Source organism: Ursus americanus, chromosome 5 (assembly GCF_024610735.1).
Source record: "Ursus americanus isolate L20-20 chromosome 5, mUrsAme1.1.p, whole genome shotgun sequence".
In the NCBI taxonomy this organism is placed as follows: domain Eukaryota; kingdom Metazoa; phylum Chordata; class Mammalia; order Carnivora; family Ursidae; genus Ursus; species Ursus americanus.
The window spans coordinates 7,501-454,719 of NC_142131.1; the positions used below are offsets into that span (position 1 = coordinate 7,501).

The 447,219-nt window shown below is 44.2% G+C and overlaps 2 protein-coding genes and 1 non-coding gene across 10 annotated transcripts; 1 reads left to right on the forward strand and 2 right to left on the reverse strand.

Annotated features, from left to right (window-relative positions):
• Positions 1 to 16,020: 16,020 nt before the first annotated feature.
• Positions 16,021 to 391,414, forward strand: MCC (MCC regulator of Wnt signaling pathway). 3 transcript variants are annotated; one of them, XM_087861917.1, is made up of 19 exons: positions 16,021 to 16,184; positions 81,207 to 81,454; positions 101,603 to 101,817; positions 284,575 to 284,688; positions 297,484 to 297,626; positions 306,261 to 306,403; positions 321,379 to 321,542; positions 323,563 to 323,769; positions 340,644 to 340,790; positions 341,725 to 341,814; positions 342,905 to 343,053; positions 346,308 to 346,448; positions 349,380 to 349,483; positions 352,540 to 352,723; positions 363,589 to 363,823; positions 368,747 to 368,953; positions 371,670 to 371,770; positions 384,243 to 384,365; positions 386,086 to 391,414. In XM_087861917.1, the coding sequence occupies exons 1-19, from the start codon at positions 16,021 to 16,023 to the stop codon at positions 386,264 to 386,266; spliced, it is 3,060 nt and encodes a 1,019-aa protein (XP_087718043.1). In that variant the 3' UTR covers positions 386,267 to 391,414. The 3 variants fall into 3 exon arrangements, with proteins under 3 accessions (XP_087718043.1, XP_045633249.1, XP_045633247.1); XM_045777293.2 differs by lacking the exons at positions 16,021 to 16,184; positions 81,207 to 81,454; positions 101,603 to 101,817 and adding an exon at positions 140,391 to 140,981; XM_045777291.2 differs by lacking the exons at positions 16,021 to 16,184; positions 81,207 to 81,454; positions 101,603 to 101,817 and adding an exon at positions 201,253 to 201,795.
• DCP2 (decapping mRNA 2) lies at positions 380,321 to 446,927 on the reverse strand. Of its 6 annotated transcripts, none has more exons than XR_006776170.2 (13): positions 446,737 to 446,927; positions 429,762 to 429,913; positions 423,415 to 423,542; positions 422,917 to 423,015; positions 409,058 to 409,210; positions 408,825 to 408,937; positions 408,627 to 408,734; positions 406,559 to 406,694; positions 403,436 to 403,546; positions 401,654 to 401,705; positions 395,059 to 399,615; positions 392,014 to 392,146; positions 380,321 to 383,910 (listed from the first exon to the last, which is right to left on the reverse strand). XR_006776170.2 is itself a non-coding variant. In XM_045777295.2 (11 exons), the coding sequence occupies exons 1-11, from the start codon at positions 446,787 to 446,789 to the stop codon at positions 399,452 to 399,454; spliced, it is 1,269 nt and encodes a 422-aa protein (XP_045633251.1). In that variant the 5' UTR covers positions 446,790 to 446,927; the 3' UTR covers positions 392,180 to 399,451. The 6 variants fall into 6 exon arrangements, 1 of the variants encoding a protein (XP_045633251.1); XR_006776172.2 differs by lacking the exon at positions 380,321 to 383,910 and having other exon boundaries at positions 392,000 to 392,146; positions 395,059 to 395,117; positions 398,165 to 399,615; XR_006776173.2 differs by lacking the exon at positions 380,321 to 383,910 and having other exon boundaries at positions 392,000 to 392,146; positions 398,165 to 399,615.
• LOC123779324 (U6 spliceosomal RNA) lies at positions 405,709 to 405,815 on the reverse strand. Its single transcript, XR_006776174.1, has one exon. It is a non-coding gene; the product is annotated as a U6 spliceosomal RNA (small nuclear RNA).
• Positions 446,928 to 447,219: the final 292 nt, after the last annotated feature.

Sequence of the window (447,219 nt, forward strand, 5' to 3'; positions counted from 1 at the left end):
GTACCAATACCCTAACCTGTACCCGTACCCATATCCAAACCCGAACCCTAACCCTAACCCTTTGGTAATTCATACACCCCCTATTTTCTGAAGGGTTGTAGACTCAAGGGTGATGTTAGTTGAGGGCGGTTCCTATACACTGGAGTTGATTACACGTATGTACGAAGACCTCTCCTAATGCTTCCACAACCACTTTGATTCAGGCTTCACTATTCTCAACTGATGATGTTACTGGTGGACATTATCTTGATACCGTTGTTTCCTAGAGATAAGGTTGTGGACGTTTCTCTAGGAATACAAACCCAATTTTGAGAAGGGATACCTATGCATGAGGGAGCTTTAGTTGAAGGACGGTTCCTAGACACTGTAGTCTCTTACATGTAAGAATGTGGCACAATGTTCATGTTTCCAAACCACTATGGTGAACCCTTCCTTACTCGTGAAAGATGACGTTCGTTGGTCTTTCCTTGTATAGTGTTGTGTCTCCGAGATAAGTGTTTGGCACTTTTGTCAGGCTTCCACAACCACTTTGGTTCATGCTTCCATATTCATGAATGATGATGTTAGGGCTATGTAGGTTCCCGGACACTGTTGTTTCTTACAGATAAGTTTATGCCATTTTCGTTACATTGCCACAACCACCAACGATAGGGATTCCACATTAACCAAAGATATTGTACGTTGTAAAATGGTTCCTGTACACTGTTGTTTCTCAGCTATATGTTCATAGGCCTTACCTAATGGTACCATAACCCTCTTTTTTTTAATTATAATATTTTTTATTATATTATGTTAGTCACCATACAGTACATCCCTGGTTTTTCATGTAAAGTTCGATGATTCATTAGTTGCGTATAAAACCCAGTGCACCATGCAATACGTGCCCTCCTTACTACCCATCACCGGTCTATCCCATTCCCCCACCCCCCTCCCCTCTGTAGCCCTCAGTTTGTTTCTCAGAGTCCATAGTCTCTCATGCTTCATTCCCCCTTCTGATTAGCCCCCTTTCTTTATCCCTTTCTTCTCCTACTGATCCTCCTAGTTCTTATGTTCCATAGATGAGAGCAATCATATAATTGTCTTTCTCTGCTTGACTTATTTCACTTAGCATTATCTCCTCCAGTGCCGTCCATGTTGCAGCAAATGTTGAGAAGTCGTTCTTTTTGATTGCTGAGTAGTTTTGTAGTTTCTTAATGGAAAAATTGAATGGAGTTTCCTCAAGAAATTAAAAATAGAACTACCATAAGATCCAGCTTTCCTACTTCTGGGTATATATCCAAAGGAAATGGAACCATTATCTGGAAGAGATATCTGTATTCCCATGTTCGTTGCAGCATTATTCACAATAGCCAAGATATGGAAACAACCTAATTGTCTGTCAATGGATGAATAGATCAAGAAAATGCGATATATGTATTCTCTCTACATATAATGGAATGTTATTCAGCCTTAAAAAAGGAGGGAATCCTGTCTTTTGCTACAACATGGATGAAAGTGGAGGGTCTCATGCTGAGATAAGCCAGACAGAGAAAGAAAAATCCTGCATAGTATTACTTAGATGTGGAATGTTTAAAAAATAAAAAAGGTCAAACTTATTGAAGCAGAGTAGAGGAAGGGTTGCCAGGGGCTGTGGATGGCAGAAATAGAGAGGCTTGGGAGAGGAAGGAGTCATGTACTAACATGCCCATGAGTCACTATGAGGGAGCCTGAGCCCTGCTGTCCTAGAAGAGAACAAAACACAAACTCTGGGTGGTTTGGGAGATCCTAGAACAGAATGACATTGTGCTGCCTGACAGGTGGAGCCCCAGGGAGACAGGCCAGGAAAGAATGGTGATGTGATGTGCCAAGGCAGGTGGGGCTCCGTGGGGTGTAGAGCAGCAGGTGGGGTGCAGAATCAGCAGTTATACACCAGACCTGAAGGTGTCTTGCAGCTGGGGACATGCAACGAAGGACACAGGAGTGACTTATATTATTTGACAACTGAGGATCAGAAACGTCTTCCCCTGCTTCCTGATGACTTGACACCCTTTAAATCCTCCAGAATTAAGAAGCAAGCCTAGGGATGGACTAGGGGGCCCCTGAATTAACTGAGATTAGGTTATTTAGAGAGAAATTAAGTCCTGTGCATCTGTGGAATGAAATCTGTTCCTATCACCTGAGGTATAACTAACTGTAAAATTTCTTCCTGCTCTATCATTTGTTACATACGTAATTATATATGCTTCGCAAAATGCATATTTTGCTAATACTTTGTAGTAGTCAGCTTAAAATGTGTATTAATAGGTTAGCCACAAGGTGGTACTAGAAAGCTATCTTTGGCTTTTGGTCCCAGGCTTTGATTTTACCGCACAACTGTGAACCACCGTAATAATGTCAGTGATCATAGTAAAAGTTGAGATGAAAGGAACTGGGTTCACGTGAGGCAGTGTTTGTATTTAAAAATGATAAAAATAGACTCTCTGGAAGATGCTATCAACCAGTTTGTGCTCTTCCTTTTTCTCATCCGCTGTCATGTCATCATAGAAGAATCTGATTATTACCCGAAGCATCGAACACTAACATGTTCAGTACTCATACACAAAAATGTAAATAGACATGCTCTCTTTAAGCCTTAGAGTTTAACACTTAAACGAGTATTTTTACAAGATGTGCCTCAAAAACATCTGGAACATTCTTAAACCATCTCAAACACAAAAAAGCTCAGCCCCCAAATGTGAACACAATAGGTTAGCAAATGCATTGTGGAACTGGAGCATTTACTTTCATGCTGTGAATGACTGAGGAGAGGAAGGGAAGCACCTCTTTCTGGTTTGTCTCTCTCTCTCTTTTTTTATCCTTCGTTCACTGTTCTGTTTCTTAAATTCTTCACGAGTGAAATCATATGGTATTTGTCTTTCTCTGATTGGCTTATTTTGCTTAGCATTATGCTTTCTAGCTCCATCCATGTTGTCGCAAATGTCAAGATTTCATTCTTTTTATGGCCGAATAATATCCCATTATATACATGTACCATATCTTCTCTGTCAGATTCTTAACTCTAGAGAACAAACAGATGGTTACCACAGGGGAGGAGGGGTGGGTGAAATAGGGGAAGGGGGTTAAGAGTACACTGATTTGATGAGCACTGTGTAATGTATGGAACTGCTGAACTGCTACATTGTACATCTCAAACTGATATATAACACTGTATGTTGGTTACACTGGAAGAAAAAAAGTACCTCTTTTAGGCGGTCTTGCTAGGTTCTCCTCCACCACAAGTAATGTAATTTTAAAGAGATGTACAGTAAAAGGGAAAGAAGAGGTTTGGAAAAGCTCGCAGGGAAGAACTTTCTAAATATGAGGTTGGTAGAGAAGAGAAAGTACCGTGTCACAACCTTGAAGGTCACTCACTGGGAACATGGAGAGGTAGGCTGAAGGAGGCAAGGAAGAAAGCAGTGACCTGACGTGATCCAAGGGAGTCTCGTCTCTGGTCTGGTAGCAGGGGAAATTTACTTTCCCAGGAACTGGAACCACTATATGAATTTAAAGATAAGAGTGACATAAATATGTCAGCTGGCATATGTCTTTGCAGAACTTTAAGGAAACCCGGCTGTTAGGATGCCAGTCAAGAGCGGGCTCTGAAAATCAAGTGTGGAAATGATGACACTTTGAGTATTTAACTATGTCTGTAAAAAGGATCAGATGGGAATCTGTGGGGGGATGCAGCAGGATTGGGGGAATGACGCCCCTAGGTTTCTCCCTCAGGAGACTGCTAAGAAGAACTGGAATATGAAGAAGGGGAGTCTGTCTCCCCATGGAGCACTCTGCCAGGAACCCCTTCCTGGGGTCCTCTGAAGAGAAGAAAGCATCAAAAAACAACTGAAAGAAAAAAGGGTTATCCCTGAATATTTAATGTTTCCATTTTATTAAAGAATCTAGTTTTAATTTTTTTAATTGAATTTTTAATTTTACTTCCAGTATTGTTAACATACAGTGCTACATTAGTTTCAGGTGTACAATGTAGTGGTTCAACGCTTTCATACTACACCCAGTGCTCATCCCAACAAGTGCCCTGCTTAATCCCCATCACCTGTTTCACCCATCCCCACCCCCTCCCCACTGGTAACCATTGTTCCTCCTCTATAGTTAAGAATCTGTTTCTTGGCTTGTCTATGTCTCTCTCTCTCTTTTTAAACTTTGTTTGTCTGTTTTGTTAAAGAATTCGGTTTTTAAAACTTACGTTAAGGGATGCCTGGGTGGCTCAGTCAGTTAGGCATCTGCCTTTGGCTCAGGTCATGATCCCAGGATCCTGGGATCGAGTCCCACATCGGGCTTCTTGCTCTGACTGCCACTCCCCCTGCTCTCTCTCTCTCTTTCTCTCTCTCTCTCTCTCTGACAAATAAATAAATAAAATCTTTAGAAAAGCTTAGGTCAAATTTACTTTTGCATGTAGTTGAAGAACGATTAGATATCTTTTCCTATAGCTCGATAGTGTATTTATACCCCACAAAATAATGAGTTTCTTTCCCCCATGGCATACTTACTACTTCACAGATATAATACTTTGTCTCTCACTAGTATTTTCCTTTAGAATCTTCACGAGCAATCACTGAATCTGAGTGGTGAATATGTGGGTGCTCTTTACACCACTCCTTACTTTTGGAGCATGTTTGAAGCTGTTGATAATTTTTTTTAAAAAATTAAAAGTGTTTCCAACTTTTCCAACACATATCAAGTTAGTAAACCTATTTCACATGTGGGACAAGTTAAGAAAGAGGTGTTCCTTTAAGAAATGCAACCACCTTGTTTGATTGGGTCGTTCAAAAGTAGTCAGAAAACGCCTAGGGGGCTGAGAAGTGCACTGGGTGCATCTGACAACAGCACCAGCCTTAGACTTCTTAGTCTCCAGGAGAGGAATCATGTTTAACAATATTCCCTTTTCAGATGTTTTGGGGACATTTCTTTCATGCCTGATTTGACAAACTTTCTCATGGCTAACACTGGAAGGAGAGGGGGCCACATGATTAAAAGGAGACTGTATTAGCCAGCTCGGGCTGCTATGCCAAAATACCCACAGACTGGGTGGCTTAAAGGACCAAAGTGTGTTTTCTCACAGTTGTGGAGGCTGGAAGTCCCAGATCAATGGCTGGCAGCATCCAGTTCTGGTGAGAGCTCTCTTCCTGGCTTACAGATGGCTGCCTTCTTGCCGTGTGTTCACGTGACCTTGCTTTGGCGAGTGTGTGGCGAGGAAGAGAGGCTTTTGTGTCTCCTCCAGTAAGGCACTAATCCCATCACGGAAACTCTCCTAGCCTCATCTAGCCCTAATTACCTCCCAAAGGCCCCATCTCCAAATTCCATCAAACTGGGGCTTTAGGGTTTCAATGTGTAGATTTGAGGGGGCACAGGCATTCAGTACCTAGCACAGACGTAAGGAACTTTGGAGTCATGTGCTAAAATTCACGTGGACTGTAATTGAGTCAAGTCTCCCCCAAACTATTCCCTAACTTTATTCCTTTCATATCTCCTTTCCTGTGCCAACTGGTCTATCACTTGGGACAGTGGAGCCCAAGAAGTGCCCTGGATTCACATCAGTGCCTTCACACTCATCTTCAGTCCCTTCTCCTCCTTTCCACAAGGCCTGTCTATCTAATGGGTTGTTTCTACACAGTTTTAAATCAATGCTAAGGGCTGAGTAGTCTTCCAGGGGCATTTCCATTTTAATAGGGCATCTTAAAGAGGAACCTCCAAAATGCAAAGAAAAAAAATCTATTCTATTATAATTTCAGGAAATGCTATAACCAGTGAGGAGTTTGCAAACTTGGGATTTCATCTCATTATGCCCTAAGTCACCACACAGAAGTAATCACTATTCTCTCTGCTTGTGAGACTGACCCTTGTCAAGAATTAGGTAACACACGAGCTGAAGACAATTCTACCTTATCCATAACTTGCCAATAATGAAACTTTATGACAAATAAATAATGGAATTTTAGAAATATCAGCCAGATCATGTTACAGTTGAAGAAATGAAAGTGTAGCTTAGCTGGGTGGATTGCTCAATGCCGTATGGCTACCTGAAGATCCGAGAGTAGAACACCCTTCCACTATACCATTTCGTGTTAGTGCTCCAGTTCCGTCTCATATCATTAGACATCAAGACCAGCCTTTGGCAGCACACCCTCTCTGGACCTGTTAATGAGGAGGTGGACGAGGGGACCATTTCCTCACCAGCAAGCCTTTCATTTCTTAGCCCTGAACAAGTAATTCTATAGGTTTCATGCGGTGTTAGGCCTCAAAGATTAGTTTATGGCTTCCTGTTAAAGCAAACCACACATGTTGAATTGCTAGCTGTTACCACCCCACCCTCTCTAGTCATAATTCACAACGTCAGGCACTTTCCAAGTAGGTACAGGTCTTGTTGCCTCCTTAATTATCAATGCAATGAAATAACAAGCATAAGTCTCTTCTACCTTCACAGGTTCCTGGGAAGGTCTGACTTCAGAGAGATCTATGGGGTCAATGGGGAAATGCTAGATTTAGTACATGTTTCACACACAAAGCCACCATCTCCGTCTCTTACATCCCTCCTGATTACCAGGTGGAACTATGATAGATCGGCTGCTCCTGGACCATCTGGTCTAATATAGCTTCAGTACTTGGCTGCTGGGAGCAGCCGGGGATGTGGAAACAGTCTAGTGAATTCATTGCTTCCATGTTGCTTTGAGTTTAAGAAGAAAAGGCTATATTAGCCCTTGGATGGATTAACGACAAGGAGGGGTGTTAAAGGCATTTTGGGACATTGCGGAAAATTTCAAATACAAAGTAAACAGAGTATAATGAATCCCCATGTACCTTTCACCCAGCTTCAAGAATCTGCCATTCTTGATCCATCCATACCTTTATACACTTCCCACTCTTAATTATCATTTTTTAAATTAAAATATATGTACATTGAAATGCACATTTTTTAGCTATATAATCTGGAAATGGATATACCCATGTAACCCATACCCCTGTCATCTCCTTTTGGCACATTTAAAATATGTGAATTGGTAGATAAATAGTTTGTGTGCTTTAGCTTTTCTCATTTTCAAATCACAAAACATTGCTGTGGATTTCCCTCACTTTGGGGGTTCTTCCCTTTTGCCTCCTGTCCTCCCATTTCAACACTGCAAGATCAACCCTTCCTTCCTCACTCTTGCTTCTGACACTGTTTTTCTCTGCACATTGGCTTTGGATTTCTGCCTACTTCCTTGGATTTGAGGATCCAAATGAGGTTTCTAGTAATTTCTTTTTTATTTTTTTAAGGGATTTTATTTATTTATTTGAGAGAGAGAGACAGAGAGACCATAAGACGGGGGAGGGGCATGGGTAGAGGGAGATGGAGAAGCAGCCTCCCGCAAGAGCAAGGAGCCCAATGTGGGGCTTGATCCCGGGACCCTGGGATCCTGCCCTTAGCTGAAGGCAGATGCTTAACCAACTGAGCCACCCAGGTGCCCATCTAGTAATTTCCTCATTGGCTCTACCTTTCTCAGATAAGAAGCCCGTTCCAATCCCCTCCCAGAACCCAACAGCCTAGTTTACTCTTGATTATTTTGCCTGCTAGGAGAGAGAAATGGAGCAGTCCAGCCTTCTTAGCCCATCCAGGACACCAACTGGAAGGAAGAAGGGACACAGAAGGAACAGAAATAAAATGCATTCTTCTTGGGGGAACCTGGGTGGTTCTGTCAGTTAAGCACCTGCCTTCGGCTCAGGTCATGATCCCAGGGTGCTGGGACTGAGCCCCGCATCAGGCTCCCTGCTCAGAAGGGAGTCTGCTTCTCCCTCTCCCTCTGCCTGTTGCTCCCCCTGCTTGCACACTCTCTCTCTCTGTCAAATAAATAAATAAAATCTTTAAAAAAAAAAAAAGAAAAAAGAAAATGCAATCTAAGTCTAATGAATACAAGATGAATGAAATGGAAAGGAATAGAAGAAAAGCCTCAAGCTATTCCTGATAAAAAGGAAGGAAAGCAAAGTAAGGCTTTTGGGCTGAGTGTCAGCGTCATAATTCTTGCTTTAAATATCTTCCCCATAACGCAGTACATTTCAGCCAGATACACAACCAGCTACACACTCATTTTATATTATACCCTGGAAAAAACATACATTCACAAATAAAAAAGTCTTCTGAAGCAATATGTATTTATGTACTATATTTCTCTAGCTCATTCCAAAAAAAAATCTTGTCACCATTCCCTAAAATGATTTTGTCACCCTTAGATAGGTTACAGCCTACAGTTTGAAAACCACTGCCCTAAAGTCATTGTCTCAGATGTTGCGTTGGGGCTCCTCTCTCTGGTGTCTGGGCCTCACCATTTCCTTCACTGGAGGCCAGTTTGATCCCTCACAGAGCATGGTTGCCCGGCTTGAATCCAGGATACCTAGGCTCCTTACAAGAGATGATCGTCTGGCTAGGGATTATTTAAATCCAACCAATACTGAGTACCTGCTAGAGGGAAGGCTCCTCTTCCAGCCTGCCAAAACCACCATTGCTGGGGTGCAGGCAGCTGGACACCCAGCCACCGTCTGAGGTAATGAGCGAGGGCCGATGCTTCATGGCCGTGCACATGCCCAGCCTGCCCCCCAACTCCCTGCTGTGTTCGCCATACCCTCCAGCCACAAGAAGAAATGCCAGCCCCTCACTGGTGCTGTGTGTGCAAAGACAGTACCAGGCCCATTCTCCAGAAATTTGAATTTAAATACTGTAGATCTAACTTCCTATGTCTGAACCCAGAAAGAAAAATATTTAACAAAAGGTCTGATGATATCAGCTATCCAACAATAAAGGTCTTAGAAATATTATAGTGCATAGCCTGATCCAGATTTTTTAAACATTTTTTTTATTATTAAAATATAGTTGACATACAATGTTATATTTATTTCAGGTGTACAACACAGTGATTTGACAATTCTATACATTATTCAGTGCTCACCATGGTAAATATAGTCACCATCTGTCATCACACAATTAGTACAATATAATTGACTATATTCTCTATGCTGTACTTTTTATCTCAGTGGCTTATTTATTTTGTAACTGGAATTGTGTACTTCTTAATCCCCTTCCCCTATTTCACCCATCCCCCTCCCCTCCCCTCTGGCAACCACCAGTTTGTTCTGGTGGTTTTTATGAGTCTGTTTCTGTTTGTTCATTGGTTTTGATTTTTAGATTCCACATATAAGTAAAATCATGTGGTATTTATCTGTCTATGTCTGACTTATTTACTTAGCATAATACCCTCTAAGTCCATGTTGTTGCAAATGTCAAGATAGTGTTCTTTTTATGGCTGAGTAATATTCCGTTGTGTGTGTGTGTATATATATGTGTGTGTGTATACATAATATATATATTATGTATATATATGTATATGTATATACATAATCTTTATCCATTCATCTACCAATAGACACTTGGTTTGCTTCCATATCTCGGCTACTGCAAATAATGCTACAATAAACATAGACGTACATTTATCTTTTTGAATTATTGTTTTCATTTTCCTCAGGTAAATACACAGAAGTGGAATTACTGGGTCATATGATACTTCTATTTTTAGTTTTTTGAGGAATCTCCATACTGTTTTCCATAGTGACTGCACCAATTTACATTCCCACCAATAGTGCATGAGGGTTCCTTTTCCTCCACATCCCACATCCTCACCAATACTTATTTCTTGCCTTTTTGATTCTAGCCATTTTGACAGGTGTAAGGTCATACATATCTCATTGTGGTTTTCGTTTGCAATTCCCTGATGGTGAGTGATGTTGAGCACCTTTTCTTGTGCCTTTTGGCCATCGGTATCTCCTCTTTGGAAAAATGTCTATTCAGGTCCTCTCCCCATTTTTTAATTGGATTATTTGTTTTTATGGTGCTGAGTTGTATGAGTTCTTTATATATCTTGGATATTGACCCCTTATTGGATATATCATTTGCAAATATCTTCTCTCATTCAGTAGGTTGCCTTTTCATTTTGTTGATGGTTTCTTTTGCTGTGCAAAAGCTTTTGATTTTGATGTAGTCCCAATAGTTCATTTTTTCTTTTGTTTCCCTTGCCAGGGGAGACATAGGAAGAAAAATATTGCTAAGGTTGATGTCCAAGAGAATACTGCTGATCCAGGTTTATGAAAAATTCATAATAGTTTGGTTTCACTGGGCTCTTTCTGGTGATCCATATAATGTGTTTTACATGAATTATGTCCTGGAATTTTTACAACATCCGTATGAAATAAGTAATACCCCCATTTCACAGATGAGGAAATTGAAACTCAGAGAGGCCAAGTAGTTTTCCAAGATCACCCCAGAAGTAATCAATTTAGTCAGGTTTTGACCTTAGGCTATCTGCTTCTATGTGGATGCAAAGATGTGCCACTTGATTCTCCTTTAAGAAAGGGCTTGTGGCTTCCACTGCCAGAGGGCTGTCAGTGGTGGCCTACGTCTGTCAAACTGTTTAGGGATTGATTCAGCCTCAAAGAGACTCCTTGCCCAGAGTCACAACCTTCTTGGAGCAGTTTATAGCCAGGGACTGTTTGAGGTGGAGATATAAACACCCAGCTATGACAGGCCAACACAGGACAGCTCTGAAAGATCATTTTAGCTGTAGCACTCCCTATCAGATCATCTAAGATTGTCATCAGGTCTATACCAAGCTGTGCTTTTCTCTCTGCCCAAACCAGCTTCCTTTCCCATTTTCTCACATTCCTTTCCAGCAGATTCCTTAATAGATATTCTACACACCAAATTCTTTCTCTGGGTATGCGTTCCTGAGAAACAAAACTGTAACAAGTGAAAATACTCCCAATGGGCAGATCTTCAAGTTGTCATCCACTTTGTATAGAGAGAAATGGCCCAAAGTTAGAAGATATATAGACTCATAGGTAGTGAGTGGAAATGGCTTAGCCAGCTGGATCGGAACATGAAAGGAGGAAGAATGGAAGAATAGGGAGACAAGAATGACTGGGTAGAGACTTGTGAATGGACATAAGGTAGTGGACAAAAAATGTGTAGACCTTTCTATCACATATTAAAGTCCACGGAAGAGCATTCACCACAGAAAAGGTGCTAAGCAACCAAGCAGACAAATGGCTCAGCCAGATGTCATCTAGACCCTGTCGTCAGCCACCCCAGTGCTAGTACAATGGGCATAGAATAAAGTAGACTTGGTGACAGAAATGGAGGCTATACGTGGGCCCAACAACCCAAACAAGCATCAGTTTAACAAGGCTGATGTCACTGCTACTATTATCAAATGTCCAGACTGCCATTAACAGAGACTAATGCTGGGCCCCCAATATGGCAGCATTCTTTGAGGAGACTGACCATTTGATAACAAGTTGAGTACATTGGGTCACTTCTCTGAAAGGGCCAGCAATTCATGCTCACACTAGACACACATTCCTGCTATAGGTTTGCCTTTCCTACCTGCAGGGCTTCAGCCTATATTACTATCCAAAGGCTTACAGACTTTACTCTATCGACGAGATCCATATAGCACTGTGTCAAATCTGGTAACCCACATTACCTAATGTGTAGGAAGGGCTCATGACCATGGGACCAACTGGTCATATCACATGCTGTACCACCAAGAAGCTGCTGGAAAAAGTGGAACAGCCTCCTAGAAGCACAGCTCAAGTTCCATCTTGAAGGTGATACTTTCTGAGGATGGTGAACCAACCTCTAGGGCACAGCACATATGTTGAGTCAAAGACTTCATATAGTGCTGCTTCCCCAATAAGAAGTCTACATGGGTCTAAAAACCAAAGGGTGGAAGCAGGAGTGACCACACTTGCCTCAACTCCCTATTGGGAAATGACCCATTTGGGAAATTTGTGCCTCTTGTCACCAAAGCTCCTGCCTCTGTAGGGTTAGAATTCCTCTTCTCCAATGGAAGACCACCTTCAGCAAGGGATAGATATCAGCAGGCAAGAAGAGTCACTATCTTGGATGAGGTCATTGACACTAATCTGCAAGAAGAGGCAGTGCTGGGGCGCCTGGGTGGCACAGCGGTTAAGCGTCTGCCTTCGGCTCAGGGCGTGACCCCGGTGTTATGGGATCGAGCCCCACATCAGGATCCTCTGCTATGAGCCTGCTTCTTCCTCTCCCACTCCCCCTGCTTGTGTTCCCTCTCTCGCTGGCTGTCTCTATCTCTGTCGAATAAATAAATAAAATCTTTAAAAAAAAAAAAAAGAAGAGGCAGTGCTGTAATTACATAATAGAGGCAAAGAGGAATATGTTTAGCACACGGGTGATTTATTTGGACACCTCTTTGTTCTCCCTTCAGTGCTAACAGTAAACGAACAAGTGCAGCAATCAGAGATGAGAATCTGGGTTGTATCACCAAGTAAACAGCCTAAGACCAGCTCTTGAGGGTGAGGGGATCCCGACTTGCTAGTGGAGGAGGGAGACAATGAGTAGCATTTGGGACCCTAGGACCTACAGCAGTGCTGGGGATTGTAAATTTTCCCCACTCAACTTTCTCTTCTAAGATTCCCCCTGAAAGAGAGGCCCAACAGAATCTTGGAAGAAAGGATCCCCAAATATATACGAAGTGGATCCAGTGGCTCAAGGAGTCACCTGCGGTGAACATGGAAATGTACCACACAGTTCTCCCTTCAAGAAAGGACTTGTTGCCTGGCCTCTAAGAGTACTGTCAGAAGACAACCCTCAGCTGTCAAACTGCCTCTTTACTTGGGCACGCTACTCTTAAATTTTTTGGATTTGCTTCCCCTCACTTGCCACCCCCCACCCCATTAAATAAGGATGATAAATACCTTCCCTATTTGATAGCATTAAATAAGGTATTTAAACATTTAAATCAGTACTTACAGATTTGTGATGAGGGCTTAATAAAAGTTCGTTGAGTTTCCTCAACTTTACCTTATTTTCTTTTAGAAATTTACAACCTTATTTAATAATAAATAATTGGTACTGTGGGGAGGGGAGGCAAATCACCATTAAACTATATGATTCTAATGATTCTACCCTCAAAATGTGTGCTTCAAGCTAAGAGAGTTCTGGAACATCATTGTGACCTGGGGAGGTAAAGGAAGGCTTCTTGAGGGATATAGGAGCTTAGCTGGGCTCATAAAAACACCATACAGAGAGAAAGGTAGGCAGAGGGCACCGGGGGCAGGTGTGCGTGTGCGTCCTCATTCCAACTCTAGCGTGTGGTTCTAGTTTAGGTAAACAGAATTTGGAAGGGCAAGTACTAGGTAATTAAGTCTGCACAGTGTTGCAATGGTTTTATTTGTTTTTAACTGGTGACTTTAGATATGGAGGACATGCATCTCATGATGTATACAGTGTATTTTGAAATGTATGACAAAAATATGAACTGTTATTATAACCAAGAGGAATCTGAGAAAAAAAAACTGGATAAGGAGGTGTTGAGCTATGTACTCATCTTGGATAAATACATAAAACCTTTGAAATTATGACATAACCAGTACTGTTAGATTTATGGCCATGGGTATTGCTCTCATTCCAAGCTCCTACTTTACATTTATCATCTTTATATTCATCTGGCATCTCTATTTTCAATGTCTTACAAATTTCTCCCTCTCCTAGTAACCTTTCAGCTGAAATTTCATATGCTTCATATCAGCTCAGAAGCAAATTCTTTTCTGGAAGGTTGAATCTATCTGTTCAGCCATTTCTGAATTACCCAAGCATGAGCAAATGTTGTTTAGGAAATTTGTCAAGATCCACTTTTTGTGTGTTCAGATTTAATTCAAGATGGTTTAAATTTAAACCTCCAGAGCTGTCATGCACATATTCTCTCAGGAGAAAAACATTCTTTGCTTTGAAATACAATTGGTTGAGGTTTACACTCTGCTTTCTGTGTATTTGGAGTGTGGTTATGAAGAGATCTACTTGAATCCTGGAAAATCGTTTCAGTTTCCAGACCTTCCATATATATGTATTTAGAAAAATGCTTTCTTTCTTTTCTTTCCCTTTCTTTCTTTCTTTCTTCCTTTCTTTCTTTCACACCCAAACCATCAGTTGTCTGGGAGGGTTTAAGGGTAACAACTCCTGTCTGGCTATACTGTCAGACAGTAAAAAGTTTTATTCTATGAAAAATTAGAAAAATAAAGATTCTAAGTGTTTATTTTTTAGCAGCTTGAGCATTGGTCCTTGTTCTATCATAGACAGGAATATTTGTGTTGACAGTAGCATCTTTTAAGCAAATACTATCGGATATACTGACAGAATTTGTCTAAGATGACATCCTATTCATTGTATGAATTATAAGTGCCCTGAAGTTCTGGGAACTTACAGAATTAAAAAGAACTGAAGTAGGAAGGAGTAGATGGGGCAGAGAGGAGAAAGAAGAGAGTAAAACAGCTTCCTTCGGACCTGGCAGACAGTTTCAAGACATATGGACATCTTCTGGTTCTATTGCTGCATGACAGATGACCTCAAAACTTAGTGGCTTAAAACCACAACGGTTCTTTTATTATTGCCGTTGTATCTCTGAGGGTTGTCTGGGCTCAGCTGGACAATTTTTGTTCAGGGTCTAGAAGCATCTGAAGGCTCTCTAGTTCACTGGGGTCTGGCACCTGGGCTGGGAAGCCTCGGACAGCTGAGGTCCCTTGGGCATCTCTTTCTGTCTTTACATGGTCTCTCCAGCATGGCAGCTCAGTGTGGACAAATTTCTTCCAAGGTAGTTCGGGACTTCCAAGGTCCTTGCCCCAAGTGAGAGAGCCAAATGGAAACTGTAGTGTCTTTTCTAGCCTGGCCTCAGAAGTTAAGAGAATCATAAAGGCCCACTCAGGTTCAAGGGGGAGGCAAACAGACTCCATCTCTTGATGAGAGGTGCACCAAAGAATCTGCAAATGTGTTTTTAAAACTACCACAGGAATTCTCAGACTTCAGACAAAAAGTCTGGGACCGAATAATGAGTCATTCCCTAAACCACAAATTGGTTCATCGTGGTTCCCTTTCTGCTGTGGCGGAAGGATACTGTCGTATTTAAGGGCTCCTGCTGTGGACTTAGACTGCTGGCCTGGGCTTGCCTCTGCCCTGACACTAAGCCTGGAACTTTAAGCCGGTCTGGGTGCCTTGGTTTTCTTTTCTGTAAATTGGGGATAATGAGAGCTAGCATTTATTGAGTACTTAGTAGGCGTCAAGATGTTGTCTTAAGTGCATTATATACTATCTTATTTTATTACCAAGATACCCTATGAAGTAGTTAACCTACCTCCTAAAACAGGGTTGGTAATAATAGATTGCAGGTCTGCAGTGAAATGAAACCATCTATTATGTTCGCTCTTGATGTTATTAAAACTCTTGGGTCAAAGACTAGTGACGTCAGGTCAGGAGCCGTTTCCAGAATGGACCAAACGTGCACAATGCCACACAGGAGAGCAGATTGTTTACAGTACGGTGTGGAAGACTAGTAGGGGCTAAGGAGGTTCAGATTTCTTGACAGGTGTTAAAAATGCACAAATCCCCAGCCATTCCGGGTCTCAGTTGGGGCTATGGGTACAGAATTCAGCGCAGTCTTGCAGACTGGGACCAGGAGTAGCGCTTTGAGTTTGCAAAATGGGAGTGTTATCTTTTTTCCTTTAAAGAAATCGACTCCGGGCAGCTGGAGGAGGTCTGCCGGGAGCACACTCGCCTCTGCCAGAGTCCCCAAGTGTCAGGGGTCCGCGTTGTGGTCGGATACACGGAGTGACACCCTTCCAGGGGGTCTCCGTGTACTCTGCCTCCCTTCGCGTGCCTTCGCGTCCCCTCGCGTCCTCTCGGCACCCTTGGCTCCCCGACTCCACGATCCACCTTCCCCTCCTCCCGCTCCACTAAGGTGCCTCCTCCCGCGATTGCAGAGCGCGCATCTTCCCAGCCTGGGCAAAACCCGGAGAGCTGGAATCCCGCGCCCGGAGCGCCCCGGCGGCCACTGGGCATGCTCCGTTGTCAGGCAGGTTAGGGGCTGCGAGCCGCTTTTGCGCCTCGCGGATTCCTCCCGCGGCCGCGCGTCCTCCTCCTCCCGAGCAGGCAGCGGGCGCATGATGGCGGCTGCGGCGGCGGCAGGGAGCGGCAGCGGCGGCGGCAGCAGCGGCGGCGGCGACGGCAGCAGCAGCAGCAGCGACACGTCCAGCACAGGCGAGGAGGAGCGGATGCGGCGCCTCTTCCAGACGTGCGACGGCGACGGGGACGGATACATTAGCAGGTACTGGGGAGGTACGCGAAACCGGCTGGGGCGCAACCAGCCTCTCCGCGCTGCCCTTGACCCCTCCTCCGCCCCCTCGCCCCAACTTCCAGCAAGTTGCTCAGAAGCTCACGGGAAAAGTTGGCTGCGACTCTGAGAGCGCGTCGCCGGCTCGGCCACCGAGGCCGACGGGCTGGTCTGCTCGCCTTTTGGTGGTGCCAGTTGGTCCAACTTTTCCCAGCGCTGTCTTTGTCTGGGCGTTGGGAGACACCTCTGGGATGCGATCCCTCCCCGGGTTTTGGAGCGTTCATGCCTGTGCGGAAGCGAGTTCTGGCCACTTGTCCTAGGTAGGAGGGACTGCCCTGCAGCCTCTGGCTCCCGGGTGTCAAGATACTATCGCACCGGGCAGCGATCAGCCCGGCTGCTTAACGGACAGCCCTGAGACCGGACCAGGATAGGGATGCGCGCCCAGTGACACAGTTGGGCGTGAAAACAGGCTGCGAAGAACTTTCGGGTGCTGCAGAGCCCCTGTGTTCCAAACTGCGGAGCCCACAGAATGGACACAGCTTGTCACCCAGTACTGATTTAAACCTATTAGCCTGAGGGAGACCAAGCGCGCAGGTACAAACTGGGGGTTTAAGGTGAGTCTGGTGTGTAGACCCGACTCCACCTCCGCTCCGCAAGCTAACCACGTGAGCCTTCAGTAGGGTGTCAGGGCGCTTCCCCGCGACCACACACAAGTCTCAATGTGCTTGCTCCTAGGTTCCCTGCGGGGCTGTGTTGTGGCTTCAAGCCGCAGGGCCTGGCAAAATAATTACTCCTGCCCACGTTTCTATCACTTACCACACACAGATGGTGAAGAAGGCTTCTTGGTTTAGCCTTTGTCTTGACGATAGTAAAGATCTCTGAAAATCCCAGGCTGCCTCCTGCTGATTGTCCTTGCCTACTTAGAGAAAAAAAAAAAAGAGTGGGGGAACCCCCCAATTTTTAAAAAAGATCTTTAAAACAGGTAATTTTACATGTAAGATTTTGACAATTAAAAATAATTTATTTGGGACTCTATTCAATTATGATGACTTTTGACTGAATTTTATTACTTTTCTAGAGTTTCATTGGGAAACATTATAAAGCTATCAGAAAACTTTATGGAGTAATTCTATTCTGAAATGAAAAAAAAATGTAATTCTAGTTGACTCCACATAGATTTCATCTGGAGGTCTCCCTGTTTGGGTTCTGTGATAAAAAAAAATTTCATCATAGAGTTTAGATTTTTTTTTCCTGCTTGAATAGCCTACTTGAATGTCCATAATCTTATTTGCAATAATAAAAACAGTCTACATTCTTCACATGAAGATGCACAAAGGATTTAATTTCACATGGGCAAGGGTGCATGCAGAAAACTAGCAGAGTTCTCTCCTTCCCTTCCTTTGATTTGGCCTATTAATATGTTGCTTTATTTGAACTACACTTTCTGTACAAATGTTCATATTATTTTGAATGGTGGCTGAATCTCCCCTGAAAGGTAATGAATTCTGTAGGCATAATCTGAGGACTTTGTTTTGGAGGATGAGGCATTGTGTGTAAGAGTGTGGTAGTAAACAGGAGATTTCAGATTAGAGTAGAAACCTGCTAAGGCAAAAGTGGAAAAAACTATCATTCCTTGAGCCGTATCACTTTAATACAACTGCTTGAAAGTTGAAAGGTATGTGTAATAATGCACCCTAAGCCATAACTTTACCTGTGGGCAGAGTTGCTCTGGATGTCATTTTATGCTGTGAAAAATGCCCATGTCGGAGGAGTTCAGGGATGGCAATCTCACTGCAAGGAGGCACCAAGGAACCTCTCTAGAAGTATGTTTACATAGCGGGGCGCCTGGGTGGTGCAGTCCTTAAGCGTCTGCCTTCGGCTCAGGGCGTGATCCTGGCGTTCTGGGATCGAGCCCCACATCGGGCTCCTCCACTAGGAGCCTGCTTCTTCCTCTCCCACTCCCCCTGCTTGTGTTCCCTCTCTCGCTGGCTGTCTCTGTCAAATAAATAAATAAATAAATAAATAAATAAATCTTAAAAAAAAAAAAAAGAAGTATGTTTACATAGCAAGCACAGTTTTACCTGGAATATATGTTTATTTGATACGGCTTGGGAAATGAGGTTTATGAAGATAAGTGGCATTAAATGCCTCCCTTTCTGGAGCTCCTCCTTTGTACTACTTTTGTTTAATGACCTTTACTGACCACTCTACAGTGGGTGATAAGGAGTGGAGTGCTGTGAATTTTCTGTTTTATAATCATGAAAGTTGGACTTTCTACACTAAAACCTTAAAAATCTTGGATTCTTTAAAAGGTGTTAGGTTTATGCTCATGGTGTACCACTGTATCTGTTAGGGTTTCAGTTGGCTCTATATAATGGAAAACTAATGGGACAGTCAAATAAAGATGGACTTTCTCACCTAGAGGAGGTGGTTCGTTCAGGCTGAGATGGCCATTCCACAAGGGGTCGATGCCCAGCTTCCTTCCATCTTTCCACATCACTATTCTTCATATAAAACATTCATCCTCGTGGTTATCTCATAGTCTTAAAGTAATTGCTCTATTTCCAGCCTCATGTCCAGGTTCCAAGGAGGAAGATATAAAAGGAAGCTGAAAAGGGTAGTGCCCATATGATTAAAGCAGAGCTTTCCTAAATCCCTTAATTGAAATCTTATTGGTTAAACTACATCACCTTACCATGTAGTAGTGTTCTTGCAGTAGAGTTCAAGGAAGCATATAATTCGATTAGTCACATTGCCTCCTAAACAAAATCTGAGTTCTGTTACCAAGAACAGGGAATGGATATTGTGTAGGCAAGTAGCAACCAAACCTATAATAAAACTTCCATGGTAATCCTCATTCAACTGTTTTGGCTTTGGTCCTTTGCTTAACTCTCATTCTCAAACAGGAGTGGGCTGAAGATCTCATGTTTGGAGGGAGGCTAGTGGAAGATAGACTGAGACCAGGAGGGGACATGTCAGGGCACGCGACCTCAGGAAGACGGAGAGAAAGGGTAGGGTGTCGAATCTTCAATATTCTCTTGGTCTGTACTTCCCCCGCAGGCTGACAAAAAAGGCACGAGCTCACTGGAGATTCATGGAATTGGTGCCTCTGTCCAGGAACTCCCAGCCTTCCCCCGGGGCCCCAGAATCATGCCCGTGGATAGTTAAGCTGGAACAGACAACTGCTCTTGGGCGGAGCCAAGCTGCAGCTTGGACGGTAGCATTGGGGCTGTATAGTGGGACCACCGCAGGCTCTTCTGGTGCCATTCATAACTTTATGATCACTTAACCCCACATTTTATAGTATTGAATTTTTTGGACCCTATTTACCACAATATAGGAGGTGGTGGGGTTACTCGATTTGTTGAAATTAATTTTCCTTCGGAATTTTAAAGCTTCCTATTTTTACCTTTCAGTTTAAGAAGCTATCTTGAACATTTGACAGATACCAAAACCCAACATTTACGTTTGTATCAAGTAGCCAAGCCTCAGCTCAAACATCAGTGCCTTAGAGAGAGCTTTCCCTGACCACTATAGAAAAGAAGGTTAGCTCTTCCCCACCATTATTCCTTATCATAGTACCAGGGACTTTCTGCCATGGTACTCTTTATAATTGCATTTCTATTTTCTACTTTGTTTACCTGTTTATTGTCAGTCTCCCACTAGATGTAGCTTCATGAGGTAGGAATCATGTTTATTTTGTTAAAACAGTACACTCAGGGGTGCCTGGGTGGCTCAGTGGGTTAAGCATCTGACTCTTGATCTCAGCTCAGGTCTTGATCTCAGGGTCCTGAGTTCGAGCCTCACACTGGGCTCCATGCTGGGACTGGAGCCTACATAAAGACAAAAAAAAAAACAAAAACAAATAAACAAAAAACAGTACACTCAGGATCTAGCACAGTATTTGCCATAAAGTATTCAATCAGTAAATTCTGATGAAAAAATGGCTGAGTATAAACACTGGTATGTTCAGGTATTTTGAAAAATCTTTCAAGCATTTTCATTTCCAAGCATATTCCATGTTTATAAAGTACTTTAAATGTGAGTGTATTTTATTAAAGAATATTTTCCTTTTTAAAAACATTTTATTTATTTACTTGAGAGACAGAGTGAGAGAGGGGTAAGGGACAGAGGGAGAAGCAGACTCCCCACTGAGCAGGGAGCCTGATATGGGGCTCGATCCCGGGATCCTGGGATCCCGGGATTGTGACCTGGGTGGAAGGCAGATCCTTAACCAACTGAGCCACCAGGTGCCCCAAGAGTTAAAAATATCTTCTTGGGTTGCCTGGGTGTCTCAGCCGGTTAAGCATCCACCTCCGGCTCAGGTCATGATCCCAGGGTCCTGGGAGGGAGCCCTGCATTGGGCTTCCTGCTCAGCAGGGAGCCCGCTTCTCTCTCTCCCTCTGCTGCTCCCCCTGCTGTACTCTCTCTCTCTCTGTCAAATAAATAAATAAATAAATAAATAAATAAATAAAATCTAAAAAAAAAAAAACAAACAAACTTCTTTCTGGTTATATAAAAGATATTCTTGTTGAAAAACTGGAAAATGCAGAAATGTTTAAAAATAAAATAAAAATTACCAATTATCTCATAACCAAGGAATATCATTTCTATTTTCGTGGTGACATAGCTGCGTCATCTCATTCCTCTAGTACATTAAAAATGACTGCATAGGGGTGCCTGGGTGGCTCAGTTGGTTAAGCATCTACCTTCAGCTCAGGTCATGATCCCAGGGTCCTGGGATCGAGCCCTGCATTGGGTTCCTTGCTCAGCAGAGAATCTGCCTGAGATTCTCTCTCTGCCTCTGCTCCCCTCCCACCCCGCTCATGCTCTCTCCCTCTCTCTCATAAATAAATTTTAAAAAATGCTTCTTTCCCCCTTTAAAACAATGATTGCATAAAGGGATAGACATCCCCTATTCATAGATAGGAAGATTTAATATTGTTACAATAGCAGTTCTCCCCAAAGTCGATCCACAGACTTAATGCAACCTTTCTCAAAATCCAAGCTGTCATTTTGTGCAGAAATTGACAATTTGATCCTAAAATTAATATGGAAATTCAGGGGATCCAGAATAGTCAAAACAATCTTGAAAAAGAAAAATAAAGATGGAGGATTCACACTTCCCAATTTCAAATCTTACTGCAAAGCAACAGTCATCAAGACAGTGTGGTATTGGCAAAATAACAGACCTATAGATCAATGAAATAGAACTGAGAGTCCAGAAACAAACCATGTGTCTATAGTGAATTTATTTTCAATAAGAGCAGAAGACAAGCGTTTCAAAATCAAGGGTGAAATAGGGAAGGAATTGACTTTTCAACAATTGGGGCTGGGACAACTGCATAGCCACATGGGAAAGAATGAACTTGGAGACTTCCTTCACGTACAAAAATGTATATATTCCTCATATACAAAATGTATGTATTCCTTACATTCCTCGTATACAGAAATTAACTCAGAATGGATCAAAAACTTGAATGTTAAGAGCTAAAACTATTGAACTCTTAGAAGAAAACGTAGGACAAAGTCTTTTTCACCTTGTATTTGGCAACAGATTCTTATATATGACACCAAAATACAGACTACAAAAGAAAAACATAGTTAAATTTAGCTAATAAAAATTTTTAAAACTTGTGCTTCAAAGTACACTATCAGAAAAGTGAAAGACAACCCAAAGAATGGGGGAAAATATTTACAAATCATATACTTGACAAAGGATTTGCATCTAGGTTATATAAAGAACTCTCACATCTCAATAATAAAAAGATAAACCAACTAAAAATGGACAAAGGATCCGAATAGACTTATCTTCAAAGAAGATATGCAGATGGCCAATAAACACACGAAAAGGTGCTCATCATCATAAGCCACTAGGGAAATGGAAATCAAAACTACAGGGAGACACTACCATATATTCAGTAGGATGGCCATAATCAAATCAGATAATAATAAATGTTAGCAAGGGTGTGGAGAAAGCGGAATCCTCATACACTGCTGGTAGGAATGTAAAAAGGTGCAGCCACTTTGGAAAACAGTCTAGTAGATCCTCATAAACTTAAACATAGAATTAACCTATATTCCAGCAATTCTACTTCTAGGTACATATGCAAGAGAACTGAAGACATAGGTCCCCACACAAACTTGTACACGAATGTTCACAGCAGCTTTATTCATAATGGTCAAAGATGTAATCAACCCAAATAAATAAATAAATAAAATCTCAAGAAAAAACCAACTAACATTATTGAGCGCTTACTGTGTGCTAGGCTGTACGCTAAGCCAACACCTTATATACATGACCTCAGTTACTACTTGCAATAACCCCTTTGAAAAGAGAATTATTATTACATGCAATTTAAAGACGAGAAAAACAGGCTCAGAGACGTTGTTATTTGCTCAAGATTCCACACTTAGTAAGAACCGAACATCAACTGATATCTCTGGTTCTCAAATGAAGGTCTTGACCACTATTCAGTGCTGCATTTCATATGTGTGTCTTTCAGATATTTTCTAAGAGCTTTATTGAGATATAACTTGCATACTATATAATCTGCTCATTTAAAGTGTACAATTCGGATTGCCTGGGTGGCTCAGTCGGTTAAGCATCTGGCTCTTGATCTCAGCTCAGGTCTTGATCTCAGGGTCATGAATTCAAGCTCGTGTTGGGCTCCCTGCTGGGTGTGGAGCCTACTTATACATACATACAGTGCACAATTCAGTGCATGTGGGTTTTGTTGTTGTTTCGGTATAGTCACAGTTCTGCAACCACGATCATAATCAATTTTAGGACATTTTTATCACCTCAGAAAGAAGCCCTGTACTCTTTAGCAGTATTTCTCCATCTTTCCCCAAACTTTCCAGCCCTAGGGAACCATGAATTTACTTTCTGCCTCTATAGATTTGCCTGCTACGGACATCTCATGCGAATGGAATCGTACATTATGTGACCTTTTGTTGCTTGTGTTTTGGTGACACATCCAAGGAGGCTTTGTCTAACCCAAGGTCACCTATGTTTTCTTCTAAGAGTTTTATAGTTTTAGTTCCTACATTTAGGTCTATGATCCATGTTGAGTTAATATTTGTGTATGGTGTGAAGAAAGGGTCCAGCCAGGTTCATTCTTTAGCACGTGGATATCCAGTTGTCCTAGCACCATTTGTAGAAGACACTATTCATTTCCCATTTTCTTGACAACTTTGTCAAAGAACAATTGACCATAAATGTAAGGGTTTATTTTTGGACTTTCAGTTCTTTTCCATTGATATAGATGCCTATTCTTGTGCCAGTACTGTACTGTCTTGATTACTGTTGCTTTGTTATAAGTCTCGAAATCAGAAGGTGTGAATCCTTCCACCTCGTTCTTATTTTTTTCAAGATTGTTTGGCTATTCTTAGTCCCTTGAGTTCCCACACAAATTTTAGGATAAGCTCGTCAATTTCTTCGACCCAAGCAGCTGGGATTTTTGATAGAGATTGTGTTGAATATACAGAGCAATTTGTTCACATGCATTTTTAGAAACTTTATTTTTTCAGGGTATTTTTGTTTTTTCCTCAAGCCCGCATTTTTATTTTACAGTCCTTTTGTTTTGAGTCGGTGTATTAGTGAACGTCTAAATAATGGCATATGTTTGTGGAAGCCTTTATAGTTTATAATCAATTAGTCCACACATTATCTCGTGTCATCCTTGCAACAGGAATTAATATCTCTATTTTAAGACAAGGAGTCATGATAACAAAGCCTCTGGAGGAAGGATGAATCTGTCGTCCTACTTGGGGGACTTTTCCATCATACATGCTGCCAAGCTAACACAAGAAAATACATTTTCCCCAAAGCCTTACGTTGCTTTACTGTTTAATTTACCCAAGGTCTATGGTGAGGGTGAATTTTCATCTTATAACTGGCTTCTTAGCATAAGTGGGAATGGCATTTAAATACTTGGTATTTAATGAGGTGAGGCATTTGCATTCTAAATGAAGTTCCATGGGAGTCTCAGCTGGGGAGACTCTCTGTTGTTCCGCAAATTGAAAATCTCTTTAAGTGTTAGTCCCAGAGTAGAAACCATATGGAGAGAAAGGGCATTTCCTTAGAGAACAGTTAATTGTCAGCTTCTCATTGTCATTTCAAAATGTCAGTTTAAATATGTAAATGAGCAATTCCTAAATTCATGCCATTGATTATTGCTGACTACCTGATGGGAGAAAAAAGTTGGGTCAGCAGGCCTGGGTAAGGACTCCTGGATTTACTCATTTTTCAAACATTTGGATTCCTAATGAAGTGAGAATGTAAACTGAACACATTTCTAGATTGACCAATAAGCATTACATGTGTCTATCTGCTGGGACAGATGTTAGTTGAGTTTAAGTGTAGCCCTCAATTGAATATTTAGTTGTAACACTTGTGCTTGGAAAATTCTAGATAGATGAGCTTTGTGTTTATTATTATTATTTTTTTTAACATTCACAACAACTAATGCAGATGTAGAAGATAATTAAAACGCATTTTATTTTAGGCTTGATGGTGGTGTTAATTGGGCATCTATTTAAAATAATGGCAAGCGATGTTGGTTACACCTGTTGTTTATTGTGTAAAACATCAGTATGTGCAAATTGGTGACACAGTTGAAGGAGTTAAGAAAATAGGTGGGGTGAGGGGAAGCATTTGTGTAAAAATGTGGCTGCATTTCTTTAAATGTCAGAGTTTTTCACTGATTTACAAAAATTCAGAATTTCTTTCTGGGAAATAACAAGCTTAACAGAACATTCTACATTTGAGGTTAATGCTTTTAAGTAAGGGTTTTTTATTATGACAATTTTATGTACTATAGAATCTTTTTTTTTTAAGATTTTATTTGTTTGACAGAGAGAGACAGCCAGCGAGAGAGGGAACACAAGCAGGGGGAGTGGGAGAGGAAGAAGCAGGCTCATAGCGGAGGAGCCTGATGTGGGGCTCGATCCCAGAACGCCGGGATCACGCCCTGAGCCGAAGGCAGACGCTTAACCGCTGTGCCACCCAGGTGCCCCTATGTACTATAGAATCTTAACCTAAGTTTATTTCATGATAATAAACAGGATGAAAATCAATGTGAGGATATTGTTGGGGAAGTAGTTCTTCTAAAAAGCATGATGGCAGTGTTCTATTTATTACGAGCAGAGTGAAATCAGTGCTGTTCACCCTCCTCCGCCTTCTTGGTTCCCTAAGTTCCTTCATTCCTAATCACAGTTAGTGTCCTAGTGTCCTAACCTGTAAGCTCAGCCCATCCAGGCCTCTCTACATGGATGAAAAGTCATTTATTTTTCTCTAACATTTTTCTATAACTGAGTAGGAAGCTTTTCTTAAACCTTCAACGGTTGTCCAGTTCTTTTGGACAAGTTCGGACTCCTTCTAGGGGCATGTAATTTAAGGCCCTTGGCCATCTGGCACAGTGACTATATCTCTGTCCAGCACGCCTGCCCAGCTGCTCCAAGCACCATGCTTTGCACACACAGCTCCTGCTGTAAGCTCCCTTCTCTCCCCGTCGTCTACCGATGAGCACCTTCTTATTTTTTTCTAGACTGTGTTCTCATGCAGCTCTTTCTTTGGAGACTTCCCTCATGCCTCGGGACCTTACACACACTCATAGGCCAGCACTGCTCACATTTCATATTTTCACTGTTTCCATTTCCTGCCTCTCCATACTTAACGTACTTTAGGCAGAGTCTACACTTTTTTCGTCTTTCGTCTTTGTAACATCAGTGCCTAACGTTTAATAGAAACTGAATAGGTAAAAGTCTTCATTGGGTAATAGTAATTTCAAACACTTCAGAATTTTTAGAAAAAGACTTTTCAGGGTTTGTCCATTGCAGAAGAAGCTGAGGACTTTATATTTGAAAATGCATATCGTTTGCATTTTACCTAATCTAAGCTATCAGCGTGGCGGGATTCACTGCCCCCACTGCTAACTAGTCACGTGACGTCAGGCAAGTCACACAAACCTCTCCACAATCAGTTTCTTCTTCTGTAAAATAATTTTAACATCTTTTCCAGGACTAAAGTACCTTCACTTTGTAGACTCTAGGGCCCAGCTCAGGGTTTTGGTGGCAGCACATTCACGCCGCTCACCTCCGTCTCTATTGGGTAACTGTCTGGTGTTTATGAGCTAACCCTGATGAATCCATACTTTCTCCACAGTAGTAGCTGTTTTCATCCGATAGCCTTCAATACCATCCTGTAGGTAGTATTTTCAAAAGCCATGAACTGTTGGTTGGGTTTTTTGGTCTGTTCCTAAGTACAGGTTATGAGATGAATTGAACTTAAAAACCATTCTTACTTTTGTGTCCTAGTTGTTATTAAAAAGTTGATGGACAGCTGTCCACATGGTTCTATCTTGACTCTCTCAGGGTATGTAAAAGTTTAGAAGGAGATTTTCTTTCTCTCTCTCTTTTTTTTTAAGATTTTATTTATTTATTTGTCAGAGGGAGAGACAGTCAGCGAGAGGGGGAACACAAGCAGGGGGAGTGGGAGAGGAAGAAGCAGAGGAGGAGCCTGATGCGGGGCTCGATCCCAGGACCCTGGAATCACGCCCCGAGCCGAAGGCAGACGCTTAACGACTGAGCCACCCAGGCGCCCCTAGAAGGAGATTTTCAAATTAATATTTTATAGCCCACTTTTCTGAGCCTATTCCTCTGTGGTTACTGGATATTTGCAGTAAACTAACATTTTCAAGTAACGATAGAATAAAAATAAGGGAATTTGCCCAATCATAACTTGTGTTATAGTAGTTTCAATTTAACTCTGTTTGCCTACCAGAGTATAAGCTTCGTGAATGTGACAACTGTGCCTTTATATCTCTCATACCACCCCACACTGTCTCTTGTACATAGATGTTATGTACAAAGATGCTAAGTCAGTGTTGAATGAACAAACTGATGGATTATTACTACTTTAAGATAAAATTAAGTTGCTGCTTCCACACTCACAAGATAGGGTTTTCATTTTTTTTAATTCCTAAAATAGAGAAAAATTGCTATGCTGATGTTAACCTGTCTAACTGTATGCTTCCATGCTTCCAGAATTACCATCTGTGAAATAACATGGGATGAGGAAATTACAAAGGATATTGTCTTTTGATCTTGTAAGCTAATTTGTTAAAACCCCCTCCCTATTCTGATATAAAATACAGGTTCCATTGAAGGAAGAGTTATTATTCACAGTCGTTTGGCATTTTCTAGATTTCCTTGTGAATCTTCAGTACTCAGAGCCTCTGAAAACTATCATAGGAGAGTGAATTTAAGAATTTTTATTTTTATTTTATTTTTCAAAGATTTTATTTATTTATTAGAGAGGGAGTGTGTGTGAGAGAGAAAGTACAAGCAGGGGGGAGGGGTAGAGGGAGAAGCAGACTCCCTGCTGAGCAGGGAGCCTGATGGGACGCTGGATTCTAACCCAGGATCCTGGGATCATTACCTGAGCCAAAGGCAGATGCTTAATGGACTGAGCCACCTAGGTACACTGATTTTTATTTTTAGACATCTGTTGAATGTCCACTGTATGCATGGAAGAATACAGAGATGGGTGTGTTATAACTCTTGCCCTTAAGGAGTATTTGGTCTTACCCAATGAGTACACACATGACCAGAAACAAGGAAAAGTGCAATGTGTTTAGGAAGGTCCTGGGAAAGGAGAAAAACAACCAACTGGGCTTTATGGAGGGATATTGTTCTAGTCAAGGCTGAGTTCATTGCAAGGACTAGGGAGTAGTCCCAGAATGGCCATTGAGCCTCACTTCCCCTCCTTGATCATGGCCTCTTTCTTTACTTCAGCCACGGTGGCTCTAGTGACTGGTCACGTTGTTCCCTGCTCCCTTGCTCTCTTCGCCACACCAGAGAGCCCAGTGCAGCACTGATGACCAGGGGAGACCACCCTCCAGAGCCCCTGGCTGCCTCTGTGGCTGCCCAAAGAGTCAGGTACACAGCCCTGAGGTGTTGTGGAGGTCACAGCTTGAGGGGCAGCAATCAGTGAGAGACAGGAGACGGGAGGAACCAGTTGATAAGTTGTTCCATCTTCTCCTTGAGAAACTGTTCTCAGTGCAGTAGTTTCCTATGGCCTCTCTGGAGACATTGTGTGAAACCAAATAACCAGCTGTTTCAAAGCTGTGGCCAGCTTGGTTGTGCATCCTCTTATATTGGTTCTCCCCACTGTTTCCTCACTTAGCTGTCCCCCTCACTCTTCCTTCCCTGAGATTGCACCTCCCATAAAATATAAGCATGTAAGCTTAAAATAGAACCCATATAAACAGTTCATGAACATCCATTTGAGGTAGTAGACACACAAAGAGATACACACACAGATATGATGCAGTGCCCATTATTAGTTGCCCCATACTCTCTCTCTTCACTTTTCCTCTTCTCAGCAGATCCCTAACAGAAGTGCAGGCAGCCACTTTGCCTACAAGAAACCCCAGTGTCGCAGGGTCCCACTTTCAAATGTAAGGGGAAGCCTGACTGATCTAAGGTCATCCCGGCCTCTTAGCAACAGTTGGGTTAGGAATGGGCATCTGAGGCGACTTGGACTAATGAGTCTCTAGAAAAAGTTTGCTGGAGATTTCTGGAAAAGTTTTCCACATTCTTCTGGTAAAGATTCTGGAAGCAACTCCTTCTCTTCTTCCCTTCCAAGTGGGACATGGACCTGAAGAGGATGCAAGCATCCTTGATTGTCAGTAGCAGCCAGAGGGAAATTAGTACTAGAATGAAGACCACATACTGAGGGGAGAGAACAGCATGAAAAAAGCTAGAGCCTTGATGATACTGACTGAATCATAGAAACCCACCTCCAGACTTCCTATTGTATAAGCCAATACATTTCTTTATTAGAGACTGCTCGAGTTAATGTCTTTTTGACTTATACACCAAAGCATCCTAGAACACTCATGTGTTTATGTAAATGGGATTTTACTATGCATGCTGTTTTGTAATCTCTTTCCACAAACTATATCATATAAACTTTCCATGTAAATATAGATCCTGTATCACCATTTAAAATTTATTCCATAGTTTGTGTGTGTATAAAACTTGATATATTATGCTAGTTATCTCTCTATAGACATTTAATTTTACTTTCTGTCTTAGTGATTTGTTGCTTGCCCCAAAACTCAGTGGCTTAAAACAACACATATTTATCATCTCAGTTTCATGGGTCTTGAATCCACGCATGGCTTAGTTGGGTCCTTTGTTGTAGGGACTCTCAGGAGGCAGCAGTCAAGGATCAGTTAGAACCAGAGTCATCTTCAACTGGGCAGGATCCATTTGCAAGCTCACACAGTGGTTGCTGACAGGATTCAGTTTCTTGAGGGCTGTTGGGTGAGGCCCTCAGTCCCTTGCTCACTATTGACCAGAGGCCATCCTTACCAAATTCCTTACCAAGTGCTCCTCTTTACCAGAGTAAACACATGGGAAGCCAGAGAGAGAGAGCGCCAGTGAGACAGAAGTCAGTCTTTTGTAACCTGATCTCAGATGTGGCATCGCATCACTTCTGCCATATACCGTTCTTCAGAAGCATGTCACTAGGTCCAGCTGACATTCAAGGGGAGGGGGCTACACAAGGGTGTGACAAGCAGGAGGCAGGGATCATTGGGAGCTATTTAGAAGGCTGCCCATCACACTTTGTTTCATAAAGAGTGTTATGGTAAATATTTTTATATATGCATCTTTGAAAACTTCTGTTATGGGCTGAATTGTGCCCCTTCCATTCATATGCTGAAGTCCTTCCCCCCAGTACCTCACACTGTGACTATATTTGGAGATAGGGTCTTTCAAGAGGTAAATAAGGTAAATGAGGCTTTGGGGTAGGCCCCAATCCAATATGACTGGTGTCCTTATAAGAAGCGATTAGGGCATAGATCCGTGCACAGAGGAAGCCCGTGTGAGGACACAGGGAGAAGACAGCCATCTACAAGCCAAGGAGAGAGGCCTCAGAATGAAACCAGCCTGCTGACACTTGAGCTGGACTTCCAGCCTCCAGAACTGTGAGGCAACAACAAATTTCTGTTTTTTAAACCTCGCAGTTTGTGGTACTTTGTTACGGCAGCCCTAGCAAACTAATAAACCCTTCCATTAATATCTGGGTTAACGTGTTGCCTTTCAGAATTTACTTTGCCGTCAGCAGTCTATAAAAGTGCCGGTTTCCTCACATATTCAGTAACATTAGGTGTAATTACCTTATCTTTTTTTTTTTAATATTCATTTATTTTAGAGGCAGAGAGAGAGAGAGCACGAATGTATGTGCATGGGCCTGGTGGGGGGGGGCAGGGCAGAGGGAGAGGGAGAGAGGGTCCTAAGCAGGCTCCGTGCTGAGCGCAGAGCCCGGCATGGTGCTCAGTCTTACCACCCGGAGACCATGACTTGAGCCAAAACCAAGAGTCAGACACCTATCCAGCTGTGCCACCCATGCGCCCCTTAACTATCTTTTTAAATTTTCATCAATCTGACATCTGAATGATGGCATAATATGACTTAATTTTACAATTATTTGAATCTTAGGGAGTTTGGACATGTTTTTCATTTATTTATTGACTATCTGTAGTTCTAATTTGTGAATTTTTTCTATGCTCATTTTTTCTGTTAGGGAATTTGTTTTTCCTTTTGACTTGAAATCTTTGTGTGTTGGGGACATTAATCTTTTGTCAGGTTGCAAATGTTTTCCCCTAGGTTTTGGTTTCTTTTAAAATTTGTGTTATCTTTTGCAAAATATAAGTTTTAAATTTTTGTGGAGCCAAATCTGTCACTTTCTTCGTTTACTTCTGCCCAGGATAAGGCTCTAATGACTCGGGAGGTAAATATTGATATTGTTTTCTTATAGCTATCCTATGGGTCCATTTTGTAATTAAATATCTAATTCCTCTGAATTTATGTGCATATAATTTACATGACAGGAAACATCATTTTTCCCCCAAACGGTTAGTAAATTGTCCTAATCCTATTTAATGAATCTATCCTTTCCCTATTGATTTAAAAGTACACATTTTACTGTGTACTGACTTGAAACATATATATTTGCATCTGATTATGGATCCTACATTTTCTTTTATTGATCTCCATGTTCTTGTATTAATAGTTACTTTACAATATTGTTCAATATTTCATATGAATTGTCTTCATTGTCTGTCTCTCCTCAAAAGCCCCTCCCCCCACCAAAAAGCCATCTTGGCTATTTTCAGGCATTTTTTCCTCCCAAAAGAATTTTAGAAATGCCATTGAGCTGATTCAGCTGGAATTGTGATACATTTTTAAATTAATTTAGAAAGAATTGGTGTCAGGATGCCTGGGTGGCTCAGTCGGTTAAGCAGCTGCCTTTGGCTCAGGTCATGATCCCAGGGTCCTGGGATCAAGTCCCACATGAGGCTCCCTGCTCAGTGGGGGGCCTGCTTCTCCTTCTCCCTCTGCCTGCTGTTCCTCCTGCTTGTGCACTCTCTCGCTCTCTGACAAATAATAAATAAATAAATAAAATCCTTAAAAAAATTAAAAAGAAAAAAAAGAGAAAGAATTGATATCTCTATAAGTCCATTGTTTCATAAGAGGGATTACATGTCTCTGTATTTACTCAATTTTCTAAAAAATGTCACTCAGTGGTTTTTCTCATATTTATGTCTCATTTTTTGTTTTGTTTCACTCTTCCCTTCCAAATTTTTTTGCTATCATAAATGGCGCTTTTAAGAAAAATTTTTTTCTAGTTGATAACTGATGGTATTATATATATTTAAGCTACTTCTTTTGTCTGTTCAAATATTTTATTTATTCGACACATATTTATTGAGCGCTTGCTATGTGATGTACACACTTCTGAGCACTGAGAATCTAGAGGTGAGCAAAATAGACCAAATTCTCTGCCCTCAAGAAATTTACATTCTTTCCGTGGGGGTGGGGTGATGAGATAAATAGTAAACACAAAAACAAAGTATGACCTGTCAGATGGTGCGAAATACCAAGTAGGAGAGAGGTTTAAGAGGTTAACTTTAGCATTAAATAGTTAGGGGAGACTTCACTGAGAAAATAATTTTTGAGCAAAGACCTGAAGAATTAGAAAACAGTCAGTATTTATGAGGAGGGATAAGGTTCCTGATTGAAGGAGCAGCAACTACAAAAGCCATGAGGTGGACGCTGGTGCAAAGAATAAGGAGGTCACTGTGGCTGGAGTAAGAAAGGGAAGAGCAGGAGAAGACAAGTGAGGAGGCAGATTTTTATGACCTTGGAGATTCCTGTAAGGCCCTTGGGTGTTAGTCTGAGTGAGCATTTCCTCCTTAATTCTGGAAGATTGTACTTCGTCCATTTTCTTACTTCTCATAAACTCTTCAGCCCATTCAGTTCTCGCATCTGTCCCCCTCACCGATCCGTATGATCACTCCATGGAAACAGTGCTTAGTCCACTAGTGATCTTCTCATCAGTAAATAAAATGGGTATTTTGAGCCCTTGCTATGTATCCCCTCTCAGTGATGGATTGTGTTGACCATTGTTGGCCTCTTGAAGCACCCTCTTGTCCTGGCTCCATTGACCCACAGCCTCCTTGCTTTTCCCCCGCCTCTGTGGCTCCTCCTTTTCTATCTCATTTGCAGACTCATCTCTTCCTCCTGGCTGTTGACGGCCAGGATTTCTCAAGGCCTCAACTTTTCCATTCCTTTCTAGGCGTTTATGTCTTATCTGTCCTGTTTCAGCTTCACTTGTCTTTGTAGATGCCAGTGGTTCCCCCAGTAAATGTCCAGCTAAGACTTCTCTTCAGAGAAGAAACTCACCTGCCCATCTATCATTTCCCACCAGGTATTTCTAAAACATCTTGAACTCCACAGGTCCAATATTGGACTCATGATCTCTCACCACGAATCTAATCTTCCGGTTTTGCTATCTCAGTGAATGTGACCACTGTGCACCCACATACCTAAGCCAGGAGAAACCTTGGCATCATTCTTGACACCCTCATCATCTCCCATATTCATTTCATCACCAGGTCTTATTATTTTCCATCTTTATTACTCCACCCTAATTCTCTCTAAACTTTGAGTACTGAAACACTGCTAGCTGACTTACTGTGTTTCTGTAGGCCCTCCTCCAATCCAGTCTCCACACTATAGCCAGAGAGTTCTTTTTGAAATGCTGATGTGCTCATATAGCCCCTGCTTAAATTCCTCCGAGACAAAAACCTCAACTTGGCCAACAAAGGTCCTTCATGGTTCCACCCCCTCCTTCCTCTCCTGCCTCAGCTCTTTCTCTCTCTTCCTGGCTCTCCGTCTAGCAATCACTCTAGTCTTTTTTTTTTTTTTAAGGTTTATTTATTTAAGTAATCTCTATACCCGATGTGGGGCTCGAACTCAGAACTCATGAACCAGACCTCAAGAGTCACGTGTTCTCTTGACTGAGCCACCCAGGCGCCCCTCTAGTCTTTGAATGTCAGTTTCTCCAATGCATTCTGCTCTCAATTCCCTTTCGATTCTGGATGTGTCCAGCTATTCCTGAACTTGTGTGCTCAGCTCAAGGGTCAGTCTTTCAGCCTTCCTTGGCCCTCTCATCCTCCTTGCTTTCAGAGCACTTACTTCAGATTGTAATGATATGTTTATTTGTGGGAATTTTTGATTAACGTCTTTCTGGCCCGCTCAACCAACAAGCTCCATGAGAACAGGGACTGTGTCTGTTTTTGTTCACCACTGAATGCTCAGTCCTAGCTCAGTAACCTGGCACATTGTAGGTATTCAGTAAATATTTGTGTAAAGAATCAATGCAGTTCCTTTTGCTTAGAATTAAACCAAAAAGGTGCATTTTTGCATAACTGGCGCACCAGTACATTTATTTTTATTTGTATAAGCACTCTATTTCCATAAACATAAAAAGTGCCCTTTTTGAGAAGTTTCTAGGTTTTTCTGGAGTTAGAGAGGAAGATCTGATATAACTGCCCTTTATCCTTTGTGCACACCACCTAGACTCAGGGTTGAGTAAATGCAAAGAGTCTGTGCTAATAGCTATCCAACTACTTCCAAACATATTAAAGATGTTGTTTTGACTTGGGTAATATCCACTTTCTGGAGGCTTCAGGAAATGAGTGCAGCCTGAGGTGCTTTTCCTACCGTTTCTGCTGAGCACTGTCCTGGAGGTTGTGAAACCGGCAGCCAGGAAAACCCAAGCCTGTGCCCAAATTTGAGATCAGAGCTGTGAGGTGTTTTAAAAGGAGGCAAGGCCCAGAAGTAGAAAGTGGGTGAATGGCTAGGTCAGCTGAAGTCACATCACCACATGGACATTTCCAGAAGGCCAGAGGCCCAGCTCTATGGCTGGTCTGCAACTAGTTTTAAAGTATTTTGACCTGACTTGGACAAGTCCAGCAAGACAAGTACCCATTTTTAAATCGTATTTACTTCTCTCAGTTTCTGATGCCTGTGTGGGCATTAACAGGGGCAGGTTCTCATGCATATGAGTTCAGCTTTTTTACCTTACCATTCAGACTGACCTTCATTCCTGAAAACATTTTTAAATGCATCAGTAAAGCGTAATCATTTTTGTTTATTTAGTTGTATGCCCTCTGTTTAGTAAGCTCTCACTCCTGCTTATTCTGGATGCCTGATTGTCTGTTGGAAGGAGCTTTGCTTCTTGCAGCCCTTCCTGAATGAAGAATCCCTTTGGAGCAAAGGATCTCTCTGGGATTCTTCTGTAATCTATAGCTTCCAGAACAGTTGCTGTCGTAAACACCCGTGGTGGGTATTTTTTCTGTGCAAAGTGTCCAGCCTTTAATATCTGTTCTAATTATTTCTTGTATGTCTCCAAGAAGCAGGCAGTGTAGAATCGTGACATACAGAATGGATTCTGGAGTTTGAATCCCGACTCCATCATATACAAGCTGTGTGACCTTAAGCAAGTACTTAACACTTTCATCCCTAGGTTTCCTGATCTGTGCAGTGGGGGTGCCATAGTACCTATCCAGTTTGTTATCATAAATGGGGTTGTTCAGAATGTGAGCTGCTATTTGAAAGAGTGAGTTACTGTTTTTAGGATTGCTTGGCTTATAGTAATTACTGTGTTTCTAAAATAGAATAAATGTGATAAAGTTCCAGAAAACAGTACTTCTTAAATTTCAGTGTGCATTTTAGAAATCATTTGGGAGTATTATTAAACTGCAGACTCTGACTCTGCAGTTCTGGTGTGGGATCTGAGATTCTGTGTTTCGTTCTTTCCTTCTTTCATTCTTCCTTCCTTCCTCTGCACCCAGCATGGAGCCCAGCTTGGGGCTTGGACTCATGACCCTGAGATCAAGACCTGAGCTGAGATCAGGAGTCGGCCACTTAACCCACTGAGCCATGCAGGCGCCGCTCGGCATTTCTAACGAGCTCCCAGGTGTTGCAGAGGCTACAGGTCCACAGGCCATCCTTGGAGTAGCAGCAGCCAGATGTAAAGCAGCAAGATCTAGATGTCTCCCAGATTCTTCTCAGGCGTGACAAGCTGCATTTAGAAGAAGCAGGGGCTTAAAAGTGCTCCTGTCTTTTGCAGCTCTGTGGGCACAATGCACGTGACGTAGAGCGTGAGACTGTTAGGGGAGCCCGGAACAGTGTGCAGGCTCCCGTAGTTCTCCCGCAGCTTTTAACGGGGTGAAGCCATTATCCTTATCGCTGGAAGTTAGTTCTCCCATCAGCTGGGGGTGAGCCACTGGCGCAGTATGTGTCTTATGTGTTTCAGGGGAAAGAGAAGGAAAAGAGGAAAGAATGCTGATGAGAAAATGCACAGGAAGAGATGTCAGTGCAAATATTAGTTGAATAAAAAATGGGCACACCCAGGTGGAGAGTTCCTGTGGCTCTTCCACTGGGGAAAGCACACTGACAAGGAGCCTCAGAGGCCTCAGTCTTGACTCTCTTACCTGCATCCAGATTGTTAAATTTCCATTGGAAGAGGGGTTCCCTCCATTTAAGATATTCCCCAGATCCACCTGTGGCAATGATGAAAACTACAAACACTTGGAAAGTTTGTTCGTTTCTTCCTTCCTTCCTTCCTTCCTTCCTTCCTTCCTTCCTTCCTTCCTTCCTTCCTTTCTTTAAAATTTGTTTATTTATTTGAGAGAAAGAGAGAATGCACGAGTGTGCATGGGGTGGGGGGTGCAAAGGAAGAGAATCCTGTCGCAAACTCCTTGCTGAAGACGGAGCCTGACAAAGAGCTCAATCCCAGGACCCTGAGACCATGACCTGAGCAGAAGCTAGGAGTCGGCTGCTCACTGCTCAACCGACTGAGCCACTTGAGTGACCCAGGTGCCCTTCCCCTTTAACTTTTTTAAAAAAAATCATTGAAGTATAAACACTGCATCTGTTTTCATACAAGGGACTCTTAGGCAACCTGCTTCGTCTCTCCGGCTTTAGTTCCTTCCCCTTTTTCTCAGCTTTCCTGAGCATCCTGTGAACAGAGCAGATGTTTACAACCCAGCTCCCTGCCGTAGGGTGCATAGTTCTGCTTTCTTTGCCTGTACCCACAGATTAGAGCCAAGGTGCACGCGTACTTGTGTGTGTGCGTGTTTCCCAGAGTGATTCCGAGACTTTTTTTGGAGGTGTCTGAATCCTCTAGTTGCATTTGAAGCGTGTCTACCTTTTGACTTTCAGTTGGTGATGGCCCTGCAGTGGCTCACGTTGAACGGTCAACAGCGACACAGGTTTCTGAGGTACCCCATGATGACCAGATACTTATGCTCCAAAAGGTGTTTCAAAATCCTCCCCACCAGTCAGAGAAGAGAATAATGTTCATAGGTCAAATAAGATTCTGGGAACACAGAATTCTGATTTTCTTTCCCAAAAGACTTATTTTCCTGGAATCTTCATTCACTCACACACATACACACGTGTGTGCACACACGCGTGCTTGCACCCCTCAGCCCTGGTCCTGGACCTCTCAGCTTGCACAAATCTTCTTGAGCAAGCTGACTGGGAGAGGCCAGTATCTGACAACTTTGGGATGTTTGCTTTCTGGATGAGGGTCCATTAATCAGTAATTTTCCCACAAAGTCCGTTCTACTTTGCTGAGGTGAAAACCCTTTCTTTCATCCCCTAAACTTTGATGTAGGTGAGTTGAAGATTCCTCTGGTCAATTCCTGTGCATAGGCCCCTGAAAGTGAGATCTTATTAAACAAGCCAGCCACTTTGGGTTTGTCTATGGATAACCGCACCAGGCCCTTGCTGGTCAGGGCCTGGGGCACTGTCTGTGTGTAACTCCTGGAGACTCCTCTCTAATTCTAGTTCCTTCTAATTGGCCCAGCTGCTCGATGGAGGAATAGCCCTGGCTTGCCGTTATGCTGGCCTACACAAGCAGTACATGTCAGTCTGCTCTGGTCTCACAAACCATTAGATTTTTACCTGCAGTGCCCTATAAAAGAGCCCTCGTTCATTTATACCTCAAATTGCATCATTTTTACATCTTGGAAGCAGTATGACTTTGCCCCCCCCCCCATAGGTCTCTTGAGATTATAGAAAGTACTTAATTTCCCCTGGTGTGATCTCCTGGGTCCCACCCAGGAACCTGACATTCAAAACCATTAAAACTCAGCCTATGTAACAGTCATAAATAACTCCCCCTTAGCCTGCCCTGGGGTGCCGTGCCCAGGGGAGGCGGTGGTTAAGATCGGGATTCATCTCTGTAAGTTGGGAAGCAGGTTAATTTTTATTTTATTATTTTAGTTACTAGGCATTAATTTACATATGTCACCTATATTATTTTGTGTGTACCAAACACTGCATCATTTAACGTTTTTACAGATTTTCAGTGTAGAGTTCTGGAGTTGGGCATTGCATTCTAGCTTATTAGCTGTGTAAGTTACTTAACCTTTCTGTGCCCTTGTCTTCATTTCTAAACTCTATAGGGACCATGGGCAGCTCCATACTCCTTTGTTAGTATTTCTGAAATCCAAAAAGCTCTAAAACTGACAGGTTTTTTATAAGGTTGCTGCAAACTCACTAAGAAGCAAAACTTGACCTTCAATGGAGCAGTCTATTTATAGTCTTTATCACTTAGTGTGATTGTTCGTATGTGTAGCTGATTGTTTGGTTATTGGTGATTAAAAGTGTGTGATTATCAGTACGGCCCGAATATCTTTGGGGGCTATCATGTATACTCTTAGTACAACATATTGCCTTTCAAAAATTCAAAAATTCCAGAAATTCAAACCCTATCTAGCCCTAAGAAACTTGGAAAAGGGCCTTCGGATCTGTACTTTCCACCTCAGAGGGCTGCAGTGAGGATTATATGTAGAAATTTATTGCAAGTGCCTATCATATAAATTATGTTAGTTGTAACAGACTCCTGATATAGGACCTTATTCGCTAAATAATATTTATTGAATTCTTACCATATGCTGAGTGTAGGTGGAGGGTGGTGGTGGTGGTGGGAAGGCAGGATAAAAGATGCCACCTCTGTCCTTGAGGGGCCCTGGTCCAATGAAGGGCAGACATGCAGGGTAAGGAAAGCTAGGTGGGAGGGCAGATGGCCTTGCAGACTGGCTCGTCAAGGAGGGACCTGGAGCCTGCCGGCATGCGACATCAGCAGAGTCAAATGCTGGGCACGAAGAAGGCTTTTCCAAGCAGAGGATAAAGAATTTGAGAGAGATCACAGTGCTTTCGGGTGGGTGGGGTGGTGGGGCTGCAAGAAGTCAGGTAGGACGGGAGCCATGGCAGCGCGGAGAGAGGAGGCAAATGGGTGGGAAGTCGGGGGCATGAAATACTTGGTGTGTCTGATGAAAGAGTTTGGATTTCACTCTGGAGGCCGTGGACAGATGGCGACGGAGGAACGTGTCTACGTACACGTCCTCGAGGTGTGATTCATTTCAGTCAGTTTGCTGTTTGCTTAATATTTGGTGTATGAATCTGTGTGTGCATGTGCGTTGTATTTCCGCTACCAGATTAACATTTTTAGTATATTCTGTGTAATAGTGTGTCCGTCCTTCTCACAGAGCACATTTCGGTACTTCCAGTTAATGAGGATGATGAAGGAGCATCTTTGGATTTATAGGCTCTTCTTATAATTTTTGTTGGTGAGTCTCTCTTTGAAGTCAGTTGACGTAGTTAAAATAATCTAAAATGTTTCATTCAATTAGTCTTCCTTAGGGTTTTATTATGACTGACATTTAACAAAAGAGTGACGCTTTATCAAGGAAACCACCAACACCCATCTGCTTCGGGCCCTGGATTCTGCTACCAAATCTACTGAATTATATGAAAACAGAAACAAACAAAGCAATCCTTTTTAAATAAGGAGGAATAGGAACAGATTTTGAGGGGGTTCTTTAAAAAATATTCATTTTATATTTATTACTTTAATAATTCTTAAATTAGTCCCTGCACCACCCCGTCCTCAGAGATCCTCTCTTCTGTGACTTTCTTCTTGTCCCATCCACTTTAACTATGGAGACGCATAAAACACCTGGAAGGCAACTGTAAAGTCCCATATAAACCAGGCCTGCTTTCACACCGGAGGAAAATACCTTTCGTGAGAGCTCGAACCCGGAAAGGGCGTCGTGCTGCCTGCCCTGGGCTGTTGCAGCGGGCGCCTGGTGACTGCTAGGGAAGCACAGGCCATCCGGGTGCTTCGAAAGATTTGTGAAAATCAGACGGAAAAAGCGACAACTTTAATTTTCACTTACTTAAGATAGCTGTCTGATAGCATCTTCAATGACAGAACTGTATGTGCGTGTATGTGTGTGCACACATGCGTGTGCAAGCTGAGCCTGGGATGAGCGGGTGTGTTAGGCGAGTTAGGCACTGGAGGAGTGTCACGCCTAAAAGAATCTCAGCCCGGACAATGTGTCTATTCAAAGGAGAGGGTTTGACGGGATGACTGCTAAATGTGCCTTCAAACTGGAAAATTCAATAAGGCTGTGCGTCAGTCACCTAGACAACCTTCTTCCCATGATTTCTGCTGCCAAGTAGCTTTCTGCCATTACCATTCATCAGCAAGTAGCCATTGTTCAGCCAGTTGTTTGTCACCTCACACCTTGCTCTTAAAGTCCTTCCTGAGAATAGGAACATTAGGCAGATTCATCAAATCGACAAACAATTATGTCTGGGTCCTCTTTCATCTCTGCCTTCCAAATAAATGACACATCGAGGTATAGTTGCAGTGGTGCCAGCGCCACCCGAGAGCAGGTGGGGAACTACGGCCCCGCACCTGTGTCTGTGTCTGTGATGAAACCATAACCTAGACTTGAACACAACGGCATTCTTACTGATCTTTCTGAGTCCCACCTGTGCTCCTCATAGTCTGCTAGGTTGACTGCAAGTGTAGCTGCCCACAATTCTTCCCATTCCTGTGCACGCGTGTGGCTTCTCCATCAACAGACTGACTCTGTTTCCTTCCCCTTGAACCTGGTTGGCCATGGCTTGCTTTGACCAGTAGAAGGCAGTGGCAGTGATTCAGTGTAACTTTCAAACCTTGCCCTAAGAGACCTGACAGTTTCCATTTTGCCTCCTGGAATTCCTGCCATGTAAAGAAAAGTCTGGGACATCCTACTGGGAGAGACTGTGAGAAGAGAGGTCTTGGAGGATGAGAGGCCAAGTGGAGGAGAGCTAAGGTGCCTTGCCAGTGGCTAACCATGAGAATGAGGCCATCAGCCTCAGCCAATCTCCTAGTTGAAGCTTTGTAGACCAGAAAACAGCCCAGCCAACCTGGTTGACCTACAGAGTCATGAATACTTATAAATTTTGTAAGCCACTAAATTTTGAGGTAGTTTGTTACACAGCAGTAGATAACTGAAATACTTGGTGTGTAGCTTGAGCAAATGATTTGACAGTTACAAGCCTCAGTTTTCTTCATCTGTAAAATGGGCATTATATATAAATGACCCCTGCCTCACAGCGTTGTCATGGTGACCGATAACATAATATAAGTAAATGTTCTGGATAAATTATAAATTGCATTTAAAAAGCTAGCTGTTGAATTGCTCTTCTTTTTTTCATTTCCTCCTGAAGAATCTCTTGTTTTACCTTAAGGCCTTTTGTTATAATACAGAGAGAAGGAAGGCCCCCGTGGAGGGTCTACATATAAAGAAATACAACCTCAGTCGAGGTATTTAAAACATTTTTCTTGTGTTATTTTTCTCTACCTTAGCCCTTTCTTTTTTGACATTTTGAGATCTATATTTTTATCTGTATATGTTTATTTATTTGCAAATATAGAAACATGTCAATGGTTGGGAAGAGGTTCTCCTCTATCTCACTTCATGCAGGTCCTATAAATGACAGGGTTTGGACATGAAGCATAGTCTTATTTCTGCTGTGAAGTATGCAGCTGAAAAAGTATTATTTAAGTATGGAGGTTTACAGAAATGTAAAGCATGGAGAGCAGTGTTTGGAATGGGGAGCAGTGTTTGCTTCATAAGTGTTAGCTGTTGTTATTGTAATAAAGCATAATAAAGGCATACTCCCTCTCTCTAACCCACCTGCTGCCCCCGGTTAAGGCCTTCACAGATAGTTTGGTTTCATCTCAGGGCTTGAAGAAGAGGTGAAAGGGCATCAGGTGGGGTCAGAAGAATGCCAGCAAGTAGATCTTAACTTCCTGAATTCCACTTAAAGGGGCCCACTGGGGTGGCGTATGCTGGCCCACGTCACAGGTAGGAAAGAAGAATATACAATCGTGGAAAAGGAAAGACTCATGAGAATAAAAAAGGCAGAGAGGATGTGGGTTAGAGGGAGAATGGAGGAGGAGAAACAGAAGGAGGGGAGATACTGTCCTCAGAAAGGGTGAGTCATAACCTACAAGGGCCCTTCTGTGAATACATTTGGATAATAAGAAGGAAGACTGGCTGCCCTTTTCCAGAATAGGAAGGTACATCTTTGTAAAACTATTGAGGAATTTGTCTTCTGTAGACTTTACCAAAAATGCCGGTGGTGCATTGCAGAGACGCCCCCTCTCGAGGCCGACATTTCCGACATGTATGTACCCATGTACAATGGAAGCGTCAGTTTAAGGAGCATGTGTTTCAAAATGCTTATGAAGAGAATTGCAAAATCATCTTTAGAGAGAGTAGTGGAAATTCTGAACTACCTTACAAGCATTTCTTAATGTAGCATATGCTGTGAGAACATCTGTTAAGTGGCTTCAAAAGCGTGCTTGGTCCCCCAAGGGTCTGATAAGCAAATGGTCCTAGCCGAAGCGCTTTGTCTCCTGCGGCTCGCACACATCTCTGTTCAGGATGCTGCCAGGTTTGGGGGCACCATGTCAGTCAGAGACTGTTCGTTATATTTGCCAGAAGAACTGTCTCAAGCTGCCGGGTCTGCAGCGGGCCAGGCCCACAGCTGACCCCACGGCAGCATGCCGATCCTTCCTTCCTCCCAGAGACCCTTCAGCAGCCTGAGCCCCTCTATGGCCTCAGGTTGCTAGAGGCTGTTCTCCGGGCTTAAATTAATAAGCTAATTCAAGGTAAGGTATTAATAACAAGGTAACTTTTAATGTTATTTCTTCTCAACCCAGTATTTGATTTGAACCCTGAACTTTTACTCAAACTCAAGGAGTCTAATGAAAGAATTTCATTCTTGGGGACTTGGGGGAGGGTATATATGGGGAGAGACCCTTCTAATGTTCATAAAATCCTATCTTAAACAAATTCACTAAAATATTGGCAGTGCATTCCTCAAAGTGTACATAACGAACACATGTTCCTTTTATAAAGAAAAAGTAAACTTTTTGTAATAGAATAAGTCATACCCCAAATGCAGCCGCATTCTCCACCTACATGTGAGACCACCCAGGGCTCCCCATCCAAACAAAGGTGTTCTTTTTTTTCTTCTCCCCATGCAGCAGTATACATTTTAAAAAGTTTCTAATCTGACAATACATATATTTTAATATCATCATTTATTTGTTGTGATTTGTGGATACTGCTGGGATCAGTTTAGACAAATGTGACCAAAGAGAGAAGCTCGTGGATAGTTTTTGTCTTCCTCCATCTCCCAGATCCACATGGAGCCTGTCCTGGGGCTTAGCACCTGTCACCCAGGGGCAGTTTGGCCTCAGAGCCTTCTCCATGACAGTTCCCAGTTTGAATACTGCTCTTTTCCTGTTTCACTTTACCCTGCTCTGCTTCCCTCAAATAGAAGAATCTTAAATAAGCTGACTCCCAATTTGTCCCTCTGTCTTTAGATAAAATTCCGCAGACATCATCATGGGAAAGTGGGTGACTGGCCTCTGCTGAGGCAGCACCTGCTGGTGCCTGGCTGAGAGTACAAACATAGTGCTGTGGAAGGAAGGGAGGAGGGGACGCAGGGAGGAGGGGAGGGCGAAAAGAAGGAAGAGAGGAAGGAGGGGAGGAAGGGAGGGAGGAAGGAAACAGCGCTTTCTCAGTTCCCAGTTACAGTGTTGACTCTCTGACATCACTCTATATATAATCGGTCTCATTTTACTCTCATTCTTTCTTCATTGCCTCAGCCACCTTTTCTGCTTTTCACATAGGCAGGAAGACCTTTATTAGAATATTCTTCAGCTGTGTCTTTTCCAGGTTAAGTAACTTGTGTGTTTTAGCTTTCCTCATAGGTACCATTCTCTAGCTTTTACAATTAGCTGTTTTTGTCTCACTTAAATCCCTGGTGCTGGGAGACATCAAACTGACTTTTTGTAAGTAGCCTTCCTGACCTGAGAGTAATACACAATTGATTAGTTCATGAACCATTCGTGCTATTTTATTTCCAGGAAGCAGGCGAGCTGGCTTTCAGTGGGATTTTCCTGGTGACTGTTGGAGGTTGGACCAGCACTGATGAGTGGTTGAACGTTAATAGTAAATTACCACTGGAAAACAGTGTTAACTTTTATCTGTTACATGCCGTATATATGTGACATGGGATGTATAAAATCTATTTTGCAAGCCTTCTTTATCAGAGAGGAAAAAATCAAATGTAAGATTGACAAGGTCAGAATCAAATGTTGTGCTTTTATTTGTGTAGTTGCATTGGAGGCTTCTTTAAAGATCATGCCTCCTTTTTTTTAGATACCTTCTCTTTCCCTATGAGCATTGAAACCTAGGACTTTATGGTACTGACTTTTTAGGTGACAATTTTATAATACCAGGAAAAAAATATGAAGAACTCCATAATGTGCAAAAACAGGGTTTTTATTCCTACTGTCAATAAAAATGCAAAATTTTGTTAAAAGCTCGGGTCTGTACGCATTATAGCTGAAGGCACTGAATAAAATCTGAAAAATAAAAGACCTCAGAGGTCACTGGACCTAAGGCAGTCATTCTGTGTCAGTCGTGTCTGTCAGTCGGGGGGAAGGGGGTTTGAATCCCCTTTCACTTGAGGACTTTGCTGACTTTCTTTGTTGTGAAGACGGTATTTTTGTGTCTGGCTTTACTTAAGATTCATATTTAAACAAAATGTTTACCCTGGAAAGATTTTTCTGATGTGAAGCCAGTTGTGTCTGAAACGATGATATTTTCACGAGTTACGTGTCTTTACCAGACTCACAGCTCTTCCTTCAAAAGTTCTCACCAGGAAGAAGAGGGAGGCGAGACGGACTGACCCCCTGATAGAACAGTCCCCCCACCCCGCCCCGGGGGGCTCCATCTCTCAAAAAAGGGCTCTCCATCTTGGGATAATTAAAAACTTTTGGAAGCTGAGAGGAGGCAGATGACAGAAATGAGGTGTCATTCTGTCCTGCTGTGAGCTGTAGGGTGTGCTCCTTATTTTATTTATGGCGGCAGTGACATTCACATTTCCAGTGTATTGTTTTCTAGATAGGTTTCATTTTCCTTCTTCCTCGTCCTATTCTCTTTTTCCAGGCCCTGCCATCTCTCCCCGAATAATGGCCAGATTCCAGCCCCATAGGACTCCCGAAGAAGGTCCACGAAGCCACAACTATTTGCTGGCTCTCTTCCAGAGATTCCCCCGAAATGAGGCAGCTGGCCCTCTGTCTCAAAACGCTCTCCCTCGGTGGGCTGCCCCGTGGCAGTTCCAGACACTGCTGGACTTTTGGCACCAGCACAGAGGCCCCATGTGTTGAACAGTCTCAGAGGTAGTGTCTTCCATCTCTGAGAAAGCTGATCCGGAGAGAGACAATGTGGGGAGGATGTGTTTATTTGAATTCTAGCCAATTTAATAATGTCTCCAGTTAAAAAAAAAAAAAAGAAGATATATCTTAAAAAAAAAATCCTTGGGGGATGAGCCAACTCTAAGAGAATGTCCAAATGTATTCATTTTGTACATGTGGTCTTCCTTATCTGTCAGAGGAGGTGGTTGGACTAGATATTTCTAAGACCTCTTCTGGCTGTAAATTCAGCTGTAGAAAAATCAAAGTGGGACCATAATGTACACGGATACCTGCAAACCCTCAGGGAGGAAGGTTTAATCAGAGCTGAGGAAAGGCGGATGCAGGGAGCACTGGACCAGTTACTACAAATTATAAGAGTGTCATGTTCCCAAGACTCCCCAGACTTGGTACCAGGAAACCGATTTAGGACTCAAAGAAGGCTGCTCCAGCCTTCCTGGGAAGCTGGGATGGAAAGTCAGACCGGGGACCATGTTCCGAGCTAGAGGGAGTTGAAGTGCCTGGGGTGTATCTGAGATACAGATTTGTGATCCTTCGGGGAGACTGAATGATTTAAGATTAAGAGACTGTATGGTGTTACAGTGAAGCACACAGCTCTGCCCTTTCCCAGCTCTGACCCTGAATAAATTCCCTACATTCTTTGAACTTTAGCTTTCTCATCTACAGTCCTACTTCTGGCTTAGTGGTTATTATGGGGATAAGTGACATAAAACAATGTAAAGCCCATTTTACATTCTTAGTGTTGTTATCATTGGGTCATTGGCCTAGAAACTGATTCAAGGCCTTCAATACAGAGAATTATAATCTGAAATGAGCCACTAACCTAAAAGAGCTATAATAATCGATGAACAATTGAAGCCTTTCCCGTTAGCATAACTAACAGAGCCAGGAGTCAGGAGCAACAATAAGAAAAGAAGGAGACAGATGGCCTTTGAGTCCCAGTAATGAAACCACACATTGCCTTGAGGCCAAGCCCCATCCTTCCCTGATTGTCCTCAAGGACAATGGCTACCCGCCCTTCTCTTGATTGTCTTCAGGGTTGTATGGTATGGATGTGGACTAGACAATTGTTACCCAAATAAATGTGGTGTCTAGACAACCCAGTCTTGCTTCTTTCTTGCTTACTTCAGAGAAACTCAATCCAGTCACTCCTGAAGGCTAGCGAGGGGCACCCAGTGCACAACTTACAAGTGTAGTTTTAATAATCCCAATATCTCTTTATCTTTTCCCCTGTAGCTCTCTTCTCTCTCTCTCTCTCTCTCTCTTTCACCTTTTAGCTGAAACCCTTTTCAGGCCTTCAGGCTCTTTTGTTTTTTCTTCCCCAGCTTTCCAGGGATGGGCAAACTAAGGCCTGCCAGCCAGATTTGTCCTATCACCTATTTTTGTGTAGTCCTCAAGCTCAAAATTTTTAAAGTTTTTAAAATTTTTAAAGTGTACAAAAAATAAAGAATTTGCGACAGAGAACACATGTGAACCTCAGAACATAAAATATTTACTACCTGTCTCTTTATGGAAAATGTTTACCGGCACCTGCTCTACTCTGCTCTCTCTTTTCCACTGCAAATAGAACTTGTTTTTTTTCTAATTCCCCATCTGTCTTTGTTGGCTCTTCATCTGCCCTATTAACTTAATCTGCAAAAACACAGTGGGGATGGAGGTGGAGAGGAGGAGAAGTTGTGAACTCTTACGCACGAACAGTTTTTGTCCCTGTCACACCATGATTCCAGCAGCAATATGAAAAATCAGGTGGTGTCTTTCATTAGCAACCAGAGTCATTATACGTCATTGTCAAACTTCTGATATAATCCCCTATTTCTTTTTTCTTTTCTGTTTCCAGTTCCCTCTTGTTCCTCTTCTGTCTTCATTTGCTGATTTACTGAAAAATTTACTGGAAATGAGTTTCTTACAGTTCTCTTAAAGGATAGGCTTCTCTCCCCCCTTTCTTTCTATTTCTTTCCTACTTTCTTGCTTCTTTCCTTCTTTTCGTTAAACAAGCATCTATCGAGGACCTACAAAGCACTGTGCCCTAGACGGCAGGGACAAATAAGATGTGATACTTGCCATGGAGACGCTTTGTTGGGGAAACAGATAAGTAAGTGAACAACTGCAGAGCGTAAGTGCCCGCGGTAAAAATGAGATCAAGGTGTTGCGGTCCGCCTGCGGATGGGTGAAGAGGGAAGCCAGACAAGGTTGAAAGGAAGACAGAGGCAGGCCTATAAAGGGGGGACAAGGCAATCTAGGCAGGGTTGGCAACACATACAAAGGCTCAGAGATGAAAGATGTGGAGAATGTTGTTAAAATACAGTATCTGAGAGAGTCAGGAGAGGATAGCAGGAACCAGACGTGAAAGGGCTCGAGATTCCAAAGGGATCTGCACTTGTTCCTGCAGGCAGTGGGGATCTACTTAGGAATTTGAAACGGGGGAATAAAATATCTAGATTTGTCTTTAATAAAGAACACCGAGGCCCCATTGAGGAGAAAGGCCAGACTGGACATAAAGAGACCAGTCAGGGGGCTGTCATGGCAACTGGGTGAGGAAAGATGAAGGGACGCACAGAGGCGGCATCAGCAGCGAAGGCCCAGACGTAATAAAATGACCGTTAATATTAGTAACAACGGCCAACACTAGTGAAGCACCTACTGTGCGCTAGCCTTTTGTTCAGCACTGTCCATCATTGTCTCATTGGTTCCTTGCAGTAATCCTATGGGATACATACTGTCATGGGCCTTATGTTACAAATGTGGATACTGAGGCTTGAGGAGGTTGACTGGGATGATTACCTGCGGTTCCAGGGTTTTACTCAGGGTTTTGCTTCTGCCTCTCTCATTCTGGCAGGGGTCTCTGGCAGAAAATTTGTGACTCACCATTGGACTTTGCTTCCTAGGTCTGTCAGTTGGGAGGTGCCCAGGGCACCGAGAGACCTTCTGAGGGCACCTGCCGTGTTATCCACCCCTACCTCCCCTAGGGCAAGTTTCATATAATAAAAGTTTGCTCTTTACTATATTCATTAACCATATTTCTCTGTGATTTATTCAGGTGCTGTTTCTCTTCCCTATGTGATCTGTCCACACCTACCTGTCTAACACCTCCCCTTACTTCAAGGCTCCTGTCTTACCACCTCCGTTCAAGCCTCCATCTGTCCCTTTTTAGCCACTTTCAATGCACTCAGCATGCCTTCACAGTCAAGTCTAGGACTTGACTGAAGCCTTACTCTGAGCTTGATAATCACCACCAGTCTTGCACACCTTCCCCTGGCTCTGGTCTGCCTAACTGATCAGTAGTAACCTACGCTCTTTATGTCCTTTACAAGTTGAACTTTGGTTCCCATTTTTCCATCTGATCCCTTATGTTCTTCAACCTGGTGTTTTGATTGTTTCCTTAGCTCAGATCTTGGCCCTGCATTGTGGAACGTTTACCCAGAGTGATCCTTGGCCCCTAAAGATTTTGTCTGTGGTATCTTTTCTTTGGTTTCAGAAACTATGGTTTTGGAATACACCGCCCCCACACCCTGCCATGGGTCACGTCCCAGCCAGGGGAGCCTATATGCGGAAGTTCTTACACCTTCCTGGGCAACCCTAGCTCTCTGATTTTTGTCTTCTCTCCTATAAGATTTATGAAATTTATTACTTCTCCATCTACTTAAGTGTAATGTTTTCATATTATAACATTCATATATGTTCTAGTGATTTCCCCAACTAAATGTAAAAATTTGTTGAAAAATGAGGCCATACCATAGTTTTTCAGCTTCCCTATGGTGCTTAATAGTGTTGAGAAAAGTGCTCAATAGATACTTGAAACTTATTTGTTTACATGGTCCCTTCTAGAATGTTCTAAGGTACATCTAAATATCATTTTGTACATAACTTGGGCCCAATATAGTCCAATGACTGCTTTAGACAGTTACAACATAATGCAATCCCAGGATAATAAGAGGTAATAATAAGAGGAGTTACCACATTTAACCCTCACAATAACTGTGTGAAGTGCATCCCCATTTCACAGATGATAGCCAGAGAAGGATGTAAGCTACTTTCCAAAAGTCATACTGCTAATAAGAAGGAGCTACTGGAATTTAAAACCAGCTTTGTCTGCCCCATATCTGGTGTTCCCAACCTAACTCAGCTCTTGGGCCTTACCATGTGGCAGATGGGCCCTGAGAATGCATCTCCTCAGATACAGATCACGAAGTGTTAGACGTGGAAAAGACCTTAAGAATTTCTAGTGAAAATTCTTTCTTTCTTTTTCTTTCTTTCTTTCTTTCTTTCTTTCTTTCTTTCTTTCTTTCTTTCTTTCTTTCTTTCTTTCTTTCTTTCCTTTCTCTTCTCTTCTTTCTTTCTTTCTTTCTTTCTTTCTTTCTTTCTTTCTTTCTTTCGCAAGTAAGGAAATATAGGGACAAGAGGCACAAATCTCTCACTTAAGATCACAAAATAAGGGTGCCTGGGTGGCTCAGTTGGTTAAGTGTCTGCCTTTGGCTCAGGCCATGATCCCAGGGTCCTGGGATCGAGTCCCATGTTGGGCTCCCTGCTCAGCGGGGAATCTGCTTCTCCCTCTACCCTTCCCCCTTGCTTGTGATCTCTCTCTCTCTCAAATAAATACATAAATAACATTTTAAAAAAATCACAAAATAAGTTGTCAAAGCCCTACGACTAGGATTCAGGTCTCCCTTTATGCATTCCACATAGGAAAACTATCTTCTTGCCCAGATCCTGAGAGTTCTGCTTGCTCAGTCACTAGGTTTTATAGACTGATGATGGCCAACAGTGTCAGTGTTGATTTTAGGACACCTTCATCAATGTATGGGATGGTTTCCAAAGAGAATCCCCCAAGGCACTGAAGGAGGAGACATTCAGCATGATAGCAGCAAAAGTTGGGGGGGCTTCTTGCCTCTCACTCCCCCACTAAAATTTACAGAGTATATTTATCTATTCATTCTATACCCAAGAGCAACCTAATCAATAATAAAATTCCTTAGGGTTCTGAAATTGCTCTATTACCTGGAGAGTAGATCAGGAGCTCTTTGTAGTGAAAGCATCTAAAGAATCAAACGAAGACAGAAAGGGGGTGGAGGCATCTTGGGGAGTTGATTTTCGAAGTATGGCTCAGGGAATTTTGAGCAGAAACAGATATCTTCTGAGAGCTGCACTATTTCTGCTTTATTTCCAAGTGTGTGTGTGTATGTCTACATGTGAGTATGTGTGTGTATCATCTGTTACCCAGATTTTTGTGAAATGCAAATATTCAGTGACCCCATCAATTCAGGATTTTAGGTGTGATGTTCCTACATAATCTTAAGGAAATTATTTGTCATTCTGTGTGACTACCTCATACCTCCCTGTCTTTATTCCTGGACGACGCAGACCACAAAGAAGATAAAAGAGTAATAGTGGAGAATGGGTTTCCCTTCTCCCTTCGGGGCCCCTGTCAGCGGGTTCAGCCAGTGTTTATTCAGTGCTGGGCTGTGTGAGGCTCTGTGCTGAGGGCAGCCAGGGGACACACAGATGAGAAAGCCCAGTTTGCAAGAAGCTGGCGTCCTTGACTCTATTTTGTGTTTGCTTCTGCTTGTCTTTCCCTATTTCCTCTGTAAGATAACAGCATTGGGACCAAAATAAAATTGTCTTAGCTGTTTTATTCCTAAGGGTAAACATAACACTGGATGTTTGTCATTGTAGACAGCAATAAAGATAAACTTTTAAAGAAGGCTTGAAAAATATTTTTAAAGCATTAAGCTGACAGAAAGGCTGGAAATCTCTTACCCCATATATGCTGCTTTCAATATTATCCTGGATTCTCAGGAGGAACATAGATACTGAAGAAAATGGGAGGGAAGAGGAGAAGAAGAAATAGAAGACAACTTAACCTCTGGTTTATTCGAGTTTGATTTTCTTATCTCATTACTCTCTCATTTCTTCAAACTCTGTATGGTTAATATTTGAAAAAAGAATGTGGAAATTTTATTTCCATTTCTAACTCTTCTTTATTCTTGATCCTTCTTCTTGGGGTTTTTGTTTTGATTTTTTTTTTTTTGCTTCAAGTTTTTATTTAAAACCTAGTTAATTAATATATAGGGCAATATTGGTTTCAGGAATAGAATTTAGTGATTTATCACTTGCATATAACACCCAGTGCTCATCACAAGTGCCCTTCTTAATACCCATCACCCGTTTAGCCCATCCCCCACCCATCTCCCCTCCAGCAGCCCTCAGTTTGTTCTCTATCATTAAAAATCTCTTATGGTTTGTTTCCTCCCTCTTTTTTCTTTCCTCTCCTGTGTTCATTTGTTTTGTTTCTTATATTCCACATATGAGTGAAATCTTATGGTGTTTGTCTTTCTCTGACTGACTTATTTTACTTAGCATAATATATTCTACCTCCATCCACGTCGTTGCAAATGGCAAGATTGCATTTTCTGATGGCTGAGTAGTATTCTGATACACACACACACACACACACACACACACACACACACACACACACCACATCTTCTTTATCCACTCATCAGTTGATCGACATTTGGGCTCTTTCTATAATTTGGCTATTGTTGCTAATGCTGCTATAAACATCGGGGTGCATGTGCCCCCTTTGAATCAGTATTTTTGTACCCTTTGTGTAAATACCTAGTGGTACAATTGCTGGGTCATAGGGTAGTTCTATTTTTAACTTTTTGAGGAACCTTCCAGAGTGGCTGCACCAGTTTGCATTCCCACCAACAGTGTAAGAGGGTTCCTCTTTTTTTGCATCCTTGCCAACATCTGTTGCTTCCTGTGTTGTTAATTTTAGCGATTCTGACAGGTGTGAGGGGGTATCTCATCATGGTTTTGATTTGTATTTCGCTGATCGTGAGTGATGTGGAGCGTCTTTTCACGTGTCCGTTGGCATCTGGATGTCTTCTTTGGAAAAACTTCTGTTCATGTCTTCTGCCAATTTCTTAACTAGATTATTTGTTTTTTGGGTATTGAGTTTGGTAAGTTCTTTATATATTTTGGATATTAACGCTTTATAGATATGTCATTTGCAGATATCTTCTCCCTTTCCCAAGGTTGCCTTTTAATTTTGTTGATTGTTTCCTTCACTGTGCAGAAGCCTTTTATCTTGACGAAGTCCCAGTAGTTCATTTTTGCCTTTGTTTCCCTTGCCTCTGGAGACGTGTCTAGTAAGAAGTTGCTACAGCTGAGGTCAAAGAGGTTGCTGCCTATGTTCTCCTCCAGGATTTTGATGCTTTCCTGTCTCACTTTAGGTCTTTAATCCATTTTGAATTTATGTTTGTGTATGGCATAAGAAAGTGGTCCAGTTCCATTCTTCTGCATGTGGCTGCCCAGTTTTCCCAACACCATTTGTTGAAGACTGTCTTTTTTTCCATTGGATATTCTTCCCTGCTTTGTTGAAATTTAGTTGACCTTATAGCTGTGGGTCCATTTCTGGGTTTTCTTTTTTTTTTTTTTTTAAGATTTTATTTATTTATTTGACAGAGAGAGAGAGCCAGCAAAAGAGGGAACACAAGCAGGGGGAGTGAGAGAGGAAGAAGCAGGCTCCCAGCAGAGCAGGGAACCCGATGCGGGGCTCAATCCCAGGACTCCAGGACCACGCCCTGAACCGAAGGCAGACGCCTAACGACTGAGCCACCCATGCGCCCCCATTTCTGGGTTTTCTATTCTGTTCCATAGATCTATGTGTCTGTTTTTGTGCCAGTTCCATACTCTCTTGATGATTACATAATACAGCTTGAAGTCCGGAATTGTGATGCCTCCAGCTTTCCTTTTCTTTTTCAAGATTTTTTTGGCTCTTTGGGGTCTTCTGTGGTTCCATACAAATTTTAGGATTGTTTGTTCTAGCCCTGTGAAAAATGCTATTTCAATAGGGATTGCATTAAATGTGATCCTTTTCCTTGTAATTGATATTATAGCCTATTATTCTCTGCCACCGTCCCCAGAAGAAAACTTGGTAAACTAAAGAAAAGGTTTTCTTTTTTACTCATACACTTCTTATTTAAATGCTAACATCAACTTAATGGGGAAATTAATAGCTGATACTGGAAGCCGTAAAACATCGTTGTACAAGCACGGACTTCTGATTTCAGTAGGTTGTTACTAGATGCATGATCTTCAGCAAGTTAGTCAAACTGTTTGAGTCTCACTTTCTTCATCTGTAAAGTACGAATAATAATGTTAGGTGTGCTATGTATTAACATGCTTAGTTCTCATAACCCTATGGAATAGATCTTTCATAGATGGGAAATTGAGGAAAAGTCAGTTTTAGAAACTTGCCTCCCCCTAAGTGGCAGCATTGAGCTTAAAACCCAGTCATGCTCCAGAGCCCACCACACTCTTAACTTCCAAGCTTCTGGATGTACCCCTCGAAGGCCACATCATCATGGCTTGCTGCCGGTAGGCATAGAAAGAATTCAGAGTCAATGCCCGGATGTCTTTGAATAGCACCTCTGCCTCCAGCTTCCTAGGGCCTCAGAAAGCCCTGCGTCCACTGTTACGAGTTGAGTTGTAGGATCCGCAGGTTTACATGTTGAAGTCCTAACCCCCAGTATGTCAGAATGTGACCTTATTTGGAAATAGGGTCATCGCAGCTGTAATTCTTTGAGAGGAGATCATACTGGGGTGGGCTGAGCGCCATATCCAGTGTGACTCGTGTCCTTATAAAAAGGGGAAATTCGGACACAGACACCCAACAGGGGAGACTGCCACGTGAAGTTAAGAGTTACGCTGCTGCGAGACAAGTAACTACTGGCAGCGAGGAGAGAAGGCTAGAACAGGCCCTTCCCTGGAGCCCTCAGAGGGAGCACAGTCCTGCGTACACCTTGATCTCGGACTTCCAGCCCACGGAAGTGTCGGTTGTTGAAGCCACTGTGTTCGTGGTACTTTGTAACGGTGGCCCTAGCAAACGCCTGCACATGCAGCTGACGGGGTTGAGCCCTTACCACCACTCAGTCAGTGTGCTCTTCACGTCTTCTCAACTGTGCATCTTAACACCCTGCATTGCTTATTTCCATGCACCCTCAACTCTGAAGCTTATTCCCGTAACCCAGCTTGCCTCCAGCTCCCATGCCCCGTGTTTACAGGTGCTGGGCGGTTGGCCCCACCTGTGGCCTCTCCTGTCCTAACTGCCCTCTAAACCGAGCAAGTCGTCTGACCTCTGTACCAGCTTCTTCTCTCTTCTCTCTTTTCCGCAGTCAGCTAGACCCAAAACTTTCTCTCCCATGCCCTCCTGCAAACAAAGTTGCCAAGACGTGTTGTTGATTCTCTCTTTGCAGTGCCTGCCATGGGCATGCTTCTGATTTCGCTAAACCATTTCCCATCCTCATGCTGAGCAGCTGCAGTCGCTCGCCTGTGGTCCTGCCTGTGTCCTCGCACTAGCTTGCAGCCTGTTCATCTGCCGCCACAGTCATCTTCTCGACCTAATGGTTGTGCTCACATCATCACTAGGGCTGGGCCTTGGTTGCCTGCAGAATAAGGGCCCATCTTAAATTTGGCATTCAAGGCTCTTCTTTAATATGGCCCCAGCGCACCCCAGTATTGTCCCCTAAGATAACCAAGGGAGACCAACAGTCCAACAGCAAGAGCTTTACTTGGACTGTCTGTTAATGGAAACTTATGGTCTGAAACTAGATTTTATCATTCTGTCAGAGGTGACCTGTCTCAGCTGAGTTCATTCTTGTTAACAAAATTCATGAAAGACACAGCCTCTGCTCTGATTGCATTTCATATCTGTATACGAGGATGTGGTCTTGATTTTCATGTTTCCATAACCACAGGATTATCTCACAGGGTGTATTACTTCTGTAGGTTGCTAACCTCATTTACAGTGTTGGTTTCTTTGTTCATTCATTTGTTTATGTTTGCTAATTTATTTTATTTTTTTATATGTTTGCTAATTTAGATAAGAAGCTGCCTTATCTCTAAATTCTAAGTGCTCCTTACTCTTGAGCTCCTCGGAATTTTTCTGAATAAGTTTTAGGCCACTGCTCAGCAGCGTCTGAAATCCTGAAAAGAACAACACCAGCTGGTCCAGCCAGGGCCAGAAAATAAAAATGTGCAGCCTTCTGGAGTTAAGGGCACTGACAGTGAATGAGGAGGGAAAAAAGGAGCTGAAGAAAGGCAGTTGAGAGAAAGGAGAGAGCAGAGCTCAGCAGGAAAGTGGTTCCCTTGTGAGGACGAGCACAGTGCTGTAGCTGGCTTAGATTACGGACCACTCACCCCCGTATGATCTTCGCCACAACAAAAGACCAGAGACTGAGTAGCTTCAACAACAGAGACTCACTTGCTCACAGTTCCGGAGGCCCGCAAGTCCAAGATCAAGGTGCCAGTTGATTTGGTTCTTGGTGAGAGTTCCCTTCCTGGTTTGCAGAAGGCCGCCTTCTTGGTGTGTCCTCATATGGCAGAGAAAGAAATGTCTCTCTTTCCTTCTTTTTAGAAGGCCTGTTGGATTAGGGCCCCATTCTTATGACCTCATTTAACCTTGATTATCTCCGAAAGACCCTATTTCCAGATACAATTACATTGGGGTTTAGGACTTTGACATATGAAGGGGGGGGCACGATTCGGTGCATAGCACCCTCCCTCACAAAAAGTATACATAAAAGTTTTTCCCCTTTGTTTAGTGAAAGAGAGCTGCTGAATCGTGAGATACCCAGGTATAGTGTGATTAGAGATACAGGAAGTTCTGACCCAACAGAACTACCTAATAGCTCCTGGTTATTAGCGAGACTCAGAAGCAACTCAGCCTGATACCATCTGTTATGTTAAGATAAGTGAACCTAGGGGCTTCAAAGACAATTCTTCTATTGGAAAGTCTAAATTTTATTTAATATCTTTTGAACTATGAAAAATTGAACCTTTAATCCAGGAAGTTCAACTGAGTTTGGTTGGAATTAATTTACTTCATTACAGAAAGCTGTAAACTGTAAGCTAAACTATGCAGATGAATTCCTCTTAAATCCTTTTTTGAATTTGGGTTCTTTTTTTTTTTTAAAGATTTTATTTATTTATTTCAGAGAGTGGGCGCAAGCTGAGGGGAGGAGCAGCGGGAGAAGGAGAAGCAGACTCCCCGCTGAGCAGGGAGCCCAACTGGCGGCTGGGGAGGGGGGAGCGGTGCCTCAAGGGACTCTGGGCTCATGACTGGAGCCGAAGGCAGACTCTTAACTGCTTAACCGACTGAGCCACCCAGGTGCCCAAGTTTGGGTTCTTTAGGTGGGGATGGTATAGGTCCAGTTTCCCAGGAATTTGGGTGCAGAAGGCTTGTTGGGGAGCACTCTGGGCTCAGCACCTGTGAGGGAATCTCAGGAAGCAGGATTAGGTAGATGGGGAAGTTGAACTGAGACACGTTCACAAGAGGTGTCTCAGCTGATCTTACGGAAAGCTCTGGAAGTTAAGATGGGCCTGCAGCACATCCAGGAGTTGAAGAAAGGGGGCCAGGCCTCTGTACCCCCTTATCAGCCGGTCATTAGATATTGTCTGTCTCTGGGAAAGAGGTGTAACTTTGGGCAAGGTAGCCCCCTTTTGCAGAGGGCAGTGCCCAGAAAGGGACTCCATCAAGAGCCTTCAGCTGGTAACGTTCCTCACAGCTTCAGCCCATAGAGAGGGCGGCTGGTGCTGCACCACTTTGCCTACCACACAGGAACGGAGCTCATGCCAAGGAGCCCTATGTGTTGCATTCAGATCTGTTGATGTTCCTCTGCGTGGGATTCAGGTGGGCTTTTTTGTTTGTTTGTTTTTTATAGTTAGAAGATTGTTCTTGTGCTAGAGGCTAAAGATTTTTTGTATGTACGAGCCCTCTGAAAATGGTGGGTTGTGGCCAACTAAGACTAGTAATTAATTGTGCAACTAAAGCACAGAATATTTCCAGTCATGTCGTTACAAGCACAAGGGAGTTAGAACTAGTTATGCACTTAACTGAAAATTACTGGTAGAGGGTGTGATGAGGAGCAAGTTTTAGACAAGCCTGGACGTTTATTTTGGAGGAGCTCATTTCCGCAGACGTACTGTGGTTTCGGTAACTTTCTGGGTTTGGTTTTTGTTTTGTTTTTTTTCTGAGAGTGTTTATGTTCTTTTGCTAGAATTAGTAGAGGAGTTATGAATATGGAATATGGCCCAGTGCTATATAAGCGTTCCTCAACACTTGCCTGTTAATTAGTGTGGTTAGGTTTAATGAACTCATTTAATAACAATATTCCTGCTGAGAATTTTATTGGGTACTAAATTCTTAAATTTAATAATGCAAAACATATTTGTAGAGTGTTAATAATGGTTGCAGGACTTTCAGAGAGTAAAATACTGAAGGTTAAGTGTAATGGATTAATTAAATAAGAAAGCCCAAACCACCTTTAAAAGTGATTCCATAATGCTGTTTGCTTTCTTTTAATGAATAAAGCAGGCCGTATCAAATGCCATTTGCGTGCGTGCTTTTAAAAACAGCGTTCAAAGCTAGCAAATTTAGACCAGAGGAAACTCAAACACAGCAAAATATTCTGCTTGGCAAACAGAGTTTTGTTTTCTGTACTGATCCATTAAATTGAATAACTTGATTTTCTTACAAGATGTCAACAATATGTCTCTTCATGTAGAGCAATCAGCAGGAACTCTCCAACCAACTCCTGAACGGCAGCAGCTTGTATCGGTGGTGGTCCACATAAGCATTTGGGAAATGTTTTTAATGGCTTTAATTGCATTTTAGTGAAATGACACAAACTTCTTATTATAGCCTTTTCAAAATAAGCAATTCATTTAAATTGGCAAAGAATTTTTAAACTGGTTGTAAATGTCCTTTATGTGATACATTCAAAATTATTTTTAGCAAACTTTTCAGGATAAGTGTGTTTTGTCATCATTATCTTAATGAATTGTTTGGACCTAGGGAAGGTGTGCCCCTCAGTTTTCCCATCTGCACAATAGGGATAGAAAAATAATGCCAGTTAGGGTGTGATAAGGCAACGTGTGGTTAAGCGTGCACACTCTGAGCTCTCCAGAGTCCTCTCAGGCAGTTTTATTTGAGGATGAGTTTTGTGGATTTTGTTTGTGGAGAGGTAATTACTCCAGACAGGAGCCTTGGGGGAGAATACTGAACTCATTTTCCACTCCTGGTAGATTATAGAGGAGTGAATTTTGAGTTTTGAAATATTAAAAAAGCCTGGAAGTTGTGATTTCCAGTCAAATCCATTCCCATCACATTGAGAAGGCACATCGATTAGGAATGTGTTTAGTTATTTTATTTCTGGCATCAAGAATTTTGGGGGTAGGTGGCTCAATGATGCCTTCATTGAGTATCTATCTATCCATCTGTCTATCTTTCTTTTTTTTTCTTTTTTATTTTTTTTTACTATGATATGTTAGTCACCATACAGTACATCATTGGTTTTTGATGTAGTGTTCCATGATTCATTGTTTGGGTATAACACCCAGTGCTCCATGCAGTACGTGCCCTCTTAATACCCATCACTGGGCTAACCCATGCCCTCACTCCCCTCCCCTCTAAAACCCTCAGTTTGTTTCCCAGAGTCCATAGTCTCTCATGGTTCATCTGCCCCTCCGTTTTTCCCCCTTCATTTTCCCCTTCCTTCTCCTAATGTCCTCCCTGGTATTCCTTATGTTCCACAAATAAGTGAAACCATATGATAATTGTCTTTCTCTCCTTGACTTATTTCACTTAGCATAATCTCCTCCTGTCCCATCCATGTTGCTGCAAATGTTGGGTAATCATTCTTTCTGACGGCTGAGTAATATTCCATTGCATATATGGACCACATCTTCTTTATCCATTTGTCTGTTGAAGGGCATCTTGGCTCCTTCCACAGTTTGGCTATTGTGGACAATGCTACTATGAACATTGGGGTGCATATGGCCCTTCTTTTCACTACATCTGTATCTTTGGGGTAAATACCCAGTAGTTCAATTGCTGGGTCATAGGGTAACTCAATTTTTAACTTTTTGAGGAACCTCCACACTGTCTTCCAAAGTGGCTTTGCATTCCCATGAACAGTGTAAGAGGGATCCCCTTTCTCCACATCCTCTCCAACATTTGTTGTTTCTCGCCTTGTCCATTTTTGCCATTCTAACTGGTGTAAGGTGGTGTCTCATCTGTCTATCTTTCTGCTTGCCATCCTCAGAATGCTTGTTGCTGCAGGATTACAAGATGCCCTGCCCATTTCCAGGGAACATGTTGCAGGCGTGAAGAGCAGGGAAAGAGGAAGAAGGAAATGGTGGCTGCTGTATCAAGAAAGAAAAGCTTTTCTAGGAAACGTCAACATTTGTTTCATTGGCTGCATATTAGTTTAACTAGTCCTGGGAGTAGGTTTTGTGGGGGAGCTATGTATGGCCCCCAGTTGGGGAGTGACAGACATTTTAAAGGAAGACAATGGCCTGTAGCTCTCAGATCTAGTAGTTGGTGTTGACCTAGTGTTCGTCAGGTCACGCACATTTCTAGTTTTGCTTCCTTTGTTGCTCTCATCTTCGAAGCCAAGCCTGATCCCGGTTCTAAGCTCAGGCAAGATGGAGATAAAAAGTGAGCCCCAAGTACTCTGGGCTTCAGCATCTGCTCATGTTGGCTGCCCGACAGGCCCCAACCTGGTGCCCCAGTTCTGAGACCCAAGTCCCCACATTGCATTGTTTCCTGGGCCTGACTCGCTGCCTTGGAAACCTCCCAGCCCTCAGTCTCTGGAGGACCTGGACTGCCTAGCTCTCGCTTGTTTCCCTCTAGGGAGAGAAATTCTATCTTTGAGCTTCTGCCTAATGGCTGGGGTTCCGCCATCTGCTGACAGACTCACTTAATGATGCCTCGGGCTTCAGAGCATTGCCAGCTCCATGATACCCGATCCCTGGCTTGGCTTCCACCTACCAGTCCACCACCACCACTACACATGCACACGTACACACACACACGCGTTTGATCAAAGTTATCATGGCCGAAACAATCAGATAGATATTCAAGACTCATAATGAAAAACAGCCATGTTTTGTCTATCTCTCTCTACGTGCAATTCTTTTCTGTTTAACACTTGCAACAGTTTTAGCTGTTTCTTCTCCTTTGCCTCTATAATTTATAATTTGCTTATATTGCTATTTCTTCCATTTTACCTCAATTGTAGATATTATGTATTGATTGTTGACAAGGGCTATGTGGATCCAGTGCCCTCCCCAAATACGCAGCAACTTCCACTTTACCCATTCTCCTCATCTGAATTTTTGGTTAGATCAATATTCAGATTTCTTGTTACATAAGAGAAGAATCAACTGTCTTGCTCCTGCCACTTTTACTTGATCACTGGTTCTATGGAGCCAAACCCATATACCGTGTTTCTTTCTTCCTCGGGAACAGCCTCTTGTTGGTGGATTCCTCCTCTAGCAGCTTCCTCAGAAAGCATCCATGATAGATCAGTGATTTAAGAAACATCTTAATTCTGCCTTTGCATTTGATTGATAGCTTGGGCATAGAATTTGAAGCTGGACATTATTTTCTCTAGGGATTTTGAAGTGATTGTCCAGTGTCTTTTGGACCCAGAATTGCTATTGAGAAAGTAGGTACCATTATGACTCCCAGTCCCTTGTATGAGACCTGCTGTTGTTTCTCTTTCTCTTTCCTGAAAGCTTTTAGAATCCTCTTTGCCCAGTGTTTCGAAATTTCATGTTGATGTGTCTTAGTATAGGTGTAGGGTTTTTTTTTTTTTTTAAATCCATTTTGCTGGTCCCATGAAGGACCCTCTCCTGTGGAAATAGATATCCTTCAGTTCTAGGAAATTAAAAGGTATCAGTGGTAATTTCCTCCCTTCCAGCTTCTCTGTCATATTTTGGGAACTGCTATAATTTGGATATTAAATATTCTAAAATTATCTCTTCATAATTTTACTTTATCTCTCATATTTTCCTCATTCTTTGGTTTGTTTCCTCTTAGTTTTGCAGCACTGTTTTCTGGAAGATTTTCTCAACTTTACATTTCAATTTTTTAAATTAAAATTTAGTTTCTGCTTTTAATTTCCAAAGGTTTTTCATGTTGTTATTCTCTGAGTATTCTTTTTAAAACTTCTTATTCTTGTTCCATGAATATTATATCATTGTTTAACTCTATACATGTGTCCATATTTTTTTAGAAATTTTCTTATGTTCCAGCATTTTTTCTCTGTTTCCTCCAAGTTGTTTTTCTTTCCTTCTTCCTTCTTTCTGTTTCTCTCTCTTTTATGTTAGATGCTCTCTTCAAATATCTAGTTGTTGTTGGCTGTCTCTTCATATTTAAGAGTAAGGCACAACAAAGCCATTAGAAGGTGCGTCCCTCTGCAAAAAGAGGAACATCCTGTCTGGATGTTATAAAGCTAGTAGCAAAGGTTCTCAGAGCTGAGTGGGGGAAAAGGAGCCAATGGTCTTATCATTCAACATGTGAACTTTCCCTTAACTCCCCAATTTCAGGATGGCACCCTTATCCTCTGACTGGTGGCCCAGAATCCAGAATCAGTTTGGGATTAACTACTGTAGAGGGTAAATGTCTGATTTCCTTCTTGTGTTGGGAAGACATGATGGTGCTGGGTTGGGGAAGATAAATAGGGATCCAATGGCTCCTTACATACACTTTCGACTAATCCACCTGTTTGGAGCTGTATGTGTACCCTCTGGCTCTCCTGTCCACAGTGTTGATCGCTCTGTCTCTCTGCTGTGTTAAATCCACTCATTTGTTTGCTTTGCAACTTCTGAAATTCAGTTCTAATCTTCTCTTCTGTTCTTGCCATTATACAGTCAGTTGTCATTACTTGCAATAACTGTGTTCTATGAAGTTGCTTTACACACTGAATTAATAAATACTGAAACATTGTTCCAAGGAAATACAGGGTTAGGCACCTGTGAGCCTCATCAACTCATCAATACAGAACCTTGTATTATATGTATTTCTGTTCAAAAAAACCTTACTTAAAATATATTATTGATTTGTTAATATCAAAGTCACGGCCAACAGTACTGGAACGTATGCCAGAGTGAAGTGTATCCAATACATGCATTTTCTCTGTAAGACACATTGCAGCCTTCTTGTGCTCAGGAACTCTAGACAGTGCTTCTGCACTGTGCCTGGGGGGTCATTTTAGACAACAAAATCACCAATAAAAAGCACAGAAATGCAAAAACATGCCACTAAATAGACTATGAGAAGGCTGCTTGTTTATAGTGTGCGAGCTGAAGCAAGAAGTCAGAGTGTGGCCTTGTTCAGCCTCGGTTGGGAACACGAGCATTAGGAGTCCCCAATTTTTCACATCTTTGCATGTCCACAAATGACTGTGAAAGCACCATGAGTCTTAATTTTGGAGTAGAAATAAGTTTTAGAGGATAGGCAAGTTTACTAATACAGAATGTGCAATTAATGAGGGTCAACTGTAGTTTTATGCTTTGTAAAATCCTTTATCTTTTCAGAGTGGCTTCAGGAAGGATTGAAAGAAACAAGATAAATAATCACATTCAATCCGCCACATGTAGCTAGAAGTCTCTGTCGTCTTAGTTATTTTGTGTGGGACCCAGTGTGTATTACTACCTCCATATTTGCTTTTCCTCTGCTCCCCTCTCTAGCGAGGACTCTTAATGAGCTGGAAAGGGCTCTGCACCGGGAGTTAGGAGACCTACCTAAGCTCTGCCTCTAACCAGCCACGAACTCAGCTCTGGCCTCAGATTCTAATCTACAGACTGAGGAGCTTCAACCAGAGGCGTGCAGAGCTGCAGCCCTCATATTCTGTAGCCTGCCGGCAATGTTGACCAAGGGAATGATGGAACACACAGAATGGATCGAATGTAAGGACCCTGCTGTCAGGGAGGCACTGGACTCACCACTTGCTCAGACTGTATCCTGAAGAGAAAATGGCTACAGACACTGGGCAAGGTTCCTTAATAAAGTCACACATCTAGCAACAGGAGGGTCTCAATCTATCTCTGAGCCCGAAGAATGCTTTCCACTCTGCCCACTGCCATAATGCTCTTACCGCCCAGCTTCTCCTTAAATGGTTTCATTTTTTTTTAACATTTCCTATGGCTCCTTTGAGACCAGGTAGATTTTGGACAAAATCTCAGCTAACTAGTTACTTGACCTGCATGATCCTTAGTTTCCTTCACTTTAAAAAGAAGATAATAATGTCCCCTTTGCATCTTTATCATGAGGATTATGGCAAATGCTGAGCAAAAAGTATGGCTCAATATATAATAATTACATTGATTTATTCTGGAGTTATAATCCTTGCAGATAAACCTTTGTATTTGCCCTTTTCTCTTGAACAGTTAATTACAAGCATTTCTTGTGTTGCTCAGGATTTCCATATTTACATTTAGAGATTGTACCTGTTTTCACTAAGCGGATAAATAGTATTTACTCATCTATTCCGCTGTGATTGATATTTAGGTCCTATTGCTTATTTTATTACAGTTCAATGAATATAGATCTTGAGAGCCAGATGTAGCTGAGTTAAAATTTCTTTAAAAAATTTTTTTTTTAATATTTATTTGTTTGAGGGAAACGGAGAGAGAGAAAGCATGCGCAGGGAAAGGGAGAGAGAGAATCTCAAGCAGACTCCTCACTGAGCAGGGAGCCCAACGCAGGGCTCAATCTCTGGACCCTGAGATCATGACCTGAGCAGAAACCAAGAGTTGGATGCCCAACCGATTGCACCACCCAGGTGCCCTGCTGAGTTAAAATTTCTAATTCCACTGCTATTTGGTTTTGGATTATTTGCTTGAATCTTCTGGCAATAATAAAACTTATTTTGCAGCATCGTTCTGAAGATTAAATAAGGCAAGCAACAGCTATACAACTCTTCACACTTTGCCAGGTGCATCATGCATTGTCAAGACATGCTAGTTCTTCTCCCCTTCAGCAGAGGCGCCAGGCTCAAGGTGCCTTTAAAGCAGGCCTAATGACGGCACTTGCTCCCAGCTCTTATCGTGGATCCAGGGAAACCTCACTGAGATTCTCTGCAGGCAGGCCTCCTGCTTGAACCTGCTGGAAGGTCAGCAGGGACACTCAGTTCTCTACGACAGATGCACGGCCTCAAACTTAAAAGTAATCTTTACTTCTTATTTTATTTCTTATTTGCTTTTCTAAGAGTGAAAGTTATTTTTCAAACATTATTCTGAATGAGTAGTCAGCTATATTTAGACGATTTGAAAAAAATGTGGTTTCATTATGCTTTCACTAGTGGATACAGATGGAGACTGCAAATGAGATTGTAGAGAATTATTTTTATGACTGGTTCAGAGGAGAGGGCAGAGGACCGTGATAGAGTTTAAGCTTGAGGAAAATCTGCATTACATTTACATAGGCAAGAGTTTATTATGTCCCAACAGAATGGGTCTGATTTGGGTAATTTTAGAAAATGCCACAATGGGACTAGAATCGTTACTCCATGGTATAGGTGAATTTGTGACTGCCTTGATTTTTCTATTAAAATCAGATATCCATATGCAGTGTGATCTTAAGCTAGCAACTCCTTTCCTTTGTCTGGAAGGAGATAAAACAGCATAGAGCTGGATGCTAAGATGTAAATTGTAGAGAAGATGTCTGTAATTAACTTAGAAAGTACTGTTTGTGTTTAACTTCACCATAATTTTTCAGGATGAACAAATTGCACATTAGTGTAGGCAAGAAGTAAGGCTTTTAACAAGTGTAATTGTTTTTCCCCATCTCATTTTCTAAGATGGACCTGTGAACTTTTAACTTACACATTGGTTTGGAGTAATTAGCCCCTGAATTGTCTAGCTTTTGAGACATAATTATTTAGAAAAGAGATGGACCTGGTTTTCTGGAATCATCAGACGAAGAATGATACCCTTCACTGAAAATCATACAATGATGCTCAAAAGGAGAGTATAACATAGTCATGTAGACATCTGGTGGGTACTTGAAATATTTACAATTTTTTTGTTTTGCAAAAAACCACAATATATTTTGTATGACTTTTTTTCCCCTAAATCACTTTTCCTGGTAGGTTTTGAGCACTTTTTTATCTTTACAAAGTTTGGAGAGTGAAAAGAATTCAAATTCTCTCCAACTACCAGGTAGTCAAATCTTTTTAAAATCTCTTATATACTATTGTCCATATTACATAAGTCACCTACAGAAGATTAACTAATGAGTTTTGGGCAATCAAAGTGAACTATTGTCCAGGCCAAGAGTGAATTGCAAGCTATGACAATCTCTTGGCAGGATAACAACCGGAATAGCCTGTAAGCTGATACACTGTAAGGAGGCATCTGGTTTTCCTCTTGGCGGGCTCTGGGTGCCAAACCTTAGCTCCTTGGCTCACTTTTCTCTGACACTGCTCTTTAGATACCAGGATTCTGACTGTCACTGCAGACCTGGTATGTAGCTTTTTAAAAAATGCTTTATACGTGTCCATGAATCATAATTCACAATGTGCTGAAAAGGGTAGGTGGCAGAGTGAGTTTCTGTCCCATCGCTGTCTTCCAGACACAGTCCCCTCTTCCAGAGGCAGGCCCTGGTAAGGGTTCCTTAGATGTCCCTCCGGAGATAAGCTGTGCATATCAAGGGCACTCGGACATACATTCTGCTTCTTTTACACATATGGTCATATAACATACACTGAACTGCACCTGCTCTTTTCAAAACCTGATCAATTTTGGAGATTGTGCCACCATTATATAGAGCTGCCCCATTCGTTTTAAAGGCTGTTAGCATTCGTTGCATTGTATGGATGGAGCTTGTTTACCACACCCCCACCGGTGGATGTTCACATGATTTTCAGTCTTTTGCTAATACAAACACTGCTGCATTGAATGAATCTGTACATTCATTGTTTTGCATACATCAGCATATCTGGGGGATAGGTATTCCTAGAAACAAAATTGCTGGTCAAATGATACATGCATTTTTTTATTTTGACAAATGCTGCCAGACTGCAGTATACCTCGTGTAAGTTATCCACCCACTGGCCGAGTATGAGAGCGGTATGTGCTTTTTAAGTCCTACACGTGGCCTTTGTCATTGAGGGTTGTATTTTTCTGAACCGGGCTACAGTCCAGAGCCTTTGTGCTCACTCACGTTACATCGGTGACTTTCCGTCTGTGACCAGGACTCATTCTCCAACACTCCGGGACACTGTATTTTATTCCAACCATTTGAAAGCATTGCTTACAACCTGAATAGGAAATAGACATATTTTTGTGTTTCCTCATAGAAGAGGGAATCAAGGGGAGGTTCTGATGCTTGAAAGCCCCTGAGTTTTGGTAACGTGGAGGCAATGAAGAGATTAGCTTATTTTCCTTGATTTGAGTATCACCATAGGAGGGAATCATCCCAACCTTCAGTAAAGAAACAAACTGAAGTTTTGACCTTTAAAGCTACAGTGTTGGTGGTGTCTTACCGTTATCACTTCACCACTGAGCCACTCTCTCTGCCAAGCAGACATCCCATGCTCACTGCAGGGTCTGGCTCCCTGCCTCCTCTGGGGGCAGCTGCATCCCTGCGGCACCTCGCTCCTCGCCCCTCGCCCCTCGGCTTCCTTCCTTTCTCTTCCTCACCTGCATTTCCTCTCCTTATCCAAACAGCTTTTTACGATGCCTGTTAGAACTTAATCACTTCTCCCTAAGCCACTATTATAACATGGCAGGTCCAGGCACAAACCAGAGCGAACTCTCTTTGATTTTTATATCTGTAGATCTCCCTCCTGTGCTTGCTATTTTATAATCTGTGCTGTAGTTTGTATTCCAAACTTCTAAAACGTTAAGAGCCCTTTTTGTTCAGTTATGTAAAGCACCTAGTTCACGGTGCTGTATTTTAATCAAATTTATATATTTAAAATATATATATATTAGAATTGTGGTTCTGCATACAATTTGTGTAAATTGAATCCAAAAGTGCTTGAATTTGGTCAAGTAAGTATAGCTTTTTCTTCTTCTTTGTTTTAAATCTATTTACTGATTCCAAGTAGTGAAAAGCATTATTATTTTAACTTAAATATATTTATAACTATAAAACTATGATGGCATTTCTGTGGGTTGTTTCCCCAGTACAGTGTTCACTAACCCTGAACATAGACTTAAATGTTCCCATGAATGCTTGCTGTCCTTGGAACGATCTGTCCAGGTGAACAAAATGGGGAGCTACCAAGGACGCTGTCAGCACTGCTGTTTGGTACCATTCCTTTCGACATCTGTTGCCATGATAAGGGATTACTCTAGCCACCTTCATGATACCTAGAGCAGGGCTGCTCAAACACTGGCCCACAGACTAGTGCTTTTCTTACCTGACTGCAACAAAGTAAGTACAGGAATGGGAAGTAAGTGTGCAGAAGCTTGTATATCATCTGACAGTGTTGAATCTAATTTTTTGGATTGAGCTTATATTTTTTCTATGTCCTTTTAAAATCTTTTCCCCCCAAACACTCATTTTATTTTATTTTGCAAAATATGAATCTATCACAGATTAGGTTTTTGAAAATAATCTAGAAAATTCCTCAAATTTTAGTGACTGCCTAGCTTGTAAGGCAGATGCATTGCTCTAAACGTCTTTGCCTTGGCTTGCTTTCATAGTGTGACAAGTGTGATATCCTCATGTAAAACTTCAGGAAATGAGGCACAATGACAAAATTCCTCGCCTGCGGCTGCTGCATATACCAAAATTAAATCTTTCCCTTCTCATTTCTGTCATCAGAGTATGAGGCCTCATCTGCTTTTCATGATATGATATTTTAATTAGAATCTGAGAGAGTGAGTGGAATAAGAGAAAATTAGTCATGAAAAGAACATTGCATTTTCCTACCCTTCAAAGAAAAGTGCAGTAGCATTTTCTCCCATGTTATTTTTCCTTTAGCTCCATTTTCTAAAACTGAAGTACTTTGGAAGATATTTAGGAGAATTATAACACAATGGATTCGTGCTCAGAAAAAGTTCTCTGTGGGGCACCTGGGTGGCTCAGTCGGTTAAGTGTCTGCCTTTGGCTCAGGTCATGATCCCAGGGTCCTATTGGGCTTCTGTTCAGTGGGGAGTCTGCTTCTCCCGCTCCCTCTGCTCCTCCCCCTGCTCGTGCTCACTCTCTCTCTCTAATAAATAAATAAAATCTTGAAAAAAAGAAAAAAAAGAAAAAATTCTCTGTGTTGGATATTTTTTTTTAATTTTTTACTCTTTTAAAATTTAAATTCAATTGCTTAACATATAGTGTATTATTATTTTCAGAGTTAGAGTTCAGTGGTTCATCAATCTTATGTAACACCCAGTGCTCATCACATCACATGCCCTCCTTAAAGTCCATCACCCGGTTACCCCATCCCCCCACAGCCCTCCCTTCCAGCAACCCTCAGTTTGTTTGCTATGATTAAGAGTCTCTTATGGTTTTGTGCTGGATGTTTTTAAATGTTGGTGGAATGTATATAAAATAATAATATTTGGGGAAATTTGCACGTATTACAGTGTCAGCCTCAGGGAGAGGTTTGGGTTTATGTACCAGCCAAAGTACAACCAAGGAGCCAGAATAAGCATTGACAATGTTGCCTGTTCTTTTTTTTTTTTTTTAAGATGTTATTTATTTATTTATTTGTTTGTTTGTTTATTTATTGGGGTGGGGGGCAGAAGGAGGGAGAAGGAAAGAATCTCAAGCAGACTCCGCTCAATCTCACCCCAAGATCATGACCCCAAGATCGTGACCTGAGCTGAAACCAGGAATCAGAGACAACCCACTGAGCCACCCAGGCACCCCAGCAATGTCACGTGTTCTGATTGACAGCCTTCGCCTATGCAGCAAGCGTTAGCTGTGGGAGCAGAGTTGATAGGGGTTAGGAGGTCAGTCATAGAGGTCCAAATGATGTTTGAAGCAAGAAGAACTGAGAGGGGTGTTACATGGTGGAGACAATGAAACCAAAAGACAGAAGACTGGAAAGAGTGGGGATAGGCAGGAGGCCAGCAGGCTGCCTGGGCCTTGAGGCTCCTGGTGGCAGGTTCCATGGGTGGACCACTTCCATTTACAAGGGCCAGGGTTCAAGTACATATTTGGATCCTAGCATAAAAATTTATTAGCCTTTGATTGAAGAGCACTTGATGAAAGTTTTTACTTTATCTTCTATCACCATTTCCAGCAACTCCTCTTTTGCACTGGAAAAAATCAATGCAGTTACAAGTTTATCATTCACAACAGGTTGTGTGTCCTTCATATGTTAAAAACATGTAATATGATTCTTTCTGCCTTGATGAAAAAATGTGGGTGCAATTGTCTTTTTATAATGATGGTGTTATGTGTGTGCTGAAATTTCCCCATAAAAGTGTGATCTAAAATGATCTGAAAGGATAACTATTCTGGAAGTATTGTTAAAATAGACTTAGAAATAATTTTTAAGGGGCGCCTGGGTGGCACAGCGGTTAAGCGTCTGCCTTCGGCTCAGGGCGTGATCCCGGCGATCTGGGATCGAGCCCCACATCAGGCTCTTCTGCTATGAGCCTGCTTCTTCCTCTCCCACTCCCCCTGCTTGTGTTCCCTCTCTCACTGGCTGTCTCTATCTCTGTTGAATAAATAAATAAAATCTTTAAAAAAAAAAAAAAAAGAAATAATTTTTAAAAAGTGGAACACTTCCCCAAATCTTTTATTGCCCCCCAGTTTTAATCTCTGCAGTCTTTTCCAGTATCCTCTCATCCTAGATCTTTCAGATGTGACTGTCTTGCCTAATTTTTGGATCTGGGAGGAACATTTATATGTTAAGAATCCCTTACCCATTTGCCATACTGACCATTATTGCTAGTGTATTCAATGAGTAAGGATTTACTGAGTGCTTACTGTGAGGTTCTAGGTCTGTCACTGAGATTACAGAAGACATACCTTTGTTCATTCATTCATCCACCAACTCGTTTAAGCATGGTGACAGGAGCTTGGGACAGGTCCTGTCGTATAAGGAACTGACAGACTTTGTAAAATGAAGATACATCTTTTGAATGTATTATGAGGATTAAATGAAATAATGTTTCTAAAGCATCTGAAACAGATACTCTGAATGAGTATTTTTCCCCAGGACTGGCAAAGATAGCTTTTAAGAAGTTTTTGCAAATCATTGTGAAGATAAGCTGAATTTTGCTTAATATCGAATGTTAATTTACTGATTTAAAAAAATCCAAGGGGCAAACACATTAAAGTATTTTCTTCTTCTGTAATATCAATAGAAAATACCAAATTGAGAGATTGCCAAAAATGAATGCTTTTTTTTAAAAAAGCAATATTTTGTTTTCAGATGCTTTCTTCTTGAATGTTGGCTTTTAGTCATTCTTGACATTTTACCTGGAGAAGGGGAGACCATCATGTCAGTGACTAATCTTGGCTGTTCATTATTTCCGTGAACCCTCAGGAAGTTCAGTCGGAACATCAGAAAGAATTAATATCACAGTAACTCAAGTCTAAGAAGACAAAGCCGGTGCTTCCCCCGGAAACATACACATCCTTCCACCTGCCCCCTGAAGTCCGATAAATCTTTCAACTACAGTTTTTTTGTCAGTTGTAGTGTATTGGATGTGAATTTGAATCTGATTGGATTTCCTTATGCAAAAAGTGGGCATTTTTGTGTGTGTCTTCCGAATAGGAGTGATTCCAAAATTGGAAAATCAGGTGCAAAGAAAACCTACAGATTTATGACACAGTGTTTTTTCTGTATTAGAGGGAAATGCCTCCAGTTTCATAATTCTTTCTTTACCTAAAAGTAATAACTGATATTTGTAACAATTTCCTTGCTTGACTGATACTATTGCCTGAAGCTTTTTGAGGATATTGTACTCTATTTTATTTTCCCAGTGCTATTCAGTAAAACTTTTTGCTATGACAGAAATGTTCTATATCTGTGTAGTGCAGGGTGGTAACCACTAGCCACATGTGGCTTTTGAGCGTTTGAAATTTGGCTATTGAGCTTGCATAACTGAGAAATGAATTTTTAATTATATTTAATTTTAATTAATTTAAATGTAAACTTACATAGCCACCTGTGTATAGTGACTACCATATTGAACAGTGCAATTGAAGACCATAAATATTAATTCACAAGAGTTTAAACAGGTTTTTATTTATTTTATTTTATTTTTTTTAGATTTTATTTATTTATTTGAGAGAGAGAGACAGCCAGCGAGAGAGGGAACACAAGCAGGGGGAGTGGGAGAGGAAGAAGCAGGCTCCCAGCGGAGGAGCCTGATGTGGGGCTCGATCCCAGGACATGCCCTGAACTGAAGGCAGATGCTTAAGGACTGAGCCACCCAGGCGCCCCTAAACAGATTTTTAAAACAGGTTTCACCATAGACAATATTGAGGAGGTTGGTGGTTGGAGATTCTGGTTTTGCAAAAAGTTTTTTTTTTTTTTTAAGGGTGGGGAGGGGCAGAGAGAGGATCTTAATCCAGTATGGGGCTCGATCTCACAACCCTGAGATCACCTGAGCTGAAATCAAGAGTTGGGTGCTTAACTGACAGCCACCAGGCGCCCCTGGTTTTGTGAGATTTTATCTCAATATTCCTTTGGGTGTCTTGCTCTCAGCTCAGATCTTGATCTCAGGGTTGTGAGTTCAAGCCCTGAGTTGGGCTCCACACTGGGTGTGAGCCTACTTTAAAGAAAAAAATTCCATTGAGTGTGAAATTTCAAAAAAAAAAAAATCTTTATAAGTTAGATTACAAAGTGTTTCTTCTTTCAATCTTGACTTTTGTTTTGCCTTTCCTATTTTCCCATATTTTTTCCAAGTTGGTAAACTCAACCAAAAGCGTTTTTCAGATATAATAAAAATTAGGCCAACAGCTTCATCATTTCTAGCCGTATGTTCTTATGAGCAAGAGACAGACGGGGGTGGGGGGATGAATGAGTAGGCTCAACTTTGAGCCAGCCTTAAATGTTTGTTACTTAAGCTGACTTGGCTTTAAGATCACAGTGGGAGGTCCAAGATGATTCCACTTAATTTCTTAGAATGCATGTCATATGCCATTTTACTTGTTAATGGCATTTCTTTTTCCTTCATGTTTCATGATCTTATTCCATGTGCTTACAAACTGCAACTGATCTTTTCAAAAAAAAATTTTTTAATTTTATTTATTTATTTGACACAGGAGAGTATAAGCAGGGAAAGCAGCAAGCAGAAGGAAAGGGAGGAGCAGACTCCCTGCTGGGGAGGGAGCCCGATGCGTGGCTCAATCCCAGGACCCTGGGATCATGACCTGAGCCGAAGGCAGATGCTTAACCATCTGAGCCACCCAGGCGCCCCTCAAAATTTTTTAATTAAAAAAATATTTTAATTGACATATAATTTATATACAGTGTTATATTAGTTTCAGGTGTACAATATAGTGATTCAACACTTCTATAATTACTCAGTGCTCATCACAAGGAGTGCACTCTTCATCCCCTTCATCTATTTCACCCATCTCCCTACCCACCTTCCCTCTGGTAACCACCACTTTGTTCTCTGTATTGAAGTCTGTTATTGTTTCTCTCTCTCTTTTTGTTAGTTTGTTCATTTGTTTTGTTTCTTAAACTCCACTTATGAGTGAAATCATATGGTATTTGTCTTTCTCTGTCTGACTTATTTCACTTAGCATTATCTGAGTCCATCCATGTTGCTGCAAATGGCAAGATTTCGTTCTTCTTTATGGCCAAGTAATACTTCATCTTCTGTATCCATTTGTCTCTCGATGGACACTTGGTCTGCTTCCATGTCTTGGCTCTTGTAAATAATGCTGCAGTAAACACAGGGGTGCATATATCTTTTCAAATTCGTGTTTTGTTTTCTTTGGGTAAATACCCAGTAGTGGAATTACTGGATCATACGGTGTTTCTATTTTTAATTTTTTGAGGAAACTCCGTGCTGTTTTCCACAGTGGCTTCCCCAATTTGCATTCCCACTAACAGTGCACTTGGGTTCCTTTTTCTCTACATTCTTGCTTGTACTTGTTATTTCTTGTCTTTTTGATTCTAGCCATTCTGACAGCTATGAGGTCATATCTCATTGTGGTTTTGATTTACATTCCCCTGATGATAGTGATGTTGAGCATGTTTTCATGTGTCTGTTGGCCATCTGCATGTCTTCTTTGCAAAAATGTCTATTCAGGTCTTCTGCCCATTTTTAAATTGGATTGTTTGTACAACTAAACTTTTTAAAAAATTAAGATTGAATTTTTAAAAGGAGCTGGGATGCGTTTATCCATAGTGGTATCTCTTTGCCTTCCTCTTTAACACCAAAGCACCATTTTATTTTTTTAAGATTTTATTTTTAAGTACTCTCCACACCCAACGTGTGTTTTGAATTCACAACACCGAGACCAAGAGTCTTATGCTATACTGACTGAGCCAGCCAGGTGCCCCTCAAAGCATGATTTTATATTGTAGAACATGTTTATTCCCCTAAAGAAAGTTGTTTGTTGATTAACTGAAGACTGTATTTGCCAATTTGCCTTCTTCATATATATAACATTTCAATTAAATGGAATATTTCTAATCAGGAGCTTCTGGTTGATCAAAAGCAAAGGAAAAAAAATTTCTCATACATTCATCATTTATTTATGATCATCTATTATATGCCAGGTATTGTTCTTGGTAATGGGAACACAACGGTGAACAAAGTAGACAAAATTCTCATCCTCACAGAGCTTAAATTCTAGCAGAATCTTTTTGTTTCCACTTCCATAGATAATTTTTCTAAAATATCTATTTCCCTTCACTTTGCAAGTACGTAAATTACCATGCTCTTGTGTGTTTGTTTGTTTGGTTTTTATTATTAAGATTTCTGAATTGCCTTAAACCCTCATTCCTCAGTACTGTTGGTGTAGAACCAAAGTTCTACTCTGATGCACTTAGGGAGCCCTTTAGCAAATACAGATGCTGTGCCTTGTGCCCCATCCAGATTTAGTGTTCAGCTGTGGGGCACGAGCTTCAGTATGTTACCATCATGCCGGGGGACCGTGATGTGCTGCCTGAGTGGAGTACCACCAGCATAGAAAGGCTTGAGGGATATGGAACCAGCATATATACCAGAAGATACTTTAAGGCCTAATGATATCAACTTGTTTTGTTCTGATTTGTGATTGCAAATTGAGATGTACAAGAAGCTAAAGAGAAATGGGATTGAAGGTTCTTTTTCCCGAAAATCTAACATTCTATTTACCTAACATTTTAATTATTATATTATATTTCAGGTTAGGGTTTTGAAGATGAACAAGGAACGGGCCCTGTTTCCTATGAATTTATAGTCTAGTAGGGGAGTTCACAGACTGTTTCTGTGAAGGGCCATATAGTAAATATTCTTGGTTTTATGAGCCGTACAATCTCTGTCATAACGACCCACCTCTGTTGTAGTGAGAAAGCAGACATAGGCAGTGCGTACACAAATGGGTGTGTCTGTGTTCCAGTAAACTTGATTTACGAAAACAGGCGATGGTCTGGATTTGGCTGCAGGCCTAGCTGCCGACCTCTGGTCTAGTAGGAGAAAGAGAAATAAATCAACAGTTACTATAGAGTGGAGTATGTTATCAAAGCAAGCACGAGTACTTCAGTAACCCAGAGAAGGGACGTGGACTAGGACGGGGTCTTACCTGAGAGACTTAAGGAAGGTTCTGGAGGAGATGCTGTTCAAGTGGATTATAAAGCGTGGGTTGGAGTTTGAAGAAAGGGAAAGGAAAGGATGCTTTAAACAGGGACAAACGTGCAAAGCATGGGCATGTAAACAGCACTGCCTCTTCTGGAAACTAAAAGAAATCCACAGGTTGCCAGCTTGGGCGGGAGGATGTGGTGAAGAGAGTGGCTGGGCTGTATTCTGATGGGCCTTGGCTGGGACGTGAGAAACATTGGGCGTGGAGCTGAAACCCTTGGGGGAAGCAAATAAAGGATTTTAAGCAGGCGAGAGTAACTTGTTGGCTGCCTGTTGGAAAGGAGATGAGGTACCTGTAGTACTGCGGTAAATCAGATGGAAAAGGGCGAGTGACCAGCGTTTCCGGGATGGGCTGCGTAGGAGCGCCGTTCAGACGCAGAATCTCTCGTCTTGGTGACTGCTTGCACCTGAGGAGAGGTGAGGAAGAGACACCTCAGACAACTTCTAGATTTCTGGCTTGGGTGACTGGATGGTATCATCTACGTAGACGGGAGGAGTAACCTTGGGGAGGGGTAGAGATGATGACTTCAATTCAGGACTTTGAGTTCAGGGTAAATGCGCGACCCCAAAACATAGCTTCCCAGTAGAAAACGCATTGCTGCTTAACTGTACATGGAGATCCGGGAGTCAGCGTGCCGCGTAATAGGGCCATACATTTAGATTAGGTCACCCACAGAGAGCCTGTAAGGTGGCAGAACAGACAGTAGTGGATAAGGCCTCAGGTAATACGCACATTTGGAACCAGAATTCTAAAGGAGCAGTCAAGTGGAGGTGGGAGGAAACTGGAAGACAGGGCTGTTACCCAGGCTGAGGGGAAAAGTTTCCAGAAGGCGGCAGGCCGTGGTGAGAGACGCGTCTCTGGGGTTCTGGAGGATGGATCCTCACGTTTCCTTATTCGTTTCGTTCTCCGCTTTGATTATTTCACGCGGGAGCGCTGGTAAGAGGCAAATGTATTTGTCCCGTCCAACAGCTCTCCCCAGAAATTATCAGCAGTAGCCTAGAGCCTGTTTTTTTTACGTCTTATTTATGGTTTTTCACATTTTGAATATTTATGGAACTGAAATTAGAGTCTTCTAAATTACATTTTTGTGTGACTCCAATTGAACAGTTAGGGGCAAAGTGAACTTTCAGACTTTTTTTGAGTGTTTTCATAAGCAACTCTTTCTGGCCTACCTACCCAAGCTGTCTGTTGACAATTGTGACTACAGCACCTGCTTCTTACTCAGAGCAATGATGGCTTTTGCATAGCCTTCATTCCAACTGGGTTTGGGATTTAGTATCATTGTGGGGAAGAATAATGTTTTTCTTTGCTTCTGAGCCTCTGAGATGTAAGCCCATCTTTTCCGTTAGCTATTCCTCATGTTAGGCTGTGAATTTCCCTGAATGATAAAGAGCTTCATTGAATTTTCCCTTCCTACTCAATTTCTTTATAAATTAAAAGGAGAAGAATAGCCAGGAGACAAAAAGGCTTTTATAAACAGAAAGTAATAGCTGTACATTGTGAAAACATGCAGTTTTGAGCTAGAATCATTGATCTTCAGTCCTATTTTAATTTTGCTGTCTGGTGATTGGTGTTCTCTCCAGAACTAAATATTATCTGACTTGGCCAGTTCCTCTGTTGTAAACTGAAATCCGTTCCTTTCTTTCCTCATGGCATTATCCTCTGAAGATAAGATATGCATACATGAATATGAATAAATGTGAAAAACCTTTTAGAGCAATTGTAGAAATGATTAAAGTAAAAAATTGATCGGGAGGACATTTATCTATTTAGAAGAAAGTTAGAGGCTAAAATGTTCACCACATTTTTGTGAGATTAACCAAAAATGTTCGCCATGGTTATGGCTGGGTAGAGTGACTGCATGTGATTTGTGTTTTCTTCTTTTCGCTTGTCTACATTTTCTGTAATGAATGAATGTATTTTCTGAAATAATATACGAAATTGTGGTTGTTTTCTATTTAAGGCAGGTGCCTTCTGTGAGATATTGCTGTTACTGCACCAGTTCCCCTCTACACTATCTTGGTTTTGGACAACTGCTGCTTAGTATCTTAGTTTCTCTTCCTCTGAGAAATGTTCCTGGCCTCAAGCAGGGAAGCTGTCATTCTGCTCTGTCACGAAGGCTGCAGGACTGTCGTTTTTATGGTGTCCACGGGTCAGTCATGCTTACTGGGCATCCCATGTGCTGCCTTCTGTGAGAAAATACAAAGAGGTTTACGTGGGGAAATATCAAATCAGCTGGGGACTCCCTTCAAAAGAGCGATCACTTTTAACTTCTGAGAGCTTTATGAGTCAATCCATTGAAACCGACGTCCTGGATACTGGCGGCGTCCAGGGCGGTGTGCCGGGTGCCGCACAGATCTTCAGGGAGGTTGGGGCACGGCCAACACTGGCTTCCAGGAGTTTGGGGTCACGCTGGAAAGATAAGACTGGAGTGTGTGAAAATAATAAAAAGAGAGAAATGCGAGTTTAGTACAATTATCCAAAAATTGTCACGCAGCTGTACTTAGGCCCTGAGCAATGGGGCCGGTGCTAAATGCCATCGGAAGGAAGAGCTCACCTGGGGGCCTGAGTGAACTACAGGACTGCATGGAGTTGGATGGACGTGAGCTGAAAGTGGGGGCTACAAGGGCTTCCTAAGGCCTGTATTCAGTGATCCTGGAGTGTTATTTCTGGCATGTGCCATTGGTCAAAGCAAGTCACAAAGCCAACCAAGATTCAAGGGCAGGGAAGTGGTGTCCGCCGATTGAAGGGAGGGATAGCGAAGGCGCATTGCAGACGGGCGTGTTCACAGACGAGTGTAATTCCCTAGAGCCATTTTAAACAACCCTGCGCAACGGCTTGTGGTAAAACTCTGATGCAAGTTCCAGCTCTTGATTTGTAAAAGAGAGCTTTGGGAATTTTTTCTCTCCTGTGTAACTTATCATGTTGAAACAAAATGTAATTTGTTATTTCATTGTATTTAATGTGGAAGGTAATAATGTATAGGTGGATATGGTCTGGTTTAACATAAAAGGGTTATTGATTAATGACCATTGATGATCAAGCTGCTCTTATTAGTGCTGTCCTCACTTGTGTTCACCTGCCAAAATTTAGGTATCGCTGACATCCAAGGTGCTGGATGATAGAATGGAAAGGGCAAGAGTGTTGGAATCAGACGGATTCCAGATTTAGATTCGAGGCTCTGGCGCATATGAGCTCTGTGACTCTTTCAGCCTTCGTGTCCTTATCTGTGAGGTGGGGTTAAAGTGCACCGCCCCGGCCGGTTTGTCAGTTGTTGCTGCTAGTTCTAGACCTCTATGCTGAAGGAATTTAACTTTGATTCAGTTTTTAGAAACCAGTACTTCTAGCTAAAGGTTACAATCTGACTTTGTTCAGTGCAATGCAGTGTGTTTTGTTTCTGATCTTTTCTACCAACCTCTCGGTGGCCCACACTTTTAAAATAAAAGTGTATTGTTACACATTCTCCCCTGAGTTGACATTTCTAGAACACAAATTCTTTATTTAAGCCTTTTTGTTTTGGTAGAAGGAGGCCTCCCGAGCCTGGACAGAGTCAGGTTTCTCACCAGGGTGCCCAAATCTGTAAGTGGGCCACAGGCGGGCGCAAGGGCGGCCTCTGCAGACGGATTGCTCCTCTGAGTGAAGCAGTCCGCTCAGTTCAATAAGCACTTTTCTCCCCCTGAGCAGTTTGTGCTTAATTACTGCAGACTTAATCATGAAACCGGGGCATTGTGAAAGATCTACGATCAATAAGTATAAAATAATCATAATAATGATTACTACTTATTGAGTACTTAATATATGCCAGGAACTATGTTAAGTGCTTTACATGCATTATGTCATTTATTCTCAGAACAATACTATGAGATAGGTGCTGTTGTTATTCTTATTTTTAAAACCTGAAAAATGACTAGCGATTTATGAAAGTAGTGTAGTATAATGTAGAAGGTTACAAAATACCGATAGGCAAGTAGAAGAGTGAAAACACCATTTTCCTACCATTCAGAAAATATGATTGTTAACATCTTTTTATGTGAACTTCTGGAATTTAGAAAACCTCTTCATTTTCTACCCAACCTGTTAAGACTATTATCTGGAAATATAAAAAAGAAATTTCCATATTAGAATGTAAAATTTTTATATGAGAACATTGGCCCTTTCTTCCTATTTGCATTACTGCTCTAGCAATCCTCAACAACCCTAAGCCTTTTTTTTTTAAGATTTTATTTATCTATTTGAGAGGGAGAGCACACAAGTGGGCGGAGGGAGAGGGAGAAGCAGGCTCCCCACTGAGCAGAAAGCCCGGTGCAGGGCTCCATCCCAGGACCCTGAGATCATGACCCGAGCCTAAAGCAACTGATGAACTGACTGAGCCACCCAGGGTCCCTGACGTCCCTAAGTCTTAGATGAAGCCAGCTGAATATTAGGCTGTATTCAGGGAAGGGCAAAAAAGATAAGCATATAAATGCATTAAAACAAAACATTGTTCCAGTGTATCAGTTAGTTATTGCTGGGAGCAGTCACAAACTCTCATTGGCAGAAACAAGAACTTACCCTGATTGCACATCTTGGGGTCAGCTGGAGTGGCTCTTCTTAGGCTGTGGGTCTGTAGGTTGGCTGAGGTGTCTCATCTTGGGGCCAGACTAGAGGGTTAACGGCTACCTTGGTTCATTCTTTTCACAATCATGGCAAAAGTGGTAGGGGACAAGCCCAACTGTATAAACATCTGTCTGCTAACATCCCAGGGGACCAAAGCAAGTTCAATGTCAAGCCTGAAGTTAAGGGTTAAGGAAAGACATACCTGCCATGAGTGTCCTTAGTCCTGAGGCCAAGGCAGGGGTATGGATGAATAATACTACTATGGGGGAATGAAAAATTAAGACTAACAATTTAATCTACCATCCCCACTTTCATGTGTATGTTTATTTATTCATCTACCCTACAAATAAAAAAATATAAATATTTACACATAGGCATATACATGGTATGCATATGTATACACGTATATACAAGATAAAACATGTAGCTATGTGTAGAAAAGATTTATGAAACATGAAAATGGAACGGCAATGGAAGCAGAGTGATCAGTTGGGAGACTAGTATAATATAGCTGAAAAACCCAAGTAAGAGTAAATATAAAAGCATTTCAGGGACAGGACCAACAGAAATTTGACAATAAATTGGACACAGGGAACCAGGGAGGTGGAAATGAAGGAGTGAAGGAGTGATATTAGTGATATTAGTGATAAGATGGAGTGAAGGAGAAGATATTAAAATTTTCTACAGTTCTGTGTGCCCAGGGAAAGTGGGGAGACCATAGTAGAACCGGCCAGGAGCAGGAAGGGGTGAAGGGGGGCTGGAAGACAGCAGTTGGTCTTACTTCCCATGGTTAGGTTTCAGATATCAGCAAACATCAAATTGGTCATGTCCTCAAAATGATTGGACTTTGGTGGCGTGTCGAGACAGGAGCACTAGTTATCTTTGTTTGTGACCATGCACGAGTTTCTAATGTCTCTTCCAGCTCTTAAGTTCTGTAATCCTTTGACCTTTATGGAGACGTACAGTTGGAGCAATATGAACAAAACATTTCTCCAAGGAGTGCAAATAGAAAAGAATAAGACTTCCACGTCGGGGACAAATGTTGTGCTATGGAGAATTGCTCTTGGCCAGCATAGTGTTGTTGTTCTTGTGCCTTTTTAATTAGTTTTGTTTTTGTTGTTTAAATTTGAGAACACACTGAGGCTGGATATACTTCTTTAGTCTAGCCCTAGACTTGACCAATCCTCCTGTCTTAGAGTGACCCACTTCTCACATTTATATCATGTCCTAGTCCTGGAAGACATTTGGGATTTCGACCCCTGCTCTGGGTCTTAGGGCTAACTGCTGATGGGAAGGTAGAAAATACTCAAGGAAAATCAGGAAAAACAGAGGTGGGCAATCACTGAGTCATCAAAGTTGGGATTAAACAGGCTTTTAAAGAAGTGCTAAAATTTGGTGATTGGTCCAGAAAGCTGAAAACCAAGCTTGTTAAAATCTTTGTTGTTCTTTTACAATTGGATTAGATTTTAAACTCTGCCAGGGTAGAAACAATGTCTTTTCTATGTTCTGAAACCTTATCTTTCAGTGAGATGTCAGGGCTACGCTTGACAGGTGTTCCATCGATTTCAAAAGAAAGACAGGGAGGGAGAGTGGAGACAGGAAGAAAAAGAGAACCAAAGGATTCCGAGTTGCCTCACTCTCCCAAATAATTAAATAGAGTTCGTGTCTAGAATCACCCAGATGAAACAGTTCTTTTTGCACACTTACCACGTTTCTAGAAGCAATGAGAAAGTTGGAAATAGGTTTCCTCTGTGTCGTTATATTCAAGAAATGCTCTTTTCTCCCCCATTAACCACGTTCTCTAGCTCAGTGTCTCTCCTAATGAGTTTTCTTCTGTTCGACCCTCCCATAGAAATGACTTGTTGATGGTCTGTCGCCAGTTGAATATGGAAGAGTCTGTGGCCGAGATCATGAACCAGTTGGGCGCAGATGAACATGGGAAGATTTCCTTTCGGGATTTTACAAGGTGCCGCATGCAGCTCGTTCGAGAAATTAGGAAGGAGGAAGTAGGTCTTTCTGAGAAGTCAGACAACTCCTGTAAAAAGAAGAAGCCAAGGGATAGAATTGCGTCCTGGCCCACGAGCAGCGACAACAGTTTGGGTAGGTACAACCAGGTGGCAGTCTGGTAGTGCCCCATTAGCCCTGCTTGGTGACCTCTGTAATCGGGAGGGGCCTGCCCAGCCTGCTGCGGGCTCGTCCCCAGGCTGTCTTCTTGGCCACCTTTCCCTGGGTGAATGCCCCCTGTTTCCCCCAGGTCTGTCCTACAGAGTTTATTGCTTTCTTTATTTTCATTCTTCCATTTTCCAAGCGTAATAATGCATAGCCATTTAGCTGTTGGAGAGGAAGGCACACTTAATGGGAGAGGTGGTGACTGCATCAGTGCGTCTCAGAAACGATCTGGGGACTCCTTCAAAGCTTAGTGCAGCTCTGAGCCATGAGGTTTTAAAAAAATCCATCTCTTGTTTGTTTATCCTTTAAAATGTTTTCTACAGAGTTTTCCTGTTCATAAGTATTATTGTTTCCTACCGAAGCAAGACAAGCAGATTAGAAAGAAAGATCCTACAAATGTTGATAATTTCTGAAGCCGGGTGATGGGAACGTGGGGCTTATTGTACATATTTTTGAGCACTCAAATATATTTTTAGAGTATATTTTATAATTCTCAGAGTATGTATAGTTTTTTACAATGAGAAAGTTTAAAGGAAAGAGGCATCTGAAAGGGTAGCCTGAACAAAGGGATAGAGGAAAGTATCTGAATTTTCTACTTATATTTTAAGGATTTTTTTTTTTTTTCCTTAAAAATGTCTCCTGGAACTCTCTGTTTCTTTGTCTCCTAGGTAGATCTAGTGGCAGGAAACAAAGCTCCATGTTAATTGTCCATCATTTGTTAAATATATACTAATTAGCAAGGATAATTATGTAGCACCCACAACACACACACACGTCCTGAATAGTGCTCTTGGCAGTGAAATCATTCGGAGCATTATTATTGAGTAATTGAAACAATAAACGTGTCCTCATATCCCCTATGACTTACTATCTTAATGGATTCCATTTTAGCTTCAAATCAGATGTCTGGTAATGCATGTGCTCTCAGCATAATATGTAGAAATATTTAATTTTTGAAGTAACATTTTTCTGAGTATTAAAGTAATGTATGTTCATTATAGAAAAATAAGGTTAAAAAAGGCAAGCAGAAGGAAATAAAAATCATCCTTAATATCTCACATCCAGAAATAATAACTACCGCTTAGATTTCTCCCTCTCTCTCTCTCATGTGTGGGTATGTGTGATTTGTGTTTTACTGATTTTTCACATACTTTCTATATAGTTTTGTATCCTGCAATTCTTCCTTTGCATTTTCCTCGTGCTTTTAAATAGCATTTGAAAGCATGATTTGTGATAGTTGCATGACATAAAAAGGACATGCAGTAATATTTATTAAATGAAAGAATGAGTGGAGCTCTTTGCTAAGCTGTGTTTTCTAATTTTTCTGCCAAGAACATGGCCGCCTTATATAAATTAATAAGCCCACACACATACACATTTGAAGTAAACCATGGTATATCCCAACAAGTGAATCCCATGTGGCCATTGACATAATATTTAATGTGTGTATAGAATGAATACTTGTATGGGAAAAAAACTATACCATCAAAAATTGTATTTTAATGTGTCATATATGTTTATAAATATTCTAAAAGGGGCAGTTTTGATAGAATTGCTGCCCACATCTAATTGGATGGCCCACCTCATAGGATTGCCCTAACTAGAGAAGGGGGTGAAAAGCGGTCCCTTCCAACCTTTGTAACTGTTTGCTCGGGAGAAACAAGAGCTAACTGAGAGCTGGTGAGTCATAAAACGGGTCATGAACTGAGGAAAAGCCAGCAGTTGTGCAAGCTTGTGCCAGTTTATCCTGGTAGTTAAAGCCTCAGTGTCAGATCATTTGAGTGTGAATCCTGGTTCTGTCACTTCCTGCCTCCATGACCCTGGACAAGTTACCCACTGTCTCCATATCTCAGTTTCCTCAGTCAGTGTAGGGCGAGAACAGTTACGGTTATTTGGAGGAATGTAGAAGCTAATATCTATAAAAAGCACAGAAAACAGTGCCTAGCCCATAAATAAGCACTAAATACAAGTTAAGTTAATATTGTTGTTATTACCATTCAGTTTTATTTCCAGCTGATCGTGACAGTTCAGTATAATGTGAATCAAATACATTGAAAAATCTATAATAATTAAACAAAGAGTTATGTGTGCAATGAGTGAGTCCCTCTCCTTTCCACATTATTAATCATTCGTCCCTTCTGACTCTATGTGGAGAAAGTGGAGTTCCTCCCACCCTGGGGTTAGGGAAGCCCTTTCCTGGCTCCATGTTCCTTCCAGCTCCTGCTCCCCTTCTCTGCTCCTCTTCACAGCTGATCATTTTGAAGAGTGTGTCTGCACTGAATGCTCACCAGTCCTCACCAAGGCCTTCGACCCACTCTTCCCAGCTTCGGTTGTCACCGCTCCACTGAACCTGCTCTGACTGCCTCCGTGTGGACCAACTCAGTGGGTCCTCTTCCGTCCTCATCTGGATCTTTGCCATTTTACTCAGTGAACTACTCCCTCATTCTGGCTACGTTTCATTCTTTTGGACTTCTCCACACCACATCTTCCTGGGGTTCTGCCCACCATTTTGGCTTCCCTTTCTCAGTGTCAGTCTCTAATGTGCCTTGGGGTTACAGTCTCTCCCTAGATGACACAGTGCCTGTGATGTCAAATAGTGTTTTTGTACCAGCGACTCCCAGGTATGTATCTAGCCCTGCTCTTTCCCGTGAGTTTCCGAATCAGGTAAAAATGACACATGTTCTGGGATGTCTTGTAGACCTCTCACCCTTAACACGGTCATAAGGGTTCTCGATTCCCTTCCTCACTCTTCCTCCCAGCGTCGTTGATCTCCCAGGTAACCCCGTAGAGGAAATATCACCGTCCTCTAGTTTGCTCAAGCCAGCAAGTCCTGTTGTCTCTTTGTCAAAGCACATCCAGAATCTGTCTCCTTCCTTTGCTCTCCTGCCACAACCCTCGTCTAGATCACCCTCATGTCTTGCTTTGATGACTAAAATAGCCTGTAACTGGCTTCCCTAATTCCTACCTTGACCCCCTACATTTCGTTCTTTATCCTGCAGTCAGAGTGGTCTTCTAACATCATGGAAAAGTGCTCAGCTCATTCTCCTGACTGCAGCATTCTGTGGCTTCCGTATCACCTAAAATGACGTCCAAACTCCTTACTGCAGTATGGCGCATACCCACCACGCTAAGCTGTTATCATACTGATTGCCCTGACTAATTATGCATGTTCCAGCCACACTGACCTTCCTGCTATTCCTCCAACTTAGCAAACTGAACCAGGCTTCAACCTTTGCCCTGGTCCTTTCCTCTGGTCTAGAACACTTCTTTCTGACCTTTCCATTGCATGACTGGCCCTTTCCTGTTATTTAGATTTCAGCTTAAATATTCCTTCATTAGAGGCCTTGTCACATGCCCTTTTTTCTTCATACAACGTCGTCTTCTTTTTTTTTTAAGATTTTATTTATTTATTTGAGAGAGAGAGAGTGTGTGCACAAGCGAGGGGAGGGACAGAGGGAGAGGGAGAAGCAGACTCCCCGCTGAGCAGAGCCCCATGCGGGGCTGATCCCAGGACCCTGGGATCATGACCTGAGCCGAAGGAGATGCTTAACTGACTGAGCCACCCAGGTGCTCCATATAACTTATTCTTATCTGACATTACATTATGTACTTACTCAGAGACGTATTTATGTATGTCCCCCAGTATGATGAAATTTCCACCAGAGTGCAGTGCTGATGACCTTGCAGGGTACTGCTATACCCCCAGCACTTGGAACAGAGCTTGGCACGTCAGATGCGTAGTGCATACTTGTTGAATGATCGGATGAGCAGTGCACAGTGTTTGTGCTCTTGTAGGGACACACGGCTGCACAACGCATGGTTCCAGATACCAAGGAACTTATAATTTAACTGTGAAGTGATAAGCACATGACAAATTAAATAGCAATAAAATTTAAGTTAGTCAACAGAACTTCTGAAGCAACTGAATGGTGCAGAAGATAAGGTTTATAAGGAGAGCTAAGAAAGACCAGGAGCAGGAGTTTCAGGAAAGCTTTGGGATGTTACCTGCAGCTGCAATATGGAGAGAAGTAGAAAGAATGTTGTACTGGTGTGAGAAAAACCTAAGAAAAACTTGGGTTTTACAGTTAAGTGTCAGAAGGACTTTATTGTCAGTTCTGACATTTCCCAGCATATCCACAGCCGGGAGTTGACTTGGCAGAAAAAGAAGAGCCGTCAAAACATTACATGCTCAAGTTGGAAGAGGAATTTCAATAGCTTCATTTTTCTCAAATGTTTTCCACAGAGCACTGGTTTCAAAGGATGGTCATAAATATTGTGTGAAGAAGTAATTCCAATGTTAAATACATTTGAAAGCTTTGGATTAAACTAGATTAATAGTTTTCTTTACTGCAAGACATCTCCAAGTCTTAATATGCTAATATTTCTTGTGACTCTCCAGGAGAAGAATAAAATAAATAGCATTTCACACATTTAATTGACCATAAACTTTCCATTTACAAATCTTCTCTTTGCCTTTGCATTCTCTGCTCAAATATACTTTGGGGAAAAATTAAGATATCTGAACAAGTAGATCATAAGAGATTTTTACGTCTATTTTAAGTCCTCTTAGAAATAATATTTAAAAATTTTTTCATGTCTTTCAGGCACCAACTGTATAAAGTTAAATACTTACAGCAATAACAATAATAAAAATGGCTAGAAATTACTAACATTTACTGAGCACAAGGCAATTTGCTAGGCATTTTATTTGTATCATATGCTAGAAAGATAAATTCCAGGTCACCACTGAGTTGCTATGGAAATTAGGCTACATTCTTGATTATTCTGAGCTTCAGTTTTCTTATCTCTAAAGATAGAGTAGTAATACCTGCACTGTAGGGTAGTTAGAAGGACTTAGTGAGATATCATTTGTAAACTTCCTACACCGTGGAAATAATAAATATTAGTGAACTATGTGAAAGAGATAGTGCTTCAGGGTGATGACCACTGAAAAAAACCACTGAATTGCCTGAGGAGAACTGATAAAAGCCTCCGAGCTTGCCTAAGGAGGTTGTTACAAGCCTTTGCCTTTCAGATCTTTGAGGGCACTCGTTTTTCTTCCTTTGGTCAGGTCTCTGAGAGCCCAATATTTGAATCAAATCCCTGTGGTTTTAAAACATTGTTTAAGATAGCAGACATTAAGACCTGTTAATTAATACAACTAAAGTTAAGTTATGCTTCGATTAGAACACTGGGCACAGTTTCCAATAACCTGTATCTTCAAAAGACCCTTTATTGGTCTTGCCTTCCGTTATACCCCACCTGGTGTGTCAGCCTTCATTACGGCTCTGGTGACGCCCCTGTGGCCCAACAGGAGCATATAAAGTACTGAAGAGTGTCTCAGAGAAACTAATAGCAAGACTGTTCCTTAACCGGAACTCAAAGTAAAAAATCAGATCAAAGAACATATAGTTTAGACAGGAAGGTCTCCAAACCCCACAAGCCTAAGGGAAAAACGTAAGGAGATTCTGATTGCTTGGCAGATTTAAAGAAATAAATAAGCAGCCCCCTGAATTTGGTTTAGTAATTTGCTTTCAAAAAATTAAAACCACAATTCGTTAATATACATAAAGCCTGTCTAGTCCTGACACATCCCAATTTTTCCAGAATGAATGTTACTCTTTAATATTGTTGGGGCTGTTTTTGTGTATATAAAAATTCTTCTAAACCATTGAAACAGGTTAAGTGAGACAAGAAGGCATTTTCCAATCCAGCTGCATTATCCCTAGTATGTAGGGCCCTGGATGGTGAATTAAGAAAGTAAAAAATGGTTTAAATCCCCTATGGGTTCTGTATGAGCAATTAATAATTAACACAGAGGCTTTTAAATAAAATCACTCACGAGAGCGATTCATTGTTAAAAGTACTGCCCAGCTAGCATAAAACCAAATTGAAGTCACAGTAGTTTTAATTCCAGTTGAAGTTCCTGGAAGTTTGGGTTTTTTGGATGGTGGTGGTGGTAGTTTTTTACATACCCTAAGCCCTATGTCACAGAGTGAACAGTATGTTTATTTAATTTATTCTTCCTAAATTGGGAGTTAGAATAGGCTTCTAAAGTTTTTTAAGTAATAGATATCATTTCATTTCACTTTCTTTTATTTTTATGATTCCTATAAGTATAACATAATTTTATTGTATTACAAAGTACTGTACTGATTTGCAAAATTTTGTAGTTTGGAGAAGGAATTGCCTTCTTTATTTTTTTAAAGTTTTAATTTAAATTCCAGTTAGTTAACATACAGTGTAGGATTAGTTTCAGGTGTACAGTATCGTGATTCAACACTCCAAAAATCACCCGCTGCTCATCACAAGTGCATACCTTAATCCCCATCACCTGTTTCACCCGTCTTCCCACCCACCTCCTTTCTGGTAACCATCAGAGGCCAAGAGACCTTCTGAACAAAGAAATTGGAGAAGATATTATAAGTCACTTCTCCCCCAACCCCTACCAAGTTACGTCCTCACTGGTTGTTTGACATTGTGGGGTCTGAGATAACTGAACCCACATATTAAAATTTAAGTACAAAACAGCTAATGAAATCAAAGATAACAAATGACTTTGACACCATCCAAGACAGTGAAAATGATCAAGTCAGATGTGTGTTATTTATCAGACTAAAAATGTTTCTGTATTGGATGTATTTGAACTTTGATTCTTTGTGTTTATTTGGCCGTTCTTTGTCTGAACTTTAAATTCTGCACTTAAGATGTCAAATTCTATTTGTAGTACGTTGACTATCATCTCTCCATTCTGCAGTCACTGCAGACAGAAAAAACTAAAGGATGACATAGGAAGGAAAAAAGTGGTGTATTTCTTTTAATTTAATTTAATTTATTTGTTTGAAAGAGAAAAAGAGAGAGAAAGAGTGAGAGAGAGAAAGAGAACAGGGTGAGGGGGCAGAGGGAGAGAGAATCTCAAGCAGTCTGCACACCCAGTGCAGAGCTTGAGGCAGGGCTCGATCTCACGACCCTGAGATCAGAACCTGAGCCCGAATCAAGAGTCAGATGGTAAGCGACTGAGTCACCCAGGTTCCCCTGGTATATTTCTTTTTTAAACTTTTAAGCAAGTATGTATAAGATCATCATATTCGCAGGTATTTCTTGAGATATTTAATAGTTTAGATTTCTTTTGCAGATTATCATCTCCTGTACGTCACTATGCTGTTCTCTGGTGGTCTAAATTCTTGGAAAATGATGTCTCAAGTAGTGCACACTTGTTCTGTCTTACTTACTGATTTTGTCTTTTATTGGTATTTCCGGCCATTTGGTGCTGCTTCTTTTGAGTGTATTATTTTGGCCCCTTCCTAATGGCATTAATTACTCCATTGTAGTCAGCGTAGAACAAAAAGTTCCTGGGGTCCAGGTGTGCTTACCTCAGGGGGTAACCCTGGCATGAGGGGCACCCCTGATTACCTGTGTCGATTGTATCTTTTGAAGGACATATAGCACAATGAGATGGTTCGTCTAGTTTCCCTCCAGCATGATTTAGCTGAAGCAGTTCATTAAGTGTCACTGTTCTTATGGGATGTTGAAGCCATTCCAGTTTCAGTGGCAGTGATACAACTTGGCACGATTTTAGGTATTTTTCATGGAGTAAAAATGATTCCTTGGCTGAGATAAAGGCTCAGTCTGATGGCAGAAAGTGTTTAGCTTGGCCAGACTATTTCATTGTCCATTGTTCGTTCTGGAGAATCTGTCACTCAACATTATAATCACAGAAGGCTCAGGAAGGCTTATTTTGCTTCCTGTTTTATCTTGTAAGGCTACTGCAAGTTCATTGGAGAACATCAATGAAAGGGCATTAGTAAGTGACTGTGTAAATCAGTTAAATTTGTATGGTTGTTTTGGAAGGATTTTGTATGGGTTCCCGTTGATCCATTTATGTTTGCTATCTACAAGAAAAACATTTTCTCTTCTAGCTGAAGCAGAATTTAATCTGATATGTTGTGTATTTATTTAGTTCTCATTTTCTGGATATATATCAGTCAGTTCTAGATAAATTTTAAATTTTTTTTAAAGATTTTATTTATTTATTTGACAGAGAGAGAGGCAGCCAGCGAGAGAAAGAACACAAGCAGGGGGAGTGGGAGAGGAAGAAGCAGGCTCCCAGCGGAGGCGCCTGATGTGGGGCTCGATTGCAGGACCCCGGATCACACCCTAAGCCAAAGGCAGACGCTTAACGACTGAGCCACCCAGGCGCCCCTCTAGATAAATTTTAATGCAAACTAATTACCGTGTCAGATTTGTCTCTTGGTATTTGTAGTGTTTTCTTTGATTTATCTGACTTAAGATTTAGAGTCCTTTGATAAAATTGTGCCCCTGAATTATAGTACAGCCCAGAGGGTCTGTTAAATGCCCTCTGGTTTTACCCTCTGTATAGTATATATGAGGAAATGAAGATGGAGGGGTTAAATGATAATAATTCTCAGGCCACAGGGTTAGTTGGTGGTGTGCTTGGGACTAGACGAGACTTCTTCTGGCTCCTGGCTTAATTGTTGTTCTAATAATTCACACCGCTATGTTCTTTTCTATTTTTCTCCTGCTGTATTAACAAAAACTTAGAATTCCAACCTCCAAAATGTTTTTTTTTCTTGTTAGGAATTTCTACAGAAAGGTTTATGCCACCCTGGACTCTTACTAAGACTCAATCTCACCTATTTCAGTTATTTTGATGCCAAAACCAAACCACTCAAAATGCTTACATCTTTCTAACATTTTACACTTTGCCCTCTTCTTTTACTTTTTTTAAAGATTTTATTTATTTATTTATTTATTTGAGAGAGAGAGCACAAGGTTGGGTAGGGGCAGAGGGGGAGGGAGAAGCAGGCTCCCTGCTGAGCAGGGAGCCTGACGTGGGGCTTGATTCCAGGACTCCATGATCACGACCTGAGGCGAAGGCAGACACTCAATGGACTGAGCCACCCAGGCAACCCCCCCTTTTTTTTTAAGATTTTATTTATTTATTTGAGAGAGAGAGAGAGAGAGAGAGCGTGAGCCGGGTGAGGAACAGAGGGAGAAGCAGACTCCCCACTGAGCAGGGAGCCAGATGTGGGGCTCAATCCCAGGACCCTGGAATCATAACCTGAGCCAAAGGCAGCTGCTTAACCGACTGAGCCACTCAGGCACCCCAAGACATTTGCAAAATCTTTTATGAATGCTGCCACTTTGGTCTATTTGGGATATTAAGGAAAAAGAATTGTCCATTCCTGAACCACAGTGCCAAAGGGAAACAACTCTGCCTCTTTATGGCCTGGGAATGGTTGCAGGGATAATTAGAGGGAAATCGTGAAGGGGAAGGTGTATCATGGAGGACAACAGTTGGGATTATGACGTTCTGCTCCATCATCCATTGTGGAGATTCTCCCTCCATTGCCAGCCTTGTAGGATAAGAGGTTTGTTTTTATTAAGGAAACTATTTTCTCACACCTCCTGCTGACTTGCTTTCATGTTGACTATTTTATACCCTGACAGTCTATTCCTTTGGTTTATCCCCAAGAAATGCTTTTTCTAAAAGCCAAATACGAGAAAACATATTTAGTCTTATAAGTTATTGCTGTATATTAGTAATATGACCAGATTTTTTACTTGAAGTGGCTCTATTGAGGAGGATCCATGGGAAAGGTCCTGAAGGACAATGGTAGGATGAAGGAGAGTTAGAGTTGTGGAAGAAACCTGAGGAAGGAAGGGGGTGGGGCTTATGAAAACCATTTTGTCTGTTTCACTCCTGCCTATGCCTGGTCCGATAAAGTTCCCATTCATTTAGGGTGGCATAGATCAGTGTTTCCTGAACTGGGCTCAATAGTCTACCATTGTTTTGGGAATGGTGACCTGAGATCTGGAATAGGTCAGATGGCCCAAAGGGGCAAACAACCAAGGAGCACTAGATGTCTGAGGAATTCCTCTAAAATGGAAAATAGAGACCAAAACAAGTAGAAAAACTTTATTTAAATGGAATGGAGACTCTGCAAGGAGAGCACTCAAAATAATCCCTTGCTAATATATTTTGAAATACAGGAGAAAATATTGTATGCACACACAAAGAACAGGATAAAAAGGAACATTAAAAAAAAATCTACCCTGGAAAAAATATAGCAAACATTATAAACTCAAACGAGAAAGAATGGGAAATAAAAATAAGAATGTCTTCCAGAAAGGGGAGCAAAAAGACAAAGAAACATAAGATAGGGGAGGAAAGATAAGAAAATCAGAGGACTGGTGCAGGATGTCTACCACTCAGATAATAGCTGTTCTAGAAAGAGTAAACAAAGAAAACAGATGAGTCCTAAGCAGGAAAAATGAAACAATATATACAAATCAAGTAACATAATTAGATAATTAGACATTATAGTGAGCCTGTGGAACACCAAAGACAAATGCAACATCTAGAAAGTTTTTTTTTTCTTTTTAAGAGGCAGATTACTTTCAAAGGATCAACATTTAGGCTGAGAGCACACTCTTGAGAACAATGGAAGGCAGTAGATAGTGGCATTCCTTTGTCCTCTATGTATTGAGAAAAAGTAACTGACAACCTAACATACCATACCCAGCAAAAGTATCTTTCAAGAACCAAGATGAGGGGCACCTGGTGCCTCAGTCGGTTGGGCATCTGACTCTTGATTTTGGTCATGATCTCAGGGCTGTGAGATTGAGCCTCCCTGCTAGGCTCCACACTCAGTGGGGAGTTTGTTTGAAATTCTCTCTTTGCCCCTCCCATCCCACGCTCATTTGCACTCTCTCTCTCAAATAGATAAATCTTTTTTAAAAAAGGAACCAAGATGAAATAAAGACATTTGAAGACAAACATAAACCTAGAGGACACCTTCATTAAGTGAAATTCTAAAGGATATATTTCTAGAAAAATGATAGTGGGTCCAGATAGACTTTTTGAGTTGCAAGAGACAAAGAAGAATAAAAAAAGTGGTAAATATGTAGGTAAATACAAATAAACAGTGTAAAAACAATAATACTTTTTCTTAGAGATTTTAGGGAAAATAAATATAAAATAATAGTAGCCTTTAAGTTGGGAGTGAGATGGATAGATTTTAAGTTTTCTAAGGTCCTTATATTGTCCAGAGATAGGTAAATATATTGATAAGCTTTAGATTTTAATAAATTAAGGATGCATGTTATAATTTCTAGCATAATCACTAAAATAGAAAGAAAATGGTTTTTAAATTTTATTTATTTTTAAAAGTTTATTTATTTATATATTTAAGTAATCTCTACATCTAATGTGGGGCTTGAATTCATGACCATGAGATCAAGACTCCCATGCTTTTCTGACTGAGCCAGCCAGGTGCCCCTAGAAAGAAAACATTTACCTCTCAAACCTATAGATTTAAAAAATGGTATGAGAAAATTTTCAAAAAGGCGAGAAAAGAGCGGCGCCTGACTGGCTCAGTCGGTTAAGCAGCCAGCTCTTGATTTTGGCTCAGATCATCATCTCAGGGTTGTTAGATTGAGGCCGGAGTCAGGCTCCCCTCTGGGTGTGGAGCCTGCTTAAGATTCTCTCTCTCCCTCTCTCTCTCCCTCTGCTCCTCCTCCACCCTCTCTCTTCCTCTCTAAAAAGTTAAAAAGAAAAGAAAAAAAAAAGCAAGAGGGGCACCTGAGTGGCTCAATTGGTTAAGTGTCTGCCTTCAGCTCGTGTCATGATCCCAGGGTCCTAGGATGGAGCCCTGCATCAGGCTCCCTGCTCAACAGGAAGCCTGCTTCTCCCTCTCCCACTCCCCCTGCTTGTGTTCCCTCTCTCAATGTGTCTCTCTCTGTCAAATAAATAAATAAAATCTTAAAAAAAAAAAGCAAGAAAAGAGAAATAAATGTAGAACAAGTAGAAGTATAGGAAGAACAAAATGAGATGAAAGAGATTAATCCCTGTCATAGTAATTCAATGAAATGTAAGTAGAGTAAATTCTACAGTTAAAAATCATAGATGGTAAGAATGGATTGTAAAAATCTGCTTGGCAGTATTATTGATTAATCAATAACACTGCCCAAACCCTATATGATGGGAAATTAAGGAACACACTCTGAAATAGCCCATGGATCTAAGACAAAATTATGAACATCAAAAATAATTTGAACTGAAGGATTATGAAAATATCCATTGAAATGCAGTACTTATAGGAAATTTGATAGCTTTATAAGAAAATAAAAGATATATAAATACATATATGTGACAATATAAGGGCTGAGTTGAGCATCCATTCCAAGAATTTAGAAAAAGAACAGCAAAATAAAAACAAACTAGAAGAAAGGATATAACAAAATAAGAAAGATTAATGAAATATAAAACAAGCACACAATATAGAGGCACAATAAAAACTAAAAATGGTTTTTAAAAAATACTTATGAAATTGATAACTTCTTGGTGAGAATGCTAAAGCAAAAAAAAAAAAGAGAGAGAGAGAGAGAGAAAGCACAAATAGTTGTTAAAGAGAACAAATAAAAACCAGTAGAGATCTAGGATTCATTGCTGAGTGGGAAACAGTCAACCCAATCAAGCATGAAGTTCAAGAAAGTTCTCAAGGTTGAGGTTTGGTGGAAAAGGAGACCACAAACTGTTTTGGTCTGTATCAGAAATGTGAAACACCTGGGCACTGTTGATTGGCAATATCTGGGTTTGTTGGTTGGCTACACACTGGGCTGGCTGAAGGTCATATGTTACATAGGTAAGGCATAGATGTAGCACAAATGGGGCATCCAGGGGCCTCTAATATGCACATGTAGCAACTAAGTCAAGATTGTGTCATCCTGCCAAGCCTACACTATTTTTGGCAGGGTAGGTGGCCAAGTCAGGGTTTGTTATGACGTATATCAGGAGTGCAAAGGAGACATCACTATAGATACTGCAGACATGAACAAAAAGAAATAGTATGAACAACTTTCTGCCGATATACTTAAAAATTTAAAAGAAATAAGGAAATGTCCAAGAAAATATAACTTACTAAAGCTGATATATTAAGGAATGTAAAGTTTAAATAGTTCTATAACTAAGAATGAAATTAAAACAGTAATTTAAAAAATGTCCACAAGGAACACTTCAGGTCCAGACTGCTTTGCTGGCAAGGTCTACCTAACATTAAAAAACAAATAATTCCAGTCTCATATAGACCCACACATAATCTTAATACCAAAATGTGACAAAGACAGTGTAAGAAAGAGAAGTTACAAAGCCAATTTTACTTTTGAACAGAGATGCAAAAATCCTAGGCGAAATACTAGGAAACCAGCAGCAATAATAAATAAGATATCACATATTTTGACTATGTTGGATTTGTTTCTTAAATGCAAGTTTGGTTTAACATTAAGAAATTAATACGATCTGGGGCACCTGGGTGGCTCAATCGGTTAAGCGTCTGCCTTTGGCTCGGGTCATGATCCCCAGGGTCCTGGGATCTAATCCCACATCAGGCTCCCAGATCAGCAGGGAGTCTGCTTCTCCCTCTCCCTCTGCCTGCCACTCCTCCTGCTTGTGCTCTCTCTCTTTGTCAAGTGAATAAATGAAATCTTTAAAAAAATTAATATGATCCAACATATTAAAAAAACTTATATGAAAAATACCAGTTTTTTAGGAATAAAGCATAATATAGTTCTATTTTTTGCTAAGAAGCTGGAATCAGAATCATTTTTTGTATTTCTGTTTGTGTACTTTTCCTGCCTGGCATTTTCCATTTTGATCAGGCTGATTTTCAGCCAAGAAATATGACAGACCCTACGGGCATGCGAACCAAAGGGTGCGTGTGCTGCTTCTCATCACAGAGCACAAGCTCAGGTTGGCATTATCCCTGTTCAGTCTGGTACTTAAAAATTAGGGACTACCAAGGGCTTACTGAATACATGGCCCATTAATATACCTTGTAAGAGAAAGATAAACTGATTCAAAATACGGTCCCTGCCTTCTAACCAAGAAAGACAAGTCTTCCTTAAAAAAATCTTAATCTGTGTAGGCCATAAACATTAGCTCCCCCCAACCCCAAGCCAGGCTCAGGTTCAAGTGAAACTCAATACTACTTTGCTCTAATGCTCATTTTAACACTTGCCCTACATTCTCCGTTGAATTCTTTAGCCCTAAATCAACCCTCTTGATTATCTCCTTCATATATCTAGAGTAGACAAGCCAAGATAATAAGCTGCCAAATATTATTTTTAATTGTTTTTTTTTAAGTTAAAGATGCCTGCCTCAGCTGTGCTTTCATAACTAAATTATTAACTGCCTAAGGGCAGACATTTTCCCTTTTATATTAAATTTAGCAAACAGAACAAAAGACTCTAGAGCTGGAGAAGAATTTTAAAGATTACTTATTCCTGCTTCCTTCTGGTTGTCTCTAAACTGTCTTCCATCAATGTTCTGAAGCCTGTGCTTAAATACATCAAGGATCATTGAACTCATTTGTACAGAGTGGGACATTAAGAAATAGCCAGTGATGATGATGTTGATAAGCACATTTCCGTAAGAAAAATGCATTTCTTCATTTCTTTCCTCCTTGTCATCTATCAACAGTCTTGGCATAGGGGGAAGGGAATTGCATTTCAAAATACATCTTCCACTCTATTCCCGATGTTTCATTGAAATTCAGTACATTGTCCCTAGATAGGCCATATGTGACATATATTCAAAATAGGACACTAATAGGCTCACTTCCTGAAGGATAGCCAAAGGCCTAAGAACTGACTTTTATCATTGGGACCTACTATTATTTACCTTCCCTTAGTAGGACATGTGCTTTGCATTGCTTTTGTTTTTTTGTTTTTCCCAGAAGGATAGGTAGGCTCTATTTACCCATCCTTTCCCACCTAATTTTCCTTGTGACCAGATTTTTAAGACAATTGGCCTGCATTTGCAATGTAATTTGTACTAGACGAAGCTAGAGGTCCTCATGGGAGTTGGGCTCCTGAATTTTATACCGAGCATTGACATTAATAAATGACTAAAGACTCACACGGTGCTTCCCTTCTGGACTAAACGATTTACTGCTGCTTCTGTTGATGTCAGTATTATCTGGAAATAGTAAATGTACTATGACAGGGAAGGCTGACAGCTGGTAGCCGATTTGTTCAGATTCTCCCACACTTCTTTCTATGGTAATGGTGTGGTAGTTATAAATGCAGAAAGGTAGCTGCCTCTGGTGTTTTGAAAGGAGTATTTTCTCTCTTGCCACTGAGGGTACTAGATTAGGTAATGTTTTCTAAACAATCCACATAAATGAAAAATTAATGACCGTTAGATACAGACAGCGTCATAATATACTATTAATCCAGGTCTCAGGATTGCCTAACCACTCTGTGTTATCATCTGCCTGTGATATGATGAGAGGCCCCAACTCTCAAATGAAGGATGGGGAAGAACGAACTGCAGGTAGAAAACAGGGGTAGCGAGGGTGGCCAGAGCACAGATATGATGAATAACTCTTACCTGCTGTGCTTTTGAGCTGCTGCTGCTGCTGGGATGTGCGGATTTCCTCATGGTGCTGGCCGCCAGTTTGGGGAAGGTCAGTTGTCCTCTGGAGATAAGAGTTAGCCAAGTAGAATAGGGAAGCAAAGGGGCACGTGGGTGGCTCAGTTGGTTAAGCATCTGCCTTCGGCTCAGGTCATGGTCCCAGGATCTTGGGATCGAGCCCCACATCAGGCTCCCTGCTCCACGGGGATCCTGCTTCTCTCTCTGCCCCTCACCCCATTCGTACGCTCTCTCTCTCGTTCTCTCTCTCAAATAGGGAAGCAAAGCCTCTCAAACCCAATAACAAAAGACTTTGACATACTAATGGAATATTCCTTACTCAGAGAAACATAACTTTGACTCTGACCTAACTGGCTATTATTGTCTTTACCAGAACCTAGTATTAAGTATAAAACCATTGATGAAATTTTAGCCACTGGTTAGGTGCCAAAGGTTTGTTTTTTAACAGGTATCTTTTAAAAGCTGGGAGAGAATATACCTTTATGCCGTATATTGTTCCCTATTAAGTTGTCCAAAATGGATTACAAATAATTAGAACTGTAAGATGGGACCGATGATTACTAACATTCATTGATCAGTTTATTATATGCCAGGGGTTGTCTAAATGTTCTACATATTTTTATCTTGCTTATTTCTCACAACCCCTCTGTGAAGAACACCTCAGTATTCCCATTTTGAGACGAAGAAGCTGGGGCTTAGGCTAAGTAACTTGCTTGAGATGACATAGCTGGTTACAGTGACTCTTGACTTGACCCCAAGCGATCTGAATACAAAACCCCAGCTTTTAACCACTATCCTATGCAAACAGGCAATGTCTACGAAAATAAGCTGAGAGAGAGAAAATGTCCTCTTCTAAAACTGGGGAAGATGATTTAGTCATTCATAGGCTGTGGATGGAGCTAAGTAAGATAGCATACGGAAGATGCTTAGCAGAGCGCCCGGCTCCTAGTGGCCTTGAGTAGATGTTAGGTATCGTGACTGTAAGATGTTCTGAATGCTTTGCCTTATCCTCATGGGGGGTTGGCCTGCCGGAAAGGTTGCATTGAGCCTTTGGTGAATAAGCACAGTGATTGCAGGAGCCGAACCTGGGGGGGCACTTTGAAGGTGGGATTAGAGCACAAGCTTGCAGCTGCCATGTACCTAGCAGAACAAGGGTCTCAATGTTTGGCAGATTTTCTGTTTCAATATTTCTTCAAGAGCAGGGTTTCCCCAGTGATGTATTTTATAAACATGTCAAAATGCCAGCTGCTTTCTGTGTTTTTCTGATAAGGGAAACATTTAGAATCTGTGCTCTGCCACTTTTAAACACCAAATGCTTTGGTTTGAAATAAAAGAATACACCTTATCCCTTACTTCAGAGTGCCCTAAAGGGTTATGGTGGCAGAACTGATGGCTTTCTTTGATCCTGTGCATGCAGAGACCTCTAAGCCCTGGCAGTGCTTGGGCCTTTGGTCTGGAAAGGGATGCCATGCAGTGTCCCCACTGGCCCGGAGAGTGACTGCTCAGTGACTGAGTGTTTGTGTTCCCCCCAAATTCACGTGTCAAAGCCCTAATGCTCCAGTGGGAAGGGGTTTGGAGATGTGACTTTGGGGAGGTAATTAGAGTCAGATGAGATCATGATGATGGTGCCCTCATGATGGGGTTAGTGTCCTTGTAAGAGGAGACCAGAGAGCCTAGTGAACATGGGGGACAGTAGAACAGTAATGGTATCCATGTTAAGGAAAAGAAAGCACAGCCACCTCCCCGAAGTCAACAGGCTTTTCTTGAGGTTAGCAAGGGAATGAAGTGAGGCCGGCTAGAGGCTGAGGGTGAGCCTGGAAACTTCATGATACTTCAAAGGGCAGAAGGAAGATGGTTATCAGACCTACAGTTTTGATGCTTTTCAGTGAGATCATCTTAATTACCTGACTAATTTTGCCTTAGGAATGTTGGTTTTTATCCAGAAAAATTGGATATGAAGTCACATTGAAAGAAAGTAATGGGAATAGGGTACTGTATTTAGAAAGTGCACTTCCCTTTTTGGGGTCCATTCACGTGGATGCTAATGTGATTGACTTGGCTCTCTAGCAGAAGATCCAAGTTCCTCAGTATTACTTTGGCAAAAATTGTTACGGTAATAGTGTGAGGGCCTTTTGATCTTGCTGATTAACGTGGAGCTTGGCCAACCTGATTATATGACTCTGCCAGAAACTAGGTTTAGGTCTGTTAATACAGCCTCATAAATTCAAATGAAGCTTCCTTGGGCCGTCTTATCCCAGAACTGTTGTATTTTATTATTTGAAAATGAGACTCCCTGTTTGCATAGAGATAAAGTTTAAGTGTATAATTTATTTTGATTTTAAATATTAATCTCCATGTTGCTTTTGCCATTAAGAAGTGAAACCCTATGGTACCACAACCATGGATAGTTCAGCCATCTACTCACTAAATGTGTATTAAATGCCAGACGTCGAAGGTTGCGTGCAAGGTACTGGGCCCTGTGGTGAAACATAAGGCAAGGGCCCAACGCTATGCTCACTTGTCCTCCACAGGAGAGAGGAGGCCCTCTGTGATTCAACCCATTTTCAACTCTGACCTCAGTCAGTCTTCTTGCCACGTGTTGCTGGGCCAGGACAGGGATGTGAGGCACCAAACAGATGGTAGAGATCATTCAGAGGAGGAGGGGGAGGGAGGGCAGGCGTTTTGCAGTCTATGTTGAAGGAAAACAAAACCGCCCTTGCAATACAGTTGATAGACTTTAATATTAAAGAAACTTTGAGGGGCGCCTGGGTGGCTCGGTTAAGTGTCTGACTTCGGCTCAGGTCATGGTCTCAGGATCCTGGGATCGAGCCCTACGTTGGGGTCCTTGAGCAGCAGGGAGTCTGCTTCTCCCTCTCCCTCTCTCCCTACCCCCTGCTCATGCTCCCTCTTCTCAAATAAATAAATATAATCTTTAAAAAATAAAAACAATAAAAAACAAATAAAAGAAACTTTGAACAGTTGCAAACATAGTGACTGCTTTGATTGTCTGCTTTAATACAAAGGCATGTCACTCCAGCCATCCAGCACTGTGCAGAGTATTGGGCCAGACTGTCTGAAGATCAGAACATGAACCAAAGGGGGTAACATCCTAAGTGGTTCCAGACAAAGAAAGTTTACCTAATCACATTGATCAAACTCACTGATACCTAATGAGGGGAGATTGGACATTCATATCAGAACCTACTGTATATAATTTATAGTTTACTCTATGTAATTACACTCAAGTAAATTATAGGGTAATCTGTATATGTTCTCATTTCATAGCACAAATAGAATCATTTTAATGAATCCCCTTTTTTGCCATTAAAAGTCATGTATTGAAGACCCACCAACATGAAAACTTCACAGGCAGGAATTAAGATTTGTCATGCTCACTCCTTCATCCCTGGGACCTAGCACAGTGCCTGTGTATAGACTTTTGTCATGTTTTCTAGCTGCCCAGGCCTTTTGAATACTCTTCATGTGTTTAGGAAAGGTCTCACCTTTACAGATCCTGCCTCCCCAGAGTAGAAGCCAGAAAACAGATTTCCCAGCCTCCCTTGCAGCTAAGACATAGAAGCATGTGACCCAGGCTCCACCAGCCAGCTGCACCCAAGGGACTTCTTTTCAGAAGTGAGCAACACAAAGAAGAGGGCTTTGCCCCAAAACTGATTTCTCTAGCCAGGATGCCAACTGAAGCATCAGGCTTTCTCCTCCAGAGAGCTTTCCCTGAACATCCCCACCCCTCCCCAGGTCTGCTTTGTCATTGTACTTTTCCATTGTATTATAATTATTAGCATCTTTTATTGGTTCTAATCTGTTGTAATAGTTAAGGTCATACTAGCTGCTCTCACCAACAAACCAAAATTATACAGTGACCAAGAGAATTTCCCTTTCCTAATCACATAAGGTCGAAACAGGGTGCCTGGGGTCGGCAGACAGCCCTGCTGCAAGAGATCATTCAGGGACTCGGGCATCCTCCATCTTGTGGCCTCACCATCTGTTCCCCACGTCTTCCAAGGTTGCCATGCCCATTTGAACCAGACCAGAAGGCAAAGGGCATGGAGAATCACACGCTGGGGGGTTTAGGAGCTAGGCCTTGAAGTGACATTTGTCACTTCTGTTCACGTTCTGCTGCTCAGAACTCGGCTGCATGGCTGCACCCAAGTGGCAAACACCGTCTAGCTTCCTGTAGCTTCTTCCGGGAAGAGCAAATCAGGAGAAAGTGCCATCTCTTAACCTTCTGTCTTCTCACTTGCTCCCTTCTTCCTCAGCTGGGGAAAAGGATTACAGTCAGAAGGCTGATCTTCCACAGACAGATGTGGCTCTGCTCTGGATTGCCTTTCCTTGGCTCTCTGGTGCTTTTTTGCTAAGTGGTTCTGTTTGGGAGGCATACAGTCATTGGATGGTTATTTCTGAATGATTTGCCTAAAACTGCTTTTATCTCCAGGCTCCCCATGTGTCAGTTTGAAAGAGAAAGTGCTTAGCATGCAGTCTGGACGCCACATGTGCTCTGACAGGCGGGCACGAGGAAAGCTTAGGGGGTTCCAGATCATTACCTATTGGCCACCCACAGGCTAATGAAGGAAACATCTTTCTATTTCCCCTGCTTCTCCTGGACGTAGGTGCCCTGTCAGCAGCCAGGGAGAGCTGGGAGTACGACTCGGGTGCCAGGGACCTCCAGAGCCCGGACTTGCAGGGTCAGTGGGCGCTGCAGAAGCTTCTTGAATACGGCGGACGCTCTTTGCATCAGCAGGCTGCCGTCCTCCACACACTGCTTACACAGTCACGGCATTTGGGCAGCTCTGTAGGAGGAAGCTATCTGGAGCTGGCCAACACGGTGAGTACTTTCTGGTTCGCAGAACACATCTTTTGGCCTGTGTGTATGCCAGTACAGACATTTTCATTTTTTTTTTAAAGATTTTTATTTATTTATTTGACAGAGATAGAGACAGCCAGCGAGAGAGGGAACACAAGCAGGGGGAGTGGGAGAGGAAGAAGCAGGCTCATAGCGGAGGAGCCTGATGTGGGACTCGATCCCATAACGCCGGGATCACGCCCTGAGCCGAAGGCAGACACTTAACCGCTGTGCCACCCAGGCGCCCCAGACATTTTCATTTTGAGCTCCAAGGGACATACTGGGTATTGTCTTTCTTCTGGAGCTCAACATTGTACAGCATTGCCAGGAATGTTAAGGGCTCCAAACACTTGTGATCAGTGACTTCACTCTCATCACTGAGAGCAGAGTGCACTCCTAAAAGGCGTTTCGATGAAGTCTGTCATTCACATGGATTTAATTACTGCAATAACGCCATCAGCATTTCCATGACTAGAGCACTGCTACGGTACCAGACATTACAAATTGATAGGATATAATCCTTTCTGTTCCCTAATTTGGATGTTACTCATTTAAAATACAAAGATGAAAATTTTTCTTTGAAAATTTGATTATTGTTTCTTTCTGCTTGTACTTTAAAAGTATTTTCTGTTGACAACCGTCTCCCCCCCACCATTGCCTTGTGGCACTCTGTCCCTTGTGCTCTACTCAATGCATTTCTGTCGCCTTTAAAAATATATATTTTCTGTTGAAAATGGTGAAACAACTTGGAATTTCATTATGTTTAGTTTAACCTTCCCTTTGACCTTGGGATGAATCACTACTACAAAGGGTGACCCTTTGGTGAAGAGCTATTGTCTTCCTTTTGAAGTTAGAGCTGGGGAACGCAGCGGGGAGGCTGATGGTCTGGTCCATTTTGGGTGACAGGCAGACAGTTTACAAATTGAGATTGCTATCCAACCACTGTGGGAAAGGTCTGCAAACCTACCTGGCTTTTTGAAACTGAAGCTTGAATGGTGGAATAACCCTTGACAACTACATTTATGTATATTTATAGTCTGCTTTGATGTAGACTAGTGATTTTCAAACTTCTTGTGTTTGAGGTACATTTTCTAATGCTGACATTTTGGGTGACATGTTTGATGGAACTAACAATTCTAAATATACCAGCAATAATCAAAATACAGTCCTTAGACAAATCCCAATTAAAGGACATTCTATAAAATACCTGATCAGGATTCTTTAAAACTGTCAGGGATACTAGAGGCAGGGAAAATCTGAGAAAGAGAAACCATCACAGCTCAGAGGAGCCTGAGAAGATATGACAGCTAAATGTAATGTGGCACCCTGGATGGGACATTAGGTAAAAAACTAAGGAAACCTGGATAAATTATGGGCTTTAGTTAATAATAATATGTCAATATGGATTCATTAATTGGGATAACCATACCATAATAACGTAAGATGTTAATAATAACAGAAGCACGGTGTGAGGTATCTGAGAACTATCTTTGCAACTTTTCTGTAAATCTATAACATACCAAAGTGTTCCCTTTATTAAAATTCATGAAGTACACCCTTACAGTTTGCATACTTTTCATATATATGTTTTATGTCTATAAAAGCTTATGACAAACACATAATCAATAATGGTGACTGTCCATTGGAATACACTGAATAAGTAAAAAAAGAAAGAAAAGGAGAGAGAGGCAGAAAGAAATAAAGAAACAAAGATGGCGCACCTGGGTGGCTCAGTCAGTTAAGCGTTTGCCTTCAGCTCAGGTCATGATCTCAGTGTCCTGGGATCCAGCCCCATGTTGGGCTCCTTGCTCAGTGGGGAGTCTGCTTCTCCCTCTGCCTCTGCCTCTCCCTTCCACTCGTTCTCTCTCTCTCTCTCTCAAATAAATACATAAAATCTGAAAGAAAGAAAGAAAGAAAGAAAGAAAGAAAGAAAGAAAGAAAGAGAAAGGAACCCTAACCCACAAAGTTGTAGGTGCTCACTTAAGGTGACCCCTGGTAGGAAGAAGACCATAAAAAACAAATGCAAGCCCTGAAGTCCCGTGATTTCATGATCACAGTGTGATTTATTTTTTCACTGAATTGAACATTTCAAAATACTGGGGCACCTGGCTGGCTCAGTTGGTTAAGCATCCAAGTCCTGATTTCCAGGGACATGATCTCGGGATGGTGAGATGGAGCCCTGCATTAAGCCCCTAGTGGGGCTCTGCGCTCAGTGGGGAGTCTGCTTGAGATTTTTCTCTCCCTCACCCTCTGCCCCTCCGCTCCTCCCCCACATGCACTGTTGCACTCAAGCTCTCTCTCCCCAAAACAAAAAAAGTTTGAAAATTTCAAAATACTATTTAAACTCATAGACCCTAGGTAACGTCCTTGGACCCTGTAATAGGGTGCATTTTTGAACCCCAATTCTTCACCCTTTCCTTTATCTTCACCATTTGTCTTGTGACTTTGGAGTTCTCCTATCAAACGTGAGAAATAATAAATAATCATGATTTTAACCATTGTATTTAGGGCGGTTTGCTTCACAGCAATCGTTGACTCAGGGTCTGTTCTCAAGGACCCACGGAGCCCACTTTGAGGAATCCCTCACATAGGTAGCCAAAGAAAGCAATACCCTCTCTAAACTGCGCACCTGGGCAGTCCCTTTACTTATGTACTCACATTACGCATAATTTAAGTTCCTTCTAAAACAAATCCTGAACTAATAAAATTAAGTTCTATTTTTTTCTTAATAGCTACTAAGAGCAAAAGACATTTTATCAGTGTCCAGTTCAGAGACAGAAAGCACACAGTAATTCACACAGGGGAAGTTGTTTTTTGCTTTTGTGTTTTTTTAAGATTTTGTTTATTTGACAGAGAGAGAGAGCAAGAGAGCACAGGCGGGGAAAATGGCATCCGGAGAGGGAGAAGCAGGCTCCCCGCTGAGCAGGGAGCCCGATGTAGGACTCGATCCCAGGACCCCGGGATCATGACCTGAGCCGAAGGCACATGCTTCACTGACTGAGCCACCCAGGCGCCCCCACTCAGGGAAAGTTTAACATAAAAAATGATTAACTAGTAGCAGGAGATTACTTAGTAAGGAGTAAAGAAAATTCTGATGAACACAGGAGTAGCAGGTGTAAATAGCAGCCACTCCCTCCAGAGCTGAGGCACAGTGCTCAAGGAGGACACAAATTTAGAAGGGGGCCCTCTCCTCACCAGACCCCACTGAAAGGAGTGGCTGGGAACCACTGAATGGCAGAGACGTTCCCGGAGACGCTCCAGGCTGGGCTGGTGAGCAGCGGACGCAGCGGAACCCACTTCTCCAGCCCCCTGGAGTGTCAGCTCGGCTTGCTGGATGCTGCCCGTTTGGGTATCTGCAAGACTCGCCGAGCATCACCAGGAAGGAGCCCACCGAGGTGCCAGAGGAATTCACTGGGACGCGGCCTGCTGCATGGTGCCAAAATCCACTGAGAAGTCCTCCAAATGGTGCCACCAGGCGGGGTACCACTGGCTGTCCTGTGCTAGCGGCCTCCATCCACCACCAGAGCAAGCAGGGAAGAAGAGCACCGCAGAACCAGGGCGCGAATCCCTTACTGAAGAAGGAGAGGGGCACCTGGGCGGCTCCGTCAGTGGGGCATCCGGCTCTTGTTTTGGCTCCATCGTGATCTTGGGGTCGTGGGGTCGAGCCCTGTGTCAGCCTCTACGTTCAGCGCAGAGTCTGCTCGGGATTCTTTCTCTCCCTCTCCCTCCGCCCCTCCCACTAGGCTCACTCTCTCTCTAAAATAAATCTTTAAAGAAAAAAAATAAAGAGAAATGTTTACAGGGTCCAGCTTCACTCTCACAAAGCACAGCAAGGAAAGCCAGATTTGAAGATGGAAGGCGGTAGGTCATTACCTGGCACTGGCATTTTCAGCGTTGAGAAGCTTCTGGGAGCTTGCTATACAAGCGTTCACCTTTCGAAGCATCCCCTCCTTTCCTTCTACCACCAATACCTGTCTTCTCCTTCTACCAAAGACAATGGATGTTATGACTTCGAGGCTTACACTGTTCAGAACGCAAAGGCAACAAGACGGTGGTGTCCATAGGAGCTTAAAGCACTTAGAATTTTTTCTGAGAAGTGGATGGCTACATGTGGTCGAGAAAAAGGGATTTATTACAAGGGGTAGACCTGACACGCATGTGGGAGCTGGGGGCACGATCTGTGCGGGCTGTGGACTCTGCACCTGGGATCGAGCCCGAAGTTACTCCACGCCCGTCGGATGAGCCGGGCAGAAGGGAAGCTGAGTGCAGGGGCGGCAAAGACAAGCCAGCACGCGGAGGACGACCTGGGACCCAGAGCGACGCAGCGGAACCCACTTCTGTTGTCTTAGGACCACCACCAGCCGCAGCACTGCGGGGGAGCTGCCGGGGAGTTGGCCCCGTCGTCCTGGCGCTGCACGTGCACCTGGCCGGGGTCTCAGAGCAGCGGCAGGGTGACACCTGGGGAGGCGGAGCGGCCACAGGCCCGATGCACCGGTAGGTAAGCGGCCCATGAACAAAAACGTCCAGAGCGCAAAAGCAGGACGGCCTCCCTTCTACCTCCGGATTTCGCACAGAAGGCCTCTCACGGCCGTACAGTCACACAGCCTCGAGAACTCCGGGAAATGTGGTTCCAGCGCAGCCCACCCGACAGGGGCGGCGAACCGGCCGGGACCACGTAGGCCTGACGCGGCGGCGGCCGGCGAAGCCAGAGGGGACCCCGCAGGACCGTAGTCAAGGAGATGCGCCCTCTGCTCTCCGACGGATTTCCTCTCCGAAGATGTGTCTCGCTGGGAAGAGGCTAAGTACTGATGGTGATGTTACAGACTCTGAGTAGTGGCGTAGTTAAGTATGATGAAACATGACTGAAGTTTTACTTTTTAGCCACAACACCGACACGCTTCTGAACAGAGTATCGATTTCTCCATAGATTCTTTCAGCCATGCTACTTGTTTTAAGTATTCATTATCAGCTTTATTAATTTTTACTAACAAAGACATTACTAATTGATGGCAATTAAAACTAATTATTCTACAAAAGAAGTCATGCGCAAGATAGAAAGTATTTGAATCAATACAGAAAGTTGATGAAAAGTTGAAGTCATCATTTGTCTCCCCATTTCCCCTCATTTAGAAAGTCTTCACCAATTTTTTTAATGTATCCCTGAATTTCTTTTAATTTAGAGAACTTTCCATCTCTCCTTCTGTAATTTTAAGATGCTATGATCATTATGGTTCTTGCCAAATTCAGGATTACCACATCAAAGCCTTTAGTCAAGAGGTTGTATCCTGGTTGTGGTTAAAGCAAGCTGATTGTCCTGTGAGCACCTCTTCTGGGCATTGTTCAGAATCAAAGAACAAGAGATTCTTAAGGACAGGGTATGCTGATCACCCTTTAAAAGGTTTTCGGACAACTGAGACTGTACAAATAAAATATTGGATTTTTGAGAGGGGCGAAAGAAGGGTCTAGAATATAGGGTTGCTAGAAACTTTTCAGAATCTTGAGTTGTTGCTGCCAAATGATTAAAGCTGAATTGCAGTAAACAAACCAATTAGATTGTATAGCGAGATGAATAATACCGTTGGCTTTGTGTTGTTTGTTACCCAAAAAGCCAGCTATCTGCTTTGTGAGTTTTCCCTAACATTTCAAACGATGACATTCTAGGCACAGTTTGACTCATTTCTATGCGGATGGAGAGAGCAGTGTCTGCATTCTGCATCCTGCTTTTCAAGTCCAGCTTCCTTTAGAATCCTTTGGACATTTGGCTTCAGCTTTACCCATTTTGAGATTTAATTTCACACTTCAAGTTGTTTGAAAAAGTGATTTACATTTTTACCGGTGCTAGAAGTCCAGCGTGCTACCCGTTGCACCATAGAGCCTGCAGTGATTGCCAAGGAGAAAAAAAAGCGTTGTGCTGATAATAGTGAATTTAAGGTTAAGCACCTGCCTTCGGCTCACATCATGGTCCCGGGATCCTGGGATTGAGTCCTGTGTCGGGAGCCTGCTTGTCCCTCTGCCTGTGGCTCCCCCCACTTGTGCTCTCTCTCTCTCTGACAAATAAATAAATAAAATCTTAAAAAAAAAAGAAAATTAATGAATTTAAGAAGTGACATAACAGGGCGCCTGGGTGGCAATGTAGGTTAAGCATCTGACTCTTGATTTTTTAGTTCAGGTCGTGATCTCAAGGTCATGAGATTGAGCCCCTCATCACGACTGCATTCAATGCGGAGTTTGCTTGTCCCTCTCCCTCTGCTCCTCTCCTCGTGCACGCTGTCTCTCTCAAATAAATAAATAAAATCTGGAAAAAAAAAAACAACCCAAAACACCTGTTTTTTGCTGCTCTGTTTATCCAACAGTCCAAGCAGCTATTTTTTTCTTTTAGGCTAGTGATAACATCTGGGTGTTGAAAGTTGAATTAAAATGGTGTCTGTAATCATGCGAATCTTCTTTGTGATCATGATTATAAATATAATTCATTATTAAATGAATTTTATTTGATGCAGGGTTCAGAGTTATATTACTTTGTGAAATACTCTAAATCCACATATTTTAGCCAATACAGAAAAATCTTTGGGGCGCCTGGGTGGCTCAGTGGGTTGAGCATCCAACTCTTGATTTCAGCTCAAGTCATGATCTCAGGGTCATGAGATTGAGCCCTGCGTGGGGCTCTGAGCTGGGCGTGGAGCCTGCTTAAGATTCTCTCTCCCTCTCCCTCTGTTCTTTCCCCCTCTTCCCCCATGCATGTGTGTTCTCTCTCTCTCTCCAAAGAAAAAAGAAAAGAAAAATCTTCAAAATCTGTGTGAATAAACAATTTGTCAGTAAATAAGGAATAAATGAGTAGTGCCAAGATAGAGAAGAGTCACCTTTTTGGCTAACCATTTGACCAACTCCTCATGTCTCAGGCTAGCTTTTGATGGGTCCCCCTTTCTTCATCCCAAGAATGGGATACTGGTTTTTTTTTTATACTTGCCAGCTGCCACCGTTCTTAACATATCTCCCTCTTGTTTAGATCGGCTGTCTTGATGTTTTCAAGTCAAGGGATATGAAAACTCTTAAAACATTATCAAAAATTTGGAAATAAAGGATTAGTGGCGGCCCTTTTAAAGTCACATTAGAGCCTCCTAAGGCCATCTGATGCTACGGGAGATGGAGTTTTGTCTGGGTTACTGCTTACAAAAGAAGGGTAGCAGAATATGCCACTCCAAAATACAAGAGTCTGAGTTCAGGACATGTCACCCCCAAATGTGCCACTTTGGTATTTTGAGCTTAAGGTACTTGAAAAAACAGCAAGTGCGGGGAGAACTCCCTGTATCTGCCTAAAGAACAGAGTCTCCAAAAGGGACTCAGCTGTCATTGACCCTCTCCTGGGAGAGACACCAACTAGGGCAAATGGACTCCTATCACAGGAAGGAAGACTAGAAGTCATCCCCACACCAAGACAGACTTCATCACAAACTACCATTCCTACCAGCTGCTCTTCCAAGGACCCAATCATCTTTCCCCAAAGTCAGTTACTCTCCCTTGGGAGGCCTGCATCTCCCTATACTCTCCCTGTTAAGGTATTTAATCCTGAAATCTAAGCCACCTCGGGGAGGTACTCATTTTTCCCTGGGCATCTCCCACGTATACATGAGGTATACGTGTTAATAAGCTTCCGTTTCTTTTTCTCTTGTTAATCTGTTCAGTACAGGGGTCTCTGCTAAGAACTCAGAAGGGGAGAGGAATGGGGGGTTTGGCTGGCTCAGTTGGTGGAGCCTGCGACTTTAATCTCTGGGTTGTGAATTCTAGCTTCATGTTGGGTGTAGAGATTACTTAAAAACACAATCTAAAATAAATAAATAAATAAATAAAAAGAAGGGTAGAGGGAATATTATTTTTCCTCCACTACACTATTAATTAGGATCTAGACTCTATACATTTGGGTATTAATTTACAGAAGATAGGTAACTTATCAATGATTTTTGTCCAGTTAAAGATGCAAAAAAAATTTTTTTCCAACAGAAAAGTTAACCTCAAATGTTACATTTTATTTGCTTGTCCCAGTAAGACATTAACTAGTATGTTTTTTTTTAAAGTAACCTCTACACACAATGTTGGGGCTCGAACCCCCAAGCCTGAGAGCAAGAGTCAAAAGCTCCACCAACTGAGCCAGCCAGGCGTTCCCACTAACCAGTTTTGTAACTGACTTTGCGGTCTCATTCCAGCACTCGTTTCCCCACTGACGATATAGCCTCTCCTAACCTTCTTTGATTCAGCTTTATTATCCTGCTAGGTTCTTCAATAAATTAGGTAAATCTTAGAAAACTGCTCATTCTGTATTTATATGAAAGTCATGTTTTTCCTTTTTTTGAAAATTATATTTTGACATTCTATTCTCTCTTTTTGTTTATTGCTAGTGAAAACAGCACTGGATAGGGTCTAACAAATGCAGCCCTTACTGGTTGCCATGTAAATTCCCTCCGGTCATTACCTTTAGATTAGGCTTGACCCAGTCAGCCTCCTACAGGCCCTTTCCTTTCTTATTTCTTATAGGACTTTAAATCCTTTACTTCTTCTTTGTCTTTTATACCCACCTCCACCCCCAACCCCACCCTCACCTCTCTTCTGGAGAAAAATCCACCCCCCCCCCCCCAATGGCCTTACTCCTGACGTCCTAGGTCCTGAAGCTGGTTCTTCCTGGAAGGGACTAGAAAGAAACAGAGAGTCCTGTCGAGTCCTGTAAATTCTCTAGCCCCAAAGAAATTCATTACATCGCCAGGGAAACTGGGAACAGGTGGTGTGAAGCTCTGCCAGCTTTTACAAACAGGGTACTTTAGTTCAATCATTGGTCAATATAAAAGATAATATGAATGTATATACAAACTATCATTTTAGCTCATGGCTTTCGTTGATTACATGACATGGAAGCATACAGAAGTTGCCAAAAAAAAAAAAAAAAGCACTCCCATGGAAGAGTTATTTCTTTGAATACTTATTTGCTTTATTTGGGAGATTTCCATAATTGTACACAGATGATTTATTATGGCGTATACTAATTCTTTATAAAGGTTGAGTTGTGAAAAAGCCCTCACAAGTACTTTTTTTTTTAAGATTTTTAAAAATGTATTTATCTGAGACAGAGAGAGCATGAGAGAGAGAGCACAAGCAGGGGGAGCAGCAGGCAGAGGGAGAAGCAGACTCCCCACTGAGCAGGGAGCCCCATGAGGGACTCCATCCCAGGACCCTGGGATGATGACCTGAGCCGAAGGCAGACGCTTAACTGACTGAGCCCCCCAGGTGTCCCCTCACTAGTGCTTTTTAATTTCTGAAGTGCTCTGCAGTGATAAAATTGAGATTAAGCTCCAACATCCTATTGAAATTACAAAACTCCTTACGGGAAGAATTTTAGATTTGCCAAAGGTCTTTATTTGTGAAAATGAAGATGCTCTCAAAGGATTGTTGCTTTACTATTATTGCTACTGTTAGTGTAAACTCTGCAAATACAGGATCAGTGGTTTAAGTTAGTGTTTTTTTCCCCCCTGGAGAGGTTCTCTGTTTTTATTTAGCAGAATCTGAGCTTATTCTTACTTTTTCCCCTCTGCTCTTAGTTCAGCTTCTGTTTCCTCTGTGTGTTTATCACACATGGAAAGACTGACCAACTTACAGGGCGGCCAGAGGAATCCCCATCTTTCTCCCCTCTGGTTTATTCAGATTGTGAAGAGATGACAATCTGACTTTCCTTACCAACAAATTATCATCAGTAAGACACACAAAAGGCAGGCATACCACCCTTTCGAAGCTTTTAATCTTGGGAATGAATGGCGTCCCTGCATGACACATGTTCATTCTACGAGAGAGCAATGGCTCCCAGATATCGCAGACCCATGGACCAGCAACATTTGAAAAAATTGAGACTGGCCAACTTCTTATTTTGCCAAAAATCAAAAGCCACTCTACCTACTATCTAATACCACCATCATTCCATGAAAGAGAGGACTTTCTTGGCACAAATATAGGTAGGCATGTCTAAATAAGTAAATAAATGGAAAAGATAAGTTTAACTTCATGGAAGAATTCACAGTTGTTCTTGTTTTTCCCGTATCTCCATTACCCGTTACCCAGTGGGAACTGTGGCACGGATGAGGTCTCCAGCAGGGTAACTGCGGACGCAGACTTTACCCACATACCCTGTGCTTGTATGTCTGGCATGGGACAAGTCATCTAACCTCTGTTAGCATCTGTGTTCTCACAAAATAGGAATCATAACACCTCCTTCACATGGCTGTCCTGGAAACTACACAAGATAATGTGTGGAAAGTGCTTAATACAATGCCTCATGCAAGTAAGTGCTCAATAAATATTCATGGTTGTTATTGCGGTTTGCCCACCTAGTTATCAGAAATAGCCTTGGGAGTTACTTACAAGTGGATAAGTTTGGGTTGGAATTTGGAAACAAAACTTAAAATATTCTGAAGAAATGACATCTGAGGAAGATATTGAGATTTCGAGATATTGAATACTTTTTTATGAGCTAGGTGGTGTCTCTAAGATGTTGTTGTTAAAAATTATGCTGAATAATCCTATATGTAGAATTCACATGGAAATACCAGATCCTGCAAAAGGGTAATAATAATTCCCACCTTTGTCTAACCCCACCCCATTTAAAAAATGGGGATGTGGAGGCCCAGATCAAAAAACCCTCTTAGTGTCACGTAGAGAGAAGTAGGAGAACCAGGACTAGAGGGTGGGTTTCCTGACACCCCACCATGTCCCTGCCCCAGGCTAGGGGATGGCCCTCACCATTGACAAGAGCAGGAACAGCTGCTGGTGGGAAACGAGGGACCCTTGTGTCCTCTCCTTAGGATCTTTGTTACTGGGCTCTGGGTCACTCTTCTGTTCTGCTGGGTGGTGCTGGGTGGTGGTTCTTATGTCCTCTACTCTCCTTCCTGGAGTTAACATTCAACCATTTGTTAAAATAATGGCATGCTTCTGTACCCGGCCCCCCACTGCCCTGGCTACCTGGCGCTGTCCCCCAGGAACCCACAACTCGCCCCATGATTCAGCCTCTAAGGGGAGGGTGCCGCCCTGCAGCGCCTGGCACTGCTGCCATCTGGCATCTTGCAGGCATAGGTCCTAGATGCTCCTGGCTGGGCCACACCAGCTGGTAAATGTGTTTAATATCCCTTCTGCCCTCTGGCAACCTGTTGGACTGAAACAATAACTCCAGTTTTAGGGCCTGCTAAGAGTGTGGGTGTCAACAGATAGTGAGGTGGTGGGAAGCCCTCAGATCTTCCTCTCTTAGTAATTCTTTACAATGATTCTTTTGGAGGGGGGGCACCCGGCTGACTCAGTTGGAAGAGCATGTGACTCTTGATCTCAGGGCTGTGAGTTCAAACCCCACATGGAGGGTAGAGATTCCTTAAAAAAAAAATCTTTAAGAAAATAATTCTGTTGAATAGTTCCATAGGGGTTCATGTTTTATTCTGTTTTCTACTGACTTTGGGGTAAGACCTGTGGTTTGCTAGGATAAAGGAGTTTTGTAAATTGTAGAGTACACACTAGAGGGCAGTGGCCCCATGTAGACACCCGACAATTATCGCTCTTTCCGCATTTCTCAGCCCTTCCTGTGTGTAAGGGAGGGGAGAGGGGTGTCCTCCACATCATACAAAGGCATTTATGTCTGAAGTGTTTTGTGAACACAGAGCAGCTGCTTGGGAGCGCCCTGGCTGTCATTCCTTGCAGTTTCTTTTCCATCCTTTTTTCAATCACTTCTTCGTGGGGCTCTAATAGTAGACTTAGTTAATGTTCACATCTTAATGTCCTTTTTCTTTCTTTCTTTCTTTTTAAAGACAAGGCAAAGAAAAAGTGGGAAACTGACATTCCTAGTTTGGGGCAGTATGGTTTTCTATCTTTGCATCTTTGCATTTGCGAGTAAAGTCATGAATTAAGAATGAAGAGGAAAAATATGGTGAAGGGTTATTGTATTTTGCATGTGCAGAGGCAAAAGCCATTTACCCAAGTCCGCAGAGCTGCTCCCCTGGCCATGATCACTAAGGAGAATCATGTTTCAACTCTGTTTACCTCTCCTGCGGGCTCCTAAGTAGTAGGAGGCCTGCTTGCTGCAGAGGCGTAGCTGGTCTGTGTGATAGAGGGAGGGGTGGGGTGAGTGGGTTTAGGGACTGTGAAGCCATGAGGCTGTGTGTTTGCAGAGCCTGGGGTATTGAAGAGAGAATTTCCGGTGCAGCTGAATCGTGGCACAGAGTTCAAGAGGAAAGCAAAGGGACACTAAGAAGTATGTCAGTGGATTATTTATGAATCTACCTTTGATGGGATCTGAGGAACCTAAATCAAGGGTTTGGTTTCTTTTTAATTACTTTTGGTTGTTGTTCCTTTGAGAGGGATAACCCTCCGAACCTGGATTCTGTGAGTCCCTAGATTTATAAAAGTTATGGATAGAATACACTGAGTGGGGTGTGTTTCTGAAGTTGCGAGATCTCTAGCGTTGTGTTCACGCGTACATACATACAGCTAGATCTATGAATTCTTTAAGTGTTTGAGGTGTCTGTTCAGCATGTTTATTCTTAGGCACTTATGGGAGATAAGATGCTCTTTTTTTTGGATTCACGCAACCAGAGGTCTGGTGGGGAGAGAGGACACCTGGACCCCCATAACAGCCCATGCTCTGTAACTCGGGGACAGGGATTCCCTCTGCATTTCTCTTGGTGTTGCTAATATTTATTCAGCATTTACTGTACCCCACGTATTGCATTAAGTGCTCAGCATAGAATATCTTGCTTAGTCCTCACAATAACCTGATGCCATACGTGTGGTTACGATCCCCATTTACGGTGAGGAATTGGGGGGTCAGGGAGGTTGCCTGAGGTGCAGCAGTGAGGATTCAGCAGGTCGAGATTTCAACACAGGTTGTCTGACTCTGTAGTGTGGGCTTGGAACCATCCTTCCTGTGCCCCCAGGGATGGTGCCATCACCAAATCATCCCTCCTCCTGGCCAGACTGGCAGGGTGCACTGCAGTATCACACAGCCTCAGCTAGCTACGGGCTTTCTGACCTTATTCCTTCAGAGTACAGCAAAGATACCCTGGCTGTTCTGGAGAGAGCCTGGGCCATCTCTCTCTCTCTCTCTCTCTCTCTCTCTCTCTCTCTCAGTCTCTCACGCACACACACATTCATTGGTTAGGTTTTCATGTCTTTCATGTCTCTGATTCCGTATAAGACATTGTCACTGGAGAGTAATTAGAACCCCTGGTGGATTTATGGTGGGGCCTCCTGACGCGCTTGTGTTGTTATTTATGCCTAGATGACAGGGCAGGTTAGCATTAAATGTTGAGAGAAGTGCACCTGCCACTGTGATGCGGCTAGAGGCATCTATCAAAGATGCGTTTGCATGCAGTGCCCTCAGTCTAATTGCCGGGAATAGTGCAGGCTTTCTTCAGCCGCACTTGAAGGAGGAGAGAAATGAGTTAGTAGGGAGAGGTTGGACCCTCGCCTTCACTTCTCAGTAGATTCTTCAGGGGCAGAGGAGTAATCTCTTCCCTAGTCCTGTGTCTCTTGGGTCTTTGAGGTAATTATCCTTGTGCCATGGATGAGGGCAAAACCTGTCCCTAGAGACAGAAGCAAGCGGAAGGACTAATGTGTCCTACCATTGTTACTGCTACTAATTGGTCACATTTGTTAAGTGTCTATTATGGGCTGGATATTCCTGGGGGGGTCTCGCCTGTATCATCTCAGCTAATCCTTAGATGGCCGGCCTGTCTTTTAAGCCTGAGCCTTTCCAGCCTTCCCCCAGCTATCATTTATGATGCCATTTGTTTCTCTGGCGGTCAGGGGAAGCCGCTGCCTGCTTGTAAGAGTGGCATTCACACGTGCTCAAGAGGAAATAAACACTGCCAATGACTAAGGCAGAAAAGGATTAGCAGACTTATGAATTATGTGTCAATTTTACTTCTACTGAGAAGAATCATTTTGGTGTTAGATTATATTCCGTGTTTACAGATGTCAGTATATTATGATGCACGCTAAAATGTAATATTAATTAGTAGTAGCAGTTATAATAACCCAAATGTCAACTGTCCCTTTGTCCTTCCGTTTCAGTGTCTGTCTGTGCTGTCTCTAGTTTTGCCCTCGTTGCAACCCAGAATTGGAACTTAGAGAAAAGAATCTATGGTCACAAATGAATTGGTGAGCAGGGCACCCAGCTGGCTCAGTCCATAGAGCACGTGACTCTTGATCTCAGAGTGGTGGGTTTGAGCCCCATGTTGGGTGTAGAGATGACTTAAAGAGAAAATCTTCGTGGGGTGCCTTCACAGGAGGGATGCAAAATCCTCTCCTAATATTACGTGTTGTAGTTTAGAAACCGTCTTTTGTTACTAAATACATCCTTAGCCTCTTACACTTCCGCCCTTCGTGGTTTATCAAAGTACTCCTTTTGAAGAAACTCTACTGACAAGAAATTCTAGGGGAATAAAATTTTTGTCTCATTATAGAAATAGGCCTTATTAAAACAGAATTCTGAAATGAAGGACCATTTACAGAATCTCGACTGTAAATGGTTTGATGTCACCCAGTTCAGACATATTATGTTTAACAGTACATGAAGGGGTTCATTAGCATGGGAATTAATTTTTTTTAAGATTTTATTTATTTATTTGTCAGAGAGAGAGAGCACAAGCAGGCAGAGCAGTAGACAGAGGGAGAGGGAGAAGCAGGCTCCCCGCTGAGCAAGGAGGCCCATGAGGGACTTGATCCCAGGACCCTGGGATCTTGACCCGAGTAGAAGGCAGATGCTTAACCGTCTGAGCCCCCCAGGTGTCCCTAGCATGGGAATTTATGAAGATGACAGAGTTTTGGGGGTGACCTAGTCCATATTTTGTAGTGAGAACCACAGAAAATTCATTATAAACTTAATATAGCACCATGGGGTGTCTGCCTGGCTCAGCTGGTAGTGAACGCAACTCTCGATCTCAGGGTCATGAGTTCAAGACCATGTTGGGCATAGAGCTTATATTGTGATTTTTATAGTGTGTCCCAACTTCCCCTTTACTATGAAACCAGATATAACCTTTAACCAGACAGTCCTGATTCTGTTTGGGTTCTTCTGTATGCCCCATATTATTCTTATCCCTAGTTCTGGTTCATAGTTAGATGTGAGAAATTCAAACTATATCACATTCAAACATATTTTCTCCACTTGTGCCTGCTAATGGCTCTAATCTAGACAAAATATCTAATTTACAACCAAAAGTGTAAATGAAGCCCTAATTCCTGTATTTGCTCACTGCCCCCCCTCCACCCCCCAGTCATCTCAGTCTACCTTTGTACAATGCAGTCCAAATTCCTGGTTTTCACTGTGGCTTTCCAGAGTCAGGTACATCAAGATCATGTCTCTGTTAGAGCTTGTTGGCTAAAAATATTTCCAATGAATCCAAAAAGGTAACTGTAGTATCAGAGGGGTAAAACTGTATCAGGGTTGGCTATGGGTGGATGGTTTAAAATTCCTGTGAAATTTAACTGTGAACTGGCTCCTTTTATAAGCAGAATACAGGTTTATGCTCTTGAAAGTCTGCCTTCAAATGAATTAAACCTTGATTGGAATGGCATCATGCATTGTAATACTTTCCATTAAGTAAATGGCTTTTGGTTGTTCAATAAAATATGCAAGATTATCACTGAGATTTAAGTTTCTCTGGGCCCACAGTACTTGTGATTCTGGGCGATTGCCTAAGATAGCAACAAAAGACTTTGCAGGGATGTCCAGGGAATCATATGAAAATAAGTATGGCTAATGTCCAGGAGGGGAAGAATTTTCATTCCAAACTTGGTATCAGGTCATTAGAAATATATTGAGAGAAACGTAGACAACCAGGGCAACCAGAATTTAATATACTTCTCTGGACAGGCTTTGTTTTGAGGTTGAGAATTCAGCCTGAGCACCGTCATTGCCTGAATTACTAAAGTGTAGCCATCTTTTCAAGCACTGCCCCTGCAGTGACAGAGGGGAGTTGTTAGTTACCATTTGTGGCAAGAAGAAACCTCTTTTTTCTACCCACCCCCTAACTTATTTATCTCAGTGGGAGGTATAAAAATGGTGCCAAAATTCTCTATGTAATGAACAGCCCTCAACTTTTATTTTCCTTTTCTAATGAGCTAAGGAGGGAAGCTGAAATTAAGGGAACGAATATTTGTGAAATGGCAGCTCAGAGAGAGAGCTGCAGGTTTGGATGGATTGCCAGCTGCCTTTCGACTTGCAGAAAGAAGGAGACGTAGCTTTCTTGGTGCTGTTTAGTTTCTCCCTTATGTTTTCTATATCTTCCAAACTACCTAAAATTGGTATTCATGGCTTTTATAGTGGAGAAAGAAAAAAACTAAAAAATCTTAGTTGTGACCGGTATATATTACATATAGGCATGAGGCTACTAGAAGGATACTTCCCACCCAACATGAAAACAGTGTTTAGGGGCGCCTGGGTGGCTCAGTTGGTTAAGCGTCTGCCTTTGGCTCAGGTCATGATCTCAGGGTCCTGGGATCAAACCCTGCATCGGGCTCCCTGCTCAGCGGGGAGTCTGCTTCTTCCTCTCCCTCTGCTTGTGCTCTCTCTCTTTCAAATAAATAAAATCTTTAAAAAAAAGAAAGAAAGAAGACGGTGTTCATCTTGGAGTAATTAGGGTGATTGGCAATGTTTAGGTTTCTTTCTCTTTTGCACATTTGCATTTCTTAATTATTCTGCAGTTCATATTACCTGCATAATAAATGAGCATTTTTCTACAGGGAGCATTATCTACATAATAAAACACTAAGTTTCTACTTAAAAAAAATACCCATACCAAAAAGTAAATATTTGTACTGTAAATTTGTTCTTGTCACATCAACATTTTAGGCTTAGCAAGTAGGTAACTCCTGTGTTTGGAACTGGGTTCAGTGGCGTTCAGAGACTGCCTCAGAGGTGGCCACGAGGGGGCGCCTGGCTGGCTGGGTCAGTAGTGACTGGTGATCTCAGGGTCATGAGTTCAAGCCCCACGGTGGGTGTGGAGCCTACTTTAAAAAAGAAAAGAAAAGAAAGAAAAGAAAAGAAAAAAAGAAAAGAAATAAAAGAAAAGAAAAGAAAAGAAAAGGCCCTGCAGTCTTGCAGAAACTGGCAAAGGCCCCTGTTGCTCTCTCTCTCCCCTGCAGCAGCCCAGAGGCCACAGCAGGCCTGAGTCTGGAATCATCACATGGGTAATTGTGACAGTAATTAGATCTTTTCCTCATTCCTAATGCTTTCAAAACCATTCCTGACCATTCTTATTTGAGCTCCTGAATAACTGAAGAGTAGATAGCAGGCCAGGCATCAGTATTCCTTCCCCATACTGCAGCCCCGCTGAGGTTTTTAAAACAGAGCAGATCACATTAGTCTTCTGCTAAAGACTCATCAAAGGATCCCCGATGCATTAAGAATATAATTTAAACTCCTTACAAGAGACGCTGCCTGATTTGGCTAAGAGAGCCTCTGTGACTTCCTCTTTCCCACTTCCCTGTAGGAATAAGCTCTGGCTGCGCTGCCCCCATGTACAGCTTGGGACCTTCACATGGTGCCCCTGTTCTGGAATGCTGTTCTTCACCCTGCTACTGCCCCGCCACCTTCTCCTCAGGACTGACTGAGGAGAGGACTGTCCCAGCCTAAGGATCTTCCTTCTCAAGGAGGCCTTACCAGACCGCTGTGTTTGAATAGCGTGCTCTGTCTCTCACCCAGTCTCTTCTATAGCAGTTACCTGTGGCTCTATGACAAAATACCCCAAGCCTTAGCGGCTTGAAACCAGCATTTGTTGTCTCACACAGTTTCTGTGGATCAGTAATCCAGGTGTGGGGGGCTGGGTTGACCTGGCTCAGGGTCTCTCAGGAGCTGGCAGTCAAGACTTCAGCCAGGGCTGGGGTCACCTGAAGGCTCAACTGGGGCCGGGGGCTCTGCTTCCACAGTGACTCACTCACCAGTCTGCCAAGGCAGTGCTGGATGTTTTCTATTTCCAGTGAATTGTTTATCCCTTACTGTTTGTCCCCACTCATTTGCTCTCTGTCCCCTGCACCCAGCCCAGTGCCTAAGACACTGTTAGTGCTCAATAGATATTTATTGAATGAATAGGAAACCCCTACCTTCTAACTCCACTGATTGCTTAAAACAGGGGGTATGAACTGGGATAAAATGAACATTGCTGGCTAATGTTGACTTCATCCAAGAAACTTTAACTGAATAATTGGATAAGGGTAGGAGGAGTTGATTTCCTCTTTATTTGCAGAAACACTTTCATTTATTTAGTTGGGAAAATAGCAATATATATGGTTTTAATTTTTTTTCATAACTGATTTCCTTGATTTTTTTTAAGATTTTATTTATTTATTTATTTATTTATTTATTTATTTATTTGACAGAGAGAGAGAGAGGCAGTGAGAGAGGGAACATAAGCAAGGGGAGTGGGAGAGGAAGAATCAGGCTCCCAGCAGAGGAGCCTGATGTGGGGCTCCATCCCAGAACGCCGGGATCATGCCCTGAGCCGAAGGCAGACGCTTAACGACTGAGCCACCCAGGTGCCCCAGATTTCCTTGATTTTTTTAAGTGAAGCTGTTCACAACAGATTTGGTTTTTGGTATCCTTTCCTGTGGGGTCATTTTATTTACAGTTGACCCTTGAATAACACAAGTTTGAACTGCATGGATTCACTTATACATAGATTTTCTTTTTCAAGTAGAGTACTGCAAATGTATTTTCTCTTTCTCATAATTTTCTTAATAGTTTTTTTCCTCTGGCTTACTTTATTGTAAAAATACAGTGTATAATACATATAACATGCAAATATGTGTTGACTATTTGTGTTATCAGTAGGGCTTCCTGTCAACACTAAGCTATTAGTAGTTAAGTTGTTGGGAAGTCAAAAGTTATACACAGGGGCACCTGGGTGGCTCAGTCAGTTAACCTGCTGCCTTTGTCTCAGGTCATGATCTCAGGGTCCTGGGATCCAGCCCCGCATCAAACTCCCTATTCTGCAGGGAGTCTGCTTGTCCCTCTGCCCCTGCCCCCTGCTTGTGCTCTCTCACTCAAATAACTAAATAAAATCTAAACCAAAAAAAAGTTATACGCAGATTTTTGACCGTGCGAGGGTAGTGTCCCTAACCCCAGGGTTGTTCAAGGGTCAACTGCAGTTGTTTCAATACATTCATGAAAAGAAGTTTTAATGCAGAAATAATCAAAACTTTATGACCATCATATGAAAATCAGTAGGTAGGAGTGATTTAAAGTCAAACTACAATGGTTGCTTGTTTACTTAGAGGATTTCCCCCACTAGAGGGTAAAGCTGGGGAAGGCACAGTGGTCTGTTCTCTATATCCTCGCACTCAAGTGTGGTGGGTAAATCAGTAGCTTCCAGATCAACTGGGATTTCGTCAGAAATGCAAATCTTGGGCATCGCTATGGACCTAGTGAATCAAAACCTACATTTTAACAAGCTCTCAGGTGATTCATATGCACATTAAAGTTTGAGAAGCACTGCTCTTTAATACATAACCTGGGGCTTTACATTTTAGGAAGACTTTTTCTTAACAAAAATGGAGCATTTGCTTTTCTGGAGTCAAGTTCAGGAATAAAAGGCCCCATCTTATAATAAGTGAGGTGCTTTTAATTGAGAAGATATTTTTATATGTTCTGTTCTAAGTGTTAACCACAAAACATCACCATCCTTCTTGAGTTTCCTAATGTGGCCTCTGCACCTGCCTGGTGCAGTTCCTCCCACATCCAGAAGGCTGCGCTCTGATTTAGGTTTTACCTCAAATTAGTAACCTGGTAAAGAACTGGTTGCTCCTGGTTCACAAAACCAAGGTTTGATAATTGGGGTCGAAGTTATTAAAATGATGTGACCCTGAGAATAATTCTTTTCCATATTGTTTTTTGAAAAAAAAATTCGTATTTGCCTTATTTTACAGAGAAACTTTTTTTTTTTTAACTCATCTATGAAAAGATACATTCTAGCTTAGTTTCTAGACTTCAAATTAAAAATAGAAATTCTGTATTTTCAGATTTCGGTAGAAATGAGAATTGCTTACCATTCTCGTTTTTGTTTTCTTTCTTTTACATTTTGCAGTTTCAGTTGTTCTGAGGATATTTCACAAAAACAGAGCAAAATGACCACTGAACCATGAGTGTGTGTTGAAATATTGTTTCATGCCTCTGTGTGTGTGTGTGTGTGTGTGTGTGTGTGTGTGTTTATTACACCCAACGTGGGGCTTGTACTCATGACGCAGAGATCAAGAGTTGCATGTCCTGCCAACTGAGCCAGTCAGGCACCCCTGTACTTTTTCTTTTAAATAAAAATTTAGCTTTGGAAAATTAGAGCAGTTGAATTTCCTAAAGCTGTTTGTATTATTGTGTCAACTATGGAAGTATAGAATATTACATTAAAAATATTTGAGAAAGTATCGGAGTACCTGGGTGGCTCAGTTGGTGAAGCGTCTGCTCCGATCAGGTCATGATCCCAGGGTCCTGGGATCGAGTCCCAGGTCTGACTCCCTGCTCAGTGGGGAGTGTGCTGCTCCCTCTCCCACTGCCCCTCCCCCGCTCATGCTCAATCTCTCTCTCTTTCTCTCAGATAAATAATCTTTAAAGAAATATTTGAGAAAGTACCATTAGTGCTATACTGACACCCCCGAGAAAGGCAAAAGGATTGACATTCAAGTCAAGCCTCCTGTCACATTTCCAAAATCTGGCCAAATTATATTTAAGAGCAAGATCTCATCTATGTACTAATTTACCCACTGAGGTTTCATTCAGCAATGTCCATGTGCCAGTGACTGGGCCCAGCGCTGGGTTGCAAAGAAGAGGGTGTAATCTGTGAGGGAACTACATTTTTTGAAGCAACAGTTTGGTCAGGAAACTCTGTTAATAATTAAACCAGTTACCGACTGGTGGAAAGTTTAAGATGTCAGCAATATGCTTTCCTAATTCTAAAACAAACCTGTATTTCTCCAGAAATATAAATATTTGGAACAAGCAGAGGGCTTGTAGGTTATCAGGCTTCTTTGCCAGTTAGTACTCTGTTCCTCCCAGACACTGACTTTTTTTTTTTTTTTTGCGGTGACTCTGGTGCATTTTCTTAAATAGTTTTGTCTCATGTACAATTTTATCACCATTGGAAAATCTGTTTCCTGACATGATTCTGAATTTGCATTTCTTCATTTTCCATGTATTTCTCACTTAGATCCATTGCCATATCTGCTACTGAAATTTGTTTTTTAAGACAGCTGTGTGTGTGTTACTACATACTAAGTTTGGTTAACATATGAATGTGGGTTTTCTGGGAAGACATGGTACATGCATATAAAAATATAGAAAGCTAAGATATTGTTGGTATTTTTGTAGAAGTTTAGATACCTTGTTAAACATGCTAGTGAGTCCAATTACAGAAGATGAGGAAACAAAATACTTTTGAAACAGGGATGAGCAATGTCTTTTGGTTATTCTCTTTGACATATGGACGTGGTTTTTTAGTATTTTATGGTGATGATCTTGGTACTCTAATGGCCATGCTGCCATTCTGTACTTTCTAGAAAAGAAACAAGAAGGCCAGGACAAAATTACACTGAGAAATGACTTTCAGGCCCCACGTGGCCACTCTTTGAGTCAAGTTTGCCCAGGAACAGGCAAGGGACCAGGAACTTCCAGCCTATCTTCTCCGAGTTTTGTAAGACAGAGGGGCCTGGTGATGTGCCGTGGTGTTCTGTGGTAATTTAATCAGAACCACTGTCAAAGGACACTCAATAGTTCCTAGATCCACCATGCTTGAAACCTGTTGAATATCAGTATTTTTTTAAAAGATTTTATTTGCTTATTTGAGAGAGACAGAGTGAGCATGCGTGGGGGGAGGAGCAGAGGTACAGGAAAAGCAGACTCCCCGCTGAGCAGGATCCACTTAACCACCTGTGCCTCCCAGGTGCCCTGAATATCAATATTTTGAAAGAATTTAGCCCTATGTTTAACTTTGAGTTCAGTCTCAGATTTGTTACATATAAAATTTAATTGAATCATGCATGGGAGCAGAGATTAGTTTCTTTCAAGTTCAATTTTGATTTGAAAAAGATCAGATCCAATCAATTCCCTTCTACCTTACCTTGCTCCAGCTCAAAAAGAAAAAAAAAATGCTCGTCCAATGGCACCTGTTTCCCCAGTTGTGGCGAGCATGCCACCGTTGGTAAGTAGGGTGATTCCAGGTGGTATAGCCAAATGTGGCTCGTCCAGTCATAAATAAAACTGTATCACAGGAGACAAATAGGGTTCCCATTCTAGTGCTTTTAGGTCTTCCTGTTTACATCAAGAGAAAGGTTGGTGCACGAAGGTCTTTAAAACCTCCCTAACTTCGTAAGTCCTCCTTGCAAGCAGGAGTCAGGCCCCAGGTTCAGAGTTTTGTATGGGTCACACTGTTTAGGTAGAATTTATTTTTGTAGTTGCTTATGGCAAATGATAATTATTTTCTATTAATAATAGTATTATAAAATTTTTAAGTAATTTCTACGCCCAATATGGGGCTTGAACTCACGATCCTGACATTGGGAGTTGCATGCTCTACTGTCTGAGTCAGCTGAGTGCCCCATACATTTTTTTATTTCATTTATTTATTGTTATTATTTTTTTTAAAGTAGACTCCATGCCCATGGTGGAGCTTGAACTCATGACCCTGATATTAAGAGTTGCGTGTTCTACTGACTGGGCCATTTATATCTAAAATTATAACCCTATGAATCGGGGAAAGCATGCAATAGTGTAGCACCGATGGCACATGTCTGGCAAAAGTTGCAAAGGTGATACATGAGAGACAGTCTGGTAAATACGTGTGCTCACATATACGTCTGGTAATTAGTAACTTTGTGAATTTGAGGAAATTATTTCATCTTTGAGCTTTCGTTGTCTTCCTCTCGAGATGGCAATAACATCCCACGTATGTAACGTATGCAGTACGGCGCTTTAAGAAATAAATGTCCCTAAAATGTAGCCCCTCCCCAGCTAACTAAAACTCGTCAAGACTCCATCGTTTACACCTGAGTTCCTCCAAGGATCAATGTCGACCCATCTCCCTACAGTGCGGTATCAATAATTGGAAATCGTCGGGCCTCCACTCCTTATAACTGATTCGCTTCCCTTTGGTCCTTGTGTGATTTATAAAGCAGTGAAGTCTCCCGATGCATCTTGTGATACCAAAGCTATATAACATCTGAAGTAAGACTGCAGACATCCACGCTGAGATTACCTCCGATCACATGTTTCCTTCTGGTACTCACAGGATGGCTCTGGAATTTCTGGGACACCTGGGTATTGGGAGGTAGCCAACGTAATGGTATACCTTCCCCGTTTGCCTCTTCATTAGCCCAGCCACACTGGCATTGCAGAAGACACGTGGATTACATTTACAATTTACATGGCCATATGCTACGATTCCATTTTTTAATTCTATTTGTGGAATGAAGTTTCTATGGAAAACATTTTGCTACAGAGTTGTGAATGTGCTTAGGAAGATCCATGTCGTACATCATGACAGCTCTTCCCCTATCGTCACCGCACGCACTCGCCTCCGTACTTGAAGTGCCGTCTTTAGCATCTGGCCACGTACATCCATTTTTGGTATGATCACTCATGAAACAACTGCCGGTCCACCTGTGTACATTTGAATGATGGTACATCTGATTAAGTAGACATCCCTGTTAGAGTGTCATATGCTGAAATAAATCTCCCAGTGTCCATTTCAATATAATGCAATAAACTCACTTACCCAGCAAACTCAGAAATTGCAAGCCAAGCCCCATGTGGACCCAAGAGTCTGTTAATTCCACATATGGCCAATTCCCTGAAGGAAGATGTTTAAATACAGTCTTTTTTTTTTTAAGTGGGTTAGCTAACAGAAAATTTAATTCGTATGCTAAAGTGTGTCAGGCAGCTGAGTTCCAGCGTTCAGTTCATCATTATCTTGAATTGTGGGTTTAATCAAGTTCCTTCACTTAATGTGAATGTTTGTGTTCAGAACCTAGCATCCTGCTTTAAGGAAAATGCTCACCTTTTATTTCTTTTGGATAGTCCCCAGCTTTGTGAAATCTGATGAAGACAGCCAATGAAGTGAATCTAATTTGGGTGGTTGAACACGAGGAGGAATCAGGGAGACTGCGTGGAGTGTTGCTTTCATTAAAATAGCTTTGTCCAAGAAGACATTTTCACTGTTCTTTTGCATCCGTTCCAGTGCTGTTTCCATTTTGCTTTGCTTAAATTAAAAAGGAATGTTATTAAAATGAAAACTTGGTTTTAGAAATAGAGATCTATAGATCGAGTCAGTGTGTTGGGCTGAGTGCTGTGTTAGTTGACAGATTTTGTGTGTCTGCCCCAGAATGGGAGAGCAGTTTGGTTTAGCCTCTTGGATACAAGACCAGCACATGTAATGGAGTGTATTTGTTCCGAGCTGGGCAGCAAGTGTAATAAAATTATGCACTGTGTTTGTGTGACCCTGCCTTTTATGTCCCTGTAGTTGCTCATTCATTCATTTTTCAGATGTAAATTAAAAGTGGAGGTCGCAGATTAGATGTGCCAGGGCTCACGTTGGCTATGTGAAATGTAGTTTCTCTCACTCTCGGAACTTACTGGATCATGACAGAAATACAAATGAGCTCCAGGAGAATATTTGACTCTTATGAGAATTCATTTCCGTCAAGAATAGGTAGTTGGCTTTGCTAGCAGATGTGGCCTATAAATTTATTTTCTTCTTGTTCTTACTATTTGTTGCTGTTATTTTAGTTCAGTTAGCGATACAAAGGATTTTAAGCAATATTCTCAAGTTATCTTTATAGCCTTTCGATTGTGAATATGATTAATGTGAGGTAGATTCTCCTACTTATTAGAAGAAACATCACTTGAGAGTCTACTTTGTGTCCAGCAGTGTCTGCGTAGTTTGCAAGGGAAATAATCCATTCATCCCAATCTTTTGCTGTCATTTTTTAAAAAAGATCAAATGAAGAGCATTTGACCTCTCTGGATTCTATTAGGATTATTTACATAACAATTCAAACTTGACTTTTCAAACTGGCATTATGCCACAGAACTTAGTACTAAGTTGACCTGCTTAAAATTCATGCTGTTTACTGTTTATGTTCTATGAAAATGTTGATTCCATGGTTCAACCTCATACGTGGAAGCTGTAGAGCACCCGCTAGAGAAATAACTGTTCTCAGTATCTGAAGACTGTGCAAGCTCTAACAATAGAAGGGACAGAACTTTGGGAACCGCTGTTGAAGAGAAGCTCACTGACGTGGCTGTTGTCAGGAATTTGGGGATTTCCTAGCAGGAAGGAGTCTATATGCATGAGAGCACCCCACCGAATGTGGGATTTACAATTTAACATCTTCTAATCCTCACCTTAAAAGAGCCTCATCCAGTAGTAAAAATCACCAACTTTATTTGCCGAGAACATGAATACTGACTAGAGCTTAGAACCTATTTCATTAAAAGATCATTTCTTGCTGCTTGATGGAGAACAAAACTCACTGGCATAAATCGACAAATAGAATATGCGAATCAGAGGCCATAGTCAAAGGCCAGAATGAGCCAGACACCCTTGGAAGAGAACTAAAAAGGTCCTGCTGGACCTTCAAACTGACTTGCCTAAATGAACATTATGGCCCAGTGGGGCCAAATGCGGCGAGTTCAGGGTCCCAGTGAGGCTCTTTCTTGGTCCCACATGCACTCAACGGCGCTCTGGCGGCACGCCCGCCGTGTGGAGCTGAGCACAACAGTCCTCTCAGGAGAGACCGCCGGCACTAATGGTGCTCAAGTGCCCCCTTTTTAGCATGAACACCTCAGGACAGGCAGGAAAATAGTGGCCCCATAAAAATCTCTAAAACAGAGGTTACAGTTATCCAACCTTGAGTCCCAAGTCTAACTGTATTCTAATTGGGAAAATGGGCTTTTGTTGGCCTATTTTATCATTTCTAAAGGCCAACTAAAGGCACAAGGAAGCCCCATGATCTTGTGATCTTATTCTGCCGTTTCGCCTAGAAAATGGCAGGTTCTTACATGGGCTCCTCCAAGAGCTTTGAGAGAATATGCAGTTGTCTATTTTGAATTAAGGTATCTTCTCAGACACTATGATTTCCACTAAAGGGTGCACAAAGGACATCCCAAAACAGTAGGAATCTAAGAAAACAGCCGAGCGCGGATACTGACCTGTAACCTCTGGATTAGGAGATGCACTTCTACAGAGGAAGGTGCCCTGGGTCGCTCAGTGTTATTTGCCTCCTGTTTCTCCTGTGTCTCCAGGCCAGCTGCCCACTCACCCACCAGGGTCAGATAGGAGAGATACTCTCAGGCCGGAACAGGAGCCGTGATTCCCTCCGGCCCATTTTTCTTCCAGTGTGTGTAAGTTGGCCTCACAGATTTTGATGTTCCTTCTCTATGCTTTTAAAGCACATTGTTCATATACCTCTGGGTTAGGAGGGGTGTCTTTTCGTGTTCATCTCCCTCCTAGACTGTGCGCGTATCAAGGGCAGGAGCCCTGTCTTTGGGTCTCTTCAGTACGTATCAGATTGCTTGGCACCACTTATTCATTCGTTTAATCTCGGAATCATATTTTCATTCCCAGTTGAGACCCTCTTAATAAATGTTCATTAAATAAATGGATGGATGAATGATACCTTTGCTTTAGAGCTGACTTGTGAAATTCATGTGCAAATTTCAAAGTATATGGTTGAGAAACTCCCTATGCACTGCACGGCCAGGTGAGCATGTGAGGAGAACAAGTGTTACTACCGTCTTGAAACTATTCAGTATTGAGTCTGAACCCCTTCACATGTTGTAAAAGCTTTGTAAGTCACTATGATTCCAGCTCATTTCTTTGCTTGTCCCCTTTATCTCCATGCTCCAGCCACACCAGCCTTCTTATACTGTCTCACTTCTTCTATTCCTTCCCTACAAGGCCTTTGCACATGCTGTTCCAGGAACCTAAACACCCCTTTCTCCCATTCTTCACCTAGCCCACTTCTGCACGCCCTTTAGATCTTAGCCCACACATCTCTTCCTTGAAGAAGTGTTCGTTGACCTCCCCTCTCCACCTGCCTAGGCTACATCTAGCTCTCCTGTACTCTCATGTTTCTGTACTCCAGGCCTTCAGAGCACACATTGCAACTTCTAATTTTATGTTTATTTTTTATGATTAAGTGATGTATTAGTACTATGTTGCCACATAATGCTGTGTAATAAAACACCACAGAATCTCAGTGGCACTCAGCAGTAAGGGTTTATGGCTCACGCATTTGGAGTCAGCTGCAGGTGGGCAAAGCAGCTGCTGTTCTTGGGTGTAGAGGCTGGGCTAACCCATATATGAGGGGATGAGCTGGCTGACTACTGATCTAAGACTGGGACAACTGCTCCACATGTCTCTCATGCTCCAGAAGGCTGGCTCAGGCACGCTCTCGTGTTAGTGGCAGATGTGCGAGAGGACATGTGAAAGGCTCGTGAGGGGGCACAGGTCCACCATTACTTCTGGCTTATTCTAGTGGCCAAAGTAAGTCATACGGACAAGTCCAGAATCAGAGTGGGAGGGCACTGCAAAGTTACAAATGAGGACATGTTGACAAGGACCTGTAAAGATTGGGGCCGTCTTTGCATCCTGCCGCAGTGTGACTCCAGGATCAATGGAAGGCAATGCTGGTATCTCTTTTTATTCACCACTATTTCCCTAGTACTTAGCAAGATGCTTGACATATAGTAGTTGATAAATATTTATTGAATGAGAGCAAGACTGAATATGAAAAGACATCAATCTGTTGCTGTTTTCTCAAAAAATCTAGAGAAATGTTCACTTTTGGAGGAGGTGACTGCCTTAAGAAAAATAAAAGAAATTAGTTCAGAATTGTCATCTATTTCTTGTTCTTCAAATTTCCAAATTCCCCCAAATAATGGCTGTTTACGTCTCAGGGTTAGCTTTTATTTCTCTTGAGATACATTTCTCTCTCTATCCTTGTTGCCAGTAAAGGTGTTTGAAAATAATTTCAAATGAAGAGAGTTAAACATGACTTGTATGAAGAAAGGGGGCAAAAACTTAACATTTTAGATAAGAGGGAAAAACAGGGTAGCTTTTGTTAGTTTGGGTAGTGGCGTGTGCACACTTTCACAACACAGGCTCTGAAGGGCCAAGAGGAGGCTGATGGTGCATCCAAGTAGCCAAGTTCCTAATAACTGGGAAAATAAGTCAGATATTTTCATTAATTCTGGAACATGAAATCCTAAAAAGATCCTAACGGTATGCAACCCAAACAGAAAGGAACAGAAAGGGGCACCGGGTGGCTCAGTCAGTAGAGCTTTTCCTTTTGGCTCAGGTCATGATCGGGGTCCTGTTGTCAAGGCCCCACATCAGGCTCCCCACTCAGCAGTGACTCTGCTTCTCCCTCTGCACCCCCCCCCCAATAAATAAAATCTTTAAAAAAAAAAAAAAAGGAACTTGAGCTGGAAAGGAAAGACAGATTGGCATTGTCAAGAATGCGGAATCTTAAATGGGTTTCATATTTGGGGAGTGGTAAAGGAGTTGGGGAATACAGATTCAAATGCTAGGAAATTCTGTAAGAGTATAAGGATAATTTAACTGAACCATGTAATTGGGTATTTTTAGTAAAGAAATGTATTCTTTGATTCTGTCTTCATTTAAGAAATAATGCTGCTTTTCTCCAGGGGTGACATTCAAACTACTTGACAATGGGGAGTAGCCACAGTAATGGAGGAAGGTTCTAGAGTCCTTGACTGTGCCAGCCGTTAGTCCTCTGGCAGCTAAACTGTGGGGAGTTCTGGGAGTTTCTGGAGATAGGAATGGGGTAGCCTGAGCAGCAACTAGTCAGGGAGTGGGCACTCTCTAATTTGGGGCAGTGTTATTTAACAACTGGACCAGAATTATTTCTGTTTTCTAATACCGACACAGCCAATAGATGGTAATGGTTGTGCAACTCTGCACCATTGAATTGTTCACGTTAAAAGTGCGTTTTGGGGCGCCTGTGTGGCTCAGTTGGTTAAGCGTCTGACTCTTGGTTTCCACTCAGGTCATGATCTCAGGGTCATGAGATTGAGCCCCATGTCAGTCTCCACACTCAGCCGGGAGTCTGCTTGAAGATGCTCTCTCTCTGCCCCTCCCCCACTCACGTGCACACTCTCTTTCTCTCAAATAAATAAGTTAATCTTTTTTGAAAAGTGCATTTTATGTTGTGTGAATTATATTTCAATAAAGCTTATAAAAATATCTAAATAAAGATTTCCTTGTGCAATGACAGGATCGAAAGCTGTATTTTGGAGGAAAATAGCCAGGCTAGAGTATGCAGACTGATTTGGAGTTGAGTCATATTGCTAAGTTATAGTTACCAAAATATAAAGAGACAAGGCCTGGAAGAGGCTACTAGCAGTGAAAGTGGAGAGAAAGGCCTAAATGACTGGAAGCCGAGATGAGGGAGGAGGGGGCTGAAAATGACCCCAGCATTTCTAGACTGGAAACTCTGATTCCATTTACAGAAATGTGCAAGCTGAAATTAAAGCTGGTCTTCAGGAAACATGAGAAGCTCAGTTTTAGACATGCTTTATGGTGATGGCAAGACTTGAGGAGAGTGTCTGGTAGTCGCCTGAGAGACCCTTAACTGGAGCACTGGTGAGGGTCATGGCTAGAGACGCCAGTCACCCCGCATTTGCTTGGAGGGGAGAGTCTGAGCTCATGTGGCAGTCCCGCAGGGCTGAGGGTAACTGGAGAGATAGGCAGCAGCCCGCTCCTCATGCTGGGCTTGTCCCTAGGGGAGAGCTCTGCCACGGCAGCCCATCCATTGGCCCCTCGTGGACTCAGAGCCGGGGATGACTTCCCCAGCCTGTGCCTGAGAACTTTTTTCTTCACATTTCAGCTTGGGACGATGCCAAGTGAACTGCCTTCTTTGTCATTAGGTCTATGAGGCATATTAGATTAATTATTTCTCTACTCTTTATGGGCAGCTCCTGTAACATATTCTAGCTAAAAAGAGAGTAATGGAATGATGCTGTTTTAGCCCCACAAATAACAGTGGCAGGCATTTGGAATTCATTTAATTTAAGCATGTTCTCCAAATTTCACTACATCTATTTTCATGCATCTATTTAATATATTTTTTTCTTTTTCCTCTCCAGGAGACTGACCATATGCAAGCACTCCTGGGAGGATTTAAAACCTCTCTTTTTTTTTTTTTTTTAACTCCTTTGGATTTCCACATCTCTAATCTCCACTGATTATTTTTGCTTTCTGTAGAGAATTTGATATAGCTTAAAGGCATTTGGAGAACAAATGAGTAAGCCTTGGAAAGATCCTTTGAATAGTTAAGACAGGACGATACAGATATTTACTGGCCTCCAACATATCTTATGAGAGAGCGAAGAGGTTTTCGAAGCATCGCATGAATGATGGGAGGTGGATCTCAGCTAGGAATTCCCCACTAATAATGTCAGGGGTGTTGATGCCAAATGACTTAGGTTGTTAGAATACCTAGGCTGGGAGGGGGGCAGCCCATGAATGCAATTAAGGAGACAGACAAACACCACACGGCTGCTTTCTTTGCTTGAGTTACATTTGCCATTGGAGAAGGCTGGATTTTTTGCTTATTCTATGTGCAAGATTTAATCTGGAAAGAGTTTCCAAGTATTTCTTTCCTTAACAAATTTTAAACACAGACTAACCAAATTATCTACTGCATTCCATCTATTTCACAGCAGTAAGTCATTGGTTCTAGAAGCAATGTGGCTGATTTCATAAACAGTAAGGTGAAGACCCAGTGTGATGGCACAAACTTCGGTCGCCCGTGCAGGGAGTGGTCTGCCATGGTAACAACTCAGAGTTTCGAATCCCAGCCAAGAAGGGGCTCCAGGATAACTTGACTGAAGGAGCATAGTGTAGGGAGAAACGCTCAGAAGTAGAAGTTAGGATTTTGGTTCAAGATTTCATCTGATAGTTCAGTAGAAGTGAGGTTTTGGGGCAACATGCTTCTCAAAAGTAATCTTCCTGTGCTCTCTCAGCATTTTCCTTCCTGGTCACTATTCAGTGCACACAAACCTAGCTTCTCTCCCTCTCCACCATTTAATGAAATTGCTTCTCTCAAGGTCACCAGTAATCTCCAAAACCAAAGGACACGCCAGTCTGTTTCACTGAAAACCCCATCTATTGCCTTGTCTCCTTTTAAAAAAAGATTTATTTATTTGAAAGAGAGAGAGCAAGAGAGAGTGTGGGTGCAGGCGGGGGGGAGGTAGAGGGAGAGGAGAGAAAGAATCCCAAGTGGACTTCCCACTGAGCGCAGAGCGAGAAGCAGGAAGCCATCTCATGAACCCATGAGATATGACCTGAGCTGAAACCAGGAGTCAGATGCTCAACTGACTGAGACACCCAGGTGCTCCTGTATTTTCTTAAGTAGGCTCTATGCCCAACATGGGGCTTGAACTCACAACCCTGAGATCAAGAGTCACATGTGCCACCGACTGAGCCAGCCAGGTGCCCTTCCTCTGTATTTTGACACAAATCCCAGACATTGTGTCATTTCACCCCTAAATATTTCAATCTGATCTATAAAAGATAAAGACTTGTTTTTAAGTATAACCCTAAGACCACTAACACATCTAAAAACTAATATTTTTAGTATCGTCAAATATCTGAAAAGTATATTTCTGAATGTCTTGTAAATCTATCATAATTTTTTTGTAGTCAGGTTATTTAACTCAAGAGCCCAATAAGGACCATACATTACAATTGGTTGACTATGCCTATAGGGTTCCCTTTCCATTAATATTTTATCCATTCACTTGCTTTTCTCCCCCCTTGCAATTTATTTGAAGAAACCACATTGTTTGCTCTGTAGAGTTATAGTCTGGATTTTGCTGATTGCATCCCTGTGGTTAATTTAACGTGTTCCTGAGCGAAGATGGCCTCATAGGTGGTATTGTGCTCTTCCATCAGGAGTCATGTGTTTGGTGGTGTGTCTTTTTAAGATGTCTGTGGATGTTGTGCTTTGTACCCAAATCTATGAACTCATCAGAGGTTGTAAAATAGGGAATATTCCACTTTTATCAATTCTTCGTTTATTCACGGGAGTACTTCTATAAAGGAGGGACATTCTTTTGTCTACTTTTTAGGTTGCCTAGGGTAAAGTTTGTATAGGGATAGATTTACCTTTTAAAAATGTGAATTGGATCATGTCTCTGCCCTGCTTGAAGTCTTGCTGTGGCCTCTCCACGTACCCAGAATGAACTCTGTGCCCTCCATCTACCCTGCATTGTCTGGCCCTCCCATCATCCTTTTCATCAGGGTCCATCATACTGTCTACCTTTTTATTGAAATTTAAAATTAAATTAAATAAAAATCTTGAAGTGTACTGAAATTTATTGGAAAGGTGAAGTCCTTTCTTGCCCCTGAATTTTTGCACTTGCTGCTCCTGATGCCTGGTTATCTTACCCCACTTTCTATCTAGTTGGCTCCTGCAGAAATGTCCTCTCCTCATCGAGGCCGTCTCTGACTACTTCACTTAATGGGCCTGCTCTCCCTTATCATGGCACCTGTTTAATGCCTTGATAACACCCATCACAAGCTGTAACTATCTTCTTTATGCATTAATCATTTTCCACCAAGCACACTAGCTCTGTGAAAGCAAGGATTCTTTTTTTTTTTCTGTCCCATATACTACTAAAGCCCAAGGCATAGCACCATTTCTGGTACACAGTGGATGCTTTTCTTTTTTTTGAATAAACACCACAGACTTGCTGACCCTGCATATCCTCATCTCTATAAGTGGGATGCTGGGATGAACAAGGTGATTATAGGATTTCTTCCAGTTTTTAGTGTTGTTCTCTGAGGACACAGAGACCAAGACAAAGATCATTCAGTGCAAGGCTTTCGGAATTCTTTATGTTGTGGAGCCTGGAGCAATGATGTCTGTGATGGGTCAGGCCATCCAGGCTGTCTGGAGACTCCCAACCTGGGACGCAGGCCTGGCCCGGCACCTGAGAGAAGAGCTGGCTTGCTGATGGAACAGACGGCCACAGGAGTTGGGTTAGGGAGAACATTTTTGGACTCATGGGGGTGGGACAGTGGGGTAGGCTTACAGATTTAGGGCAGGAAATTCTTTTGAGTCTATAGTTTGAGGGCTCCCTGACTTTTATGACCCTTAAGGAATTAGGGGTTTGGGACTTCCTGCATCCCCACAGGTTCAAAATCTCCCTTTCCCCTGAAAAGTCACTTTCTTCTTCAGGAAATCCCCCCAACTGAGCATTATTTAAAAGCATTCTCTTTCTACAATGCAAATGCTTTGGGCTTGGTTGAGAAGATTATGCGTATTTTTCACTTTTGTGTGAATTAGCTTAACTAGACAGCTTTCTTCCTAAAATCTGAGGTATCAACGTTGTGTTTAGGTTAAGAGACTCAAGGAGGAAGGGGCTAATTTTGGAGTTTGGGCCCTTGTGTGGGCTGGAGGAGCACAAGCCTGACTTAGCACAGAGCAGGGCGGGCTTGGACACCCTAGGGGTAGAGACAGAGGGTTTAGGTCAGCCAGTCCCAGAGTTTCAGTCCGTTTCTTTAATGCTGGAGGTTCAAGACTTTTACCCAAGATTGCTTTGTTTACTCTGATGTTCATTACCAGGAGACAGTACAGACAAGATCCAGAATATTATCCTGACTGTGTAGAAATTCACTGAGGTCAGCGGCCATCAATAGAGGGGCCGGACTGCCCCTGCCAGGAGAAAGGCAGTGCTGGGGTGGCTGGAGCGTGCAACCCGCACACAGACACGTCCGCTTATGCAAACGGCCACCTCTGCTTTCCCGGAAACTTTCCCAGGCCTGCTGCTGCCTCTTGGCCCAGAGATCAGATGGGAAGAGATTAGCCTCTACGGCAGACAAGGCCCAGGAAGGAAGGGAACTCAGAGCAGGTTTTCCTCCTCCTCCCAGACCTACTCTGTGATCCTGATAAACACCTCTGCCACCTGCTGCTCGCACCTCTTGAGAGGAGCTTACTCTCTGGCGAAGCAGAGCTTGCAGAAGCTCTTCAAGAGGGATCCTGTTGAGGCGGCCACAAGATGGAAGGGTTTGCGGGCGTCCACAGTTGTATGCGGATCCTGTTGAGGCGGCCACAATACGGAAGGGTTTGCGGGCGTCCACAGTTGTATACTTGGTAAACTACAGTGAGTGCTCATCTTGAGGTCTTCTTCTTATGACACTGGAAATGCACTTGGGGCTTTACTTCCCTCTGGTGCATCGAGATGACATGCTGAGGTGCTCTTTGCATTTCTCAGGTACTTAGATGTTGACCCCGTTGTAGTCTTGGGTACAGCACTATTTTAGCTTTCTTGATAGTAGAGATTCCCAATCTGTTTTCTGACTAGACTAAGAGGTAAAGGAAAATCACAAAATATTTAAATTCTAGACTTTCATGGAGCCTTAGATTGGAAGAAAATGAATTTGGACTCCCCCTCATGGCATGAAACTGTTCTCTACATACTTTGGCTTTTGGTGTGTCCCACCAGCCTTGCACCCATGCTGGAGCAATTTCAGATGTTGGGATCATAGCTGCTCTATTCTTGCATTGACAGACAACTCTATGGTCTTCCCTTCCTTAAGGTAAAATTTAATTTTAAGTTATTATTAGTCTTCATTACCCCTCCACAATCACACAGAGGAACCTGGATGACTCTTGAAATAAGTGCTGTTAGTTGGTATGTATGTCTGAAAGTCTTCTCCCTACTAGTCTGTAAATTCTCCAGTTCTCGCAGCTTTTCCTGCTGAAGAGGGATGAAGAAACATCAGAATCCTCTGCCTCTCCAAACCTATCCAAAGCTAATCTCATGGTTTGGGTCCTTGGCCCTTTCCCTCTCTCTCTTTTCAGGAACTTTCTCCATCCCCCTTCTATCTATCTATCTATCTATCTATCTATCTATCTATCTATCTATCTATCTTCAGAGTTTCCTTTAGCTGCAGACTACAAATCTGCCCCTCCTACCCTCCAGTCAATGTTGTTTACCTGCTCTGAGAAACTCTCCCATCTCCCGATTTCCTGTCACCATCAAATTTATGGCAAGAGTCATGCGTGGTTACTGCCCCCAGTTCTTCCTCATTCCCTGTGGTAATCTGCGTTCTGTCTTCTTAGCTTTGTAGACATTTCTCTTTGAGGGACATTCATGTCTTTGAAATGCTCCTTTATCAGTTTTCAGTTTTCTGCCCCCTCTCTCTTATAATACAGATGCTGCCTCCTCTGTCTTGACATCTCCCTTCGACCTCCAGACTCAGAGTTCCTCTGGTTATTTTCCTGTTTCTCTCACTGGCCTTACCCACCATTTCCTCTTTCGTTCTTTCCCCCGGATGAAAAGACCTTCTTTAAGATAATGTCCTCGGATCTCTTTTCTCTGTCCTCTCTTCCTCAGCAACCTTACTTGATTTCATGGTTTTATTTATTGTTCTAATAAGGGTCACCCCAAGCCTTCATCTCCATCTCAACCCTGATGTATCTCTGTGGCTCCGTGTCAGGCTTCCTGCTGAATGCCTCCCCTTGAATACCCAGTTGTCACCTCAAACTTGTGATAACTCAAACATAGTTTCCTCTGTAACCTTTTCCTTTTTTGGAATCCCTATTTTTGTTGAGGACATTGCCTAAAACCCCATTCAGCCACATTCTATATCTACAAGCCATATTTACGTTCTCCTCTTTCCACCACAGTTTCTGTCTACTCTCTTCCGTAGAATCTCTTACATCTGTCACTTCCCCTCCATTTGCACTGCCCCACCTTAATTCAGGCCTTTGTAGCCTTTTGCTGGATTACTGGGATAGTCCAATTGGCATGTTCAGTTCCCACTTTCAACTTACTACCTTCGCTGTTGCCGGACTGTCCTGGAGTGCAACTTCTGAGGTGGTTAAGTATTAAAGCCACTGTTTGGGGCACCTGGGTCACTCAGTTGGTTAGGTGTCTGCCTTCGGCTTGGGTCGTGGTCTCGGGGTCCTGGGATTGAGCCCTGCGTGGGGCTCCCTGCTCAGTGGGGAGTCTGCTTCTCCCTCTCCCTCTGACCTTTCTCCCCACTTGCGCTCTCTCTCTTAAATAAATAAATTAAAAATCTTAAAAAAAATAAATTCACTGTTTGAGAAAAAATTCTATATAGTCAACATTATTCTTGAAAATGCCTTATATTGTCCATAAAGTAAAATTTGCAGTCATACTACTTCTTACGAAGTTCAACACTGCCAGTTTTTCCTCCAGTCTTGGAACAGATCACTTTCTTCTGGTTGAACACCAGATGAAGTCATCTGCGTGGTTTTAGGGGCCATCTAGTATGAAAAATATGTTTCTTTAAATACCAGCATCACACTCACCGTTAGTCTACTTGAATTCATGTGAGTTACTCATGAGTGTGCTACAGATCCATCGGAGTGTCTCAAAGCACAGCTCGGATCCTGTTATGTCTGTGCTGTCCTTTAGTGGCTCTCAGAAGTCCCATTTCTTTGGCTTGTAGCTCAGAACCATCCATGATCTGGCTTCAACTCTCTTACCTAATCCAGGTTCCACTCCAAAATGGAACACCTGCCATTCCCAACACAAGCCGGGCACGTTCCATCCTCCATCTATACTTTCCCTCGCAGTGGTCCCCTGTATGGGTACCTTCATCTTACTCCCCATCTTTGCTGGACTCAGCCATTCTTTACAGATCAACTCACATGCTGCCTGTCCTGATTTCTTCACAGTTCTCCTCCAATTCAGTCCAGTCAGAATCCTATTTCCTTCTCTGAACTGCAATAGATCTTTATTTGTATTGCTTTCATTCTAAGTTTCATTTTCTATCTAGAACTCTCATTTTCTTTATGTTTTATGAGACTAAAAACACCTTATGGGTAGGGTTAGTGCTTGAGTCTCCTTTATATTTTTATATTCACCACCATCTGCATCTTAAAGCACACATTCAGTTCTCAATAGGTTTTTTTAAATGATTTTTAAAGATTTAATTTTTCAATTTTAAAAAAAGATTTATTTATTTATTTATTTATTTATTTATTTATTTATGTGAGAGAGAGCGTGAGCGCATGCTGCGCATAGGTGAGAGGGGGCACAGCATGGAGGTGGGGGGCAGAGGGAGAGAGAGAATCTCCAGCAGATTCCCTGTTGAGCGTGGAGCCTGCCTGTCTCTGGGCTCCATCCCAGGACCCCAAGACCACAATCTGAGCCGAAATCAAGAATCAGACGCTCAACTGACTGAGCCACCCAGGCTCACCTAAAGATTTTATTTTTAAGAAATCTCTACATCCAACATGGGGCTCGAACTTACAACCCCGAGATCAAGAGTTGCATGCTTTACCAACTGAGTCAGCCAGGCGCCCCAGTTCTCTGTAGGTTTTAATGAGTAAGTAAGAAAAATAGATGTGGCTTCCTAACCCCTCCCCATGCAGCAGAGTTTCTCCCAGTGTGCTGTAGTGCCCCAAAACTTTGGACCCAGTGCTCCCCCAAAGCAGCAGACTTCTTTATCCCAGTAGTGGCTCCATCAGGCAATGGATGAACTCACCAGGAAGGCAGCTGGGCAACAAGATAAATGCAAATGGTCAAGCTCTTTGCTCCTTCTTAAAGAGCAAAATAAACATCCTATTTGATTAAAAAAAAAAAAAGACCTTGGAAATTAACAATACAATGGCTTTTTCATAGAAGGCTCTAGGAAATGCCAAGTCTGTCACTGGGGATGGAGACATTTTGTTCCCATTGTGTAGAAAGAGACTGATGAGGCCTCGTAAGCAGTGCCGCAGACCTGTTTTAAGGATCAGAACATTTTTCAGTGTATTTCAAGTTCAGTGGGACTTTAAGCTTTATGGAGAAAATCCCTCCCCTCCCACCTCCCTAGACAGGGATGCTTTTACATTAGGGAAACTCAAAACTGAGGGGAACTCTGATTCCAGGAGGCCACTGGATGTAACAGTCCGTGGAATCTTTTCTGATTCGTACTCCAAACCCAGAAATACAAACCCAGCTCTGCTCAGATGAGCAGTGAAGTTTTTAAGGAAGGTATGGGGTTTGAAGAGGATGGGAAATGTAACACTTAAAAGAACGGTCTGGGGTTGGGGAGGATGGGAAATTGAAGCCTATTTTATATCTTTCAAGCGATCGGCGTCTTCATCTTTATTACGTGCAGAAAATGTAATCTGCCCCAGCGACAGAGAGGGAGTTTGACAGTGAATTTACACCCTGGGTGCTGACTGTAGACCATTCAGGGAAAATGACCGCCGCACACTCTTGTAAAATCTTCCTGTACCGTGGGAAGTGCAGAGCGCTGCCTGAGGCACAGTGTTCAGGTTGGTCTTGACCTTATTAAATCATAGAAAGTGGCTTCTAGGAGGAATTTTTAAAATTTTTTCTGCACAGTTACTCAGGTGGCTTTTCCTGTTTCTTCTCCTCCTCTGGACTTGCGTCCTGTAATTACATCGCAGAGGACTGGAAGGATGCCTGCGCTCCCGGCACGGTCCCCCCCGCTCGGCCCCCGCGTTCTGGCCCCGCCTCCCCCGCGCACCGCGCAGCGAGACAGCTGTGTTCAATCAGGAACCACTTACAACTCCAGACGGTTCCGAAGGGAAACTTCGGCGTGGAGCGCAGCCCCGCTCCGCTCCCTCTCCTCGCCCCGCCGCCCTGCTGCCTTCGGGAGCCCGCCCGAGCCTCTGGGGCGCCGGATCGTGCTGGGAGGCGCCCTCCGGCCGGGTAATGGGGGGCAGCGAAGCCCCGTAGGAGCGGCGAGGCGGCGCCGAGGGGGCAGCGCCCCGGGGCCGGGCGGTGGGCGCGCGCGGCGGGTCCCCGCGCCGGCTCGGCCGCAGCAGCTGCGAGCGCGCCCGGCCACCGAGCCTCCTGCGGCAAAGGCTCGTCGGCGAGAGGCGCGCCGGCCCTGCGCCTTCCAGGAGAGCCTGCGTCCTTCCTCGGGGCTTCCCCGCTGCCGTGGGTGAAAATGGCTGGCTAGGCTGCGGTGCGCCCGCAGGGACCCAGCGGTGGATCTCGAGCCTGGTGAGCCCAAGTCCGCAGCTCCGACACCCGGAGGAGGAGGAGCTCGGCTCTGAAAAGTGCAGTCATGAATTCTGGAGTTGCCATGAAACCTGGAACCGACTCGTCGGCCGAGCTGAGCGAGGTGAGCGCAGCTGAGGTCGGAGCTCTGGCTTCTTAGGCATTTGCTTTTGGACAGCCCCCCGCGGCCCTCCCGGTCGCCCCCAGCTCCTCGTGCTCCGGGCTGGAGGCGGCGCAATTAAAGATTAATAGATGCTTCTGGATCTTGTTTTAACTTGTAGCGCTACTCGGGAAATGACCTGAGCTGGCCTGATATTCGGTCTGAGACGAGCGTTTGCTCTCACCAGGGCGCCGGGGCGTTCTGCGCTGCGCGAGCCCGGGCTCCCGTCCCTTCCCAGCCCGGTCCCCCGGTTTGTGTGCTGCACTCCTCTTCGTAGCAGTCGGGGATCCCAAGCTAAGCCGCAGCCGATGGTAACTCATTTGGTGGGGCTGGGGAGCTCGGGGTTATGGAGTCTCCCACGTGCGATGCGTTTGGTCAGATTCGGCCCGGTGGTCTCTTGGCGGAGGTGAATGACCCGCGCTGGGGAGGGAAGTGGGGAGGAAGCGGATCAAAGCCGCTCAGAACTTTGTTTCCTGCCCCGGACTGGACTCCTGAGTCTTTGAGGCAAAGCGCATTTGCAATTCCTGGCTCTCCCTGTAACAGACCCGCTAGAGTGCTGGAGACTAGCTCTTGAAACTAAAGCTACATCAAACGGCGTGCACATATGTGAGCGGTACGCTGCTCAAAGCTCCTTTTTTGCTGACTTTAGGGGGGCCTCGGGCACATGCCCCCCCCCCCGCCGCCCCCGGCTTTGAATGCCTGCAAAGTGGCGATGGGAAACCTACAAACCTGGGAGAGTGTGTGTGACTCGTGTCTACAGCAGGAGGCTTGGTCGCTGTGGGTTTTCCTCCTGGCACCATCACTGAGCTATTTATGGGGCAAAAGTAGAATAAATAGTCTGTGCTTCTTGAGTATGGCTGAAGAGAGGGAAGGGGAAGAAAAGGAGACCAGCGTAAGAACAGCCGGAAGGCAGATAGAGGTGATGTCAGATTACCAACCGTGAAGGGAAAATGAAAGGCTGGAGCCCTAGCTGGGGGGAGAGGGCTGGACATGGGAAGAGGTGGGGGTGTAGACAGAGGGAAACCCGAGCAGGTCTGCCGCTGGTATCCAGCAGGGAATGCAGTGGGCCCTGCCTGGTCTCTGTCTTGCTGCTGCCCTGTCCCTGCTCTGGGTTTGGAGAAGCATCGTGAGGTGTTGGTGAATGAGGTACAGGCATTTCCTAATCCTGGTGGCTTCCCCTGTCAGGTAGAAGGTGGGGAGAGGGCGTAATTTGAAAACAGGAGGTTAGGGGGAGAGGCAGGAAGACCTAAGTGATTTTTTTTTTTTTTTTTTTTTTTTTGCCAATTTTACAAGCCAGGGAGATGTTCCACATCTAAAAATAGGACCTAGGACCCTGCTCCATGGCTCACACTATTTGAGAAGCCTGTGACTTGTAAGGTCACTTAAAAATCAAACACTTAAAGGTGTTTACCTTGCAGAGAGGTCCCCCCTCCCCCCCCCCCCCAGTCCTTTATGTTGTTTACTTCCATGTGGCAGCTTTAACTCCCCACCACCTAGAGTGTGCTGTTTCGGTTGCCTTTGTTTTAAAAATGAACTCCAGGTTTGGGCTGAAGGTGGCCAGAATGGTGACTAGGGAAGAGGAGGTCTGGCCTGACTTGCGTGGTATTGGTGCAATCAGTGGGTGCATTAGATGAACTCAGAGTATCAATGAAACTCCGGTGGGAGGTTCTTTGCCTGGTTGTACCCACTCCTCGTGTGCTCCTTAGAAACTGTGGCTGAAGGAGAGCGTGGAGGGTGCTCTGGGGGCCTGCATTAGTTGGAGTGATAATATTTGAGCATTATAGGGTATAGTCTTGTCCCTGAGGAAGTAATTTTCTGGCCAGTCGTACCCTTTACCAAATTTTCTTTCCTTGTTCTCAGTGACTGCTCGTCAGTTCTTCTTTCTGGCCTTCTTTCTAGGTTCGGTGATTTAGTTGGCCCTCTGTCCCCGCCCCCACTCCCAGGTTCCCTGCAGGTCGGGTAATTGCAGTAGACTGTAGGGTAGTTATTTTTAGTTCTTGGACATATTTTCAATGAGGATATGTGTCAGAATTTGTACGGCAACAGGGTGTGTGTGGTTCCTACTTGTGGACCCTAAATCTCAGGTCAGTGGATCGTGGTCAAGAGTCGTAGGGTCGACCTTTTCTGTAATATCCCCGGATCTGAATACAATTCATTTGTACTTCTCGCAACTGGTCTTTGGTGTACAAGAGAGTTTCTTGTCACAGTAATTTTTCTTCTAAACACTGGTTTTGCTCTAATGTTTTGGGGACAAAGTTGCCATTCTCTTTTGATGGTTGGTTCCTCCTCACCTGGAAGCAGCGCTCGTAAAACCCCCAGGGGGCCCCTTTAGTACCATATCTCTTACTGCCCAGGAGCCTCAACACTGGAGGTCACCGTGGGGTCAGATTCAGCCTGTTGTTCACCAGGCGTTTCAGGGGCAGGAAAGGGCCCAGCCTCATCCTGGGTGTCAGAAACAAGAGGTGCCTCTCCTTGTTGTGGACTTGTGAGCTGACACCTTCTAGAGGGGCCCTCCAGCCACAGGAATCATTGACTGTTTGGCAGTAATGTTGGCACTGACTCCATAACAGCCTCAACACCGGTTTCTGGTTGTAATCTGCTGGTCTGGCTGGTGAGAGCAGCCAGCCTTGGTCACCTGCTGAGGTGCTGACCTCTGCTTCCGATGCTCCAGGAATGCTTGCATGGGGCGGGGGGGGGGGCGGGGGGGGGAGATTTGGGTGTGAGGGATGCATGATTAGGGGATCTAGAGCTGGGTGTTGGGCGTGAGGTGTTTTACATGTGTGAGAACTTTTAGAAAAACAGGAAATTCGTGAGTGTGTCCCTTCTGTGTCTTCGGTTGCAACAATAGCTGTTTAAGATCCTGTGAGATGATTATAGGAGATGGTGAAATTGCTTCTACCTATGGGCATTCAAAACCTTTCTGTTGATCCATGACCACAAATGGCTTCTATCAAGTCTGAACACTTTAACCAGAGCAAACTAATCCTTAGCATTAACCACAGTAATGCAAAAGGAAAATCTGAGAAACAAGAATTGGCTAGTTTTTTTTTTCTTGGCTATTAGCTGTCCCTATCAGAGAATCAAAGGATGTTTTTCTTTTTCTAATGTGAGGTTGAGGAAGGACTCCAACACCAGCGAAATCAAAAGTCTTTAGAAAATCAAGTACAGGGTGCCTGGGTGGCTTAGTCGGTTAAGCATCTGCCTTCTGCTCAGGCCGTGGTCCCAGGGTCCTGGAATTGAGCCTGTTGAGCTCCCGTGGGGAGTCTGCTTCTCCCTCACCCCACCCCAGCTTGTGCTCTCTCTCACTCGCTCTCAAAATCTTCTAATAAAAAAAAAATCAAGTACACTTTCAGCAGCACTACATTAAATTCTCCCGAACCTTGTCAAGGGAAGGCTCTTAATTCTTCTTCCTCGTTGCCATGGGTTTGTGGTTAGCACTTCATTCTGTTTGTCTTGGTAAAACCTGTGGGACTAGCATGTAGTATTAACTTTGCTTCACTATCACAATCACATCTCTTAGTTCTTAGAATCATTCAGATTTTGGGAGAAAGATCTCTTAGGGCACAGCTTTATCAAGGTATGATTGAATTCACTAATCTTTACAGAAGAGCAGTCTACTGGATCTGCCTGTCTGGTGGACAGCTAACTATGCAGCAAAATAAAGATTTATCTTTTAAGAGTTCTTTCCTGTTGATCATTAAAACCACTGGGGATTAAAAAACATTCAGAGTAATTTGAAGCAATCAACTTCTATTTTTTGTTTTTAAACATCAAACCAAGAACAAGTAAAATTCTGTCACTAATTTACTCAGAAACCTTAGTTGCCCCTGGAAATCCTACTTCCCTTACTCTTTCCTTATCTCTTTATTCAAAGCCGCTTTCCTGAGAGGATTCCACCTCCGAACGTAGGCTATAGAGGCAATTCTGAGTGCTTTCACCAGTAACTTGTGGGGTAGCTACGGAAACCCCACATCTTCCATGATACGCTACGTAGATTTGTATAAGAGAAGGTTCTCTGCATGGGTGATCCTATGTGGCGGTCTCACAGGTGTATTTAGGCTTCCTCGTCGAGGTACAAAATACCAGAATTGGAAGGGCCTGGGAGATCACCTAGTGTTCCCACACCCCTTTATACTTCCTTATACTGCTTTGTTTTATAGAATCAGCTTCATGCTAATGAGTTGTTTAATGTCTCTCAGCCTAGACCATCAGCACCAGAAGGGCAGTGTGAAGACGTGTCACAGAGTCTGGCACATAGTAGGTGTTCTACAAATGTTTGAATGAATGAACACCTTGCCTCTTCCTCTCCCTTTTCACATACAGGTATTTGAGGAACTGTTTTAAGTTCTTTGAAGCATTTTTTTGTTTTTGTTTTTTTTGGACTGTTTGTGGCTGTGTAACAAACTGCCCCCAAATTGAGAGGCTTAAAGAAATTTTATTTGTGCATGATTTTGCAATTTGGGGCAGAGCTCGGGGGGGGGGGGACTTGTGTCTATGACTGGAGTTGGAAGATCCACTTCTAATGGCTTCATCACATGGCTGGCAAAGTGGTGCTGGCCGTGGACTGGGAGATCAGCTCTTCTCTTCCGCCTGGGCCTGTCTCTGCCTGCTTGGGTTTCCTCTCAACATGGCAGCTGGGTTCCAAGAGGGAAGAGGGGGCAGCTGGCAGTTCTTCTAAAATGTAGGATTAAAACTGGCACAGTGTCCCTTCTATGGGTCTGTTGGTTAGAAACAGCTATATGCTTATTAGCCCAGATGGAAGGTGGTGAAGAAATAGATCCCACCTCTCCAAGGGGGAATCTAAAAAGAATTTACAACCATTTTTAATCTCCAGAGGCCACAAAACCCTGGTCTCTTAATTCTCGGTGCCTGGCAATAGTTCTGTTGTTTTGTCTCTTAGCTGTTAATTTAGTGGTTTTCCCAGCTATTGACCTGTGTCATCAAAAACCCTATGAGAGAGATTTTGTTATGCCCATAACACAGGTGTGGCGATTGAGGCACAATGAGGTGAAAACACTAACCAAGGTTCTACAGACTATTAGTGGTGGAGTCAGGATTTGAGCCCAAGGAATCTTTCTCCCAGGCCCACCTTTTGTACGTGGCTTCCTTTCATCAGTTTCTCTTACAGCTCTCAGCTTTTGGTCACATGTTCCTAGGAGGGAGTATTCTATATAAGACTCCTGTTTAACTTGATTTGTATTATCTCTATGCAATGCCCAGATAAATGTTTTTGATAAAAATGAAATGGATACGATTACAGGGATATGGTCCCTACCATCACCTTCAAGTGGCTGAGGAATCCAAGCATGGGGTTTTCGGAGCCCTGAAAGCAGATGGGTCACTAAGGAATAGGGTGACCCTCATCCGGAGAGCCCTCCCTTCTGTCCTTGCTGACCGCTGGGGAGATAGGTTGCACTGTGACCTCTGTCCCGCTGCCTGTGTGCTCAGAGGCATCCGAGTGGGTTAGCTCTACCACGTTTGAGGTGAGGTGCCAGAATGAGAATAAGACTTCCTCACAAGAACCAGCATTCTCCCACCCCTGCTGGTGGGGCTCTTGGACCCTATTGCGGTGGGCTAAATCAGCACTGCGGGGCTGCAGAGGGCTGAGGCTGGTGAAGAAAGCCAGGGAACCCAGTGAAGCTGGCAGCCAGGGCTGCATGGCAAGGCAGCTGCTGGTGGTTAGGTCCCAAGGAAGCACGAGCTGAACGTGGCCATGAGGCCATGAATCTGACCCAGCTGGCCAGGGGAAGATCAAGTGTAGCTGGAACCAGGTGGTGGTCAAAGTAACAAGAGAAAGGAGAAATACATTACGAGAGGTAGAGGTTAGTCACAGACCAGGCAGATGATCAGGACTGAGGTGGCCACGGACGTGAAAGCAGAGGGAGAACCTTGATTCTGGGGACATGCTTTGTCTAATGGGGAAGTTGTAAAACAAATTCTGAGACTTCTTCATTTTAAGGAAGTACTTACAGGACTGTGGCTACCAGATTTGAGGTGCCAGAGCTTTGAGGGAGTGGGGGCACCCATCTAGGGTAGGGAATGTGATGGCAAGACCCAGGAAGGGAACTCAAGGGTGCTGCTTTCACCGTTGCCTGAAGCTCTTGTACCCAATGCAAGCCCTGGGGAACACTTCCTCCAAAATGAGACGGGAACTGGAAGGTAAAAGCTGCATTTATGGCAAAATTAAGAAGATGTTGATGAACAAAGAGTTCAGATTTAGGTTTTGATCCAAGGAACCAAATTTCAGAAAACTAAGATTGCATTTTAAATCTCTCGATTCTGGGAAAGAGTTTTGTATTGGTGGGATTGCAGAATCGGAAAAGCCAAAAAAAAAAAAAAAAAAAAAAAAACCCAACCAACCAAAAAAAAAAAACCCCTCTCAAAGCTGATAATAGGATGTGCATTTTTACATCAGCGAGGGAATCTCAGGGCAGAGACAAATTTATATGCAATTATTTTCTCACCTCCCTGCCCCCCACTACGCCCAAATTCCTAGCATTGGTATCTTTCTTTCTTGAAAGAAACAAGGAGAGAATAACCTGGATTGCACAGATAAACAGAAGTTCAATTTGTAGAGTAAATATTTACTGGGACTATGGAGATATTCTCTTTCTAGCAAATGTCCCCTTTTTCTTGCTGAACAGAAATAGCCAAAATTAGTTTATGGGGGAAAGAGGACACCTTTTGAGAGGTTTGCATTACCATAAGGAGTGACTGCGGTTGTAAAGCGCTTTATAAATGCAAATCTTTTAAGATATTTCTTAAACTCGGCAAAGAAGTTAAACCAAGTCAAGTCTAGGAAAAACAAAAATCCTGAATTAGCAGCTGTTAATTCTATTTGCCATATAAGAAACTCTAGGTTAGGGTTTGTTAACTTTGTAAATAATAAAAACCTGTTGGGCTGGGAAGATTGTGTGCTAAAAGCTACTTGATGCTTTGGCAGGTGGGATATTTTGAGGCAGATCCCTTGTCATGATGGAACATATGGGGCCAGAGATGGAAATGCATCTTAAGCCAAAGGCTGTAGTATTTGATTACCTGAGAACAGAAAGTTTCACGAAACCTCGTGTGTGTGTGTGTGTGTGTGTGTGTGTGTGTGTGCGCGCCAGTTAATGATTCCAGCTGGATTTGTTAAAAACAAACAAAAAACACTGAAGCAGTTGTCAAGGGAAGAATGCCAACATGGAAGGAGATTGCCTGGCAATTAGGAAAGCAGGGGAGTCCTCTGGTTGGTCGCATGGTGAGAGTGGGAGCAATCCCTTGTCCCTGTTTCCTGTGGGCTGTGCGGACTTGTCCACAGGATACATTGCACCTTGCAACGACTCTTTGTCTGGGCCCCTCCCAGCCTCCCACGTTGGTTCCTTCCCTCACCTGTGTTCAGAACACTTAATATAATCATCCACAGCCTCCATGGGAGACCATGAGCTCTTTGCAGGCAGGGACAGAGGAAACCCATCCGTATCGCTAGCACCTAGACCATATGTGACATGGTAGGGCATCAACAAAACAGGTAGTTGTTTGGACCGTACTGCACTCGACATTATAGCCTGACAGATGTGTTAGATTGACCACTTCTGTTATTTTGGTTGAAGGGCACATTTGAGGGAGTTTGGTCATTATTACCATAACTTACTCTATTTCCCATTTGTTTATTCATTCAACAAGTACTATGTGCCTTCCACATGCTAGGTGCTGTTCTTAGGTGTGGGGATACAGAAACAAAACCGATGAGAGTCCTTGTTGTGATGGACCCCTCATTCTAGAGGGAGGCAGACCATACACATGACAGATGTATGTCCAAGTGGTGATACGTGCTGAAAAGAGAAAATACACAGGGAATGAAGGAGAGAGGATGCTATTTGGGTGACCAGGGAAGACCTGTCTAGGGGGGTCTTTGGATTGAGACTGGAATGAAATGCGGGATAGAGCCATGCAAAGATGGGAGATGATCATTTCAGGCAGAGGTCAGATATGCATGGTGTGCTTAAGCAAGGAGGTGGTGTGACTGGGAGTGAAGCAAGCAAGTGGAGGGTGGAAGGAGGTGATGTTTGAGACAAATAGTTCTGGCTAGATTACCTGTATCTTCTAGGCTATGGAAAAGAATCTGGATTTCTCTGGAGTGTTTTGATATTCCTAAACTGATTTTTTTACATAGATATAGAAACATACATACATATACACACAAATTTTTTAAAAAGATTTTATTTATTTGAGATAGTGAGAGAGCAGGGGAGGGGGTGGGGGGAGAGGCAGAGGGAGAGGGAGAAGTAGACTCCCCGCTGGGCAGGGATCCTGTTGTGGGGCTTGATCCCAGGACCCTGAAATTGTGACCTGAGCTGAAGACTGACACTTAACCAACTGCCACCCAGGCGACCCTATATAATAAATTTTAAATAATTAAATTTTGGGGCACCTGGTGGCTCAGTCAAGCCTCCATCTCTTGATTTTTGGCTCAGGGCATGATCTCAGGGTTGTGAAATTAAGCCCTGAGCCTGCTTCGGATTCTTTCTCTCCTCTCCCTCTGCCCCTTCCCCCACTCATGCGCGAGTGCACAGATGCGCATGTGCTCTCTCTCAAATAAAATCTTTAAAAAAAATTGTTTAAAGAACTGAGAGGCACAGACCTTGGCCATGAATGATTCGAGAACTGCCTTCCTTTGATGGGTGGTTCAGTGTTGATGGACGCTGATGTAGACGACTACAGGTGGGTTCTGAGTTAGGAAAACTGGGCTCCTCTTTCTGCTGTCACTTGGACCAATTTCCTTCAACTATTTAGAATCATCGACTTTATTGTTAGAAAACTTAGTATCAGTTTATGGATTTATAACAAATGTAGCTCTAAGGAGCCTGGAATGCTGACACTTGTTTTCCTATTGAAAAGTTATTTAGTAGTCTGGTTATAACCAGAAAGTTGTCTGGTTAAGTGTGGAATTGGACAAAGGAGATGCTTCCATTGGGTGGTACCATTAAGCCATTCTTCGATATGAGTTTTCTCTTATCCAAACCATTTGCATAACTGATGAGGAAACTGAGGCCTGAATAAGACTGGCTAGGGGCAGAGGGGGAAGTATAGAACAGACTTTCTTCTTCTTCTTCTTTTAACCTTAACTCCAGGGATAATTTTTCCTCTTCTGCCTCAGCATCCTCTGTTTCTATGTCACAGGATTTGATTTAAAGTATGGCCCTTGGGGTGCCTGGGTGGCTCAGTCTATTAAGCATCTGACTCTTGCTTTCAGCTCCGGTCGTGATCTCAGGGTCCTGAGATTGAGCCCTGTGTCGGGCTCTGTGCTGAGGGTGGAACCTGCTTAAGGTTCTCTCCCTCAGGGTTCCTGGGTGGCGCAGTCGTGAAGCGTCTGCCTTCGGCTCAGGGCATGATCCCAACGTTCTGGGATCGAGCCGCACATCAGGGTTCCCCGCTAGGAGCCTGCTTCTTCCTCTCCCACTCCCCCTGCTTGTGTTCCCTCTCTCGCTGGCTGTCTCTCTCTGTCAAATAAATAAAATCTTTAAAAAAAAAAAAAGATTCTCTCCCTCTACCCCCGCTCTCCCCTGCATGTGCTCTCGCTTGCTCTCAAAATAAATAAAAATGTTTTTTAAAAGTATGCATCTTGTAATATTTTATAATTATCTTAAAAAGAAGCATAATTCTTTAGTAAGTCTTGTCTATATATGACATTACTAATTGCACTATTAAAATAATTAGAAGAATTTATATTTTGCTCTGATCTTTTGGGTATATTGTAGTAGTCTGCTCTCAGTGGGTTCTTACTGGCTGAGGTAATTGGGGCTTAACAAGTCTTAAAAATCCAAAGGAGCAGTTGTGTTCTGTTTTGACAAAATAATGAGAGATGGGTGTACTCTTTGGCTGGTTTGCCAGCTGCTCTGTGTTGATGGTTGTATGACTTGGTCAACCCTACTGTCCTTTTTAAAAACTGCGGTAAGCTAACCCTAACTTCTGCTCGCCGTTTTAACCCCTTGTAAGTATGCAGAGCTGTGGCATTAGCACATTCACCTTGGGGTGCCTCCCTTGTCACGTCTCCAGCACCATCTCCTGTCCCCAGCGGAAACTCCGTACCCAGCAAACACTAACTCCCCATTTCTACTCCACCCCCCTCCTGGCAACCACTCTTTGACTCTATCTCTCTGTGAATCTGACTAATCTAGATACCTCACGTAAGTGTCATCATAAAATACTTTTGTGACTGGGTTATTTCCCTAGACATGATGTCTTCAGGTTCATCAACACTGTAGCATGTGTCAGAGTTTTCTTCCTTTGTGAGGCTGATTTTTCCACTGTACGTATAAATCCTGTTTTGCTTATTCACCCATCAGTGCACACTTGGGTCGCCTCTAACTTTCGGCTGTTGGGAATAATGCTGCAACGAACATGGGTGTGCAATCATCTGAGCCCCTGCTTTCACTTTTTTTAGGTATACACCCAGAAGTGGAATTGCTAGACCATATAGTATTCTGTGTTTAAATTTTTGAGGACTTGCCTTCACATTTTCCATAGTGGCTGTTAAACTTTACATCACCCCACCAGCAGCGCACAAAGGTTCCAGTTCCGCCACATCCTTGCCAACACTTGTTCTTTTCAGTGTTGCTTTGCTTTTTACGTCCTAGCCATCCTCGTGGGTGTGAGGTGGTATCTCATCCTGGGTTCTATTTGCATTTTCCGAATGATTCCCAAGTGTCGAGGGTCTTCTGTGCTTATTGGCCATAGGGGTCTCTGGAGACATGCCTGTTGGAGTCCTTGCCCATTTTTTAATGAGCTGTTTGGGATTTTGTGTTGTTGCGCTGCAGGAGTTCTTCCTCTAGTTGGGATCTCCATTCCTTATCCCCTTTATCCTTTGTTCGGGTCTCATTTTCTTTGTGGTTGGGGCTTTGCAGGCACTTCTTGGTTTTTCCAGATGGAATAACAGTGTAAAATGAGGCAGAAGAATAAAACGTTTCCCCACAGAAAACAACAGGCTTTGCCCAGGCCAGGAGGCTCCTTCCTCCACGGTGACCAGGAAGAAGTGACTTCCGGGCACGTTGTGGGGCCAGCTCACACTTCACGGGCTGACGAGCAGCCCCTTTTCCTATGGACAAGCAAGGCGCTCGCCGGCGATGTTAGGCCTGCACCAGAACTACGAGTTTTGTGTTCATGGCATTTGAAGAGTTACTTTGCTCCATGACATGCTGTGATTTCACAGTATTGAAAGAGGAGTTTTAGGAGAGGGTTTTAGCAAGAGGGGGCTGTGGAGAGTAGCCAAGAAGTCTGAGGCTGGCCTGTTAGATTAGATAACTGTTACTTTATTTCTTGGTGCTGTGAATCTAATCCTGGTTAAACCAAAATCTAATTTATTTTCATGCTTGATTGGGAGCCCTTTTGATTAAGTGTTTGGATGAGAGTAAGCGCCGTACAGGAGTGCTGGTGCTGGGGAGTGAGCCAGTCCAGGGGCTGCTGTGCCTGGACTGATGATTAAGAGAGTATTAATAGTGGGTAGGGGGAAAATAGGTGAGTTGGACCCCAAGACAGGAGGAATTTTTACTTCCAGCTTAGAGGGTAGATTTAAACTTAAATGTGGGATCCCTTCATTTCAGGATGCCTTGATGTATTGGGGGGCAGAAAGCGGTATGCCTTCTGCTATGACTGATAGTGACTTCCAAGACTGGTTTTTCATTTGGGGCTTCTGAGTTGCTTATGAAAATGCCGTCTGGACACATGCGATTACTGCCAAAGAAAATGTGTGATGCCGAGAAAGCCGCCTTCAGACCCTTTAATTCCCGAAGTGTGAAAGAGGGGGCATCTCTCTTACTCTCTTACATTAAAGTGTCCCCAGCCAGCAATGAAGACATCAGGGGTTGGGGGAATATGTCCAATGACCAGGAAAGGCTCTGGTTTCTTGGCCCCCTTTTTACTAACTTCTTTACTGGGTCAGGTTACTTGATCAATCACCTCAGCCTGGCGTGTAAAACTATAGTGTGGTAAAGGTGTGCGCTCCGAAATCCTAGCTCTGCCACTTCCTAGCTAGGTGGTCTGGGGGCCGTTGCTTTTCTGGGCTGCACATTCCCCGTTATAGAATGGTGATATTATAAGAGTGTCATCCACCTTCGATGAACGTCGTGAAGGCCAGTGAAATAATCCCTGTAGCGCGCTTATCGAAGTGTCTGGTAAATACTATTCTTCAGCTCTTGCTGCTGCCATAATAACCCAACTACCGTGTTATTGTTCTGCTATATAAAGCTCCTTGCTGCAGGGACAGTGCCAAGCAGAACAGGAGCCCTTTATAAACAACATCAGGAGCTGCGCTTGTAAGCACTGAAATAACGTAAAAGAAGTTCTTGAGTGTAGATAAATAAGTCATGAAGAAAATATCCAGGAATCCGGAGAGTCGTACAGCCTCCTGTTTTCTTCTCTGGACCTTAATGCCAAAAACTCACTATGAGGGAAACTGTTCTTCCAAATATTGGCAAGTCTTCGAAAAAAAGAAAGGTGGCTCATTTCTTTTTTTGAATTAGTGGAGCCAGAATGTTAATGAGCTCACAAATGGCTGGCAACACTAATTGCTTTTTAAATGTTACTCTTTTGGTTTATTATCTTTTGTTAATTTTGTTTTAATTTTGTCTGGGCTGTCATGTCTTCAGTCCCTCGTGTGCCTGGGAACTGCCCTTAGGAGAACCACACGGGGTGATGGTGGAATGTGGGAGTGGGGAGGCAGTCAGGCCACTCCCTCCCATGCCCGGAATGAAGATGTGTTGCAGAGAAACAGACCGTGCTCGTGTATTGCGTAACTACTTATTTCGTGAAGATTAGGCTTTATCAGTGATGCATACTTTGTGAATTCCCTTACAAGTTTTGATCTGTTAACTGTGGGGAGATAGCAGCAGTGCCCGTGAGAGCTTTGCTTGGGTTAGCAACGGCTCGGGAGGAGGCCCATTTGCACGAGGTGAGAGAGGGGCCGCGGTAGATGGGTTTGAGAGAGCTGGAGCCTGCCCCAAGCAGGAAAGGCCACTCTGGTAGTGCTTGTGGCTGACTTTTTCATTTGAATGAAGGTTTTTGTTTTTGTTCTAAGTGTCTTGATTGAGGTTTTGTCTACTGGTCAGAAAAGAGGAAGTGGTAGAAAAATCTCTCTCATGTTTTGAAGTTGTTAGGTTTGGTCCTTCGCTGACGAGCGTATACCTGAGGGCAATAGGAAGGAGATGGACAGGAGTCTAGACCTAAGTGAGCCTGAGGCTCTAAGCCTCACCTGGTGGTGGTGACGTTTTGGAGGCCCCGAACTCCACCTCTGCAGACGCCTGCGGGGTGTTACCCACTCCCGGGGCTGAAACTCCGTCTCCGGGTGAGCTGCCTGACACGTGTACGTCTGACGGCGTGCATATCCAACGGGGAAGCAGGAGCACAGGTCTCCTGTAGTACAAAACGTCCTGCTCTTGGAACGGAATCGCACACTAGTCCTCTTCCTGCAGTACTTTTCCTTCCGTGGGGACCGCAGCTCATCTTCGATGCTACAACGTGTCACCTTCTTCAGGAGGCCTTTCTCAACTTCCGGTCAGTGCTTGCTAAGTACCCGGTGCCGTCTGGGGGCACTGCTCATGCCACTGACCTCCCCCAGCTCTCTAGCATACGCTGATTTATGTATTTCTGTCTCAGAAGCTTACCTGGTGGAAGGTGGCCCGTGGCCAGAAAAAGGCTTTTTTCTCAGAGCACAGTCTGTCAGTATGGCTGACAAGATACATGACAGTTAATAATCATGGAAAGCACTTAAAAAAACAAACAACAACAACAAAAAAAAACGCAGGGGTCCCTGGGTGGCTCAGTTGGTTAAGCATCTGCCTTCAGCTCAGGTCATGATCCCAGAGTCCTGGGATGGAGTCCTGTGTCGTCTCCCTGCTTCTCCCTCTGCCCCTTCTCCCACTTGTTCTCTCAGTCTCTCTCTCAAATAAATAAATAAAATGTTTTAAAAAAAAAAAACAAAACCCAAAACTAAGAGGTAGAAAAAATGCACAAAGGGCAACTACTTATATACGAGCTAGCTAGGGGTGTAAGCCCCACGATCCACGCCCAGGTTCCCCGTCCCTGCAGATGGATCCTGGCTATACCTCCCTTCTGTCTTGTCCTGAAGGCCAGCCCTGGGCTTGCTTTCACGGGCCCGCCCAGTACGACTGGGGCTGGAGAGATGTGCTTCCATCTGTGTCTCATGGGAGTATCAGAGCCTGGCTCGGTGTTCTCTCTTAGGACGAGAGATCAGAGTGGAGGCTGACTGGAGATAGGCTCCAGGCCTGGGGTGGTAGCAGCATCTCTAGGAGCTGGAATTAGATTATGTTATTGTATTAGAAATGATAAATGAGGAGGAGGACAATACTAAGATTTTGTTGAAATACTTCGAGTGAAGCAATTACTTCCTTTTCATCTGGCAAGTATTTTTTCCCTTTATGCATATCAAAGTCTAAATCTAAAATTCCTAAAATATGCCACTTTCAGTACAAGAAAACTTATGTTCAAAAGCATCCCATTAGAAATTACTGCTGTCCATTGATACTGCAATTAACCTAAAGTAAAACTGTAGCACTCACAAGAATGTTTAACCTAATGCCTCTAACCTTATCAAGGTTTTTTTTCCAAATTAGAAATGAGTATGTGGTGTTTAAGGATGAGGATGTGGAGGATAATTCCATATATAATTGTGTCCCACATGCAAAAAGACATCCTTTCTTACAAAGGTAGGGAAGTCCTGCAGTTAGCCTTCTGTATTCATTTGCAAGTGACAGAAATATGTTAATTGCTTTTCTTGGGTGAATGATTCTTAATCTGGTGGGAAGGATAAAGATTTCAATTCATTTCACTAATTTAAAAAATATCCGTATTCGTAGGTTCCTCTGCGGAGCTAATGAGGCATTCCAGTGAGGTCTGGGTTACTGGGTAGATTTCACTGAAGATGTGGCATTGTGTGTTCCTCAGTGGTAGAATGAAGTCTTCATCAGAGCAGTCAGCAGCTGGTGCTCTGGTGACTCAGAGCCCTGACCCACTGGTGCTGACATGGGTTGGATGGGAAGATTGGCATGTATTATGCCTTGAAATGGTGAGGCTGGGGCAGTATCTTATAAACACGTCTTAGCCCAGCAGTTGGAACTGGGAAGTTAATATGATCAGTTACATAGAAAGTTCTGAGGTTTATGATAAGAAATTGACCTTTTCATTGTTCTTCAGACTGTCAGAGGGTCCAGGTAAAGACTGATGGCCTTTCTCACCTTTAATTCACCAAGTAAATTGAAGAAAAAAATTTAAGTTGCTTTTTATTTTATTTTATTTTTTTCTAGTAATCTCTCCACCTAACATGGGGCTCAAACTCATGACCCCAAGACCAAGAGTTGCATGCTGTACTGACTAAGCCAGCTAGGCTCCCCTCAATTGTTCGTTTGTTTGTTATAAATACTCGAACAGCAACTCTTTCTGCCCACGGGCTCCTGTCCCTGTGCTTTAATAAAACCACCTTTTTATGCACCAAAAAACCCGCAAAAAACCAAAGATAAAAAAAAAAAAATAACATTAATAGGAAGAGGCCAGCTTAAGAAAAAAGACGTTAGGTTGTAAATTTGTGGACCGCATAAACCAGACTGTACAGTGGTAAAAATGAAGGGAGTTTCATACAGGATTGAGGAGTAGCCCTCAAAAGTGTGAAGCACTTTGCATACATTTTTTTAGGTCCTTTCCTAGCTTAAAACTCTTCATTTCAGGGTACCCAACCCCTCAGCCCCTGGTGACCTCTCACCCTTACATCCTAGCCTCCAGCCAACTCAACTTCTAGCATCTTAAGGGGCCTGACTGCATTGGCCTCAGAACTTCACATCTGCTGTTCCTACACTATCCAAATCCTCAGCCGTTACGTATCTACGTTCTGTGTGTTTCCTCTCCTAGGACTTAGTTTAAGTGTGTGTTCTCTTCGAAGTCTTTCCCAATACTCCCACTGTGGTCCAGATGCTCTGCTGTCCCCCGTGCTCCGGTGGCATCAGCCATTTCTGCCCTAGAGCGCTTCATACTCTACACAGGCCTGTGGACTTGGGATTTCCTACCAGAGTGGCTGCTGTTGACCACTGACCACAAGCACCTGCATAGAGCCTAGCCTTCCACATTCCCTTCTAGAGTGAATGACCTTAATTTAAACCTTGCAACAGCCCCGTGATAGGATAAAGGTCCTAGCTTTAGGGGCATTTGGTAGTGAGGGAATGGAAGCTCAGACAGATGAAGGGTCTTGCCCAAGGTCCTACATCTAGTAGGCGGCTGGGCCAAATTTAAACTGGGGTCTGATTCCAGAAGTCCCTGCTGTGTGCGCAGTGCCTACAGCCTTCTCGGATCACGTGGTCATGGCCTCTAGATGGGGATCTGTAGGATCTGGGGCTGGTGTGTTGATGGGTTGCAGGAAAGGACGGGTATTCCGGATGAGTTCCAGGTTTCTGAGAGGAGTATGCTGATAGGTGAGATTGGAGATTTCATGGAAAATCTAATTCGTAGGGAATGATGAGTCTCGATTTGGGCATGCTGAATTTGAGATGCATTTTGGTCCTCAAAGTGAAAATGTGCAGTAGGTTGTGGGATAATGCTCAAAAATTGGTCAGGATTTGGGAATCTTTGGCCATCATGGCTGTTTGCTCCCAGTGCACAGGAGCTGATGTGTGCTCTGTTCCAGCCACTCCCTCACAGAATGAAGCAACCAGGTACTGTGTGTATTCAAATGCAGCTCAAAGAACTGTGGTCTCTGCCTTTTAGCATGTTGTGTATATAATATACACATTGCTGAAGGTTCAGAATTGGCATTGTAATTGAGATAAGTTGTGTTTTTTAAGTTATGGTTCTTTACTTTTTTTAAAGAAAAATCTGATAAGCTTATCACACATCGTGAGCGTTTCTGCCTTTGATCATTCCTTAAAGGGCAGGGTAAGGATTGAGTAAGGGGCATGTTGGTATGATCCTAAAAGTAACGCATGTACACACTAAGCTTGGAAAACACAGGAGTAAACAAAAAGTCTTATACGGTCCGATAACATTTTGGTATGTTCTTTTAGTAATAGTTCTTTAAATTTTAAAAATCTAAATTCTTTTTATTTTCTTTTGAAACAACTCGAATTTTAATAACTCTAACATATTTTATGGTATATGAGATGGACTATTAACTATTGAATAAATACTTAGGTTTTCACTCTTTGTTCCTACAGGTAATGTCTCAACACAGTTTTGTGTTTTCTTCTATCTTTAAGGCAGGCAGAGGGAGAAAGCGAGACTGAGAGGGAGAAAATGTGTGTACATGAAGAAACGGAGTAGTATATTGTGCACAGTTGGTGTGTGATGTTAAGAAAAAACAAGGGTGCCTTGGGGCCCTGGGATGGCCCTTGTAAAATAATCCCAAGACTAAAAAGCTCATTTAAAAACAAACCCACACATGGGCTGTAATAAATTGGGACCGTCTGTTGTTCTGTCTCGGCCTGCTTACTTCGTTTTCTGCCTGTTGCTTATTTAAGAACGCCTTTACAGTGGCGACGGAGCCCTGCCCGGTGTCAGGTGGCACCAGGGACGGAGTGCAGAGAGGCCAGCAAGGCTGGGCTGCAGGTCTGCAGCCAGCCTGGGTTGCTGCACCGTTCCCCACGACTACCCTCTGGGGTCAGCATAACTGCGGCCATGGTGGCCTTGACATTCCGATCCGTGGGGGTGTGGGATGGGGGTTTTGGGGGGTTAGGGAGTGAACATGCCTTTTTTTTTTTTTTTTAACCACCACATGAAGCCAATTTTAAGAATGGTGTTTTTAAAGAGCGTATTTCACGCACACTTCTAAGAATGTATTACTTCCTTCTTCCGCGTATGTTGATACTAACCTGTTTCTGCACAATCTCATACTAACCTGTTGTTGCAAAGTCTTCTGCAAGTCAGTCTGTGTGTAGAATGCTTAATCCCCGGGGTTCCCGTGGAGTCCTTTTTAATTATAGGGGCTGCTGAAATTTATTTTCTGGCCGAAGAGTGTTACCATTATGAATTGCTAGTGTTTCTCTGTCTTAATGGTGACTTCCTATAAATAACAAAATTATTACTTGGAAATCCCTCAAGTTGAACTGTGTTGCTAAGTACCAGTCTACATTTAAAAGCTTTATTCAATTTTTGTTTAAAGCGGGTACGACCAAAATGCTCGTCCAGAGCAACATCTAACCTCCGGGTTTGTCAAACTCTTGGGATCAGGGTAACTTTTTTCCCCGGAGTAAATATTTTTGTAGCCTGCTTTGTAGCTTTGTAGCTTCAGGTTTTGCTTTTTTGGGGTTTATTGTCATTGTTTTTCTTTTAAGGAGTTCATACCGTATGGCCTGCCCTGGATGACCTGTCTGGAGGCTTCGGTTGATAGGATGGTCTCAGGGCTTTGCTGCTTTGAAGGAAGTGAAGGGAAGGCCACAAACTGCAATTGGCCTTGCTTTCCTCTGCAGAGAGCCAACCTGGGAATATAGGCAGGGTGCAAGGAGGTGTCAGAGCCTGGTTTCCTGCCCAGAAATGTCACTGAATGCAAACATTTTCTCAAGCATAAGAGAGAACATTCATGCAGAGGTAAATATGAAAATAGAGCTGATTGTGGGAACTTGGATGATGAAGGCCTTCATACTTGGTGATTCCAATAGCCCAGGAGTAGGCCCATCAAAGGATTATAGTAGAAACTTAATGACTGGGAGTGTTTTCAGAGTGCTAGTCTGGCTTCCATTTCATTAGCTCTCGAGGTATCTTTAGTCAAAATGAAATGATCCCGGCTTACGACAGACGCTTCTCTATTGGTTTCCCTCTTTCCTGGAAGGAAGCTGGTTTGTTAAGAATTGCCATTTGTAGCAAGGCAGAGGAAGGAACTGACCAGTTTCTAATCCTGGAATCTGATTTATGCTTGGCCGTAACTGCTACTACACATTGGAATAAGCATCCCAGCCATCCTAGGAAGTAGGTGCTGTCTGATAGCATGACTGAAGTAAGTCCCTCCGTGGCACTCATCCGTGACTTCCCCGAAGTCTCCCACCCTGCTTCATATGGCTGGTGGGTGTACAATGTTCAGCAACTTGTGTGTGCTGGAGAAGCCGGCATTTCTCTGTGGAAAAGTAAAACTCTGTCTTCCTCTGTATGTCAGTGGTACAAGTAAACCTGAGAGCAGCCCATAAGTAGTGGAATTTAGGGGCATAACAAGATAGACAGAATTGGGAGGATGAAGAAAGGAAACTGGGAACAGAGCGTATTTCATGGAGGAAGGTTTTATTAACCTATCCGCCCTTGATATTACTGTGTTTCTTTCATCACCCGGTTTATTATGGATGAGGAGATTCCTGATATTTATTACTATGGCCATTTGCATAGTGTTAGTTGCATTTCTTAATCCGAATTCATCATGAAAATGCCCTTCTCTGGTCCAGTTGCCCGAACGTGGCACCACCACATGCCTACTCTCATCGCTTTTCCAAAAATCCTATTGCATTTAATCTTGACACGTGCATGTGAAGTGCTTTAAAATGTATGGCCTCATCCTACATCTGGTGCTGGTTTTCCTGCCCTACAAGTTTGTAAGCCCCTTCAGTGGCTTGAGATGTCTGATACTTTGTGTTCTTCTGCCGACCTTCTGTAACCCCTAACACAACATGGGAAAGAAGACCCAATTGGGAAAGACTACATGTGGAAGGCATGACTCCGAAGAGAGGACAGAATCCTGACTCTCAGCTTTATATAAGCTGCCCCAGATCTCGTTGCTCATCACAGGGTGATGAAGGCAGCTTTTAGAAAACCCTGAGCAAGTGGGGCATCTCTGCTCCCCTTATGGATTGTGCTGTAGCTAATAATGGAACTTTGCCAGAAGGGGAAAAGGACACACAGTCATGGCATTCCTCCTGTTTGCTAGGGACGATGCATTAGTTCAGTCTTTGGTAATGAGTCACTTTCCTGCTCTGGAGGAAATGCTGCTTTTCTTTAAACTCCAAAAAGTTTGTCCAATGTCATTGTCAGCCTCTCAGGAACTATTCTTTTTTTTTTAAAGATTTTATTGATTTATTCGACAGGGAACACAGGGGGAGTGGGAGAGAAAGAAGCAGGCTCATAGCGGAAGAGCCTGATGTGGGGCTCGATCCCATAACGCCGGGATCACGCCCTGAGCCGAAGGCAGACGCTTAACTGCTGTGCCACCCAGGAACTATTCTGATAAATACAGTAGTTTCTTTTATTCTCTATTATCATGGGACTGATAGTTCTTTCTCCTTAGTTCATTAACGTTTTCACGTTGGTGATATAGTAATGGTAACTTCTTCATTGCTCACCCCATTTCTACAGTCCCTGTTGCTGGCAGCCCCAAGAATCAGCAGCCGTCCTGTCGACATTATTACATTTTTGTGATTCTGTGCTGCCTCCTCACACGGTAGTCAGTGGTTTTATTAGCTTGAGATTGAAAATTCAAATGAATAAAGGACAACAAAGTAAAAGAAACCTAGTCAGATATGATAGGAGAGTAATGTCCCTTAATTCATTCACTGAAGTGTTTCCTTGCAATCCCTGCATTATCGTATTCATTTTTAAAGAATAATTACTGTGTTTTGTTGGGAGTATGGGCTCATAAATTCCAAGAGGCTAATTATATTTTGTTACTTGTGTTGCTAGAATTCTAATAAGCTTATTCCTATTTCTAGTCTAGCTGTTGGAAAAGAGACCATACCCTAAAGTGAACAAGTGTATTCTGGTAATTAGAAATTACTGAGAAAGAAATAATGCTATTTTGTCATTAGAAGAGTTTTCTAATACTTGGTCATGGTGAAAGCAGTGTGGTAGAGCCTGATATTAAATTGAAGAAGGAAATCAGATTGCATCTTTTATTCTTTATGTGACTGACTGGGAAAAGGGGAGGAATTAAGCAAGGGCATATTAACTTGATTATACTTGTAGATTCTTAGATTTAAGGAAAAAAAATCCATGGTATTTATACAGATGATGAAGGCTCTCTAAAAGTTACTAGCAGAACAAAGATGGCGGTACCACCAGGCTTCCAGGATTCGAGGTGATAATGTTGGCTCACATTTGAGTGCTTACGATGTGCCTGGGAAGATGAGAAACTTGAGACCGAGGTGAAATAACTTGCCCAAGGTTGCAGAGTAAGTGACAAGCCCTGGATAGCTGAACCCATACTTAGTTCCCTTAGGTGAAACCGAAAAAAAATCAAGAAAAGGATAAAATACACATAAGCTAAAGCTAGTCAAGCTCCAATTTTCAATGCAAAACACTGAGTTAAAGTGAGTATATTCAATTAATTCTCTTTGATGATGCAAAGATTCTTACTTGCTTGAATTTCTGTTAAGGTAACCAACTGTGTCCTAAGAACCTTTTTCTCTTTCTGTTCTGTTTTCTTTATAAGCTAGGCGTCCCGCCTGTGGGTAACGTCTGCCTTCCCTTTAACATTGGAGCCTGGAGACATCATTGCGTACACAATGCTTGGCACTTATCTAGTATTTTGTGAGTCCAGCGTTCTGGGTGGCTGGTAAGAAGAGATAACAACTATGCCATTGTTAGTGATGGGGAAACTGAGTCAAGGAAAAGCAAAATATTTCTTGCTATAGGAATCCACAGTGGCCAAGTCAGTAGCATTACATCCTTCTGAGTCCGTGCTTGGAAATGTAAACAAAGACCTCTCAGATAAAAATATTTCCTTCTCTTAAACTTGCTTGATCATTTAAGGGTCCAATTCCAAATAGTCCTGCTGCAATCACTGACTTGATTAAATTGCTTAGCTAAGCTAGACTACTTGATCGAAAATTTAATGAAGCAAATATTTTTGTCCTTGTCTCAGCAAACTTAATTTTCCTCAAGGAGGGATTAAAATTTTAAGCCCATCTATGCCAACGTTTTACTTGTAGATTTGTTTAGTTTTTGCAGGGAAATTTAAGAGGTAAAGTGAAAGAGTTGTCTTTGTGTCCAAGGCTTTTCTTAGCACCTATGTTGGTAGCCCTTTAATTGAAAGAGCAAAGACCTCCCGGGCTGCATGGAAGACCACACGCGTGGGAGTTAGTGGGGAGCCCCGGTCACATGCGGTTTGATATTGGATTTTCCCTCTTTCCGCTTCTTGAGTGGAGGCCTTGTCCCCATTTTCTCTGCTTCATCTAGTAAGCCAAAGGGTTAAACTAGGCCTGTATCAGAAAACATGAGGCATTTCTATATCCCATTATAGGGATTCATAAAGTGAATCAGAGAGATGGGGGAGGGGAGGATGACGTGAACATTTTGGGAGCCTGAAATTTTTATTCTGTAAGAGGTCAGTCCATGGGGACTGGAGTGCTTGTTTTTCTTTATCCTTTGTTTTGTACGATTCTCCTTTTTCATGACACTCGGAATGAATTTGATGTGTCACCATGGTAGATCTTGGACTTCTATCAGTGAAAGACTGAGCCCGGCCCCTCAAATCAACACTTATGCACGGCCCCCCCTCCCCCCTCATTCTGTTGCACTTATCTTAAGTGAACGCCTCGTGGGCTGGGACATCCAGACACCCATGACCTAAAGGTGAATAGCCCTATTATCTGTTACTGACTCTTAGAATGATTACCTTTGTGAACCACTTTGCTAATTTGGGAAGGGATACGTTGAAATGGCTGAAGGAATCCGTTTTTATTCTGTTCTGATTAAGTCATAAACAGATTTTTTTTTCTTTCCTATGCAAAAGTGATGAAAGCAATCTAGGTCGAGCTCCTTGAGGTGCCTTTTCTTATTTAGCACCCTAAATCTCGTCTTGAACAGAAAGAAGCAGATTTTGTCAAACTGCCCTGCTGCTCCCATCTCTCGCCTTGAAACATCCTCTTATGCTCTCTTGCTTCTGTAGTTAAGCTTCTCATACCCTGTATGTGTAAACATTTAGAAAATGTAATTGCACTTAAGACAAAATAAGTAGTTAGGCTTTGGCACTGAGCTCCTTGTCCTTTGGGGCCCTATCTCTGGACTCAGTGTTGCAGTGGTGAAAGAGAAACACAAGCAGGCTGTCTCTGGGTACTCTCACTACCCTGCTAGTAATCATCTTTACTGCCACATGTGTCTCCTGATTGCCGCTCTGACATTTCCACGCAAATTACCAAGGGCAGCTGAACTAGATAAATTAGGCCCTTTCTGACCAAATAACAAACCATTGACATTTTGGCAGTGCTAAACTTATTAACAGTATTAGCCAGGAGTCCTGCTTTTAGCAGAGCTCCATCCTGGGCATGTGACTTGGGTTGGGGAAGATAAAGACCTTACCACTCCTAATTAGCAAGTGTAATAAATGGCAAACAGTTTGTGGGAGTCCCCGAATAATATTAATCAGATTTAGAAAGTGAATACCATTTAATAATTTGTTTCAGTGTCAATGTGAAAAAACACACCATTCTAAAGATGTGGAGGAAACGCGGGGGGGGGGTTGTTTTGTTTTGTTTGTTTTTTGGTGTGTTATTGCGGTGGTTAAATTCGAGAGCTAGGTGTTAACCACGTTTATCACTCAGGCCTTCAGAAGGTGGATGGCTAGGAGTGTGAAGGCCTCTGGTGCCCTGCAGGAGAGCCTGTTGGAGGCAAAGAGCCCAGTCCCCACCTGGAGAGAGCTCTTCCAGCTCGGATGCCAGGAAAGGAACTGCCCCCTGGCGTTCCCTGGGTTTCTGTAATCAGGGAATGATTATGCATTGTCTCCCTCCAGCTTGCAAAGCTGGTCTGACTTTTGTTTCTTCATCCCTGGCTTCTCTTTCAAACCTCAGCCACCCTAGGGCCTTTGCTCTTTCCACTGCTACCTTCCCTGCTTGTCATTTTTGCTGCCATTTTCTTGTTGTTCTCCTTGGTCCCCGTTGCTTCTTCCCTGCATTCCTTTGAGAAGCAAGTCTGGCCTGTGCAGATAACAGCAGCCAATGTGAATATTCCTGTCTCTGTGTTGTCTGCGAACCAGTCAGGATACCAGTGGGTAAAATCGTTAGCTTCTCCAAGCTGCTCTGTCTTAGCTGATGTTTCTCTCCCCTTGAGCCCATGTTGGGACCCATTCTAGAAGTCAGTTAGAACTAGTTCCCAGATAACTAAAGATTAGTATATGATTAGCTCAGTTGGTTAAGCATCTGACTTCCGCTCAGGTCATGATCCCAGGGTCCCGGGATCAAGTCCTGCATCGGGCTCCCTGCTCAGCGGAGAGTCTGCTTCTTCTCCCCCTCCCACCTGCTTGTGGCGGGAATAAAATCTTAAAAAAAAAAAATCTACTTCCCCGACTAAAAAGTTTTTCTGTTGCCAACCGTTTCTGGAGTGCTATATTAGACAGTAAATGGGTAACTGTTATTTCTAGGAGTGCACAGTATTCTTTAATGGCCGGTACATTGAGGGACACTGTATATAACAGTATTCAGTTTTAGGCCTGAAGGTTGGAGGGAGGACACGGGAGATGCATGCTAACTGCCCGGGCTGCCTTTGGACCCTCACTGGGAGACCGAGCACAGCTTTGTGTTCTCCTGTTGTGTAAGTTACCACTTGAGTCCTAGAGATTAACGCTAGTTGTCGAGAGAAAGAAACATGGTGGTCTGGAACGGTCGAGGGAAACTGATGAGCAGGAAGAGGGACTTCTGGTAGTGCCGGTACTGTGAGAGCGAGGCCCAGAGAGACTCAGGCGGGGGTAAGGGGGCAAGCATGACTAGATGGGTCTCCAGCCAGAGTGGGAAAGCCAGGGTCCAGCCAGGCTCCCGAGGACCTCTGAATGCCAGGTGGAGTTAGATACCGGCACCCACTGGCTGTCCAGGAGAAACCCCACTGCAGAGCTTTAGTGAGGCAGAAAATGATGCCTTGTGGGAGACGAGCTTTGAACCTCTTTGTATAGGACTGACTGTTGGACAGGGAGATACAATGTGGTCATGAGGCAGAGGACTCGAGGCGTTGTGTCCGTAACCCATGTTTGTAGAGACTGGGCCTGGATGGAGACAAAGTGCTGGGTACAAGAGGGACAGGATTGACTGGGGATGGTGAGGGAAAGGAGCAGAGAGGGGTTGAAGATGGAGCTGGGGCGGCGACGACGGTCGTGCTCCACCATTCATTCTACTTTCTTTCACTCTAAGACCGGTTCTGTTTCAGCAGACATGTCTTATTCGTAAGATGTTGTGTATACGTGCAGAACTTGTTTTTGGTAGCTTTATTAAGATCTTCATTTACCAGACAATATATCCATGTAAAGTGTACAGTTCGGTGGTTTTTGTATATCCACAGGCTATGCAACCATCATCACAATCTAATTTTAGAACATTTTCACCATCCCGGAGAGAAACCCCATTCGCAGTCACTCTGCCTCCCCACTCCTGGGCAACTACCCATCTACTTGTGTCACCATAGGTTTGCCTGTTCTGGGAACCCTGTAATAGGCGGCTCGTTGTGACTGGCTTCTTTCCCTTATCATAATGTTTTCAGGGTTTAACTAGGTTGTAGCAGGTCTCGTTGTGAAGCCAGAGGCTGATTCGGCCATCTGGTGGAGTGGGAATTGTGCCCCAAGAGAAAGAGGCTTGGAGGTTGACTGGCCTGTTAAATGGGAGGGATCGGGCCACCTTCTTCCCACAGTTACTGTGAAGATCAGATAATGCGTACGAACGTGAAATTATTTTATATAGGTGTAGAGGTTTTTATGACCTATTTTGCCAAAGGGGTGGTGAATGTTAGGATTGAGGGGATAAAAGACCCTATTATGTTTGGGCTGATAGCAGGTCTTGTGTGAATTGCCAGCCTGAAGAGCCTCTTGGGAAGTCCTGCTTGTTGAGTCAGTGGTTGAGTCCATGCGAGCTGATGGGCTTCTCTGGGGCAGAGGTTTAAAGAAGGGAGAGCAGAGGACGGAGATGAGGGGAGAAGGCCTGCTGTGGGAGGGTGGGAGGAAGAGAGCCTCAGAGAGTGAGCGAGCCCTGGGATACATGGCAGTGTCAAACCTGTTCTGCTGAAATGGTTCAGTCATGCAGTCATTGCTCAGCTCTCTTAATTAGCTAACTGTTGGCCAAGTCATGTCTGTGCAGGGTTCTCTGACCCAATTTATTATTGGCCCAGGCCCCCATGTTAACTGGTCAGTAACTTAGGCCCTTATTTAAAAAACAGAGTGAAACAAAACCATAAAGTGCCTTGGGGTGGAAATGTGACCCGGATCCCAGGCCAAGATTCCACTATCTCGTGTGTTGGCTTGTGCTCGACACCCAATCACTTTGAGCCTCGAGGTTTTGGTTTTTTTTGTCTGTATGAGATCGTTAGGTCTCTTGCTGGGATGGTGAAGATCACCTCACATGCAACAGGGTGTGCAAACAGGCTTTGTAAGTGCTGAGATGCCTTTAAATATGAGGGGCTGGTGCTGTCCCATCTGCTGCCCATCCCTCTCCCAAATAAACACAAATGAAGCCAGATGTAAGATAATGGGAATTTCCCAAGGACCGGCTGGGGTTGCATTTTAAGAAGCCCTGCTACATTGTGTAACACGTTTTGTAAATGGTATAATAGATTGCTGCTGGGTAAGTAAGAATCCCCCCCTTCGGGAGATCGAACATCTAGTCTGAATATTTTTCTTGTGTTAGGTTCCGCCCACTGTGCCTCCAAGGAGAGGGGGTGATTCTTCTGTGGTGGGTGGTGGTAGTGGTTGGTGTGTGCATGGGGGGAGGGGAGTTGGAGAAGGTGGAGTGGGAGGGAGGAAGCAAACAAAAAGAAATGTAGATGGGAAGTGGAGGTGGTGGTCATCTGAGCTAGGACCAAAAAGTGTAGCTGTTTTTCAAATTTCCAGGAGAAGGAATTAAAGGGAACCATAAAGAAGAACATTCAATTTTGGGGCGCCTGGGTGGCGCAGTCGGTTAAGCATCTGACTCCTGATTTCGGCTCCCATCGTGATCTCAGGGTCCTGGGATCCAGCCGCATGTTGGGCTCCATGCTGGGCACAGAGCTGCTTGAGACCCCCTCTCCCTCTGCCCCTCCGGTGCGCACACACACGCTCGCGTGTGCTCTCTCGCTCTCAAATCTTTAAAAAAGAACATCCATTTTTGCTGGAGTTTGGCATGGGACCTAGGGTTTTAATAGAAGTTGAAATCACCTGCCTGAGACTGCCCCATACTGTGAGAGTCTTATCAGACTCGGCCTTGGAAGATTTACTGTCCCCCTTGTTAAATGCGTATGGCTTATTGTCTCCCCCTGTATATTGGTAGGCAAGGTAGATGCTCAAAGTATTGTTTATCTGGGTGTCTCCTCCTTTTCTAGGAACCACCCTGCGCTCCATTTATGCTGCTACACTGGGCCCTGTGCTAGATCCATCTCCTGGGCATTTGGAAGCAGGGTATGATTTCACTCCTAGCTTGATTGTCTCTGAAACAGGGGAGATGCGAACCTTGGTGGCTTATGAACTGGAAGGGGGCTTGGTCTGCGTTGGAAGTGCTCATGTTCCTGCATGGTGCCCTCAAGCTCCTGGGGACCCCTGTGTACTTAATAACAAGGAAAAAGGGAGTTGGCTTGCTTTTCTGCTTAAATTATCTCAAGTGGTTTTGGAAACTTGTGACCAAAGGAGCCCTAACTAGTACAGCAGTTAAAAGCAGTCTGAGATTTTTATAGCTGTTTTAAGGACCTATTAGAAGGTAATGTAGAGGATGTAAGTAGGGGCTGAGTCAATGAAAAAGCGGCCCCATAGAGAGAGCCGCTTGGTCCTTCTCAGAGTGCAGACGTTGAAGTTGGGGCACACAATAGCCTTGCTCTGAACTAGGAGGAGAAGCATTTGTTAAAGAGATCAGGTTGGGGTGAGAGAGCTACTGTGCTACTTTTCAATATAATTGTCTGTCTCCAGCATTCATTTTCTAAGGGCCTCAAAATTCTCAGAGGCATATGGGAATTGGGCCCCGAGCAAGGCAAACATTTTCTATAGAGGGCCGGATAGTAAATATTTGAATTTTCGTGGGTCCTAGGGGCGGTGATGCAACGACTCAGTTCTGTCATCATAGGATAAAAGCCACCATGGACAACATGTAAACAAAGTGGGGGTGGAGCTGTGTTCCAGCACAACTTCATTTACAGACACGGAGACTGTACTTTCATGTAATTTTTGCATTTTATGAGATACTGGTTTTATTTGTTTTCTTTTAAGAACCATTTAAACAGGTAAAAACCTTTCTTAGCTTGTAGGTGATACAAAAACACTCAGTGAGGTGGATCTGGCCCATGGGCTGTAGTTTGCAGACCCTTAGAGCATGACCTGGAAGCAGAGGGACCGCTCTTAACAATAGCTTAGGTGGGTGAGAACAGCTTCCTCAAGGGTGAGTCCTATTTTAACCTTTTCATTAACCCCACCAGATCTCTGTAAGATCACTGGCTAGTGTTGTGACTAACCCTTGAGATGGAGGAAGGGTTTTAAGCTCAGTGAGCTAGTTTTAGAACTGGGAGCTAATGATTGCCAGGCCAGGCTTTTAGGTGCTTGACCCATGACTGAGGCCCACTGCATCGATCTGGAGCAGAGACAGTTTCCTCAGGCAAACAGCGGAGCCGGGGCTCCTAGAATATTGTGTAATGCTTTATGTGCAGCCCAGATTAGAATTACAGAGTTTGTAGTTTTCTACTCTGTAGTTGAGCTGCTGAAATTCACGCCTTCTCTTACTCAGTAGTTGAAAGATCTGAGTATGTTGTTGCTTTTTAAAAACTGTTTCAATTGATGTAGAATTGACAATGAATTGTGCATATTTAAGGTGTATAAGCTGGGAAGTTTTGAGACCTGTACACACCCATGAAACCACGACCACGGTCAAGGTGCTGAACATCACCATCCCCCAAAGTTTTCCTCTCCCTGTCCCCCATCCCCCTTCTCTTTCTTAGACAACTGCAAATCTGCTTTCTGTCCCTATGGACTAGTTTACATTTTACTGAATTTAATATAAATGGAATCTTATGTACTTTTTTTTGGTCTGGCTTCTTTCATTTGGTATAACGATTTTAAGATCCATCCACCATGATCTAAAGGAAGATCATTCCCTGTGGCTGAGTGGTCTTCCATTATATGGAACTTATCTAGTCATCTGTTGACGGACATTTCAATTGTTTCCACTTTTTGGACATACCGAATGAATTTGCTGCTAACATTTGCAAATAGGTCTTTTTTTTTTTTTTTAAGATATTTATTTATTTATATGACAGAGATAGAGACAGCCAGCGAGAGAGGGAACACAAGCAGGGGGAGTGGGAGAGGAAGAAGCAGGCTCATAGCGGAGGAGCCTGACGTGGGGCTCGATCCCATAACGCCGGAATCACGCCCTGAGCGGAAGGCAGACGCTTAACCGCTGTGCCACCCAGGCGCCCCAACAAATAGGTCTTTCTATGGTGTCATTTCTTTGGGGTAAATATCTGGGAATGGGATAGCTGGTCACATGGAACGTATCTGTTTAACTTTTTAAGAAACGCAGACTGTTTCCCGAAGAGATTGTGACACTTGACACACTTGACATTCCCACCAGCATGCAGGAGGGTTCCAGTGCCTCCAAATCCTCACTAATGTGCTGGACACAGGAAGCCATGTTAGTGGGCATTTACCTTACCAACGGTCTTAAATACAGAAAATCACAACCTTGTGGATCACTTAATTTTTATTTCCAAAGAGCACCAGTATCCAGCATCTTTTTTTCATTCATAGGACTTTCCTGTAAAATGAGCAACTAAGGGAGCAAATAGGTTGCATGACTGAGGCAAAGTCTGATTGTTTGGCTTCCCGTCTCACCAGGGTTGTTGTTTTTCTTTTTCTTTCTCCTTCCCCTTAAATAGAAGGCCATGGTATTCCTTCTTTCCTCATTTAGTCCCTTCGGTTATGTTGCTTTTGCCATGTTGACGTGCGAGATTGGTGTCTTGATCTGTGCGGAATTGGCATTCTCGAGTCAAGCTGTTGTCGGCCGCGCCGTGGGTGTCTCAGGAAAATTAAGATGCTCCTGGAGATAACCCCTTAGGTAATAGCTGTATTACAGCTTTTACTTTTCAGAGTGGCTTCCCTGCAATAAAATCATTGCCGTCTTTTTTGCCCTGTCCTTGAGTTATGTTGCTCCGAGAAATGAAATGTTGCTGAAAAGGCGTACATCTCAGTAGGTGAGTTTTAAACAATTTGAAAGAGCCGTGTTTTAACGGTGCCAGTTTTGCAGCTTGCGAGGCGGAGGGTTGTTACGTTGAACCTGTAGCTCTTCAGCTGTCCAAGTGAATCAGGGGCGCTATTGATTAATCAATAGTAAGCCAGCTATGATTCTTGGGTCTAGCAGCCAATATCTGATCCAGGGTTAATGTACCGAGAAGATGTCTCCTCTCGTACATTCCATTTCCTTTGTCTTTGGCCTCAGCTTCCATTCCCTTTAAGGGTCCTCTCCGTCACAGTCACTTAGATTTAGCTGCAGTCCCTGCTAACTAGTCAAGTCGGAAGGCTGTCCGCCCTCTCCAACTCCAGCAGACACTGCTCAAGTGTCGGTTGGTCAAGAAGAGACATCAGCACTCAGGTTGTTACAGCCCATCTCTTTGTTCTTTCCTGACTTGGGAACACTCCCCCGCTACCACCTGGAGAACTAGATATTCTTAGTTTCTTACCCGCGCCTCTCTACCAGCTTGGGGCTGGGGGGTGGCTGTTGCTCTGCAGTCTCACTGATGGTGGCATGGGGCAAATGGAAACCAGAAGCAGGTTTTCTTGAAGGGCATAAAGAGAGAGGAGAACAATACACAAGTAAGAAAAAGCATTTCTCGAACTGAATTTCGAAGAATGTCAGAATTCCAGCCTTTTTATTCCATATAAATTTTGTGGCTGCCTGCACACTGAACCCTCCACAAGGTCATGTTGGCTGCTGTGGTTCAGAGCAGTCGTTCTCAAAGTGTGGTCCCTGGATGAGTAGCATTAGCATGGGGGCTGGGGGGCTTGTTAGAAATGCAAATCATCAGGCCCCAGTCCAGACATATTGAATCAGAAAAGCAGGGGGCGGGCCAGGAATTTCTTTTAACAGCCTCTCCAGGTGATTCTGAGACACAGCAGAGTTTGAGAACCACTTGTTTAGGACCAAGCCCGTGTTTGCATCTTTCTTGTGTTACCTAAAAGCTAACTGGGGACTAGTTTTCCTTCAATTTCCCTCTATAAAAAGAGGATAACCATTTCTACCTTCCACGGTCACTGTGGGGATTATTAAGATGATATTATAAATATTTGTACATAAGTGGTCAGTAAACAGTAACTGCTAGTACCATCTTTTAAAAGGTGGGTTGATTGGCAATGAGAAGATACAGGCCTAAAACATGGGCTCAGCCCTGAATTTTGCAGTCAAGAGGCAACTCACATATAAACAAACGATCATCTGATGCCCCTACCCCCCCACCAAAGGTAATCTTTGTCATAACATCCAAGCCAAGGGTATGTTCCTTGACTTGCCCCCCTTTCTATCTGATAGCAAATGTGATAGTTGAAGTATAAGTAGTGTGATTCTGGAGTCATAAAATTGACGTTACTTTTGCTGGAACCCTGTTGAGCTTGAAGTCATAGTCACGTGCTCTGGAAGTCCAGGGCATCCCAGAGGGTGCCTTTGTTTCAGGGAGCCGTAGGAGAACAGGCCTGCAGTTTTGTGTGGACCTTGTATTTTTAAAAAACTGTTTGAGAGACAGACCTGAAAAAATTGATGCTTTTGAGTTGGGGAGGGATTGGTTAATCAGTCTTTATTACCAATTCTTTATTAGCAGATGGGTAAATGGATGCATTTTTTCAATTTTTTAAAATCACCTGCTAGTTTTGTGCATACCTCAGTAACATTAAGTGATGTCAAATATCACGCTTCCAAAATAGCTTTCAGGAATTCTGTAGCACCGTCCTGACTCTAGAGTAGAAGGGAGTGATTAGCGGAAAGGGTTTGGATTTTGGACAAAACCCATTTGTTCTGTCAAAATTACAGAAGAACAGTCTTGGGGAAAAGCATCTAAGTGAATGCGTGCTTTTTACCTCCTGTGCCAAAAGACGGGGCCGCATTTCTTTCCTGTTGGATGGTATTTGTATTCCATTCTTTTTTGCTTATGTCAGTGATGTGGAACTCAAGGCGTTTTTGTTTTTAAATTTGAAGGTGATATTTGTCAAGCTTTCCCAGCAGTGTTAAAATTTGGTATTAATGAGTGTTCATTTGTAAATTCTTTTAAGGGAATAGATACTTGCCTCTGCTTGAGAAAAAGTTTTGGGTTTGGTTTTGTGGCTGTTGGGTCTAATACAGAAAAACCTAAAGAAATAAAAACTTTTAGGGGAGCCTGAGTGGCTCAGTTGGTTAAGTGTCTGCCTTCAGCTCAGGTCATGAACCCGGAGTCCTGGGATCAGGCCCTGCATCGGGCTCTCTGCTCAGCGGGGAGTCTGCTGCTCTCTCTCTCCCAAATAAATAAATTAATTAAAAAAAAAATTTTAGGGGCGCCTGGGTGGCTCAGTCGTTAAGCGTCTGCCTTCGGCTCAGGGCGTGATCCTGGCGTTGTGGGATCGAGCCCCACATCAGGCTCCTCCGCTGGGAGCCTGCTTCTTCCTCTCCCACTCCCCCTGCTTGTGTTCCCTCTCTCGCTGGCTGTCTCTCTCTCTCTTCATCAAACAAATAAATAAAATATTTTAAAAAAACTTTTAAAGCATAGCTGATACCATAACATAAGCAGTTTTTGTTCCTTTTGTCCCCTTAACATTATATCATGTGCATTTTTCTGTACCCTTAAATTATTTGTAAACAGTATAATGTTTGCATAATTCATCATAAAGACATATCCTAACTTCACTAATCTTTCTGAGCACTTAAGCTGTTTGATAGGCTCTTCATTTATTTCTGAAAAAATATCAGTTCAAGAAAGACACTGGACAGTCTGTGCTGTCAATCATAAAACTTGAGCTGTCAAGTGAAAGTGAGATTTGTTGGGAAACTTGCATTCGCCGCCCTGTACTTGACAGCTTCCCAACACCTGAAGATGTCTTGCTAAGACTGATGGTAATAATAATGAATGTGATTTTTTTATATTTCCTGAAGAAATGTGTCAGCATTTGGAATGACTGCATAACTTGGTGAACCGAGATTTTCTGAAATGGGGCATAACTGAATTGTTGGATTTACCTTATTTTTCTTTAAAGATTTTATTTATTTGACAGAGAGCAAGAGAGAGAGAGCGCGCACAAGCAGGGGGAGTGGCAGGCAGAGAGAGAGAGGGAGAAGCAGACTTCCTGTCCCGCAGGGAGCCTGATGTGGGGCTCCCTCCCAGGCCTCTGGGATCATGACCCCAGCCGAAGGCAGACGCTTAACCAACCAAGCCCTGCAGGCACCTGGATTACTGGATTTTAATGTAAGAGTACAGAAAGTTTGTCTGTTCCAGATTACACATTGCAAAAACTTTTTTTTTTAAAGATTTTATTTGAAAGAGAGTGAGCGCGCCCGTGAGCATGAGGCGGGGGAGGGGCAGAGAGGGACAAGCACACTCTGTGCTGGATCCCATGACCCCAAGATCAAGACCCAAGCCGAAACCAAGCATCAGTCGGTCGCTCACCCGACTGTGCCCCGCAGGCGCCCTGCCATCAACCTGTAAGAGACCACCCTGACCAAATTGTGTGCCCTCATCCGTTGTATACGTTACGTACAGCTTTTTGCATGCCAATCCTATTTCAATCAAGTGGTTAAAAAAGAAAAAAAGGAATTACTACTTGGTGGATTTCAGGGACACACCAAAGAAGAATATCTGGTTATCTGAAAAGGCTATTAAAATACCCCTCCATTTTTCTCACTCCTTGGCACCATGAGGCCAGGGTTTGTTCATGAACTTGAACCTGCACAGCGTATCCCAGCAGAGTGCGTGCAGAAGCAGGAGACCCTCCTGTTGTCTGTCCCTCTAGACATTGAAGAGATTTGCAAAAACGCAAGACAGTGCCATTCTTCTCACTAAATCTTTTTCTTTTGGCAGACCTACCTTTCAATAAAAGCATTTTATATTAATATGCAATTTAAAATATTTTTAATTGAATAAACATTTGGAAAATTTCTCAGTTAATCTTGAATGTGGTGATGGGCGACAGTTATAACCCACGTGACCAAGGTCTTCAAGGGCCTCAGTAATTTGAGCGTTAAAGATTCCTGAGACCAGAAGGTTTGAAAACCATTAGATGAATTTCTATGTTGAAAGTGTTCCCCCCCCCAAAGTTGGAGCTCATTGATTTCCTGTTTCTACTCATGAATTTGTAATGAATTCAGGCCACCTTGAGAGATAATGTTCATTAATCAGCTAAATTATTCGTCTTTTTCTATCTGCTTGAGTCATTTTGTAGTGGGAACTTACTTACACATTTTGGTTACGTTGAGGTGTAACTTTTCCTAGAAATATTTACCTGAGTGAAATACTGAACAGTGTCACAATACGAAGTAGCTTTTATTGACTTTTATTGTGATGATTAATGCTTGCTAGGGGTTGGAACCCTCCTAGATGGAAGAATGGGCATGTGCTGCCCCCACCCCCCACCCCCCACCCCCTAGGTTTAAGCTGATTCCTGGAGATAAACAAGTGCTTCACAGCTCTCTTTGCAAATGACTTTTGAAGCGTATTAAGAGCAACATGCTTTCCAATTAATTTTGTTTTCTCCTGTGGTAAATGATAATGAGTCATGAAATGACTTGGAGGTGGGGGTAGAGTCCATTACCTGGCAACTTTGTTTTTTTCCAAGGCTGGCTGTCTTCTAACCCGTGAAGTAGACACATGGAATTAGAAGTCGGGGCTGAATGATTTTGAAGGACAGCCTTGCTCTCTGAATAGTATTCGCTCTTTGGCTAAATGAGAACGTTCATTTTTTGGCTTTTGGAGTTGGGATTCATCTGTAACAATGGGGCATCTCTCAAATGACTGAGGATGGAAAATAAACGCATTTCTCTAAAATGGAGTCATTTTTATGGTTCCTTTGGGGGTGGAGGTGTGCCCTTGTAAGAGAATTTATTTGACTTTAGGGAGTATTTAACAAGAATGGGGTTCTGTGGGCTTTTTTTGTCTTCTTGCTATTGTAAGTCATAAAATGTGGGTGGTTTTAAAGTAAAACACCTCTTAACCTTTCTACTCCCAGCACATGCTCTATCTTACAAGCTAAATAGATCACTTAAAGATCTTTTGATAGAAGAATTTTAATGGATGACAAAGAGCATAATTACGTGGTCAAGCAGAGGGTATAGACCCTTAATTTACTGTCAAATTACCTTAAAAGTTTTAATTAGCATAACTAAGTAGAATAAGTTATAAGATCTATTACTTTATGTATTTTTGTATGCGTTCTCTCCCTGAGTCACTGCATTTAATAGGAGTCTTTCAATTTAATTACCATCTCTAGGGCAGGCCAGGTGTGGGGCACAAATCGTTACAACGTGGATGAGTGACGCCACAAACTAAATTGTTTCCAACTTTGCCTGCTGTCCGTGCTCCTGAGCCATTCCTTCTGTTTGTGCTCGTCTGTTGGCTTTGATAGCCACCCCCAGGAAGAGCACTTTGATACCGTGATTCAGTATACATATAGACATGTTATATTAATTTATGTACAATGATTGCTTTTACTATACTTCTACTGCACTGTACTCTCATTTTTTAAATCCCTTTTTAAAGAATACTGGCTTCGGGGTCCCTTGCCACTAGCTCCCTGACAAACACTGCCCAGGACAACTCTCTCTGGGTTCACCACAGTGGTTATTTGCTATCTTTTCTACACTCCTATCTGATCACGTCTGTCAATTTCAGCAGCTGCCCTGGCCTCCTGCTTTACAGAGCCATTGAATTGTGACTTCCTCAGCTTGTCACTAACCTGTAAATTTCTGCAGTGGTACCATCTGCCCATCTGTCTGCTCTCCCTCCCTTAAAGGAAGACGTTTCTTTTCTCCACACAGGCTTTAGATACCATCCAATGAACTCTAGTCCCACACACCCTGATAGGCCAGGAGGACTGGAAGCGGTGCCTGGAGTGTATGCCCGAATCCCCTGGATCTTAAAATTGGATGTGCTCAGCCCCAAAAGACGCAGCTGCCTCTGTATCTTGATACCACAAACTTCTGGTAACCTCTACCAACAAGATAGAAGGTCGAAGGCAAAAAGAGATGAGTTTGGGACACCGACTTGGTGACAACAGGTATAGGAAGAGGGGTGATGGAGTTTGATAGCCTCCTGCCAGGTCTCACCTCTTGCTCGAAAGAGGAAGTTATTTACCTTGGAGAAGTCAAGGAAGGTTGTGATCTGCTTTACATCAGAATGGTTTCCGGGTTTTGCTTTACTAGCGTTTTCTGCAAAATAAGCAAAAAGTTGATATGGTGTAGAAATAAAGCAAAAACTGGCATTAACCCAGGTCTGAAGGCCACAGTGACTCTTCTGATTTGAGGCTACGCTGAGTGTGTCAGGTAGAAAGAATGAAAGTGACAGTGTCTGCAGTAATTGTACAACTCTTAACTTAGATGACTACTCATTGGAATCCTGTTTGAATATCTCAAACCTGTCCTCTAAGTTCCTTGAACTTCAAGTTTCTTGACTATACCATGCCATGTCTCGACTCTAGACCTGGGCATTTGCTAGCCCCTCTATCTGGAGAACCCTTCCTGAGCATCCCTTATTTTTCCTAGGGCTCCTTTCCTGACTTTCCTTTCTTTTCCTTTCCTCTCCAAATCCCTGCTCCGTGTTTCCATAGTACTCTTGAATTTCCCCTTCCTAGGACTCAGTATACGATATTGTAACAGCTTGGTGACTTTGCCCTACCTGAACCCTGCCCCTGCCCTCTGTAGACAGAGCACTTTGAAGGCAGGTGTTGCCTTATACTCTAGAATATCCACAACCCTGGGCAGAGCGTCTGATACAGTAGATGCTCATTTCATGTTGTTAAATGAAGGAAAGCAACAATGCTGGGATGAGGCTAGGCTTTGGTTCAGTTACAGTGGTGGTGTGCCGCCTGCATGGAAACTGGGGAGAACCAGGAGTAACTCTACTAAAGAGAACAGGGTTGGCACAGCTAGACATCATGCTGGTTTCTTTTGAGTTAGAACCTTCCATTTGGATTCGGTTTATTTGGGGTGTGGTAAATTACCAGAACAATAGACACCAAGTTTAAAATATAAATTCACTCAAGGAAAACATCGTTTTGGCTTTTCTGTGCCATTGTTCAGTGAATAATGGAGAGATGACTGGTGAATGAAATGTTGATGTGACTGAATCCGACCAAACAAGCACTCTTGAATTTGAGAATTTGCTATGTTTTGAAATATTACTAGATTGATCTAAATTACTCCCTTCACTATGCTTGCATAACATAATCCCATACTCTGGCAATATTTTATGTGTTTGTAAACTCTCTGCCCCATTTGAGTGGGGCCCACGAGGACACATGTGGTGTCTTGTCAGCTTGATGTCCCATATTCAGGACAGGAATTAGTCTGTGGTTGGAGCCAAGTAGGTATTCAAACGAAGGCTCTGTGGGGCGCTACACAAAATCTTATTCCTGTCAAGACTGAAGGTAAAAGATTGGGTCTTTGTGCCTCTTGGTCCCAGAGCAAAGTGCAAAGAAAGAAGGTATGTATTAGATCTTTCTGGCTCACAGGTGACAGAAACCCAGCTCAAACTAAGTTTCATTCAAAATGGAAATTGACTCCTTGTTTCAGTTAGCAAAGTGTCCCCAACAACAACAGACATGCAGCTAACATCTTTAATAGACAAGGGTTAGTCTTCCATGACAAGGAGCCCAGAGGAAGTCCATCCAAGGCTGGTGGAGGCACTCATGGAAGTCATTTTGGACTCTTGAACCTCATGCCCACCACTTCCTTCCTTCCTTAAGATTTTTATTTATTTGAGAGAGAGAGCAAGAGAGCACAAGCAGGGAGAGGAAGAAGCAGGCACCCCTCTGAGCAGGGAGGCTGACGCAGGGCTCAATCCCAGGACCCTGGGATCATGAACTGAGCTGAAGACCGATGCTTAACCGACTGAGCCACCCAGGCGCCCCTCATGCCCACCATTTTTAATGTGTGGCTTTCCTCCCCAGAAGCAAAATGGTGGGAAAAACAGAGAAGGGAAAAGGGCAGGGCTTTCTCTTTAGCAACTGTTGGCCTTTTTATCCTAAAGGAAACCACCCTAAGTACCACGGCTCTACCTGAGGTCACATTGTGAAGGAGGTTAAGAAAGCAAGAGTGGGAAGGGTAGGTTTCCTCAACCGACTGTCAGTACCTTTCACACTCTTACATGGGGAAAATCCAGGAGATGGTTTGCTTTTTTTCTTGGTTAGATCCAGAGGCTCAGATACCTCTGCTAAAGTGGTATCCAAATGGACCATAGAGATAGAAATCTGTTTCTATGTGTAGGTCACTTGAAGGGAGATAGTCTGATCATCTAAGTCAAATTCCCTCTTGAGGTGTGGTCAGTTGCTCAGAACCATGGCACACTTCTGTTTGCTTCACGTATGGATTGTGACAATCTTGTGTGGCCCTGTTCTTCCTGGACCTTCTAATTGCCTGTCTTTTCATTAGCTAAAGTAACATGTTTTCTTTCTTGGCACTAGAATAATGTATTCTCTCAATTATACAACTTTTTGGAATTTTTTTCATTAACTGCTTTCTAAGACCTGCTTACACAGCTGTCATCCTGAAATTTCTTTTCCTTTTATTCTACTTTTTCTTAGATTCTGTATCTTCCTCTTAGACATATTTTTAATTGTGCTGGAGTGTATTTTGAAATCAGTTTTCAGAAAGAGTGCGGCAAGCATACTTTGAACTCATGCTTATCTGCCCTCATTCTTAATTGGTAATTTGGCTGGGTATGAAATACTGAGCTGAAAATAATTTTTCCTCAGCATATGAAAGGAATTTCTTTCTAGCAGCCAATGTTGCTAAGTCTTGTGCCTTCATACGGACTTTTCTTTGGGAGCCTAGAATGTTTTCTTCTTGATACTGTGAACTTCTGTGAGAATCTTTTTTCATGTATCCTGCTCAGTACCTGTGGGTTCTTCCCCTAGAAAGATTGTGTTTTTCAGCTCTTGGAAATCTTTTATTTCTTTCACTATTTCCTTTCCATGATTCTCCCCCCCCCCCAATTCAGTAGATTGATGTTAGATTTCCTGGATTAACTCTCATGTTACCTTATCACACTTTCTGTGTCTGCTGCCCGCCCCCCCACCCCGGGGCTGGTTTTCTGGGGATTTCATCACCCTTTTATTTGGCCCTTCTATCGAATTTTTAACTTCCAAAGTCAAATTTTAATTTCTGTATTCTTCTCCTTTTCATAATGCATTTGATGTATGTATTGTATGTTTTCTAATATCTTTGACTATACTCAGACAACCCCTGCCCCCCATTCTCTCTGCTTCATGGATTACTGTCTCTTTTTTCTGGATCAGTTCTGTTTCGTACTTGTCTTTTTCTTTTGTTCCTTTATTATTCCTCAAGTCTGTGATCCTTGGTTGCCTATCCATGTTCACAAACAAAGGACTAGGTGCTGGTTATAGGCAGCAGAGTTCATCTCTGTCTTCTTCCAAACATCTGCCCGTGCTGACCTTTTCTCTCCTTGGCAGGCTGGCTGTGCCTGAAACTGAGCCCACGGTCTGTCCAAGAGTAGGTTTCAGTTTAGGGCGTATCAAGGTGGAGGCAGCAGGACATGTCAAGGTTCCCTCAGTGCCAGAGAAGAGGTGCCTGTGGAGGGGTGCCATCCCTCCTGGCAGATTATTTGCTTGTTTGGGAGAGCAGATGTCTGACTTCAGACCAGGGGACAATCCTGTCCTACCCTCTCAGGCTGAGGAAGGCTCAAGGTAGGCCCGCATTTTGCAGACTTGCTTCAGACTCTCCATTTCTACACTTCTGATCTCAGTTCCCACCAACTTCCAACAACACTCTCGATTTTACCTGCTTGTGTCCCAAGCTCTCCTCTGCTTTATTTCTCAATACACTCTCATCTCACTGATTAAAATGCTTAGCCCATGGATGTGTCCCTGTGGGTTGGAATGGGGAAATGTCTTCTTAATCTAGAAGCCCTGGGATACCACATTTTTAAAAACTTAGTCTATTTTTGAGAAAGCGATACTCCTACGGTGAAAACAAAATTCAGAAAGGGTAGAAGGAGGGTTGCCTGGGTGGCTCAGTCGTTAAGCGTCTGCCTTCGGCTCAGGGATTGAGCCCCACATCAGGCTCCCTGCTCTGATGGGAGCCTGCTTCTTCCTCTCCCACTGCCCCTGCTTGTGTTCCTTCTCTCGCTGGCTGTCTTTCTCTGTCAAATGAGTAAATAAAATCTTAAAAAAAAAAAAAAAAGGGTAGAAGGAGATGCAGGGGCAAGTAAGACATCCTCAAACCCGGATTTTCCATTCTCCAGGTCCCCCTTCTGGGAGCAGTTTCCTTCCCACTTCCAGAGGATTTATGATGAGTACACTGGAGAAAAATCACTTTGGTAGTTTTCTGTAGATAGGACCAGGGTTGGAGGGAGGCAGGAGGAGAGGGAAACTAGAGTCTGGGGATGCCATAGTGACTGCAGTGGTCTAGGCAATGGGTGAGGGCCGCACCGAGGTTGCAGGATGGGAACGAGAGGCAGGGGCTTGTTGGTGCTGGCCACTGGTTTGGTGTTGGCAGGAAGTCAGGGATGGCTGGAGTAAATGGGGGCATAGAGAGTGATGAAGGAGAACAGGCCTCTTGGTTGACTTTTGTAGTGGATGAAGGGTGGGGTTTTATTTGCATTAACCCAGTGACTTTACAGAGAATCCGAATGCTTTCATTGTCCCCTAAGTCTATGAAACTTTAATAATTTGCTGTCTCTGCTCATGTTCTTATTCCTTTTCCACATTTCCTCAGGCCACTGGAGGGTTTCTGAAGGAATTTTAACAGTATCGTAGTCATTGAATATGTATTATTCCCTCTTCCTGTAGCGGACTGGGAACTCAACAACTAAGTCTAGCTCATGGGCGTATTTAGTTGGGCACAGTGTTTTGTTTTCAACTTGAGTTGACATTTAAAAAAATTGAGACCTCCCCCCAACCTGGATTTGTGGCCTCTCTTGAGAAAGAGGAAGATCTGGCTACACTGCAGTGGTCTTCCTCATGGTAGTAATGGGCTAAGTCTTCGTGCCTTCTCCACTTGGCCACAGCCCCTACTGCTCTGTGTCTGCATGTGAACTTGGCCCTGCCATCTTGACTCATTTAGTTACTCGCCAAACCCCTGCGGTCCTGCATTAGTCATCTTGGCTATAAAGATACAGCTGTAAAAGATTCCAGACTACCAGAGAAGCTGTCTGTAGCTTCAAGTCTCTTTTAGTACACTTTCTTGTATTTTTTTTTCCTCTAAGCACAAATGAATGGGGTCATATGGAAACTTTAATCCTAAAAGTTGATATCTAACCTAGGGAATACCAATGTTTTTGTTTGAAAGGAAAAGAGTAGGCAGCACTGATTAAAAGGCCAGACTGACATAAATATTCCTGATGCTGTGGTTAGCACGTCTGCCATTCACAAAGGGAGTGAGCTGACAACTGGAATTCTCCGTCTGAAGTTCATAAGCTAAGAGATGGGATAACTTTATTTTCCTTAGGACAATAGTGATGTATCAACATGGAAGAAAGTGGAGGTGGATAAAATGGTTCTGAAGGTATTGTTGAAGCAGTACCCTAAGGAAGCCTTCTGGATAGAATCTCTGCCTCTTAAGTTGATAAAGAAAAGGTATAAATCCTTTGTTGCAGCATAATAGTTGGAAAGAACATAGTCACTTGAGATAGTTTATTGGAATGATGCGACTGAAATTTACCTCTTTTGTGGGAGCCATATTTCCCTAATACCATTGTAGGGAGTTCCCTTTGTGCGTGTGTAGGTCGACCTTGGACTAACCCCAAGATTTCCAGTCATCAGGACACAGGAAGTACATATACTTGGAACCCAGCCCGTTAGAAAAAGTCACATACATTTTCCAGTGTTGGCCGTCTTTGTCTCCAGTTTTGAGTCACTCACCGAATACTTGGTCTGAATCCCCCATACCGCTTTCATAACCAGTTCCACGCACTTCTCAGGAATTGTGTGACATAACTTTGTGATTGATGTTAAGGTTCCAATAGCGAAGAACACGCGATCACAGAAAAGGTCTGGTAATCTAAGTAACTGATTTATTTATAACGTATGAGTCTCCCGTGTAAGAGGACAGACCTAGGGAGGCCGTGCGTGTACTGTGGTAGTGGGATAAATTGACCCAAGAGACGTGGGTTCCAGTCCCAGCTCTGTCTGTCTTGCTGTGTGACCTTTGAGCAAATTTTGTATCTCCTTTTCCTTTTTTATAAACTGAGGTGATTGAACTGCCTGACGGTCTTCCAGGTAGTGTTCCCATCTCTGACATTCATGCAGTCATTTCCTCTCAGTATCTGGGCTTGAGAGATTGAGAATCCTGGGGAGGGTGCTCCTTAGTGGTGGTCTGATCAGACACCTCGCAGGCCTCTTCCTCCCGGGCAGAATGTTCTGTGTCACGTCTGACGGTGGTGCGTCTTCATGACCACCTTCAGTCCTGCTGTATGCGGTGCACCTGGAAACACTGTGGGAAGCAAGCCTGGCTTTGTGGGGAGGCCACCTTCTCGGTCTGGGTTTCAGACTGCCAGGGAAGTTCTGTTCCTTCTAAATGTTTCTCTTACTGTTTGGTAGTGGTTTCTGAAATTGAGCAATATTTTCTTTGATTTTTCCCCTCCCGCCCCCCCCCTTTTTTTAAGATTTTATTTATTTATTTGACAGAGATAGAGACAGCCAGCGAGAGAGGGAACACAAGCAGGGGGAGTGGGAGAGGAAGAAGCAGGCTCCCAGCGGAGGAGCCTGATGTGGGACTCGATCCCAGAACACCGGGATCACGCCCTGAGCCGAAGGCAGACGCTTCACGACTGCGCCACCCAGGCGCCCCTCCCCTCCCGCCCTTCTCGAAGACTGTTTCGGAGTCGGAAGAGGCTAGTAACATGGCAAGTCTTAAATCATAGAGGATTAGCTTGGTGGATGGCAACAGTGAGGGGTTGGGAGGTAGATGGGGATACCAGGATAAGGGACAGCGGGTCAGAGGGCCTCTGTCCCACTGGCCCGGTCCTGGTCGAGCCGGTGTGGAAGTGAGGAGACGCCTGCTGCCCTGCACAGCTCTGCTTTCTGCCCCTGCCGCCCGACAGTCCCAGGTGCCCTCTCCGTGCTCTGAGCACACAGACACACACACAAAGTGCCCGATCCCCCGAGCATGCTTGCACGGTGAGCCGGGAGGAAGGGAGAGAAGATACAAAGGAGAGGAAGTAGCTAATACAAGCAGAGCTGGATGAGGCTGGAAAGGATGGGGCCGCAGTGGCTCTAGTGTAAGGGTTTGTCAGCCGTGACAGGAAACCTTGTTATCACAGAAAGCTCTGAAAGAAAAGCAGAGGATATGGTTCGGACACTGGGGAGAGGGGACCTTGAGGAATGGTTTATCTTGTGACTTGTCTTCAGCGAAGTGGGGAAGTCCTCCTGTCCTCATCTCTCTCAACCTCCTGCTCTTTCCGTATTTTATTTGGTTCTAAGTGGATCTTTATGTCGTTGAGATTGGCATTTGGAGGAGAATAGCTGTAAACAGCAGGGACTTGGCTCTGCTCTACATCCGCTAAGCATTCCCTTTCTGAATCTGCAGTGTGGTGGCTAATTGGGCATTTAAGCAAGGGAAGGGCTGCCGCATGTGCCCGGAGAACCAGAGTATGGTGCCGTGCTGTTCCTGGTGCAGAGAACCTGTCTATATTAGAACCTCCTGTGACCATGGGCGAGGAGGGTAGCGATAACTTTGCTATTCGGAACCCTCCTTGCTAAATGTGTTGGCCCAAGAAGGCTTGACCTATGTGCCTTTTAGCATTTAGAAAATCAGCAGAGTCTCAGTGTTAAGGAAATTCAGGAAGCAGCCAGATGATCTCTTACATACTGTCCTCCTATTTCTACTTCACCTGCATATAAAATTTAGATTTAGCTGGGCACTGAGGCATGGTCACATGCAATAAAACCAGGTAATGTACTTGATCTGATTCACATTCTGCTGTGTGACTCTGGTCTCTAGCTGCTTGTTGGAAGCAAGGAGATGACAGGCTGAGGGTAAGCCACTCTTTTGGGCTCCCGGCTTCATTGTAAATAAAGCAGAGCCCTTTGTTGACATGTAAAGAAGCCAAGAAAGGGAAGCTGGGTCTGTAGGGAAGCCTTGGCAAAGACCTCCTGTAACACAGAGCCTGAGAATCTCAGAATGCTAAGGCTGGAAATGTTATGTATCCGCAAAGTCTTAGCCATATTTTTACAGGTGAGAAAACTGAAGTCAAAAGTCCCGCTTTCGTCCAAGTCTACAGGGTGCCTGGCGGAGAAGAGCAGTGACTAAGGTGCACTGGAGGCTTCGGACTTGATAGTTTAATTAAGCTAGTACTTTATTAGCTTGTGTTCTGGAACATCTCAGTGCTTCATTTTCTGCAATACAGACAAAGAAAGAAGGAAAAGGAACTAGTAGGGTTCCCTTTGTTGGCCTGTTGTGGGGGCGGAGTTCATTAACATAGGCGAAAAGCTTAGCGGAGGCACCCTTTCCTGCTCAGCACCGGGAGCCAGAGCCGCGATCCTGTCAGAGCCCCAGTTTCCTGAGTCAGGGGCGCAGAGCCGCCTGTCACATCCCCTGCCTTTCAGATTTTGCTGACTTTATTGTTTCCTTACAGGTTATCAGTGGAGATCATTCAAGTTCCCATATCTCCTTTTCGACCATTTTATTGCTTAACATCCGCTTTCTTAACTTTTTCTTCTTCTTCTTTTTTTTTTTTTTTAAAGATTTTATTTATTTATGTGACAGCCAGTGAGAGAGGGAACACAGCAGGGGGAGTGGGAGAGGAAGAAGCAGGCTCCCAGCGGAGGAGCCTGATGTGGGACTCGATCCTGGAACGCCAGGATCACGCCCTGAGCCGAAGGCAGACGCTTTAACGACTGCGCTACCCAGGCGCCCCTAACTTTTTCTTCTAACACCCATGATCTTCTAGTCACCTCATCCGATGCATTTCTCTGTGTTCGTTGACTGTGATTCCTTGGACGTTTAATGATACTGATTTGTGAAGCTCCCGCTTGGCTTGCTCTTATGCTGTCTTCATTCTTTTTTTCCCCCTCTGTCTCCATTCTTAGCCTCCTCTTGAAGCTTTTCCCTCTCTGTCCCCTTTCCCGACTTTTCCTGCTTCTTACTGCTCCCTCACAATAGGGTGTACCCCAGGCTGAGCTCTGGAACTCCTTGGATTCCTCCTTCATCGTCAGGGGTTGGCTGTTACTTCTGTATGTTTCCCAATAGTATAGTTCTGGTGTTTTTCCAGAGCCGTAGTTCAGCATCTCATCTCTGCCTTTTGGGTCTGTCTTCGTATGTGACCGCACCCTACCCGTGCTGCCACCTGTCAGGGTATCTCTGACCTCCTTCCCTCTGGTCATGGAGACCCTATCCTCCCATACCCGTGCGTGAAGATGTAGAGCTTTCTTTGATTCCTCCATCTCTTTTATCCTGCCCACATATGGGCCATATCCCATTGGCCATTCTCTGACTGTTCTTTCTTAGACCTATTTGTCCTCCTTCTCTTCACCGGCCCCACCACCTAACACCTGAACTGCTGGTCTCCTTGAAGACTTCCCTGATACCAGTCTTCTTCAGTCTTCTGCATTTCCAGAGCTGTTCTCCTTCAAATACTGCCTTGTATGCATCCCTTCTATTTCTACTAAAACTTCTATCTGTACCAGCAGAAATTTTTATTGGCTATTGGGTAAGGGAGGTTGAAATTCCTCAGCCTGTCACTGAAAGCTTTCTGTAGCTTTTCTACTTCCTTCTCATCCCTGTTCACATGGTTCTCTGTTTTCTGAAATAGGTCACAAGCCATTCCAATGTGTTTGTGTGCTAGGGATGGAACTGTAACCCCACCACCCTCCCCCACTTAGAATGCTCTCCGTGGCCCTCACCTGTGGTCTACTCTTTTTCCACCAAATGCCCCGCGTCGTCACAAGGCCTTCCTCATTTGCCCCTGCCCTGCCGTTGGCATAGGCTCCCTCTTCTGGATTCCTGTAGGACTTTTGCTAACCATATTATCACCTATGTTTTCGTGTATATCCCTGTCTTCTTCGGTAGTTGTAAACTGCTCCAGGGCAGTGATCGTGTCCTAAGAAGCTCAAGGGTGCAAGGGCACCTGGCTCTGGGGGTCCCAAACAGACCAGGTTTGGTCACTTGATGCTGACAAAATCCAAAGGCAGATGAGTGGTGGTGAAATAAGAAAGGAATTGATTTCAGTGAGACCGAAACCTGGTAGGTAGTGGACTTACATCAAATGCTGTCAACAAAGTGCTGAGAATACTTCCAGGTTTATTTAGGAAAATGTTGGACAAAGGTCTGTGGGTACATGCAAGTGTGTAATAAAAGTCAGGTTGATCATTATCTTGGGGTCAATCATACAGGGGCTTGTTGGCTCAGGGCAGTCATTATTGCCAGAGGGGGTAGTTTGGGTTCCCTTCCAGGGGATGCTTTGCCCACCAGGTCTTTTGCCTGAGTTAAGAGATGAACTGGAAAGAACTTAATCAATTAGAAAGTACAGACTGAGGCCAAAATAGAGGAAAAATCTTCTTTCAAGATTACATCTCCAGTGTCCAACACCTTCCTTTTCAACAAATGATTTGGGGACAACGGTAGAAAGACTAGGCTCCATACTGGACTGAACAATGAACGGAGTGAGGAAGACTGTGCTAGGATCTCACTTGGGCTTCTAAAAGTCACCAAACACCTTACCATGTCTCCTGAGCTCTTTCGGGCTCCGTTTTTGCATACTTCAATATGAAGGGAGCAGCGGTCATTTCTCAGGTCCTAAGCCTAATGTTATGTGAATGGCTCCAGTGATAGGATTTGGAAACAATGTCTGCGTTGCAGCCTTTCCATCCCCGTTATGAGTAAGCGGGGAGTAGAGTGGTTTACAAACCCAGTATATAACTGAATAAAGACAATAGAGAGAGTTCCAAAATAAAGTGGAAGGATTTTTCCTTACAATCGTGGAAGTGATGAGACAACTTTCAGAAAATAATGAAAAGCCTAACTGGAGACAGAAGACAGTATCTCCTCTTAGGACTCATTTACTTGGCTCTCAGCCTCTGTCTGTGTCCTAAATAGGATTAGCTGCCTCTTCTTTCCATTCCTCTGAATTCCTGGTTGAATTGGCAATAGCAGGCACTTACCAAACCATTAACTTGGTCTTCCTGTTCTGAAAACTAAATCCACCCTTCTTCCCTGCCCCACCCCTCAATCTGGAAGACATAATCTGAATTCCTTTTTGTTCCACAATACATCACTGCTTTTCTTTCTACTTCTCTTTCCCCTTTATATCCTTCTTCCTCTAAATGAAGATGAGACTACTTTTCACAAGAAATTGCCCTTGGAAGAATGAACTGACTTCCCATTTACCGATTAAAAAAAAAAAAATCAATGGGTAGGGATCTCACTATACTAAATTTCTAACTAGGGGCAAGCAAGTAGAAGCATTTTTAACTGTCTCTGGAACTCTAAAACTTCTAGAATCTGAGCTGTTTGGGATAGTCTTGAAATTCTGGCTCAATGCACTTTCCTACCATTGTTAATCAAATTCTCTTCTAATATAAACCATCTTTGATAACTGAATCCAAATGTTTCTCTTTTCTCCCAAAACTTCATTCTTTTTGCTCCCCATCTTACCCTTGGGGAATATGTTTGGTTAGGGCCTTATCCCAAAGCCTTTTTATAATGAGATCTTTTTCTAAAACCTCTGAAGTAACACTGTTCTCCTTGGCCTCAGTGTCATTGTGAAGCCCAGACTTCCAGACATTTTCTGATCCCATTAGATGTTGATTACATTGTTGGTCTTTACTCCTGGTGACTTTTTTTTTTTTTTTTTTTCCTCTTTCTAAGTGGCAGTTGCTGTGATTGAATGAGTTTTAAATTGTCTCAGTAGGAGTTCTTTATGGCTTGGATCCCTTCGGATTTTCCGTCATTTAGAGCAGGGGGATGAAAATAAAACTCTGAGGTTGGGTCAAACATGTGTTCCTGAAACTGAGAAGCTGTACCCCCTGGGAAGTTTGCCTGGCCGGAGCACAGCTTCAACATTAATCACTAGGAGTTTTGTTTCTTACGCTGGATTCCAAACCAACTATTATCCTGGTGGTACATGTCTTGTTGGCCTTGTGTCATTGGTTGCTCCAGAAATACTGTGGCAAGGGCTGAATTCAACCCTGCTAACCCTTTTCTCTGACTACTTAGATCGCCGATGGCTTCAGCACATTTAAGTTAATTAACTTAAAATGCTCAATTGGGTGAAAAACATTAGACAATTTGGAGGACACAAAAGAGAGAATGTGAGAGATTTCTTTGGTTTGCTCTTCATTGATCTTTGGGTTCAAACTCTGGGGGGGAAGAAAAATTTATGTCCTTTGCAGAAGTAAGAGCTACCCAGTGACTTAATCTAACAGGTTTGTGTGATTATTATTTTTTTAACCCACGTTGACTAATGGATACTAAATTTTGCATACCTGTGGGCAACGTTGCTAGTTGAACAACCATGGAGAAACTCAGGTTTTATCTAGTAAATTTATTGTCACAGTGGACTTACATTTCATATATATTGGGGGAGTGTTCTACTAATAAGAACTTATAGATGTGGTGTTTGGAGGATAGGAGTAAAGTGAAACATTGTTTTCTTAATTACTTTAGGGAGGCACTTCTTCGCATTGCTGTCTTTGCTACCAGCCTCCCAGAGTAGAACTCCGTAAAGTCGCTTAGTGACATCACTTCTTCATCGGGGGAGTGGGTTTGGATTTGGACTAACTTTGTTTCCTTCCTTTTGGAGTCTGACATTTCATCTTTCAGATTAAGTAAATTCTCAGACACAAGAGATACTCCTAGTAGCCAAATACATGTTATTTAAGGGTTTTTTTCTTTTCTTAAGCCGAGATGACTAAAGTTTCATACTGCGTAGGCTGAACGTCAGAGCAGATGTTAAACACATTCTCCCTACAGTTCTGGAGATTGTATCAAGTATTCCATAACTTGGAGTATTTCTTCTATTTACTCAGAGCATAACTATTGGAAGATAAAAATATATCGTGGTTGTTTCTACTGGCTTTAATATTTGTCTACTTACAGATTACTTAACTGTGGGTATTTTGTATATTTACATTTCATTGAAATGTAACATCTGTAACTGAGACCACAGTTATGTTACAGACACAATTTGGGGGTGACAGAAGCATGTTCCCATTTAGAAATCTGTTTATTACATAAGCCAAATCTGTCAGAATCAATTATTTAGATTTAGATAATTTTGATATTTCCGTATATACTACACAGGAAATATCTGAATCAGATTTTTGTATGTTTACTTTGCCCGTTCTGTGGAATCGGATCCCGTTACCTGTGTCCTGCTGCTGGGCATTTAGTCTTCTGACCCACTGTGTGGCATCATGCTTAGCATTCAGATGTGGGTCAAGCTGAGTGTTGGATGGCTGGGAGAACAGAGGATGCTGTAGCAGAGCCTGGAGCAAGGAGAGGAGGTAGGGAAATGCTGAATGTATTGAGAAATACCATAGTGCTAGCCGCCTGCAGCGTGGGGCAAGTGGAAGGTGTCACTGAAAGCTGGGCCAGAGAGCCATGAGTCCCATTGCTAAGGCCTTGAATGCCCAGCTGGGTTGGTAATTTAGTTTAGGAGTCAAAGGGAGCCAATGGTAGTTTTTAAACATGAAGAAAGGTGAAAACAGTAGGTGTGGCCAATACTCCTGAATTACTTTCCATAAGTCAAGTTCTGGCTTTCGTGAGTGTTCTATATCTGCTAAAGCTTTGCTGGCATGTGAATTAATGTCTGTTTTTAACCTCCCGTTTATAGGTGTTGATGATTCATTACTAGAGAAGGGTTGGTGTAACTGCGATAAAATTCTAGATCATGCCATTACTTGATACCATCCTATTAAAAAAAATAAAAACATGGTTATAGACAGCCATTTCTAAACCTGGGGCTTCTGGAATATATTGATTGCAAGATGTGGGATGCAAAGGGCATGGTTGTTAGTTGCAGGATTCAGTAGATCACTTGGCTGGATGTTTTGGCTTAAATGCTTTATACAATAGGTAATTCACTAGAAACAGAATAGTCTCTCTACATGGCGCCTCAGTGTGAACTGGAGTGATTTGATGATCCTCGTCTGAATGGAGAGTGGAAGCTCTCGCTACCACTCATTCTTCTAACCTGGTGATGTTTGCTTGTTTCGCCTGACCCTTATTATCGTGAAGTCACAGCTTCACCTTCTCAATTTCCACAGCACCGTTCTCTGTTGCTTTTGGTGAGATTGGAGAGGATGGCTTTCTGAGCAGCAAAAGTGGGAAACATACAATTCTTCATCCTGCACAATCTTGAGCCGTGTCCGTCTGGTTACACTCTTTGGTCCTGTTCTGCCCTGCTCGCCACCCTCTTGAAGTGTAATGCCTGTAAATTACGCGGGCTGGGTCCAGCTGGGCAGTGCTGGTGCACAGAAGCTTGCCCGGCGGCTTGGCCATTCTACTTGTCCTGTCGCCATCTAGGATTGTATCAGTGTTTTGGGCAACCGTTTCGTAGAAGAGGCACCGAATGCGTAGGAAACTCAGATTCTTGAGGTTATGTGTTTAAGATTTCTTAATTTACCCTTATTCATTCAAATCTCTCTCTCTTTGTGTAGCTTTTTAAAAATAGAAATATAAGACGATTTTTGATCCAGTCAATTTTGTCCTTATTCTGCCTATCATTTCAAATTCTGTTTGGATGGCATCCCTTTTCTGTCAGCTTAGGTTGGCTGTCCCAGCTAGCGTGGTGTCATCTAAAGTTTGAGAACCATACCACTGATATAATTATCAATAACTCGAGTAAGTGTCAGATCACCCCGAATGGGTGCCTTGTAGCATACCGCAGGAGGCCTCTCCTCCCCCAAGTTTGATCTTTCAGCCTGGCTATCTCTTGACACAAGGAACTTAAACGAGCTCCTGAGAGAATTGAATACCTTGCTGAAGCCAAGAATATTGTGAATGAATCCAGGCATTACCAGGCATGTCGGTCTGCTGCCAGAGATGGTTATGGTGGGGGATTTGGTTAGCAGCGGTAGGGGAAGGTGTGTAAGGGGTCATGGAAAAAACGGAAAGTGTGGTTTATGGGAGGGAGCGAGCTCTCATTTTATACTTTATTACTAGATTTGGTTTCTCATTTCTGTTGGAGTAATTCCTCAAATGTATGGTGCTCTTGGTCATTGGCGCTTGTTTAAAAGAATGTGAAAAATCTGACTGGAGGCTCTGTGGTAGAGTAGGGTGGTCTGACCGACAGGTGGGTTTTGGAGCCAACTGAATGGCCATACAGTAACTGGAGGTCTTGTCTGAGTTTTTCCAGAGAAGACACCTGTTCTCCTACTTTGGGGGTATCTATCTGGCTTCTGACATTTAGAGGAACAAAACTTAGGAGAAGGAAAGGAGCAATTGAGCCCCATGGCCCAGAATGCATATTTTTATTTGATGCCTTTTCTTTCCCCCGATTCCAAGCCTTACTCGTGTTGCCTGTAATTGCCCGAGGTCTGCAGTTGTCATACTTTACGTTGTCCAGGGCTCTCTTGTTGAGGGAAGCTGGTCGAGGTGAGAAGATACCACGCCTATACCTATGAGGGGTTAAGGTAGAGAGGGACCTGGGGGTCCAACCTCTAAGTAAACTTTCAGTCTCTAAGTTTCCAGTGTCCTGTCTGAACTTCTGTCCTCTATGGTACACTGTGTCTCCAAACGTGAGCCTCTTTGGGTTTCTGTGATGGCGGATTATTCCTGGTATCTCCTCTACAGGTTCTTCAGGCTGTAGCAGAGTTGAGGAAGTTCGGTCCGGCATTGCTCTGTCTGCTTTGCCTTCCCAAAATTTGTTGAAATTAGTCTTCTGTTATTTTCCTTCCTATTCTCTTGCCCTCATCTATTTCATATATACATCATAAATATATTTTAAATATATAATACACATAACTTAAATATGTAGTATATAAGAATATAATACACAAATATATATAAATAATATATAAATATATATAAACTAAAATATATGTACATTTTGCTTTGCCATCGTTTAGGTGGTTTCAGAAAGGAAAGGTGAATAGTGTGTGGTCAATCAGCTACATTTAACCAGAGGGCCTATATTATCACACCAAGAAGACCAGACTGGAAGTTGGTTGAGTTTTCATCTAGTTCTATCAATATGTCCTATAACTCACCCTATTACTATGAGATTGAAGATATTTCTAAATGACCTACCGATGTTTCTCCGTTTCTGATTTAACCAACTTAGAGAGCAGCCAAAGAACACGGCAATACATTGGTGCTGGTGTCCTACAGGCTGCGTGACGGCCTGGAAGAGCAGTGCTACGGGACTAGACGGGATGTCCTCTCACCTGACTCTGTGGCACTCTGAGTTTGGTTACTACCCACTGTAGGACCCAGTTCCTTATTTTGTGAATAAAGGGTCTGGTCCTCAAGGTGACTTTTAGGGTAAATAGCCTGTGATTCTCTGTGCACATGGCTAAAGGAGAGGGTGGTTTGTGTGGAAGCTGTGTACCTCTCACTTACGGGGTCTTTACTGTGGACCCAGAGACTCAAGCCCAGAGGAGCTGAAATCCCTGTAAGATGTCATGGCCTCATCTGTGAAGTGGAGCAGGGGGACCCGCTGTGGTTCCCAGCTCTTCTCATCCTGAGGCTTTAGTTTCTGGAGCACATTCCTGTTGGCTATAACGCAAACTCCCATCTGCTCTTCTGTGGCAGCTGGTGTGTTAACTGTGTGAGTGGAATCACCCAGTTTGCTGTCTGTTGAGTATAGGCTAGAGGGCTGGAAACTCTGTTACAGTCAGCTTTATGCTTTCTGAGGAAGGTCAATGTGATATGAGCGCAATCTCCATTGAAACTCTCCTCCTGTAAATAGGTCTGCTGAACTATTAGATAAGCCATTCTAGGGAGGAGGGTAGATTGAGTGTGTGTGTGTGTGTGTGTGTGTGTGTGTGTGTGTGTGTGTATTTTTTAAAGATTTTGTTTGTTTATTTGAGAGAGAGAGCATGAGTGTACAAGCAGCGGGGGAGGGACAGAGGCAGAGGAGAAGCAGACTCCCCGCTGAGCAGGGAGCCTGACATGGGGCTCAATCCCAGGATTGTGACCTGAGCCTAAGGCAGACGCCTCACCAACTGAGCCACGCAGGTGCCCCGGATTGAGTATAGTTAAACTATATAAACTAGAGAGTGGAATCCATGGATCATGTTATAGACTTATATCCTGTTGAGTTGAAAGATCTGGACATATTTGTGCCGATAACCTAATAAAGACGCATCTGTTATAGGCAGTGCGGTTCGGTATGGTATAAATTCCAGGTTTATCCCAGTGAGAAGTTTAGAAACCTTTTCCAAATGGCCTGAAAACAACAATAAATAAAATTGGCTTACAGAACTTGCAGGTGCAGGAGTGACTTGGTCCATAGCTAGATCCCGAGGCCAGGTATTCACGCCTCACTCTCTCTCCATTTTAGTTGTGCTTGTGCATTTTGACCTCAGGGAGGACTTACTTGGACCAGTTCCAAACCCAGGCCAGTCACTATGCTGGGGAGAGGGTATTAGGACTGTTCTTTATCAGGCCACAGACCTCTGGCCACCACACGCAGGGGAGAGGAGCTTGTCCCCAAAGGACCACGGTGGGTAATAAGAGCTCCCCACCCTGCTGGATCATTCATGGAAAATACAGCCGCTTGTGAAGATTTAATTGAAAGAACAGGAACCAGAAAGGAGCAGGACTTAGATTTTTGAAAGTAGGAAGGAGCCTTTGGAGGGTACAAATGATCTGTGAGTGCTCTGATGAGACTTGTGTCTTAGGCTGGATCTGGGCCCTTTGTGGAGAACCATCACTTACAAGGAGTTGGAAATAGAAGAGCAGGTAATGATCAGAAACTGGTAGCACCTGGCGCAGAACCAGGACTCTGTCTTTCTCCGTGTTTGTGTTTGACCCAGAGAGGAGTTGGCAGTTCCTTGTGGGAAATCTGACAAATGAGAAGTGTGTGTGTGTGACAAATGAGCATATCCACCACGGTCGGCTATGATAAGCATCCCAGATCTGGGCTCCATCCGCACAAGCCCTTTCCTCCTGGAGAGTTTGCCACCAACGTGCTGCACTTGGACAGATCAGACCTTAAGTCCCCACCCCCATCTTGACTTTACAGCTGAAGGCCTTTCTCGTTGTGGTTGAGTCCACATATCTGCATCCTGCTCCCTAGGACTCATGTATGCGTTTCAGCACATACATCGGTTAAACCCCTGAAAGTGTATGAGAAGGCCCATTCCACTTACTGAATTAATAGGGGGCTAAACTGAAGGAGATGAAGAACCACTGCTTTCTGAGAGCGCCCCCCACAGGAATGAAGTAGCTGTTTCCTCTCAGAGCCCCTGTCCCGGCATCCCGAACCCCATTGCACAGGTTATTTCTGAGGGAGACCCGCGGTGTGATGGGATGTTCCAATGACAGATTTATTCGTGGGACTGTCTGGGTTAGAACACGGAACATGTTTTTACAAAAAGTTCTTGTTATCAATATGATAGCACACATGAGGAATGCTGGTGTTACTGTATAAGCGAATGGTCTCCAAACCTTTCTGCTTAAAAGTAAGAAGTTAGAGCTTTTACAGCTTGTACTGCCAATTTCTATATATTTAGAAATTACTTTTCCTACTGTATTAAGGTTAGGTACCCTGTAAAACAAACTAGGTTGATTAAGCATCTGCCTTTGGCTCAGGTCATGATCTCAGGGTCCTGAGATCCAGCCCTGCAACGGGCTCTTTGCTCAGCGGAGGGTGGGTGGGGGTCTGTTTCTCCCTCTCCCTCTGCCTCTCCCCTCCGCTTGTGCTCTTGCTCTCTCTCAAATGAATAATGAATAAATAAAATAAATAAATCTTCAAAAAATACTTAAAAAATTTTTAAAAAATTAAAAAAAAAAAACTGCGTGGATTAGATTTTGCAGAGTACACTGGAAATATGCCCCAACCCCTTTCCTGTACTATTTCCCTAGAAAATGTGCATTTTTTCCCAATTATTTTAAAGATTTTATTTATTTGACACACACACACACACACACACACACACACACACACACACACACCCACAAGCCTGGGGAGAGGCAGAGGGAGAAGCAGGCTCCCCACTGAACAGGGAGACCAACGCGGGGCTCGATCCCAGAACCCCGGGATCCTGACCTGAGACGAAGGCAGATGCTTAACTGAGCCACCCAGACACCCCTCAATTTTTTTTAATGAAGTGTAATTAACATACAATGTTATTTTAGTTTCAGGTGTACAGCCTGTTGATTCGACAGTTGTATGCATTATTCAGTGCTCACCGCAAGTGTAGTCACCATCTGTCACCATACATTGTTACAATATTGCTCACTATATTCCCTATGCTGTACTTTGCATCCCTGTGACTTACTCATTTTATGACTGGAAGTTTGTATCTCCTAATCCTCCTCACCTATTTTTGCCCATCCCCCCCACCTCCCCTGCAACTACCAGTTTGCTCTCTGTATTTAAGAATCTGTTTGCCTTTGTTTTTTGCTCATTTATTTTGGTTTTTAGATTCCACATGTAAATGAAATCATATGGTATTTGTCTTTCTTTGACTTAGTTCACTTGACATAATACCCTGTAAGTCTCCAGTGGTAAGATCTCCTTCTTTTTTATGGCTAATCCTGTGTGTGTGTGTGTGTGTACACATGTCACATCTTCTTTATCCATTCATCTATTGATGGACCCTTGGGCTGCTTCCATATCTTTGCTATTGTGAATAATGCTGCAATAAACACAGGGGAGCGTCTGTCTTTTCAAATTAGTGTTTTTGTTTTCTTTGGGTAAATATCCAGTAGTGGAATTGCTGGATCATATGGTAGTTCTATTTTTAATTTTTTGAGGCTTCTCCATACTGTTTTCCACAGTGGTTGCACTAGTATACATTCCTACTAAGAGTACACGAGAGTTCCTTTTTCTCCACATCCTTGCCAACACTTGTTCTTTTTGTTTGTTTTTTGTTTGGTTTTTTTGATATTAGCCATTCTTTTTTTTTTAATTTCTTTAATTATGATATGTTAGTCACCATACATGGTATTAGCCATTCTGACAGGTGTAAGGTGGTGATATCTCATTGTGGATTTGATTTGCATTTCCCTGATGATGAGTGCTGTTGAGGATCTTTCATGTGCCTTTTGGCCATCTGTCTTCTTTGGAAAAGTGTCTGTTCAAGTTCTCTGCCTGTCTTTAATCAGATTATTATTTTGGTGTTGAGTTATAAATGTTATTTTATATTTTGGATATTAAACTCTTATTGGATATGTCATTTTGCAAATATCTTCTCCCATTCAGTAGGTTGCCTTTTGGTTTTGTTGATGGTTTCCTTCACTGTGCAGAAGCTTTTTGTTTTGATGTAGTCCCAATAGTTTATTTTTGCTTTTGTTTCCCTTGCTTCAGGAGACATATTCATAAATATGTTGCTAAGGGTGATATCCAAGGTATTATTGCCCATGTTTTCTTTTAGGAATCTTACAGTTTCAAGCCCTCACATTTAGGTCTTTAATCCATTTTGAGTTTATTTTTGTGTATGGTGTAAGAAAGTGGTCCTGTTTCATTGCATGTAGCTGTCTAGTTTTCCCAGGACCATTTACTTAAACTGATTGGCTTTTCCTCATTGTACATTCTTGCCTCCTTTACATAGATTGACAGTATAGATATGGGTTTATTTTTGGGCCCTTGGAAAATGTTTTAAGTTCTAAACAACCATTTTAGCAAAAATGGGAGTTATAACTTTGTTACACATTTGAGACCCCAAGTATTTTCCTGCTGCCATACTGTATCACCTTGAGACTCTGGGGCAAAACGTGGTAAGGATGGGATTGCGTCCTCACTACATCCCGTTGCGGTGTGGGAACGCAAACATGAATCCCCTGAGTTCTTCAAGGTGCTGACAGTTTAATCTTCTGGCTGTTTGTACTTTCGTCTCTGAGATTTAACATTCTTTGTTTTCGAAGTAAAAACAAACCACCACCAGAAAATCTTAAAGTTGGGAGAAATCGGTGAGCAAAATTTATTTTACCTTAAATTACTGGGTAGTTTTAACAGCTTTAGTGAAGAGTTTTTTGAGAAGAGAGAATAACATGCAAGACTTGGCTTCTTGTGTGGTACCATGTTTAACTGCCAAATAGAAAAACAGGAAATAGGGAAAAAAAAAAAAAACCTAGAATGAAATCTACAAAATGCTAACAATTAGTTATGGATAGTAATATCGTAGGTGGCTTTTTTCTCTGTTTCCCAGTTTTCAGTGATAAAATCGCTTTATTTACAAAACAGAAAAAATGTTCCAGATGTTATTGCCATTCTAAAAATGCCAAAAACGCGTCAGCCTGATTTCAGAATGTGCACACCAACAGGTGGTGATAGGCACAGTAACGTAAGTTGATGTTTTACAAGATTTTGTATTCTAAACTACCCAGGTGCCTCTAACCCCAAAGCTTTGTGATTCTCGCAGTGCCTCCTTTCTGAATTGAAGTGGCTGTGAGGCTGACTGTGTGTTGCTGCTGTTGCTGTGGCTGCGTCTTGCACCAGGTGGGAAACCGAGTGTGGCTGCGTTCTTGATGTCTGTCTGATACTAGTCTAACAGCCAGGAATATCGGAACTCTCCAGTATTGTGGAAGGAGGGAAAATCCACAAGGCACACTTGCTTCCTTCTCTGAATTCCTACTTCAGTTTTTGCCTTCCCTCTCCGTATCATACTCAATTCATGGAAATTATTTTTCTGCTTTTGCTGAAAAAATAATTCAATTTTGATACTTCAAGCATGAGATGACCCTGATTGTTTTTCACTGCTCTTACCTTGGAAGAAATTAAACCATCAGCAATATTTTGCATCCAGCCAACACACATCAAAACTCCTGTCTGTGTTTTGCTTTGTGAGCCTTGGAAATTTTGGAATCAGTTAGAAATTACAGTAGAGCTGAGACTGATCAATGAGGAAGCCCAGTTTTATTGTACAAAACACAATCTCTCTCAAAGCCCGTGTGTGCTCCAGTGCTTTCTCTAAAACACACCTCGCTCTTACTCCCTCACTTGTTTTAGACCTGAGGCCTCTGTGTTTTCCCCTCTGGCTCCTTGGTGGACAGCTGTCATTTTAAAGTAAATGACCCTTCTGTAGATTTGAACTTTACTTGGATTTTCCTTGGCATAAATAAGATTAGGTAATTTTATGACCACCTAATCCTAGAGGCACCAGTTTTCCTAGTTTGCAATTTTATTATTGGGCTTCTCCAGAAAAATATTGTAAGAACATTAAGATAAACGAGCTGTAGAAGCAGTTGGCAGTCGCTTTCCGTGGGGCACGCCCGTTTATTTCCCGTCACGTGGTGCGTGATGTCGATGAAATCACATTAAAATATCTTTGAGCTATGACACTGAGACATAATGGCCCAAACTGTACCCACTAAAAGACAGGAGTAAAATGTATCCATTTTCACCTCCATGATCTCAGCAGTGTATTTATACCAGTTAAATATTTAACTTAAATCTAAACTGTGTTTCATGGTTACTATCAAGCAGCAAGAGGCTAGTGAATTGTATATGCCAAGATTTGTTCCCCGAAGGCATATACATTTCTGACTTTTCTTTGAACAGACAAGTTCAGTCAATTAGCAAGTATTTATTGAATATCTTGAGGGCTCTCAGTACGTTAGAATCCCCTTTTACCACTCTCCTTTCCAGTTTTTAAAAAATGTCAGAGTGAGTACAACTTAACCTGAGGGTCTAATTTCTTTTCTTTCTCTCTCCCCTTTGCTGTATTATTTTTTATTGAAGTGTAGTGAACACACTGTTACATACATTAGTTTCAGGTGTACAACACAGTGACTCAACAACTGTTACACTATGCTCACTGCAAGTGTAGCTGCCAGCTGTCTGACGAGTCTGTCTGCCATCAGCAGTTCTAGGATTTGTTGAAATTTGCAATCCAGACTATTAGTGTCCTTCTCGGTTTATGCGATAAATGTAGTAGTGTCATTTCAAACCTGAAGTCAAGTATACCTCACCTACTCACTGCCATCTTGTGTCCTCTTGGGGGGCATGGCTTAGTTGCTCGGATCAGAGAAATCTGAGAAGGGGATACCGCAGCCAGCGTCTTGTCCTATTACGGAATTTCCACCTTGGAGGCACTCAAGGGTCTGACACGAACATGGGGAACCCAGCCTACGTTAGGGTTAGGAAACCAAGGACATGGTAGCAGCAGCATCACCAAAGCTGCCTTGGTCTTCTGGACTCCCAAGAAGGGTGGCAGACCCTGACAGTCTCATGGTTCTCAAAATTAGGCAAATTAGAACGTTCAGATTCTAGTTATTTCTACTTCTGCAAAGTTGGAGCTGTAGAGCTGGATGTAATGAAGTAAAAGGGTGTCCCCTCAAAATGGTTTTGTTTTCTGGAGAAAGGGAAGTTCTGTAAGTTGGTTTTGTTTTTGTTTTTGTTTTTTTAAAAATCAAAATGGTGTTTCTGCAGAAGAAATCATGCCCAAAGAAACTTCCTTAGCCCTCTAATGAAGATGTGCTTCCCCGAGCTCTAAATCTCCTTGTGTAGTTCGGTGGTGGAAGGGATCTTTGTGGAGCAGGAGAGTGTTCCCCAGGCACGCTGCCCTCAAGTGACATAATAGTTAAATCCACATCCACCATTTTATTATAACCCCCCCTTTAAGTATAATTGGATCTTCTTAATTCTCACATGCTAAATTCCATTTAAATATACTTTCTCTGTGGCTCATTTACTTTTCTCATATTAAGTGGGTTAGAGAAACTAATCCGGTTGCACAGCTGAATCAGATTAAATTTATTTGGGAATTTCTTTTGGGAAGGAACATGGCGTGTGTATGTTTGGCTATTGGAATCTAATAAGGAAACCAGTGTTTTTATTTAGAGGAAAATTCTTCTTTGATTCATTTCACATGTCTACTGAAATCCCACTTTTAGAGAACCCAAGATGTGAAGGGAGAAGAAAGATGGGAGTTTCGTGTCGTTGCCTGTATTGATATATTTTTAAATCAAGACCATTTTTATTGTGGAACAATTTAGAGTTTACATGGCACCTTTCATTCTAGGCAGGTCCTTGAGCAGAGTCACCTCGCCTCTGAAGTTAGAGACAATCTGTCGTGCACGGCCCGGGAGAAGCAGAAGTATTGTTGGTAAGGCAGCTGGAAGTTAGCCAGACACTGAGGTTGCATCTAAATCTGCGGTGGGGAGCTCAAGAATCCTGACTAAGTGGATCAGGACTCTGGTTTTATCTCCTCTTGAGACATTTATGTCTCCTTCATGTATCTTTGGGCTGAATCGCTAGAACCCAAGAGCTGGTCGTTCTGTGAGGAACCTGGAGCTGGTTTTTGCAGCTGGGGTTTTATTTGGAGTCTGCATATCCGGATCCATGAAGAAGTCTAGTATTATGTACGAGGCTGGGTGGGGCGGTGAGTTTCCTTGAGGAAATGGGCAGGAAGAAGAGTACTATTTTAACTGGTTGTTTTCTATATATAATATTTCTGCTCAGTATTGCTTTCTATTTTTCTGTCTTTTTGAAGGGAAATAGTAAGCTAGGAGTTGAGATAGAGACCTTTTCTTCAGGGATTTTGGTTTTGTAGAAAGCCTGCATTAGGGGGACCTGTCTGGCGTCCTAAAGCATAATACGGTCCCACGGTATGTTCCTCTACCCCGATCTGATGCAGAGTGCTTCCAGTCACATTGCACGAAGGAAGAAATTGGTAAGCTTACTTGCATTTTATTATTAAGGGTCGCTCTCAGAGGCCTCCTCTTCTTGGTGGGTTCGTAACCCTTGATTTTATCCAAATATATATTTATATGAGATTTTGGACTTTTTCTAGTAATGTGAGTCAGGCTGGAGAATTCATCTCATGTATGCGAAATGTTGAAGGTGACCATGGATCAAAGTAACAGCTTTTTTTAAAAGCAATTTTCAATATGATGGCAGTATATCTAATAGGTCTCTATGCATTTAAATGTCTTTTCCTCATCAAAACAATGATTAGGCAATTTCATTTTCACGAACTATAAGAATGTTCCTGAAAGTAGGTCAGCACCACTAAATTCAGTTAGTCAACAAATACTGAGTGCCTGTTATTCCTTCCAGCACTGGTAAGAGTGGATTTTTACATTTACACTGTATGTCCAATGTACACTGTTGTTAGGCCAAGTGGCTCAGGACATCTCCACCACTCTTGATGGTAGAATGTGGAAGAATTTATTCTCCAGCACATACTCTTTTGTCTCTCTCTCCTTTTTTTCCCCCAGGGTCTCCCCATCCTGTGAATTCTCTTCAATCTGGGAGCAAGGGTTGACCAGATGAGCAGAGTTGGTTCTGACAATCAAGGTCCTCCTGGGCCATCTGTTAGTGCAACAAATTTCATAGTAGCTAGGGTTGAATATTATTTGTAATCTAGGGATTTGGGGCAGCTAAATATATCTTAGGTGACTTGGGATGGATTTGGATCTAATTCTAATTCTAAATGTTGATTTGATGGTAAATGTTTGAGCCTTTCCACCCCAAAGTGGCAGACGTGCTGTTAACATCTGGCTGGAATGGGGGTAGGGAGACTGGAGGGAGGGAGAGAGAATGCACACACATACAAGTTAGCATCACCTCAAAACTATAAACCACAGAGAAATGGGAGTTTTGAGCCTATTCTAAATCCCTGGATGGTCTCTTGGAGCAGTAAAAGAATTGTCACACCTGGAGTTTCAGACTGACAAGTGCAGGAGACTTCACTGCATTCATATTTGTGTTTGGAGCCAGTAGCATGATTACTTTGGTCACTTTTTCCTAAATTCATCCCTTAAGGTATTTCTTAGTTGGAGCCATTGAGGAGCATTTGGGATCTAAGTTCAATGACTTAAGATATTTACAGGAAAACATCAAAACTCTTTTGGTCCCCCCTGCCCCGAATATGGGTATTTTCAGCCTTTACAACTCCCTATGGTACCTTGCTGTGTAAATAAATATTCCATCTGGCCTCCAAACTATGTTTCAGAGGAGCCTGTTTCCTTTGCTTTAATAGTTTCAGATAAAGTACATGGGCCTATACCACCCATTTACTCTCTTGTAAAATTTCGTTCCATTAGTATTAGTGCTAGTCAAGTTTACAGAGTACTTACTGCATGCTGGATGCTTTGCTAAGCACTCTGCTTGTGTGACCTGATCCAACCCTGTGACAAGCTTCTGTGGTAGGTATAGAGGTGTATTTACTGTGCAGCTGACCCTCACTTGCACGGCTACTTCGAGAGTTCTGGAAGAGCCTAGCTGTGGGGTCGTACAATGCTACTTCTTTGCAAATGACTACTCATTATAAACTTCAGCACCTCAAAACCTGGTTCTGTTCCTGGGTAGATGTTTTAATGATCTACATTTTATAGTTGAGAAGACAGAAGTGAGGAAACCTGCCCCAGGGTCACATAGTAAGTGGGAGAACCAGGCTTAAAACCTGAGCTGTTGGGCTCCAAGCCCCAAACCACTCTGCGCACGGATAATCTGCATTTTTCTGAAGATCTGTCTGAACGTTCTGCCTCATGTAAAAGTTAAACATTAATTATGCTTAATTAGGATCTAGATTCTTATTAGTGTTCAAATGGGTCCTTTTTTGCTTTAATCAATTTTCAAAGTACCTTTCATTAGAGTTAGAGGTTTAAGTGTTGATACATTGAATATCTGTGTATATAATTATTCATTAATCTGACTTTGAACCCAAAGTAAAAGACCTGCCAAGTAAACGGACAGATTCTCTGCTCTCAGCTGTGTGGAGCTTTTCGGGCGTGTGACTCCAGGATAGGGAGACAAAAGGAGCAGCTGGCATGACCTAAATAAAAGCTGGCAGCCATGGGCGAAGGTGTGGGCGTGTTGACTCGCACAGGTGTTGCTGCCGTGCGCTGGTGTCCGGGCACCTCGCTCTGGAGAGCGACTTCCGAGGTCAACGGACTGAGCCTGTCATCCACACACCCAGCCCGGTCTTCCAGCCCTGAGAGATGAGATTAGATGGGTTAAGCAGAAGCCATTAATGCAAATCTGAAAAAGGTTTCCTTACCTCATGTGCATAAAGGGTGTTGTCACATTTATTGGGTCTTTTTTCCCTGAAGTTTAGAAAATCCAACTTTAGAAGTGGTAAACTTTATTTTTGCTTGTGTGCTACAGTTTTATTTAAGGTGAAAGTTAACGTACAATCTTTGTGCTTGAAGCGGCGATAAACTAGGTAATTGTATTTCATCGTTTATGAATCCACTATTTGGTGACTATAAACCCAGAAGGTTAAGTCAAAGTCAGAGTTTTGTAGAACTTAGTTAATAAATTGTTGGATATAATAAAAACCAGGGATGAGTATAGATTAAACAGAGTTGAAGTATACTAAAGAGTAGCCTATGATTTGGATGTGTATAGGGAACACTAACCATGTGAAATAGCCTTGAAATAAATACAAAAGCTCACAAAACTCATTGAAGATCATCGAAACTGTGATGTTTTATTGTCTCAAAGTTCGATACATATTTTCCGTATCTCTCACACATGGGCAAATTGGTAATCATGATTCCCTGAGATCTATTACTTGTATCTTTTCATAGCTGTCAAGAAAATTTGTGAATATTGCCCTTCTAGGAGAAAATTCCAGTCTGAAGATGATATGGGTGGGGGGATTAATGAGGAAGCTCCGTAGCATGTTTGGCTACAGGGAGGAAGCACACATGGAAGACCACCATGACAAATGGAGGGAGAAGCCGCACCTGCCTCCCGGGGCCAGGAGAATGTCCTGGGTTGAGAGCTGACTCAGTAACAGGTCTCCCTCATTTTAAGTAAACAGGTTAAGAATAGCTCATTTGCAAGACTGAAAAAGCATGATCCTTCTTTTGAAGGATTTGCATCCGAAGATCCAAGATCGTTTTCTTAGGTGGGAGCAGATTTACTGGTGATGTGTGAGAATACAGTACAAGCTGAGCTCCTACATGAAATGAGAGTTGGAAGTGTGACAGAATTTCTAAAGCAGGGAAACTCTTTCCTTATGAGGCAGCAGAGAGACTTGTGAGAAGCATTGAAATAGGAAAATGTTCCTATATCTTAATACTCCATTAAAAAAAAAAAAAAGACTTAATCTCTGCCATTTTTGCCAGTGATTGAAGGCTAGGCTCTTGAAATTTTTTTGCCCCAAGGAAACATTCCTGGAATTAGATAAGAGTTTTGGAGAATAGGGTTTGCTTTTCAGAATGAGGACTTAAAAATTTTGATTGCAGTGTGTAAAATCTGTAATCCAGGGAATTTCTGTAGCCGGGGAAATGTGTATGTTGGGCTCCTCTCTTCAGAGTTGGGAAGTTTCTTGCAAGTACGTGGGAGCATGCTAATCAGAGGTGAGAGGGAACAGTCCATTCTCCAGGTGTTTTTGCGGTAGTAAGCCACATCACCTGGAAGAGAGAGTCAATGCAACTGTAGTTTTGGTTTGGAGAAATTGCAGTAAGAAGATGCAGTCACGTGGCCAGGTTCACGTAACTGAGGTGGAATGGACACCAGCGTTCTTCCTGAGTTGCACCAAATACTCCTATTTTTTTATCTGCGAGTTAGTAATTTATAGCTTCCACAGAGGAGGAAGAGTAAACCTTCTTCCAAGTTAGGCCACAGTAACATGTTCTTTCTGCTTCGGATGGACTAGTTATGTAATTCTTGTTGGATCAGAAACATAACTTTGCCAAACTGAGAAATTATTGTGAATTATTTTCTCCTTTTTAAAGGACGAAATGTCAGGTTACTATCGCTTTTTCAGTTCACTGTGCTGGAAGGAATAGTGAGATGGGCACTGTCACATACAAGAATTTGATTAGGGCCCTCTTAACATTTGTGATAGCAGATTGATTCGTTTCTGGAAATACAGAGGTGCCTGTGTCTGAGCTGCGAGCCCTCCGGCCCTGTCCTCTAAAACTGGACTAACCTTAAAGTCATTTCTCAAGGACGTGGATGTGTTAGCTCCCTGAAGTGTCTTCAGGTTGAATTTTTAATGAGGATATTTTTAAATTGTGAAAGCGAGTTTTAAAAATCCATGACCAGTTTTTTAAAAAATCCTATCGCTGCTTTAATTTAGTAAGAAAAAGGATTAGATAGTTGAACTATTCAATGGCCATTTTTAGAATCCACTATTTAACTTCTGATAGGGACTGAGAATTATTGAGGTGGTGTGAAGACTGCAATTTGCTTTCCTCCTTTGACTACACATCGGCAGAGAGAATTCTCAGCAGAAATGTAGCATATATAGTAATTGCCAAAAAGTTCTCTAGTTCTCTAGGTCACTGCATAGGCTGGCCTGGGTATTGTGTTCAGACCTATAGAGAGAGCGTTAGAAAAGGGCGGAGTTAGACCTGTGGGCCTCCAAAGTATTGTTTGCTAACTCGAGAATTTTTCACCTTTTTAAAAAGGCAACTTCTTTGTGTATAAGTTGAAATCACTAATAGTTTACATTATTGGGTGCTCAGAAAAATACGTAATTGCAGTTTCTGTTTGCAGTCAGTCACCATTACACGTACGCTTCGAGGGTATTTAACTGGACACTCCCTAAAAGAACAAGCAGTTTTTGGAATTTTACATTAGCTCTTACTTCACGTGTCCTAGTGTGGCCAGGACGCTGCTGTCTTTGGGCTCTTCTCCCACCCCACTGGCTGCCCTTCTTGTGCTCTGTGGCTGGCCCTCCCATCCATCGCCCGCTCCGCACGTTAAGGTGCCCTAAAGCCCGATCTCCTCGCTGTAAAGCCATCTGAATGGTGACTTCTAAGCTCGTGTCGCCAGCCTGCGCCTCTGTCCTAGTTCTCGGTCCACATCCAGGGCCCCTTCCTCATCTTCACCCGCGTATCCGGCAGGTGTCTCCAAGTGAACATGCTAAAGTCAAACCGCAGGAACTTCTCACTGTCCCGTGTGTACAGCTGGGGACCCTGTCCTTCCATTTGCTCGGGCCCACAGTGCTGGAGTTTGCCCATACCTCCAAGCCCTGTGGTCTCTACCTTCAAAGACTGCCTGGGATCCAGGTCGCGTGCAGACACACAGCCAGCTCCCCACCACCCGTGTCCTCTGTTTCTGTGTTTTGTTTTTGTAACTGGTCTGTGTTCACCATTGCCTTTCTACCGTCCGTTCTCACCGCGACAGCTGGATGATCCTTTTAAAACGTGTCCGTCCGTGGTCTTCCTCAGCCCAAAACCCCCTTTCCGTTGACTCAGTATAAACGCTGAAAGTCCAAAGAGTGGGCCATGAGGCCCTGTATGAACACCTGCCACCACCTACAACTTCCCCTCACTGTCCCTGCTCCAGACACATGGGTGCCTCGCTCTCCCTCTGGCAGGCCAACCACTTCTCTCTCAGGGCCACACTTACCCCAGATCGCCATGTGACTTACCCCGCTCACCTCCTTCAGGCCCACATGTCACCTTATCAGTGAGGCCTTTTGGATCATCCTATAAATATGGCAGCATACTCCCTACCCCTCCACTCCTGCATTCCCAGCACCATCTGAATTTTTTAAATAGATGATTTGTTCACATACATGTTTTTATGTATTTACGTTTGTAGATTTTATATTAAATACATTTATCAGGGCACCTGGATGGCTTAGTCGGTCAAGTGTTATCTTCGCCTCAGGTCATGACCCTGGAGTCCCGGGATCGAGTCCCTCATCGGGCTCCCTGCTCAGTGGGGAGTCTCCTTCTTCCTCTGCCTGCTGCTCCCCCTGCTTGTGCTTGCACACTCTATCCCATTCTCTTTCTCTGTCAAATAAATAAATAAACAAAATCTTTAAAAAATACATATTTATGAATACAAACATTTATAATAGCAACAAATTTGTATATTTGTATATGTATAAATATAAAATTAAAAAAACACATAAACTCTTTCTTTATCGTCCCCTGACTGAAGTAGAAGTTGCGAGGGGGCAGGAGCTCGTCTTGCATACTCCTGTTTTCCCGGCAGCCAGTACAGCACTGGGTATGTGATACCCAAAGATAATTAACAGAATGAATGGAGTTTGGATCCTTTTTTTTCCCCCTGCCAAAGTTGTGAGAATATATTTTCTACTATTTTTGATACAGAAAATGACTGATAACTGTTTTCCTGAATAATTTTAATTTGTGTATTAAAAAGCCTAGCTGTCCATGTTATAGTTGTATTGTAACGTGTTAAACCTTGAGAAAGGTTGCAGGCATAGCATAATGAACACGTGTATACCCTTCACCGATTCTGACATTTTGCCACTTTGGTTTAATCCCTCTATCTATACTGGGTTATAATTTTTTTTTCTGAATTTGAATTAGTAGTCGTAGACATCCTGACCCTTCATGCCTAAAACACTTTAGGGTACATCTTTTAAGGACAAGGACGTTCTCCTGCATATCTGTAATGTATCACTCTCCCAAATCTAACGCTGATACAGCACCCCTGCCTTATACGGTCCATATTTAATTTCCCCGGTCGTCTCCATACTGGTCATTGCAACTGTTCTTAAACATCCAGGATCTAATCAAGTTTCATCAAGTGCGTTAGTTGTCACGCCTTCTTAATCTCCTTAAATCTAGAACACAGTTCCCTGGATTTTATTGGTCTTCATGACTTCACATTTTTTTTTTTTAAGAATCCAGACTAGATGCTTGATAAGATGTCCTTCAGTGTGGGTTTATCTGATTGTGTAATCTGAGTCTAGTCATGAGAAAATATTTCTGGCAGGAGAATAACCCAGGAGATGTGGGTGCTTCTTAGACCATCGGTAGGGTACGTGATGACATTCTGTCTCACTGTTGCTGATACCAGTGGAGGTTGTTGGTTAAGATGGTAACCACTAATTTCTCTGTTGTAAAGATGTCTTTTTCCCTTTTGTGGTAAATGGCCCCGGAAGCAATACTTTGAGACTGTGTGGTTCTCCCATTTCCCAACAACCTTTCAAGCAGTGGTATCAATTTCTCCTGAAGATTCTTGCCTGAAACAATTACTGTGGTGGCTGTAAAATGGCGATTCGCTTTTTCCTGTGATCTGTTGTTAGTTGGGGTTCTTCTGTAAAATGCTCTCCCCTCTGTCTTTCCCTTGTTTTAAATCGTGCTCGGTATCAGTATAAATTAGTGAATTATTTTCTACCCTGTGTGTTCTAATCATTATTCTCACTTACTTTGATACTCAAGTTGTCCCAAATTTGTCTAGGGGGATTTCTCTATCCCAGTTTTGATGGGGAAAATAATTAAGGGTACCTTTGTTTCAATATAGTGAGATATTAGAAGAGCTAAAGGAGTCTACTCAGAACTGGGGAACATTGAGGGGAACGGATATATGGTCGATTCTCCATGGGGAAAGTGAAGAGGCCTCGGGTGTCCCCAGGTGAACAGCCTTGTTCAGCTGGCTTTCTGCCAACTACTGAGTACCTGCCGGTCTGGCTGAGGCAGGTCTGGAAGTGGCTCCTTCTCTCCTGGAGCATTCCTACCTTGAGTAGGGCAATGTGACAGAGTCTGGGAAGGCTAGGCTCTCTCCCTGCAGCAGTGGTTTCCAAATGTAGGTGACCCACACGAGAGAGATTTCGGCTGCTCTTTATTTTGTTTTGTTTTTTGTCTTGTTTTCAAGTGCAGTGTGTAGACCCATAGTATCTAAGTCTTTGGATCAGGCTCCATACCTGTTCTGAATGTTTACAACTTTTCCCCCAGTAATCTTCAAATCTTAGGTTTGGAAATATGTTTTTTTTCTTTAATAGGGACGTGAGCAGTCAGATGTTTTGGGCTTTTGGGTTTCATTGACCTCAGACTCACTGGGGCTAAAAGGCATAACCTGTGGATGGATTGCAAGTGGCCTGGCATCAGCTCTGTTTTACTTAAGACCTTTAACTGGTTTTGGTTAGCCTGGACTAGGCTTTAGCCAGAAGGATGTGTTGGCTCAAGAGGGAATGATGAGGAGCATAGCTGGTAAGTGGTCATCCTTACAGATTTATTCTATAGGATTTTCATGACAAGGGAGCACCTGGGTGGCTCAGTCGGTTAAGTGTCTGCCTTTGGCTCAGGTCATGATCTCAGGATTGAGCCCACCTTGGGCTCTCCACTCAGTGGGGTGTCTACTTCTCCCTCTGCCTCTGTGATCTCTCTTGCTTTCATTCTCTCTCAAATAAATAAAATCTTAAAGAGGATTTTCATGACAGGTGCTAGAATGTGGGGAGTAATGGAAAGTAGTAGGTCTGATGGGGGAGGGGGAAGACTGCCCCTTCGTGTACATGAGAGGAGCACAGTGTGTTTGGCACCCACCTCCTACTTTACAGCTGCTGCAGTTGTGGACAAATGGTATATGCCCATGAGAATTTTATAAGCAGTCCCAGTGTTGTTACCTCCAGACTTACTTAAGCTCTACTGTCTACTAAAACTCGTAATTTGACCTTTGTTTAAGGATAAAAAAAATATCAGTGGGGTAGCATAAACCATATTTACCTAACGCTCAAGATTAGGGGTGCCCGGGTGGCTTAGGTGGTTAAGCATCTGCCTTTGGCTCAGGTTGTGATCCAGGGTCCTGGGATCGAGGCCCACGTCAGGCTCTCTGCTCAGCGGGAGCCGCCTTCTCCCTCTTCCTGCCACTCCCTCTGCTTGTATTCTCTGTCAAATAAATAAAATCTTTAAAAAAATAAAAAATAAATAAAGCACAAGATTAGTATATGAGTGAATGCAGCACCACAGCTACAGGATTGGAACTGAAGTCAAATTTGGGAACCACATTCCTACCTGGAAGGCACCGTATAGATAACTTGAGTTGCCATAAAGTATGGTTCAATTCAGGAAACAAAGGTTTGGGAGATGGATATCTGAGTTATCCGAGATATGGTTAGATACTATATAATATATCGTTTGGTGAGGTTTCTTATTCTGTTTTTTTCTAATGTTTTGATATCTTTTATAATACCTAACACCAGATTATTTGACAAAAATGAGCATGCTTCTATTTTCTGGTGTGTTGGAGAAAAGATGAAATTTATTATTTGAAGATGGTATTGGGACACTGGAGATGAGATAATAGGCAGAGATCACTGCAAGAAGTTATAACGTGCATTAGAGCATTATGGGCAATTTTTGTTAGCCATCCCAAGTTTTGTAATGCTCTAATGCTAAATCAAATTACTTAATTAGTTCCTTTCAGAGGTAGGTCGTGTTATCACTTTGGTTGAAAAGTAAAACGAAATTCGAGGTTTGGTTTTGGTGAAACTTCAATATATCTGATCTAACTGCATTGCTTTATCCGTAGCAAGTAACAATATACATCCTTAATTTTCACAATATACAAGGCAGGTGCAGTTATCTCCATTTTCAGATGCAAAAACCAATATTTAGATAAAGTAATCCAGTTGAAGTCACTCAGCTGGCTAATAGCAGAGACAGACCTTGAACTCCATCTATTTGAGACCAGGACTTTTCTATAAGACTTTCCCCCTGATGACAAATAGTATTTACCACAAAGAAAAACGTTGTAATTTTCACATAATTTCATATCCCAGTGATAAATGCTTTTATTATTATAGGGGATATTGTTCATTATTGGTTTGAGAAAGTGTTTAATTAGCTTATTTAAAGCTTGTGAAAAGCATATGGGAATTGAGATTGTAACATCTTTTCTTCTATAATGGGGCTTAATAACCTCAACCCTCACATTAAATGGTTAGTTACTTGCAAATGTAGCATTTAGACACACATATAACTGACTTTGAAAATATAAGCTGTCATTTGAAAGCCTGATTTGTTCCATGCACAGTCTCTCCGAACTTTTTGGTCATGTTGCACCCTTGTACAGAAGTATTTGTGGATTTCCCCTTGCCTGCAAACATCTGAGCACATCTCTTTTTCCATTCTGGCTCTTGCCTTTCCAGTGACATTAGCCCTTTCCCAGGGACTGGAAGTCGCTGTTTTTGGTCCTTCCTGGCCCTTCCTCGTACAACAAGGAAAGTTCCTTGCTCAGCACAGACCCTGCTGCCTGCTAGCACTCTCCATGAGCCCAGTTCCTTCATTTCCATAGTTAAGGCATTAGATGCATTCATTTAATACCCCCTCTAGCTCTGATATCGCATGATTCTCACCGTTTCCGGGGAGACCATGACCATCCAGCACATACAAGTGACCCAGGGACAAGTTGGTGTCTGTACAGGCTCCCTGGGTTGTGATTCCCACCCTCCTGTGGGAATTATGTGAGAAGATCAAGGAGGTAAAGGACTCAGTGGGGCTTGCGGTCACAAGGTGCTCACTGGAGTGGAGGGAGGATAGGGTGTGAGTATACAGCGGAAGTGACTACAGGATTTAGCCAAATTGCACCAACATTCAGGGAACGCCCGGCAGTAACTCTTGAGTTCCAGAGACAGTTCAATAGGAGCAAGGTGGCACAAGTGGGAAGAAGGGTGGCCAGGAGGTTTGGCTGAGGAAGGGAATCTTGGGTAGTGAGTTCTTAGAGGTAGAGCAATTCTACATGGTGCCAGGTCTAAGTGGTGGATCGGAATGGAGATCTTTAGAATGGAGGCAGTCAGAATACCTCCATGGCAAATTTTAGAAGGAAATTGATTGATCACGTTATAGCTGGGTTTAGGTCAAAAATTCAGATAATAACTTAGTGCTATGGGCATCTTTGACTCTATGTATGAATCTGTAAATACCCATCTCAGAGGTTCTCACTAAATCAGGCCGTGCATATAAAAGCCTGAGGACGTCAATAAAGCACTGTGTAGATCCGTCGGTGGTGGTTTGGTCCTTGTGGATGTGGCCTCATTCTGAATCCCCTTCCTCTTGGTTCTGCAAACTGAGCAGAGACCGGGAGCAGGCTCTCCGCTGTGACATCTCTTCTCTCCTACCAGCTTCTTTTCCCCTGTCAGCCGGTCTGTCCTACATAAAGGGTCTTGGACAAAAAATGTTCCTAAGGAGCCGCTTGATATCCCCTGGTTGATGTTTGTCTCTGTGAAAGGCAGTGTGAACTGAGATTTACCTTGTTGCCTCTGCAAGAGATTTGGAGTTCGTGGCAACTATGCATAACCATTGTTTGGACTTCAGGAAGGTCCTTTTTATGACCTTTCAGTGGAGGTTTTTCCTCTATTTACTCCCATTCGAAGAGCTGCTGTTTGGGTTAGTGGTGGTACCTTTGGAATTTACACAGAAGAAAACATACTGTTTACTGAGTCTGGGAGTCTTAAAAGGCTTCTGTTCTTCCCACAGTAATGTTAAAAAATTCAGTGCTGTGCCACCATTAGAACATTCTTAAAGATAAGGATATTTCCTCCAAGGAAAACAAGCATTTTTGGTTTTGGGCCTTTCTAATTCAGAGTTGGGATAGTAAAAATAGTTTGTGTGTATGAGTATATAAAAGCAGCTTTTTAAGAGAGGGTGGAGATGAGAGGAAGCCACTAAGAGTCAAAGGGGAAAGAGTATTATACAGGTTGCCCCAGTTAAAGACTATTGCATTATAAAAAAACTTTTGAACTTGAAAAGGTAATGGAGGTAGAGGGGAATTCACTGATCTATAAAAAGAATCGTTAATAAATATTTCCATGTCTTTTTTAGATAATTACATTATTTAAATTCAGGGTGGTGGCAATGAAGCTTAAAGCCTCAATGTTAGAAGTGAAGATTAATCGAAGATCAATCAAAATTAGAGATTAAACGTATAATAACTTAATGTTTGGAAAGGCACAAGAATTTGACTTGCATGCAGTGGTTTAGGACCCTATCCATACAGCGGAAGTAACTGGGAGAAGAGAAGCCTGAGGGAAGGTGGGAGCCAACATGAGGTTTTTGAAGGACGCTCATGTGAGAATCAGGTCTGTCTTTCGGGATTCATGGGACACTTGATCGAACTTGCAGATCTACAGCTGTGAAGGAGGAGACTGTAACTCATGTGCTCCAGCCATCCAGCATGCTTGCAGCGTGAGTTAGCCTCCCCGGGGCCTCCGGCACCCCCAGGCCAGGTACTGTGGCATTGCCAGGGCTGTGGTACAAGGGGAAGATTCCTGGGTCTTCCAACTTGGTTTTTCAGGAAGGAACTTGAGATCTGTACTCGAAAACAGTTCTCCAGGAGAGTGTGTTGAACCAGGTTGGGAAACCGCAAGGCTAGACAGTGTCTAGGAGGTGGTGATAAATGTGGAGATGGCTGCATATTAGCCTATAAAGTTGCTTTGAGTTCCAAGTTTTTTCAGAGTCTCTCAGTTACAATTTATTCAAGTACAGGGTAAAAAATAGTTAAGAACATATGGTCTAGAGTCAGACTGCCTAGGTTCAAATTCCATCTTTATCACCTATTGGCTGTGTGTCTTTGGGCAAGTTGCTTAACTTCTCTTTTTCTTACCCCTAAAATGAAGATAATAACAATATCTACTCCAAGAATGGTGTATCACTTGAGTCATGGTTTGTTAAAGACTTTAAAATCGTGCCTGGCACATAGTAAGCTCTCAGGAAGTGTTGCTGGTTACAGCAGCAGAGCAGGGATCCTGAGCTCACGTGAGGGTCTCAGGAGTCCTTGGCCTAGAGACCTGAAGAGAATACCAGTATGTCAGGGCTTGGAAGGAGTGCCAGTTTCCAAGCTAGATGTATCGCACATGAAGCATGTATTTGGTGAAATATAAATCTATAGGCCAGTAATAGACAAATCTACCCTTGCTGGTGATTTTGCCATTCTGCTATCTAAGTGAGGAACCTCGAGTCCTCTGTTGAACCACCGTTTAATCCTTGCTTTAAAAAGTTCTCAAATAGTCCTCCTTTCTCTCTAATTCCTGCTTCCACTGCCCAGTTGTCCTGGGCCAGGCTTGGCAAGAATTTTATCCAGCACCTAGTTCCAAAGACTGAAATGCCTTGGAGGACCCACGTTGGGTAGTCTTACCCTTACATTTTTGGGAAGACACCCGAGCTCTAGGCACTGTGCTGCAGTGATGGGGGCCGTGGGGGATAGCCCTTGCCCTGAGTGCCTTTGCGATCTCTGGCTCAGGTGTCGTATCCGCAGGGAGTCTTCTTGAAGACGCCTTCTGTAACCCACCCCAGTAAGAGTCTGCATCCAGTTCTGATGTGTATGTGTGTTTCCACACTGTCAAGCAATTCTTAGATCCCAGCTGGGTGTCCTACAATTCAACTAAGTCCTGATATGCTCTCTTCAGAGATAGCAACGGATCCCACAAGTTAAGAGCTCAGTCCCACGAGACTGCCTTCCACCTCAGACACCAATTTCTAGTCCAGGTTTTTACCTGTACTTCTGATTGAAATATAAATCAGAGGTTCCCATGACCTCCTCCTTGGGTACAATTACTTTGCTCTGGTGGCTCCTAGAACTTAGGAAACCAGTTGACTCATTAGATGATTGCTTTATTACAAAGGATCTCAAAGGATATAAATCAACAGCCAGATGAGCAGATGCCTAAGCCAGGCCGTATGGGGGGGAGCTGTGGGAATTCCGCCTTCTCTGACCCTGCCATTCTCCGCTGAATTGCCACAAATTCACCAGCCCAGAACCACTACACACCCACTAGAAGAGCTGAATAAAAGACTGAATAAACAAGGATTGGCGTGAACGTGGAGCAAATGGAATTCTGATAACTGACTGGTGCATGCGTGAAATTGTTCAACCACTTGAGAAAGGACTTTGACAATTTCTTAGAAGTTAAACGTACACCCACTGTATCACCTTGCCATTCCAAACACACACACACACACACACACACACACACACGTTCAGAACAGCTTTATTTACGACAGCCAAAACCTGGAAAAAACCCAGATGCCCGTCAGCAAGTGAATGGATAAACAGACTTGTAGCCGTCCAATGAAGGACTCCACGATGGAAAGGGTATTGATACGTGTCACGGCCAACGTGGATGCGTCTCAAAATGCGCTGAGTGAAACGAGGTAGAAAAAGTACAGAGCGTATGATTGCATTTATATAAAACTGAAATGCAAAGCAATCTGTAGTGACAGAAAGCAGATCAGTGGTTGCCTGGGGTTGGCGAAAGTGGGAAGGGGCTGAGGGACTTTGATGGTCATGGATGTGTTCACGGTCTTCATTGTGGCGATGGTTTCACAGATGTGTACATGTCAAAACATTTTCTGTCTACTTGAAATGTGAAGTTGCTTATAGGACTGTTAAACCTCAAAACTTAAATAAGACAAGACCGATATTTATTCGATTTTGTCTATTGTCCTAGAATCACCCTTCCTCATAATAGGTGCTTGTTAATTCTGTCCTGAAGTGAATTTTTTTTTTTTTTCAGTTGAATGGGGGAGAAAGTGGGTTAGGAAAGCACCTGAGAAACCATACAGAGTCTACAGTTGAAGCTTTGTTGATTCAAATGAAGGATGCCTGGGACCACCTTCCCTTTTAAATTACTTGAGCATTTATTTTCTTGTCTTTAATAGACTTGTTTCTGGAAGAAAGACTAAAATAGAGCTGTGTTTGGGGCTCCTGGGTGACGCAGTCCGTTGAGAAGCCACCCTTTGGTTTCAGCTCAGGTCGCGGTCTCAGGGTCGTGAGATCGAGCCCCACGTCAGACTCTGGTCAGTGGGGAGTCTGCTTGAGAGTCTTTCTCTTCCTCTACCTCAGCCCTTCCTGCTCATGCTCGCTCTCATATAAATCTTTTTTTTTTTAATTAAAAAAAATAGAGCTGTGTCTTAGCTCCGACAGAGCCTTAGGCTCGTATAGCTTTATGCTCAGGGCGGCCTGAGGTACAGGAAGGCAACTCCCACTTTTTATAGGTGAGTAGACTGGGCCTGAATAGTTGTAGGAAACAGGCTGATACCGCAGTGTAGCCTTTACCTAAAATGGTTTCACTTTTATTAGCTCTCCTGGTCATTAATGAGCTCTGTGTGGGTCCCACCACCACTCCAGCTTGTCTTCCTGCCCGATTCTGAGAGAGGACGGTGTTCATTCTCACTTTCTGGAAACCTAAGTATCGTACCTCGGGGTTTCTGCTGGAAATGACCTGAGTCCCTTTGTCTTTGGATCCTACTGATGTTTTTAGAAACTCCAAGTGAAATGAAATGGAGAGAAGAGTTTTTGCTCAGCTGGGTTGACTTTATTTTGATGGTTGACCAAGAGGGTGTGATGAGCCAGTGACTTGACCCTGGCAGGTCAGGTTCCACAGCTCACCTGGGTGTGGAGCAGGACAGGCCGTGGGAAGAACAGCGGGAACCATTCTGAAGGCCAGCTGGGGTTGTTGGAGCGGGTTCGGTACCCTCATCACAGCACAGCCAGACCCTCTGGACTGTGTTCGAACAACACGGAGTTTACCTTTAACACGACAGCTGTCTAGTCTCCTGGGATTGGAGAGAAGTCTTTGTTACGGAAAATTTCAGCCATATGTGAAAGTTGGAAAAATAGATAAGGGAATTCATTATATCGTCCCCTCACTTGGACTTCTTACACAGTCATTTTATTTTAAAAATTTAATGACTATCAATAATAGGCTATTATCAAGAAAAATGATTTATTCTGAGACATTAATGGTTTAACCTCCTTTCTTCAAATAAACTTTTTTGAAGATATAAACGTATGTTCAAACCATTTGTAGATACATTTGTGGATAAATGTAACAATTGTTGCTGTTGTTTTTTAATTGCTGCTTCTTAATGCTGGTAACTTAACATTGGAAGTCGCAGCAGGAGTTGAGGGCCCCGAGGAAAGGCCTCTGGAGTGAATTCATTGCCAAGGGCTGTTTCCTCAAACTTCCCTGTGCACAGACTGCACGGCACCTTCCAAACAATAGTCTCCAAACTGACTTGGCAACTGAACTCTGTGTTCACATGAAATCGTCAGCACCCCGATATTGAGAACAAGCACCAAGCTGAAAGGAACGAACAGCTTACCTCTCCAGGCATTTTGGGTTTGACAGTAAACGCCTGATTGTCTGCAGGAAGCTGTGAACACGTTCAGGCGGCAGAGGACGCTTTAGAAACTGTGGTCTTACTGCATTTCTCTCTTAAACAGGGATTTATTTAAGACTCTGTCCCTGCTCCCATCTTAAAAAGCACACACAAATGACATATTGTCTATAGAACGCTGAGAATTTCTGTGGATAATCTTAGTTCTAGGTTATTTCCGAGGCTGCTCTTGTAATGTTCTCCTTCTACTTAGAATGATAGTTATTAACATTTTTTATGAAAGTAGCTAAACACTTAAAACTGAGATTTCTTCATGCCTGAGTATATCTTGACCTGCACAAAATATATTGCCAAACACATCGTGTGCAAATCAAAGGTTTAATTTAATATGCCTGAGAAGATGTTTATATTCTAAGGAATTCTATACTAAGTTCATTTGTGCTGTGGGTGAAAAAAAAGCTCCCTCACTTATCTGAGGGTAACTTACTTTTGACCTGCGTGAATCAAAATGCACCCACACTTTGGTGTTAGGAAGCTCATCTCTACCTCTAGGCATTTTCTCATTAGTTGCCCATGTGGGATTTGTAAGAAAGAAGGGGGGAAAACCCTAATGCACTTAACTGATTACCCTGACCTACCTTCCACCCTCCTGGTTGAGTGGATGGTAATGTCAGTAATAAGGAGGAAGCAGAGGCACTCAGCAGATCACACGGTGCCCTTTGCCCTTGTCTGACTTACACTCTGCTCCTGAAACACTGCCCAACCCCCAGCCTCTCAGCGTTGTGACAAAACTCCCAGCTAATCGCAAGAGAGGCAAATGTTGGAGATGCAAAAGAATAAAATTAATAAAAGCCAGGGTATGGATCCACCTATCCAGCATACATTTTAAGGGTTATTGATTCTAGATGAAGCATTTATAAGGCAGCCTCACTCAGGTTGGTGAGCAAGAGAAGCCGGGTAGGGGCCTCTCCCATCTTCTTCCCTGCCTATCTTAGGAGCCAGATGCTCAGACCATTTGCGAAGTCTGGTCAATAGAGGGTAGATCAAGCTGCAGAAAATAAAAATACTGAAGCATTAGGTTTTACATATCTACTCTATACTTCCCTGGTCCCCAAAAATGTGTTGTGTTGGAAGAAGAGCTGAATATTTGGGCAGGGTGCGCACACAGTACACATGTCCTTGTTGACCTCTCAGTGTTTTTCCTGTCTCCTGGGAATGGATGGGGTAGTACTTCCATGAGCAATGCTCCGTGGGCTCTGCCTGAATTCTCTGGTTTCACTCCAGAAGATAAATGACAGGGCTCTGGCCATCCATCATAGTCACATGATACAACCAGAGCGCCAAATTAGGGGTGTAGGTGGAGGGCAAAGCTTTTCCCCTAATTAGCTTAAGACTGTTTTCCCCTTAATTCCCAGCTTCTCCGAAGGTCTTAATATACTGACGGGATCTCTGTGTGTTTCCCTTGTGGTGAATTTATTGGTATTACCCCCTCTTTTTGTTTGGACATGTGCAAAACTTAAGTATGTCTGCCCCAATCCCCAAAGACTAACCTTTACCATAAAAAAAAAAACAAAAAACAAATTGGCAGATGTGTCTTGGCAATAATGAGAGATCAAAAATTCACTTATTCAAAATTGTCCTTCTGAGTACTAAAATATCTACTCTTAAAAATGTGTAGCTTGAATTCTAAGGTATGTGTTGCAGCTAAGGAACAATTTATATCAGGGAAAGACAATTTACGGAACGTTTTGTTGACTCCACCTACTATTGGCACTGGTAATCTTGTAACTGATGAAGCTTTACGGAGGAGAGGGAAAAGCTCTGCTCTTAGAGTTTGATGTTTTATTTTTATTGCTGTAAGACCGAGCCACTTGTTTTCATAATGTTAAATATGAACCAACCCCTGAACCTGGGCTCCTGCCATGAAAAGCTGAAGTGTGCCGCGCTAACACAGATAACACTAATTACAGCCGTGTTCATTGCCAGCGTACTTGGAGCCTTAAAGCAGAGCAACTTGTCCATAAAAATAATAGCTCCTATTTATTGAGCACTGAAATTGCTTGACAAGGTGGTGGGGCCTTTTACACATATTCCTGGTTTCACAACCACCTACTATCTCGTTATCTTCATTTTATAGGTGAGGCCACTGAGGTGCAGAGAGTAGACAGCTGAAGTAAAATCGTACAGCTTGCAAACGGCAGATGCCGGCTTTCAGCCCTTATCTCGAGGAAAAATCCCCCATCGGAGTTTCTGCTTGTCACCTGTGTTGTCTATAAACAGGTCAAAAACTGATCACACGAAAGAACAAAAACCTTATGAATTGAACTACTGTGTTTTCACCAAGGGACCGTGGCTGAACTTTTTTCAGAGCCTTTAAATACATTTATTTTTGAAATACCTTGTAAACACTCGTCCACCTTGTTGTTATTTTTTGAATAGCCACCGTGTGCCTGGTGCTATGCCGAATTATAGCTCCAACTCATGAGCCCTGTCCTCAAGGAGCCTAGTCTGTTGGGGGAGACAAGTAAACTCAGAAGTACACTACGGGTTTGCCATGGGGCGATGTTTGGGTGCCATGGGAACCATGAGGGAGGGAGAATGTGTGGGGAGACTGACAGATCCTGGGGACACCACCTTCCACCTTCACTGGGCAACAGAATGACAAAAGCCTGTGCAGGCACCGTCACCAGGGTAGGAGGGAAACCTGTAGGAAAAGTTACACTAGATAGAGCAGGGCTTGGCTTTTTTTCTGTAAGGGCCAGACAGAAAATATTATAGGTATCGTGGGCCGTTTGACTCAGTCACAACTACTTAACTCTGCCCTTGTAACAGTAAAAGCACATCCTCTCCATGTCCATGAATGGGCATGGCTGGGTTCCAATGAAAGTTTATTTATAAAAACAGGCAGCAGGCCGGGTTTGGCTGGTGGGCCATAGTTTCCTGCCCCCTGGAACAGGCCAATGAGAGAGACTTATTACCAAACAAGGTATGACCAAAAAGTAACAGTTTTGACTGAACAACAAAGAAGTTGGTGGCCACTTTGAGAGATGCGTGTGGTTATTCTAGCCCCACCCAGCCTATTTGAGGCATTTAGTAAGGATTTGTCAAATGACTGAACTGCCTACAGGTTGTAGGCAATCTGGTAGTGAAGGGAGAGGAGAATGTGGTAGGAGTCTGGTTCAGATTCTAAATGAATTATGTATAAATTACTTGATGTTCTATTCTGAAGAAAAACAAAAATAACATGTTTGAAAGCTTATTCTTACTTTTAAATGGATATATGATTCTGGCCTCCTGTTTGGGGCCCAGTAGGCATTCTGTTGTTTTTGGTTTAATTTTTTTGTGGGGGGAAGAGGACGTGCTGGTATTTAGTGTCCAGAAATTTTCAACTAATTGACACTGAAGAAAGTTTTGATCTCCTATTAAAAATCTGAGTGTCTGTGTCATCTGCAGGGCGCTGCGAGAGTTCTTGGAAATGACCAGAGGTTTGGTAAGGCTTGGACTTCAAGATATCCGTTCTATTTGTTGCTGCAGGCGATTTTAGCAACCTCTCATTGACCTGAGAGTATTGGTGCTTCGTTTCACGCTGTTCTGAACACCTAGGCTAACAAAACCAGCTCTGTTGTTGGAGTTACTGTGACGGTAGTTGTCCACAGTTCAGCCGTACACATAAAAATCAGTAATTGAGCTTAGCGATCTTTTAGGGTTACCAAAATGAAGCGTTCTGTCCCAGACTGGGGAAGGCGGGGCCTGTCTCCGGCACCCATGACTGATGTGGGGACACAAGGCTAACGGGGCGTAGGCTTTACATTTGCTTTGATGTGAGGATCTTCCTAGAGTGACAGCCCCGACACCGTAGCCGCAACTGGGCCTTCCCAAACCTCGGGCGAGGCATTTTCTTGCCTTCAGGAGTGAGATGATCTCTTCCTGGATGAAGCCTTCCACTGATGCCTCCAGACAGGGTCTGTCTATTCGATAGTCACCTGCTTCTGTCTGGCACTGTGCGAAGGACAAAGGTATAAAGGTAAGTGAGTGCTAGTTCCCGCCCTGGGATTCCTTACTTGTAACAGGTGTCAAGACACCACACTACGCAAGGTTCTGTTCTGGTCCCCTTAAGCTGTTTGACCTCTGATAGAGGCCAGACGTTTGCTACGGAGCGTTTGTGCTTGGTATAGGGTTTATAACAGGAGCCTGAAGGAGAGGCACTTCAAGGCCTGGGTGCTCTAGCCAAGGGAAGGGTGGTGGTGGGAGGGGAGCAGGGGATTGGGTTCTGGGAGGGGGAGGGGTGGCAGGGTTGAGTGTAGTGATTTGGGGTACTATGAATGTTTCAGTCTGGCTAAACCAGGTGCCAGGTGGAATGTGGGGAGGCAGGAGGGGTTACGAACAGTGACCGATGTTTTAAGAGGTGGGCAGGGGCGTGCATTGACGGAGAGCTCTGAAAGAGGTGCCGTGTGGAGCGTGGCTTGGTGGGAGATGAGAGTAGAAGGAGAAAGAACCAGCAGCAGCCTGACCTGATCGGGAGAGAGTGGCTGCTAAACGGACTGTTGAGCGGGGAAGTAGAAACTCTGCCCGGTTCAGGTGCTGGAGTGGACCCAGGCGGTGCGACGGACAGAGTGGGAAGACTCGCGGCCCAGACCTGGCTTCCTGCTGGATCTCGCAGATCTCACACACGTCTCTGCTCTAGCGCAGGTCACGTTGTATTTGAGGTGTTTCCTTTCGAGGTTCTCAAGTTGAACTGAAGCTATTCAGGGAGGTCGCGTCTGGCGCACCCAGCATGAGAGGGGAACACGAGCACGCAGGGTGACTCCGTTAACGGCCAGGGATTGAACAGAAAGTTCTGTGGATAGAACCTGAGCACAGAGGATTGAACATCGGGTGGTGTCTCCCCATCCTCCACTCTGGTGTCCTCTGTGGGCTTTGAAAGCAGGTCTCAGGGAGTGAGCAGGGGCATGCCCGGCCTCGGCCACAACCCACGGCACTTTTCAGGGCTGCTTGGAGTGTGGCTTTGTGCTTTTGCACATTCACGCTGTGGCGCAGGGCCTTGTGTTTGGAGTCTGGAATAGGGAGACAGGGTGGGCGGAGGGACACGGACAGACAATACCGCCGCAAAAACTGCCAGTCCAACAAATTCTGACTTGGCCGCCTGGGTCCCTTGTGCTGTGTTCTGTGCCTGAGGGGCTTCGGAAGTGGGGGAAATGAATGGTGCACTCTGTGGGGAGCGCTTCAGCGCTCAGGAGGCTTGGGGATTAGCTGGTGCGTCCTCTTCATCCTCTTCGGGCACAGTAGCCTCTGGCGAGGGAGTTACAGGATTGTGAGTGATGAGAGGAACAAAGGGAAGTGGCCGGGCCACTGCAAGTGTGTGTGAAAGACAGCACGTGTCCGGAATTAGAAACCGGCTTTACCCTTTCGTCCGGTACGTGTAGGCCCAGGGACTGCTCCCACCCCCTCTCTGCGCCCTGGGAAGGACCTTCAGCTGGCTCTCTCTGTCTGTCTCTCTCTCTCTCATTGGACACGCTTTGACACGAGACTGTCAAGACCACAGGCAGCTTGTTGGTCCAGCGAGCCTGTCCTCCTTCGTCACGGGTCTGCACGTTCCTTGGGTTACATTATTGTTCTCCTTATGACTGAATGTTTTTACCAGGGCACTGCTGGCTGCGGGCTGCCTGAAGCGTCATGGAGGTTGTGAGTCTTTCCAGAAAGCTGTGAACATGGTGGCCGTGATGCGTTGCGTGTCTCGCTGCTTCCTCAGAGATACCAGATTTTGTTGGCTCTCCCTTGCAAGCCGCTGTGGCACTGCGTAACTCTTAGGGCAGGGCTCCCATTCCGTTTCCTCTGGGAATGCCTCGTGGCCTCCTCTCTTATCAGCCGGCTAACCCTAGCTCCCAAGGACTCTGATTATTCCTAGACCCATGGGTTTGCTTCCTCGCAGGAAGATGAGGGAGGTGTGGGGTGGTCAAAGGGGCAGATCCGAACAGCAATGACCCGGCACATGACAGCAATTTCAGTCCCTTCCATCTTCTAGAAAACAGTCGGTTAGCTTAGTCTACATGCGGGTCAAGAAACCTTTTCACTGGGAAGCAAGCCTCACGGAGTGGGATTCTAAAATGCGGAAAAACAAGTAGACTTCAGAAGGAAGGAGGAGCACGACAGAGAAGATGTGTCTGGGAGGAATGAAAGATGAAAGCATAAATCAAAGGTAGAGACAAATCCACGTTGAGCAGGAAAGGGAAGCAGCAGCAGAAAGGGGGGTAAAGCTTGGAGCAAGATGGGTTTGTTTGCTTTTTCTTTCAGCAACGGGGCAGACAGACACTGCAGAAATCGTGCAATCTGGAAAGCACAAGAATGTCCCCCTCGGAGCGCCATGCACCCGTGTCGTCCTGTGCCCCGTGCCTGGGGTTCTGCGCCTTGGCGTTCCGCGGGTGTTGGTGCATGACTAGTAGGAGGGTCAGGTTTCGGAGGAGGGGCTGGAAGTTGAGAGAACGAACGGAGTTACAAGTGCTGATATGTGTTCCCTGAACTGGTGGAGATTTTGTGTTTGAATAATGGCAAAGTAAAAAAAGAACAACAAAGATGGTTCTATTTAGAAGCTTACATTTTGGTTGTGTATGTCTAACAACGGCATGCTAACATAGCAAAGCTGTCTGCAGTGTGGGATTTTTTTGGTTTTAAAAGATGAGGCTACATGTGGCAGTTGAATGCTTTCCAAGAATGGTATGAAGCCTTCTCTCTGGCCTTCCCTGGAGAGCAGGCAGGTCATAGAGCTCTGTCTGATGGTGGCTGTCAGCAGCAAATGTCCATGCGGAAAATATCGAGGGATTTAAGATTAGTGAGAAGGAAATGTGTACCATGCTGCTTGGCCAGGAAAGGGGTCTGGCTTTTCTTGCCTTTTAACGTTGGATATTGTCTCTCTCTCTCTTTCTATATATATATATGAATTGATAAACATTGATGTGTAATTTATGTACCAACATAATTTTATTTACTAATGGATTCTTACTGAGAGATCTAGTGGGGTGTTAGTTGTCAAATACTGGTTTTTAAATGCCAGACGTTAGTAAAATGAGCTTCACTAAGCTGTCAATATGTATTCATGCTGGAATGTTTGGAATGTTATAGCATCTTAGGGACATTCTCTTAGAGAAGCCGTGTAGGAATTTAAAAAATCGTAGATACTTTTTTTTTTCATGTTTAGGTTCTGATTTTTTTTAAGACTTTATTTGAGAGAGAGAGAGAGAGAGCATGAGCAGGCAGAGGCAGAGGGAGAAGCAGGCTCCCCACTGAGCAGGAAGCCTGATGTGGGGCTCGATCCCAGGATCCTGGGATCATGACCCAAGCTGAAGGCACACGCTTAGCCGACTGAGCCACCCAGGCGTCCCTTGTGCTAGACAATTTCAAATTATTGTTCCTAGAGCTCTTCCTTCTCTGGAAATTAATTTCGTCCTTCAGGGAGCTTCCCTAGACGGGTCAACCTTGGTTTCTCTTTCCTGCGCTTGCTCAGGTCAGCTCGTGGCGAGGTTCGTGTGCCCCGGTCCTGTGTGCTTTCAGTGCAGCAGATTCCACCTGCAGCTCCCTCGGCACGCCGTCTTCCTCATTCCCGAGCCTCTCTGAACCCCAGCACAGGGAGTCTGGGCACATATATTCGTCAGATACACGGGCTGGCTGCCTCATGCTCAGCAGGGGTTTTATGTGTATGTTGAGTGGGGGTGGGGGTGTTAGTCTTCCATTCCTTGCATTCCAGACTACCATAGACGGGTTATGATTAGGACCTCCTCTGCGTTGTCTAAACTGCTCCCACCCGCATTTAGCAGAGCACCAAACTTTAATAGGTGCTGGATGAATATTTAAGAGGGAGAACTGGGGAGGAGGAAGAGATGATGTGGGCAGATTATGGGAAGGTATATTTAGATGCCCTCTAATGCTGGGTCAGAGTTACTCGTCTGGAAAAAAATGTCCTGTTTTACAGTTGGGGGCTTCACACGTCACTCTTTGCGGCCACAGCTCTGTCACCACATTCCCTGTCCTAATTTATCCTCTATTAATGCCAAAGTGCACTCTGCAAGAGCCTCCGGAATGTAATAGTGTGGCCGCAAGCAAAAGAAAAAGACTAACACTCAACCATATGTCCTTTAAGTCAGGCGAGACTGTATCTTAGAGATCTTTTTAAGTTTTTACTTTTAATTCCAGTATAGTCAACACACAGTGTTATTTTAGTTTCAGGTGTACAAAATAGTGCTTCAGTAATTCTGTGCATTACTCAGTACTCATCATAACAACTGCACTCTTCATCCCCATCACCTGATTCACCCATCCCCCCCCCCCCCTCTGGTAACCCCCAGTTTGTTCTCTGGAGTTAAGGGTCTGTTTCTTGGTTTGTCTCTCTCTTTCTTTTTCTTCTGCTCATTTGTTTCTTAAATTCCACAGTGAGTGAAATCATACGGTATTTGTCTTTCTCTGACAACTTATTTCACTTAGCATAATACTCTCTACTTCCATCCACGTTGTTGCAAATGGCAAGATTTCATTCCTTTTTATGGGTGAATAATACTCCATCATATACATACCTGTGTGTGTGTACATATATACATCTTCTTTTATCCATTTATCTGTTGTTGAACACGGGCTGCTTCCATGTCTTGGCTATTGTAAATAATGCTGCTGTAAACATAGGGATGCATGTATCCCTTTGAATTAGTGTTTTTGTAATTTTTGGGTAAGTACCAAGTAGTGCAATTACTGGATTGTATGGTAATTCTACTTTTAATTTTTTGAGGAAACTCCGTACTGTCTTGCACAGGGGCTGCACCAGTCTGCATTCCTTCCAACAGTTCATGAAGGTTCCTTTTTCTCCACATCCTCGCCGACACTTGTTTGTGGTTTTGATTTTAGCCAACTCTGACTGGCAAGAGGTGATATCTCATTGTGGTGTTGATTTGTTTTTCCCTGATGATGAGTGATGTTAAGCATTTTTTCATGTGTTTTTTTGCCATCTGCATGTCTTCTTTGGAGAAATGTCTGTTCATGTCTTCTGCCCATTTTTAAATTGGATTATTTGTTTTTTTTGGGTTTTGAGTTTTGTAAGTTCTTTATATATTTTGGATACTAACCCTTTATTGGATATGTCATTTGCAAATATATTTTTCCATTCAGTTGGTTGTCTTTTAATTTTGCTGGTGGTTTCCTTTGCTGTGCAGAAGCTTTTTACTTTGATGTAGTTTGTTTTTGCTTTTATTTCCCTGGCCTCAGGAAACATATCTAGAAAAATGTTTCTATGGCCAATGTCAGAGAAAGTACTGCCTGTGCTCTCTCCTAGGATTATTATGGTTTCAGGTTTCACATTTAGGTCCTTAATCAGTTTTGAGTTTATTTTTGTGTATGGTGTAGGAAAGTGGTCAGTTTCATTTTTCTGCACGTAGCTGACCAGTTTTCCCAACACCACTTGTTGAAGAGACTTTTTCCCATTGGATATTCATTCCTCTTTTATTGAAGATTAATTGACCATATAATTGAGGATTTATTTCTGGGTTTTCTGTTCCATTGATCTTTGTGTCTGTTTTTATGCCAGTACCAGACTGTTTTGATCACTACCGTTTTGTAGTATAACTTGAAGCCTGGAACTGTGATGCCTCCAGTTTTGTTTTTCTTCTTCAGACTGCTTTGGCTACTTGGGGTCTCTAATAGTTCCATATAAATTTTAGGATTGTTTGTTCTAGTTCTGTGAAAAATGCTATTGGTATTATATCTTACAAATCTTACCACTGTGGACAGAGGTGGCTCTAAGTATGCACACCATTTTTATAGCAAAACTGAAATTGCCTCTAGACACGTTCATTTACAAATTTAACAAAAGCATTATCCATTTCTCCCCATTTTGACTTTGTGTGTGTGCGCGCCAGACTTGGTTTTTGTCTACCCCCCACCCCCTCAAAGGGTAGATAAGATGAATGTGGAACCTGAGCAAAATGATATCCCAGGAAGTCGATGGTTCCATATAGGAATAGCCATGGCAAGAGAGTGTCAGTAGGTCAGCTGACACCAGGAGTTATAGTCTAATGTTTGAAAGCGGCTCCTTTCCTATTCTGAGTGCAGCGATGGCTTGAATAAGAAAAAACATACATTGCTTTTTGCTTGACAACTTAATATAAAACTCTTTCCCAGAAGAAATTTTTGTACTGGGCCTTTGTATTAAAATGATTGCAGCCATAAAGGTAGTCATGTACCCAAAGCCTAAAGGGAATCAGGAGAGGGCTAGAATAACTGTACGTTCTGTCACTCTTCTGTTTCCTTTGCAGTCTGTGTGGGCTCTGTCTGGAGGAACCAGTGGAATTGCCTTAGCCACGGTCTGGTGTTTTCTCGGGTTGCTTTAGGCAGAGCATGGCTGATTGGGAGTCACCAGTATATGACAACTGGGAACAGTAACGTTTTGGGACCTTACTTCCTCTACTTCCGGAGCATTTTAATGTTTGTTCTTTATGACTTTAGGTAAACATGTCCAGTGTTCCCTAAAATCTGAATGAGTTCTGTATGCATGAATTAATGAGTGTCTTAGAACATCAATCTTGAGATGTAAGAGCCTGTCAGGAAAATCCAGACCCTTGATACAGAAAGTAATCGTTTTCTGTCGCATACACGGCTTCTGTAGAAAGTCTGGTGACAGGAGGGGATATTGCAGGAAGGTATCTTAAGAGGCACTTCTTGAAATATTGTAGGATCTGTCCTCAGATGAAATGGGATCGCTGCAGGACATGGGTGTACTCTGCATCACTCAGCCCCTCACAGAGCGACTTCGGAATCTGACCTCAGACTGAGGCCTCTGGATTTCATAGCGAGTTGTATTCAGTAAGAGCATTAGGAAACGCATGTCTGCGCTTTTGTGGCCATGTTGTTAGTGATGTTGTGTTTGGGTAACACTGTGGGGATCTCTGTAATTCTTCAGGCAAGAGATGTATCTTTTAAGAACTGAATCTTTTAAGAAACAGGTGTTTTTACTTTTTAACGTGGTACTCTTGTTAGCTAAAATTTCTGTGGCTTCCTCTTTGTCTCAGTTTCCAATAAGCTTAAAAGACAAGTGTTCTTCACAGCAATTATATTTGTCTATTATGGTTAAATAACTTGTGTGTCTTTTTTTTTTCCCCTTTGGTTTTTTCACCTCACATTTTAGATGAGAATGAAAAATCTTATCCCATCTCAAAGAATCAAGTTGAAGAAAGTTGAAAAGATCATTATCCAAAGGACTTGGTCCCTCATTTTTTTTATACAGGGCAGCAGCGTGAGACAGCTGAGAACCATCTGGGAGGCAGGTATAAATAGCTTCTGGGTGTTCTTGAAAGGTGATAGTTTTTCCTCCCGCATAAGATTAAGGTACTTTGTAGAAAGGAGTTAATCTTGTCCATTGGGATAAAGGACAGAGAAGTGCCAGCTTCCTTACTCATAAAGCTGGCCATGCAAAGGATCGGTTTGAATTATCATGTTTTGTGACTTTAGTAGCAGAACTTTTTTCTTAAAATTCACAGGCTAGCCCATTTTGGCCACATCTTCACTTCATCCATATTGGCTCTTTTGGGTACCAGGAGCATGTGAGTTGAAAGGTAAAACTGGAGAGGAAGTTAAAATCATAGTACAAGATGGAAACTGGGATTATTGCCTTTGTTACCTTGGGTAAACAAATACCGCCTATGCGTAAGCATTTGGGCAGATAAATTTCACATGGAAGGTGAGGGTCGACATGACTGAAGTCTAAGTCCCACCTCTGCTGTGAGAGTAGGGCCCTCATTCAGCTGGCCGCTTTGCAGGGCAGAAGCATTTGTTTGTCTTGCTGACAAGTCCTTTTGTTGAGGTTCTTTTTATAGGCGTGTATCTCTTCAACTGTTACCACTGGCTCAGAACAGACCACAGCTATGCCTCAGTTCACCCAGTAGGTATAGCTCTGAAAAGTTGTGAGTGTAACTCTTTTAAATGAGCTCATATTTTAAGTATTCTAGGAAAACCCTTTATTCAAGGGAGCCCTGCTGAGAGTCATGATGTGAAGTGCTGTGCTCAGTAGGCACTGGATAACTACATGGGTGGACAGATGAAAAGAAGGATCCTTTTGTACACTGAACCCTTTCATCAGAGCCATTGTCTACGATTCAGTTTCTCCAGAAACTGTCTCCCAGACCAAGTATGGGTGTCTCTGGGCCCTGCTCCAATAATGACCTTTGTATGACTCTATCACCATACTGTGTTAATGTTAGTTAAAACAGGGTAGATGTACTGAATGCTTACCATGAACCAGGCCTGGTACTAAACATCTGTCATCTGTTAGCTCCTTTGATCCGCGAGGCAGTCCTATGAGATGAGGAAACCACAGTTTAAAGACATTTGGCCATGGCTTGCCACGTTCACGTAAGTGGTAAACAGTGGAGGCTGCTTTCAAATGTGAGTCTAACCCAAAGCTTCTAACCCTGAAGACATGTCTTTGCTACCTGTGTGTGTCTGTCCATTAGACACCAGCTCCCTGGAAACCAGAGCTCTGTTGTGTCCACCTTTGTCCCACTGTGCCTGGTGTATAATAGGCTCCCAATGTGGAGAAGGAGAAGGAAGGGCCAAGGTTGTGGTCGGAGGACTTGGGTCCAGCTCTGGTTCTGACATCAGATAAATCATTTAACCTCTCCAGAGTACCATCTGAGTTAGGGGAATAATCCCTGCCCTGCCTATATCACAGAGCTGTTGTGAAGGTCAGATGAGAAAGAGCTTACGGAAACCATAAGGAGCTATATAGGAAGGATTCAGACTAATTACCTAATTTACCTATTTTTTAAAAAATTTTATTTGAGAGCGAGAACACGAACCAGGGGAGGGGCAGAGAAGCAGACTCCCTGCCGAGCAGGGAGCCCAAAGCGGGACTCAATCCCAGGACTCTGGGATCATGACCTGAGCTGAAGGCAGACACTTAACCGACTGAGCCACCCGGTGCCCATAATTTACCTGTTTATAAGTTCAAAACAATTCAAGGCTAGAGCTCCTCAGAGCACCTGAAATATTTCAATATTTGGAAAATAATTAAGGAAACGTTAGGGGAACAAAGATTTTTATCAAGTCGGGAGGAAAATATGCTCTCAGATAATTTAAAGTCTCACGGTGTGTATACAGATATTGGCAAATTGGCAAACAATATGGATCCAGTTAGGTGACAAAAAACATCCTAGGTTAGTGGAGTGGACACTGGGTGGGGGTCTGGGCAGCAGGGTGCTCAGTGCAGCGTGGATGCTACCTTTCCCAAGGAAGTGCCTTCATTTTGCTGCCGAGCCTCAGTTTCCCTATCTGTAAAATCAGGTATTTGGTTTGAATGACTCCAGGCTCCAGTGATCTGTCGTTCTAAGCTGAGGTGTGTGGGGCGATCCTGCAGGACTGAGTTAGTTGTCCGGTTGTGTAGTTGTGCATGCCAGATGCCAGCACACGGCGTCCATGCTGCGCGAGGGCTGGGTAGGCCCTCACAGGCTGGGGCAACAGAGAGGACCATCCCGGTGGTACCCTTCAGGTGCCTTGTCGACGGTGCTGGATTCCACGGCGGGTCTGTGTGCTGCGTCGACTTAGGTTCCTCAGCAATGTCTTTAGCTCTGCTTCAGTGGTCTTATTTGAGAGAATGTTCTATTGTTCTATCCCCCCCCCCGCCACATACTCCTAATCCATCGATTTGAAACTATTCGATTTCCCTTATTTTAGGCAAGTACAGTTTTCTTTTCCCTTAGAGTACAATATAAAAATGTTCTCTAAAACTTTCTTTCAACCTTAGAACTATTTATACTCTAAAAACTTAGAGTTTTCAAGACTGATAAGAATGTGCCCTGTGATAGCATCTTGGGTTTTGTAATATTTATTTTCAAGTGCATTGTTCAAAGCTTTGTGTTGACACTGGCAGGTACACAGAGCAGGAATGACAACCCACATTTTACAAATGGCCTGAAAGGGGAAGGAAAGCACACAAGGGACAGGGTGAGCTGGGGCTCAGGCTTTGTCTCCTTTATCCTGTTTAGTCCACCTTCTGGATGACACAAAGCCACGTTCGCAGGCCTGACCACGCAGGCTCCAGGTCAGGCCCTTGAAGGAAGCAAGCAGGGCAGGTCACGCTCTCGGGACAGCCGAGGAGAGGAAGCCTCACACGCCAGACTCCGTGCACACAGGCCTGGGGCTGCTGACGATTCTGTGTCTCCAACCCCCTCTTCTGACTCGTAGGGCTGCTCTTCTCACTCCATCGCTGATTCCCACTCAGGACTTCCCGTAGAAGCTCCGGGCCGCGCCTTCCTCTCACCAGCGTAAAACACATGTTTTAGGGACTCATTGAGGAAAATGCTAGTAAAGGAGGAATCAGGAGAAAGGGGAAAGAAGGAAAAGAGTGAGACCAGCACTTGGATGGCCTGCCTCCTTAGCCAAGAGTGGGAAGCAACCCTCGTGATGGGAACCCCTCCTGCTTTGTCCATAAAACCCTAAACCAGCCCCCAGACTCTCTGCTTCCACCTTGTCACGTGTTATGGGGAAGTTATGGACATTTCCACTTTTTCATGCTATAAGTATTTGTGTATTTTTTCTGTTGCATATTTGCATTTATCAGTTGCTGTATGTAAGACTTCCAAATGGATTCGATTTAGTTTTCCAAATTAATCCACCTTGAATTTGAGACCTCCTATCTGACAAAATGCGAAAGGCATTATGATCAGAAAGTAGTTGGGATTTGCCTCCCTTTTGGTAATCATTGTCAGACAGAAGGCAAGCACCTTCGGAACGAATCTCCCCTAAATTTCTCCTGGGTTCTTGACGGCCATGCTCTCTGCTCCTGTTCTCCGTCCTGGAAGGGCTGTCTCTCGCAGCCCACAGCGGCTGTCTCCCCTCCTGGCATTTCTTCTCCGTGGGGTTCGCTGCAGCGCCCTCAGAACTGCCCAACCGGTTGGAACAGAGACTTGAATAATCTTCAAGTGTTTTAATAGTAAATTTTTATTTGGTGCATATTTCTTTAGTGTATTTCTGTGGAAAAGAGGTTGAATTTTGAGTAGCTGTCATCACAGTTGTAGAACTAAAAACCTTTGCGTTCGTGATCCGTAAAGAGCGCTTCTCTGCTGAAGAGAGCTCTGTGTGCACAGGGCTTCATCTGCCGAGCCGGCTTCATCACAACATTGAGTGCCTGAAAAATCCTTCGTGACGACTTTATATATGGCTTAGCATTCTTTTTCTTACACGTAATGCTGATGAGACTGTTCATACAAAATCTCAAGACTGCCTCTCCAGGCACGTATGCGAGTGGTTCTCTGGGAACACCCAGTGACCTCCCTGACAGTTCGTGGGCTCTGGACTCATCCCTCTTATTTATCTTATCTGCTCAGAAAGGCTGTGGAGAGAGACCAGTGTTCTCCTCTGCCAGCCATCATATTTTAAAAACAGGATAAAGATTGCTGGAAAAGTTGAGGTCTTTTGGTCTGCACTCTGTTCAGTTCCCTGGCACCTTCTCTTTGGTTTGGTTTCCTTCCCCTCTGTCAAGGAGCACTTGGCTAGGAACAATCTCAGTCATGTTTTAGTCCTCTTAAACGTACCCTCCTCAGTCTGGAATAATGTGAGTATGAAATGCCATGTTGCCTTGCCTTGGAGCTACTGGCAAAGAAATCTAATCTCAAAACGCATACACCTGGCATTTCTGAGGCCATCTTCACCTGGCATTTCACACGCAGCCTTTACCTGCCATCTTTTGATTTGGCGGTAATGGTGGTGTGTAGCAACGACACTGTACCGCTGTGGTTGTGGGCGATTTTTATCGCCGCATCTGTGTAAATCCAGCCTGGTTCTCCCATCCCGGTGGCCTGCACAGCGCCTGGTTGTGTGGTTGAATATTGGTCGCCAAGTTGCTTTGTTAAAGCCACAAACTTTGGAAGTGAAATCATCACACCAAGCGATCCGGCTTATGTCGACTCTTCTGTAAATAGTACGCGCTGGGGGAGTATTCTCTGGCCCCCGGGGAAGGTCAGCAAAGTGGTTGTGAGACAGAGTAATCTGGTCTGGGTCGTGCTGAAAGCTCTTATTGATATGGGATTAGTCTCAGTGGAGACAACGCCTGTCACATGGACATCACTGCGATTGAGAGGAGTGAGATGGGAGGCCAGTGGGGGGAAGGGGACGCTGCTGAGTCACTGAGTTCATTAAAAGGCTACAGCACGGGCGGGCAGCAAGACCAACGCCTGGACTGTGCCGCCACCACACCCTCACCTCTGGGTTGGTTAAGACTCCACTCCATGCCAGGCCAGGAGGACAACAGCGCTTGACAAGGTAGGAACTCGAGAAGCTCGTGTCTCTCTCTCGGCCCTGTATGCCTCTCACACAGCCCAGGGCCCCAGGCGGATTTGTGGGGGCGGAAGAGTGAGACCCCAGCTGGAATGCAGGACCTCAGCCTCTGGTCCTTCCTGAGCGCGGGCTTCTCTGTGCAGGTGCAGGGGAGGCTGGCCACCCAAAGATTTCCTGCCTTGGTGGCTCAAAAGTTCTGGAAGGGAAAAGAGGAAATCGTGTATGTGTTACGAGTAGCCAGCAGTCAAAAATACCGTTTCTCCAGCTTGGGCATAATTTAAAGTCACATTTAAACTCAGCAGTGAGGAGGCGTTGTTGGTGTGGGTGGGAAAAACAGGGTTGAGAATGTAAAGTCCCTGTTCTGTCATGGGTGCCATACAGTTGGTCTGAAGCTTCCGTACTACTAGAAAAAGCACAAAAATGGCAAACTTTTGTCTGCATCAGGGCTAGGGGTGGGGGACATGGAGGCTGTTTGGGGTGGGGGCAGTGGGGACAGAAGTCATGGTCTAATAAACTGTGTCCCACCTCCCTAAGAAAGGAGGGTGGTTTTCTGGTCTTTGCCTTAAATTTTGTTCGCAGCCTTAACTCGGTGTGTGAGTGAGTGAGTGTGCCTCCTGCTAGACGGATGTGGTGGGTGTGTTTCTGTGTCCCCACCACGTACACTGTAGGTGTATCGGAACAACTACTAATAAATGAACATGTCTGAAAAAGGTACTATAGAGATGAGTCTGGAGACCAATTTTATGTGTATGCTGTCAATAAAGACTGAAAATTGGTGGTAACTAGAGAACACCGTTCAAAGTAAACTCAGAATGATGGAATGCCCCTCTGTCCTTTGTGAATCCTGGAGAATTGATTTTTGGCAAATCTTGATTAAAAAATGGCTGCTTGGACTAGGGGAGTGCTTTTTTTTTTTTTTTTTAAAGTAAGAAGCTGTTTCCCCCTGGAGCTCCCCGTACATTCAGGTAGAAGGTAGGGTTGCTTTATTTTTTGAACTTCTTCTCCTCCCCTCCTCTTCTTTCCCGTTTGCAAAGCTGAACATTGAGTTCTATTCATCTCAAGTTGTTCAGAGGTGTTTCAGGCAAGGAAGGCAGACAGCCGATGTTTGGTGGCTTCGGTGAACGGGGGATATTAGTAATGGAGGAGAGAGGTTGTTCAGGGTCGGGGAAGAAGGAAAGCTTGTTTTGGTGCAAGAAAAGTTTGCTGTTTAATTGGTTGTGTCGGCAGCCAGCAAGGATTGGAAAGGAAAGAGAGCAAAGATGAAGAGAACGGGGTGTTGGGGGGGGGTGATTCCTTGCTCCTGTCATCTCTTTCCTGGCTGGCTTGAGTATAGCCTGTCTGGCATGTTGCTTGGATGACCCATCAGGAAACCACTTCATTCCTGGCTCCCCTGGTCTCAATTAGCTTGAGTGTAAAAACTTGCTTGGTTTAATCTGTCCCTCTAGCAGAATAAGACTTTCCCTTTTTAAAGAGAAATGAATGTGTGTCTTGGGCATTAATGAACCTCTATTAAACTAACCTTCCTGCATAGTTAAATTACTTACTTTGAAGTGAAGGAACACCTAAAAATTAAGCATTGAAGTATGATCCAGAACATGGTTTAAATAGTTCTTTCAAATTTTAATAAAAGTTCAAAAAAGGAGAACGTTAAAAGCTTCAACTCTGAAGTAGAAGTTTGTTTAACAACACTCATAACTGGGGAGAAAAACAAAACCTGTTTGGTTCTTGAATTTTGTAAGTCACCAAAGAGCCATAGATGAGACTTCATCTAACTTGGGGCCCTTGGTTTATGGAGAGGTGGGATGCTAGATTGCAGCGGGCCAGTCATTTCTTACTCTAGATCTGAGCATATGTGATGGCAGATTCATTTTGAGGGATAGATCAGAAGCTTTTTCCATGTGGAATGGTTCAAAATAAAAATTTAAAGATTTATTTGAGAGAGAGAGAGCACGTGAGTGGTGGGAAAGGGAGAGGGAGAGAGAAAGTCCCAAGCAGACTCCCCACTGAGCACAGAGCCCGACTTGGGGGCTTGATCTCACAACCCTGAGATCATGACCTGAGCCAAAATCATGAATGGGAGGCTTAACTGTCTGAGCCACCCAAAATGAGAATGTAAATGTTTGATCTCAAACTGCCATACTCCAAATAACCTACAGATTATCCAGTGCAGAAAATTAACCTTCCATGTACTGCATGGTCAAGTTCATTTGTGTTGAAGAAATGCAAATACATTTAAAGATTTAGCCTGACAAAAGTATTCTTCCTCTCTTGGTTTTATGGAGGACAGCATTAGTTCCCCACCAGCTAAGGGGTCTTCAGACCTCACGCCGGACATATCCAGATAGCTGTGGGGTGCTTCAAACCCCTTCATTGTTATATCTTTGAAATTCTTTTTTGTTTCTGGGAATTGACCCTCTTGCTTATGAGGTTGGCTAGATATTTTTTTTTCTTTTCTTTTTAAAGATTTTAGTTATCTGAGACAGAGAGAGAGAGAGTATGTCCCGGGGAGGGTCAGAGGGAGAGGGAGAAGGAGACTCCTCGCTGAGCAGGGATACCTCCCACTCCGGACTCCACTCAGGCTTGATCCCAGGGCCCTGAGACAATGACCCGAGCCGAACGCAAATGCTTAACCAACTGAGCCGCCCAGGTGCCCCGTCCTTTTTTTCATTTCTTAAGTTTTATCCAGTATTACAGTATATTTAAATAAGGAGCTTTCTGCGTAAGCTCAGTCTGCTCTATAGACCCAAGGTCTAGACTGACTAAGCAGAGCTGAGAAGTTGAAGATGGAAGAACATTTCTCTAAGTTGAACTACAAAGTGCTGGTGTTGGAAGGAACCCTGTTGCCCCCTCCTTTGTACAGTCTTCTGCATTCTAGTGGGGAGGGCATCTGTGGAGACATCATCATGTGTTCTTACAGCAACAAGTGGTTCCACTGTGAAGCTGTCATCTTGACACCTGGCTGCTCTCTTGCATGTTCCTCTGGATGGCTTTCTTTGAGTAAGATGTCGCTTCCTGGTGCTATATATTGCTTCCACCAAGGCTATACTTGCCTGAGATCACATTTCCTTCATGAGTTCATGTTCATGGCGTTTATTACCCACAGTCTATGCATTATGATGATATTCCAAGCTCCCTTTTATTCTTTCCTATTGGGTTTGAAACCCTTCTGCTAATTTATTGCCTTCCACTCTAGCTAGGTTTTAAGTTTTACCTAAGTGTCTTTCTCCACTTCCCAAGTTTCACATTAAAAGTTGTTCACCTTGTCAGTTTGTCTTTGCAAAATTTCTTTTCACCCGAGCTCAGGAGGTGCCCTTTCTCCCCTGTTGGGGGTTCCCATTCAAGTGCCTTATATACTGCCTAAAAACTAAAAATCCTGTTTCGCATCATCACATGTGTTATTACAATCCATGTCCACTTTATCTTTAAAAATCCATGACCTTCACCTGGAGGAAGCCAGGAAAATACTCCCTTGGGTTTCAGGACTGCCCTCAGAAAGTCCAGGAAGTTGCAATCGTTGTTCCTGTGTAAGAAAACAGATGGGGAGAGGAGAGGAGAGGGTGGGGTCAGCTTTGGCAAGCGGTCGCATCCTTCTCTGTACTGTTGGTCATTTTCTTCAGGAAGTCTGCACCTTTGGGAGTCCCGATCTCATCTGTGGGGGTCTCCAGCTCCCCCCTCCTACCATTCACCTGGCGTGGCCCTGGGACCCTCGTGTGGCCCTGGGATGCAGTCCCTTAATCTGCCTGTGACTCATGTTAGATAAGGAGTCTTTTCAAGAACCTGGAAGCTGCAGACCTCCCTCCCAGAGGGTATACACACATGTTCCATTCGTGTCCAGTTTCCGGGGATTCAGCGTGTCCCAGTCAAGGTGTGGAACTCCGGGTGAAGGGTCCCAGGCTTAAGCATGCACACGTTGCTTTGAAACTTGGCAATTCCTTTTTACTACAGTCTGTATTATAGATTGTTCCGCCTGCCGTGTGGTTTTGTTTATTATGTACTTTGGGCCTCGGTGCACAGAATTGGGTTAATCATAGTTCATATCAATCACCCGCATTACTGGTCCACACAGGCCCCTCTTCTATCACTTGTATTTCTGTATAACAGCTAACACTGTGAGCCCACCCCCAGCTCAGGAACTAGAGCACGGCCATATTTCCCTCCACTAGCACAGTCCTGCCTACCCAAGCCAGCGTCGCCTCTCTCCCTAGCCGTAAACCAATTGTTGCCTTGCTGTTTTCAGAAATAATTTTATCTATACATCTCTACATTTCTAAAGGGCCAGCTGGGATACAGTTTAAGTTCTTAAGTCCTCTCAAGAAACCTGTACATTCTCTGAGGTTTTTAAATTTAATATGTTGAATATATTTTAACATTTAAAAGAATTTAAATGTCTTTATTTATTTTAAAATATCTGAGTGCCTACTAGGTGTTAGGAACTGAATGGCAAGGGAAGGTGGAAGTAAAATGACAGATCTGTTGTCACACGGCTCAGGAAGAAGGTGCCAGAACCCCTTTATGCTCAAGTAATTACAGCAACAGAGAAACAAATTGAACCACCTTCTATGGGCCATGCCATTTCTGTACATGGCAGAAGACCTGTTTTAAGTCAGAAGTACACATATGATGAGCAAAAAAACCTACGTTCCCCTGCTTCCCTTGGATCTGAATTCGAATCAGCTCTCAGCACGGCCAGCAGCCCCTCCTTCCGTCCTCACTCCTGTGCTGTACCGCCAGCTCACATGGTGTTTGGTGACCACAGCCCTCAGTGTCCACGACCTTGGGTTCACGTCCTGGCTTCCCAGGTGCTTGTGACCTTGCCCAGATTACTGATGCTTTCCCCTCTCTTTCCTTGAGGGCAAAGTGAGGATAGCAAATAACTCCCTCCTAAGGTACTATGAGGATTGAATGAAGTAAATGCCCTTTATTTTCTTTATCTCTGAAAACAATGAAAGTGCTTAGTACATAGTACACAGTAAGTTCTCAATCCTTGAGGCCATCTCTAATTGTTTGGTGCTGCCATGGCCCAGGAAGGAGCAGGAGGAAAAAATGATGAAAGAAGATGGGCTCTGTCACCTGCAGTCTGAGACCTCGAACCTCCTGACTGCTAGAAGGGGCCTAATAAGAGCTGCTTTTAATAAGAAAGAAGCCAGTCACAGCGACCTGCAGCCCGGGGCATGCTTCTGTCTTCACGAAGTCTAAATTCCCGGCTCCACGGTGCCAACAGGTGTTGCCATTTCCTGTTCCTGTTCCCACATGGGTGTGTTATGTGTCCAGAACTAGGGCTCAAGCCTTCTGACGCTGAAGACTGTGTCTTTGTCAGTGTGACACACAGGGTGGCACCGTTCATAAATAATTGCGAAGAAAATCCGAGCAGGGACGCCTGGGTGGCTCAGGCGGTTAAGTGTCTGCCTTCAGCTCAGGTCCTGATCCTGGGGTCCTGGGGTTGAGTCCCGCAGTCCTTGCTCAGCAGGGAGCCTGCTTCTCCCTCTGCCCCTCCCCCTCCTGCCTGCGTGCTCTCTCTCTCTGACAAATAAATAAAATCTTTAAAAAAAAAAATCAATGGAGGTTCTAGACCACTGGCCCCAACAGACTTCTATTTGCCCACAAATTTTTTTTTTAAAATTACGTTGGTAAATAGCCCTTTCACATCAAAATATTTCACTTAAAAATCCAGATTTTTGGATTTTCTTAGAAAATTATCTGGCAATGCAGAGTCCACATTCCCACCTAGCTACGAGTGTTGGTGTTGAGAAGCACAGGCCCTGTGGTAAGCAGGGCATGCCCTGTCCAGTTTGTCATGGACCCCACTGCTCTCTAATGCTCACCCAGCCTCCTCCCTCATACCTCATGACCTCCTGGGCGCTGGAGTTTGTTACCCCATCGCCAGCGTATCATGAGAGGCTGACACCAGGTGGGAGGGTTAGCCATCCATTCAGTGCTGCTTCTAAGAGCTGGCACGGGGTCCTGGGGTGGGGGCAAGGATGATGGGAATGAGGAGCACGGCTGGCTGACGTGCCCCCACTAGGTATGTCGGCTGTAGGACAGGTGGTCCGTGTGCAGGCCTGACTGCAGTGGACGCTACGTGTGCCCAGTGAGTGGTGAAAGGCAGAATGGAACGGGGGGCGTGTGCTCCTTTCTGCCTGAGCTGCTGATGGGGGTCTCGGGAATGAGACCGAGCTCTTTAAGGGTAATACTTCAATGTCTGGAGGAGAAAATGGCCTTCTCTCTGGAGGGAGTGACACATACAGGAAAAGACAGCTGTGACTTGACCAGTTTGACCCACACACACAGGAGCAGAGGGAGCTGGAGAGGGAGGAGGGGTCAGACAAGTGACCTTGAAGGCCAGACCGCGTCGGGAGCTGCCCAGGATTTTTGAGGAGAATATTGTGATCAAAGGAGTTCGAGGAGTGAACATTCTTTTCAATGGTCAGCAAACAGAGGTGACATTTGTCACTTCATGTGCTGGGGTTTACAGAATGAGTTCTCTGGATGCTGGTTCGTTTCGCCCAAGTGCTGTTTCTGTAGCTGGTGCTGCTGCCACCAGGGGACCAGGGGTGCCTGAAAACAGGAGGAGGAGTGGCAGGTGGGTGCTCAGGTGTGGGTAATGGGAAAAAACAAGAATAGCCCACAAAACATGCTTTCAGAGAAAATTAATAAATATTACCTGAGCTTTGGTTAATCCTTCTTAGAAAAGAATGATTCGAGGAGGAATTCCTAGCTGTATAGCCTCCACAGAAGTAAGTCCCACTTGGTCTGTACAGCTCGGTGTACAAATTAGCCCCACAGACGGATGGAAACGCACGAGTGTGTGACTGAAGAGAGTAAACTCTGGAAAAGTGGATCGTAAGCTGTTAAGTGGTTTCCTGTGAGAAGCAGAATTTAATCTTACTTTACACACGTCTGTATTGTTTGAATTTGTAACAAGGAGTAAAATACACGCAGATACACGATTTGACAACAGACATGTTACTTTTGTGGAAAGAATTTAGACAAACGAGGGAAAGTATTTCCAGCACGTAGGTCACCACGCTCACAGAGCTTGATACGGTAAAAACATAGGCTGAATAACATGCACCCCACTAAAGATGTCTGCATCCTAATCCCTAGAATTTGCGAATGTTATCTTACAGGATAAAAAGGACTTGGCATATGTGATTAAGAATCTTGAGATGGGGCATCCGGGTGTCTCGGTTGGACATCTGCATTCGGCTCAGGTCATGATCCCAGGGTCCTGGGATCGAGCCCCACGTCAGGCTCCTTGCTCGGTGGGGAGCCTGCTTCTCCCTCTGCCTGCTGCTCCCCCCGCTTGTGCTCTCTCTCTCTGTCAAATAAATAAAATCTTAAAAAGAAAACTTGAGATGGAAGTGTTCTCCTGGATCATCAGGTAGCCCTAATATAATCAAAAGGGCCTTTATAAGAGGGAGGCAGGAGGATGGAAGTGGGGAGAGAGATACATGATGAGAAAAGCAGAGGGTCAAAGTCAGAACAATCTAAGAGTGAGGCTGCTGGCTTTGAAGATGGAAGAAGGGGCCTTGACCCAAGGAATGCCAGCAGCCAGCAGAAGCCCAGGAGGGGAGAGGAAGGGACTCTCCCCCAGCTGCTCCTGATGGAGCCCAGTCCTGCCGACAACTGGTTTTTGGTCTGGGAAACCATTTCAAACCCTTGACCTGCAGAACTATAAGGTAGTAAATGTGTGTTGTTTTAAGCCACTAATTTCATGGTAACTGGTTAGAGCAGCAATGGGAAACTAAGAGTCTGAATGAATGAGAACCTCCCCTAATGATGTCTGCTGTCACTCAGCAAGCACTTCCGTGTCCAAGCTGTGTCGTGTGTCATCTCTCCCAGTCCTCACAAACCTGTGGGGAAGGTGGTGTAGCTCTCAGTTTCACAAGTAAGCATAAGGCTTAAATTGCGTGTCACATGGTTAGTGTCAGAGCTAGGATTCTCCCTGTCCCATGTGATCTCACAGCCCATGCATACGTGTCTTTAACCCTTACTTCTTAGGAGTACCTGCAAAGGACACGCTGAACTGTAAGCAGTGGGGTTGGGGTTACAAGTGATACTTTCTGCTTATGGTTTTTTTTTTTTAATTTGCAAATTTTCTGCAGAGAATATAGAATCTTCGAGAGGAGGAGAAAACACTTAGTGAAATACTGGTACTTTGCCTGTTAGGGTTCATCATCACTGACCACGAAGTCTCCCCAAGAATGTTTCTCTTCTGGATTGGAAGCCCTCTCCGAGGTGGTTTTCAAAGGGCGCTTTGATCTAATAGTGTGGCCTCATCAAAACCTCCAGGTTTTGTCTTGGGTGACTGTCCGGTGTGGGGTCGTGTTCAGGGCCTGGCGTGTGGATGCCGTGGGCACGGTAGGGCACGGATGGCAGGGCACGTGGCCCTGGGCTCCGGGTCATGGGGAATGTGCCCCACTGGGGAACCGATGGCCCCAGCAGGCTGCTCTGCTTAGTTCTATAATCAGTTGTGTCCCTTTACTGTCACATAATACAAAATGTCAAAAAGAAAAAAGTCGCCCCATCCTTAGCTCTGTGACGTTGCTTCCTTTCTGTTCTTCCTCATGGACGCAGAGGTGGAGTTTGAGAGAAAGTGCCACTGATGATGGGGAGGAGATCTCTGCCTGCATCACCGTGAGGTCAGGGAGTCCCCGTGGTCGTCCTTTCCCCATCCCACGGGTCCCCCTCTCCCCTGGCCGCCAGCCTTCCTTTGTTCCAGCCGAGGACGACCGCCTGCCTGTGGAGACACACGGCCCAGCAGGTGCTCTTCAGATGCTGTGACATCACACTCGGGGACCGGCCTGTGTCCCCACCGGGCAGTCTGGAACATGGTCTCACCAGGACCGCCAATGTTTCGGCGGGGGCCTGGGCCAGAAAGAGGATGGTTAAAAAAGAGAGAGGACCCCCAGCTCCTCTGAAGGAGTAGAAGGAGAGGAGAGTGGCAGGAGCAGAGCCCAGTGGGAATGGAATGCAAGGTTCGGAAGCTGACTGGGAGGCCGAGTGTGTGGAGAATGGGGTGAACACCTCAAGAAGTTCTCGAAATCCGAGAGGCCAGGAGAACTAAGGTCAGAAAAAGGTGTGGCCATCTGCTGTGGAGGCTGACAGGGGCATGCCACCCTCCTTAGCCCTCCCTCGTCGGATGTTTGTCATGTCGGGGAGGGAAGGAGTCAGGAGCAGGGGCAGCTTCTGCTGGCAGACATGGGGACCTGTGTGCAGCGTGATGGGTAGTTCCACAGCAGTGATTGTAGTTTTTGCATTTGATGAGCTCTGTTGTTTTATTTATTTATATATTTTTGAAAAGATTTATTTATTTTGGAGGGGTGGGGGGGCAGAGAGAGAGAGAACGAACGGCAGGGAGGGGCAGAGGGAGAGGGAGAAAGAGAACCCTTCAAGCAGACGCCCTGCTGATCCCAGAGCCCATTATGGGGCTCCATCTCCTGACTCTGAGATCCACACGACCTGAGCCGAAACCTGGAGCTGGCCATTCAGCCAACCGAGCCTCCCAGGTGCCCCGATTTCTGCTGTTTTAGAACTCCGATGATCTGGAGTGCGGGGCCCTGCACCTGCTGTCCTAACCCGCCTGCCCTCCGTCTCCCTCTCCCATTTCAGGGTCCTTCCGTTCGGCCCTAAGCACAGTTGTGGAGAGGGTGAGGGCAGCTGTTTTCAAGGGGCATTTCCGTGTCTTTTCTGAAACTTGAGGCACGTTCATTGCTTTTCTTTCCTCTCAGAATGAGGCAGGCCCCCAGAAAAAGGAATGGGCCCTGGGGGTGCTCTCTCCCACAGATGGGATTGTTGTCTCTGCCACGGGGTCCCTTGGCACAGCCTTTTCACGTCTCCAGATGCTGTGGCTCTCGAGCACGCCGGTATTTCTGCACCGTTGTGCTGGCGCCTGGGGGCCGTCGCCACACCAGCTCCTGCTGTCACCCCACCGGTGACACCCGAGGTTTGGTGGTGGTTTTGTCTGTCTGTTTAGTTTTCTCAGCAGGAAGGAGAGCTCATACTGACCAGCCGTGAGGCAGGGACAAGTTTCCTCCCTGCCATGGGGCTCTTCTTTGTTTGGATTCAGAATCATTTCTTTCCTGTGTCCTAAGGGCCTCTTTTTCCCATGGAGTGCCTCACTTGAAGTTTTTCTTTCTTTCTTTCTTTCTTTCTTTCTTTCTTTCTTTCTTTCTTTCTTTCTTTCTTTCTTTCTTTCTTTCTTTCTTTCTTTCTTTTTTAAGATTTTTATTTATTTATTTGACAGAGATAGAGACAGCCAGCGAGAGAGGGAACACAAGCAGGGGGAGTGGGAGAGGAAGAAGCAGGCTCATAGCGGAGGAGCCCGATGTGGGGCTCAATCCCATAACGCCGGGATCATGCCCTGAGCCGAAGGCAGACGCTTAACCGCTGTGCCACCCAGGCGCCCTGTCTTTCTTTCTTTTCTTTTAAGAGATTTATTCATTTGAGAGAGTGAGTGCTCGTGTGTGCAAGTGAGGGGTGGGAGCGAGGGAGAGGGAGAGAATCCCAAGCAGACTCCACACTGAGTGCAGAGCCTGACGTGGGGCCCGATCCCAGGACCCCCAGATCATGACCCGAGCTATGTAACCTATTTCCTTTCAAAAAATCTGGAAGCAAATATGACCAAAGATTGACATTTATGAAATTGGGGTAGTCAGTACCTAGTACAATTCTCTACTGTTCTCCCTGTTGTAAAGATTTTCTGATAAAAGGGGAAACACAGAGACTGTGCTTAGGGGACCCTTTGTTTGGAATTCCTTGCAAAGATTGTCACACATTCTTGCTCTGACCTTTACTTAGTAGCCACACATCTTCATCCTTCTAGGGCAAATTGGATTTTTTTTTCCTAAATAAAGGGCAATTGGCATTGAATCTGAGTGAGGTAGATAATAAATCAGGAGAATGCTGTTTTTTAATTGAGAATTTGGTGTGGCCGTTAAGAGAGAATGTCTGAGCACCAGCAGCTTCAGGAAAGCAAGCACCTGTCCTCCCGAGCAGACTTGTCAAGACAGAGGGCATCCACACAAATGGGTAAGGGGGGCCTGCTTGTTAATAGGTCACCCTTGTTACTGACCTGCCTCACAGCCAGACTGCTGTGTTTTCTGATAGACCCTCACGGTCTGTCTCTGCTCCTGTCTCCTGGTCCTTCAGGCCATTCTTTTCTGTTCAAGTGTAAAATTAGGCTAGAACTTCAAAGTTTCTTTTCTGTCCTGTGAAAGCCGGGGGTCAGGGGGGTGGGCTATGGTGAGTCCCTCCACCAGAGCCACAAGTGAGAGCCTTACAGTGCAGGGGACAGCTGACTGATGCTCACAGGACAGGATGCCAGCCAGCCTCTTGCAGAGAGGGTGCCGAGTGAGTGAAGGGCTGCGGCTGCCAGTAGCTCAGAGGGCCCACACTGCGCTGTTCTCGTGAACTCTGGTGTTTGAAGCCTTTGGAAGCAGTGAGCAAGTCTGAGGGTCAGGGATCCTTTTCAGGTCCGTCTTCTGGACGTGTTCCAGGGCCCTGCTCTGTGATTGCTTTTCACAGAGCTCGGCAGACAGCCTGACTCTTCCAAGGTGAAGCCACTCTGGGCTTTGCCATCAGAAAATCTGTTGTGCGGAGTTCCTCCTCGTCCTGTGGGGGGAGGGGGACAAGTATTTCTCTTCTCCCATTATGTTCCCTTGTGTAGTGTCTGTTTTTCATGTTCTTTGCTTTAATAGCTCACTGAACTCAGAGTTTCCCTAAGTAAGAGGCATGGCGTTGGCATTTGATTCTCGGCTCTGCTGCTGACTGAGCAGCTCTGGGACCTTGGGCACATTATTCAGCCTCTGAGACTCCGTTAATCACACTTAGGAGAACAGCAATAGCACCTTCCTCGAAGGGCCGTGGTGATGACTAAATGACCGATGTGTGTTGAGTACCTTGCATGGGACGTTCAGGTTCAAAGTTGATCCGCATCTTCCTACCACAGTCCCCTGAGAAATGGGTGTGCCCTCGGTCTTGATTTCCCCTCCTCTGTGCCGTTGGGTTGTTGGTGACACATCTCTGCTTAATGATCGTGTAAACATAAAGCCTTCTTGGTCACAGTTACTTACTAAATAATAGAAACTTCGCAGCCATTCCCCTGCAGTCACTGTGGCTGTCCTTTTGAACCTAAATTTGCGCTGCCAGGTGCACGGTGGCAGAACACACGGTTCTGTGTTTCTTGGTTACCTATTTGATGAAGATGCTAGAATAATTGGAATCTTTTTTTTTTTTTGCCTCCTTTCGGTAAACAAAGATGAATTTAGTTTGTCCACTGGCTCTGGTCTTTTCACGAAGCTTGACAACCTCCAGTCGCGGCTGAGATGAATTTATCATGGAAAATGGGGCGTCCGGAAGCAACCATGGGCTTGCATATAGTATGGACAAGCTGGCTCTGATATGAGCTCTATCTGTGATTTCAGTTCCCATCTGAGGTCTCCGCCTCCTTAACTCTAAATAATGCATGACCCCTTTTGCAAACCTGGGAGCGAGAGGCCTCTTTATGGCTTGGTTTACTTGCTCCTACTTTCCCGTCTCTAGAATGATCATGGGATCATGCTCCAGCAGGCCGCACACTGAATTTGCTTATGCCCCTGTTGTTGTATCATTGTCCCTCAATGTGTTCTGAGGACGCGATCGCGCTGTAAGGAGCCTGGCTTGCAACGCGGGTTTCGTGTAACCTGCTGTGGCTCACGTTTGTGAGAACGTATCTCTTGGGGAAAGAGTTTTGTTTTTCTGTTTTCGTCACGAGCGCATACATTCGCTTCTGCTTCTGTCGGTGTGTTTATGACAACATTCTCCACGAGACTAAAGGACGCACGGAGGTTGTTGGGGAGCGCGCCGAGTGCATGTGGCCGTGCGGGAGACGCAGTCTGCACAGCCAGTGGTGTGCTCTCTGAATGATGGCATATGAAACGGTAGTCAGGGGTGTGCCACAGTAAATGGTGAATGCCTGGTTCAGGAATTCTGTAACGCATGCAGGAGGGACTGGGCTCTTTGCTGTGGACATGGTGGGTAAATAGTTTATCATTTAGGGGTAGATACACTCGGTGTCTTGCTGGATCCTCAGAGAATCCCAGCTCTGGGAGCAGCTGGCACTGTTTCTGGGGGACACAGGTGCTTCTCAGGCTGGGCATGTGGGAGACCTGCATACAGCACGGTCTGCAGCTGTGGCATTGGAAGTGGACCTACCCTGAAAATAGCTCCAGAATGCCTGGTCTCAGCTCTAAAATATCCTGAGATCCTCTGGTCCTTCCAATAACCTAGTCTGTTGAGGGTGCCCTTAGGCCATTTTCATTTAAAAAAAAAAAAAAGAAGAAGAAGAAGATGAGGAGGAGGAAACTTGCCTAGATCACAGAGCCAATGAAGGATGGCCACCACGTCCTGCTGTGCCGGGTGCAGAGCCCAGGCTTGTAACCACCCCATTTATACATGCCCTTCTTGCCCTCCAAGCAGCAGTGTTGTGAGAATTAGAGATCGTATAAATACAGACAGATGGAACAACACACAACAAAGGTTGTCATGTGTGTGAGATCATCACGGTTTTTATTTTTAAAAATACGAGAACACAGAAGAAAACCATTTAGTCTGGCAAGGAAACCCTGGGGTCAGCTTCTAGGAGGAGGTAATATTGAGGGTGACCTTGAAAGATCAGTAGGGATAGAAGGGTGTGGCCACGCTGTGTGTGAAGGGCAGGAGGAGGATGGGTAGTGACCGCACAGGTGCGGGATGGAGGAGGAGCAAGGGATGGAAGTTTAGATGCTTTTGGAATGGTTGGTGGAGGCCAGACGTTGAGGAGCCTCAAAATACCCTAATCCTAAAGGCCAGCACTTTTCGAGCGTTCCCCTTAAAGCAGAGGTTTGGGGTGGGTAATTCATTGTGTGTGGGGGGGCAGTCCTGAGCTTTGGGGGTGTTCAGCGGCATCCTTGGCCTCTACCCACTCTGTGCCCGTCGCACCCTCCTTGCCCCCCACCCCCATGGTGAAAACCAAAAATATCTCTACACATGGTCTGGGAACGGAATTGCCCCTGACTGAGAACCACAGTCCTAAAATAAGACAAACTGAGACACTGCCCACTTCTCAGGAAGCAGAGCGCAGCCAGCGTCACCTTCGAAACGGTTCACGACGTGGAAGTTCTTCAACATCTCGGGGCTGGTAGAGGTTTTCTCCTAGAAGTGCGCACGTGCTGAAGGCTGCATAGCCAGTGGCCCTCAGAGGCCAGAAGGCCGTAGGCCTCCAGTGCGACACATTGATCTTTCCACGCACTGTCTCTGGGGATATGTTTCTGTGTTCAAATCACTCTTGAATATTTTGCTTTGTTTGTGTGTCAGTATTTTAAATTTAGAAGATGTGTTATGAAGTCAGGGAGCTTATATTTGGTATTAGTATCTATTTCAAGCATATTCTGTAATTTACATAATGGACACTTCTTTTTTATAATGATCATACATAAAATACAGTGTTCCTGCTACTTGGCACTGTGTTTAAAAATATGGTTTCAAGGGGCGCCTGGGTGGCTCAGTCGTTAAGCATCTGTCTTTGGCTCAGGTCATGATCCCAGGGTCCTGGGATCGAGCCCCGCGTCAGGCTCCCTGCTCAGCTGGGAACCTGCTTCTCCCTCTCCCACTCCCCCTGCTTGTGTTCCTTCTCTCGCTCTGTCTCTCTGTGTCAAATAAATAAAATCTTAAAAAAAAATATGGTTTTGAATGCATAAAATGCCTAGAATTTGAAGTCAAATGATGGTTGAACTGAGTATAGAAGGCATGTCCGGGGATTATTTCTTTATAATAGTGATTCTTGGTATTTCAGTATTTGATTAAAATAAATAATAACCCCAGCTTTTCTTAAAAAAAAGTGCACACATGCTTTACTTTGTTCTTTACTATATCCAGGTCAATCTTAAAAATATTTGAACTTATGGTTAAATGAAGTTAAGTGCCGCTCTGGGGCAGGCCCCCACAAACCCGAATGCCAGGCTGGGTAGCTTAGATCAATGAAGCGGGCTAGGAGGGTTCTTTGCTTTTGTCTGAAAGATGACATCGGGGCTCCTGTGTGGCTCAATCAGTTAAACGTTCGACCCTTGGTTTCGGCTCAGGCTTGTGAGATAGAGCCCGAATGGGCCCCACGCATGGTGCAGAATCTGCTTGAGATTCTCTGCCTCTCCCCCTGCCCCATGTTCTCTCTCTCTCTCTCAAATAAATAAATAAAATCTTTAAAAAAGAAACAAGATGACAGGGCCTGGGTGGCTCAGTTGGTTAAGCATCTGCCTTCTGCTCAGGTCATGATCCCAGGGTCCTGGGATCAAGCCCCTTGTCCGGCTCCTTTGCTCAGTGGGAAGTCTCCTTCTCCCTCTGCCTCTGCTGCTTCCTCTGCCCCTCCCACCCCTCGTGCATGCTCACTCACTCTCTGTCTCAAATAAATAAATAAAATCTTTTCTTTTTTTTTTAAAGATGATGTTAATTATGGAGGGCCATGGTTGAGAGGGGAAGCTGCCTTCACTCCTAGTCTGTTGTCAACACGCCTGATGCAGGCTTTGGGTTGCTAGAGTTCAGGTTGCTTAAAGAAATCCACAAGCATATTTTCATGTTAAATGCATTCGTATTTAAAACAGGCTTAAGTAAAGAAGACTGTGCAAACCAAACATGATGTATCTGGTCAGTTTGTAGCCCCCTTCCCCTCGGAGCCACCTGTGTTGTGGCTTCAAGTGCTTACTGGCACACACTCTGTCACCCACGCTCTGGGTCCCCCAGTTTGAGAAGCAGGGCCTCTGAGCCAGGGAGACCATGCAGATGTGGTCGGATCCCTAGTAACTTGAGAGGGTCAGTGCAGCAGCTGGGTGTGCGTCCTCCGAGACCCCCCGGGGGACCCCTACCCTGCTTTAGCAGCAGCTGTGACTCAGTCCAAAGTACTGGGTTTTTATGTATCACCCCCTCCCCCCAACACACACACACTCCCCATCCCTCCACTAAAACACCTCCACAGCCTTTCTCATATGACCCATTTGCAAATCTCAGGGTCCTGGTGCCTCTCCTCTGAATGCGTGCTTATCTGCTCTTTTTCTCGAATCAAGGAGTCCAGAAATGAATTCATCTGACCCGTGTGGGGTCAGGAGGCATTAACTCCTCTTTCACACTCCCCACACAGCCTCTGTTACTGTGTCCTAAGACTGCAGAGCTCCTTGGCAGCCACGGGCATGCTTAATTCACCGTGAACTTAGTGTGAACTAGAATTCCTAAATCTCTTTTATATATTCTGCTACCAAGCCGTATTTCTCTCCTACACGTGTAATAAATTACTTTAGCATGCTCGGGGATGGTAATGACTCAAGAGCGCCTGAAGTTGGTCAAGCCGTTTGTGCCTCTCAGCAATCCTGGGCTGCTGCCGAGTGTTTAAATATGTTTGCTTTTTAACAGAATTGTCCTTCTTACCTTCTTGTCAGCGGTCAGTTTCTGTGGTTGCCTGTGTGGCTGTCTCTGGTCCTTTTCCTTTGCTGCTTCTAGTCTCCTAGGAGTTGGGAATTCACACGTCCAGGAATTTTAGAATTTTGGACAAGACAGTTGGTCTCTGTGTGTGGACCCTTAGTACGGGTCAATCATGAGAGCACAGGTTGGACGATAATGTTTCCTTTGCTGGTCAGAGCCATTTATTTCCCCAGTTTTCAGGTCTGTAGAGAGTTGTACCCTCAAGGGCTTCTGTCTTGTCAGGTAAGACTGGGCTGCACAGAGAACTCTTCCCATTGAGACAGCTGTCCTTCCTCACCTTCTCGTCTCCCAGAACTGTCTGGGAAGCTGGGACCTCATCGTGGAGAGCACCTAGACAGGACCCAGTCTTGGATGCATGCAACACCTTACGCCCACACTCTCCTTGTAAAGGTGAAGTTTCAACCATTGTGGAAAGGCCATTTACACATGGAATGGTTAACAGCCTTCTGTGGCCTAACATTTATTCCATGGTTTTTGACCAGTGTTACTGTAGTTGGTGTGATGGTACGTGTCATTAGATCCCCCTTGGGCTCCCCTAGGGGTCTTTGCCATCTTTCTCTCTCCTCCTCTTCAGTTAAAAGGTGGAAGAGATGGGGCACCTGGATGGCTCAGTTGGTTTAGTGTCTGATTCTTGGTTTCAGCTGAAGTCATGATCCCGGGGTTGTGGGATCGAGCCCTGCATTGGGCTCTGTACTCAGTGGGGACTCTGATTCCCCTCTCTCTTTATCCCTATCCCAGCCCATACCCTTGCTTGCGCTCTCGCTCTCTCTCTCTCTCAAATAAATAAATCTTTAAAAAGTAGAGGAGATGAGATTTGGGTTTGGGCACAGAGGTTCTCAGAATAACTTTTTCTTTCACTACAGTGTATGTCTGTAAGTCCTTTAAAAACTTGAGTTTTCCTATTTCAGAGTATAATTCTAGAATTGGAGATGTGAAATTGAAGCTATTAGCTGTCTAGTATACCTCTGTCAGTGGAGTATAAAGTTTTTACACAGAAGTTCTGTCTTTGGACATACTCATTTGACTTAAACCTATCCATTTCTTGGCATTTTTGATAAAAGCCTGGTTGACCTCTGTTTCTGTAGGGTTATAGGAACTGAGCTGCTATAGAGGAAAGCCAAGTGCTAGTCCACAAATTAGCGAAATAAAGTTTTGCAAATTGGTTTCACTTTTCTTCCAACATCTTTCTAACCAGCCCAAACAAAAAAATTACGTTATACCTATAAGCTAAGGAAAACCAGTTGAGTTGGTGGGAGAGTGGGTGGCGGACAATTAGAAGCTGATGCTGTAGCGTTTTTAGACCATCTTAAGTAGAAGCAGAGCTTTGGGTTAAGGACCTGAATTATCCCTGATGTTCTGCCAAAGTATTGATACTTTGTGTTGCCAAGTTCATCTCAACAAATACATGGTGCTAGCAAGTGGGAAAACAATCTCCTAAGAGCAAACTGTAACGTTAAGAGATGACGGTTCTTTGGAACATCACTAAAAATTAAATGCCAGCTCTCTCCTCTAATGAGCTTTGGAGGGAGTTGGAGATGGGTTTTGGCATCAGACAGTCGTTCTACTCACCCAGCTTTGTGACTTTGGATAGTTACTCTAACCTCCATGGGCTTCAATCTGTACAAGTGAAAAATAGAATTGGGAATTGGGAAGATTGGGGGGGGGGGTGGAAGGGTGGATAACAAGGAAGGGGGAGAGTGGCAGAAGCTAGATGATGGTAGTAGCCCTTTGCCCTCACCTCCCCACATCTTGTGTCAGACAGAACATCAGTAAATTTGGGCAATCATTCCTCACTAGTCAGGATTTCCAGATAGTTCACATCCCTGTGGGTGGTCCAGTTTCCCGCGGTGCTCTTAGGATGGGGTTTTTGCATCTGCATAATTCTCCAGGCGTCTGACTAGCTCCGGGTCAATATTCCCGGATATTGTGCTGGATACAGTATTCCTGTTAAGGCAGCTGAGGTTGGATTGTCATTTGGGGCAGTTAATGCAGTGTTCCTCTCCAGGCTGATCTGGAACTGAAATCCCTGGGTGAGGCCAGGCCCCTCCTCAGGAGAGAGATGTCCGGGGGAAGGAGGTTGCTGACTCAACGACCTTGATGTTTTAATCAGGGCTGAACACCAATCGTACATTCTTCTTTCTTCTGAAGTAAGAAAGGAAAATAATGCTTTTAAGGTAGTTTTCTCCAACCTGGCACCTAAAGGGAAAAAAAAAAAGATTTGGAAAGTCGTAAATTGAAAACATTGAAATTTAGAGACACTTGTTTTTAAAAAATCTTTTTCTCTCTCTGTCATACACAAATAGCTTAAACTTTTCAAACCCGCCTCCAGTTTGAGTCAGGAGGGTAAGGGACCTGCGTTTTGGCTGCTAGAGCGAGCAGCCGCTAACCTTCTTTTTAAGATTTTATTTATTTATTTTGAGAGAGAGCTCAAGTGGGGGGTGGGCAGAGGGAGAGAGAGAATCTCAAGCTGACTCTGTGCTGAGTGCAGAGCCCAACGTGGGGCTCCATCCCAGGACCCTGAGATCATGTCCTGAGCTGAAATCAAGAGTCAGAGGCTTAACCGACTGAGCTACCCGGGCGCCCCTAACCTTCTAAATCAGTAACAGTACTGAATAATACTGAGAGAGATCCAGAGCCCCAGCTGTGTAAGGCCATCTTCTGGCAGCTAAGTACCCAACATAAATCATAGGATGCTTTCACTTAAACTGTTCTGCCCACCTGGACACCTTCCCCCCAGAATGAGAACTTACCTGTTGAAATCACTCCCGGGCTTAGCCCAAATGTCCACTCTCCAATAAGATCTTCCTAAGTTACTGCTGATGGAAACTGCCTGGAATCTCCTATGCCGTCTGGTGGCAAATTATCGGGACCTGCACTGTGGCCCTATCCCAAGCCCGCAGGGGCTGTACGGACAGTGCAGTTACTCGGTGGACGGCTTTCTGCTGTAGATGGTCACGTCCTCACGGGCTAAACATGCAGGGAGTGTTGACTGTCGGCCAGGCTTCGTGCTGGCAACCAGACCTCGCTTAAATTTAGGCACTCACCAACATGTACAGAGCTGGCGTGTAAGTACGGATCTCACTGTGATGTCAAGGGTGTCGTACGGTGAGAGGAGGTAACAGGTGCTGTAATAGTTTCCCATGAGTGTCTCTGTGTAACTTTCGGAGGTCTTATGTTTTGAAGTTGGGGAGTGTCTTATCAATCTTCCATACCTAACAGAAGGCCCAGTGCGTAACAGGTCCCTAGGATGTGCATATGAAACGAGTCACTTACCGTTTCTTTAGCAAAAAGAATGCGTGCCCAATTAACTACACTGTCCCACCGGGTCGGGTTTGAGTGCCCTAATAGAGGAGCAGACACGAAGAGCGCCCTCACATAAGCCATTTAGCAAATGCTAATGGAAAGAAGCCATTTTGCATGACGTGTATAAGGCAGTTTAATCCCTCCTCCCCTATAAAAACCTCCTTTAAAAGCCTGTCAGTTGTGGGGTGCTCCTCTGATGGAGACACTGACCTGATAGGTAAGGAGGGCCCCAGTGGAGCAGAGCACTGTGGCTGTTACCTTATGAAGACACAGGACGCTTCCAGCAGAGTCCACCGAGCTGACGTGGAGCACCGGGCGGCTCCACCTGGTGAGAGCAGCAGGGCCTCTGGCTGGGTGGTCAGGGAAGAACGGATGGTGCGGGAGCCGGTCCTGTGGAGAGACCACATCTGTGCGGGGACTGTTACAAGCACCTGGCCAGGACGGGCACTCGGAATGCATGGGGGGGCTGGTGGGGGGTGGGCTGCAGTCCCAGCTGAAGACGCTTGCTCGTCCTTCATGGTGACCGGTTTCACGATCTTCTTATTTTTATGCCATCTTGGTTTTGGAGCTGTGACTTTTACATGTGAAGAGAGGAGCTATCCAGACATGCTCTTCACTTGGGTTTGTGGTTAGCACTGCAAGCCCAGCACCTCTCATTTGTCAACGCTGTCACCATTTCCATTCACTCACACTTATCCTTTTGCTGCATCATTTCCATTGGGCTAGGTATCCTGTAGCTGGGGAAACTGAGGCCCAGAGAATAAAGTCAGATTTGACCCCACTCTTCTGACGGCAGTGCGTAATCAGAACATAGCTCAGGCCGGTGTGTGTTCTCTCTCGTTGATATTCCGTTCTACAGTTAGAGATGCAAGGTGCTTTTGTTGGACACGATCAGCTTAGTCTTTGGAGTTCACGTGTATTACCTCTTAGCTTCTTAAATACTGAGTTCAGCTATTAGAAACAGTACAACAGCCAAGCTAAATTCTTTTGAGTCTCAGTAAAAGTATAGCTCACCAGAACCTATTTCTGGATTCTAATTGGGACATTTCAAGCCTGGTCATGGTTTTCCGACAAATAGTGCTGGTCTAAATTTTGCCTGATATGGTCTTTGAAGGGCCCTCGTGCATCCAGGCATATTATGTTAGCAGCAGAACCAAGAAAAGTGCTTCTTAGGAATCAAAGCTTCCCATCAAAATCTATTGTTAGGAATTGTCTAAATTTGGCAACTGTCTAAATTGTTTCTGGTGATTTAAGTTGTCTTTATTAATTTAGTTGTCTTCTAGTTCATGAAGACATTTGTTGGTCTTAAACCTGGAGCTTAGGAGAATGCATATAGGTTTTTAGGGCACTGCTAAATCAGTTAGCTAGTGGAAGCTATGGCTCTTCAAAATTAGAAGGGCTACTTAGGATTTCAGACTAAATTGTAAGGAGGGTTAATGACAATTTGCAAAGCAGAATGCTGAATGGGGATAGGTACAACATCAATGATTTCACATAATTATAATTGTTTTTCTGATGAGAGAAGTAATTCTCCCCTTCATTGTAAAATATAGGAAGTGAGAAAAATACTAAAGCCAAAATTACCTAAAATCCCTCATCCAGATATATTTGCCATTTACCTTTTTTTAAAAAAATTAACATATAATGTGTTATTTGTTTCAGGGGTATAGGTCTGTGATTCATCAGTCTTCAACAACACCCAGTGCTCATTACATCACACACCCTCCTTAATGTCCATCACCCAGCCACCCATTCCCCTTACCCCCCCTCTGCTCCAGCAACCCTCAGTTTGTTTCCTAAGATTAAGAGTCTCTTATGGTTTGTCTCCCTCTCTGGTTTCATCTTGTTTCATTTTTTCCTCTCTTCCCCTATGATCCTCTGCCTTATTTCTTAAATTCCACATATCAGTGAGATCATATGATAATTTTCTTTCTCTGATTGACTCATTTTGTGTAGCATAATACCCTCTAGTCCCATCCCCGTCATTGCAAATGGCAAGATTTCATTTTTTATGGCCACATAATATTCCATTTTGTATATATGTACCACATCTTCTTTATCCGTTCATTTGTTGATGGACATCTGGGCTCTTTCCATAGTTTGGCTATTGTGGACACTGCTGTTTACCATTTACCTTTTAATATTTTCTGTTGTATAGAGAAAAAATTGATCTTGTTGAAATTGTCAAGATCCTAACATGAGCAAATGTGTATTTTTTGTGGATAAGAAGGGCTTACAGTGTAGCATAAGCATTTCCCATGTCTGTAATAGGAATTTTTATTAAGCGTCTGCTCGTGGGCCACCCTCCACTGCCTGGAAGGTGAAGGAGAAAGAGCCCATGAACCAGAATACTGTTCTCCTGTCTGTCTGCTCTCCTCTGACTGGTGTAGCCTGAACAGGGTTGAAAAGCAGATGGGCGAAGTGAAGGAGGAAGAGGAAATCAATAGTCCTGTCTGTGAAAGACAGCAAGTGAGTTTTGCAGGTGGGTTCTCTCTGCAATATATTCCACAAATCTGACTCATACTGTATTTATTTTCCTTCATTAGATTTCTGAAGTGGAAGCACTATACTGAAAACTTGAAATGTATAATGTTCTTAAATTGAAAGCACGGGAGACAGAGGATGGAACTGATGAAGAAAGATAAATGAGACTGATAGAGGCATTAGGAAAGAGAAAATGGCAAATTCAAAGCCAGGTGGGGGTAAGCAGTAGAGATGGGCCAGTGGAATCCAGAGCCAGCGAAGAAATAGTGCTCAGGGAGGACAGTGTGATGACTACATCTGTGCTAAAATTGGGCATCAGGTCACCACTGTGCTCATTCTTTGTAGAAGTCCTCTTCAACTGCACTTGTGAGGTGGGAGTAGAAATATCTAGGAAACCTATAGTACAGCATGGGAAGCTACTTTTCAGCTAATTCAAAACCAACACACAGGTATGCGTAACAGTAGCTTAAGTGAACATGCCCAGAGCCCTTGTGAGGGACGATATGGGGCTGGGTGTTAAATGTGCTAAATCATTCGATACTCGCAATACCCATGGCAGAGGGTATGGAGGTGAAAAATGGTGGAGCTGGGATCTGAACCCAGGTGTGCCTGCGTCTAAGGCTCCTGCTCCTGGAAACACTAGCAGCCCGCGGCTCTAATGCTCCCCAGCGTGAGCTGTTAATGGGTGGTACATCCTTGCAGAACGCGCACACAGTTCCTGACTGAGTTGCTGACTTTTAGAGTAAAATCTTACTGAATTCAGCTGCATCCTTTTGTCTCGTAGGGAACTTGCATACAAGTAATTAGTAAATGAGGCAATACACTAACTTCTTAACAGAAATCAATGGAAACCGATTCAATTGGCCTTAATTTAACAAAATCCTGCATCTACTGTTTTTAAAGCCTTAAAACACAAGCACAATGGTAACCAAAAAAACTCGAACCAGTTTTGGGAAGAATTTCCCTCGGATTCCATTCCCTCTGTAAGCCATATAGAGCCAGTCAGTTAAGAGTCCTGAGCATTGCCCTGCAGTAGTTCTTGTGTTCCTAACAGCCAGTGTACTTGCCTTGAACAGCATTTGAGAAGACCAATGTGCCCAGTGCTAGGCTGCAAATGGATTAAAGCAGTTGATTCTCATCTGTCAGAACAATTAACATGAGTAAAATGCTTGCCCTACTTAAAGCAGATGGAGGGAGGGGAGGAGAGGGAGAGGGGAAGGGAGGGGAGGGTGCTCTGTACTACTGTTCATAAGATTAATGTTGCTCTATGGGCAGGGAGAGCACTGGATTTATTTTCTGAAAATTACATGGATTTACAGGGATGTCAGTTATTGCTGAAAGCACAGACTGTGTTCTTAAAGGGTCTCTGTAGGGTAGTGAATGAGGCACAGAAGAGGCGTGGGGGTGGGGAGTGGTGCAGGAGATATATAGGATGTCTAACAGTAAAGTATGACTTGTTGACCATTTTGTCCTGATTTAAGCTCTGCTAAATTCAAGGCTTAACAGTAACCCAGCTTCTTAGAGGATGTATAAATATTGTTACAAGATTTTTTTTGATAAAATAAGTGGAATGGACATAGGACTGTAGTGACTTGAGACCACAGCTCCGTGTTTGCAGGGAGACTTGAGATCCCTTTTGCCTTCCATTAGAGCTGGATCTGTGCTACCAGGGTGGGAGGAAAAGAAAACAGCATATTAATTAAGAATGAGACATCTAGAAGGATTTTATTGTTCTTTGACAGTGAAAGTGGAATGGGAAAATGGTTGAGGTGAGCACAAGAATCATAGAAGATGACAGCTGTATGAGAAATAATATTTACATGAGTGCTGAATCAAATTTTAATTATAGGAAGCCTGCCGAGGAAGGCATGGGGCTGTCGGCAGAAGTTCAGCCGAGCTGCCAGGACAGGACTGGGGTGAGGAGGGAGTGTTCCGGAGTGACCGCCCGCTGCGGGCAGATGGCTTGGAGATTGTACTCTTCACAGGACTGGGGGTGAGGAGGGAGTGTTCCTGAGTGACCGCCCGCTGCGGGCAGATGACAGGGGTGAGGAGGGAGTGTTCCGGAGTGACCGCCCGCTGCGGGCAGATGGCGTGGAGATTGTACTCTTCACAGGACTGGGGGTGAGGAGGGAGTGTTCCTGAGTGACCGCCCGCTGTGGGCAGATGGCCTGGAGATTGTACTCTTCACAGGACTGGGGGTGAGGAGGGAGTGTTCCTGAGTGACCGCCCGCTGCGGGCAGATGACAGGGGTGAGGAGGGAGTGTTCCGGAGTGACCGCCCGCTGCGGGCAGATGGCGTGGAGATTGTACTCTTCACAGGACTGGGGGTGAGGAGGGAGTGTTCCTGAGTGACCGCCCGCTGTGGGCAGATGGCCTGGAGATTGTACTCTTCACAGGACTGGGGTGAGGAGGGAGTGTTCCTGAGTGACCGCCCGCTGCGGCAGATGGCGTGGAGATTGTACTCTTCCTTTGAATATGCGCCCCACAATGTCCCTCATAAGTAAATTTTCTGTCCTGGTAGCCACTTGTCCCTTGTTTGCTCTTCTTCTTGCCTACTGGTCCCCCAGTTACTAGAAAAAGTCCGGAGTCCTCTGCTGTCAGTCGCGGGTTTCATGTTTAAATTGGATACTTAGTCATCTTGCTAGAACAGCTGCTGGTGCTGAGATGTCAAGATGGTCCACTCACCAGTGAGATATGCTTTCTGAACAGGCACAGTGGAGACACAGCATCTTAGTTAACTGAGAACCAAGAGTAACTCTAGAATTGCTCTTCTCAGGTCTTTCCAGAACATACTCCAGTGGTGCCTTGCCTGTCTGAATCCCTGCTTCCCCTTCTCTAGCTGAGCCAGCATCTCTTCCTTTCTCTGGTCTTGCTCACCACTCACAACTCCCTTTCTTGCTCATTCCTCTTTATGCACCACACACGTGCTGATCTGCAAGGGCCTTTTTCTGTAATTACGCTAGCCGCTGTGCTTGTGGACAGTGTCCCAAGCAGGCATTGGTTCTGTCAGGAAGTGAAATAATCCTCTAAAATGAGGAAAAAAATAACTCTGTTCTGATTTGGGAAAAAAGAAAGTACGTATGTATGTTTTATATATATATATATATATATATATATATATATATATATATATATACACACACACACACACACACATACGTATATACGTTACAACATTATTTAAATTAGTAAAGATTAGAAATTTCCTAAATATGATTAAGAAAATTGTGTACTTGATAACATTTACTCAGTCATTGAAAATATGAGTATGAAGACTATACACCTACTTGGGAAAACCTATACAAGATAACACTAAATTAGCGGTGTATCTATGCCATGATAACAGCCATTAAACAAAAAATATATGGTTAAAATGGAAAGGATCATGGAGAAATCTAGCTGATATAATTGTGATTTTTCAAATGTAACTTCTTTATATAAAGTGGTTTTAAAGGTAAAATATATTTGATGTTAACATTGTTTATAATCCTAAGCAGACTTACATAATTGATTTTAATGCTCAAGTTTTTCTTTTTAAAGATTTTATTTAGTTATTTGTCAGAGAGCACACAAGGGGGGGAGAGGGGGCAGAGGCAGAGGGAGTAGCAGGCTCCCCACCGAGCAGGGAGCCCGATGATCGATGATCGTGACCTGAGCCAAAGGCAGACTCTTACCTGACTGAGCCACCCAGGCGTCCGTAATGCTCACATTTGTTTTGCGATTGTGTGGCAGACACACAAACCTCTATCCCTGTGCACCTCAGAGGCTTTATGGCTTCCTCAGCCACTGCTGAAAGTCCACACTGTGTCATTGTGCAAATCACAGGAGGACCTCCAGTGTCTGGTTTAGCCTTCCCATAGTTCCCATTGCCCCATACAGAGGAACTGAGTAATGCTAATCTTCAACATACACATATTCCATATTTGCTGTGTGACAGGCACAGTGCTGCGTGTTGGAAACCAGTCAGACACAATCCCGCTCCTCAGGGGGATCTAGAGGAGGAGACCTAAGAAACGGAGCCATTGGGTAGTGAGGTAGATGCTGTGGTAGGAAGTAGGAAGGGCACTTGGGAGTGGTGCCCACCAGGATTCAAGAAGTCCTTTCAGAAACCACCCGAGTGAGAGGTGCAGGTGAGCGGCACAGGGTGAGAGGCGGGGCTTGCGACTTACCTGGAGAACTGCGATTTGTTCAATATGGCTGGAGAACAAAGATTTGGGGCGGGGAGGAAAGGGTGTGGTTCTTAGGCCACATTGAGAAATTTTAACTCTACCTAAGGGCAAAGGAAAGTCATTGAAGGGTTGTTGCTGTTTGTATCGCTCTTTGAGCAAGAGAAGTGATACCCAGTACTCAGAATTGCACTTAGCGTGTTGGCTCTGGCTTTGGAGAACAGCTGGGAGGGAAGGCCAGAGGAAGAAGAGCCAGGTAAAGCACCGTTGCTGCCTTCCAGGTGAGCAATGGCATCCTGAGTTAGAATGATGTTAGCGGGCATGGGGAGGAGCGAACAGTTTCCAGAAAGACTTATGAGATAAGACCAACAGAAACTGATGATAAGAGTGAGGAGTAGGGAGGAAGAATTCAAAAAAGGATGCCCATGTCTCTGGCTTAGGCAAATGGGCACGTAGAACCTGGCTCTTGGCACCTCTTGGTTCATCGGTTTGAAGCAGCCAGCAGGGCAACACAGTGATGGGGGAATGGGTTGGCTTCGCAAGAGAAGAAGACAGGTTGAGTTTAGAGGGCGTTGAGTGTGTCTCTGGGTACAGAGGTGTGATTGGCAGCTGGATGTGCAGGTCCAAAGTACAAGGGAGCAGTCACCGTGGCTATTGGGTTTGAGACCGGTGTTTTACTGTAGAGCTTCAACAGATGTCATTCACCCTGAGGGTTCTGCTGACAGTAGTAGTTTGTGGAATTTCAAGTGCCAGTAGCACTCGGATTTGAGAGTTAACTATTAGCTGTTGCACGCAGGGCACCGTCCCTGTGCTCTTGCTGCTGGTGCTGGACTGTTACTGCAATCCTTCAGAACCTAGCCTGATCCCAGCCTTACATCTCTGTTTTTGTAACCCCCTAATTTTTACGTGGCATTTTAATATACAAGAAAAGGGAATTTGGGAATTATTTCTCAGGGAGAGGTCTAAATGCAAAGCACTCGCCTGTTATAACAAACATTTTGTTGTGAGGTGGAGAAAATAGAGTTATCTCTTTAATTTTCTAATGGATACTTGAACTTGACTTTTTTTTTTTTTTTTTTTTTTTTTTAATGGCAGAATCAGCTCCTTGAAAATCAGCACAGGATGTGGCCAACAGGCTTGAAAGTGTTTCACTCCTGCTGGTTAGGAGTAGGAATAGGGATGGGGGCAGGAAAAAAGGGAGTATTTAATGCAGTGGTTTTCAAACTTGTTTTTTTTATCTAGACCTCTGCAGATCACAGCATCCTAAATTTATTTCTAAAGTGATTCATGGATCAAGACCCCCAGGTTGAAAACTTGAAAAGTACTCTCAGGATAGTTGACTGGGGACCATTTTATCTCTTTCTTAGGGTTAACTACTTTAGAGTATATTATAAGGAATGTCGTGTGATCTTTAATTTATTCCCCAGTTACTCCATAGCAAATTTGCAATCTCATACAACCTTCTTAATATTTTCCTGAGCAAGTTGAACGAAGCTTTCAAAAGTCAAATAAATTATGGTGGATATAACCTCATCTCTACTTATCTGTCACTGCTTTCCCTGCAGTGTGAGTGGCTAATTGAACACCAACTATAATAATCTGATTTGCATTTTCCCTGTCAAATGTGCCACTCTATGAATAGCTAAATTAACTCAGTCTTCCTGGAATATGCCCAAATGTTGAGAACCATTTAGGACTTTTCAAAACCATTTGGTCTATTAGCTCTGTCTTGAGATAAGCAGAATAAATGAGTCCCTGAAATCAAAGGGAAACTAATTGTAGTACCTCTTTCCAGCTTTGAGTCATCAAAGCTTGGCTGTCTCAAGTATGTTCTAATGGGGTTCATTATTTTGTTCTACATTTGATAATTCTGAGATAATTTTACATTTGCATTGTTAATATCCATTTTTCAAAATTTGTTGACATGTCTATTTATTTTAAGAATAATAATTTATTAGCCTTCCCTTTCAAGGCACAAAAGCTATGCATGCCCATTGTAACAAGTCAAATGACATAGAAGTATCCCATGAAAAAGCCAACTCTGTCCCTTGCCCTCCATATATTTCCATCTTCCTCCTTAATGCATGTTAACAAGTCGGTGTTTATTCTTCACTACCCATCTATGCTCAGATAAAATACACAAATACGGCAAACGTTTTTATAGAAATAGATCAGACTATCTACGTCCTCATTTTAACTTCTTTAAAACTTACCACTATATCATGGTTTTCTAAGATCTCCACTAGATCTCGTTCTTTTTCAAAGCTGCAAAATGTGACTATGCCAGTTTATGCATTTGCTCCCTTGTAGGTGAATACTCTGTATTTTGGTTGCTTAGTTCAGTTGTTGTCATTATTACATTGCTATAGTACCTTTGTAAGTAGATTCTAAAACTAGTAAATTAAGTCAAAATAGGTGCTCCCTGGATATCCTAAATAACGCACATGATCCTTACCAGTAGGCTGGGCACAATTCACATCATTCCTTCCAGCCTCCACCAGCAGGTTGATTTTTCTTAATTGAGTCCCGTCAGCAAGACATTAGAAAGAAGGTGTGTCAGGAGCCCTGAGTCAGGCCATCTTTTGGACCCAGGTTGCTTCTCCCTCTACCCACCCATGTCCTGGGCCATTGCTCTTTAAATGTCCTAAATCTTTCTTAGCATTGGCTCTAGGACTTTTTTTTTCCCCTCTAGGACTTTATAAAAGCAGTTTGCTGACCTCTCTACTCTTCCATGGCAATGATATAAAAGAGACCCCATTCTAGTAAGCTTTCTGTAGTTCTCAAGCATAAATTCCTACTCTGTGACTTTAGTCCATCTTTGTATATCCCAGTGTTACCCTCCTCTTTCTTTTGCCCTTTGTGTTGCTATTGCAGTAATTTAGGGAGGTTTCTATCTTTGGATTCGTTATGCCATTGGTCAGAGTTGGGTGCAGTGGCCTGTAAGTCCCTTGTACACCTTTGCTCAGTTTACACACAACAGGTACATTCAGAATTAGGGTGCTGTTTTAGCTGTTTCAGGTTAGAGATACCAAACCAAATAAGACTCAAGACAAAAAATTCTGGGCCACTTTGATTTCATTCGTTCAGTAACTGTATGTGTGCTTGCACTGGACTGGCTGCTGGGAATAGAATAGGCATGTGTTTGTCCTCGAGGAATTTGTGTCTAGGTTAAGGAGAGCCTCTACGAAGAAAACTGCAATTGATAAAATGTCCGTGTTTTTAGGTGGCATTTCAAACATGACTTCACTGACTTTGGAGGTGGGATGGAGATGGGGAGAGTGGAAGTTTAATGTTCTGATTCAAGCCCTGTGAGATTAAAAAAAAAATCTTCATAGTGATTTTATCTGAAGAATAAATAGCTAAAATATTTTTGAAAAACAAAGGGGATGTTTTAATGTAACATTAAACATTAAAATACTGTCATTTATAATAGCATAGAAGGATTTAGTTATAATGCCTGCAATAAGAACAGTACAAAGGGTTTAACTATTTAGTAGTACTAGGACAATTGTTAAGTAAAAACAAGTTTGGCATTGTAATTTTTGTATACAATGAAATTCCCTGCAGAATAAAGTTTTAAAAAATGACCATATTAAAAAAATGAAAATATAGGTAACTGACTAGAGTGGAGAAGGAATTTCTTAACAAAAAGCAGAGGAAAAAAGTCTGTAAAGGAGAAGATTTATGGAGACAACTTAATAATACAAAACATAGATGTAAAAAAATGCTATATAAGTTAAAAGGTGAGCAGTCAACTAGGAAAGAGTAATAAGTTAAAAGGTGAGCAGTCAACTAGGAAAGAGTAATTTCAAATACATATGGTGAAAGATGACTATCTTTAGTACACATCAAACTCGAAGAAGTCAGCATCCTGCCAAAATGGGCAAAGAACATGAACAGGCAATTAGAACAATAAAGCCATGTGTCTAATAAACTTGTGAAAAAAACTTAGCCTCAAAGAATCAAAGAAATGAAGACTAAAAGTCATTTTGGAACCATATTGGCAGAAAGAGTTTGTACATGGTATATCTAGATTTGCTGGAAGTAAAGCAAAATAGATACACTTGACAGAAGTTTGTACTACAATAGCTTTTTCTCAGCTTTTGTGAGGGAAGCAATTTCACATTCAGAGACTTTGGCCAAATATTCTATTTCCAGGAATTTGCCTAATGTTCTTCACTGCAGTGCTATACATCAAGGGAAATTGGTCACACATCCAGTAACTGGTTGTTGGTTAAATTGTGGTACACCCAGTGCATAGGTAATTACATCAAGATGGACAGATGGCCATGGGTGAGGTCTTTCTTGTTCTGAGTTCTGTCAATGTTTAAAAGGTATAGAAAAAGGAGCAAACTCTTGGATTTGCCACCCTGATCCTTTTTATTCCAACAAGCTTACTTAGGAAGATCTGTACATGAAAAGTAAAGATTTCTCAGCTCTAAACCTATAGGAAGTATGTGACCACATATGGAATGAAAGGAAGATGAGCCTATTCTGTATCCATATGAATTGCTGAAGAAGCTGAGAAGCTGTATTCACCTCCAAAACGTTACCTAGGCCATTTAGTAATCTGAAAGAGGTGATTTTACATTTAAACATTTACATTTAAACACCTGAGATGTTTACCTGTGTTGTTTTGTGGTCACATTGACAGAAACTGTGCCAGTCAGCTCTGAATCCTGTCTCATTTTTAAGTGGAATTTGGTCATCAGTATTAAGTCAGGCACCTGTATTGTTTGAGCTGAATTATGTTCATTTGGTATGAACTGTTCACTGGTAGTGTCTCCATTGTCTTCCACTCATTGAGTGGAGAAAAGTATTTTTTTTAAGATTTTATTTATTTATTTGGCAGAGAGAGAGAGCGAGCACACAAGCAGGGAGAGGTGCAGAGGGAGAAGCAGGCTCCCTGCTGAGCAAGGAGCCTGATGCGGGACTCGATCCCAGGACCCTGGGGTCATGACCTCAGCCGAAGGCAGACGCCAAATTGACTGAGCCATCCAGGCATCCCAGGAGAAAAGTATTCTATGTGTTTTCATATAGAATCCTTCCTGTAAATAATAATTCTTTTCTTTCTGAGGCTCCCACAGTGCCCAAAGTCAATCGGCCACATTTGGATAGCTTTCCATTTTATTTTCTCTAGGCCAGAAGTTCAGCTGATGGTAGATCGATCACGGAGGCAGGGAAAGGTGAGCCTTCCTTAGGTGGTGCTTCCTACAATGGTGTCAGTTACCACCGAGTTCCATGACTCCTTGGTTGACAAACAGATCTCTCTGAAATGCTATGTGCCTTGAAACCTCACAATTTCTGGAGAATTCCTTCTCAATAGCTGCTGCTTTTCTTGGAGGCTGCCCAAGAACCACTATGAAATGATAGAGGACACAGAGCCACCAGTTACATTTTCTGGGTTAAGGGGGTGTCCACCTTCTGCTTGTCTGTGTATTTTTGCCCTTGTCAGCTAGCTGCGACACAGAACCTTAATACATTTTGGGGCAGGAATACAGACTAATCGGTACCCGAGTGATGAAACTGCCCTATTTTCTGTGCTTCTTCCTTTAGTCTCCAGAGTTAAGAAAATGGCTCCCTGTCTGACAGGAGATTACCTTGGACTGTGCTGTGGTTATGCCTAGCAGAATTTCTGTCGGGAACTTCCTGGTGGACATACGAAGTTGTGATAAGATGTTTTGTGTGAAAGCAGATATCTGAGTGAACTTGCAGGAACTCACTTTCTGTGATTCATTGAGGTCATGGCCAAATGTCCCAACAAAGCAGAGATGCTCCACAGGAGCACCTGACGTATTTGAAGCCTAAGCTTTAGGGGCGGTCATTCCCAATACGTCAATGAAGTGTCCGTTCAGAATTCAGAGATCCCATTGTGGGAGCTAGAACACCCATCCTTTACTTTAGGAGACTCCTATTAATATAACAATATTGCAAGTAATTTGGCAATATGTGGATCGTGACCCTCAAATTTCAAGTCTTGTCCTTAAGATCCATTCTCCTTCAGGCTCCTTGTGGGAACAAAACACATCAAAGGTGCAAGCTTATGCTGTAACCACTGACTCCATTAGCAAAGAGGCTATTGTCCATAACATGACTTCTTTTCAGACTCTATAAACAGAGGCAATGTAGAGTGTGTGAAAGAGGAATTTTGAAGACCCAGGTAAGAGGAGTTAAATATAAAAGTCGGTAAATACTGCCCCCCTCCTCCTTGAACTGCATCATATAACATTTTTATAGTGTTTGTAACCTATAACCTTCATCTAAACATTTTCCTCTCTCCCCAGGATCTGTGGGAAGTGGATATGGTGAATATTAGCTTCCACAGCACAGATAAGAAACAGGAGTGGGTGGGGGTAGACAGAGGTTGGGCCCTGAGGCACTTTAGTTACAGGCACACGCAAAAAGCATTGAGCTTCCCATCATTCATGTGGTTGTGTTTCATCAGAAATTTTCAACAATGTGGCTTCCTGCCCGAGAGGTGGGAAAATTGCACGTTGCCCAATCCTACAAGGGAAGGATGTTTCTGCTATAGAATAGAAATAAAGTACGTTGATGAAAAGGAGAAAAAAAAAAGGGAAGAAAAAACGGGACCAGGTACATTCTGCGGCTCTATTTGTCCTTGTTTAAAAGACGTAGTTGCTGGAAGGAAAGAAAGAAAACAATTAATGCGGATACCACGTTAATTATTTCTGTCCATGAAGACCAGCCTGTCCATGATCTTGTGCTTTCAAAAAAAATTTGTGCATTTTATAAAAATTCCTAACTTTACACTGGAGTTGAGATCTGGGGTAGATGGCTATAGCCAAGGTATCATGCACTTGCCATCCCTAGAAGAAAGTGCATTATTTAACCAAAGCGAAGTTGGACAATGTAGAAATGCTGGAGACGATAGCAACGTATCATTTACGCCTATCTCCCAAGCAGTGCACTTTGCTGACTGGTCCCTGAATTGCCTCTTGCTGCCTGAATAGCCACTATTAAAGAAATGAAGCATTTTGTTTTCCAGACAGCCCTCTGATTGTTGCCTACACTCACACAGGAGTGCCTGGCTGCAGAACTTGCTATTTTTCCTCCTAGGTCATCCCACAGCAGTTCAAAAAGTGATCTGTCACAGGGAGGAGGGCAAGTCAATGCATTTTAAGAAACCTGCCCTTGGGTCTCCCCGTGGCCAGAATGTGACCTGCACAGACTATCTGAACGAACATTAACCCCCTTGGCTCTGCACCTGAGCAGTTTGACCAGGCCTGAATGAGAGAATTCTTTTTTGAGAACAACCTCAAGCTGTTTCTTAGTCCACACCTCAACTCCACCCAATTATCTAAGTATGAATGCTCCTCGGTGTGCTTGGCTGGGAGGGTGTGTGGTTGGCGTTAGAGGAGATGATGCCAGTTGAAGGCTTTGATACGTTTAGCTGCAGGAGTGATCCTGCAAGAAGTTTGAAATGGCACATTTTTTGAAGAAAATGGAGGTATAATTGATATACAACCTTATATATGTTAGTTTCAGGCCTATAATGATTCAATATTTGTATGTGTTGCAAAATGATCAGCACCATGTCTAATTTAATATCCATGGTCACACATAATTACAGAGGTTTTTTTCCTGTTATGAGAACTTTTAGAGTCATCTTTCTTAGAACTTTCAAATATGCACTACGGTTTTGTTACCTCTAGTCACCATGCTGTGCATTACATCCCTGGGACTTATTTTATAACTGGAAGTTTGTACCACTTGACTCCTTCCACCCATCTCACCCGTCTTCTCCCCCACTCTCTCCCCTCTGGCAACCGCCAGTCTATTCTCTGCATCTGTGAGCTGGGTTTTCTTTTTGTTTTGTTTCTCCCAAAGGGCCCACTTTTTTTTTTTTTTTTAACCTATAATGCTAATTCTCATCATGATTCTGTCCTTATTTTCCTTTCTCCTTCTGGGTTTTTGTTTTGTTTTGTTTTTTGTTTTTAAGATTTTATTTATTTATTTGACAGAGATAGAGACAGCCAACGAGAGAGGGAACACAGGCAGGGGGAGTGGGAGAGGAAGAAGCAGGCTCATAGCAGAGGAGCCTGACACGGGGCTCGATCCCAGAACGCCGGGATCACGCCCTGAGCTGAAGGCAGACGCTTCACGACTGCGCCACCTAGGCGCCCCTCCTTCTGGGTTTTTTGGCTTCCTTCAGAATTCATGGCTGCCTCCATGTATATGGCATGTCCATTATATTTCTCCTTTCCCCTATCCTTTGGATTGAATTCCTTCCCCTTTCCCTCTTCCCTTATCTACAAAACCACAAAAGCAGTGCAAATCAGTATCCTCCTTCTCCAGCAGGCATCTGGGATGGTGACAATTCCAAAATTTTTCCATAGGGCAGACTCGGGATGCTCTGGGGCAGGGATTGGGGAAGGGGAGGCACAGGGCCCTCGCCTTGTCTGTTTTCATAGCCAACGCAGTCTCTGCGTGGAGTGGGTTCTTCTGTTAGGTGCTTACAGGAGAGCTGGTGGGTGTTATGGGGGCTGACGCCCGCCTGAATTATTGTTACGAGTCTAGGCCAAGTTCAATGGGTCTTTGCTTTATAGACTTTAAGGGGTAAGATGCAGTACATGGAATTAGCATTGCCGAGTCTTTGGTCCCTGCCTTGCCCTCCCCTCCCCACCTCCAGTCATTTGCCGTCTTCTTCCTCACCCCCATCCACTAAGAGGGCTTCATAAAAAACCACAGACACAGCGGAGAAGCTTGGGTTGCTGCGGCCTGCACCCTGCTCAGATTTGGAGATTCGGAATTCCAGAAACCACAAGAGTTTCGTGCATATGGTATATTCTGGAATTTGAACTCACCATAGGCGAGGTCTGCTTTATATTATCCTCTCTCATAGCATAGATTTATCATTGTGTGTACTCTATTAATGTATTTCTGTGGAAATCACTTAACTTATGGGGAATGGCTAACCTTTTTTAAAAGTTTTTTTTTTCTTAAAAAGTACAGGAATAACTGTGTTTTTGTCCATAAAACGCAGTGGGAGAAAGAAACGCAAGTATGCTTTTTCAGAAGGTTTCAAAGAACAGATCGTGTAAAGCCCTGGTCTGAACGGATATGAAGCTACTCCTAACATCTGGAATTTATTAGGAAAAAAGAACACATACTCAGCAAAATTGTAGCACTCTACATTTTAAGTTATCAATTCCTTAAGGCTCCCTCACTGCCGCGTTGAAGTGAGTGCGTACTGCACTGCACGTGAGCTCCAGATGGGCGTGCTGGGGCTTGTCCATGGCTTGACGCACGCGGGGTGTGAGAAATGGCTAAAGAGTAGTCAGCTTAACCTTGTCACTTACAAGGACGCTCTCAGGCTCTGTGAGTCCCCAGGAAATGGTTTGAGATGTTCCCATTTTTTCTTTGTGAACATAAATCTATTGCTCAAAAGAATGTAAAATCTGGAATGGGGCGGGTTAACTTTGTAATTAAAAAAAAAAAATATGCCGAGACAGGAGGCAATTTTTGTAGTTTCTTTTAAGGTGTGAACCGAAAGGGCAAGCTGATGCCGTACGTTAGGTGTGTCTGCCCGGGAGAGATTGTTTTAAAGATAGAAAGGGCGGTTAGATCTCTTCCGTTGCGGTTTAAGGGGGGAGTCCTCTGTACCTTTTTCACCCTGTTATTTTGGGGGGGGAGGAGCTTCTCCTTGATGTATCAATCACTTTAAATACCAGTTCCAGTGGTCATGTTGTGGGTGGCTCTGGCCCCCGCGGGTATGTCAATGCCCTAATAATTCTCGGGCCGCAGTGCGGCAGGGAACCAAGTGCACAAACCCTCTGCCCTGATGAATGCTGCTCCCTGTAGCACTCGCTAGCGCTGGGATTTTCTTTTAAAAACCCAGAAAACAAACCCCAAAAAGCTTACTTTGAGATGCTGTGCTTCCCTTGAAATAACCTGGTTTTCTTCGCCGCATGAAAAGAAACGTCCTCCACAATCGCTCGGTGTGTCGCCGCACCTCTTTTGCCCCAGCTCATCTGTTGGTGTAAAAGGAGAGAATCATCAGACTGGAATGGATTTCAAGAGGCTGTAGAGCAGACTCCCAGGCAGGACTGTACCCACGTTAGCCCGGAGAGATGAGGCTCACCCCTGTCTTGAAAGGGTTTCCAGGAGTGGGATTCCACAGCCACCATGGTACCTTCTAAGACATAACAAGCCTCAGTGTCGGGGAGACTTGGGGAGCAAACCCGAATCCTCCCGCCGGAACGCGAACTTGTTACCTCGGGCTGCATGCGCTGCTGACTGTCCGTGGAAGAGCTCATCGTGTGCCTGCCCGCTAGTGCTAATTTGCCTTCGTCCTTCTTGCCTCAGAGCTAAACAATCCCATTTCACAGTTTTGATATTTTTCTGGGAGCCTGGAACTAAGCTCGGTATTTTTTATAAAATGATGCCCTGGATTGAGATTGATGGGAAGATGATCTCACAGCGTCTTTTGATTTGTAACCCTGTTTATCCATCTCGGAATAGTGTATGCATTTCAAGTGTCATAACACCAGCACAGTTTTATAATTAGCATTTCAGAATGTGGACAGCACAGGGCAATGCACTCTAGCCTCGAAGGGGCCTGCATCTAAATGTCAGACAAAATCTTGCTCACCTTCTTTCTCACCCCCTGTGTTTAGTCCCGTGCCTAGTGACGGACGGCTTCGACTTCTTTCGCAGTGAAGCTAGGCTTGAATAGTTTGGGTAGATTTTGGGTTTTGTATTGTTGAAGCTGCAGTATTTCTGGTCGCTGCTAGATTTAGGCTTTCCTTTGACATTTTATCTAGGTTGGAAACGTTTCATTCTAACAGCCTAAGAATCTTTGATACTTTTTCTGCTCACTGTCTTTCCGCTCTCAGGAGCGGAAGGCAGCTTTTGGAATTTTTGTTGGCATGTAGTGCCCTTGTCTACAAGGAGGTAGGCGGGCGCAGGGAATTGGGGAGGGAGTAGACAGTGCAAGGAAGTCAAAGGTTCGATACCCTCCTGTTTGGGAGTGGAGTGTTTGAACTAATGATCAGGCAGACTTCTCAGGTTTGGGAAAATAGGCACCTCCTCCCTCGTGAGCACAGGAGGACTTCAGTTTGCAAGTGAACTTGCGTGATGGGAAGAAAGCAATGCCCTATCCAGAATACGGGGTGAAAGAACACCGACTTCTAGGAGGCCCTGTGCTAAACCCTCCTCACCTCACGGGCAGCCAGATAGTTCGTCTCTGTCCACGTCGTTCAGCGAAGTCCGGGCACGTGCTTGGGTTTGTTGCGAGCCATGACTTACAGGCTGGGGGACCGTGCCTTCTTCCCTGGGGGTTCCTCTCATTCGAAAAAGTCAGAGACAACTCATAGTGTCTGTGCCCAGGGGAACATTTCTTTCATCAGCCCTCCGGTATGGCCGCCTCTTTATCCTTTCTGCTGCTTGGCTCCCAGGTTGTTAGAGAAGCCCCAGGACAGCAGAAGGGCGAAGATGAGCGCTGCTGCAGGAGATCTCACGTTGCCCTTAGCTCCCTGCCTGTGGCCAGTGAGTTCTGCCACCATCCCCGCTGTACTTGATTTACTTCAGGGTTAGTCCGCAGAACGGAGGGTCCAGGAAAGGGGAATAAACCCAGAAGAGAGAAAACCGTTGAGGCGTATGATGAAACGTGTTCCTTGTAGGTAAAGGGGGGGAAAGGGAGGCTTTGTTGATTAATGCTGAGCTGTGATGTACCTGTTGGAATTCCTATTGTGTTGAGGTCTCTAGAGGCAAAGCAGGAGGGCAGGGTGCTTTTGGAGGACAGGGGCTCCCTACAGGAAAGGAGCAGGAATGCCGTCAAGCTGGACTCAAACCACAGTGTTTGATTCTAGTCTGTGGCTCACTGGCTTGTGTCCTAGCTTTCAGCCACAGTTCTGACATCTTTGTGATTTGGCAAGGGATTGTGCAACACTCCCCAGACCCTGCCAGGCGAGCACTGGCAGATGGGGTGGGGGGCACACCTGTCCGGGGAGTGAACGGCTCACTTGTATGCACGGAGGTCATTACAGGTTCGGTTGGCCATGCCCTTCACCTGCACTGTAGCTCCTTCCCTCCAGGGGCTAGGCACGGTCAAAGCGTCAAAGCGAGTACAGGGGAGCTCACTGAAACTCCCTTCTGGTGCCCGTGGCTTTTCCAGTTTGTGCAGCGGCGCTAGAAACCATCTGGTGCTGGGCGCCATCCAGCTCTGCAATCTTGACTCCGCCGATGCTTTCCCCTGGCCGGCATCAGGTCGTGGGATCTGAGAATGTGCCGCCCTGGCACCCATAGCTGGTGACGCGTGGTAAACGGGATAGGTCAGCTTGGAAGTTCAGGGTTTCAGGTACTAGAAAAACTGTGCCCTGATGGTTATCTGCAAAATGAAGTAATAATAGCTCCTATCTTGTCAGGTGAGAATTCCGTGAAACCCACATAAGGCACCTGGCATGGTCTCTGGCTCCTAGGAAGTGTGCTGGCCAGAATTCACCTGCAGTGCTGTGCTTGGTCCTAGGTAGTACTTATCACAAGAAACATTGACATGCTGGAGGGAGCACTGAGGGACAGAGGATTGTTCTAGAGATTTGATGACCTGGAGGGGATGTTAACAATATGGTGAATTGCCTGGAGAGTTTGAAGTATGCAAGAGAGTACTATTTTAAACATACTGGTTCGCATAAGCTATTTTAAGTATATTTACATGTAGAAAAAGGACTGACACATATTTGCGGGTGACATGATCTGTAGGTGGTGGGGTTAAGGATAATGTAAATTCTTTTATCTGAATTTTTAAATTTTTCTCAATGTATCCATTTAAGAAATACCGTCTGAAGTTCCATCACATGGCAGGCGTGGTTCATCTTGTGCATTGGCTGTATCTCCAGTGTCTTGACTTGTCTGCCTTCTGGGAACTCATAGTCTCGTGAGGCACATGGGTCAGCAAAACACCTATATGGTATATTGTCAGGGAGTAATAAGTGTTATGAAAAATAAAGAGGAGTAATTGGGTGGGCAGGGGGGAGGGGAAACCTGTTCCAGGGGCCTCGTGGGGACAGGTGGAAAACAATCTGAGTGAACGCAGGGAGTGCACATGCGTATGTGAGATCATGATTGTCGTGTTGACTATTATATACGTTTCTCTATTTTCTTGACAACATAGTATATTATTATGCATATCATGCAGTTTATTCAACTAATCTTTTTTTTGTTTGACCATCGTGCACAGATCTTTCCTGCACATCCCTGTTCACTGTAGCTTGTGTCTTCTTCTTACCATTCAGATCTGTTTTCATGAAAATTCATTTTGGGGTCACTGTATTTGTCGCACCTGGTTCCTGGTCATCTCTTACCTCGTGATAGGAGGAGCCAGGATGTCGGGGGCAGGGAACGCACCGGGCGTGAGGCTAGCCCAGGTTCTAGGCTGTTTGCGTGCTCTCCTGCAGGTGCAGCCACGGCCGTGGATTCGGTGGCACAAGCTCAAAGGCCGAGGGTACATTACTGTGATTAATGTGCTCTAAGCCTCGGCGCGATGAGTCATTCTGATTGCTTAATCAGGGTTCATGAAAACAAGAAGACGCAATAGTTACCATCACTGTTGGCAAGGCTCAATTTTATCTTAACGCTTTTTAGCAAGCTCCCCGGTGACATGATGATCAGGATAATTGAGATGTTAATGGTCATTGTGGCTCACTTCTGCCAGGCAGCACTGTGGTTAGAGATTGACCTGCAGTATGTTCATTTAATCTGGGTGATGGGTATGGTTCCCATTTTACCGGGTGAGTAAACTGAGGTTTGGAAATTTTTAACAGTTTACGCAAGGCTGAACCTGGTCCTCAGGTCTGGGGTGTTGATTTTTGTTTTATGATAAAGCCTATGTCTTTAATCATGAAACACTTTTTTGCCATTTTTTTCTCTCCTTATTTTCCCTCTCCCGTTTTCTTCCTTTTCAGGGAATAAGATGGTCCTGGTTGGGGCTAGGATGGTCTGGGTTAGGCGACTGGGAAAGGAGAGGAGATTCAGACCTTTTCTCTTTAGCTGAACGCACTGTTCTCTGAACAATCAGCAGGACCCCTGATGGGAGAGAACATTTGAGCAGATTTGAAATGTGTGTCTCCTGCTCTCTCCTGGTGCTTAGGATTAGATGTATCAGTGAGTGTAAAATGGCCCATCAGTCAGCAGCCCGTGGGGAGGAGGGAGAAGTCCCTGCCTGTGTCTTCACTGAAATGAGAACTTGTTTATGGCTTCAAACATTTGAAAGGGATTATCTTTAAATGTACTGCATATTAAAGTAATTTTAATAGTTGGGGATGCATTTAAAAATGACCGTATTGAATATTTCAGTAGTCAACATCTCAGCAGTCTCCTGTACTTTCATGAAAAGTCTGGAAGCCCATGCCTTCAGCCTGGTATACTTACAAATTTCATACGTGTGTGTGTGTGTGTGTGTTAATACACGCATATGTGTATAAGTGTGTGTCTGCATCTGTATCCACACAAACACTCAAATCTAAATCTTCAGCTGTTTTCACAAAGAAGAACTTGTCTTCGATCTAGTAAAAAACAGGGTCCTTCCAAAGCAATTCAACTATTGCTGTAAACATACCTTGTCCTCTACTGATCTGCAGAGCTTATTGACTGTTTCACCATTAAAGGCACTCGGTTTCGGGGCGCCTGGGTGGCACAGCGGTTAAGCGTCTGCCTTCGGCTCAGGGCGTGATCCCGGCGTTATGGGATCGAGCCCCACATCAGGCTCCTCCGCTATGAGCCTGCTTCTTCCTCTCCCACTCCCCCTGCTTGTGTTCCCTCTCTCGCTGGCTGTCTCTCTCTCTGTCGAATAAATAAAATCTTAAAAAAAAAAAAAAAGTACTCAGTTTCCCTAGAATGGGGAATTCAATATGTGCTAAATTGGATCAATATAAAAATTTATGAACAATGCAGGCCTTATCAGGGAACTCTTTTACTCCTGTTCATATAATCCTCTGTGGGAGTTTCTGCCTCAGGGATCACATCAGTATTTAGTGCATGCTGAAATATTCATGTCCTCTGATTAGCGGGATATAATTGTTACACCTTCATCTCCTTCATGATGTGTCATTAGGATGCAACACACCTTGAAATTTAAGCAGGTGCTACCAGTTTATTGCAGTGTCTTTATTTTGTCTGTTTCTTCCCAAATATCCTTGTATATACATATAATTTTGGTTTCCCTTGAAAATAACACTACAAAAAGTAAGAATCTGTTAGCAAAAAATACTAAGCGACTTACTTTTACTGGCAACCATCATACTGTATTTGTATAGTAAATTTAAAAAATAGAAGTTTTAAGATTTTAACTTATCATTTTTTTTTTCCAACCAAAGGTGTCACATATTACCGAGCCAAACTACTAGTATGGAAGCCCAGAAACAGAAAATCATTTTTCGAGTAAAACATGTCCAGTTGCTCAAGTGGTAGTGATACTTGCGGAGTGATAGGGTGCGAGCAAGTGAGCTTGGTAGGCATGACCATGTGAACTGGGGAGGGCGCGCATACGCCCGCCGGTCATTGCGACTCCTTGTAGACCTGGCTTGGTCCTTCTCCAGTGTCTCCTCCTGGGGCTATACCGGATTTTATCACCAGTTTTTGTCCAACTCCACTGGGGGATGGGGCGATTCTGCTTTTGTTTCTTGGCCGGGACTCTCTGGATCCTGAAAGTCGTGAGAAGACGTGGTGAGGAGCAGTCAGCTGCCCACGCCATGAGAGTGGGTGAGAGGAGAGAGCTTGATTTTTTATTTTTGAAGATCAGTTAAACTAACCTTTCCTCCCATGTGCTGTTTATTGAGCTTTTCACCTACACTGCAGTATTTTCCTCTTTACCTTGTAGGGTGTGGAAATAGCTGGAGATTAATTTTTCTCTGATAACTTCCTGGGTCTGATATCAGCTGAGTAGTCTTTTATTTCTCAGTGTGAGAAGTTTTGAAGAATTAATGCCTTTTTCCCCATGCTAATTTTGTGATTCTCTCCCCTTTTGAAAAGAACCCTCTGTCTGAGACTTTATCTTCTCAACAGTTTCATGGGGACCTGGGAGGATCTGAGAAGTGCTCTGATAGTCTGTTGCAAAGCATGAGGCATGGTAGTTATGAACGAGGCTCTGCAGTTAGACAGACCTGGGCTTTCGTTCTGGCTCTGCCACTTCCTAGTTTGAGAAGATGCTGAACTTCTAAGCCTCGGTTTTGACCTCTTTAAATTGGGGTTAACAACAGTGCATATTTCATGAGGCTAATTGAAAAATGATAGAGAAAGTGCATGTTACATGCTTAACATAGCAACTGGCACATAGTACGTACCCACATGCTAGCTAATATTATTTCCAGTAAAAATTATGATGTGACTTATTTTTACAGGAGCATATGTTCATGGGTGGGGTGGGCTTGAGTATCTTCTTCACAGCTGGGATGGCCAACCTCAGACAGCTCCCCTTTTTGTGCACCATCCCCCTCACTATTTATTTGAGGCAGAGAAAGAGTGGCTTTAGGTGTGGCTGCCTTCGTGGTGTGTACTGGGCCCTGCTCTGTGGTTTGGCACCGTCACCTACGTCAAGCACCCTTGGATGGGGTCAGTTCTTCTTGTGTGAATGATAGTCTCGTGCTGCCATGTTGAAGAGGGCTTAAATGCTGTTTCCAACAACCGAATTTCAACAGAGGTTTAAAAAGTAACTTGGGCCACTGATCTCTCAACGATTATCAAGTAAAATGAAAGACAAAAAGCTGATGCTTTCTGAGCTGATGTAGGGCAGCAAGAAGTGATTTGCATGCAGTGAGCAGTCTTGCAGATGATGTTTAATGAGTTTTAAGTTTCAAGGCCGTGAGCAACCTTTCTTGAAGTTACTACACAGCAGGTGCCCCTGGTTGGAGTTCTGGCAATAAATAGGAATGTTCCAGGCCTGGAAACCACTGAACAGGCCTAACTGTGTCCATTTGGAAGGGAGCACGACCCTTTTGCCAGGGATTTTGTTCTTTGTGTATCTGAATTAGGGCATCCGGGTTGTGGGGAGTCTTGGAGTAGAAGCTGAAGGAGGCTGCTTTCTCGTGTGCTGATGTCTCCTGCTATTTCCAAGGACAGGACTGGGGTATACACACTTATTCACTACCCGGGCACTCCTGGATTGCCATATGGGAGAGTGGGAAGCCTCAGGACGGGGAACGAGGAAATCTGGGTTTGATGAGCCTTGTTTCTCTGGGTGTGTTTCATTTCCTTATAGTGAGGGAATTGGACTAGATACTCTCAGTTTCCCTCGCCAGCGGGAAGATTGTGTGGTTCTGAGTGCTCTTTCAGTTTCTAGGAGAAAGATCTTTGCTGATCAATTCTATGTATAGTGAAACTTTCTTATATGGTGAGCTTTAGCAGACACTTTCTGGGACTTGTGGGCAAATAAAGTCTGCAGAGCCCCAAGTACAGACCTCAGGGTGTGGCCTGGACAAGTAAGTGTACCAGGAATGCACGCTTATAGGTTTAAAACCAGAAGGATCCTAGAGACCACCTGGTACAAACCCTTCTCAGGATGAAAAAACACAGGAAGTTAAAGAGATTTCCGCCAAACTCAGAGAGCTGAGCTACCAGCCTCAAGTGTCATCACTGCCGCTAGAGGGCTTCCCCTGTCACCTCCCCCTGCTCCCCCGTCCATGGAGATCCTGACGGTGCTTCTCCCCACGTCGCTGCCCCTGCCAGTGCATACATTCAACTCTTACGTCACAGCCACCCGCACACGCACACACACACGCACATCCACACACATAAGCAAGTGAGAACGGTGGCGTCATGACCTGGAAGTGTCAGCAGGGCACACAGTGGGGCTTAGAGCACTGAGTGTGCACGAGCATCTCTTCCATGTTTTATCCTGCCCTGCTCTGTGCCTGGGTTTCTTCATTTGTCAGGAGGAGGTGGTAAGAGCCGTCTCACAGCATTGTGGGGAGGATTCAATGAGACACTGCCTGAAATTCATTTAACCCAAGCACCAGTTCCCATTAAACATTCAGCAGATGGTAGCTATTAATATTAGGACTTCTATTGTTACTGTCGAGTGGTCTGGAATTCTCAAAGTATTCCTGGAGGTTGGCATTGGGCTTTTGGCACTGACTTTCTTCTCAGGACTCTGCAGCTGGTTCAATTCGGTAATATATAGAAGATAGTGCGGGGCCTGTCAAGAGTGTGTGTGTTCAGTAAGGTTAGTTGTACTTGTTTCTTGCTCTTGAATGAAGAAAACAGTTCACCCAGTGAGAGAAGTTGGCACTATCCACTGTCATCACTCAACCTAAGCAGAAACTGGGTGTACCTTGTGTTTGGAAGGCAGCTGGCTCCGTTAGGACAGAACAGTAATTCCTATCATCACGTGGTGGGAAGGCAGTGAATGACTTACAGGAACATCTCAAGTAGCCAGAGCAAGTCAGGAAGAGTGAGAATAAGCACAGTGTGCCCGGGATGAGCTTACCCGCCGCCAGCGTGGGGCAGGCCTGTCTCTGGATGGAGGTTCCAGGAATGAATTCATTCCCTGTCTTACGTGTGGCTGGGGAAGCCTTTGGCCCCTTTGAAGACAATGCTGTTAAAGAGTAGACCAAAGTCCCAGAAAGATGAGTTCAGATGGTGGACTTAGAATTTGGCAGCCTAGATTCAGGCCCTAGATCTCCTTCCTCAACTGTGGTCTTGGAGAAAAGTCCTTGTCCTCTGCAAACAAGGAATCCTAGCTTCCCTATAGGCCACAGAGCTGGGGCACGATGGTGGAGATTCAACGGGCTGATGCAGGGGAGAGTGCTGTGTAGACTGGACAGTGTGGGATGTGTGTGTTTTCGTTGCTAGTAGTAGCAAGATGGAGAAGTGCGTTATAACCGTAAATACACAGTGATGTCTGGGGGACTAATGTGACTCACTGGGCTGCTGACTTAAAAGGACATCTTAAGCGTGAAGCCTTTTGTCTCATGGCTAAAGTGTACTGGGAGGAACATCTATCCACATAGCCCAGGAGGAACCACCAGGAGAGGCTGTCACAAAGGCACTGCTGGCTTCTCACCCAGGCCCCTGGCGGCTGGACACCTTATCTGTCCGAGGCTAAGCGAGCGTGTTCTGACAGCCGGTTGAACGGTGAAATATTAGTGAGTAGTGTTTCATCCAAAAATAACAACCATTTTGACAGTTATCTTGCAGTCAGATTTCCAGGTGGTTCAGTTTCATTTGGGTACACACTGTAAAATGAACGTGAGGCAGGTCTTCAAGCAGCCTGGAGACTTAGTGCCTCATGTCTCCAGAACGATGAGGTAAGTATGGATTTATATCCTTCACACACTAGACCCACATTTGTTTAGGAAGTGTCAGGGTCCCACCCCAACCTTGCTTAGGCCTCCGGTAAAAATTTCACAGAGATTTAAGAGCCTTGGCAGTCGGCTCCTTAAGATGAACGTCAGGACTTAGGCAGAATCTGACAGAGCAGCCCCGGTCTCTCACTGCCGCGCCGATACCCACCAGGAAGTAAGCTGCTCGAGACAGGACGGGCTTACTCACTCGGTGAGTGTCCCACTCACTACCTCTGCTGGGGCTTAGTCTGCAAAGGCTGTTGCATTGAAACCCGTTGACTTACAACTTGACTGGGAAAGAGGACACGTGCATTTGTTGAGTGCTTCCCTGGTTCCAGACACCAGGCGAGTTATTTCATTGATGCGGTCTCATTTGTCTCTGTGGCAGCCTTATAACAGAGTGATTAAATAAGCTATCTAAAGGCAAGTCACCCACAAGTGGCATAAATGAGATTTGAAGCCGGGCTTATCTGATTCTTTACAAATGAGGATTAGCTCAACTTCGTTTGCCAGAGTACCTCAACCTAAGAGTGGCCTATACAGTAGAGGTCTGTTGCTCGCTATTCTGTTCTGGAAGTCTGGAGTCACCAGTCCAAAGATGGTAGGGTGGCTCTACAAGCTCACTAGGGCTCGGGCAACTTTTGGCTCCTGAGTGTGGACCTCATCCTTATGAAGGAGGGTGCCTGCTCGAGCTCCATCCGTCACATTAATGTACCAAGCAGCAAGGGTAGAGGAAGAGAAAAAGAGTATACGTTCTTTCAGATTTTTCCTAGAACTCCCACATAGTATTTCTACTTATATCTTGTTGGCCAGAACTTGGTCACATGGCTACACCTAGCTCCACCTGCAGAGGGAGAGCTAGGAACCGGGTCGATTTAGCTGAGCAGCAGTGATAATTGGGGTCTTGTTGCAGAGCACAAAGAGAACAAGTTGTTGGAGGGACGCCTGGGTGGCTTAGTCATGATCTCAGGGTCCTGGGATGAGACCCACACGGCGCTCCCTGCTCAGCGGAGAGCCTGCTTCTTCTCTCCCTCTGCCTGCTGCCCCCCTGCTTGAGTTCTCTCTCTGTTAAATAAATAAAATCTTAAAAAAGAAAAAACAGAGTTGGAGAGGACGCCGGCACAGACTCTAAGCATCATGTATATTTTTTCTCTTTGGTTAGCGAAACATCTTCTTTTAATGGTTCTTTATGGGTCATATGTCTGAAGCTCTGACTCAAGTCGGAGGCCATTTCCAAAACCGGAAAATAAGTAAAGAGATCTCAAAAAATGGTATACACATAATTTTCCTATCATAGATACTTAACAGTTTCAGTTGCTTTGGTAAATTGGCCTTTCCAGGATTTAAAGGATTTAAAGTGAGTTTTCTCACTGTTCCTCCTTTTAAAAATTTCCCCGCAAGACCTCTGTCCTTCTTATTTATTAATACTTGCCTTGACAGGGCACAGACTGTGTCCTAATACTTGGAGCATTGCTCTCACACTCCCCAGCCTTTGAATTCGCAGGGCTGCCAGCAGGTCTGCCAGGATGAGGGGGAGCAAAGCCTACAAAGAAGGGAGGTCAGGGTGGCTTTTGGTTACTGGATTATTAATGGGGGAAACTTCTTGTGGTGAGAACTTAGTGCACCTCGTGCTCAGTCATCAGGTGGTAAGGGGGTACCGTCAGCCCCGTCCTAAGCAGCACGTCTTGTGACTCGCCTGCCTAGCCCGCTCTGCCTCCCACCCTCTGAGGTTAGTTTCTGCTGAGTAACTGTCAGCGATGCTTGGGAACATGTGTATATTCCACCCTCCGTCCCCCCCCCCCTTTTTTAAGTTTTATCTTCCATCAGAAGAGCTGGTAGACAGGAAAGAAGATGCAGCAACGAAGGGAGAGAACCCTTTACAGTTTTTATGCTACAGCCCTACATGTGCAGATAGTAGAGTCACAGCTCTCTTTTTTCTTTACTACAAAATCTCTTAAAAAAAACTTAAAATATATTAAACAAAAAACTTAAAAAAACTTACTCAAAATTGTCCCCCCAGAAGTTTGAAACCATCCAGAGACCGCCACTAAAATGTTAGAAGGCTCTCTTTCTGGTTTAGTTTTCTGTCACATTTTTATTTCTTCTGCCATCAGATGGAAGTATTTTAAGTAAGATTTTCACCCGCATACAAAATTGAAAACTGCCCCATACATCATCATACAGTGGGGAAAGGGCAGTGGCGGCCTTGGTGCTAGCACTGAGCTACCCATGGGGCCTTGAGTGAACAAGTCAGTCTCTGGGTTTCAGGTCCTCACCTGCACATGGGGAGTGGGGGATGTCAAATACCCAGGGCCCTTTCCCCACTCAAACAACTATGATTATGACCCACAAGAGAGTCTACAAAACTTACATGGCCTCTGCGGTTTCTTAATTTGGAGTTCGTGGAAAGGTTCCAGAATGTGTCGTCACCATCATTAGATGGAATACATGCATAAACCCCCAAATCTTTACTCTTCTCTAGAAGAAGGGTCCATCCCCTGCATGGATTCTTAAGGGATTTGTGACCCAGGAAAGGTGAAGAACAACTGGTCTATTGTCATTTTATGGACAGACCTCTTCCATCCAGGAAAGCAGAGAGACTTGCCCCAAATTCACATCCTGTGCATCTTCCTGGCAATCTGGAAGGCCCAAAGGTGTTATCTGTTCCAAGCTGGGTCCTTTCCCTGGTAGGGATGACCCATCCTGGACCCTCTCTGCCATGTGCTATGATGGAAATACGTACTCTCTGTGTCTCCCCATCTGGCCCAGTTTATGGTGTTAGTGTGAAGTTCAGAGCTTCGTCCGTCAGCTCTGCTTTCCTAATTTCCCCCCCAAGTCCTTCAGATAGTCCTTCCCCCCAGAAGTAGGAGGGAGATGTAGGAGAGAGGAAGCATACCTGGGCTCACAGTTGGGATCTTAGTTTCTACTCCTATGTTTCTTAAAGAACATTTCAGCTCTACATGTATTTTATCCTTCTTGCCAGAGGACAGGTGGTAAAGCCTCTCTCAAGACTTGGCATCGTGTATAACAGACCACAGTGTCTGATGCTGAAGGAGAATCCTCAGATGGACAGTTCGGAGGTGGAGGGGGATACCCAGCTGTCTAAGGGGGGAGTAAGTTTGTGTCCCTCCCCACCCTACTGGAAGCAGAAGGGCCTCAAAAAGGTTGTACAATGGGAACACTGTGGTATTTGTGCTGAGACTTCATCACACAAAACCTTGTATCTGAAACCCAAAGTGACCTTTTCTGAGCAGCCGTAGCCCTGCATGAGAAGGCAAACACCGCCAGATTGCCTGACATTTCCTTTTTTAAATTTCAGGCATTCCTGATTTCAGATCGGCTATTGATCTGTTGGTTTGCAGCCCTGATGCCATTAAGCGAAGTCATAGTCACTGCTGTTATAATCTAACATAAACAACTGCTTTGAAAGCCCAGACCCTGCCCTGTATCTCCTCCTCCCCCCTCCCCCCCACAAGCCTACCAGTCCACAGGCAGATGCAGAAAAGCATTTTCGAAACCTGCAGCTAAACTCTTCAAAGTTGAACTGTGGACCTTCATACCACGTCCACCCTTAAAGATCACATTTATTTGCTCACTCCTGGCTTTAATCCCTCTTGGCAGAAGCTACTAATAACCTGTCAGGAGGGAGGGGTTGTTCTGATTCTAGTCACTCACCCAAATGTAGTGTGCAATGGTCTGTACCTCCCCCTGGAGCTGGCAGTGGAGACAGATGAGAAGCAGTGACTCAGAGGGCAAAGAAGGTTGAAGGGCCCTGCTTGGGCACCTGTGGCCTGAAAAGCCACAAAAAGCACACGGGGTAGCTTTGGTGCCATCGAAGCTGAGTGTTGAGGGCTTGCGAGTTGAACACGTTGAGATCCTGGAGGCGCAGGGTACCCCTTGTTAATGTGTTGGAGAACATTCCTTGTAGCTCCATTTTACGTGAGGGAGCTTGCTGGGGAAAGGATCTGGAGGGGTTCTTGGTGTGTCTTTTCCTAGCATCATTCATCAGAGTTCTCGTTCTGGTTCTGTTCCTGCGAGAGGGCCCGCTAGCCCAGAAGCAGCATCTGGGCAATCTAGTCTGTCTGGGGGACGATGAGGAAAGATGAGCTGGCAAGGAAATAGAGGACCGACTTTAAGGGGAGACCATCTGAGAAAAATTGAGCTCGCTGCCCCCCCCCCCCCAGCTGCCCAGTTTTTCTTAATCCTCAGCCCCATGGTCTGTCTGTATACGCAGCAGGTTGGGTGATAGAATTACCCTACCCAACTTTCATAGTTTCCAAAGGTAAAAGCTGGTTTGGTTCTCCTTCCTCCTTCCTGCTGAGGTTGAGAATCAGGTAACCCACAGCAGCAATTAGTCTCACCCTTGCTGAATAACCGAGGGAAAGCCCTTAGAGTGAGGGGCTTTGCTCTCTCCCCTGATGTGACCACTGAAATTAGGTCCCGCTGCTCACGCGTGAGTTTTCTCCCTGTTACCTTTACAGTGACCATGTAACCCGGCTTGCCTGTACGACACCTAATTTAATAGCACCCATTGGAGACGAGGCATTTCCTTTTTATATGATCACACTAATTACAGGGAAGGAACGAGTTTCTGCCAAAGGATCTTACCTTGTGCCCCTTTCTTTCTGTCGCCACAGCTCCACTTGGCAGCCCTGGCATCACTCAAGGGAGATGTAGTGGAGCTGAATAAACGTCTGCAGCAAACGGAGCGGGAACGAGACCTTCTGGAAAAGAAATTAGCCAAGGCACAGGTAAGGGATCTGGAGAGTTTTTTGTTTTTTGTTTAACTTTTGTATTTTTTATTTTAAGATAAAACGTAGATTGAGGAATCCCGGCAAATCAAGTTACGGGGTAATGAGCACATAGTCTCCTAGCACTGTCCAGGTCGGGAAGTAGAACTTGCCAGCCATTCCAGAAGTCCCTCCTTATGTCCCGTCCCAGTCGCACCCTCCCTCCCACCAAGGTGACCATCACTGTGATTTTTTATAGTCCTGTTTCCTGTCTCTTTACACGCTATCCCTGAAGTTTAGATGTCCCTAGGCAGTGGAGTTTAGTCTTGCTCATTGAAAAACTATGGGTTTCCTTTTGATTCTCTTAATTTACAGGGTTTGCTTCTATTCTTTGTTTGCTTTTTAATTAATCTGTTAGAAACCTGCCCTTTGACCTGTGGAGTTGCCTACAGTCTGGATGTTGCTGATTATACACTCCCCGTACAACTCACCCACGCTCCTCCATCCCCTTTAGTTCCTGTAAAACGGCGGGTGGACCAAGAAGCTCAATCAATTTCATGTCTGGTTCCTTTGGCAAGACTGTAGAGGGTATCTGTTGTCTCACCGGGAGGCACGTCACGTCTGGTTGTCTCATTTTCTGTGATGTTAGCGGCTGTTGGCACTCAATGCCTATGTCCATTGATTCATTGAATTATTAGGACTTATAAATGATGATATTTCAGTTCTACCGTTTCTCATTAATTAGAATGCTTTTATAGAGACATCTCCCGTCATCTGTGATTTGTTGAAACATGGTTTGTAGAGGAAAAGCAGAACTCTTCATCTTTCTATTAACATTTTTCAAGAAAATGACCTATGGTCCCCTGAAATTGCCCAACAATTTTTAAAAATATTATGAAATTATAGATTTAAACATATTTGGGTTTTCATTCCACTGTAACTATGCTCTTTACAGAAACTCATATTATCTTTGGCTGATATGAACCTCTTCAAGTTGGCTTCTGAGTCTTTTGACATAAGCCTAGTAGTTAGTCCAGACTCAACTAGTACATTTTTTGCCCCAAATCTGGTAGTAACCATTCTCTGAGCAACTCTTAAGTTCTCTCAGCAGACAGTAGTATCTTAAGACCACAGCCTGGGTGCTAAGAGTGCTTATGGCTTCTAGGTTGGTCATTGTTTTCAGACTTCTTTTATAGACAGAGCCAAGATATTCTTTATTTCCTTATTTATCTGCATATGCATGCACATATAACTTTTAAGATAAAATACCTTAGGAGTTCATACTAATAGCCCCAATTTAAATTCAGACTACAGTATACTTTTTTACCTAGCTTCTTCTATATTTTATCTGTATCTCCTTTCTTTCACACTAAGAGTCCTGGTTCTTATTGCTACAGAGGATGATTGAATTAGAATATTCCATAATTACTTAACTTGCTTCATTCCATATTATGTATAGTCTCAGAATAATATTACTACTGCCATAACAGACACGGTTCCTGAGAAGGATGTAAGTTTTTGTTGCTGTTGCATTATGCTCTCTTCACTCCCCCAGTTTTTTGCAGTTGTCGTGTCTCCACCCGCCTGACCATCTGGCCATTGCCACTCACGCTCTCCCCTTCTCGTCCTCATTTAGACTTCTTTAAGTAACTATATAGTTAGTGTTCGCCATGGTCCTTATGTCAGTGTTCCTCCTTTTATTTGTTCGTTTGTTGCCTGAAGCTGATTTTCTAGTAGATTCTCAGGAAGGGCTCAGAATCCTCTGCACCACGCTCTTGCTTGTTATTAACTGTATGTCTTCTTTGCCCCTCATACTTGAAAGACATTTCCGCTGGATAGAAAACCCTTGGCCTATCTTTACTTGAGAACATTTCCTTATTCTCTTTTGGTGTAGAGTGTTGCTCTCAACGTCTGAGAATACAGCTTTCTTTGCCTCACAGGACACTTAACTCTGATAGCATGTTTTTTCTTTATTTTTTTTTAAGTCTAATAATTTTACTAGAGTAACTTTTTAAAAAAGATTTTATTTTTAAGTAATTTCTACACCCAGTGTGGGGCTGAAACTCATAACCCCGAGATCCAAGATTCACACGCTCCACCGACCGAGCCAGCCAGGCGCCCCTACTAGGGTAACTCTTAATCTTAATCTGGTTTGATATGCTCAGGTTTGCTGTGTTTTCTTTTGATTATTTCTTTTAATCCTTTAATTTCAGGGAAGTTTTAAAAAATTACAGTGTTTAATATTAGTTCTCTTGCTTTGATTTTCTTCTTCAAGGATGCTTATTATTTGTATGTTAGATCTTTTTTGCCTATTTTCAGTGTTTCGCTATCCACATCCTGTCTCTCCCTTTTTACTTGGTTTTTCCTGTTTGTTACTCATCTTCTGTTTCTTTCGGGGTATTATTTGTTGCGTTTATTTCTTCCCATGTGCCTTCTAGTTTAGTTTGTATTCCTGAAATGCATTTTTATTTTATTTCTAAATTTTTCCTGTGTTCTGTTACCATATGAGTTTTCTAATTCTGCATTATGTTCTTTCATGTCTATGTCATTTTATTTCCTTAAAGTCTTTTAGCTTATTTTGAAATAGTAGGCCTTGTTTGGGCTTTTTGGGGGAGTGGGATGTACCATTTTGGGGCATGCTTTCATGGTATATAGGGATATATTCTCTTTTTCCTTCCTTCTTATAACTTTGTATGGAATTTGACCTCAGTACTTCTCCATTTTTCATTTTTATATGAAAAATAGTTTCCCAGAACTTTTAGGAGGCAGGGTTTAAGATGGCTTCATAAGTTCATAAAGCTTAGTCTTCTCTTGTTTTCATTTCGTCAAAAATATGACAGCCTGCTTTCTGACACTTCCTGGCTCTGTTCCCTTCCCCTACTTCTATCTGGATCTATCCCTTCCTTTGTCTCTGTTACTCCATCCTGTTCCATCCTGATCCCACTGTCAGCAGTTTTTCCTGCTGGAAGCAAGTCCTGGGGCCAATCTTGAGTGTTCTCAGGGACCAGCTGCTTTCGCTCTCTCAGGTCTTACTGTGGGCCCCTTCCTCATTTACTCTCAGCTCAGGCAGAAACCCTCCCAGTGCTAGCCACTCTTTTCCAGTTGGCCCTCCTCACTTTCCTGTGTGTACTGACTGTTGATGTTGGGGTTTTCCAGTTCTCAAGTCCACCAGCCTTGCTGCTTCCCTCTGCTTCTGCCCACTCAGACACCCTTTTGGGCTTGTGGATGGTGTGGGTTTGTCCTTACTTGCTTGTATTTTGTTGTTCAAGAGGATACCTTGTCTCCAGGCATTTGTTTCTGCTGTATAAGGTGCTCTGTTTTTATGTGGGATTTCAGAGAGCTCTCAAAACCAGGCTGCCACAGTCCTCGGTCCGGATGACCTGTGGAAAGTTGTGAAAACTCATGTCTCATAATTGTAGATTGTTTGAGTAGGGAGGAAAGACCCTTTATACTTGAGATCATCTACTTCCACATTTGTCAGGCATCCCAGAGCGGTCAACTTGCTTACCCAAGTTCAAATGACTAGCTTAGCACCAGCTCCAAGACAAGGTCCCCAGTGTTCTTTCCTCATGTAGGATGTTATACAGACAAAAACTTAGTTTTTGCTTAGATGAAAACTTACAGTATTTTCCTTCTGATTATAAAAGTAATAAAAATGTGATAGGAAAAGCTGGAAAGACAGCAATAAGGTATTTCAGTAGTGGGCTGCAGTGAATTAAAACATTTTTAATGCTTTTTGTTTGTTTCATGAGGCTTTTTGTTTTTTTTTTAAGGAAGTGGTTATTTTTGTATTAAAGAAAAATATAAAATAGTGTTAGGTGACTGTTTTCTAATTTACAATCATCAAAGGCAAGCATTGTTAATAGTTCTTATCAGTGAGAATTTTTTTTTTTTTTTTAAAGATTTTGTTTATTTGAGAGACAGATAGTGAGAGAGAGCAGGAGCCCGGAGAAGCGGGAGAAGCAGGCTCCCCGCTGAGCAGGGAGCCCAATGCGGGGCTCCATCCCAGGACCCTGGGATCATGACCTGAGCCAAAGGCAGTCACTTAATGGACTGAGCCACCCAGGTGCCCCTGTGAGAATTTTTTTAAGAGAAAGAAATTGTGAAAGCTCTTAACTGGAAGTTGGCATGTACTGTAGTCTTGGATTTTTAAAAGATGACCAGGTGGGTATTTATTAAAATTTAAGCCTACAAAGACAGAGAAACTTGTGCAGAAGATGGTAGAGGATAATGGAAAACTTTTTCTGTGCTAAGTAAAGGATTGAGTTAGTTCCCTTTTAACTTATGGTCAAGACATTCTTATGTAATAATTTTTGGTGGCTCTTTACATCATAGTGCCATTAATTGACTCTATCCTGTTTGTATTCTTACACAAAAATACTTAAAAATTACTCTCTGTTCCTTTCAATGGAGATGCCTTTCCAATTCAGATACTGGGACCCAGGAAAGAGAACATAAAAAAAGGTCAGACTCACCAGTCTCATACCTTTTATAAAGATGAGATTTATGCAAGAAAAAATAAGAACAATGAAATGGCAGTGCCATGCTTCCTGTGTGAGTGATTCATGTTTGAGGCTTGACCAGATTGTGGAAGAGCAAGTTCGTGCATAAATTTATGTTCTGTGGCTTTAGTAAGGTTTACCAGCTCTCTAAATATTATGGAGCTATGATTAAACTAAAATGTAAATGGTGGCTGTATTCATCAGAAAAAAATCAAAAAGAGCTTCAACATCTGTTGAGTAATTATTGATGGTGACGCTGAAACTAGTTGAATTAAAAAAAGGTTCATTATACATGGTCATAAGGTCAGCCTGCCAAGAGAGTTTTAAGAATAGTGATGGGAAGGGAAAAGCTGAGTAAAGGAGCCGAGGTCAGGTGTGATGGGGAAGGTAAAGTGCTTCTGTGTTCATTTTCTATTGCTGTGTAATAAGTTACCACAAAATTACTGGCTTCACACACATTTCTTAGCTCACAGCTTCTGTGCGTCAGGAGCTCAGGTATGGCTGAACTGGGTTCTCCGTATGTTTGCAATCAAGGTGTTGGCCAGAGCTGAATGCTCATCTGAAGGCTCAACTAGGGAAGAGTCCACTCACCCATGTCCTTGGCAGAATTTATTTCTTTGTGGTTGTAGGATTCATGACAGTTGGCTTTTTCAAAGCCGTCAATGCAAAGCAAGATTCTAGAGCAAGTTTGCTAAGACAGAATCTTACATAATGTCGTGCGAGCACCATCCCATCACCTTTGTCACATTGTATTAGTTAGAAGCCAGTCACAGGTTGCACCCAGGCTCAGTGAGAGGGTATCACACAATGGGGATACAGGGATCACTGGGGGCATTTTGGAGGCTGTTCACAGCTTCCCGGGGGATTTGATTAACAGCACCACTGTTAGCGGATGCCAGTGGTGATAGTCACACCACTTCTTTAGCTCTCTTTTGTGCCAGGCAGTGTGCCGAGCATTCTGCTTGCTTTATCTCAGGGAGTTCTCATAATGACCTCTGGCGCAGGTACTATTAACATTGCTGTTTTACAAGTGAAGAAATAAAGGGTTAGGAAATTTGAGTATCTTGCCTGAGATTATGTGGCTGCAAATACCAAGAGTTAGAATTTGAATCCAGGTTTTGTGGGGATCCACAGCTGTACTAATCCTGTATTGTCTTGTAGGCTGCCCAGGCTGCCCTTAGCATCCAGAGGGGTTCTGGAAGTGGGTGGGGCATGATGCACGGGTCCGTTTGGTTTAAACCTCCCTACCATCCCCATCAAACAGGTGCACAGACACATGCATACATTTGCACCAACATTAAACAGCCTTGTGGGGAACAGCCTTGTGGGAAACTGGCAGAGATTCTATACAGTACTGGTTCGATGCTTTCAGCATTTTGCTCTTTATTTAGTTCCAGCAATTTTAAATTGCTGCATTTTTTAAGGGCTATAGAATGATATATCTCAAACAAGCTTATGAATCCCTTTGAAATCAGTCAGTGGTAATACAGAACACTTTCTAAGCTCTCTATCTTTAGATAGCAGATCTTCTGAATTTCCTACCTCATGGCTTTTAGGAAGAAAACATAAATAGTTTTCACTAAAGGTAATGGAGAGAGCACTTTCTTGGTGCTTTCTTGTTGTATGAGATACTTCAAGGTACAGTTTGGATGTATTTGTCAGGAATGTCCTCCATTCCTTTCTTACTTGTTTCTAGTTTTCTTTGGTAAATTGCACTAGCTGTTTTGCTCATCAAGGGCATTTCCATTTGTGCTGGGCCTCTTTGTTTAGTTGGCCTGGTTCCTCCCATCTTCCCCATGGGAGAACCTGGGCAAGGACTTAGAATGAGGATGGAAATACCCTGAGTACTATTACTGAGACCAATCCAGTGTGACCCTGAGAAAGTAGCATGACTTCTTCGCATATTTTAAAAGGGAGTGATGCTGACCCCCTTCACCAGGATGGTTGAGAGGGTTAAGAGATTAATGATGGCATTGCATTTTTCAAGAATGCTCTTAGGTTTGACAGCTGAGACTAATGTGATGATTAAAGATCAGTGGCCTCTGTGGAGTAAGATAAAACCCAGTGAAGAACATTAACAAAACCATAAAGCTCCTTAGCATCACCACATTGCACAGGGTTTTTCCAACAAGGGCTCAGGTTCTCAGACCAGTCTGTCTCAAGGCTGACTCATGGCTTTATCCCAGGATTGCACCAATAGCAAAGATATTCTTGGTGGTTGGAATGATACGGATTGTTTTTATTAAACATTTTTGCATATAGGCAATTTCACCAATTTATGTGGCTAGACCTATGTATTTATATAGATTTTAAAGTTGCTTCCTCATCATGATAGGGGGACTGAAACCTAGGGAAAATGCTCAGAGTATATATTAAGTGCCAGATGAAATTCAGGAAAAAAAACAAAATTTCATCATATCTGATCCCAGTCTTTTTTTCTTTGCCTTTCACACCGACCATTGTAGTTGCAGGAGAAATCCTAGTGATTCTGACCTCCAAAAACTCATGGCAGGCAAGAGGCTGCAACCACAGGCTTGCTTCCTTTGCTATAATGTGGTATCTGAAAAACTGAATATAGGCTGGGAGGAGGGAGAGCCCTGGATGCAATCCCCTACGATAATAGGAAAAAAGTGGCAGCATGTTGTTTGAGACCATTTCTTATTTTGTTCAACTGAAATTATATGGGGTATTTCTGTATGGCGAGGAGAAGAAAATCATCCCTCACTTGTAAGTTTTGCTGGAAGAAGCTGCCATTCCTCCCTGTTAAGAAAGTTGTCGCTGAATAATTGACTTTGGCAGCTAAAGCTGGCTTGATGGGAACTGGAGGGACCGAGAATTCCCCATCTTATAACCCCTCGTGTCTACTTTTCTATTTCGGTGCTCCAGGGGGTTGAGGAGAGAGTTGTCTGGGTTTTCTACCTCCATTTGATATTAGAAGGCATACTGTTTGTGTTTCCAGGAGTTCACTGGGTCAGGGAAGGAGACCAAGGAGGGTGACTCTGCTGCCTCTGGAGATCTTTAGGCAAATGGTACGGGGACAAGCCTGCAGGTCAAGGAGCTGGGAGGGAGTGGTGGGGTGGGGGGCGAGAGGGAGGCGGGGGGGGGGGGGAGGGATCGTGGCTACAACAGCGCCTATCTACCCTTTGATGGTGTAAACATGGATCAGATGGTTTTTCAGAGGGTTCTGCTTGTTGCCTAGGATATAACAAATCAGTCACTTTACGTTTTGTTTTCATCTGTAAAATGGTCGTATTGTCAGAATGTGCAGTGATAAATAACCCCAAAGCCACCTCAGTGGCTTAACATATCAAAAAATTATTTCTTGTTTCTTGCTAAGAGCTCAGTAGGGCTGGCAGGAAACTGTCCTGCATTGTCCTCCACCAGCCTCCTAAGCTGGTGGGCTTCTACTGTCTGCAACACTGCCAGCAGTCATGGCCAGGGACGGGAATGTAGCTCTTAAAGGCTTCTAGGCACAAGTGATACAAATTCATTTGTACCTCATTGGCTAAAACAAGTCATGTGGCCATATCTGCTTCAAGAGGGAAAGAAAGTATTATCCTGCCATGTGCATGGATGGAGGTGAACCAGAGTCTTCATGAATATCCCTGTTGGCTACCAGGGGTGCTGATGCTTACGGGGTGCACGCCCCACGTGGTGGTCCTGGCAGAGCCCCGTGTACATACTGGAGAGAAATGAACGCCATTGGAAAAAGGGTTTTGTTAATGACTTACGAAAAAAGTGGACATCTATCATCTTTTAATGTATATAAAGTACTTCAACTTGTAACTTAAAAATCAAAAAATGGGGCACCTGGGTGGCTCAGTCATTAAGCATCTGCCTTTGGCTCAGGGCGTGATCCTGGCGTTCTGGGATCGAGCCCCACATCAGGCTCCTCCACTATGAGCCTGCTTCTTCCTCTCCCACTCCCCCTGCTTGTGTTCCCTCTCTCGCTGGCTGTCTCTATCTCTGTTGAATAAATAAATAAAATCTTTAAAAAAAAAATCAAAAAATGTGTGCAGACATTAAGGAGTAATCATAGAAGTCCTACTCCTTTTTCCTGTTTAGTTGTCATTGTATTACTGTCTCGGTTGAGGCTTTACTGGGATACCTGCCGAGCTTGACCTAGCCTGTGCCCCTGTGCAGCGGAATACCTAAAACCACCGACCCTCCCAGGCTAAACAAGGCTCTCACGGGTCATGAAAACTCAGGGGGGTGAGAGGCATGGGTCAGTCACGAGAGCAGAGTGTGCTCATAAGATCGGGCGTGACTTGAACAGACCAGTCCGGCCCGTGTGGGAGCTTGCCAGCTCAGGAACGTGCCGTCACGCGCAGCATGGCTTTGTCTGTCCCGGGGGCCGTCACTCATCTTCCCCTTTTCCTGCACTCAAGTGCCCCTTCCCTGGGGTTGGTCTTGCGCAGTTCAGTGGGAGCTGCTGAACAAGGGTGTTCTGCTGGGTTCTTGGGCTTGTGCAGGTGATGACTTGTCTTCTCCTGCCCCATTGCTCCACCTCGTCCTGCCCCGCAGCACGGAGATCAGGGCTTCAACCTATCTTTGGATACGACGAGTGTGCAGAGGATGGGTGAAGTGTGTTTAATGTGATACCTCGAGGGGATGTTGAATTGTTCAGATGAGGCTTGGGCAGTGTCTTCTCAAGCCATCCAGTCACCTTGAGGCTGGGCGTTTTGATAATTCTTTCCCAGTGTTCTCTTTTCACTGTGTAAACAATCTCCAGGGTACCGGTCTATCATTTCTCCTTGGCCCACCCTCCATTTCTGTCCACGTTTCTTATTCTCCAGCAGAGAATTCCACCTGGAAGCTGTGACTGCGGTTCCCTTCAGAGGACATGTCATAGTGACCCCCACCGTGTGGCATTCAGCCCGGTATCTTAAATGTTATGGAAAATCAAGATATATCTATTATTTTTAGGAAGAATTAAATTATAGAGGCTTTCCACTATTTTAAGAAACCACACTTATGGAAAAAGTATAGGAACATAAACCATATATCTTTGCCTTCAGCTCAGATTTTTTTTCTCCGATATATTCTTGTTGCTGCTCCCAAATGAACCCCTAGTTCCAAATATACATTATGAGTCTTTTGTCTCCTTTTAGCTACAAGTGCTGTTCTGTCTGAATCATCAGGCTTCCTGTTGTCTCTTGTTCATACTCATACCCTCCAGGCAGACTTCCCAGTTACAAGCAGGGGCGAAGATGGTACAGTACCAGAGAGCATGCTCTTGTTATCTGGGCATCGGCCATCTGCTCTGCCGGCAACCTGGGCACCCCCCTCCCCACCCAAATCTTACCTGTTAGGCAGCTCACAACAGTCACCAGGGAGGCCCAGAGGGCTCTTGGTGATTATCAGTAGATCGTGTGCCTTTTTCTTGTATGAATCTTTGCACATCTTCATTTTTAAGTGAATTTTGCAATTTCTGGTCTGCCCTGGTGGTGGTGGTGGGCTCTTGACCTCTAAAGACTGTGAAGGAGGAGCTGTAAGTGGGGAACTAAAGGAGAGTGAGGGGCACCTGGCTGGCTCAGTCTGTTAAGCATCCACCTTTGGCTTGTCGTGATCCTGGCACCCTGGAAATGAGCCCCACCCCTGGGCTTCCGGCTCAGTGGGGAGTCTGCTTCTCCCGCTGCCCCTCCCCCTGCTGGTGCTCGTTCCATCGTGTGCCTCCTCTCTCTCTCTCTCTCTCAAATAAATAAAAATCTTGAAAAAAAGATGAAGGAGAGTGAGAGCTGTTCAGTTTGTAAAGGGAAGCATTTCACAGTGATTTTTTTTTTTAAGTAAAGATTTTATTTGTCGGAGAGAGAGGGAGAGAGCACAAGCAGGAGGAGCCGCAGGCAGAGGGAGAGGCAGGCTTTGTGCTGAGCAGGGAGCCCGAGGTGGGACTCTGTCCCAGGACCCTGGGATCATGACCTGAGCCGAAGGCAGACACTTACTGACTGAGCCACCCGGGCGCCCCGTTTCACAGTGATTTGTAGCCCTAGAGAGCTGAGTATGGAAAACCAAAGGGGAGGAGCACGCAAGATGACCGTGCAATAGGAGTTATCTCATAAACGAGATCCAGGTCAGGCTGGGTATTATCTTGTAATTTTTTTTTTTTTAAGATTTTGTTTATTTATTCGACAGAGATAGAGACAGCCAGCGAGAGAGGGAACACAAGCAGGGGGAGTGGGAGAGGAAGAAGCAGGCTCCTAGCGGAGGAGCCTGATGTGGGGCTCGATCCCACAACGCTGGGATCACGCCCTGAGCTGAAGGCAGATGCTCAACCGCTGTGCCACCCAGGCGCCCCTATCTTGTAATTATTTTAAGACCTAAAACTGGTGGTTTTCATAAGAGTGCCAGCTACACTGACACGTACGTACTGTGCGTGCGCACACACACACACACGCACACACTTACACACACACACACACTTACACAATTTGAAGGTGGAAATAAAGATTAACAGCAAAAGCTCCTAGATATTTTGCAGGGATGGAGAGAAACTGTATTCCGCTGTGAGTATGTTCCAGAGAAATATGAACCTTTTTCATTTATTGACAGATATTGTCTCTGACACACTGTCATTTTGTGGACTTCTGTTGTTCCTTATAAAATATGGTAGGTCATGGATGAAAAGGCATAACTTCATGGAAAGAGTATTTGTGGCTTCTTAGGGTTTTGATCTGTTTAGGACAGCTTCCCTGTGGGCGTGACTTTATCCTTGCCTCAGTTTCCAGGTACTTCTTGTGTGTTTGACCTTGAGGTAATTTGATGTTGCCGGTTGTCCCTGAGAACAGAAGTTCACATCACTGTTTCTCTGACAGTAGCCATCTCACAAAGATCTGTGATACAGCTTCCACAACCTCGTTGTCTCCAATCTTGTTCCTGGAGCTCTGAGCAGCCCCTACATTAATACTGATAAGGTGGTTTGTAGGTGTGGTCTCAGCCGAGATATATACCACCATATTTAGCAGACTTATTTGCTGCGTACTTCTGTTTCAGGATGGAGTTGGGCTTGTAGTGTTCTGCTTATCTTTGAAGGCATTTGTCCCTGCCCTGTGGCTTCTGGGTTACCCCATGGAAGGCAACAGATTTAGGGAGGGAAGAGGACATTGAACTTGGTGGGTGAGAAGTCTACCCTCGCCCGTCTGCCACCGGCCCTGAAAGTGCAAAGCTGGCAAGTACATATGGCTCTTGGCATTAGGAAAGCCTCACTGAAACAAAATTAAAATTCCTCTGCTGGACAGGAAATTAATCAGGGCTGAATGCAGTAGACAGGGACAGAAGCTAGCTTCCTTGTTCCATCACTGATGAGTGTTTTATTGTTATGCAAACGAGATTAAATGCACAGGGACTGGTGGGGCGTTGAGGAGGGGCCGAGAAGTGAAGGAGATGAACAGGTTCCTTAGCATCTAAACTCAAGCTACAAAAATGTTTTTAAAGCGTCTGCTGCCTGTTAGACCATCAGATGCCGAGCAAGGGAAGCGCCTCAGCTTCTTCTGTCATTGTTTCTGCAAAGCAGTCTCCTTGACAGGGGGATATATTGCAGGTGATTCGTTCCATAACGCTACTAGGTCGACCACAGTGAAGCACGCCGTTTGCCAGGTGTTAGGGCTAAATCATGAAAACACCCAGCTCCTGCCTTCCCAGAGTTCCTAGTCTGGTAGAAAAGGAAATTGGAAGGAATGAGACCTGCAGCTAACCAGCCAGATAAGAAATGTTGCCATACCATTTAGGATTATTTGGTTGAAAAGTGGCTGAAACATACCCCAGCAATGCCAACAAAAAAGGGAATGAATTAAAAATAAATAAACTTTTCATTAAAAGACAAAGGAATGCATCGGTACAAGGAAAACTGAACAGTGACAAGGGAACATGGGGGAAAGCTCGGGGGTCTAGGTGTCAGGCCCCTCAGTCAAGTGAGTGACCTCCATGCAATCTTACGTCCATTCGCTCAAGATTCGTATTCCCAAAAGAAGGTATCTGATGGATCCAGCTCGGGCCACTTGCCTACTTCCTGGCGAGGGAAAAGCGAGAGACTTAGATAATGCCACAGAGATTGTCAGTAATGGCAGACGCACTTCCCCCCAAAGACAGAACGAATGCTACAAAGGCAAAGACTTTGTCCATGGCGGCAGGGGAGGGGCGCATTATAAAATTTAACTGTCGTTGTGGCTTCGGGGATTCCTGGCTGATGCGCGTGCTGTGTTTATTCGGAGCATGGCCGACGTTGAGGTTGTGGTGCTTTGAGACCGTAAAATTGAGCGTCACCCCTCCATAGGTGTGTCCACTCATTGGCACTTCTGTCTTGTTCTCTTGAACCCAGTGTGAGCAGTCCCACCTCATGAGAGAACATGAGGATGTCCAGGAGCGAACGACGCTTCGGTACGAGGAGCGCATCACGGAACTCCACAGCATCATTGCTGAGCTCAATAAGAAGATAGACCGCTTGCAAGGCACCACCATCAGGTAGTGAGCTCCCAGCGGCTCCTTTCTCTCTGCCCCTCTGGGCTCTGACCTGGCTCTTGGAGCTGAAGTCCTCCCGATGAATAAGAATGATGTTTTATTTGCAGCTAAGACTTACAGTTATTAACAACGCTCTTTACCATGTTAACCATGCCCTTTCCCCTCCACTATTCTGTTCTCATCTTGATCACCATGAGGGCTCCCCTGGAAGGTAGCCGGGCTGGGAGCTGTAATCCTCAGCTTGCTGATGAGAGTGTGGAAGCAGAAGTGGGTGAAATGATTGGTGAGCGAGTTCTGAAGGGTGCCCGTCCGTCTCCCAGTGTCCCTACCACCTCTCGAATCCACCAGGTCTGCTCTCGATGTGCGAGCTGTGTGCCTCCCCTGGGAATTTTGAGAGACCTATGAGTGTGGCTTAGGACTAAGCAGTACGTCTGCTTCGAGATAATCTAACATCTTGAGCTCACCCGAAGTTGACTTACCAACATCGATGTGGCCTCTTACAAACTCCTAGGGTAGGGAACAAGATCGGATATATGATTTTACTGGCAAAAAGTCTGGGGCTTAAAAATATTAAGGGATTCCTTTGAAGTTTCAGTTAGCAGAGGCCAGAGGTGGAGTTAGAACCCACAGTCTCTCTGCTTTTACTTAATATTCTTTCCATGACAGTGACTCGGGGGCCCTGCTTTCCTTGTCAATCAGTTAACCCCTAAGGCTCTTGCGTGCAGCATGTAATTGGTGTGTCTGCCCTGCTGTTCCGAGGAGGGGTTTGCTTTGAGTGACTTAGCCGGGGACGAGAACTTTGATCTTCCTGCCTGTCCTGGGGGAGCAGCCCTGAGGAAAGCAAATGGTTGTCACCCACCTTTATGGAGAAAGAGGGCTTCGTTCACTGAATGTTTGTCCAGCCGCGATCAGGGCCGTCGTAGAGGCAACTGCTTTGAACTCTCCCTCCAGAAGTCCCGGTTAGAAGACTGTCCGGGCACATTTGCTCCAAGTCTGAGAGAGGAGTGACAGGGCTATTTGATGAGGGTCCTGATGGGCCTCTGGTTTTCTGGGGAAAATCATGGGGAACTTAGCACTGAACTGGAGCCACACGGTAAATTCCATACTCCAGTTTAGACCCTCAAGGCCTTTAAATTGTATCCCGGTCTTCAAGTGATTGTAGGTTAGAAACGCATGAGCAGAGAAGAATTTTCAGACCAGAGAAATGATTATAGCAGATTTAAAGGAGGCTGACAGAGTACATTGGCAAATTTGTAATTTCCATTAAAACATGTTGCACTTTGAAGCACTTGAGAAGGTGAGGGCAAATGGGCTCAGTGAGTTGTGGAAAAAAAAGCACCACACGTCACCTGGAAAACTCAGTTTCGGGATGTTTAAATTGAATATAATGGCCAAACTGCTTCATGTTAAAATACAGTGAGCTTCTTGACCATAAACATTTATTGGTGCCTTTTATTTAAAGGGATATCGTTTCAGTGCAGATGTCACATTAAATTCTGCCAGTTTCCACTATGTAAACGAGCTGCCCCCTCCTTGAGGGGACTCCCCGCAGGCCTTGCAGACATGTGGGCCAGGAAGACAAGGCTCTTCTGGTCCCCTGACCTCCTCAGCTAAGGCATGTCTCCTGCCCCCAGCACTCCAGGGATTGGTTTGCCCTCAGGTCCTGAGATGCTGTGCTAGACTGAGTGCGGTGGAAGCCAGACACCTTGGAGGAACTCCAACAGCCCTCGCAAATCTAAGGGGTGCAGAATGGATTGTCACACTAGTCCGATACAATGCTGGTACCTTATAGACTTTCTTGTCACTTTTGTTTGGGCCTGAGTTAGGAATTTATTGAAAGTGCTGGAAAATAATTAGTACGGTAATAGTTTATCATAGTAAGCTATGATATAGCCATATGTAAGCAATACTAAATTGCTTAAGTAAAAAAAAAAAAAAAAGCCTCATAGCTTTAAACTTTCATCTCAAGTCACAGTCAGAATGGGGGCCTTCTGTGGCTGCCCTAGAGGACACTCCTCCCATCTCCTGTAGCCACAGGGCTAACACAGCCAAGAATAAGACACTGCAGGTGGCTAATTCCAACATAAGCTGAATTCACAGCCACATCAGATCTCTAAGGTAAAGATGAAGCATTGATAGGAAAAGAAGAAATGGTGAGAATTTGAATCGAGACACCTGGTAGGTTTCAGTGAATCAGAAAACCTAGAGCCTACAAACTCCGGTCCTACAGAAGTACTCCGCCTCCCTGTCCGATAAAGCTAGTCTGTCTTTGCTTGCAGACTCTGTAGCAATCTGATCCCAGGTGAGGGGTGCCGGGTATACATACTTAGGGCTAGGTCCCTCAGGAATAAAGATTGCTAATTATTTCACTCCGTGAAGAACTCTAACCAGCTAAGGTGCTGGCCAAACACTAAGAAAACAGGGATTTCCTAGTGGAAGAAGGAAGTTAGAAACATCAACTCTAGTCTTATGGCCAGTTGCAGGAAGGACGGCTAGACTGTGCATATTTTCGTGCTTAGTTGTGTGTATATTCAATTTATTTTATCCTCTTAATTTCTCCTATTATACAAGGTGAGCTGGTATTGGTGAAACTTATCTGGTGGTTAGATTAGATGGTATCTACGAGGACTTGCCACTGAACTAGAAGAGAAGTGGGTGCCTGACGGTGGCTACCATACTGATGGGATTCAGGGTCTCCCACTTTGGTGAGAAGGTGAATCCATTCACATTTGAATGAGGGATGGTTACAGAAGCTTGGTGTCATTGCTATTGCAATCTGGAAATTTCAGCGTGTGAGAGAGGCTGTGTATGGTTGTCGGGTAGCCAAAGAGGGTGGCCGATGACATGTTATCTAGCACCTGGTTCCATTCCCACCCCTTCTCTCTACTCTCCCCAGAATCAAAGAGGCTGGACCTTGGGACTACTTCCCAGATTGCCTTAATAGCTGGGTTCCGGAGACAGTTTTGGTTCTGCCAGTGAGGTGCCTTTGAGTGGGTTGGAAAGCGGAAGGGAGGTGGGAGCCATCGTTCCTCAGGCCATGATGGTGGCAGCTGTTTCAGAGGCTTTCGTGGGCATGAGGTCCTGCACCTCAGAGCCGGGAGCTGTGGGCAGGTGTGAAGGCAGTGGCAGTTCACTGACCTTTGAGGAGGGATCCACCGCTGGGATGGCAAATCTGACCGCTCCCGGTGGCCTCCACCCACACTTCTCTGGTCCTTCCACCAGTTACGCAAGCGTGGGACTGCCTAACTTAAATCTCTTCTACTTGCACCACCCAGTGTAGTTCATGTTCCTCACTGAACCCTGCCTAATGCACCCTAAATCCCATCTCCCAGGAATACACACTGAACATTTTGTATGTGTATTCATGAATATTTTAAATAAATTGGATCATGTAGCAAACAATGTTTTGTAATATATGCTTTTTCACTTAACTATGTTATGAGTGGCTTCTTTTAATGCTCATCTGACTTGGGGAGATTATATAATGGGATGGGGAAAATGGAAAAATACATCAGTAGCGCACTTTGAAATGGGGGAGTGGATTTCTCAGCAAATTAAACATGAGCTCTTTTGTTTACTGAGGAGATTTTTTTTTTTTTAAGATTTTATTTATTTATTTGAGAGAGTGAGAGCGAGAGAGCAAGAGAGGGGGCGGGCAGAGGCAGAGGAAGAAGCTGGCTCCCTGTAGGACTCGATCCCACCACCCTGAGATCATGAACTGAGCTGAAGGCAGACACTTAACTGACTGAGCCACCCAGGCGCCCCTGAAAATCACTAATGACTTCTTAACTGAAAAATCCAGGGACCTTTTCTTGTTTCTGCTCCTTTTCTGCAGGATTTGCTTCCAAATCTTCCTTCCTGGTGTGTTTTTCGTGAACTTCTAGGACCCTGTATCTTTTCTTCTGTTCCTAAGATTCGCCTTCAGCCTTGGCTCTTACCCTGGGCTCTCCCCTCCCCTTTCACCTCGAATGGCTGCAGCCCTACAGCACTGACCCCTCCTCTCTGATACCTCCCTCTGCATTGGCACTTCCCCCTTCTCCTTTGTCTGCACAATGCGAATTTGGCAACAAAGATAATATGCAAATCCCGTCTACTCTAATGTAGTCCAGCCTCTAAAAACTCATACCTGTGCCACGAGCCTGACCTTTCCATTTGCCCAGTTATTCACCAAAAGATTCGTAGATGAGTCTGTCTTCCTTTGTGCTAGAGGGAAAAATAAGAGGTGGAATTGCAGCAAGAATTGGGACTTAACACTGATTTCCTGCTTTAGAGCCTCTAGGAGAATCGAAAGGAATCCATTTCCTCGTTGTATCTAAAAAATCTTTGTTCTTTAAAAGAATGATGGCATTTCAGGGCAAATCTGCCTTTACTTGTCAGGAAGAGTGTAGTTCAACAAAACCCCACCAGGTCAGGTAGGCTGGGTTAGCCGGACATAGTTGACTGACAGGTGCCAAGGCAGGCAGGTGTCCACCTGGGTCTTGTCCCCAGATCAATCCAGTGTCAAGGCATGAATGTGCATGCCAACATAGAATAGACATGGGGGTTGCTAAAGCAGTAATATTTGTATCAAATATTACTGATTCCATAGTACTTCAGCTTCAGGTCTGGAAAGTGGGGAAAAGAATTAGCCCTTCATTGACTCTTCCCTTTTCAGATAAGATCATTTCACCCCTAGCCTGTAATAAGAAGGAATCTTTAAAAATCATCGTCAGCAGCAACCACCAGATCTCCTTAGATCACTATATTTGTTGTTTCATTGGTCCTAAATTTAGGAAAGAGGCTGTATTGCTCACTAGTTGCAGAATCTTGGGTAAATCGCTTAGCCTCTTGAAGCTTCAGTCGTCTTATTTGTAAATTAAAAGTATTGATCCTGGCTTTGATGAACCCTAAGATCTCTGCCGGTCTCACCTACTTATATAGGTGGTGGGTACAGTCTACTGCCTGCGTCCTTGGGAGCGTTTTCTTTTTGTTTTGTCAGTTAAGCTCCTAGCACACATGAATCATTGTCTAAGAGCAACTTGGAAGCACTTCACAAATGCTCCTAGGTGAATGAAGGTACATTTAGAATCCTGTGAGGTGAGTCTTTATCTTCCAAAGAGAAACACCTGAGCACTTTGTAATTCTGTAGAAACTACGACAGTAGGGGATAATTACCAACATGTATCAGTCGATCAAGCTTGCTTCTGGGTTGTTTGTTTTGTTTTGTTTGGCTTAAAATGATCACTTCTTGGATCTTTTCTTCCTTCTCAGCTCCAGCAATAGCAGCTGGTGTTCTTTGGGGAGATCCTTTTCCCCCCGAAGAAATAAGTTACCATTTGCTAAGAGTTACTGTATACACCGCAGAAGGAAGCAAGCAATGAAGTCACTTTGAGACGCTGATGCTGTGGTGTTAGCTAGACATTTTTACCAGCCAGGTGATTCCTGCTGCACAGAGCAGCCTGGAAAACACACCTCATGTTCTTGCTTTTGTAAAACTGCTGGGACTGATAGAGGCTTTTGCCTTCTCGTTCCATTGCTCTGGATGAACCAGAGCTCCCGAATAACAGAGTAGAGAGAAAGCGCCGAGCACCAGTCCTCTACCTACAGTGCAATCACAGACCGGCCGGCCGCTTACAAAAGGCCCTGAGAGAATTGGCTTTTGTTTTTTCTCAGTCCCAGATTCCAGCCTCTTTTTAGGAATGATGCCAGTGTTGATGTTCAGGAGATGATAGGGATGTGCAACTGTATGGATTTTTTAACCAAAGTCAATGGGAGAAACAAAAGGGTTACACATGCTGTAATATGTGGGTTCAGTTTAACCATTTTTCTACCTCCTTCTTCGTGGTACAGAACCCTGCCTGATCTCACAAGGTTGCTTTCTGCCTCTCGTTACTATTTACTTGATTTGCATGAGCTGTTTCTATGCCGTAAGGAGGAATCTTAACCAGGAATTATGTGTGCCCAGCTCTGCCCTTCCCTTTGGAGTCAAGAACACAGACCTTCGGCACTTCCCCCCACTTGTTTTCTGTGTTTCCATATGAGAGCTTGGCAACACTTCATCCCCTGAATTCCTAGACTTCATCATTTTAATTTTGATTCTCCTGTCTAACTCTAATGACTTGCCTCCTCCGATACAGTAAGTTCACCTTCTGATCAAAATGGCTTGAGTGCCCCTCTAGCCTCACGGTTTCCATTGGGCACCCCATGTGGTTTCAGCAATACCGACCACTTATCCCTCTCCGTTCCTGTTCTCATTCACATTCAGAGGCTTCTCTGCAGCACTGCTCCATCTAGAAAGTCTTCCCTGACTACTTCTCTCCTGCAGCCCCAGTCGCTCTTCCTGTGTCCACACAGCATGCTTCTTGGGTTAGAATTAGCTGTGAACACGTTTGACTCCTGGAAGACAGCATCCATCTGGTCTTTGCTTTCCTGTTCTTAATTTGGTGCTCGAATACACTGACCATGGATCCTTAGTTTGCGTTTCATGGCCCTGAAAGTCTTTTGCCCAAGATGACCTTTCCAGTGTAGTGTGATTGTCCTTCAGGCTGTGCCCTGACCTCAGTGAGGAATGGCCCCTGCAATCAACAGTCTCCTTTTCCAGGGCGCCTGGGTAGCGCAGTCGTTAAGTGTCTGCCTTCGGCTCAGGGCATGATCCTGATGTTCTGGGATCGAGCCCCACATCAGGCTCCTCCGCTATGAGCCTGCTTCTTCCTCTCCCACTCCCCCTGCTTGTGTTCCCTCTCTCACTGGCTGTCTCTGTCAAATAAATAAATAAAAAACCTTAAAAAAAAAAAAAAAACAGTCTCCTTTTCCTAGCCCTTCCCCGTTCACTGCTGTATAAAGTTCATCCTAATAATCCCTAGAAGTAATTCCTTACAAGGCACGAGATTTGGCAGGCCCTATGTGTTTTGGAACCTGCCAAGCCAGGAGGGTTTAAGGTGGCTATTAACGATTTTGCAAATGCCATTTATACCAGAGATATAGCAGCATTTATCTGGCTTTCTTGGCTATAAAACAGTCTCAGCCAAGCTGAAGCTGATTACATTGGCCATGTAACAAAGGTAATTTATTCATCATACACAAAACCTCCCGTTAACTAAAATCAGATTTTTAAGTGCTGATTGAAGGGAGAGCTGGTGTACCAGGGCACAATTACCCTCTAGATCAAAAAGGCTACTCTTAAGGTACTTTATAATTGTTTCATTCCTAAACCTAATTATTGTTAGCTTTGCTGCTGTCTAATAATTAACTTATTCATAGAACATTAACCTATATATTTTTTTGCCTTTACCACTCCCATTCTAATTCATATTTTGCATGTCTGGGGGCTTAATATCTGTTAAAAGTCTCCCCAGATTTCCGGATAGCTTTTATTAAAAACACCTTATAAAGGAGGGACTCAGCTGAATTCCTTCCCTGGGAGGATGTTGATTTCTTGAGAGAATGAGGAACTCTGGAGAGTTCTTCACATTCTCTAATTTATAGTTGTGTCTCCCCAGCTTAAAGTGCCACTTGCCTCTTCCCCCAGTTCCAGTAGTCACCTCATTACCATCTTGGTCTACCGCAAACCCAAGGCTGTAGACTCTCTGCGCCCTGGTGTCCACAGCTTCAAGTGAATGCCAAGCCAAGAGGACTTCTCTTCCTGGCTTTCTTCACAGACGTCCATGGGCTTTGCAGCCTCAATTAAATCCCCTGACAGTTTTCTCTTCTGGCTCACTTGCAAGATAAATACTTCGCAGCGGGCTGATTTCGCCCTCTCCGTGTCCGTGTCCAGTGTGTGTGTAGTGATGGCAGTGGTGTTAGGAAGAGGTATGTATGCGCTTTGAAAGACATACTACAATCGTAAGCTTCCTTCACTTGCCCGTAGCTAATTCAGGGACCAAAGGTTGAGGGATTGTGAAGGGCTGAGAAGGCGCGGGGGTGTGCGCGCAGATGCAGCATGGCAGCATTTAAGTGTTGACTTCCTGTTACAGGTGCTGACTGATGGAAACAGACCACTGAGTGGTGTGTACTCACCCACTGTGTCCATTTTTCTCCTCTCCCCGACATCTTTTCCTACCCCCTAACTCCACTGACTTGCTTTAGGGAAAGTAAGTGTGGTATTTACCAGACACACCTCTCAAAGCATCCAGGTTGATGTGCACAGGTGAGGGGCTGGTTTTCTGATAGCTCCAGCCCCAACAGCTCCTTATATCCTCTTCCAAGGAGAAAGACCCCCAGTGGGACCCTCCAGGTGATAGGATGTGACATTCCTGTGTACCAGACTCCTGCTTATTTTGCTCACTGTAGCCTCAGTACTCAGACCAGTTCTCTGGTCTTGGGTTGTTTTTCCCATCAGAATTTGACGAGGTGAAGAAATCTAATTTCTTCAGAAACTCTTAAAAGCAAAAAAGTTTCTAGTAGGCTGTTAGGTGGATTTTGTTCAGTATATGGGCATGTATGTGGACATAGGAGCAACCTTTCAGGTTCACCCGTGGACTGTAGAGGTGACTGAATATTCATTTGGCCTGGAAAGAGTCCTAGTCCATATGGCTGAGGAGAGTTGGAGGGGGAGTAGATCTGTTTTCTCTCCGAATGTCTTTCTTGTCCTTAGAAGTCATGTTCTCTAGGAATTTGTCTTCTGTCTGTCAGTGGTGGCTGACTCTCCTTTTGTCTCAGGGAGGAAGATGAGTACTCAGAACTGCGATCAGAACTCAGCCAGAGTCAACATGAGGTCAACGAAGACTCTCGAAGCATGGACCAAGACCAGACCTCTGTCTCCATCCCTGAAAACCAGTCCACCATGGTCACGGCTGACATGGGTGAGTCTGCCTACCACTGCACGAAGCCAGAGTTTGGTTTCTGGATTGTAATGGTAATCTTAGAAATATGAGGCAGCCTGAATTAAAATTTAATTAGTCAAGGAGTTTGGTGAGTAGATGAAAACACAGCCATTTGAGTCCCGTACGTGCTACTCTGTTGAAACTAAAGAGGTGAATGAGCTTTCTGCCCTGATGTTTGTGATTCAAGCACAGATTACTTCTATGTGAAAATTCTGGAGATAGGGAACCAGCTGAAAAGTCTGTTGTAGTGTTCCAAGTTACAGTAAAGTCTGAGCTATGATGGCAGGAATGGGAAGGATGGAATGGGTGGCAACACATTGTGGTGGAAGAACCAACAGGCTTTAGCAGCGGTTGGGTAAGAAGGAATCCAAAATGACTCTAACCTGTTGATCCTGAGTGACTAAGAGAATGATCATAGTTCTTAGTAAGAATGTTCGGTTGAGCAATGAGTTGGGAAATAAATGTATTGTTTGAGGTTGTAGAGAAATGTCCATCTGGGAATACTTGGTTCGGTGTTTTAAAACCGCAGGTCATGACCTGTTAGTGGGTCTTGAGATTAAATGAAAAATATTTTTTAAGTGAAATCAAATAGGAAAAAAATAAAATGACAGTATTACTTCATGAAACTTCTTTGTTGAGTATGTGTGTGTGAAGTAAGTAAAATGAAATGTTTCTGCTGCGGGCTGCAGTCAACCCACAAAATGTTGCAAAACCACTGGTCTACTTGGAGATACTTACCTGGATCTTTGGAGAGATTAGGGTTGAGGATAAAGGCTTTGAAGTTATGAGGTAAGGAGATCTCTGTGGTCAAAAGAGTGTGGAGTCAGAAGAGGGAGGAGCACCATATCTTAGGAAATGTTCAAATGTAGGGAAGGTAGAAGAAGGGCTAGGAGAAGGAGGCATAAACATAATGTAGATTTCTTAGAACCTAAAATTTCTTTGGGGAGAGAGACTTGAATATGGTACACTGTTATATTAATTATGAAAGTGCTGTAACATTAAGGAGCATAGCACCATGAGAGTTTATCAAAGGGATTTGATTCCGTTTGAGATTCTAGAAGAGCTGCTTCTAGGAAGTGATAGCTGAGAGCTGGAGAGTAAATAGGAATTAACCAGTTAAAGGAGGAGGTGCATTCAGGGGAGGGTGGGAGAGTGGATGCGTTCAAGGAGATGAAAAGAGGTCATTGTGGATGGAGGGCCCAGAGGTGTGAGATGGAGAGGTAGGCGGAAACCATAGCATGCAAGATCTCATAGACCGTGGTAGAGAGTTTGACCTTTGGTCGAAGATGCACAAGAAACCACTGAAAGATTTGAGTAGTGGGGGAAGGGGATGCAATGATCAAGTTTGCATTTTGAATCAGTCATTCTATAGTAACGAGAATCGGTGGATCAAGAACAAATGGGGGCGGCAGCTAGGAAACCATTGCTGAAGTCTCGGTGGGTACGATTATTGCTGGGGGTGGTGGTAGTTAAGATCTAGAAAGATACAACGTTCGCAAGATCTGCTGAAGGATTAGAAACGGGAGAAGGAAGTATTTATGAGGAGATGTTCTCTGAGTGTCTAGATCGCACAATGGGTGACGACGCTGCCAAGTGCCAACACAGGAGCATAGGACCAAGGGCCGGGGGTTTTGCTTCGAGTTTTGCTTTGTTTACTTGAAGGAAGTGGGAGTGCAGGGCGAAGTGCCTGTGTTTTGTTTGGGCGTAAGTTTGAGGTGTCTCGAGGTGTCTGGGTAGAGATGCTTCAGAAGGCAGCAGGTAGCCATGAGAAGCCAACAGGAGAGGTCTGGGCGGAAGGAAAGCAGTTAGGAGACACTGGGTTATGCGCAGACAGTTATCAAAGCAGGGGGAGGCCACGGTAGAGCGAGGAGTGCAGAGAACTGGGGCCTAAGCCTTAGGGGCCACCAGCCAAGGAGGAGACCCAGCAGAGCTCCTGGCTGGGGCGCGTCCCCCCTCACTTTAGTCTCGGTGTAAATGCACTTCCTCTGAAAGCATCTCACGGGCACCAGCCCGCACCTTCCTGTGCTGGTTCTATCACGACCCGTTCGTGATGTATTTCTAGTTCTTTACTTGACTGACTATTCCGTTAACCTCCACTGGGCAGAAGTATGTATATCTACTAGCAGATTTCCAGAGCCCACCACTGGGCCGGGCGCAGAGCGTGTGTTCAGGGATGTTTGCGGGGATGAACAAGTGAAGCGGTCAGCGAGTCCCTCAAGCAGTCGGCTGCCCACAGCTGTGGAGGAAAGGAGGGGAGCCGCGTCCGGGAAGTCAGTGGGGCAGAGAAAGCTCTAGAACGGAAGGGGTCAGCAGGAGGGCTGGGTGCCGAGGCCCGCAAAGGCGTGGACAGCTGTATACTGATACCGATGTGATGCTGATAGAAATGGAGTGAGGAGTGGGGGCACCTCCTGGGTCCTCAGGCTCTCGGCTTCAGGCTGAAACGCCTCTCTGAAACTCACCTGAACCCTATCCAGGCCTTGAGTTAGAACACACGCAAGCTCCGGGGACCATCCCAGCTGTGTGCCCATGTCCCCCGTGCTGCTATACCAGCATCACAGTCTCTAGCCCCAGGGGCCCCAGGCTGTGGCCTCTGCCTTCCGGCCTCGGGAGTGGGGCAGGTGTAGACAGCCAGGATGTTTCCATTCAGGCAGAGAGATAGGCTTACGCTGACCCCTCCGTTCATGTCTCTGAATGTGTATTTTATGAAATAAGTGCCCCACGCTCCAATAAAGTTTCTCAGTCAAGTAAGGCTGGGAAGTGGAGGGATAAACCTACTCAGTGGGCCGGGCGTCTTTACGGCGGGCCTTCTCGGAGCTCCTGCAGAGCGCTCCGTAGCTCCGGCTGTCTACCCAGGAGCTGGCGTGCCTGTCTGTGCTGCGAGCTGCCTGCATTTTCCCAGACGATGGATCTCAAATCCTTTCTTCCCATCCTTTTCCCCACTGTAAATATGTGTTCATTATAGCCAGTGGTAGTTTCTCTGCCTACGAGACTGCGCTCCTGGGGGGAGGAGACCCCATCTGCCCAATGTCAGTGTGTGTCCTCTGCCCAAGAGGAGGCCCTGATTCACTTATTCAGCAACTCACTGCATGCCGGGTGAGGGACTGGGGGCGTGAGACACCGGATCTGCCCTCGGATCGCTGTCCTCGCTCGCTCCCATCTCGCACACCGAGAGTGACGTCCCGACTCCTGACCTCGGACTGTAGGCCCCCACAGAACTGGGTGTCCCCCGCCTCGGGCCGCGCTGGCTTCTGTGCTGCCCCTCACACCTGACCAGCTTGTCTTGCTCTGCTCCTTCTTCCCGGAGCGGTCCTTCCCTGAGCCGACCCTCGGTTCCCCGACTGTCAGAGGCCCGGGTGGGCCTCACTGCCAGGCACTCTCTGGCTTCAGTTCTCCCCACAGCACTCGGCGGTTCCTGCTGATACGCTGCACGCGCCTTTCTTTTATGGTGTATCACTACTGCTGACCAGGCTCTCACGCGAGAATCCAGAATGCAGGCACCACGAGGGCAGGGACGTCCGCTGTCCCGTCTGCCAGTTATAACAGTGCCCACACAGGAGGCACCCAGGGACTGCGTAGCAGCGAATGCCGTCCTGGAGCTCACGGTTCTCTGGAGGATGCAGACGAGCAAACGGGAATGACCCACAGCGAGGTAAGGCCCACGACAGGAGATGGACAGTGGCTCCTGGCCGCACCCCAGAGGCAGGAGCCACAGCGAAGGCATCCGTGAGGTCGCATCTAGCAGAAAGCGGAGGGCCGGGCGGGAGCGAGGCAGGTAAAGAGCAGCGGCAGGGGAGAGCATGGGAGGCAGAGGGCCTGCACCTGCCGGGTCCCTGAGGAAGGCAGGCGTGGGGACTGCGAGGACGAGGTGCATGGAGGCTGCTGCGGAGCGCGGGCCCCGGGTGTGTTCGTTGGAGCTGGACGTCTGCCTCTCCTTACTCCTTTGCCATTTTCCAATTAAACTGCTTCAATAGGGGAAAAGCTTCCATATACAAACACCATTATAGGAAATCGTTAAAAAGCAGCCGTTTCATTATGGATGCTATATTTGCAAGCCTGCGTTAGCAACCCCGAGGTTTTCTTGAGCTGGGTTTTATATGCAGAGTTGGCTGCAGTGTATTTGCTCGGCGTCATTTAAGATAGCAGGAGTTAGTCCCGTCTATTCCCTTCATCGGAAAGCACTTTTCTTTTGTTTTCAAGCCCCACCTGTCAGAGCCAGGCTGCCCCTTCAGTAAGCTGGCTCCTGGGCACTGTCCTCAGGCCCTGGAGGAGTAAAGCAGCAATTTAGGAAGTTCTTTGACTTACCGGACCAGGCCCCGGAAGGAGGAAGGTGCCGGCGGTGTCACGTTGCATCTTAAATTGCTCTTGCTCTGTTCAAACCTGGTCACACAGTTTGGAAAAGAAAGGTAATTGAATAGACAAAGACAAGGTAGGAGTGGTAGCTCGGGACTTCTATTCCCTCGGCTTGGCAAAGAGGTCTAGTCGGAGAGGCTGGCTGTAACAGGTAACATGTTTCACTCACTCACTTCGTGTGGCGCTTTCACACGCATCCTCATGGGTAACCCTCAGCCTTGAGTGAGGCCCTGTAAAGCCCCCTGCCCGTGAAATCGACAGAGTTCAGAGGGCGCGAGTCACTTGTCCAAAGCCACACAGCTAATCAATTGCTGCTGGTGTTGGCACCCGTGTTTCCATGGCTGGTTTCGCTCTCACGCGCCTCTGCCGAAACAGCGAAACGTGCGTATGGTTAGCGTGCTCCGCTTCCTGGAGTCCTTTGAGGTCTCTAGTGCTGATGGGGGAGCCGGGGGAACAGCTGTGCCATCCCAGCACCTGGCTGAATGGCAGTGTTTGTTGTGAGTCGCGATGTTGCAGACCTCCATCTCAGAAAACACCACTTTGAGGCCAGATGATTCTGGGTGTTGCCGTAGAGCAGAACACAGATGTGTGTGCACGGGCTCCTCGCAGCGCACATGTTAGTGCACGTGTGTGCGTGTGCGTGCGGTGCGCTCCCCAGCAGGCTGCTTCCCCAGCTCTGTTCGTGGAACGCCAGAGCCCATCTGGAGCCGTTGTTCACAGAACAGAATCCTCGGTCCGATGGACCTTTGCACAGCCTGTGTTGGGTTCTGCTCCTTATTTTAAGATCTCTTCTGGTTTTAGGTGAGAAATTCTTATTTTTCTGGAATCTCTCAGGGCTAAACTATTATCCCCTTTGGGGTGAAAGGAAGCGTATGATACCTAGTTTGCTGGTGGGGTCATTTAGATAGAGATTTCCTCCTTATGAGTAGTTTTTGGAGGGCAACCAAGGAAGAATTTACACATGAAACCTGCCTCTTTGGCGCGGCTGTGACTATGAAATATGTTTAACATTAAAGCCAGATTTTCCTGGCTTCGTGGCCGACGAGGCTTAATGGCTTCAGGAAAAATGTTCCAAAGTGTTAAGCAGCCACTCCCAGTGAGGAGAAGGGGGGTCAGGCAGGGAAAGGCAGCCCTGCCCCCTCCAAAAAACGATTTCTGCAGGGTTGGAGAGAAGTGGTTACAAAGGCAAAGGAGCCTGTCTGGAGAAAATTTGCATTTTGTTAGGAATGAGGGGACTAGATAGCCAGTTATTCTCCAGCAAAGAATGTTTAAAAGACAATCGGATTATTTGTAACCTGATTCTGGAACTTTGAGGAACCAGTCCATGGGTTGGAAAGGTTAGATGGGGCTGAAAACAGCACCTTGAGTAGCTGAAGGAGTAGGCTGAGCCCTTTGTTGCCCTTTTTTCCCCTTCTCTTTACTTTGATTGGGCAGCTTAATTTCTCCCAAGTGGCTCACAGAGGAGACTTCGACGTTCTGAACGTTGACTCTGAGCTGGCTGTGTGCTTTCTCCTTGGGATCTGAGCCTGGTCAAACAAGACCTGTCTGCGAACGTCAGCAAGGCAGAGGGACCGAAGAGTCCATCTAAAATCATTCTGAAACTTTCCTTAGAGTAATCAAGCTTGAAGGCAGGAAAGGTCAGTGCCCCACTGCAGTTTATGTTACTTTGGAATTTTTCCCTCAAATTGTACTCAATAATTTTTCCAGCCCCTCAAAGACACTTGGGTTATAAGATGCGAATGCCAAGGCATTGATCCACCACATTTGTTCAAAATGAATCCCTGTAAGTGTTGAGATTCAGGAACTCAATTTTCTAAACAGACCATGTCCCTTCAGGTTAGATTGTGGTTTTTGGTTATTTGAAACTCATGACATGTTTTCCCTTAAAGCCAGCATTATAAAGAAGTGTTTGCTTCCAAGACCAGCCTGTGAAAGTCTGTTTTCATCTGTAATGGGACTAAAGTATGGGGCCTCACTAGTGTTACTACAACTCCAACCAACATCGTGACCATTGTTCTGGGGAAGGACTGTGTTGACCGGATTTGGATGTCAGAGGCACATCTGCCCCTTCTTCTGGAAGCTTTGGAAATTCTCCCATCCCTGCCTCAGCGAGAGCCCCGGGGTCTGGGACTGGTACCTACAGCCTACTCTGCGTTTGTCACTGTTTGCTCTCGAGGGTTTGAGACAAGGGCCTGTCTGAAAAGGGCCCTGGAGCTGTGGCTAGTGAGCTTGGGGGAGAGCCGTCAGTGGTGATGTTGTAGAGAAACAAACTGGAAAATGACAATAGCAAAAATGAAAACAAATTCAGGCTGCTAAGATTTGACTGAAATAGAAGTCCTGAAAATACAGCTTTGTTTTCTTTGGGGAAAAGAAACCCATCCCTCCTGGCGAAGTTAGGACCCGGCCAGGGTGGTGGCTGGTGGCTCCCACCCTGACTTGCTCCTGTGGCCTTCGGGGGCGACTTGGGTGTGGCAGTGACACTTTTTCAGGAAAGCATTCTAGTTCCCGTGGCTGCCCTAAGAGACGGATCATCATTGGGGTCCCCACGTCACATCTAGACTCAGCGTACCCACGCTCTGTCAGGCCTTCTGACCCTGAATGGTAAGGTATTTATTTCCCTCTCAACTTTTTATTTTGAAAAACTTCAAACTTACATAAATGACAGAATGAACCCCAGGAAACCCTTTGCCTAGATTGACTAGTCGTTAACGCTATGCCACATTTGATTTTGCGCACACGCGGAAATATTTTTCCGGAGCTATTTGAAAGGAAGTTGCAGACCTCATGCTTCACCCTAAATATATCAGTACAAACCTCTTAAGAACGGGGAACGTCTCTTTTTAACCACAGCAGTTTCATCATACCCGAGGATTTTAGCCCAGATGGAAGTTATATATAGTCCTTATTCAAATTTCCCCCAAATGTACCATTCATGTCTTTTGTTGCTTTTGTTTAATCCAGGCTCCAGTCAAGGCTCGCACGTTATATTTAGTTACCATGTTTCTTTATGCTCCTTTCATCTAGAACAGGTCCCCCACCCTTCTTGTCCTTCATGACATTGACATTTCTGAAGAGGCCAGGTTTGTCGTGCCATAGGAAGTCCTCCGTCTGGACGGTGTGCTTGTTTCCTTAGTCTTAGATTTGAGGTTAGCATTTTTCGCAGGATATACAGGGGCGACGATGTGCCCTCATCACGGTGTCGCCACAGGAAGTTCATGATCGCAGCTTGTCCGCTAACGGCGATGTTGAGGAGCACCGTTCCTCCGCGTCCTCTTGCCTTCAGGAGACGCAGGCCCTGTGCGCGTTACGCAGGGTGCAACCTGCCTGGATGCTGCCTTCCTCCGTTCTCACAGACCCTTCCGTCCCCTCCTCCTACTTCTTCATTTTTGGCGTTGCTTTGTTCTGGTTTTGCCTCTTCCTCGCTGCCTGCTGCCGGGAGGGAACTGCTTATACAGGAAAGCCAGTGCCTTCCTGGTTTCAGCCCTGGAGCCACAACAGGGGCTGGACTATTAGGTCCCCAGGACGTCACCTCTGGCCTCTCGGCAGAACATCTAGGTTGCCGCTGAAAGAATCTGTAGCTCTTTCCTCTACTTGCCTTATAAGACGCGACGCGTGCCCATCGAACAGAGGTGGGGGGACGCGTGCTGGCCCTTGGAGGGCCGTGGGGGTCACGGTTATGCCCTGAGCCCCCGCACCGCCCAGGGAAGGCCTTTGGACTGTGCCCAGCAAGCCTCCCGCAGCTTCTGTTCCTCAGACCGGCTCAGGTGCTCGGTGCCCAGCAGCTCCAGCTGGAGCGGGCACATCCACCTTGGGGATCCCCCCGACTGAAAGCTTTCTGCCTCTTTAGCAGGGTGTGGTCTGCCCCGAGACAGGTCTTAGATGTGATGATTCTTTACCAGTGAGCAGACGAACAAAAACCGGATACTTAGAAAAGTTGATTTACAAAAGTCTTCCCTTTCTTTCACACGTTCAGCTCGGGTAGTCTTTACTGAGCGTGATCCCGTGCCCACGGTTGCGACCATCTGGGAACACAGGACTAATAAACTGTCGTTGGTCCCCAGGGCCGGGCTTAGTAGGGTCGATGTGTCAGTTAATAAATAATTACAAGGAATGCGATGCCTCAAAGAAAGAAGTGAATACAAGACAATGGGTGGGTGGGGGACGGGCAAAATGTGTGAAGGGGGGTGGGAGATACAGGCTTCTGGTTGTGGGATGAGTTAGTCTCAGGGAGGAAAGGCACAGCAGAGGGAATAGAGTCAGTGGTATTGTAATAGCGCTGCGTGGTGACGGCAGCTACGCTTGTGAGCAAAGTATAGTGTATAGACTTGGCCAATCACCTGTCGTGCACCTGAAAGTAATGTGACATTGTGTGTCAACTATAGTACAATTAAAAAAATGTTAAGGAAGGTATCTTTTAAAGACCGTGGGTAATCAGGGAAGACTTCCAATAAAGGGTATTTCAAGGCGAAGCTTGAAAAAGAGCCCTTGGGAAGAGGAGAAGGAGAGGCTTCCAGGCGAGGCAGACACATGGCCATTAACTCTGGAGGGGAAGCCCCACGAGTGTGTACTCTGGAGGCTGGGACCGTGTTTTGGAGCAGATCCATTCTGGTACAGGTGCACAGCTCAGAATCAGGTGGACCAGGGGAGTGTTTCTAATGGCTAATGTTTTATTGGAGTTAGGGTTTTTATAGGGGTTCAAAAAACAAAGACCAGGCAGCCTCTGACACCTGATTCAAAATGAATCAACGCTGTCATAGTTTCTTGTATGGACCTCGGGGGGTAGGCTGAGTTGATCCTGAGGGAGAGAGAAGAAAAGTATAGTATATGTGTTGAACCATGCAAGCATGCTGGTTAGGCTTAATTCTCATGGCCATGAATGCCCTCTGACCCTCTTTCTAGATTCTTCTAGTACGGGGGTCTTCCCTCAAACAGCAACATAAAAACCTAAGCCTCTGGGGTCTCATTAGAAAAATTAACCTGAACTGTCCTGTCTTCAGCTCCTCCCAGAAATCTAACTGGGAAAAGTCACAGAACTGACAGCCGAGGCAGAGCTGCAGACAGATAGGGGCGAGGGGCGGCGAGGGAAGCAGAGGAGCGCCGTGGCCAAGCCGAGTCCGAAGGGGCCCCATATTGCCAGACCTGACTTGACAAGAAGAGCCATAAATTCTAATGACTTTCAAATGCTGACAATTAATTCAAAACTGTTTTAAAAAACAAAACCCAAAAAGGCCGTGCCAGATGTCCACTCCCGCCATCCAAACAACACGCGCCCTGGGCTGCAGGTGGCTGGTCTGGGTCCTCTGGTCAAAGGGAGATGCTCATTCCACTCATTCATCTGTGTCCTCTGTCTCAACTTTACAGCAAATCAGACAACTGGAGGGCACAGTGCCAAGACTGTGTGAACTTCTTCCCAGGGTTTCCTTCACGTTGTGCTTCAACGGCCCGCAGCTTCATTTTAATGGAAGGTTAGCATAGGAAGAAACCATCTGAGATCTGCCTCTCTTTGAGACGGGGTCTGAGGAGCCTGGCAGTCGCATGGCTTTACACCACATATACCCAAAATCTTTTAGCCTCTGTTGCGAAAACCACATGGTCTCTCTTGGGAAACCAGAATGCTTCCTCCTTTCTGACAGGAGAGGTTTCATTTTTGCTCTGGCTGCCAGGAAACTCAGGGTTAAGTGGAAGGGTAGCCCCGGCAGCTGTGTGAGCCTCCTTGGCCTCCAGTCACTGTGTTTCCCCCTTACGTGCGGGTGTTTGCTACAGGCTACTTCGCATTCTTCTTTGGAAGGATAACAATAACCTCCGTTAACAGAATGTGTACCCTATACGAAGGGCCTCCCCTTTGTCATCAGCGTGTGGGGCCAAGCTGTCACCTTTCTTAAATAAATACGGCACGGCACGGCCTGAGGTGCCGTAGTGGGTCAGCCTCCGTGTCACGCTCATGACAAGTGTGGAGTTCAGAGGCATAAGTCCATGCAGAGTTGTGCCACCCCCACAACCATCCATTTCCAGGACTTTCTCATCTTCCCAAACAGAAACTGTGTGTCTGCTAAGCAGCATTGCCACATCCCCCAACCCCTGGTAAGGGCTCCCCTAGATCCCTCATCTAAGGGAGTCCTGTCATGTTTGTCCTTTTGGAACTGGCTTATTTCTGGTACAGTGTTCTCCAGGTTCATCCATGTGGTAGCACGTGTCCAATTTCCTTCCTGTTGAAGGCAGATAACATTCCGTTGCGTATGTAGGCCACAGTCTAATTTCTCCATTCATTGGGCAATGGGCGCTCGGGTTCCTTCCACCTTTGACTGTTGTGTTGTAAGGTTGCTACGAACATGGGTGTACAGGTCTCTATTGGAGCCCTACTTCCAACTCTTTTTGAAATTGGGTTGAGAAATGGGATCGCTGGAGGAGAGGGTAGTGTTGTTTTTAATTTTTGAGGAACTGCCATAGTGTTTTTCACAGCGATTGCACCATTTTACATTCCCACCAGTTGGCCACAAGGATGCTAATTTTCTCTTCATATCCTTACCAACACATTATTTTCTGTTGTTGTTGTAAATAGTAGCCATCCTAATGGGTGTGAGGCGATATCTCATTGTGGCTTTGATTTGTAAATGAGGCACCTTTTGAGCAGTCTCCAATACTTGGTCCCTGTCTCACTTCATCCTGCCCTCTGGTTCCTTAATCTCTCTTGCCTTTTGTGGAGACTCCCACTGCCTCAGGCTGTGGTGCTGAAGCTGTCGCCCGCGGCAGGGGCCCTATGACACGGAGAGGTGTAGGTCTGGAGAAGGGACTGAGAATTTACTCCAATGCGGTACCTAGAGGAATATGGCACAGACTCTGAAAGCTAATTCGGCAGGGGCCCGATGACGCAGAGCGGTGTAGGTCTGGAGAAGGGACTGAGAATTTACTCCAACGCGGTATCTAGAGGAATATGGCACAGACTCTGAAAGCTAATTCCACCCTGTATGGAGCAGCACTGATGCTCGGGGTGAGTGGTGGTGAGTGATTGGTTCTGCGGGGCAGCACTCGGGGAACCCAGAACAGCTGCTCCTGCCGGCCTAGCCACCTTGTCCTCCTACACTGAAGAATGACAAAAAGACAGCCATGCGTCCCCCGACCACTAGTGGGACTTGTGTAAAACCACTGTGCAGAGCTCGGTGGATAGCAGGCAGAGCGTGTGGGGTTCACCATCCAACCTGTGCCTTAGACATTTGCCTTCCTAAGACCACAGAAAGCATTAATGGCCCTCTTTGGTTCAAAGGGAAGAAGCTCAGCTGTTTCCAGTCTGGATGTTAATTTACATACCCTCCTCACCTCCTGATTCTCCACCCTGTACTAGCCCTGTGTTCTCTGTGGTCACTTTCCCCGGGGTGGACAGCTGAGAGAAGGGACTGTGACATTTCCTCGTGCATCTGTAAGCCTCTCAGGGTTGAGGAGAGTCTTTTACCCATTTTTGCACCCTGCTTCTAGCCTGAGGCCAGGACTCAGCAACTGTTTGGTTAAGCAATGAGAAAGAAGTACTGGCCAGATCTATACACCCTCCCCCTGTTCCTTGGAGCCCAACATCATCGGTGTACAGCCTGGTTCCACCTCTCAGGTCCTGCCAGAAGAGCCTAGGGCAGACATGTCCAGTGTGATCACTGTATCAGGTGGAGCTGTGCTAGGGAAATCCAGATGGAATGGCTGGATAGAGGCATCTTTCTTCCTCATCCCACTCATAAGCACTTACTAATGCAAATAATTCAGGAGTGTATGTGAACTCCAGCTCCTGTACCAGGAACCCTGCACCTCGAGGCAAATGATCATTGGGAGAAACTTCTCTGATTATTACTTAGAATTAAGCGTGCGCCAGAGAGAGTTCCCGCGACATGCTCTGGACCTCCCTGTCTTGAGTTGGGCGGGCACCTGTACTCCTTCTCCAGAGGGCCTTCTGTAGTGGGGAGTGTCCTCCAGTTGTTAGCAGCTCAGGGCATGGTCTGTGATGAAGACAAAAAGCATAAGGTTGATGTGAAAGGTGCTGCTGCTGGCAGTCTGTGTTTCCGGTCTGTCTGTTTCTTCAGTAATCGATGTGAGCTTCATACTTGTCCTCTAAAAATACTTCTTGATCCCCTACACTCTTCTGTGTTGGAGATACAGTGGTGAGGAAGATCAAAGTTTCTTCTTCATGGAGCTCACATTTCACTAGAGAAGAGGTAATAAACACATAAGTCAGATCAGATAGTGGTAATTGCCACAAAGAAGATAGGATAATGGGGTAAGGACTGAGCAGGAAGAGCTGGAACCCCGTGCTTTTGCTTGGTGAGGAGGTGGCATCTGACTGAGACCTGAGTAAGTGCAGAGTTGGGTGGAAATCAGTCTTGACAGAGGAAACAGAAAGGAAAAGGAGGCCCTGGAGCCGACAGGCGATGGGCACGCTCCAGGGATGGAGAGAAGGTCAGGAGTCTGAACGGAGTGGAGCGAGTGAGGGGGAAGTGGGCAGTGAAGCAAGAACAGGGTCTGTGGTTCTCACCCTGGCTGCATGTGAGAATGATCTGAAGAACTTCAAAAATTTTCCCGGTGTTCAAGCCCCACCCCCTAGAGACTGTGATTTAATTGGTCTGGGGTGGGGCCTGGACATGGGTAATTTATAAAAGCTCCCCAGAAAATTCCACAGTGCAACCTGGGCTGAGAACATCATCAGTCTTGATCATGCAGAGTCTTACAGACTCTGGTGAGGAGTTTGGACTTGAGCTGAATGACAGTGGGAAGCCATTAGGTGGTTTGGGCAAGGGGAGTAACACTTGACTTACGTCCTTGAGAGCTCACTTCGGCTGCAGTGTGGGGAGTGGAGGTGGGAGCTTGTTTGGGTGGTTCAGTGAAGAAATGATGGTAGCCTGAACTGTGATGGTATCGGTGGAGATGGTAAGAAGAGGTCCCTTTGGGGATAAGTTTTGAAGGTGGATTGGGTTTCAGATGTGAGGCAAAAGGAAATGAAGCTTGCCTCACAGATAACCTGAATATCACTGAGTGGATGGCGGTGCCATTCACAGATATGGGAAGGAACAGGTGTGAGGAAGGGGAACAATTGGGTCCATTGCTTGTTGTGAAAGCCTCAGGCTGTCTTCTCTCTAGATTCAGGTAACTTGGAGATCCAGGCAGTCAAATAAGGTTGATTAAAGATTCTGATATATTCTGTTACTATAGTACTGAGTTTCTTGACGTCTTCCAAAGGTAAGCACCAAAAGCAATGGACTGTTTTAGTGCATGGAAGCTGTGATGAGAAGGGAGGAGGAACTAGGAAGAGAAATTGAAGACGTTGAGCTTGGTTCATGTAGGAGTCAGACGGGATGTAGGGGAGGAATGCACTTTGAGAGGTTGCTTAACACCTGTCTTGCTATACTCCAAAATAGCAAGTTATTTGTGTTTGACTTTAAGGGGATTTTTTTTCCCCAGCAGAATTATCTTCTAAAATATTTGTAGTTCGTACGAAGATTATAACTAATTTTTCTTCCCAGACCAGGCTCTAGAGGTCCAGCAATTAAAAGTAACCCAGAGTTGGGGCGCCTGGGTAGCGCAGTCGTTAAAGCGTCTGCCTTCGGCTCAGGGCGTGATCCTGGCGATCCGGGATCGAGTCCCACATCAGGCTCCTCCGCTGGGAGCCTGCTTCTTCCTCTCCCACTCCCCCTGCTGTGTTCCCTCTCTCGCTGGCTGTCTCTCTGTCACATAAATAAATAAAATCTTTAAAAAAAAAAAAAAAAAGTAACCCAGAGTTTTCACCTGGGTGGCTCAGTTAGTTAAGCATCTGACTCTTGATTTTGGCTCAAGTCATGATCTCAGGGATGCGAGATCCAGCCCCGAGTCATGGGGTCTGCTTAGGATTCTCTCTCTCCCTCTGCCCCTCTACCCCTCTGTTCTCTCTCTGTCTCTCTTCTTCTTCTTTTTTTTTTTTGGAAAAGTAAGCCAGATTTTTAAGTCAGAATCAAATTATTAGAGTGACTTACAAGACCTTTACATGGAGAACAATATGAACTTCATTAGAAGAGTTCACTTTTCCCCTGATGGAAAAGTGGATTAAATTGCAATGGTAGAGCCTGTCGATTGGTCATGTCAGAAAAAAGTCCTGATTATAAGCTCACTGAAGGCAAGGACTGTCTTTTACAGTTTTTGTTTTTGTTTTTTGATGCCTAGTGTCTCTGCTCACTCTGGGCCTTTTTGTTTTGTTAAGTTCTGAGATCTTTGCTGAAACTCTCTCTGGAGTCTATACTTGTCTGAATGGCTAAGGAGGAAGGTTGCCCAGAAGGCTTCGGAAGTCCCAACAGCCTCCTCTGGGACCCTTCTTTGTTTTTACCAAAGAACTTGAGACATAGTTGCCTTCCAGGGAGAGACTAGAGCATTTAGTGTGGCATGGCTGTCTAGAAAGTGACCATGGTCTGAAACTCCTTAGTAAAGGCTTTACCTTGCCTCTAAGTCTCAGAGACTCCTGAGGCCCCATAGCATTCAAGTCTAGAATATCAAGCTCCATTGCCATTCCATTTTACCCGACTAGGCTCCTCATGATGAGTGAAATGGAGAGCATTCATTGTCCACCTGCCTGCTTAACTCACCGTGCCCACCTTCCCTCACAGATAATTGCAGTGACCTGAACTCAGAGCTGCAGAGGGTGCTGACGGGGCTGGAGAATGTCGTCTGCTGCAGGAAGAAGAGCAGCTGCAGCCTCTCCGTGGCCGAAGTGGACAGGCACATCGAGCAGCTCACCACGGCCAGTGAGCACTGTGACTTGGCCATCAAGGTATACGCTCCCCACCTTCTGTCCGGCTCTTTGACAGCATATGAGGGAAATGGTCAGATCTCTTTCTTTTGATGCGTGGTTTTCTCAAATACAGGTTAGGAATGAGTGTTTCAAGAAAACCATACTGTACTTTGGACCTCCAGGGAGAGGTAGGAGCCCTATAAATTTTTATTGGGCTGAATCATGTGGGAGGGAAAAAAAAGTCATTATGTCAGCAGTCAAGATCATTAGCTGTTCAGCAAAAATGACGATTTCCTTGAAAACTCAGACTGCTAGTTTTGAACCATATCATTTTAGTGTGGCCCCGTCATGTAGCACTCGCGAGCTGTAGGGTTAAATTGGAAGTTTGATTTAAGCTTTAAGGCCTCTAGTATATTAATTCAGAAGTTACCCATTCATGGTGCTATAACGAGAGGGAAGTTCAGGGCCTGCATGAGTCATCTGTCTGAGCACACTGGACAGGCCTCAGCCACACCTTCCACAGCCGTCCGTCCAGGTGGCTGGGGAGCGCGAGGGAGGAATGTGCTACGTCTGCACAGACTCCTTGTGAGTGATGGGAACGCCAAGGCCTGTTGATACTGGGCCTCTGTTATCTGCATGTGACTTCACCTCCGCTCAGTAAACTAGGCATAGCCATTCAAACTGAAAAGTCCGGGAGGAGCCTATGTAAAGGGAAAATGTGACACATCAGTTGAAAAACCTCTTCGACACTAGGCCCAAGTTTCTATCCACAGGAATCCTGGATTTCACAAAAGAGCTGTGGTATCTCGAGGTAAACCATGATTCATATTTATAACACAGCTGGTTTTCCATCTTATTCACCTCAGTTATAAATACATAGTTGATGTGGTTTGGGGAGGCAACTGCTGGTATTTCTTTCGTTGGAGTCTCCCAGGCCCTGTATTTGATTGTAATGTCACATTGGGTGCTAGCCCTGGCCTCAGCATTGAGAGGGCAGGAGGGGGTCGGGGGTTTCTGCCAGCCAGCGAGGGACGGAGTGGGCCTGGAGCAGGGCTGAGGTGCAGAAGAGCCTCAGATTTGAGGGGAAGAATGAAGCCCCACGTGTGGAAAGTGGCGGCGAGACTTGGGTAACTTCTTCATCACAGAACCAGTGTGGGCATCCAAGGTGTAATCCCCTCACGTTCTTGCATTTTTGAGACCACCTGTTTCTCCTCGCATCTGCCTTCTGCCCTACGTGGCACTCCTCCCTCTTTTTTCCGTATCAGTACGTTTACGCCTCCTATGCCAAAGGGCAGTGGATGGGAACGAATAGTTTCTGAAACCAAGCAGAATTACTTCTTCCTTTTTTTTTCTTCTAATTTTATGCATGTCTCTTCTCCATTAATACTACATTTTAAATGAATTTGTAAAAATCTCTCCAAGTACTATTAAGATTCTATTCTTTTTAGCTCATAGCCGTCTTATTAATTAATGAAATCCCTGCTGTCTTAGAAGGATCCACAATGAGCTTCGTCTTTTCTGTGTCACTGAGGTTTATTTTTGTCTTTCACATCTTGGGACTGAACCTCATTCACACCCTCTGAATTCTGATGTGACACCAAAAGCTGGAAGTGGTGACGTGACTTTTGCTGTCTCGGAGTTGCAACACGGGAGGCCTGTAATTTGGGCAACTTCAAGTCAGCTTTTGTATGCTGCTTGCAACTTCACGCTTGGACTGTGAAGCCCGCTAACAGGCTTGCTGTCTGGTTATATGCAACTCCGGACCGTGGACGGAGGACTGAAGCATTTGTGTGGACGTGGCCGTTAGAGCCACAGATAGACAAACATCCCTTGAAGGGACTGTGTCGTTCTGACTCTGGGGACTGTTGGGCGATGCAGACTGCGACCCAGGCGAGTGACCGAGCCTTCTCTGAAAATTGGGAGAGGGTGATTTGGGGATAGTCATGGTTACTGTTGGCAGTGAAAGGTGGTAGAACCCACTCCTCTGTCCACACTCGCTCCCATCCTTTCCTCCCCTCTCTCGCAGGGAACCCACTGGGCTTGTCTTTGTGTTTTCCAGACAGTCGAGGAGATTGAGGGGGTACTTGGCCGGGACCTGTATCCCAACCTGGCTGAAGAACGGTCTCGTTGGGAGAAGGAGCTGGCCGGGCTGAGGGAAGAGAATGAGAGCCTGACCGCCATGTTGTGCAGCAAAGAGGAGGAGCTGAACAGGACCAAGGCCACCATGAACGCCATCCGGGAGGAGCGGGACCGGCTCCGGAGGCGGGTGAGCGTGCCAAGTCCGATGTGGCCCGGCCTTTCCCCCGGGCTGTGGGGCTGGAAGGCAAACAAACATATAGAGCCAAGGGCAGCCCCAAGAATTTTGTGGCATTCGTAATCTTGGGACTCTCCATGCTTTCTGATCAGGAAGTCGTTCTCTAAAGGGGGTAGTTTGAAAGTGCTGAGATGTGCAGGTAAGATTTTAAAAAACACTATTCTCTGGAATCTAAGTGGATGGCAAAATTATATCAGCACAGTGATCCTCAAACCATTCTCCAGGGTGTGCACATCTCTCCCAAGCTCAATTAAAATGTTCTTCCTTTAAGATAGACTAATAATATTTTATAATTTGCAGAAATATATAGAATTTTCCCCTCTGCAGTTTCTTCTGTAAAATTTTCTTTGAATTTATGATACCTGCTGTCACTTACCTGCAATGAGTCTGATGTGAACTGTCCTCTCCTCTAGTGCATTTATTAAGGTTATGGTGTGTGTGTGTCATTCCTGGCATTCACCCCAATGTACCAGATGTTCTAAGGCCTGCAGCAGCTTTGAGAACAACTTGCTTAGGAGATACATCCATTGCTAAAGGGGCTGATGTTTCAGCAGAGTCCTGTTTGGCAGAATCGTTAAAGCACTCAGTTTTCTCAAGATGGAGTTGTTTGTTTTTTTTTCCCTCAGGAACCCACAGTACTTCTTTGTTTGGCTGTGAATTTGATCTGTGATCAGTCTGGAGTAGAGCAGTGAATTCTTCCATCAGAAACGTTCCCTCTGAACTTCACTTTAAATTACTGGGCCTGCTTTACTCTCTTTCTCAATCTTGGCAATATCAGCAGCTTGCTTTCTAGTTGCGCTCTGACTGGCGATTCTGTACGCAGATGAAGTCGGCTTAGAGGGCGAAGTACCTCTGGTAGATCCCACATCCTTCGCCACCGCTCTCGCTCCCTTACTTTTAAGGAACACCTTGGAAGTACCTTGTGTTCCTTCAGGTTCGCATGTGTATGTCAGTCTGTCCTAAATGCACACACAAGTTGTCGTGGTCGCCATTATGTAGGAATGTGGAAGACATGACTGCTTTTGAACTCGTCCTCCTTTGTGGCTAATGCCATAATTAAACGGCCAGCATTCCTACCTCTCCTAGCTGAGCATGATTTTATCTGCACTCACGTGCCTAAGCTTCTTTTCGGTCCCCAGCTGTACGGGACGCCTTTCTCCACACTGCCGTCAGCAGGTGTAAATCACCCCAGTCAGCAAAGACTTGATCTGGGCAAGCTGATGAAATATACTTAGTGCTGAGGCCCACGCCACCTGGAATTTCCTGGGCTACACTCCCCGATTGTTAGGACTAATGCCCTGATTAGGCGTGCTTGCTCTTAGCGGGCACATTCTGACGGTGCATGTTTTGTGAAGGAAACGTTGATCTTAGGTGTCGTTGCATATTCTGGTTTAGAATAAACATTCTCCTCTAAACTTGAGTTACCAATGTACAACACAGGCCTGGACTGTGACAAGCAGAGGGTGAAGAGCCAGTCCCTCCTTCTGTGCAAGACGTTCTCCAGCTCTGGAGGTCAGTGTTAGGAACAGTGTAATGTCGTGGTACCGTTACGATGTACCTGGGGTCACAGCCTGACCTACAGGTCACCGTGAACCTTGAGCAAGTTACTCACCTCTCCGTACCTCAGGTGACTCTGCCAGGAAGTGGGAATAAGCATAGTGTCCCAGGCAGGAACATCAGTTAATACTCAAAAAGCACTGAGACAGCCTTTATTCTGATCACACGTATTACCTCTTACGCTTTGTAGTTAATATTGTTGTATGCAGTCTGTATTTCCATTACGTCCGCATCATGAAATGTTGAGGAACTTGTGTCTCTTCCTCAAGTGGAAATGTCCTCAGGCGTGTGTAGACCTACCCATGATTTATTTCTCTGTATCTCAGTCTAACTGTGGGTCCCGTAGAATTTGCTGGCCGCCTTCGAATGCCAGTTTACTAGGCTTTCAATGTTGGATCACTTCCACCCACCACCACCCAACAGACTTCACTTCCCTGAGGAGGACTCTGTCTTCTGTGGTTCATTTTCTTCTGTTCTTCACGATGTGGGCCTCTTTGGACTGACTGAGGTACAGTCTCATTTCCATCTCTGTGATGCCACATGACGCATGGCTTGTTTGCCTTTGCTGTCTTTAGAGCAGGTCTGAATTCACAGTTCACCAGACTCGCCTGAAAAGCAACCGGGGCCACGTTTTATTTATTTATTTCCCATTGTCCACATTCATTGTATAGAATTTGAACTGACCAGATCGATAGGATTGGTGCTTGCCCCCCTCCGCCTGTAATTAAACAAAGTGCTCTCAGTCGGTTTTCTAAGCCTTGCTCAAGATTTAATTAAATTAGATCTTTAATGTCAGTTAACAGATTGGGCTACTTTCCAGAGCAGTAACTAAGGAACAACAGGCAGACAATTTTTATCATTGGTCCCAGCTCGTTATTAAATGAGATAATCATTTATTTCTGCATGCTCTGTAATAGAGCCACTCACTTCCTCACACTTAAAGAAGTGGGCTTCATTTAGGCAAGGTAGGGTTAATTACCCTAGAAAGGAAGCACTCGGCTCTTCGTTCATTCATTTATTCATTTCAGGAACATGAGTAGCCATCTCCTCTGTGCTGGGCAGAGAGGTTGCAGGGATGAACCGAATACAGTCCTTGGCTGGAAGGATGCTGGGGAGACAGGCAGGCCAACAGGTTGCGGTGATGGCAGGCTGTTACAATGCTGCAGGGAGGGTAGAGCACAGAGGGCGCCAGGGCAGTCCACAGGAGGGACATTGGAGGGTAGGTCCAGCTTCTCCACACTATTTCCATCTCTTACCTAGGCGTTTAGGTCAACTGCCGTGTAGCCAAAATGATCAGTGCTTTCCTCAGACAGTTTGGTAAAGTTTCTGGTAACACTGTGACCACAGGCTCATGAACCTGCGTCCCACTGAGTCATAGACTTGAATCAAAATCAGGCCATACCAGTTCCTTCTGAGATTTTGCAAAAATTCTTCAGGAAGTTCTGCAAATTCATGACCTAACGTGGTGGTGGGAGTTTGCTCTGTATAACCCACATCCCACCTGGGTATTTTCAGCACGTCTGGAAATGAATTTCATCAGCCTCTCCTCGTCGTCTTCCTCATCCTTGGGATCTGACTTCTGCTTTGAGTCTCCGGTCATCACCACAGTAAATTCAAGAGACTAGAAGACACACTGTCTTGAACTAAATAAAAGTCACCCTAATCTCAAATTCTCCCTCTCTACTTCTTCTGCTTTCCCTCTAAACGTCTTAAAAACCCTTAGTGTTAGTTAATTGACTTGGCTGGGGCAGGGGAAGGGGGCAGTATTTCCACTAGTGATAAGTCTGTCTTTTCCAAACCAATTATTCTTGATTCCTGAATGTGGTGTTACATTTATGAAGGGATTTCATTATTCTGTGTTCATAAGACCCATGTAATACAAATGGAATACCCAGTTTAGCTGAAGTCTTTTAAAATATAAATGAGGACTCAGCTCCAGATTTTTAATGGCTGCCGTTTGGCTCCTTGGCCAGGAAAAAGGACGAGTAAATTTCTAGAATGCTGCAGTGCCCATTTCCTCTCCCCTCACCTTGTCCTCCTAAACTGGAAGTAAGCCCAAATTCCTGGTAATATAGCCTTTGGAGAGGAAAGGAAAGGAAGCTGGGAAAGGAGGATTACAGGTAAAAAGAAATTTCCTTCACACATTGTGCTCTCTGAGGACCATTAACACTGAAGCTTTTCAAAGTGACAATCCTGTCATATTTTCCTTTGGGCCACTTTTATTTTTTTTTTTAACTTAAGATTATAGGTTTATTATAGCAAAAAATCAGAAGCAGCCAAAATGAAGAGGCACAGGTCTGGAAGGGGTCCAAATGCAGAAGTTCCTGTCGTGTTCTCCAGGTGGAATCCTGGATGGTGTTACCTCCTTTTCAGGCAACACTCAGAGTATTGCCAACCAGGGAAGTTCACCCAAACTTCAGTATCCAAAGTTTTTATTGATATTTCACGATGTAGACGGGCGTGACTGAGTTCAGCCACATGGCCAATAATTCAGTTTCCAGCCCCTTCTGCTTCAGGGAGATGAGGCTGAGATCCTGCAGGCTACGTTCAGGTTCGTGCTAATGACCAGTGGAATGGGACGGCACTGTGTCTGCCACTGTCCTCCTCCTAGAGATCCAGGAGCATGGAAGGGTCCAGGGCTGTGTCACTTAGGCAGGTGTGCAGCGCACAGGTCACGCATGTGTCCCATGACCTCACCAGCCGGGGCCATTCACAGAGCGTCCTCGTCTAGGACCTCAGGGTCCTCCCCTAGAGCCATCAGTCCTAAATTCCATTGGTGCCAGTTTCTAAATACTGAACTGGCTCTCCACACCAATTCCACCTTCAGTTTTCACCTGGTGTTATCTCCCAGGGAGCTTGTCCCATCGGTGGTCATGTTTAAAGGAGTTGGAAAGAAGAATCGAAGTTAAGCCAAAGGGCCTGTTAGAGTAATTACTTTATAAGTTGACTGTGTGTTCTATTATGTACTTTTTTCTGCTCATTCATTCAAATTTACTAGTAGGCTGCCCACCTCTACCAGGAAATGAGATTTCTAGTGTCACACTGGTGTGTACAGAGCAGTCTGTCTCTGAAGCAGCCATTCACTTGGTCTGAATTGTCTCCTGTTATATGCTAAGTCAGTATCTCTTTGATATTTTTAACTAAAAACCAGTAACAGTGCAGATATTTCTGGAAGTGAAATTGTTGTGACCTTATGTAGGTTAAATAAAGATTCATCTCCGATTTGCCTTCCTTGGCTTTGAGTCCCATCTGAGCTCTTTCCGCTCTGCCTCCCCCTCCATGATGCTTTTCTTGACCACGGTGTCTGGATATGGAAAATGCAGGGCTGCAAAATGGTACTTTATATTTACTATGAATTTATATGTGTATAAATTTACATTGGCTATGTGGGCATGTATTTAAAATAGACCAGAACAATATAAACCAATCTCGTAATAGTTATGGTGAGGAGGGGAAGCAAGTACCTGGGAGTGTAGGTCAAAGGGTACTCAAATTTTTCCACGGTGCTCTAATTTTGTTTTTTTTTTTTTAAGATTTTATTTATTTGAGAGAGAAAGAGAGAGCACAGAGGAGAGGGAGAAGCAGACTCCCCACTGAGCAGAGAGCCCAACGTGGGTCTCGAACCCAGGACACTGGAATCATGACCTGAGCTGAAACCAGACGCTTAACCGACTGAGCCACCCAGGCACCTCCAAATTTTATTTTTTAAATGAATGTATTCTTTTGTATAACTTTTAATAGGTAGAAATATATATGTGGAAGGAAAGCTAATATGCCAGAACATCAACAGAGGCTAAATCCAGGCAGTGACATGCTGGGCATGTGTTTCTTCTTTATGCTTTTCCTTAATTATCAAATTAAACAGAAAGCGGATTATGGGCAGCGATCCGCATCTCCCGGCTTTAACAGTTTCGTAGTCATACACAGTCTTCTCTTTTGTCCTTGATGGAATTTTGTTCACATCTTATTTGTTCCATTTCTTCTTAGGAGTTTCTTTATATGAAAAAGACATGGCCGGTGTTAGCTAAGGTTAAACTCGTAAACGGTTTGGAGAGAGAGGGAAGAGAGAACGACCACCTGTTTTAGCACTCCCAGCCCTAATCTGGCCAAGAAGGAGGGAGCTGAGAGCAGTAGGGTCTGGCTCCAGGGCTCTCCTTCCAGCCACTATCGTGGGGGGTGTCAGGTGGCTCTTCCTTTGCGGGGCTGATCTGTTAGTCAGGATAAGGGTAGGTAACACAACAGTTACAAATTAACTCCCCAAATTTCAGCGGCGTGGCACACCGGAAGGGCTTATTGCTTGCGTGCACTGCGTGTCTAGCACAGATGTGGGGACATGAGCACGTGGCAGAGCACAGAGCTCTGCTCCGTGTCGCCACTCGGGGGGGCCCCGTCACCTAGAACATCCCTCGAGGGGACCCAGCCCGCTCACCGTCGGCCAGAACCGGACAGGTGCGCCACTTAACCACAGAGGCACGGAGAACGGTGAAGGAGCATGTGGATATTTGTTGAGCAGTAAGTGTTCCTGGCCCAGCTGGTCTGTTTGCTTTGAGCGTTGCACCAGTAGACTTGCTGTGAATCGGAGTGCCGGAGAGACGGGCCGTCTGCCCCTCCGTCCTGCGGCGGCTCTCAGCCTGTGTGTCAGAGTCACTGGAAACTTCCGGAGGCCATGTGCCCTTCCATGAGCCACTGAACCAATGGATGGGGTGCGGGACCGCGGCATACTTGCTCGTCTTGATCCCAGCAAGTGCCTGGGGACAGGAAAGGGAAGGAGGTGTCCTTCAGTCACCCTCTCGATGTGGGCCGAGAGCCTCTCCAGGCATCTTCACCTCTCTTCCTGCAGGGTGAATGAAGGAGAGAACCTCAACTTTTCTGGCACCTTCTCCTCACACCTGACCTCCTCCTCCTGGGGCCCACAGTGTGGCGGTGCTGAGCCCGGGGTCTGAGGGGGAGCCTCGCGCTGTGAAGAGCCCGCCCTGCTCTGTCCACTCACGAGGGTCACGTGAGCTAGAGGAGGGAGGGCAGAGAAGGATGTGACTGTCCTGGAATCCAGCAGGACACGGGCACCCTGGGGCTCTGGAGGCGAGGAGGCATGGCCTGGCATGGCGCGTAACTTCCCACGCTCATCCGGGAGAGGAAGACAGACAATCTTACAAGGTGCCACTTACCACTGTGGTCTTTTTGTTTCCCCAGTGCAATCTTGATAGCTTATTTTTAAAAACCTGTTCATATTGATGGTATGAACATTCTCTGAATTTTCAGAGTAAACATTACCCCTCTCGGACTAAAAACAGATACCTCTGAAGGCAAAGCAGGATTTAAAGCCTAAAGTCAAATGCTGGACATACTTTGAGCATCCGCTAGTGATGGGCAATGGTGTGTGCACGTCTTGTTTCATCTGTACCAGGGTTCTACAAGACCGCTGCTAGTATTACACCCTCCTAAGGAGAAAACGGAGACCCACAGAAGTTTGCTAATCTTGTCCTAGTCTACACTGGCACCCAAATGTGGGCCCTGGTTGCCTTATTATGGGATGCAGTTTTCCTTGTCCTGCTGTCCACATGCCTTTCCTGGGTCCTCTTCCCCCTTTTTCTCATTCTGTCACCTGCTTCCACACAGACTAGAAGTTGGTGAGCCACCCTCTGCTCCAGGAGCGTGAGCGCGAGATTCCTTCTGCTTGTACGGACCAGCCTTGCCCGCGTGCTAACACAACACTGAGTGAAGGCGAAAGGAGTTTGTTTCATGGAGAAGAATGAGCTGTGTGTGTATTTCTCTTGACTTGAGCCCAGCAGAGCATCCCTGGTAAAACCTATCGCCCTTCCTCTCTGTAGTTCGAGGAGGGCCGAAGTGTGGGGCTCAAGGCAGGAACCCGCGGAGCTATGATGCTCTTCATGGCCTCTTTGGAAACCGTTCTAGGGACTCTGAAAGGGCTTCCTGCACATTGGTGCTGTGGAAACTGTGAGGTAACTTTTTCAGTTGTGGGCACTGGTGTTGGCTTCTCCATCCCTGGCCTCTGTTCTCCAACCCCTGCTCTGAAGTCCCAGGTCAGGCTGTTTAAGGCGGACTCGTAGCTATCAAGAAAGTAGCTGACTCCCTTTGTTGGAAAGCTGGTAAGAAATTAGGAAGGCAGCCAAAACTCTGACTTTTTCCCTGATGTGGCCATTTTGATAATCCGGTCTAGGGTCTTCAGTGGTCTGTAGAACAAGGGAGAAAACGGTGCACCTACCTAGCACATCTTCAGAGAACGGAAATGCTGTTGGGTTTGTTTCCCTCCTTCTGTTTCTAAAATCTCCAGTAAGAGAACGGTTCTTTGCAAAATCTGGACGTGGAGGAGGCCGCTGTCCGAGAAGCGGAAGGGACCGCCTGCCCAAAGCTCGTTAAGGAGAGCTTTTGCGGCCCAGTGGTTCTGCCCCTCAGCAGGGCCGAAACCCCCTCATCTCAGCCAGCTCCGTGACACCGTGAAATTATGAATTACAACCTATTTGCCCGAAATTACAGCCGCCCAGCCGACACTGCTGCACATCGTAAGCCGAGCAGACTCCTCCTGTCTGGTGACCGTGTTTCTAGTCCCGCGCAGGACTCCCGGGCCACCTTTCATTCCTGCGTGTCACCCGTCTGTGGACCACGTTCACAGATGACTTCGTCAGCCGTGCAGTCCTCTTGTCTGCGTCCCTACGGCTGTCCTGGGGGATGGAAGTGTCCAGCAGCTGCCCCGTTTTACACTCGTCCTAGCCTCCCTTTTTGGTGGACTTCTCCCAACTGGGGAAACCCTCCCCTGTGCCTGCCCCGCTGGATGTTGGTCTCTGCCGGCTCCAGTCCCAGATTCTTCATTGCCAGCATCTCGCTGTCTGGCTACCATCATCTCGTAGGCTCCTGACCTCATCTTTGTATTTACTTTCTTTCATTTGTTGGCTTTTATTTGGCCTGCGAGGGTAGAGAGATAAGCTAATGACATTCCTCTGTTAAAAGCACACTCACTGATCCGTGAAAGGTCCATCGCTTAATTTATTTATTCCTTTTATATCCCATTTCCTTTCCCCATTTTGCATATGTCTTCATACACAGTGTTTTGTATCTTGTTTTTAAATTACATAAATGTCGTTGTGCTGTGGACCCGTTCCTCCCACTCAGCACTCTGGATCTGCCCACAGTGCTGTGTGTCCCGTTGGGCCTGCCGCTCCAGCGGCCACCTTGCAGTCTGTAGGGTCCCCGCCGCGCGGACCGTACCCGACGACAAGACTTCCCGCTACCGCAGACGGCGTTGCAGCGCCTGGACCCTCGCACACGTCCCTGTCGGGCCCGGGGGGAGTTTGTCTGCAGTACGCGTCCAGCAGCGAGGTTGCAGAGTCCTGGGGCTGCGTATTCTCCTTGGAGCAAGCGCCTTGCCAGCCCCGCCCTCACAGGCTGCATAGGAAGCTTCCTTCTGCCCACACTCCCCTGCCAGCTTTTGTGCGTACTGCGGTCTCTTTCGCAGGGCTCTTTTTCGGGATTTAATTTCCTTGTGACCGAAAGCATGCATCCTTAACAAGTCCTTTCAGTGAAGGTCCACGCGGGACAAACTCTTCTCGTGGAGAATGCCTTTGCTCTTGCCCACGCCCTGGCTGGCGGCTGCATGCCTTTCTGGCTGCTGTAACAGTCTGCGGCAGACCTGGTGGCCTCCAAGGACACGGGCTGGGGGTTTCACAGTCCTGAGGGTTAGAAGTCGGAAGTGCTTCTTGCTCCCTGACCTCGGAGTATCGCCAGGCTGCATTCCTCCCCGGGCTCTGGAGGATAAGCGGCCTCCCGGCCCCTTCCAGCTTCCAGGGGCAGCCAGCATTCCTTGACTCTCAACGCTTCCTCCCGCTTCAAAGCCAGCAGCCGAGCAGCCTCGGACTTGCCTCTCTAACTCGGGCGCTCCTGCTTCCCTCCTCCGACGATGCCTCCAGTGGCTGCGTCCATCAGATCATCAGGGATATCTGCCCATCTCAAGACTCTCGATCATTCCTGCACGTTCCCTTCTGCCGTGGAAAGTCCCATATTCACCGTGCTCTAAGGCCACGATGAGGACGTGTCTGGAGGCCGTGATTTGGCCTACCACAGGAGTCGACCTAGGTATTAAATTTTAGGGTGAGAGTTTTTAGTTTTTTTGAAGGTTTGTTTTCTTTTATAATATTCAGCAGATTACAGTGAGACCGACGCCTTATCAGATACGGTCCAAGGTGCTGGCAACGCAGAAGTGAGTTAAACGGACCGACACCCTTTCTCTCAGAACCCAAGGTGGCTCTGCCTCCCACCAGCTTTAAGATAAATCTCTTTATTCCTTTCCCCCTACGTTTGCCTCATTATCCGAGTAGCTTTAGCGGCATAACAAACCACCCCAAACTTAAAGACCTCAAACAATGACTTGTTCCTATCTGGATCCCCATGGCTCCCCAGAACCATGCACTTGGCAGTTCTTGCTTGGGCTCAGATGTGGTTACAGTCAGACGGTGGCCAGGGCCAGAGTCACCTTGAAGGCGTCCTTACTTATAGGTCTGTGGGGGTGAGGCTGTCGTCTGGAGCCTTAGCAGGGACTGTTGGGCGGAAACACCTGCCAGCACCCTCTCCAGGTGGCCCGGGCTTCCTCACAGTGGAGTGGCCGGCTTGTAAGAGCCAGCATCCCTAGAGGGAGCGGGCAAAACGGATTCTCCTTTTCTAACCTGGCCTCAGAAGCTCTGTAGGATTGCTTCCACTGCAGTCTGGTCATTAGAAGCAGTCCCGCAGGCCAGACGCAAGCGAGGGGAGGGCTCTACCCCTGACGGAGGGAATAGCAAGGACGTGCAGGCACATCTACACACTGCGGCAGCTGGCTAGGACCCGGTGCTTCAGTGTTAGGGCTCAGGTCTGCCTCCGCTGCTGGAAAACCCATGTTTTCTTTTCAGAAACTGTTTCTCCATCATTTCCTGCGTTCTATTCCTCTGGAACTCCTTTAAACGTATGTTCGGGCCTCGGTGGGTCACTTGTGGTCTCGGTGACACATGCATATTTTGTATCTCTTTAGCTCCCTGTGCTGTGTTCTGAAATAATTTCTCTGTGCTCTGTTCCGGGTTACGCATTCTGTTTTCAGTTTTCTCCAGTTGAGAGTTTAACCAGTACATCGATTTTATGTCATTGGCTACATTTTCTACTGGCTTGTTTTTCTCGTCCACCTACACTTGTTTGTTATCTGCCTGGTTTCGTTTCCTAATTCCTTTTTATAGAAATTACTCCTTTTAGGGGTGCCTCGCTGGCTCAGTTGGAAGAGCCTGTGACTCGATCTTGGGGCCATGAGTTCAAGCCCCACGTTGGGTGTAGGGATTACTTAAATAAATAAAAAAATTTTAAAAATTAATCTCTTCATCTTTTAAAGGGCCCTACACAGATTGATTGTGAGATAGTTTGCTGTTTGCTTTATTTTCGTTTCTTCTCGGGTGGCTTCCCCTCGCGCTGTAGACTGCTGCCTCTCCTGGGTCATGGGCGCTTTGCCCGACCGTTCCGCCATGTCCAGCAGCTTCCAGTCACGGAGTGTTGTGTCTCCTCTTCTTCCCGTGATATGGGTGATTGACAAATTAAGTCTCTGAGGCAGTGACCGGCTGGCGAAATCGAGACGGTTTTAACTCTTCATTTCTGAGATGGGCCCTGCAGTACACAGATGCTATAGGTTTGGACTCAACACCCAAAGGTGTCCGGGGTCTGGGATTTTGGCTTCTTACGGTTGACCCCTGGGCACAGTACTCCGGCCTCTTTCCGGCTTCCTGCCCGCTAGTGCGCTGGTCACAGAAGGGTTCCAGGCTTACCCAGGAGGATCCTTGCCCAGACAGCCTGACCCGCAGGGGCCCCTCTCTGCCCCCGCTGGTCCCACATGCTATGCCCTGGTCGCCATTCCCAAGCTGCGGCGGCACCGCCCCCCTCCTAACCTCTGTAGCTTTATTTCCCACTTCATTTCTGGCACCTGGAGATTTCACTGCCTTTCTTTTAACCTTGGCAGTGAATTTCTCTCTCATTGTTCCTCTTTTATACACCATTGCTATGCGTGCTTAGGAGGAGTGCCTGTTTACTGTAGCTGTGGCTGTCGTAGCTGGAAATTGTCATTTGTTCTGTATCCAGACCGTTATTCCTCCCGTTTTCAGCCTCCTTCTCATTGTCCTTGTGTACCTGCCAAAGCTGAGTCTCCGCCCTGCCAACCTTCTCCAGGGTGGACAGGCTGCCTCCCCTTGGGTACTTGATGGAATTTGGCTCTTCCATTCTGTTCCTTCCATCAATACTCTTCCTTCCACTTTGCATTTACAGAACGTATCCAAATCTTTCTGCTAAGGCCTTACGCCTGTGCTTTTCACTGTTAGGGTTTTAATCCGTTTTTTATTCTTTACTGTTATTTTCATGAGGTCTCCGGAGTTTGCAGAGGACAGTGCATTTACTCAGTCTACTGTCTGGAATGAAAGAGCTCAGCTGAGTTCTCAGTGCTGCTGTGTAAGCTTTTTTTTTTTTTTTCCTTTTCTTCTTTTTTGGTCCATTCAGCTTCCTTGCTCGTTTCTGACCTCTGCTACTCCCTCCCTCGCCCCTAGCAGAGGACCTCAGCTCTTTTCTCTTAGAGAAACAAACCATCAGATGGGGGCCATTCTGTCCCCCAGCCTCTCTCTCCCATGTACAAACTGACCTTTCTGATTGTCTACCCTCACCTCTTTCCCTTCTCTCCTGGAGCAAAATCATGTTCTTGTCCGACCTCTGCTGACCCTTTCAGATCGCCTGGCTACGTGTAGGCTCTCCCCCGACCCCCCCCCCCCCGCCCTGCCTCTTCCCTGGGCAGTTTCATCCACACACAAAGCTCCTAAACCGTATACCCAGTTCTGATCTTCCCTTAGCTAACTGCTGACTGAATATGCCCACTCACATACCCCAGGGTTTTCTCAGATTCACATGTCCAAAGGTAGCATCTTTCCTTCTCTCTGGAAAGTCTGCTCCTTCTTGTGTCTTCCCCACTGTGCCCAGTAGCCCTGATTCACTGACTCACCCGAGCCGCCAGTTTGGACTGTTCGTTTGAACCTCCTCGAATAGTTCTAGAACTGACTGACCAATACAGTATCTACTGGCCACACACATCTATTTAGATGTGAATTCAAATGGACTAAAATAGAATACAGTTGAAAATGTAGCTCCTTGGGTCGAGTAGGCCCCCTGCAGATCCCCAGCAGGCACGCAAGGCCAGGGCACCCGCAGAACGACGTCACTGCTGCCGGGGTCGTTGGGCGCTGCTGGTCTAGGGCGTGTTTTGCCATTTTTGCCCCATTTTGTTGTGTTTGAGCCTCATCGTCTCTCTCTTGACTCACCCCGTTTTTCTCGCTCATTTCAGTTCATTCTCTTTTCTAATCAAATTATTTTTTATAAGACCCTTTACTCCCTTTGAGAGTCATTAAGGTATAAATGAGAAATGCAGAGTTCTGGCATTTTAATGTCGCTCCGTACTTGAACCTTTCAGAGCCCTGCCCACCTCCCCACCCTGCCCTGTTGCCTTTTCCTTTTTATTTGCTTGGTGAGCCACTTCACCTCCAAGACCGAATCCCATGTTTCCTACTGTGGCAAGGCAGAGGCAAGGTTTCTTTTGTACCTGGACGTTCCGGTGGATACCCCTTTTCAGAGTGCATTCACACTGCAATGTTTGCTAGACTCCAAGCCCCTAAAAAACAAGAATTTTACCTTCTTCTTCTATCATGTTTCCAATATATGCAAGAGATTGACTCCTTTTCTTTTTTTTTCTTTTTTTTTTTTTTTAAGAGAGAGAGAGAGTGAGCGTGTGTACGTGAGTGGGGGTGTGGAGGGCAGAGGAAGAGGGATAGAATCTTAAGTAGGCTCCAGGCTCAGCCTGGAGTCCAACGTGGGGCTCAGTCTCACCACCCTGAGATCATGACAGCCGAAATCGAGAGTCAGACACTCACCTGACTGAGCCACCCAGGTGCCCCTGCCACAGATTGACTTCTTTTCTAGGGCCTCTAGATGAGGACTGGCTATGTGCTCACTTCAGGAGAAATGAGGAAACGGGCACTCAAATCACGGTCTGTGTTCTGTGGCTGAACTCCAGTTGAGCAAGCCTGGAAAGGTGATGAACGACCTTCCTACAAGTATCAATTCCTAGTTTGGGATAAAGCTGTGATTCCTGGCTATCCCCTGACTCTGAACCACATATTTTGTAGAGACAAATATATTTTAATAAAATATTTTCAATGAAAGACAGGTATATTATTTAATTACCCCAAACTCAGTGGCTTAAAACAACAGACATTTATTCTCTCACAGTTCTGGAGTCCATGCAGTCAAGGTGTTGGCAGGGCTGCACTTCCTCCAAGGGCTCTGGAGGAGAATCCTTTCTTGACTTTCCAGCTTCTGGTAGGTCCTGGAGTTCTTTGACTTGAGGCCAGTCTCAGCCTCCATCTTTACTTGGCCTTCCTCTCTGTGCCTCTGTGTCTTTTTTTTTTTTTTTTCCTCCCCTTAAGTAATCTCTACACCCAATGTGGGGCTCGAACTCAGAACCCCAAGATCAAGAGTCACATGCTTCACCAACTGAGCCAGCTAGGTGTCCCATGTACCTCTGTGTGGTAAATTTCCCTCTCTTTTTTCTTATAAGGATACAAGTTATTAGATATAGGACCCACCCTCAATCCAGGATGATCTCATCCTGAGATTCTTAATTTAATTATATCTACAAAGAACATATTCCAAAATGAGGTCACATTCACAGGTACTTCGGGTTTAGAACTTGAACCTGTCTTTGCAGGGGGTGGGGGGAGTGAAGGGCATGACACAGCCCGCGAGAGTGGGCAAGAATAGGAATGAAGACAACCATAGCTGTGTCTCCTCTCTCCCAAGGTTCACCTAAGCTGAATCAGCAAATTGGCTGTAGCCTTCATTTCTGTGCATTTATTCATTTAAATTAATTAACCCCCCCACCTCCAAATCAAGAAAAGAGAGAAGGCTATTTAATCCAGCCAGCTATCTATCTTCACGACAAGCTCACTCCACTCCCCTCAGCTGGATTTTTTTCACTGCCAAACAATTATCATTAAATGATAAAGTGTAGACCAAAAATAAACATGTTTATCATTCTGTAGTTTTCAAAGGCATTCTCTAGGTCTAACACTTTTTAAACAAAAATGGATATTTAGATTTAGATGTCGTCTTACTCACGCATGCCTGTGTACAAACAAGCTGTGGAGAGACGGGAAGAAAGACTGTTTGGTACCTTCTCTGCGTTTATTTCTCACTGCTTCTAAATTTCCCACAGTGGACATGTTTTACTTGAGTGATTAGAGGAAGAACTTTTTTCCAATAATATGGGTAGTTTTATGCAGTTTTTGTAAATTGCCCGGGACAATGGAGATACATATTTTAAAGTAAGGCGAGTGGGCCACTCGGCATTCGGGGAACCAGCCGCGGATTGTTTTGTGAGCGGTCCAGAAGCTCTAGATTTTGGAATGGTGTTAACATTGTTAATTATTCAGGACTTTCACAGCAGTAGCAACTGAAATCCATGGTCTCCATCAGGGAGGTTTCCCGGCTGCCAGGAGGCCGGCTTGATGGGAAAGCAGGCCCCCCTTTGCCATGCGGCCTCTTCTGGGTTTGTTGGGGACCAGTCCAGAAGGAGCCCTGTCATCTCTCGCTAGCAGTACCATTTGGCTTTAACAAGAGTATGTTTTTCAGTCTTTAAACTATTTTGAGGTCTGCCCTGTGTCTGGTGTGCTGTGAGGACGCACCCCCGTCCCCCCCCCCCCCCCGCCCCGTTCCTGGAAGCCACAGCTGAGTGGGAGGCACGTTGTAGCCCTTACACTAGTGAATGCAATTCGCTCTGAGGCAGTTTTCCTATTTTGGCTTCTAATATGCTGATGAATTATAGAAATTTCAATTACTTTTGGTTCCCAATTTAGCAGGATGGAGACATCCAAGATATTTAATATGAAAAGCTTTCCAGTCGCATGACTGCATTCCTCCCATCTCTGGGACTAAAGTGCTGTGTGGTCCCGGGAGTCCCTTAGGACTGAGGGTGTGAGCCCCCAGCTGGGAGCATCTGCAGATCTTGGGAGCCTATTAAATATGCAGATTCCACCCACTAAATCAGAATCCCTGGGGGTGAGGCCCTGGGCTCTGTGTTTTAACAAGCCTCCTGGACATTCTGGTGCACTGACAAGTTTGGAAAGCCCTGACTTAGGTGTCCTGGTGCTAATTCTTCCCAGCAGGACCTGGTGCGCGTTTGTAGGGACCCGTGGGTGCTGGAGTCAGCTTGCCCTTCAAGGTAGACATTGTAGCTGATGATGGCACTGTGATCCAGGTTACCAGACCAGTTTCTCTCAATTATTTTCACTCACTTGGAACACTTCTCACTTTGGAAATCACTGAGCCGTAACCGTAGAGAGGAGAGTCTGGACATTTACATTCTGTGCAGGTAAATAAACGTGTGTTCTAAATGTAATTCAAAAGGCCCTGTGTGTCTCTTTTATGCAGAAAGACTGTTTAGATATTCCTTCCCGCTGTCCCCTGGATAATCCCATCTCGAAGTGTCCTGGGGGGAAAGCTGCAGGTGCATCTGTGTCTTGCCCTTAGCCTCCCCTCCTGGCCGGTGCATGTGGCTCTTCCACACCACACAGTTCTTCCAATACAGTGTGCCACCCCGAAGCCTGTGCTCTCGTGCAAGCTGTTCTCCCACCCCCAGCTTGCTCGACAGCACCATCAGAGCCCGCCCCACCTCATCCTGTCCATCTTACAGGACTCTGCTCCAGCACCGTTTCCTCCTTCCCTGTCGACTTGAGATGGAGGCACATTCTTCCCTTTGTCGGCTTCCTACAGCTCCCTAGGTAGATATTTACAGCATTAACGTGTGCTTGCATTGAAATTACGTGTTTCTCTTCCTCTGAGCTTTGAGTTTTGGGAAGGTGGCGATTTCATCCCGGGTTCTCCATGTGCAGTGCGCAAGACATTCAGGCCCATGAGGCAGAATGAATAAACATTCCTTAAAGATGGTCCTTCCACCTCTGCTGGAAGCTTTCAGAGCCTTAGAAAACATTTTCAGATCCTATTTTGTGAAGAACAGACGATGGCCAGCCAGTGGCCGGTCTAGTTAAGAATACAGCAAACTTTTATGCGGACGCAACCAAGTTAGCTTTAGTTAGCTTTTCAGTGAAGCTGATCTCTTCATGGAAATGAAAACCCAGCCATCCAGCCCTCTGGCTATTTTGCTCTTTGGCCAGGAAAGCCACCAACTGTGTCTGAAGTTTGCGCTATTATTTCAGGTTCGAGAGCTTCAAACGCGACTACAGAGCGTACAGGCCACGGGGCCCTCCAGCCCTGGCCGCCTCACTCCCGCCAACCGCCCAGTGAACCCCAGCACCGGGGAGCTGAGCACAAGCAGCAGCAGCAATGACATTCCCATTGCCAAGGTGAGCTCCAGGGGAGGGCGGGAACCCTGCTCTTTTATCTGGAATCCGCACCAGCCGCTACCACGCATGGCCACTGTGAAGGCATGTGGTGAGCTCACAAGGGCCCGAGGAGCTTCCCTCGAGTCTCTCACAGGCCTCCTGTGCTGCAGCCGCAGGGAGAGAGAACCCACCGGTAGTTTCGTCTATCTTGGCTGTGACCGGTATGCCAACTCTCATTAATCAGCCCGCGGGAGCAGCTCACAGCTGGCAGGTCGTTGTGGAAAGTGAGATGTTTGTCAGGTTCCACAACAGAACAGAGTGGATGGATAGTTGCTCTTGAGGACTGAGATGCAGCTCAGGAAGGGACCCCAAGTGATGAATCAGTGATCGCCCTTCTCATAGGACCAACAGCCCTGCCTGCAGAGAAATAGGTTGTGCTGGGCAGGCCATGGTGTTCGAGCAGCAGCCCCACCCCCATGCCTATGCTGAGTCTGCCCCAGAGGGACTGTCCCAGTGACACTCACGCTCTTCCCCGGTGGTCTGCCGGTCTCCGCAAGAAGGGTGGTTCTCAACCATCAAGCTGAATAAGTGGGGTCAAACCGTTGTTTCTCAACCAGAAGTGATTCTGTCCCCCCAGGGGATATCGGGCAGTGTCTGGAGACGTTTCTGATGGTCACCACTAGAGTGCTAGTGGCATCTTGTGGCTAGAAGCCAGGGGTGCTGCTAACCAGCCCACAGGGCACAGAATAAATCTCTACAACAAAGAACATCCAGCCCAAGATGTCACGAGTGCTGAGGTTGGAAAACACTGGGTTAAGCAGATGGTGGAAAAACTGGAACGAGTGAGTTATTTTTTGGAAATTGATGAATCGGTTTCGTCGTCATGGCTAATGGCTAATGACAGTTTATCTGAAGAGTGAGGGGTCATTTTTCGATAATTTTTTTGTTTTTCTAGATTGCTGAGAGGGTGAAGCTATCGAAGACCAGGTCCGAGTCTTCGTCGTCGGATCGGCCGGTCCTGGGATCAGAAATCAGTAGCATAGGGGTGAGTGTTCGCGAGAAGCAAGGCAAGAGAGCGCCCAGTAGAGCTACACAGATAGCAGATCGGAAATGACCGAACTTCCCAAGTTCACCTCCCGTAAACAAGTTAATTATAAAATAAATCCTACCCCATTTCCTTCCAGAGGGTCAGATTAAAGGGCACAGTAGTTTCTTCATCGGGGAATTACTTCTTCAGCAGTAAGGGAGCTTCTCTTTCTCTCTACCTGAAAACTGTCAGAAAGAAATGATTTAGGTCTAGTTCCTGGTGACGGAGATGAAAGTCCTAAAGTCCTTGCTTTATATCACCCTGCACCCCAGAGACCGAGTGGGTCAGGGAGCTCTAAAAGAACTTTACCTTTCGCACATGCCTCTTAAAAGGGAGTGTGCTCTCCAGTGAGGATGAATGCTGCCTTTGAAGTGGAGCCCAATGCTGGCAGAGACCAGAACCTTCTCGCTTAGTGCCAGCGTTTTCATCTGGAGAGCCTCTAAACCCCTTGAGGCCATAAGAGCTGACTGATGGTGAAAAGGGAGTAGTTTCAGTTCCCTAAGGAATATTTTGTTAGGATTGGGGATGAGGCTGAGAGAGCCAGCTATTTGATCCCCAGGGGTGGGGAAAGCCTGAATAGTACTTTTAAAGCCCTCATTTAGAATTTTGCGCTGAAAAAAATTGCCTGCATCCAGATTCGGTGCCAAAGCCAAACTGTGAAAATAAAGGAGCCGGCTGCTCTCTTTGGCTGCAGCAACCAGAGACGAGGGCCCGGAGGGGCAGGGGGCTCAGGCAGGGGCAGTGAGTCCAGACCCTCTGTTCAATATCCAAAACTTGAGGAACTCTGAAGGGGCATGCTCCCCCAGGCGTGCTGCCCAGCAACACACGCCTGGAGCGTACAGCTGTATCTCGATCCTGTTTCTGTACTATTTTCACGGTAGTTAGCTTTTTATCAGAGACTCATACAGACTGAGAAAAATCAGGGTAACCATCTTCTGGTGCCTGATTGTTGAGGAACATTGGCTGTAAGTTCTGTGTGCAAAGCATGCCTGAGGTCCGGTCCCTAAAGCGACACCGTCTAGAGCAGGATTCGTGCTCACCTGTACAGGTGTCCAGCAGCGTGGCGGAGCACCTGGCCCACTCTCTTCAGGACTGCTCCAACATCCAGGAGATCTTCCAGACACTCTACTCACACGGATCTGCCATCTCGGAAAGCAAAATTCGAGAGTTTGAGGTGGAAACGGAACGGTTGAATAGGTAAGGAGAAATCCTACGTATTTGAGCGGTGGTGTTGCAGGGGTGGGGAGCTGCCCTCCTCTCTCTTTCAGAGATCATTTCAGGTTGGCTTAGGAATTGTGACATGGAGAGATGCTGTCAGGCTGGTGGGCGGGAGCTCCCTCCTCCTCGCTCATCCAAGGGTGCTTACTTACAGCAGTCGGGGCTGGCTTCATGAGTGTCGTGCGACCTGTGTACTCACATGCACAAGCGTCGTGTTTGGAAGGACCCCACACTTGGCTTTACTGCTCTACGGTCACCATTTTAATTTCTTGGGGTGCCTGGGGGGGCTCAGTTGATTAAGTGTCTGCCTTCAGCCCGGGTCCTGATCCCGGGGTTCTGGGATGGAGCTCTGTGTCGGGCTCCCTACTCAGCGGGGAGTCTCCTTCTCCCTCTCCCTCTGCAGCTACCCCTGCTTGTGCGCGCTCTCTCTGTCAAATAAATGGGTAGAATCTTTAAAAAAATAAAAATAAATTCTTAATAATTTATGAAGACGGGTTCCACCTTTTCATTTTGCCCTGGCCCTTGCAAATTATGTAGCAAGTCCCGGGAGCTGTTTGGATTGAATGACAAGTAGGTCAGAAAGACAAGATGGCTACCGAGCTGCAGGCCTGTGCTGCCAGGAACCACAGAGAGAAACTCTGGAATGTTGAGTCAGCATCCTAGGGGCGCCTGGAGCTATCAGGAACCAGCAAAGGCGGTCTGATCGAGGCATTCTGGGATTGACCAGGCATGCTGATCTAACCCTCCTTGCTCCTCCGGGGGGTTGCCTAATTTTATTTATGTTCTTTGCAAAAGTACACCCTCCGTCCCTACAGTCTATCCTACTTAGTCCTACTTAGAATCGCTTTCTGAGTAGCTCTAACTGTCCTACTTAGACAAATTTTCCAGTTTTATGGATTCTTCCCAAATCTCACAGCAGAGGTAGTTGAAGTTTGTACTCATGCCTCTTGGCAAAGACTGGCTTGTAGGTCATCCCAGCGATGAGAGTTGCTGAAAAAGCAAAGAAGGACCAGGGCCAAGTCCTGGTAAACCACTGACTCAGAATGGGTCCCGCAGTGTACTACTGAATCCATCCAAGTGTGGTGTGGCTGCCTTGACCTACCAATCTTCAGTGGGAGAGCATAGTGCGAATTTGAAAGGCTTATGAACTAACCAGGAAGAAATGTGGATGCTGGTCCCCCTCCACTGTTGCTTAATGCCTTTCCCCTGGTGTCTGGCAGACCCGAATAAATTGAATTATCATATTAGTCCTCCCTGATTTGAAGCTGTTTAATATAGTGCTTGAGGACTAAGGAAATGCAGCAATCTAGGTCATTTCGAATCTGGAAATTAAACGGTTTCCTTATTAAATCCAAAATACTTAAGAGTGACAGTCCTGATGATTACCTTGTAGCAGTAAAGCAGCCGCCCTCTCAGCACCAGGGCCAGGGAGTGCTTAAGAATCGAATCAGATAGGCCCTTTGCAATTTGATGAAGTCAGATGCCTTCGGGGGCCCTCCGAGAGTGAGGATCTCCTCTCCACAGATTCAGGGATTTAACAAGCCTGCTTTGTGGTTGAACTTGAAGGAGGTTCCTTTCTCCTCCGTTCTGTGCACCTAGGAGACACCAAAGAAAGGGGAAGCATTTGGTGCTTGTAGCTCACATTATTATGGTGTTTCACAGTTTACAAAGGGTTCTCACAACCACTTAATCTTCAGCTTGGGAGGGCAGAGCAGTCCCATTTTGCAAATGAGAAAACAAAGGCTTTGATATTGAGCGACTTGTCTTGAGTCCAGAGCTGTTAAATAGCCCAGCTGGACTTCTACCCCTGCCCTTGAACTTCCCCTCCAGTGTTGTCCCATGACCATAGCTGCAACTGGAATGCGGGAATGACCTTAGAAATAGTCCACCAGGATGGCCTCATGTCTGTTATTAAACTACCTACCTCAAAGTTGGAGGCCCTATTATACCCCCCAAAATGAGAGCCCTCAGCTTTGTGATTGCGTGTGTGGTGGGGGTCATAGCTCCGCAGAAGTGTTTCTTTACTCAGCAAATCTGTTTTAAGCACCTGCCCTGTGCTCATCTGTTTGTCATGCAAAGGAGAGTAAGACAAGGTCCCTGCTCTCACGGAGCTTCTGTTCTGTTCGGGGAGCCGCACAAGAAGCAAACAAAGGAGATCACAAGAAAACTCCCGGTAAACAGGGCACTGTGATAGCGTGGGGGCGGGGTTGGTTTTTAAGTAGGCTGCACACCCAGCATGGAGCCCAGTATGAGGCTTAAACAACCTTGAGATTGAGACCTGAGCGGAGATCCAGAGTCAGACGCTCAGCGGAAGGAACCACCCAGGTGCCCCAGGGGGTGTTGCTTTTAGATAGGTAGCCAGGGAAGGCATCTCGGAAGAGGTGGCTTTAAGTTGCGATTTTAAGGGGAAAAGGAAGCAGCCCTATGACAAACTAAGAGTCTTACGGAGAAACTGACAACCTTAAGGTGGAAAAGGAGGTTGACACGAAGTGGAAACTGTCCCAAGGCATTGAAGTTCCTGCCGCCTGTCCAACCAGCAGTCAGCAGTTGTGGGACTGTCCAACCTGGAAGGAGTTTTGGACACAATCGGCAGCTCCTGGTCCACTGCCCCTTCAGAGGCCCTTAGGGACAGTATCTTACTCCCTGATTCACCTGTTGCTTCTGCTCTGGTCGTGACTGGTTAAGAGTACAGGGTCTGCGGTCAAACTGGTTGAAACCCCAGGGCAAGGCACTTACCCCTTCGGTGCCTCTACTTGCTCGTCTGAGAATGGGGACAATCTTACTGAATTCAAAGAGCCGTGGTGGGTTATCGAGCAGGGGTTTAACAAACAGCAGGTACTACCCTGGCGCTGCGTTTTGTTTGTCCCGTGGAGGCTGGCTTATTGCAGTGCACCTGTCCTACCTCTCCTGAGGGCCTGAGGTCACGTGGTTGGCTCCTTTCCCCGGCGGGTCCTCAGCACCTCACACGGTACCACGGCCGTGTGGTGTCCCGGGCTGGGTGGGAAGTAATCAGGGGGTTTGCGTGTATGTCTAGTTTACACAGAATTTAGTGATTCTCATACTTAGAGTTGCTTCCTCTATTATTCACGTCAGTTACGTTTGCTAAAACCACGGACAAGCTCACACCCTAACACGCGTGTCTGGCCTGGGTCTGGATTAGACCACTCGGCTACCGGCAAATGAATCGTAACCCTGATGTGAGATCGTGAAAAGAGATTTTTCTTCCTTTGTAGCCGCATCGAACACCTCAAATCCCAGAACGACCTCCTGACCATAACCCTGGAAGAATGCAAAAGCAACGCTGAGAGGATGAGCATGCTGGTGGGAAAGTATGAGTCCAACGCCACGGCGCTGCGGCTGGCCCTGCAGTACAGGTTAGGGACCCGCAGGCCACGCGTGCGCATGCGCGTCCGGGGTGCGGGGGCGGGGGGGGGGCTGGCGGGTCAATTTAGAAATGCGTCTGCGGTGACAGAGTAACCTGCTTCAGAGTAGAAACCAGGCTTTCAGAACGCATACGGACGGCTGGACCAGCAAACACTAATGTGATACCTAGCGAAAATCCATTAGCCCCTGTGGCAATTAAGCAAATAGAGTAATGAGTATGGCGTCGGAAGCTAGCCTGTTCAACTTAAATATTCTTTCATTCAACTAATACCACTCAAAATATTCATTTTCGTATTTATATATCCCTTTGTTGCTCTTTCCAGTCTTTTTTCATTGTCCTATATATTTTACGTTCTAAATCTAGGACATTCTGTTTCTTCAGTTTATGGTAGTTTCGTAACGTTAAGAGTCTGCCTGCATTTTGAATGGCTGTATCCCCTGCATCAATATTGTTGTTTTGTTTTCTCATTTCTCTAAAAGACATGTAGACTTTTGCAGACTTAGGATATTAAAAATAATTTTATGGTGAATAATTTAACACCGATAATACCTCCGTTCTGGTGAATATTTTCCTTGGAATAGAATCCCCAGAGCAGGAATTATAGGTCAAAGAATACGAATGTTTCTGTGGTTCTGCAGGCACGCTCCCAGTTTTCCCGTAAAAACAAGCTGGTGTAAATGACCGCAGTTCATTCTTCGATGAGCAAGTGGTATATGAATGTACCACTTGTTTTCAGCCTCACCAGCTTCGGAATTTATCTGTCTCTAAATTACTATTTGTTCCATGGCTACAAGCTATGCATTATTGTTTTCAGGGGCTTATTTTATTAGTGGTACCACTTAGGCATATTTGCCGAGATCCCAGAGTAGTGACTGTACCTCACTCTTAGCATCTGAAAAGATCAATATGTTTTAAGAAACTTTATTTCTTCAAAAAAGAAAATCAAACCCCAAAACTTAGGAGACCAGGGGCGCTTGGGTGGCTCAATCCGTTAAGCATCCGACTCCTGATCTCAGCTCAGGTCTTGATCTCAGGGTTGTGAGTTCAAGCCCCATGTTGGGCCCTGCGCTGGGCGTAGAGCCTACTTTAAAAAACAAAACATAGGAGACCAAAGGTAAAGCACAATCATGCTGGTTTACAGACACGCCAAAGCAAGCAGGTAATCCACCCACGATAACTCTCGAACAGGCTGGGCTGCAGTCTGCCTTTTATCTGCGTGGATGAGGCGATGGCGCAGTGTCTCTAACCTGGAAGACAGATTGCCCTTGACAGAAGGAGCTGCCAGCGCCCGGGGCTCGTGATGGGCCTTTTCCGTATCTCTTAGTGAAAGAAGGTGAAAGTGAGACAATCAAAAAACAGATGGTCTGTTGACTAAATGTTGAGTAAAGCAACATTTCCCCTGCTTAGCTTAGAGAAGCTAATCAGTTATTTGCTTAGCAGGGAGGTTTCTGCACCGCAGGCATCTTGTCCAGGGCTGCTGAGGCATTACGCACACGCTCCACTTCCTGTGCAGACATGGGTCCCTGTGGGACACTCTTAGATCCTGTACCTGGTGTGTCCAGTGATGACAGGCACGAAGCAGAGAGACTAATTTCTTCCTCTTAGAAATCCACATTTGTCAGAGATTTCATACGTGGTTCAAGGGGCAATTTTACAAGCATCTGATAGAACTTTCTGTGATGATGGACCTGTTACCTGTCTGTGCTGTCCAGTATGGTAACTCCTAGCCACATGTGGCTCTTAAACATACGATATACGGTTATCACAAGAGAGGAACTAAATTTTTCATTTTACTTAAAATCTTTTTACTTTAAATAGCCATACGTGGCTAGGGGCTACTGCAAGTCTAGGTCAAAACAGTCTTCCTTCTGGGGCCGTCTTTCTTTCTACCAATTATTGTGTAACTGTTTCTAGGGTCAGGAAGCTGGGAGTGACTTAGCTGGGTAGTACTCCAGCTCAGAGTCTCTTAGGAGGTCCTGCTCAAGCTGTCAGCCAGGGCTGTGTCATCTGAAACCCTAAGCAGAGCTGGCGGGATGTGGCTCTAGGGAAGCTCATTCACACAGCTGTTTGGTGGAGTCCTCAGTCCTTCACTCACCGTCTCAGCTGGAAGCCACATGGGTCTCTCCATGGGGCTGCTCCAGAGTCTTTAAGACACGGCAGCTGGCCTTCTCTAGAGAGGGTGATCCAAGAGAGAAAGGGAAGGGAGAGAGAGAGTGACCAAGATGGAAGTCACCATGCTTTTAAATAACCTCATCTTGGAAGTGACATCCCATATCCTCTTAGTCACAGAGACCAACTCTGGTACCGTGCAGAGGGAGCTAACACAAGGGTGTGCATACCAGCATATGGGGTCAGTGGGGGCCATCTTGGAGGCTGGCTACCACAGCCATGTTACCTTTTCTTTTTAGCTGATCATTAAAGAGGCATTAAACTTAACTCTCCCGCTTTTATTGTTTCTCTTATATTTTTCTAGATTCTATTTCATTATGTAATTATTTGTAGGGAGAGAGAGAGAGCGTGCGCATGCGTGGGTGTGAGTGGGGGTGGGGAGTGGTAGAAGGAGAGAGAGAGAGAGAGAATCCCAAGCAGGTTCCACATGGGGCTCGATCTCACCACCCTGAGATCACAACCTGAGCCGAAATCAAGAGTTGGATGCTTAACTGACTGAGCCACCCAGTCACCCCTAGATCCTAGTTTAAAGTAAAAGTTTAAGTTTAAAGGGTGGGGGGCAACATAGCAGAGCAGCAAGCCCTTGGCTTTATGCAGAAATATTTGCGGGTATTTCTCTAGCTTACGTGGACAGCGAGGCTGAGAAGCAGGGTTGGAGCTGCTTCCCCCGGGTGGGGGGGGGGGCAGTGCTGCTTCGAAGAGGCTCAGTGTCATCTGTCAGAGCTGAGGATGCCGTGTGCTTCTGTTTCAGTGAGCAGTGCATAGAAGCCTATGAACTCCTCCTGGCACTGGCCGAGAGCGAGCAGAGCCTCATCCTGGGGCAGTTCCGGGCAGCCGGCGTGGGGTCCTCCCCTGGTGAGTGTGGCCCGAGTTCCTCCCTCCCTCTTCCTTCTTGTCCCCTGCCTCTCTTGCTCTATGGTGCCCCCATTTCGCTGTTGGCCTTGGAACACCTCCCGACAACATGAAATTCGCTTGTCAAGTGTGTTTTTCGTTTTTTCCTCATGACTGAGTGAGTAAATTGTTTATGTTGAATGCAGCAAGAACTGGAGTGGAAACAGAATTACAGACACGTTAAAACAAACAAGCCCTCTTAGGAAATACGCCCTAGCGGGCCAGCAGTAGGCCGGATGGAGCAGAAGGGCCCACGTTTGTGATGAAAGGGACCGACTTGCCCACAGCCTCTCTGTGCTGCTGATTGTGAGGGTCCCTTTGCTGCCCACGTGGCCTTTGCCGAGACTCGCTGCCTCTGGTGGCTGTGCTTGAGCCCCAGGTGTGTTCTTTTGGGCGGTTTGGAAGCATGGGCTCGCCCTCCCTTGTCTCCAGGCACCTTGTGAACCCAGAGGAAATGGTTTCACACCCTGCTGTCCACTTCAGAGGGCTCTCCCTGGAGCACAGGGTCCAGCCCCGTGGGGAACAGAGGGGTCAGCTGACGCACCCGCCTCCCCGCCCGGGGCTTCTGTCCTGTCGCCCGGTCTGTACCTCCAGCTCTGCACTGGCCCCTGAAGCCACCTGTCCATTTTGAGTAACTGGAAGAGGCATATGATTGGAAAAGACACAAACGTGTCATCCTGGTTGGCCGTATTTGCTAAAACTTGGCCTGTGCTTGTGGCTCTGGGCCTTACAGGAATGTAGGAGGACACAGAGACATGGCGCTTAGGAGGGAAGAGAGGCCAAGGGGAGAGGTTACCGTGGCTCCGTGCCGAGGCCGGGCTGCTCCCTCAGCTCCGCTCCAGAGCCGCGGCTTCCCGGGAGAGGCAACAGCAGCTGCACAGAAAGCTGCTTAACTCCGGAGCCCAGCGTGGGCCAGTGGGCACACCAGGCGTCCTTGGCCATGGGAACCAGGCCACATGCCAGGGATGGGCTTCTTGGCAAGGGCTGGGAGCCTCCACTCGGGCCACCCTTCCAGGATGCACCTTGCAGAGAAGGTCGGCACCAGGGCCCCTCCGGAGTGCGTCCCCACCCCCACCCCGTTGTTCTCACCAGCTCCTCCCTGCACCTGGGGTCTAGCTTGTGCCCTGAACACTCGCAGGTTTTTCCTCCTTCAGTTCTGACCTATACAGGAATCTGAAGCAAATCTGAAGGAAAGGAAGTATCCTGGGCATTAATTTCCTGCTTCATATCGAAGTTACAAGGCAAGGGAGCAAGGCTCTATTTGTATGGGTGACCACCCTCCTCTCTCTCTCTCTCTCTCTTTTTAGTAGTATTAACATCCCAGCGCAGAAATAGAAACTCTGCCAACATTTCCATTAGAAACCTCATTTTTCAGGGTCTTTTCACTAAACCATAAAACTTTATACCTCATATTAAACAGATCCTAAAATGATCTTGGCCTGCTGTCAAGTTTTTGTTTTTTTTTTTTTAAGTATATGTATTAAGGAAAATGATCAATTAAAGGGAAAAAATCAAGCCTCTTATTTCCAGTTTGTATCATCAGATGATGTCTTTAAACCATCCTGTCCTGGAAAGGTACCTTTTATTAGGCTTGTCTCTACTTGGCACAGTTACTGGGTAGGAGCTGGAAGGACTTATATAAATCTGCATTTGAAATACTTAAAATCAATAATGAAATGCCTTGTATTAACATAATCTTGGGTAGCTCATGATATATTTATAAAATGAGCCAGTCAGTAATATCATGCCTCCTTCAGAACAGAATTCCGAGAGCAGTCAGTTGGTGAGATGAATGTAAAATGTCTCGTTTGTGGAAGGAAGGGAGGGAGGGAGGTAGGCGGGTCGGCAGAGACATGGCGGCAGGGGTCCGGGGAGCTCAGCCTGCAGGATGGAGGCACCCCCCCCCCGCCCCCGCTCCGTAGAGCTGTGAGTTGGCTTGTCTGGACCAGTTCCCTATTAGACCCCCCTTCCGTTCCGCGGACAGCAGCAGTGGACCTGCCTTTCTGCTCTAACAGACCATAGACTTGCCCAGCCGAGCAAGTGTTAGTCGATGACATTACCCCCAGGACCAGCCCCTTTGGTTTTCTTCTGTTTTTTGTTACATGCATTCTAGATGACTTAGACCAGTGGTTTCCAAACTGTGCCGTGGGAAGCTGGAGGAGTGCGTTTGGGCCTCAGCAGTGGGCTCGGAGGATGGGGGGAACCGGAATGTATGACCCCCACCCCTGTTCATGTCAACTGGTTCTGCATTTACCGTTTTTGTGTCTTAGGCTTCGGCATATGGTTTCATTTGAAGGTATTTGGAAGACTAGAGATCTAGGCTGAAGCGGTAGCACACTGTGACTTGTTGGGCCAGTATGGTTTTTAAAGCACAACAAGAACGTGAACATTTTAGGCCAGGGGGTCGCTGTGTGGCTCTGTGTGGGTGCCCGCCACTCCTGAGGTCTTGCTCCAGCCCAGGCACCTGACTGCTGGAGGCATCAGGGCTCGCCACCAACAGTGTCCCAGCGGAGACAGGAAAGTCAGGGGTAGCACTGGTACAGAAGATACACTGCCAATCTGAAGTTCCCTGTATAACTACTCGGTTTGTTTCTCTTGCCTACACAGAGCTCTAGGCAAAGCTCTGGATGTGTTGGAGGACACATTTTGGGCCTTGTTCATGAGAAAGTGCCACCACAGGAAAGAATGGCCAAGCGGTACATTGTAACTGAGTGGGGAAAGTCAGGAGCCTGGATAATTAGAAAATCATAGCATGTTAGAGCTAGAGGTAGACCTCAGAGATCAACCCTTCATCAACACAGACAGTAAAGCCCAGAGCAGAGAATGCCTTGCTACATACAGTCCCTAAGTGATGGCACCTGGCCCAGCACGTGGGTCTCTTCATTGGCCATCCACTGCTCGTTTCTCTCCCCCAGGCCACCTCTGCCCTGAGTAACTGAGAACCAATGCCCCAGCTGCGCTCCCAGGCCTGTCTCACATAGAACTGTGCTGATTAATCCTTTGGCCTCTTTGCAACGTAGGAGACCAGTCCGGGGATGAGAACATCACTCAGATGCTCAAACGTGCTCACGACTGCCGGAAGACAGCTGAGAATGCGGCCAAGGCCCTGCTCATGAAGCTGGACGGCAGCTGTGGGGGCGCCTTTGCCGTGGCCGGCTGCAGCGTGCAGCCCTGGGAGAGCCTCTCCTCCAACAGCCACACCAGGTAATTCTCGGCCCTTCTGCCACCAGATGGGCATGTGTCCACATGTGGTCTGCTCACCAGGCTGGACATGTGGTGACCCAGCTCTCAGAGACTGTGAGGCTCGGACGAGGACAGAGTTCTCCCCGTGCTTGCAGCTTGCTCTGTCCGGGGAGTCGGGGATCAGCATGGGAGAGCTGGGAAGGGCCTTCCGTGGCCACTGTGGGAACCACAGCCCAGAGAGAAAGGGACATTTGCTCAAGAAGGTGGAACCTGAAGACGGAGCCCGAACCTCCCTTTCTGTCTGGTGGTCTCTCTCCCATTTTGTTCTGTTCTCCATTTCTTCACAGCTCTTGATTTCCGAGAGTATTTGGGGTAGCGTAAGGCCCATTTGCTGCAAACGGTCCCTAAGCATCCATGACCCACGGTGCATCCTATATCCAGGCTCCATTCTTTCCCCCCTTTCCTCCGGCCTCTGTCCTTTGTCAGTTCTTCTTGGGCAATAGCGCCCTCTTCTCCCATCTCTTTTGCTCTGCAGAGTGATACCGAATTCACAGCAGGTGCTCAGTGATGAGCCTGAGTTCAGGTTCTGTGTCTCTGAATCCAGAAAACTGCAGTGGGTACGTGAAAAAGGTGGGGAGGAAAGCAGTGAGGACCTGGCAAAGCACCATTAGCTGAAGCCGTTGGATTCTCTCAGACGGGGGCAGAGGGTCAGAGTGATGTGTTTGCTAGTCTTACCACCCAAGCCCTAAAACCATGGACACCTTCCCTCTGTATATCAGTTCTCGAGCTAGGAAGTACTAGCCCGTGTTACAGACTCTCACATGGTAGCCAGATCGTAAAAGACAGGAAGGGCGGCTTCCCCCATTCGCACAGGTGAGAAAGCCTCGGCCCAGCCATCTGTTAGTGACTTGGCTAAATAAGGTCTCACGGCTGATGGAGGGAAGTCAGGCCCGAGCCCCAGCACTTTGGCACCAAGCATATTATTCTTGCCACTACACGAGGCTGGATATCATGACCTTAAGAAACAGTGTCCACTTGCAGATCAAGGGACCAGAACCACAGAAGGCTGGACTGAATCTCAGGAAGAAACACTGATGTTTCCTTGGTGCCTGAGAGCAACTTAACGTCCCCATCTCTCTCCACACTGGCAGGACCCAGCCGTCTGCCGAGTGCATCCATCCGCTGCCCTGGACCCGGGGCCTCAGGAGAGGGGCCGTTCCCAGTAACGGAGCTGGCCAGGGGCTCACAGACTCGAGGGAGTTAGCTGCTCTGGACTCCAGCGCACCGATCTTCCTATTCAGTGAAACAGATTATAATTTATTTTTTTCTTAAGACCACATTCCTCCGTTAAACACAGAAAGCAGATGCTCCTGTTAACCACTTTTCCAGATGTGTATGATCTACAATTTCCTGGTTGGCTTAGAGCAGAAACATCGTCCTCGTGTTGTCTCACGATACTGTTCCGTTGAATGAGTGAACACGAGAAGCGAGTTGACGGGGGATATATGCTGTTCCATCAGCTTCTAAGGAGCGTGTCACAGATCTTCTGCTCACACCTCCCCACCCCCACAATAATTTTGTTTTAATCCAGATCAGAGACAAATTTGGAGTCGGTCAAAAGTAAGAACTCTCACCATCCATTTAGGGGAGATCCTGGTTTGGAACGTTTGTTAGAAATACTTTTACATACAAATGAGCCTTGATTCTAGGACAGTTTTCTTAGAGAAATTTAATTTTTGGTGATATATTAACGCAGGTTGAGATCAATTCAGGACATGGTCTTTATTTTTAAGGATGATCTCACAAAAGAATGGCCCTTGAACTAATTTCAGTCTCAAATGGGTCTTCCATCAAAGTAGAGTGGACTTTACTTCAGATTTCACTCCGTTGTCCTTAAAAATTCACTTTTGCCCTCCCACCCAAGTCTGAGCAGCCAGGGTGGGCACGGAAGAACCACACGCAGGCTGTTCGTGTGGCACTCCGCATTCTTTGGTCCTGACACAACCAGACTACTTCATGCAACATGTGGGCTCTGAAAAAACGTCCCAAACCACCAACCCTTTTCATAATTATAATGACTGATTTTGTGTGGAAATCCTGCCATTCCAGCTCAGACAATCCCCCACGTCAAGTTTAGGGGAGAAAGAAATGGAGTTTTCTGTGTTTCCATAGCCCCCTTTCTTCCCACTGTCACCAGCTGGCACAGAGAATCCTAAGCAGAGTGTCGGTCAGCTGTTCCTCACGGTCTCGGGAGAGGAATGCTGAGTGTCAGGTCCGCAGATGCCTTTCTGGCAGCAGTCGAACGGCTCCTGATGACAGGAGGGTCGTGGTTTGGGAAAGGAGCAGCAGAAGAGCGGTTACCAGCGACGAGAATAAAAATGGTAGCCAGCCTATGAGCCGACCGTTGGCAGGAGCCCAGAGACACTGCTGTTTTGCTTTTGAAAAATCCATCCGTAGCCTCATCAGGAGGTATAAGTGTCTTAATGGACAGGGGAACTAGGTAATGTTGATGGCCTGGATAGCTTTATCAGCATCTCACAACAGAGGGACCACTGGACTAAATTGAGATGGGAATAGAAAATCTTTAATCAAGCCCCCCCTTCCTGTCAAGCATCACAATTTCAGTTCATTCCATGGAAGCACAGTCATCGATTTAAAACTACAAAAGGACATGTGGCCAAGACAGAATAAGCCTCAGCAGGTCTGCCCTCACAGAGACTAGAGCTGCGTCCCTTCTGTCCCGCCATTGGGTGAGGATCATGGAGCCGTGGGAGTCCAGTCGCTGCAGCCTTGTGGGTGAGCCACCAGGCACCTTCTAAGCATCAGGGTTCCACCTGGCTGACCCTTCACCCCCAACCTGGAATAAGGACAGTGGAACTCAAGATGCCCACCTTTCACATTGTGAGCTAGTCTTCTTAAGTGAAGTCTCACTGGAGCAGAAAAGAGGGTTGATGACATTGGAGCCCTGTCCTTTGAAAGGCTGGATGGGATTAGAACGGCCAGCCCATTAGGAAAGGCCTGGGCCACCACCATCAGCAAGCTTCTGGGGGTGAGAGACCAGATCTGGCTGTTGTAGCTGTGATCTTCACATCCCTCTGAAGAAGGGCGTTGCTTTCACATCCCAAGTATCAGGACCATCCAGAGTCCTTGGGATTAATGCCTAGAAGTGCTAGTAGATTCCAAAGTCCAGCTCAGACACATTCCCAACATGACAGCATGGTGTTCAGGCCTGCTGCTGAAATGTCTTTGTCATTTATCTTTTAGGCTCTATGAAAACTAGGTAGAGACCTAAAATGCTCTTTTTTTTTAAACTTCCTGATTTCAAAAGAATCACATGATGATTGTTTTTTGTTTTTATTTTTTTTTTAAGATTTTATTTATTTGAGAGCGAAAGCACGAGCAGAGGGGGAGGCAGAGGAAGAAGCAAGGTCCCCACTGAGCAGGGAGCCCGATGTGGGGCTCAATCCCAGCACCCTGGGATCATGACCTGAGCCAAAGGCAGACGCTTAACCGACTGAGCCACCCAGGCGCCCCAGAATTACATGAGTAACACTAAATAATTAAAATCCAAGCATTATTTCAAATTCTGCATGGGAGGACCCTCACTGGAAAGGACACTGCAAACAGTTCGTGGTGTATTTCCACAGACTGACTTGTCCATTTTTCCCTTTGATAAGACCCTTGGCTGAAAATGACGGAGTCACACTGAAATAGCTTAAACAAAAAGGGGCCATTTTGGAGGCTATTCCGCACACGGGAGCTGCCTACCCTGGCTGGAGGCAGAGGCGCCGTAAGCCCGAGCAGCCCCGGAACCAGGTGCCTGAGTGTAGCCAGACCAGACCACATCTGGCCTCGCGCTCCCCACATGCGACTTGCATCTCCCTGCTGCAGGCAGGCTCCCCCGATGACAGAAAACCAGCACAACACCAGCAGTGGTACCTGAGGCTGACTGGTTTCACTGGTGTCGAGTACAAAATTCAAGCTGGGGCATCTTGCCCAGGTGGGCTCAAGTCCTCGCCCATCATCTGTGGCCGTGGCAGTTCCCACAGGAGCCACACAGATAGCGAGGAGAGGAGGTGCGTCCCAGAAGAAGATGGAAGATGGAATCTTCCGCTGGCAGGCCGGCATCTCTAAAAACGTGATTATAGCTATTTTTAATCTCCCGAGAATCCTATTATACGGACTCTCTTGAAACTTGCTTTCCCCTAGTATTACGGTGTTTTTTGTATGTGGCATTCGTATCTGTCAGTCCATCCTGTATTCAAACCGCTTCCTCTTGTTGGACATCTCTACCCAGTCTTTCACTATCAACCATTAAAGCCTCCGTCCTTGACCTCGCACCTGTCCCTCTTGTGCAATTTCGTTGGGACCAACTGAAAGAAACAGAATTTGCTGGCTCAAAAATGATCGTTTCCAGCGTCAAATAGCCCTCCACACGTGATCGAGTTATTCTCTTCTTCCTCCACACCCTTGCTAAAACTGGGTAGTATAACTTTTTTCGATTTGGCTGATCTCTGGGCAAAAAATACCCTTAATAGTTCCCTTTCTACCTCCTAATTATTAGTGATGTTGAAAATCATTTCCATGTTTAATTTTTCTAATGTCAGGGAAATTGTTAGCAACAATATAGCTGTCAGGCCTCGACAGTGTCTGTCTTCGTGTGTTACCAGTGACTGAATGAGGAAAAGGTTAATGTTTGGTTGAGAGAGGTCTCATTTCCAACGCTGTTATAAGGACATCTTTACAGATGGTTGTGGAAATAGAATCCGTTTCTCATTTTGACTTCCACTCAGCTAAGTTCTCGGGAGCTTTCTGGAACCAGGCAGGTTTTGAGGACTTCAGTTATCTGGCACCGGACTTTCCCTGCATTTCGTTAGATAATGTTTCTTCATTTAATCTCTACTTCTCCTCCTAGAGAATTCTGATAACCATCTGAGAGAATATAGGCCTAAAAGGTTAGGATTGCGTTTAGGTGTTTTTAGTCCTTAGTGACAATTGTTGGGTGGGGTGGGGAGGTACCCGCAGCCAACACTCCAAGATGCTGGCAGTTGCCTTGACAAGGCCCACCTTCTGCTTGGAGGAACGGGGCCACTTAGGAGTGGCTGAGCCCTTCCTTCAAATAAATTTAACCAGAAGGCCTGATGGCATTTTCCTTCTGAAAATGAGCTGGAAATGAGATCTTAATTGGGGCCAGGTAAGACATTGATAAAAACTCAGGGAAAAACCCATGTCTGGTTTTTGTGGCAAAGAAATGAAATGCCATTCTAGCTTTTTGCTATGACAAGATGAGGAGGTTGAAGAAAAATGGATTTTTCTTCTAAAAAGCAGGATGCAGAGCTGTCTGGAGGATGAGGCTGGGATATGAAGGAGGGGGACAGAAGACCAGGTATTTGAAATCCACAGCTGCTTAACTAAACCTGGGTTCATGTGCCATAGTGGCCCGGGCAGGTGGAAGGGTAGGGTGTCCCAGGCTGCCAGCCCTCACCCCCCACCCCCTGGCTGGAGGCCACCCCACATACAGTGTGCCAGAAGATTCCTGGCAACTCATGAACATGGAGCAAAGCCAGCAGGAGGGGGCTCCAGCAGAGCATCCGGGAAAGGGGAAACCCACGTGACCTGGCCCAGCTTATTAAAAAAACACAGCAGAATGCAAAGATGGGCTGTTCCACCATTCTGGGGTGGGCTGGAGCTTTCCACCTGCAGCCCTCCCCGAAATCCCTCTCAGAGAACTGGCCTCCCGCCCTAGGGATGAGAAGTAACCGGTCCGGTGGATGGTGATTCATTCCCACCCCCGCCCCCACCCCGACAGCCAAGACTATCCAGCATTCCAAGCTGGGAGAGCTAATGGATGACCGAAGCTGGGCCCAGCAGCCAGCGGCAGGCCCTCGGGAGACCGGCAGCGCCTTTGTCTGGGGGAGGCAGAGGAGAGGCCGGGGCTTCCCTGCCTTTCACACTGTCACAGTCATATTCCACAGTGGAACATTAGGGCACAAAGCAGAATTGTAATTAACCTCCCTGATCTGCTCCCTGCTGGCTTCCTGGCAGGGAGGGGGGAGGGAAGCCACAGGGGCTCCGGGGGATGCAGGCGTATCTGGAAATCAAACTTTGCCCTGATAAGGGCACTTCAGAGCGCTGAACTTCCCACAAGGGTAGATCTGGGGAGGGAGATCTTTTTTCTTCTTTTTTGAAAACTATATCCATGGTAGAGATGGTGAAATAAAGCCCCCCCCCCGTTAGGTATCAGGTAGTAGACCCTCGGGGGTTCAGGACACCCCAAAGCCTGTCAGCCTCTGCCCACCCATGTTGCTGTTTCCTCGAACATTTCTGTAGTCCCGTCGGGCACTTGCTGTATTGCTTCTCCCTCAGCCCGGGTGGTGGGGGAATTATTCATATTCCCATTTTACTGCAGCCTAGGAAGGTTGGGTCACTTACTCTGCACCATACAGCTTGGCAGTGGCAGAGAAAGAACGTCCACTCAGGTCTGTCTGATGTCAGCGATCTGCTCCTCCTCACTGGCACCTGCCAGGTCAGCCCAAGACTGTATGGCCTCTCCCTAGAGAATTTTGGGGGGGATCCCATTACCCCATAGGCTACCGTGCAAATGCCCACCTGTCTTATGGGGTAGAACCGTTGTTCTCAAATCTGGCTGTGCCTCAGAATGATGGGGAGGGTACATTAAAATGCAGATTGCTGGGCTTCGCTCCCAGAGTTCCCCATTCTAGAGGTCCTGGGGGTGGGTCCGGGAACGTGCATTCCTTACAAGTTCCCAGGCAGTGCTGCTGTGGCTAGCCCAGCAATGGCTCTTTGACAGGTACTGGGGTACACCGGTCCTGCTAAACGGAAAATCTGCCCAAATACTATCATTTTGGTACCTGCAGAGTAATTACAGAACTCTAGCTTCTAGTGCTCTTTGAATTTTGAAATTTCTGTAAGTGAGAGAGAACAAAGGGTACCTCAAGTGTCCGTGTTCTATTTCTTAAAAAAAAAAAGTCCAAATAAAATATGACCGAAAGCTCATCTGGGTGGTAGGTACATGGGTATTGGTTCATCTCCGTGTTTTTCTATACATTTAAAATTTTTCAAAATAATTTTTAACGGACGGAAGGACGAGGGTTGTAAAGTGAGCCTCCGCTCCGGAGCCCCAGCAACCCGGGAAGGGGTTCAGACCTGAAGTTTCCAGCGCACTGGAACAGGAGTGTGGACGTTGCCCCGCGCCAGGCTGTGCAGACCTGCGGCGCCGGCGAGCAGAGCGAGCACAGCTCACGCTCGGCCCTGTGGGACGCTTTGCGGACAAGGCCACCACTGCAGCTGGCTTTCCTTTGGTTGCTTATGTGTCTGTGGGACATTTTGAGGTCTGTCCCTCCGCGTCCGTGTTGACGGTGCGGGAAGGTGAGCGCTGAGTCCCACTGGAAGGAATGGTTTTGTTCCCGGCAGACTGGGGGCGGCGGTGCTTTCCCGCAGAGCTCGGAGGTGCTGGGGGGGGGACCCTGTTCCCTCGGACAAGTCCCTCCAGTTCCCGAGTCTCATCGGCTTCCTGGCGCCCTCTGCTGGGGCGACTCTTAGTTCATTCGCTTCTCTCGGGCTGCTTCGTTTCTTTAGGAATTTGACACCTGAAGTGTTCTGGGCACAGGGTGTTGCTGCTTCTCCTTTCCCGTCCTTGGTAAAATGCAGCTTGAGAAAACACAGGAATGCTGATTGATCGTCACAATTGTATCCCCCTTCCTGCCCTCCCAGCTTCCACCATCTCTTCCCCAGATTGTTGCAATGGCCCAGAATGGGTCTCCCTGCCCCAGCCCCTGCCTCCCTGCATCTCTCCTCTGCCCAGGGAGCCTGTTAAGATGTAAGGCAGATCACGTCACCCGGTGATACAAACCCTCCCATGGCTTCCATTCTAATTCTAGAGAAAAAGACACAACGCTTATAAAACTTGCTAGGACCTGGCCCCCTGCTCCGCCCAACACACACCCTCCTGTCTGACCAGCTCTCCTCCTCCCTCTCCCTTAACTGACTCCACCTCAGCCACAATCTCTTTCGTGCTGGCCATGCTCACTGCCTCAGGGCCTTTGCATTCGCTGTGTCCTCTGCCTAGATTGCTCTTCCTCCAAACATTCACACTGCTCCCTTTCTCACGTCCTGTGGGTCTGCTTTATCCTTAGGTCTACTTTACGTAATTTGTCATGCAGGACCTCCCTATAACTCTGTTGCACAGAATAATCGCGTCTCCTCTTTGTGCTCCCCATAATTGCTTCACTTTTCTCCGTGGTACTTCTCACTGTCTGATGTACTGCGTATTTTACTTGTTTGTCTCCCCTATTAGAATATGAGCTCCGTGAGAGCAGAGATTTTTCTACGGCCCAGAAGAGTACCCCAGGGTGCCGCTCCAGGATTGCCTGAATGATGGCTACATTTACTTACTGCTCACTACATGCTGTAGGCACTGTTGTAAGCACTTTACGTTTCACCTTCATTTTACAGATGAGGAAGTAGGCGCAGGGAGGTTGAGTCACGCTGCCTGTAAATCTACCAAGTGGCGAAGATGCTTGGCTCACAGGTCAAGGTAGCGCCTCTGTGTTTGGGTTCTCCAGAGAAACAGGACCAGTAGGGGCAGAGGTGGCGGTATGTGTATATACAGGAAAAGAGCGATTGATGAATTTTAAGGAACTGGCTCATACGATTATGGGGACTGGCCAACCCTAACTCTATAGGGCAGGCACACGGGCTGGAGACCCAAGGAAGGCTTGATGTAGCAGTCTTGAATCTGAAGGCTGTCGGGAGGCAGAATTTCTTTCTCAGGGGACCTCAGTCTTTTCTCATAAGGCTTTCAACTGATCAGACAAGACCCACCTCCGTCGTGGAAGGTGGTCTGCTTTACTCAACATCTGATTTAAAGGTTAATCGCATCTTGGGGAGCCTGGGTGGCTCAGTCGCTTGAGCGTCCGACTCTTGATTTTGGCTCAGGTCATGATCTCAGGGTCATGGGATCAAGTCCTACGCCAGGTTCCTTGCTCAGCAGAGAGTCTGCTGGAGATTCTCTCCCTCTCCCTCTATCCCTCCCCCCTGAGTTCGCTCACTTGCTCTCTCTTAAATAAATAAATAAACGTTAATTACAGCTTTAAAAAAATGCTTTCACAGTAAGAAGTCAATGGGCATTTGGCCGAGCACCTGGGCACCTGTGACCCATCAGAACCTGTAAGGAGGTGTGGTACGTTGGTCAGGTTGATCTTGCTCCCTTCCTGGGCAAGATACATCCTACCTGTCCGATGGGGTGAAGGGGTGGGTGGGAGAGCAGCCCCAAGAGTCTGTGGTGCTCAACAGCTTGCAGTCCTAGCGGGAGTTCTCGGACTTGAAGATCACCGAAGCCCCAGGGTGTTATCTTCCTCCTGTGTGTGGCCAGCTGAGTGGTGGAGCTCCCACTGATTCCCTCTCCTCCCCTTTGTCTCTGCACAAGCCCTGTTTTCTAGATAATGCGTCACACACAAGAGTGGAATGGTCCTTGGTCACACCTAGGTTATGGGGCAATTGCATCTGCTGAGTTGAGGTCCTGGGCCTGTAACCCCTGTTCCAGGGTGAGGTGAGGAGGGCAGGCCAGGGCCTCTAGCAGCCAGTAGCCTGTGGAGACCACTCCCTGCTCCTGGCACAGCTTCTAGCAGTGGGAGCCTTGGGAGGATGGGGCTGAGGAATGAGAAGACAGGGGCCCAACTCCAGGTGTACCAGTGTCCAGCCTCATGACCGGGCAAGCCGCCTAACGTCTCTGAGCCTCAGTCACCAGATCTGTAACGACAGAGATGATAATGCCAACCTGGCCTGTTTCGATGAGAGCTCAATGGGCCCCTGCTTGGTTTTCTGCCATCTTTCCAAGGCCAGAGCCATGAGGGCCATGTCAGGTGTAGGCGGGTCCAGCGTAGGTCCAGAGAAACTGTATATCCACGCCAGCCTCAAGTGCTTGCGGACTGATGGGTGCAGTGAGCTTCATCCTGAGCCAGCGGGGGCAGCCGGGAAAAGTCAGTACCCTCTTCAGAGCCAGAGCCTCGGTTTTCCTGTGGCGCTCACCCTTGCACGGTGGCCTGGGTCGCACCGGGGCCACCGTGTTCTCAGGGCTCATCCTAGGTGCTCCTCAGGTGTGGCACTTGTCACCGTTCAGCTCGGGCCTCCAAGGGCCCCCTGGCTGGCCTGAGTCCCTGCGGTGCACAGTACACTCAGCCGTGACACAAGAGGAGTGGCGTGGAGGCGGGCGCGTCCTGCTTTCTAAGTTGTCACGGTAGCAGTGCACACACATGGGGGTTCGTTTCACGGTACCCCACGCCCCTTTCTCTACCGCACCTTCCAGCTCCTGCCCCGAGGGGACTGCTGCCACAGTCCCAGATGTGCGTTTGCACAAGCAAATCGGTACACACATGCCTATCTGGATGTCACACCGTAGGTACTTTGTTCTTCAGCTTTGGTCCTTAACACATCCCTTTTTTAAGTCTGGTCCACATGTATGCCTGTTTTTTAATCAAATAGTACTTTTATCCTATTTCTCCACTTAAAATATTTCCACCGTGTCGTCATTATTACTGTGATGTCCGTATAACTTCCATCCTTTTGGAACGTACCATAATAAACTACATCCTCTGTGCCACAAAACATCTTTGTACCTGTAGCTTCTGTGGGATTATTTCCTTAGAATTCATTTTCAGGGTCCGCAGGTTGTGTTAACGGGGGTGAGCATTTCTGTTATTCCTCAGACTGATGTCTCTCCGTGGCACAAAGAATGCTGGTTTTTGGAGGTGCGGGGGGAGGGATTACCATCGAACGCTGTCGGAGAGATGGGGTGTGGAAAAGAGTCTGGAACAAGACCTGTTCACTGTGGCTGAGAGCGTGAGAGGTTTTCTCTGTCTCCTCAGCACAACTAGCTCCACGGCCAGTAGCTGCGACACGGAGTTTACTAAAGAAGATGAGCAGAGGCTGAAGGATTACATCCAGCAGCTCAGGAATGACAGGGCCGCAGTCAAGCTGACCATGCTGGAGCTGGAGAGCATCCACATCGACCCCCTCAGCTACGACGTGAAGCCCCGGGGGGACAGCCAGCGGCTGGATCTGGAAAACGCCGTGCTGATGCAGGAGCTGATGGCCATGAAGGTACTGTGGGGGCGGGGCCCAATGCAGCCCTGGGCTCGGGGGCTGCCCTGTCCTCAGGAGGAGATGGGAGAGGGCCCTCCAAAAGCAGGTCAGGAATGATGACCAGTCCACCCCATCTGGGTTCAGTCATCTCCCCCTTGGAGGACAGCCAGAGCCTCATTCGTAGACAGGACTAGTTTCAGTGTGTCTGGGGTCTCTGAGGCTGGACATGACTCTGGGGGGGTCAGTTGAACTCTGGAGAATGCCTCGGGGTGTCTCAGCTCCGCTCTGGAACACCTCATTCTCCAAGAGAAGCCAGATCAGATCCCTCCAGGCTGGAGTGGCCCCTGTCCCCGTAAAAGGACCTGTCCTCTCCAGGAGGAGAGGTCTTCTTGGGTGGACGCTGATGTTCATGAGGTTAGCGGAGGACCGGGCGAGGACAGGGGCAGCACTTGGACCAGAGCCCTGGGGTCCTGACGCCCTTTTCCCTTTCGTGCCACGGGGAGCCCCCAGGGTCCTGACGCTCTCCAGTGAAGTTGGCCAGTGCCGTTCACATCCGTGGTTCCTGATAAGGTCCTGGGCTGTTCACCCGGCCGGCTGAATTATCTGCTGGCGTCTGGAAAGTTGGGCGAAGGGAGCTTTCTTGGACAGCTAGTGCCTGTCATCGGGAAGCGGGTGCACTGCCATCCCTTCCTCAGGGCGCACTTTGCAGTCTCTGGCCGCGGTGCCGACACAGGCCTTCCCCTGCTGAGAGCTTTCTCAGAAGACAGCTGTGTGGTGATAAAGAACATACCTGGTCTGCGTTCCCAGCTCCCGTTGAGAGCTCCCCAAACCCTTGGAATTTCCAGAGCGGAAGCAGTGTCTGTGTTACGCTCATGAGGCCACTCCTGGTGGGCCCCCTGAAAGCCAGCACCGGGCTGTCCCTGGAGGGATTGAGCCTGGGATTACAGGGTCAGACTTTGAGCCCCTTGACCTCCAGGGAGGAGAGAAGGGTGCAGGTTGAGTTTGCCTGTGTGGCCAGCGATTCCATCCATTGTGCCCAGTCATGAAACCCCTAAGATCCCTAGGCACCAGGGCTCAGGAAAGATCTGTGTCCAGCACTCTTCCAGGCACCCCCGTGTGCACCCTCTGTGTACAACCTTAATCCTAAGTACAGCGCTTTCCTGAGTTGAGTGGGTTGTGCACAGCCCCGAGTTGGTGAGAAGTGCAAGTGGCCCGGGGACCCCCCAACACTCACGGCTGGTGTTGGAAGTGAGGGCGGTCTTGGAGGACTGTCCTTACCTGTGGGGTCTGTGAGAACTCAGGAAGTTCAGGCCAGGCTGTGTTGGACTGTGTGCCCCCAGTTGGAGTGAAAACAGAATAACCACTCACCAGGAACATGGTCCTGCAGGGCTGCAACTGGCTCCCAGCAGGCCTGGGGCAGATGTTGGCACTTGTAAGGCCTGCCGAAGTGGGGAGTAGGATCTGGGAGCCACGTCCCCAAGCCTGCTCTGCAGACTCCACTCTCCTGTGCACAAAGGCCTGATTTGCATAGCCTGGGATTCTGCAGTGTCTGTGGCCCCCAGGTGTTGAGACATGAGGGGCTCTCAGGGCCAGAAGCCAGCTTAGGAACCAGAGGCAGGTCTGTTGGGCCCGGTGGGTTGAGGAAGTACTGAATTAATAGCTCGTAACTGATGTCTCCTGTTGGAACCAGCACTGTCCCTGCAAGAGAGCAGGCTCCCCTCTGGTTCACTCACCTCTAGAGAGGAAAGAGGAGCCGCCAGCAGTGGTCCACCCATCACAGTCTGGTCACTTGCTCAATGTGTCCCTGTCCTCGGCGGCTGCTCAATCTTGAGTCTGGCTGAATCCTGGGAAGACTTTGGCAGTGGCAGCAAATTAGGAATCAGCCCTTGGCTTCCAAGCTGGCTTATCGTGTCCCACCCACTCAGCTCAGACCCTGACGTCTGTTCCCTCGGGGAACCCTCACACAACCTTGGCTGATTTCTCCTCTCATTGCCCGTGAGCCGGGCATTGGGTGCATCGTCACAGTGCCTTTTTCCCCAGCCGGAAGCCCTGTCTGTGGCCTTTGCACCCTGCGCCACGAGCTGGGAGGCTGCCGTTTTGTTGTGTTCCAGTCATCATGTTTCGTTTGGCCAAAGACTAAGGATTTTCCTTTTTATATTCAAGCCAACATGTGTGATAAATTCCGGGTTACTCTGGCCAGGAAAGACATTTTTGGTGGAATAAAATATTCCCTTTGCTAATGTGTATACTTTATAGAAATTGTCTAAAACATGGGGCGCCTGGGTGTCTCAGTCGGTTAAGCTTCTGACTCTTGATTTTGGCTCAGGTCCTGATCTCAGGGTCTTGAGATGGAGCCCGCATCAGGCTCTGTGCTGGGCATGGAGCCTGCTTAAGATTCTCTCTCTCCCTCTCCCTTCCTCCTCCTCTCTCTCTCTGTCTCTCTCAAAATAAATAAATTAAAATTAAAAAATAAAAGAGCCGAAATTATGAAAAGCTGGGAGAGAAATAACCCATAATATGATCCAGAGGCAGCCATTGCTGGTGTTCTGGCTTTGGTCCCTTCCTGTGAGGTTTTTGAAGGGTAAACATCGGAGTCCTCTCCCTTCCCTGCACACTGCACTCCCGGGGATGTGCGTACCCATTCCGAAACCACTAGCCCCAAGTGATGTTGGATTTCACCATTTCGTTCTGGGATACAGTTGCTGAGAAACTCAAGTTTTCTGGGTTTTCACTTCTCGTACATGGTCTTTAGTAAACATCTTTTCATTTCCAGATCATCTACTTGGCTCCTTTTCAAATCCACGCTTCCTTTTTGAATACCCTACCCTTCCATTACCTTCTTCCTCTCTCTCTTTTAAATATTTATTTTCTAGTGTTTCGCCTGTTATCGCTGGTTCTCGTAAATGCTGATTCTGTCTCGCATGATTTGTTTCCATTTCCTCTTTGTGTGGGTTGGGGGAGGGCGTGCGTCCTAGCTCATCTTCAGGGGAGATTGTGTCTTCTAAGGGTCTTCTGGGTCATGGGTTGTAGATGCCCCTACAGAGTGGTTCTGTTCATGGATCTGTTGGGACCCATGGATTTCAGAGGGTTAGGGCTAGTTTCTGTTACATTCTTGGATTAGGATTCCCGTTTCACATCCACATATGACAAGTTTGTGGCTCTGATTCTTCAAAAAAGGCTCTTTTTGCTTTTCCCACCCAGACCCTGAGGGATAGGTTTCCTCACCACATCTCCAGAAAGGGAATCTTCTAGTCTTTTACTCTAGGCAGTACTTTGAGAGTCCTGACTCATGTAGGGATCTCTGTTCTGACTCTGCCCTGACCTTAGCACAGGCGCCAGAAGCCCAGGTCCTAGGGCCCCCATCCTGGCCTGAAACCTGTGTTGGCCTGTATTACGGCCACCTTGTCTTTCCTCTTGGGCCGAGTTCCTTCTTCATGGCTGGCACCCATGGATTCATCTTTCCTTCTTTCAAGCTTGCATTTATGTGTTTGTTCTGGGTGTGACTGGCCCCCTTAGCTCAGTATGCAGTGTTGCCAGAACCTTCAGAATCCTGCTTCTGATGGCAAAAGATGAGAAGGCTTCTGTGTATGGAAGCATCTTTCATTCTGGTTTTATAGCTCATCTTTAGGAAAGGTCTGGGGGCTGCTTTGGAGTAGTCACAGAGCACACTGCCTTCTGCATGTCTAACGCCTCCTTGGCCCTCATCTGAATATTACAAGTCGTAGTGGGTGCCCTCTAGGTATTTCCCTATGCTGGAGGGTGAGAACGTCTACACTCCGGGTTTGGCTTATCCAGAAGAATATACCAGGCCTGTGGCTTATTACCTCAGAAGGGTCAATTCAAGGGTAACTAGAGTCAGTGATGTTGGTGAATCCTTCTCAAGGCAGTGACTCAGTAACAGAGAATCTTTGTAAGTGAGACCCCAGAGATAGCTGGGAAGACAGACCTGGCAGTCATGTGGTGGTGGGATCACATGACCAGAGTCATGCATGGGCTCCCCTTGAGGGAGGGACTATAGCTTAGTGGTTACGAGCCAGACAGCCTGGTTCAAACTCTGACTCCCAATTTACCCAGTAATTGTGAGCAGGCATATTTCCCTCTGCATGCCTCAGTTTCCCGTCTGTGTATGGAGATGTTCATAATGCCTACCTCAAGTTGGAAGGATTAAGTGGGTTACTTTGTATAAACCTCTAAAGCGGTGTCACATGCTCAGTAAATGCGGGTGGCTGTTGTTATCTGGCTCCTGGTCCCTGTTTTGGAGCGACTCCAACTGGACTTCTCTGAGACCCTTTGAGAAGTTATCAGGTGGGTGGTCACCTGTGAAGGACTCGGTTTCTGTGGATTTCACTTGGGCCTCCTGAAGTAGGTAAGAGCCGAGGTGATATGCTTGCTGTGGGCACACACCCCCACCCGGCTCCGCTGCAGGGCGCCAACGGAGGGTTGAATATGTGGGTCAGGGCCATAGAAAATGGAAAAGGAAATGGGAACTGGAAGGGAGCTAGTCAGACCCAGCCTTGTGTGGATGGCCCTCCTTCACAACCTCTCTGACTGACGGAGCATGGCCAGTGCATGCTGGAAAACTGGTTTCCAACAGAGACAGGTGTGCCCACGGAGGGGGGCAAGGAGTGGCTGGGAAGGGATGTTCCAGTTGTTCAAAGGGTTTTTCTTACAGTGAACCAAAATCTGCTTGCCTGTAACTATCCTTCATTTATCTCCGTTCGGGTCCATCAAGAGACAAAGCACGTGGCTTTGTCCACATGTCAGTCCTTCAGAGGACGGGGGCAGCTGGCTCGTCTCCTGGTCATCTTGTCCCGGCGGCCAAGTGGTAGCTCCACTGCAGGGTGTGGGTCGCAGCCTCGGACACCCTTGTCACCGGCCTGCTTTCCCACGCCTGGTCCTGCTCCCACAGCGTGGGTGCCTCATACCCTCTGTGCTCCGCAGGAGGAGATGGCCGAGCTGAAGGCCCAGCTCTACCTCCTGGAGAAGGAGAAGAAGGCCCTGGAGCTGAAGCTGAGCACGCGGGAGGCCCAGGAGCAGGCCTACCTGGTGCACATCGAGCACCTGAAGTCCGAAGTGGAGGAGCAGAAGGAGCAGCGCCTGCGGTCCCTGAGTTCCAGCAGCGGCGGCGGCAAGGACAAGCCCGGCAAGGTAGGAGCGAGGGCGTGGGGACCCCCGGCCCGGCCGTGCCTCCCACACTGTCTCCCTGCCCCGTGGAGTCAGTGTCCTTATTTGCATGGGAACTGCAAGCCTTTCCACAGATCTTAAAGAAGGTTCCATTTTGAGTGTGAAGAAACCAAATCCATGTTTTAATCGCACTTTAGGTACTAGTTACAGCATTTCCGGTGCCACAGTCTGATCAGGGGTGATCTGCACTGTCGTCCAGGGGCCTGGCACCGTGACCGTCGCCTGTGGCCTGTTGGTCACACCTGTACCGATCATCGCATCTGTGGGCCTCCTATAAATCTCAGCGCCGAGGAAGGAGTGGGTGACCCCATTTACACGGGAGAAGCGAGGCTCACAAGAAGTGAGGGGGTCTCACAGCTGATAAATGCAGAATCAGGATTTAACCCGAATTTGGCTAATGGCCCTCATCCTCTCATCCGTGTTGCCACCTCAGCTTCTGTTGGCATTTCTGCCGTCAGCGAGACGGGAAGCAGGAAGCTGCTGAGGCAGGGGAGGCAGGCAGGCCCTGGGTCACACACAGGCTGTCACAGAGCGTGGGCTCACAGGTGGTGTCATCCAGCAGGCTCACACTCCCATGAGCCCAGAAGTCTTTTTCTCTAGAATCTAAGCTCATCCATCATACCATATCTCAGGATTATTCCAAATATCCCATGGGAGAAAAAAATACTCCAGACCCTAAAGAATTAGATCCCTCGTCCCAGGGTACTGAAATTCTGTATTCCGCGTTGTACTTTCTGTTCCTAATAAACACTAGCTTCTCCGAACCCCAGGTTGTTTCCAGCGCAGGACCCGGGGCAGACGCTGACTTGCTGGTCTAAGGCCACAGGCGACGGTCACGTTCGTGGCACCCGGCTGGGCCATCTCTCCCCAGACCTGGGTGCTTGCCTGTCACCCATTCACGAGATAGATGTGAGCCGGTCCTGCTGCGGTGCCAGAGGCTGTTCGAGGAGTTTCTGTTCCAGAGAGGGACACTGATGGGCAAACAGACGATTTTAACACGATGACCTAAGACCAAGGACCAATCCTAGTACGACGGGAGGCCACGGGCCCGACACAGAACCCAGGCGTGGAGGTTTGGGACAGGTTTCCTGCACTGAAAGCCAGTGGAATGGCAGCTAGCTCGATGGAGATGGTTGGGGCCGAGAAGCCAGTCCCCCGTAAGCCAGTGGAACGCCAAGGGCAAGACCCAGAGGGAAGAGGAATATTCGTACATCGACTGAAGAGTGGAGGCGGCTCTGCTGTCCTGAGGACAGTGAGGAATCACGAAGGCTTTGCAGCGGGGGATCACATGCCCCAGTCTGGGCTTAGGAGAGGTCACTGTGAGAGGCCCCGTGAAACCATCTGCCCGCGCCTGCGGAGGGGAGTCTGGGTGGGCGGCAGCCTACAAAGAGTCTCCTATGGTCATATCTGGGGCTCAAGAAAATGGGGTTTCCCCTTCCACGCCAACACCTTACGAATCTTTGTAGAGCCATTTGAGTCTGTCACCAGTCACTGCGGGACAGAGCTGAGAGACAGAGCTCCAGTGTTCGCCTGCGTGTTCTTAGGGTGTGGTGGGAACGGACCTACCAGGTTCTTGCCAGAAAGCGCACGAGCTGAGCATTCCCCCCTCGTTCTTGCTGTTTGCTTTGACTGGGGGAAACACTGTGCTGTGTGGAATGGCTTCAAAGTACAGAAATTGAATGGAAAAGGCCAGGTGGTTTTATTTTTAAATTTTTTTTTTACATTCAAGTAAGAAGCTTTGTGAGAGTACCTTGTGTGGTTTAGGTAATGAAATTATTGTAAGCTGATTACCTTGTCTTTCAAATATCAGATCCATTTACTGTTTCAGTGAAATCTCCCTTCTGGGCCATTCATTTGGCCTTGTTTGGTGGTAGATGAGGCGGGCGGTCTGTAGGAGGGGTTGCCACGCTGTCAGGAAGACAGCAGTCATTATCTTACGGTCTTCAGGTCACACAGGCCCCTCTGCAAGTACGGACCTGGGCCGTTCCAGAACTGCAGTGTGAAAGCAGACCCCGTGCAGACACAAAGGGGCGTGGGCTGTGTGCTAATAACACTTCCTTCACGGACACTGAAATTTCATATAGTTTGTACACATCACAAAATGGTCAGGAGTTTAAAAATAGCAAACAATGCTTAGCCTGCAGGCCTTATAGAAACAGGCGGCAGGCAAGGTCGGGAGCTCGCACATCCACTCTGGCTGCGCAGGGCTTGCTTTAAATCTCCCCTCCAGCCAACGAGCTGGGCCTGTCTCTGTGCAACGGATACGACCGCACACGTTCACGGAGAGGCACCGGGCGAGCCAGAGCCGCTGCTGTCTTGAAGCACTCCTAAGAAATGTTAACATCATGTGGGAGCTGATGCACAGAGAGAGAGGGTGCTGGAATCTCAGCAGATCCCACGGGCTGGCAGAGGGGCTCCGGTCTGCAGGACCAAGATGGAGAGGGGTGGGGAAGGCAGGGCAGGCGGAGCGTGGGGCAGAGAGAGGTGTCCGGAGGCTGGAGGGTCACCACGATGACTCAGTGGGAGAACGTGGGCGGAGTGCTCAGAGCACGCTGGGAGTCCCCATCGTCCACTAGCCAGCCTGCAAAGGTCCAGAGAAGTGGGGCAGAGCTGCCCTGCACTTCCAAGGTGCTCTCAGGCCTGGCTCCAGGGCTAACCAGAATGTGTCTGCTGTCCTCAGGAATGTGCTGATGCCGCCTCCCCCGCTCTGTCACTGGCTGAACTAAGGACAACGTGTAGCGACAGCGAGCTGGCTGCGGAGTTCGCCAATGCCATCCGTAGGTAAGCTCCCTTCCCATGACCCCGGTGAGTGATGTATTTCCGGTTCTCTTGCTGCACATGTCAGCTCTTCATGGGTCATAACAGGAAAGGAGCAGGTGCCAGCAGGTCTGACTTTTACCTGGGCCTTGGAGGCTCAACACGGAGAAGGCCTGCTGGTGCCAGGCCTTTTGAGAGGGGAGTGGCAGGGGAGAGCATGTAGGCAATCATTTCACCTGCAAGCAGAAAATGTCTCCTCCTTTGCCTTTTTTTGCTGTGCTCTTGCATTGACGAGGACAGTGTTAAATGGTGATGATCGGTCATCTTTGTCTCGTTCCCAAGTTTAGTGGGAACGCTTCCTTTCAACATCACTGGCTCTTCCCAATCAGAAGGCCTCGTACTTATTCAGTCCTTGGACATTCTTCCTCTGTGGTCTCAGTGTTTCTTCCCCTCCCTTGTCCCTCTCCTTCTGCAAGGAGAAACATGCTGACTCGTCAGATCTGTCTCCCACGTCGTACCTTGGCATACTCCCGCCATCCTTTTGCAATGGCATCCAGTAGGCATGGAACACAAGAGACCTAGGAAATTTCACATTCTCTAGTAGTTAAATTCAAAAAGTAAAAAGAGGGCACCTGGGTGGCTCAGTTGGTTAAGTGTCTGACCCTTCATCTCAGCTCAGGTCTTGATCTCAGGGTTGGGAGTTCAAGCCCCACATTGGGCTCCACACTAAGTGTAGAGCGTACTTTAAAAAAAAAAAAAAAGTAAAAAGCAGTAAATCCACTCAAATTTATTTTATTTAACCCAGTGTATCCAAAATATCATTTCAATATGTAATTAGTATTTTTTAAAAGATGTATAAGATAGTTTTTCTTCTTCCTCCTCATCTTCTTCATTCTTCTTTTTGCTAAGTCTTCAAATCTGGTGTATATTTTACACTTACAGCACATCTCACATTCAAACCAGCCAACATTTCAAGTGTGCAGGAGCTCACCTAGACATTCTGGAAAGGTTCTTTGGCTCAGTTTTCCACAAATTTGTTTTTAGCTGTATCCATTGTGGTGTGTGGCTATGTTGAGTTTTATCATTTTGGTCATGAAATCTATCATTTCGTTTTTTAACAAGATGAGGCTATCTGAGGATACTTATTATATATATTCTAAAAATGTTATTCTGTCTGCTGTAGTAACTCTGTTTCCTCAAGTGTAAGTTCTTTTTAGAGTTGAGTTTTGTGACTCTTGGTTTTGGGTCACAAGCCCAACTGTTGGGCTTCCTGTCATCCTGGCTGACAACATCTGTCCGTGCAGATGTGGCCCAAGCGTCTGGTCCCCTCCTGTTCGCATGGCTGGTACCTGTGGTTGGGGCACCTCCGAATCCCTTTCCTCCTCTTACAGCAGCTTTCTTCCCTGTGCATTTTGAGTTGTGGTTTCCCTTTTCAAGAAGAATCAAAGTCTGCCTTTCATTTTTTATGAGTGGTCATGGTTTCTGGTACACAAAGAGTGTGCCTTGCATTCTTGACATGCTTGAGGATTTTTTAGAAATGGGTTTCCCATCATTTCTGGGGGTTGGGGTAAGAGGGCATGGTGACAGCAGCCGCTCCGTCTGCTGTCCTGATCCAGCCGGGGCTGTTTCTGTTACGGTGTGGCCTCCAAGCAGAGGGTGAATGGAAGGCTGCCTTGTGGGGAACTTCGCTACCCTCCTGATTTACTCACTGTCCCTTGGTGTCTTTCCTTCCAAGCTGTAATAGCTCTCTCACATTGCCAGTGCCTCTGGCCATGAGGTTAAGTTGTAATTGCTTTGCTTGAGGCAGGAAGAGAAAAAGCAGTGCAGGGAAAATGCCCTCAACAAATCCTAATGACTCGACTGTGCTAGAAACATGGGATGCAGATCCACTCCCTGCTTCCAACTGGGAGCCATTTGGATATTGTATCTGTAAGCTAAGCCCCTCAGTTTTTCAAATTCCCCAAACCCCCAAGGCCTTCACTGGCACAAGTAAGATGCAGATTCCGCTGACTAAACAGAGAGAGACTTCATTTGTTCTGTCAGTCACCACGGGCTTCCAGTAACCAGCCATAAGTTGGTTAGCATGGATTTCTAATCAAGACCCAGATAGATGGAGCCAAGAAAGAATCCACAGGGCTACAGGAAAAAGGAAAATAACATCATTATACTGTAAATATAGCCTAGGAACTGGAATAATCATTTCATGAGGGCATATGATTTGGACACCTGAGAGCTGAGGTCTAGGGGTGTTTTTATTTTTAAAAATCAAGTGGGAACTAACATCTTCTTTGAAGGTCTTAAATCAGTGCCAAACTCGTGGTTGAAGTCAGTTGAGGGAATCTGCCCTGTATTTTCAGAAATAGTCCTCCGTTTAAAAAAGATGGCTGCAAACACCAGCGCCGTGGGGCCGGGCATGCTGGCTGCAAAGAGCAGGGGTAGAGAGGGGCTTGGGGAACAGGCGAAGTGGTGGTCTTTTCTTGAGGAGAAACCCCTCAGGACGGTGCCTCATGACGTCCGGGTTGCTGGTTCTAGGTCACGGCCTGTCCCAGGCAGGTCTCCCCACTAGCTACTACCTCACTGGGCTTCGGCCCCCAGCCTTTGCTACCCAGCCCGCCCTGTGTGTGTCTTCTCCCAGCATTCTGTTTGGAACCAAACCAGGACTCCAGACAATCACACATGGACTGTGTCACTGCCATCTGGTCTGATTTCGTCCCCTCCACTTGCATGAACAGTTATGCGCTTTACTGGCTCCAGTGTTACCATCAAACCCCATCTGGATGACCATGCTTCCAGTTTTGCTCAGGAGTTTTCTTATCGGGGTGCCTAGTTTTTGCTGTGTTCTGCACCAGCTGTGTGCTACGAAACCCTTCTTCACCTCTGGTCCCTCTCTTGCTCTCGGTCCTGGTAAACTTTCAGCGAATGACCTTTCCAGCAGAGAAGGGAACTGTAAACCTGCAGCTGAGAGCGTTTTCGGAAACCAGCCTTCCCTGTGCCGATCGGGCGTCTGTGTAGCCTGCCGTCGTCGTCGGGCTGAGCGCAGCTGAGGGGAGAGGCTGTTTCATCTCCGCCCTGTTCTTGGGAGGCAGCGGGGGGCAGGGGCTGCTCTTCATGGGATGGGGGTGGGCTGGAGACTGGACGGCAAGGCCACACAGGGAGGCGGTGGGACACCGCGGGCCTTCAGTGTCTCTGCTGGGCCGGGGGCTGGCACAGGTGCTCACAGTGGTGTGGGCTGAGCCCCCTTGTGTGGGCTCCCCGAAGGCTCTGTGCACTGCAGCGTGCGCGGTCTGGGCACACGGGAACGTCTGCACTGCTGGTCCATGACCGTGCATCTGTCTACCAAGTGCTGAGGGCAACTGAAGTGCTGGGGGTAGGGGGAAACTTCTCAAACACACAGACCCCCGGTCATATTGGGGAAGAGGTAGGGATGCTGTGCTCTTCAGCGCTAGAGGACAGGGGAGAGCTGGGAAGGGGGCTTGTGACACGGGGACTGCCTCAGAGGAGTCCACGTGCACCTGGCAGGACCCCGCTGGGTGGGCGATCGGGACCTGGCTCCAGCCCCACACGGCCCCTGGGGGACCGGCCAGCCTGCTCCAGCTGGGGATGGGCCCGGGGCATTTAGTGGCAGGCCCCGTGGGGGCTCTGCTGAGCCCTTTAGGGAACCGGGATTGGGCACTTGTGCCTGCATGTGTGCCAGATCTTTCTGTAAAACGCCGTCCAAAGGCAATGCACACGTGACAGCAGCCACTCAGTCCAGGGACCAGATGCACCCGACTCTTCAAGCAGAGGAGCGCACAGACATCCTTTTCTCTCTCTGGTGAGTGACAAGCCACTGCTGCTTGGAGAGGGACCACGTGTCACATCCCCTCGAGGGGACCTCTGGGGCAGGTGGGTCTCAGCAGAGACGCCAGATCTGATGGGCCCCCGCTGGATGTGCAGCCGGCCCACGCAGCACGGGGCAGGCGCAGGGGGCAGCATCTCAGACTCAGACAGGTGGGATCCCCCATCGCCCCCGGCCCACGGGGCCACACCAGTGCTCAAGTCACTCAGGAGGCGACCCCTGATGCCTCCAGACGGTGGACCCTGACGCAGCCACCAGCAGGAGCGACCGAGAGCCAAGAAAAGAGGTTTCAGAGCCAGGCGGCGGGGCTTGCAGCCGGCGTTGGGGGAGAAGGGGCAAGCGGGCTGCGGGGCGGGGGCCTGAGCACAGAACACGCTCCCGGGAAAGCCTCAGGGAGGGGGGGCAGCCTTCAGCCTCACGAAGGGACTCTGCACAGTGCCAATCTGATGGTTACCCTGGATCAGGGTTCTGTTGCCGTGTAGCAAGTCACCACAAGCTGAGTGGCTTGAAACGACGCCCATTTATTAGCTCATGGCGTCCTGTGTCCATGGGCGGGAGTCTGGACACAGCGACCGGCTTCTCTGCGTAGGGCTGCGTTCTCATCTGAGGCTCGCCAGAAGAATCTGCCTTCGGCTTCTGCCTGTCGGCAGGTCACTTCCTTGTGGTTGTAGGGCTGACATGGCGTTTCCTTGCTGGCCGTGGGCCTGGGGTGACTCGGCGCGGGAGGCCTCTGACAAAGCTCCTGCCCAGCCCCCTCCAGCCTGCAAGTCAGCGAGGAGAACACCCCCGCCCCAGCCTTGCCTGCTTTAAATCTCCTCCAGGAGGAGCCCGGCCCCTTTAAAGGGCTCATCTAATTAGGTCAAGTCTACCCAGAATAATCTCCTTATCTTAAGATCAGCTGTTTGGGGCCTTAATTACATCAGCGAAATTCTCTCACAGCAGCACCTAGATTCGTTTTGGATTGAATAACTGGGAGAAGGTGTGTCATATTAAGGCCCTGCAATCGTGGGGGCCATTTTAGGATTCTACCCAGCTCACCTTGTTACGTAAAACCCTCCAGTGGCTTGCAGCAGTGTCCAAACTCCTTAGCACGCGTGTGATCGGACGGTTTCTCCACCCTCACCTCCTGTCACAGGCCCCCTCCCACCCTGACCCACACCGACCGTTTGCTCTCCCTTGTGCCTCGGGGACTTCACTTTGCTGCTGCTCCTGCCCTCACAGCGTAACCTCCCGTTCTAAGCGCTCACATCTGTGTGCCGTAACGTGGGTTTGTTTGGTGTTTCTTTGGCTCCTGTGCCCTGAATTTCCTTCTGTCACAGAGCACATCATTGCTCCGCTTCTCATGTCCCTGGTTCCAGCCTCCCCTCCTCGTCTCACCCACCGCCCCCTGCAAAAGGGGAGTCCTTTTTGGGTGGGGATCGAGACATACTCACCCAGGTATGTGACCTCAACTTGGATGACTTCGTTCCTTCTAAGTGCTCCCTCAAGTCTCTCAGCCACGTTCCTCTCTGCCCACTGGACAGCGAGCTCTTCCCAATACCATGCTAGGGCTTCAGAACACAGCACGTCCAAAACAAATTCTAATCCGTCTCCTCCTGCACTTTGGAATTGGCCCCTTCTTCGGAATTCTGACTTACAATACAAATTATATTCATCTTTTCAGGAGCACGCTTTTCGCTTCGTGCCCCTGACCCAAGCTGTGAATCCCTCCTCTCGTCCCCTCCAGTAGGACACTCATGTTCCCAAAGCTTTCCTGTCCCCCCGCCCAGTGTGTCTTCCAGCTCGTCTCTGTGGCCCCACAGGTGCTGACCACAAGCCTCCTCAGTTCAAAGCCATGTCCAAGTTCCACAAATACCTGCCCAGCTCTAGAAATCTTCCAGATTTGTAGGAAATATGCGTCCATGAGAGGACAAAAGATGGCGCTGGTTGGCCCCTCTTATTAGCGGCTACAGATTAATAGTGTTTTGGAGCCATATACATAGTGGAATGAAAAGGGAATTACTTGGGGTCCTTTGAAAGAGGGAGCCCCCAGGGATCAAAAGCAGAAGTCTCACCATTTTGGTGGTAAGGCCAGTATTTTAAAAGGTGCTGTTTTATTAAACTTTCTTCGTATTTGGCTGATGTATACTGGCAGTCAGACCACCCAAACTGTGCTTAGAGTTCTGTAAATAAATCATGGACCTACGTAAATAACTTGCAGAGCTCTAGAGCCAGGGCCCCAAAGGGCACCAGTAAAAACCAGGGCTCACCCCTAGGGTTGAGGCTGGGCGTAGCCTGGGTAACTGAGATCTCTGTGCACTTCCATCATCCCCTTCATGTTCCAGAGGCTCAGAGAGAGAAGGCCTTAGCTGTGATCTCTTAAAGGCAGGGCGACGGAGAGCACCCCGCAGGCAAAGGTAGCAGCAAGCCTGTGAACACGCGCCTGCATCTCCCGGGCAGGAAACAGGGTCTTAGGAAGTCTGGGCCAAAACGCTAGCCCGTCGTGATTATCTCGCTGCTACTCGGGCCAAATACAGCCACACCCCCCACAGTACCGCGGAACATCGCTACCGGGGGCGCCCTCGTCGGGGCCACGGGGTGTGCTCTTCACTAGACGTCTCTAGCACCTGCCCCCTTTATGAACCACGGCAAGGTGCCCAAGACCTCGGGCTCGCACACAGCCCCTGGTGTGGCTCCCAGTTCTGTGGGCATCCTGGCAAGTCTCTTACCTGGGCCCCGAGTTCCTCTTCTAGAGAACGAGAGGAATACTAACAGTACTGACCTCCAAGGGCTGTGGTGAGAAGTCAGTCATTCCATCCCTGTGAAGGACTTAGAGATCGCTGTTACTGCTGCCTGCATTTCCAGAAAATGAGTGTATTGGCAGAGCCCGGTGACGACCATGAAGGAAGTAACTAGGGTGATGTGATGCAGTCACTGTGGAGGTGATTTTTAGATTAGAGATTGCAATGAATAATATGGAGGAAGTGACAGGGTGCTGTGACATCATAACCCTGGGACATGTGTTCAGATGGGCAGTCAGGGTGGGCTTCCTCAAGGAGGTGACATTTAAGCCAAGATGAGGAGGAGGAAAGGTAGCCAAGTGGAAGCAGCACATCCCAGGCAGGGGGAAGCTAGTCCATGGTGTGCATTGGGAAAGAGCATGGTGTGTGCTGAGGACTGAGAGGGTTCCAGCCTGCAAGGGTGAGGGTGACCCCCAAGACTGGACAGGCAGAGGTCAGGTCGGGCAAGGCCTTAGAGGTTGGGCCGGTAAGACCACAGACGTCCCGCCCAGTGCAGGTGGAAGGCACTGAAGGACAACAATAGGATCTGATCTGTCATAGTAAAGAATGAGCCGGCTGCTCTGTGAAAACCAGGCTCGAGGGTGCAGAGGCGAGGCGGACAAACCAGTTAGTGGGCTCTCAGGGCTGCCCAGGTGAGAAACGAGGGCAGCCTGGACCGGGGTGGCGGGGCAGAAACTTCCCGACACTTGGTGGGTGGGGACACTGTGGAGCGGAGGTGGAGGCCCGGGAGAGGGAGGGGTTGGGCTTACTGAAGACGCATCGGCTGCTGGACAGCAGTGTTGCTGTCTGCTGACGGGAGCAAGGGTGGGCTGCAGGGGTCCTCTGGAAGGTCCTGCTCCAGGTGTGTTAAATAGAAGACACCTGTTAAGCTGAGATGTCAAATAGACAAGTCCAGAGATCCAAGGGAGGGCCTGGAGATAAAGAAGTGGAAGCTTCTAGCATGTCGTTAGTCTTGGGAATGGGACTGGTGGGAACGGAGAGAGGCAAGTCCAAGCCCACGTCCTCCACACTCGGGGATTCTGAGGCGGCGCAAGCCAGGATCCGTGCAGAAGCCGGACGGACGGCTGGTGCAGCTGCAGTGCGGGCACTTGGGAGTGCAGGTGAGGAAGGAAGAGAGGAGGAGGGGAAGGTGCGGGCAGGGAAGTGAGGGTCCAACAGAACAGCAGCGTAGGAGATCGGGCTGCCTGAGGAGCCGTGCCAGTGGTGACAAGCCCACTGGTGTTAAGCAGTAGAAGGCGAGGGAGAGAGGAACCACACTCCCAGATGATTCCCGCCATGACTCCTTGTGTCTCTCCAGCAATTACTGAGTGATTGCGGGCCATGTGGCCCTGTGGCCGCGTGGCCGCGCCTCCCGTGGTTTGGGCTGATGATGCCCGTGCAGGTGTCCTGGTGGCCATAAAGCCCCTTGCCCTTTGCTCCCCCAGTGCCTGCCACATTTAGGTTTGTGATTACAGTCTGGCCCCCGCCTTTTCGTTTTGGGGATAGCGTACCCCCCTCACAGGAGGCCCAAGAGCCCTGCCGGGCACCTCCCGGACCCCGCGTGCAGGTACCCCACCACTTACGGGGCTGACATTGAAGATAAAGACCGCCCCCCTGGCTGTGTGGTCAGAGTGAGGTTTACAGGACCCTTGGGAAGCAGGAAGAACCCTCGTTTTTGGTGGAGCGGGAGGCCCTGCAACTGCACACGCAGGGCCGTGCCAGGGGCTTGCACCGTGTGAGTGGGACCCCACAGTGACTTTTCACCTGCTGCTGGGGGCGGGTGTGCCTGAGTCAGACACGGGGAAAAAGGAAGGGATAATGCCGTTCTGGGCACTGCAGAAAACACCGCGTGGCAGGGGCGAATGGAAGGGGTAGGGTTTCACGTTGACTCGCGTCCTCGTGTGAGCCGGAAGGTGCTTGCGTTAGCCTTATTTATCTAGACAAACTGTACATGTTTCTCAGCTGAAGGCCAAGAAAATTAGAACTAGAAACGTCTATAGAAGGAACAGGACATGAATGGTTGAGGTTCCAAGGTGACCTGGATTCGTATCCCAGTCGACCTTTGAGAAACTGAGGAAAGCGGTTAGACCAGAAAGTGTGCCCCTGCGTGTAATTTCGCATTCGGATCCAGGGCCTTCTCCAAGACACATGTGGTCCATCCACAGCACCAGGTGAAGAACACTTTGATTTACCAGTTTCCCCAGTTTGCTCGGTAGTTAGGATCACCTGGGTGCTTCTCAAGCTGCGGTTCGGGGCCTCCCCCCAACCCTCCTGCGGCGGAGTCCAGGGCCAGGCCTGGTGCGGTGCTGCCTGCCGCGCTCCGGGGCCGCGCTGCCCCCTGGGGGTAGAACGCAGGTCACACGTGCAAGCCACGTGGCTAACTGTACGTTTTTAGTAACCACGTTTGAAACAAAAAAATAACGTGTTTAGCCCAGTACATCCAAAATACCATTTCAACATGTAATCATTATTTTATTCTTTTTTCATATCAAGTCTTCAAATTTTGGTGCGTATTCACACTACCAGCACGGCCAAGTGCGGACCAGCCGCCATGGCCGGTGCTGCCGTCCTGGGGGTGCGGGTGTGCAGTGTCGCTGGGGCGCAGGGGTCCCAAACACCAGGTTCCACCACTCGCCCCCACAACATCGGAAGGCAGGGGGACAAGTGGTGACACAGGAATTTATTTCAGTGTGGCCAACACCAGGAAGACGGGGACTAATGTCTCAAATACTGCCTCCCAAGTGCTGAAAACAGGCCTACGTTCATATTAAGGAAAAGGTGGGACAAAGGTCCGTGTGTACGTGCAGCTGGGCAGTCAAGGTTGATCACAGACTTGGGGTCGGTCATGCCGGGTCTTGCTGGCTCAGGGCAGGCGTTGTTGCTTTTGAGGGGGTAGTTTCGGTTCCCTTCAAGGGGATGCTTTGCCCATTGGTCTTCTGCCTGAGTTGAGAGAGAAGCTCGAAAGAAAAACTTAGTTAAAAAGTACAGACTAAAAAAAAAAAAAAAAAGTACAGACTAAGTTCAAAATGGAGGTAAAGTCCTCTTTCATTGTCCTTCAAAGTAGTTTGTAGAGTTTCAGTCGATGAGCTCATTGGAGGCCTCACTCAGATGGAAACAGGTAAAGTAACCCACGTTTTAGGTTTAGGTTTGAGGTTTGGCCTCGTCGTCTTTATATTGTTAAATATATCAGCGTCTTAGTTCGGTCCTGGGCACTGTACAGACCAGTGCACCTCGGTCTCCTTCCTGAGGCCCAGGGAGCTCTTGGGGGTAGTTCTCAGCTCCCAGCGTGCTCCCCACCCCGAGGGGGTGGGGCAGGGTCTTTGAGGGCCTCTCCTGTCTTCCTGGGTTCCGTCCCCCATTGGAGCCTGCCAGGTCTGGAAAGCTCCCTCCTGTCCCCCAGGGGCCTGGGTACTGGGCAAAGGAACCCTTTGTTTCGTGGTGAGGCTGGGATTTCTGTACTCTGCTGGTGGTGTGGATGTAATGGGTGGGGGGAGGGGTGCTGCTCTGGGCAGTTTTTGTTTTGAATTTACTGACTTCATGGTGACATTTTAAATTCTCTTCACCATTTTCTTTTTTCCCTTTACACTGTTAATATAACTTTAGAATGAAAAAGAAAAGAAACAGTAACAAAATCGAGGACAAATAACCCCTTCCCCATTCTTAATAGCCAGAGGGGAGGGGGAGAACTCTTTCCTGTTTTCCTAGCCCTCCCTCTGCAACGGAGGGATGTCTGTAGGGCCCCACCGTCCCAAGACACTTCTCACTTCTGCTAGGAAATGTTCCCTCTCTGGATTTCAGTAGGAAATGCAAGCAGATCGGGGATTTCCTGGTGACTGCTAGGGCCCAGGGGAGACCCACATTCCTCAGGAATTCCTCTGCAGTGGCTCTGGCTTCCTTGGGGCAGGTGGGAGGATTCGCTGAGGAATCCGGAGTCCTGGGACTTAGAGCTGGTTGTTAGGTTTCCTTTAAAAAGATCGTTCTCTCTCCATCCTCACTCACAAAAGCAGGACTAGATTTTTGTGTTGCAATTCTTTCACTAATGAGCTTGAAAAGCTTGACTTGCGCTCACAGTAGCTGGAGGCAGAAATGTAAAAGATATTTGAAAGGCCAGGCAGGCTGAACCCTCTGAACATCTGAGAGCCCTCCACCTGGGGGGTCACCCCCCCTTAGCCCTCCTACAGGAAGCGGAACCACTGAGTCTGGCTCTCACAGACTTCCCAAAAAGCATACAAAATTGTAAAACCTTCAAGCGATGCAGAAGTGAGTAAAGTAGAACATGAAAGCCTTCAGTCTGCTCCCTCCAGGGGTCACCATTGGGGGTCGGTGGGCAGCTCTCTGGTCTGCTGTTCGGGTAGGTCAGCATTCACACTCCGATTTTTAGTTGTTTTTGCAAAACTGGCACCCAGTAGAAGTCACCCTTTTCACTTGATAATACAGCAGACACTTTTCTGGTGCCGGTGCATGTTGATCCGAGGCGTTTTGTTTGTTTTTGTTTTTTTTAAATAATTGCAGAGTAGTTCAGTGGAACCATTATACCTTGCTGAATCTAACCGGTTGCCTGACTCCCATTCTTAGATGTTGTAACCAATACTGAAGTACTGTGAGAAAAATTTCTGGAAATCAGGTTGCCTCGGCAAGAGATAGGTTCATTTTTTTTTATTTTGCTAGATCCTTGCAGACTGCCTTCCAAAGCAGCTGTGCTCAAGTACATTCCTCATACTCATGAATCATTTCTAGAGGAATTTCTTCCATAAATCTGGTTTCTTGTGATGCTCCAAAGAATCAGGGAGTTGTTCAGAAGCTGTTTTAACAACTATTGTCACCAAGAAGCTGTCACCTGGGCGCGCTGCTCAGCACTGGGGATATGTTTGGGTAAGGTCTTCACCACCTCAGAGCCTACATGCCACTGGGGGAGCCCGCAGATTGGGGGCGCCTGGGTGGCTCAGTTGGTCAAGCGTCTGCCTTTGGCTCAGGTCATGATCCCGGGGTCCTGGGATGGAGCCCCTCGTCAGGGTCCCTGCTCAGCAGGAGCCTGCTTCTCCCTGGGCCTGCAGCTCCCCCTGCTGGTGCGCTCGCTCGCACACGTGCGTTCTCTCCCGCCCTCTGACAAATAACGAGCCGATTTGTGCTGCACAGGGCCCTGTGATGCTGCAGTGACACTGTCCCTGTGACAGGGGGGCCTCTTGAGGAAGGGCGCTCATGAGTGTTTCCCTGCCCAGGTCTTATGCTCGAAGGAGTCAGAGGAAGACAGGAAGCGCGCTGGACACTAGAAACCTCCTGGAACTGAACCCTAAGTCAGTGACTTTGGCTTACCCCAGCAGTAAAGAGCCCAAGGAACTTGAAGCCTTGGGGAAGGGAGGTTGTCAAAGTGCAAATCTAATCTAAATACTTTAAAGCGGGAACCAAGGACCTTTAAAATCAGAGTATCAATTTCTGCTCCATCACTACTGGTTTTTATTTTTGCAAAGTAGGATCGTGTTGATTCACGGAGTCGGGACTTGTCCAAGGTAGGCTGCCAGACCAGAGGTTTCTGTTCTCAGTGATTCAAGAGATGTTTATTAGCACACCTGGAAAAGGGGGTGTGGAACTCAGATTAGATTTTGTGGTCCAGCTGTACTCGTTCCTCATCTGGACGGCTACAACCGCCTGTCTTGTTCCTTTGTGACGTGTACTGCGATCGGAGCTCTCTTAAGGGCCCTTATCAGCCTTCAAGAATGCAGGGGTGAGATGTTCTGGACCTGAGGGGACCTCTAGGTACCTCCAGTACCTTCCTTTTCACACATGCCTTTTGGCTTGGCAAGCTCAACCCTCCTCCTCTTTGCCATGGCTTCCAGGGTAACAGCCACCGCCCTGATCTTGTCAAGTTACTCCAGGCACGCTTTGTGTCTCCTCCATACAGAGAAAAGAAGTTAAAGGCCCGAGTTCAAGAGTTGGTGAGCGCCTTGGAAAGACTGACCAAGAGCAGTGAAATCCGACACCAGCAATCAGCAGAGTTTGTGAATGACCTAAAGCGAGCCAACAGGTAAAGTCTCCATTTACGGATTCCCAATGGTGCCTGGACTCCTACACCAGGGAGGGCATTTCCTTAATTGCTGGGAGCCAGCTCTAGGGAATGGAAAGTCCTCACCAGCCCACCCCACCCCAGGCCTGGCCTTCCCTAAAGCATCATTTCCCAGAGTGTTTCATAGAAAACTAAGAAATGCTTATTAGTAAAGGCCTGTCCTTGGGCCAGATATGCTTGAGAAATGCAGCATACTACGGTCCCCTTAACAATTCCTACAGCGAAGGTTCTGAAGTCATACAATTTAAAAAAAAAAAAAAAAAAAAAGATGGTGTTTAAGCCAACATTTGCCAAGCAAAATTGGCTATAGAACTTTTATATGAGCAACAGTTTTTACTTTTAAAGTAAACTCTGGCCCCCAACATGGGGCTCTAACTCATGACCCCAAGATTAAGAGTTACACTACCAACTGAGCCAGGCTTTTGGGCTCAGGACCCCTTTATGCTCATAAAACACTGAGGAACCCAAAGGACTTTGTTCTAATAAATTACTTATCTATTGATAAATCTCACTTTAGAAACTAAAACCGAGACAAATTTTTGAAAGTTTTTGTTTGCCAAAAAAATTTCAAAATAATAATAATACATTGGTCACATTAATACCATTGGCATTTATTTAAAAAACTATTTTCCAAGAAGATAATTAGAAAAGTGGCACTGTTTTTACAATCTGCAAATCTCTTTAACGTCTGGTTTAACAGAAGGCAGCTAGATTCGCACCTCCACTTCTACGGGCAATACACTGTTGTGAAATAAATCGGGAACACCTGGCTTCACAGGGACTTGAGGTAAAGGATATCCAAGGCCCCTCTCCTGAGAGGGTTTTGGGAATCCCAGAGAGTCAGTGTTCAGACCACGCTGGGAGGACCTAACTGCACATGGAAGGGACTGGGCTGCTCTTCTGGCCCAGAGCAGGCATTAGAACTTACGGGCCCTGGGCTTACTCCCTGCTCTCTTCCCAGCAGGCTTTCAGGGAGGCAGTTCAGCGAGGCTTAGAGAATAAGCTGGTTTGGCTGGCAGCATTAGCTGATGGCCTTGTGCTCCACATTCCACCAGCCCAAAGCGTAAAGTCATCAGAGCCTCTCTGCCCTCCTCCTAGGCGAGGTCACTTAAGACTGCAGGGCTTGAGGAATACTCCTGGTAACTTAGACTGGACCGTCTGTTGCAGGCAGCCATGGACAACAAACAGGCTTATCACTTTATTTTTAAAAGATTTTGTCAGAGAGCGAGCACACGCATAAGCAGGGGGAGCAGCAGGCAGAGGGAGACATAGGCTCCCCACTGAGCAAGGAACCCGTGCGGGACTCGATCCCAGGACCTGAGATCATGACCTGAGCTGAAGGCAGATGCTTCACGGACTGAGACACCCAGACGCCCCCTCATTACTTGTATTTAAATGGCAGATTTCTGGAATTCACCTGCCTTTTCGCTTACCTATTTTGGATGTGGCTAGTCTGGGTTTTTGGTTTACACCCTTCCTAAGAGATTAGGGACAAGCCTCTAGCATGGAAACGAACTGTATGTAAGCCAACAGGTGAATGGCCACGAGTGCTGAATACTTGATTTCAATTCTGTAGAGGCTGAGTGACCTCGCTGGACCTGTTTACCCAGCAGACAGGACAGTGTGTGTCTCCACACTGCTCAGATGACTCTTCCTTCTCCCTCCCCCCGCTCCCACACAGCAATCTGGTGGCTGCCTATGAAAAAGCAAAGAAGAAGCATCAGAACAAACTGAAGAAGTTGGAGTCTCAGATGATGGCCATGGTGGAGAGACACGAGACCCAAGTGAGGATGCTCAAGCAAAGAATAGCTCTGCTGGAGGAGGAGAACTCCAGGCCGCACACCAACGAGACTTCACTTTAACCGGCACTTGCGTGCCAAAGCTCTGCCTACGGAAGCTGAACTCTGGCGGGTCACCGGGCAGAGACGGGCCCCGGGAGCCGGAGCACCTGGTGGGAGAGTGACAAAAGACGAGGTTGGCAGGTAGGTCAGCGCCTGCACCGTGGAGTACCACGGACTCAGCTCCAGGGACAAGTGGCCTGGTGCCACGGACTCAGCTCCAGGGACAAGTGGCCTGGTGACACCGTGCAGACTCTAGCCAGAGGATTCTGTTCCTCCCCTCTGGGCCCATGGCCAGCGTGTAAAGACCCGCTCTGTGCGCCACGCTCGGGAGGCCTTGCTTCTGCCTCCCGCACGGGCGGCCACTCTCCCACGCGTTCCACTATGGAGCCTGTGCAGCAGTGGTACCCTTGGCATTTGTTTTGTAAGATTGTCGCTTCTTCCCTTCTCTTTTTGGTAGTGACTGGACCTGTCATCCCCAGTTTCTTCTCTTTGTTCTTCAGGGATAAACACGGACACGTGTGGGAGTGCAGACGGGGTGTGTCTTCAGCCTCTAGAACTGCTGATTTGCTTACTACAACCAGGCTTTGGTTTTCGGGACCCACGCACCAGCTCTGAGACCCAGGCTGTCACTCAGAGGTGCTCTGAGAAGTAGATTACAGGGGGATGGGACATAGGCTTAGAGTCCCAGATACATTCGAAGTTACAGGGACAGCAACCCCAGGGCTTACGCCTGAACAACTGTTTGGGAGAATGAGCACTTCTTTCACCTCTCACTGTGGAGGCGGGGCTGGAAGGGTACTTTCTTCTGACTGTGGGATTTTCCTCCCAGTGGAGCCTTAGTAAAGCCAAGACTTAGAGCTGAGATGATCCTGTTGGTACGTACATTGGAACTAGAATTTTATCCGGAGTTTCAAGAGCAGAGGAGCACTGGCAGTACTTTCGCCCACCCCAGGGCACCACATAGTTGCTGTTCTGCATCAATCAAAATTCATCCACAGGAGTACCTACGTAGCTCTAGACCTGCCTCTAGTTCTCTAAGGGCAAGAGGCAGGACACTGAGTGTTCTGCACGCTGATCCCACCTATTTAAGAGACGGCTACTGAACCACCAGTTCGAGACTTCACTCCTGCTGTTACGAAAGGCAGGGGGCGAAGGAGTGGTCGCCGAGGCCTCCTTTTATCCTGCAGCCCCCCCTCCCCCAAAGTGGTGGTTAGTATATGGTACTTAAACAGGTTAAATTTCAAGCAAAATGCTGACAGGGCTGGGCCAGGACCAAAGTACCTGAATTCTTTCAGGAAGCCTTCCATCTTAAATTCATTATTCCGTTGCCTGCCTTTCAGTTCTTCTATAGTTAGCCTACCCTGATGCATTTTAAAGGACCACTTGCCTTTCATTCTGTAGTACTTGAAGAGCCACCCGCAGTCCCCCCAAGAATTATATCCCCAAAGTTTTGTGACCAGGTCACCACATGAGAGTCCCAATGTCCATGACCTGAAGATCTGCTTTCGGACAACCTGATACAAGGTCCTCAGCTTTCTGTACAATGGAGGCCACTCCGGCCACCGCCCTGGAGGGCAGAGCAGCTGCAGCAGTTCTCTCCCAAAAGCAACCACCCTTCTTTCTAAGGCCAGCATTAAGGCTGCCCATCTTCCCCAAAAAGCCACCCCAAACCAAAAAAAACCGTTATCAGTCTGGAAGGCAGCTTTTGGCTGCTTTAGATCACTGTGAAAGTGCCCACTGGCTCCTGTTTCTGTTACGAATCTACCATTTAGTCAAAGTTGGTTCTTGTGATTTTTTTTTTAAGTCAATTTTTACTTTGGGAAAAGTTTCATTTTGTCATAAGGAAAATGTGACTGAAAAAGTTATGTGCAAAGAAAAGTTTAAAAGACAAAATACTGGTTTTCCCCATTTTTCCAGTTTGCCGAGGGAGATGTTTATGGACTGAACAGATATCAAAACAGCTTTCATCTTCACCAACACTGAAAAGTATAGCTGACCCAGGACTAGAACCCTGTCTGCTAACTTCTGTCTACCATTGTTGGTCCAAGTAAAAAGAAAATTCACCCTTTAGGGTCATGTAACTCTTCCAGACCCAAGAGGTCTCAGCTCCTCCATTATAAGCCCCAGTATTACTGACCCTACCTGGCCGCCTTTTGAATTTATACTTCAACGTAATACTTCTAAATATGTGGTGATTGGGTGAAAACTATTATTTCCCCAGAAAAACTGTTATTTTATAAATGTGTGGAATAAAAAAAAAAAAGCAGTAGTTGATTTCCTTTCCTTGTATTTTTCAAATACTCCCTAAGACAAGATCCTTCTTGGAGGTGAACCAACAGGCATTTGTTTATGCTAATTGTGGGGCCCACTGAAACCACACTGATTAAATCCATGCACGTACCTGAATGCTTTCTTATAACCTGAGTTTTTCTTTCTAAATAGCAGCTGGTTTATATTAACCTCTCCATCAAAGGTGAACAATGACACTGATTTAACTTGTAGGAGGTTAAAAGTCTTCCGACTTCCATGTTTTTGTGTTCCACTTCCCTCAATGGTTACCCCTTTTAGGCAGTCACCTTCTCTGTTCCGTCTCTGGCTCTTAGAGAAGCAGCATGGGGAGAAAGGATCCATTTCACAGTTCCCTTGGAGTGTATTTCCCACTGCTGAATTAAGGTAAAAATCATAGCGAAAGAGACTTCCGTCTGCAGCTGGAGTGGCATCAGTCTGTGGGCCTGCCAACTGATCCGAGGTTCTGCCAAAGCCCATGTGCACCAGCTGCCGAAACTGCTGTGGACTCGCGGGTGGTAAGAGTCCTCCTGGAGACTTCCACCGAAAGTTCCTTATGATTAAATATACTAAGTGATCAGACAGCTGAGATCATGCCCTTCCTGCCTCTCCTGCTCCGGCCCCAGACATACACTAGATGTTTCATCATTGCCAATGCAGGTAATTAGCCATTTCTGATTCATGCTCATCTACAAGCACGTCCGCTTTCTGAAGGTAACATCCAAGCTGCCTGAAACTGGAATGTTAGGTTAATAAAAAATTAAGTGCCAGTTAAGCATAACTGCTTAATTCTCCTTTAAGATGCTTGCACTTGTTGCTAAGTCTTCCTCTGAGCCGGCAGCAATACTTTACAGGGATCTCAGAGAACTTTAAATTAGAGCCTTGACATTCTAACTACTCCAGAAAGGCAGTCCGAATTAGAGCCTATATGATTTCTTCTTAAAAACTGTTAAAGTAGTAAAATCCTTACTGGCCTCATCCTAAAAAAAAACTTGAAACTATATGAAAATCTCCTAGTTCCTACCTGCACATTGATTCCATTATTTTAAAAGAAAAAAACACCCCATGGTTTTACCTCATCTGGACCGGACTAGGCCACTGGCATGAGTTAGGAACCTCCAGAGTTGCCTGTTCCCTTCTGAAGGTGTTCCTGCAGCCCGCTACAGTTATCCTGCAATGATTTTTAAACTCTCTCAATTAGCTTAAAGCTCTCAAGAGAGTTTGGGGTATCATGCTCGTATTTTAAGTAGTGAGAAAGACATCAGGAACTACAGAAAACACCCAAAGGATCCCCAAAACTTTTAAGACATTTGCAAACGCCTAACTGGGAGTTACGGCTCATCCATGAAACTATGTAAAGTGAAAAGTTCATGCTAAGTTTACAGCTGTACCTGTATTTCTAGATGCAGCAGAGATGATAGAAAATTTTTGGAGGCCAAAAGGGAAAGAATTCTGATGATATTTCTGAATTGAATTGAATGAGGGTGCAGTTGATAGGGTTGCCAAGGTTTTTAGGGAGGGGGGGATAAGTAACATTTTTGAGGTTTTTTTCTGCAGTGACAGCTTTGTAGAACAATAGTATTAAAAAAATCATATAGCAAATATTTTTCTATTTATCTGGAATGGCCTGACAAGAAATGATACTTGCTGCACACCTATTTATCCGAATCCTATTCTGGTCCCTGGAAACCTTGTGTTTCTGTAGGCCACGCTGAAGTTAGCTGTGAATCTGTGGCCTTCTGAAGTTCCCCGTTTCACACACTTGAAGTTAGTTACTTTCTAACTGATTACATGTGATTCACTAGTAGATACATGTCTTCGGCTGCCAAGCATTGACTTTTTAGAACTGGACCCAGAACTACCAATGTAATGCTGGCTGCTGCCACCGTATCGTCACTGAGCACTCGATGGCTGTTAAAATACAAGCAAGTGGAAAAAGAATACAAGCTGAAAAGCAGCTGGACCTGCATTCTTGTTTTACCAATTCCTGTATAGAGGAAGACTGTTGCACATACAATGGTTGCATTTTTGATTAAGAGTTATATTGGATAAATTCTCTACTCAAATGCAAGTGAGCTCTTGCATGTGGCCGAGACAAGAAATCATTCTGCCCCGTAACAGCAACTGCTGTTGAGTAACTAGATCCTTGACTAACAGTGCTTGATTTTTCCATAGTCGAGGCTGCTAGAAATCACTTACCCACTGATCATCTGAAATACCAGCTCAGCAGAATGAAGCAGCAAGCTACACACAAACTCCCCCACATTCACACCAATGACCTGCTTTTAGTTAGTTCTTGCTGTAACTTTCACTTTTGCACTTTCTGCAAATCAAATCCATGTGGAAAATGTTGTTTGTAGAACTCACAGAATTCACTGAGTGCTCGTGTCACGACTGCCAAATGAATGAGAGCCCCTACTAATCTTCTGTTTGAACCTAATGCAAAGATGACACACGTTCACTTTTCTATTCCTAATCAGTTTCTAGACACATTATCAAGACGTACTTTGCATGAGATTTAAGTTTCCTATTATTTGAAAATGTGCTCCTTTTAAACCACTTGAATTAGAAGAACCTGCCTGAATGTACTGTCAGTTACTAAAGCACATGGGACTAAGTTTGCATCTGTCAGTATTCTGTTTGTACTGAAAAGTCTCATTTTAAAGTTTCCCCTTAACACTGTACTATACCTTGTAATTTTTTAGATTCTTCACTTGTATGCTTTAAAATGTTTCCAGATGCCTTTAGTTTTAGCTGCTGTAAAATAGCTACTTTGTGTTATTTGATATAGAATTGTTTAAGAAGAACTCCATTTATTTATACAGAGACATTTATAATATTTTACAAACATTCTTATATTCTGAATAAATATTTCTAATTCCATGATGTACTTCAACTGTGTTCATTAAAGGGTGACAGGACTGTCCTTCTGCAAACCTGTACTGCTTCACATTAAACTGAAAGCCCTAGTCAAAGCTGGGGACCAGAAGACACTATATTATCATGGTCAAGACAGCCACAGAACCCTCATTTATCACCTATTTGGCTGCCTTTTAAAATTTGGCATGAATGGGAAGTTATCTATTGAAAAATCTTTTTTCATTTTGAAAAAATCAGGGAAACAATATAATCGGGGAAGTACAAGGAAGTCACACATGACTACAAAGAAGATGGCACGGAGCTCTGCAACATGTCTATTAGAGGAACAATGTTTTCCTGCAAAATGTGGTCAGCTCTCAACATGAAAGCAAGGTGTAACATCCTGGTCCCCCTCTTAAAATTTTAAATGAAAATAATTATATAGCTGAGGTTTGTAGTGGAGAAGAATGTATTTCTCCCATGATCCAAGGACTTACATATTCTATTTAGAAAGCCTGGTTCAAGAACAACTGTTTAAGAATTACTGGATTGTATATTATCTAACCAATTTTGCTTTGAACCAATAACCAAACTGTTAAGTGTTTGAGATGGAGAATACATACCGGTTCTTTATTTTCACTTTTGCAGAGACACTCTTTCAATAGTTCTTCCCATCATATAAACATGCCTTTATCTCATACTTGTCATTTTTTATTGGTCCAAAGAGAGACAGACAAAATATGAGTAAGTTGGAACCTATGATAACAAGTAACAGTAACAGGAACCAGGTTAAGGTAGTAATTAAAACTGCCCAAGCAGCAAAATTTATTGATATTGCACTACAAACAGTCTAAATTTAACACAATATTTTTACAGAAAGCCAGTATTTGAACAACCAACTGTAAAAATGTTTTAAAATACAAAAGGAAACCTTCATTCATTCAAATTGTATTCTGTAAGATAAAAGGTTTTTAATTTCTAAACTGGTGTTATTTACATCAAAAAGCTTTCAAAAAAAGAGCATAACTGTTAAGACACGGGACTTTGTTCATTTTCTCAGGGGAGATTACAGCTGGCATTGCTAGTCAACTGTGGAAGTACAATAATCCTGCAAACATTTAAACTCACTGGAAAATCTTAATTTATGATAGTCACACCCAATATAAGTGACAATCAGTCCTCATCCTTTGATTAACACTAAGGGAAAAGAGACAAAGCTACTGTTTAGCCAGAATGTAATAAATCCAGAAACACAATAAATCCATCTGAAAGTTACCAATTTGTATAACAAGGTAAACAGGTATTTTGGGGTTCCTTTTCTGCTCTAATTGTTCGACAATTAACCAAAACAAGCACCAGGAACTTCATTACTACCAGAGACAGAATTATTCCAGTGGTTTACTTACAGTCTTTTTCTAAACGTTAAAATGCCCTAGAAGGTAAAGTCATAAAATGCTGTGATAATTAAGGCAAAAATTAAATGTTAAATCCTTTCACACAAGACAAAAATGATTACTGAAGAGTTTACAAATCACATTTACCCTAAAGTCCAGTTTTCTCAACATCATATTTAGTGAAACCATTTCAATTTTTTCTACCAGCTTTTGTAGGTCCCACATAAAATTTAACATCACTCAGCATAAGTCTCTTCACCTTCTCCAGACTAAAACCTTCTCCTAAGAAAACTGTTTTAAGACTACACAATCTTCCTTGAACACTACCTAGTCTCTGCAGCATAAAAGACACTTCAAACCCTTGTTTTAGAAGTGGTAGGGTTAAAAAGAAAAATTCTTATTCCCTTTCCCATCCAAACTGCATGAAAAACAATCTTATACAGAATTTCACTTGTTAATACATGAACTATAATTCCATTTGATTAATCATTTTATTCTGAAATAAGACTGTTTTTAAATTTTCATTAAAGCCAACAGGTAAACTTTTAAATCTGAATTGTATGTGTCAATTACCAAAGATGATTTTTTTAAGGTATTAAGCTAATAAACTTCAAACACAATCATAAGAAAATATATGTGTGTGTATATATATAATGTGTGTGTTATATATATATACAAAATAGTTCATGGTTTTATTTTCCTTCCCTGTTACTGAAGGAAAAGTTTGTAAGAAAATGGAAAGTCAGTTAGCTGTCTCCTGTCCTAACTTCGAAGTGAAATGAGCAAAAAAGTAAAATTAAAGACTCAGTTCTTCAGATACCTATATTTCAAATTAAAAGGTACTTGTACAGCATCCAAATGCAAACCTAAAATGAACAACAGAGACAGGAGTCCCCTAGGACAGTAGTGAAATGCACAGGGAAACTCTTGTAGATACGTCTGTTGTGCTTTTCTACCAGTGCACACCATATACACAGGACACGAAGAGAGCAAGTCCACTGCCGCTCGCTGCAGAAAGTATTAACATCTAACCCAACTGCTGAGGAACAGTTACTACCTGCTAAACTGCATTCAGCTGAGAATCTTTGCTTTCATTTGCTGCCATCCATAGTTGATTCCAAAGTATCACGAAATAGTAATATAAACCAAGATATTTTACAAAGAACTAGCTAATTTCTTAAAGCTTGAGCAAGGACTAACAATGTGGATTTGTGCCCAAAATGTTTCACACCATAGTTTGTAGCTAGAGATTGTTTCAGAAACTCAATGAATTAAAAGCAGATTAAATTAAAATGTTACATTCTATCTCAGAAAGCCCACAACCTAAGACTGTTAACTAAGACTTCTCAAGGACTAAGGACTAGCAGAACACTGCCAATTTCACCTTAGAACCACAGTTTTCTTTGTTCCCAGACAATCTGACAGCTACATGCACTGAGACCCAAAACAGCACTGGTGTCCATAGCCTTCCTCTCTGCTTGTGGATCAAGGGTCAAGTGAGATCATCTCTGAAGGGCAAGATATGATCACTGCATATAAATTTCCAAAGTGGCAGATTTCACATAAGGATGTAGCACAAACTATTCTATACAAGGGACAAGATACAAAGGGCAGGTGGGGTAGCAGTGGGGGCTCTGTGGCCTCTTCCTGGCTTCAGAAGCCAATAATCAAAACACCACCCAAACCCCTACAAGAGCCCTCCCACCAAAAAAGCAGCACCTATATATGTTCAGGGCCTTATTCTTCCATTGGACTAAAGGACTAAAGAAGTCTACTAAGAGGAGGGTCCATGTGGTTACAAACCACGGCAACTGATTTCTGCATCCACTCCCTTCCCCCCAAGCACCGCTGGCCAATACTACAACACAGCTAATGCAAGCACTGTGTCACCGTCAATTCTTTTCAGACTGTGCTTTCCAGCCGCTACCATCCCTAGACCATCCCCTCTGCTAACCACAGAAGACACAAGACAAATGGAATCTCTTTACTAGTGATTTCATTAATCTGGGGACCCAGATTAAAGATTCAATTATAAACATCTCTCAAAATAAAACTTCCATACTTTCCCATAGTTTTTAATTTACAATTCTTTGTACTTTACATTAAAGTCTGAGCAACTAAGCTGGTGGAAGCCAGCCCTTCAGGTCCACTCCCATGTATGAAAGGTAGCTTTATTCTCCTCCCTAGCTTTACTGTTTCAATAGTAAATGCTGTTTGTCACAAGAGAACTAGATGGAAAGGAATGGATCACATTCAGCACGAATGTACAGGTACCTCATGAAGTGGCTACGTCACACGCCTGACCATGGCTGGCTGTGCTCTGACTTATGCTCCTGTAAGAAAGCAGAGAACTTCAGTGTGGCTGGAGTTGTAAATTATCAGCACAGGAAGGACCAGACTCCCAAACACCGATCTTCAAAGTGAGAAAAATTACTTTAGATTTACTAGACTGCTTGGCGACCGTAAAAAAATAACAACTTTATCCAGAGCTAAAAAACACTTGGTAACAGCCATATATATTAGACACTGCTTGACTAGGCAATGATCACATTGCTAGCCTAATACAACAGACAGCACTTAAGCACTGGTTTATCTTCTAATATTTCTTCCTTACACTCTCTTTGCCTAGCAAGGATAGCTATCTCCTCCCCTCAGGCCACTTTTGTGCTATAATAATCTATCCTATATTTTGGAACTGCAATCTAGAACTTTATTTTGAAAGCACGGGACAGAGGCTTTATTGCCTATTTGCAATCTGCCACCTTCAGGACACACCAGTATAAACTTCAAGAGCAACTCAATTCTAGGAAGAAAAAGATGCTGAGGCCATCATAATCTCATTTTTAGAGTTCTTGGCAACTATACAAATACACTTTGAAGTCTTAGGACAGAATATAAAATGAGGAACTCTAGCTAGGCTTTACCAAGCTATCAGAAATAAGGTTTAACAGAACTGTTGTTTTACTAACACCTGCTTACCCAGAGACAGGTACTTAAACTTAAAGGTAAAGGATATTGATACCTTCAGACAAAGTAAGAAATGTCTTGCTTATCACTAATCTAAAGTTAGGACAATACATATGAGCCCCTTCCCCAGGCCAGAATATAATCTGAGTCAAAAATCACTAAGTGACACTTTTTTTCAATCATAAAAACGTTAATGAATCTGACCTTGTAACTATGATTAATATGCAAAGAAAACACTTCCTCAGAGAACACAGAGACAAAACAGATGTCAATCAAAACAAAATCTCAAGAGGCAGAGGGAGGTACTGGTACAAAAATAAATATAAAAAACCAAGAGATATTATAGAAAGAAAAGTAACTTGGCAAACAATCTAATTTTTAAATTGACTTTGCTCCTTACTATTCACGTTAACTGTTGGAAACAAACAAAAAAGAGGGAATTAGGTAATGAAATGTTTTTAATGCATACATGCACTTAGACCTGAACTTTTCTAAAAACCACCATAATATGTTGATCTTTATAATAAAATTTAAATATAATCCCTGTGGAAGGATGCCATTCACTTAGGTTTGAGTTTTTATTTGATATTACACACAAACTACTAAAGCCGTAAAAGACAAAGTACCAACCCAATCTTATAGCATAAAAGTATTTTTGCCATATTTTGCTATACATCTTAATTATCTGCACTAACTAATTGATATTTAATAGAAAAATAAGAATATCCAAAGCTCAAAGCAGCAAGCAGTGACCACAAATCCCTTGACGGCATAGGAGAGTTGCTTTTATACAGTAACGTGAGAATCCAACTAAAGTTTCAAACCTCTTCAAATTTCACCCACGCTAAGGGTGCTCTTCAGTTTATGTCTCAGGAAGAGGGTCACTGGTTGAAATCCTAAAACCATTCATTTGCTATTTCTTAACAGAAACTTGTGAAAGCATGTAAACTATATACCCCTATCTTTTGGATAACGATGGTTAAGTACAAAAAAGTTCATTTAACATCTTACAAATCATTACAGTTATACATAAAAACACCTACAAAATTTAAAAAAATAAAAGATTCACAGTGCACTGAACCTTGGAACATGTAAGTTTGGAACATAAGAACATTTAACAAGTGAATTCAAAGACCTATTTTTCTCTCAAAGACATAAAACACAACGAAGCCAACACAACTACTCTTCTCATCCAGCTTCTTAAAATGCAGCACACAGAAGTAAATTATTGCATATTCAGCACACTCTTTATCACTTGATTTCTTCAAACCATGCTAAAATTTCTCAAAGGAGAAATCCAGTTCTGTGCTAAGCATGGCCTTTCTCAAGGTAACCTGAACACTGAGAAACTAATACACAGGTTCAAGGGAGTAAGTACAGCAGATGGACCTAAAATAGGTACACCCAACTTCCCCATTTTCTGCATAGTTAAGTCACATCACACACAGAAACTTTAACTCACATCTTTTCTTATCTCCAACTGTCAAGAGAGCTAAAAGCCTCAAGTTACCAAAATCCCATCCCAACAATACCCTTGTTTTGTTCCACAGTGCATTAAACGAAGCAGCACAACAGCAATACCATTTAACCAGAGTTAAACTGCTGTAATTGAAAAGAGATACTCTGTTGGTTCTTGAAAAGGCTCAACACCTTTAGAGGACATACTTATGGTAACTAACTCTAATCTCTTTTGCTTTTGTATAAGAGCTGAAAAACACAACTCTAGGCACCAGAGAGACTGACCAAAATATTCAAAAAACAAAACAAAACCACACACACAGACACACAGGAAATCACTAAAATTATACGGTTTCCAGATGATAGTAAATGAGTGAAAATGATTTACCTGCTATAGGCAAACTAAGTTTTCACTCCCTTAACAATTTAATAGAAATCTGGAATGCTGGGACCAGCTATAAATATGGCTCAAGGAGACCCAAGCAAAGCAGCTGTATTTCTGGAAAGAACAGTAAGAGCTTCCAAAAGCAATCATATAATGTATTTTAAAAAAGGTCACGGAAGGATTCACAAGTTTGTCACATTACAAGATGCAGGATTATGAATAACCCAATTTTAAACACACTGCTGTAATCGTGAATTCTCCTGCTTAGCACCAAGAGGGTGATACTTTTATTAATAAATAGAATTTCTCCTTTAAAATCAAGCCATTTAAAAGCTAAAGCAAAGAAATACCAAGTGAATTCCTTACAAGAGTACTTCTTCTGAAAGTCCTACTGGGTTAAATAGAACCCCTATTAAATAGGCTATCTATACAGAATAAAGATTTCTACAATAAAATTTACAAGCAGAGATATATTTTGTGGATACCACACGTAAAAAAAGATTTTTAAAACCCACATGGCAGATGCACACGCACACATATGCTCACACATCACCCCCCCAAAAGAAATACCTTCAAATGAGGTCAGAAGCAGCCCGAACACTAAAGTCCCCTTAAAAGTCCTGGTGATTGTCCTCGATTAGAGCTGAAATTCTTCTTAAAATGGGCATTGCCATCTTAAGAAGATTTAAGAATCCTGGAGGAGCAAAATACAGTCCTAGAAGTGAGTTATGTATGTTACCTTCATGTTCTGATCGTCCCCTAGTAAAATGCTTTATTTGTACCTGGGTGAATCGCATACCCCTTCCCTTCCCGCTCCATCATCCAGGGGCTTCAGCATGCTCATAAAAGCATGTCAGTTTCTGCCACTACTGCAAATTGGAACCTAATACAACATTTGTTTCCAGAGATGAACACCAAGATGCAATGCAAAACCTAATAATGTCAGTATTCCATTCATATTTACACAACTGTGATAGAGAATAAATTTTCACAGGAATGAAACCATTGTACAATACTGAAGAGTCAGCGGCAGGACAGTGAAGACAAGACCAAAGCAGCTGCCATCAAAGCAGCTGCCAGGTCCCCGCCTCCTTGGGCCACGCTCCCCTCCCCCCACTCCCCAGCGCCCTCCCAGGTTTGCTGACTGCACAAGGCTCTCAATTCCAAGTCAGAGCGTCCACTCCCCACCCAACCAACTCAGTCCCTGTCCAGGCTGAGGACTTTGTCCTTTAATGAAGTGCTGTGTTCATTTTTAACATGAACATTACATAGTAGATGCTGGCTCTAAATAAAACCTTTCAACAAATCTCCCAGCAGAGAGGATTAGAGAACCTAAATGGTTAGAAGCAGAGAAATGCGCAAAATGCCACCAAAGCAGATGGCCTGCAATTTTGACTTCTGTGACATTTTTAGCTCTCGCATTCATTTAATATTTTGTGAATTTTCAGTTTCTTTTAAAAATGTCAACACAAGGAAACTCTTATTGCAATCATTGTCATGGACAGATGGAGCATTCCCATTAACTTGGCTACCTAATGATGACTCTAACACTATTTTCTTGACCAGAACACGAAATAAAAATCACAATCACACAGAACAAAATGCTCTCATAAAAAGCAACTTAAATTTGTTAGCCAAACACTGAAAAGGTATATCTGTATAAAAGGTTATAACTGCATTTACAGTGCAAACTTATGTTTCTTTCTACTCTCTCTTCTGCAGAGAACGTTATCTTCAGAAACATCATTACCTCCCTGCATTTCTTTAAAACACCTGAGAAAGGTAAGGCTCAAAGAGACACCCACTCAAATGCAACAGGTCTCTGATCCTGGGACTTCCACAACACATCTGCTGCTATCAAAGGTCCAAGATTTTCATTATAGCATTATGGTCAAACTTAAAACTCAAAAAGGCTCTGGATGAAAAGGGGAACTTGCAATGACCATTACATGCCACAGACTGTCCCTCGGCATGTTCTAGCAACTGGTCTTCACTGGAGCAAGGCAAGTCATATACAGCATCTGTTTAAATAAATAAATAAACAAACTCAGTAACTTAGTAAGAACTCAAATACTGCCCTTCCCACCTTTTGTGATAAAGGAATTCATGTACAGTATATATTTTTCCTCACCACACTCTAAATCTAACCCAAGTAGAACACCAAGATACTTTCCCTAAACTGAGGCTCAACTGATTTTCTCATCTATGATTATTGATTTCCACACATTCATTCAAAATCTTAGTCTCGGCCTTTAAGACCCTTAATATTCACATGCTTTCAAAAATGGGCACACTTTTGTCTACCTCCCAATTTTTCTGTGCCAACATAAGGGGAGCTTCTTAACAAAGATCAAAATGTAGGGGCGCCTGGGTGGCGCAGACTGGTTAAGTGGCTGCCTTCGGCCCAGGTCATGATCCCAGCGTCCTGCGACTGAGTCCCACGTCGGGCTCCCTGCTCAGCGGAGAGCCTACTTCTCCCTCTCCCTCTGCCTGCCGCTCTGCCTACTTGTGCTCTCTGTCAAATGAATAAATAAATCTAAAAACTAAATAAAGGCAAGCACTGTAAAGACTACAACTGTAATCTAAGATGTGTAAAGAGTCTAATTCTACAAAAATAAAGATGGAGCTTACCAAATCTTCAGAGAATATATTAACCTAAAGAAAAATCCAAATTTTCAAAAACATGGTCCAACAAAACTCCCAACTTACCAGGGCTTGTTTTTATTTTTTTGTTTTAAAGGTAGAGCAGAGACCTGACCAGGAAAGTGGATTGGGAACAGACATCAAGAGGCTGAGGCACAGGCACCTGGAAGGTTCAGTCAGTTAAGCGTCTGCCTTCAGCCCAGGTCATGATCTCAGGGTCCGGGGATGAAGTTCCAGGGAACCTGCTTCTCCTTTTCCTTCTGCCCTCCCTCCCCCTGCTTGTGTGCTCACATGCTCTCTCTCTCTCCCCAGTAAAATCTTAAAAAAAAAAAAAAAAAAAGAGGCTGAGGTACAAAGAAAATCTCAAATGAGGTTTCCCAGGACAAAAATCCTTTTATACTTCAAGACAAATTTTATATGTCCATACTATGCCCAACTAAGCTGGGTATATGGAGTTATAGTTTACCCTCTTTTAATGTCTTCTTCCTGAATATACACCTTTTTAAAGATTTGTAAAGTAACCGATTTCTGAGCTTACGTTAATTAAACCATCAGCCTATCATGTCCCCACCAGACAACATGGCCAGAAAAATCTTAAGATGACTTCTACCCCCATACCTATGTATACCAAACTGATAGTTTCTACGACTTTATATAGTTAACCTTAATTTTCCAAAACAGGGTTAAAGCTTTTAAAATAGCATTTATCCTGCTTAAATAATAAATAGTACTGCAAGAAAATATGATTAAAATGCTTTTTATTTCTCAGACTTTTCTATATGAAGGCCTTACATTTAAATGGTGAATAAATGTGTATCTACTGCACAGGGATTTCACGCAATTCAAAACAGCACATAAGAAAAGTCTACTGTACTTCCAAATGACGTCTATTAAATCAGTATTACCAAAGAACTTTCTACATTCATCACCATTACTTTCCAAATCAGATCACACACCTACTCTTTATAACTGAGGACGGATGTCATGTTAATAAAAGCTATCCATAGTACCTCCTTAAAAAGTTGCTAATTACCTCCTAAGGTGGGAAATGTTGCCCTTCTGAAGTTACTACTCTTATATATAGATGTGAGAATGAGGTCTCCTCACCTTTACAATACTTGGTTCTACTCTCCTCTCACTAATATTTACTGACTTACAACGGTCATACATAGCTCCAAGATTTGACACTCACACATAAAAACAGCACACTGAAAGGGGAAATCATTTCATCTCGACCATTTAAGTTCATTTTAGCAAGTTTCATATTTAGAGAACATGACCACATATATGAACTCTCTACAGACATGTTCAACTCTTCCTGCTTATCTATCACAGTCCATCATACTTAACTAAAATCAAGGTTAGGCCAAAACCAAATCAAATTCCACCAGAGATTTTAAAAAGAAAATGACTTGCCTGTTTCGAAATTATCCTGAAGTTTTCGCGGATGAAGTCTTTTTTCACATTTCTATTAAAAAAAAACACACACACACACACACAACACACCAGCTGCAGTTACTCTACTTACTATAAATGAGGAGACATATGATCAAATTTCTCAGGAGGAAAATTAAACCAGTAATATAATCACCATCCCCAGTCTTACACTGGTATTTTTATTTTTTTTTTTATTTTAAGCCTAAAACTTTTTTTAGTTCTTGATTACATGTACAATATAGAAATACCAGGAAAAAAATTACTCGTTAAATTTCTCAACCCAGAGATAATTAACATTTTGGTGGATCTTTGTAGCTTTTTCTCTATGAAGATACTGTGAATTTTCTTCATAATTACTAAAAATAAGTGGAATTATTCGGTACATAGGACTATTCTATAACCTACTTTTTTTTTATTTTTTAAAGATTTAGTTGTTTTAGAGGAAGAGGGATAAAACATGAGCACATGAGAACAGGGGGAGGGGGAGAGAGAGAAACTCTAGCAGACTCCCCACTGAGCGCAGAGCCCAACATGAGGCTCGATCACATGGGGCTCAATCCCATGATCCTGAGATCATGACCTGAGCTGAAATCAAGAGTTGGATGCTCACCCACTGAGCCACCCAGGTGCCCCAGTCTACTTTTTAAATGTAACATACTGTGAACATATTTTTTTTCAATAAATATAAACCCGCACCATCATTTTTAATGACTACATGGTAGTCCACTGCATAGATCTATGATATTGCATTTAAAATTATATTCTTGGATATTTAGATTGTTTCCACATTTTCATTATTCAAAACAGTAACGGGATGAACATTCTTTAACATCTTCTTCTAGGGAAACAACTTAAGAACCTTTTCAGGCTTTCCATATAGCCAAGCTATCTCCCTAGAAAACTGAACCAATTAGTTATTTTTAAGTGTTGCGGAAACACTCAACAATATACAAATGGCTCTCTTTTTATCTGTGCCAATCTGACAGGAAAGAAGTATAATAGTAGAAGGCAAGTAACCTAACAGTAAACTCATCTTTAACATATGTTTGCCCATGGAATCAATACACCCCAACTTAAGTAAACAGCAAACAGAAAATCAGGTAAAAAATTTTAGCTAAAACCTTAAAACTGCTATTATCACCCACTATTAAAAAAAGAGAAGTAGGTGAAACTACAAGAAAACTCAACATACAAATACCAGGACTTACAGAAAAGATAAGAAATGGAGACCTGTTAGTTATGAATTGCTACTTTCTGGAGCACAGACTAAAAGAGTGAAAGTAAATGCCTTAAAACGCTCACAGTAATCTGTCTTTAGGCCTAGTCTAAGGACTATGGCACTGGCTTGATTTTATTTTTAACTTTTTAAATTCTATCAACTTGAAGGAAAAAAATACACAATGATGTTCTTCCCAACTTTCAACTTTATTAAAACAATACAGACTCTATTTAGAAAAATACAGAAAAATAGCCAAGGACTTGCTCTTTCTTTTAGAAAGCAGGGTTGACTACAAACTATTTTCACAGTAATAAAAAATATTTAAATACCCACATAAAAAAGCAAAAATCAGATGTGCAACTGAATCAATGTGACAAATCTGTAACAGAGTAGTCAGAGATTTTAAGTGAGCAAATAATGCACAATTTCATTCCATAAAATCTTATCAATATATCAATTCAATGTGCTTTTGACAATGCCCTTGCTCCACTCCTAAAAATAGGGTGAACTGCCTTCTTAGAATTAGAGCTGTTAAGTCTTACCATTAAGGGATTCTGCTGCTTGGCTGGCTGGCTGTGGACCCCGTTTGTTCTTTTCTTTTGATTAGGTGAATCCTGATACTGTTTTCTGCCATTTCCCCTCATACTTTGATTCTGTTTTTCCAATGAGAAAAAAATAAAATGTAAGCCTACAATATAATGTAACAGGACAAAAGCATATACCCCCAAGGTTATGTTTAGCTGGCTGAATACGAGTTTAACAAAGTCTTCCAAAAATTCTCCTAGAACACTGGGGAACCACATCATATCAATATTTTTAAACAGAACACACTGCTTCACAAAACAAGATTCCACTAAAGGTATGAAATAGCAAGTGCAATGGTCCCAAGGAATCTTGTCTTATCCCATTTCTGCTTACAGATTTTGTTTACAATGCATGAGTTTAAAAAAAAAATGGAGGGGGAGAGAGGAACAAGTTTGAGAACCTTATACAACTGTCAAAATAATCTGTGAGGGGACTGCCAAGGCACACCGGCCACAGTTCTTAAAACAAGGAATATATAGCAGATGTGATCAACTGTTACCCTAAAATCTGCTTTAAATTATTAACAAACAAGTAAGCATTTTTAAATTAATAATCCTTTATATGAAATAAAGACTGGTATTTTAGAAACTTAGGCCATTATCCCTGAAGTTAGACCTAAAGCCTGAACATGCATTAGTGGACATTTTGCAATTGTATTATTTAACAGAGTTAATTTTCTTATCCCTCCCCCCCAAAACTTCTAAGTTTAACTTAAAAAATAAAGTTTTTAAACATTAATTTGTCCCTACAGGTCTTAAAAGGACAGCTAGTTAAGAAGACTAAAACAATGTGAATAAAATACTTTATTGTATTTTTAAAAATATCAAAATATATTTTATATTCTACCTACCTACAAAAAAAAGTTAAGCAGTTCCTAAAATAGCTTGAAAACAATAGGCTAACTTTTTTTTAAGTTTTCATTTCAACATGGGGCTCAAATTCACGACCCAAGATCAAGAGCTGCATGCTCTTCTGAGACCCCAGTGCCCCAACAATAAGCTAATTTAAATAAAGAATGGTAACGGAACAGAGAACAAACTGATGGTTCCAGAAGGGGGATGGACAAAATGGGTGAAGGGGAGTGGGAGACACAGGCTTGTAGTTATGGAATGAGTAAGTCACAACAATAAAAGACACAGTGTAGGGAATACAGTCAATCACATTGTAATAGCATTATATGGTGGTTGTATGGTGACAGATGGCAGCTACACTTGTGGTGACATACAGAGATGATGAATCACTATGTTGTATACCTGAAACTAACATAACATTGTCAACTAGACTCCAATAAAAAAAATTTTTTTTTTAATAGTAAGGAAATAAGTTTACAGAAACTCATGTTACCACATTCTTTTAATTCAATTTCATTCATTCTGCTCTTCCTGGTATTTTTTAGTGTGGTACAAGAAATACAAAGTTTACCACTTTACTTTTAAATGTACAATTCACTGGCAATAAGTATAGTCCCAATGTTGTACGACCACCACCTGTATCCAACTCCAGAACTTTTTTCATCATCCAAAACAGAAACTTTATACCCATTAAATAACTCTGGATTCCCCTGTCCCTCAGCTTCGGTAACCTCAAATAAATCTCTATCTATAAATTCGTCTATTAGGTACCAAATCTAAGCAGAACGGTACAATATTTGTCCTTGGTGTGTGACTTATTGCATGCAGCATGTGTCTAAGTTTCAATGACCACGTTGTAGCATGTGTGTGTCACGATTTCATGCTTTTTTACGACTAATATACCTCTGTATGTATATTCTGTTCATCCGTTAATCTGTTGACAGACATGCGGGCTGCTTCCACCTTTGGGTTATTGTGAATAATGCCACTATGAACACTGGTATACAAGTTACCTGGTTGAGTCCTTGCTTTCAATTTTGTGAGGTATATACCCAGGAAGTGGAGTTGCTAGATCATATGGTGATTCTGTATTTAACTTTCTGAGGAACCACCAAGCTATTTTCCATGGCAGCTGTACCATTTACATGCCCACCAAAAATGCACAGGGATTCTAATTTCTCCACATTCTTGTCAACACTTGCTATTTTCCTTTTCTTTTTCTTATTACAGCTATCCTAATGGATATGAAGTGGTACCTCAGTGTGGTATTGATTTGCATTTCTCTAATGACTAATGATGCTGAGAATCTTTTCATGTGTTTATTGGCCATTTGCATATCTTCTTTGGGGAAATGTCTATTCAAGTTGTTTGTTCATTTTTTTAATTGGGGTTTTTTCATGAATTTGCGTGTCATCCTCGCGCAGGAGCCATGCTAATCTTCTCTGTATCATTCCAATTTTAGGATACGTGCTGCTGAAGTGAGCATTAATTGGGGTTTTTTTTGTTGTTGAGTTAAAGGAGTTCTGGATGTTAATCTAACATCAGATATGTGGTTTGCAAATAATTGTCCCATTCTGTGGGTTATGTTGTTTCACTCTTTGAGAGTGTCCTCTGATGCATGAAAAGTCTGTAATTTTGATGAACCCAGTATATTTTTTAAAAGCATGAAAACAAAGAAGAGTAGCACCCAAATGGATGGCTAAAATGATAAAGACAGATAATGCCAAGAATTAGTAAGGATGTACAACAAATGGAGCTCTCAAGTATTTGGCTGGGGATAAAATTTGAGAACAGGCATACCCAGTAATCCAGAAATTCTGTTCATTATCTATACACAAAAGAATGCTCATCAAAATATACATAGATATTCATAGCAGCATTGTTTGCAAAAGCCCAAAACCAGAAACCACCAAAATGTTCATTAAGAGTAGAATGGATCGATTAAGTGTGGTATAGTCAAGCACCAGAATACAACACGATAATAGAGCTGTCACTGATGGCGTATATACCAAAGTCAGATGTTACTTTTTATTACTTACTACACTGTATTTATACCGAAACTGTAAAGGTTAAGAAGTCTCAGCCATGCTTCAAATCACAAGTCAGGAACACAGAAGTCTTTGAGCAACAATTCAGAGCTCTGTAACTGTCAATCTGCAATTCTACATTCAGATACATTTCAAAGTCAAATCTAAAGTTATGAAAATCTTTAAACGTATTATCACTCACCTTTGCTTTTAAAAGGTCAGACATTTCAGAATGATTACTATATGGCTTTTGCTGCAGTGGTTGCCTGTGCTTTATCCACTGGTCACCAGGAGAACCTTCAGGAAATAACTGCTGACTGTGGCGGAATTTGGTTCGACTATACCAAGATTTAAAAAACAAAAACCAGATCACAAAATTTTCACTTAAAATTTTTCTAACATCTTGATAGTTCATCTTACAGATCACAAACTTTACTTTCTTATTAACTGCCTATCTCCCCACAGTGGAATGCAAGTTCCGTAAGGGCAGGGATTCTTATCTGCTTTACCTATTGCTTTATCCCCAGCACCCAGAAGAGTGCCTGGTGTTCACTATTTCTTGAATGAATTAATAGTGTTATTTTTAATCCCAAACCTTCCTAAATTATCCATATCAACTCCTCCCCTATAAGTGATTATACCTTTAAAAACCTGAAGAAAATAATTCTAAATTTACTTGAAACAAACAAATACAAGTGGCATTCCTTCTTATTAGCTAGAGTGTGGAATTTGATCCTGCACAAGTCAGTTACAGATCCCTTCCATGCTAGAAGAGGATCTAAAAACTTAAGCTATATTCTAAAGCAAAAAATTAAGGGGCCCAAGACAGTATATGAGCAAATTAAATAAAGGTCTGGTCTCAAATTCTTATGTGAAAGAATTTGACTGTAAAAGGTTGCACTCACACAGTAGTTTATAATAAAGAAATACCATTTTACAGTACCACTTACATGTGTAACAACAGTCCAGAGTCACTGATCCAAAGAACTGTACTACAGTATTGTTTCTGAATGTTTCAGAGTTCTTCTCCTTTCCCATTTAAAAATTATAATAAAATTGCAGCATGCCTACTTTCTTGAGATAAAATTCAGGTATTTCCTCCAACACATCATTACAGACATTAGTCTATATGCTAAAAACACACCATCCTGCCAAAGAAACCTGAAATTTGGTTAAAGTTGCTTCATTATGTCCTTACTCCACTCTCCAGGACCACAAAGCCTAGGACTACAAGATACGGGACTCACATCACACATTATGGTGGACAGAGTCTCCCAAACATGAACAGTCACACCATTGTTTCCCAAACACTGTCACTATTTTGTGACTTTTTATATGTTTCTTTTTAATCTTAGCTATACTCCTGTCTACTTTTGCTATACTGTTTCACTTATGTCTACTAGTATATAATTTGGTGATTATAATCACAGGTTCTAAAAGGCAGAAATGACTCTCAAGGCATTTAGTCCAAGCTCCTGTCCTCATAAAACCCAACTAAGATGGAACAGTCCCTATGTATTTAAAAAAATTATTGACTGTAGATGTGGTTTGCTCCTGTTTAATTTCTGAAGCCCTCAGACAGAATCAGAACATCTAAATTAAAGAAAATGTATAATGCAGCTCTCTCTGAGCCTAACACATAAAAGTTCTAGCAAGCTTACTACAAATATACATCCTTATTTAACAAAATTATTTACTTAGCCTACTCTATAATTGTAATCTGGATATAATTAAGTTCCAACCAAGAAAATGTTCTTTGTGGTTCCTGTCCATGTTAACAGTCACTTTTTACAGTACAACAAACACTCTTTGTTAGGGAAAGAAAAGCAGTAAGCCCAAGTCTTCACAGTTCTATCTTTCTGAACAAATTATACAACAGCATTCCTCATCTCTCCTATACAAAAACAGACCTCCATTCAATGATCTTCCGAGACTCAATTGTCTCTAAAGTAGGATATGAGAACAGAGAACAATAGCAACGCACACAAGAGGCAGTTTTCTTCTTTTCCTCATGTTCTATCTACCCATCTGAAAAGTTGGTACCCTCTTGTGTATACTATTTTAAAATGTGCCTGAAGCTCCTTTCCAACTCCAATTAACCTTTTTCATCTCATCAAAAACCCTTTAAAAAAAAGTTCTATTATCTCTAAGACCAGTAACAAAATAATACCTACAAAAAAGAATCCAATGCCTCTGTAAACTTTAGAAGGAAAATGCTACTGCATTAAAAACTATCAGAACGTAGGAATCCTATGACTTTATTTCTTTACCTCAATTTTTCCACAGTGGGTTTAGCTGGTGTGCTACCGACTGAGGAAAATCCATTGTCACTGTCTGAGGAATCTCCAAACCTCCGCGAAAGCCAGTCCCTTAATGGTCTATGGAAACATTAAGAATTCACTCTTAAAACTTGGCTACATAAAAAAACTATCAGAATTAGTTTTGTATTTCAAGAAATAGGAACATACCTGATAAAGGGAATGGCCATAAAAAATTTGTTAGGTGCCAGACCAAGTTTGGATTTCGGGGTCATATCATTTCTATGACACGGCAATTTCTCAATGGAGAACCACTCAATGTTCTGAGACACAAGAAAATAATTCATTTAGTTAATTATTATCAAGGAGTTCCAAAAAGCAATTTCCTACTTCATTCAATTGGACTACCGTCCAGCAGCCTGAAAATACTTTCAATTACATACCCGAATTTCTCTTCTGGTTTTCGGGTTAAATTTTGTGTCTTTTGGAATTCCTGGAATGATGTACAAACGAGCAAGCTGGTCATTGATTCGAAGTTCAATGTAATCATCCTTACAAATATAATCTTTGATATCAAAACCAGTTTCTTCAAAGACCTGGAAATAACAAATTTAGATGACGATTTTCAATTGTTGCTGTTAGACCTCCAGTTTGTTAAAATTTATTTCAAAGTAAAAACTCAGAAATTTCCAGGCAATTAAAGGCATGAAAGCACGAGGCAAGAAATAAGAATATTCCAGGATCTAGTTCTAGCTCTGAACTGTTCGACTATGAATAAACCCTTTTATATATCTAAGCCCAAATTCTTCACCTATTCAATGAAGGAAGATGTGTGACACTGTGATTTACAAAAAGAAATATGTATTATTTGGTCTTCATCCCCTTTCTGATACAAAGCTCCTAAAACCCTTGGAATTTCCTAGTCGATGAAAGCAACCAAGGTACCCTTTGTCATGTTACTGAGGTGACTTTTGGACCCCACCTAAAGATGGGGGGCTGACTGCTAGGACAACCAACCAATGGATCAGAGGATTAGTACTTTCAGTCCACCCTCAACCCCTACCCCACCTCCCATCTCCATGAAGGGGAGAAAGACTGGAGATTGAGCTCAATGGTCAACAGCCAATGATTTAATCAACCCTGCCTACATAAAGAAGCCTCCACAAAAACCCAAAAGTGGGGGACACGACTTCCAGGTTGGTGAACGTGGAGATTTGGAAAGAGCAGTACACTAGGGGACAGCATAGAAGTTTTGCACCCTAGGGGTGCCTGGGTAGCGCAGTCGTTCAGCGTCTGCCTTCGGCTCAGGGCGTGATCCCTGCGTTCCGGGATCGAGTCCCACATCGGGCTTCTCTCCTGGGAGCCTGCTTCTTCCTCTCCCACTCCCTCTGCTGTGTTCCCTCTCGCTGGCTGTCTCTCTCTCAAATAAATAAATAAAATCTTTAAAAAAAAAAAAAAGTTGTTTTGCACCCTTTTCCCATATCCTGCCCTCTGCAGCTCTTCCATCTGGCTGTTCTTGAGTTATATATCCTTTTAAATACACCAGTGATCAAGTAAGTAAAATGTTTCTCTCAGTTCTGAAAGCGACTCTAGCAAATTAAACCCAAGGAGGGGGTCTTTGGAGCCTCCATAGGTTAGAAGCACAGATGACAACCTGGACTTGCAACTGTCGTCTGAGGTAAAAGGCTGTCTTGTAAGACTGGGACCTTAAGCTACAGAATGTGATGCTACTTCCAGGTAGACAGAGTCAGAATTGAGCTGAACTGTAGGACACCCAGCCAGCGTCTGACAATTGCTTGTTGGTGAGAGGAATGCCACCCCCCCAACACACACACACTGTAATTGAGTCCAGAACTCTTAAAATGCTAGAATACAGCAGCGGTTCCCAGTCTGTGGAGAGTACATACTGGGACAACATATAGATTTTATTTGTAGCATCTACAAATCTACACGTACACCAAGCTACAGACTAAAACTTGTCTTACGCATATAAAACTGTTTTTCGGGCTCCGGGGTGGCTCAGTCAGTTAAACATCTACCTTCAGCCCAGGCCATGATCCCAGGGTCCTGGGATGGAGTCCTCACTGGGCTCCCTGCTCAGCAGGCAGTCTACTTCTCCCTCTCCCTCTGCCCCTCCCCACCCTCTCCCTGCTCCTGCTCTCTCTCTTGCTAAGTAAATAAATAAAATCTTTTTTAAAAAACTATGTTTCAAAAATGAAAACAGAATTGTGATTAACACTAACATTTAAATGGACAGATTCCAAAAGTACAGCTACAACCCCATGTGTGGGAGTGGGAGGGGTAGGGAAGTGAATGCAAAAAAGCTGAAAACCAGTGAAATAGACTCATGGTTCTAAAACTGCCTTCCCTCTGCAGTGCCTCCAGGGCTGGAAGAGGAGAAGTGATGTTACATCTAACCTTCATCTCTTCCCTCAACCAGAGAAACCACGCTTACTCTGATTAACATACTGGGCTTCCGTATAAAGTAAAAAACCACTGGTCTCTTCTGGCCTTAAAGTTCTCCTTCAAATAACATTTGTATTACTCTGACAAAGTCCTTCCCCACTTTACCCCCACCAATCAAAAAGGCTTTGAATTCTCAGTGGCTAGAACCCCCTGTGGATCTTTTACACATCCCCAGTACCTCCCCTTTCCTCTGGTTTCAGCATCTCCTAACCAACAAGTGTGACAGAAGATGTTAAAACACATGGACAGGCCTGAATCTCTTACGAGGTACAGGTATGAAGGAGCTATTTCTACTCATTTGTCTCTTCCCTCCTTGTCAGTTCATGTACCTCATTCTACATTCCTCGAAAAAGGCACAGCTATCCTTCTCCCAGACGTGTGTAGTCTAGGACTCCCAGTTTAAGCTCCTCCAGGACAACCAACTCATTTCTGTCACCATTTCTGTAAGTCCCTAAGTATGCTAAACCTCCTGTTCCTCATTTAAAAATTAAAAAACTAGGTGAATATACTCACTTGAAAAATGTTCCATGGTATATAGAAAATGAGAAGCATTATTTGTATTTCCTACTTCTGGACATGTCAGACTAGGTACCTAAGTACATAAGTGGCATTGAAAAAAAAGGAAAGTTCTCTTGTCCCATGTTTCTTTACATCTACATCTGGTATTGTAGCTATACAAGAAACAGGTGATCAGTGACATTTAACACAGCAGAACTATGTATTTTTTCCAGAATAATATTCTGAAGCTCAGTAACAGAGGTTTCATTCCTTCCCAAATCTTAACATTTATATACACAAGACAATGTAATTAAAACCATCAATCATGTGGATTTCACAACACATATTATGCTATCTGATGTTTCCATTAAAGCAAAATCCAGATGCTTTACTTTTACTTAAAACAAAGGTCTACTCCACTGCTTGAGAGCTTAAAAACGTTTCTGATTATAAATCAACCTTGAAGGATATTAGATTTATAACTGTAACAATTAAGACTGGGGCACCAAAAAAAAAAAAAAAAAAAAGACTGGGACACCTAAATGTTTGCACATCAATGATATATGAAACTGCTTCCCTTCATCAAAGGGAAGACATAAACCAGCATATATTCACAATACAATCCAGAATATATTAGAAAGTCCTATGTACCAATAAGACAAGTAACCCAACTTCTAAAAATGGGTAACATAAGTGGGTACTTAATTAAGAAAACATTCAAATGGCAAATAAGAACATGACAATGTGCTCAAAATCATTAAACTTCAAGAAAACGTAAATGAAAAATACAATGATAAAGCATTACATTCCCATCAGAATGGCTAAATTTTTTTTAATTGAGATATAATTAACGGATAACATTATATTAATTTCAGTACAACACAATGATTTGGTATTTGTATATACTGTAAAATGACCATAAGATTTTTTGTCCTTTTATTGAGATCTAATTGACATATATCACTATATAAGCTTAAGGTGTACAGCATAATGCTCTGACTTACATATATTGTGAAATGATTACCACCCTCAGTTTAGGTAGCAACCACTGCCTCATATAGATACAGTAAAAAGAAAAGGCAAAAGAATTTTTTTCCTTGTGATGAGAACTCTTAAGATCTACTCTCTTAACAACTTTCATAGATATATCATACAGCAGTGGTTACCTACAGTCATCATGCTATACATTACATTCCTATCACTTACCTATAGCGGCAAGTTTGTACTTTCAAAACCATGTTCCTCCAATTCTCCCAACCCCCAACCCCTCTTCTGGGAACGACAAACCTGATCTCTTTTTCTGATTGGTTTTTTGTTTTTTTCTTTGTAGATTCCACATATAACTGAGATCATACAACACTGGTCTTTCTCTGACTTATTTCACTTAGCACAATGCCCTCAAGATCCATACATGTTGCACAAATGGCAGGATTTCCTTGTTAATGGCTGAATAATAGCCATTTTGTGTGCAGGTGTGCGTATGTATATATACCCACAACTTCTTTATCACCTGTCAATGGACACTTAGGTGTTTCCATTTCTTAGCTACTGTAAATAATGCTATGACCATGGGTACCGTGTCTTTTCAAATTAGAGTATTAGTTTCTTTTGAATATATTCCCAGAAGTGGAATTGTTGGATCATATGGTAGTTCTATTTTTTGAGAAACCTCCATACTGTTTTCCATAGTGCCTACACCAGTTTACAATCGCACCACCAGTACAAAACGGTTCCCTTTTCTCCACATCCTCACAACATCTGTCATTTATCTTTTTGATAATGGCCATTCTAACAGGTGGGTTTTTTTTTTTCTCTCATTGCAGTTTTGATTTGCAATTTCCCTAATGACTAGTGATGTTGAGTATCTTTTCATGTACCTGTGGGTCATTTGTATATCTCCTTTGGGAAAATGTCTATTCAGGTCTTTTGCCCATTTTTAATTGGATTATTAGGGTTTTTTTTTTTGCTATTGTGTTCTAGGAGTTCTTTGTATATTTTGGGTATCAATCCCTATGTAGTTTGCAAATATTTCTTTCCCATTCTGTAGGCCTTTTACTTTGTTGATGCTTTCTTTTGCTGTAGCTTTTCAGTTTGATGCAGTCCCACTTGTTTTTTATTTGGTTGCTCATGCTTTAGGTGTCACATTAAAAAAGCATACCGAAGGGGCGCCTGGGTGGCTCAGTCGTTAAGCGTCTGCCTTCAGCTCAGGGCGTGATCCCGGCGTTATGGGATCGAGCCCCACATCGGGCTCTTCCGCTATGAGCCTGCTTCTTCCTCTCCCACTCCCCCTGCTTGTGTTCCCTCTCTCGCTGGCTGTCTCTCTGTCAAATAAATAAAATCTTTAAAAAAAAAAAAAAAAAAGCATACCGAAGACCCACATCCACGAGCTTTTTTCCTATATCTCCTTCTAAAGTTTCATGGTTTTAGGTCTTACATTTAATTCTTTCATCCATTTTGAGTTAATTTTTATGAGTGGTATAAGGGATCTAATTTCATTCTTTTGTCAATGTCTAATTTTCCCAGCACCATTTACAGAAGGGACTATCTTTCTTCCCTTGTGTTCTCTTGGCTCCCTTGTTAAGTATTAGTTGACCATACATGCTTGGGTTTACTTTGGGCTCTCAATTCTGTTCCACTGATCCATTTTTCTGTTTTTATATCAGTACCATATTGCTTTGATGACTAAAGCCTTATAGTATAGCTTGAAACCAGAAGTGTGATGCCTCCCACTGCGTTCTTCCCAGGATTGCTTTTGCTACTCAGGGTCTTTTATGCCTGTGAACAAATTTAGGACTGTTTTTTCCTGCTTCTATAAAAAAATGCCATTGGAATCGTGATACAGATTACACAGAATTTATAGATGGCTTTTACTACTATTGACATTTTAACAATATGAATTCTTCCAATCCATAAACATGGGATAAAACTGCTGAATTTCTCATGTAGGCCTGGATAACTGGAACTCTAATATATAGGTGGTAAATTGGTACAACCACCCAGAAAACTATTGGCAATAGGTTTGCAGCTTCTTTATGACTAAGCCATACCTAGAGAAATGAGCACTTATTTACCTCAACAAAGATATACCAGCATATTTATAACAGTTTTATTAATAATAGCCAAAAGTGGGGTGCCTGGATGGCTTGGTTAAGCGTCTGCCTTCAACTCAGGTCGTAATCTCAGGGTCCTGGGATCAAGCCCCACATCGGGCTCTCTGATCAGTAGGGGAGTCTGCTTCTCCCTCTCCCTCTGTGATTGCATGCTCGCTCTCTCTCAAATAAATAAAATCTTAAAAAATATATATATCAGCCAAAAGATGGATACAATCCAACGCATAAGAGATAAAGCACTGCACCTATCTGTACACTGGAATACTAAAGAGCAATAAAAAAAACCCAACTACTGATACATGCAACAATATAAATGAATCTCACAGACTTATATTGAACCAAACACACAAAACAAAGTACCTAATGCAAAAGCCTTTTAATATGAAGCTCAAGAACTAGCAACACTAATCAATGGTAATAAAAGGCTAAGTAGTCGTTCCCTCCAGGAGGTGTGGGAAAACTGGGTATTGACTGAGAAAGGGCAGGAAAGAATCTTCTGAGGTGCTGGCAATATTCTGTGTCTTGATCTGGATGGTGGTTTCACAGATATATACATATATAAAAATTATTAAACTGTTCTGATTAGCTTCCTTCCTTGAATAGTATTTATAATCAGAAATAAGTATACACATCTAGTCATGTAAGTCTATATGTGAGAAACCATGCTGAAAGTAAACAGTATAATCTAAGTTCCTTGTGCGCATAACCTGTTAACTTTGTGCTACAAATAGTATCTAACTAAATACACGCTTAATAAAATAAGTACTGAGGAGCAGCGAGGTGGCTCAAATGGCGAAGGATCGAGCCCCACTGTCAGGCTCCTTGTTCAGCAGGCTTCTCCCTCTCCCTCTGCTGGGCGCTCCCCCTGCGTGTGTGCGCACGCGCGCGCTCTCTCTCTCTCTCTCTCTCTCTCTCCCCCTCTCTATCTCTCTGTCAAATAAATAAGTAAAATCTTGGGAAAAAAAAAAAAAAAGCACTGAAGAAGACTGAGGAACTTTTTCAAATTAAAGGAGACTGAAGATAGGTAATAATTAAATGCAAACACAATGCCTGAGCCTGGAAGAGAATCCTGGATGCGGAAGGGGATTGAAACTGCTAAAAAGGACCACAACGAGGCAATTAGTAAATGTGAACATTAAATGCCCATTAGATAACAACACCTACCAATGTTAAATTCCTGAATTTGATAATTACACTGTGATTACATAAGAGAACTTCCCAGTTCTTAAAACTTACATGCAGAATTATTTAGGGATTAAGGTACATTATGTCTGCAATTTACTCCTACTAAATTATTCAGCAGTAATAATAAAAACCAAGGGATGTCTGCGTGGTACAATCGGTTAAGCATGCAACTCTTGGTTTTGGCTCAGGTTGTGATCTCAGGGTCATGAGATGGAACACCGTGTGAGGTTTCATACTCAGCATGGAGTCTAGACTCTCCCTCTACATCTCCCCACCATGTGCTCACTCGTGCACGCACCCTCGCGCATGCTCTCTCTAAAATATATAAATAGGGGCGCCTGGGTAGCGCAGTCGTTAAAGCGTCTGCCTTCGGCTCAGGGCGTGATCCTGGCGTACCGGGATCGAGTCCCACATCAGGCTCCTCCGCTATGAGCCTGCTTCTTCCTCTCCCACTCCCCCTGCTGTGTTCCCTCTCTCGCTGGCTGTCTCTCTCTGTCAAATAAATAAATAAAATCTTTAAAAAATAAAAAAATAAAAAATAAAAATAAAATAAAATAAAATATATAAATAAATCTTTAGGGGCGCCTGGCTAGCTCAGTCGGTTAAGCATTTGACTCTCAATTTCGGCTCAGATCATGATCTCAGGGTCATGAGACTGAGACTCTGCATCAGGCTCCATGCTTAGCAGGGAGTCTTCTTGGGATTCTCTCTCTCTGCTCCCACGCTCGCTGTAAAATAAATAAATCTTTTAAAAAATAAAATAAAAACTGAGGCGCCTGGGTGGCTCAGTCGGTTAAGCGTTTGCCTTCGGCTCAGGTCATGATCTCGCAGTCTTGGGATCAAGCCCTGCATCAGGCTCCCTGCTCAGTGGGGAGTCTGCTTCTCCCTCTCCCTCTCCCCCTCCCTCCCCCACCCCGACTTGTGCTCTCCGCTCTCTCATGCGCTCTCTCTCAAATAAACAAAATCTTTAAAAAATAAAATAAAAACCACACGCACATATATAGCAAATCTAATAAACCAAATATGGCAAAATATTAGCAGGTGAATCCATTCTTTGTTATTTTGCTCTGTACTACTTGAAATATCTCAATATTAATATATTTAGTGCATTCAAATATGTACTTAGTAAGTTAACAGCTATCATCCTATGCATAGGCTTCAGAAATTAATAGAGCATGCACTGCTCTTTAAGGAGATCAGTCTAAAAAAGAAAATAATTGTAATAGGACACACATGCCAAGAGGTAGGTGGGTACTATGGGAATACGTAACTCAGCTCTGGGTTAAGGTGAGGTGTCAGTTGTGAAATGGGCGGTCTTCTGGAGAAGGTGCCATGGACAACGTCCTATTCCACTGGATAAGCCTGAGCTGGGACTTGAAAGATGAATAGGAGTTTGCCAGATAAGAAGAGAAAGGCATTCCGTTTAGAGAGCTGGGAATAGCTATAGCTGGAGTCATACTGGAGAAGGTGGTACAATAGGAGGCAAAATGAAAAGAGCCATCAGCACTAAACACAGGCAGCTTCAAACTCTGCACAACCAAACTTAAAACAAGTATAATAAAGTAACAGATAAAATCTCTCAATTCTGAAAGTGGTAATAACTGATTTGCCTCCAAAATTAGGAAACCGCTCTCATCACACTTACTGGGGAAAGTTTTTAGTAGCTCACTTACATATAAAGATACCAAAGACAAAAATTTTAATACCATCTTCTGTGGATCAAATTCATTTCTGTATTACAATACTTAATTTTCCTGGCATATAGAAAACCATTAACTTCTCTAATGATATCAGATAAAAATCCCTAAGTAAGATTTAAAAATGTGCTATCCTTGGGGCGCCTGGGTGGCTCAGTCGTTAAGCGTCTGCCTTCGGCTCAGGGCATGATCCCTGGGTCCTGGGATCGAGCCCCACATCAGGCTCCTCCGCTGGGAGCCTGCTTCTTCCTCTCCCACTCCCCCTGCTTGTGTTCCCTCTCTCGCTGGCTCTCTCTCTCTCTGTCAAATAAATTAAAAAAAAAAAAAATCTTAAAAAAACAAAACTAAAAAAAATAAAAATAAAATAAAAATGTGCTATCCAAAAAGCACCGGCACAGACATATAATGAAATCTATCTAATGTCCTTTTATAAACTTACAGGAAAGAGGTAGAATAAATCTACCAATAGTTACTCCGTACAAACTCTATCAAAATTAAATCACAATACACAGGATTAAATGCATAACGAAGTCAGTTTCGTTACAATAAAATACACTGTTTTGCTAAATAACAAGCAACAAAATAAATGCTGAAACAAGTCAACTGCCAAGTATCATTTGCTTGTGCAACAACTGGTGTCTCACCACAACTAACAATAAAAATATACTGATTACCCTAACACATCCTTTCAACAGTATCTAGAAAACATTTTGCACATCTTTGTCCTAAATCTACTTCACTGAATAAAAGTAATCAGAACCCAATTAACAAAGGTAAACCTTAAGGTCAAGGATTGGAAACTACTCACGAAGGCAGCACTAAGTTTTCTATTGACAATTTTTCATACTTTGTCCCTGAGAAGGCTGCCATTGCTTCTCTCAGTTCAGCCCACATACACAGCCCTTATAAGATGGGTCAGATTCTGATATAACAAAACATCTCTGGACGGCCATATATAATGAAATAATAACAGTAACATAACTATAATAAACCAAGTTAATATGTCATTAGCAACTTAAAAGAAGGGTAAGCACCCATGATGGAACTGCATAACTTAAAAGTCCAAGAAAAAGCATTTAAGGTATCAGTCTCACTAGTGGCAGCTAAAAAAATTTGGAAAGAAGTCTTCCTTATAGGTTAATACAAGTGAAAATTAAAAGGAACGCTGTTATTTTTCAGAGGAGTTTGTGGTTAATATCCCCATCTGGCTTTCAACTAAAAACACAGATGGTACATACCAGCCCTATCATCGCCAAACAGTACTGCAGTACCACCAAGTGGCAGAAGGACACACTACATACAAGTCTAGGACTGCTAGTTGAATACTTTGATTACTCAAAATGGCAACTGCTATGAACTAAACTGTCTCACCGAAACTCACGGTGAAGGCCTAACCCTCAATGTGCCTGTATTTGGAGACAGGGCCTGTGAGGAGGTAATAAAGGTAAAATGAGGTCATGAGGTTGGGGGCCTAGCCCGAGAGGGCGGATGTAAGAAGAGGAAGAGACATGGCACACTCTCTGCACTCACAAAGGCACACAGGAAAGACCACATAAGCACACAGTGAGAAAGGAGCCACCTACAAGCCAGGATGAGAGCCCTCACCAGAAACCTTATCAGCAGGCACCTTGATCTTGGGACTTCCCAGCCTCTAGAACTGAGAGATAATTTCTGTGTTTAAGCCACTCAGGCTGTGGTATTTCATTATGTCAACCTGACTGAACTAATAAAGCAACACTCAACCTTAATCCTAAAGCTTTTCTCTCTTTGTAACAGAGGTAATCATTTAAAAATCAGATATAAAAGTCAAATTCTAATCCCAAATTTACAAAAACTAAAGACAAGGTTTTTTTTCGACAAGTTCCTTTATCAGTGATAAGAAGATGTTTCTTAGATCAGAAAGGTTAGAAGGATTAATTCTTATTATCAAAAGGAAAAAATCCTTCCCTGAAATTACGAGACTACAGTTCCTAAGAATACCTGTGCTTTCCTCAGAGCAGGACAAAAACTCTAAAACAGAAAAAACCTCAGTGATTCACATCAGAAAGGTAAATATTAGAAAACACATATACTTAAAAATCACAAATTCCTTCCGTTTTCATCTCCGTTGTTTAGAAATACCCATTTACAAATATTCCTGACTGCCTATACTGCAGTAGTCAGGAACATGGACTCCAGAACCAACCACCAAGGTTTTGCATCCCTGTTCTGCCGCTCACTGTGAGATCCTGGTATGTTACTGAACTGCTCTGTTTCAGTTTCTCTCCTATAAAGAGGAGATCATCTCCCATAATGGCTGTATCCCTTCCCCGTAAGATTCTCTGTAGCATCCTATCATCTACACTCCATTCTCCCACTCCCCGTGCCCTAATAAATTTCATTTACTTTCTTATAAACCATGGTGATCTATAATCATTACTGAAATTAGCACCACATGAATCGGACAATCTTCTATCTTAGTATCCCAGAGCAGAAAACAAACAAATAAGATAAACTAAATAAAAACTGGGTGCCTCAGCTCACAGGTTAACTGCCTCTGCCCCTCTCCCCCTATTCCCTCCCCCAATACCTTATTTCTGCATCACCCTGACTCTATAACATAGTGTACAAAACTGGTCAGAAGAGACGTTCTAGTGATAGATGTAGACGATCCCTTGGCATGGGATACTTCTCTTCAGTTCTGCAAGTTTAAATATTTGATTTCTTCCAAGTTCCCTCAAAAAGATCCAACTACAGAGACAGCTGATCCACCAAATTTAGTCCAAATTTAGCCTGTTTCCTAGTTAATGCAGTGTCTTTCCTGGACCCAGACAATTATCTTATTGCTATAGGACTAATCTAACTCTACGTACAGAATTACACATCAATTCCTCTAGGTGGATGCTATGATTTTTGTTTTGTCCTTCCTTTTGAGCCAGAGAACCACAAGGTTTAAGGACATAAAAGGGAGAGTTTACAACTATTCCATTTCATTTCATATCATCTACAGAAAGAAAAGGGAAAGCTCTTAGAGTATGTGTCAATTTCTCACCTGCTACCTAAACAGCTTTCAATCTTAAGAGGTGTGCATAAACCTTTACTTACCTATATACAATGGCTTTGTCTATAAGCTGTTGAAAACACTTACTTAGATAAGTTGTTCCATACTGAATTGAAAATGCAGCATTTTTAATCATTTTTAAAATCCTACTCCAAAGTAAATAACCACTAATGGTTTTTCTTGTTAAATAATTACTAGTAGTTTATAAGAATTTTAACTACTATTGCTCACTAATAATTAAATCCAAACTTAAACCAGGTGGTGAGCACTGCTTCAGGAAAACACGGAGTCAAAAAAATAAACAAGGCAACAGATCCAAATGAGATACGTCACAAAATCAATACTGCCACCTCAAAAATATCTCAAAGTTAGTCATTAACACTTAGATTTTAAAGATATCTACTTCTAGTTATGAAGCCCTTAAGTAACTCTTCTTAATAAATGTGTATCTTATAGAGAAATTAAGTGACTCACCCAAAGTCGCTAGGCTACTAACATGTACAAGAACTATACGGGAACAAAAATCTTTCAACGCCTAGACCAGTTTTCTTTCCATTCTATCATGCTTCTTTATAGCTCAACATCTCAAATTTCAAGGATAAGATGTAATGTGTAAGAAACTGATAAATAAGAATACAGTCCGTAATATATCACAGGTACTACATAATTAATGCCAAGCAAATGTCTAGACAATAACTTATTAAAGTTCCAATGTAAATGTAGGATAGAGCTCACTGATTAAATTTTTAAATAAATGGAATTTTAGTTAAGAATGAACTTTAGAAATTATCCACCCTACAGAACGGCTAGAATCAAAAAGACAAGAAATAACAAATGCCAGTGAAGATGTGGAGAAAAAGAAACCCCCATGCATCTGTTTGTGGGAATGCAAACTGGTGCCACCACTGTGCAAAACAGTATGGAGGTTCCTCAAAAACTTAAAAATAATAATACCACATGATCCAGTAATTCCACTACGAGGTATTTACTCAAAGAATACAAAAACACTAACTTGAAAAGGTACATGCACCCCTATGTTTATTGCAGCATCATTTACAACAGCCAAGACATGGAAGCAACCGCAGCATCCACTGACAGATGACTGAATAAAAATATGGAATATTACACAGACATAAAAAAAGAATGAGAGCTTGCCATTTGCAACAACATGGATGGGATCTAGAGGGTATTACATTAAGTGAAATAAGTCAGAGAAAGACATTACCATATGATTTCATTTATATGTGGAATCTAAAAAACAAAACAAACAAAAAGTAGAAAAAGACCCAAAAATAGAGAACTGATGGTTGCCACGGGGGGGGGGGGGCAAAATGGATGAAGAGGAGTAGAAAGTACAGACTTCCAATTATGGAATAAGTAAGACACAGGGATGAAAGGTAGAGAATAGGGAATATAGCCAATGGTATTTTAGTAACAGTGTATGTTGACAAATGATAGCTACACTTGTGGTGCGCACAGCATAATGTTTAGACTTGTTGAATCCCTATGCTGTACATCTGAAACTAATGTAACACTGTGTGTAAACTATACTTCAATTTAAAGAAAAAGAAATTATTCACTCCAAACCTCATTTTACAAATAAGAAACTCAGATACTGGATACAGAGCGAGTTGGTGGCAATCCCTGAGGGAAAAAAGATAATTTGAGCTAGGTCTAGACAGGATTTGGTAGGCAGGAAGAAGAGAGAACCTTCTAGTTAGGAAAATAATATAAGCAAAGTTTAGACGCTGAAACAAAGCAGTCAAATTCAGACAGAAAATAAATTCTTTTGACTGAAAATAAAGGCAAATAAATTTAGGAATAGCTAAATTTTGTGTTGGGAATAAGGGAGGGAGTTTCAATACTTATAAGAATTAAACTTCATCTTATAGACAATAGGAAGCTAGAGAGGGTTCTGAGCAACAAATGTAAATTTCTTAGGAAAGCCCAAATTGTGTACTTGTCTGGAAGCCAAGACTATAAACACAAAACAAGCACTAGTGTAACTGCCAAAATGTTTTACCAATTGCAAATCCAGTTATAAAAAAAAAAGGTAGAGAATATATCATCAAAATAAAAGGAGTTAGAGATAATTAAAAATGGGCAAAAAAGAAAATGGAAACAAATTAAGGGAAGAATGATAGAGAGAGATGGACAAAAGAATCATTACAAAAGGTAAGTTACTTCATGCAGTCAAGCTCTAGAAAGAGGATTAGATGGTCCAAACAATAAATCTCCATGGCTAAAAAAGCACACTCAAAACATAATCACCAAATGTTACTAAGTTGCAAACTGCAGTAACTCACCTCTCTAGCAGCACAATCATGAGGAGCTTCTTCTTTATTTACTTTTCCTTTTGGAAATCCCCAGCCTGATTTTGCTAGATACCCCTGAACCAGTAGTACCTATAAAAATGAGCAGAGGTAAAAAATAAAAAACTTACTTTCCCTGAAGTCAGAGGTATCTTTCTCCTTACTTCAAGCAACTGTCATCACCAATAATTTTATACAGTACTTGACTTTAATTTACCTTCCAAGAGTCTGACTATACTACTACTTGTGTGAAGAAAGGCATTCTGACCATTTTAAAGTATTTCTTCAACAACCAAATGATATTTTTTTTGCACTAAGTCATACCACAAGTATAAAATAGTAAGATCCAGAATGCAGATAAAATATGCAAAATTTGGCCTTGTAGCACTAGAAGTCTATTTTAAAACCTCAGTTCAGAACAAAATAACACATATTTTACGAATAAGGTGAAAGCAGCTGATCATTGCACTAAAATTCTTTTATTACACTCACATTTTCAAGTGTCTCATCAAGAATAATTGCACCATAGGTTGGTACTCCCATTTTATATTCCTTCCATTCATCCAAAATTTTTTCCACATCTTCACCTTGAGGCAGCAAAAATGGACAATGACTGAAGAGTATGCATAGTGTTAAGGAAACTCCTTTCTAAGTACAGCTTGAATACTTATTATATACAGACAGAAACCTATTTAAATCAACTGAATTTTATATGAAATTACTCAAATCTTCACCTAAGTTTCTCCTCCCCCCCCCCATTTGTTTTCTCCTGAACAAGTCACTGCTACTCTTTCTCAAAAATAAAGAAATAAGGGGCACCTGGGTGGCACAGCGGTTAGGCGTCTGCCTTCGGCTCAGGGCGTGATCCCGGCGTTGTGGGATCGAGCCCCACATCAGCCTCCTCCGCTATTGAGCCTGCTTCTTCCTCTCCCACTCCCCCTGCTTGTGTTCCTTCTCTCGCTGGCTGTCTCTATCCTCTCGAATGAATAAATAAAATCTTTTAAAAAAAAAAAAGAAAGAAAGAAATAAAATCTTAACAACAACAATTATAGAGAAAGGTAAATCTGGGCATTAAGGAAAGAATAGCCTTTTTTTTTTTTTTAAGATGTTATTTATTTGACAGAGAGACAGCGAGAGAGGGAACACAAGCAGGCGGAGTGGGAGAGGGAGAAGCAGGCTTCCCACCGAGCAGGATCCCAATGCGGGGCTCGATCCCAGGACTCTGGGATCATGACCTGAGCCGAAGGCAGATGCTTAACGACTGCCACCCAGGCGCCCCAGAATAGCCTCTTTCAAAAGAAACTGGGCATGGCCCCCCCAAACTGGGCTATGTAAAAACTTATTTTTTTTTAAGTAAATAAAACCTACACCTGTAAAGTACATGCTCAGGCTTCCAATTCCCCATGTTATCAAACGCCTCATCACTACAACACTGTTAATCATAAAAAAATGTGGGAAAAATTATAATTTATGAGTGTTTCTCAAACCAAGGACATATTCTTAAGGGTCCTTAAGTCCTCTATGAAAACATATATTCTGTGTTTTTATTTCAATGTTAACTTAAAAACATGTAATATGAGCCTATTTTCATTCATTTGGAATACCACATATATCAAGAACTACAACTTGATTTCAGAGACCATACTGATACCAGTACTACTTTAACTGCTGTGGGCTACCAAAAAAAGAAAGAAAGCTAACGCACAAATGATGCACTAGAGTCAAATGATATCCCAGCACAATATAAAAAAGGTTTCTTAACAGATGCAGAAAAAGAAAGGTGGTGCAGAAACTGGTAGTACAGGCACATCAAAATACCCTCAAAGACGCATTGTATCCATGTTGTGACTGGCAGCTAGTTGGTTTAAAAAAATATTAAATTCCTTTTATGAAAACATATTTTAAGTTCTATAAGCTTTGTATTTAAAAATTTATTTTGGTTCTATAATTGTAGTAAAAACTACAGAGGCCCTCAAAGAGCCCAAAGAAGTCAACCATCTATGACAACATTGTAATTAAGACAGAAACTAGGGTTAACCTCTATGTAATTAATATAATTTCAAAATAATGCCTTCAAATGGGGAAGGGAGAAAAAAGGATAAAGTTTGGATACAACATCAACCATTCCATGAAGCCCTAATTCTATACGGAATTGCTAACATTCTGGAAAGTTACTTCCCAATAATAGCCTGGCCTTAAATGTTTACTAAAACCCCTTATGTGTTTTAAAGTCATCACAGGTGTTTTGGAATCTACATGTAAATTTTATTTATTTATTTATTTTAAAGATTTATTTATTTATTTGACAGAGACAGCCAGCGAGAGAGGGAACACAAGCAGGCGGAGTGGGAGAGGAAGAAGCAGGCTCCCAGAGGAGGAGCCAGATGTGGGGCTCGATCCCAGAACGCCGGGATCATGCCCTGAGCCAAAGGCAGACGCCTAACGACTGCGCCACCCAGGCGCCCCTACATGTAAATTTTAAATAAATGTTTCTTTCTTCCATCAAAAGCTTTACCAGAGGAAAACATAAAAATATACCAGGAGCACAGATAACTCCTAACAGTTCAGAGGGTAGGATACATATGCAGTTCTTCCTCTTTCATCTACAATGTTCCTAATAATCTCAAGGTACATCACTGTCTCTACAAAGCAGTGTTAATCTTATTTTTCTACCCATTAAACAACTTTTTTAAAAAAAGAACAACAAAGATTTAACAAGAGAAATTATAAATGAACTGACTTAATTTTGGAAATTATTTACATTCTTCATTTACCCACTATTTCTACCTGAAAACCACCACAAAATGAGTTGTCCAAACCAATCAACTACAGTTCAAGATATACTTGGAATTAACACCGAAAAGAATGTGTTAAATACTTGCTCAAGGGGACGCCTGGGTGGCTCAGTCAGGCGGCTGCCTTCAGCTAGGGTCATAATCCCAGGGTCCTGGGATCAAGTGCCCCATCGGGCTCCTTGCTCAGTAGGGAACCTGCATCTCCCTCTATCTGCCTCTCTCTCTCTGACAAATAAATAAATAAAATCTTAACAAAAACCAAAAAAAAACTTGCTCAAGTCCACACAATTAGCAAGTTAACAGAACCCAATCCAAAAAGACATCAATTTCCCCAATGACAACTTTTCAATCATCCTCCATACTTAATAGTACATAAAAGTAATTCAATTCAGGGGTGCCTGGGTGGCTCAGTCTGTTGAGTGTCTGCGTTCAGCTCGGGTCATGATCCTGGGGTCCTGGGACAGAGCCCTCCACTGGGCTCCCTGCTCAGTGGGGAGCCTGCTTCTCCCCCTGCCCTTCCCCCTGCTTGTGCTCTTTGTCTCTCTCTCAGATAAACAATATCTTTCCAAAAAAAAAAAAAAAAAAGGAATTCAGTTCAAACATGGGAGTGAAACTTTTTAAGTATCATTTTTATTTAATGAGATAAGGTATTTAATTCAAAAAATCCTTTAAGATGCACTGAATAATGTTAATTATCATTTCTAATTTTTACTAAAATTCTTGACTACTGTACTTTCTTAAGCCCCAAAACAAATTGAGTCTTGAATCTGAATTACTGGGCCTTTACACAGTACAGCTGACCCCTGAACAACACGGGTTTGAACTGAAAGGGTCCCTTATATGCAGATATTTTTTCAGTAAGTACAGTACAAAACTGTAAATGTATTTCTTCTTCCTTATGGTTTTAATTAATTTTCTTTTCTCTAGCTTACTTTATTGTGAGAGTACAGTATATAATACATATCACATGCAAAATATGAGTCAATCAACTATTTTATCAGTAAGGCTCCTGGTCAACAGTAGGCTATTAGCAGTTAAGTTTTGGGGAGTCAAAAGTTATACACACTTCTTACTACAAAGAAGGTCAGGACCCCTAACCCCCATATTGTTCAATGCTCAACTGTAGTTCTAAAAGATAGGTTATGCTGATTAGATAATAAAAGAATTTGAAGCACATGTCCACTTGTATTATACACATTCTTTAAAAAAAAAAAAATCCAGTAATTTTTTTTACCTTCTTTATACTAACATTTTTGCATAAACATGAAAAATCTGCTCTAGACATAAACAATCATTCCAATATTAATCTCCCTCAAAATCCTACCATTATCTTGGATGATACAAATTTCCTCGTGGACAACTCATCTCAAGCTCTAGCCTCAGTTCCAGACCAATTCCCACAGCAACATTCTAGACCTTGCTATCACTGTAACTATTCCAGCAATTTGGTCGAAACAAACATCATGACCACAATCTTCTACTGCATTCTTCTAATTACTCACACTGTACCACTACTCTAATCTTTGTATTCCCTTCTCTGCATTAACACCCTGCTGCTTTTATTTTCTTTCCTAAACAATATGGCCCATCACTTTAATCAGTCTCTTAGCAATATGCAAAATTCCTTTGCCCCATTGTTCTCTGAACATAGCTCCGTAGCAAAACTTTACCCAGGATGCCCATTTTACAACCACCTTGCTGAGTACTGAAAACAAATCAGAAGACTACACACAACTTATAAAAAAGAAAATTCTTAACAGAAAAGCCCCACAATTTGCCCAAGGTTCCATGGCAAGTAAATGGCAAAGATGGGATGCTAACCCAAGGAATGTGGTTCCAGAACTCATGCTATTAACTTTACTCTATGCCCTTCAGTACCCTATCATAACTTACCATACTGCACTAACAATTTCCTTTCATCTTCTTGAAAATAGGGACTGAATCCACATCATTCACCACATAATGCCTGGCACCAAGTAAGCACTCACTTAACTTAATGAAATCACATCAGCAATAAAAGCTTTTTCTCCATACAATTGAAATTAAACATCACTAAAACAAAGGTTTATTTTTTTTTCATAGCAAGGGAAGTTTAAAACTCATGTGCATACACACACACAATTTTATCCAGAACCCCAAAGTATGTAAGGTTGCTATGGTAGAAGCCTAAGTCTATGCAAAATAGGATTGGCCTGTTTTGATCATGTTTCTATACCTAGATTATAGCTTCTTAAAAGCCAAGTCCTCCATGACTTCTTCACAGAAATCTATAACCAAGGCTGTAATAAAGATAATGTTCAAAAGAACTTCTATCCCCCTTTGATTGACTTACTTCTTCATATTTAACCGAACAGCTTGATCATTTCTACCACTGAAATGTCTCTTCAGTCTTTTCTTTGTAGTCCCTCTACTATGGCTTAGGACCTTCTTGCTACAATCTCAAGTAATTTGACAGCCCATCCTCCTACGGTTTAACCTATCCTGCCAAGTAGTTCTTCCTGAATTCCATTTTAAAATGATTTGCATAATATTCCTTAGCCTTGCTCAAAAATGTTTTATGGCTAACAGTTACTTAGAACAAACAGTGTTTCATCCATTTTCTACAGTGACCTGGGAGGGGAGGGTCCTTATTTCATGGAGCTCAAGGAAAATTATAGGGAGCTGAATACAAAGGTTATTTTCATTCTTACTCCAATTCTAGCACAGTACAGTGAATTTGTGGGTATAATACCATTTGAATACATGATTTATAGTTAAAAAAAAATGATCTATAGGATAAAAATCAGTTTGGCTCAAGATTTAAGAACCCCCAAATTCCCTCTATATACCTGCCATTTCTGCTTCCTCCTGTATCCCCATAAGAACTGTCTGCTCGGGCACCTGGGTGGCTCAGTAGTTGAGCGTCTGCCTTCGGCTCAGGTCATGACGCCGGCATTCTGGGATCGTGCCCCGCATTGCATCGGGCTCCCTGCTCAGCGGGAAGCCTGCTTCTCCCTCTCCCACTCCCCCTGCTTGTGTTCACTCTCTCGCTGCCTGTCAGATAAATAAAATCTTTAAAAAAAAATAAAAAATAAAAAAAGAACTGTCTGCTCAATACAAACTAATTTATTTCCCGAGATATTCCTTACATTTTCCAACTAATTTTGCTCAATCCTTTTCTTTATGTGGAACATATTCCCCATTCCTGTCTTTATAAAATCCTATATACTCCCTTACAAATATAGCTTTGCCTAAAAAGTAGTCTCTAAATTCTAAAAACATTTATATCAGAACCATTAGCAATTCAATTTTTTTGCCTTGTGACATAGCTTCTTTTATAATCTTAAATTTCTGGGGCACCTGGGTGGCTCAGTCGGGTGAACGTCCAACTCTTGATTTCAGCCTGGGTCATGATCTCAGGGTCATGGGATCCAGCCAGAGTTGAGACCCACGTCAGGCTCTGCACTCAGTGGAGAATCTGCTTAAGATTTTCTCCCTCTCCCTTTGCCCCTCCCCCTACTCACGAACACTCTCTAATAAATAAATCTCTAAAAATAATTATAATAATCTTAAATTTCCGAGTGTATCTTTTATAACTGATGAACTGACAAGCTTCTTATTTGTAAATAGGAAAAAAAAACTTTGAAAGCAAAGACTTCTTTGTATCTGCCACAAAACTAAAAACACGGCTTTTAACATATTAAGTTTTCAATAATTATTTAAGAATTTCTATCCCAGGAAGGTAGTGATCTGATAAAAGATCATCTGATTAAATGGAACAGCAAGAAGAAAGTAAAAAATAACGGGTCGGTTCTAGAAACAGGCTAGTTATGTCTGAAAGAGAAAATCAAATTTAATTCTAATCATCAGTGCACCTTTCAAGGGGTCCTCTACATAAAAATAAAAATAGTATTAAATTCTGCCTACTATTTATATTTGACAATTTTTAGAAATCAAATACATTTACTTAATGTTTTAAATCTCAAAGACGGTCAAAGGAAATCTGTGCTAAAATATTTTATTAGCAATAATGAAAGACAGTTATTATAGTAACAAAAAGGATATCAGCTTTAGCAAAGTCTCTTATCCCACACTGAGGTAATCCTGGTGTGTTCTGCATGTAGAAATCCAAGTAAAACCAATGGGCAAGTTCAATCTGAAAACACACTCGGATAGCATTGTCTCTTTCCTCGCTGGGAATATGCAAAATAAATCGGCTGTCAAAAACAAAAAACATATTAAAATTACATTTACAAACTATAATGATCTTAACCTATTTAACTGCTTCACCCCTGACCCACCAACATAAAAAAGGGACCAAGAGCAGTGCTGATCGAGGAAGCAAAATTTGAGGGAATAGGAAGAGAAGTCTGGAAGCCAGCTATGCTCACCACTATGGCACCAATGCTGCACAGGGAAGAAGAGTCTGGAAAAAAAAAAAGTTTATACAGGTATCTCACTCATAATAGAATTGAAGGGGCCTTCTAAGAATATATGCAAATATATTCATTCATTCAAACAGGAAAGATGTTAGCTGCTTAAAGTTTTACAAAGAGACATTAAAGAAATCAACTCTGTTCATTAATAGACTAGATTTCTCAAATATCCTCATTTGCAGAGCCTGAGTTCAAAATAAAGTATACTCACTTTTTAAAAATCCTAAATTGTCTTTCCCAAGTACATTTGAAGGGAGCTGGAGAAATATTTTATATCTATAGTATAAATGTACACTATATTATTTGTATGTGATTAAGATAATGAACCCTTCTTTGTGCAACAAGTCAGAATTTAAAAAATCTAAGTGAACAGGATTTACAGCACTCGTTAAGCAACCACCAACTGCTTCTTCCACTGCATAGCCTTTTTTGGTAATGACCCTGAGAGACAGACGGAACTACATTTAAAAAAATGCATTGGTTTTTGAGTTATTTTAAAAAATTAAAAATTAGTATCACCCAGCTTGATCACTCACGCTATTCACTAGCAAATGTTTTTGGTGATTTCCAAGTTTCAAATCAACCTCAAAAGCATGCTTTTAAATTATAAAAATAATGTAACATTCTAACAGTGGTAGGTACAACAACCTACATTTCAATATAGAAAAACTAGGGGGAAAGAGAGCTGTTAAGCACATACGCTAAGAATGAAGTACGTAACATGCAACTCTGATGGCACTGGCTAAGACACAAAAATCAAAATTCTATGTGGCATTCGAGATCCAGTCCCTGCTCACCTGCACAACCTCTTACTCTATGAGTTCTTTATACCCAGTGATAACAAATTCTTGGAACTGTCCTAAACTATCGTCCACATACTATATCTACTTCCTTTCCCTTGTCCATCTGGCGAACTCCTAATTTGTCCTTCATGACTTACTAACACTACTCTCCTATGCAGATACACCAGGCTCCTCTGAACAGATGTACATACTCTCAGACTCCACTCCTTTACAATTATGTGGTTTTTACTACTATTGTCCACAAATTCCTCCAAATTAGTTCATTGAGATAATGTACTCTTTGTATATTTTTATTCCCACAGTCTAGCAAATTGTTTGACATAACTATCAGTGACATACTGATAGCTACAATTTATCTTTTAAATGCTTCCATAGGTTCCTATTCTGGTTAGATGAAACAAGCACACTCCACTCTGTCCCTCCCATAAAATGCAGCTATTAAAACCGTAACAAAACGCAAAGAGCAGCTATTTGAGGACTGTGAAAAGTAAACAGTAGCAGGAAGACTGGGGAAGACAGTATTTGAAGTGAATTTACCATTTTTCCATCCTCCAGTGTCGCCTGGCTGGACTGGGGTTTGGCGGTGAGCACCAGCAGGGACAGAGAGAGCCCCAGAAGCCTTCTAGTTCTGCCTCAAGGGTTGAGAGAGGAGTCTAAGCAGATCTCCTAATACTTGAAGATAGTAGGGAGAATTCTTCCTTTTCTCCTTTCTCCCATGCCCCAGCCCCCAAGCAATGCCATCCATGGTTAGAGGTGGCTACAACAGTGGCTTTAACAGAGGCTAAAACTCTTAAGGGACAGGAAACTTCCTCTTGAATCATAAGAATTGTGTGGTCCCAAGAGAGTAGAGCCAACCTCCACTGCTTTTATTCTTCTATCCTCCAGTTGTTCGCTCTCAGACGTGAGCAGAAACATGTGAAATGTGTGCCAGAGTGGCTTTCTGGCTATAGAACCAAAAAGGACAGACCCAAAGAGCCAATTAGTAGCAGGGAGCTGGCAAAAAAGCAGCAGCTCAGGAAAATGGTCCTGGGAAATTGTTTAGGAACTGGGGCTCAACCCCAAGCTACACAAGCTTAGATTAGACTACAAATAGCATACCACCAACTTTGTGAACTGGACTTAGACCACTGCCCAAGTCTCAGAATGGCCACTGGGTGGTAAAACAGGACAAACAGCAACGCAAAAAACTAACTTTCTTTTACCTGATGTTGTTTTACTTAACACATCTCTAAAATAAACTCTGGTATTTATTTTCTCAGTTTGGGGCATTATTTCCATTATGGAATTAACTCTATTCCCACTCCCATTCTACACACCCTTCTCATCTCTCCACCCACCCAACAAAACTCTGTCAGTTTTGGTTAGGTTGTCAACTTCAGCACTACTGACATTTTGAAGCAGATGACTCTATGCTGAGAGGAGCTTTTCTGTACACTGGACGATGTTCAGCAGCAACCCTAGCCCCTGCCCGTTAGATGTCAACAGCACTCTCCATCAAGGTGTAACAACCGAAAAGATCCCCAGATATTATCAAATGTTCCAAGGGGAGCAAAAATCACTCCCACTAACAGCCACAGAGTTAGATTAGCATTCAGCCTCTACATTACTATGACTCTGTAAATGGAATTCACAACTAAGCCACGTGGTAAGCTAGGATTACTTTTCCTTTCCTGCACAATCCTTCGTTCTTCCCGTAATAAATAAATGTCTTATCACTGCACTGCTTTGTGTTCTCTATCACACCTGTCACTAATTGAATCTTCCACCAGTTTCCTAAATTTTTTTCTCAGATGTTAATTCAAACACATAGTTTCATCTTGAAGAATATTCTTCAGCCTTCTAATCTATTCCAGTCTGGGCTGGTTGTCATCTACACCTGATACACATCTATCATCCTATGCTGTCCTTTCACTGGCATCCCATGGTTCCCTACGGCTCTATCTTATCAGATTTCATGTTTCTTGTATCCTGTCTTTCTCCTCAATTTTCTTTCTTCTTTTCTTTGAAGTATATCCTCCCAAACCTTCTGCAGGAAAGATGCAAGGGAGATAAAAACTGAGACGCTCTGTATCTCAAAATATCTTTAGAATTCTAGATTGAAAATCATTTTCCTTCAGTTTTGAGACAGTGCTGTCTCCCGCCAGCCTCCAATTTTGACATTGACTAAAGCCATTCAGATTCCTTTGTCTGTCATATTTCTTTCAGTCTGGAAGATTCCAGGTTCTTCCTTCTGTCCCCAGTGTTCTGAAATTTCCCAGTTGTCTATTTTTTACCTACTGCACTGGCCATTCAATGGACCTTGCCTATTTGAAAACTCACATCCCTCAGTGCTAAAGGACCTCATGGACTGATCCTCGTGATTCTTTACTCTCCTCTGGTTATTTCCTACTTCTGATTCCTCCCCTCCCCCCCTTCCTTCTGAGAAACATTCTTAACTTTATTTTGCAAACCATCTATTAAGATTTTTGGTTTTGCTCTATTTTTAATTTCCAAATGCTATTTTTAATTGTTTATGCTTTTATAGATTATCCTGTTATTCCCTGATTGTAAAACTCTACCTCTCTAAGGAGATCAACATGGTTTGGTTTGGTTTTTAAGTTTTCTCTACCTGCATAGTTTGATTCTCCCCAGTTGCTCTTTTTTAGTTTTAAGCTCTACCTTTCATGTTAAGAGGCCTATTCAGACGTTCACATTTAAGTGACAGACCACAAAGCTATTTAGAAAAGTTGTCAAACTATAAGGCACCATTTAAGCGAGTGATCAGGCTGAGCAGTTTAACTGAGGGACCACCAATGTCAGTACCTTTAGGTCTGTCCTCATGAGTTAGTCATATCACCTAAAGAATCTTCCAATCTTGGACCTGGACGGTAAAGGCCAAGCTCTGCCACGTTCTAGGAGCTGAGCGGGGAAAGAAGGCTGAGGGTTTTCAGTATGTTTACAGGATATATAAATTCAGTTCTGCCATTTTTCAATATTCTCTTATTCTAGAATAGATTGACACTATTACACTAGTCTCTCATTTGGGTCTATTAGGTCTGCTAAGTCATATACAACATTCCCTTTTAGTTACCAAATTTCGTTGCTCATCCTTTCACCCATTCTTCCTTTCCTTGTGGCTTTATATATTTAACTTTTTTAAAACTTTACTCTTCTAGTGAAATTGATGTTTGCATATAACCTACTATATCTTTAACCAAAAATTTTCACTTCTAGTTAAGTTTCTAGACACTAACCACAACCTAAAAAGTGGTAAGAAAGTACACAGCACAAAGAAATTCAATCTCATTCCCATCCCAATCCAGAAAAGCCCTAAGTGAAGGAAGGTAAGCTGGAAATGGGAATAAGAAATAGGACTTTAAAAAAAGGAGAAACGTGCCAGGGCACCCCCAGCGCAAGGCACCCCAGGAATCCATGGCCTACACCCACCTCAGCTCCAACCACCCTGCCAGGGCAACTGCTGCACAGAATGCCCTGGGATACAGCCCCCCACACACTTGTGCCCAGCCTCAGCTCCAACCATCCAGCCAGGGGGCCTCTGCATGGGCCATCCCAGGCTAGCCCACTTTGCACCTACTTCAATTTCAGGAATCCTGCCAGGATACCCCTGTGCAGAGAACCTCAGACCACCCCAGCCACTGCCTACTTCAGCTTCAGTGATCCTGCTGCAATGCCTCTGCATAAAGAATCCAGGACTCCCTCTGCTTCTAGTCACTTCAGTTTCAACTGTCCTGCCAGCACACACTCTATGCAGGGAGCTCTGGGACCACCCTGTCCCATGCCCAATTCAGCTGCTGACATCCCACCAGGGCAGTGCCAGCAGAGTGCCCCAGGACCCCTAGCCCACACCAGCCAAAGCTCTAGCCAGTAAAAGTCACTGGGCACACACAGTCTACAAAGGGGACAGCCATACACAAGACCATTCCCCTCAAGTTTAGAAGTGCTGTTCTGCCCAATTCAAAGAAACCAACATAGAAAGTCAAGCAAAATGAGACAGGAATATTCTCTAAACAAACAGACAAAACCTCAGAGAAAGAGCTAAATGAAATGGAGCTAACCAATCTACCTGACAAAGACTTCAAAGTAATAGTCATGTTCACCAGACTGGAGAGAAGAGTGAAGAACTCAGTAAAAACTTCAACAAAGAGATAGAAAAAAATGAAAAAAAAAAAAAAAAAAAAACAGCTGAAGAATATAGTAACCAATAAAAAGTACACTAGAGGGAATCAACAGATTAGAAGATGCAGAAGCAGTATTCTGGAAAACACGATAATGGAAAGCACCCAAGCTCAACAGTTTAAAAAAAAAAAAAAAGAGGAAAGGTTATGGGATCTCTTGGACAATATCAAGTGAACAAAATTTGCATTATAGGAGTCCCAAAAGGAGAAGAGAGAGATGAACCTAAGGAGTTCCACACCATGACACATAATAACTAAAATGTCAAAGATTAAAAATAAAAGAATTTTAAAAGCAGAAAGAGCCCAACACTTATGTACAAGGGAAACCCCACAAGGCTATCAGCTAATTTTTCAGCAAAAACTCTGCAGGCCAGAAACAAGTGCCATGACATATTCAAAATGCTGAAAGGAAAAAAAATCCACAACCAAGAACGATCGATGTCTCTGGCAAATTATCATTCAGAATTGAAGAGATAAACAGTTACTGACACAAAAATGAAAGGAGTTCATCACCACTAAACCAGCCTTAGAGAATGCTGGAGACTTCTAAGTGGAAAAGAAAAGGCCATAACTAGAAGAAAATTATGAAAGGAAAAAACTTCATGACTAAAAGCAAACATACAGTAAAGGTAGTAGAGCAATCACTATAAAGCTAGCATGAAGGTTGAAAGACAAAAGTAGTCAAATCAATTATATCTAAAAAATTAGTTAGGGGGACTCACAAAACAAAAAGACAAAATATGACAATGATACACATAAAACATGGAGGGGTGGTAAAAATGAAATTCTTTTAGAATGTGTTCAAACTTAAGTGACAATCAACTTAAGTTTGCTATATATTTAGAATGTTATATATGAATCTCATGGTAGCTACAAACCAAAAACCTGTAATAGATACACAAAAAATAAGAAGAAAGCAAGCCAAGTATAACACCAAATAAAGTCCTCAATACAAGGAAACGGGAAGAAAAGAAAAAGGAACAGAGAAGAACTACATAACGACCGGAAAGCAATTAACAAAATGGCAATTAATACACACCTATCAATAACTTATTTCAGATTTTTTTAATTTAAATTCAATTAACATATAGTGTATTATTAATTTCAGAGGTAGAGTTCAGTGATTCATCAGTCTTCAACAACACCCAGTGCTCATTACATCACACACCCTCCTTAATGTCCATCACCCAGTTACCCAATCCCCTAACCCCCTTCCCTCCAGCAACCCTCAGTTTGTTTCCTATGATTAAGAGTCTCTTATGGTTTGTCTCCCTCTCTGATTTCATCCTGTTTTATTTTTCCCTCCCTTCCCCATTATCCTGTTTTGTTTCTTAAATTCCACATATGAGAGAGACCATATGATAACTGTTTTTCTCTGACTGACTTATTTCACTTAGCATAATACCCTCTAGTTCCATCCATGTAGTTGCAAAGGGGAAGATTTCATTTTTTTGATGGATGAGTAGTATTCCATCAACAACTGTTTTAAATGTAAATGGTCTAAGTGCTCCAAATGAAGGATACAGTGACAGAATAGACAAAAAACAAGTCCCAGCAGTATGCTGCTTACAAAAGGCTCACTTCAGACTTCAAGACACATACAGACTGAATGATGGGATGGCAAAAGATATCCTATGCAGATGAAAGCTGGGGGGGGGGGGGGAAACAGAGCAGGAATACTTATATTAGACAAATACTTGTATTAGAGAACACAGACCTCAAAACAAATACTGCAGCAAGAGACAAGGGGTATCAATACAAAAAGAGGATAAAACAATTGTAAATGTCTATGTACCCAACACTGGAGCACCTAAATAAAGCAAATATTAACAGACACAGAGGGAGAAACTGACAATAATACAATAATAGCAGGGAACCTGAACACCCCACTTACATCAATTGATAGATCATCTAGGCAAAAAAAAAAAAAACAGTAAGGAAATGGTGTCTTTGAATGACACATTAGGCCGAATGGACTTAACAGATACATACAGAACATTCCATCCTATAACCACAGAATACACACTCTTCTCAAGTACACATGAAACACTCCCAGGATGGATCACACATTAGGCTACAAAACAAGTTTCAGTAAATTTAAGACTGAAATCAAATCATGCATCTTTTCTGACCACAAGAGTATAAAACTATAACTCAACTATAAGAAAAAAACTAGAGGGGCACCTGCATGGCCCAGCTGGTTAAGTGGCTGATGTCAGCTCAGGTCATGATCTCAGTATACTGGGATTGAGCCCTGTGTCAGCTCTCCCTCTCCCTCTGCCCCTCCCCCCAGCTCCTGCATGCACTTGCTCACTCTCTCTCAAATAAATAAAATCTTTAAAAAAAAATTTTTTTTAATAAAGGGGGAAAAAAACAAACTAGAAATAACACAAACACATGGAGACTAAACAACATGCTACTAAACAACCAATGGGTCAAAGAAAAAGTTAAAGAATAAACAAACAAACAAAAAATACATGGAGACCAGTGACAATGAAAACACAACAGTCCAAAATCTTTGGGATGTAGCAAATGCAGTTGTAAGAGGGAAACTTACAGCAATACAGCCTGCCTTATGAAACAAAAAGAATCTCAAACAATCTAACATTACACCTAAAAGAACAAGCCCAAAGTTAGCAGAATAAGGAAATAATAAAGATCAGAGCACAAATAAATGATAAGAAACTAAAAAAATAAAATAAAAATAGAAAAGATCAATGAAACCAAGACCTGATTCTCTCTAAAGACAAACAAAATTATCAATAAACCTTTAGACAGACTCAAAAAGAGAAAACACCCAAATAAATAAACTCAGAAAAGAATGAGAAGAACCGACACCACAGAAATACAAATGCCTGTAAGAGGCTACTATAAAAAACTGTACGCCAACAAACTGGACAATCTAGAAGAAATGGATAAATTCCTAGAAATACACAATCTTCCAAAAATGAATCAGGAAGAAATACAAAATCTGAATAGACTGATCCCTAGTAACAACACTGAACCAAAAAACTCCCAACAAAGTCCAGGACCAGATTGATTCACAAGTGAATTACACCAAACATTTAAAGAGTTAAGACCTATTCTCCTCAAACTATTCCAAAAAATAAAACAACAAGGAAAATTTCCAAACACATCCTACAAGGCCAGCATTACCCTGATACCAAAACCAGACAAAGACACTACCAAAGAAGAATCCCAGCATCCTGGGATGGCATTCTGGGATCCTGCTTGCATGCACTGATGGATGAATAAATAAAATCTTTAAAAAATAACAAAGAAAAGAAAAAGATACACCACCAAGCTATAATCATCAAAACAGTATTGTACTAGCACAAAAACAGACACATAGATCAATGGAACAGAGAACCCAGAAATAAACCCACGTTTATATGGCCAATCTATGACAAAGAATATATATGGAGAAAAGACAGTCTCTTCAATAAATGGTGCTGGAAAAACTGGACATCTACGTGCAAAACAATGAAACTGTACCACTTTGTAATACCGCACACAAAAATAAACTCAATATAAACATCTAAACATAAAACATGAAACCATAAAACTCCTGGAAGAAAACATAGGCAGTAATTTTTAAGATTTTAAGAAAACATAGGCAGTAATTTTTAAGATTTTATTGATTCATTTAATACAGAGAGAGAGAGAGAGAGAGCAGGGGGAGCAGCAGGCAGAGGGAAAGCGAGAAGCAGGCTTCCCACTGAGCAGAAAGCCCGACTCGGGGCTTGATCCCAGGACCCTGAGATCACAACCAGAGCCAAAGGCAGACGCTCAACCAACTGAGCCACCCAGGCGCCCCAGCAGTAATTTCTTTGACATCAAACTTAGCAACATTTTACTGGGTATGTCTCTTCAGGCAAGAAACAGAAGCAAAAAATAAGCCACTGGGACTATACCAACACAAAAAGCTTCTGCAAAGCAAAGGAAACCATCAACAAAACAACAAAACAACCTACTGAATGTAAGAAGATATTCTCAAATGATATATCCAACGAAGGGTTAATATCCAAAATATATAAAGAACTTATACAACTCAATATCAAAAAACAAATAATCTGATTAAAAATGGCAGAGTACCCGAATAGACATTTTCCCAAAGACATATAGATAGCAAAGAGACACATAAAAACATGCTCAACATCACTCATGTAACATCAGGGAAATGCAAATCAAAACCATAATGAAATATCATCTCATACCTGTCAGAATGGCCAAAATCAAAAGGACAAGAAATAACAAGTGTTGACAAGGATATGGAGAAAAAGAAACCTTCATGCATTGTTGGTGGGAATTTAAATTGGTACAGCCACTGTGGAAAACAGCATAAAGATTTTTCAAAAAATTAAAAACAGAAATAACATATGATCCAATAATTCCACTGCTGGGTATTTACCCAAAGAAAACAAAAACACCAATTCAAGAAGATATACACACCCCTATGTTTATTGCAGCATTATTTACAAGAGCCAAGATATAGAAGCAACCCAAGTGTCCATAGATAGATAATGGATAAAGATATATATGCACATATATACATACATATATACAATGGAATATCACTCAGCCATAAAAAAGAATGAGATCTATCCATTTGTGAAAACATGGATGGACCTAGAGAGTGAAACAAGTGAAGCTAAGTGAAACAAGTCAGACAAATACCATGATGTCACTTATGTCTGGAATCTAAACAAAACAAATGAGCAAACAAAACAGACAGACCGATAAATATAGAGAACAAACTGATGGTTGCCAGAGGGGAAGGGATCAGGGGGATGGGCAAAATGGGTGAAGGGAAGTGGGAGATAAACGCTTCCAGTTTGGAATAAATAAGTCACAGAGATGAAAGGTATGGTATAGGGAATATAATCAACGGTATTTTAGTAGTATCTGTATGGTGACAGATGGCAGCTACACTTGTGGTGAGCACAGCATAACAAAGTACTCAAATCACTTATGTTGTACACCTGAAACTAATGTAACATTGTGCCAGCTATACTTCAATTTTTAAAAAGGGACGGGAAGGGCAAGGTGTACTTATGTAATAGAAGACTATCTCTTCTTCTTCCACTCCTTTGAGTCAGGAGTTTCTCCTACAAAAGAGTGGGGGAATGGGGAGCAACACCTGAGGCTCTTTTCTAACTTTAGCTGATAGATTTGGGTGTTGGCACCCCAAGGCAAAACTGGTTTTCAAGGATTCCCAGTGTAAGAGCTAACACCCTATCTACTCACAGAAAAGAGAAGCCTATCAATAAACAAGCCCCTTAAACCCTCACCTTAAATATGAACAGCAACAAAAATCATCCAACATCAAAGGAAAATCTGGGGCATGACAAAGAAAAAATTACATTGAAAAAACTGGACCTAAAGAAAAGATAGAGTTGAGGGATCCCAGTGTTCTGTGATCGAGCCCCACATCAGGCTTCTCTGCTAGGAGCCTGCTTCTTCCTCTCCCACTCCCCCAGCTTGTGTTCCCTCTCTCGCTGTCTCTCTGTCAAATAAATAAATAAAATCTTTAAAAAAAAAAAAAAGATAGAGTTGAGGTTATCTCATAGAACCTTGGTACTCAAAAGTGTGAACCCTGGACCACCTGGGGACGTAAGTGTGGGAAGAGAAACAGCCCTTTTAGTCATATAAGGACTCGGAAGTTCACTTTCTAATGACCCCCTCAAAGGAAATTACTTTAGAATGTGCACCAGGAAAACAAGAATGAAAACCAAGAAAGCATAAAACATGAGATTAAGAGACTATAGACCCAGCCTGGGAGAGCCATGAAAGAGAACTCTAGCAGGCCAGTTGTTTGGCAAGTCTAGGGAACAACCAGTCCAGATTGGGCTAGAAGAGTAGAGGTCTCCAAGAAGGCACTCTCCAGGAAAAAAAGAATTCTGTAGCATAGATAGCAAAGGTAAGACTGAGGACAAAATAAAGGAGCAGACAGGGGTGGACGGGAGGAAGCTATTTTGAATGTGCTGGGGAAGAGAGGTAAATGTACAAGAGAATCATAATCCAAATACGAAGCAAAAGCCAAAACTGGAACAAAAAGACAATCAAAAAGAAAAAAAACAGAAAGGGGGCACTTGGTGGTTTCAGTTGGTAGAGTGTCCAAATCCTGATCTTGGGGTCGTAAGCTCAAGCCCTATGTGGAGTGTAGAGATTACTTAAAAATAAAATCTTTAAAAAAAAATAGCCAGAAAGAATGAGGGAATAATGAAGAAAGCATATGCTTCTTTCTCCAAAAGAAAAGACTACAAAGAGCAGCAGCATTTTGACCAATTAGTAGAATATAAGAAAGGGGAACTCACTTTGACATTCTCTCCCAAGACCCTTACAAAGGGATCCCAACTATGGCTAGAGGGAAAAGAAACAAAATCCTAGCCATTGTAAACTTGCCTCTACTGTGAAAAATACGTACCTAGTTATACCATATAACAAATGCTATTATTCTTGTTCAGCTTTTGCAGTCAACCAATAGTAAAAAATATAACAGCCCTCATTAAGGTTACAAAATGGAATGTAAATATCAATTTTTAAGTTCAGGTGGATAGAAGCTGAGAGAATGTGTAAGAAAGAAAAGGAAGAAAAGATGGGGCACTGATTGCCTCACCTTATCAAATACAGACTCAAAATACTGTCCTTAAGTTCATAAACCAGAAAGGTAACCAATAGAACAATTTAAAACAGTGATAAAACTGCATTGGAAATAGGGTAAGGCAACAGCAGGCTTTTGATAAACTAAACCCTCACCTAATATCTACCAAGGTTAAGTAAATATTCAATCTAACATCTGAAGTTAATAAAACAAGAAACTAGTCCAAGTGTATTTTAAAATACTGAATTATCTACCAAAAGAATTCAACACAAAACAGGTAAAAAGTCTGGAGAGCAGAACTGAGATAAAAAGTGGTAAGGCAGGAGACTATTGCTTTTGTTTTATAACTTCACCCGTACTCTTCTTTGACTTTTTTTTTTCTTTTTAACCTTGAACAGGAGTACATCTTTTTAACAACTAAAAGCTGACTTCTTGGGGCACCTGGGTGGCTCAGTCAATTAAGCGTCTGCCTTTGGGCCAGATCAGGATCCCAGGGTCCTGCGATGGGGCTCCCTGCTCAGCGGGGAGCCTGCTTCTCCCTCTGCCTGAGGCTCCCCCTGCTTATGCATGCTTGCTCTCTGTCAAATAAATAAACAAAATCTTAAAAAAAAAAAAAAAAAAAAAGCTGATTCCTTTAAGAAACTTTTAAGAAAAAGGAGGGCGCCTGGGTGGCTCACTCGGTTAACTGACAATGGACTCTTTTTTTTTTTTTTAAGATTTTATATATTTATTTGACAGAGAGAGAGAGAGTGAGTGAGAGAGCACAAGCAGGGGGAACAGCAGAGGGAGAGGGAGAAGAGGCTCCCCACAGAACAGGGAGACCAATGGGGGGCTTGATCCCAGGACACTGGGATCATGACCCTGCGATCATGACCCAAGCTGAAAGCAGAGGCTTAACCATCAGAGCCACCCAAGTGACCGACTCTTGATTTCAACTCAGGTCATGATCTCAGGGTCATGAGATCAAGCCCTGCATCCGGCTGGGTGTGGAGATGGCTTAAGATTCTTGGGCACCTGGGTGGCTCAGTTGGTTAAGCCTCTGCCTTCGGCTGGGATCATGATTTCAGGGTCCTGGGATCAATCCCAGCATCAGGCTCCCTGCTCAACGGAAAGCCTGCTTCTCCCTCTCCCTCTGCAGCTCCCTTTCTCTCTATCAAATAAATAAATAAATAAAATCTTGGGGCGCCTGGGTGGCACAGCGGTTAAGCGTCTGCCTTCGGCTCAGGGCGTGATCCCAGCGTCGTGGGATCGAGCCCCACATCAGGCTCCTCCGCTATGAGCCTGCTTCTTCATCTCCCACTCCCCCTGCTTGTGTTCCCTCTCTCACTGGCTGTCTCTATCTCTGTCAAATAAATAAATAAAATCTTTAAAAAATAAATAAATAAATAAAAATAAAATCTTAAGAAAAAAAAAATTCTCTCTCCCTCCCCCCACCCATGCCCCTCAGCACCGTGTGCAACCAGCATTTGCTTGTGCTCTCTCTCAAAAAAAAAAAAAAAAAAAAAGGAAAAGAAAATTTTAATACATGAAAAAATACACTTCGACGCTTTCATTCTATGAATGTTTTCGATCTGTTTTAAAGATTTAAAAGGGTGTGCCAGGGTCCCTGGCTGACTCAGTTGGAAGAGCACGCGACTAAATCTCGGGGTCATGAGTTCAAGCCCCACACTGGGTGTAGAGATTACTCAAAATAAAAAAATTAAAATGTGTGTATACATAGTATATATGAAATAAATAAAATGCTTTTCACCATAATGTGTTATGGGAAAAATTTCTCCACCTCACAAAATGTCATCTTTTCAACCTTCCTACAGATAGATTAACAGAACTACAATTAGTACAAAAATATTGCAGAATTAAACACTAAAATGATAACCTGAAGATAAGCAAGAATTATTTGATTAGCTTACACAATCACCAAAATAGCAGCAACATTAGCTGCCAGAACATACCTTTCTCCTTTTAACACGAGAGTGGCTTCACCATTTAATTCTTAAAGGGGCTTTAAAAAAACTCAAAGCATTTCTTTAAAAGAAAAACAAGCTGTAGTTTTCAATTTTTACTTTAAAAACATGCTTTTCAAGTATTTAATAAGCTAATTTAAATGGTATTGAAAAATTCTTTGACTTTTAAAGTCAAAAATCATGGTGCAACCGAGGCAAATATCACCATAAAATGCGGCAGATTTACTTTTTACATACAGGTTTACTAGAACGTTCACTAGAACACTTTAGACGACAGTCTTTCCTTCCTCTCCTCTAATTTCATTCTACCAAAAATAACTGCGTTTCAGTTTGGTGCATATGCTCTCAGACTTTCTTTGTGCATACACACACACATATACACAAAACATTTAAAAATCTGTTTTAACAAAAGGCATCAAATGACTATTATGTTCAATAGTATACTGTATATGTCATTTCAAGACACAAACATTTTCCTTCAGTTTACTGTTTGCTAATTGCCTTAGGAATTTGTAATGACTGCATGCTATCCCAGTAAATGAAATGTTGCATATGAAACCATCTGCAAAATAACATTCCATGTCTTAGGTTATAAGCTATCTAACGGTTACAAAGTTACTTCTTGAAAACATAAGTCTCCTCTTCTAATTTTTCACGTCAAAATCATTCTCAATTTTACATTTCTCCAGAAGTTATTACTATGTGGTCAATGACTGAAGTAGACAAGATTAGCAGGAATAGGTAATTTATCAGAAATCAATAACACAAAAGACTTCTTAAATATACTAATAATAAACAAGAGAATTGGGGAAAATATAAAAATAAGAGTCAAAACCAAACACATAAATCGAGAGGTACTTAAAAGAGCAAAGAGTGCAGAAAAATTAAACCTTTTTCCACTTACGCTTTATTTTTACAGAAATTAAACAAATTCTAAGTGAATTTATTTCTAAAAAAAACCAAAAATCATAAAAGTCTGAATTGTTCACATTAAAAATCTTTAAATTAACCAACAAAAATATTATAAACACTAACTTTAAAATGGCATGATTTTTAAAACTTGAAGTTTTAAGAAATGGTTATTTGGTTTATTAGTCAAGTAGCTAGCCCTAATTTTTAAACATATAATCCTTTTTATATAGCCAAAACATAGTAATTACAAAAATGTTACTCTCATTTCTTAAAGGAAAAAAAAAAATGCTACCCTATTCCAAAAGATTTGTATAAAACTGCTTAAATACACCCACTGGAAAACCAAGAATCTTTAACACTCAACAGAGGTTTAACGTATTGTTTACAAAATACAACAGTTTTGTGAGTAAACAGGTTCCACATAAAATCAATCACCTTCATAACGGCTACTAGGACTTCTTTCAATGATGTAATGCTCTGTAGTACACAAAATAAACCCATATTTGTAGGAAGATTATCTCAGATGCCTATAAAAAGTGTAAGATTACCTATCTTTTTATTAAGCTGTATCCCTATTAATCCATACATAATTACTGCTCACCTTTTAAAAAAAACATACTCATCTTCACTTTTTTTTCTAACTATAAAATACACATCCTTTAAAAAATCTTGGAAACATCAATAAAAAAACAAAAATCATAATCTACTTCTTGTACATGTTTGTCCACTTATTCACAGATATACATACATCTCTTTTCTTATGAAATTAGGATAGAAAATAAGTGCATTTTAAGTGGTTTGTTTGAATCGATCACATTCCAAAAATTATAATCATATCATCACGAAAGAAGTACAGCAACATTAATTCTTATTAGTTCCAAAATTAGTCTATTTAGTTATCTACATGTACTTTTGTGAGGTTTAAACTGTTAGACTGGACTTTCTGTAACGTCTACCTGGCCTAGGAAAAAAAAGCACAGGCACTGTTGGGAAAAAGGCCTACGCTTCAAATCTTGATTTTCTGAATTACCAGAAATGTGACCTTGTGTAAATTACAAACCAACTCTGTCAGATGAAAATAAAAATAACTACACCTACCAAATAGGAGCTGTTTCGAGGAGTAAACAAAATGATATATGTGAAGGGAGCACCCAATGCCTGGCACACAACAGTACCTCCACAAGTATTAGTTCTTTCCTTCCCATTTAAAAAAAAAAAAAAAGGCGTGAATGCGACACAACTATTAAAAGTCAGATTTCTATACATAAATTCAGTAAATGTACTTGAAAAGGTGTTATTTTATCAAAGCCTTTTACTCGTAATTTATTTCACAATCCACTTAGCAGGCGACAACACAGAGTATTTCTGCACCAAAAATTTTACTTCGGGAAAAGTAAATATTTTAAGTCCATTTTCCCTAAGTTTGGCTATCTGAAATCATTACTAACAAGAGGGAAGAAAGCAAAAAACTTTCTCTTGTAAAAGTATACCATGAATTAAAACCCTGCGGTTGAGAATTTCCTTTAAGGAAAATTAAATAATGAAAAAAAAGCAACTCTCTATCCCCCCCCCCCATGATAAGTTTGGGGATGAACAAGACAGTAATTCTTTACAGCAATTTAGAAAATGCCACGGACGCGTGAGAACACACGGGCGAAAGGCTAAGTTTGAAACCGCTTCCCTGCGCACATCCGGGGGCAGGACTACGAGACTCAAAACGTCGCAGTCTCCGGAGAACCGGGGCGTGAGACGGCGGGAGGAGGGGGGAAACGGTCTAAAAGTCAGAGGCAGGAAAAACACAATGGGAGGGGGAGGGGTGGCCGAAAACCGCTCCCGACCCAGGCTTCGGCGCAGCGGCTTCACCAGCAGGAGAGCAAGAGTTGGGGAACGAAGAAAATGAGGACATGCCGGTGCCCCGCGAGGAAGGACGGAGGAGAGGCCGTGAGAACCCGGGAGGCTGCGGCGGAAAGACGGGGGTGTCGTCCGAGGGAGGGTCGAGCAGGAAAAGCGAGCAGCGGCGGGACCGGAAAGCGAGGACAAGGGGGCGGGCGGGGGGGAGGAGGCGCGGAGGCCCCCGGGTCGGCCAGTGTGAGAGAAAACGAGGAGGGGACGAAGGGGGCCCGGACAGCGCGCGGCGACGCGGTACCTGCAGAGATCGTCCAGGACGCTGCCGGGAATCTCCACCCGTTTGGTCTCCATGATGAGGACCCACAGCGGGAGCAGTGCATCCCGGCTCCGCGCGGCCGGGGACCAAGGGTACGGCACGGAGACTCCGGGTCGCCGGAGAGGGGGAAGCGGCGGCAGCGGCGGCAGCTCCAGCGAAGACGAGAGGGGGAAGGGGCGGGACCCGCTCACTTCCGTCCCGCTCCCTCAGCCCCGGACCCGAGGCTGGGCCAGAGCGCGGGGAGGAGCCCCGGGAGTCACGCCCCTGCTCTGCTTGAAAGGTCCAATAGGAAGCTGGGGAATCGGGAGGCTGAGCACGCTAAGCCAATGAAATGTTTGTTTATTGGTCTGTCATCTCCAATCCGTCTTCAAGCAGCCCCGTTGCTATTCAGAAAACCAACTTCCCGCCGCCTTTGATTGAACCCTGGTGTGGTCGTGCGCATGCGCACCATGCCGCCTTTGCGCT

Bases quoted from the DNA above. Each gene is read 5' to 3' on its own strand.
- DCP2 (XM_045777295.2), bottom strand. From the start codon at position 446,789: ATGGAGACCAAACGGGTGGAGATTCCCGGCAGCGTCCTGGACGATCTC. The intron at 408,735-408,824 runs GTATGTTCCTAT...ATGTTTCCATAG, and splicing joins ATGGCCATTCCCTTTATCAG to ACCATTAAGGGACTGGCTTT. The intron at 399,616-401,653 runs GCAAGTCATTTT...TTATTTAAACAG, and splicing joins TCAGGATAATTTCGAAACAG to ATGCTGTATATGACTTGCCT.
- MCC (XM_087861917.1), top strand. From the start codon at position 16,021: ATGATGGCGGCTGCGGCGGCGGCAGGGAGCGGCAGCGGCGGCGGCAGC. The intron at 101,818-284,574 runs GTGAGTACTTTC...CTGTCGCCACAG, and splicing joins ATCTGGAGCTGGCCAACACG to CTCCACTTGGCAGCCCTGGC. The intron at 352,724-363,588 runs GTAATTCTCGGC...CTGTCTCCTCAG, and splicing joins TCCTCCAACAGCCACACCAG to CACAACTAGCTCCACGGCCA.